The sequence below is a fragment of the Podarcis filfolensis genome, assembly GCF_964270895.1.
Source record: "Podarcis filfolensis genome assembly, chromosome: 8".
NCBI classification, from domain to species: domain Eukaryota; kingdom Metazoa; phylum Chordata; class Lepidosauria; order Squamata; family Lacertidae; genus Podarcis; species Podarcis filfolensis.
In genome coordinates, this window is record NC_139611.1 from 19,030,140 (window position 1) to 19,603,039 (window position 572,900).

The 572,900-nt window shown below is 46.9% G+C and overlaps 13 protein-coding genes and 5 long non-coding RNA genes across 37 annotated transcripts; 8 read left to right on the forward strand and 10 right to left on the reverse strand.

The window, feature by feature from the left end:
• Positions 1 to 5,893: 5,893 nt before the first annotated feature.
• On the reverse strand, positions 5,894 to 20,914 carry UBE2J2 (ubiquitin conjugating enzyme E2 J2). Its single transcript, XM_083628969.1, has 7 exons — positions 20,685 to 20,914; positions 15,406 to 15,536; positions 14,413 to 14,453; positions 13,329 to 13,431; positions 11,398 to 11,536; positions 11,161 to 11,241; positions 5,894 to 9,471 (listed from the first exon to the last, which is right to left on the reverse strand). The coding sequence occupies exons 2-7, from the start codon at positions 15,534 to 15,536 to the stop codon at positions 9,184 to 9,186; spliced, it is 783 nt and encodes a 260-aa protein (XP_083485095.1). The 5' UTR covers positions 20,685 to 20,914; the 3' UTR covers positions 5,894 to 9,183.
• A 3,313-nt stretch (positions 20,915 to 24,227) lies between these two features.
• SCNN1D (sodium channel epithelial 1 subunit delta) lies at positions 24,228 to 87,530 on the forward strand. 5 transcript variants are annotated; one of them, XM_083628704.1, is made up of 13 exons: positions 24,228 to 24,381; positions 70,188 to 70,525; positions 71,238 to 71,457; positions 72,797 to 72,990; positions 76,283 to 76,386; positions 78,276 to 78,439; positions 79,604 to 79,702; positions 80,311 to 80,428; positions 81,174 to 81,264; positions 82,072 to 82,129; positions 82,790 to 82,845; positions 83,578 to 83,659; positions 84,927 to 87,530. In XM_083628704.1, exons 2-13 carry the CDS (start codon positions 70,191 to 70,193, stop codon positions 85,320 to 85,322), a joined length of 1,917 nt encoding a protein of 638 aa, XP_083484830.1. In that variant the 5' UTR covers positions 24,228 to 24,381; positions 70,188 to 70,190; the 3' UTR covers positions 85,323 to 87,530. The 5 variants fall into 5 exon arrangements, with proteins under 5 accessions (XP_083484830.1, XP_083484831.1, XP_083484832.1 ...); XM_083628705.1 differs by lacking the exon at positions 24,228 to 24,381 and adding an exon at positions 56,598 to 56,645; XM_083628706.1 differs by lacking the exon at positions 24,228 to 24,381 and adding an exon at positions 67,663 to 67,671.
• On the reverse strand, positions 84,029 to 88,884 carry LOC310769636. The gene is made up of 2 exons (XR_014551764.1): positions 88,671 to 88,884; positions 84,029 to 84,140 (listed from the first exon to the last, which is right to left on the reverse strand). It is a non-coding gene; the product is annotated as an uncharacterized lncRNA (long non-coding RNA).
• A 14,033-nt stretch (positions 88,885 to 102,917) lies between these two features.
• Positions 102,918 to 108,217, forward strand: LOC310769557 (phospholipase A2 homolog otoconin-22-like). Its single transcript, XM_083629040.1, has 4 exons — positions 102,918 to 103,007; positions 104,889 to 105,033; positions 107,118 to 107,224; positions 107,343 to 108,217. Exons 1-4 carry the CDS (start codon positions 102,968 to 102,970, stop codon positions 107,486 to 107,488), a joined length of 438 nt encoding a protein of 145 aa, XP_083485166.1. The 5' UTR covers positions 102,918 to 102,967; the 3' UTR covers positions 107,489 to 108,217.
• Positions 108,218 to 109,089: 872 nt separating this feature from the next.
• On the reverse strand, positions 109,090 to 269,992 carry ACAP3 (ArfGAP with coiled-coil, ankyrin repeat and PH domains 3). Of its 3 annotated transcripts, XM_083628613.1 has the most exons (26): positions 269,736 to 269,992; positions 200,598 to 200,655; positions 198,880 to 198,999; positions 195,413 to 195,466; positions 183,744 to 183,802; positions 180,461 to 180,644; positions 176,799 to 176,843; positions 175,812 to 175,907; positions 172,614 to 172,688; positions 169,514 to 169,525; positions 152,417 to 152,529; positions 151,723 to 151,774; positions 150,130 to 150,230; positions 148,325 to 148,436; positions 144,736 to 144,944; positions 140,776 to 140,845; positions 139,810 to 139,904; positions 139,003 to 139,217; positions 137,370 to 137,474; positions 136,321 to 136,422; positions 136,071 to 136,163; positions 134,077 to 134,297; positions 132,241 to 132,350; positions 130,036 to 130,146; positions 129,394 to 129,455; positions 109,090 to 110,454 (listed from the first exon to the last, which is right to left on the reverse strand). In XM_083628613.1, exons 1-26 carry the CDS (start codon positions 269,780 to 269,782, stop codon positions 110,348 to 110,350), a joined length of 2,628 nt encoding a protein of 875 aa, XP_083484739.1. In that variant the 5' UTR covers positions 269,783 to 269,992; the 3' UTR covers positions 109,090 to 110,347. The 3 variants fall into 3 exon arrangements, with proteins under 3 accessions (XP_083484739.1, XP_083484740.1, XP_083484741.1); XM_083628614.1 differs by lacking the exon at positions 109,090 to 110,454 and having other exon boundaries at positions 127,650 to 129,455; positions 269,736 to 269,991; XM_083628615.1 differs by lacking the exons at positions 109,090 to 110,454; positions 169,514 to 169,525 and having other exon boundaries at positions 127,650 to 129,455; positions 269,736 to 269,991.
• On the reverse strand, positions 122,202 to 126,040 carry LOC310769574. The gene is made up of 2 exons (XR_014551692.1): positions 123,315 to 126,040; positions 122,202 to 123,054 (listed from the first exon to the last, which is right to left on the reverse strand). It is a non-coding gene; the product is annotated as an uncharacterized lncRNA (long non-coding RNA).
• Positions 151,744 to 163,314, forward strand: LOC310769633. Its single transcript, XR_014551761.1, has 3 exons — positions 151,744 to 151,825; positions 160,819 to 160,929; positions 163,208 to 163,314. It is a non-coding gene; the product is annotated as an uncharacterized lncRNA (long non-coding RNA).
• PUSL1 (pseudouridine synthase like 1) lies at positions 231,483 to 334,192 on the forward strand. 7 transcript variants are annotated; one of them, XR_014551657.1, is made up of 10 exons: positions 231,483 to 233,219; positions 266,856 to 267,045; positions 276,871 to 276,928; positions 290,081 to 290,268; positions 300,307 to 300,456; positions 302,026 to 302,199; positions 312,219 to 312,273; positions 319,739 to 319,901; positions 321,439 to 323,150; positions 324,213 to 327,227. XR_014551657.1 is itself a non-coding variant. In XM_083628883.1 (9 exons), exons 1-8 carry the CDS (start codon positions 275,134 to 275,136, stop codon positions 321,480 to 321,482), a joined length of 891 nt encoding a protein of 296 aa, XP_083485009.1. In that variant the 5' UTR covers positions 274,870 to 275,133; the 3' UTR covers positions 321,483 to 321,508; positions 334,055 to 334,073. The 7 variants fall into 7 exon arrangements, 2 of the variants coding, with proteins under 2 accessions (XP_083485009.1, XP_083485008.1); XR_014551658.1 differs by lacking the exons at positions 231,483 to 233,219; positions 266,856 to 267,045 and adding an exon at positions 274,857 to 275,192 and having other exon boundaries at positions 321,439 to 321,508; positions 323,026 to 323,150; XR_014551660.1 differs by lacking the exons at positions 231,483 to 233,219; positions 266,856 to 267,045 and adding an exon at positions 274,870 to 275,192 and having other exon boundaries at positions 321,439 to 322,512; positions 322,756 to 323,150.
• Positions 327,215 to 347,796, reverse strand: INTS11 (integrator complex subunit 11). 3 transcript variants are annotated; one of them, XM_083628718.1, is made up of 18 exons: positions 347,679 to 347,796; positions 346,266 to 346,419; positions 345,196 to 345,293; positions 342,668 to 342,741; positions 341,662 to 341,890; positions 339,802 to 339,900; positions 339,666 to 339,700; positions 338,922 to 339,060; positions 338,455 to 338,519; positions 337,051 to 337,240; positions 336,324 to 336,407; positions 334,511 to 334,600; positions 334,185 to 334,347; positions 333,786 to 333,893; positions 330,772 to 330,833; positions 330,043 to 330,185; positions 328,966 to 329,095; positions 327,215 to 327,378 (listed from the first exon to the last, which is right to left on the reverse strand). In XM_083628718.1, exons 2-18 carry the CDS (start codon positions 346,291 to 346,293, stop codon positions 327,313 to 327,315), a joined length of 1,803 nt encoding a protein of 600 aa, XP_083484844.1. In that variant the 5' UTR covers positions 346,294 to 346,419; positions 347,679 to 347,796; the 3' UTR covers positions 327,215 to 327,312. The 3 variants fall into 3 exon arrangements, with proteins under 3 accessions (XP_083484844.1, XP_083484846.1, XP_083484845.1); XM_083628720.1 differs by lacking the exon at positions 347,679 to 347,796 and adding an exon at positions 347,235 to 347,674; XM_083628719.1 differs by lacking the exon at positions 347,679 to 347,796 and adding an exon at positions 347,416 to 347,557.
• A 305-nt stretch (positions 347,797 to 348,101) lies between these two features.
• CPTP (ceramide-1-phosphate transfer protein) lies at positions 348,102 to 354,174 on the forward strand. Of its 2 annotated transcripts, none has more exons than XM_083628970.1 (3): positions 348,102 to 348,298; positions 350,395 to 350,525; positions 351,528 to 354,174. In XM_083628970.1, exons 1-3 carry the CDS (start codon positions 348,194 to 348,196, stop codon positions 352,048 to 352,050), a joined length of 759 nt encoding a protein of 252 aa, XP_083485096.1. In that variant the 5' UTR covers positions 348,102 to 348,193; the 3' UTR covers positions 352,051 to 354,174. The 2 variants fall into 2 exon arrangements, with proteins under 2 accessions (XP_083485096.1, XP_083485097.1); XM_083628971.1 differs by lacking the exon at positions 348,102 to 348,298 and adding an exon at positions 348,305 to 348,457.
• On the reverse strand, positions 353,015 to 482,969 carry DVL1 (dishevelled segment polarity protein 1). 4 transcript variants are annotated; one of them, XR_014551628.1, is made up of 16 exons: positions 481,824 to 482,070; positions 444,883 to 444,952; positions 435,708 to 435,829; positions 432,771 to 432,883; positions 418,271 to 418,409; positions 413,761 to 413,854; positions 412,849 to 412,918; positions 411,766 to 411,905; positions 410,154 to 410,230; positions 409,166 to 409,233; positions 407,134 to 407,283; positions 401,734 to 401,865; positions 399,019 to 399,186; positions 398,608 to 398,814; positions 381,225 to 381,386; positions 353,015 to 355,173 (listed from the first exon to the last, which is right to left on the reverse strand). XR_014551628.1 is itself a non-coding variant. In XM_083628681.1 (16 exons), the coding sequence occupies exons 1-15, from the start codon at positions 481,991 to 481,993 to the stop codon at positions 396,902 to 396,904; spliced, it is 1,731 nt and encodes a 576-aa protein (XP_083484807.1). In that variant the 5' UTR covers positions 481,994 to 482,070; the 3' UTR covers positions 394,932 to 395,034; positions 396,874 to 396,901. The 4 variants fall into 4 exon arrangements, 3 of the variants coding, with proteins under 3 accessions (XP_083484805.1, XP_083484806.1, XP_083484807.1); XM_083628681.1 differs by lacking the exons at positions 353,015 to 355,173; positions 381,225 to 381,386 and adding exons at positions 394,932 to 395,034; positions 396,874 to 396,912; XM_083628679.1 differs by lacking the exons at positions 353,015 to 355,173; positions 381,225 to 381,386 and adding an exon at positions 387,289 to 395,034 and having other exon boundaries at positions 481,824 to 482,969.
• On the forward strand, positions 356,442 to 369,551 carry TAS1R3 (taste 1 receptor member 3). Its single transcript, XM_083628618.1, has 6 exons — positions 356,442 to 357,033; positions 360,689 to 360,989; positions 362,334 to 363,113; positions 364,361 to 364,564; positions 365,911 to 366,031; positions 367,528 to 369,551. Exons 1-6 carry the CDS (start codon positions 356,855 to 356,857, stop codon positions 368,457 to 368,459), a joined length of 2,517 nt encoding a protein of 838 aa, XP_083484744.1. The 5' UTR covers positions 356,442 to 356,854; the 3' UTR covers positions 368,460 to 369,551.
• Positions 372,462 to 385,306, forward strand: LOC310769361 (taste receptor type 1 member 1-like). The gene is made up of 7 exons (XM_083628617.1): positions 372,462 to 372,954; positions 375,690 to 375,886; positions 377,367 to 377,670; positions 378,964 to 379,734; positions 381,193 to 381,408; positions 382,526 to 382,646; positions 383,923 to 385,306. The coding sequence occupies exons 2-7, from the start codon at positions 375,696 to 375,698 to the stop codon at positions 384,849 to 384,851; spliced, it is 2,532 nt and encodes an 843-aa protein (XP_083484743.1). The 5' UTR covers positions 372,462 to 372,954; positions 375,690 to 375,695; the 3' UTR covers positions 384,852 to 385,306.
• A 5,894-nt stretch (positions 482,970 to 488,863) lies between the features above and the next one.
• Positions 488,864 to 495,044, forward strand: LOC310769569. Its single transcript, XR_014551686.1, has 2 exons — positions 488,864 to 489,421; positions 489,621 to 495,044. It is a non-coding gene; the product is annotated as an uncharacterized lncRNA (long non-coding RNA).
• Positions 494,345 to 528,354, reverse strand: MXRA8 (matrix remodeling associated 8). Its single transcript, XM_083628811.1, has 10 exons — positions 527,100 to 528,354; positions 517,122 to 517,145; positions 515,789 to 516,097; positions 514,024 to 514,125; positions 510,862 to 511,323; positions 503,890 to 504,048; positions 502,322 to 502,352; positions 501,755 to 501,831; positions 499,711 to 499,788; positions 494,345 to 495,405 (listed from the first exon to the last, which is right to left on the reverse strand). Exons 1-10 carry the CDS (start codon positions 527,149 to 527,151, stop codon positions 495,380 to 495,382), a joined length of 1,320 nt encoding a protein of 439 aa, XP_083484937.1. The 5' UTR covers positions 527,152 to 528,354; the 3' UTR covers positions 494,345 to 495,379.
• Positions 528,355 to 531,123: 2,769 nt separating this feature from the next.
• LOC310769634 lies at positions 531,124 to 544,007 on the reverse strand. The gene is made up of 2 exons (XR_014551762.1): positions 543,924 to 544,007; positions 531,124 to 531,671 (listed from the first exon to the last, which is right to left on the reverse strand). It is a non-coding gene; the product is annotated as an uncharacterized lncRNA (long non-coding RNA).
• A 3,786-nt stretch (positions 544,008 to 547,793) lies between these two features.
• On the reverse strand, positions 547,794 to 551,193 carry AURKAIP1 (aurora kinase A interacting protein 1). Of its 2 annotated transcripts, none has more exons than XM_083629009.1 (4): positions 551,079 to 551,193; positions 550,058 to 550,123; positions 548,858 to 549,327; positions 547,794 to 547,952 (listed from the first exon to the last, which is right to left on the reverse strand). In XM_083629009.1, exons 2-4 carry the CDS (start codon positions 550,107 to 550,109, stop codon positions 547,842 to 547,844), a joined length of 633 nt encoding a protein of 210 aa, XP_083485135.1. In that variant the 5' UTR covers positions 550,110 to 550,123; positions 551,079 to 551,193; the 3' UTR covers positions 547,794 to 547,841. The 2 variants fall into 2 exon arrangements, with proteins under 2 accessions (XP_083485135.1, XP_083485136.1); XM_083629010.1 differs by having other exon boundaries at positions 550,974 to 551,136.
• Positions 551,194 to 555,130: 3,937 nt separating this feature from the next.
• LOC310769294 (C-signal-like) lies at positions 555,131 to 567,379 on the reverse strand. The gene is made up of 6 exons (XM_083628304.1): positions 567,203 to 567,379; positions 562,187 to 562,238; positions 560,825 to 561,012; positions 559,289 to 559,444; positions 556,552 to 556,662; positions 555,131 to 555,327 (listed from the first exon to the last, which is right to left on the reverse strand). Exons 1-6 carry the CDS (start codon positions 567,341 to 567,343, stop codon positions 555,214 to 555,216), a joined length of 762 nt encoding a protein of 253 aa, XP_083484430.1. The 5' UTR covers positions 567,344 to 567,379; the 3' UTR covers positions 555,131 to 555,213.
• Positions 567,380 to 572,900: the final 5,521 nt, after the last annotated feature.

Here is a 572,900-nt window from a genome sequence, read left to right on the forward strand (position 1 = left end):
TCCCTGACCACTGGTCTCCCCAGCTATGGATGATGGGAGTTGTAGTCCAACAACAGCTGGAGACCCAGGTTTGGAAAACACTGGTCTATAGCACCTTCCCATTTTGAAGTTATTTTAGACACAAAAGATCTATTGATGTGTGAAACTGCTTCCAGATAAGCTGAAAGAATTGGGAAACTCTGTTCCAATGAATCAGGCCAAATCTAGTTCAGCATCCTGTGGCCAGCGACATGCCTCTGGGAAGCTCAAAAGCAGGAGCCAGGCAAAGAGCCCTCTCCCCTCCTGTGTCTTCCAGCAACTGGTATTCAGAAGCCTACATATTTCAACACTAGGGGTAGTAGACCCCTGATCTACCCCATGCCTACTCTGACAGAAGAAGAAGAAGAGTTTGGATTTGATATCCCGCTTTATCACTACCCTAAGGAGTCTCAAAGCAGCTAGCAATCTCCTTTCCCTTCCTTCCCCACAACAAACACTCTGTGAGGTGAGGCTGAGAGACTTCAGAGAAGTGTGACTAGCCCAAGGTCACCCAGCAGCTGCATGTGGAGGAGCGGGGAAGCGAACCCAGTTCACCAGATTACGAGTCTACCGCTCTTAACCACTACACCATACTGGCTCCCAGACAGACAGCAACTCTCCAGGGGCTCCAGCAGAGGTCTTTCCCATCACCTGGTCCTTCTCACCTGCAGATGCCATGAACCTGGAGCAAGTATTTTGCCACCGAGTTATGCCTCCCTATGGTCCCCAAAGGGTGTGCAGACTAGTGCAGGGGTAGGCAACCTAAGGCCTGTGGGCTGGATACGGCCCAATCGCCTTCTCAATCCGGCCTGCAGACTGTCCGGGAAGCAACATGATTTACATGAATAGAATGTGTCCTTTTATTTAAAATGCACCTCTGGGTTATTTGTGGGGCCTGCCTGGTGTTTTTACATGAGTGGAATGTGTGCTTTTATTTAAAATGCATCTCTTGGTTATTTGTGGGGCACAGGAATTCGTTCATTTCCCCCAAAAAATATAGTCCGGCCCACCACATGGTCTGAGGGACGGCGGACCGGCCCATGGCTGAAAAAGGTTGCTGACCCCTGGACTAGTGGGACAAGATTAAACAGCACATGCAAAGAGCATTATCATCAATATTATTTCTCCTCCTCCTCTACTTTCTCTGCTGGCCAGGTGAGACAAGAGAAATGGAGAACACTTCTGAACTGAGAATCCCTAGCAATCGGATGCAAGGTAAATGACTTGAGGGATCCATCACGCTCATTTAAACTTGGGTAGTATCGCGGCGCCACCTCGTGGATTAAAAAGAGAGCGCACATACACACACGCTCATTGAGAAGAAGTCAACAGTGTCCGGCCAGATGTGTAGGAAGCTCACTAGTAGGATGTGAAGGGGACGGCCTACCTGTTTGCCCCAACCCCACATTCTGGTATCAAGAGGTAAACTGCTCCTGAGCAAGGAGGCTCCATTCAAAAAACTATCATGACTAATTAAACACACACATACACGCACACATGGGAATTGTCCTGCTATCTCAGGGTTGGACAGAAGGCAGAGCAGGATTTGCTGGGTGATTTACAGTAGATCAGGAAGTTCCCAGCTCTCAAATTATTTACAACAGGGCTCATCCAAGTAAACTATACTTCTTGAGTAGGTCTACTGAAATTACGTAATGGTAGATCTGTTGAAAATAACAGCTCAGCCTAGTCAACAGAACTCAGGACTTTATGGGCCTTGGATCTTGTCCAGCTAAGTCCTACTCAGAGTAGACCCATTGAAGTGAATGGGCCTAGGTTAGCCATGCTCATTGTTTTCAATGGGTCTTCTCCCAAGTAGGAATAGGACTGGATGCAGCCCTGAGGTTTGATCCTGCAAGGCAGCACATCATTCTGGTTAATAGAGTGGTCCCCTAATGCCAAGATCACAGAATCGTAGAGTTGTAAGGGACCCCAAGGGTCATCTAGTCCAACCCCCTGCAATGCAGGAAGCTCAATTAAAGCAACCACGGCTGATGGCCATCAAACTCTTGCGTAGGTTCGATCCCTTTACGGTACAGCTGCATATCCCTACATTGCAGGGGGTTGGATTAGATCAGTGATGGCCAAACTTGGCCCTCCAGCTGTTTCGGGACCACAATTCCCATCATCCCTGACAACTGGTCCTGTTAGCTAAGGATGATGGGAGTTGTAGTCCCAAAACCGCTGGAGGGCCAAGTTTGGCCATCGCTGGATTAGATGATCCTCAGGGACCCTTTCAGCTCTTACTATTCCATGATAATTGGGAACAGACACTCCTTGTACAGGGGCAGTCTACCTGTAAATCTCAGGTGCAAGGGAAAGAATAGCAATGGAAGGCTGTTGCTGGCTTTTGGGCAGGGGACATTCGCAGCCCTACCCTGAGATGCTGGGGATTTGAACTTGGGACCTTCTGCATGCAAAGCAGGGGCTCTGCCACTATGGGCTCTTCCCTTAAGACACAGGAGGGGTCAGACCCTTAGTTCCATGTAGCCCAGTAGTCTAGATGTCAGGACTGTGGCCCTCAGAGACTCCAGGCGTCACCAGACTGCAACTCCCATCACCCCTCTGGCCATTGGCTATGCTTGCTGGGGCTGATGGGAGTTGTAGTTCAGAGACATCTGGAACGCCAGAGGTTCTCTGCACGATCAGCGTGACTACGTTTTCCCAAAAAAAAACAAACCTGTTTTTAATATTGTGTTTTCACGTTGCAAAAGGGTGAGGAATCAGCAGCAGCAGCAACATCCAGAATGTCAAAGGATTCCCACACCTGCTGCAACCTCTGAGCTCCATCCCTTTCTGGGGGAAAGGTTCTAGGCTCTTATCCAAGACATCTGCGGTCCAGGATTAAAAGACCTAGAGCCAAGCTCCGAACTCTGCGCCCTTCGTTTCATCCTCTCGCCACCCCAGATCTGGAAGCCTTGCCTAAATAAATATTTACTCCACCCGGAACAGGGCCCAAGTGCTGTGGTCCAACGGCCAGGCGGATTCCAGGCTCAGAGGGACTCTGCTGCTGCCATTGGTTGAGAAGATATTTCCTCGATTTAAAAAACAAACAAACGGGAACGGTTTCAAATGAGAGGCTTACCATCTGGCCTGGAACATGTGGGCCGTAAGAGTTTCAGCTTCACAAAATACACACATGCTGAAGAATCTTGTCCTTTTGACGGCGATGCCTCAAAACCCACAAACACGAAATCTCAACATCCTTCCTGGGTAGGAATGGCAAGAGGGAGCAGAATGTGGCGGCATGGAATGCTCCCGCCAGCCATGCCCTCTTCAAGGCTATTCCATTCCATTCCCCCCCCCACTATTTTCCTTCCCACCCCTCCCTGCTCAGCATTCTGTGGCCACTGAGCTTGCTCAGCTCTTTATTAGCTTGTTCTAGGTTTGGTTCTACCCCCACAACCACCACCAAAACCCCACCACACTTTTTTGTGTACTTCAACAAACCTTGGGGGTATCCCAAGCCTACTGACACCCTCCCCCTCCACATGGGTGATGCCATTTTGGCTGTGTAAGGCTCTATGCTCAGTGAATGAGCCTGTTAATAGCATCATATATCGTATTGGCCTGAATATAAGCCTCACTTATTTAAGCGACCTTACAATAATTGGCTTTTGCGATATCGCTGCTGAAAGAGGCATACGGTAAAACGGAATGGGTGTGAGCGCCTGTGGAATTTTAAGGGAGTGGCTTATATTCGGGCCAATATGGTATACAGTGGTACCTCGGGTTAAGTACTTAATTCATTCTGGAGGTCCACTTTAGCTAATGAGGCCTCCCGCTGCTGCCGGAGCACGATTTCTGTTCTCATCCTGAAGCAAAGTTCTTAACCCAAGGTACTATTTCTGGGTTAGCAGAGTCTGTAACCTGAAGCGTATGTAACCAGAGGTACCACTGTATATAACTATTTTTATCCATGGTGAGCAGCCATGATGGTTGAGATTCAGTATCTCTTTCCAGAAACTGCAAGATGGGGAGAGCACCCTTGTCCTCAGGTCCCGTTTGCTTGTTTCCCTACGGGCATCTGGTCAGCCACTGTGAGAACAGGATGCTGGACTGCATGAGCCGCTGGCCTGATCCAGCACGTTCTTATGTTCTTTAAATCCCACAGGCTCGGAAGGAAATTTCATTGCCCGAGAGCTTTCCCCAAGTCCCATCAGGTTGGATGTTGTTGGGAGGAGGATGCTGGGCCAGGGAGGCCTCTCGATCGGATCCAGGAGGGAAGTTTTCGCATTCCTAACGTTAAGACGTATGCACGCCAGGGAAGGGGTGAGAAGAGGACAGAAACCCAGGGTTTGCACCACATCACTGTACCGTGGAAGTATGCGAGACCTTTCTAAATTTGTATCAACCGCATGAATTCATGGAATTTGGGACAGAGTCGCAAGGAGGGGTACGAAGAGGGCGGTGCCTCGGATTCCCTGCACACAATGTGGAAACTCTGTCCAGATTTCAGCTTCGTGAGACCGACAGAGGCAGCACGGCCTAGCAGTTAACAAAGCAAGAGGCAAACAGGAACCCCCTTGGTTCCAGTTGTGCTTAGCTAAATGGCCTTGTCTGAAAAGCCATCTCCAGACCTCAGCACCTTCTCTGCAATGCAAGTGTGCGAACCACGACCTAACTTTAAAGGGCTGTTGTTAAATGCTGCAGGATTAGGGAGGGAGAATCTCTCGTTTCAGTGACTCACTTTTCCAATCTTCAGTTCAAACAGCTGCGTTCTAGTTCACTGATGGTTTTGGAAAGGAAGGATTCTGCCTTGAAAATGAACTGAATCAAACTCCCCCACTACAGTATCATGTGACAAAACTCGTGGGCATTCGAAAAGCGGAAAGCAGCCTTAAACTGGGAAGAGACCACTGCTCCATCTAGCTCAGTACGGCCTACACTGACTGGCAGCAGCTCTCCAGGGCTTCGGGCAGGGGACGTTCCCAGCCGTACCTGGAGGCTGAATCCTGGATCTTCTGCATGCAAAGCAATGCCCCACCAGTGAGCTAAGGCCGTTTGGTAAATGCAGAGCTCATGTAATCACCAGCTTACCTCTGGAAGGCTTCCTCCAAATTTGCTCTCCTAGCAACCGATGTTTCCTCTCGGGCACCTGGGGGGAAAAGCCATTTTGTTTGCTCAGGCTTTTAATGGGAGATAATTGAGCTGATTTCCAACAGGGACGCTCTTCTGCCGACGACTTAATTTGCCTGTTATTTTACTTTCCCTGTTTTGATTTGCTGGGGTGCCTCAGAGAGCCATTTGAACAGAAAGGCTGGCTATAAATCTTCAGGGTGGGTTGTTTTGACGTTCTGAAGTGCTCTACCTGCGCTGCCCTACATAAACCACATGCAATCTAAAAAACAGGCAAACTACTACTACAAAGGTGAGTTTGTCGCTGGTCCACCCCGCCCCGCCCCGCCAAAAAGCTCAAGTTTCTAGATCTTGTCGTTGCAAGCTTCAGCTCGACATGAGGGGAGAGGATTTGCTGTAAGGTAAAAAATAAGGATGCTGAGCTGCCCCTACCCATCAGGGCTTCAGACCCTTCACAGCTCATGGTCACAACGCAACAGGTGATGTTTAGTTTAGCTATGCACATCTGCTTGAATTCTGACACTCTATAAAAGCCTTGCAATTCAGCTGCTGTTAACCTGCTGCTGTTTTTTCTTAGGGCAGAATTTGCTGCTGGAATACAGAGTATATGGAGGAAAGGGAAGGAGGTTCAGCCTAGGGGAGAGCTCTGGAGAAGGGTGAGTTTTCCTCTGTTGCAAATAACCAGCATTGCATGCAAGTGAGACCAGGTTTGATCCTCAGCCCCTAGGGCTTTCTTTTTTAAAAAAACAAAGATAAAAAGCACACCACACAGTTCCTAACAGAGAAGACAGAAGCCTTTGTAGAAACAGATACATTTAAGATCTTCTCGTGCTGAGAGAGCAGATGAAAAGCATGTACAGGAGCCCGACTTGAAGAACGATTATAAATAAAATTCAATCAAAAAAAGGAAGGGAAAAGAGGGGGGGGAGAGAAGGAAAATAAACACAAAATCTCCAAAGTGTTTTTATAAATACAGATATTAAGTCATTCCTTACCGCACGTCATCTGCACCGCCCGCCCCCCGCCCCCGCCTCCCCACTACAAGATCTCCTTTCCAAAGATATGGATCTATCCAGTTAGCTTCAACTATTCCATACCTATTTGCAGATAAAATTGATCAAAGCACATATTTACTGATTATCTAAGCTACATGGCTCATGGGTTTAATGCTCTCCGCTTTTGCTACCCCACCCTCTGCAACTACTTTAAATCATCCAGCAGAACCAGGAATCAAGTTATTTGGTGGGTGGGTTTTTTAAAACCTACAAAAGGGGAATAAAAGCAGCCGCCTAGATTTTATTTTATTTTTTAAGAGGGGGAGAGAAAGGGGAAATATCACATTCTTAATACTCAGGAAGTCCCCCTTTATTCTGAGCCTGTGGCAAAGGTTTTTTTAAAAAAGGAATGAAGTGGGTTTTAGAAGTCTAAGAGCCTTTCAACCTCACCAATATTCCTTTGTTAAGTTGGAAATCGAGAAGCCTGTGACTTTATGAAGTGAGCCACGGCCGATTTGGAAAAGGCACTAGCATTCGCCTCTGGGCTGAGGCAAAAGGATTTGGGAAAGATTTGAGCTGGGGCCTCTCAAACCCAGCCATAAACCACATCTCAGCTATTATGTGACATGCTCTTTTTCTTTGACACGGGAAAAGATTCTGCAGTGGCAGAGCTAGGGGAACCTTTGGCCCTCCAGATACTGCTGAACTACAACTCCCATCAGCCCCAACCAGCATGGAGTGATTGGGGTTGTAAGTTCAACAACACCTGGCGGGCCACAGGCCTCTCACATGTCTGCCACAGAGGAGGGCCCAGCAACTTTGGTCGCTTAACCATCGGGTCCCCAAGGCAGTCGGGCCGGCGGCTGCAAACACCAGGCCTCCGACCACATTTGCCAAGGCCTTGGGAGCCAATCGCACCGAGCGGGCAGTGCTAAAATGCAACTAGCAAGTAGCATCACAACCACCTACAAAATCTGGAGGTCAGTGCTGCTCCTAGCTGTCATATTGTGGGTGGAAGATGCACACGTCTGAATTCTCTCTCTCACACCCTCTGCCAGGTTGACACCTGCCCCATGCTAGGTTTTTCTACATGCAGGATATCCTAAACATCCCTCCGTGGGAGAACATCTACCAAAAGCCAACGCCATCTCAACCTGTAGCCTGAAAAAGTCCAAATCACGAGAAGGTTCTTCCAAGTTGGTTAAGAAACAGCGTCTCCGGCAAAGCCCAGAGGCCTCTGTGAGATTTGAAGCCAAGAGAGGGTCATCTCCTGACCCAGTGGCTGAAGCGTGCCCACCTTCCCCACACGCTCATTTGAGTGCTACTCTGATTTATAGTTCCCTATAAGGGTGAAGATTTGGGGTTCAAGCGAGACGAAGTTCCAAAAATCTGAGCAGAGGAGGAGCACCCGTCGATCTGCGTTTACAGGGCAAGTGAGTCACCACTGTTCCTCAACCCAAAGCAAAGCGAAAACCAGTCCCTTCAGGAAACCCACTGTCGCCTGAGGGATCGCAACGAAGTCCTACTCTGAGCAGACCCACTGAAATGAATGGACCAAAAATCAGTTACGCCCGTTCATTTCAACTGGGTCGACTCTCTGAGTAGGGCCAACGCTGGAGGCAAATCCCCGTGACGTCGCTTGAGGAGGCTTTGCTCCCCACATGCTCGATGTCGACAGAAAGTCTTCCGAAATCTGCACTGCATTTTGGAGAGATGAATTCTAACTGAACAGCTACACCTGGTGGCCGACTGCGAGGGGGGGAAGAAAAAGCAACCCCAAAACAACCCTAACATGATCACAGACTTAAACTGCACTTTTTTTAACACAGCTGTTTCAGGGAGAATTTTTTTTAAAAAAAGTAACAATTAAGAAAAACACCAACTATAAAAGCCTCCATTAAAAATGAAAAAAGGACAGCAAACTACACCTGGAGACGGACTGTTTAGACTGCTCAATCGACAATTTTTTTCAGCTGTGACTGGCAATAGTGAGAGTTTGTGCAGGCCAGGAGTAAATAATGGAAAGAAACCTTGCATTATTGTGACAAGACAAAAAAAATGTACGTGCGCTTAAAATGCACATCCGGCTACCATGAGGGGCCTGGACTAGCCATGATTGTGTGGGATGGCAGGAGGCAAAAAGCAAACCAGCTACCTCTCTTGGCACAACGAGGCTCTCATGGGGACGGCAGAGCAAGCAGTGCCTTGCTCCCCCTCGCTTCAAAGAAAAATAGCTTTTTGTGAAGAAAACATCTCTCACCCCAGATGCAGGACACAAGATGCTTCGTCAAGCGTGTCCCTTTTTTTAAAAAATGATGAACCTCTTGGCCTAAGAGCAGACAGACACGCTCAACAGCTGAGCACCAGCACGTGAAGTGATGGCATTTGGGGCTGGGCATTTGGGAGAGAGGGTTAGGCAGCTCAACTATTCCTCTACCCTCCTCCATCTCCTCTGTGTCTCCTCTACAAGCCACTTCACACAACAGGAAGTTCTAAGGTGTGACTGGCAGTCTACTGAGTCAAAAAAGACCAAAAGGCGGAAGGAGAGAATGCAGAGGTCAACTGGCAGATTTGGAGGGTTATGCAGCCTTCCCCCTCCCACCCTGGCGTGACATAGGGAACCCCCTGGTGTCTCCAAAATGTGCAAATCCAAGTGAATACTGAAAGAGAGCGGAAGAATTCCAGAACTGCTTCTGAGGTAAGTAAAAACAACACAACAATGCCATTTTGCCGGGAGGGAGGGAGAGGTAGGCAGAAACCGTTTTTCCTCTTGGCTAGTCTATTTTTAAAAATCCCACTTCACCTGTTCCGAGACGCAACTCGTTTCTTCTCCTCCTCTGCCTCAAACTGCATTTGCTACAAATTTTTAAAGGTGGGTTGTTCCCCCCCCTTCCCCCATCCCCAAAACTAAACCCATGAGCCAAACTTTAGTTTTTACCTGTACATTGCGGTATTTATCCCAGAGTCGGGAATAAGATACCTAGGGAGTCCCATACGCTTTTGTTTTGTTTTCCTGTCGCTACCACTAATTTTGGTCTTGGAACCGGGAGGGGTGTAGGTGGATGGGTTGGAGGGAGGAAAAACAGCGCCTTCACTCCTGCGCTATGCTCCTCAGGACGTACTTCACCGTATAGGCGAAGGCCGCAAAGCCAACTATAACAAACAAGTTCGCCAAAGCTCCGCCCAGGAGTCCATGGTTCCGATTGGCCTGCTGCAGGCCAGGGTGGTTGTTGGCAGCGGCCAATGGGATGTGACCGTTGAGGAGGGGCAGCCCGTTCTGGACGTGGTGGGCTTCCCCGTCAGGGACGACGTCCGGGAGCGGGAGGGTCAGGGGCCGGCTGTGGAGATCTTCTCGCGCCTTTTGTTTCTGCTTGATTTCCTGGGACGGGGAAAAACAGGGAAGGGAGATCAGAGAGGGGCAACGTCTGTGCTGGCGCTGACAAACCGATTTGTTTATTGCAGATACCAGACACTTGCCGCCCAAAAGTCTACAAGCAACTTGCGTTAAAGAGAAACATGTGCACATACATAATATCACTGGGGGGGGGAGAGGCAGGGACCATATTATACGTTAATATTTAGTGTAACAACTTACATAAAAACAAAAGCACCACATTAGGTCCGTAAACTGTAGCAAACAACATTTGCATTGTTGGCACCAGTCTGTCTCGAGAGACAGTGGAGTGCGCCTCTGGGGTGAAGTCAAACTGCTGTGTTAGCAGTGCTGAAGTGACCTCCTCGGGGTGCAAGCCTGGGTAGTATGCATTGTATGGAGGTCCTGGTCTGCCCAGACAACAAGACCTGCCTCTTGGCCTCACTGATGCAGTTCAACGGAAAGCAGAGCAAATACATCTGGCACCAGCTTGGCTGCAGTTGTTGTTGTTGCTGTTAATTGAATTTATATACTGTCCTATACTCAGGAGTCTCAGGAAGAAGAAGAAGAGTTTGGATTTGATATCCCGCTTTATCACTACCCTAGGGAGTCTCAAAGCAGCTAACATTCTCCTTTCCCTTCCTCCCCCACAACAAACACTCTGTGAGGTGAGTGGGGCTGAGAGACTTCAAAGAAGTGTGACTGGCCCAAGGTCACCCAGCAGCTGCATGTGGAGGAGCAGGGAAGCGAACCCAGTTCCCCAGATTACGAGTCTACCGCTCCTAACCACTTCACCACACTGGTGGAGGATTGTTCACAGAATAAAATCAAGACATAAAACCACAAAATAAATAAAAACAAGAACCCAAAAGCCCCCCTCAAAAAACAACAACAACATTTTAAAGGGGCATAGGATGTAAATCAGATCAACCAAAGGCCTGGTTAAAAAGGAATGTTTTTGCCTGGCACCTAAAGGTGTATAATGAAGGTGCCAGGAGAACTTCCCTGGAGAGAGCGTTCCACAGATGGGGAGCCACTGCAGAGAAGGCCCGTTCTCTCGAGGAGGAGGCACAGGGAGAAGGGCCTAAGAAGATGATTTCAGGGTCCAGGTAGGTTCATATGGAAAGAGGCGGTCCTTGAGGTACTGTGGTCCTGCGTTACCAGAAGGAGGCGTACAATGCACCAGTCAGTGTAGACTTTACCGAGCTAGATGGACCAAGGTACTGAGCCAGTATAAGGCAGCTTCCTAGGTCCCTCCCCCCCTGCCTCTAGGTGCAATAAAACTGATGCCATCAAGGTCGCCCAGAAAGGCCGTCTTATACTGGTTTAGATGCATTGGTCAATTTAGCTTGTCTGACACTGAATGGCACCTTGGGCAACAAGTCAGTCAGTGTAGACATGCCAAACTAAGATGAACCAGGAGCTCAGTGGCAGAGCATCTGCAATGCACACAGAAGGTCCCGGGTTCAATCCCCAATGGCATTTCCAGATAGGGCTGGTGAGGGGGGGGATAGACTCCATCCTAAAATCCCAGTATAGACAATACTGAGCTGGATGGACCAATGGTTTAACTTGGTATAAGGCAACTTCCTGTGTTCCTGTGATACTAGAGGTAACCTACAGCCAACCGTGACTATTGCACCATGCACACTGATCCCGTTTTGCTAATACCAGTTTCCAAATGTTCAAGCTTACCTCCACCACGTCAGGGAATAATTCACAGAAGACTTTGTCTTTGACGTTAAATGCTAAACTCTGCGACGCAAGCTGCCTTTTCTGTTGAGAGACGGGGAACAAAAAGAAAAGGTGGGCATCAGTTTGGAGCCGGCATTTTTGCAAATGAAACAACTGAACCTTGGAGGACCTCCGCAGCATTCAGTTATTTATTTTTACATAGGCAGCTAGCAGATCCTGCCCTGGGAGGTTACTTACTGTGAACTCTGACGTTTCTATACTGCCCAGAGTGGGACCTTTTTCAACCATAAAACTAAGAAGGCCTGTTAAGATGGTCGAGACCGACCACGCTGGGTTCCACGTGTCCGGGTGGAAGTCGGTAATCGAAAGACATAACCTGCAAGGGAAAAGGTCGGTACAAAATTAGATAAAACTCCACCAAAGAGCATCAGGACTACATTTTTACCAAACCACCTCCCTCCCACCACAAAAACCCCACTCATTTAAACAAGAGAAGGAAAGCATGTTTCGCATCCCCACAACCAAAGAATCATGTGACCTTTAGGTTGTTAAAGTTGCTGGGAATTGTAGTTCTATCAAGCGTAAACTACAGTTCCCAGGATTCTTGGGGGTGGGACATGGTTTAAATGTATGGCACAAGGTATGTATATTGGTATATGAGACAACAAGGCATATATACCTCAATATAGGTATCTGAGACAATAAGAACAGTTCTGATTAGGAAGCAAGTGTGAAACTGTAGCTCAGTCATTAGCACCCCAGTGCAGCGCTATCAATTCACTGGCTATTTCTGCCTCTTTCAAATACAGCAGATCCTCCAAAAAGTACTTTCAAGGTTCCTCTCACCTTCTACACATTATATTCTGGCAAGTGATACATGGTTCTTTAACCAAAGGTTGGATTAGGATATTAACAAAATATCTATTTACACTTATTTCAGATTTTGCAAAGACCTCCCTACACATGAGAGAAAATTCTATCCATTCTCTTGCATCTTTATCTCTCTCTCTCTTTCCTTTTCCCTGTTTATGATGGTGTCCTTGAGCACCAATAACATCAGCTAGCGCTGACGAGTTCTTTATAAACTCTTTGTTTATCCCTCCAAAGAAACAAGTTTGCTTGCCTCTGCTGTATATTAAGCCAAAATCTTCCCACAGGGTTGAGCAAATTCCCAAGCTCTTTATACAGCGTGAGCTTTCTAGGAGGTGAAGAGTCTTAAAACGGGCTTGAGAGTGTGGAAGCTGGCCGCTCCCAGTCAGTTTCAGAAGGATTTGATAAAGGTTACTTTGTCTACTTGAGACAGTTTAAAATGTGACTAGAAAAGAGAGCTCACATGTGGTCCCATCACCATCTTATCTGTTTCAATCTACTCTTGCCTCTGGCCCTACCCATCACTGGCAAATGCACACACTCACACCTAGAGGTTGCCTAGAAGGGAAAGCTGTAACACACACACCCAGACCAGATTACTGCAATGTGCTCTATGTGGGGCTGCCCTTGAAGACGGCACTGAAGCTCCAACTGGGCTAAAATGTAGTAGCCAGCATCCTGGCTGTGGTTCCATTTAGATCGCATATAATTCTTGAAGATGCAAAGCCTCAGCCTGGCCTCTGACACCTGAGATGGTTGTGATTTGCTTTAAACTGTTCTTAAAGTCATATTTTAAATTGTTTGCAACCCACACTCTGGGAACTTAAAGAGTGGAAGGAAGGAAATTAAATTAAATATACTAAGGTCCTTGGGCTGAAAAATATTCCTTGTTTAACAGCAGAGCATGTGCTTTCTACGCAGGAGGGCTCATTTGCCACATAAATGGATCCCAGGTTAACAAAGCTGAGAATTGCCTAGACTAGAGGAGTTTGGTCAGCCAGAGCAGACAATGTCTAGGTACAGATAGGCCTAGAGACTGCCTCTGCAAAAGTTAGCTTCCTGTGCTGATGAGACAAAAGGGGGAGGGGAACCCCTTGGCAAAGAGATATGTGGACCAGCTTAGATCCAACATATGAGAGTGAGGTGAGGTGAGGGGAACAGTATTGAGGGCTGACTTTGAGGGCTGACCTCACCCCGCATTGGATTTTAGAATCCAGCTTTCTAGAAGACACTGCTCGGCTTTGAAGTCATTGGCTGTTAACAGTAGGGACGGGCAGACATTAAAGGAAGCTACTTACCTTGTATTGCATTTAAATCTTCCATTCGGTGTTATCATATAAATACTAGGAGGTTTGAAAGGAAATTCTCTGGGGAAGATCAGTTTCCCGTGATAATAGCCACCTAAAGTGTCGGAAAGGAAATAAAAACAACCCGTATTCAATCAGCAGCGAAGGTGGAGAAGTCCAGGTTTGTTCAAAATCAGCCTGGCAGATGCACTGAACACCCGACGGCAATTCAAACACACACACCCTGCTACCACTCCCCCCCACAAAAAAAAACTACAAATGGCTGTCAACGGCAATCAAACTGGTCACGTCAAATATGAAGCAGGCCTGAGGCCACCAAAAAGAGAGATACAGCTTTATGGGCTGTGGGAGCCTCTAAAAAACTTATCTAGCCAGGGTAGTAAGAAGCATCTGTAGGAAAAGGGAGAGATCGGACTGCAGGGGCTCTCTACCAGCTCTGATGAAAAGACAAGCACCTTTGGCCTCCTCCTCCCCAAATCTTCCCATTCCAGCCAAGTTAGCTCACTGCAAGAACTAAGGACGGATGCCCATGTTTGCTTTACCCCTCTCTTGTCCTTTCGTGTCGTGTTTTTTAGGACTGTGGGTCAGAGGACAGGGAATGTCTTACTGGTATTCATAAGCCACTCTGGGAGCCTTGGGGGGGGGTGAAGTAAACAAGCCTTCCTCAAAATGCTCTGACAACATATACTTAATTCGTTCCGGAGGTCCGTTCTTAACCTGAAACTGTTCTTAACCTGAAGCACCACTTTAGCTAATGGAACCTCCTGCTGCTGCTGCTGCACCACCGCTGCACGATTTCTGTTCTCATCCTGAAGCAAAGTTCTTAACCTGAGGTACTATTTCTGGGTTAGCGGAGTCTGTAACCTGAAGAGTATGTAACCTGAAGCGTATGTGACCCGAGGTACCACTGTATATAAATGGTTTAGATATAGAAGGGGGAAGTCACCAAGTACCACCAACAACGACACAGATCTAAAGCACATATTGTTGGTGTGGTTAGAGCATTTTAAGGCTTGTTTACTTCATAGTCTAACTTTATTTTTAGCTGGCATTTCAAATGGTAGCTGCAATTTACCTTCGTACGGCGTCAACTCGGGTCCCCGTACAACATAGTGCCTAAGGGAGAAAGGGAAAGCTTTTATTGCACAGTTTCCAAGGAAAGGGGGATAGGGAAGGGGTAGAGAGAAAAGGAAAGAAATAAGTTACGTATTATATCCCCACTTCAAAAAGCAGGTTCGCTATTGGCAGCCCTGCAGGAACGCTGTATAGTTTCGTGATGTGGGGTAGAAGAATCATCCTATGTCTAAAAACACTTACAAATGGATGCGATGTCAGTTAAATTTGGGGCATCACAGAGCAATGTTGACAATGATTCATTTGATAAAGGGAACAGATCCTAGGCTTGTGATTAATTTTCTCATCATGTTATGTGCATTTACTCACACACCACACCAGTGTGGTTTAGTGGTCAAGAGTGCTGGGTTGAGGCCTGGGAGACCAGGCTTCAAACCCCCACTCGGCCAGGAAGTGTGGGTGACCCTCAGCCAGTGACTGCCTCATAGCATCACCTACCTTACAGGTTTGTTGTGGGGATTAATGGGGAGACCAGTTGTGCCACACTGAGTAATGTGGAAGAAAGGTGAGATATAAATGCAGTAAGTAGGTTCTGAGTGCAGGCAACAACTGTTTTAGGTGTGTCCAACTGACACGCAACCATGCATGTGTGCATTGCGCCAACCCCGGAAATGGCCAGAAAAGAGGGTGGAGCAGGGTTTCATGCGCTCCACTGCCATGTGCGGGGGTCAAGAATGCAATCCCTGCACAAGACAGTCATTGCCTGTAGATATACATGGAATGTCTCCCTTAAGGGTCAACAGGCTTCTGTGTTTGTCGGATGATCCCATCAAGCACGCTTTCGCCATAAAGAGGGCTGTATCCAATAAAATCCTACACAGTCTACCCAAGTTATCTGTGTCCATCCATTTCAATGGGTCTACTCCATGTAGGACCAACACTGATGACAACCCAAAAGGCTGTGACCCCTGCCCAGTTGGTTCCCGTTCCTTACCATTCAAGGATATTTGACGGTAGAGGTTCAGCACATATATAAGGCACTGGGTCTTTTTTAATTCGCAGGTAGTCCTGTTTGAGTCTCTGGGTAGCTGTCGTGGGTGCTCGCTTATTACTATTGCTGCTCATCTGCCAATAAAGAGGGTGGGGGAAGGGAAAATACACTTATTTATTTATTTCAGCATTTTAAACTTCCCTTTCAGCCAAAGAGGCTTTCAGAGCAGCTTACAAAAATCATTACTAAAGACAAGTTTCCCTGCTCTCAGGACTCACAATCTAAAAAGACACAGCACATGAGGAAAAGGGGGGGGGAGGGAAGAGGAAAAGGCAACGCTCAAGTGCAAGTTCTTCAAGCTGCAGGAGTAGAGCTGGTGACAATGTCGAGACCAGGAAGGACAACACAGTTCCTGTCTCACCAAACTTATATATACACACACCCAAGTTGTTTGTGTTGCCAGGGCAGACGGCAGCCAATGGCAAGAAGATCAACAGCGCCAGCAAGAAGACTTTCTACCACGTGCAATGCTTCTATTACCCACTGCCAAACCAGGAGCAACAGCTGCCAATCTAATGCTCTGGAACCCAGCAACTGCAGGAGAGCAGAAAGCGGAAGGGCAGTGCCAAGCTAGTCAGAACTTTGACCGATGTCCCTCAATTTTGCCCACCTTTCTGGCATCTGCAGAACATCAACCTTCACTAACAAGTCCCAGCTGCCTACAAGAGCCTTTGCAAAGGCCCTCAAAGGATTAACGAGGACACATTTCCCCTGTCTGTCTCCCAACAAAGGTCACCATACATACAGGGTGACCAGAGCAGTTTCTGTGTCAAAACCAGGCCTAAATCCCAATTTAAATGGATGTAGAAAATCAATTTCCTGCAGTAGCACCTCAGTCTGGTCCATGTAAACCCACTAAAGAACTTTGCCCAAGAAGAGGAGATTGGCAGCTGGGCAGTAGTTAGATTTTCTGAATCCAGGAAATTTCTTAAGGAGTTGTTTTCTCATTTTTTCAGTTAATTTGCCTTAACTTTACACTCTGGGTAGGGGAGCAGCTTCTGGACTCAGAGAAAGGAGTGGAGGGGTGGGGAGAAGAAGCTCAACATTTTCTTGTGCAATATTGGTTATCGAAGGTCAAACTGATAAAAGTTCCCTTTAAGCACACCACACTCAAACAAAATATTCCAAAAAAGCTCTCAGGGTTTTGGCTGTTTGATCCAGCAGCACAATGAACGTTAAGAAGCATAATGGGTGTTGGGGAGTTAGGAACAGCCTGGCTTGTCCCACAGAAGTTCAAGGACTATTTTTTTAGGAAAAGGAGGGGTGAATGGGCACACAATAAGCTTTCTGAGCTTTGTGAGAAGCCACCGACCAAAGTTTGGGTGGGGGGGAGGAGAAAGGTCTCTGTAGATCAGAGTCAAAACCTGCTTTATTCTGGAATTAAATTTATCAGGAGATTAAATATTATTAAAACGCACATTCAAATTTCTCCTCAGTTATTCCCTTACTAAACGCATAGACAGGCATGATGAAAAGATGCAGCCAAAAGGAAATTCTGGCATGGATGTGGGCAGCAGCATCTCTATAGAAGAGCAGTGGAAATCATTTAAAAATCTGAGTTTATTCTTATGGCCTAAGAATCTCTGGAACCTAGTTACGGCAGAAAAACACACACATACGTTATGGGTCCCAAAGGGACAGGAAGATCAATATGGTGGGATTTTATTTCAAATAGTTTAGTTTCAGATTTACAGGTACCTCCCGCTGCCATGCCGTCTTAATGAATATGGATTTCATGGTTCCAAATTGGGTGTTATTATTTAATATGTTTAGGCTTTATATGCCCTGCATTTAGTTGGATATACAGTGGTACCTCGGGTTAAGTACTTAATTCGTTCCAGAGGTCTGTTCTTAACCTGAAACTGTTCTTAACCTGAAGCACTTTAGCTAATGGGGCCTCCTGCTGCCACCACACTGCCACCGCTCAATTTCTGTTCTCATCCTGAAGCAAAGTTCTTAACCTGAAGCACTATTTCTGGGTTAGCAGAGTCTGTAACCTGAAGCGTATGTAACCTGAGGTAGCACTGTATTACTGAATTTTTGTTACTGTTTACCTGTCCGTGTGGGTCCATAATAAACTGAAAACAAAAAACCCTAAATAGGTTAGCAGTTACTAGACGACTTAACTGTTGTTAATAAGGCTGCATACCTGCCATTTCTCCCCAGCCCCACAAAAAAGAAACTTGGGAGTCGTAGTTTAATCCATCACATAGCTGCAATTCCTATCACCCTTAAACTACAGTTCCCAGGATTTTTCCAGGGGGCGTGCTTTAACATATGGTGTGTACATGGCCTAAGAATCAGCTATTCCAATCAATGGCTGCCCTTCCACATCCAGAAACTCTTCAAAGGCAACCTCTTAACCCCCACCCGTGCCAAAGATCCCAGACATTTGGCAGGACAGCTCTTTGTTCAATGGCAGTGCACCTCTGAAGACCACACGTTGAGGTCAAGGAGTGAGAGAACATTTTGGCCTTCGTTTCCTGCTTTGTGTGCATCCCAGAGTCATGTGGGCTGTACAGGCTGCTGGACTTTATGGGCCTTTGGTTTGATCGAGTTGGGCAGCTGATTTGCTGGGATTAAAACCTTCAGGTGCGGAGGAAGTGAGACCAAGTGGCAGAGTGACAAACAACACAGAAGGCTGCTGCGTTTAAGATTCAGTCATTTGAATGGCCACTCTGGAATGTGATGACTACACAGGCTGGTCTGATGTACCAAGGATGTTATTAGGAAAGGATCAAATACTTTATTAGGAACTAGTGCCAAACACCAGCAATCATCCATGAGAGCCGAGGCCAGAACCTCCATGGTCAGAGGCAGTGTACCTCAGGGGCGGCATGTCCCATTTCACCGTTTGAGGTGAAATGGGAAGTGCCACCCTGCTCTGCTGCACCGCCCCCAGACCGCCCGCCATGCCACCTCTGCCACCGGCGCAGAAGCACCGCTGGCACAGGCGCCAATTTACGGCAAGCTATTGCAAGATTTTGGTGAGATCTCACTGGAAATTGGCTAGGTATTTATCTAAGTAGCTGCGAGAGAGTGGAACATCTCACTACACAACCAGAGCTGGAGGTTACCAGCTCTTTAAAGCTGGATGACCTACACCTAGCCCAATTCTCGACTGAAAAATGTAACATTAATGCATAATACACTGAGAAGTGCACCCAGTCGCATGTTTAACTTATGGAACAGACTGCTGCAAGATGTGGCAACAACCATTGGCTTGGATTCCTTTAAAAGAGGATGAGACAAATTCAGGAGGATAAGGCTTTCAACGGCAACTAGTTGTGATTACTATATGCCACCTCCAGGATCAGAGGCAGAAGAATACATCTGAACAGCTGTTTGTGGTGAACAACATGGAGAAAAGGGCTTCGGATCCTGATTCTCAGAGGCAGCTGGTTGGCCACTGTGAGAAATTGGGTGCTGGACTGGATGGAAATTAGATCTTCTGAAGAAGTAATACAAAAGTTCTGATGGAAGTGGAGGAGTAGAGAGATACAGTAGTTTTGATGGGGTTTTTTAAACGTTAGACAAAATCACCTAGATTTGTCAATGGCTACCAATCATGATTGCTATACAGAACCCCCCAAAAACATAGAAAGCTGCCTTACGCCAGGTCAGCTCACTGATCCATCTAGCTCAGTACAGTCTACACTGGCAGCAGCTCCTCAGGGTTCCAGATAAGGCCTTTGCCAGCAGTACTTGAAGGCTCTAGAGGCTGAACAGGGGATCTTCTGTATGTATCTCATTAGCTCTACTACTGAGCTATGCATGGCCCTTCCATTAAGTCAGAGAAAGCTGCCTTAGCTAAATGGCACAATGGCCTAGGGTAAGTACTCAGAGTAGCAACGGCTCTCAAAGAACCAGAAGCAGTCTACAGAAGATATCAATTACCAGTTCCTGAGGAGTAAACAACATGAAGAAAACATTGCTCTCATGTCTTGCTTATTGGCTATCTAGGGGCATCTAGCTAAACACTGCCAGAAACAGAAAACTGAGCCGGGCAGAGCTTTTGGTGTCTCTCCTGAGGTTCTTGGCCATGATACACAGGAACAGAGCAGAACATCTGTGTACAGAGATAGAAGATCTCTAAATATTGAGTTGTATCCAAGAGCAGGCCCATTAAAATCAATGGACCTAAGTTTGGAATGCCCATTAATTTCAATGGGTCAACTCCAACTAGGATTAGCACTGGACAGAAGCCGTAGCTGCTAGAGCTCATTCCACAGGAGAGGGCTGTTGCAAACATGCCCTGTTTGTTTATTAGGTTTTAACCCACTTTTTAAGCAAATCTCCTCACAAAGCAGCAAGCTTAACATACAGCTAACAATACAAAACAAGTGTTTAAAAGTTTTTAAAAGTATTGCCAAAGATTAAGAGTTAGCTAGCACATTTTAAAAGTCCAACCCCAGAATCAAAAAATGCAACAGGTGGTTTAAAGTGCTGGTCCTGCTCTGTGCAGACTCACTGAAATTAATAGGCTTGATAAACATGAGTTGATTAACCAAATGGACCTACTCCAAGTAAATCTAGGTTATATACATAGCCCAATGGGTTACAGCAACCAAAGTAAATTCTACTTAAGACGTGTCGAAATCAATGAATCTCTGGTCATTGGTGTCCATTGGTTTTTATGCACCTACTCTGAGAAGGACAAAAGCGACAATCTGTAATATAAGCAGAAACTTAACTGCAACGCACCTTGTCCCCAAGCCCTGTAGAAGAGTGAGGTTGTGGGCTCCCCACAGACCCCTGACCGGGGTCTGCTGCCAGTCAGTGCAGGCAATACTGAGCTACATGGGCCAAGGGTCGGACTCGGTGTAAACAGAGCTTCCCGTATCCCTATCTCGGGGGCCGAGCTCCTCCGAAAACCCCAGGTTCAATCCCCGGCGGCGTCTCCAGGTAAGGCCCTCCGAACCCCTGGAGAGCTGCTGCCAGCCAGTGCAGGCGGCAGTGGTTTCCAACGCGCCTTTCCCACTTCCTGCGGAGAGCCACCCCAAAGGGAGAGGGGGTTCGGAGGCTCCCCACAAGCGCCGGCCTAGAAGGGATGCGGGCCTTTTGGTCGGACACGGCCATTCGGCTTCCCAGGCTAGAAGCTGCACCCCATAATAACAAAAGAACATTCTCCCCCCACCTATAGACACAAACCCGCTCCTCCTTCCTCGGCCTGCCTGGCTCCTTCTTTCCTCCTCCCTCCACTCCTCCTTTCCTCCACTCACCTCTCCCTGCTGGGCTCAGGGTCCCCCTGCGCGGCCTCGGGGCGGGGGAAAGGGGGAAGGAGGGGAGCCGGAGCCGGAGTCGGCCTCTCAGCCTGGGCGTCTCGCTGGGTCCCTCAGGCGCTCTTCCCGCCGCCGCCGCCGCCACCGCCGCCGCTACCCTCCAAGATGGCTGCCCAAGGCAGGCGCCGAGTAAAGACCGGCTTCCCGTTTTTTCCCCACCCACTTCCGGTTCTTGAGGAGGATGAAAAGGAGAGGAGCACATCCAGGAGGCGACGCTCTGGGCCGCGGCCGGAGATGGGGGATTTGGAAGGGAAATGTACCATAGAGAAAGGTGTGAGGGTTTTTTTCTTTGCGTCACTTCCGTGCAGAACGGAATCGATGTCATCACCATTGTAACCCCTCGCAAGATTGTATAGGAGGGGGTTGCGGCTTCGCCAAGAGAGTTTACAGCACATTAAGGAGGCCTATGGGCAATAGAGATAGTAAAGGGTAGAATGACCTACGACTCCTTACATCCTTTTTTTAAATTTAGGACTCTCCATTTGATTTGAGATTTGTATGGCGGTTTTTCTAGAAACAGAAGGAAAGGGAAAAAGAGGCTCACAACGATAAAAACTACAATAGATTCTTTTTTGAAAAAAATCAATATGGTAATCTGATCGTACCAACATGACTAAACCGTACATTTAAAGTACTCTTATGCCATTTATTTATTACTTACTTACTTACTTACTTGTTAAATTCACCTGAGGATCACGCGGCGATATACAGTATAAAAAATAAATTAAAAAAGAGTAATGGCTTTCCCCAAATAATCCTGGGAGCTGTAGCGAAAGTAAGTCATCTGCAGCATAATCAGTAAGCATAGCCTGCTATTTCATTTCATTTCATTTCACTATTTTTATACCACCCTTCATCCGAAGATCACAGGGCGGTTCACAAGATACATATGCATGTAAAGGTATTGTCACTCTACACGATATTAAGTCTATGGTGATTGGCAACACATTCTCCTCGTTCGGGTCTAGCGCGGCTACGTGGCTTGATGTGCGCCTGCGCGATAGAGCTTCTGCCCGCTTTGGTCCTTGGTGGCTGCTCACCTTGACTGCTGCCAAGGGGAGAGCGATGCGCTTTCTAGCCTCTCAGAAGCAAACAAAGCAGCGATTACTGCTACTACTACAACATTTATTAATCACATTTTTTTAAAAAAAAGGATCTCAAAGTGACTTACAAAATATTTAAAAACACCAAACAACTTGTTGACTGTGTAAAAATCAAATGCTGTAGAAACGAGCATCTGTAAAGGTATTCAGCCAATAACAACAATAAAGAAGGGTGCATTATTTTTATTAATTTCTTTTTGTTCTACAAACCACATTATTCTAAAAACAACAACCCCCCAAAAAAGCAAAGCAGTTTGCAAAAAATAATAAAACAATTAAATTCTCATTTAAAAACAAGCCCAAGAATCCAAAACCTTCAAAAATAACTAAAACCAACGATCAGCTGAAAAGCAAATTAAAACACATTCCAACATTCCACATGGCTGGATAGAGTTGCCTAAAGAAAAATGTTTTTAGCAGGCGCCGATTAGAGTACAGTGAATCATGTTATGTGTAAGTGTGACTTCTTATATACATAATTCTTATATAAGAAGTGTGACTTCTTATATACATAATTTAAATTATATACATAATTTACCTTGGTTCCTCAGGTCTTTGGTGAACAGTTTGGCAAATGGATCTGAGCATCCCCTGAGCATGTTTAGATAGCGCCTTCTTTGCGAAACGGCTATACGGTGGTACCTCAGGTTACATACGCTTCAGGTTGCATACGCTTCAGGTTACAGACTCTGCTAACCCAGAAATAGTACCTCGGGTTAAGAACTTTGCTTCAGGATGAGAACAGAAATTGAGCGGTGGCAGTGTGGTGGCAGCGGGAGGCCCCATTAGCTAAAGTGGTGCTTCAGGTTAAGAACAGTTTCAGGTTAAGAACAGACCTCCGGAACGAATTAAGTACTTAACCCAAGGTACCACTGTACTTGCACTTTGACGTGCTTTTGAACTGCTAGGTTGGTAGGAGCAGGGACCGAGCAACAGGAGCTCACTCTGTTGCAGGGATTCGAACCGCCGACCTTTTGATCGGCAAGTCCTAGGCTCTGTGGTTTAACCCACAGCGCCACCCGTGTAGATGTGTGTAAATAAAACCATATATCTTAAAGACACTACAGTCTCTACCATGCCTTGTTTTTCCAAAGGAAAAACAAACTCTGGTTAAGTGCCAAGACCTCTGGAATCTCGCAACCTTCAGCAGAGATTTGGGTGGCCTATAACAATACTTATAGGAGAGGGCTAAGACAAAATGACCACGGACAATTTTAAAAGGTGCTTCGTTAGGTTTCTGTGAGATGAAAGGAACTTCCAAATGGCAAGCAATTAGGAAGATGAAATTGAGGATTAAAAGCCCTGTCTAAATCATAACATATAATTAAGGAGTTTTATCATTTTTTTGTTCCGGAGAGAGAAAGAGAAACTGGATTACTATTCTTGCAACGCTGACGGTACTGTATATAAAATATACACCCGAATTTACAACACCGAAGGGTTGCAACTGCCCTGGACTCTTCAGTCAGTTTATAGCGCTTGGTTCTCTCCTCTCTGTGTGTGTTTTTGTTTCAACTACAGATAATACCGGGACGCGGGTGGCGCTGTGGGTTTAACCACAGAGCCTAGGGCTTGCCGATCAGAAGGTTGGCGGTTCGAATCCCCGTGACGGGGTGAGCTCCCGTTGCTCGGTCCCTGCTCCTGCCCACCTAGCAGTTCGAAAGCACATCAAAGTGCAAGTAGATAAATAGGTACCACTTTGGCAGGAAGGTAAACGGCATTTGCGTGCGCTGCTCTGGTTCGCCAGAAGCGGCTTAGTCATGCTGGCCACATGACCCGGAAGCTGTACGCCAGCTCCCTTGGCCAATAAAGCAAGATGAGCGCTACAACCCCAGAGTCGGCCACGACTGGATCTAATCGTCAGGGATCTCTTTACCTTTACAGATAATACCATTGAGTTGGAAGGGACACCAAGGGTCATCTAGCCCAACCCCCTGCAATACAGGTGTCAAAATAACCCTGCTGTATCAAGCCAAGGGCCCATCTGGTCCAGCATCCGGTTCTCACAGTGGCCACTGAGCCGCATCCTCCATCAATGTGACTGGTCCTCTTTTAAATCCACCCAAGTCGGTGAAGCTTGTGGCATCCTTCCGACTGCTGGACCAGATCAGCAGGGCAGTCACCCGCCGTCACGTCCATCATGCTGCCGGCTTCCTACCCAGGCCAGCTTCTTTCTCCACTCAGCCCTTTGTCTATCCAGCTCTGCTCCTCTGGTTCCAGTCACCAACCTGGTATTTTAATCTCACCAATAATGACAGTGTGTTATTAGGCAAACCCGTCTTGCAAAAAAATGGTTTCAACACCTCTGCTGACTTGTTTTCTCCCGCATGCAAATAAATCACAGTACATTACAGGAACGGCATTCGCTCCTCATCCCGAAGAAAGGATCCAAGTCGTGCGGCTGGTTTGTGTCTCGGGATGGATGCAATTCGCCAAAGCAGAGAAGAAGCTGGGATTTTGACATTTTCTTCTGCGGGGAACTGTTCTGTGTGTGGAGGGCTTTCTGGCATCTCAGGAAGGAATCAGAGTTGAAGGTAAGTGAGCATTTTTTCATATTTCAAAGAAATAATAATAATAATAAAACATATATTCCATAAAACATATTTTGTTGCACTGTGCAAAATATGAGCAAGCCAGGGCTGAACTGATACTACCCTTGCTGGTACCTTTCCCGGGAAAATCAGAGGCTCACTATGTCAGGTTTCTATTGGAAGACCGGACAAATGCTAGAACATTAGCAGTGGCAAAGTTTTTATCGGTGGTTGCAAGAACCAATGATCCCTATATTCTGAACAAAATGCTTGTTTAACCTGGAGGTAGGCTGTGTGAATTGTGTATTGCTTTGTAACGATTTGTTGGGTCTCTGGACCGTAATAAAGGTTGATGAATAATAATAATAATAATAATAATAATAATAATAATAATAATAGTAAGAAGAAGAAGAAGAAGAAGAAGAAGCCAGACAAACTCAGGTAGTACAAGCCTCTTGCCTAGGGCGTCTGTAGTCCAGAGGGCATCCCTAAGTTGTTGTTTTATATGTATGAGGGGCCACAACCCTCCAAGTGTCCAGTTGCAAGCCCTTTTCTCCTCATTCTGTCCAAGTGCTAATTCCATACATGTGAATGGGTGGCTGATATCCAGGAGCTCTAAGGTTGTCGTGTTTTTTTTTTTCTTTTTTAAAAAGTGTGCATGTGTGGAAACCATGTCCCAGGTTCCCCATTGCAAGCTCCTTCCTTCTCGTTGCTTCCAAGTTCTCATTCCATCCAAGTGAATGGGTAGCTAAGTACAGGTGCTCCAGCTTTATTGGTTTGTTTGCTTTTTAAAAGTGTGTAGGTATGGATACAGTCTCCCAACTGTCCCACTGCGAGCCTATTCTTCTTCATTCCATCCAAGTGAATGGATACCTTTTGCTTTGTTTGCTTGTATGGAACAAGGTCAGAATGGGGGTGGGGGTTAATGATTCAATTTCAGTGCTGCTCTCTTGGGAGAGGAAAGGCAATTTCCTTCCCGAGGAGAATTGTTGGCATCCGTCTGTCTCGAGAGGCAATGGAGTGTGCCTCCAGGGGTGAAGTCAAACTACTGTATCAGCAGCACCAAAGTGACCTTCCCAGGGTGCAAGCCTGGGCAATGTGTGTGGAGGTCCTGGGCTGCCCAGATGACAAGACCACCCTCTCAGCCTCACTGATGTGGTCCAAAGGAAAGCAGAGCAATAAATTTGGCACCAGCTTGGCTGCAGGCATTGCCAGGAGGAGGCATTCAAGGCACCATCCAACCATCTTAGGGACTCCACTCCAGATTTGTGTAGGGGTTCTTATCCCAAAGATATCCTGCAAGGCAGCAGAGGTTTAGGATGAGAGTTTTCCTTCTCCTAGATGGGCTACCTTCCCAGGTTGATGAGCTCCATCTGCCCCTCACTTCCCTCTACAGCACAGACAGAAACCACCTTCTTGACCGCTGGACCCACTATTGGTCTCATCTGCTCAATCCGCCAGAGCCTGTCTTCTCATGCAAGGGAAATCCCAAAGTCGCCAGCTACCTTCACTTGGTTTAGCCGGCCATTCCCAGGATGTGGCCACTGTCGCATGCTGACAGCTTCTGGGAGACACGGGTGATTGCTGACTGCAGGGTGGGGACCAAAGGCAGACAAACTATCCCAGAAGGAGCGCAGTGCGTCCCCTCCCCTAATATCCCATACCCCCCAAGGGAGTAAGATGCAGAAAAATGCCTTGTTGCCTGAAGCTACCAAATACAGTGGTACCTCAGGTTAAGTACTTAATTCGTTCTGGAGGTCCATACTTAACCTGAAACTGTTCTTAACCTGAAGCACCACTTTAGCTAATGGGGCCTCCCGCTGCCGCCGCGCAGCCAGAGCACGATTTCTGTTCTCATCCTGAAGCAAAGTTCTTAACCCGAGGTAATATTTCTGGGTTAGCGGAGTCTGTAACCTGAAGCGTCTGTAACCTGAAGCGTATGTAACCCGAGGTACCGCTGTATGCTGAGGCTGCTCTGATATTGTTGGGAGGGCTTTAAAAATTAGCTCAGCAGTTTGGGGGTTTGTCTTAAAAAAAGCTGAACAATCTTCGAGTTTTCCTTTAAAAAGCTCAAGAATTTTGGGGCCTTCCTTAAAAAAGAAAGCTCAACAACAACTGGTTTTTACTTTTGAAATATGGCAGCCCTAATATCTGTGTAATACAGGCTGCCCATTTCCCCTTTGGGGGTGTTTAGGGTGGGTGCCTTGTCTTGGAAATGGCCAGTGTGGGGCCCTGCAGAGGTTGTTAGACTCCTCCTCCCATCATCCCCAGCCAGCATTATTTTCATTAAATTTATTTCCTGCCCTTCATCAGCAGGTCCCAGAGCAGGCTCCAACAATTAAAAACTGGGTGGACCCTGAAGACATACCTCTCAGGTGTCAAAAGCCAGGGTAAAGAGGTTGTCTTTAGCAGTGGCTGAAAGCTGTACAGAGAAGATGCCAGACAGGGAAGGAATTCCACGACGTAGGGGCTGGCGCAGAGAAGGCCCTCTCCTAGACCACCAGTGTTATGTACTGATGTTCTCACCCTGGGCCAGCAGGGGGATACTGTAGATAGTTTTCACTCAGGTCCACATATGCAAATAAGGAATTGAAAGTGACGTTCAGTGATTGGATAGTTACAGAAAGTTGTTACTGTTGCGTTGTAGTGGAGCTCTATATAAGCAGGCTGGCTGAACCCTTCAGTTCTGTTCTGTTCTAGCCTGTGAATAAACAAGAGCTGTTTGAAGAATCGCTGTGTCGTCTGATATGTTCACCCACAACTTAACAACCAGCACCCAGATTTCTGAGGGAGGTAGAACTACAAGAGGGCCCCCTCTTCTGTTCTTAACACCCAGAGGGCCTGTCAGGACAGGGGTAGTCGCTCAGATATTTGGAGCATTGTTAAACAACAATGTGAGCACCTTGAATTGGGCCTTGAATTGCAGTAGTTTTAAAACTGCGGTGATAAGGGCCTGGCCAATGGTCAGGGGCGATGACAGGAGCTGGAAAACAACATTTGTTGGCACAAGAAGCTGCCTGATACTGAGTCAGCCCCTTGGTCCATCTAGCTAAGTATTGTCTACACGGACTGGCAGCAGGTCTCCAGGGTTTCAGGCAGCCCTACCTGGAGATTCCAGGGATTGACCCTGCGACCTTTTGTGTGCAAGGCAGGTGCTCTAACCACTGAGCTACGGCCGCTCCCTGACATACTGCAGGAACGATCTGCCAGTCAAGATTGAGAATGGGAGTGCCTCCAGAATTTCGCCATTTTTCAGGAAGGATTCAGGCCCATCCCGGAAATTTTGGTTGCCCAATTAAAGGGGATTAAAGCACTAATTCGCCTACGTACAACCAATCCAGATTTTACGAAACAAAAACTAAAAGCCTTGACTTTTTGCTGCTGGGAAAGTGTTGGGGAAACATAATGAAAAGTGTGGGATGAAGATACGATTAAGGCGTAACGGCCCCGCAAGCAAATCAAGATGAATGCAAGTTAAATGCTCACTGTTACATATCCACCCTGTAAAGAAATCAGAATGGATGCTTAGCAAAGACCAGGCACAGTCTAACTACTGCGTAAGCCTTTGTTCAAGCAAATGAGGACATTTTCTGGTCACCTGGAGGTACCCCAGATAGGTTACAAGAGCAGAAGTCCTTATTCTCACCATTGGAAAGCTGGAGTTGAAACATGCTCTTGTCAACAAATAGAAGTTACCGGTACATCCAGATAGGGATGGAAGGGTCTATTGATTTCGCTTCCCTCTATTTCTCATTTTTCTAACCTTAAATTCAGGTCTGCACCAATGTGTGTTTCTCTCTCTCTCTAAATCCTCCTAGAAATTCTACAGCCATTAATACGAACTTATCCTAACAAACACTTTCTCTGCCTGCAGTTTTGACTAGCATGCAGTTCTTTGCACTTCTCCCCCGCGTAATTTTCTGCCTTTTAAAAATAAGATTGTCTTTTAGGTCTTTGGTTTTTTCCCCCTTTTTTTCTGCCTTTTAAAAATAAGATTGTCTTTTAGGTCTTTGTTTGTTTTTTTCCTTTTATATCTGTTTTAGTGCACGTGTTTGCTTACGTATTGTTAAGTCGCTTTGAGGCACCTCGGTGAATTAGCAACCAATAAATTTAAGAATATGGATACCCTGTCTACTAACCAAAGTTTTCAAAATGGCTTGCAGTATATTTGCTAGCCTACGGCTCGCCAGGTCTTACAGAACTACAAATCCTACCTTCCCTGGCCATTGGTCAGGCTGGCTGGGGCTGGTGGGAGTTGTAGTTCAGCAATGTCCAGAGAGACACAGGCTCCCAACCACAGTTTAACTGCCTGCCTGCATTTGGATGTGATCATAGAATCATAGAATCATAGAGTTGGAAGAGACCACAAGGGCCATTGAGTCCAACCCCCTGCCAAGCAGGAAACACCATCAGAGCACTCCTGACATATGGTTGTCAAGCCTCTGCTTAAAGACCTCCAAAGAAGGAGACTCCACCACACTCCTTGGCAGCAAATTCCACTGTCAAACAGCTCTTACTGTCAGGAAGTTCTTCCTAATGTTTAGGTGGAATCTTCTTTCTTGTAGTTTGGATCCATTGCTCCGTGTCCGCTTCTCTGGAGCAGCAGAAAACAACCTTTCTCCCTCCTCTATGTGACATCCTTTTATATATTTGAACATGGCTATCATATCACCCCTTAACCTCCTCTTCTCTAGGCTAAACATGCCCAGCTCCCATGGTTTAGTGCAACCATTTTCCTCTTTGGTCTGATGTTTTGGAGGTGTACACACAATGCATTTAAAACACATGACTCCTCCCTCCAAAGAATCCTGGGGGCTGTAATTAGAGAGCTACAATTCCCAGCGCACTTCACAAACCCTAGTTCCTGGGATCTTTGTGAGAGCCATGTATTTTCTAAGTGTGGTGGGCACATAGGTCTAGAGCAGCCATCAGTCCTAGCTAGCAAGGGAGCTGTACTCCCCGAGTCTTTAAAATAAGGCAGGGCACAAAAGCGAAGTAAGAAAAAAGGAGAAGGAAAAGGGGCGAGGAACCCTTGGAAGTGTAGAGCTTCAATAAACAGTTTCATAATCTCAGATCTTTGATTTTGCAATAAATGGCTTTCCAGCTTTCTTGAATCAGCTTTCCAGGGTCATCCTAGAAGCCCCGCTTTCCCTTTCGCATGTCTTCACCCTTTTGATCAACGGTGAGTCTCCGGAGCCATGTAGGCAATCAGCTTCCTAAGAAGTGTCAGCCTACAGCAGGGGAAAACCAAAGTGGTGTCATCCAGATACAGTGGTACCTCTGGTTGCGAACGGGATCCATTCCGGAGGCCCATTTGCAACATGAAAAGAGCGCAACCCGCAACAGTGCATCTGCGCACACGCGGGTTGCAATTTGGCGCTTCTGCGCATGCACATGATGTCATTTTTGCGCATGTGGCGAAACCCTGAAGTAAGCCTTTCCAGTACTTCCGGGTCACCGCGGGACATAACCTGAAAGAACGTAACATAAAGCAAACGTAACATGAGGTATAACTGTATTGTTAAACTCCAACTCCCATCATCCCTGGCACAGCTAGGTAACCCAGGACCTATAACCTGCGTTCACCCTTGCTGAATTATTTCGTTACCAACAGGTAGATAGTTTTTAAAGCATCAAACGGCACTTCATGTACGATCACCATTTTCCTGGATCTGAAGGACTGTCACATGGAAGATGGAGCAAGCTCGTATACTGCAACTCCAGAGGACAGGGCGGTTCAAATTACAATAAAGGAAATTCAGAGTGAACATTGGGAAGAACTTCTTGGCAGTAAGAGCCCCTCAACAGTGGAGCGGATGACCTGGGGCGGTGGTGGACTCTCCGTCATTGGAGGTTTCTAAACAGAGTTTGGATGGCTGTCTGTCAGGGATTCTTTAGCTGTGATTCCTGCATTGCAGCAGGGGATCGGACACAATGACCCTTGGGATCCTTTCCGACTCTAAAGTTCTATGATTTATGTGGCATTCGGCATCAGCATTTTGGCTTTCAGCGCCGTGAAGTGCTCTGACAAAACGGAAACTGTTAGGTACTGAGCTGAATAGGATCCAAAACGCAGCAGTCTGATTGGTCCTAGAACAATAGGATTCAGAATGCAGCAGTCTGATTGGTCCACAGGAGCCACCCAATCCAGCTCCAGGTGGAAGTGAATCCGCAACCTGATTGGCCTGCAGGAGAATCCCGGAATTGGCCAATCACGTGCAGCCCATTGTGTAAATAATGTATATAAAGCAGACATTCTGGGGGAACTTCCATTCCTCCTCACCACTATGAGCTGAATAAAGAGCATGAAAGCCACTCTCAACTCCGAGTATATTTCAATACTATGCTGTTACCAAGGCGGCAGTTACAGGCAGCTCCCAATTCACGCGTGTCCGATGGGTGTGAAATCATGCACGTGTGCAAGGCGTCGGACTCAGAAGTGGCCCGAAAATGTCACTAAAAGGGCGGAACGGGGCCGGGGCAGAACACTTCCCGTGGGCCAGGCCGATGTACATGGTGGTCCGGAACGTAACCCCTTTGCAAAACAAGGACTGCCTGTAAACAGCATTGAGAATGGACCACTCACAAGAGCTGAAGGAGCATCCCCACCCCCATCGTTCAGGCAAAACACTGAGGTCCAGATCTGAGGGCCTTCTGGGGGTTCCCTCACTGCGAGAAGTGAGGTTACAGGGAACCTGGCAGAGGGCCTTTTCAGTAGTGGCGCCTACCCTGTGCAACACCCTCCCTTCAGATGTCAAAGGACATAAACCACTATCTGACATCTGAAGGCAGCCAAGTGTTTAGGGAAGTTTTTAATGTTTGATGTTTCATCGTGTTTTTAATATTCTGTTGGGAGCCGCCCAGAGTGGCTGGGGAAACCCAGCCAGATGGGCAGGGTATAAATAATATATCATCATCATCATCATCATCATTCACTGAAGATAAGCAATGCTGTTGGTATCCTCCAGGTGCTCTCCTTGAGGCCATGTGGTGCAAATGTGTCCAGTGCTTACATCCAGCAGTTCTCCCTCTTTGCAAACATTGATGGATCTCTGAGCATCTCTTTAGCAATTACTGACAGGCTGTGGTTCTGAGAACTGGAACGTCCAGCAACTGGTTGCTCCACTCCGTCAATCAAGATTGCAGATTTATGGTTTCTAAAATGTGTGCGTAGGTTGGTTGTTGTTTTACCTACATATTCGATGCGACATCCCTGGGGCTGGTTTTTGTTTTTTGGGTTTTTTTGCCGTCAGTGATATAGATCATATTGCAGAGCCTCCAGGGGATGTTCCATTTGATGTCGTATGTTCTAACCATCCTGCCATTTTTGAAGATAGTTGTCTCCGGGAGATATAAACATGCAGGTGATAACAGTGTTTGGAATGACAAGGATGAGTGTGGGGATTGCTAATAGATGGCTTAACTACAGCTCTCACTAATAGTTTGCATAGATTTGGATTATGCATGGGAATGAAATAACAGCCTGGCTGCTGTGTCAGGTCAAAAGGTCTACCACCTCCAGCATCCTGTTCTCTGGCCAACCAGGTGACCGTGGGAAACCTGCAAGCGGGACCCAAACACAAGAGCACTCTTCCCACTCCCTTGGTTTCCAGCAACAGGTATTCAGAAGCATTTACTGCCTCCGACCCTGGGCTTAGTCATTATGGCTAGTAGCCATCTTTTCGTTGGTGGCTGTCACTGCCTCCTATGCAACTGGTCCATAGTTTGTGTGCTGTGTGCCGCTTCATTCTGCTTTGGAGTACTGTGTTCAATTCTGAGCACTACAATTTAAAGAGGATATTAACAAGCTGGAACATGTGCAGAGGAGGGCAAGAAGAAGAAGAAGAAGAGTTTGGATTTGATATCGCGCTTTATCACTACCCGAAGGAGTCTCAAAGCGCCTAACATTCTCCTTTCCCTTCCTCCCCCACAACAAACACTCTGTGAGGTGAGTGGGGTTGGGAGACTTCAGAGAAGTGTGACTAGCCCAAGGTCACCCAGCAGCTGCATGTGGAGGAGCAGAGACGTGAACCCGGTTCCCCAGATTACGAGTCCACTGCTCTTAACCACTACACCACACTGGCAACCAAGATGATCGAGAGTTTGGAAACTCAGCCATATGAGAAATGGTTGAGGGAATTGGGTACGTTTAGCCTGGTAAAGAGGAGACTGAGAAGAGATATGATAGCCATCTTCAAATATCTCAAGGGCTGTCCCATGGAAGAGGGAACAAGCTTGTTTCCTTCTGCTCTGGAGGGTAGGACTCGAACCCATGGCTTCAAGTGACAAGAAAGGAGATTCCCGACTAAACATCAGGAAGAACTTTCTGACAATAAGAGCTGTTCGACGGTGGGACAGACTCTCACAAGAGCTGGTGGACTCTCCTTCCTTTGAGGTTTCAAAGCAGAGGTTGAATGAGCACCTGACATGTATGATTTAGTTGAGATTTTGCATTGCAGCATGTTGGACTAGATGACGCTTGGGGTCCCAACTTTATGTTTCTAGGATTCTAAGTACTACCTACTCAAATACACACACACTAGGGTCTGGGCTCCTGTTTCCTCTGCTCACCAGCACCCCACACCACTCCCTTCCCACCCCACGCAACTGCTAAGCTCGCTTTTCACCTTCCGAACCCCATTTTTTCATGCAAATCCAAGATTCTGATGCGACCCTACATATCCTCCAATGGGAGCTGTGCTTTGACTTCATGCAAATCCAGGTTTGTGATGTGACACTACTAATCCTCCAATGGGGGCTGCGTGATGACTGCCTTCCATTTCTATGCATATAGGAAGATATAGTACCATCCTCATTCCTTCCACAATACTACGTGTCAGGGATGTGGAACCTCAAGAATGGCCTTCCAGGCGTGGTTGGTGAACAGTTCTCATGGGAACATAGCAATTGCCCTGTGGAGTCGGACCAAAGGCCCATATAGTCCAAACTCAGCAGTGGCCAAGGAGATGCCTCTGGGAAGCCCACAAGCAGGTTGCAGAGGAAGTATCCAAGAGCCAAAACAAACAAAGGCAAATCTTGCACATCCTGCACTCAACCGCTTGACTTGATCAACCTTAGTTATCTTCCTCATGAAGTCAGTGGAGACATTCAGGAAAGGCTTTGCCATCCTGCCGACCTTCCGGGTGCCTCATTCTGAGTGTCACTGCTGGCATTCTCCTCCTTCACTGGCTACGTGCTGAGTGCCAAAACTCAACCCCACCCATCCGTTGCCCGCCAGCAAGGAATGACAGGGTGGCAGTGGTGGGAAAGGGGAGGAGGGCACTTCTTGAATGCTTTCAGAAGAATTGGTTTTATCCACCTGTCTCTCTCTCTCTCTTTTTAAAAGAATAATACTTTATTTAGAATTCAACAATAACAAAGGAAAAAACCACAGTAATTGCTACATCAATTCATTACAATCAACCAATTTTAACAATATATAAATAGCAATAAAAAAATTACACAACATCACTTTTAACTTACTGAAGTTTTCATATTAAACTTTTATCTCTTTCTTAACAAATCAAAGAGAGAAAGACCAAGAAAGGAGGCACAAAAAAGAAAAAAAGAAGAGGAAGAAGAAGAGAGGGGGGGAGGAAAAAGAAAACAAAACAAAATAAACACATTTGATTTCCGATTAGACTCATTGTGTTATTATTTCTACTATTTTTTCCAGACACAGTTCCAAATTATGGTATTGCTTTCTTTGTTTTCGTCAGATATCAAAAAACATTATTATTTTTTGTTTTACAAGGATCAGTCTATTTCCGCCAGGAGATATTTGTTATTGTAATGTTTTTCCAGATATTCTTTAAAGATTTCCCATTCTTTCTGTACTTTCTGTTTTGGATAACCTCTAATTCTCCCTGTCAGCATGTACCTGTCTCTTTAAGACTTGTCAACATGTTGATGAGGGCACATGACTGGCAACAGGTGGCAGCCTTGTTAAAACATCTGCATTGGCTGCCCATCAGCTACTGAGCCACATTCCAGGTCCTTGTATTAATTTACAAAGCCCAGAACAACTTAGGTCCAGGGTACCTTAGGGACTGCCCAAACCTTTGTATCCCCTCTTGATCACTGAGATCATCTTCAAGACCTTCTCTGGTTGGTCCCCCCAGGTTGGTTTGACATCAACACAAAACTGACCTTTTTGTGCCATCAGCTCAGTCTTGTGGAATACTCTCCCAGCAGATATTCAGCAGGGACTTCCCGTGCTAACTTCCAAACGTTTGCAGAGAACTTTTTGATGCCACCAGGCTTCTCTAGACAATGAAGAAATGCATATTCTTTAACAGTTAGTGGGCAATCTGTGCTTCTAATTTTGTATGTGATTTTTATTGCATATATAAATAATTATAAATGGTTAAATAATTATAAATGGTTTTCATTTTTGTTTTGTTTTTTTGGGGGGTGCTGTGGGTTAAACAACAGAGCCTAGGAATAGCCGATCAGAAGGTCGGCGGTTCAAATCCCCGCGATGGGGTGAGCTCCCGTTACTCGGTCCCTGCTGCTGCCAACCTAGCAGTTCGAAAGCACATCAAAGTGCAAGTAGATAAATAGGTACCACTCCGGAGGGAAGGTAAATGGCGTTTCCGTGCGCTGCTCTGGTTTGTCAGAAGCGGCTTAGTCATGCTGGCCACATGACCCGGAAGCTGTACGCCGGCTCCCTTGGCCAAAAAAGCGAGATGAGCGCCGCAACCCCAGAGTCGGTCACGACTGGACCTAATGGTCAGGGATCCCTTTACCTTGTTTTTTTTATTAAATGTGTCACATAGCTACTTACAATAGCAAAGACAGGTAGTGAGTGCCAAATGTTTTGTGGCCCAGATGGGGTCGCTGAGAGATGAGAGGATGATATCTGTGGTTGAAGGAGTACAACAGGCATGGCCTAACTTGGCTCTCCAGATGTTTTGGGACTACAGTTCCCATCATCCCTGACCACTGGTCCTGTTAGCTAGGGATGATGGGAATTGTAGTCCCAAAACATCTGAAGGGCCAAGTTTGGCTATGCCTGGAGTACAAAAAACAAAGCCATTTAGGGACAAAAACATTTGGGCGTGGGGGAGGAAACTCAATTGCAGATTGAACATTCCCAGCTGCCTTGAAATACCAGCTGAATGTTGAGGCAGGGCAGAAAATGTGTGGTGGAGGGAGATTAGATTGAAGTGTTAGGAGGAAATGATTGGACAGAATCTTAAACAGGAACACTTTTGGTTTTGTTGGCATCCGTCTGTCTCAGGAGACAATGGAGGAGTTCACCTTTGTGGGTGAGGTCAAACTGTTGGAAGGTTGCAACGCCTGCTGTGGCTGTAGAGCCCTAGGCTGGTGAGACATGTTTTGTTGCAGATGGGGCAGATGAAGGCATCCGGTTGTGCTGCTGCCGATGCACAATGCCTTTTCTGACAGCAGTCCTTCCTCCTCTGGTCCCTGCTATGGATGTACAAACTGGCTGCCTGTCTCCAGGCACTGCGGTCGTCTGCAAGGGATTCGCACACAGCAGAGTCGATGTCGCCGGCCTTCATGTCAACGCTTGCAAACATCTTTGTAGCACAGAGTTGGTCTGCCAATGGGCCTGGTGCCTGAAGCCAGCTCCCTGTAGATCCTGCCATCTTCCACTGGACATGACAAAGCCAACGTAGACATTGCTGAGACAGAAGTGTGACCATGCTGGGAATGTGGGCCTAGGAGAACACATCTTGGTTTGAAACTCTGCCCTGCCATGTGATACCCAAAACCTTCCTGACACAGTGCGTGTGGAAGGCGTTGCGGCATCGCTCCTGATTGTTGTAAGTTGCCCATGAGTCACTTGCAATAAAGCACGCGAGCCTGGTAGACCTTCATCTTGGTATTGGTAGTCTCTTCAGCTTTTGGAGAGATGAGCCATTGCTTTGCCAATATGCTTTTACAGCTCAGCATCGATGGAGAGGCTGTTGGTTATGATGGAACCCAGGTAGACAAAACTGTATGCCACCTCAAGTGTAAACAGGAGTGTCATGGAACTGCCATCGGCTCAGAGGCAAGGAATAGAAGGGCAGTTGTATTACAGGGAGCCTCCAAAAATCTTGCGAAGCAGTTCCTCTTCCGGGGAGGAGGAAAGCCCCACCTCTGGTGGGGAAGAGGTGCAAGGACCGGAGGATGCTGGTGGGAGCCTTAACACCGCTCCTGGGCAAGCCGGACAGGAGGGAAACACGCCCTTGCCATCGCCCATCCTGCGCAGTAGTCTGAGGCGCAGAGAGGGGCGGAGAAGGTTGTGGGTAACGAAACTCTTATGCTGGGGGAGGTCCAAAAAAGGACCACTCCCGGATTCTGCTAGCGATTGAGCCAGACGTGAGCTTTGGAGCTCTTCACTGTCAATAGTTTGGACCAAAATAAAACTGTAAAACAGTTTTATTTATGGGTACTCTCGAGCAACCGCAACAGCCATCTGACAAGGAGGAAGGAAACAGAAGAAAATAACACATTATTTTGCTGAAAGTTCCATTTTATTTCATTCATTTCTGTTACGCGCACCAGGTTACTTCCAACACAGAGCAAGCAGAAGTCTCCTAACTCGCCTCTCCCTGTGCACCCCCAAAATTTGCTCTGGATGGGTCCCCTAACAATCTCTTGAACAGATTTTGAGAATGCACAGAGGGGGTGGGGGTAAATACTGACCTAGATGGACCAATGAGTTTGACTTGACTGGCAGCAGTGTCCTCTGGGCCTTCCCTCCATGCTGGAGTAAACAAGGAGAATATTTTCCTCCCAATGGGCCATTTTGACACCACCTTCAGCTCATGCCTTACTATACTGCTGGGATTCACCAATCCAAGCGATCTGGCCAGCTGCCAGGGCAAAACAATTCCCTGCTGCCTTGCCTGCGTTCTCTGCCAACTTGAGATGCAGAGGCCATGTGTCACTTCCAGTCTCGTGTGCTTGCGCAATCCCTGGCTGCCGCTTTTTCATGTGCGTGCGTTGGAGAACCTGCCGTTTCATCATCTGGGGCCAGAACTGGCTCTCTCCAAGGTTCTCCAAGGACAGTTGCAGAAAGAGGAAAAGGCGAGGTGGCTCAGTTGGGCAATGCAGTACCTGAAAGGTGCAAGACAGCACCTGAGACGGCCTTTGGGATTGTGCTGTTACTGGAAGGCAGAAAGTTGCCGCAAGGCATGGAAGACCTCTCTAGATTTCGGCCACGTGTTTCCCCTTGGAGGCTCTTTGCCCACGAACGTTGATGTTTGAGGCTGCTGCTGCTGCTGCTCAGATCTTCAAACTCTTCCAAAGAGCATCAGTTTTTAGGTTCCCGGCTATTTATCTGGGTCAAAGCCATCATCCAATTGACTGCCTGTCATGAGTCATTTCTGATTTCCCCCTTTTTGAGCCTGAACTTTCTGCCCACCTCTTTTTCCATTCCCACACAGGGGAGAATACCTTCTTTGGCCAATGAGGAAATAAAGATGTTTACGAGAGCAGAGAACCAAGGCTTGATATGCAGAAGTCTTGCGGTAATTTGGCATACATAAAACACACGCACACACCATCCTGAACTATCTGAAATGTTTCCTTTCCTGAAGAAAGGAAGGATCTGATATACAGTTGCTGGTAATTCCAAGAGGGGATATAGCATGGTTACCCAAAGACGTGCAATCTCCATGGTCAGGTTGGAAATTCGCATGTTGAGCATAGAGAGCCAAATAGGTAAAAGAATTCTCTGTTACTGGTTTAGAGTTCAACAGATGGACAACACTAGGCTACCAAAAAAATGCCTGATTGAGCTCTCGAATGGATTACCCCTTAAAAACTGGGTACATCACGCTGCCCAACTGATGGGCAAATATGACCTCTCAGTGACTGAGATTAAAGAACTTTCCTTATATTCCCATAAAAATATATTTAAATGATATAGCATGGGTAGGCAAACTAAGGCCCGGGAGCCGGAGCCGGCACAATTGCCTTCTAAATCTGGCCCACGGACGGTCTGGGAACCAGCGTGTTTTTACATGAGTAGAATGTGTCCTTTTATTTAAAATGCGTCTCTGGGTTATTTGTGGGGCATAGGAATTCATTCTTTTCTCTTTTTTTTCAAAATATAGTCCGGCCCCCCACAAGGTCTGAGGGACAGTGGACTGGCCCCCTGCTGAAAAAGTTTGCTGACCCCTGGGATATAGCGTCCTTGTGCTTGAATCCTGCTTGTGTGCTTCCCACAGGTTTCTGGTTTGTGGCCACTGTGAGAACAGGATGCTGGCCTAGATGGGTAATTGGCCTGATCCAACAAGGGATTTCTTATGTTCTTATGTCTTCTCAAGAAAAGCTTGAGGCTCTTAAACCTCCAGAAACCTATAAGGTTTAATAAAAAATAATAAAAATACTGCTTTCTTCTTTGTTAAAGGTAAAGGGACCCCTGACCATTAGGTCCAGTCATAGCCGACTCTGCGGTTGCGGCGCTCATCTTGCTTTATTGGCCGAGGGAGCCGGCGTACAGCTTCCGGGTCATGTGGCCAGCATGACTAAGCCGCTTCTGGCGAACCAGAGCAGCACACGGAAACGCCATTTACCTTCCTGCTGGAGTGGTACCTATTTATCTACTTGTACTTTGATGTGCTTTCAAACTGCTAGGTTGGCAGGAGCAGGGACCGAGCAACGGGAGCTCACCCCATTGTGGGGATTCGAACCGCCGACCTACTGATCGGCAAGTCCTAGGCTCTGTGGTTTAACCCACAGCGCCACCCGCGTCCCTTCTTCTTTGTTAGGGATGGATAAAGCTATCATTTTGGGTTTCTCTCAGGATCTCATTTTTTCAGCCTTAACTTTGGTTCACCTTCTTCCCCCTTCAGTTTGCAATTTTTAAAATCTATTTGTTTGAAAAATCCCAGTCAAAATCCACACACTTTTCATTCTAATAGATGCATTTTCTTGTGTGCAGTTACACCTGGGTGCATTTTGATACACTGTTGTTGCTAATATATGCATTCTCGCATCCACTTTTCACTAATATGTTGTTATAGATTTGAGAAGGGAACCCCCCTACACTCTAGAAATTGAATAAATGGTAGGATTTTGATTATTTGGGGTATTGAAGGGAAGCTTGGAGGCCAGTGGGAAAATACAGGCTATGTTTTCTTTCCGAGCCAGGGCCTCGCCTGGGATGGCCCATCTAAGAGGAATCTTGGGCCTGGGCAGACAGAGGTTGCCATGGGGATGAGGTGTGTGTTTGAGGTGACAGGAAAGGAGTACTTTTTAAGCAAGGTGTGCTGGGAAAAAGAAGGAGAAGAAGGAAGACTGGGGTCCATCTTGGGCAGGCTGGCTGAAGGCTGGTTGGAAGAGATGCCTTTGGCTCCAGGGCTGCAATGCTGGACAAGCCCCTCTTCAAATGACCATGTGGTAAGATCTGGACTCCCTCCATGAAGGTGTAAATAGGTGAATAAACCATATTTTTTAAAGCTACAACAGTCTCTTCCGTGTCTCAGTTCTCCAGAGGAACACAGACCCTGGGCGAGTGCCTGGAATTTTGCTATTGCTTGGCCGAGAGTGGGGGGATGACACACAACTTTTGTAACAAATATACCTTTTCATATACCTTCCTTAGTCGGAGAAACTTGGTCTGCAAACTTTGGAGGGGAGAGAATTAAGGTTCACGTATTGTTTGGGGAAGGGCAAAGTCAGAATGTTTGCTTTAAATTGTGAGCGGAATAAAATTTATTCCACATGATTATGACCAATCATAAAAAGAGCCTCCTGCTGGTTCAGCATATTGTTTCTCACGGCAGCCAGTTAAGTGGTTCCAAGAAGCCCGCAAGCAGGGCATGAAGGCAGCAACACTCCCTCGCCGTTACTCATAACACTAAAACTCATGGGTGTCCAACGAATCTGATGAGGCAAGTTCACAGAGGAGAAGGCTATCAGTGGCTACTAGCCACAATGGCTCTGCTGCTCTGCTTCCACAGCCTGAGGCAAGATGCATCTGAATAGCAGTTGCTGGAAACTGCAGGAGAAGAGAGAGCTTTTGTGTTTGGGTCATGTTTGCTGGTTTCCCACGGGCCTCTGGTTGGCCACTGTGAGAACAGGGTGCTGGGTTAGGTGGGTCACTTGGCCTGATCCTGCAGGGCTCTGAATACGTTTTTATGGGTACAGCCCAGGGCACTGGTAAAGATAAAATATCTCAGGCAACCAATTCTGTCTTTCGGAGCTGAGCTAGTTCAGTTCTAGGGTAGCCAGCTGTCATGTATAATACAGGGTTGTTCCGTATTTCAATGTAAAATGCTACGTCTTGTATTGATACAGTTTTGTCCTGTATTTCAGATCCCACCACCCCCCCTCTCTCTGCGTGTGTGTGTGCCAAGTTACCGTATTTTTGGCTCTATAAGACGCACCCGACCATAAGACACACCTAGTTTTTAGAGGTACTGTGATGCTCATGTACTGCTTGTGGGCTTCCCACAGGCATCAAGCTGGCCACTGTGTGGCCACAGTGCTGGCCACTGTCTCTGCGCAGCGCCTCTCCTGCGAAGCGGGAGGAGGAACAGAAGGGGCTCCGTTCCTCCTCCCGCTTCTCAAAGAGACACTTCGCTGAAGGGGCACTGCGCAGCTCTCCCTCTCTGCCCAGTGCCATTTGCTCCATAAGACGCACTCACATTTCCTCTTACTTTTTAGGAGGAAAAAAGTGTGTCTTATGGAGCGAAAAATACGGTATGTATCCTCTCCAAATCATAGTTGTCAACTTCTCCCTTTTCTTGCGAGGAATCCTCAGAATAAGGGAATTTACCTTAAAAAAGGGGAAACGTTGAGAACTATGCTCCAAATGTATGTGTTTGAAAGGGTGTGTGAAAGGTCACATATTTAAGCTCTGGGTAGCCAAGCACAGACAGATATACAAATTTGTGTGTGTGTGACAAATTCCAAAGGGGACGTCCTGCTAGGCTGCAATAGATTGCAATGGATTGCTTTGAAGTCACTTAAGCACCAGATAAAAAGAACAACCACCACCCACCCCTCTCCTCCCTGTCCTGTGTTTTGCCAGAGCAAAGGTGGCAACCCTATTCAGTTCCTCCAGTGTCCTTTGCAGTCTTTTATGTAGAATATAACACACGTAAACTTGCATAAACTGGGAGCATAATGTGCAAAGAGCAGCTGTGGAATCGGAAAGCATTTCCCGATTTGGGTGGGAAATCTGGAGAAACTCTTTCATGGGAGGGGCAGCGGGTTTAATGGCAGCATGTAAATTTCACTAGCACCGAAAAAGAGCTCACTTTCCGGACTTCCTGCAAAGTTGGATGTAAAGCTTGTCAGTTTCACTGCTGCTCTTTACGTGGCCTTTGTACCGACATCCTTGAGTTTGTGCAAGATGTGACACATCTTGCAGGTTCCATGCCCTCCTTGTAACCCAGCCTGTAACTCAGCCTAAGCAAATGCGACTAAAGCAGGCCACTTATGACTTCCCTGTTTACCCCTAACTTCTCTTCTCTCCCATGCTTCTGGAGGAAGAGCTGTAGCTCTCAAGTAGAGCATCTGCCTTGCATGTACATTGCACAAGGTCCCAGGTACAATCCTTAGCTTAAAGGTAAAGGGAAAGGGACCCCTGACCATTAGGTCCAGTCATGGCCGACTGGGGTTGCGGTGCTCATCTCACTTTATTGGCCGAGGGAGCCGGCGTACAGCTTCTGGGTCATGTGGCCAGCATGACTAAGCCGCTTCTGGCGAAACAGAGCAGCGCACGGAAACGCTGTTTACCTTCCCGCCGGAGCGGTACCTATTTATCTACTAGTACTTTGACGTGCTTTTGAACTGCTAGGTTGGCAGGAGCAGGGACCGAGCAACGGGAGCTCACCCTGTCACAGGGATTCAAACTGGCGACCTTCTGATCGGCAAATCCTAGGCCGCAGCGCCACCCGCATCCCAATCCTTAGCTTAGCTGATTCCTTACACTCCACCTCAATCGCTGAGACCCTTGAATGGGACGCTTCTGGTGGTTCCCTGTGCCCTGGAGACTCATTCAGCCTTCACTAGGGAGCCTTTAGTGTGGCCGTCCATGCCCTCTGGAACTCCCAACCACTGGAGGTTTGGCAGGAATCATCCCCCGCTTCTTTCAGTCATCTTTTCAAAACTGCATTGCTTGGACAGGTCTTTGCAATGTGAATTTCTCACCAGTATTTACTGATGTTTGTGAATGGCTTTGATATGCTTCATGGTTTCAGTCTGGAGCAAAATAAAAAAAATCCTTCCAGTAGCACCTTAGAGACCACAGAGACTAGGGCTTGCCGATCAGAAGGTCGGCGGTTCGAATCCCCGCAACGGGGTGAGCTCCCGTTGTTTGGTCCCTGCTCCTGCCAACCTAGCAGTTCAAAAGCACGTCAAAGCGCAAGTAGATAAATAGGTACCGCTCCAGCGGGAAGGTAAATGGCGTTTCCGTGCACTGTTCTGGTTCACCAGAAGTGGCTTAGTCATGCTGGCCACATGGCCCAGAAGTTGTACACTGGCTTCCTCAGCCAGTAAAGAAAGATGAGCGTCACAACCCCAGAGTCGTCTGCGACTGGACCTAATGGTCAGGGGTCCCTTTATCTTTACCTTTAAGTTTGTTATTGGTATGAGCTTTCGTGTGCATGCACACTTCTTCCGATACACATGCATGCACACGAAAGCTCATACCAATAACAAACTTAGTTAGTCTCTAAGGTGCTACTGGAAGGATTTTTATTTTTATTTTGTTTCGACTACGGCAGACCAACACGGCTACCTACCTGTAACTAGTCTGGAGCAATGTCTGTAGCGAACATGCGAATGAGCAGGCTCTGTAGAACTGAACCAAGCCCATGTCAGGTCAATAAGTCATTTCCCCCAGCCCCAGTTTCTCACATACAGAGTGTTTGAGGACTGGGACATCCGCAGGGAAACCAAAATGCTTGTTAACAAAGCTATTGTACTACCAACCTTACTCTATGCTTGCGAAATGTAGACCACTTATAAATGCCATCTTCAACTCCTTGAAAGATTCCATCAACGGTGTCTCCAAAAAATTTTACACATCACCTGGGAAGACAGACGAACTAATGCCAGTGTAGTGGAAGAAGCAAAGATCACCAGTGTCAAAGCAATGATTCTTCAACATACTCTTCGGTGGACTTGTCCTGTTGTGCGGATGCCTGATTATCGTCTTCCAAAGCAACTACTCTATTCCGAACTTTAAATGTTAAGCATAACGCTGGTGGTCAACAAAAGAGGTTTAAAGACTCTCTCAAGGCAAATCTTTAAAAATGTAATATAAACACAGACAACTGGGAAACACTGGCCTGCGAGCGCTCCAGTTGGAGAACAGCCTTTACCAAAGGTGTCACTGGCTTTGAACGCTCGAACTCAGGATGAAAGGGAGAAATGAGCTAAGAGGAAGGCACACTTGGCAAACACTCACCATGATCAACTCCCACCTGGAAACCTATGTCCCCACTGTGGAAGGACGTGTGGATCCAGAATTGGCCTCCACAGTCACTTACAGACTCACATTTAAAACCGTTTTTATGGAAGACAATCTTACTTGGCTATGAGTGATCACCAAAGAAGAAGATTCCAGGAGAGGCTGCTAATCAATTAACAAGGCAGTCAAAATGGGTTTGCTGAGAAACAAGGAAAGGTGTTGTCCTACAAGGGGGCACCCAAAGGTTTTGCAAGGCAGGCGCTGTCCAAAAGAAGGTCAAGAAAGGATGATAAAAATACTGTATATTATACTTTTAAAAATATATAAATCCACACTTTAAACAGTAGATGGCAGAGCAGCATAAAACTACGGAGATGAACGTCATAATTAAAATGCCCAGGACAATTAAAAAGGGCTTTGTCTGGCACTGAAATGATGCCAGAGTGAGTGCCAAGGGAGCCTTGCTCGGGATGGTTGTCCACAGACAGGATGCTACCACTGAGAAGACCTTGTCCTTTACATTCACTGGAACCCCAGACTCAAAGGATTAGAGCAGGGTTTCCCAAACATGGGTCTCCAGCTGTTTTCAGACTACAGTTCCAAACGTCCCTGACTACTGCTTTTGCTAGCCAGGGATGATGGGAGTTGTAGTCCAAATGCGGCTGGAGACCAAAGTTTGGGAAACACTGGATTAGAGGCGGAAGGGGCTTTGAAGCTCATCCGCCCCAGATGTCCTGTTCCTCACTGCCAGATGAACTCCTGTTTCTGTTTCTGCACACCTCCTAGCTCGCCAGCCCCCTCCTCAGGTTTCAACATTTATGGAGGGGAGACAGTTCCACCTCCCCCAACTTGCTGGACCCATTGCACAGAAGGTAAACAGGTGAGGCTAATAGATAAGTAACTTGACCATAAGTAACGTACTGAGGTAGGGATGGATGGATCCATCAATTTCAATTTGTCATTTCCCCAAACTCTAGCTTGTTCCTCCATATGTCAATACTGGTCCGCAAATTATTTTTAATTATTTTATTTGCATTGCAAAATTCAGAGGATGGCTGTGTTTTGATTCATGTATCGCTTCGGAAAACGGCTTTTTCAAAAATGTGTATTTAGGCAAAATTGCGTACAAATGTATATTAGAATAAATTTGCCCTAAAATGAATTTTCACTTCCTTTTTTTAAAATGAACTCAAATGAATTTTCTTCTTCTTGTTATTACTTGTAAACTGATATGGAAATGTGAAGAACTGAAGTTAGGAATGGAAAAAAGAGAAATGGAGAGAGAACAAAGCTGAAAAAAAATCACCCGTCCCTAGTTTTAAGACACCTTGGAAGAATTTGTATCCCAATTGATGGGATATAAATCATTGAGAAAAATAAATTATAAAGTTCAATAGGCTTTTCCAGGGTGTGGTGTGGCAAACAAAGCCTATAAGGAATTGCATCAGAGTCCCTTCTTGGATAGAGAAAGTGCAATAGCTAAGAGGTGGCTAAACGGATGGCTCAGTCATGCCTGCCCATCACTCTGATATACTCCTCTATCACATCTGCCACCAATCACATGCTCTTCCTTGTTGATCAATAAGTCACCAATGCCATCCACGCTCGTAATGTTTCAGAAGTGTCATTGCTGCAAGCTTTGGTTTGACATGGCAACTAAAGCCTGCTAAAAGTTTTATTATTATTATTCAATGTTGAACAGAACCTGCCTGAAGTCATGACCTCATGCCCTTCGCAGCTCATTGTTAATATCACAGTGCAATGGGTGCAGATTAAGGCTATGCAAATCTGCTTGAATTTCCGTGAGAAAGTAAGAAGAGCCTGCTGGGTCAAGCCAACATACTGTTCTCATGGTGGCTTGCCAGCAACTGGCGTGGGGAGGTAAAGGGACCCCTGACCAGTCGTGGCCGACTCTGGGGTTGCGGCGCTCATCTCGCTTTATTGGCCGAGGGAGCGGGTGTACAGCTTCCGGGTCATGTGGCCAGCATGACTAAGCCGCTTCTGGCAAACCAGAGCAGCACACGGAAACGCCCTTTACCTTCCCGCCGGAGCGGTACCTATTTACCGTATTTTTCGCTCTATAAGACGCACCAGACCACAAGACGCACATAATTTTTGGAGGAGGAAAACAAGAAACAAAATATTCTGAATCTCAGAAGCCAGAACAGCAAGAGGGATTGCTGCGCAGTGAAAGCCTCTTGCTGTTCTGGCTTCTGGGATAGCTGCGCAGCCTGCATTCGCTCCATAAGACGCACACACATTTCCCCTTACTTTTTATGAGGGGAAAAGTGAGTCTTATAGAGCAAAAAATACGGTATCTACTTGCACTTTGACATGCTTTCAAACTGCTAGGTTGGCAGGAGCAACGGGAGCTCACCCCGTGGCAGGGATTCAAACCGCTGACCTTCTGATCGGCAAGTCCTAGGCTCTGTGGTTTAACCCACAGCGCCACCCGCGTCCCCAGTCATTGTGGATAATAGCCATTGATTCCTGCATTGTTGGGGTTGGCCCATCAAAACAAACATACATTTATTTAGTCGGAGTTTGCACTAAAACACTGAAGGGTTTTCATGAGGATTTCCTTTGAAAAGCAACAGTAATTGCAAATTGCTGCTGAAATGCTGAGAACTGAATTTAAGACTGGGGAAATGAAAAGCTCACGGAACCGAAATCGACAGAAATCATTCCATCCTTCTCTGAAACTCCCAAGTTTAAAAACAGCAAAGGGGAAGATTGCAGTGTTTCAGAAAGCCTCCAGAGATTCTGTGAGAGCCCTTTGCTAGATAGAGCCAGCTGAGTTCTTGGAAGCCATTTGGAGATAATGGCTTGCTATTGTCTACAAGGGTGAGGCCAAGCAGGTACAAACAGCATGTGATACAGAAGAACAGTGAGCAAGTCTGGATGCAATGTGTGCAAGAGAACTCTCTGGAAATTCCCCCCAGGAAGTTGCTGCTTGAAACCAGGAAGGAGCTTGCGTTCGCATTGCAAATTAGCCAATGGATCTGATAAACAAAATATCCACCTGAACAGGTGTTTGAGATGACAGAAGAAAGAGGAGGAGGGGAAGGAAGGAAGAAGAGGATAGAGTATATGCTTTGCATGCAAAAGGTCCCTAGCCCAATAGCTGACATCTCCAGGTAGGGGTGGTAGAGAAAGCTGCCCAAAAATCTAGAAAAACTACACCAGTCAGTGTAGACAATACTGAGTTAAATGGACCAGTGGTCTGACTTTCAGTATGAGGCAGCTTCCTGTTCTCCTACTGTTGTAATATACAGATACCAACTTACACTTGCAGGCATGGAAGAGTTGAACTGAGCCCAGAGCTCAGGTTGCAGGTGGGTGTGGCTTAGCAGGCTCTCAGTAGCTTCTGCTCCCCTGCCCACCATTCTCAGTCTTTTTTCCTTTGTTCTTCCTGGAACAAGCAAGAAGCCATGTAGCCATGGCTCCCTGCAAGGGAGTTAAATCTCTCCAAAAGGGAGATTTCACAGACTGCATCTTTGCTAACAATCCTTTTTGTAAAGAAACAAAGTTCTTTAATTTTTAAGTCATCTGGAACCTTTTTCATCTTCATTTTACTGCCAATGGATGAAAACTGTGCCTGTGATTTATTCTAGCCTAAGTATTTCTGTGGGGAACTTTTGTTTAAAGGTGGATGCGGGCAGGTGCAAATCTAACCAAGCTGAAATGTGCTTGGAGCAATCACCATTATCCTAACTCTGCTACGAGAGAATAAGAACCTCTCTCCCAAACCTCTCTCTCCAGCACCTATGCCACAAGAGAAATGCCATTGTTCCATGGTCAGAGCACCTGCTTTGCAAGCAGAAGGTCCCAGGTTCAATCCCTGGCATCTCCAGGTAGGACTGGGAATGTACCCTGTATGAAGCCCTGAAGAACCACTGCCATTTTCAGGCACACACGCACTTCATGACATGGGCCTTAGGTTGCTGATCCCCAACATAAAGGCTCGCTTGGTCCAGCATCCTGTTCTCACAGTGGCCAACCAGATGCGGGACTTCACTCCCACAGGAAGCAGTGATGTCCACCTACGAAGATGAGTTTAAAAGAGGATGGGACAGATTTCATGGAAGAGAGGGCTATTGATGGATACTAGCCACAATGGCTGTGCTTTGCTTCTACTGTTCAAAACAGCAATGCTTCTGAATGCCAGTGGCTGGAAACCCCAGGAAGGGAGAGGTTTTTTTGTGCTCGAATCCTGCTTGTGGGCTTCCCACAGGTATCTAGTTGGCCGCTGTGAGAACAGGATGCTATACTGAAGAGGATGCTTTGCGTCTCAAGTATTTATGCTCCAGTGGGAAGCCTGTAAGGAGGACTCGAGTGCAACAGCAACTCTCCCCATCTGCGATTTCCGGCAGCAGATATTCAGAGAAGCCTACTGCCTGCAGGAGTAGAGACACAGCCGAGGCATCATAGCCGTTGTTTAGTCGTTTAGTCATGTCCGACTCTTCGTGACTCCGTGGACCAGAGCACGCCAGGCACTCCTGTCTTCCACTGCCTCCCGCAGTTTGGTCAAACTCATGTTCGTAGCCTCGAGAACACTGTCCAACCATCTCGTCCTCTGTCGTCCCCTTCTCCTTGTGCCCTCCATCTTTCCCAACATCAGGGGCTTTTCCAGGGAGTCTTCTCTTCTCATGAGGTGGCCAAAGTATTGGAGCCTCAGCTTCACAATCTGTCCTTCTGGTGAGCACTCAGGGCTGATCTCCTTCAGAATGGATAGGTTTGATCTTCTTGCAGTCCATGGGACTCTCAAGAGTCTCCTCCAGCACTATAATTCAAAAGCATCAATTCTTCGGCGATCAGCCTTCTTGATGGTCCAGCTCTCACTTCCGTACATCACTACTGGGAAAACCAGAGCTTTAACTATATGGACCTTTGTTGGCAAGGTGATGTCTCTTGATGGAGCGGGAACCGGCAAGCCACTCCAGTATCCCTGCCAAGAAAACTCCATGGCATCATAGCTAGGAGCATTTAAGAACTTTATCCTTTGTGAATTTGGCTTTTAAAGCCAGCCAAGTTGGCAGCCATCACCGGCAGAAAGGTGGCCATGAGCTACCCAACAGCAGAGATGAAAGGAGGCGCTAGTGAAACGCCGTTTCTGTCATGCTGCGGTTCGCCTTATGCAAAAACAAAACAAAACAAACACTCTACGTTATTCATGTCACTGCTGGCTGTGGCAGAATCATGTAACTTACATAATTAATTGTACAGATTGTGCGCATTACATCAGTTATGCTGTCTAGGGTGGGACGGGGAATAATCAATTACGTTTCGCTCGCAGACTGAAAGCAACAGCAACAGCGAATACCAATCATATTTGCTGGGTTGATTTCCATTCTGCATGTGGGCCAAATAAGCAGATGTCAGCAGAGGTCCACTCCCATTTGGGTTTTTGTCAAAATCATCTGACCTCCCTAACCTCTGATAGCAGCAATGTCCAACCGGTTGACGGTGATCAACAGGTAGATCCCTGGGGTGCTCCAGGTCGATCGTGGGAGTTATAAAAGTGATCGCCCACTTGCTCCTGGGCAATCGCGACTCGCCCTGCTCCCAGTGCTATTTTCAATCGCTGGCGCTTGTGGTGCTGTGAAAGCTTGTATTCCCTGCCTTGGTGTCAGAGTGGGAAAATAAGGGAGGGCTGTGGACTGTTTCGTGAGCGATTTATTGCAATCATTCCCTTAGAAAGCTCAGCAGCTGTGGTCTCTCCCCCTTAAAAAAGGCTCAACCATTGGCCTGATCCAGCAGGGATATCTTCTTGCGTTCTTGCGTCAGAAAAAAAATAAACCAATGAAAATATCTCAGCGAATATACAATCAAATTAAGGACTCACCACATACTTCTTCATAAGGTCTAACAATAAAGATGCAAAGCTGCGCTCTCAGTAAACAATCCTCTGAAACTTTGACCCATAGCATAAGCATCTGTTACATGTGAACATCCATTTGGAAGCCTATCTATGCAGGGTTGTTGTTGTTGTTTTATATAAAAAATGTTAAGAAGGGCGGAATTAGTCTGAGCATTGCTTAAGGAGCAAAGAGCAAAAATGGTTACATAAAGGGGTAAATTAATATTGCTCAAGGTGCAAAGAGCCATAATTGTCACACAGAGGGAGAAATTATGCAATTCGCTTTCAGGAGAAAACTTGTTACGCCTACGGGCTCCAACACGGATTGCATTGATCTTTCTGACACTTTTTTTTCTGGATAACAACCCCTGAGCAAATCGGATGAAAAGCTGAGTGAGTCAGGCAGGACTTAGGTCTTTCCTGTGACTCGATGGAGAGGGTGGAGCTTCTGCTGCGAGGCTGAACATGTGGGATTTAGTATCTCATAAGGCACCTTCCTTTGTCATGGGGGAAAACCCAAATCTTTATCTCTCTCTGACAAGAGAGCATTGGGCTAGGTGCATGAGGACAGGGTCTGAGACATCAGTCATGCGCATAGGAGACATAGGAGGAAATATCTCCTGGCCTTAGAAAACATTGCAGTTCCTTCTATTTCCAATGTCCAGGCTGTGAGTACCATTCATTATTCATTCACTTATTCATTTTAAAGCATTTCTAAACTGTGTAATAAACTCTTTGCTGAATACAATATAAAAGCAATATACCATATCAGTAAAGCGAGAACATAAGGTACAACCAAACTGTAGTATAAACACATTTTAAATAAATAAAAACAGGAATTTGGAGAATTCAACAAGGTCTGGTCTTGTGGGTCAGGAAAGGTTTGGACAAAAAGATATGGATTGTATTTAGGGCAGTGGTTTTCAAAGGTCATAGCGTGCCATACTGGCGTGGCAGGAGAGGATGGCAAGTGTGGCAGGAAGATTCAAGGACAATCAAAGGTACATTTAAACCAGGGGTATGCAACCTAAGGGACACGGGTGGCGCTGTGGGTTAAACCACAGAGCCTAGGACTTGCCAATCAGAAGGTCGGCGGTTCGAATCCCCACGACGGGGTGAGCTTCCGTTGCTCGGTCCCTGCTCCTGCCCACCCAGCAGTTCGAAAGCACGTCAAAGTGCAAGTAGATAAATAGGTACCACTCCAGCGGGAAGGTAAACGGCGTTTCCGTGCGCTGCTCTGCTTTGCCAGAAGTGGCTTAGTCATGCTGGCCACATGACCCGGAAGCTGTACGCCGGCTCCGTCGGCCAATAAAGCGAGATGAGCGCCGCAACCCCAGAGTCAGTCACGACTGGACCTAATGGTCAGGGGTCCCTTTACCTTTACCTTTTTGCAACCTAAGGCCCGTGGACTGGATGCGGCCCAATCGCCTTCTCAATCCAGCCCATGGACAGTCTGGAAATCAGCGTGTTTTTACATGAGTAGAATGTGTGCTTTTATTTAAAATGCATCTCTGGGTTATTTGTGGGTCATAGGAATTCGTTCATTTCCCCCCAAAAAATATAGTCCAGCCCACCACATGATCTGAGGGATGGTGGACTGGCCCCCTGCTGAAAAAAGTTGCTCACCCCTGATTTAAACATTCCAGTGTAGTATACCACATGGTGGTATCAAAATGATTTGTTTTATTTGCAGAATATGGATATCTCTTCAAAATGAGAGCAAGAGGATCAGGTGGGCGGAAATGAGTCCTGTTGCCCGAGCAAATTTTAATTCTGAAAGTGTGGCCCAGAGGAAAAAAGTTTGAGAACCACTGATATTAATAATAATAATAATAATAATAATAATAATAATAATAATAATATAGGGCAGCTGGGGACACAGTTTTAGCAACCTCAGTCTGCCCTTAGGCAGCCCTACCTGCTTGATATCTGACTTGCAACTCATCCAATGGCATGTCTGTCAGCTTCCTCCTCTTTAGACTAGGTGCTTCCCTTGTAGATTTCAGCAAGGAAGAAGGATGGGGATGAAACCACAGTGAGTTGGCTACGTCTGTCATTGGCAGGTAGTCTCAGTGGCTGAGGGTTGTTAGCAATACTAGTTTTACCCAGAGTAGGCTCACTGACGTTAATAGACTTGACTAGCTTAGGTTCATCAGTTTCAATAGGTCCACACATTGGAGTTATTTAAGCAGAGGTTGGAGGGCCATCTGTCCGGGATTCTTTTCTTTTTTAAAAATAATTTTTATTATGAATTTCAACATAGCAAATTATCAAAAACATATCATCTTCAAGACTTCCCTCAGCCCAAGACTTCCCTCAGCTCCTCTCTCTGATTTTTCAACACACGTCATTCTCTGCATATTATAAAATTGTAAATATTATCTGTCTAATATGTTAACAATAATAAATCTGTGTATGTTTATTCAAAACTTGCCAAGGAGTCCAGTTTATTTTGGTTTGGTTTTTTTAAAAGTAATTTGTAAAAAGTTCCCATTCTTCTTTAAAGCCACAGTTGTCCTTGTCTCGCAGTTTGTATGTCAATTTCGCCAGTTCCGCATAATCCATCAATTTCCCTTGCCACTGTTCTTTTGTTAGGGATTCTTTAAGCTGTGCTTCTGTCACTGCAGGGGGTTGGACAAGATGACGCTATCCCTCCCAACTCTAGAATTCTATGATGCTAATCTGAATAAAATATTGTGGGGTGGGACAGGTGAGCTCCGCCCTGCATAATCGGTCACATGCTGCAGCACATGGTCACTACAGTGGTACCTCGGGTTACATACGCTTCAGGTTACACACTTTGCTAACCCAGAAATAGTGCTTCAGGTTAAGAACTTTGCTTCAGGATAAGAACAGAAATCTGGCTCCGGCGGCAGCAGCAGGAGGCCCCATTAGCTAAAGTGGTGCTTCAGGTTAAGAACAGTTTCAGGTTAAGAATGGATTTCCGGAACGAATTAAGTACTTAACCTGAGATACCACTGTATTTGAATGCAATGCCCATCAACTTTAGGAGGCCCAGCTCCCTCAAATATTTTATGGGGGCGGGGGGCTGAAAGGACCTCAGCCCCTAGGAGTTGGCTCCTATGGATTCTATAAAACTGAGTTGGAGACAACCCCAGGTGTGCCGTTAACCAACTGAGGCCACGATCCCAATCCCACTTACCTGGGAGTGACCCCCATTGAATTAATTGCAACTTACACAGTTAGGATCACAGCCTATTTGCTTTCCCCTCTCTGGATATTCCTGGAGAGTGGAAAGACTTGGTCATACTGACCCATGTCGTCACATCAAGATGAGGCTACTGTTGTGTGACCCACATGGGCTTCCTTTGAAAAGCGTCAGCGAGATCCTCGGCCAGTTCAGATTGGGTCAGGACGTTCTATGCAAAGGACGTTACTTTTGCAAGAACTCCTTAGGAGGAAATAGGGTGGTGCATCGCATAACCTGCTTCTTAAATTGGCCTTCACCAGAGAGCAGAGTTTCAAGCACTTCCTTCACGTTGACCTCCAAACCGGCACAAAATGGTTATCTTCCAGATGCCGTAACCCCATCGATCCAGAGGTCAAATCCTGCATGTGGCTGTGAAGCCTCCTTCCTTCCTAGTCCCCCAGTCCACCCCTGCAAACCTGGAGTGCTAACTGAAAGCAACAGAGCAGAGGAGCTGGAAGCACAGTGCTGACTTGCTTGCTCAGATGCTGTGATTTTGCGGTGAGGCAAAGCCCTGTCTATGCCTCTTTGGCTTCACAAGAGATGAGGAGCTCTCTAATGCAGCCAACTGCAGCAGGGCTTGCTGTCAGTGCCAAAAAGCGAGCCCTGCTTGCAAAGGAATGATCGGGGACTCATTTTAGGCACCCCATTGCTCCTTGGCCTATAGCCATTGAGTCTGTTGTTTAATGGCAAAAGTGCAGAGTCCCTTCATTCAGTTGCAGCCACGACCCTTCTAAAATGATACAACCTTCTAAGATTACACAATAGAATAATAATAATACAGTCATACCTCCGGTTAAATATGCTTCAGGTTGAGCATTTTCAGGTTGCTCTCCACGGCGACCCAGAAGTAACGGAACACGTTACTTCCAGGTTTCGCCACTCGCGCATGCGCAGACGCTCAAAATGACATCACACGCATGTGCAGAAGCAGCGAATCATGACCTGCGCACGCGCAGACGTGGGTTGCGTTCTGGTCAGGTTGCGAACGGGGCTCTGGAACAGATCCCGTTCGCATCCAGAGGTACCACTGTAATAATAATAATAATAATAATAATAATAATAATAATAATAATGGATGTATTGTAATGATCAATGCAGACCTTCATGTGCTGGCTTTCAGCTAGATCTGCTGTTTTCTGTACATGTACGTTTGGAGCGGTCCTATAGTTTCTTTTGGAGTGAGTTAAGTTGCGTTTTCCATTACGTTCCATTGCACGTAACAGATCTTGCATGCTGCTCTCTTGAAACCAACCCCCCTTGTGCTTTTGGTCAAGTGAGAATGCTGAGCTTTGGAGCATATAGAACTCTTCCTTTTTGGTGTTCTTCCTGCGCACCTTCTCCAGAGTAACCCTAGGAGCCAATCCCCACTGGCCGACTCACCTCGTTTCACTCGGATTGGTTCCAACCAGCCCAAAGGGAGAGAATCCTTCTTCTCAAGGGCTAAAAATCTCCCCTTTCATGCAAAGAGACTCTGTTGCAAAAATAGTACAGTCATACATCAGGTTACAGATGCTTCGGGTTGCGCGATTTTGGGTTGCGTACCGCGCCAAACCTGGAAGTACCAGAACAGGTTACTTCCAGGTTTCAGCGCTTGCACATGCGCAGAAGCGCTAAATTGCACTTTGCGCATGCGCAGAAGCACCAAATCGTGACCTGTGCGTGTGCAGACATGTGGGTCGCGGGTTGCGAACACTGAGGGTTGCAAACGTGCCTCCTGCATGGATCACGTTCACAACCCGAGTGTCCACTGTAGTGGGTCTTTGACCTCCTGCAACTCTGGACCACTAAGCCTCTGGCTATGGTTGCCCCTCCACTTGCCGAGGGCACTATACATTTGACCAGAAATGTCAGACAGAAATTGTCATCAGGGTGGAAAGTTGCATTTTAATTTCAGAGAATCATAAAGTTGGAAGGGACCCAGAGTGTCATCTAGTCCAAACCCCTTCACTTAAATACTTCTTGCCTTCTGTTCACACAGAGGTCCCAGTGCTGGTGAAAGAAAAGAGATGAAAGTGTACAAAATCACAGAGTCTAAAAGCAGCCACACTCTGTTATGAACAAAACTCAGTAGCACAGTAGATCTTGGTTATCCTTTGCTTAGAAACCTTTTTTTAAAAATCACAATAAAACAGCTGGTTAATCCAATCCAGGAAAACACTGAGAGCAACATCACTGAATGATCCTTGTGGCAGCTTGCAATGGGTGGGAATAATATGTGCAAACACTCCCTCCCTCCCATTCACGCAGGCAGGCAGGACCCAAAATCCCACAACCCAGTGGAATAAGGAAGGTAGGCAGCTGGCTATGGCAGTAGACCAGATGCTGGATTCAGATGCCCTGGAGTTCACTTCCAGGCATCTCTTCTAAGATGGGCTGATGCGAGAAAGGTTTCTTGGCCAGCCTTGGGCTGGGGAAGTGCCATCGCTCAGCAGTAGAGCACCTGCCGTGCATGCAGAAGGCCCCAGGTTCAGTCACCTACGACATCTCCAGGTAGGGCTGGGATTTATCCCCTACCTGCTGCCAGTCAGTGTAAGCAACACTGAGCTAGATGGACAACGGCCTGACTCAGTATGTGTTCGTGTGTGTGTGTGTGTGTGTGTTGCATGTTGTGTTCCTGTGTCTTAAGAGCTGTAGCTCAGTGGCAGAGCATCTGTTTTGCATGCAGAAGGTCCCGTCTCTAGGTAGGGCTGGGACAGACTCCCTTCTGAACCCCTGGAAAGCTGCTGCCAGTCAGGGTAGGAAAGAAAGGAAGGAAGGAAGGAAGGAGTTGGAGGAAAGGAGTTGGAGGAAAGGAGCTGCAACACCAGAGAGCAGAATATTAAAAACTGAAATGTAGATGTAAATAAATGGTGCTTAAAAACAACAACAACAACGACAACAACAACCCATGTAAAACTCCAAAAGGAAGTGTCTCAGTAACTAGACCTGTGGTGGCCCCTCCAAAAGCACCCTGGTCCAAACACCAGATTTTTCCAAGTAGAAGGATTGTGGGCATGCAGAAGGTGGCAGGTTCAATCCTCAGGATCTCCACATAGGACCGGGAAACACCCCTTCCCCGGACCCTGGATCACAGATCACAGAATTGTAGAGTTGGAAGGGAGCCTGAGGATCATCTGGTCCAACCCCTGCAATGCAGGAATATATGCAGCTGCCCCATACAGGGCTCGAACCTGCAACCTTGGCATTATCAGCATCGCGCACTAACCAGCTGAGCTATCCAGGATAACTGCTGCCGAACAGCGTCGACAAGACTGAGCTAGACGAGCCAATGGTACACAACACGTGCTGAGTGTAAGGCAGCTCCCTGTATTCCTGAGAATACAGGAGGAAGTTTTCCGAGGCAGGGAGGTCACCCGGCATCTTTGAGGGCAGCAGGAGAAGTGACCGGATCACCCGAAAGATGAGGACGATTAAGACACTGCAAGGAGGATTCCTCAGAATTTGGAATTATTTCCTCGTTTCCTCCTCGCTCTATCGCAGCCGACGAACGGACGCCTTTGCGCGAGATTCCGCACGAATCCAAAGGCGTCCCAAGTTGAGCAAGCTTCTCCGCGTCCTCCGACTGGCTGGTCTGGTCTGGTCTTCTTCCCTGGGAAGAAATCTGCGTCTCTCCATGAAGCTCCAGCCCTTTCGAGCCGTGACTCAGCCTCTCAATCTGCATAACAAGGCTGGACAGCTCCCAGGCGCTCTTATCTGTGGGTATAAAAGAAAACTCTCAGGATCCTGCTCTCACATTTTGCCAGCTCCTTCGCGCCGCGCTCCACGCTGCTCCACCCGGCTCCCAGTTCAAGAGAAGAGCGGGGGCAACCAAGGTACCGATCGCTTTCTTGCGGCTGCTAATGTGTGTGCCTTGTGTGTGGCTCTGCCCTGGCATTAGTGCCTGAAACCAGCTCATAATTGCTATATTTAGAGCAAGTAGGCTAATGGTAGTGTAACTCGGCTTCTTATGATTACATTTGACTGTCTCTGTGTGTTTTGCTGGACGGGTTTCTACAGTTGAGTACAGTTTGGTGAGCATCTACAGCATGCAAGCCGAGGGGTGGACAATGAGGTGGTAGAAAGGACTGTTAACACTTCAGGTGGTGCCTGAACTCCTTTTCAATGTCACCCCACCTTATTTTTAAAACATGCATGCAAAAAAAGGAAAAAAGTCATTGAGCAAAGAGAACTAGCGCCTCAAGTTTCTCCCAACCAGCCCTTTCTCCTGCAGTGCTGGTTTTTCCAATTCATGGACAATTCCTTTGACCCAGGGAAAGAATTTGGAATTGTGATTCTTCTACCCACCATCGGTCCTACCTGCTGCCGTGTTCTGCCACAGGTGTACCGTGGAGAATGAGTCAAAGGACCACAAACACTCTGCTGTGATTTCCATGTTCCATCTATTTTGGCCCCAAGGGAGGCTCAAGCAATTTCCAGGAATCTGTACACAGAGGAGACCTATTTTTTTACATATGCAGAAAGGGACCAGTTGCGATGGTGCATTAAAAAAAATATATTATAAGCTATGTGACTTTGATGATCTTTTTACACTGCCTTTAGTCTTCTACCTGTGGTGTTATTTTTTGTCGGTCATAGTCTAGTAATGATTTGCCGTCGTTGTTGAGAGCGAATATCTGCTTAATTATTATCAGCTGATATTTTGAGAGTTAATTTTATTGTGTGATATTCTATTCGAAATGGATTCCTGAATATTACTTTATTTGACATAATCCACTTATTTTAAATGACTTTTATTGTGACATACTTTTGTTGGATCGGAATGTTTTAATGGATGTGCAGCCTTCGCTGTATATTTTGTTGTTTCTACGGCTTGTAAACTGCCTTGCGTATATAGCAATACGGGAAGGCGGTATCCCAGTTAAAAGTGAAATGAATGAAAATGAGATAGAGTGGGCATCAAAGAGGGCAAATGACTAGAGGTGAATCAGTCATTCGCTTCTGGTGACTGTCAGCTGTTGGCTTTAGTTAGTTGTTTTGGAGCTCACCTGTACCTGGATGAGATGCTGACTGAGCTGTCCTCCTTTTTATAGCTTAAAATGTTGGATTTTCACAAAGTAAGCAAATAGTGGTAATGACTAGCTTTTGGAAGTGGGAAGCTAATAGCTTCTGGGCTGCCATTCTATGCTCTCCTACCCAGGTGTAAGCCCCAACTCAGTGCATAGGATTGCACTGTCAGATCTATTGCTGGTCCAGAGATGAGAAACAGACACTTGGACCTCACTTGTCCTTTAATATGAAAGCAGTGTTGCCTTCAAACATAGTTGTGATGCTCAGTGTTGTCAACTGAAACCAACAGCAGTTCTGAGAGAGAGAGAGAGAGAGAGAGAGAGAGAGAGATCTGCTTCCTCAGCTCAGCTCCACGAGAACCTTTGAAGTTGGGGTGTTCTTCATTCAACACCAGAGTCGCAGCTTCTCGCCAAATATCACTAATGCTTGAAGGTGGGATGTTCTGAGTTAAAGGAGTGGGAGAGGAGATGGGCCCATCACTCTCTAGATCCCAAGTCACAGAAACTGGGGTGTTTATCCCAGCAGAGGGACTGCAAGCTGCCTTTGGCTGGACCAGTGGGCAGATTGTGTATCATGATGGCTGAACCAATTGACTCATTTTATTTATTTATTGCGTTTGTATCCCCACCTCCTTTTCCAAGGAGCTCAAGGTGGCATAAAGGGGTCTCCCTTTCCTCACTAAATCTCCACCACAACAGCCCTGTGATACAGGTCAGGCTGAGAGGCAGCGACTGGCCTGAGGTCACATCCAGTGAGCTTCATGGCTGAGTGGGGAACTGGAGTCTCCCAGGTCCTATTATTATTATTATTATTATTATTATTATTATTATTATTATTATTATTATTTTATTTATACCCCGCCCAGTTGGCTGGGTTTCCCCAGCCACTCTGGGTGGTTTTCAACAAAGTATTAAAATACAGTAGTCTGTTAAACATTAAATGCGTCCCTAAAGAGGGCTGCCTTCAGATGTCTTCTAAAAGTCTGGTAGTTGTTCTTTGACATCTGGTGGGAGGGCGTTCCACAGGGCGGGTGCCACTACCAAGAAGGCCCTCTGCCTGGTTCCCTGTAACTTGGCTTCTCGCAGTGAGGGAACCGCCAGAAGGCCCTCGGCGCTAGACCTCAGTGTCCAGGCAGAACGATGGGGGTGGAGATGCTCCTTCAGCTATACACTCCTTCAGGTCCTAGTCTAGCACTCTAACACTACACCACACTGGCATTCAGTGTTGGGAAGTAAGGAAGCTGGCTTGTACCAGTTCAGACTTAGAATCATAGAATCATAGTAGAATTGGAAAGGACCCCAAGGGTCATCTAGGCGAACCCATTGCAATGCAGGAACAAACTTTGTCTACATAGCCTTAGATTGTCTGCTGTGACCAGGAGTGACTCCCTGGGGTTCTTGAGCTAAGAGAGGCTTTTGTTACCTGAACTTCAGACCATCTCCATGTGCTTTAGCACTGAGCTGCAGTTGCTCCCAAGTTGCTGGTCATCTGCCTGCTGCCCCCAGGCAAACCACCATCCTTTGTGCTACAAGTTCCCACCCACCCACTGTTGCAATGTAGAGATAACAATAATGGGATTTTTACGAGGCTTACCTACTGGTGCTTGAGGCAATGGGTGTGGGACACTGGAGAGGCAAGGCGGTGCTGCTAAATATTGATACAATTGTTAGGGATTAGTATTATTGGTGTGGATATAAGGCGATTGTTTGGGGTGTGCAAGGCTCCAAAGTAGACTGATGCATCTGTCGACAGGGGAGGCTAGATCTCTTAATTTATTTCTCATTTCTCCAGTCAGCTGGTTACATTTCTGACTCAGTTTGCGTGTGCATGCGCGCGTGCACACACACACACACTCACACACACAAATCCAACTAAGTTCTACTTAGAGTAGAAATTAATGAACCTAAGTTGGTCATGGTCATTAATTTTGATGGTTCTGCTTTGAGCAGAACTAACCTTGACTGCAGCACTGATCAGCATTTTACTGTGTACTTCTAATGTACTTGTCTCTGTATGCAATTTTGCCTAATATGCACATTTTTGCAAACTGGTCTCCCCTAATAAAGTGCATTTTTGTATGTCATTTTTACTAATAAGTGGCTTTTTAGGCAGGCTTTCCTCTAATACTTCCCATTTTTAAAAAATCCTTGGGGAAAACATTGCAGAACTCAGAGAAGTGCACATTTCAAAGGATATCTGTAGTTCAGTGTGTGTGTGCTGCTTTGGGAAGTGCAAACCTGAGTTCTCCTCCATCCTTATCCATGGATGGGCACATATGTTCCAGAAAGAAAAAGAGAGAGAGAGATTTGAGTATGCACAAAGAAGGGTTTGCAAACAGTGAAGCAGTTAGTTGATTTTGGACTGTAGACATGGGAATTATTTCACCTAGCATCAACATGGAATAAGCCACACCCTGCTGCTCTGAAAACCCTCCAGCTCATTCTGCTGGCCTGGGGCCCCAGACCTCTACCCCAAAGTCTTGTCCTACGGACCGGTGCCACTGTTTGCAAAGAAGGAGAAGAAGAATTTTCTTTATACAACAGCATATGTTTCCAAAAATCTTTCTGTAGCGGAATGTTCCCTTCTGCCTCATGAGGACTAGCCACTTGCTCAAAAAATGGCTCATTTGATGGTTTTCCTTGCTGCAGCTGACATTTCTGTTTTTGTCCTTGCTAATTGCATCCTCTGATCTCTCAATCTCTCTCTCTCTCTCTCTCTCTCTCTGCACGTAGCTGCTTTGCAGTTGATCATCCAGAAAAGTTTTGCTGAGCAAGATGTTAGGGAATCTGCAAGGGGAGGTAATTAAAGCAGAGATTCTCAGCACTTCACCAGGGAGCAAGTGCCATTGCACTGAGTGAGACTCACTTCTGAGTAAACACGCTTACTGTCCCTCTGCACACGTCTTCCTATTCCAAACAACGATGGCCTAATGTGTATGTTTGCAAGCTGAATTCCTCTGGGTTTCTTTCACTCATCCTTTGCTCATCCTTTGCGAATGTACGGTAACTTCACATAAATCAAAGTCACATGGAAAGATTTGGCAGCCCTAGAATGTTTCCCTAGGAGTGAAATGGATTGAGCTCACTAGGATTTGATTCTGAGAACATCTTGCTGCCCAGGTCCTCAGGCTGAATTCATGCAACATTTTCTGCAAAAAAATGTAGTGTCTTTGAATTCCTCTGGATTTATGGCAACCCCCTTCCCACAGCTTGCAAAGAACAGAATCTGGTACCTTTGCATCAAACTTACGAGTTGAAACACAGGCTACCCCACCTGCGGCAACAACAAATCCTTTGCTTGAGAGAACCTGTCCTCTTAGCACCAAATGCTTTAAAAGATAAGTGGCAATGGGAATTTTCTACTCTGGATTTAATGGTCTAACTACAGGGGGTGAAGGCTCTACTAGATCCCTTAGGGTGCAATCCCAACCCCACTTAGCTGGGGATGAAAGTTAAGGGAAGAAAGGTGTGTTCAAGTCACATTTTAATGCAAAGCTACCACATCTGCATTCCCCAAACTAATCAGCAAACCAAAGCACGGCTATTAAGGCATCTCAGTTTTTACAATGCCCTCCCCATACCAAAGAATGCATGGGAAAAAAACTGAAGGCAAGGCAAGGAAAGAAATGCATATGTCAGAGAAAATCACAAAGATGGGGCTGAATTGCTTGGGGGGAAGTGCATACAACAAGTAAAATTGTGTTCAGAAAGGTATACCTTAAGGGGGAAAGGGAGAAAATGCATACAATTTTAAAAAAAAAATGAACATGTGCAGATATAAGGGGAACTGAATTTAAGAGTGAGGAAAACCCATAGATTTGCCCGCATTCCAGCCTGAGTGTAAGTCCCCTTGAATTCAACAGGACCTGCTTCTGAGTAGACGTAGTTAGGCCTGCATTGTTAATGTAGTAAGACAACCTTGTTGGAATGGGTGCCTCTCTTCCGCCTCTTGCTGAGAAGGGCCACTGACATCTGCCACAAAGTCTTCTTCATGCCACTGAGTGCAGATGAGGTAGGAAATTATTGAATTCATCTGAAGGATTGGTGAATCTGTCCATTTCAGTTTCTCTTTGATTCCTGCATTGCAGGGTGTTGGACTAGACGAGATCCCTTCCAACTCCACAATTCTGTTCTACAATGCTTTACATGCCTCTTTTTTCCCCAACCTTCAATTTGGTTCTCCACAATTCCTGCATCGGTTTATGAATACCGCATGAAAATTCACCAGCATCTTAGTGTGAATTTCTCCCCCTGTCCTGTTTTTGGTAGGCAATATCACCAAATGTACACAGACGCCTGCAAAGCAGTTACCCCCTATTGCACTTTTGTACATTGTTTTCACCAATACAGTGGTACCTCGGGTTAAGAACTTAATTCGTTCTGGAGGTCCGTTCTTAACCGGAAACTGTTCTTAACCTGAGGTACCACTTTAGCTAATGGGGCCTCCCGCTGCTGCCACCGCACGATTTCTGTTCTCATCCTGAAGCAAAGTTCTTAACCTGAGGTACTATTTCTGGGTTAGCAGAGTCTGTAACCTGAAGCGTCTGTAACCCGAGGTATAACTGTATATCTATTCGTACACACACTTGACTCCAGTATACGCATTTTTGTGCACATCAACTAGCTGGAGAACTGCCCTGCAAAACTGGGAGAAGTATAGATTCCAATCATAGAATTGTAGAGTCGGAAGGGACCCCAAGGGCCATCTAGTCCAACCCCCTGGCAATGCAGGGATCTCAACCAAAGCCCATCACTGGCATGTGGCCTTGGAAGGTTGCCCAGAAGGAAATGCAGACCTTGGGCCAAAGAATGATCCCTATCCTTGTGATCCAACAATATTGCGATACCCAAGATTGAAAGCACTGCTCTGGGAGACAGGCTTGTAGCAGATTGATGGTGATTCAGCCACACACACACACCACTTTTCAGATAATGACTTCTGAGTGTATTCATGCACATAGTTAAACCATGGAACTCACTGCCACAGGAGGCAGTAATGATGTACGGTAATGGTAACCAACTTCAATAGCTTTAAAAGAGGATGAGACAAATTCATGGAGGAGAAGGCTATTGAAGGCCACTAGCCATGATGGCTATTCTGTGCCTCCACAGTCAAGAGGCAGCAACCCTTCTGAATACCAGTTGCTGGAAACTGCAGGAAGGGAAAGGGCTCTTGCGTTCAGATCCTGTTTGCTGCTTTCCCACAGGCACCTGGTTGGCCACTGAGAGAACAGGATGCTAGAGTAGAGGGGTCATTGGCCTTATCCTGCCAGGCTTATGTTCTTAGTGCAGATTTTTAACCGTACATTAAATTCAACGAGGTTTGTTTTGCTCACCAGAAACGTGCGACGCCGGGTTTTATTGCGGCCTGTTTCGGCATGTTTCAGCTCTTGTTTCAATTAGAACATGTTGGTTATAAGGCTTTTGTCACAGCTTCGGGAAAATCGGCCCGTCTTTGCACTCTCACGGTTATATTGGATGGTTTTACAATTCTGCCATGCAGGCTCTCCTGGGTGCATTTTTGCAGAAGAGGAAGATACGAGCAATAAAAAGGTGACAATTGTTAACCAAACTGGTTAGTGAAAAATGTGGGCTAGTAACTCCGGGAACTTTGAAAGTAACTCCCAGTAAGGGACCGGGGAGGATTCACTTACGAAGCCCTGCTGGCGTTCGCCAATCAGGATGGAAAGTTGTGGTGGGTTGTTGTTTTTTTACTTTCTTTCTATTGCTACACCAGCTCCATGCTTGTGCAGCTGAGGGCCCAGAGGATGATGGGGGGTTTTGAATCTGTCTCCACCAGTGGGAGAACTGCCCAGAATCCACCAGCTCTGACTTCACACCTTCACACCGCTTCTGCCATGGCGGAGGTTCACCAGAGCTCTGCTTTGTGGCTGAAGGGAGCAGAAAGGCGAGTTGGCCCTTAGCTTTGGGATTTAGGACCGGGTTGAGATCCATGCACATGCACTGAGACCAGTGTTGGATTTACATATAAGCTAAACAAACTATAGCTTTTAGGGCCCCACTCTCTTAGGCCCCCCCAAAAAATCTAAAGAAAAAAAAAACTGCTGGATGTACATTTCCAAAATGTAAGTTAGAGCTTAATAATTATTTCACTATTAATATACTTCTTCTGAATTGTATTTCACTATTAATATACTTCTTAATTGTATTTCAGTTCAACAATTACTTAGATAAAATACATATTTTGTTATGTGCAAATGGCTTTAGATACCTATTAGGTCCATAAATTACCATATAGCGTATATTCAACACACACAAAAAGCGACAATTTGTTGTTGACAAAGGACAGCTGGACATATAAAGGGCCCCATTACCTTCAATAGTTTAGAGCAGGCATAGGCAAACTCCAGCCCTCCAGATGTTTGGGACTACAATTCCCATCATCCCTAGCTAACAGGACCAGTGGTCAGGGGTGATGGGAATTGTAATCCCAAACATCTGGGGGCCTGAGTTTGCCTATGCCTGGCTTAGGGCCTCATCAAACCTAAATCCAGTCCTGACTGAAAACCATGCACACACATTGAGATCCATGCATGCTGGTTTCAAGGTGCATTAATTCAGAGCTTTAAATCTTGGAAGCGGGGGCTGCAGAGGAATTCTGTTACCTGCACAAAGGAGTCTGGATAGCTCCCCCCCCCACACACAGTAGTGAAAGGAACAAAATCCAGTTCAACGACAGCATCAATGATAAAACAGGATGGTGAGCACAGTGGTACAGGTAGGTAGTTCTAGATTCTGGAATTAACAGTCTTAACAGGGAGAGGTAAAGGTAAAGGGACCCCTGACCATTAGGTCCAGTCGTGGCCAACTCTGGGGTTGTGGTGCTCATCTTGCTTTATTGGCCGAGGGAGCCGGTGTACAGCTTCCAGGTCATGTGGCCAGCATGACTAAGCCTCTTCTGGCGAACTAGAGCAGCGCACAGAAACGCTGTTTACCTTCCCGCCGGAGTGGTACCTATTTATCTACTTGCACTTTGACGTGCCTTCGAACTGCTAGGTTGGCAGGAGCAGGGACCGAGCAATGGGAGCTCACCCCATCGCGGGGATTTGAACTGCTGACCTTCTGATTGGCAAGTCCTAGGCTCAGTGGTTTAACCCACAGCGCCACCCATGTCCCAACAGGGAGACATAGCCCTCTTTAGATAGCCATGTGCATTATTTCACTGCAAAATGTGATCATCCAGCCTTGCTGTGTCCAGGGGAACTTCCTACTCATGTGAGGACCCCGACATATGCCCCAAAGTCTGTCCTTGACTGCGCCACTGCCTTATCTGAGGCTGGTCTGCTTCCTGTTGGGAATATTCCAGCTCTAGATTCCTTGCACTGGGCTAGATACGAGGCGTAAGACCCCTTTCCAACTTTACATTTCCAGAAAATAAGAACCATCCCTGGTAGATAAGGACAGCCGCAGGGTGTGTGTTGTATCAGGAGAGCACACACCTATTTGCCAAAGCACTTTTTGCTGATTTCATCATAACCTGCAATGACTGGATATGGAGAGGAGATTCCAGGCTTGATTCACAGTGATTTTGGTGATGCGGCATGTGGGATGCTACGCCGATTGAGCAACAGCCTATCCTGCCACAACTAAACATGCTAGCGTGACCGGTGAACTTTGCATGTTATTGCCACAGAGAAGAGTGAAGCACTGGGGTTTTTCCTGACGTAGACATCTGTGTGACTTGGAAGCTTGCATCACTTAGGCTGTGTACACATTATACATGTAAAACACATTCAACACCCCCATAAAGAATCATGAGGACTGTAGTTCATTCTCCACATGGGGTTATGATTTCCAGCACCCTTAATGAACTACAGGTTCCCAGGATTTTCTTTTGGCAGGTGATTTAAATCTATGTTGTGCACACAGCCTTATAGTCATTTCTTTGTTCCTTTGAATTCAGGCTCAACTGGGAGTCTAAGTAAGGGCCAAATGGAGAGAAGCATCATCTGAGAAATGGAAATGCCTTTGGCAGCAAAACTCTTGAATTCGTGGGAAATAAAACAGGCAGGAAAGAGATGGTTAATAGGATGGAGGGGAGAATCCAAGAGATCATCACTGGTGAACTAGGAAAGTCATACATTAAATGCTGTATGGTTTTGAAACACTGCGAAATTTTTGAGAGTTTAAAATGTACTTTATGACATTGTCTGAATTGGCTTTGCTACAGCAGGGTGGTTTTTCCCCACACTCTCCTTTCTACCCTTCATCCATGCCAGCCCATCTTTCAGTTTCTCATTCTCTGAGTCTTGTGTTCAAATCTCCAAAGCTCTGCAGTGATTAGCTTTAAAGTTGGCCTTTCTGTGCAAAATTCTTACACTATAGCTACTCTTCTAGCCTGTTCTGCTTCCCATACACATTACTACAAGCCATGTCCCATAAGATAAAGCATTTATGTACATCATCTTAATCACTATATGCATTTTTATGCACCAAATCCCCCTGAGATAAATAGATAGATGATAGATAGATAGATAGATAGATAGATAGATAGATAGATAGATATAGATAGATAGATAGATGATAGATAGATAGATACAATATATGCTTTATTTAGTTGGAAAACCTTATTGCAAAGTCAGAGGTGCACATTTTAAAGTATTGTTAAAGTGTGAATGTGTTAGGTTTGGATTAAAATCCTAACTGCACCATTTTTATATCCTCCATCTCTCATGTCTACACTGTTGTTAAAGTGTTGCATTAAATAGCAAATGAATAGGACCCTTTGTTATTATTACTGGTTGTTATTGTTGCTGCATGATATAGCGGAGATTGCAAAGGATCAAGCTGTAAATTTGCTTTCCAGTCATATTTTGAGTGGCGTGACACTTGTTATACTATTGCAATGTCCCTTGATTAAGCAATAAGTTTGTTTCTCAGTTGCTAATTGCATGGAAGCAACTTGGTATAGCTGACTCCTTAGTAATGGGACTCAGGATACTGTAGGTCCATCTGCACCTCGATTAAGTCTTGCGAAGCCCAAGAACGCAGGAATTAACGTTGTTGTTGTTGTTGTTGTTGTTGTTGTTTAGTCGTTTAGTCGTGTCCGACTCTTCGTGGCCCCATGGACCAGAGCACACCAGGCACTCCTGTCTTCCACTGCCTCCTGCAGTTTGGTCAGACTCATGCTGGTAGCTTCGAGAACACTGTCCAACCATCTCGTCCTCTGTCGTCCCCTTCTCCTTGTGCCCTCCATCTTTCCCAACATCAGGGTCTTTTCCAGGGAGTCTTCTCTTCTGATGAGGTGGCCAAAGTATTGGAGCCTCAGCTTCAGGATCTGTCCTTCCAGTGAGCACTCAGGGCTGATTTCCTTCAGAATGGATCGGTTTGATCCTCTTGCAGTCCATGGGACTCTCAAGAGTCTCCTCCAGCACCAGAATTCAAAAGCATCAATTCTATGGCGATCAGCCTTCTTTATGGTCCAGCTCTCACTTCCATACATCACTAGTGGGAAAACTGGGGAAACCATAGCTTTAACACTAGTGATGTTTTAAAAATGAAACTGAGAAAAGAGTGCCTTGCTCTGAGAGCAAAATATCTCAGGCAAGCTTTGGAGGAAGCTGAGCTTCTCTCAAAGTTATCTCTGCAACCATAGGGACTAGAACCCTTTCCTGCCTAAAGGAAAGCTAGTCTTCTTCTCCAGACTCTAGAAAGAGCATTTTAAGAAAGAAGTAGAATTTTAGAGTTGGAAGGGACCACGAGGATCATCTACTCCAAGCCCACATTTAGACCAGAGTCCATGGATGTGGCTTGTGTAGCTTAGCAGCAGAGAATCTGTTTTGAATGCAGAAGGTGCCAGATTCAATCTCTGGTAGGGGCTGCAAAGATTCTCACTCTGAAACCTTAGAGAGCCACTGCCAGTCTGTGCAGACAGTATTGAGCTAGAAGGACCAATGGTCTGACTCGGTATAATTTCATACCACCCTCCCCCCTTAGTCACAACTCAGGGGTTTAGCTTCCTCTCTGCAAGCAGAAAGTCCCAGGTTTGGTCCTCAGCATTTCTATGTAGCATTGGGAAAGATGGCCCATCTGAACCCTTGGGGAGCTGCTGCCAGCCAGTGTAGGCAATACTGAGCTGGATGCAGCAAGGATCTGACTCAGCAAAAGGCACCTTCCCGCATTTCTCTGTGCAGCGTAAGAAACTGCTGTTCAACACCATTCAGACGCAACCAGCAGAGGGCACCATCTTGCAAGGCCATGATTCCTCTGCAGAGCCAAGACTTCTACAATGGGTGTATCTTGAGTACATATTATTAAGTTCTTTAATTGATGTACACAGTACTAAAGAAAAGGCATATTAAAACAAATCCTCCATTATTTAAAACAAAACAGTGCATTCCTGGCTGCTAAAAAAAAGGTCAGGGTTGAATCCATGCCAGTACTACTCAGAGTAGGCTCATTGGGGTTGAGGGATGTGACTAAGGGTTTATCCACACTTAGCTTGTGCCTCGCTCTTTCCAGGCACAGGCCTGAGCTTTCAAGCTTGGTGCATTGTTGGGTTTCCCCCACCCACCCCGACCTGGAGCTTTCCCCGCGAAAACCCACTCGGTCGGAGCAAATGTCAATTTGGGTTTTCACAAGAAAAGCTCCAGAGCAAATGAGAGTCAGACACAGAGTTAAAAGCACTGGAAGCAGCGGAGGTAAGGTAAATGTGGCTCCATTCATTTCCAACTAGAACTTAGTTGGATCCTGAGGGATGTCAGAATGCAAAATGCATATGTAAAGGGTTAATTTCAAGAGCTATGGAATGGCCACACACTCTGTGGCAGTTATGGCAGTTGTGGCAGTTATGAACCATCCTAACTGCCATCTGCTTCAGAGTCAGAGATAGTCTGTAACAGTTGAATCTATGTGAGATGCTTTAGCAGCTTAAGCTATCATCTGTCTACCTGCACTATACATTCAATTTGCAACTGCAGGTGCACAAAATAAAAGTTGTCTTGTCATTTAAAATTTAAAAGAGAGTGTAGCTTTTATAGGAAGGGGAAGGGAACTAAGAAAAGGGTCAAACAACCCATAAATCTGGAGTTTAATTCCCACAGATAACAACCCTGGGTTGCCAGCCACAATATCGTAGCAGTGGTCCTGTAAGACAGACTGCGGTTTGTGGGGCAGTACCCTAAAAGACCAGCCTCCAATGCAGATAGCACTTGGCGCCTAACATACATCCCTATACATTTCCGCAAACTGCTATTGCTGCATGATGACCCCGCTGCCCTTCCGCCAGCTCTCTGAAAGATCCTTGCTTAAGGTTCCTGCTACTCACCCTCTAGGTTTCGTAGATCTGAGACACGCCAGAAATACCATATTCATCGACCAGCTCAGGGCTGAAATCCAAATCGGGTATTGGGTCTTGCAATGGATGAATGTCCCTGTTGAATCGGGTTGTGATTCAGGCCTGTTGTTGAAACCTGGCACATGGCATAGGAGGTGCTCCAGGAAGTGATCCCTTGTGAATCAGATGCTGCCTGCTACTCATCCCTTTTGGAGATGTTGGGTCAGCATCCTCATTTGGAGCTAAGGGCTATAAGAGATGCTGCTTCCAGGAAGGCATAAGAAGGAAAGAGGAGACTCTGCCACAGTCCTGATGGAACTTCTCCAAATCTTGGTCCCAGAGAGTGGTATGTTCTACCCCCGTTGTCGGAGGCACTAAGTTGTCAGCAGAGAAGTCCTATTCAGAGTAGATACACTGAAATAAATGGGTGCCAGTTAGTCAAATCAGTTAATTTACACCAGTCTAGGTAGGACTAACATTGGTTATAACCAAGTGTATCTCTGGATAGCAGCTGTCGTTGAGAATTACAAGTGAGGAGTGTGCTGGGACATTCAGGTTCACAACAGACAACCGGTTGGTCACTGTGAGAAGCGGATGCTGGACTAGATGAGCCCATTGGCCTGATCCTGCAGGGTCCTTCTCAGTTTCTTACATTATTACATTTTGACTCTGAACGTCAGATCCTCCGGTCATCCTTAGAGCTGCCTTGGAACTTTAGTTCCATACTGTTTTGGTTCAATCGAGTTGAACCTGCTATTATTATTATTATTATTATTATTAATAATAATAATAATAATATTATTATTATTACTACTACTACTACTACTACTACTACTACTACTACCAAACTCCTACCTGCATTCAGCCTGGGCTGAAATGCCCTCCCCATCACCTGCATTTAGCCACCCTATTTGAAAATGGTGGAGTTTGGAGCACCTTTTTGGCTAAAATAAATTGCCTTGGAGTTGGGGGAATCAATTAATTGCTTAAGGGGAGCCTGGGTCTCTCTTGCCCAGCCTAACTCCAAATTTCAAAACTTTATATCTGTTTAGAGAATGGAAGAAGAAACAAGGAAAGAGAAAGAGGTAGAAATGAAAAGGGAAGAGGATGCTGCACTCATTGCTTTCTACAGCTCCTTCAAGGACCTCTTTGAGTTCTTTTGCTTGAACACCACCATCCATGGCACCATCCGGCTGGTCTGCTCGAGTCGGAACAAGATGAAGACAGCCTTCTGGACCCTTCTCTTCCTTGCCAGCTTTGCTATGCTGTACTGGCAATTTGGGCTCCTCTTCAACCAGTACTGGCAATACCCAGTGGTCTTGTCAATTTCTGTCAAATCACAACAAACAATGTTTCCTGCCATCACCCTCTGCAACCTGAATCCATACAGGTACGGGTGGGGGGTTTTTTTGTATTTTTGAGGGGCTTCCTTTCGAATCATTGAAAAACTTCACTTGCAGGTTGAGAGGGGCTGGAGTTTAGGGGATCACTTATTTGTAGGGAGGGGCGAATTTGTCAAATTCAGTTCCTCCCCTTTTCTTAGGCTTCCTGTTTTCAGTCTTCCACAACATAGATAGATAGTATTTTATTGCTTTGTCGCCTGGGACAAGCAAAATCTAAAATACAGTAAACGACAACAATAACAGCCAGTCTCTCCTTTCTTGGAAAAATCGTAACAGCAGCTTAATGTTAGAACTGCTACTTAGAACAAATTTATGAAGCATAAATATGAAGCATATTAAAGTCTCTAGTCCAAAAAGTCTCTCCAGTCGTTTGGGAAGCTGACGGTTGCATCTCATATGGGAGATGATGGATGCTCGGTGTTGTCGAAGGATAAAGGACTCATATTGCCTCTGACCACCCTGATCTGGCAAGCCTATTCTTGGCCGGAGCTACGGACCACACCTGAGCCTACCCTGCCTCCATTGACAGGCATGTCTTTCTCCTGTTGTAAAAGTAAACGGAGCAATACATAGGGGAGACACACTTCAAGTTTTCTTAAGGTTCTGTGTTTCGCCTTCAGGGTTTCCCGGAGTGGCCTCTTTGATCAGGCTGTCCCTGCTGATATTCAGAGCCCTTTGTTGTTTCTCTCATTTCCCCAGGGTCAATCTAGTCAGCAAAAACATGGCCGAGCTGGATAATCTGGCCAGGGAAACCCTACACAACCTATACCCCTTCAGCATCCCGGCGAGCACTCTGGAAGACAACTCCAGCGTCAGTCTGGAGAACTGGACAAACAGTGAGGTCAACAGCTCCAGCTTCAAGCTAGATGACAGCATTGCTCTAGTGAGAATGGGCGGCGGCAAAGTGGGCTTCCGGCTGGTAAGTTGAACGGGGATTTCAATGGCCATTTTCAGTGGCCACCTGCCATTGACAATTGGTCTTCCTGAACTGGTTGCAGGCTGAGCCCAGCCGCTCAGGGATCACAGAATGACAGGGAGGCTAGGCTATCATGACCCTGTTGTTGTTGTTACAATTTCTCAAATGCCCTTCACCCCAAGGTCCCAGGGCAACAATTAAAACACAACATGAATAATAACATTTGGGGTGTATGTTTTAGGACCCACCTTATTTCGATGGTTGCCAGTTGTTTTTAATTGTTTTTAATATTGCTTTTAATGCTGGAACCTGCCCTCGGACCTTAGAGGGAAGGGCGGGTAAGAAATAAATTATTAAATAAATAAATTATTAAATTATCATCAACATTATCATTATTAAGATACAGTGGTACCTTGGTTGTCGAACTTAATCTGTTCCGGGAGTCCATTTGACTCCTGGAACCACTGGAAACCAAAGTGCAGCTTCCTGCACTCAATCAGAAGCCGCGGAAGCAGCGTCAGACATTCGGCTTCCGAAAAGCCTTTGCAAACTAGAACACTCACTTCCGGGTTTGCGGTATTCAGGAGCTGATTTGTTTGGGAGCCAAGCTATTTGAGAACCAAGGTACCACTGTACATTGATATACAGTGGTATCTCGGGTTAAGTACTTAATTCGTTCTGGAGGTCCGTTCTTAACCTGAAGCACCACTTTAGCTAATGGGGCCTCCCGCTGCCACTGCGCAAATTCTGTTCTCATCCTGAAGCAAAGTTCTTAACCTGAGGTACTATTTCTGGGTTAGCAGAGTCTGTAACCTGAAGCATATGTAACCTGAAGCGTATGTAACCTGAGGTACCACTGTACAATTATTGAAAACAGTTGAAAACAACTTAGAATTACAGAAACAAGACAGGTCCTAAAATATACGCCTTCAGAGTCAAAAGCCATGGTTAAGAAGTGCGTCTTTAGCATTCACCAAAAGCTGTATAATGAAGATACCAGACGCACCTCTATTTCATTGCTCAGGGGCTGCACAGGGAAGGCCCTCTCTCAGGCCAGCAAATACACACTGCGCCTCTAAGGTCATGGTGGCTGTGTGGTCAGAGGCAGTATGCTGGGGAGGAGCAGCTGGAGAGGACACTTGGCTTCCTGTTCTGCTTTCAGGCTACCTAAAGGCATCTGGTCGGCCACCAGGAGAAGACGGACCTTTGGCTTTGCTCCGCAGAGCTCCCTCTTCTGCTCTCTCGCTCCCTCTCTCTCTCTCTCTCTCCAGTTTCTTGATCACTGCACAATTGTTTCTTCGGAGCTGAACCTCTCACTCCCCTAATTCTCTTCTTTCCTCAGTGTAACCAAACGGGCGGAGGCTGCTACACCAAGATTTACTCCTCCGGGGTCGACGCTTTCCAGGAATGGTACAGTTTCCACTACATGAACATCATGTCCCAGATCCCACCCATCATTGACATCTCCAAGGACGACGACCACATCAACAACCTGGTCTACGCTTGCCAGTACGACGGATTGCCTTGCAAAGCTAGGTAACTCACGCAGCTGGCCTGCACAGTTGTAGAACCAGAGCATCCGAGAATCATTCCAGAGAGGGAGCTCACAGGCAGCCACTGGTGGTCATTGATGGAAGCACTGCTCCTGCAAAAGAAGAATGTAGGGTTGCATCCAGTGCTCAGACTAGACCCATTGAAATGACTGAAATTCAGTCATGCCTAGGGCAGTTGCTAGGAATTTGTCTCCTGGTCCCCCAAGTCCTTGTCCAACACTCTTAACCACTAGACCACACTAGTTCTTATTTTTCCTGTGAGGAGCTCTAGGCAGTGCGGGTGCCCCTCTCCACATTATCCTCACAACAACCCTGTGAGGCAGCTTCCTGGCCAGGTTTTGAGCTCTCCTCTCCCAAGGTCCAACCACTGCAGAGCACATGCACCCTTCACAGATAGGGGAGTTGCTCCCTTCCCCTCTATCCCATCGATTGCCCTTTCTGCAGACCTTTGTTTCCAGCTCCTTTCTGCGGAACCGCCCTACAGTATTCCAAGGGCAGCCCCGCCCTGACCTCCCGAGCCACCCTGCCTATTTCTATTCCCAGATCCCTCACAGAGAGGAGCTGGTTCGTTCAGGCGCACAAGAGGGTGTTGGCGGCTCTTCTCCTTTCGGGATAATTTCAGGCTGCGGATGGGGAAGTTCCCTAGAATTGCCACAGACTCTCCCTGTCTCTCTCGAGGTGAAGGGCAGGTTGGCACCGGGTCCTCCCCGGCTTCTGTTTGCATACGGCGCAGCAAGGAGAACAATCTGATAAAGCCAGAGCAAACCTGCCCACACCCAGTGAAATGCTGCCTGTCTCAGGAGACATGCAGCAGCAGCAGCAGCAGCATTGTCCTCAGGGGCATTGCAGGTACTTTGCGAAAGGAGCAGGGCAGGAAGTGCGAGAGAGGCGGAGGGTGGAGAGGGCAGGGAGGTGAACTCTGTTGCTATTGCCTTGGCCAAATGGGAGAGACAGTGTGGTGCAGTGGTTAGAGTGCCGGATTTGGGCCTGGGAAAGCAGGGTTCTGATCCCCACTTGGCCATGAAGTTGAGCCCAACCCCTAGAATCTTGGATGGCAAGCTCCCATCATCCTGGATTCTATTGGCTGTGCTGGTGTTAGTCCTGCTCATGATGTTCTTGGCCCTAACTGAAGGCTTATCCACACTTAGCTTTTGCCCTGCTCTTTCCAGGCAGAGGTCCGTGCTATAACGATACGTGTCCAAGAGGTTTCCGTGGGGCTATTTTGCTCCAAGCTTTTCCCACGAAAACCCATTCTTTAAAGTCGAATCGGAGCAAACATCAATTCGAGTTTCCCCACAGATTGACGTTTGCTCCTACTGAGCTTTAAAGAGCTGATTTTCATGGGGAAAACTCCGAGGGAGGAAATGGGTGCTCATTCCCAGAGCTTTAAATCATGGAGAAAGCAGATTAAAGGTAAGCATGGATAAGCCCTAACTTAGGTTTGCTCCTTTCATTGGGCCTGTTCTGAGTTGAATTGAGTTGGAAGCAACCCTCTCTTCTCAAAGTGGCCAACCAGATGTCTCTGGAAAGCCCACAAGCAGGACCAGAGCAAAACGCAACTCTCCCCTCCTGCAGTTCCCAGCCACTGGTATTCAGTGGCAGCTGAATATAGCAGCTGAACCTAAAAAGCCTTGGGCGGTAGGAAAGTCTTCACCTTCTCCTTGCACCATAAAGTTCATCATGGCGCCAGATGTCCCTCCTTGGCGAGGCAACTTCAGAAGCAGGGCACTCCAGCAAGAAAAGACCCTCTCCTTGGTGGGAGCAGAACTGCTATGGAAGGGATTGTCTCCACTCTTAGTCCTGCTCAGAGTAAACCCATTGAAATTAATTCACCTCAGCCAGCCATGCCATTACTGTACTTTCAATGCGTTTCCTCCAAGAGGGGCTTAGATGGGAGAGATCTCAAGGCGCGAGCAGGCAATGTAAAAAGGGCGTCAGTTTTGTGGATCAGACAGGAAGGCTGCCGGTGGCCTTACAAGACCTTTTACTTGTAAGAAGTCTCACTTCTGGAGACACCCTTCCCTTTGTACCACCTGCCAGTCCCCACGTGGCTTGGATGTGCTGCCATGAATGACTTTTCACCATGGTGCTGTCGTGCAGCTGCTGGCTATCCTATTGCCTGGCCTTATCTCTTCTCTGTACAGTACAAGGTGTGACTGTACCAGTTGTTCCCTCGGTGGAGCCAAACTGGTCCCTGCCACCACCACCCCTGGGTCTGTTGTTGAAACAAGAAGCCAGCGGAGCTAACCACAAGGGCCCATCAAAACGCGTCGCCGATAATGAACCCAAGCAAACATTTGCTTAAGCGTTATCGGCTGGGACAAATTGCGGGTATTTGGCAGGCTCCTGTAAGTTTTAAGCAAACTTCCAGAGGGCGGAGCCTCTCTCGGTCTGCTGTACGATCCGCTCTTGTCCCAAGGCAAGATGACCTCACTCGTAAAAGTAACGGTCAGCTTTGGAATGCAGGTGTAATGTAGGGCCATGTTTCAACATCCACACCTTCGAGGTTGGAAACATAAGGCCCATAAATGCCAGTTACTGGAAACCACAGGAGCTGTTCTGCTTTGGAGCTTCACATTGGGACATCTGGTTGGCCGCTGTGAGAACAGGATTCTGGACTATGAGTCATTGGCCTGATCCAAAAGGCTGTTCTTACATTCTTATGATGTCAATTGGATTGCCTTTATGTTATATTCCTTATATTTTATCCCTGTCCTTAAGCACTAGCTGCCCCCACCACCAAATCCAAAATACCGCTGGTGAGGAGGGAAGGAGGGTGCTTATCATCTGAGGCTGATAGTATTCATAAAAGTCCCCCTTTCTCTGAGATGGCTTTTGTGATTAAATGTTTCAGCATGGTCACATGGAACAAGATAGTTATCTCTCCATCTCACCATATCCTCAGGGCTGTGAATAGTTAATGGGCACCCGCAGCAAAACATTTCAGTGTGGCGTGCTCCTGTTCAGGGATCCAGCTAGCCATGCCCTTTCCAGGAGACACCATTCTGTTCCATATCCTTTTCGAGGACGTTGGTGAAGGCTATAGGACATGCATAGGCAAACTCGACCCTCCAGATATTTTGGGACTACAACTCCCATCATCCCTAGCTAACAGGACCAGTGGTCAGGGATTATGGGAGTTGTAGTCCCAAAGCATCTGGAGGGCTGAGGAACTGGAGAATGAAGTCCAGTGAACAAACACTGGAAAGGGGAGAACAACAAAAAATGCTCTTATTTGATTTTGACCATTCCCCCTTTTCCTTCCTTCACTACAGTGAAACTGAGCACTTTCATCACCCCGTCTATGGAAGCTGTTACACTTTTAATAAAGGCGGGACAGATGAGTTCTGGAAAGCTTTGAAGCCTGGAATTGTTTACGGTAAGAACAGAGAAAAAGAATGTGCAGGCAGATAAGTGTGACTATTGGTCGCTTGGAAGGGTTAGGCTGTGTAGAGAGCTCATTATGTTCCACAGACGTGTTGCTTTAAACTACAGAGATAAATCTAGATGTTGTGTCCCCCCTTGAGGCAATGAAGATCAGACACAGTTTGGTTCAGCTGGTGAATCAGTCAAAGTACACACTGTGAACCAAGAGAGCAAAATTATCAGAAACGGAATTTTCGCAGTCCAGCAGTTTCTGTGAGGGAAGGGGTAGCTGTCAGTTTGGCTGGGTGTGCATTTGCTTTCCAGCATACATAACCTGCCATTTTATTACTGTCTTCAGAGTGTGTCCTTAGAGTGAAAACAGACCCAGTTATGTCCCAAATCAGATCAGGGCTGTGACACTGGAAAATGGGTGGGTTAACCCTTTCCAGTAGGGTCATTTGCCTGATTAAAATAACCTTTGAAGCTGCTATTTGCCCAGCAGAGGGACAATATACGGGTATCATATGGGCACCTTTATGTCCCCTCCCCGCAAAATTGCTGCAAATAGCAGATCTGAGGAGTGATTTTTATCAAGAAAATGACCCAGGTATAAAAGCTTAACCTCTCTCCCATAATGTGCTGTTCCTAAGGGGAAAGGTCAGGGAGGGAATGCGGGCAGGGTCAAACAATAGATGACCCTGAGCGGAGCTAGAGGAAGAGATATTTGCAAAACAGCAAAACTGTGTTCTGGTTTTCATTGTTATAGCTTTCTCAACAGAAGTGCAATACCAAATTCTAAGATGGCAGGCAGGCAGACTTCAAGCTGCCAGGGCCTAGTTTGATTTTTGCTGCCAGGGCAAGGTACACCCAATGGATCTAGGCCCAGAATGGCAGCTCAGGGGGGCAGAGTGAGGAGGAGTGGGGTCACCCTATAACATACTAAGAGCCTTCTGGATCAGGCCAGTGGCCCATCTAACTGCGGAGGCAGAGCATAGCCATCGTGGCTAATAACTTTTGATAGTCTTTTCCTCCATGAATCTCTCCAATCCTCTTTTGATACCATCCAAGTTGGTGCCTATCACTCCTTCAATGATTTCATAGTTTAACTGTGCATCACCCTGTAGGATAAGCTGAATATACGAAGGCAACTGAGCTATCATAAATCGAGGATTTTAGTACTTTAAAACAATACACAATACCAACTGTAAAACAATTCAAATGTATGATCTAAAGGGCAGGGCGAGAAAGCACCAGCAATTTAAATGTGCACTGAAATAAATGGTCTCTGGAGCTCTTAAGCTAGTAGACAATATTGAGCTAGCTAGCTAGATCAAAGGTCTGACTCTGTATAAGGCAGCTTCTTATGTAACTGCCTTCAGGTGTGTTGGGGAAAGCTTCCCTGTCATCACCAATGTAAACTTCAACTGCTAGCCCAGCGGTCTTCTGCATATGGAGTGCATCATCTTATCCTTTGCCTCAGACGGCAAAATGTCTCAGGCTGGCCCTGAGTCATTCCTGCACACTAGCGATGATGATATATGTGAGATCTTGTGCCCATGAGGGTGTCTCTGACATCATAGTGAACAACACAGAAGCGATTCCTCTGTCGTGTGGGCAGCCATTGCTTCCACAGCTGCTCATTGTTACATCAGAGGCCAACTATGTAGGTGGAAATTTTGAACAGGGTTCGGCCCCCTCCCTCAAGCAATCCTTGAGGGGCATGTGCAATAAAAAGAGCTTTGGCCACACGCTGATGCCATTTCCTGTTTAGCAACTGACTGTTGTCACTTCCTGCTTGGACGGAGCTGTGCTTTGACGACGAATCCCTTTGCTTTTTCCTCGGAGGGCCATTGGCCCCATCCAGCAGGTCCTTCTTACCTTCTTGTGTTTGTTTGGTTCCAGGACTCTCCCTTATCCTCAAAGTGGAGCAAAAGGACCACATCCCGCTGCTGTCCACCAAGGCGGGCGTGAGGGTGATGATCCACAGCCACAACCAGACCGCGTTCTTAGAGCACGAGGGGTTTGATATTCGGCCGGGGATTCAAACCACCATCGGGATCACACAGGTGAGCATCGGGGGGTCTGAATGGGCAACAGGAAAAACCTTGGCTTGTGTCGTGTGTGGAGGAGGAAAAAACCTAAACATGTTGCAGAGTTCCCAAAAATAGACCAGAGGCGATTGTACTTCATCCAACAAAGCTTTACTGCTCCGGAAGGCAAATGAGCATAATAGTCACAAATATTCAGAATTGGCAGTGTCCATAAGAAATCCAGTTGCAGCAGACTTCACTTAAACTTAACAAGAATTTATAATAAGACTGAACCTTAACACTAAGCGTACAGAACGCCACACCAGAACAAAGAGATAGAGTCAGCATGACCTTGACAGAAAGGATAACAGAACCAGTTTCAACCAGCTGTACTCAGCTTCTCAGAAGGAATAACCCAAACAAGAACCTTCTGCCTGTTTCTTTCACATAGAAAGAAACCTTCCAGAACACTCTTGAACTAAGCAGAACAGGAAAGATCTCTACACATCAGATCAATACTTTTGTACTAAGAAATGTGGGGTGGTGGGATGTCTGGGAGGCTTTTTGGCTGGAGGCAGAGCAGGGTAAAAGTGTTTTAATCAGCGGTTGGGAACCTCAGGCCCGGGAGCCAAATTCCTTCCGATCTGGCCCTTGACTCTCTCTTCCCAGGCCACACACCCCTCACCTTGATTCACATCCCTGCTTTTACCTGGCTAAATGCACCCTTGAACTCTGGTAGTGTCTCTTACTTGCCTGGATGGCGCATAGAGTGGGGTTTGTGTAAATGTGTATATAAACTAGCGAAAGTAAACCTTACATCCAATGCCACGCCCCCTTTTGGCTTTGTCCCCGCCCCCCGGAAGTTTGCCTAGAATGAATGCAGCCGTCGCTCCCCATCCCTGATGTTTTGAACTGGCATTCCAAATGGGGTTTTTGTTGCAATCCCAATTTGCGGGGAATGTCAAAATGTTTGGGCTCTCCGAGTTCCACCCCACCAAACCTGCTGGGCACCAGCCACCACCAGACAGTTGACTTTCAATAACTGGCGACAGGCAATTGCAAGGGCCTCCTGTGGGGCTGATGTTGCTTTAGTGGGAGAGGGGAGAGACTCTTCCAGGTTTAGCTTATTTATTTTGAACTGATTCTGGCCTGTATGCTAAACTCCAAGTGATATGCTCTTTCCTCCCTCCAACTACGCAGGACGAGGTGACTCGCTTAGGCGGAAATTATGGCACATGTACAAAGGATGGAGATGATGTAGCTGTCAAGCTCATATACAACAGCACATACACGCAGCAGGTACAGCTAAAACAGAGGATTTGTTTTCCCACTTTATTCGTTTCTGCCTTTTAAAGATTCTGCCCCTTCCCATGTGTTGGATCACTCAAATAATCAGAGCAACCAGCTCACTGTCAAAGATCTGCCCAGTTAATTCAAATCAGGGTGTGAAATTCAGGCTAAGGAAAAGAGGGGATAAATTTGATCTGGTTTCAATCTTAAGGCAAACCTACTTAGTTTTTTTGCAGTTTTCAAACTGACGAGGTAAGCTGAAAAAGCAGGCATCCTTCAGAATTTGCCCCATTCCAAATTGTGCAGTGCAATTCTCCAGCCAAGTAATGTGTGCAAAGATGTGTGTACAGAGGCAAAGTTTCCATAAGAACGCATGTGTTGTTGCAAATACCAAGCAAGCATGCATTCTGTTGGTGGAAATTGCTTTGCAGTGGTGGGTTTGGCTCTTTTCCTTCACTGTGGGCGGCAGAATCAATTGGGATAGCCCTTCCCATTAAGTTAACACCTATCTACCCCACTAGCGGATCTGAAGCAAAAGGCTTGAGGCACCAGAGAAATTTAACTTACAGCACTTTCTGTTTTGTTCTGTCTCCCCACCCCATTTCACTGCCCCACAGGCTTGCTTGCATTCATGTTTCCAGAGGAAAATGATTGAAGACTGTGGTTGCGGGTACTATTACTACCCACTGCCTCCAGGAACGGAGTACTGCAACTATAACAAGCATCCTAATTGGGGTAAGGAGAAGCCACACACACACGTGGTTAAATGTGTTCAGAATGACTTGATTTGGCCAATGGCACAGAGTCTATATGTAGCCTGGCTAGCTGTTCCCCCATGACAGCCAATATGGTGCCTGCAAATGTTGCTAGACTCCAGCTCCCATCATTCTTGCCCATTGGCCACATTGGCTGGAGCTGATGGGAGTTCCAACAGAATTGGGAGGGCAATATGTTGGCTACCTCCTGGCATACCTGAACTAGGGTGGATACTTATACAACGATAGAGAGAGAGACAGAGACAGAGAGAGAGAGAGAGAGAGAGAGAGAGAGAGAGAGAACAAGAGGACACATAATGTAAATACTTTGTATGAGCTGACTCAGGGGTAGGGAATCTCAGGCTCAGGGTCTAGATGTGGCCTTTCACAATCTGGTCCTTGGGATTCTCCCTACATCATTCAAGCAAAGCATGTTCAGTTAGGAGAAGGAAGTGCTGATCAAACTGTATTCAGCTGAAAACAGGAAGTGACAGCCAAACTGCTAAATTGGAAACAGGAAGCGCTAATCAAAGTGGGTTCAATTTGAAGCAGGAAGTACCACTCAAACTAAGTTCAGCTGGAAACAGGAAATGTTGATCAGACCATGTTGGGGGTTGGTTTGGACAAGGACCCTTCATGATGGCAGAACAGGGCTGTCCTCAATTATTTGCCTGTGGCAGCTGTATCCTATTGAACTTGTTCCTCTTATTTTTCCCCTCCTGTAGGTCATTGCTTCTATCTCCTGTACAATCGCATGTACAATCAGGATGCCACTCATACCGAATCCTGTTTTGACAAATGCCACAGACCATGCAAGTGAGTAGCAAAGGCATTTGATGCATTAGAATGGTAGCAGGATCAAGCTTAACATGGACCAGATATGTGCCTTTTCATTGACTGGCCCACTAGATAGCTACCTCCTCTCCTCAATCTCTTTTGAGCCATACATGCAGGTCCCACTATTGGTCTGCTTGTTATGCGAAGATTCACTTATCCAAACGCAAAAAAAAAAAAGCCCAAACCTTGCTACACGCTCAGCTGATTCAGATATCCAAACAGCCAGAGTCTGCCCACTTCCATACTTGTTTATGCTTTGCTGGTCAGCGGCAACCATTTTCAGGCAGAAACCATGGAGAAAAGGAATGGGGAGAGAGATCGGATAAATCAGGGAGCAGGAGAGTTTGTACAAACCAGATTTTCCTTTGTCTCTCTCTTGCTGGTTGGCTGCAGCCATTTAAGAAAAAAACATGATGGGAGGGGGGAGGAACAGAAATGTTCGCATAGGAAATAATGGAAACTGTCATCTTGTTAGCTGAATGGTCACCTAACAAACAATTTCCAGGGAACACACTGTGTTCAGTAAGTGTGACCTGCATGTAGATCACCCAAGGATGCATCCAGGCATTTCAGCCTTTTCAGGCTAGTGGACACTTTGGGCATGTTGAGAACGTACTGTGGGTTCCAGTCATCAACTGGCTGCCATGGGGGTGTGACATAACATAAAATGGCCGCCACATCTCAAAGTATAGAAAAGGAAACGGGACCATAATATGTTCACTGTAGCTTTTGTTCTGATGCAGCAGGGTTCCTCGTAACCTTTTTACATTCTTGTCTTCTTGGCAGAGAGACTTGGTACAAACTTTCAGCAGGATATGCAAAGTGGCCCTCGACCAAATCTGAGGTAAAGTATAACCTATGTGGTGTTCAGAGTGGGGGAGGATGCTAAATTTTCAATGTTCTCCCAAGCTGGCTAATAATAGTCACTTACCAATCAGGGAGCCTGCTGCAGTGAACATACAACCAATCAAGGAGCCAGTCACTTGTGTTGTGTTCTCCTATTAGGAGGAGAATTTAACTGTTTCTTCTGCCTCCTTAAACATCTGATAGGGTGCAACAGGTCCACCATAGTGATGTCAAATTCCCTTTTTTAAAAAATGAGAGCAAAGAAAATATATTAAGCATATTGATGAAACTTCTAAGTGCAAACAAAAAGTTTTGAATGTTCAATATATTTTTAAAAACTTGATAGTTGCATTACTTCTGCCTTGCTTGTATGTATCGGTTTTTATTATTACAATTTGCCAACTACTCTACTGCACAGTGCTTCCTTGTCTTTAACAGCAGCTTGACCCAAAGGCCTTCATAGGTGGTCATTTTTATCCCAATGTCATGTTAAGCTTCACTGCCAAAGCAAGCTTCCGTTAAGAGCCCAAGAGCAAGCCCGGCTGATATTTTGGACAGCCGGCAGCTCCCCTATGCCATCCCTGGCACAATGCCACTTGAACCATCTGCTGCATCTGCTTCCAGATTTTGAACCCTGTTCCTGTGTCTTTCTTTTTAGACATGGATTCACAAAGCTTTGGAGGCCCAGAACAGATACAATGTCACCGGCGACAGGTTAGTCACATTGTTTTTTCTACTGGGGGGTGCTGCGGCTGCTCTGTCAAGTCCTTCTCTTTTACCATAAATGCAAGATTATTTGGCAACTGTCTTCAGAACTGGCATCTATGGTGAAGTGCTAAATTTTGAAGTGTAGGAGCTATAGCCTCAAGACAAGTCCACTTACATGGCACTATACCAAATTTATTTTGATCAGTCCAACTGCAATCCTGCGCGTTGTTAGCTGGGGAGGGTACACCATGGCATTCACTGGTCCTTGCTTCTGACTGTACCAGTTCATTTTGCATTTTAACAAAAGGTCCTCAACCATCTGGAGCAAAGGAACACACAGAGTGAGGTTGTTTGGTCCACCTAATTCAGTGTTGCCTACACTGACTGGCAGTGTCTCTCCGCAATTTTGTCAAAAGTTCCCTCCATCAAATTTACACTGGACAGTTTTGGATGTGTTGGATAATTTTTTATATATAACCGACGGATGAAGAATTTGAAGTTCTCTTTTTTCCTCCTCCTCCTCTTGCTTTTTTCTTCCCCCTTTTCTTATTTCTTTTCTTCATTTTGGTTTATTTTTATTTAGATTATGGTTTTTTTTAAAAAAAAACTTTGATAAAAAGATACTGTATATTTGATATTAACCTTCATGTATTTTCTTTCAAACTGTAATAAAATGTATTGGGGGGGATGAACAAATTTACACTGGACTAATTCGATCTCGACGCTCTCTTTCCTCAGTTTCAGAAAAGATATTGCCAAGGTGAACATTTACTACGAGCGACTAAACTACAATTCTTGGGATGAATCTCCTGAATATACAGTAAGTTGAAGTTGTGTGTTTATTCAGCCCACATTAACTTTAGTTAGTCATGTTCATTCACTTGAAATGGGTTTACTCAGAGTATAGCTAAGTGACTGCTACCAAGTATCTACTCAGAAGTAAGTCCTCTTGAATTCATTGGGGCATACTCCCAGGTAAGTGGGGTTCGGATCACAGCCTTCGTCATGAGTTAAGGACCACTGGTTTCCATGGCAACCAGCTGCAGCTAACGATAGGCACCCATAGTATTCATGCTTACCTGGAAGTAAGTCCCATTGAACCCATTTACTGTGCTAGTGAGCAAGCGTGCAGAGAATTATGTTGTCAACTTGGATCCAACCCAACTTAAACAGCAGTTAGAAACAACTATTACCAAAGAAAGGAATTCATTTCTATTTGCATCTTGTTCTTCGGCTAAACAAATTCTCCCGGAGCACCTTAGAATGATCAGGAATCAGACGCCACTCCCCTGTCTTAGAATCTAAAAATTACAACAGAAGGGGAAATAGATTAGGAGGGAGGAGAGAAAAAACATACATAATGTTCTTAGCCTTTATAAGTTCTTTGAAACTGATAGCAGAGGCCACATAAAGTTGCCCTTCCGCAAACAAATCCGTAAGGAAGACAAGCAGCAATTACAAATGAAATAAAACTAGGAACAGAAAGAAAGGACAACTCGGCAGGTAAACGAAGATATTTGCGGAAGAGAAACACATTCTATCCATCTAAGTCATACTCAGAGTAGATGCACAAAAATTAATGGCCATGACTAAGTTAGATCCATAAACGTTGATGGGTTGACTCCATGTGGGATATTAATGTTGGCTGCAACATATAGGGTCACAGCAGTGTCTAACCTGGGGCTGGGGCAGCTAAAGTCTAGGGGCCAAGTGTGGCCCCCCAGGCCTCTCCACCTGGCCCTAGGAACCCTTCCCAGGCCACTCCCTTCCCCAGCCCTACTTCACCCTCCCTGAGTGCTTTGACCTGGCTGGAATGTGTCCTTGGACTCTGATCACGTCTCTTGCTTTCCTGGATAGAGGATTGAGAGAGGTTCCGGTGTGTGTGTGTGTGTGTGTGTGTGTGTGTGTGTTTGTGTGTGTAAACTAGTCTACTTGTACAAAGGGTAAAACTGACGTTTGTTGCTACACCCATTTATGCCTCTGGTCCTCCCACCACTGGCATGTGGCTCCCCAGAAGGCTATGTGGCCCTCAATCTGCAAAGGTCTCCCCGCCTCTGGTCTAATCAGATGGTCTATGTTTTCCCTAGGAATCCCAGATGATGTCCAACATGGGAAGCAACTGGAGTCTCTGGTTTGGGTCCTCGGTGCTGTCAGTGGTGGAGCTGCTGGAGTTCCTCGTGGATGCCGCCATCTTGTCTCTCATCTTCCTCTACCGTCAGTTCACGGCCAAGAGGACGCATAAGGTGTCTCGACCCCCAAACATCCCGAGCATAAGCTTGACTTTGGAGAAGTACCGCTATGTGGAGGAAGGCCTGGCCAGCACCCAGGATGTGACAAAACCTTACGCCAGCGATGGCACTGGCACCCCATGCCAAGACACAAAATACAGCACATACCAGATGCCTGAGCTCTACCCAAGTGTGGTGCTGAATGGATTCAAGCGCCGGAAAGAGCATAGCATAGATATGCGCCTCAACAGCTAATGACGTCCAAAGAGAATGGATCTTGGAGAACTACAAACCTACCTTCATACCTTTGAAGAAGAGCTGCTTTTGTGGGGAATTGTGGCCAGTACAGTTGTGACTGCTGACCCAGAAATGCTGGCTCAGAAGTGCTGGACTGATGGGGCCCAGCCTCCAACAGGAGACTGAGTCTGTGACTTTTCTCTTCTGAACCTCCTCGGACAGTTCTGTGGCAAACAAGATGGAGCCCAGGGAAGTTAGGTTTTCCACCCCGCGACTTGGGATCAGATTTGCAACGTGTTCCGTTAATGAGGGAGGTGTCCGAACGAAGCCTCGCCCAGGCAAACACTGACAATTCCTTTCTGACTGGTTCCTTGGTTGACTTGAAGACCCCCTTTCCCCCCTCATGTTATTTGTTCCACGGTATTCTTTTCAGAGATGACTGACCTGTGGCCTCCTTATGAGAGAAGCCTATTTTTTTAATTTTCATTTTTTCATCTGAGGGAAGAGGAAAGCCAGAGAGTGACTGGCGGTTATCCAGTTCCCTATAAAAAGCCACAACCGTAGCTTCCCGCTGAAGCTCTCCTGAGGGAACCAGATTCAACTGGGCATCCCTGGGCAAAGAGGCTGGACCGTCAACATTTCACAGGTGTCTCCGAGTTAAATGTTAAACAGCCCACACATTAAAAAATGTGTCTAGCGAACATTTATGAGGCTATGTTCTCTTCTGTCTGTGTTAACAGTGCCTCTGGGATCCCAGAGGGATGCAATGAATACTTGACCGTGCTGATTGTAATGCCCATGGTACCTCTTCTGTTTGACAGGTAGTTCTTTCCTGTTTGAGCTCTGAAATCCGTGGCAAGGAACGTGTTTTTAATTATGATTGCGTGCTGCCTCTGTTAAAATGTGAAGTTCAGGGTTTATAAGCTGAGTTCTTGAACGAGAAGAAGAAAAACAGTAGCTTGCATGGAGCAGGATAGGTGCCCAAGAACCCCCAGTGTCTAGCCTAGCAACTGCCTGTACTCAGGTTACAGCGCCCCCTTCAGGTGCAAAGGAACAACACTATGCAAAGTCAGCTCTTTTGAGTGGCTGGCAGTGTGACAGCTTCTGATTGGCCGTTCTTCACTCAAGAAATTAATTCCAGGGCACTTTTAAATATTACATTTTATTGGCGAATTTGGAAGCCAATATCAGCTTTTCAAATGGATTTCTTTACCTATTGCCCCTCTTCAGACCTCAAAATCCAACCATGTCCATAATGGCTGCTGTTCTTTTAAAAGTAAATGGATATATTCTTGCAAGCACATTGAACTTTTGCTTTACACAAAATGTGCCAGATTTCTCCTTTGCATAATGGTTTTTTGATTTAAAAAAAAGAGAAATGTTCCAACTGTATTCAGAAGATTGCTTTGTCACAATGGACATCCTGAAATCCTGAACTGTAAAATATTTAGCTTTATACAGCAAATAGATGTCTGGATGTACCAGAAAGCTTTATTGATGATCACCAGAGCTCAGGGCTGTACCACATTTTATGCATTCAGGGGTCATTCAGTCATCCATGTTCATCACTTGAAGTTTGCCATGCTAAGTGGCAAATTACCTGTCTGAGTCTTTCTGAGGGAGAAACTTGACTGCACGCCCACAGAGCAATCTAAGCTGGGGGTCACCACTATGCCTGTGTTAGTCCTCAAATGATAAACATGTCTCTCTGAATAAGTCCAAGTAGCATTGTTTCAGCAAGGGGGAGTTGGAATCTATCCCCACACTGCTGGGATCACTATGGGTCCGACTAAGCCCCATGCAGAGAAGACCCATTGAATTTAATGAATCTAAATTAGTCGTGTCCATTAACCTCAGTAGTATGGCTAGTGTTGGATAGAATCCTGTAGATATCTATATATCTATTATTTTTCTATGAATGAAATATGTACTGTATATCCATCTGCCTTGCTGTTGAATTCTATGATGGTTGGATGCAGATGCATTTTGAAGGAGAATATTTGACTGTAATTTATTTCGAGTGTGTGCATGTATGAGAGGGAGAGGGGGGCAGAATTATGGAAAGTGACCTCTTTTGTGGCTGTAACTTAATAATTTATTGTGCTCCTATTTTGTCCTCACCCCCTACCCCTTTGCCTTCTTGAAGGTTAAAAAGAGCAAAACTATGCAATCCACACTGGTTGTTTTGTAATCTTTCTGTAATAAAATGCTGCAGGTGTCTTTTCATACTGACTAGCATCTTTTATTTGGGGTTTGAAATTTCTTGGGGTAAACTGAGATGAAGCTCATTGTGCTAAGAGGAGCACGGCGCAATTTGTCCCCACTGCTGATTATTCCCTAGTGGGGTGGGAGCCCAAAAAGTAGGTGGAGCCAGAGCCAACGATTGGCTGAGTAAGAGCCAATAGCAGGCAGCACCAAGTCGTCATACTTTTGTCCCCATCCTCCTTCCTGCCGAGTTCTACAAGGGACAACACCTGAGACTCAGGTGGAGGAATTTGACAGTCAGGGCCTCACTGTAGACTGGATGTAAATAAGTCAGGTGGAGTCGGAGGAATCCAGTTAAGTTTGTTTTTTTTTTTTAAATATTTTTATTTTTCCATATAAACACAATACAACAAACATAAACATACAAAAACAAAAACAAAACAAAAAAACATGTATCGTTTCATATCCTAATTTCATATCCTATCTTCCCCGACTTCCTCATGCCTCCCCTTTCTGTATTCCCAATTCTTATCGATTGTTCAGCAAATCTTCCCTTATTTTAATTTAAATTTAGACTATTCTTCCTTGTTTTCCTTGTCTTAACCATTGCTAATAGTAACCATTTACTTTCCAGTCCAACATCATTCTAACTTTCATTAACTTTGTGATATTTCTTTAAATAGTCCTTGAATTTTTTCCATTCTTCTTGCGCTGCTTCTCTTCCCTGGTTTCGGATTCTGCTCGTCATTTCTGCCAGGAATCCAGTTAAGTTTGATGGGGCAGTGGCCCATTTGCCTTAATGGACCTGCCCCTACAGCTTGGAAGAGCCATGATGGGCTTGGATATCTAATTATCGCTCAAATGGAAATCACCAGAGCTTGGGTCATTCAGATTTAAAAGCAACTAGTTCAACTTCCCCCTGTCCAAAAAGCCACTGGCTCCAGTTCACGTTCATTCTTTCACAAAACAAACGGGTTCCATCCAAACTCATCCAAATGAAAGAAGAAGAAGAAGAAGAAGATAATCCAGAATATTATGAGCTGCTGCACTTCAGTAGACGGTCCAAAATTGGACCCACATATAAGTAATAAGATGGCTGACAGAAAGTCATCCACTGATGTTTTCCCCGTAATTGTTTTTTCCATACAAGAAAAGCCTTACCCGGCTGAATTTATTCCATCCAAGGCATCTGTCACTTTGTTTTTGTGCTTCTCGCTGCAAGCTGCTCCTGTTGGAAAGGAGAAAGAAAACACAGGAAATGCCTCACATTCCTTCCTTTTAGTTACTTGGCAAAAGCGGCTAAGTGACTAAGTATCCTTAGCAGCAGCAATGCCATTGTATCTGCCTAAGAAGCCATAGAACATTGCCTTCACCGTTTGCTTTCTTACTTTCTTTATAAATACCAAGTTTTTCCTTTAAAAAAAAGCAAGCAAGCAAATATTCTGGGCCTCCTGCATTGCGGGTGGGAGTGAGGAGAGATGAATATGAACTAGAAATTGTTTTAAGTTCTACCCCAAAATAAACTTAATTCACATTTACTTCAGCAGAGAATTATCAAAACCACTTTGGGGTCTAATTTAAGGTGTGTTTGTTTTATACAGTAACTAGTTCAGGGAACTTCATTCCAAGCCTTGGAAATCACATTTGCATGCTTAAAATCTCAGAATGGATCTCTAAAATTCCCAGTAAAAAAGCTAGCAGGACCACTCTGAAATCCTGGAGACCCACAGTCAGTGCAGACCAGTGTTCTTCAACCGTAGGTTGTAGTTGAACTACAATTCCTTTTATCCTCAGACAGCTTAGTCCATGGTCAGAGATTATGGGAGTTGTGGTCCAAAGATGGTTAGGCATGGGGTACCCATGGCCCTCCAGGTGTTCCTCATTCCCATCAGCCCCATGAAGCATGGTCATGGGTAAGAAGAGTTGTAGCTCAACAACATCTGGAGGTCTGAAGTTCTCCATTCATGGGGAAGGTCCTAAATTTAACTCTCAGCATCTTCAGAAGCCTGTCTGAAACACTGCAGAGATTCTGCCAGTCAGTGTACACAATACTGAGCTAGATGGACCAATGGTCTAACTCGGAATACGGCTGCTTCCCAAGTTTCCATGTCGTTCAACTGGATGGTTGTTTTCTTCCATTGCCATGGGGCGTTGCCTGCCTTACTCATCTTGCCAATTTAGGCAACTCCCTCAGCCAAGAAGTCAGCCAGAGCAGGATCAAAAAAGGCCAGTAGGAAGCATGCCACTGTCCTCCCCAGTGATGCCAAGCCCTGCAAATCCTTGCTGAGTTATTTCGTGGTTGTTGTTCTTAGCCTGTTGGTTGAAAAACAACAGCACAAATTGCAGCAAGCATTTAGCAGGCGACTGAATTCACTCATCCCTTGGCCACCCCCACAAACCAAAGCCATTCCAATTACCAGGCTTATATAAGTAAGTGTGAAAGCCTGCAGGAATGTTGTCCAAGGAACACCTCAATGAAAGGGGAGGATATTGGGCTTCCCCAAATTATGACATACCCCCAACCTGCCGATTGACAGGCTTGATGCAGCCAAGGTTATGGCAATGGCAGCCGTCGTGTAAGCAGATGACTCACAGTAGGTTAAACAGTCATGGTGGAAATCCAGTTTCTTCTCACCACTGAAGGTACAGAGGTATCCAGTAGGTGGCTGGTGCCCATTGAGAATGGAAGGCAGAGGTGCAGTAGTCTAGGGGCTGAGGACCCATTGTGATTTCTGTGGCCCGGTCCCTGTTTCCAGTTTCCTAGAGCCAATCAATCAGCAGGAAAGGGGAGCTTTCTATCCACTGAGAAGAGGACTTCTCACCTTTCTGCTGTTTGGAACCAATCAGGTGAGTCAGCCACTGAGGATCAGCTCCTAGGGTCACTCTGGAGAAGGCACAGGGGAAGGACACTAAAGAGGAGTTGTGATTCTGGTGGCTTCCCAGAGGCATGAGAGAACATTGAGCTGGACTAGATGGGCCTTCTTGGGTTCTTGTGAGTAACAGAGAGGGAGCCCTATTGCCTTCATGCCCTGCTGTCAGGGACTGAGCAGAGGAGGAATGGTGGAGACTGCCTCCCCAAGCGTGACCCTTCCAGAGAAGAAGAAGACAGTTCAGAACTACAACAGGGGATTGAGGGAGGTCTCAGCTCAGAGGCGGATGAGGGGAAAAGCTGGGAAATAATGGGAGAGGAGGAGGAGGACTCACCAGGGGGTGACAGCTGATGGACACAGTGTCTTTAGAAATCATTCCAGACCCAACCCCCTCTCTCCCAGAACCCAGCGAGCCTTGAAAGTAGGAGAGCAAAGAGCTCAAAGGCAGAGGGCAGTTTTCACTTGGGACAATGTCATTATTCCAGTAGGCTGCATTCTGTAAATACTGAATAAAAAGCAGATGGTAAGAACTTTTCCTTGTCTTATATGTCCCTGGGAACCAGCCATGGGAGTTGCTTCCTCTGCCACCTGACACCTGGCCACCAGTTTCCTGGAGGCATCTGATTGGCCACTGTCAGAACCGGATGCTAGAGTAGACAAGCCATTGGCCAGACCCAGCAGAGCACTTCTTAGGTTCCGCAGGTTCCCCTCACTCAAAGCTCAAAATACCAGCTTGAGCCAAGGTTGAATGGTTGTGTTTGGAGGAGGGAAGGAAACTTCTTGGTTGTTAACTGGAAAGGGAAGCTGAAAGTCACTGGGAAAGACTGGGAAGTAGGTGGGACATCTGTCAGATGGAAGTGGGTGGAGAATAAATGATATTATAGATGGGTGGCGACGAGTTAGGAGATTAACTGATTAACTGCATTGCATTCATCCCATACTTCAGATAACAGTGAATTGGACTTAATTGTTCATCAGACACTGCTGACAGCTGCTAATTCCAGGTAATTGTCAGTGAAACCCAAGGCTAGAAGGGTTTACCAACACCTATGCTGTTGCTTAGATTTAAGAACAGAAGAAGAGTCTGGCTGCTGGATCAGGCCAATGGCCTGTCTAGTCCAACACCCTGTTCTCACAGTGGCCAACCACTGGAAACCTTCAAGCAGGAGCTGAGCACATCAGCACAGTGATAGCCTTCTCTTCCACGAGACGTAAGCAGAATCAGGCTCAAACTCAGGAGATACACTTCCTAACAGTATAGGCTGTTTTGACGGTAGAACAGTCTGCCTTGGGAAGGTATGGACTCTCCTCAAGTGGAAGCATTCAGATGAGGCGCTACAAACCCTCCAATGGGGGCTGCGTGATGACCGCCTTACATTTTTATGTATATAGGGAAGATAGCGTGGATGAGGGCTCAGCCCCACCCAAGTGGGAAGAAATTCAGCACAGCCGTGCTGATCAAAATCAGCTCACCCAGCCAGGCTGACAAGTCGTGTGACTCGCCTGTGGTTTGAGCATGGAGGAATTGCCCCCAGCTCATGGGTGTGTTGGTGGAGAATGGCCATAACTCAGTGACAGAGCACAGGCTTGGCAAGATGCAATCCTTGCTTTCTCTGGCTGAAATGAGGTGGGTGCGAGGATTGCAGCTTTGGGAATAACCTCAGAGGATAAGCAATGCTGGGCAAGAGAGACGAGTAGCCTGACTCAGCCTAAGGCAGCTCCATAGGAGCAAATTGTAAGCTGGTATGTCAATAGCCATAGCCTACATGAAGATGGGCTCCAGATGGCCTCTAATGCCCTCTATTGGCGGAAATCAACTGAGCTTGTTTTATTTATCCATTCAGGAAGGTGACGCAGCATTCCTGGGAGTCTACGCTAAGCAAAATTTCTTTCACATCACTGGGTAGGAGTGGAATTCTTGCCGCTCAAGGCTTGCTCTCGATGTTACTGGGGTGGTTACAAAAGCTTCAGATCCCCCCTTCCTCTAAAAAAGCAAGCTAACCAAATACTACTACTTTGATCATAAACTAGCAAAATACATCAGAATATGTCAGACACCAATGGGAAACCACAGCAACTGATGTTCACTGCCCCAGTTCCTGTCATCCTGTCAGTTTTGGTTTCTCTCCATTTCTCCTTCAGTCAACCTTCAATTCAGTTCTCCTTCATGCATCAGTTTGTGATTTATTTATTTATTTTAATAATAATAATCATGAAAATCAGTTAGGATTCTAGTAAGGATTTCAACTCATACACATGTTTTTGTACATACCCGTAATTTTGCCAGGCGCACAAATTTCTGCATGCATTTTTTTCTGAGGATAACACACATTTGCATGTTATTTTTACTAACACATGCATCTCAGTAACACTCTTTTGTACATTGGTTGGAGAACAGCAAAATGTTTGCCAAAATGTTGGCAGTTCGAATCCCCGTGACGGGGTGAGCTGTCGTTGCTCGGTCCCAGCTCCTGCCCACCTAGCAGTTCGAAAGCATGCAAGTAAATAAATAGGTACCGCTCCGGCAGGAAGGTAAACGGCGTTTCCGTGTGCTGTTCTGGTTCGCCAGAAGCGGCTTAGTTATGCTGGCCACATGACCCAGAAGCTGTCTGCGGACAAACGCCAGCTCCCTCGGCCTATAGAGTGAGATGAGCGCAGCAACCCCAGAGTTGTCCGCAACTGGACGTAGCGGTCAGGGGTACCTTTACCTTTAGGGCTGTTTCAGTTTGCATATTGTTATGGGAAGCACAAATCAAGGAGAAAAAGTGGGAAAACCAAACCCTCCCCCATCCCTCATGCCAGGAGAACATTTCTTAGGGCTGTGTCAACTCTTCTTTTGCATGTGATTAACATAGGGGGTAGAGAGTTAAAGAGACATTTCTCACCACCTCAGTCCATATGGGACCAGGCCATGTTAGTTTGCATTTCTTAGTACAGAAAATATTGATCTGATGTGTACAGATCTTTCCTATTCTACTTAATTCAAGAGGGTTCTGGAAGCTTCTGGAAGCTTCTCTGTGTGAAAGAAACAAGCAGAAGGTTCATGATGTTTGGGTTGTTCCTTCAGAGAAGCTGAGTTCAGCTGGCTTAAACTGGTTCTCTGATCTCTTTCTGTCAAGGTCATGCTGACTATAATAGTCAGGCCAGAAGGAGCCTGGGTTCCACTTTCTCTTCCTATAGCTCTTCCTTCTGATGTGGTGTTCTGTATATAGTGTTAAGATTTAGATTTATTATAAGTTATTGTAAGTTTAAATTAAGTCTGCTGCAACTAGATTTGTAATGGACAGGGCCAATCCTGAATGTATTGGATTTGTGACCATTATGCTCATTTGCCTTCAGTAGCAGTAAAGCTCTGCTGTATGAAATATTAATTGCCTCTGGTCTATTTTTTGGGAATCCTGCAACGTGTTTAAGTTGTTGCTCTGCTAACTATACATTGGAATCCTGATCAATATTGAGTAGAATCCAATGACAGGCCAGACTATGTGTCCACCTAATTGAGCATTGTCTACATCATGAATAGGAAACCTATGGCCTTCCAGATGTTGTTGGACTCCATTTCCCATCATCCTCAGCCATCATGGCCAATGGAATCAGAATTGATGGGAGCTGCATTGTAGCATTCTAAGGCTGCATTCAACTTCCTACTCAGAGGAGATGCATTGGAACCAAGTTAGTCATTTCAGTGGGTCTACTCTGAATATCGAAGGGACGCGGGTGGTGCTGTGGGTTAAACCACAGAGCCTAGGACTTGCCGATCAGAAGGTCAGTAGTTCGAATCCCCACAACAGGGTGAGTTCCCGTTGCTTGGTCCCAGCTCCTGCCAACCTAGCAGTTCGAAAGCACATCAAGTGCAAGTAGATAAATAGGTACCGCTCCTGCGGGAAGGTAAACGGTGTTTCCGTGCGCTGCTCTGGTTCTCCAGAAGCGGTATAGTCATGCTGGCCACATGACCCGGAAGCTGTACGCCGGCTCCCTCGGCCAATAAAGCGAGATGAGCACCACAACCCCAGAGTCGGCCACGACTGGACCTAATGGTCAGAGGTCCCTTTACCTTTACCTTTACTCTGAATATCACTATTGTTGGATACCACCTAAGGCTAGAGGAAGAAATGTGATTCAGCTTGTCTTTAGAACCTCATACTGCCTGAGTTCAAACGCTACAGAAGCATCAGGTCTCGTTGGAGCCTAGAAGAGCTGGTTTGGTCCAACCCAACAATGAGCTGCGTTGACAGTGCTTTGGAAAGGCGGGTGGTGGAGAGGTTGAAACTGGATTTGCCAAAAAGGAGCTGCAGCTCCAAAGAGAAGACCCATCACCCTGAGCTATCAATTCTTTCTTCCCAAAGCAGTGCACAGACTGAAACACTGCTGCTGCTGTTGTTATCCGTCTGTCTCGAGAAACAATAGAGTGAGCCTCGGTGGACAAAGTCCACCAAGCTGACCTTCCCAGGGCACAAGCCTGGGCAGTGTGTGTGGAGGTCCTGGGCTGCCCAGATGACAAGACCACCATCTCCATCTTCATTCCATCCAAGTGAATGGACACCTTTTGCTCTGTTTGCTTGTATGGAATAAAGTCAAAATGGGGGTTAATGATTCAATTTCAGTGCTGCTCTCTTGGGAGAGGAAAGGCAATTTCCTTCCCGAGGAGAATTGTTGGCATCCATCTGTCTCGAGAGGCAATGGAGTGTGCCTCCAGGGGTGAAGTCAAACCACTGCATCAGCAGCACCAAAGTGACCTTCCCAGGGTGCAAGCCGGGGCAATGTGTGTGGAGGTCCTGGGCTGCCCAGATGACAAGACCACCCTCTCAGCCTCACTGATGTGGTCCAAAGGAAAGCAGAGCAATAAATTTGGCACCAGCTTGGCTGCAGGAGTTGCTGGAAGAAGGCATGCAAGGCACCATCCAACCATCTTGGGGACTCCACTCCAGATCTGTGCAGGGTTGCCTCCTTAGACTTTTCTTCTACCAAAGATATCCTGCAAGGCAGCAGAGGTCCAGGATGAGAGTTTTCCTTCTCCTAGATGGGCTACCTTCCCAGGTTGACAAGCCCCATCTGCCCCTCACTTCCCTCTCCAGCACATGCAGAAACCGCCTTTTTGACCATTGGACTTACTATTAGTCTCTGCTCAATCTGTCAGAGCCTGTCTTCGCATGCAGGGGAAGTCCCTAACTCACCAAGGGTTTGAGACCCTTTGCTGGAGACCTTCACCTGGTTTAGCCACCCCCATACACCCCAATGGTCCTTTGAAATTTGCACTTCTCTGTGTCCAGCAGAGTAATGCATACAACAATGCATATACTGTGGTAATTTCTCCATTATAAACCCACATACAGCATTAGTGAAAATAATGCACTCAGATGCATTATAATAAGGGGAATCACTTGGCAAAAAAAAAATATCTGCATTTTAGGGGAAATTGCATTACAAAAATGTGCGTATTAAGGAGATGACCTGGTTAATTTTCATGAAGACTGGGAGGAAACATCACAAGCTGACGTGGACATCTGGAGAACTATACTTAAATTTGGGAAAAAAGGAAAAACTGAAACCTGCCCTACCCTAGCATTCATACAATACTAATAGCAAACTCTTTCTCTGAGTCGTGATTGAGAACTGATGTGGAAACGTGGCGTAGTGAAGTTAAAAATTGTGGGAAAAGGAGAAATGGACAGAGACTGCAATGGACCAATTGGCTCACCCCTTTCATGCACCTGTTTCTGCGGAGGTTCAGCTTTCAAAGATCTCTGGATTAGGCTACAAGAGAAGCTAAATATGGGTCACCTTGTTCTTTTATTTATTTTTCCCCAAAGGCTTGCACAACCACACATTGAGCAAGGCTGTAATTTACTGTCCCCGTTAGGGAGCCAAAGGCACCCGTAGATATGAGCTGGCTGCAAGAGGAGTCAGCAAAGCGTTCCGTGAGTTTCTAGCGTTGCAGAACCGCCGAGTCTTGCAGGAGCCGGGAAGAGCAGGTTTGGGACGAGCTGACGATGAGCTGCCTTGCCAATACTTGGGGAAGGGTGGTGGAGAAATTGAGAAGGGATTGGCAAAAGGGAGCAGCTGCAGGTCAAAAGGGAAGGCCTGTCGCCCTGAGCTGTATAGGAACTTATGAGGAATCTTGTAGATTGGCTAGACAACACCAACGGAATCAGTTGCCTTATATAGGAACACAGGAAGCCGGTTTACCACTGGGCTATGGTTAAGGGTGGGACGCGGGCGGCGCTGTGGTCTAAACCACAAAGCCTAGGGCTTGCCGATCAGAAGGTCGGCGGTTTGAATCCCTGCGACGGGGTGAGTTCGAAAGCATGTCAAAGTGCAAGTAGATAAATAGGTACCGCTCTGGTGGGAAGGTAAACGGCGTTTCCGTGCACTGCTCTGGTTCGCCAGAAGCGGCTTAGTCATGCTGGCCACATGACCCGGAAGCTGTACGCTGGCTCCCTCAGCCAATAAAGCAAGATGAGCGCCGCAACCCCAGAGTCATTTGCGACTGGACCTAATGGTCAGGGGTCCCCTTACCTTTAGCTATGGTTAAGGGACAAGGGTGGTAGGAAACTATTTCATACCAAGTCAGACCTTTGTTCCACCTACTTCAGTATTGTCTACACTGACTGGCAGCAGCTCTCACAGGAAACTCTTTTAGTGCTACCTGGGGATTGAACCCAGAGCCTGCATACTGTTACAAAAGTCGTGTGCCTGCCCCTCCCTCTGCCAAGTGGTGGCAAGAGCCCACGGGGTCCCACACAGGGTCTGTGTCCCTTTGGACAATGGAAGACTTGGCGGAGACTGCCATGCTTTAAGAAATATGGTTTCTTCACCTATTTACACCTTTGGTCTGCATGGAGTGAGTCCAGATTTTACGGCATGGTCATTTCAAAAGGCACCAGTGCAGGCACCCTTCTCCCTGCCTGCCCAAGATGGATCTCAGCTCTTCCTCTTCCTTCTTCTTCCAAGAAACCCTTTTCCGTCCCCTCAAACATACACCCCATCACCTTGGTAACATCTCTGTTATGTACTGAGTTGAATAGGATCCAAAATGCAGCAGTCTGATTGGTCCACAGGAGCCACCCAATCCAGCTCCAGATGGAAATGAATCCACAACCTGATTGGCCTACAGGAGAATCCCGGAATTAGCCAATCACGTGGGGCCCATTGTGTAAATAATGTATATAAAGCAGACATTCTGGGGGAACTTCCATTCCTCCTCACCACCATGAGCTAAATAAAGAGCATGAAATCCACTCTCGACTCCGAGTATATTTCAATCTCCCTGCCCAATGGCCCATCAACACGTTTTCTCATGTTAACAGGCTTGTTCTTCACTCAGCCAGCCAGGCTGGTTTGCATTCCCGGAATTCCCCGTCTGCACTTTAATCCATATCCCAATTAATCAAAACCCTGGCATTTATTAATTTCTAGGGTTCAGGGGGATTCCCCCCCCAAGATCTATAACAATACAAACCAAATTCTCTGGCCACTGAGTTATGGACATTCCCTAAAGACATAGGAATATAAGCAGCTGCCTTATACTGGGAGTCAGACCATTGGCCAAGACCAGTTGGTCACTGACTTGCAGGAGGTCTTTCCTGTCCAACCTGGAGATGACAGGGATTGCACCTGGGACCTTGTGTGTGCAAGAAAGTTCCACCACTGAGCACGGCCCCAACCAAATCAAACTTCTCCTCCATTCCCTACCCTTGACCCATCTGCTCAGCAGAGTTCAGGAAGGTTATATAACCAGGAAGGAGTTGGGCATTTGGGAAGGAACCAGATTCCTGTAGGGCTAGGTGTTGTTGGTGGAGTTACGGTTAGGATCCCCGGCCGATCCCCATCAGCCCATCCTGCCTTTTGGCTTAAACACATGACCGATTTCGAGGCTGCATAAATCACCATTGAGCGAGCCCAAACTGGATCTTGCACGTACATCATGACACAGCAGAGTCAAAAGCACAGCCGCGGCTTCTTGGGAAGACAATCAATGAGGCAACAGCAGCATCTGAAAACAACAACCACCCATCGCCTGTGAACCAGAGACAGGCCCAGTTTTCTGGAACAGACCGAATCGCTGTTCCTCGTTTGCCTTTTGGAAGGGTTCGGAGGACACCTTCGGGAAATGTTGCAAACATGAGTTGTTGGCATTCCCTACCCTTCCATTGGACCCTGAGAAGCTAAACCTCTCAAGTTGGGGACAGATGTACCCAGGCTAGAACCTGCAGCCCTAAGCCTACATATGGCCCTCAGCTTAATTTCAGGCAGCCCTTGCCTTATTTGCATGTGGTTGGCACATAGTGGGAAATCTGGATAAAGAGGGTTGGAGAGAGAGAGAGAGAGAGAGAGAGAGAGAGAGAGAGAACAAAAGAAAGAAAGAAAGAAAGAAAGAAAGAAAGAAAGAAAGAAAGAGGAAGTTGGCATAAAGAGGGAGCGAAAAGGATGTCCTCTTTATCAAGGACAAAGCCACCAGAATCGCTACTGACATTGGCTGTAACTTTAAGAACTTTCCTTTTCCCTCTTCCCTCCTCTTCCTTCTTTCCTCATGCGTCATGACTTTTTGAAATTGTGCACCTGAGGGCAAAGGTTAGGAAAGGGATTTTCGCAAAGCCTCTCTGAGAGGCTTTCTAATGAAAAGGGTTGGGGGTGCTGTGAAGAAACAAATAACGTTGGCTAATATTTTCCTGTAGCATTGCTAAGACTTTGAAACAGCTGGCTGACATAACAGCGGTGCGATGTAGAACTTGTGTGTGTGTGTGTGTGTGTGTGTGTGTGTGTGTGTGTGTGTTGCAACCCTGTCTAGCTCCTGAGCATCGTCCACAACATTGCAACATCTTCTCCTCTGACTCTGTGACTGCTCCTCTGGCGTTTGACCTCGACTTCTGTGACCTCTGTGACCGCAGTTGCTAAAATTAGCACACACACACACACAAAATTGCATCAGTGGAATAGGGGAAAGATAAAGTGCAGCCACTTATTACAGAGTGGAAGAGATGACATCAGATCGGGTTTATTTGTATCTGGTCATTAGACCATCACAAAACAAAAGTTTAATTGTAGGCAATTAACAAAGGATTGCATCAATGGAAGTTAACTCAGACCCAAATAAAACTGTTTGCGACATAAACTTAAAATGATGAATTTCCCCTGCAGATAAGATAACATCTCATACACACACACACACAAACACAAACATTGTATATACGGTTCCTCTTAAAAAATAAATATTAAATGGAAACATTTAAATAAATGTTACAAAAACTGAATAAACTGATATGCAAGCTAAATGACTAAAAAGCCTAAAACAAACTTGAAATCACAAATCTCCTTGACCTGGCATACTGTTCTTACTTAAGCATTCCGTGCCCCCTATCAGTTCCTGCAGGAAGAAAAATGAGCCACCTTCACGGTTCTAAATATACCGTATTTTTCACTCTATAAGATGCACCAGACCACAAGACGCACCTAATTTTTGGAGGAGGAAAACAAGAAAAAAAATATTCTGAATCTCAGAAGCCAGAACAGCAAGAGGGATGGCTGCGCAGCGAAAGCAGCGATCCGTCTTGCTGTTCTGGCTTCTGGGATAGCTGCGCAGCCTGCATTCGCTCCATAAGACGCACACACATTTCCCCTTACTTTTTAGGAGGGGAAAAGTGAGTCTTATAGAGCAAAAAATATGGTATATGGTTCGCCCAATAGAAAAATTGCAGACTTGTGGACAGAGGTCTTTCCTATCTCCCTAAAACAGGTCCCAAGCATCACATAAGGAGAGCCTGGCTACCGAAGGATCAGGCCATTGGCCCAATTAGTCCAGCATCCTGTTCTCACAGTGGCCAAACCAGATGTCTCAATGGGAAGCCCAGAAGCAGGAACTCCATGGATGGACCATCAGCCTGATGCAGCAAGCCTCATCTTGAGTTCCTAATTTACCACTGGGATACATTGCTGACTCCCTGAACCTCCAGGTTCTCCTTTTCTACAGCATTCAGATTCCTCCTTCCAGCTAAATGCTTCCTTCCCATTTCCAAAACTGTCATCTTTTCAGAGATGTTTCCACAAACAAAGCAATGATCTCAGCTGATAAATACACAATGGCCTCCTCATTTGTTTACCCCGGCCATCATCAGTGGATTGAAATAGAAAAGGAAAGCAACCTATTATCAACTTACCCTTTTCCATGCGGTATTCGGAACCTGAAATTAACTTGTTCATTATATAGAATTTTTATTAGATTTTCTGTTTTATAATTTTGAATACTCATTTAAACATCCTTACAACATCAATGACTTCCCTTCTTCTCTTTCCATGGTTCATTTTGCATACCATAAATCCCTGCATATTATACGTAAACTAAACCATTCCGTATTCCATTTTTACATCCATCAAAACTTATTTACACTGTTGAAGTTATCTTAATGCTGCCAGCGTTTTCAAGCGTACACAATCCCCCCCCATATGTTCAATAAACATTTTCCAATCTTCTCCAAACGTATGTTCTTCTTGTTCTCTTATTCTATATGTTAGGTCTGCAAGCTGCACATATTCTGTCAGCTTAAGTTGCCATTCTTCTTTAGTTGGGACCTCGCTCTTTTTCTATTTTTGGACTAACGAAACACGGGCCGCAGCAGTGGCATACATAAATAGTCTTTTTTGACACCGGAGAATTTCCGTCCGAATTATCCCCAGCAAAAAGGACTCTGGGTTGTTGTTGTTTTTTTGGGGGGGAAGGTACTTTTAAACTTTTTTTTCAATTCATTATGGATCATTTCTTCTGTGTACTTGTTCAATCTGTTGCCCAGGTCCTATCGATGGGCAACGTCAAAACCTCTCATGGAACTTCATGTTTAAACTGGGCTCAGGGCTGTTGAGACTGGGGTATCTTAAGGATGTATTCTGCCACATGTCAGCGACGAAGGAATACAGTGGTACCTCGGGATGCAAACGGGATCCATTCCGGAGCCCCGTTCGCATCCCGAACGGAATGCAAGACGCGATGCGCGTGATGTCATTTTGAGCGTCTGTGCATGCGTGAACGGCGAAACCCGGAAGTAACGCGCTCCGTTACTTCCAGGTTGCCACGGAGTGCAACTCGAACGCGCTCAACCCGAAGCGCATTCAACTCGAGGTATGACTGTACAGTGGTACCTCAGGTTACATACACTTCAGGTTACATGCGCTTCAGGTTACAGACTCCGCTAACCCAGAAATAGTGCTTCAGGTTAAGAACTTTGCTTCAGGATAAGAACAGAAATCGTGCTTTGGCGGCGCGGCTGCAGCAGGAGACCCCATTAGCTAAAGTGGTGCTTCAGGTTAAGAACAGTTTCAGGTTAAGAACGGACCTCCGGAACGAATTAAGTACTTAACCTGAGGTACCACTGTATTGCACTTGTGATGTACTGGGCCATGCACCCATCATTTATTTATTTCTGCAAGTGCAACATGGTGCTATCACTGTGAGAATAGAATAGTAGACTGAAATCTGGCGTGGTGCCGTGGTTAGAGTGTCAGACTAAGGCCTGGGAGACCAGGGTTCAAATTCCCCCACTCGGCCTTGAAGCTCTCCATTGGGTGGCCTTTGGATAGTCACTGTCCCTCTCGGTCTAACTTACCTTGCAGGGTTGTTGTGGAATTTAAATGAGGAAGGGGAGAGCCTTGAGGTCCTTGGGGGTGGGGGGGGGAAAGGTGAGATATAAATGTGATTAATGTATAAATAAATTTTAGATGGGTTTTTGACTTGATCCAGTATGGCTCTTCTTCTGGTGTTCTTATGCAGTTTCCAGAGTGGTTTAACAACCAATCTATCTCCACAAAAAAGCTGTGGAAATAGTAGCTCTGCAAGGGGAACAGTGAAAGGTGTCTCCTAACAGCTCTCAGTGCTCTTAACAAGCTATAGGTGCCATGATTCTTTGTGGGAAGCTATAAGGGATGCGGATGGTGCTATGGGTTAAACCACAGAGCCTAGGGCTTGCCGATTAGAAGGTTGATGGTTCGAATCCCCACGATAGGGTGAGCTCCCGTTGCTCGGTCCCAGCTCCTGCCAACCTAGCAGTTCAGAAGCACAAAGTGCAAGTAGATAAATAGGTACCACTCTGGCGGGAAGGTAAACGGTGTTTCTGTGCGCTGCTCTGGTTCGCCAGAAGCGGCTTAGTCATGCTGGCCACATGACCTGGAAGCTGAACGTCGGCTCCCTCGGCCAATAAAGTGAGATGAGCGCCGCAACCCCAGAGTTCTCCACGACTGGACCTAATGGTCAGGGGTCCCTTTACCTTTACCCTTTATGGGTGCTTAAAGAGGTATCATAGTGATTTAAATGTATAGTATGGATGTAGCCTCAGATTGCCACTGCTTATATATATATATCCTGATGTTGTTAATCCCACTTCTTAGATAATTATGGTCCCTAACCTTGTTTTGCTCTGGTCTTCGAGTATAATTATTATGAGCCAGGACCGGGGGCGGAGGTGACGGGGACATAATTTGTCCCAAAATATCTGGTTGGGCTTGCTTATATAAACTGACACAGACACCCAAGCGATTGCACAGAGCCCTTCTTTTGACAGCGAAACAAGGCTCTCTTTGGCTTGCTTCTGTTCAGCTGCACCCATGAAGAACGTTACAATCTTCCTACTGGTTCTGGCTTGCGGTAAGTCTACTTTTCTGCTATAGTTCTGTCCTCAGTAGAGCTGAGAATTCTTTCCAGGACTGTTGTTGTTGTTCGAAAGAGGGGTCTCTGGGATGGGGTCTCTTTGCTTCCACCATGGTCCCTGCAAGGGTGGCAACTCATGGCTAGCAACTCCCCCCCCAAGCCCTCAGACTACCCTCACTCTGATTTGGCTTCATGGCATTGCCATCAAGAAAACAGATTTTAAAATATACATTTATAAAGAAGCCAGAAGTCTTTCTGTTAGGAATATTAGGAAACGAGATAAAAAGAAAGGATTGTAAATTTTTGCAATATGCAGTAACAGCAGCAAGAGTGCTACTGGCCCAGAAATGGAAACAACAGGAAATACCGACTGTGGAGGAATGGAGAATGAAGCTGTTAGACTATGCGGAGTTGGATAAATTGACAGGAAAGATTAGATTCTTAAGAGACCAAAAGTTCATTGAGGACTGGGGGAAATTTGTGGAATACCTGGAATATATAAGTGAGGGACAGATAACGCTAATGGGATTTAAAGAAGCACTATGAAAAATTAAGAAATATTGTCTAAAGGGAATAGAAAGAAAGATATAAATAATGTCAATATAAAACTAAGAAATGCGTAATATAAATAATAACTATGGATGATTTACGGAAAAGCTGAAGGAAGTCCAGAAAAGGAATAAGTTGTGAAAAATTTGATGTGAAACTAATATGTTTTTTTTTTTGCTTTTTGATGTAAATTAATAAAAAATTATTTAAAAGAAAAAGAAAACAGCCCAAGGGCAGTGCATTTTGCAGCCAAATGTGGGAAGGGAAAGAAAAGAAAAAATCTGGCAATTGGTATTCAGGGATATACTGCCACTGAATCTGGGTGTTCCTTTCACAGTCATGGCTAATACCCCTAGGCAGGGGTTTAAAGCCATCTTCTTTTGCCACCAGGTTACTTCTGCCCTCCAGGCAGGCTCACCAGTCCAAACGCCTTGACTGCTCATGCCACGGTGTGCTTGATCTAATTCCCAGTACTCTCATGAACAGGCTCAACCTCCCAGTACAGGACTGGGCAACCAGCAGCCTTAGGACTACCTGTGAGCCTCAGCCTAATTGAAATCAGTATGGGGAGAGAGAAAGGAGGGGTCAGAATGGCAGAAAGAGAGGCGGAAAGAAAGGTGAGAAAAAGAATGAAATGGGGTAGCAGAGAGAAAGATGAGGGAGGGAGGGAGGGAGGGAGGGAAAGAGAGAGGAAGGGGATGGCAGAGGGAGGGAGGAAAAGGAGGTGGCTTTGGCCCTACCTACTGCCAGCAAGTGGCTGAGAATGGTTTACCTCTAAACCACAGAGCCTCGGGCTTGCAGATCAGAAGGTCGGCGGTTTGAACCCCCGCGACGGGGTGAGCTCCCATTGCTCGGTCCCTGCTCCTGCCAACCTAGCAGTTTGATACCACATCAAAGTGCAAGTAGATAAATAGGTACAGCTACGGGAAGGTAAACGGTGTTTCCGTGCGCTGCTCTGGTTTCACCAGAAGCAGCTTAGTCATGCTGGCCACATGACCCGGAAGCTGCCTGCGGACAAATGCCGGCTCCCTCAGCCAGTAAAGCCAGATGAGCGCCGCAACCCCAGAGTCATCCGTGACTGGACTTAACAGTCAGGGGTCCCTTTACCTTTACCTTTACTGCCAGCAAATGGCTGAGAACGGTTTACCTCTGAGGGAATGTGGCAGCAGGGGAAAAGGTATCCCAACCCCTCAGGAAGGCTTGAGACCTCAACCGCTACCCCCACCACAAACAGTGCTTTTCCACATCAACTCCCTTGCCTTTTCGATCCATACCCCTTGCTCCCTGTCTCTCTGCTCTTCCCTCCAAGCAAGACTGTTGTTCTTTCAGGAGCCGCTCTGGTGACCGGCCTTGCCTCCCAGTTTAATGAGATGATCCAGATGAGCACCGTCACCTACACCCTGGCCAACTTCACCAACTACGGGTGCCACTGTGGGGCAGGGACTCAAGGCTTCCCCGTGGATGCCATCGACAGGTGAGGCTCACCTGAGATTACCAGGCATTGCTCACCTCTTGGTCTATCATCATTCTCTTACAGTTCAGGGGTTTTACAAGTCATGGTGATGGGCCATTAGAGTATTGTTCTCTATATGATCCCAAAAACTGTTTGAGGCATTTTCTCCTCTCTCATATGTTATGCCCAAACCCCTTCCTTAAAGGGGGAGGGAGGTTTTTACACCAGCCAGAAGAACAAGGCCTTTTTTTCTTGCTTAGATGTTACAGTGAAAACGGGCCTCTCTCTCTGGAATGTCTGGCTTAGGCAGGTAGAGATAATAAGCAAGGTTGAATGAGTGTTATTGTAACCCCAGATTGGGGGGCTGAAAAGGAGGAGGCAAACTGAAAAGGAGGAGGGTAACACAAGTGTCAGGGGCTCGGAAGCAGGAGCACAGGGGAGAGAGGAAATGGAGAGCGAAGGGGAAGAATCCGAGGGCAGCGTAGGGGACTCTGACAGTGACCCGAGAGATTCCATGAGCTTCTCCAGCGAATCAGAAGATTCCCAGAAGGGGGCGCCGATGGTCAGGGCAAGGGGGGTCCCAGGGGGGACGCACCAGAAACAAGGAGCCAGCGGGGACCCCCAAAGCAGCAGCGGGGGATCAGGACCAGTTTCCCCACCAGAGCGTAGTGGAGGGGAAGAGTCACATGTGTCAGGACCAGCGTCTCCTCCAGCGGGGAGAGAAGATGAGTCAGGGCTGACCACGCCTCCATCGGAGAGTGGGGGAACGGAGGGGAGGTCAGTTGCAGCTAGCCTCCCCGAAGGGGGAAGCAGTGACAGCAGCAGTGAAACGGTCAGGAGGAAAGTTGCCGGCTGGGCGCGTGCGCCAAGTTCAAATGTACAGGCGCGAGGGACAGCAGGAGACCCGGATTGGGAACCAGCTCCTAAAGCCCGCCGGAGGGAGGGGGAAGACTCAGGGGATTCAGCGTCAGAAGAGTCTAGAAAGGGCGAGACCCCGACGGACAGGCGGAACCAGAGGAGGAAAGAGCAGAGGAAGAGGTGGAGCAAGGCTAGAGTCTTAAACTGGTGTCTGGGGGGAGGAGATTCAGACGGAGCTTTAGCGGTCTAGAGTTTGAGACATAGAGCTGCACGCTGCGGCTGTGGAAGTGAAACTGAACTTCAATAAAGACTTTCGTACTTAACAACGAAGCGGCGTTGGTCCTTTGTGAGCTGGGATCTCGGGCAGCTCTGACAACAAGAAACAAAGCTATATCTTATTGCTATTAGTGTAAATCACATGTTTTACATGTGAACATGTGTCTATGCATTCTAAGGGGTATAAAAAGTGGGCGCACCCTGACTGGGGTATGCAGATTGCGAATTTATCGCTCTGTACCTTTGTCCTGCATATGCATTTCAAATAAATCCTGTTAAATCCTGCAAGGTTGGTTGCCACTTTGTGTGACTCTGTGCTCCTGGGACCCAATAGCAGATATGGAAAATGTCCAACAATGGGAGTCTCAAGAACAGGGATGGGGGACCTCCATATTTGTGTGCCTCTCCCATACAAAGAAATACATGGAATCCCTGCATGCACCAAACTAGCATATCTGGGAGGAAGTGTCTTGCCTAGCCTCTTGGAGATGCTTGCTTTCTACAGACAAGGAGCTTGTTTCATGCGGAGGATAATTCAAATAAACTGCCTCCACCTGCATTATGATATGAACCAGTCCCAGCAGGGCTATACCACAGACACTTTCAGTGGTAGAGCATCTGCTTTGCACACAGAAGGTGCCAGGATTGATCCCTGGCATCTTCAGGTAGGGCTGAGGGAGACTCCTGCTTGAATATGCTGTCATCAGAAACATCTGTGCGATACCGGGGAAATCTCACGGGCCGCCAGAGACCACGGTTGTGGCCGCCATCTTAGTTTTTCCCAACTAAGCCCATTATGGGCAAAAGAAAATTACGGTACACGGCAGTCACCATTTAAAAATATTGTATGCACTTTAACAACAACAACCCACAGTGCTCCAGAATGTTGAGTTCTGAAAAAACTAAGATGGCACCAGAATGGGCCTGATTAATAGCAATTCCTTGCTCTCTCGTTTTCACGTCACACGCAGGTGCTGCCACAGCCACGACTGCTGCTACAACAAGGCCGAGATGTTCGGTTGCAGCCCAAGCACCCACTCGTATAGGTTCTACGCCCAGAGGGATAAAATTAAATGTGGTGAGTTGGTCCGGCGTCAAGCTGGTTCAAATCTTTTCTATTTCCGTTCCCCCGTTTCAAAGCACCCCTCTTTGCGGAAACTGATGCTGAGGTTACCACCTTTCTCCTCTCTCTGCAGTCAAGTCGCGGGACCGGTGCGAGAAGCTCGTGTGCGAATGTGACCAAAAAGCGGCCAGCTGCTTCCGGAAGCATCTCTTTACCTATAACCTCCAGTTCAAGAATCACCCAGCGAACAACTGCAGGGCACAGCGGCCATTTTGTTGAGCTGCATTTTTAACGGGAAGCAGAACCAGAGGATATCCCATGTAGGGGGGGTGGATTCAGTGGGGAGCCCAGCCTACCTGATTATTATAAGGGGGGGCTCAGCCTATATTATTATTTTGGGGTTCTTAGCATTGTGTTAGGTTAACTGAAAGCAACAGAAGCATTTAGAAAATTAAGTTGTTGTTTATGTTCCCTCTATTTTATTTGAAGCGAAGGTTCGTGGGTTGTATCTAAGCCCTACTCAGAGCAGACCCACTGAAATTAATGGATCTAGGTTAGTCATGCCCAGTAAATTTCAATGGGTCTACTCTGAATAGGACAGACATTGGGTACAACCCAGGGTAAATCCATTGGGTTGTATTTGGAGTAGACCCACTGAAATGAGCAAATGTAAATTAACCATGTACATAGTTTTCAATAGGTCTGCTCTGAGTAGGACCAGCATTGGACACAATATCTCCCCCTGTACTCCATTGAAGAGGCTACCCCTCAGGCTGCTTTTGTTTTCTGTTTTGCTTGACTTGTCTCATAGCCTGGGTGCTAAATCCTGACAGATAGTGTGCCTCATATCTTAGGGCGCTCTTCTTCTTGCGCTAGAATTGCATCCCTGGTCTGCTTTCCCCCCAAGAATTTACCTACCAAGTGGAAACACGGACCATTTTGCTGATTGGATGTCATAAAACCCTTTCAAAACGGCAATAGTAAGAATATGCATTTGAGTCAAATAAAATATTACTGGTATCTCCATGTTGTTTGCCTGTGTGGAATTGGGAGCAGAGTGCAGGCAACTCCCCATTTACATGTGTCCAAGGGACTCGCAACTGTGCGCACGCGCATTGCAGCGAAGCCGACTGTGGCACAAAAAGGGAGGGACACGGCCCTAAAAGAGTATGCAAATGGCGCAAATGGTGCAAAAATAGTGTCTAGAAATCCCATGAGCCTTTGCAAGTGCAGTCATGGAAGCTTTTGCAATGACATTTGAGGCCTGTGGAGAGTTGAGGTTTGGAGCGAACAATTGTGGTGGAGTTTGGTGGATTTTTGTTTTTGAAGGGTTTTTCATTCCCAACCCTACCAGGAGATGTCGGGGGTTGAACCTGGGACCTTCTGCACAGACAGCACAGTGGGGCAGCAAAGTTCCCCTGACCTCTGAGCAGCAGAGTCATGGCTGATTATTTGAGGGGAGCGGTGCAGTCGTAACTGCAATGTTGGAGTGCCATGTCGCAACTGCGATGTTGCGGTGGTGCAGTTGCGCTAGTGGGAGGACTTGATTGGGTCAATTGGCGGTGCGTTTGCACCATGCTGACCTCATGCCTCCCTCTGTACCTCCCAGAAAGCCGCAATGACACAGCCAACTGGAGGTCCGATAAGTCACTGCCTGATCCTACTGCAGACTGTGTGCATATTTCTTTCTATGCATATAAATACCTTGGGCTCTACTTTGTCGTTTCTCAGGAACCAACTACTGTATCTGATTTGGCAGCTGGCCCCAAAGCTATAAACGTGTACCCAATAAATATCACTTTATAGCAAGGCCCATGACATAATTTTCTCACCTGGTTCAAAGAGGTCTAGATCCGAGAAACTGACAAGGAAGTCATGCCTAATGTCCCGGGAGAAAAATGTCACCCGTCTTTATTCATAATCTTGTAAATAAGGTCCGTCCGTCCCTCCTGTCTGGACTTCCCTCTTCCCTCCCTTGCAATGCACACCCCTTCCCTCCCGCCACAAGCATTTTTAAAAAATACGTTTCTTTTTTGCCCAGAGATATATTACATTTCCAGCATATAAACACAAATTTCTATACACGCACAACAAGAGGCAGTTTGGGCGGCAGAGGCTGTACCAGTACAGGCTCTCCGACAAGTCCGTTATCTATGAAAACAGGAACAGGGAACTTGTTTTAGGCTTTAAGGCAAGGGAAATCACAGAAAGATTATGGAAAATGGCAAGTAATGGCAGGAGTGGGAATAGGGACTTTGGGTCCTTTCCAGCGCTACAATTCTGTGATTTTATGAAATATATTGAGGGTGGGGGGGGACTGTGGTGGATTGACTGCAGTTGGTGGTGAGCCAGGAAGCCTGCTCATCATTTTTAGTTCTCCGCCATGCTCCTGAATGATGCTATGGAGCGATCTAATCCGCCCATTGAGCAAAATTGATACTTTCCATCCTGCCCCAAGGCTGTAAAAACCAGTTTGCCAAGTTGCCTGAAGCTAGTGAGATCAAACCTCCAGGGCAACAGTGGGACAGAAGCAGGACATAGGAGAGCAACCTGTGGCCTGTCTGATGTTGATGGACTACAACTCCCATCAGCCGTTGATCAGGGATGACAGGAGTTGCAACCCACCAATAACGCGAAGGCCGCAAATTTACCACTTCCATTTTAGAACACGGATGAGGAAGCTGTGGCCTTTTGGACATTGCTCACATCATCCTGGACTATTTATTGGCTGATGGGAGCTGGAGTCTAGCGAGGTCCGAAATATCTACAAGTTCTCGATCCCTGCTTTAAAAAGAAATAGGTTTCTCTCTCCATTTCAGGCTGTAAACATGGGCTAGTTACTCGTAGGGCTGTGTATATCCTCTTCGGAAGTTCTTTGGGGGGAAGGGGATGTAGGGGGGAAAGCCATTTGGTTGTGGGGTGGTGACCATGGGGAGATGTAGTGATCAACGCAAAGCTGTGTGGGGTGACCAGAGACATTGGTTCGAACTGCTCCGGTTCTGGATGGACCCGATTCAGCCACCGGCCGCCTCTGTCCCTCCGGCTTCATCCGCAGCACATAATCTCAACTCTCCCTCTGGAGTTGGAAGGAACCAGCATTCTCAGATTCTCAGATGATGTCTGTGGTGGTTTTGAGGGCTATCTGTAGGAGTGGCTGAAGTACAGGCTGCGGCGGTTGAGTTTCTCTGGGTTGTTGGATGCCATGTGAGAAAACTCGCGGAAGATGTCGAGATAGGTGGCGTCTCCTGTAGAAGACAGATATAGATACCAAGGATGAGCTGATCGCCCTTTCTCTTCAGCAAAATCAGCATTAACAGGGAGACAAGGAAAGATGCAGACAGCGCTGACTTCCGCACATTTAAGGCACATGGCTTCCTCCAAAGAATCCTGTGAACCAGGGCTTGTTTTTTCCATATTCTAAGAGAACGAGGGAGGCCTTCATGGCGAGTTCTGGCACATCTTTTTCTATAAAAATAGCACTTCTAGGAACTATAGGTTACCCGCCACAGGGCTACCATTCCCAGCTCCCTCAAACTACAGCTCCCAGTAACCTTTGAGGGAAGCCATGTGTCTTTAATGTGCTTTCTCTAAAGGCTTATCGGCCCAACAATTTCTGAAACGTTTCTTCCATTACATTTTAAAAAAGAAAACGGCAAGCATTTTACACGACAAGTGAGAATGGGAACAAAGTGTTCTGGCACACTAGAATGTTCCTGTTCTGGGCTCAAGACCACCAGCCACGCCCCTTTCAGGATACTCCATTCCATCCCCATTTCGGGATACTCCATTCCATTCCATTTTCAGCTTTTCCTCCAACTATTGAATAGCATTAGGTGCTCACCGAGCTTTCTCAGTACTCACTGAGGTATTTGGGGGCTCCTCCACCCCCTGGGGTGGGAGCAGCTAACCTGTGGCCCTCCAGATGTTGTTGAACTAAAACTCCCCTCTTCCTTGAACTTACTGTCTGTGGCCAATGGGGGTTGTAGTTTCAGCAGCATCAGGAGGGCCACAGGTTAACCACCTTTTCCTTAGGGCTGGGTTGGAGAACCCGACACAGAAAGCAAATGCTCTCTGTCCCTGCTTCACACTGCAAATACAGTTGTACCTTGCTTTTCAAACGCCTTGGGAGTCGAATGTTTTGGCTCCCGAGAACCAGAAGTGATTGTTCCAGTTTTTGAACGTTCTTTGGAACCCGAACATCCAACGAGACTTCCATGGCTTCCGATTGGCTGCAGGAGCTTCCTGAAGCCAATCGGAAGCTGCGTCTTGGTTCCTGAACATTTTGGAAGTCAAACAGACTTCCGGAACGGATTCCGTTCGACTTCCAAGGTACAGGACATCTGTATTGATGTTCAGCTGGTGTGTGTAGACAATGCCCCTTGCTTGCCTGGATGGAGAATAAAAAGTGTTGTGTTCCTGTGTGTAGAAACAAGTCTGAAGTACAGAGGTAACTTTTAGCTGTGCTGCACCACCCTTTTTTGTCTCTGGCCCCTCCCACCCCTGGCATGTGGCCCTCAAAAGATTGCCCAGAGGGGAATGTGGCTAATAATAATAATTTTATTATTCGTACCCCGCCACTCTGGGCAGCTTCCATCATATTCTAAAACATTGAATGTTAAAAAAACTTCCCTTTACAGGCGGAAAGCAGCCCCCCCACCCCTGACCTAGGGGTCCCTGCAATTGCACTGGTACTTTACCCTTGTATGTGGGTGGTATGTAAGCAACAGCACTCAGCGCTGAACATCAGAAATAGAGGGAGTGATACAATGAAAATATGATGGCTGCAGGTTTCCAAATAATTTCGAGGTGGCTCTTTTGCAGGGGGGCTCCATTCCTGGCCCCCATCTGCATTGGTGGAGCATACATAAGCTCACCCCACCCTGCCCCATTACACCCGGTTCTGCCCCCTTCCAGGTCCAAAAGGACCCACACATGGGCGGTCACACATCAATTGGACATGTGCAAGATGGTTGACACCTGTATTTAAAACCAAGAATACTACTGGTACAAAGGACAGTACATTGTCCATGCAGGGGGTGCATACATGATACTTATATAAATGCAAAAAGAAATGCATGGAATATACCAGGATGCAGAAGAAAGAAAGAAAAAAAGAAATCAGTTTCAGGATCTGTCTTGCTGCACGTACACCCTTAAGGACATTCTTGTATTTCTGGCCAGAAGCTTAGTGAACATTTAAATGGTAATTATGGGTGTGCATTTGCTCTAGAATGAAAGGGGGGAAATGGAAACGAATATGAACCTGTGCCTTTCATTTTACTACCACTTAAGAGGACAAGTTCCCCCCCCTCTCTCTCTCTCTGTCGATTTGGTACAAATCTTATATTCATTTGGGATTCATTTGGAGCCCTGATGGCTTTATGCTCCCCTTGTGGCCAGGACTTCTTTTCTTTTATTTCCTTTTTTTTTTTTTTGCAATTTTGCCTGACGCACGCATTTTTGCAAGCTGATTTCCCAAATACGATTCGTTTTCATATATCATCTTCACAAATTTGTGCATTTTCATGCACATTCCCACCTCCACCCCCACCCCCAAATATACACATTTTTGTTCACATCATTTGGTTGCCAAACTGCAGCAGAAAATCCAGGGAAATCTGGGAACATCAAAGGATAGCTGTGCTTTGGTTTGCATTTTGCTCTGCAAAGTGTGAATTGGGTCAGATGATCAGATCACCCCTTGGTCTTCTTTATGGTATATATGATTGAGCTGTCACATCACATATGCGGTAAGGTACACGGACCACACCACTGGATCAGGTCAAAGTCCATCTATACCAGTATTTCCATTAGTGGACAGACAGAGGCCTCTGCTTGTGTGGTGTGGTGGTTAGAGTGTCAGACTAAAACCCTGGAGACCAGGGTTCAAATCTTCATGAAGTCCCACCAAGTGACCTTGGACTATATCTTGGCCAACCTACCTCATAGGGCTGTTGTGAGATAAACCGAGGAGTGGGGTAGAAGTGTGGGATATAACTGGGATAAAAGAAGCCAATAAAATTAGAGTATAAAATTCGGGGAGAGTGCAGATTTCAAAGGACAGCTGTGTTCTGGCTTGTGTGTTGGGTGGTGTGAGTTAGGTAGGTTTGCACTGAAATCTGAATTGAACCAAAGCTGATCCCTGCAGCCTCTACCTGCATTTGAAACTGTGCATGGTTATCCTACATGTGATCCAGCCTTGTGCTGATTTAGAGCATCTTCTGGGGCATCTTCTGAGATTCTGGCCTAGCTTAGGGTACCCTTTGGGGGCAGCCTGAACAGCAGCCAGCCCAAGCCGGAAAAAGAGGCGCCTCTTTTCCCAACTTGGGCTGGCAGCGGCCATGGTGTGCAGAGCAGCCTGGGCCCAAGCCCAAGCCTGCCCCCAAACCCAGGGTGTTATGTATTGATTTGAATAGGATCCAAAATGCAGCAGTCTGATTGGTCCTAGAACAATAGGATTCAGAATGCAGCAGTCTGATTGGTCCTAGAACAATGCAGCAGTATGACTGGTCCGCAGGAGCCACCCAATCCAGCTCCAGGTGGAAGTGAATCCACAACCTGATTGGCCAACAGGAGAATCCCGGAATTGGCCAATCACGTGCAGCCCATTGTGTAAATAATGTACCGTATATAAAGCAGATATTGTAGGGGAACTTCCATTCCTCCTCATCACTATGAGCTGAATAAAGAGCAAGAAATCCACTCTTGACTCCAAGTATATTTCACAGACATTTCCTTTAAAATGTAAAAATCTGCCCAGTCCGGGTTTTCCTGGACATATGACAAGCCTATCAGTGTTGTTCTCCAGCCAAAAGTTTCCTTCCTCCCAAAACTTCCTGCCATTCAGTACACAGAGTGGCAAGCAGCAGGAGAAAATGGAGGCTTTAGCATGGGAAACAATGGAGGGTTGTGTTTCCTCACGTTCTGATTTTCTCAGGCCTACTGAGCACACAACTGATCACCCAGTGGATAAACTTGGTATGTACTTTTCAAAGATTCTTCCAGGGTGTTATTTTCAGCAAGCTGCCAGCCTTTGACCCACTCTCCTTTTTTATAGGAAACTGCTTGGAAGAACAGAGGGAGCTCTTCTGGTGACAGAAATTGATGTCAAAGAGCCAGCCCTAATGTGCAGAGAACTGGAAGCTGCTGGTTGAAGCAGGTCACATCCAGGGTCCTCTCCAAACTATAGGCCAATATTTACCAACTGGTCAATTTTCAGTAAAAAGGTAAAGGGACCCCTGACCATTAGGTCCAGTCGTGGCCGACTCGGGGGTTGCGGCGCTCATCTCGCTTTATTGGCCGAGGGAGCCGGCATACAGCTTCCAGGTCATGCGGCCAGCATGACTAAGCCACTTCTGGCGAACCAGAGCAGCACACGGAAACGCCGTTTACCTTCCCGCCGGAGTGGTACCTATTTATCTACTTGCACTTTGACATGCTTTCGAACTGCTAGGTTGGCAGGAGCAGGGACTGAGCAACGGGAGCTCACCCCGTCGTGGGGATTCGAACCGCCGACTTTCTGATCGACAAGTCCTAGGCTCTGTGGTTTATAACCCAAGTTTAAAGTGTCAGCCTTTAGATTTCTCTCTCTTCCTCCCTGGAGCTGGAAGCTCTGGTATATTCACATCCCAGGTGCCCAAGGACCCAAGACATCTGAATTCCTATAGGCTCAGGTGTCTTGGGACCATTACGTTTCCCAGGGCCCCTGGCTCCAGAAATGCTGCTTCCCAGGAATGCAGTCCAAGCTGGAGAAGAATTGTGTCAGATGTGTAACTCTCTACGAAGCCAGTCATTAGGCTTCTCTCCTTCCCTCCCTGATGTTGAAATCACTGCAATATTCATATCCCAGCTGCCAGAGAATCTGAGGCATGTGGCTTTCCCCCTTGAATATCTGAGTTTCTATGGGCTCAGGTGCTGCGGGAACATTATGTTTCCCAGGGCCCCTGGCTCCTGAAATGCTATTTCTCAGGAATGCAAACTGAGCCAGAGAAGAATTGTGCCGGATTCAGCATACTAGTAAGTATTACGAATGCACTGAAGTTTTGCTCGGAACCTGGTAATTATGAGTACCTACAGCATCATTACTCTGCTTCTGCCAAAACTAAAACTGTAAGCTCTGTGATGCAAGAGTCTGCCTTGTTACCCTGCAAAGCATTTTGTATCCTGATCGTACCCTACAAAGACATCAACTGGATAATAAATAAGTAATACATGCACACATTTGACTTAGTACATGGCTATCTGTAGCCAATAATTTTCCCTTGCCAAGTTCAAGCACACCTGTGCAAAAATTCTGGTGGACAACCGGTATCAGCCCAACAAGAACAACTAGTAGGAATTGGCAAATCTATCCTTTTGGGTTTCTCTCTGCGTCTCATGTTTCCAAGTTCAGTTATTCATATTTCTACATTGGTGTGTCCTTGGTCTTTCATTACAAAATGTCTTCATGGAAATTTGTCAGCATTTTTGTGCGAACGTCTCCTAATACACATATATTTGCGTGCAATTTTGCAACACACACATTTTTGCAAAACAGCTTCCTCTAATGTGATGCACTTTCATCAACTGTTTTTACTACTATATATGGTTTCTTTCAATGCACACTTTACTTTAGTATATGCCTTTGTGTACACAGTACTTTGCTGAAGAACTACATTGCAAAATTCAGAGACAAGCAAATTTTGAAGGATGGTTGTGTTCTGGTTCACGTACTGTTTGCGAAAGTGCAAATCAGGTGTGCTGACCTTCAAATGCAAAAGGAATCAGGTTCCCCATCCCCATCGAACAGTTACAGTCAAGTTTTTATTATGTAACCCCCTTCCAAAAGCAGCAGAAGAATGCCAATTCTGCAGTCCTTTGGTTTGGACGAAAAATGCAGAGAGAAATTTAAAAAAAAAAACAACATTTTGGACAGTCCGTCTACTCCATAGCGATTTAGAATTAATGGAACTGCTGAAGAAGGAGTGAACTGCAGTTGTTATGCCACTCTCTCTTTCTTTTTTCTTTTCCTTCTCCTCCTGCGATGAGGCTACATTTTAATATTTTAATGTTTCAATATTTTAATGTTGTATTTTAATTTTGTTTTTAAGTTGTAATCATTCAACTTGTTTTTATTATTGCTTGTAAGCCGCTCTGAGCCCGGCCTTGGCTGGGGAGGGCGGGGTATAAATAAAAATTATTATTATTATTATTATTAGGTTGACACAAGCAGACAAATCCAGTCTCTGATCTAAGCCCCTGAACGCATGATTTGGGTTCCTAAACCTGAACATTGGGAGCCAGCATGACATAAGAAGGAGCTGTAGCTCAGTGGCAGAAGGTGCAGAAGCTCAGCTTTGCATGCAGAAAGTCCCAAGTCTGATCCCTTGTATCTCCAGGGAGGGCTGTGAATGTTCTGTGTCTGAAACCCTGGTGAGCTGCTGCCATTCAGCAAGATGGGTTGGTGGTCTGACTGGCAGTATAAGGCAGCTTCCTATGACCCCACGTCTCAAGGGATGGGCAGTAGTTCATTGGTAGCACATCTGCTTTGCATGAAGTCTCAGGTTCAATCCCTGACATCTCCTGGTGGGGCTGGGAATGCCCTCTGCCTGAAACTCCAATAAACTGCTGCTGATCAAGTGTAGAATAGGGGCAGCCAATGCCGATGTTGGGGACTACAAACCCCATCAGCCCCCGTCACTGTTTGTTGCCCTGCTCACATTCTTAGCTTGTCAATAGCCTCCTTAAACTGAAAAGACCAGAAGTGGACATCTTATTCTGACCAAACAGGATGATTTAATTGCTTCTTATGATATGGACATGGTGGGCGATAGTCAACTAAGTTTTACTCACAGAAGAGCCATTGAAATTAATTGACGTAATTTAGTCATCTTCTTCATTAATTTCTGTGGATCTACTCTGAGTAAGACTTAGTTGCTACCCACCTCAGAGAAGACTCTTTGAAATGAGTGTTCATGACTTCAGTCCATTAATTTGAATGAGTTTTCTCTGAACAGGACTTAGTTGGCTGTAACTCTATACTGGGCATAGGCAAATTCGGCCCTCCAGATGTTTTGGGACTACAACTCCCATAATCCCTAGCTAACAGGACCAGTGGTCAGGGATGATGGGGGTTGTAGTCCCAAAACATCTGGAGGGCCAAATTTGCCTATGCCTGCTCTATACTTTGGTTGATGCGGAGTAGCGTCAACAATTGTGACTGAAGTCTACTAAAAACCACTAGATCAGGGATGAGGAACCTGTGGCCTTCCACGTGTTCTCCTAGCCCTGCATCACCGCTGACCGTTGGCTATGCTACCTGGGTTGATGGGAGCTGTAGTCTAAAATATATAGAGAACAGATGGGGAACTATTGCCCTCTGGGTGTTGTGGAAATACAACACCCATCACCCTTGACTCTTGGCCATGCTGGCTGGGGCAAGTCCAGCAATGTTTGCAGGGCTACTGGTTCTCTGTCCCTGGCTTAAATAATTTCCACATGAGCTGCTGCGAAGCCAGGCATCGTTCGTCCTATATTTGTGCATCTGATTTCCCCCCTTCCTAAATGAAGAACTTTACCCATTTATCTATAATGAAACTCATTTCGTTATGTTTTAGCTCAGTTCTCCATCCTGTCGGGATAATCTGCAGCTCGGTGGTACACCATCTTGCTTCACATGCAGAAGAACCCAGGTTCAACTCCCAATGGCATCTTCAATTAGGGCCAGGACTGTTCCTTGCCTGAAACCCTGGGGAGCCATTGCTAGTCAGTGTAGGCAGACCAATGATCTGATTCAGTATAAGGCAGCTTTCTGTGTTCCTATGATCATTATGTTAACCCCATGTACCATCCTAAATTAGCAAGGAGAAGAAGGTAGGTGATGTGAACTCAACACTAATGGGGATAATTCAAGGGGGTAATCTTTACCACCCACTTAAAGAGTGGGACGCGGGTGGCGCTGTGGGTTAAACCACAGAGCCTAGGACTTGCCGATCAGAAGGTCGGCGGTTTGAATCCCAGTGACGGGGTGAGCTCCCGTTGCTCGGTCCCTGCTCCTGCCAACCTAGCAGTTCGAAAGCACATCAAAGTGCAAGTAGATAAATAGGTACCGCTCCGGCAGGAAGGTAAACAGTGTTTCCGTGCGCTGCTCTGGTTCGCCAGAAGCGGCTTAGTCATGCTGGCCACATGATCCGGAAGCTGTACGCCGGCTCCCTTGGCTAATAAAAGCAGGATGAGCGCCGCAACCCCAGAATCGACCACGACTGGACCTAATGGTCAGGGGTACCTTTACCTTTAAAGAGTAGCAACGGTTTGTGTTTGTGTGTGAATATATTTCCCTAGATTTTGGTGGGGGTGGGGGTCCCAAAGCTCATAGAGTTAATATAGAAAACAGAAGCAAGACAACATAAATAACAAGAGGCGAAGGAAGAAGAGGTAAAAGATTTTACTCTAGATTTTTATTAACAGTGTTTCAAGAGACGGGAGAAGGGAGGGGGCGGGAGAGGGGGGTCAATAAGACACCAGAGCAGCAGAATTTCTGTGGGGTATTCTCAGTTGTGTGTGCATGTGTGTGTTGATGTTTTTTTCCCCCCTTTCCTGGTTAAAACCATACAAAGATAAATAACATACAGAAGTGTTTGGATTTTTCCATAGGTAGACTCAGTCGAGGCCGAGCAGGCAAAAGTGAGAAAAAACAGGAAGAGGGTTTTTTTTTTAATTAAAAAACAAACAAACAAGCCAGTGTTACAAAGATTGTACTGAAAAGCAAGTTGAAGTGATAAGAGGAATGGTTAATGTGCTGGAACGTTATTTACAGAGTGTTTCATGTCCTAGATGACTACTTCCTCTCCCACCATCGTTTCCTGTTGATATTAGAGCCTCAACCAGCAACTTCAAGCTGTTCTCAGCAAAACCATGTGGTAGTGTTCCTCCTGGACTATACCACTTTAAGACTGGGTGGCGGCGGTGGGGAGAACACATTTTGAATGTTCCCCATATAGCCTCTCCCATGCACAAAGAACAGATAAATAAACAGTCCATCGGGATAGAGTGTGACCTCCCTCAGCCACCCGCATGCCATAGTTCTCCAAATGCAATACAGAGTGAAAGGTTTTGCAGATTTTACCTCCCACCCGCATCTCTGAAATGGTGAGATCCAAGATGGATGTCATCACATGATTTTGCTGATCACACGGCTCAGACCTGGCATAGCAACAGCGATGTCAACCTTCTCCAATTCTGTTTAAATACAGAATGATTAAAGCCCCTGATGTCTTGATTTGAATATGGGTCCTAATTTTATAATACAAACGTTTCTTCTGGAGGAAGGAGGGGTCCAGCATTGCACAGAAGCACCCTGTGTGCTTTCTGGGTGTATATGGAGTCCTAGAAAGGCCAGGGTCATATAAGGTCAACAGATGGGGGGGTCTGCGCTGGAAGGGTGTGTGTCTCCTAACAAATCTCAGCATCCTTAACAAACTACAGTTCCCAGGATTCTTGTGGGCCTATGCGATATGCCTATAGCTTTGCAGCTTCCAATGACTGGCAGTTTGCATTGTGAAGGTGAACATTCTGGGCTGTGCTAGGGGGAATTGACGTTCTTTTCTTGCCAGTGGCGCTGAGCTTTCTAACCTTCCAGGTCTTCCATTGCTAGCGGTTGTCGAAGAGCACCCCCATGTGGTAAACACACATATTTCGAGTGGAAAATAACATTCGCCGGAACGTTACGGTAGTTGGAGTTACTCCACTGGGAGCTGCGGTGGACCTCTTACACCCTAAAAGGGCTCTCCTAGCCCATCAGTACATCACATTCCTAAGGAAGCAGCACTCAGTATTTTACGTTCTCTTCCAATATTTGTGTTTCTCCTTTCCCCACAACGCTCCACAAATCTTTTCCCCAGCTCCCAGCACACACCTTTTCCCCAGCTACTCCAAACACCTCTGCACGCCATCCACTGAACGCCAAACCATACGCGTTTGTCATGAGTGTTCGCCAGCAAGGACGTCTCCAGATGTGGTGCGCTACCACTCTCACCAGCCTAGGGGTCAAGGATGGGAGTTGTAGTCCACATCTGGAGGGTATACTGGCAGCTGCCAAGCTAAGCAATTGCTAACCAGAAATCCAATTTGCCTTTGGACGGCAGCAATGATGTTCCATTTTGGTCTCTTTTCCCTGCCCACTCCTTGTTTGCAATTCTTGTCTTCCACCTTAATATCAACTACTCGTCTCATTTGCCCAATGAGTCAGCCCCTCTAATAGTGAACCCAGGTGGCAAATGCCGACACCGGGGAAACAACATATAGAAATGTGCACCATGCCATAACAGTCACATGACAGACTGCAAAGAATCCTGGGAGTTGTAGTTCTCTAAGGAAAGGAAGAAGGCCTCTAATGGAGAAACCTTAGCATCTTTCCCTAAAGCTCACATCTAGGGATGGATGGCTTCTCTCTCTCATTTTCCCAAGCTTAAATTCAGTTTGCTCATCGGTTTGCATTATTAATTTTTTTAAAAAATTAACCCTCCCAAAAATTTGCCAGCATTTTAGTGCAAATTTCTCCTGACAGACACACTTTTTGTATGTGATTTTTCCTAATATATAATGCATTTTTGTATTTTATTTTCGTTGTTGCATTTTTAGCACACTTTCTCTTAATATTCACTTTTTTTCGTTGGAGAACAGCACCGCAAGATTCAGAGAAGTGTGAATCGCAAAGGATAGCTGTGTTCTGGTTGGCCCATTGTTTCGGTATGTGTGAATTGGGGGTTTCGTATTCAAGCATGAGCTGAACTTAATTACTCCCTCATCTCTACTCACTTCCCAGGAGTCTTTGCAGGAAGCCAGGACCATTAAAGAGGAATTAAATTGATGCAATATTACAGTGCTGATGCACTCTCTGCCTCTCTGCCTTATTTCCACCCTCTCCCAGGGAACAATAGTCAGCTGTGAAGGAGAGTTTTTGCTTTGAGTGGGAAGGGGTGCTGCTTTCACAAAGGCAACTTTGCAGCTGCAACTGGATTTTGTAACCCAGTGTGCAATTCAACACTTTAAAAGAGTGGGGAGAGGAGATCTGATGCATTTCAAATAGGGTTATAGAGAATACAATAAAAATATTTCCATATTGGAAGGGATAGGCCATACAAGCCAAACCTTGCAATGTTATACCTAGTTCTTTGTTGCAAAGTAACCTGGAATTATGTACATTTTCCCCTAACGTCCCTCTCTTCCAGTTCCAAACACACACATCCCGTCCACGCTGTTCCAGAATCCCCATCAACCAAGGGAAGAAATTTGTGAAAGTTCAATGTTTTATCCTAATGAAAGCATATAAGAGGGCCGGATTCAGACTAAACAAGTTGAGCTCCGATGCCACTGAAATAAAATGGGGCAACTTAGCTGTAATGACTCAAGCCCCATTGCTTTCAATGAGAACAAAGTTCAACTAACTTACAACTGCAATTCTATGCATGCTTACGCAGAAGTAGGGCCCACTATGTTAAATGGAGCTTACTCCCAGGCAAGCGGGTCTAGGATTGCAACCTTTGTCCAGATCCAGCCCAGAAACTTGCTTTAGATGTGTTCAAAAACTACCGTATTTTTCGCTCTATAAGACACACCAGACCACAAGACGCACCTAGTTTTTGGAGGAGGAAAACAAGAAAAAAATATTCTGAATCTCAGAAGCCAGAACAGCAAGAGGGATCACTGTGCAGTGAAAGCAGCAATCCCTCTTGCTGTTCTGGCTTCTGTGATAGCTGCGCAGCCTGCATTCGCGCCATAAGACGCACACACATTTCCCCTTACTTTTTAGGGGGGGAAAAGTGAGTCTTATAGAGCAAAAAATACGGTATCAGGCTTCTGATGCTTTGTGAGCTATCTTCCAAAAACAAAGCAAAGAAGGTCGATAGAAAGCAATCTGAGCAGGGGGTGTGGAGAGGCAAATTGGCTGGATTTTCTTTTTTTTAAAAAACAACAACTCCCTAGCAACTGTACAAAAGAAACGAAAAATCTGACGTTGAAATACAGCCGAACTGTACCGAATGAAGGTGCGGGGGAGGGGGGAGAAAGTAATTGCACACGCCCTTGGGGGCTTCCTCAGTAATAAATTAAATACTTAAACAATGTCACCCATTTTAAAAAGACAGCACAGTATTCCATAACAAAAAGAACATTAACATCTTTTTTTTTAAAAAAAGAACCCAATACTGCTAAGTAGGAAAAGTGCACATAGCTGATTTTATACATTGACTCTTAAATGTAGGTACTAATGTATCATAAATAGATAAAACACCTTGCCAGACATGCAACCCCCTTTGCAAGCCCCTACGGCCGCCACTACCTCAGGATTTAAACCGTGGCTTTCTTTTCTGCACCATCCCTGTACACTTTCCACATTTTAAAAATATGTCAGTGGCCTAGAGCGCTGGTGGCAGGGAGAGGGAAGGGGGGAAAACTGTACTCCACTGATCTTCAATGGGTGGGTTGGGGAGCCTCCATGGGGTGACGGTGTTCTGCAGCTAAGGAAGGGTGAATTTGTCACTTTCAGTTTCTCTCCATTTCCCAAGCTTTCAGCCACGTTCTCCACATTTCCACATCAGTTTGCAATGAAAGAAAACGGTCCTCGTGAAAATCTATCACTATTTCAGTGTGCAATTTTTCAGGGTGAAAAATTGTAGGTATACCAATGCATTCCAAAGAGATAAAACACCATCTCACCTAATATGCACTTTTTTGCAAAGCAATTTTCCCAAACAGAATGCATTTTTGGGGGTACGTTATCACTAATATGTGCATTATTAAGCACCCTTAAGTACTGTATATGCATTTTTTTTGGGGGGGGGGGAGTACACATTACATCTCCTGCCAACCTAGCAGTTCGAAAGCACATCAAAGTGCAAGTAGATAAATAGGTACCACTCCAGCAGGAAGGTAAATGGCGTTTCCATGTGCTGCTCTGGTTCACCAGAAGCGGCTTAGTCATGCTGGCCACATGACCTGGAAGCTGTACGCCGGCTCCCTCGGCCAATAAAGTGAGATGAGAGCTGCAACCCCAGAGTCGGTCATGACTGGACCTAATGGTCAGGGGTCCCTTTACCCTTTACCTTTACACATTACATGGTTGGAGAACTGCATTGCAAAAGCACAGATTTCAATGGCTGCGTTTCAGTTTGCATCTTGTTTTGGAAAGCGGGGGAATCAGGGAGGACTGGCTTCAAACGCAAGCAAAATCGAATTTCCCTCCTGTCCCAAGTTGCCGCAACAAGTACCACCTCCATACAAATATATGGTTATATGAGAAATGATTCCCCAAATGCATGTTTGGCGTAAAGGCAGGTCTGAAAAGGTCTGACGATAGCTAACACACACTTTTCCTGGGGCAGCTCATGCAATCATGAAATTAATCGACACAAACAGATGTTTCTGGGGGACTTTCAGTGTGGTTCTTTCCCACAAGAAGCAGTGATGGCCACCAGCCTGGACGATTTAAGACAAATTCTTTTGAACTACTGTAATGTCCACAGAGTTCTTTTCGTTTCTGATCCAATAGTTGGGGGCAGCAGTGTGGTAGTGTTGTAGATAAAGACCTAAGAAGGCCAGGGGCCCATCTAATCCAATATCCTGTTCTCACAGCACCCAACCAGATGCCAAGCAGGATCTGAGTGCAACAATACTTTCCGCACCTAAGATTCTAGCAACTGGCGTTATGCGCAGGTATACTGTCTTCAACAATGGAGGTTCAACATAGCCATTATAGCCAGTAGCCAGTGATAGCCGTACCCTCCACAAATCTGTCTTTGACAGCCATCCAAGTTGGTGGTCACCACCGTCGGGTGGTATAATGTGAATTTTGGGTTTGACCCCTGCTCCAGCCATAAAGCTCGCGGGCAAAATTTTTGTGGCCGACTGTACGTTATCTTGGCTTAACCTCCCTCACAGGGTAGTTGTGGTGAGAATAAGAACAGGATGACTCACTCAAGAGCTGTTCCGCCTGGCCTTTGGTTTGGACTCAGTCTGACCCTTATGTTTCCATCCCCTTATGGTTTTGATCTATGGGCTACTTTTAAAATGAGGCTGCATTTTAAATTGCATTTTAACCTGTATTTTAAATTGGGTCCCCCCTATTATGCTTTTACTGTAATTTTACTGGTGTTGGCCACCCTGAGTCCGGCTCCTGCCAGAGAGGGCGGGGTATAAATAAAACTTATTATTATTATTCAATCCCAAGGTATGCATACTGGAATTTCTGAGTGCAAAGACGGGATCCAAAAATGATTGGCTGATAAGGCTCAGGGCATGTTGGCTTCCTTGCTTCTACCAAGATAGAGGAGAGAAGGATGGAATTTGCTATTCCTTTAAGAGGAGTGAGGGAATCATAGAACTGTAGAAATGTAGAGCTGGAAGGGACCCAACGAGTCATCTAGTCCAGCCCCTGCAACGTAGGAATCATATTGAAAGAATCCCTGACAGATGGTCACTCAACTCCTGTTTGCAAACCTCCAAGGAATGAGAGTCGGCCACCTTCCGAGGGAGCCAATTCCACTGTTGAACAGCTCTTTCTGCCAGAAATGAGAACGACTCATTTCTACTGGGGGAGGAACGGGTAAGAAAATGAGAAGAATGGGCTCCCTAATTCCCATGTGCCCATTACTATAGGTTTTACTCAGTGGTTGCTCAGAGAAGTGCATTGCAAGCACAGCGTCTGAGTCAATATTGTGGGATGCGTGATTCAGCAGAGGGAGCTGGCTTGAGGAGGAGGAGGGGGGGGAAGAAAGAAGGAAAGAGAAAAAGAGAGAGTATTTGATGTGTTCTTCGTCACATCAGTCACCAGGGGTTGCGTCACAGCAGAGAGAGGCAGCTAAGCAGATTAACTGCATCCCCCAGGCTGACCTGAGGTCACAGAAGGTGAGGCAAAAGGCAGGAGAACCGTGGGGCTGACCTGAGCAGGAATGTTGTGCCAAGGTCTGGGGCACGAGGAAGAGGGTGGGGCTTTGGGGAGAGTCACATGGCTGTCAGAGAGGAAGGGCTGCAGCTCAGCGTCAATGCATCTAGCTATGTTATTCCTATGTTCCCCTGTCCTAGGGGAAGGCCTGTGGCTCAGTCGCAAAGAATCTGCCTTGTGTGCACGAGGTTCCAGGTTCAATCCCTGCCATCTGCAGGGAGGAGTGAAGGGTGAAAAGTGAAGTTACAGGGAACCAGGCACAGGGCCTTCTCGATAGTGGCACCTGCCCTGTGGAACGCCCTCCCATCAGATGTCAAACAACTGCACAACTTTCCAAAGAAATCCGAAGGCAGTCCTGTATTGGGAAATTTTTAATATTTGTTTTTATTATGCTGGAGGCTGCCCAGAGCGGCTGGGGAAACCCATTCAGATGGGCGGGGCATAAATTATTTTTATTATTATTTAAGGTGAAAGGGAGCCGTTTCTGAAACCCTAGAGAGTCTTTGCCAGTCTGATGCAGTACAAAGCAGCTTCCTAGGTTAGGCAGTAGGGGACAGAACCGCAGAGAGCAATTGGCAACCAGGAACCCTTGTGGGTTTAGGGCTTGTGTGAGAGGATTTGGGTGCAAGCTTGGTGTTTGAACATCAGCCCTTGTGACTGGAAGGCAACAGAATATCTCCGGAATGGGCAGGCCTGGTGGAAAAGCTGGGAACACGTACTTACCCTCTCTGTTTTTTTAAAGCCCCAATGAAAAATTGCCAGCCTTTAAGAGTGATTTTCTCCTTGCATGCAATTCCACTGTGGGAAACTGCCATGCCAAATTTGTAGAAGTACAAATTTCAAAGCACGGCTGTGTTTCGGTTCAAATTTAGGTAGAGTCGCCTTTCAGCACAAAATCCATTCGAATTTCGCCTCCCGTGCCCCAAACCTTCCCCAAAACTCTCGAGTGAGAATTGCATGCATCTGTAGCCTTTTGCACCACCCCAAGAGACTGGTACCTCAGTGGAGATCATTGGGAAAGTGTTAGCAGATACAGTGGTACCTCACAAGACGAATGCCTCGTAAGACGAAAAACTCGCAAGACGAAAGAGTTTTTCGTTTTTTGAGTTGCTTCGCAAGACGAATTTCCCTATGGGCTTGCTTCGCAAGATGAAAACGTCTTGCAAGTTTGTTTCCTTTTTCTTAAAACCGTTAATACCCAGGGTGCATTGCTTGAAGAGGTGCAGTTCCGTGCTTCGCAAGACGAAAAAACTCGCAGAACGAATTAATTTCGTCTTGCGAGGCACCACTGTACTAAAATCATCTGCCTCAGCTCCTTAAGCAGGTGTATATGAGGTTGGCAGGGAGGAGGGCAATCTAGGCAGGAGATGGGATGGGAGATGTCTCTGATGCACCAGTGGAGAGGGTGGAGAGAGAGACGACCAGCAAAATTTGCTCGCTCACCCGCAAGCCACCTAACCCTTGAACAGGAGGTAATGACACTGGGAACATTGTAGGATTCTTTCGCTTTGGGGAGGACAACTCCCCCAACCCCTGGGCCAGCCGCTGCTTCATATTTTACACATGATCGTTAAGAGAAGTTATCCTACTCCTAAGTCTAAAGTAAAATCCCGGTCTGTCTCCTGACAGAGACCTTAAAAAAACAAAACCCCAAGGGTTACTTGGGAGAGTAAGAACAGGTCCTGCTCCAGAAAAAAGCATAATAAATAACCTAACCCTCCCCATCACACCCCACCCTGCCCCACCCCACCCCAAACACCCCGGATCCCAGAATCCAGGAAATCTGGAATTGCAGAGCCCTCTGCGGACATGCATCAGGGAGAGGAAGGATCACAGTCTTTGTAAGGGCAAGCATGCAAGGGAGAAATCCTCTTTCTCTGGAATTGTTAAGTAGGAAATCCATCATGATTTAGGAATATAAACCCACCCACCCCCTTATGTGCTCCAGTTAATTGTTGCCTCAGAAGGCTAGCTAGGAGTGACTTTACAATTCTCCCTGGGTGTGTGTTTTTGTCTTCCTAAAAAAAAAAATCAAAAATCAAAAACTCATCGCCGGCGATGAGCATCTTCTTCCAAGCCTCACCACTTTTGGCAAGTCTACAGGTGAGGACAGATGTAACATCCGAAAGGTGAAGACAGATGTACTATTTCAAGAGAAATCGTGGTGGGGGTTGTTACTCCTCTATCCGCAACAGTGGGTGCAAAGGTAGCTGTCTGTTTTTTCTCTACTCCATGACCTTCAGGAAGGTTGCACACCTTGTGGGCCATTTAAAATAAATAAATTGAGGCACACTTTACAAGATAATAACAACAATAATCACCCTGTACACAGAGAGTTAGCACATCAGGAAGAAGGTTGGGCTAGAAATCACACTGACATGCTAGTTTCCTTGTGCAGGGCATTTGTTTTGATATGGAGAAAAATTCCATTACACGAGCCCCCATCAGGAGTGGTACAGCCCAGACACAAGTTAACAACCGCAGTGAGAACTGGGCCAAAGTCATTTTGCAGTAGGACTAACAACTGGTCACCCTTAATTTATTCATTCATACTGCCAATCCTCTATAAAGAGGCATTTAAAAAACAATAACAGTTACAAAACTGCCTTTTGGACCAGGACTGGAGGCGTCTCATTCACGACGCAGATAGTAGCCAACTGATGCCACCCACAACTGATTTTTATTTTATTTTATTGGCCAGAAAGGGGCAGCATTCTCCCTGCCTCACCCCCCAGAGTTTGACCCTGAAAAAGAGATGAGGGTACAATTTGCACCAAACATAGGTTGCATCCAACTAAATCCTAGCCAGAGTGGGCCTACTGGAATTAATAGACCTAAATTAGTTGTGCCTGTTCAATCCAATAGATCTACTCTGAGTAAGGCTAACAGTGGACAGAACCCACGGCGACGATGCTTCCACGCTCTTCTCATGTATGTTACATTTGCCTTCGCCCTTCAAGGATCGCGTCCTCATCTTGGAAGCGGCTGAGTTATGGCTTTGACCAGCTAAGCTTACCTCCCTGTTAAATATTCCATACACACACAGGAAAAGAAAAACCACCTCAAAACAAAACAAAGCAAAAACCAGAGGAAGCCTTTGCCGGCATTAACCTGAGAGCATGTAAGGTGGGCAGCCATGCCTCTCAATCCAAAGAACTGTAGCACATGCAAAAAGGGCACAGCAAACAGACCTGCCGATCGCCCCACCAAACCCCCGTCAACACCTGCTCTGTACGTTAAGTGGGCCAGGAATTTGCGTTTCCGGCCCAAGCCAACTGGCTGAGCTTTCCATATGTGTGTGTGATCAGCACTCCAAACCATCTGAAAGACACATCACAGGTTGATGGCTAATGCCACTGGGAAGAGGAAGAGATGAGAGAGAGAGAGAGAGGAATATGCCCCTTTCAAGTCCCAAATCTCGGCTCCCTTTTCACCTATATGTACAATTCCCTCTTCTCTCTGCAAAAGTCTCTCTCCTCCGAACCTTGCTTTTAATTCCTGGCAATGGGGGTTTAAAAACAGCAATCAAACTGTTGGAAAAGTAGGTGAGAGGTGCTTCTTACGCTCTTAGGGCTGACCCACACCATGCACTTTAAGCACAGGGCTCCTCCCCATAGAATCTTGGGAACTGTAGTTGACCCCTCAAAGAGCTACACTCCATAGCACCCTTAAACAAGCTACAGTTCCCAGGGTTCTTCAGGGAAAAGCTGCGTGCTTTTAATGTGCATTAAAAGGTGCTCTGTGGTGTGGACGTGATCCTGCAAAGCCCGCAAGGCAGAACGGGTGTTCTGGCCCTGATCCACCCAAAGTTTGCGTACCTTAAAAACCAGAACCCTCCCCGTTTCTGGGACCAGAGGTGAAGATTTTACACATATATTTCATTTTAAGGGTTCTTTGCCTGTATCCCCTCTCTCAGTGTCTCTCTCTATCTCTCTTCCTCCTTCTGCGTGGCCATCGGGGCAAACCCACCCATGGGCTTTTGGAATGGAAAATTTCCACCAGCAAGCCCCCCGCCCCCCAGTTTCCAAACATCCCCCCTCCCCCCACCACAAGACACGTCTACAGTTTTGTTTTGTTTCCTTCTTTCCTGGGCTCAGTCAGCATCCTTAAATTTCGACCCAAAAGAGGAGGAGGAGGAGGAAGAGGAGGAAGAGGAGGCATCAGGGTTGCGGGAGTCGTCACTAACACTCATCTATGTTAAGGCTGATGAACTCCTGTATACACTTCCTGTACTGGAGCTCTGTGGGGCTGTTGTTCGGATATTGACCTGGATGACCAAACGGGCCCTCGGCTTCTCGCATCTCTTCGTTCATTCGAGCCAGACGCAGCCTGGAGGAGGAGAAGGAGGAGGGGGGAAGGTCTGCTTAGCCAGATAAAATAACACATGTCTATCTGAAGAAGTGTGCATGCACACGAAAGCTCATACCAATAACTAACTTAGTTGGTCTCTAAGGTGCTACTGGAAGGAATTTTTTATATTGTTTTGTTTTGTTTTGTTTTGTTTCGACTACAGCAGACCAACATGGCTATCTACCTGTAACTAGAACAAATCGTTCATAAAGGTAGACTGGCCACAGACAAATTTAACAATATTTTGAATTCATTTTTATAAGCACTGTATTAGGTTATATGCAAGTTAATTACAAGAACGACCTTGTAATGTTTGCACGTTCTGGGCTCTTTTTTGGGGATAGTATATGGGTGTCATTTCTTCTTCTTCTTCTTCTTCTTCTTCATCACTTCTCTGGTTCACTGTTTCTGCAACCCTGGCCTAGACTGCTTAGGCTTTTAAAGGGTCGAGACTCGCAGCAAGCCAGTGCTAGATGACCCTCGTGGTCCCTTCCAACTCAACAATCCTATGATCAGATCCAGGGGGAAGGCTCTGACATGGAAGAGGGGCCCCACTTACAAGGTAACAATGTCCGCATTAGCAGCCTGGACCGCGATGCTCAGAGGGTCCTGCCCATCCTCGTCCACCGCGTGCTGATTGGCTCCTCTCTTTAGGAACAAGCAGACCTGGCTGCCAAACGTAAAAAGAGAGAGAAAGAGAGAGTGAGCAAGAGACACAGAGATGTCGGAGAAAAATCACAGCCAACCTTAGGAGACTGAGGCTGCGATCCTATTAAGGGTGGACGAACAGGTCAGTTTCCATCTATCTCAGTTTCTCATTCTTCCAATGTTAAGTTGGGTTCTCCACATTTCCACATCAGTCTGCGATTACTATTATTGCTTAAAGTCCTCGTGAAAACTCACTAGCATTTTAGTGCCTATTTCTCCTCATTTTTGCAATGTGGTTTCTCCTTAAAATAATGCCTTTCTGTACATTATGTTGGGACGCGGGTGGCGCTGTGGGTTAAACCACAGAGCCTAGGACTTGCCAATCAGAAAGTCGGCGGTTCGAATCCCCGTGACGGGGTGAGCTGCCGTTGCTCGGTCCCAGCTCCTGCCAACCTAGCAGTTCGAAAGCACGTCAAAGTGCAAGTAGATAAATAGGTACCGCTCCGGCGGGAAGGTAAATGGCGTTTCTGTGCGCTGCTCTGGTTCGCCAGAAGCGGCTTAGTCATGCTAGCCACATGACCCAGAAGCTGTACGCCGGCTCCCTCGGCCAATAAAGCGAGATGAGTGCTGCAACCCCAGTCGGCCATGACTGGACCTAATGGTCAGGAGTCCCTTTACCTTTACTTTACATTATGTTCGCCAATATTTCTATGCACATTTGAACCCCGTGTATGCAGTGTGTGAGAAAAGCTTCTGAATCAGAAGCAGCAGCGTAGTTTAACGGTTAGAGTGTTGGACTGTGACCTGGGAGACCAGGGTTCAAATCCCCACATGGCCGTGGGGCCAGTTGCTCCCTCTCAGCCTAACACACCTCACAAGGTTGTTGTTGTAGGGAGTGAATGAGGAGGGGGAGAACCACGTATGCCACCTAGGAGAAAAGGGTGGGCTGTGAATGCAATAAAATAAATACATAAATAATATTTATATTAGTATGTGATCATTTTTCACACAAACCACCTCTGTCTTTAAGTCAAACACTTAAGTAAAACCCATGAAAGTCACATACGAACTTCCCCCCACCTGACTCAGACTTTTAGGAATCGAACAGGCTAGGTACTAAGCATTGATTGGTTGTGCTTCTTCTATGCCCAAAACCAGCCTGCAAAAATGTCGTTTTCCTCTGCCTAGATTTGAAGCTTAGTCAACAAAACTTTATGTGGACTTGTATCCAGGAGACCAAGTGGCCTATAATTTTTAGGCTCAGATCTCTCCCCATTTATTCTACAGAGGAACAATAATTCTGGACCACCACCTAAGAGGAATAACCCCTGCCTGGTTAATGCCAGAGAACAATCTAGTCAAAATTGGAGCCCGCCAAGACGGGCTGAATTAAAATATTTCAGGCAGGAAGCGCATGGCTTTGCCTGTTGTCAGGTTTTTAAGTAAACAACCGATCTCAGTGTGGTGTAGTGGTTAAGAGCAGTAGACTCGTAATCTGGTGAACTGGGTTCACTTCCCCGCTCCTCCACATGCAGCTGCTGGGTGACCTTGGGCTAGTCACACTTCTCTGAAGTCTCTCAGCCCCACTCACCTCACAGAGTGTTTGTTGTGGGGGAGGAAGGGAAAGGAGATTGTTAGCTGTTTTGAGACTCCTTAGGGTAGTGATAAAGCGGGATATCAAATCCAAGCTCCTCCTCCAAACTCCTGAGTTGTCAAAGGTGGCCAGTCAGGGAGACAAAATGAGCCTTCCTCAACAGGTGCACTTCTGAACACATTACTCGAGAGGAGAACCACATTGCAAGATTTGGAGAGGTGCAAATTTCGACAGATGGCTATGTTTCGTCTTGAGAATTGTTGTGGAAAGTGCAAATTAGATGGGTTCACGTTTATTTGGAGACAACCAAGTGTGATTGGACCTCTTTGGCCCCGTCAGCATCCACACAGCTGCATTTTGCACCAATGGAAGATGCTGAACTGTCTTCAAAGGCAGCCCCACATAGAATGCATAGCAGCAGTCAAGCTAGGACACAATTAGTACATGGATAGCCAGGTCTGACATATACCAGCTTAAGCTAAGGCACCCCTTCCTGGTAGCTTCGCGCGCCGAATGACTCACCCAGTGTGGCCCAAATACGTAGCGTGATGCAGAGGTGCGCGCCCTCGAATATCTCTTTGGTTAACATCTGCTCCATTCTGGAGCAAGAATTCGCAGGCTATCAAGGAGCCCTGATGGAGACAATTGGGAGAGAGATCAGATGGGAGAAAGAAACTACAGGAGCACCAAACAGACTTTGGCAAGTGTCATCTGCATCCCTTCTTGCTAGGGAGCCCTGGGAGTTGTAGTTTTCTGAGCAGACTGCTACCCCCCTACAGAACTCTTGGCACCTTTATCAGAGCTACAATTGCAAGAGTTCCTTGGGAGACATTGCAAAAGTTAAGCTGTACAGTGGTACCTCAGGTTAAGAACTTAATTCGTTCTGGAGGTCCGTTCTTAACTTGAAACGGTTCTTAACCTGAGGTACCACTTTAGCTAATGGGGCCTCCCGCTGCCACTGCAGCATGATTTCTGTTCTCATCCTGAAGCAAAGTTCTTAACCCGAGGTACTATTTCTGGGTTAGCAGAGTCTGTAACCTGACGCATCTGTAACCTGAAGTTCCACTGTACTTTTTAGCAGGTCTTCACAATATGAATCTCTCTTTTTAATCAACTACTATCTATTGCTGCTTCACTGCTGTTCTTAACTACTTTGTACATATGCGTGTGCATGTGGATCGATAGATATTATTGAATTTTACTCTTGTAAACTCCCTTGACAGACAAGTTAATCACGGTCCATTAACTTCAGTGGGTCTGCTCTGAGGAGGAGTAATGTGAGATAAAACTCAACATCATTAACAACTTGGGATCCGTTTACCTTTAAGATCACCTTACCCAGGCCCATGCAAAGATTGTCTGAGGCCCAGGGCGGGAGTCTTGTTAGAATAAAGTTATAAACTCAAACAAAAAAACCAGTCAGTCCCTGGAGGCCCCCCCCACAGCTGACTTAGGCCTCCGAGACCCAGGGCAAGTGTACCAGGCAGCTCCCCACCCTCTGCAGGAGGGCCTGGTCTTACCTCCATTTGCACCCACTCTACCACTTCAATTGACAGGACTGGCACTGTCACCAGTGGGACATAATACCCATTCTGTATTTGTAAGAACTCGATGGTTCAGTGTGGCAGCGCCTACCCTTTTGAGCTCCCTGCCTATTGATATCAGGTCAGGACCCTCACTGTACTCCTTTCGGAGCCTGCTAAAAACATTCTTGCCAACCCAGGTGTCTAGCAAGTTGATGCAGGTTTTAATCCGTTTTTAGTCTGCTGTTGTTTTAACTTTTCAAAAGTTTGTTAATTTTTCTTAGTGATGAATGTCTCTGTTTTATCTTTCTTTGTCAACCTCTTCAAGGTTTTATTTATTTATTTTAAAAACAGGCAGTGTATAAATTTTTACGAAATACCGTATTTTTCGCTCCATAAGGTGCACCTGACCATAAGGTGCACCTACTTTGGGGGGGGGGAATTCAAGAAGAAAAAATATGCGGCTCTTGGGGGCTTTTGCGGGAGGTGGGGGAGGTGAGAGAGCCTCGCTCTGTCCCTTCCCCCACCTCCTGCAAAAGCCAGGGATAGCCACACGAAGCCTCTCCAGGGCAGCGGGATGAAGGCTCCCCACTGCCCTGCAGAGGCTTTGCGGGCTACCCCAGAGCTGCTCGACTTGTGGGACAGAGCTTGTCGGGGCTGGCGAGGGAAGCCCGGGTCCCCCCCCCCAGCCCCAGGGACCACACATTCACTCCATAAGACGCACAGACATTTCCCCTTAGATTTTAAGAGGAAAAAAGTGCGTCTTATGGAGTGAAAAATACGGTAAATAAATACCACCACCGCCACTGAAATAGCTGAGGCTTGTTAGCCTTACCCCCATTACAGCTTGGATCAACAGGGTTTTGTTCTCATCCTCGTCGTTCACCCAGTTGACGTCCGCCCCATGCGCCAGGGCCTCTGCCATCACAGGCAAATTCCTGGCCCGCGAAGCCTTGTAAACCAGCAAACCCGGGTGCAGCTCCCGCAGGTCCTCCAGATCGGAGGCCTCTTGCTCTATTTCAGCTTCTCCGCTGGATTCTTCTGAAACTTCGCACTCTAACAAGGTGTAGGGCAAAAGGCAGAGAAGAAAAAGCCAGCATGAGGAATAGATCAGCTCCACCCTCTTGTTTGCCTAGGACCACCCTCTCATTTGCATAGCCCCACTGTCAGGGAATCAGGAGCAGGAGCACTGGGGAGAGAGGAATTGGAGAGCGAAGGGGAAGAATCCGAGGGAAGTGTAGGGGAGTATGACAGTGGCCCGAGAGATTCCATGAGCTTCTCCAGCGAATCAGAAGATTCCCAGAAGGGGGCGCCGATGGTCAGAGCAAGGGGGGTCCCAGAGGGGACGCACCAGAAACAAGGAGCCAGAGGGGAACCCCAAAGCAGCAGTGGGGGATCGGGACCAGTTTCCCCACCAGAGCGTAGTGGGGGGGAAGAGTCACATGTGTCAGGGCCAGCGTCCCCTCCAGCCGGCAGAGGAGGTGAGTCAGGGCTGACCACGCCTCCATCGGAGAGTGGGGGAATGGAGGGGAGGTCAGTTGCAGCTAGCCCCCCCGAAGGGGGAAGCAGTGACAGCAGCAGTGAAACGGTCAGGAGGAAAGCTGCTGGCTGGGCGCGCGCGCCAAGTTCAAATGTGCAGGCGCGGGGGACAGCAGGAGACCCGGATGGGGAACCAGCTCCTAAAGCCCGCCGGAGGGAGGGAGAAGGCTCAGGGGAATCAGCGTCAGAAGAGGCTAGAAAGGGCGAGACCCCGGCGGGCAGGCGGACCCAGAGGAGGAAAGAGCAGCGGAAAAGGTGGAGCAAGGCGAGGGTCTTAAACTGGTGTACAGGGGGAGGAGATTCAGAGGGATCATCAGCGGTCTGACAGTGAGACGTAGAGCTGCGCGCTGCGGCTCTGGAAGTGAAACTGAACTTCAATAAAGGCTTTTGTACTTAACAACGAAGCAGCGTTGGTCCTTTGTGAGCTGGGACCTTGGGCAGCTCTGACACCCACCTCCTGATTTATTTCCTTGCTTTGCACTGGAGCAGGCATACAGAACCTCAGGCCGGGCTAAGTAGCAGATGTGGCCCTATGGGCCTTTCTGACTGGCCCTTAGAATTCTCCCCAGGCCAAACCCCATCTCCCCAGGCCACACCCCTCAACCAGCCTGGCTTCACACCCTCCTTGAGTGTTTCTGCTTCACTGGAATGTGCTCTTGAAACTTGATGAATGGAGGATAAGAGAGGGGTGTGTGGGTGCATGAGAAGGAGAGGAAGAAAGAGAGAGTAGAAATTGTCCCACTGCACAAAAGTTAAAACTGACACCCCTGGCCCTGCCTGCCCACTTTTGTCCCTGGCCCTGCCCATCAGTGCCATGTGACCCCTGGAAGGTTGCCAGGTAAGGAATGTGGCCCTTGCGCTGCAAAAGGCTCTCATGTCAGGAGTCCAAATTTATCAGATAACCGAAGTCAGCTATCAAGGACGCGGTGGCGCTGTGGGTTAAACCACAGAGCCCAGGGCTTGCCGATCAGAAGGTCGGCAGTTTGAATCCCTGCGATGGGGTGAGCTCCTGTTGCTTGGTTCCTGCTCCTGCCAACCTAGCAGTTCGAAAGCACGTCAAAGTGCAAGTAGATAAATAGGTACCGCTCCAGCGGGAAGGTAAACGGCGTTTCCGTCTGCTGCTCTGGTTCGCCAGAAGCAGCTTGGTCATGCTGGCCACATGACCCGGAAGCTGTACGCCGGCTCCCTCGGCCAATAAAGCAAGATGAGCGCCGTAACCCCAGAGTGGTTCGTGACTGGACTTAACGGTCAGGGGTCCCTTTACCGTTACCTTTATCAAGGAGTACTTACCTTCCTCCGTGACGCTGTCCACCACCGAGCCAAACACTAGGACGTCAGTGCTGCCGTCGGTGCTGCCGCCCAGCCCACTGTCACTGCTCAGACCTGCGGGGCCAACAAGACACAATCCAAGGGCATTTTAGTATGCGGGTAGACACACACACACACAAGCATCTGGTACCCAGAGGTATACTGCCTCTGAATGTGGAAATTCCACTTCGCGCCTCCCGTAGGGCTATGCTGCCAAGCCATTCCACCTTACCTCCATCCAGGAGGAATGGCGACCCGCTCCCAGTGGGACCATTACCACTGTCGCTCCATGGGCTGGCTGCCAGGGGGTGCGGCACAGAGATGTGGTTGCCACCTAAGTGGAAGGTGGACGGAAGTTGAGGAGGCAGTCATGGTCACAGGCACAGGTGGTTTTTCTGCTTATTTATTTATTTATTTATTTATTTATTTAAAGAAATGCAGCAATCTAGAATGGATCTTGCTCTCCTTAAAGGATGAATGGGAGAGGGGGACTGGAAAGAAAGCTGGCTAACTGTCCTTTTAGTGACCAAACCGTTAAACCCCTGTGTTGGTAACAATTATCAGTAATAGCCAAGGCAACACGATGACCCAGTACAACAATGAGATGTCAATAAAAACTCTTTATATAATCTATACAGAACATTGAACAGTATGAAATATGCACTCTCTGCAAAACCAAATAAACAGAAATCTTATAAATCTCTGAAAATCACAAAATATGCACAGATTTATGGCTTGTTTTCACCAGTCTTCTTTCAGAGAGTTGCATAGTCTACAAAGACTTTCAGAGACTAATAAAACTTATGTTTATTTGGTTCTATATTTTCAAGAGAATCCATCAAGAGTGCATATTTTGTGATTTTCAGAGATGTATAAGATTTCTGTTTATTTGGTTTTGCAGAGAGTGCATATTTCATATATTTAGTACTGTTCAATGTTCTGTATAGATTATATAAAGAGTTTATATTAGCTGTCCTTTTAAGAAGGGGAGAAAAAGAAGGAAACTCATCCCACAAAGCATAAAAAGACGAAGGGGGCAGGAAATGATAAAGGTGAAATTGGGGGGGGGGGGACAATAGATTGAGGTTCCTGAAAAATACTTGGGTTCTAGCCAGTGCAGTCCTACTGAAGAGTAGAACTTACTTAGATACAACCCATTGTGTATTTTTCCCTCCAACCCCACCCTTTCTCAGTGCTTTTGCTGTTGTTGCGACTCAAGATGCACGCCCCAGATGCGGCAGAATGGAAGGGCAAAGTCGCCAGCAGCTTAGCTGTACTTACTGCGTGGCCCAGCCCCGGCTCCCGTGTCGAAGTACGAGAAAAGCGAATCCAGCTCGTCGGGGCAGAAGAGGGAATCCCGTCGGAACTTCCTCTCAAGGGTGGCAGCTGTGTGGAAAGAGCAACCCTTATATAGTCCCTGGATTTGTTGTTTGTGTGTTCTCACGCACACAACTTGTGCACACCCACCCACAATACAGTGGTACCTCGGGTTAAGTACTTAATTTGTTCCGGAGGTCCATTCTTAACCTGAAACTGTTCCTAACTTGAAGCACCACTTTAGCTAATGGGGCCTCCTACTGCCGCTGCACCGCCGGAGCACGATTTCTGTTCTCATCCTGAAGCAAAGTTCTTAACCTGAAGCACTATTTCTGGGTTAGCGGAGTCTGTAACCTGAAGTGTCTATAACCTGAAGCATATGCAACCCGAGGTACCACTGTATAATACAGGACATGGTTAAACTATGGAACTCACTGCCACAGGAGGCAGTGATGACCACCAGCTTGGGTGGCTTTGAGACAAATTCATGGAGGACAGGGTTATCAGCAACAATGAGTCATGATGGCCCGGTTCTGCCTCCACAGTTGGAGGCAGCCATGCTTCTGAATACCAGCTGCTGAAAACTGCAAGAAGGGAGAATATTGTTATGCTGAGGTCCTGCTTTCAGTCTCCATACGCATCTGGTTGGCCACTGTGAGAAGAGGAGGCAGGACTACATCCAGCAGGCTCTTCTTAGGTCCTTAAATGTGGAATGAGTTACAGAATGAGTAATGAGTAGCATTATCTGCAGAGCAAGTGCTTTGGGAGGTATTCAGCTAAGTGCTACTCACTGCAATTAATGAACCAAAGTTAGCTATATCCATTAATTTCAATGGGAATATTCTGAGTAGGACAACAGTACCATCCTATATCATCCACCAGCCATCTTGTACACCAGTGTGCTCTTCTAACAGTCCAAATAAGTGTGCAGTTTGAAAATCAGTGGTTAAGATTAGTGAGGTTTTGAAAGGTTCTATCCGCCATCCTGATACAAAATGGAATCCAGTTGCAAAAAAACCCTGCTCATGGGATCTTGATGTCTCAGGAACCACCATGCAGAGTTTAGTTATGCTAACTTAAAAGGTGTGTGGAACGCACAGCAAATGAACAACTTTCAAAAACTATATAGTAAATGTTCCTATATGATTTGCAATATCTATTATTACCAAGCTAAATCTATGGAAAGTTATTATCTCAGTAGGGCCATTTTCAGAGTGGACAGAGCTGTCCACCGGTCAATCTCCTGACAGTGCTAAGATTGGAGATATGCCTCTGCCTGCTGCTTTTTAAAGAGCAGACAGAGGCTCACCTCCGGTCTTAGCACTGTGGCCCCACAGCGCTAAGATGAGAGAGTGGAGAAATCCTGCCTGCACTTTGACACCTTATAGAATGGTGACGTGCTTTAATTTGTATAGGCATTGGTCCAACCCAGCAGGACCCTTCAAAAACTCTGAATGTGACTTCTGAAAATGCCTAATGTGAAGTAAAAAAAAATAAATACATTGCGTTACTGAACTGAGCCACGGATGAACCATCTCTTCTAAGAGACGACACATGCAGAAAATAAGGGCTGGTGTGGCAAACAGCAGTTCCTCACCTGAAGAGTGTGCTGCTGGTGATGCGTTTCCTGCTTCGTGCCGGTACTTCCTCCGTGCCGTGGGCGCTTTTGTGGAGCTGTTGCGCCTCTGGCACTTTTTCACGCTCCAGCGCCGGGGTTTCCTCTCATTCTCCACCAGGGCCTCCCCAGTCGACAGCTGCTTCAGGAACTTCTTCTCCACGTATTTGACTTTGATCCATGCTTCTTTGTCCTGCCTGAGAGGGAACTCCGTTTCATGAAGAACCGTTTGGTTCAGCGTCCATCTTGATTTGCTTTGCACAAAGCTGATGCAGAGGTTAGGCTGAGCCTTTGCTCTGACTTGTTTATGGGGCTAGGCCACAAATAGATAAGAGGGTGCATTGCGATCTACCGGCTGATCTCAGGGTTGAATATCAGTGGATCGGAAAGAGTTTACCTCCTGCTGGGTTAACAAGGTCGACAATGAGAAAGGGAGTCTGTTCCACTGTCGAACAGCTCTTACCGTCCGAAAGATCTTCCCGACGCTTAGTCGGAATCTCCTTCCTCGTAACTTGAAGCCATTGCTTCATGTCCCAGGAGTAAACAAGCTTACTCCATCCTCCATGTGACAGCCCTATAGATATCTGAAGATGGCGATCATCCCTCCTCTCAGTCTCCTCTTTACCAAGCTAAACATACCCAGCTCCCTCAACCGTTCCTCATAAGACTTGGTAGTACTCAATAACACCTGGAGGGCTATAGGCTCTCCATTTCTGGTCTAGAGGGTATTGCCCTTCAAGAGGGCCTTCCTGGCCTACACATTGCAGAGCGGAGGGGAGACAGCCATACCTTGAGCTGCCCGCGGTGGGCTTCTTGAGTCCCATCTCCTCGCACTGCGCCTCGTAGATCTGGTTCATGGTGGCATTCCCCAGCTCACACATCAGCTTTTAGGAAAGCAAGCAGAAACACAGTATGTTAGGGAGAAGAGATGCTCTACTCCCTCCGTCCGCAGCCAACTGCATTTACCCACAATTAGGGATGGCTGACTCTCTCAATTTCGGTTTCTGTCAGTTTCTCATTTTCCCCAACAGCGAAGAAATTTGATCCAGTTTATATAATAAATAATAATGATAATGATGATGATAATAATAATAATAATAATAATAATAAAGCAGAAACACAATCAACCTTTGAAATTCGCACCTTTGAAATTCACACTTATCCAAATTTTTCAATGCAGTCCTCAACAAATGAAATGTGTACAAAAGAAGGCATATATATATATATATATATATATATATATATATATATATGAATACAATTTGCATTCAAATGCATACATTCATGAAAACAACACTTTAAAAATCATTATTTCAGGGGGAAAATGGGTTTTGCAAAAATTGTGTCAATTAGGGAAACTGCAAAATGTGTACAGTGGCAGAAATGAGCACAGAATGTTGATGAATTTTCATGAGGACTTTATATAAAAAAATAAAGATTACAAACTGATGTGGAAATGTGGAGAACCGAACTTATGACCGGAAAAATGAGAAACTGAAATCCCATCCCTAGCAGGTAGATTAAGGATAGCCAACATGGGCCCCTTCAGATGTTGTGGGAGTACAATTCCCATCATTCCCAGCTAGCATGGCCAATGGACAGGGACGATGGGAACTGTAGTCCAACAAAGTGCGCCAGAGAGCTCCCACCCCACCCCCTCAAGGGGTGCATCCTATAAAGCACAGGCTGCCCCCCTTCCACCCACTAACCCTTGCTGCCTACTACCTATTTGTCATTCGGAGTTTGGGCCTCTACCTTCAGTAGCTCTGGCTCCCAGGAATCCAGTGTGAGCGACCGCACTTTGGAGCAGTGGACCCCTAAGCTCCTGTAGGGAAGGGGGAAACAGACAAGAGAGGAGAGTGGTTGTACAGTTCATCTGCTGTTTGGTACACACACACACACACACACACAAGGTGGCACGTATTAATCAGCACGTCCACAGGATTTCTGCACACGCAGCCAGTCTAGTACAGGGTCAGTGGTTAGAACACCTGTTCTGGGTGCAGGTTCTATCCCTGGTGCTATGGAGGACAAAAGTATTGGTGGCTACTAGTCGTGATTGCTATGTTCTGCTTCTTCTGGCAGAAGCATTATGCCTCTGAATATCAGCTGCTGGGAATTGCAGGTGGAGAGGGCTGCTCTTGTGCTCATGTCCAAGAGTAGATGGACCTGCTTTGGCCTGATCCAGCAGGCCTGTCTTATGCTCTTATCTCCAGGTAGAGCTAGGAGTGTCCCTTGTCTGAAATCCTGGAGAACCCCTGCCAGGATGGAAAGATACATACTACAGAGGAATGGCTGATAAAATTACTGGAAATAAATAAAAAATTGTCCAGTAGCCCCTTAGAGACCAACTAAGTTTGTTCTGGGTATAAGTTATCATGTGCATGCACACTTCTTCAGATACACATGCACACGGGGGACTTCCGGAGGCGGCGCCATCGGTAATGGCGGATTCCCTCCAGCTGTGAGGGAACAACTCCACGGAAATCGGGTCTAGCCGCGACGGCGACGCGGGGACCCTTTAGAAAACTACAGGCGGGAGAAGCCTGTGTTCGTGGGACTCAGCGGGCACCTTTAGCGCCCCCCCTAAGTGCGAGGGAACCCCGCAAGGGGTCCCAGAGCGAAACGGGGAGATAGGCGCGGTGCTGAGAGCCAACTGCTTCTTCCGTGGAGCGAAGCCGCACAGCCGTTGCCGGAGAGCGCTGACCTTTTTCCTGGGACAATTCGGCTAACAGACAACTACCCGTGAGTAGGTCAAGTTCAAAGACCGGGGGATTCAAGAAAAAGAGGATTAATTTGGCACTAAAACGGGAAGGCGCAAACAGGAAGTCCGCCTTCCTTTCTGTATATAGATCAAAGCAAAGACTGATCAAGCAAACGCTGGAGAGCTGGGTTTAAAAGGACTTAAATCCTAACGTCAAATTAAAGGATTTCCCTCCTTGAATTGCAGGAGAGGGGAGGGAAGAGGAGAAAATATATTTTGCCTGCAAAAAAAGTGGAGGAAAAAGGAGTAAAAGACCACCACTTAATCCTTGGGAACGGACTGCCAGATCACTATTTATGGACAATGTAACTTTGTGACAGTTAACTCTGCAAATGAGACACTTTTACTCTGAGGGTTACTTTGGATTTGGAACTGTTGCTTTTTTCTTTTGTAGAAGGGGGACTTTGGAAAATCGGAAAAGAGACTTTATTGCAATACCATTGATCGTTACTGTGTCCCCCTAGAGGAACTTTGAAATTCTTGCAACTAGCCAGGGGATTTTCCACTCTCGACTGGCCTGGGAAACTTCCGTAGCAAAACAAGTTTTGGCCGTGGGATTGACCTTGACTTTCAGATCCCAAGATAAAGTGGCATGGCAGACTTGCTTCAGGAAAAGACAACAAGATTGGGAAAGGTTAGACAGCAGCAGACTAGTGTAACGCAGCAGCGCAGAGCATATTGTCAGGAAAGCATTGTTCAATGTCTGGATAAGATACAAAGACTTATTGGAAAATAAAACCCCAAGGTGGTTGTCACCAATGGAAGCGAAGGCTCAGAAAAAGCTCAATATGGAGGCCAAATGGCCGAAATATTGGGAAATATTGGAACAAGAAGGAGATAAATTGAAATTGCAGAGTTTTGAGAAATTAAAAGATAAAGTGCGAGACTGGCTTCATTATTATCAAATAAGAGAGGCCTATAATTTGGACAAAAAAAATGTCTTCCAGGTGGAAAAATCAAAATTGGAAACAGAATTGTTAGATCCCAAAACTAAGATACTTTCAAGAATGTATAACTTGCTATTGAAATGGAATACGCAGGATGAAACGGTTAAATCTGCTATGATTAAATGGGCACAAGATATTGGTCATAACATTATGTTTGCGGACTGGGAACAGTTGTGGACCACCGGTATGAAATTTACGGCATGTAATGCCTTAAGAGAGAATATTATGAAAATGATATACAGGTGGTACATGACACCAGTCAAGCTTGCAAAAATATATCATTTGCCCGATAACAAATGTTGGAAATGTAAAGAAAATGAAGGTACATTCTTTCACCTTTGGTGGACGTGCCCAAAGATTAAGGCTTTCTGGGAGATGATCTATAATGAAATGAAAAAGGTATTTAAATATACCTTCCTGAAGAAACAAGAGGTCTTTCTCCTGGGCATAGTCGGCCAATTGGTGCCAAAGAAGGATAGAACTTTCTTCATGTATGCAACAACAGCAGCAAGAATACTCATTGCAAAGTATTGGAAGACACAAGATTTACCCACCCTGGAAGAGTGGCAGATGAAGGTGATGGACTATATGGAATTAGCGGAAATGACTGGCAGAATCTGAGACCTGGGAGAAGAGTTGGTGGAAGAAGATTGGAAGAAATTTAAAGACTATCTTCAGAAACACTGTAAAATTAATGAATGTTAAAAATGATGTTGGATTGAAAATAAGAGGCACTAGCAACAAAGTTAGTGAGAATATGCAAATATGAGTTGATAATGGATGAAAATATAGAGCTATAATATGTTAAGATATAGAGTTAAGATAAACGAAAGAGGGTAAGGATTTGCTGATCTGATTATTTAAATGGGAATACAGAAAGGGGAGGTGTGAGGAAGTCAAGGAAGCAAGCTAATGAGTTTAAAGTTACAAAAAATGGGTTTGTTTTTAACTTTTGTATCTATTCGTTGGTTTTTTTTGTATTTTGTATGTTTATCTTTTAATAAAAGAAAAGATACACATGCACACGAAAGCTTATACCCAGAACAAACTTAGTTGGTCTCTAACGCGTTACTGGAAAATTTTTTATTTATTTTTACTGCGTCAGACCAGCATGGCTACCTACCTGAATCTAAAATTACTGGACTTAGCTGAGATGGCAAAGTCAACATGTTTAATTGGAGAAAAATCACAACTAACATTTATTAAGGATTGGAAACTGATTTGGGGCTTTTTGCGTGAAAGAGAAAACGAATTTGTAACACCTGGATTTGAAGAGTGAAAAAATAAAGGCTTATAGAAAATACAATAGTTGGGTATTAATGAGTGAATACTATATTTAGATGACAGACAAGAGAACCGGAAGTCTTTTTATCTTTTTTCCACTTTATTTTCTTTCTCTCTCTTTTTTTCTCCCCACCCCTTTCTTTCCCCCCATTTTTCTTCTTTCTGCTCCTGTTCCTTTTAGATTAGATTTTAAAAAATATATCTTCTATTCTGGTGTAGTCATACCTCGGGTTACAGATGCTTCAGGTTGCGGTTTTTCGGATTACGGACCGCTGAAACCCGGAAGTACAGGAACAGGTTACTTCCGGGTTTCGGCGGCCGTGCATGCACAGAAGCGCCAAATCGCAACCCGCGCATGTGCAGACGCACCGCTGCGGGTTGTGAACGTGCATCCCGCATGGATCACGTTCGTAACCTGAGCGTCCACTGTATTATAAAAATATACTTTGTATTGGGTTTGAACATTTGTATATCAAGTGTCAATAAAAATACCAATAATTAAGAGGACCGCAGCCAGTTAGTGTAGTCAATACCAAGCTAGATGGACGAGTAGTCTGGACAGGAAAGGCATGCCATTGCCCTTTTTGTGAGTTTCTCAGAGGGCTTACGGCTGGCTTATTGGAACAGGATGCTTGAACTGATGGACCTTTGAGTCCAACAGAGCAGGGCGATTCCATTGCCCTTGTGCCCCATTTGCTGGGATCGACTCAGCAAGCTTACCTGTGAATCCCTGAACATTCAATGCATAGTAAGATGCCCAAGTTGATGCTGGCCCAGCGGGGGTCGGCTTGCCCGCAGTCGCAGCACTGGTCATTGCCTGGGATGCTCTGCACCCTCTGCAGGATGGTTTCGCCTTTGGCACTGCGGTCCCGCGAGTCAGTAGCCGAGTCGATGCTGCTGGTGGAAGGAGAAGCTGTTCGGTCCAGTCTCTGGGAAAAGGCACAGAGGGGGATTGAGCAATGAAAAAATTGCCTGCTGGTGTTTCTTGCGGCCTCGGCCCAGTATATCTGAAGGAGCGTCTTCACCCCCATCGTTCTACCCGGACACTGAGGTCCAGCGCCAAGGGCCTTCTGGGGGTTCCCTCACTGCGAGAAGCCAAGTTACAGGGAACCAGGCAGAGGGCCTTCTTGGTAGTGGCACCCGCCCTGTGGAACGCCCTCCCACCAGATGTCAAAGAGAACAACAACTACCAGACTTTTAGAAGACATCTGAAGGCAGCCCTGTTTAGGGAAGTTTTTAGTGTTTGATGCAATACTGTATTTTAATATTTTGCTGGAAGCTGCCCAGAGTGGCTAGGGAGGCCCAGCCAGATGGGTGGGGTATAAATAATAAATTTTTATTATTATTCCAGTAGTGGCTGGTTCCCATTGAGACTGGTAGGGCAGAAGGCAGGGAGCCCAACAGTAGGTGGCGCCAGAACCAATGACAGGCAGAGACAGAGCCATTGGCAAGAGGGGCTACCCTCAGATTGGTTGTAAGTCAGAAGGCAGAAAGACGGGGGCTGGCTGAGGGCAGACTGAGGTTGGTGGGGCAGTGCCCCCTTTGCCCCAATGAAATGAAGCTCTTTTTCCATTTGCCCCAAGGAAATGAGACCCTTTTGCTGTTTGCATCCACCATGATGCAAAATGAAAGAGTCTATGACAAACCTAGACAGCATCTTAAAAAGCAGAGACATCACCTTGCCAACAAAGGTCCATATAGTTAAAGCTATGGTTTTCCCAGTAGTGATGTATGGAAGTGAGAGCTGGACCATAAAGAAGGCTGATCGCTGAAGAATTGATGCTTTTGAATTATGGTGCTGGAGGAGACTCCTGAGAGTCCCATGGACTGCAAGAAGATCAAACCTATCCATTCTTAAGGAAATCGGCCCTGAGTGCTCACTGGAAGGACAGATCATGAAGCTGAGGCTCCAATACTCTGGCCACCTCATGAGAAGAGAAGACTCCCTGGAAAAGACCCTGATGTTGGGAAAGATGGAGGGCAGAAGGAGAAGGGGACGACAGAGGACGAGATGGTTGGATAGTGTTCTCGAAGCTACCAGCATGAGTTTGACCAAACTGCGGGAGGCAGTGGAGGACAGGGGTGCCTGGCGTGCTCTGGTCCATGGGGTCACGAAGAGTCAGACACGACTAAACGACTAAACAACAACAACAAATGTTGTGTAGTTGTTAGAGCATTGAACAAGAGCCCAGAAGACTAAGGTCCAAATGCCCACTCAGCCATCAAGCTCGTTGGGATCAACTTGGGCCAGCCACTGTCTCTCAGCCTAACCTACCTCACAGGGTTGTTGTGAGGATAAAATGGGGAGTGGAGGGTACTTTGCATGCCACCTTGAGCTCCCCGGAGGAAAAGTGGGGTAGAAATGTAATGAGAATGATGACAATGATTATCTTATCATCATCATTCTTATCGTTCAACTTGCAATTCAGGGGACAGAACACAGAAAATTCTGTTCTACTGCAGTCTATCGCATGCAGAAAACGCAACAGTGTCAGTTACCCTATTTCAGAAAGTTAAAGATTCTCCCACAGATGAATTGCATGTTACCTTCCATCTTAATACTGTAGAAGCATTACAGGCACTCACAGTTTCTGGCATGTGCAATGAAACTCTACCACCAGATGGCTCTACAGGCTAATTCCTAGAAAAACACATTTGGTTTTATGTTCATCATCCTCCTACCATGATTTTTCCCTGCTCTAGAACTCTGAGTCAGCCATTCAATTTTAAGAGGGGGCTTAAAAAAATAAAAAAGAGGGCATGCCGAAGAGCCAGTGCCATGGGTTCTGCCAAATTAATCCATTGCAAACCAAGAGAGAGGTGAGCAGTGATTCCTGAATTGCAGGGGGTTGGACTAGATGATCCTTGGGATCCCTTCCAACTCTACTACTCTCTGAGAGGCAAAGGGATCTTTAACGCCTCCTACCCCAGCTTGTGAACAACAAACAAGGGATTAAGCAGAGGTATGATTTTTTGACTTATGTATGAGAGCCGAACAGGCGTCAAAAGCAAACTGCTGGTCTTCGCGGGGTGCGTGTACTCTGGTCTGACAAATTGCAAATAAATATTTTAAAGTAAATAAACTGATCCTAGACATGTCTTTAAACCTGTGCTGTGAATTTTGTCCACCTGGTCACCCCTATTAGGATGTTTTCATATCAGATACACATTACTGAACTTGGAAATGGCAACTGCACTTACTGGGTGGGGTAGACCCCACAACTGGCACCTCTTTCGCTCCCCGTACCCTGATCTCACTTCAATGTAGGGATGGTGGGGGAGGGGGGAGAAATTCAATTCAGTTCGCATTGATAAGCGAACCTACCTACCGTATTTTTCGTCCCATAGGACACTAAGTCCCTTAGGACACACCTAGTTTTTTGGGGGGGAAATAAAGGAAAAATTTTTTTCCTTTATTTCCCCCCCAAAACCAGGTTGGGGAACAGCAGTATGGCGGCGATCCGCCTCCCCGCTGTCCCCCGAGCTTGTGGGGCTGGCCGATGTCTGCCTGGCGCGCTTGGCGCTCTGCTTCAGGGCGCCCTGTGCGCCGGGCGGCAGGCTGCTATCCACAGCGTGGGGAGCCCTGCGGGAACTCCCGTGGGCTCCCCAGGCTTGCGGATAGCTTCCTGAAGCCTGGAGAGCGAGAGGGGTCGGTGCGCACCGACCCCTCTCGCTCTCCAAGCTTCAGCGAAAGCCTGTATTCGCCCCATAGGACGCACACAGATTTCCCCTTCATTTTTGGTGGGGGAAAAGTGCGTCCTATAGGGCGAAAAATACGGTAATTCATGTTTTGCAAAACAATGTGCAAACTGAAACACAGCCATCGTTTTGCATTTACACTTTTCCAGATTTTGCAACACAGTTCTCCTGCCCAGGAATTTGTCCCCCCCCCAAAAAAATGCATACACTCGGGTGAAGCGTGCATAACGTGGCACATATTGGTGAAAATAGCATTGAAACATACATTACATTGGGAAAACTGCTTTGCAAACATGTGGCAAAATTGCATGCAAATTTAGAAGAAATTTGGGGGTGTTATTGGGTTATTGTTTTCGTTTTGTTCTTATATATTGTGATCTTTTCTGTGAACCACCCTGAGACCTCTGGGTATAGGGCGGTATATAAATTCAATAAATAAATAAAACTAAAATAAATAAAAATGTTTAAAACGTTGAATTTTCACAAGGACTTTTTTTATTTAAAAAATCACAAACTGATGTAGGAATGTGGAGAACGGAACATAAGATTGGAAAGCGGGGGGGGGGAGGGGGATAAGAAAGTGACAGAAACGAAAATCACATGTCCTTACTTCAATGTAGCAGCTGTCGGGACTCTCTCGATAGGCAGAGGCGATGCTAGCTTGAACCGCTTGGATCCACGCCTGGCGCAGTTTCTCTGAATCGGCCTGCAGCATACAGCTCCTGAAAGGGAAGTTGGGGTTGGACTAGATGACCCTTGTGGTCCCTTCCCACGCTACCATTCTATGATTCTAGTCGAAAGAGCAGGGTGTGCTTAAGCCTGGAGGAGGAGACTGAGAGGGGACATGAACAAGCCCTCTTCAAATACCTGAAGGGCTGTTGTGGAGATGAGAACCAGTGCGGGGCCTGGGAGAACAGGGTTCAAACTTCCTCAGAGGACAGACGGAAAATAAATGCCACACATAAATAAACAACCAATAAAGGGCTGTTGTTAATACACCATGAGGGCGGCAGCTGGCTGTACCTGATGCACACATGCCTTGGAAAGATCGACTTCCCCATTGTGTGACGGAACATCAAGCCAAGGAATTAAAACACTGACTACCCAAAACGTTTATATGGGAACGGAACAGAGACAGTGCTTGGTAATGGAATCTGGTGCGTGGACCATCCTGAATTGGACCATTTATCCAATCTGGGTCATAATCCGCTCCCGGACTGGATCAGGAGAGTCCACTTTGGAACCCGAGTAGACATTGCGTCTTGCTTGTGGGCTTCCTGCAGGCATCTGGTTGGCCACTGTGAGAACAGGATATGGGACCAGATTGGCCTTTGCTTTGGGCCTTTTATAAAAGCTCCCCTAAATTTTGTAAACATGCAGATCTGTTAAAATGGGCCACACAGCACCTAAGTAAACAATGGACTCTACTACTGAAAGATGTAGTGATGGCCACCAGATTTGGGTGGGGGGTATAAATAATAAAATTATTATTATCATTATTATTATTACCAGCTTGGATGGCTTTAAAAGAGGATGAGAAAAATTCATGGAGGAGAGGGCTATTAATGGCTACTAGCCACAATTAAAAGAGTGCTGTTACAGACTTCCCTTTGGGGAATCTGGTTGGCCACTGTGAGAACAGGAAGCTGGACAAGAAGGGGCCCTTGGCCTGATCCCGCAGGCTCTTCTGATCTTGCTCTATGCTTTGCATACAGAAGGTTCCGGCATCTGCCGGCAGGTCTGGGAGAGAACCCTGTCTAAAATCCCAGAGAGCCATTCAGTGTAAAGAACACTGACCTTTGTGGGCCAATGTTTTCACGGGGCCTAAGGCGCTTCCTGTGTGATGGCGCTATAGAAATAAAGGTAAAGGTAAAGGGACCCCTGACCATTAGGTCCAGTCGTGGCCGACTCTGAGGTTGCGGCACTCATCTCGCTTTATTGGCCGAGGCTTCCAGGTCATGTGGCCAGCATGACTGAGCCGCTTCTGGCGAACCAGAGCAGCACACGGAAACTCCACTTACCTTCCCGCCGGAGCGGTACCTATTTATCTACTTGCACTTTGTGCTTTCGAACTGCTAGGTTGGCAGGAGCTATAGAAATAGAATAGTAATAATACAGTTGTACTTTGGAAGTTGAACGGAATCCATTCCAGAAGTCCATTTGACTTCCAAAACGTTTGGAAACCAAAGTGCGGCTTCTGATTGGCTGTAAGAAGCTCCTGCAGCCAATCGGAAGCCACGGAAGCCCCGTCGGACGTTTAGCTTCCAAAAATAGTTCGCAAACCGGAACAGTCACTTCCGGGTTTGCAGCATTCGGGAGCCAAAACGTTCAAGAACTAAGCTGTTCGGAAACCAAGGTACGACTGTAATTATAATGCAATGAAAAAGAAAGAAAGAGGAGACTTGCACAACGTACTTAGTGGGGGAGACGACTTCAAAGCAAAACCTCCGCTCGATGTCTTCGCAGGGCTTGACGGTGCAAAGCCTGAGGTCCTCCACCACCACCGTGAGGACATCCTGAACAGACAAAAACGGAACAAGCGAGTCAGTGGTGTTGCAGTGTCCCACCTGCGGCTGCAAATACGCAACTGTGTGGAAATGGTTGCGTGTTTTATAAGCTGTCTTGGTTTTCCTTGAGCTTCCAGACCAGAGGCAGGGAATCCTTTCCAGACAGAGGGCCTCATTCCCTTCTTGAGGGGGGGGGGTCCCTACATGCCAGGGGTGGGCGGGGCCAGAGGCAAAAGTGGGTGGAGCAATGTACCTTCGTACAGGTGGCTAGTTTCTAAACACACACACACACCTCTATCTTCTGCCTAGGCAAGTGAGAGAAATTATCAGAGTTCAGGGACACATTCCAGGCAGGGGAAAACAAGGACAGTGAGGGCTGTGGCCTAGGGAGATTTGCGAGGGCCAGGCAGAGAGGTTTGGAGGGCCAGATTCAGGCCCAGGCCTGAGGCTCCCCTTCCCTGGTCTGAAGCCTTAATGCTGCGCTGGAAGGGGAAGAAGAGTGAGGTGGGGTCACTGGGTGTCGGATAGGGAGCCCCCATGGGCTGCTACTAGCCCAAGGGCTCATGGTTGCACACCCGATTAAATGAGCATGCATGGTTGGTGGCTACCAACTGTGGCATACCCCACATGTTGACAGAAATACAGATAAGGACTCCGTCAGCAAAGGAGACAATAAAAGCTGAGTTTTCCGTTTTTCTGAAAAGAATGAGCTGGGGTTCAAAGCACATGCTGTTTGCTTTGGGGGGAACTGATGTTGCTACCATTTTTATTACCTGGCCTGAGGCTTCCACAAAAGACAAGGGATACACTCCCCCAATAAATAAGATATGGTGTTTTTTTTAAAGTATGCTGCCCGGGGCTTCTCAGAAAGGGGTAGCCACAAATGTGAACAGTTATAGTAAGGCTGTTGGAAGATTTGCCTAAAAAATATTATTTTCATTTTGGCCCTAATTTATGTGGCATGCATAGGGGTAAAGCAAAACCATTAGATTCTACTCCGGAAAATTTGGAAGACACCAATACTGAATTATTATTGCTATTGTTATTATTAGATATATTACCCACCCTTCACCAGCAGGTCCCAGGGCAGGTTACAACTAAAATTCAGTATGAAAAGCAGTTAAGACAAATCACAGTCACAAGAATAAGGCGGGTCCCTCAAAACACACACGTCAGGCATCAAAGGCCAGGGTGAAGTGAGGCATCTTCAACAATCGCCAAAAGCTGTATGGTGAAGAAGCCAGAAGAAGCCTCTGGGGGGAATCTCACCCACCCGACTCTTCTTTGTGCATGTACAGGGTGTGCATGTACAGGGTGGGTTGCAGAACCAAAAATTAAAATGGATTCTGCCACTGGCTCTGAACACATGTAGTGTGGAGTCATTCAATCTGTCTGATCTCTCGTCCTAGTCCGCATAGGATGGCTCGACAATCCCCTGAACAGTAAGACATCAAGAGAAGCCAGCTAATCCACTAATGTCATCAGAGGCAACCTGGCTGACCTTTAGCTTCTTCTGGTAGACCAGCTGGCTGTTCTGTATGGAGAACCATCTCCTGAGGAAGAGAGAAAGAAAAAGAGAAAGAGAGAGAGAATTGAGAAAGGGTGTGAGGATAAATTTTATTTATTTATTTGTTTGTTTGTTTGTTACATTGATATATTCCAGCTTTTCCTCCAGGGAGTTCAAAGTTGGAATTCAATGGAACAGAATATTCTGCACCATAAATTGTAAGCTGTAGAAATTAAAATTAAAATTAAAATTAAAATTAAAATTAAAATTAAAATTAAAATTAAAATTAAAATTAAAATTAAAATTAAAATTAAAATTAAAATTAAAATTAAAATTAAAATTAAAATTAAAATTAAAATTAAAATTATTTTCATGGGAGAAAGGGGGGATAGAAATACAATTAAATCCTCCTCCCAACATTCCTATCCTCCTTTTCCCCTGGAGAGCTCAAAGTGGCAGTACACAGTTCCTTCCCCTCCCCATTTTATCCTCCCAACAACCCTATGAGGTAGGTTAAGCTGAGAGACTATGGCTGGCCCAAGGCCACCCAGTGAGCTACAGTGAGTGGGGATTCAAACCCTGGTTCCTCAGATCCTAGTTCGACACTCTAAGCACTACGCCACCACAAAAGTCTCTCTCTCGCGCGCGAGGTCATGGCTTTTCTGGAAACACACTGATCCCAACGTACCGGTTCCAGGTCTTGAACGCGTTGCTCGCTCTCTTGAAGAGGTACCCTTCCATCACCACCCCATTGGGGGCATCGACGTTGAATTCCACTTTGGAGTCATCGTAGGAGAAGTCCTATAAGCCCAAGGCAAGCAGAGATGTGCCATCAACAGGGATGAGTGAATCTGTCAGTTTTCATTTCTCTCCGTTCCTCCTTTTTCCCATTCTTCAGCTTGCCATACATACACATCAGTTTGTGACTTGCTTTTTAAAAGACAAGTCCTCATGAAAATTCAGCAGCCTCTTACCTCATATTTCTCCTACGAGATGCATCTTTGCATGCGATTCTGCCTAATTTGCCCAAAGCAATTTCCCCTAATAATACTGGGCTGCCTGCACTCTTTACACCTCGTGTGTGCATTTCAAGGTATACGACTTGACTTGAGAACTGTACTGCAAAGGTTGGAGAAGTGTGATTCTTGAAGGATTATGGTTCACTTCTTCCCAATCTCTACATGTGGCCCTCCTATATTTTAAGGGAAGGGTTCCAGATCAGTGCCAGTGCATTTGCTCTATGTTGTTGCTGTTAAAATTTCTATACCACCCTAAATCCGCAGGTCTCAGGGTGCGTCGGAAAGTCCCAGATTCACTCCTCGGAATCTCCAGGTGGGGCTGGGAGAGGTTCCTGCCTGAAACCCTGAAGAGTCACTGCCAGTCAGTGTTCTTCAACCTCGGTTTCTCATATATTATTGGACTACAACTTCCATCATCCACAGCCAGCTTAGCTAGGGATGATGGGATCTGTAGTCCGCCGGCACATAGGGACTCAAGTTTGAAGAACACTAGTGTAAACGATACTGAGCCAGGTAGCCTCACTTGGGATAAGGCCACTTCCTCCATCCCTGTGAGTGGGAGAGGATGGGTGGTCAGGCTGTGGGCCTAGCCATTTCTCATTTGAGAAGCCAGCCGCTGAAGAAGTATTTTGAACTTGGAGCTTTATTCAAAGTTTTGGTGTTAGACATTGCACCACCGCCTCCCTTATCTGCGAAACAAATGCCACCATAGATGACGGGAGGAGGAGCACGGTGGGGGAGACTTATAGGCCAGGCCGGCTTCTGTTTAATTGGAAGCTCCCTGGCTCTAATTGAGCGCCAGGCTGTCTTTCTGAGGCCATGACTCATCCCACTGCATCCCTTCATCTCCTGTCCGCCTTCTTCCCTTTATTATGACACCTTCCTGGTGAGCCAGCATCCCCCAGCATGGAAATAACTCATCCTAATGAGAGTGAAGTGCATGTTGCCTAGCAACCAGGCTTCGCTGGGGCCTATAATGCGCCGAGTGGGCAAAAAGGCACTTAAGTTAATGGTTGCCGTTGCCTTGAAATTTGTCACTGCTCTGTGATGCTGGGCCTTAAAAAAAAAAAAATTAAGTAGTGTTGTGGGGATATAACACACCCTCCAATTCAAGAGCGAACAATGGGGTGGGGGATAATTGGTACTGCGAAGACCCAGCCTCAAATTGTTAGTCTTTATTATCTGGTGACATTCACACCTTACATTTAAAGCACAGTGCTTTATCCTGGGAACTTTAGTTCACCCCTCACAGAGCTTGAATCCATCCCTGGCACCCTTAACAAGCTACAGTTTCCAGGATTTTTTGTGGGGGGGGGGAACGGGACCATATGCTTTAAATGTTTATGCAAGTTTAACCCCAGACGCAAAGCATGTTTCTGTTCTGCACTGCAAATTAAACTAGTTCAAAAGCACTTCCCTCTCTGCAGGGAACTATAGTTTTGGGGTTTCTTCTGACAGGATTGTCTGCACGCGTGTCAAAATTGCAGCACTCAGAATCCTTTGGGAAAGGCGCAATTAATCCATGTAAATTAATAGGCAATTAATGTGGCTCAAATTATGACTCTAGTTCTTTATTTAAAATCTTACATTTACATCCTCCCAAACCCACACCAGCCTCACAGTCCTTTGGACCAGACCCCTAAATATTTTGAGGCTGATCTTCTAAGTCATCTCAAGGCAGATTCCATACAACACCACAGAACAAAATTTCCACAAGATTGTGCGAGTTAAAACCTCCATCGTAGCTCTACCAACATTTCAACCAGGTCAACAGCAATACCTACAAATGCCTTTTTAAGCAAAGACCGCCGAAAGTGGAACAGATTGTCTTGGATGTTGGTAGACTCTCGTTCATTAGAGGCTTTTGAGCAGAGGAGGAAGGGATGGACATCACCCTCTGCTGTAGCAAGGCAAGTGAGGACTTGTAAGACTATAAGAGCCCGGCTGCTGGATCAGGCCAAAGGCCCATCCAGCCCAGTCTCTGTCGTCACAGTGGCCAACCAGATAGAATCATGGGGGCTAGAACACTTGCTGGAGAAAAAGGTGACCAATTAATAACAATCACAGAATTGTCAAGTTGGAAGGACCCTGAGGGTCATCTTGTTCAACCCCCTGCAATGCAGGAATATATGCAGCTGCCCCATTTGGGGATCTAACCTGCAACCTTGGCATTATCAGCACCAAACTCTAACCAACTGAGCTATCAAAAGCCTGGGTAGCACAGTTGGTTAGAGTGTAGTGCTGATAATGCCAAGGTTGCAGGTCAGATCCCCAAATGGGGCAGCTGCATATATCTTTGGGGAGCCCAGAACACCCCTCTCCCCACTTTTGATTCCCAGTAACTGGTATTCATAGGTGCTACTGCCTGAAACAGAGAGGCAGTGCATGTCCCTTGTGGCTGGTAGCCATTGATAGCCATGAACCTGGCTAAAATCCATTCAATGCCATCCTAGTCGGTGGCCATCACTTCATTGGATATTCCCCCCAATTTCTAGTGTTATGAGAGAGGGAGGAAAACATCTCCCTACTCACTTTCTTCACACTGGGTGCCAGCCAACGTAAAACAACTCACCATGCAGTATAAACTGTTATTGGACTGTAGGTGAGGGACCACCCCACTGAATGCTCTTTGGTAAAAGCCTCATTAGGAAGAAGCAAGCGTCAAACATGTCAGAGAGAAGAAAGGGGGCAGGCTTGCTGGCAGCTCAATGCTTGCAATGCTGGTGGGGGTTGAAAAAGAATGCAATGGAGGAAACACACAGAGGAGGAGATCGGAGCAGAGACGGTAAGGACTAGAAGCTTGAAGTTGATTTTGAAAGTATGGCAGAGAGCCAACCTTGGGAGAGGGAGAGAGTGGTGGTGGTGGTGTGGTGGGGATGATCAGTAGTGCCTGGAGAAAATTGCTGAAAGTGGAGGTCCAAGCTGAAATATTTGATGTGGAAAAGGACCAAAGATTCAATATTACAAAGCTGAGGCTTAAAGAAAGCAGGCCGCCATCCAGAAAACACACAGTCAGAATCTCCTGCCAAATGCCCAGCTGTCATCTGTCCTTGCTTTCATGTCAGATCAATAAATGTCATGCCAGCATGCACACTCACACACAGAGAGAGAGACACACTTTCTCTACTTCAGGCGATCTCTGCTTTTCCCTTTTCCATACTGATTTGAATTTATATATCCAAGGGTGCCTAGCCTAGCAATGAAAGCTTTTATTATTATTATTCAAAAAGAGCCACCGGACAATGGTTTCCTCGGGAACCCTGAATGCCCCCTACAAAGAGGCACCAAATTCCCAAAGAGGCGAGCAAGTGGCTCCTTCCCACTGTTGGGATGGAGATGGTTTTGGTGCCTGCCCTGCTTTCAAAGTACAGCTACTTTCAAACTGGCCAATGATGAAGCAGGAAACAAAACCAAAGAACAGAAGCACAAATCACCTGCAATGGGGAAATTTAAAAGGTTCACCATTCTGTATTTCAAATGCAGGAGGTGGGGAACCAGAACTCTTCGCCAACGCGTTGCTAGGGTCAAACAAAATAAACAAAGCAATCAAATAAGTCCTGGAGCGACTGATGCTTTTTTGTGGGTTGGAGTACTCAAATATTTTGGGGTGTGTGTGCCTCTTAACACTTAGGTACCTGCCATTTTGATGTTTGTTTGTTTTTTACTGAAATCACTTAGTGTTTGTTTGTTTGTTTTTCTAATTGAAATAAAGGGGATAAAGACTTTAAATCAACAAAGCACCTTAGTACAACTAAGTACAACTATATACCATTTTTAGAAGGCCATTGGGGTTAGTGGGTGGGGTGAGAGATGTCATTTGGTTAAGTCTAGGGACAGAATAGGGGAAATTGTGGATTTCCTCAAAGGCCTCCCTTGGGGTCTCAAATTTCAGTGGCAACCTGTGCTATGTGAAAATCCAGTCCGGCCCACCCCTACTCTATTCCAAATCATAGTCGTAGAGCATAGGAAGCCTCCTTTCACAGAACCAGACTGTGGGTCCATCTACCTCAAGGGTCAGCAAACTTTTTCAGCAGGGGGCCGGTCCACTGTCCCTCAGACCTTGTGGGGGGGCAGACTATTTTTTTGGGGGGGGGAATGAAAGAATTTCTATGCCCCACAAATAACCCAGAGATGCATTTTAAATGAAAGAACACATTCTACTCATGTAAAAACAGCTAATCCGTGGGCCAGATTTAGAAGGCAATTGGGCCGGATCCGGCCCATGGGCCTTAGTTTGCCTACCCATGATCTACCTCGGTATTTTCTATGCTAACCAAGAGGGGCTTTCCAGGATTTCAGACAGGGAGACTCTCCCAGCCATACCAGGAAATGCCAGGGATTGAACCTGGGACCTTGTGCATGCAAGGCAAATGCCCTACCACTGAGCTATGGCCCCTTCATTGAAAGGAAACTTGAGCACAATTAGAACATTGGTAGAGTGGTGTCCTATGCAGAACTGGTATCTATCAACTGTCATGAGCTTTAGTGATAACGTTTTCCTTGAGGAGCTCATAGACCCTTTTAATTCAACTTTAAAAGACAGGAACAGCAATGCTGGGTTAATTCACACCAGGGGTCAGCAAACTTTTTCAGCAGGGGGCCGGTCCACTGTCCCTCAGACCTTGTGGGGGGCTGGATTATATCTTTTTTAAAAAATGAACAAATTCCTATCCCCCACAAATAACCCAGTGATGCATTTTAAATAAAAGCACACATTCTGCTCATGTAAAAACACCAGGCAGGCCCCAGAAATAAGCCAGAGATGCATTTTAAATAAAAGGACACATTCTACTCATGTAAAAACATGCTGATTCTTGGACTGTCTGCGGGCCAGATTTCGAAGGCGTTTGGGCCGGATCCGACCCCTGGGACTTAGTTTGCCTACCCATGATTCACACCTCCCTTACTTTAAACTGCTGCACCAGGATCTGCTTTGCATATGAAAGTTCCCAGGTTCAAACCTGCCCCCCCCCCGGCACCTCCAGGTAAGGCTGGGACAGAACTCCAGAGAACTGCTGCCAATCAGTGTGGACAATACTGAGCTAGATGTGCCAGTGGTCTGACTCAGTGCAAGGCAGCTCCCTATGTTTCACTGCATTGTGGTCATTTAGACTCACCAATACCTTTCCACATGCTTCAGTCTGCTAACTGGTATAAGTGTTAACGGCGTAATTGCCTTGTGGGCGAAACCCTCGCCTTAAAACATCACCACACGCAGGAAGGAGTGGATAAACTCCAGAACTACTGACCCTTTGAAAAATGCATGAACTAGCTAGTGTAAGAAGGTGTAGAGGCAGCAGCTTCTGAAGTCCCTCTCTTCCCATTCCTCGTGGCATCTACCACAATCCTAAACATTGGATGTGGCAGGTCAGCTCATCAACTGCATATGTGAAGTCATCCGTGCATGAAGAGATAGCGGCCGATCACATTCAATAAGGATTATGGCTGGGGTTTTTTCCTCTTTTTTTCTGTTGCATGAAGCATAAAGACAAGCTAAGAGGAGAGAGGGGCAATCTGTAGTCTTTAGGTCTTCTGGAGGCCAGTTGCAGAGCGCATACTGGATCCCTCCATTCTGTATAGCTCTCTCCCCCTCTCTCTCATAGAATCATAGAGCTGTAGAGTCAGAAGGGTCCCTGAGGATCATATAGTGCAATGCAGGAATTATGCAGCAGTCCCATAAGGGGATTGAACCCGCAACCTTGGCATTATCAGCACCACAGTCTAACCAACTGAGCAATCCCTTGCAGGCACAACTTATAAAACTGACAGGATCATGGACTATAAAATTTCAGGATATGGGTGGGAGATGCAAAATTTCACCAGGCATTGCCCTTGGGCATTCACAGTTACCTTTACATCCATAAGGACTAGAACCTTGAGTTTTGTTTTTAAGGAGAGCTGAAATTATCAGGTACTGAAAATTGGACCAAGTGCCAAATTTTGTGCTTGAACAGTGCAATCCTGAGATTGAGGAATATCACAATCCTTCTCTGACATGCGATCTGTCGCACATTGATCTTGCTGCCGCATCTGCACTGAAAACATCTGCCATTATTTTATTGAAGCTACATACCTTCTACCCTGAGCTATCCAACTGAGTTGTTCTTATTCTGGTTCATTTGGATAACTGATTTTGCCTTGCTTTAAATTGTACATCTCGGCATATCATTTTAAATGAAACTCAGTATTGGTTGTATCCAACGCTAGCCATGCTCAGAGTAGACCCCCCTGAAGTTAATGAATGTGCTCTGAGTAGAACTTAGCTGGTTACAACCATGTATATGTGTGTGTGTACACACACACACACCTTCTACATGTGTAACATTCATCAGCAGTGCCACAGGTTCCACGACCCTGGCTTAGGGAAAGGCTGCTGCTCAGTGACACAACACAGAAGATCCCTCGCTCGGTTCCCAGAATCTGTAATTGCAAAAGAATCCTGCACCCAGGAATGCTGTTGTTCCAAATATATCACAGCTCACTCTACTCGAGGCAGAAGATTCAGCTCACCCCTTCTACACCCTTCCTGCTTCACAAGACGACTCTCCCATCACCCTCAGACTCTAGAGAGGACTGCTCTGTGGCTTCTTTTGCTCCACAACCAAGCAGGAGCAAATGAATGCAGTATCACTGTAGAGATCACAAATCACTCTCCCAAGGTAGAAGCCACACTGGAGAGCCAAGCCAGGCCGTCTTTTCCCAAGCAAACTCCAGCCCTTTGCTGAGACAACATCTTTCTCTGGCTCAGCTAGCATAAGGTACCTGGAGCTATCCATGGTGCTGGCCGCTACTTACTGGAATCTGATTTCACTAAGCCAGTAGCAATCCAGCTTGCCCCAGCCTCACTCAACCCACCTGGCAATACTTCCAGCCAGCCTGACGTTGACCTGACCTACTTGGCTGCACCTGAGTGACTTCAACCTGAAGCTTCCCAACTCAGCTCACCTCTTCTATTGTGGACCCACAAGTCCAAACAAAACAGGATATGTATTAGGTGATAAAGAAGGGAAAAAACACTCGCTTGTGACCATTGAAAGCCACTGATTGTTTGCTTACCCTAGGTTCCTTTTGGAAGGAAGGGTGAGATAGAAATGTAATTGCAAATAAATAAACCTCTATGCGAAAGGGGCTTCTTTAGCTGTGATTCCTGAATACTAGGGGTTTGGACTATGTGACTCTTAAGGATCCCTTCTAATTTTATTATTCTGAATCAGAATGAATTGCTTCCAGCTTTCCTAGAAGCTTTCTATTCTATAAATTTACTCATGGGCATTCACACACTTTCTCTCTGGGATCACATGAATATGTGCACATAAATACAATCCCGTTGGTACAGCAGAGTTATTTCTGCAAAAGCCAGCCATCCTACAGACACATACAGGGAGACACATGTGCACACAGGCTTTTCCACATGCCTGCTTGTTCAGCCACATGGACCAAGCAGGGATGACATAATCCATTGTGCTTTTGTTTCTTTCCCTTGAGGAATGATCAATCTCTCTCTCACACACACACACCCTATCCACATGCCTCGGTCAGTCCCGTTATCTGGGGGAAAAAGTGCTCCTTGTAGACCAGTCTGGTGAAATACTCCAAGTAGCTTGGTGCTGTCTGAGTTTTTTCATCACACCTTTTAAAAATAAAAAGCGCTCTTCCACCCCCCCCCCATTTGCATCACCTTTGCAGCACAAAAATCAACGCCCACATCAGTGAGAATGTGTTTGGTGTAAATGTGTGATCGGAAAACAGAGAGAACCTGTTTTTGTTTTTAAAAAACTCCAACCAATCACACATTTGTCGTCGTGGGAGAGAGCCCACCTCCCTGCATCCCCCCCCCCCCCAAGGCTGCAGCCAGAGACATTTTGTAGGAAATGCTACTCATCCAATTAAAGAAAGAAACAAAATATTGCAAAAATTAAGGATTCTTAAGAATCTCGCCCACCAACTCACAGCACGCGAAGCCACCTTATGCCGAATCAGAATACTGGTTTGGTCCTGCTTAGAAACTTACACTCTCTGAGGTCTTTCATAGACCCAATGCCTTCTCCTTCATCAAACTCTTCTTCTTCAGTGTGCAATGATCAGAAGACAGATCTCTGTCTGAAGGAGCTTACAGTCAAAAAAAAACCTGATGCAAGAGGGGGAAGCAGATGGGGACACCCACCCGAAATTTAATCTCCAGGTTTGTTAATCTACAGACCATTGCATTTCCCTTCCCTCCTGCTTCCCCATCTGTCGAGGGACCAGTGAGTTTTGCCTAAGGGTGGAGACAGACCTGGGTAATGGCTGGATTTTGAAAAAGGTTTTCAAGTATGTTGGGGAGGGGGGGTCACCCTTGTAAGCTTCTTCTTCCCAGCAGGACAAGGTGCAACCTGAAATCAGCATAGCATCTAACAGGTCCTCCTTTGTTTTGTTTTGTTTTGTTTTGTTTTGTTTTGTTTTGTTTTGTTTTGTTTTGTTTTGTTTTGTTTTGTTTTGCTTCTCTTCATTCCATTTACATCCCACTTCCTCCAAGGAGCAAAAGGGTGTGATACACAGCTCTCTCTTTCCTCTCCATTTTAAATTCACAACAACCCTGCGAGGTAGGCTAGGAGACCCAAAGTCAACTGGTGAGCTTCATGGCTGAGCTGGGATTTGGTCCCTGGTCTACCAGGTCCTAGGTGCTCTCACTAGTGTGGTGTAGTGGTTAAGAGCAGTGGACTCGTAATCTGGTGAACCGGGTTCGATTCCCTGCTCCTCCACATGCAGCTGCTGGGTGACCTTGGACTAGTCACACTTCTTTGAAGTCTCTCAGCCTCACTCACCTCACAGAGTGTTTGTTGTGGGGAAGGAAGGGAAAGGAGAATGTTAGCTGCTTTGAGACTCCTTCGGGTAGTGATAAAGCGGGATATCAAATCCAAACTCTTCTTCTTCACTACTACACCACACTGGTGAAGAACGCCTGCTATCTCTTTCCATGTTCCAGCTGAAGACTGTGACCAAATGCAAAGTTCCTGCCCCCCCCCTCACACACACACATGAAACACACATAGTGTTTGTTGTCTAGGCTGACAAAGAATTTTGAAGAATTCAAAAAGCTTACACGCTGATTTGGCACACCCGATTTTGTGCCTGTATTAGCCACTGCCCCAATACAGAATATGCATGTTGGGTTCGCAGGCCTGGAATCTTTCCAAGTGTCAGTGGCAAGGACCTTCCACATTAAGAGCAAATCCACACCACAAGTCCAATGCACATTGAAAACATGTGACCTTCCCCCCCCCCAAAAAAAGAACAATAGGAACTGTAGTTTTGCCTTGTGGAGCTACAATTTCCAAGCACCTTTAACAAATGAAAGTCCCTGGGTTTCTTTGGAGGTAGTTGTGCGCTTTAGCAGAAGCAAAATGGGTTATGCATTCCCTGTGTGTTGGATGTTCTTTACATATATGGTGTGGATCTGCTTTAAAGGACGGGCCATAATTCATCAGCACAGCATGTGCTCTGCATGCTGAGAGTGTCAGGCTCAATCCCCAACCTCTCCGGCTAGAAGACAGCAGGGGATTGAAAAGGCAAGTTCATTCTTCAGCACATCCTGTTAAAGGATCTCAGTCAGTGTGACACAATGGTTAGAGCACTGGACTAGGACCTGGGAGACCAGGGTTCAAATCCCCACTCAGCTAGTTTCTCATTCTCATCCTAACCCACCTCACAGGGTTGTTGTGAGGGTGAAATGGGGAGAAGGAGAAGGATATACACCACTTTGAGCTCCTTGGTGGAGAGGTGGGATATAAATTGATCAAATTAAATGAGCAGGTGATGGGGAAGGCCTTGCTCTGCTGCAGAGCCCACGAGAGCCTCTGCCAGTCAGAGCAGGCAATACTGGATGAATAGTCTAACCTGGTATAACACAGCTCCCTATGTTTCACATCCAAATACTGTGCATTTGCCACATCCACTTCCAAAGCCCCAAAGGAATATTATAGCATCAAGTTACAAAAACACACACAAAGAGAGAGTCAATTGCAGCAACATCCAGATCTGTCGTTTCTGGACAATGAAAGATTTAAAAGGGTGGATCCCGACCTCAGACTATGTAGATTCTATACAAAGCTGCAGAACTACAAACACCCAACTTGGTTTTCTTACATAACTAAGGGCCCGCCGATACCCAGGTTAATGTGGATCGTGAGCCTCTTTAATTCTCCCTCGTTCTCTTTCCATTGCTGCTGTCCCACACTCTCTAAGTCCACTTTCCCTATGCTCTGAAAATCCGAATAGGAGAGCTACATCAGTTGCATAGGGAGCCTCCAGATTTAGGGAGAAGAAAGTGTGGGGCGGCAGCAGCAGCTGAGAGGAGAACGCGGCATGGACGAGGGGGGATTAAAGGAGGCTCAGGGGTTCGCCATCCCCATTAAGCCGAGCTATGGAAGGGTCCTAAAAGCTGAAGGTGTTGCCAACCCCCTCCCCTCCTCCTTTTACAGCCCTCCAGCACCCTAACCCTCGCGACAAAGGGAAGGGAAGACGGCATGCAGTTGCATCCCGAAGCCCGGCTGCATCTCTGGAGTTCCAGAGAAACAGTCCCTTACCAGAAGGTACTCAAGTCTGCCGAAAATCTTCATGACCCCGTTGTTTCGGCTGTGCGCACGAATCTCTTTTCGGGACACTCTCCGGAGTGGCAGTGTTGTACTGCACACCTCGAGATCGGAGAGATGCTCTGCCCCCCCTCACTGCCAACACACACACACACACACACACACACACACACACTGCTTTTTTAACCCCTCCCACTCCCGTTTCGCTCTGCTAGGGCCCGGACTGCAGGGTTCTCTGTCTCCAGCCTGTGGACCACCTGCTCCATCCCTCCTCCTCTTCCCTCCCTCCCTCCCACCCTAAGGATAGTGGCTTCCCTTTCACAGCCGATCAGCTTAGCACAAGGGCTAATTATCATACAGCTGTCGCCTGGAGATGGAGGGGGTGCAGAGAAGATGCAGTGGGGTTTGACGGGGAGGGGGGAACTCCACTGTGTGGCCTTTGACCCCGCTCTGGGGGGACTCACTGAGCTTCTACGGAAAGCCACTTCCTACCAATACTGCCTTCCCTCCTGTCCTACCCTGTTCTCCACCAGCCCCCCAGCCCCCGTCCACCCACAGCAAACCCATTGGTGGGATGCCACCTGCGGAGACGGGGACCCCCTCCTTGGCCAACCCAAAGCTCTGCCTGCACCCTGTCGGAGGAGGACGATAAAGCAATGCGCCATATGGCCAGCCCGGTTAAGTTATTTATTTTCAAAGCCTCCCTCCTAAATCAACCTGACGGGCGCTGCCCCGGCGCACAGATACTCCCTCCTTGTTCCCACACATTCATGAGCCAGGCAGTTCTCCAGCCATCCCAGAAGTCCTGGAAGAGGACCAGGCCCCTGTAGTGGAATGCGCCACCCATCAAATGGCATGGGGGGGACGGACGGTGGACGGATGACAGGACCCCTTCCAGTAAACACTGGAGTTTTATTATGCAAATATTTTTTTTTTCCATCAGCTGTGTACCTTCCCGTTTCCTTTTATAATTTAATATTTAATTGCTGTCACCACTGCAAGTTCTTATGGCAACAGGCAGGTAAGAAATCTAATATTATAACTAAATAAAAAATAGGCATTTGATACTGGTTTTCCGGCATCAGCATTCCCTGCCCTCTCTCCCTTCGCTAACAAATTGTTTAGCCTCCCGCCCTCTGATCCGTCATGGATACACTTAATCCTTTATAAGACCGTAACAGCAGCTTTGCCAGATCGGGCCAAATGTCCACATTAACTGCAATAGCTAAGCAGAACCTCCAGGTTGAGAGGCAGTCTATTTTGGAATTCTAGATGCCAGGACGACCACGAGACGCCTGACAGGAGAAAGAAGAAAAGGCCTCAATTCCCACGCTCTGCCACACGGGGTTGGCAACCTCGGAGCAAGCACCAGATAATGAGGGTTGTACTCCAGCAAAATCCGGAGAGCTGCAGTTTGCCTACCCATACTCTGCAGCAGGGATGGAGAAGCCATCCAACCTGAGGCACACGTTCTATTCCAGTCAGCCTTCCAGCAGCCACAGGCCTTCCCCACTTTCCTGTGCTTAAAGGTAAAGGGACCCCTGACCATTAGGTCCAGTCGTGACCGACTCTGGGGTTGCGGCGCTCATCTTGCTTTATTGGCCGAGGGAGCCGGCGTACAGCTTCCGGGTCATGTGGCCAGCATGACTAAGCCACTTCTAGCGAACCAGAGCAGCGCACGGAAAAGCCGTTTACCTTCCCACCAGAGTGGTACCTATTTATCTAGTTTATGAACAACGCTGCAAACCCAGAAGTAGGTGTTTTGGTTTGTGAACTTTGCCTTGGAAGCAGAACGTGTTTAGCTTCCCATTGAGTGTGTTCCATTTGTAAATTGAGTCCCCCGATGCTATGGGAAAGCACGCCTTGGTTTAAGAACGCTTTGGTTTAAGAATGGACTTCCGGAACGGATTAAGTTTGTAAACCAAGGTACCACTGTATTTGGGAGAAATGCAAGCTGCATAGGAATTTCTGAGCTAGCCAATGCAAAACGGCCATGCCAAGCTGGGGCCTGTTAAGAAACAACACAGGCCACTGAGGGCCATTGGCAATGCTGTCCTCCCCCCTTGCCTTCAGGTGTGAACAGAGACTGGGGGTTTGGAAGGTTGCCAGGGTAACTGGGTGTGAGGTGTCAGGAAAAGAGAGGTTTGTTGTTGTTGTTTTTAGCAAGGTGGTCTGGGAAGAAGGAGGAGGAAGAAAGACTGGGATCCATCTTGGGCAGGCTGGCTGAAGTCTGGCTGGGAGAGATGCCGTAAGGGACAAGCCCCTCTTGAAATGACCATGCTGCAAGATCTGGACACCTTCCGTGCAGACTGAAGGTGTAAATAGGTGAATAAACCATATTGGTTAAAGCTACAACATTTTTCCACTGTGTCTCAATTCTCCAAAGGGAAAGAGACCCCGGGTGATCTCCTGGAACCCGCAGGAATCTTGCAGGGAGTGGGGGTGGCACACAATTTTTGTAACAATAGCCGCTGTGGCTGGTGCCTGCTTACAGCCTTACAGGTAAAGGTAAAGGGACCCCTGACCATTAGGTCCAGTCGTGGCCGACTCTGGGGTTGCGGCGCTCATCTCGCTTTACTGGCCAAGAGAGCCGGCGTACAGCTTCCAGGTCATGTGGCTAGCATGACTAAGCCGCTTCTGGTGAACCAGAGCAGTGCACGGAAACGCTATTTACCTTCCCGACGGAGCGGTACCTATTTATCTACTTGCACTTTGACGTGCTTTCGAACTGCTAGGTTGGCAGGAGCAGGGACCGAGGAACGGGAGCTCACCCCGTCGCGGGGATTCGAACCACCAACCTTCTGATTGGCAAGTCCTAGGCTCAGTGGTTTAAGCCACAGCGCCACCCACATCCCTTACGGCCTTATCCTCCATTAATTTGCCTCCCCCCATCTTAAAAAGGAGAGAATGGCTAAGGAGAACATAAGAAGGGCCTGCTGGATCAGGCCAATGGCCCATCTTGCCCAGCATCCTGTTCTTACAGTGGCCAACCAGATGCCTCATTGAGCGCAACAGCTATTCCCCCCCCCCACGTGATTGCCAGCAACTGGTATTCAGAGGCACTCTGTCTCCACGAACGCAGCCCTCGTGGCTAGCAGCCATTGAATTTTGGTGAATAATCTGCTTTTAGCCCTTTTCCCCCTCACCCCGCCCTCAGCGTCCCCCAGCTGTCAGGAACGTTAGCCGAAGGCTATAAAATCCAAACGCCTGCCCCCGCCAGCCTTTGCTCGCTCTCACGCAAGGATTTTATTCTTTTTGCAAGAGGGAGGCTCAAGTTGGTTTGGCTTCTGTTTAAGCGGGGCTTGTTTTCCTACAGGGCATAAATCAGCCAAAAAGGGGAACTCCTCCTCTGAGGTGCAAAGGAGCTGCAGCACGCAATCTGGAAGACAGCGGTTAGCAAGAGGACAAAAGCATCTCAGAATGATGGCTGTCCAGGGAATACGTACAAAAGGGACCCCCCTGGGAAAAGGGAAGGAAGGACGGAGCAAGGGGGGTGTTGGGACAGCCCCTGCCAAAAGGGAAAGAATAACTAGGCTCCTACAAAACCATCGCTATTTTGCTGATAGGCATACTGGCAAACTCTAGTTGCGCAATGAAAAGGCCTCTCCCAGATGTCCTGTTTATTGCAGATTTGGGAGCAACTCCCATCAAAAGTTCACTGTCTATTTAACTTATGATACAATGGTAGGCATGTTTGCTCAGATCAGGTGTTTGCCCTCTGGGTGTTGCTGAACTACAACTCCCACCAGCCCCAGCTAGCATGGCAGCTGTAGTTTTAGCTCAGCAACATCTGGAGGGCCACAGGTTGCCACACCTGATTTAGAATTGTTATTTTTATTGCTGCTGCTGTTGAATTTGTATACTGCCTTATACCCGCGGTCTCTGTGCGTTTTATGGGCAAACTCCCAGGATAAGGGGATATAGGATTGCAGACAAGTTTTTGATGTAAGGTTCCATTTGGGAAAATCAGGCCTCTCATTCCTTCAATGGGTCTGGCAGGAATTCAACAGGTTGAGCCTTAAAGTGAGAGCGGCCACACCTAAAGCCGAAGTAGTGGTCAGAGGGGTGGCTTTCTGATGCAGAGGTCACTGTCCCTAACCGAGAGGTAGCAACAGAGAGGGTGGCACGGTGTAGATGCAGTGGCAGAACCAGTATCATATTCCCTCCACTGTGCCCACACTGCACCAGCTGGTCAGATCGCAAAGGGCAAGGTGGGCACCACGCTCTTCACTATGCCACGGTGCCCGTCCCTCCTGCTTCCTTCCCCGCTCCATCAGATTAATTAGACCAACCTGGTAGCATCTGCACGATGCATCAATTCCCTGGCCCCACTTGCCAGTGGATTTCAAATTCTGTCCCGCTCTTAACTCTCAGAGCACACCATGTTCCCTTCAGGAGGCATTGCTGGCAAACCATGAACGCCCTGGGCTCTGTACCTCCTCCTCTCCCCGCGCCACCTGCTTGCTCAGGAACACCAGTTCACTGGAGTAAGTGGATGACAGTGGATTTGTCAATGAATCCCATGCCATCTGTGGCCGGCTTTCTCTGTGATCCGGATTTGGGCCTAAGTGCCCCTTTTGGCACTTGTAAACATGGTTACACGCAGAGACGCAGGAGGGGGATGTCCTGACCAAGATAACAGCTGCACGGGCAGAAGACAAGATCTGTCCATTTCAGTGTCTCTCAATTTCTCGGTTGTCCAGTGTTAAGTGCAGCTCTCCACATTTCCGTACTCCGCAGGTGATTTTTCTTTGAAAGCCCTCCTGAAAATCCACCAGCATTTTAGTTTAGCTGGGTTATATCTAGCTACCGTTCTGCTTAAAGTAGACCCGCTGAAATCAATCTATTTGTTCATTTATTTGCATTTATATCCTAACCTTTTCCCTCACTGAATTCCCACAACAACCCTGTGAGGTAGGTAAGGCTGAAAGATTCTGACTGGCTCAAGGTCACATCTAGTGAGCTTCACAGCCAAGTGGGGAATTTGAACTCTGGTCTCCCAGGTCCTAGTCTGACTCTTTAAATGATATCCCACTTTTAGTCATGTCTATGGATCAATCACTTAAGAGATGGTGCTTTAGAAGGCAATTAATAAATTAATTGCATCAATAACAGATAATAATAATGCCTGTTAACTTCTATGGGTCTACTCTGAATAGGACAAACATTTCTTTACACAATTTCCCTAAATCTACACGTTTTTGCAATTTTGCATAATGCAACTTGCATTTTATGTTATTTTTCACCAGTTATATGCATATTTGTGCAGTTATAGACACATGTCTTCACACAGTGTTGCATCCAATGCTAGTCCTACTCAGAGCGGACCCACTGAAATCAGCGGACCTGATTCATTTCAATGGGTGTGCTCTGAGTAAAACATACTTGTAAAACGTAAGTTAGTCGTGTGCTCGCTTCGGCAGCACATATACTAAAATTTGAACGATACAGAGAAGATTAGCATGGCCCCTGCACATCCAGCCCATTTTTTTGTTTGTTTGGAGAACTGCGTTGTAAAAAAATGGGGGGGGGGAGTGTAGATTTCAAAGGACAGCTGCATTTTGGTTTGTGTATCCTTTCAGGAAGTGTAAATTAACTGAGTTGCTCTCCCGTCTTTACATAGAATGCAGTTGGTCTAGGTTCTGAGGTTCAAACCTAGTGGCACTAACTTTGAGACAGAAGTCCAGAGCCCGCTGTGCAGAAGGAGGAAAGTCCTCAAATGCAGAAGCAATGCCAAACCACATTTTGAAGTAACTTAAAAAAAAATATACACATGACTATCTAAGGATAGATCCCCCTTCGAAAAGACCACAAAGCCCAGAGTCTAATTGCACCTCTTTTCAAAACCATCTGGACCCAAAAAAGACTGTTGGACACAGAAGCACTCTTCCTGCTAATGAGACAGTGTCTGGGAACTTGGATGCAGCAGCAAGTGACTTGCGGAGAATGCTCTGCACATGTTCAGAGACACCCTTGTCAACCAACCCAACAGTTCTAAGGAAAATTAATCCTTGGCTGAGCGCCAGACCAGATGGAAACAGTCCCATTCATATTTCCCTGCACGGTCATAATCCAATCCCTCCCCTGCCAATGTTAACAGTGTGAGCAGGATAGAACAAAAGGCCAAGGGGCAGTGATCTAGAGCAAGTTTCACAAGCGTACAAACAATCAGGGAACACATAGGCTGGTACTCACCTGCAGAAGAGTCTGGAAGGGCATGTTAGAAATTGGTGGAGAAGGAGGGAAGAAAAAGGGAGAGGAAAGAAACAGTGTTACTTGATTGGAGTTTATTCATAAAAACATCTAAGGCTGCTAGATGCAGTTTCTGAATCCAGACACCAGTGGAACTCCAAGACTCAGGACTGTGCTAATAATAACAACAGCATTCTGCAACCGACCCCATCCAAATTCTGCGACATGCATGCAGCAAACAGATGAAGCATTTGTAAAAAAAAATAAAAGAATGTTATGCCACAATAACTATTTCTGCAAAACTTATCCTGGGTGCACTGACCATAGATGAGCTGTGCACTGTAGCTCTGCTCCCTATCCCTGGCAACTGTTATAGCTTTGAGCTGCTTTTCAGCAAATTTCCCCCATGTGCTGTCAAATTTTAGCTGTGCAACCATAAGAACTAGAAACTTGCTCTTTTTCTTTCTTTCCAAAATGCAAGGTCAGATTCTCTGTAGGTGGAATTCTGTGAGCAACAACCAGGCCTGGCATAAGACCGCCAAATTTGCAGCCACATTTTCAAGTTATGAAAGTGGTGCGCTTTGGCGTATTTTGACAAGGGGGTTGGGGGAGGTACAACATTCACTGGCAATCTCAGCAAACTGAGCTGGCAAAGAATTTACCCAAGACACCGAAGAGCCAATCGGATAAGACACTATTGGTCTGAATAGGCCAATGGGTGTAATTAGGACCTTCCTAACCCAGAGACCCAGAAACCAAAACTGATCCACAGCAATTTAATATTAGCCTCCTGAATCAATGGAAGCTGCAATATTTATCGTGAGAAATAAACCCCACGGAACTCGAGAGGAATCATAATCTTTTGCTCAATTGGAACCCACAACCCTGGGATTAAGAGTCTTGTGCCCAACCAACTGGGCTATGTTTGCCACTGTTTCTGGGTCAAGGGGAACAGCTTTAAATGAGAAGTGATTTAAAATAGTGTCATTCCCATCTATCCCCCTTAACAAACTACGCTCCCAAGATTCTATTATTATTATTATTATTATTAATAATAATGATAATAATAATAATAATAATATTTGCCAGAATGTGCTGCAAATGTGCTTTAAACGTATGGTGCGCACACAGCCTAAATATCCTTTTTAAACCTCTGCTTCTTTGCCTTGGGGGATGTGAGGGGAAGGCTGGATCTAGTTTCCCACAGATCGCAGCCAGCGCTGGAGAACGGACTCCCGTCTCTCCATCTCGCACATCTGTCCAGCTGGCTTCCCCACCCTCCTCCTCCTCCTCCTCTCATCCTTGCCAGATGGCCCACGGCTTCTCCTGCATCAGCCAGCAGATGGGGAAAGGGCTGCAGTCTTGTGGCTTCTCCCCCCTCTTTCCCCCTTTCTTAAGTCTGGACCAGGTTGAAATGCCACGTTCCTTCCTTTGCTTGTCACAAGAGATCACAGCACCCCAAAGAGTCAGCGTAAGGGACTGTCAGGAGGGGAAGAGGGGAGAGCTCTAGGAAATAAGTGACTCACTTTCATCGCGTTCCCAGTTGTTTTGGGGCTTTCTTTTCTTTCCCAGACTTTGAGCCCCTATTTACTTACTCACTTATTAAATTTGTATACCACCCTTCACCCAAAGATCTCGGGGAGCTTCACAGCATAAGTAAACAAAACAATAACATTAACCCCCTGCCCCACTCCCACAAACACATCTAAAAGTACAATCCACAACAGCACACTGAGACACCACTTTAACAAGTCATGGCTTCCCCTCTGCCCAAAGAATTATAGGAACTGTAGTTTGTTAAGGGTGCTGATAGAGAGCTACAGTTTCCAGAGTTCCTTGCAAAGAGGGATTGATTGGTAAACTACGATGGGAGGGGAATAAGAGTGGGGAGAGTCTCCTGGCAACTCTCAGCACCCTTAGCAAACGATAGGTCCCAGAATTCTTTTGGGGAAGCCATGAATGTTTAAAGCATCATCATAGTGCTTTAAATGGGACGCGGGTGGCGCTGTGGGTTAAACCACAGAGCCTATGACTTGCCGATCAGAAGGTCGGCGGTTCGAATCCCTGCGACGGGGTGAGCTCCTGTTGCTCGGTCCCTGCTCCTGCCAACCTAGCAGTTCGAAAGCACGTCAAAGTGCAAGTAGATAGATAGGTACCGCTCCAGCGGCAAGGTTTCCGTGCGCTGCTCTGGTTCGCCAGAAGCGGCTTAGTCATGATGGCCACATGAGCCGGAAGCTGTACGCCAGCTCCCTCTGCCAGTAAAGTGAGATGAGCGCCGCAACCCCAGAGTCGGTCACGACTGGACCTAATGGTCAGGGGTCCCTTTACCTTTAAAGTCCTTGATTATGACGGGTTTTAAAAAGTCTCCGGTTCTGCCTCCTCCTCCTCCTGCTGATCAAAGCCCTGATTCCACTGCAGGAAGATCAGGGAGTGTGAAGAGCTGGCAGTGTAGTGTAGTATTTAGAGTGCCAGATTATGACCTGGGAGACCAGGAATCAAATCCCTACCTGGCCATGGAGCTCACTGGATGTGACCTTAGGCCAGTCACTAAACTACTTCACGGGGTTGTTGTGGGGATTAAACAAGAAGAACCATGTGCATTTCAACCTGGTCCAGTCTTGACCTCCTTGGAGGAGTAAGCGGGATAAAATTGCAATTAAAAAAATGAATCTCTGCTCCCTCTTCCTATGTGGCTGAGAGATCCCCACTCCTCCATCTTAGGCTTCAGATACACATGCCCAGACACAGACAGACACACAGACTGCTTCCTCCTCCTCTCAATCCAAGCCAAACCCCACTGGTGCTGTGGGGCTCATGACCGATGGTCATTTTTTTCTCATAACAGTTGGAAGACATCTGGCTGGGAGCAACGTATTGGACAGGATGGGCCTTGAGTCTGATCTAGCAAGCCTCACGGTCTTACGCCTTGGCGCACATGCGCTGTGACAGCCCACACATGCACACTAGCCAGAAGAACAGATTGCTGCCTGGCTCGCCTAGTCAAATCCTGGGACAGAGTAAAAGGGTGGGACATCATCACCTTTGCCTACTTTCATAAGCTTCCTTGAGCCACCAGCAATCATTCACGGCCGGTAAGACTCACCCGTTGCTGAATAAGTGCATGTTTGTGTTCCATTTCCCTCTTCTCCACAGCAGAGTCGATCACCAATTGGTCCAGCTACAAGCAAGAAGGGGGGGGGGGACACAGTTGTGAGGTTTTCCCCTCTGTCCCTTGCTTCATGCCTCTCTAGGCTTACCTACATCAAGGGCTTAAAATGAGGGAAGATCGAAAGCACATTCGCTCTCCAAACATACGTAAAGAGTAAGCCTGTTATACTTACCCTCTGTACCTATAGTAAGTGTACTTAATAGTTATAGATGACATCCACACTATATAGTCAAAGTACCGTACTCATATACCACTTTAAATAGTCATGGTTTCTCCCAGAGAATCCTGGGAACTGCAGCTTGTTAAAGGTGGTGGGAATTGTAGCTCTGTGAGTTGGGGGTGTCTCCTAACTGCTCTGGGCTCCTTTGGCAAAAAAAGGGCAAGTTATAGCACACTTAAGATGGTGCATATAAACTTAACAGTGTTTAGTTTTTCTTTCGGTTGCTATATTGGTAATGTTGTTGATATTGTTTTATAGACTATAAGAGCTGTACTGATTTGTTAATCTTCCAATATGACTTTTGCTTCAATTGTGGTGTGTGTGTGTGTGTGTGTGTGTGTGTATGTATATATATATATATATATATATATATATATATATATATTACTGGTTTTCAAATACAAAACAAAATTATACACTCCATACATCTTCGTTGCATCTTATTTCTCTTTTTTGTGATTTTTTTCTGTGATGTTTAGCTTATTTTTTAGTCGTGTTTTATAGATTGTAATTGTTTAGATTATTCTATATGATTTATGCTGTATTTGTGATATTCTATTATGTTCTGTCTTCTTGTTGCTGCTGATTGCTTGTAAGCCACTTTGGAATTCAGCCGAATGAAAGGAGGCACGGGAATATAACAAATCAAACCAATCAAATCAGTTCCCAGGATTCCTTGGGGAAGCTATGATGACTGAAGCGGCATAAAAGTGCTTTAAATGTATATATCACCCGGTATTTATATACTGCCCAATAACCAAGCAGTAAACAGGTTTAAAACTATGCAAACCAGCAGACACAAACGTGAAATCTAAAACAAAATAAAACCCGTCTAAGGGGGGGAAAGAGTAAAAATGTCTCTGGTTTTGCTGGCGAAGTAAAAAACTCATGTTAAGAATCTCTTGGCACAATACTGCACCCTTCACTTTTAAGACCCTAAATAGAGGCTGGATAGGCAAGGCAAGGGATGCCTCTCATCTGACTCTGAGGTCACATCCACACTGCACAATTAAACTACGCTTATAGCACTGCCAGTCATGGAATCATAGAATTGTAGAAAGTCACCTAGACCAATGCAGGAATCTCAACTAAAACATAAATGGCAGGTGCCCATGAAACCTCTGCTAGATGGACCAATGGTCAGATTTTGAACTAGGCAGCTTCCAATCCGACATATCTAATGGACTGGTTCTGTATAAAGGAAGCTTCCTAGACTCTTTTGGGATGTGGAGCAGCTTGGTCCAACGGCCCCAATTCTATCAAAGCCAAACAATCGAGTTTGCTACATCGCTCCCCAGCCACTCCTGCCTTCCTGAGCAAGGCCAAAGACGTCAAGAGAGACGCAGAAACCTTGCAGGGCCTGGCCAGGGCACAACCGCCACGTGAGGGCACCTGAGAGATTAGCGCACTGATGCTTTGCGACAGCTCTGAGGATTAGCCGGGAGGCTCTTATCCAGAGTTGACGTCAGGGGCACGAACGATCCCCACAGGGGCTTGTAGCCACAGAGGCCCAGAGGTGAAGGCCTTAAAGCAAGCATTGACAGGCCTATGGCAGTCGCTGCCAGGCCTTCCCCTCACAAGCACATCCCTACACCCCCAGGACCACTTGAAAACCGCTGAGGGTCTTGGTGGAGAGCCCTGAAACAGGTTTTTTCCTGCTTATTGTTTCCTAGCAACTGTGCAACTACGGTGCATAGACCTATTAGAAAAGGGGTTCTGGTTATGTCGTTGTTCCTTTGTGCTTCAAGTGACTCCTTCCTCCTGTCGTTTCTTCTCCTGCTTTCACCTTCCGGGAGGACCCACGGGTTTTAAGAATGATGGAGCAGCCATTAAACGCCCCCTCCCCTCTAATTTACAGTGATGTAACTTTTGTTGCTGTCAACTTTTCCTTTTTTGCTGTCAACTTTTCCTTTTTTAAAAGGGAAATTCCCTTATTCCGAATAGGATTCCTCGCAATAAAAGGGAAAAGTTGACAGCTATGGATGTAGCCAACGTTGGCCTTACTTGAAGTAGACCCATTCCTGTTCAAGAACATGGCTAACTTAGGTCCACTCTTCTTCTATAAGTCTGCTCCAAGAAGGATTTAGTTGGATGCAAGCCAATGTTTCCCGTTTCGTCCCAGTTCTGTGTCCAGGGCAGCTGTCTACCAGCTCCATCTGGTACGCAGGCTGAGACCCTACCTGCCCAAGTGTCTTGCCAGAGTGGTGCATGCTCTGGTTATCTCCTGCTTGGACTACTGCAACGCGCTCTACGTGGGGCTACCTTTGAAGGTGACCCAGAAACTACAATTATTCTAGAATGCGGCAGCTAGAGTAGTGAATGGGAGTGGCTGCCAAAACCATATAACACCGGTCCTGAAAGACCTACATTGGCTCCCAGTATGTTTTTGAGCACAATTCAAAGTGTTGGTGCTGACCGTTAAAGGCCTAAACAGCCTTGGCCTCGTATACCTGAAGGAGCGTCTCCACCGCCATCGTTCAGCCCGGACACTGAGGTCCAGCTGCAAGGGCCTTCTAGCGGTTCCCTCATTTCGAGAAATGAGGTTACAGGGAACCAGGCAGAGGGCCTTCTCAGTAGTGGCGCCCACCTTGTGGAACACCCTCTCATCAGATGTCAAAGAAAGAAACAACTATCTGACGTTTAGAAGACATCTGAAGGCAGCCCTGTTTAGGGAAGTTTTTAAATGTTTGATGTTTTATCGTGTTTTTAATCATCTGTTGGGAACCGCCCAGAGTGGCTGGAGAAACCCAGCCAGATGGGCGGGGTATAAATAATAAATTACTACTACTACCACTACCAGGAAACCATGGTTAGCAAGTTCAGTACAAGCCAGGGCATTTGAAGGCTGAACTTGGCCCTGGATCAATACCCTGGCTCATTCTGAAGCTCCTTGCCTTCCTATCGCTTCTTACCTCGGTGGCCAGCTTCTTCATATAGGGGTCCAGTTCGTGAAGGAGGCTGTAGCCCTGCTGGAAAAAGGTGTACTGAGCCTGCATGAAGGACAGCATCTGGAGGAGAAAAGAAGAACTGGTCTATGGGTCTACTCTGAGTGAATGCAACCCATTGATCTAGGTGCATTTATTTGATTTTTTTAAAACAACCACGTATATACTGTTTGATTGCAATAAAACCTCCAAGCGGTTCACAAGAAAATATTAAAATTATAAGTAAAAACAGGTTAGAATGATTTAAAACATTTATAGTAATTAAAAGTAATAGTAAAATAAAGATTTTTACACACGAACATTTTTAATATTCTGTTGGAAGCCGCCCAGAGTGGCTGGGGAGGCCCGGCCAGATGGGCAGGGTGTGAGTAATAAATTATTATTATTATTATTATTATAGATATTACTTGTCAGTTCAGGCTTGCCTAAATAAAAATGCTTTAAGCAGGCGTCAAAAGGAGTGTAGCAGAGGCAACTGGCTAATGTCAAAATAATTAAGGGCTTCATCAAACTAAGCCTTATTCAGAGTTCAGCCCATTGAAATGAATGGGCCTAATTTAGAAATGCCCATTAATTTCAATAGGTCTGCTCTGAGTAGGAACAATGCTTGATACAACCGCAGATCTCCAGATCCTCAGTCTATCTTCCAATCCAGACAAAAAATAGGGTTGTATTCAATGCTAGTCCTACTCAGAGTAGACCCACTGAAGTAAGCGTGCATGACTTAGGCCCATTCATTTCAGTGGGCCTACTCTGAGTAAAGCACAGTTGGATGCAACCTAAGAAGAGCCTGATGGGTCAACACGTATTAACTTAATGGGCCGGAGAAAGTTGCCCACACAGCAACCTCCTTAGCAAACATGGCGTCCCTCTGCAAGGCATGCTGGGAGCTGCAATTTACCCACAGTTTGGGTGAAGCCAGGGGCAGCAAGGAGAGCTCAGAACAGTTCTTACCGCATCGAGGATTTCAAATTTCTTCTTGGCTTGGAGGACATTGATCTATAAGCAAAAGAAGAAGGGGGGTAAGGTTTCTGGGTTGCCAATAGAGTAGCCAGCCTGCTCCCTGGGTGCCCTCCAAAAATGCATGCAAGTGCCAGTAGTGGTTAGAGGGCTGGACTAGGAGCTGGGAGAGCAGGGTTCGAATCCCCACTTGACCATGAAGCTGACTGGGTGACACGGGGCAGAAGTGCGAAACATTTTAGTGAGGGGGCGGGAATCCAAGGCAGAATAGCTAACCTAAAGAATGGCACTCATCTTCCGGCCACCAGAAACAAGAGGGAAAGTTTGCTCTCAAAAAGTTATAATGCTGGCAAACTGCAGCACCACGGAGCCACCTTGTGGAAAAATTGAGATACTACTTCTGGTTCCTCCTGGTTGCCAAAAAATATATATTTCCCAGTTTTGCATCCTGTTGCTAAAATTGCTACAAGGTGGATTTTTGAAAGCAAACGAAAAACGGCTTGGCAACGGTTGAGTTTGGCAGAAGGTTTTGTGTGCGGCCAATTTGTAGCAGGAAGGGACATTTCAGAGAGGCTGGTTCCTATCTGAATAGCAAACAGAGCCAGAGAAGATTTGGAGCCTGTCAGGCCCAGAGGCAAAATGGTGGCCCTCCAGATCTCTCTATCTAGACCTCAGAATTTTCCCCAAGCCACAACCCCTCTCCAAAGACCCCCGCCTTGAGTGTTTTAGCCTGACTGTACTGTGTCCCTGAATTCCAATAATGCCTCCTGTTTGCAAAGATGATGAAGGATGTTTCTAGAAACTAGCCTACTGTACAAAGGTAATATTTACATTTGCATTCCTTGCACTGGGACATGGCCCTTGGGGGATTGCCCAGAAGGAAACATGGCCCTCAGGCTGAAAAAAATGATCTCCACTCCTGCCATTACGGTTACATATGGGATTATTAGGTTTGAACAGCACAAACTACTTCCTCCATGTGACCTTTTTAAAAAAACAGCAACAGGATTAGATAATTCATGGTGAGTAGCTCTATCAGAAGCCATCAACTGTGATAACAAAATGGAGCCTCCATGTTCAGTAGCAATATACCTCCGAAAACCAGAAGCCCTAGAGAAGCAAGAAGGAAAAACTGCCTTGTCCTTAGGAATGGGCAAATCTGTCAATTTAGGTTTCTCTCAATCCCCTAACTTCAGTTTCCCACATTTTTACATCTGCTCGCGATTGATTGATTTCCTCGTGAAAATTCACAGAGCAGATCTGAGTTGGATACAACCCTGTATTTCCATATGGAATTACAGTGGTACCTCGGGTTAAGAACTTACCGTATTTTTCGCCCTATAGGATGCACTGGCCCATAGGACGCACCTAGTTTTTTGGGGGTGAAATAAAAGGGAAAAAATTATTTCCCCCCCCCAGCCGCGGGAACTCCCGCAGGGCTCCCTAGGCTGCGGATAGCTTCCCGAAGCACGGGGCGCTCTGCTTCAGTGCGTCCCGCGCTCCGGGCAAACAGGCTGCTATCCGCAGCCTAGGGAGCCCTGCAGGAACTTCCGCAGGGCTCCCCAGGCTTACAGATAGCTTTCTGAAGCCTGGAGAGAGAGAAGGGTCAGTGCGCACCGACCCCTCTCGCTCTCCAAGCTTCAGCGAAAGCCTGCATTCGCCCCATAGGACGCACACACATTTCCCCTTCATTTTTGGAGGGGAAAAAGTGCGTCCTATAGGGCGAAAAATACGGTAATTCGTTCCGGAGGTCCGTTCTTAAGCTGAAACTGTTCTTAACCTGGGGTACCAGTTTAGCTAATGGGGCCTCCTGCTGCCGCTGCACTGCCACTGTGCAATTTCTGTTCTCATCCTGAAGCAAAGTTCTTAACCCGAGGTACTACTTCCGGGTTAGCGGAGTCTATAACCTGAAGCGTCTGTAACCCGAGGTACCACTGTATAAGGATTTTAAAAGAAGCGGGATAGACTCTTTTATCACCACCACCACCATCACTTATTATTACATTTATATCCCATTCTTGCCTCCCAGGGAGCTCAAGGTAGCATACACACTGCTCTGCCTCTCCATTTCAACTCTGCACAACAACCCTGTGAGGTAGGTTAGGCTGAGAGGCTGGCCCAGCCCCCAATGGGTTCTATGGCTTCCATGGGACCATCGACCCTAGACCATGAAATGAATAAACAAAATCAGCTGGTGCATAATTATGGTGACTCCTGGGAGCTACACACTTTCCCCAGTCCCATTTTGTCACCAGCGGAGGTAAAGAGGACAGTTCTGACCTACAGGACCGCCTATCCTGGTATTTCCCTTACGGTCTTCAAATAAAAACATATTGGAGATCCCGGGCCACAGGAGGTTAGGCTGGCCTCAACCAGAGCCAGGGCTTTTTCGGCTGTGGCCCCGATCTGGTGGAACGCTCTGTCACAAGAGACTAGGGCCCTGCGGGACTTGACATCTTTCTGCAGGGCCTGCAAGACAGAGCTGTTCCACCAGGCCTTTGGCCCAGGGCACAGCCAGACCCCCTCCTTTGGTAATCCTCACAGAACTCTAGCCCAATGGTTGCCATTACTTTGATTTTGAATTGATTTTAGAATGAAATGGTTTTAGAATGCTGTGTTACTTTTATTGTTATTAGCTGCTCTGAGCTCGGCTTCAGCTGGGGAGGGCGGGATATAAATAAAAATTTATTATTTTTAATATTATTCAACATCTTCTCTTCCTCATCTCTCTGCCCCCCCCCCCCGCCCGCCCTGTTTGCTCATCCCTGGTGATCAACAGGATATGACAGCGTTAGCTGTCCCGGGATGAGACAGAAGGTGTCAGCAGATGGTTTCACTATAAAAGGGTGGGAAGAGGGGGGGGGAGCTAATGGAACAGCTTGGATCAATATTAGCTTTGACTCCAGTTTGTAGCACAACACAAAGCCATTACAAGCGACGCGGGAGGAGAAATCGGTCCGGAAATCGCTTCTCGGGAGAGTAACGATTCCACAATTCCCGAGGGTGGGTTGGCAGGAAAAGGCCTGATGTTGAGCAGCAGTCCAGTCCTTGCAAATACGTGCCAAGTCAAGATGCTACCTTATATCAGGTCAGAGGGTTTCCTCCAACACTAGCCCTGCTCAGAGTAGAGGCATTTATTACGTTTACCTTTCCTCCAAGGAGCTCCAGGCAATGTACATTGATCCCATTTATCCTCACAACAATCCTGTGAGGTAGGTTAAGCTGAGAGCGAGTGACTGGGCCAAGGTGAGCTTCAAGGTCTCCCAGGTCCTAATCCAACATTCTAACCACTACACCACACTGCCCATGGCTAACTTAGACGCATTTATTTCAATGGGTCCGTTCAGAAGTGGATTATTATTATTATTCAAAATTTACACACCGCTTAATTTGTAAAAGAAACCTCAAAGCTGCTCACAAAACTATAAAATGCAACATTAAAAGTGTCTATAAAAGAGTTAACAACAGGTATTTAGAATAATATAATTGTATAGAGTTGGAAGGGGCCCTAGGGTCATCTAGTCCAACCCGCTGCAATGCTTGAATCTTTTGCCCAACGTGGGGCTCAAACCCATGACCCTGAGATGAAGAGTCTCATGCTCTACTGACTTGGGAGAATTTCAGCCTTAGCAGGGCTGTCTAGGGGAAGACCTCACCTGTAAGACGTAGTCGAGGGCTAAGTGTCGGAAGCATTTCCTGGTGATTGTCAAGGTGCCAGTGGCCTCTTCGACCTCATGGGGCTTGTGCCGCGGAGCTTGTGCGTTCTTGACCAAGGCAATCTCCATGTCTTCCCGTACCTTATCGAACTGTTTTTTGGTCTCCTTGAATTTCCGGACGTCACTGCAAGGTAATTTTACTCATTTACGAATTTGCTTCCCGTTAAAAAAGAAAAAGAGAATCTGTTTACTTACCAATCGCTTCCCATTGAAGAAATAAAGTAAAAGCATCATGCAACAAAAAGAATTCGAAAGCAATGCTAGATCTAAAAGCAAGGAAAACGTTAAGAAGAGCCTGGCTGCTGAATCAAGCCAAATGGCCCATCTAGTCCAGCACCCTCTTCTCACACTGGCCAACCAGATGCCCCAATGGGAAGTGCTGTCATTTACTTTATTTTAAAATTGATTTTCCATATTTATAAACAGACAAACAAATAAACGAACATAAATCTTAAGTGTAGTAATTCCACTTTTGTTTACATTGTTGAGTGACTTCCTTGACTCCCCCTAGCTGAGTTTCAATGCATATCATTGTAACAGTTTTCCAAAACTATTTTCACATAAAATTTACTTAGTCAATTAACATCTTTCTTTCTTTTTAATTTAACTTTAAACATATTATTCCATAACATCACATATTTAAATCCTAGGCCAATCTGGTACTTGCAGGTATTTTTATTTAGACTATCTTAGCATATTTAGCTAAATAGTCTTTAAATTTCTTCCATTCCTCCTGGTACTCCTCCTCCTTCTGGTCACGGACTCCTCCGGTCAGGTCAGCTAGCTCCCAAAAGTCCACCATCTTCATCTGCCATTCCTCCACTGTTGGCACTTCTTGTGTTTTCCAATTTTTAGCCAGCAAGCGAAGCGCTGTCATTTTCTAGCTGCTTTACAGTGCCTGCTCTTGATTTTATTTTCACTTTCCTAGTCCTCATGGAAACATACGGCTGGAGTAGACACCAAGCCTGCCCCCCAGATGTGCAAAGAGGATTGTGAAGGGGGGTGGGGCGGCCTATTCCAGCTGCTCCAGCTGCTCTCCTAACATTGTAGGGCAGCAATCATATCCATAATCTAGACGGCATGTAACCTCATGCATACCTTAGCCTCCTTCCCCAGACAGAAAATTAAGAATGCAGCTCAAGAGGGATTATATCTGTGGAAATTATTTTTTTGTTAAAGGGTCCCCAAGCCCAAAGAATTATGATTAGTTACATTTTTTTTATTATTTCACCCTTCTTCTAAAGGTCTCAAGGGGGGGGTATGCAGCAGATTTTCCTAGCCTTGGGTCAGCAGAAGTTCCTGCATTGCTCAGGGTTGGACTAGATGATCTATAGGATCCCTTCCAACTCTACAGTTCTATGAGTTTATGGTCTACAAACTGAAACAGCCACATAGGCTAGCAGGCATGAGGGATGGGAACCAACATGCGAGATCAAGCATGGCTCCAAAAACTGGCTTTCAAATCCCCTCTTACTCATCCTTCTTGTCCCACCAAGCGGTTAGATCAGCTGGAATTTAAGCACCTCAGAAATTTTGGGGAAGGTGAAGGACGCCTGAACTCCTTCAGCAGCAGGGAGGGTGCTAGGAGGTCAATGGTCCCCCCTTGTTCTCCTCCTCCCACCCACTTGATGAAGTCGCTTGCAGTGTCTGACAGGCTCCGCGTCTACGGCCTGTTCCCATAGAAACAGGCTCTTACTTAGCTGAAGGCCTCGGCTGCCTCACTGACCTATATTCTGTGGCTTACGATGTCATCTCTGTACCTGCCCCTTTTCCTTTTATTTAAAGAGGATTAGGAGCTCAAAGGAGGTGTGTGCCCTCCACAACATTAGGAACACAGGAAGTTGGCCTGTTCTGAATACACCCAGCTGAGGGCCGTCAACACTGACTGGGAGCGCTTCTCTTCCCAACCCTACCTGTTGAACCTGGGACCTTCTGCATAAGATGTCAGCAGGCCCTGCTCATGCACTTCCAAGGACATCTTTGCAATCATAAGGACTACAAACCTGCCCATTGAGGAACATAGGCAGCTGCGATATACAGCCATTGGGCCCATCTAGCTCAACAGCATCTACACTGACTGGCTGCAGCTGTCCAGGGTTTCACAAGGGGGACATTCCCAGCCCTACTACGAGACACCAGAGAATGAACCTGGGGCCTTCTGCATGCAGAGCAGATGCTCCACGGCTGAGCCCTGCTGCAAGAGGCTTCCTTATACTATTGGTCCATATAGGTCAATAGTGTCTGCACTGACTGGCAGAAGCTCTTCCCAACCCTACCTGGAGAAGCTGGGTAATGAACCCAGGACCTTCTGCATGCTCTGCTACTAAGCCATTGCCATTCTCCTTTCCCACCCATGAAAATAAGGGTAATTATGTCGGCGGTCAGTGTTTGAGCTTCCCTGCCATACACATTTCTCTTCCGTGCTTGCTATATTCAGCAGTACCTCGGTTTTCGAACATAATCCATTCCAGAACACCATTCGAGTTCTGAAACGTTCCCAAACTGAAAACGCAACAGCCGACAGCTAGGCCTCAGGATCTTGCATTGAGTGGAAGCCGCATGGCACATTCGACTCAAGAGGCGTGTTTGAAAACCAAAGCATTTACTTCCAGGTTTACGGCGTTTGAAAACTGAAATGTTCGTCAACGGAGACATTCCAAAACCGAGGTACCACTGTATATGGTAAGGTGATCATACTACTTTACTTAAAAAAGCAACAGGATATTTAAGATTGCATCCTGCTCAGAGTAGATCAATTGACATGACTAACTAGGTCTACTCATTTCAGTGGGTATACTCTGGAGCAAGATGCAGTTGGATATAGGCCCCTCCCCACACTCACACATGTACAATCTGCAACCAAACATTGCAGAACAGAATACTCCTGTTCAGGATTCCAGACATCCCTTTCTTTCTTCCACCCACCTAGGTTTGCGATTCTCCTCTGCAGTCATCAGTTCAAACTGATGTGCTTCTGTAATTCCTGGGGGACCCCCCCCCACTTCGCAGCCCATCCTTACAGATTGTTGTTAGCCGCCCTGAGCCCGGCTTCGGCTGGGGAGGGCGGGATATAAATAAAATTTATTATTATTATGATTATCCTAACAGATCTTCCAGTTGATCTCACCTGGTTATTATCAATGGCATGTGCTGTGATCCACTATGACAGATTCGGCCCTCCCCTCCTTCAAAATATACACACAGAAAAGAAACAGATACTCACTCTTTCACGAAATTGTGCAACTGTTGCCGGACAGACCTCTGAGCCTGGTCGAAAAGGATCTAAGGCAGAGGGAAAGAAGAAGCAGGGAAGAGAAAGCAAGTAAGAATATGTGAAGAAAACTCACTTAATCGAAGATCTTAAATGTCACCAGACAGCACGGGAGCAGAGGTGCTGCTGAAAGTGGTGTTCTTCTAAGGATTGCCCCAGAAATGCTTCCCAATAGGATAAAACTGTTGAATGGTCACTGTAAAATGTGAAGGTTCATTATTGTTTCACAAGTTGTGTATGTCTTTAAGGGCCAGGGCAAATAACGAGACCCAGTCTTGCAGCTGTGAAACATAGCAGGTGCTGCTAGGTTGTGTTAATTAAGCATTTGGGCATAGTACCATATTTTTTGCTCTATAAGACGCACCAGACCACAACACGCACCTAGTTTTTGGAGGAGGAAAACAAGAAAAAAAATATTCTGAATCTCAGAAGCCAGAACAGCAAGAGGGGTCGCTGCACAGTGAAAGCAGCAATCCCTCTTGCTGTTCTGGCTTCTGTGATAGCTGCGCAGCCTGCATTCGCTCCATAAGACGCACACACATTTCCCCTTACTTTTTAGGAGGGAAAAAGTGAGTCTTATAGAGCAAAAAATACGGTATATAAGGAGCAGCACCTAGCTCTCCATTACCCTGGGGGATGGGTTGGTGGTTGGGTCATGTTTGTTGTTGTTATCTTTAGTGTAAAAGGAGTTTTTGTTTTGTTATTAAAACCTTGTTAAAGTTATTTTTGAGTTCCTTGTTATTTATGGTCTCCCCAGCAAGCTCTCTGCAGCGCTACTAAATTGCAAATAACCAACAAAAACCACCTCTAAGAACATAAAACGAGCCCTGCTGAATCAGGCCAAAGTCCTGCATCCTGGTGTCAGAGAGTGCAGAACCTGAGCACGACAGCACCGCTTCTCCTGGCTACTGGATCAGGCCAAAGGCCCACCTAGCCCAGAATCCTGGTCTTACAGTGGCCAACCAGATGCCTCTGAAAAGACTGCCAACAGTACCTGTGAGTCCAAAATCGCTCTGCCCACTTGTGACCCCCAGAAACTAGTGTTCAGAAGCAGGCTGCTGGCCAGTGCGGTTTATTTTATTATTTTTTTAAAAAGGAGGTGCTTGCATCTTGATAGAAGTGCTATGGGTGTCGGCACAAAATGGCTACCAACGACAGCCAAAGAAAAGAGGCAATGGTACTTCATGAGTGCCATCACACACAAAACTGCGAATTCAATTGAATTTCTCTCCGATTGCAAAGCAAAGCTTCATTTTAAGTGAGGGGATTTTAAGGCAATAAAACTGGTTCTCAAAGGGTGTGGTGTGTCACACTGGTTTGGCAGGAGAGGACGGCAAGCATGGCAGAATGATTCAAAGACCATCAAGGAAACATTTAAACATTTCAGTATAGTGCAGTATAGTATCAATGTTGTTGTTTTTTTTAAATTTGCGATACCGAGGACAATCCTAGTTGTAGTTTGTCATTATATTTGGGGCATGATTCATGTTCTTATGTAGATGCATTGTTTTATACTTTTTGGATGCCCCATGATCGTATTCTAATGTAGTTTTGTTCTATGCTATAAATCAAGCACTGCTAGGAGTTGCTTCATTTTGTTTTCCAATGTATTTCTTATCAATTAAAAATTTGGTGTGGCACGAGCAAATTTTTATTCTGAAAGTGTGGCCCGGAGAAAAAAGTTCGAGAACCACTGCAATAAAATAACACTTTTTAAACCATTGTTTTCTTTTTAAAAAATAAACAACCCAAAACCTGTTGTGTTCTGCTCAGGAAAAGCAGCAAGGCTATTTGGCTGGACCACGGACAGCTCCCAGTGATCCACTTGCTCTGAAAGAGATTGGGAGGAGACAGAGGCCTTTTATACCTCCTCCAGGCTCCACCCCCTTGAGAGAATTTAAAGGGTCTTAAAGGGCCAGTCCTCTGGTCTGAAGATGGACACACAAACTCGCACCTGGTGCTCTCCTTGAGCCTCTGGACTAGTGATGTGTGATGGGAGGCCAAGATGCCCCCTCATCCAATGAACGTCTGTGTCCCCAATTCCTCCCTCCCATTCAGGTCTTCTTGAGAGGCACTTCAGCTACCAAATGTTCTGCACAGAACCCCTTCCCAAATATTTTGAACAAGGTCTGTCTATATTTGAATTCCTCGTTTCTACCAGTAGAGGGCACCATCTTCTCATGCTCCAACTTCTACTGGCGCCATATAAAGAAGGCTGCCCCCTTTTGTCAGGCAAAATTGACAAAGCCATTTGCATAGAAACATCGAACCAATAAGCATTTAGCTAGAACTATATAATAAAACAGCCAAGACCAGTATCAAGGAGTTGGGGATGGGAACATATGAAGAGCCCGGTGGCTGGATCAGGCTGATGGCCTATCTAGTCCAGCATCCTGTTCTCCCATCGTTGAACCCGACGCCTGTGGGAATCTTGGAAGCAGGACCTGAGTGCAACAGCAAATGGCACACAGAGGACTGGATGGGATAGAGGGAAGGAGTATTTCAGCTGAATGAAACTCTAAGGGTGGTACTTAACTAAGTTTTTATTCAGAGTAGACCACTGAAATCGATGACCATGGGGCTGTTTAGAGCCATTGATTTCAATAGGTCTACACTGAGTAAAACCAAGTTAAACACACCCCTTGGACACAATGCTTTAAGAAAATCAGCTCTTTTCCCATAAGCTGCAATATTGAATTGACTACTGGCCAGTATATTGTGGAGAGGATTTGCAGAGGGCTCCTCCGTTTATTTATTTAAAAAATCAAATTAAATTGATTGGATTTTTTAAAAAGAGCTCAGCTTACAATTTTTTATTTTTTAAAAAAGTTTGATTTCTAACTACACAGTTGTTTTTTGGGCTTCCGATGCATGCTTGGAAGGGTTCGTATGAAATAAAAAGTTTCCAGAAAGTCTGTCTCGCCTTCCCACCCATCTCTCAGCCCCAGAGAAGTCATCAAGATTCCAGGATGTGACTCACTCAAATGCTGGTCACTTTGGATGGAGATTTTCCTCCAGGATCAGGGGCTAATCCTTAAAGCTTCCTGGTTGCAAAGCTAGCCCAGCCACAAAGGCGAACTAAGCAAGAGTCTGGGGTGCCAAAAATCCGGGGCCATAGCTCAAGAAAATGTGGGAAGGCAAAGAGATCCCCCCCCATCGATTTATTTCCTTTCCCGAATTCCATGGAGATTCCTGTGCATGCACCATTTGCCACATCTCTTCATACACACACACACACACACACCCCGCAATCTTGATACTATTGTCGTATCAGCAGTATTCCTCTTGTTGTTCAACCAACATGAAGGAGACCAGGATGCATCTCAGTGGCAGAACATCTGCTTTGCATGCAGAAGGTCTCAGGTTCAATCCCTGGCTTCTCCAGGTAGGGTTGGGAATGTCCCCTGCCTGAAAGCCTAGCGAACCGCTGCCAGTCAGAGTAGACAATACTGATCTAGATGCACTTTATAACACAGCTTTCCGTGTTCTTAAACAATGCAAAGGAAGAACATTTGTGCCAACTCTGAAATACAGCCACATCAAGATCTGCCCACCCAGCGTTCCATCCATGAGCAGCTGTGCACTGATGATTTGCTCTACAATACAGGTGGATTTTCATTAATAATAATAATAATAATAATGTGTTACTTATACCCCGCCCACCTGGCCAGGCCTCCCCAGCCACCCTGGGCAGCTCCCAACAGATGATTAAAAACACAATAAAACATCAAACATAAGAAACTTCCCTAAAGAGGGCTGCCTTCAGATGTCTTCTGAAGAGTCAGACAGTTGTTTATTTCCTTGACATCTGATGGGAGGGCGTTCCACAGGGCGGGCGCCACTACCGAGAAGGCCCTCTGCCTGGTTCCCTGTAACCTCACTTCTCGCAATGAGGGAACTGCCAGAAGGCCCTCGGCATGTACTAATGTGGAAATGAACTTTTGATTGGAAACATGAGAAATTGTCAGGTTCACCCATCACTTCCTACCAGGATCACTGCCTTGCTGTTGGGAAAATCAAGGACATTTTGCAGCAGGGCCTGCAAGGAAGGGAGGAGATAGCAGTTCCACTTTGCCATTTAATGGCCCAGAGGAAAGATCCATGAGCTACTGCAATGATGCGATCCCTAATGCCATTGCATTGCTGCGTTATCCTAAGCACAGCAGCCTGAAACAGTAAAGGCTATCGATCCGTAACTGGCAGAGACTTTAATAGCTCGGACCGCTGACTGCTCTGGCTTTTTGCAGGGATACTTCCCAAAGCCTCAACGCCTGCATTTCTCTCCTGGGTTTTGGACTTCCAAAGGCCCAGTCTCATTTCCGAAGCAGGAGCAAGGCATGTTTGAATCTCCCAATGTTCTCAGGGCGCCTTGGCTAACCTGGTGCCTTCCTGATGTTTTGGACCACAACTCCCATCAGCCCCAGGGAGCTGTAGTCTGAAACAGCTGGAGGTCAGTGAAGTCTTTTTCTTGGAGATGCTAGAGGAATTCATTCTTAGGAAGGAGCATGTAGAAGACCTCCTTATGCTGAGTCTATCTCTGAGGTACGACATTTCCTGCAAAGATAAAAGTAAGGCGCGAGTCCTCACGGTTGTAAATAAAGGGCTGGTTTCAATAAACAGATAGGAAACTTTGACTGGATAGCTCAGTTGGTTAGAGCGTGGTGCTGATAACACCGGATTTTTGGCACCCCAGACTCTTGCTTAGCTCGCCTCTGTGGCTGGGCTAGCTTTGCAACCAGGAAGCTTTAAGGAATAGCTCCTGTCCCCATATGGGACAGCTGCATATTCCTGCATTGCAGGGGGTTGGACTAGATGATCCAACGAGTCCCTTCCAACTCTACGATTCTACGAAACTGCCTTAAACCAACTCAGACTACTGGTCTGTCTAGCTCAGTGTTGCCTACTGGGCGCTCCAGAGTCTCAGGCAGGAATATTTCCGACTACTAACTGGTGATGCTAAGGAATGAACCTGGGACCTTCTGCATGCAAAACAAGTGCAACATGGCCCCTCTTCACAAATCCCTACACGAAATGACTTCTGGGACAAAATGTGTGGCTCGAAAACTATCCCGTAAATCCTAAGGATTGGAAGCTGGAAAAATGTACTCCCAGCAGAAGGAAAACAAGCTTTGGAAATAGAGTGTGACTTAAAGGTAAAGGTAAATGGACCCCTGACCATTAGGTCCAGTCGCGGACAACTCTGGGGTTGCGCGCTCATCTTGCTCTATAGGCCGAGGGAGCCGACGTTTGTCAGCAGACAGCTTCCGGGTCATGTGGCCAGCATGACTAAGCCGCTTCTGGCGAACCAGAGCAGCGCACGGAAACGCCGTTTACCTTCCCGCCAGAGCGGTACCTATTTATCTACTTGCACTTTGGCATGCTTTCAAACTGCTAGGTTGGCAGGAGCAGGGACCGAGCAACGGGAGCTCACCCCGTCACGGGGATTCGAACCGCCGACCTTCTGATCGGCAAGTCCTAGGCTCTGTGGTTTAACCCACAGCGCCACCCGCGTCCTGTGGCTCGGAAACTAGCCCGTAAATCCTAAGGATTGGAAGCTGGAAAAATGTACTCCCAGCAGAAGGAAAACAAGCCTTTGAAATAGAGTGTGACCCCCTTTTTGCCAGGGTAAGCTGACGGGTCACATGACCGAGTTGAACAGATTTGGGATCCAGCAGAAGTCACCCCGCCTTGCCCGTTTTCTGTCCCTGCCGCTCCCACATAACGCCTATTTGGGGGGGACTTAGGCTGCCACAGAAGACGGTGCTTCTCTGCGATGATACTGAAAGGCCAAACCCTCGTGCGCCGCACACCCAGAGCGAGCGCTGCTTGCAGCCTCACGACTCCCTCTGCCTTTACACAGGGAGCAGGGGATGAGCCGACGTGCTAAATCCCGCCCCCATGCGCACACAAGAGTGGGGGGGGGACACGAAGCACAAAAACCACTAAAAATAACTTTCCTCCCCCTTCAGATTGCTCCAGGCTTCGCCGCCCGGCAGAAAGATGTTTGAGTCAATCTACAGACATTCCCCAGAGACAGATCTCCGCGCATGAGAGCGCAGGACCCTGTGTGGAGCAGCATGCCCTTGGGAAAGGAGAGTTGCAAGCGGCGGCAGTTTTGTGTATTTTTCATTTGGTGTGGAAGGCAGAAACAGGTGCTTTTATGAAAAGAGCTGCAGTTCCCAAAGTGAGCAGTACTCCCCACTACCACAGGGGGCAGTGTGATTACTTGGGGGGGGGGCGCTGCTAAGAGGCAAGGGGGTGGCAGGAGGTACCCTAAGAGGCTTCAAAAAGCTGGTATCGCCGGACCAAGTTCATCAGCTTTGTCAAAATAATTATACTAAATCCTTTCACTTGGATTCTGAACAAATGTGCAATGAATTGTTACAGTTAGGAATTTTATTCCGTTGTTATCTTCCTCAGTGGGTTGTGGAAAACCACTCTTCTGAATAATGCTTTTTAAACCAGTGGTTCTCAAAGGGTGTGGCATGCCGCATTGATGTGGCAGGAGAGGATGGCAAGTGTGGCAGGAAGATTCAAGGGCAATCAAAGAAGGATTTAAACATTTCAGTATAGTATAAAGGTAAAGGGACCCCTGACCATTAGGTCCAGTCGTGGCCGACTCTGGGGTTGCGGTGCTCATCTCGCTTTATTGGCCAAGGGAGCCGGCGTACAGCTTCCGGGTCATGTGGCCAGCAGGACTAAGCCGCTTCTGGCGAACCAGAGCAGCGCACGGAAACGCCGTTTACCTTCCTGCTGTAGGGGTACCCATTGATCTACCTGCACTTTGACGTGCTTTCGAACAGCTAGGTGTGCAGGAGCAGGGACCGAGCAACAGGAGCTCACCCTATCGCGGGGATTCTACCCACCGACCTTCTGATCGGCAAGCCCTAGGCTCTGTGGTTTAGACCACAGCGCCACCCGCATCCCGTATAGAATAGTATAGTATAGTATAAAAAAATGTTTTCATTTGCAGAATATGCAAGAGGTTTGTTTAGAATTATATTTTGGTTCATGTTCTTATGTAGCTGTATTATATTATAAAGTAGTTGTGCTCTATGTTATATATCAAGCACTGGTAGTTGTTTCTTTTTGCTTTCCAATATATTTCTTAGCAATAAAGAATTCGGTTTGGTGTGCACAAATTTCTATACTGAAGGTGTGGCCCAGAGAAAAATGTTTGAGAACGTTCAGCAAAGGCTGAAACCTGCGTTGCAGGTTTGGGAGCACTCAGGGGAGGGTACATAAAATGTTGCACACTGGTCCATCTAACCTTTTTCAAGGGAGCCTCTGGACACTCTCCTAGGAGAGGCTCGCCCGGCACCCAACCTGCCAGCCTTACGGCAAAAAGCAAAAAGCTTTGCAGGCTCCAGCAACAGGGAGCCTTGGGCCTGGTGACCAGAGGCAGAGATGGGTGCAGCCACGGATGCAGATCTCCCCTTTGTACAGCAAGCTAATTTCTAAACACAGCCCTCTCTGTCCTCCCATCCAGGCAAGCAGGAAGAGGCATGATCAGAACTAAAGGATGCTTCCCAGCTAGCCACAAAAACCCCCAAAGGAGAGTTCAGAGCAGGGCTGGGGAGGGGCGTGGCCTGAGGAGAGGGGGCGTGGCCTGAAAAGAGTCCTGAGGCTCAGGCAGAGAGGTCCAGAATGCCTCATTTGATTCCCCCAGGCCTGCTGTTGTTCCCCATCCCTGTCATGCGCTAACAACTGGTGCTGAACTAAAAAATACACACCCCCCCGTGTTTCCCTCCCAACCACCAGTAACGGGAAAATAAATTGCATTTGGAAATTATCTGCTGAAAATCTGGGGGAGGACAGATTTCGGCACAGTGCTACCAACAACTTTTCAAAAAATAATAGAAATTATCCCCCGCAAATGCCAATCCAACACCCTGCGAGTATTTTAAGCTTGCTGCTCAGCGGGAGATGCACAAACTTGAAAGCTGAACGAACTGAAGGGTGTTTGGGCTGTGTGTGTGTGTGCGTGTGTATGACCTAGATTTTTTTCCTACACCGTCTCTTGTCTCTCTCCATTAAGGGAGGGCATCTAGTTTTAGAATCACAGCTAACTGCGCCCAGATGTGGTGCATTTGAAAGGATATAGAGGCTGCTGAGAAGATCTGCAACAGGGGCGGGGAACCTTTTGCAGCCCAGGGGCCGCACTCCCTCCGGGGCAGCCTTCCAAGGGCCGCATGCCAGTGGTGGGTGGGGCCGGGGGCTAAAGTGGGTGGAGCAACCAATGCACCTCTCACCACCCCCCTCCTAGACAAGCTAGAGGCATTAGACACATTCCAACCATGCAAAAAAAATTGTGGTCTAAAACAGGACAGGTGAGGGGTGTGGCCTGAGGAGAGGGGGTGTGGCCTGGGGATAATTGTGAGGGCCAGGTAGAGACACATGGAGGGCCGCATTAGGCCCCCAGGCCTGAGGTTCTCCCCCCCGACCTACAAGGACCTTTCCTTAGATATGTTTTTAACAATGGATGGACCCCTTCTCAATGCCTGGCTTTACTCGGTGCCATCTCTGTACCTAATGGTCAGTTTGGTGAAGTGGTTAGAGCATTTGACTACAACACGGGAGACTCTGATTCAAACCCTGACTCAGCCACTGACCTTGGGCCAGTCAGCGTAACCTACCTCACAGGGCTGTTGTGAGGATAAAATGAGCAACTGAGGACCATGTATATGTTGCCTTGAACTCCTTGCAAGAAAGGGAGGATTCTAAAAGCAGCAAGCAAATGAATGAAATCTTATCAGCGCAATCTAGACCTGCGCTTCCTGTTTTAATTGCTGTGTTGTTTTACTGTTCTTGCCTATTGCATATTCTAATAACTAATGCTTATATTTTAATTGCCTGTGCAACTGGATAGAATCCTGTTTTGGGCAGCAAGTGGCATATTAAATAATTAAGAATAAAAACTAATTAATATTTACTGAGGCCAAGTCCATACCACTACAGTGGTACCTCGGGTTACATACGCTTCAGGTTACAGACGCTTCAGGTTACAGACTCCGCTAACCCAGAAATAGTACCTTGGGTTAAGAACTTTGCTTCAGGATGAGAACAAAAATTGTGCTCCAGCGGCGCGGCAGCAGCGGGAGGCCCCATTAGCTAAAGTGGTACCTCAGGTTAAGAACACTTTCAGGTTAAGAACGGACCTCCGGTACGAATTAAGTTCTTAACCAGAGGTACCACTGTACTAGAATGAACGTCAATAGACCCATGGAAAAACTGAGGTTGAGACTGTATGGCCCTCGTCCTTCACCCCAGGAGTGTCATTGAGAAGGAAACCGTTTTATGCCTTCCCCTTCTGGACGCAGATTTTACAGCCCTGAGGATTGACGCCCCTGTCAGACTTTCTCCCGGCGACTGATTTTCCCCCCCAAAATTTCGAAACATGGAGCGGAAACACAGCCTGCACCATCCCTGACCTGCTGCGGCTGGGTGGGGGAGAAAACCTTTCCTTATTTCAAAGCCCCCTCGCCCCTCTCCAAAAGAGGGGCAGCCGTCCTGTGCCGTCCACTCCCTCTGTCTGGAGTTACTCTGCAGACACAGTTCCTGGCTTGCTGAAGAGCTAACTCAGCAACTTATGTGGAACGCCCTGGCTAGAGGGACGGGTGAACTCAGATCACAGCAGCGGCAGTCAGGAAGGACTATATAAATGCTATTATTAATGAGCATCGAATGAGAGCAGTATTTGAGGCAGGGGTGGGGGGTCTCAGAGCTGGTGGGGGGTTCAAATGCAGCCCTCCAGACCTCTCCAGCCCTCCTTCCTAGGCTATGCCCTTCTGCTTACCACCCCTCCTCAAGTGTTTTTGTCTGGGATAGAACAAAACAGGTGCTCCAGCCCTGAGCTGTGACCCTTTCCCTTAAATTTTAGGAACACGGGAAGGTGTCTCACACTGAGTTGGTCCAATGTGCTCAGTATTGGCCACACTGGCTGGCAGCAGCTGTCCAGCCCTACCTGGACCTCCTCCATGCAAAACGGATGCTCTACCACTGAGCTACACCAACTCCCCTTAAGACAGGGACATAGAAAGCTACCTTATACCAAGTCAGACTGTTGGTCCACCTACCCCAGCATTGTCTACACTGGCTGGCAGCTGTTCTCCAGGGTTTCGGACAGAGAGTCTCTCCCAACCCTACCTGGAGATGCTGGGGATTGAACCTGGGACCTTTGGCATGCAAAGCAGATGCTCTGTCACTGAGCTATGGGCCTTCCCTTGAGAAGCAGCTCCCCACCGGGATGAAATTTACGGCATGTAATGCTCTAAGAGAAAACATTATGAAAATGATATATAGGTGGTACATAACCCCAGTCAAGCTTGCAAAGATTTACCATTTGCCTGATAATAAATGTTGGAAATGTAAAGAAAAGGAGGGTACATTCTTTCACCTTTGGTGGACGTGCCCGAAGATTAAGGCATTCTGGGAAATGATCTATAATGAACTTAAAAAGGTATTTAAATATACTTTCCCCAAGAAACCAGAGGCCTTTCTCTTGGGTATTGTCGGACAGGGGGTGTTAAAGATGGATATAACTTTCTTTTTGTACGCTACAACAGCAGCTAGAATACTTATTGCGAAGTACTGGAAGACACAAGAATTACCCACACTGGAAGAATGGCAGATGAAGGTGATTGACTACATGGGCTTGGCAGAAATGACGAGCAGAATCCGAAACCAGGGAAGAGAAGCAGCGCAAGAAGAATGGAAAAAGTTCAAGGACTATTTAAAGAAATATTACAAAATTAACGAAAGTTAGAATGATGTTGGACTGGAAAGTAAATGGTTACTATTAGCAAGGGCTAAGACAAGGAGAATAAGGAAGATTAGATTAATTTCAAATTAAAATAAGGGAAGATTTGCTGAGTAATTGATAAGAGTTTGGAATACAGAAAAGGGAGGCATGAGGAAGTCGGGGAAGAAAGGTACAAGAAATTAAGATATGAAATGGTACATGTTTTTTGTTTTGTTTTTGTTTTTGTCTGTTTATGTATTTGTTATATGTCTGTTGTTGTTATAAAAACCTTTAATAAAAAATTATTTTAAAAAAAAAAAGAGAAGCAGCTCCTACAGCGCATATCTGCACTGCCTACAATCCTGAGCTGGACACTCCTGCCCCAAGACCAAAGGTCCCCACACTAGCAGTCTGAGTTCCTGTCCAGCTCTCAAGTGCCACCACCCCACCTCCTCCATAGTCACAGGAACAGAGGAGCCCATGAGCCAGGCAAGAACGCCAGTGCTGCCCCACCCAAGTTGTTGTTGTTGCACCCCAAGTCCTGCTTGGGGGCTTCCCAGAGGGATCTCATTGGTGGCTGTTGGAATATGATATGGTGCTAAAAGGGCCTTCAACCCGATCCAGCAGAGTTCATCTTATGTCCTTAAGAGACAGTGCTCCTTGGAACTTCCTGGACACTGGAGAGTCTGTGCTGTCCACTCTCGGAGGCAGGGCAGTGGGAGAGATCAGCCTTGATCTCAATCAGCAAGGCAGCTCAGTTGCGACCTTCAGGTCTGTCAACGGCACTGCGTGTGCAAGGCTTTTATAATGTTTACGAAACATCACTTAATGCAGCCACAGCCGCACCGCACCAAGGAACTCGTGGCAGGATGTGACTTACCATGTGGTAGTTGACCATTTCCTGCAGGCTGTCTCCAAACTTGTTCAGGCATTCCTGCAGAAGGAAGAGAGGCATGGCAGTGAGAGAAGAACAGAGGCCTGAAAGGGAGAGTGGGGGGTGGACATAGATGTAAACACCCCCCCCTTAATTTAGCTCCAGTCTCAACAAGCACCACTGTGGCGATCACACAGGGTCCCCGTACGTTTAACGGTCTATTGATCCCGGTGCCACCACTGTGCTCGCTTTCCTGCTGCCACCAACCCGTTACTCTCTGGTAAAACACTGAGTCCAGACAGATGTTAAAAGTGAACCAAGAAAAAAAACCAAGTTTATTTTACAAACATTAACAAGTTTATGGTTTCTCAGATAATATTCCTGTCAGTATCTTTAGTTTCTTTACTGACCTATACCTTCCTAATACCTTCTGACTGGTTATCTCAACTGTTTGACTGACTCCTCTTAACAAATTCCCTCACTCTCTCACACCAGACTAGCCCAACTCACAGACTTATCTTCTCTGTCTCTTCTAACTCCAGGCTGTCTTCTTAACCACTCCTCCAAAAAAAACCCCTCTGTGCTTTAGAACCTTATACAGTGGTACCTCAGGTTACATACGCTTCAGGTTACAGACTCCACTAACCCAGAAATAGTGCTTCAGGTTAAGAACTTTGCTTCAGGTTGAGAACAGAAATTGTGCTCCTGTGGCGCGGTGGCAGCGGGAGGCCCCATTAGCTAAAGTGGTGCTTCAGGTTAAGAACAGTTTCAGGTTAAAAACGGACCTCCGGAACGAACTAAGTACTTAACCCGAGGTACCACTGTAGATGTAAACAACACCTCTCCCCCCCCCTTAATTTAGCTCCAGTCTCAACAAGCACCACTCTCCTCATCCCTCTGCCCACGTGCTCATCTTTCACTTCCTGGGTCACCTGCGGTCAGCCTCACCCACCTATCAAACTTGGGCAATTGTGGGGAGTGGGGGTGGATAGAGGAGAAAAGGGTTGGGTCTGCAGGCCAGACCCACTTCCTAGATTACAAGACGAAGACCCTCATATCTACATTGTCTTGAGCTCTTTGGGAGACTGGCTGTACGTGATGGTGAACCCCTGTTTGCTGTGGTGAGATTTCTACAAGTGCTCTGTGCACAGGGCAGAGTACCCCACTTTTCAAAGAACATGGTGCTTGCCTGAGAAAAATGAACAGGCAAATCCATCCTGATGTTCTCAGAGGTGCAGCTCAGAACCAGTGATGCGCAAGTCTGTGCATTTCACTTTCTCATTCTTCCAGTCAAGTTCAGTTCCCAACACTGCCACATCAGTGTGGGATATACACATCAGCATTGCAGTGCATATTTCTCCAAATATACACACATTTGTGTGCAATTTTGACTATAAAACACAATTTTGCAAAACCATTTTGCCCAATAATGTTCAATGTTTGTATCTCTCTCACACACACAAACACACACACACACACACACACATATATGTACAATTTACTCCAATTATATGCGTTTTTGTACACAGTGCTTGCCTGGGGCTTTTTTGCCTAATCTACACACATTTGCAAAGCATGTTTCTCCCAATATTTACATTTTCCCTAATACAATGTATATGTAATGTGATTTTTGCTCATATGCATTTCTATGCACACTTTACCCCAGTTACATGCATTTTTTTGTATGCATGACTTGGCCAGAGCACTGAATTGCAAAAATTGGAAAAGTGCGGATTTTGAAGGATGGCTGTCTTTCAGCTCTCGTATTGTTTTGGCCTGCGCAAATCAGGTAGGTCCGCCTTTAAATGCAATATGAATTGAAATTCTGCCCACCCCCCAATTCGTGTTATGAACTCAAGAGGCTTCTCCCAGTCCTTCTGATCCCCATCCCAAAGGTATCGCCTCGACTCCTGTTCAGTTCCCTCTGCAAAGACTTATCCTCCCTCTTCCCAAATAGCGGATGTTCGCTGACCTACTTCAGATGCATCATCTCTGCTTTCTGGCTTTTCAGAAAGAGATGCGATTCCTTGAGGCATCCAACTCCTCAGATATTTTTAGCCTGGTGTGTGTGTGAGAGTGAGTGTGTGTGTGTTGCTTAAGCTTGAGTTACCAGATCCAAACAGCTTTATGCATTTACCCTTTTTGCAAAAATACAGAAAATGGTGGGTTTGTGCCTGCAATTGCAGGAAGGATCATTTTGCACGTGTCTGATTTGGTGCTTCAATTTGCAAAAATGAAAAACGAAAGAAACACAAACCCACAGTGTTCCTCTGGAAACGCTGAAATTCTCAGCTCTCAAATACTCAAGATTGACCTTGCTCAGAAATGGTTGTCACTGCCGCATTGTTGTGCAAATGTCACATGTATCTAATTCTCAACCCCTCCTCCGGGAACACTAATTCAACGGCTGAATCTGCTTCCCTGCATTAGATTTTACGAATAGATAGGAAGCTGCCTGATCCAGAATCAGAACATGGGCACATCTAACTCAATAATGACCACACTGATCAGCAGTGGCTCTCCAGGGTTGCAGGCAGGCAACATTCAAAGCAGTACCAAATGTGGGTGGAGTGTGGCTTGCTGTGGATGGTGGAGCTTGTAGCCCAACAATGGATGAGGAACCAAAGTTGAAGAACACTGGCAGGCAATGACTCTGGCGTTTCAGACAGGGATTTCTCCCTGTCCTACCTGGAAATGCCAGAGACTGAATCTCGTTCAGTCTACCACCAGGTGCTCTGCATCCTATTCGTCACATAAGCACAGTGGTTCCTAAACCATTGCCCGCTTGGTTCCATAACCTCATCCCCAGTGCCCCCTACCCTACCCTATTAAAAATATTATTAAGAACAACAGTTTGCACAACCCACTAAGGAAGATGGTAACACCATAAAATCCAAAACAGTAACAATTAATTTCACATTTATTCAAAATCCAGTGAAAACTATTTAGTTCAATGAATTCAACAAAATGCTTGAACTTGATCCAGTGATACCAGTTTTTCCAAGTCTGATAGATTTGGGGGTTTTGTTTGTTTGCTTGCTTGCTTTTTTTACTCCTTCCTGTCACCCCCTTGCCTCTGAGCACAACCCTAGGTAAACTCATTGGCCTCCCAGGGGCAATCCTTCCCTCTTTGGTAACTACTGCATTAGTAGATTAGTAGAGTTTGCCTGCCCAGGTCCACCCATGGTATTTTGCTGCCTGAGGCAGTGCAGCAAATGTTACACACACACACCGGTTTAAGGTGTCCAGTCTAAGCCACTTCCTCTCCCTGTCAGTAAGAATAGAGCAATAATAAATCACGCTCTTTCACGATGCCTAAAATCAGCCTCCCGAGGTGGCTGCCTCCCTCTCCCTAAGGGTAGGGCCGGCTCTAACGGCTCAGTGCTGAGAGGGCAGGCACCCTGTGCACCTCACCCTTTAGCTCCTCATAGATCTGGGGTTTGGTGGGGCAGTGCTGCATGCCGTCTGCTTACCGAGATCATTTCGTCCTTCTTGCATTGCTGTGAAAGGTCCCGGACCCCTCCGACAAAATGCTTGTTGGTGATGAGGTAGGCCTTCCCGGCATCTATCATATTACTGCATAGCTTTACCAGCTGAGAAGGAAAGAAGTGTGGGACAAGGGGCATCAGTCAGAAACGGGCACAACAATAACTGGCTCCTAAGTTTGCTTTTCCGCCTTCTTCCTTCCCTGTCTCTTTTCCTCCATGTGTGTCGTGCATTTTTAGATTGCATACCTGTGAGCAGAGACCGTCTTGTTTTAAACTGGCTACACACAAGTTGCTCTGGGAGCCTTTTTGGCAGAATGACGGAGTGCAAATGTTCCAAATAAGTAAACAGAGGGCAAGGAGAATTGCCCAAGGCCGAGAAGTAGGTGCAAGTCAGAGCCAGCACACAGAATAACCTTTGGCTGCTCCACTCATGTTCCCTCTGTTTCTGTCATCTGGCAGGGCCGAGAAATGGGTGCTGGCAAACGTCTCCGAGCTGCTGCATACGATTCCAGGGAACGAAAAAAGAAAAACCCAAAAAGATGCAGCTGCCGGCCACATCTGGCTCCCAGATGGACACACCAGTGTGGCTTGGAGGAAACCTCTGGAAGCGAAAGGGAGGCGTATTCTGCAACGTGGCAGTTTCTGCAACGCTGTTCGGTCCCCACACAGAGCAGACCGAGCTGCATGCCGTTTCCTGTGAGCAGATGCTTTGGGAGGAATTCTATCCAACCGAGCCCTACTCAGAGGAGGCCCACTGAAATTAAAGGACCCAAGTCAGTCAAGTTCATTAACGTCAGTGGGTCCAGGGCTAGAGTTAGATGCAAACCAGTGCCTTTGGGAAGGGGGCGCATGCAGCCAGGGAAACCCCTGAAATATTGTTAGAAACGTAACAAAGTGTAGGGAAATCTAGCACAATAGTGTTAAAAAAGCAAAAATAGGCCATCCAGGGATGCAGCAGTAGGGGAAAAAAAGGGAAAAAAGTAACAGCTTTAAAACAACTGAGATACAGGCCACAGTCACATAAAGCGCTATGATGCCACTTTAAGCAGTCACAGCTTCCCCACAAAGAATCCTGGGAGGATCTGTAGTTTGTTAAGGGTGCTGAGATTTGTTAAGGTAAAGGTAAAGGGACCCCTGACAATTAGGTCCAGTTGTGGCCGACTCTGGGGTTGCGGTGCTCATCTCGCTTTATTGGCTGAGGGAGCCTGCGTACAGCTTCCGCGTCATGTGGCCAGCATGACTAAGCCGCTTCTGGCGAACCAGAGCAGCGCATGGAAACACCATTTACCTTCCCGCCGGAGCGGTACCTATTTATCTACTTGCACTTTCAGGTGCTTTTGAACTGCTAGGTTGGCAGGAGCAGGGACCAAGCAATGGGAGCTCACCCCGTCGTGGGGATTCGAACTGTCGACCTTCTGATCAGCAAGTCCTAGGCTCTGTGGTTTAACCCACAGCGCCACCCGCGTCCCTTGAGATTTGTTAGGAGACCCTTATTCCCCTCCCAGAGCCACAATTCCCAGTGGTTTAGCAGTCAATCCCTCTTCACAGGCCCTTCATGGACTCCCAACTCCCAGCATGGACCAATGGTCAGGCAGGATGGGAGTTGGAGTCCAGAAGCATCTCGAGGGTCACATATTTGTTAACCACCTTGCCACTGGACTTGCCTGCCTCTGTGCGTGTTTGTGTGAGCTCCACCAACTTACCTTGTCAAGCTTGGCTTCTATTTCCACAACATCCGTTTCCACCTCATCTATGGTCGCCCTGCAAGAAGGGAGACAGAGACATAAGCTCTTGCTTGAGGCTGTGTGAGATTCATTGCATACCCTCCAACATGCCGCAGAGGAAAATCAGGACGTGCGTCTTTCGGGGCGGCACCCCCCCCAAAGTTTCAGCAGCGTGCTGGACAGACAGCAGCGTGCTGATTGGTGGCTGAGAGGTGTGAAGGGGGACAGACATAAATATAGGGAAAGGTGTAGAGTCACAATGCAACCTAAACTTCCGGTAAACAATTTGAAAACTCCAAATATCAATGGTACAAAATGGCACCACTCCAGTTCTTAGCCACTCGATGATGAACCACTCCCCCGTTCTCCAAGGCACACTTTTGCACTGAGAGAGTGGATATCCAATTTTTTTCTTGGAGGCCGGAAGTGCTAGCAGCGCTTCGGTCTACATTCTTCCGTATCTCTATAGGGGAGGAGGAAGAGCTGGAAGTGGCACTTGTTGTGTTTCCACTTTGGGTGGGCAAGCATCAGGGGGAGGCAGGCAGGGTGGGTGGGAAAAGAGAGGCACAGGAGCCAAAAAGAGACATCTCAAGATCCAATCAGAAGCCAGGATGGCTTCCAGGATGTCCCGGTCAAATCAGAACAGTTGACAAGTATATGACTATCAGGCCCAAAGCCAGGAAGGCTGAAAGCAGGGGCACATGGAGACAGGGCCAAATGATGACCCGTTTCTCCAACTTCTGAATACCTTACAGAATAATAGCGTTGGAAAGGACATCAAAAATCAACTCCCTCTACCAGTTCAGGAAAGCCATGGATACTGGTGGACATCCAGCCTCTGCTTACCTCTCTAACACAACCAGTCTTTTCCTGACATGAACAGTTCACACCACCAGGAAGTTCTTCCTAATAGCTTATGGGCAGCTAGTTGTTGTGGTTTGTTGGGGAGCGTGAAAACTCCTCTCCCAAAACACAAGGCAACAATCCTTAACTAGCAAGTAAGGCTGAGATCTATATTTGGCTAACAGCATCGCCACCGCCATTTCTCTATTTGCAGTCAACAGACCATTTAAACGTTTTAGAACCATTTTATGACAATTAAACATTAATAAAAAAGCAATGCAGGCTCAGCAGCAAATGCAAGGCCTAAAAGTCAAGATTCCAAAATACATCCTCCTCCGCCAGCATCTAGGGCTGCCAACTCCTCAATGGCGCATGGAGCTCATGACAGGGAGAAGAAGCAAACCTCAATGATCGCAGGTTCAGGTGTAATGAGAAGGCAAAGCTTCCTGATAAGGTTCTGAGAGCCAAAGTTATCAGGATGAAGATGGCAGTGATTTTATTATTTTGTGAATACTATTTAATTAATTGCCTTCCATACATGTCCCAAATGTATGTGCTCAATATGTAATTAAAAACAGCTAAGAATAAACACCAGTTACAAAACATTAAAAACAACAACAGAGGATGAGCTTTAAAATAAATCAAAATGGACACCTGTGGCAGAAACTTACTCATCCAGCTGGAGAAGGATACTGAATGATCAAGCTGTTCCAAGCATCAACCCCAATGAAGATTGATCCCCACATCATCCAGTCCACAGGGCTTCGCGAACCGACCAGAGAACCGACACATTGCTGCGGCACACCGGCTGTGGCGAATAGTCAGCCCTCCTGCACTACAACTCCCATCAGCCCCAGCGAGCATGGCCAATGGCCAGGGATGATGGGAATTCTAGTTCAGTAACATCCTGAGATTCCCCACACCTACTGCACAATATGCTAAAGTTGCTGCAGAACACCAATCCACACACTTGATAGCGTCAGAACAACCCTCCCCAAAACGGTTCAGATGTTGTTGGACTCTGACTCCTATCCTTGCTGGCCGCTGGCCATGTTGGCTGGGGCGAATGGGAGTTGTAGTCCAAAACAAATTTGGAGGCACCAAGTGAGGGAAGGAATGTTGGACAAGGTGGGCCATTGGCCCCATACAACCGAAGCAATGTTGATATTCTTAACTGGGGGTCGAAGAGGCTTAAAATTAAGCAGTGGAAAACATTGGCGTTCCAGTCAGTAATGTGAAGAAAGGAATTTCCAGGTCAAATCTCCTCGCAGCTCTGGAAATACGGGAAGCCAAAAGCCTCCAGCGTGTTCCTTCGGGAGAATTGGATAGCAGTTCTTTTATGGGCAACGTTCCAGGCTTTGGTAACTACAGCATGAAAGGAGTTTGGGGGTGGGTGGGAGTGGGTGAGCGAGGGAGTCTTTGCTGACGGGGGGTAAGCCTGTGTCAGGATTGTACCAGTTCAGACTGCAAAGCGCAGTGGGCTTCTGTGATTTTATGTTCTTGCACAGAGAGAGAATCCCTCCATGCAGAAAAAGAGCATGCCAGGTGAATAGCTCTAGAACAGCATTCTCCCTGAATGGCTAGCTTTCTATGTGTGGAGAATGGATGCTTCCATTGTGTTGTGTTGTGTTGTGCTTTGTTTTGTGTTGTGTTGTATGGAAGAATTGAGTTATCATGGCAGCCCTCACCTGCTGTTGGAAGTGGTACGCACCAGCAACAGATTTACTGCCTCAGACCACTTCCTGGTGGCTTAAGGGGTTTCCTGAGGGTGTCTTGCTCGAGTGCTTCCCCTGCCCCACTCGACCCCATAACAACACAAGAGCCCCACAAGACTGTGGCCTATCTGGTCCAACATCCTGTTCCCACAGTGGCCAACAAGAAGCCCTAATGGGAAGCCCACAGATTACACCTGGGTGCCACAGCAAGTCTCCCCTCCTGTGGTTTGCAGCACCCCCTGAGCTAAAATAACAGCATCGTGGCTAGTAGCCACTGAGAAGCTTATCCTACATAAATTTGTCGAATCCTCCTTTAAAGTCATCCAGGTTGATGGCTGTCGCTACCTCTTGTGGCAGTGAGTTCCAGAGTTTAACTATGTGCTGTGCAACCCATTTTAAGGGACAAGAAGCTCAGAGAGATGTTTTCTCATCAATAGACTCACTGGCAGAGGACATTTTCAAGAGGCAGCTTAAGAAGACCCCCCTCTGGATGATACCAGCGACCCATCTGGCCTAGTCTCCTGTTCTCACAGACGCCAACCAGACGCCTCTCAGAAGCTGGCAAGCAGGACCTGAGCTACTTTCCTCATGTGTCGATTTTCAGCAATAGGTATCCAAAGACATGCTGAGGGGAAAAACATCCTAGCAGAGGCACGGCAGGCTTGGGCAGAAGCAACCACAATGGTTGTCTCGCTGCGTTTTGAAAGGAGCCAAGCAAAACACATGCTTCCCTCGAAAGATTGGGGTGGGAAGGCGCCCCTATAAGTCTGTCCCTCATAAGTCCAGTGTTTAATTTCAACTAACTGCACATCTGCTTTCAGCCACGTGTCTGGGCCAAGGGCATCCACAGAGGACTTTGGACAGCTGTTTTTTCTGCATTCTGAAGGTATGAATAATAATAATAATAATAATAATTATTATTATTATTATTATTATTATTATTATTATTATTATTATTATTTGCAGCCGGGGATTGCCATCCTGTAATATTTCTGAGCAAAGGTCCACAGGTTATATGCCATTTACACACACAAATACACACACAGAGAGAAAGAGAGCACAACCATACACACACACAACACACACCACAGGAAAAGAATACGAACATCCAGTAAGCATTCAAGAGGGCAGCATTCCCAGGCCAAAACGTGTGGCCCAAAATTCACTCATCCCTGGAAATGCGGGTGAGCCAAACAGACAAACCCCAAACGAATGTTTTTCCAAGAGCTCATTCCTGCGGCGGAGCTGGCCAAGCGTTCCCTTAAACTGGCACCTGGAAGGAAGTATGGGCAACCAAGCACTTGCCCAGCTCTCTGTGGGGAAAGTTCTTAGCCTTGTGGTCTGTGCTGGGAAGAGCAAAAGGGGCCTGCAAAATGTCTAGGCCGAGGTTTTGAAGTATCCCGGCACCAAACAGGCCCCACCCCCTGATCGGTTCCAGCATCACAGTTCCACACAGCAAGACTTTCCTCAAAGATTTGTGGGGGGTTTTCCAGGCAACTTTAACCAGGGTTCATCGCTCTCACCGGGCCTACCTTCTGGAGCAGTAGCTGTTTCATAGAATCATAAAATACATAGAATTGTAGAGTTGGAAGGGATCCTGAGGATCATTTAGTCCGACCCCCTACAATACAAGAATATGCAGCTGTCCCATGTGGGGATTGAACCTGTGACCTTGTTATTATCAGCACCACTCTCTAGCCAACTGAGCTAGAATTCCAGTCCAGAGGTGCTTGTATACCAGGCACAGAACATGGATAGGTAAGCAGCAGCAGCAATACTATATTGTGGCTCTCCTGTTGTTGTTGTGTCTCCAACTCCTATTGTTCCCGACTATCGGCCATGTTGGCTGGGGATAATGGGAGCAAGTTCAGAGACATATAAGAAGAGCCTACTGAATCAAAAGCCCCTCTAGTCCATCTTCCTGATCTCATATTGGCAAACCAAATGCCTATATGTGAAGCCCAAATGAAGGTCCTCAGAGCGACAGCACTCTCCCCTCCTGTGGTTTCCAGGAACACAGGTATTCAAAGACATACAGCCTGCTGAATCCCAGAGCTGCAAGGTCAGAGAGGGCAAGAGAAGGAACCTCTTCTGCTGAGGCCCTTTTGCCCTCTGCTCAAGCTGAAGGGAGCTCAAAACACACACACCCCACTTCCTTTATCTGCTCCATACACCTCAGCTGATAATCCCTGGCACTGAGTTACTAGCAAACACCCACCCACAGCACCCCTTGGGAAACGGGCCAAGATTCAGAGTCGCACAGCCAGAATATCAGCAGGGATAACTCGCTAAAATAAACAGAGACTTCTGCTAGCTTCTAAGAATGTATGAACAGCCCTGCAGGATCAGGCCAGCGGACCTTCTAGCCTAGCATCCTGTTCTCAAGGCAGTCAACCAAATTCCTAGCAGCCTTTTTCAACCTGTGGGTCCCCAGATGTTGTTGAACTACAACTCCCATCACCCCTAGCTAGCAAGGCCAGAGCTCAGGGGTGATGGGAGTTGTAGTCCAACAACATCTGGGGATCCACAGGTTGAGAACCTCTGCTGCAGTCAAGACCTCAGAGCAACAACACTCTCCCAACATGTAACTAATACTCAAGAAGACAACTTGTTCAACCTGCCCTTCAGCAACTTGTAACAGTCAAGCTTAAACCCTGAGCAGCTAATCAGAAAAGTCAGAGAGAAGTGGGATCTGCAACAAAATGTTGCACTGCTGAATCTCCTGTTCAGGGTGCCTCTTCCAGGATTCTACATTCCATTCCCACCCATTACACACACGCAACATTTTGTAGTTACCGAGCATGTTCAGTCCTTACTGGGCTGCTTAGGGGAGGCAGGAGTTGCTCCCTTAGGTTTTTATTTCCCCAAATTGTTTTCTGTACTTCTGTAAACCTTGGGATTCCCCTAAATACATCTTTGTTTCTATGGGATTCAGTTTTACCTGCATAACCATTGGCACTCAGCACCAGAGTTCAGTATTACAGGGAGTGATTCCATCAGCACACACACAAAACACACATTTAATTTAAGTCATTTCAAATGAATAGGCGTCCTTGTGAAACAAGCAAAGGAGCTATTGTTGTACCTTGTACAGAAGAACGCATTCCCCATCAGATATGGCTAAGATGCTTCCACCGTTGGTTCTTGTTTTTAATCAAGATGGGCCAAGACCCAAAAGATACCCCTGTTTCCCCACCATCCAAGAAGCTGGAGAAAGCAGGAAGAGTTGGGTCTTTCAGAGCCGTGACCTCTCCTCTCTCCCGGATCTCTGCTCCAGCAGACAAAACAATCTGCCTCGGGACAGGAGAAGACATCCTGGACACGCTCGTGGAGGTGAATCAGCACCTGAATAGTATGTGCTTCATCGCCAGCACGCCAGCACCTACTGTAAGGCGGAGCCACGTGAGTGTAAATACGACATCCGATCTCTCCCTTGCGTGCTTTGAACACCTTTTCTCTTGCAACCTTGTCTTCAAAGGTTTTCTGGTTACGTAAACCCTGAGAGAGTTCAATCCAAAGAACAATCACGATTGTGAAGATACTGCCATACACACCCCGTTCTTTGAGTGGTTAGACGTTTCAGGGGTTCCTCCACATACCCGGAGTTTGGTTTCCTTAGAACAAAGATAAAAGCGCCCTCTGGGCCTCTCCAGGCGATCTATTTGTTGAGCATTTTATGAGCTCTTTTTTATTATTTTTAGCTCAGCAGTAGAGCACCTGCTTTGCATGCAGAAGGTCCCGAGTTGAATTCTCGGCATCTCTAGATAAGGCTGGGAATGTCCCCTGTCTGAACCCTGGATAGCTGCTGCCAGTCCGTGTAGAAAATAGTGAGCTAGATAGACCAATGGCCCTGTATAAATCAACTTCCTGTGTTCCCATGTTTTCAGGGAAGGGTCACAGCTCAATGGTTAGAACATCTGCTTTGCAAGCAGAAGGTTCAATCTCTAGCATTTCCAGGTAGGGTGAAAACCTGGAAACCTCTGAAACCCTGGAAAGCTGCTACCAGTAAGTGCAAACAATACTGACCCAGATGGACAAATTTTCTGACTCAGTGCAAAGCAGTTTCCTATGTTCAAGGCTGGCTGGCTGGCTGGCTGGCTGGCTGGCAACAAAAGCACCCTTTGTTTGAACTCATCTGCTGCTCGGTGACGTATTAATTTTTTATTTTTATTTTTGCAATGTTCAGTTTTTGGTACAAATGAAAAAAAAATCCCATCTTGACGGCTTTGGAATTTTTTGGCAGATGTCCCGTGCTCCTCCTTCAAAAACTCATTTATCTCTGTGTGTGTTTGTGGTGGAAGCAATTGCTCACATGTTTATCATGCTGGCAATAAGTGATTTGGATTAAATGGTTGAAAACGATCCTTTAAATCCTGGGCAAACACATCATGTCTTCCAGATGTTGCTGAGAGCCAACTCGCTTCGGTCCCAAGCAACACAGACAATAGCTACAGATGATAGAAGTTGCCCGACCACATCTGAAGAGCACTGTGTTGACCGCCTTGCATTTAAACCAGAGACTGGGAACCTACGGTGCCCTCCAGACTTTGTTGGACTACAACTCCCATCATCCCTGGCCATTGGAGTTCAACAACGTCTGGCGGGCACAGGTTCCCCATCCCTGCTTAAACTGCTTAAACACTCTTGTTGATTGGCCTGCAATTACCATAGTGTTCCAGGTTTTCCTTCCGTGCTGTGTCATATTCTCTGCTTCTTAGCCCTATCAGGGTCCCCGCATTCTTGAAATCAATCTTCTGTTAGGTCTAATCCTGTAAAGACTCTGTGACTGGTTCCCAGGAGTTCTAATATGTCCACTGTACTAGTCCTGGATGTCTGAAAACCGTGTTTCCTAGGCATGCAGTCCCAGATGGGCTTCACAAAAGCCTAGGCTGGCAACATAGTGCCCTCCAGATGTTTTGGATTACAACATCAGCCTCAACCAGTATGGCCAATGCCCAGGAACGATGGGAGCTGCAGTCTACAGCTGGAAGGCACCATATTGTCTTCTCCTGGCCTAGCAGAATCTGGCCAGGCATTCTTTCCAGTCAGAATTGCCTTTGGCCTACTGTCTATTTCATTCCTCATCTGGTTTCCTTTGCTGGAAGGGCAACAGCAGAGATCATCCTGTATGTCACTTAGAAGTTAGTTCTGTTAGTATTAAAGTCAACTAGCCAAAGGGGGGACATGGTGCTGGTGTTACCTAGCAACCAGGCAGAGGGGAATGATCTTTACTGAGGCACATGCTCTGATTGGCTGTGTAGTTCTGAGGAAGTTTTCCTCTGCACATTTTAGTAGAACATCTTCCTGCCATGCACTGGTCCTGAAGTAAGAAAGACAAAACTTCTCTGTTTATTCCTCCTCGAATCACACACTCTCCCCACCCCCATTTCCTCAACAAAAGTGTTAACAGGATTTCTTTTTTCTCTGGACTCTGTCTGCATTATTTAAGTGACTCTGCTAACATCCTTGAGCAGAAGCGCCTGTAGTTTCAACATGAGGCATTCTGCCTCCCTCCGACAGTGCAAAGCCTAGATCCACAGCCCAACAGGTGAGGGCGCTTGCTCCCTGTCTGCTTGAGCGTGCAATGGCATTCCTGAGCCCCCCATGCCACCAAGAAAACGACTCTCCGCACCAAAACAAATTGACTTCCTGACACATAAAGCCCCAAACATCAAAAGTGGAGGAAATGCTCCCAGTTATTAATCAACGCTCTGGATTACATACGGAATACAGGAGAGATCTGGTTTCGTTCAACAATAGCCGATTTGGAAAAGCCAAAAGCAGAACAGGGACAAGCCTTGCGGTCTAGGTGAATGTAGCCGGCCTCCTCCGTTTCGTTCCCATAACGCAAGTGGAAGAATTCACTAACATCCAGTGAGAAAGAGAGGAAACGAGTGATTCCATCTGCTGGGCATTTATTTTAGCATCTCCAACACCACAGCACTTACTTCTTTTCATATTCCCTGTGCTGAGTGGTTGGCTGGATTCACACCAAAACCCATCTAGCTCCTGACATTCCATGCCCAGACAGACAGATCTGGGAAGCTCACTATCAAAGCATAAAGGTGATGGCCATCATCTGAACTATGTCCGCAGCATCTCAACACCTCAGAGGTAGACTGCCTCAGAACTGGGAGGCTCCCTCCTTAACTATTGTAGCCAACAAGTTCCTAAGTGTGGGTGCTGGGAGTAGGCACCACCGGGCAAATGCCAAGGCCCACAATCCATCCAAGGGCACCCACTGCCGCTCTCAAGTGGGAACTGCAACGAAACATGGCAGTGTAACCTTGCCTCCTAACAGGAATGCTTCCCCCACCCCAATCCCGAGTTTGCAACATTTAAAGTACATAGCTCCCCCCCCCCGCAACCAGAGATTCCTGTGAACTGTAGTTTCCCCCCCCAGAGCTATAGTTCCCAGCACCAGTAACGAACAATAGTTCCCAGCATTCTTGGGGAGAGGTCACATGCTTTAAATGTACATTGGATGTGCAATGTGCTTTGAATGCACAGTGTGGGTCTGCCCTTAAAGAGTCCCTGCCCCCTAACCCCCAAGAGCCACTGCCCACCAACGCAAGCTTATCCTGAGCTAATGGTCTGACTCTGTATAAGGCAACTTCCTATGTCTTAAGGGAAGGGCCACATTGGTTTAAAACTCCACCCCTTTATCCAGGGAGCTCTGGGAAGTATGGCTCTGCGAAGGGAACGGGGGTGTGTGTCTCCTAACTGCTCTGAGCATCCTTTAGCAAACTACGGCTCCCAGCATTCTTCGAAGGATAAAGTGCCATAACTGTGATTTAATCGTGTGGTCAGATGTGGCCCCACCAAAATTTTATAGACATTCTCAAGGACCCAGAGAATGAGGCAGAAAGATGAGAGCCTCTTTCTCAGAAGAAAACCTTTGTGGAACTGGAAGGCAGATACTGCATGGCTGTGGTTTTTCTCTCCCTTCTTACAGAAGAACAAGCAAAAAAAGTGACTCATGCTCTACGGCTTCGCCTGTTGCCCACCGGCAACAGGGAGCCGCAAGCCCTGACCACAGCGGAGCCGTCCCTTTTGAAACTGCTTCCAAAAATAAGAGGCAAAGAGCAGATGCCCTGCAGAAATGCGAGCTGCCTTCTTTCTCGCCCATCTCACTGGCAGGGCCCTGCACATGAAATAGAATAATGCAAGTGTTTCTCTTGGGCAGATGCCTTCTTTCTGCTATTTTTGTCCTCCCAAGCCTGGAAATCATGTGAGACGTCGAGGGCATCTCTCTCCCAGCTCATCCAGAGACAATGTTTCCACACCGTTTCATCTCGGCTGGTTTTTGAAAATCTGGAGGTACCCACAAACAGAGAAAGACGTTTGAACAAAACAACACACACACACAAACACCCTTCTTTTAAAAAGGAGCACGCGAGAGAGATTTGCATGTTCTGTTAAAAAAAAAATAATGCCACAAAATAAATTACAGGCACCGATTGTGTGGGAGGTGCCACTGTCAGCTCAGAGCTGCCACACTCTCCTGCCGTGGACCGGCTGAGAGAGCATCTGCAAAGCCCTGCCCACTTTATTACATTGTCTCCGGAAAAAAGAGTGTTGCTTTTTCTCCCCATTTGGCATTTTGCTAGTTTGGATCGTGCGAGCCAAGTTTGGATCGTGCGAGCCGACACCGACATGGTTTTGCAAAGAGGAAGTGTGGTGTCAGGGAAGGAACTAGAGAGAGGCAGACAAACAGGGTTGCGGGTGGTGGTAAAAGCACCGCATGGGAGCAAAAGTAGAGGGAGTTTGAGGCGTTTGTTCTATCTTTGTTTGCAAAAAAAAAAATCCGGCACACAGTGCCAAGTGCTTTTGAGCATGTGCAGAATTCCCGATTTATTACGTTGTTCAAAATCACATGCAGAGGTTGTATCAACCGGCCTCTGAACACTTTATAATACAGAGCAGTTAAGCCATCCAGTCCGAGAACTTTATCAATCTTCGCTTGTTTTCATCATCTGTTCTGCTTCCATTATCAATACTGGAACATTTAGCGTTTCCACTTGTTCTTTTGTTAAATGTATCTCTTTTGGATAGCTTTCCATTTCTCCAGCATCCTCCTTCTTGCCTTGATACGATTTAGAACAATGCCTACAAAATTCCAGTCTCATCGCTTTTTCATTATATGTTGTTCTGCCACCCATATTTATTTTGTTTATAATTTTAGTTTTCCTTTCTTTCTTTTCATTTTCCATGTTAACAGTTTGCCTGGTTTATTTGCAAAGTGTTTCTGTCTTGTATATTTAAATTTCTGCTCCATTTCTTGCGTAACTAACATTGAAATCTGTGTTCGCAACATTTTAAAAGTCTGTATTGCCTCTGTGTCGCCCGGCTTTTCCAGCAGAATTTTTTTCATTCCAGGTAGTCTCCTTCGTGATCCCTTGTTCCCTTTTCTAACTTTTTTTTGGATGGCAAAATGAGATAAATCAGTGGTGGCTAGTCTGTCAGGGCAGGTGGGGCTTTGCCCCCACCAAGCTCAATCTGTCTTCAGTCAACCTCTGTACGTGCATCCAGTCCAGGCGTTGGCACTGCATGCCAGCTTCCTGCTCCTTAGTCTCAGCGTTGAAGCCAAAACGATTGAGGGGATGAAGCAACTCCCTTACGAAGACACGCTGCAGAATTGGGGAATTTTAGTCACATGAGAGACATCTGTCACATTATCCATGGCATGGAGAAATCAGAGAAAGCTTTTCTCCCTCTCTCATAAGTCTAGAATTGTGGGCACCCAAAGAAGCTGAATGTTGAGGGCAATGTTGATAGGCAAAAGAAATTACTTCTCCACACAGCATGTAGTTAAACTGTTGGTTTCCCTAACTTCTGCCCTAACTGTCCCAATGCATCCCAGCCTCCACTGCTGTAAAGCACATAAGCAACATGTTCTGTTTATGAAGGAAAGGCTTCCCTGCATGAAGAGACTACAGGCTTGCTGAACTGAGCGTGTTCCCAAGACTGCCAGTATTTTGTGGAAGGGATTCAAATGCACACTCTGGAACTGCAGGTTTGCAGAATGACTTAGCGCTCTGTTGCTGAAGTGCAACAAATCCGTGTTGTAATAATAATAATAATAATAATAATAATAATAATAATAATAATAATTTATTATTTATACCCCACCCATCTGGCTGGGTTTCCCCAGCCACTCTGGGCGGCTTCCAACAAAGTATTAAAATACAGTAGTCTGTTAAACATTAAAAGCTTCCCTAAAGAGAGCTACCTTCAGATGTTGTTGTTGTTGTTTGTTTGTTGTTGTTGCAAAGCTTAGAACAATGTGGTTAGCTGAATCGGTGGAGCATGAGAATCTTAATCCAGGGTTGTGGGTTCGAGCCCCATATTGGGTAAAAGATTCTTGCATTGCAGGGGGTTGGACTAGATGACCCTCGGGGTCCCTCCCAACTCTACAATTCTGTGACCCATAGGAATGAGACTGGTATCCAGTCAAACCATTGTTCCATCTAGCTCAGCACTGCCTGAACTGACAGGCAGCAGTTCTCTCAGCTTTCAGGCCTGGGTTTCTCCCGATCTAGAGATGTGGGGGATGGAACCTGTGCCCCTCTGAGTTCAAAGCAGATGCTCAACCACTGAGCTATGGCCCTTCCCTTAAGACATAGGAACATAGGAAGCTGCCCTCTTCAGAGTCCATCTAGCACAGGATTGTCTATGGCGGCAGGCATTGGCTCTCCAGGTCTTTAGGCAGGGAATATTTAAGGGCAGGTCCACACCATACCTTTAAAGCACACCCAGTGCACATGACCTCCCCTAAAGAATCCTGGGAAATGTAGTTTATTCAGGGTCCAGGGCACTATAGCTGCGAGGGGGAACTACAGTTCCCAGGATTCCTTTGGTGAAATCATGCACACTGGATGGTGTGGATCTGCATTTTCCCAGCCCTACCTGGGAGTGCCAGGGATTGAACATGGCACCTTACCCATGCAAAGCATATGCTCTCTACCCAGCAGGCTGCCAGGAAGAGAAGAGGTTGGTGTTGAAGAGATAAGCCTTTCTGCCTCTGGTGGGCCCTCCTTGCTCCTGCATCCTGTTCCAGCTCCCTCCTTGACTGCTCCTTCTCAGCTCCTGCTCAATCATTAGATGTTGGTTGTGGATGGGGGACAGGGAAACCGCGACTGTCTCCCCAGTTCAACAAGATGCACTCTTCCACCTCCCTTCCCTGCAATGGGATCACACGCAACAGACACATCAACTCCGGGCAAATTGCTTATGATCCCCGCTATTATGGCACTCCGCCAGCCAGCCGGTAATGAGTTAGAGCAGTGTCGGATGTGATTGCCCTTGACAGGGAGCGGCTAGGAATCGCGGGGTTAATCTTGGCTTCCTCTCCGCCCTTCCCAACCAACAAGCATCACTGAAAGAGAGAAAGGAAGGTGACACAGCGTGTTTAATCTGCCCTTTAAAACACACACAAAGATGAATTCTAAACCCAGCCATTGCCTTGAGCTACAGAAAGCTGGGTTTTGCAATCTGTACACATTAAGAAGAGCCAGGCCAGTGGCCCATCTAGTGTGGCATCCTGTCCTCACAGTGGCCAACCGGGTGCCACAATGGAAAGCCCACAAGCAGGGTCTGGGTTCAACAGCAACTCTACACACCAGCCATTCCCAGCAGCTGGCACTCAGGAGCATCCTGTCTCCGCTGGTGGGAGGCATAACATAGCCATTGTGGCTAGAAGCCATTGACTGGCCTTATCCTCTGTGAATTGGCCTTATCCACCTTCAAAGCTATCTAAGCTTAGTTTTTTTTTATGTTGAGTGTCAAACCATATTTTGCGCTCTCCTCTTTTAATGAGGGTGAAAGAGGAGAGCGCAAAATATGGTTTGACACTCAAAATAAAAAAAACTAAGATCATGGACACTGGGCCCATCACCTCCTGTCAAATAGAAGGGGAAGAAATGGAGGCAGTGAGAGATTTTACTTTCTTGGGCTCCATGATCACTGCAGATGGTGACAGCAGTCACAAAATTAAAAGACGCCTGCTTCTTGGGAGAAAAGCAATGACAAACCTAGACAGCATCTTAAAAAGCAGAGACATCACCTTGCCAACAAAGGTCCGTATAGTTAAAGCTATGGTTTTCCCAGTAGTGATGTATGGAAGTGAGAGCTGGACCATCAAGAAGGCTGATCGCAGAAGAATTGATGTTTTTGAATTATGGTGCTGGAGGAGACTCTTGGGAGTCCCATGGACTGCAAGAAGATCAAACCTATCCATTCTGAAGGAAATCAGCCCTGAGTACTCACTGGAAGGACAGATCCTGAAGCTGAGGCTCCAATACTTTGGCCACCTCATGAGAAGAGAAGACTCCCTGGAAAAGACTCTGATGTTGGGAAAGATGGAGGGCACAAGGAGAAGGGGACGACAGAGGACGAGATGGTTGGACAGTGTTCTTGAAGCTACCAGCATGAGTTTGACCAAACTGCGGGAGGCTGTGGAAGACAGGAGTGCCTGGCGTGCTCTGGTCCATGGGGTCACGACTAAATGACTAAACAACAACAAAAGCTGGCAGCTGTCACCATGTACCAGGTATTGAATTCCATCATTTTAACGGTGTGTTGTGTGAAGAAGTACCGTATTTCCTTTTGTCTGTCCTGGAATCTTCTGCCGTTCCGCTTCATTGGATGGCTCTGAGTTCTAGTCTTACGGGAGAAGGAGAAAAACTGTGCTCACACCACGCTTAACTGTATACACTCCTATTACGTGCCCTCTTTACTCGCGACTAAAAAGCCCCAAATGCAGCAACTGTTTTGGATGCCCTTTTCCGAAACCTTTCCAGCTTTAAAACATCCCAACCAGAACTGCACATAGTTATTCCAAATGGGGCGGCAGCACAGATTTGAATAATGGCTTTATGAAATGGTCAGTGTTGTTCTCAGTCCCTTTCCTAATGATCTCTAAATCTGAACTAAAGCTGTGAAGAACTCTCTGGGAAAGATGTTATGTGGTGATACAACATGATTCCCACGGCATTCTGGGGGAGAAAGAGCAGCCACTGTCACTGCTGTGGTGAAATGACCACAGCATCCTCCCCTCCCCCCATTATCACTACCTGCAAATAAGGCAGGGGGCATTTCAGCTCGGCTCCGTACCTATCTGAAGTTGCTTTTTACAGAGTCAGACCATCAGTCCACCTTTTCCAAAATCACCTGCTCTAACTGGCAGCAGGTCTTGATTAAAGGTCTTACCCCAATCACCTGCTAGCCGGTTCCTTTTTAATAAATAAAAATATTGTAACGTTATATGTAGGGTTGCCTCCGAAGACAGTTTGGAAACTTCAGCTGGTGCAGAATTTGGCAGCCAGATTGCTTACAGGGGCAAGGCGGTTTGAGCATATTACGCCGATCCTGGCCCGACTGCACTGGCTGCCAATTAACTTCCAGGCCCAGTTCAAAGTGCTGCTTTGGACCTATAAAGCCTTAAACAGCTCAGGACCACAATACCTCAAGGACCGTCTAGCTCCATATGAACCTTCCTAGACCCTAAGATCATCCTCTGAGCCCCTTCTTCATCTTTTCCTCTCCATGAGAGATCCAGAGGGCGTCAACACAAAAATGAGCCTTTTCTGTCATGGTTCCCTGCTTGTGGAATGTTCTCCTCAGGGAGATTTGCCTAGCACCTTCATTATTCACCTTTAGGCACCAAGTGAAAATGTTCCTCTTCAACCAGGCCTTGGGTTGATTGACAACTGATGCCCTTTTAAATGTGTTGTGGGAGAGGGGATTATTGGGTTGTCTTTGTTTTTCATTATGTATTTTGTGTTTATTTTATACAGTGGTACCTCAGGTTAAGAACTTAATTCATTCCGGAGGTCCGCTCTTAACCTGAAACTGTTCTTAACCTGAGGTACCACTTTAGTTAATGGGGCCTCCCACTGCCACCGCACGATTTCTGTTCTCATCCTGAAGCAAAGTTCTTAACCCAAGGTACTATTTCTGGGTTAGTGTAGTCTGTAACCTGAAGCGTCTGTAACCCGAGGTACCACTGTATTTTAATGTTATGTTGTGAACCGCCCTGAGAGCTATGGATGAAGGGTGGTTATACAAATTTAATAAATAATAAAATAATTGTAATATTGAACTGTCAGGCTGTTGGCCCATCTAGCTCAGTACTGCCTACACTGACAGGCAGCAACGCTACATCAGTTCAGGCAGACGTCTCTCCTAGTCGTATCTGGAGATGCCGGGGATTGAACCTAGGACCTCCTGCATGAAAAGCAGATGCTCTACCACTGAGCTACAGTCTCCCCCACCCCACCCAGGACCCGTTTTTTTCTGTGTTCTACCACTGGGACCAAAACAAGGCCTCCTCTTTCTGAAAGCCCAGCAGGAGTCCCCATAGCAGCTGACGAGGATTGATGAGAATACGCTGCAGAAAATGCCCAGAGGGATTTGTTTCGAAACACAGTCAGGCCCAGAATAAATCTTGCTTCGAGCACCTGAACCGCTGGGGCTCTTGTGATGCATCCTCCTTCGAAAGCCACAGATTCTTCCTGCTCTTTTGACGTCCTGGCGTACACCAGACGTATCCAGAAAACAATGTTGGTGGCTATTTGGAAGGAAGCAATTAAGTCTCAGGATGCCTCAGATGTGCCTGCGCTGAAGCAGCCAGTCAGAAAGCCGAGGTGTTGACTCAGGCTGCAGGCACCCTCCGAGATGCAAGTTTCTCCTAATCCCCAGACAGTGCTGGATGATGCTGTCATCTCCTGGCTGGGTGCCCTTCCTGCTTCCCAACCATGAGCTGTTTGCCTTCATGCTTTTCCAGCCCTCAGGCTATTTCCATCGTGATCAGGACAGGGGCAGGGGGTGGGGGGAAAAAAATCTACAACCAAAACACTGGAGCCATCTTTGCAAACCTGGGGCCCTCCAGATACTTTGGACTAAAACTCTCACAACTATAAACTGCCTGTCGAAATGCACACCTTTGCATAAATGGCATGAATAAAAATATACATTATATATTTCATTAAAAGGTTTATGGTCGTTAAAAAAAACAAGAACACCTCAAAGCAGTTTACAAAAAGAACAAAACAATGAAACGATCAGTACACACAGTTAAGAACAACTATTTTAAAAATTCAGTAATAGTAATTGCAGTCAACGATGAGCTAAAAATCAGACTGAAGCACATGCCAGCATTCTACATATCTGGAGAGGCTTGCCTACACAAAAACGCTTTTAGCAGGCGGCAAAAAGAGTTCAGTGAAGGCGCCTGCCTGGTGTCAATAGGATGGGAGTTCCAAAGTGTAGGCGCTACCGCACTAAAAGAACTACCGTATTTTTCACTCTATAAGATGCACCAGACCAAAAGACGCACCTAGTTTTTGGAGGAGGAAAACAAAAAAATATATATTCTGAATCTCAGAAGCCAAAACAACAAGAGGGATCGCTGCGCAGTGAAAGCAGCGACCCCTCTTGCTGTTCTGGCTTCTGGAATAGCTGCGCAGCCTGCATTCACTTCATAAGACGCACACACATTTCCCCTTACTTTTTAGGAGGGAAAAAGTGAGTCTTATAGAGCAAAAAATATGGTATTTCTTACAAGTGTTAGACAGGAATTGAATGACACATGTAAGAGTGCAAGTACTGCAAATTGAAGTGGTCAAAGGGGCATGTATGGGGTAAGGTGATCTCACAGGTAAACTGGTCCCAAATTCTGAAGGGCTTTGCATACTTATAGTAACATGCTGAAATTAGCCTGGCGGCAAATCAGCAACCAATGCAGGTCTCTGCGCAAAACTGTTACGTGCTCTGGTCATAAGAAACTGGAAACCTCGAATAAAATTTAAGATTTTAACTGATGCTAAAGAAAGAGGTGGATTTGCCCTGCCAGACCTTAAACTCTATTATGAATCAGCCGCATTTTGCTGGCTGAAAGATTGGCTGCTTCTTGAAAACACGGACATTTTGGATTTAGAAGGTTTTAATAATGTTTTTGGATGGCATGCATATTTGTGGTATGACAAGGTTAAAGCACATAAAGCCTTTAAAAACCATATTGTCAGGAAAGCACTGTTTAATGTCTGGATGAGATATAAGGACTTGCTTGAAAGTAAAACGCCAAGGTGGCTGTCGCCAATGGAGGCTAAGGCTCTGAAAAAACTCAATATGGAGGCCAAATGGCCGAAATATTGGGAAATTTTGGAACAAGAGGGAGATAAATTGAAATTGCAGAGCTTTGACAGTTTAAAAAATAAAGTACGAGACTGGCTTCACTATTATCAAATAAGGGAGGTTTACAATCTGGACAAGAAAATTGGTTTTCAGGTGGAAAAATCAAAATTGGAAACAGAATTGTTAGATCCTAAAACTAAGAATTTATCAAGAATGTATAACTTGCTGTTGAAATGGAATACACAAGATGAAATGGTTAAATCTCCTATGATTAAATGGGCACAAGATGTTGAACATGACATTATGATGGCTGACTGGGAAAAGTTATGGACCACAGGCTTGAAATTTACGGCATGTAATGCCTTAAGAGAGAATATTATGAAAATGATATATAGGTGGTACATGACACCAGTCAAGCTTGCAAAAATCTATCATTTGCCCGATAATAAATGTTGGAAATGTAAAGAAAATGAAGGTACATTCTTCCACCTTTGGTGGACGTGCCCAAGGATTAAGGCTTTCTGGGAGATGATCTATAATGAAATGAAAAAGTATTTAAATATACTTTCCTGAAGAAACCAGAGGCCTTTCTCCTGGGCATGGTCGGCCAATTGGTGCGAAGGGAAGATAGAACTTTTTTTATGTACGCCACAACAGCAGCAAGAATACTCATCGCAAAGTATTGGAAGACACAAGATCTACCCACCCGGGAAGAATGGCAGACGAAAGTGATGGAATACATGGAATTGGCTGAGATGACTGGCAGAATCCGGGACCAAGGAGAAGAGTCGGTGGAAGAAGAGTGGAAAAAATTTAAAGTATATCTTCAAAAATATTGTAAAATTAAGGATTGTTAGAAAGATGTTGGAAAAAGAAAATTATATGGCTTTGGTAGAAATGATATAAAGGATTAAGTAAAAATGAATTGACAAAAGAGTGAACGTAAAACTACAATATATTAAATCAAATTATTAAGATAAAAACAAGGTTGGAAGGATTTAATGAAATAACAATTTGAATTAGAATACAAAAATGGGAGGTGTGAGGAGGTCAAGGAAATAAGTAAAGGAAGAAAGTTATGTAAAGGTTTAATCTGTTTTTTTTTGTTTTGTTTTTTGTGTGTTTTTCTCTTTTTTTAAAATGATTGTACTTTTTCTGTCTTTTTTACTTTTTTTCTTTTTTCTCTTTGTAATCTTCAAAATTCTGAATAAATATTATCTAAAAGAAAGAAAGAAAGAAAGAAACTGGAATTGACAAACTCCTTCATTCCCTAGACTGATACCTTGAGTTCTAACCTGCTTTAGCAGTGAATTCTGGACCTTTGGTCTGATTCGGAAATGTGACCCTTGTGCTCTATCAGAGATTTATTTATTTTAAAATTACACATTCGGAATGTGAGGCACATGGCCTAAAACAACCAAAAGAGAGCATTTCAGATGTGCATATTTAAACTTTCTCCCAAGTATCTGCCTTCGAGAAGCCTCCCACACGTCTCATGTTGTCCTCCCCCGCTTTTTAGATGCTACTTTGCATCTTTTCCCCTCTCCCATAGCTGCCAATGTAGGAAAACGGCGCCATGGCAACAGCCTCCATGGCAACCGTCTCCATGATCACCGGATCCAGCTACTGCCACAGCATCTGCTCTGTGAGCGTTAAGAGGGCTCCCGGTTTTTTGTGTGGCCTGACAAACATGGCAGCTGGCCAGCTGCATCAGGCTTGGCAGCAACCAGGAAGAGAGAGAGAGAGAGGTTGTGTATTTGCCGGGAATCTTCAAGATAGTATGACAAATTGCAAGGGAAACGGCACCAAAATGAATCACTTTTTTATTTTTAATGAAACCAGGCTTCAGAAGTTGGCTATCAGTTTTTTAAAAGTCATTATTTCCTGCACGGCGAAGCAACTTTCTCTTTCAGCTGTCCTGCAGCTGATTTCCAGATTTCTGAAAACAAAACTCTGAATTTCAAGGAACTGATAAGCTCATCTGCATCCTGTTCCTATATATCTTTGTTTGGAAGCAGGCATCTCTGAGATCAATCGGATTTGCTCACTAGTATATGGGCTTACGTAGGAGTAAACCCCCTTGAGCGAAAGGGATGGATGAATTTGCCCAGCATATTTTCCACTGTTTTTAAGATTTTTCCAATCTTAAATTCAATTTGCTCCTTATATCCTCATATACATTTCAATTGTATAAAGTCCACCAAAAGATTCGCACTCATCTTCATACATATTTCTCCTAATGTAAATAACAATTTCACATTCTTCCATGCCTTTCGCTCCTAAAAGTATTCATTTTTAACCTTATTTTCACCAATACATACATGCATTTACAGGTGCACTTTTCTTTAATGTGCACACAATCCTCGCCAAATGTTCTTTGGTTTGAGAACTGTGCTGCAAAATTCATAGAAGGGCGCATTTCGAATGAGAGCTTTGTTTTGCTGCATTAGATCAGCAACTGCAAGTTCAGGAGCTTTGCATTAACACGTAAACTGAACAAATTTCTTCTCTATCAAACATACTAGGCGCTGTGGTTTAACCCACTGAGCCTAGGGCTTGCTGATCAGAAGGTCGGCGGTTCAAATCCCCGCGACGGGGTGAGCTCCTCTTGTTTGGTCCCAGCTCCTGCCCACGTCAAATGCAAGTAGATAAATAGGTACGACTCTGGCGGGAAGGTAAACGGCTTTTCCGTGCACTGCTCTGGTTTCACCAGAAGCGGCTTAGTCATGCTGGCCACATGACCCGGAAGCTGTCTGCGGACAAATGCTGGCTCCCTCAGCCTATAGAGCAAGATGAGCGTCGCAACCCCAGAGTCATCCGTGACTGGACCTAATGGTCAGGGGTACCTTTACCTTTACCTAGGACAGTCTTCTCAGTAAACAAGCACTGGGTTTTAGCTGACTTCGGACACTTGCTCTAACCAGTGCCCATACTAGTCTCCGGGATCTAGCCTTAGGGATCTGCACTATTTTCCCGTCCCCAGTCTTAGAAAAAGCCCAGAGCTAGATGAGTGGGGAACCATGTAGCCACCACAGATGACAACAACTGTATTCTTTCTTGCCCTGCAGCCTCCAGATGGTTAATGTCTGTCGATGTGGCTGCCTCTTTAAGACAAACTCCCAGAGGACTTCTAGCCCAGGCATAGGCAAACTCAGCCCTCCCTCCAGATGTTTTGAGACTACAAATCCCATCATCCCTGACCACTGGTCCTGTTAGCTAGGGATGATGGGAGTTGTAGTCCCAAAACACCTGGAGGGCTGAGTTTGCCTATGTTTGTTCTTGCCAGAAAATATTGGTCATAAGGCTAGATCCTGGGTGGTTATTTCATTGTAGTAGTGGTGGGAGACCTGCTAACACTGGCTTAATCAATGACTTGATCACATCTGAAACTGTTACCTAAGAAATACAACCACGTCCCCTTGCCCTTTCAGCTTGGCAGAGCTTGAGAAGTTCATCTTTAAAAAAAAGAATGAATTCTAATATGTCCCAAAATCAATATGTCCCAAAAGGACATATTTCAGTTCACATTTGTCCCTTTGCAAAGTAAAGTGGTCCAGATCAATTCAAGTTCATGCATAAGAACATAGGATGAGTTGGAGATCAGGCCAGTGGCCCATCTAGTTCAGCATCCTGTTCTCACAGAAGCCAGCCAGATGCCCAAAAAGAAAATTCACAAGCAGGACTAGAGCAGCAACTGGTGTGGTTTACAGCAACTGGTGGTTTCCAGAAACAGGCATTCAATTCGGCTGTGGAGGCAGAGCTACGTAATAGCCTTCATAGCTAGTAGCCTTCGATAGCCCTCTCCAAATGTTCATCAGCAAAACAAAACAAAAATCAGCATCTTACAAACTGCAGTGCTGAAGCATAAAGCATACTTCGGACGACTAAGAAAACAATGACACACATAATGCAACGTGAATGGTTTAATTCAGAAGTTCCCAAATTGGTCCATTGGCCACCAATGGTCTACAAGATTCATCAAAGTAGTCTGTGGCATATTAAGTTCCCACTCGACCATGAAGCTCACTGGGCGATCTTGGGGCCGATTACATTTTCTCAGTCTGAAAAGCTTCACAGGATTGTTGCAAGGATAAGTTGGAGGTGGGGGAAGAACTATGTATGCCACCTTGAAGGAAAGGTGGGATATAAATGTAATAAATAAGTATCTGTAGATTTGTGGTTGGGGATGGCACATTCAGTGGATTAAATATTCATATTTCTATTGCTTCTGTTGAATTCATATTGTAATAATATATATATGAAATAAAAGAAGCAATGAAAATTTGTACAGCATCTGGCACACAGCAATTCAATTGTTAACAGCAGGCAGAAAAATTGTTAAGTGGTCCACCAAGATCCTCCACAATTTTCAACTGGTCCATGGGGATAAAGCTTCGAGAACCATAGGCTGAATTTATCTCCCCCAACAATTATCTTTAAGCTTTAAGGTCCAAAGAATCCACAGCGTAAAAAAACCCAACCAAACAATGAAAGAGAACGGATTTGAAGATGGACCAGAAAACATTCGAAGTTTTACCCCCAAAACGAACTTGATTCATGTTCAGTTCACTTGGCAATTATGGGAACTATTTTCAAGTGTAGTTCATAGATTTGGGGGACTAATTCAGAAACCTGAACCTGAGACCTAGGGGTAGCCCCCGGTGATGTTGGGGGTGGGGAGTAGAGGGGAGGCTATTTGGTAGAGGGCAGCAGAGAAGGGCAGAATCCTTCCAGAATGTCAATGCTGTAATTTGCAGCCAGCTATATGCACAGTTAACTCTCTCTAATAAATAATAATAATAATTTATTTATACCCCGCTCATTTGGCTGAGTTTCCCCAGCCACTCTGGGCTGCTCCCAATCAAGTGTTAAAAACAATACAACATTAAATATTAAAAACTTCCCTAAACAGGGCTGCCTTCAGATGTCTTTTAAAGATAGGATAACTGCTTATTTCCTCCACATCTGAAGGGAGGGCGTTCCACAGGGCATGTGCCACTACCCTGTAACCTCACTTCTCGCAATAAGGGAACCGCCAGAAGGCCCTCAGTGCTGGATCTCAGTGTCCGGGCTGAAAGATGGGGGTGGAGATGCTCCTACAGGTATACATACACACACACACACACACACACACACACACACACAGTATTTTAATTAAAAAAATTTATTATTGGTACTAGTAAAAGCCCTCTCACCCACCTGGGAATCCAAACTCTCCATCTGCCACTCGGAGGGGGTCAGGCAAACTTGGTGTTTTCGCATCAGATCTGCAGGTCTGGCAATGCTAGCATTAAACAAAATGAATTCATTCCGAGCATTGCAGCTGGGTGCATTCTGCCACCATCTTCCTGTGCCTCACCTCACCTATGGCCTTCCTGTTGCGACACACTCCCCCCCTCCCCCAGGGCTGACACCGATGGCTTCTGACAGCACCGGCTAAGCTGCAGAAAGTGAACCTGTTGGGAGATAAAGGGGACATGCAGTTGGGCTGCTCAAATCATCTTCATGTGACACAGAGGGCAACTGTCGTCAATTATCACGGGTTTTGCTTTTTTATGCTGGATTCACTGCAATGAGACTGATGGCAGGTTTCCTGTAGGCATCCGGCTGGGACGTGTAGAGGACAGGACGTTGGACGAGATGGGCCTTCCTTGTTTGTTTAAAGGCATTTAAACAAAAGAAATAAATCTCTAAGCAGTGCGCACATGGTAGCATTCAAACAAAAGCAAAGCCTAAAACAGCAACATAAAAACAAATCCAGTGGGTACCTGGAGAAGTCAAACCAATAAAACTAGGTCCGATCTTATGGGTTAGAGAAAGCCTAGGCAAAAAAAAAGTATTTTTACCTGATCCTGCAAGGCTCCTAGTTGTGATTTCTGCATAGCACAGGGTTGGACTAGATGACCCTTGTGGGTCCCTTCCAATTCTACAATGCTATGATTCTGATGTTCTTATTCATCATGCCTTTCATAGGATTCATAGGAACCTGTCTTATACAGAGTTGGATCGTCAGTCCATCTTGCTCAGTACAGTACAGTGGTACCTCGGGTTACATACGCTTCAGGTTACAGACTCTGCTAACCCAGAAATAGTACCTCAGGTTAAGAACTTTGCTTCAGGATGAGAACAGAAATCATGCTCCGGCGGCGCAGCACAGCAGGAGGCCCCATTAGCTAAAGTGGTGCTTCAGGTTACGAACAGTTTCAGGTTAAGAACGGACCTCTGCAATGAATTAAGTACTTAACCCAAGGTACCACTGTACTGACTACACTGACTGCCAGCAGGTCTCCAGGGTTTCGGGCAGAGAGTCTCTCCCAGATCTACCTGGAGATGCCACTAGGGACCGAACCTGGAGCCTTCTGCATGCAGAGCAATAGCCTCTGGCCCTTCTACCAAACCTTCCCAACTCTTCATGGAAGGGTTGCAAATGGGATTATCGACAAATCCACGGAGAAGGCGATTCCTTACTGAGCTCACTGTTAGCATATATGGTGATAGATTTGGGTCACATCCATACCATACATTTAAAGACCATATGAACTGCCTAACTTCTCCCCCTTCCCCCAAAGAATCCTGGGAACTGTAGTTTTCCCCCGCAGCACTGTTCACAAACTGTACTTCCCAGGATTCTTAGGAAAAAGCCATGTGCTTTAAACATATGGTGTGCATATGACTCACCCATAATTAGTCTCATTCTTTTAAAATGAGCCATCTGAAGAAGCAGCCGCCGCCACGGTTTGCAGCAGCAAATTACATACATTTAGATTAGGCACGGTGCAAAGAAACCCTTTCCTTTCGCCTCCTCCCGACACCAGCCGAGCATCTGGGCAACTTCTGGATTTGGGTGTTGTTGACTTTGCCATTCGCTTCAACAAACGCCTCAGCCTGGCAGTGTGCATTTGTGAGCCTTGCTTGCTGGGCGCTCTGCCAGGCCTCTTGAACTTTTGCCTGTCTAGTCTAGATTTCTTTCTCGAATGCTTCCTGAAGACCACATGTCCTCTCTCGGGGACCGGTGGTGATGGAGAGCATCCAAACACATGCTGCTCCGCCCTTCCGCTCATGACCCTCCTTCCCACCGCAGCTCCATTCCTTACATATCATTCCCGCTATTTCCGACGTTCAAAGGTGAGTGCCGATGCTTTTCAGTTGAGAGAAAAGGCAAGCGAGAGCACCCGCCACAAGAGTACAAATCCCCAAAACGGAAGTTTGTAAAATTACGAGTTGCATGGAGAGATTGGATACAGGCAAAGCTTTCTTCCCTCTCCCAAAGCACTAGAACTTTTGGGCATTCAACAAAGCTGGAAGCTGGAAGATTCAGGACAGCTAGAAGAACTCATGCAGGACAAATCAATACAGTACAATAAATAATAATTAGAATAGAAGTGCAAAACGTCTCCGTGTATTGGGGAAGACAGGTGATCTCTGTGCCTGCTCAGCCTCCTTTTCAGGTGCCAATTGAAGACGAACAGCTTCTAAGTCCCTCTCTTATTCTCCCTTCTCCAAGTTTAAAAAAAAAAATCTTTCAGCAGGACTTGGACCAGATACCCCTTCAAATAAAGGCAAAGGTAAAGGGAACCCTGACCATTAGGTCCAGTCGTGACCGACTCTGGGGTTGCGCGCTCATCTCGCTCTATAGGCCGAGGGAGCCGGTGTTTGTCCGCAGACAGCTTCTGGGTCATGTGGCCAGCAAGACTAAGCCGCTTCTGGCGAACCAGAACAGCACACGGAAATGCCGTTTACCTTCCCGCCAGAGCGGTCCCTATTTATCTACTTGCACATGACGTGCTTTTGAACTGCTAGGTTGGCAGGAGCAGGGACCGAGCAACGGGAGCTCACCCTGTCACGGGGATTTGAACCACCAACCTTCTGATCGGCAAGTCCTAGGCTCTGTGGTTTAACCCACAGCGTCACCCGCGTCCCTACCCCTTCAAATAGAAGAAAGTTATTTGTAAATTAGGGTACCCTGTTCCCAGATTAAGGTCCCTAATCAGCATCTTATTAAAAAGGAAGACTTGTATAGAAGGAGGCGATCTGATCTCTCAGTCAAGAGGGGTATTCCTCAAAACATGAGATCCAGGTACGGATGTCCTGTGTGACATTTCGTTTTTGTCCCATTTCATACAAAAGCCTAGCACCCAATGTCGGGAGTGCTCTTTGTTTTGTGCATTCATCTTGACAATTCCCTGTTACACGCATGCACCACAACCTAAAAGCTCATGGATTAAAAAACTGTCCTTGCCCGTTTAAAATTGCTACTACCGCCATGGTATGTCCCATGCAAAATTGATTCTAAAGCTTAAAACCGTGGTTTCTAGGAGAATGATCAGTTACAGCTGATGTTGACCTCCAGCTGCTGTTGTACTACAACACCCATCATCCCTGAGCATTGGCCATGATGGCTGGGACTGATGGGAACTGGGAGTCCAACATTTGGAGAGTCACTGGTCCCCCACCCCTCCACTTTGACTACAGCTTTAATTAATCAAATCACTGACTTGCTGCCCCAGTTGCATAGTACTTGTTGTGGAGGGAAAGGCACTCAGGACATGCTTAAAGGCACTCTTGTTTATTCCATCCAGGGCTCAGCTCTTCCTCCTAATAACTTTCATGTCTCAAATCTGCTAATTGCTAAGGCCCGTTATCTTCTATCAGCTGTTTCTGAAATCAACAGACCTGGAGTGTCTCTTCAGTTCCTTAAGACACAACAGGCCAACTAATTATGGGTTACTTTCTCATGCCAAGATACACAGAGCCACAACCCAGATTTCTCTCTCTCTCTCTAGACAAAAGGTCTCAGAAATGGATCAGACTAATGCTTGGTGTTCATTGGAGTTGGATGCGTTTCTCATGAGTGAAGTTGATTATATGAAGCAGATTCCAAGATTGCTTCCAAAACAATGTTGTATTTGAGAAATGGGGTCTGGCTGGCTTTGGGAAGAAAATAACAGGGATTTAAAAAATTGAAGTCAAACCGAGAAAAATATTTAAACTGAATGTCTCATAAGTGACACGTTTGCCCTCACTGAAATATCTTTCTGAGAGAATTCTGGTTCTGGCATGAAAATCAAATACACACTCTCCAAAAAGCCTATATACAAAGTCTCTTTCCATATTTAGAAAATCAGACTGGCTTCCATGCCTCATGACCATTCTGAACTTGCTGAGCACGTTTTCCTGGTGCACCTTTACCATAATCCTGCAAGACTGGGCAGAATTTTCAGCTCTCCACGTGGGGACAGCTAAGAGTAGAGTGGCTTGGGGAAAAACCCATGCATTTTCAGAAGGCCTGAAGTTGTTCAGAATGTGCTGTTAGGGCACAACATGATTGCAAAGGTTTAAGGGGAGAAAATGCAGAGGAGTTTGCAGAGGGGGCGGATCTAAATGTCCCTTCCAGAAAGCCCTCCCTATGGCGCTGCGCATAACAGACACCATTAAAAATATGATCCTACTGTGCATTAGTTATTCCTTCTTAACTGATTGGCTGAAGATTCCGTTCTGACAAAAGGACTTAGGGAACAAAAGAAGCAGACCACCTGGTCCATCTAGCTCCACACTGTCTGCACTGACGGGCAGCATCCCTGCCAGCCTATTAATGTAACTGCTCCTATACATGGGCGGCACAAACTCCAGGGTCAGGATGGTGGAGAAATTCGATTCAGCTCACATTTAAAGGCATGAGTTGCCTTTATTCCCACTTTCTGAAGCGATATGCAAACCGAAACACAGCCATCCTTTGAAATCTGCGCTTCTCTGACTTTTGCAATGCAGTTCTCAAGCCAAGTAATGTTGTACAAAGATGCATATAACCGGAGTAAATGCATTCTCAACAAGTAGGAGCTGTTAGTGGGAAGCAGGGCTCATTCCATCAGCTTGGTCTAAAGACCAGCTCCGTTGGGCGCCTCCTGCCCCTGAGTTGTCTCTATGCCAGATGATCATCATAAGAACTACAGGCATTTGTGCCTGACTTTGCTGCTGATGCTGCTTTTTTCCTCCTCCCTCCCTGTCCCTTTCCCCTTGTGTGTCGTGTTCTTTAGACTGCAAACCTGCAGGCAGGGACCGTCTTCTTCTAATTCATTTGTGTGTTAAGCCACCCTGGGAGCTTTTGCTGGCTGAAGAGCAGGGTACAAATGCTCTAAGTGACTAGAGTGTTCATGTAAGCACATGTATTGATGCAAATGGCATATTAAAGTGCATTATATTGGGCAAATTTGCTCTGTAAAGCGATTCCTAAAGTATTCCCTGTATCCCGCCCCTCTATAGTACTGTAGCTGTTTACACAGAGCCAGCAGCCTTCCGGAAGCTTCCTTCCCTTTCCAGGACTGCTGCATAGCAGGGTTAAGCCGAGACCCATGGGAAGGCAAAAATGCTCCACAGGAATGGAGTGTAGCCTTCCTCTAGGCTAGGGAAACATGAGGAGCTTTTGAGGAATGAATTTCCACTACATCTGAGCTTCAAATATATACCCCATTGCCAGTAAGGAGCCGTTTTATGTTATGTTATGTTATGTTATGTTATGTTATGTTATGTTATGTTGTTATGTTATGTTGTTATGTTATGTTGTTTTGTTTGTTGCATTTATATCTCACCACTTTCTTCAAGGAGCTAAAGGTGGCATCCTTGGTTCTTTCCCTCCTGAATAAATCCCCACAACAACCCTGTGAGGTAAGCTGGGCTGAGAGCCACTGTCCGGCCCAAGGTCACCCACAGACCTTCACTGCATGGAGATTTGAACCTGGCCTCCCAGGTCCAGCACTCTAACCATTATACCACACCACTAATAAACATAATCCCCTTTCTACATCTATCTTACCACCGTCGATTGTGCTTGGGTTATCTATTTGGACACAGCAATTGCTAGCATTAAGACGTTTAAGTGAGGGTTGATGGGTTATTTTTTAAAATTTTAAACGCAAACTAAAAATTTCCTTTTGTTATAGCCGCAAAATAAACCCAAAAAATACTATTGCAGTAATGATGGGGTTCTAACTGCTCACTTTTCTCCCAAAATTTAAGTGACTAAATACTGAGGGCGAACCAAGTTAGACAACAGAGGGCCGTAAGAGCCCTTCTGCTCTCTAGAAATAATTTGCCCTTTCCGTCTCTCATCCGAGGCTATTTGTAGCTGGCATTCGCTTCGGTGGCAAACATTTCTGCCAGCTCTTTCCTGGCCTGGATCCTGCATCCTTTTTATTTTCGCAGCAGGCTGGACGCAGGGACGGTGGGGAGGGGGGAGGGAGGGAGCCCTGCCATTGATTTCGACAGCTGCAATGACAGAGTCTTTCATTTCAACTTCCTTCTTTTTTTGCAACTCTGTGTAACTGCGCTCCGGCCTCATTCATAAACTGAGCTGGCAGCTGGCACTGTCTGCCGGGGGACTCGGAAGCGTGAAAGCCAGGGAAGATGCTGGCGGAAGCGCTTTAACCCTTCCCAATCCAGCCATCCCAGCTCCATCTTGCAGGTGTTTCTACTTGGCAGAGATGGGCACCAGCCATGGACATCATAAAGCTGCACACTCCGTCGCTTGTTTTCCCCTTCAAGTCCACAACAATTGACTACAGACAAGCCCATCAATCTGCACAGAGCATGTATTTTGCAACTGATAGCTACTCATCCCTCTTGACTATATATTTTTTATTTTTAAAAAGAAGACAAGAGAGAGAATTGGATGCTAATGACTTTTTCCCTTTGTTTCCGATGAACACTGGAGCATTTTCAAGGCCCAGCAGCAGATAATATTCTCCCTTTCTCGTCTGGCCTCTGCTACAGGAACTCAATTGTCAAGCTTCAACACTGACAGCTGTGTTTTCTGCAACGGGCCTCCAACAAATCCCCCCACTGTGCAATATTTCCGCACATTGGACTATCTCACCAAGCCTTGTGGCTCCTGAATCTGCAGAGGAGATGGCAAACTGGACACATGCACCCCTAGAAGCAGCAGTGGAAGGGGCCAAGTTTGGTGTGGCGGACTATGGCAGTCCCTCTTCTCAAGCGTTGTAAAAGAACACGACACACAAGGAAAATGGGGTAGGGAGGAAGAAGGGGGGAAAGCAGGCTCAGGAACATTTCTCAAATTTGCCGTTCTGAAAGAGAAGCAGCAGGAGTGGAAACAGTTCAGGGAGCTGAACAGAATGGCTGAGTCTAGCAAAAGCAGGTGGTGGGGCAGCAGCAGCACTCACCTGACCTCCTGGCAGTTGAGTGCATCCTGGCAAAGGGAGGAGCATTGATGACCCAGTGGGGAGGTTGGTGTGCCGCAGTGCAAATGCACTGGCAGGAACACCTGAGTGGCTCTGTCTATGCATTTGCACCGTGCCAGCCTCCCTGCTGTCCCGTTCGCTCCTGACACTCAAGGGAGCTTCTGCCAGTCAGTGTTGACTATATTGAGCTTGGTGGACCAGTGGGTCTGGCTCAGTATAAGGCAAGCGTCCTGGGTGTAGAAGGGCTGGAGCTCAGTGGCAGAGCATTGGCTTTGCATGCAGAAGGTCCCATGTTCAATCTCTGGCATCTCCAGGTAGGGCCGGGAATGTTCTGTCTGAAACCTCTAGAAAGCCTATGCCAGTCAGTGTAGCCCAAAGGTAGACAACAATATGGTGCTTCTCCAGATACAACTTCCATCAGCCCCTGCCAGAAAGGCCAAACATCAGCACCTGAACGTGCACCACACCGGCTATCCCTAGTGTAGACAATACTAAACTAGATAGCTCAAGGATGTGGCTTGGCATATAGCAGCCTCTCATGTTCCTTTGTGAATGGCAGAACGGATTCCAGCGCTCGTTTGCTGCCCTTAGTCTGAAGACTATTAATTCCTCTCACGGATTCTCCAACAAAGGCTTGGCGGAAACCCAGCTCTCTGTTCTCCCGCCTGCTGGCAGGATCGCATTGTCAGAAGCAGCGAGATAGTCTCTTATCACTTTGATTGGCTAATCCCCCAATAATCCAAATAATCCAATTTCTCCAAATTTATGCCACAGCAATACACACACACACACACACAAGCGAGGCTGGGAAGATGGCATCTTATCCCATCAGTAATTTCCTGAGAGGCTTAGGGTCACATCTGCACCTTCCTTTTAAAGTGCTGTTATAGCACTTTAACAGTGGTAGTTTTCCCCACCGCCAAAGAATCTTGGGAACTATAGTTTGTTAAGGGTGCCTGGGAGTTGTTAGGAGACCACCTATTGCTGTCACAAAGCTACAATTCCCAGAGTGGTTTAGCAAACCAATCTCTCTTCCCACGGAACTCAGGGGAATATTGCTCTGTGAGGGGAATAGGGTGCTCCTAATGACTCTGGGCACCCTTAAGAAACTACAGTTCCCAGGATTCTTCAGTGGAAGCCTTGGCTTTTGAAAGGCATTTACTAGTACATGGTGCAGACATGGTCTGTGGGTGCAAATAGAAAGAACTACTTGATGCAAGAACAGAGAGAAATACAGTTGTGTTTTCCTCTCTGTGTATCAGATGGTATGCATGCCATCACATCCATTAGCAAACTCAAGCTTCCAACAGCCCTGCAAGGTTAGCAAGCCAGTATTGTTATCCCCCACAACACAAACGGAAGGTGCTGAGGTAGAAGGGCATTAATTAAATGCATTTATAGCCTGTTTTTTGTCCAAGGAACTCAAGGTAGCACAAGTGGCCCTCACCTTCACAACAACCCTGAGAGGTTGGTTAGGCTGAGAGAGTGTGACTGGCAAAGTCATCTGCAGCGGGAATTTGAACCTGGGCCTTCTCAGTCCTAGCTTGACACGCTAACCACTACATCCCATTTTGAAGCTTGCGACTGAGGTGGAATTGGGAACTGGAAGCTTCCAACCTCATCACTCCTGCTCTCGGCCAGGAATTTTGGATTAGGCCTGGTTCTCAAAGCAGCCACCATGTTTCTTGACACAAGAGCGGCCATCTTTGAACATTGGCTGCCTCCTCTCCAGACTGCCATTATTGCACACGTGCCGTATAAACGAATCTCTCTATCAGACACCCAGGTATTTTTGTTCCTTCTCACTAAAGAATATGGGGAGAAAGGTCATCGGAAAGGGGGAGAGGGAAGCCCCCAGAACCACTTGTTCTGCCAGAGCTCTCTTTGAGTAAATCCTGAATAGCAATGGGACACCGTCTGAGAAGGTCTCCGCCTTTTGCCAGAAAAAACAAGCCTCTTTCACTCAAAAAGCTCTCCAAGGGGGGATATAGTTAGCCTGAGGTCTGACTCCCTCTCTCCTCTTTCTTTCCCCCTCTTTCTCTCTCCCGGCTTCCTCTACCCTGCTCTGATTCATAACCAGAAACCACAAATGCAAACATGAGGGCCATATTAGATGAAGCCTGAACGAGAGGGCCCCGTTTCCGCTGAAGTAGTGAACTCTTGTTCCCCCCCCCCCCTTGCTGCCTGTCGCCCCTGGTTTGGCGGATTTGAGGTGGGTGAGGTGGAAAGTCATAATAAGCTGAGGTAAAACGTGTGCCTGAACTAGTGTGTGAAGAAAAGCCACATTGTGGCAGGTGATTTAAAGCACAATGGGAAAGGTGTAGGGAGCTGACATTTCAGCCCACTCACTGAACTTTTACTTATTTGATTATTTTTATAGGTTGCTTAGCCTTATAGGTTGTTGTGCCTCCAGAACCAGAAGTGAGCCTGCCTTTAAAATGAAAGGAGAGACACTGCTTTAAAAGCGGTTGCGGTTAGAAATGCGTAGGGGAGCAGGTCCAGCTCAAGATGTTTTGCCGCCTGAGGCGAAGGACAAGATGGCAGCACCTCGGCGTCCCTCGGTTTCCATGGGCAGAAGCTGGGGGTGAGGAAGGCATTCAGCTCAGATCATATTGAATGGCAAACCCACGTAACTGCTGCTTCCAGTAACACCACCTGTGCTGAAACACAACCACCTTTTGAAAGCCGACACGGCAAAGCAGTTCTCCAGCCAGGTAATTTGTACAAAAAGGCATATATTGGGGGGGGGAGGGGGGAGTGTGCATAAAAATGTCTGTATTAGTAATAGCTGCATTCAAAAATCCATACTATCATGGAAAACCACTTTGCGAAAAATGTGTGTATAAGGCAGACCTGCACACAAATGTGTATATAAGTAGAAATTTGCACTAAAACGCTGGTGAGTTTTCAAAATGACTTAAAAAGATAATTAAATCCGTAAAGCAATGTAGAACAACAACAACATTATCCACCCAACAACAACAAGAACAATATTGCTGAAGTTGCAACAGTATTACCCACTCTTCAACCTAAGGTCCCAGGTCATGTTACAACAATTAAACAACAATGTTAAAAACATCTTAAAACAACTTACAGTCACAGAAATAAGGTGGGTTCTAAAACATCTGAAGTGTCAAAAAGCCAGAGTAAAGAAGAGGAGAATTGAGCTTAAAAGGCTGGAAAAATGGGAAACAGAAAAAGCAAAACAGATTTGCCGATCCTCAACAGAAATAGGCTCTACTGGAAGATAGCTTTTACATCAGACACTGTCCACCAACAGCATATGAGCACAGCTACCAATATGTGGACTTCAGTGGCCAAGCTCTCCTGATTCAGATTTAGCCACAGCTGACATACTTCGTGGAGCTGGTATATAAGACACCCCTAGTCACAGAGGCCACTTGGTCCTCCAATGACAGAGATTTATCCAAGAGATATTTATGGGGAGACAGATGTCCGGGTGAGATCCCAGCCACACATCATCTTAATTTCCCAGGAGGATCTAGACACACACAAATTAAATAAATACATTTTATGCAGATTTGTGCCATGAACCTGTGGCCATAGCCCTTAGGTACCTATCAAAGCCCTTGGGATGATTCGAACGAAGGACAAAAATGCCTAGGCGGCAAAAAGCCAAAGACTTTTAAAATCCAGTATAACAGCAAACTCTGTTCTCTAAGAGCGGATCCTTCACCAAGAAGATAGGAAGCTGCCTTATACTAAGTCAGAGCATTGCTTCATCTAGTTCAGTACTGTCAAACTGACTGGCAGTAGCTCTCCAGGATTTCAGACAGGGATTAAATCCCAGCCCTACCTAAAGATACCCAGGATTGAACCTGAGACCTTTTGCATGCAAAGCAGACCATCTTAGCATGGAGCTATGGTCCTTTCACAAATGTATTGGAATCTACCTTACACCAATGGGATGCGGGTGGCGCTGTGGGTTAAACCACAGAGCCTAGGGCTTGCCGATCAGAAGGTTGGCAGTTCGAATCCCCGCGATGGGGTGAGCTCCCGTTGCTCGGTTCCAGCTCCTGCCCACCTAGCAGTTCGAAAGCACATCAAAGTGCAAGTAGATAAATAGGTACCACTCCAGCGGGAAGGTAAACGGCGTTTCCGTGCGCTGCTCTGGTTCGCCAGAAGCGGCTTAGCCATGCTGGCCACATGACCCGGAAGCTGTACGCCGGCTCCCTCGGCCAATAAAGCGAGATGAGCGCTGCAACCCCAGAGTCGGTCACAACTGGACCTAACGGTCAGGGGTCCCTTTACCTTTATACCTTACACCAAGTCGAAGCATTGATTTGACTAGCGAAACATTGCCAACACTGGCTGGGAGCTGCTCTCCAGGAGACATTGCCAGTCCTATCTGTAGATGTCAGGTATTGAACCTGTGAACTTTTTTTGCATGCAAAGCACTGAGCACGGCCCTTCCCCCAAAACCAAAACAGCACCCCCAACCACGTGGTGGGGGCTCAAGGTTTGTGAACGCTCCAGCATTTCTCCCGAACAAATCAGAATATTTCCCACCCCTGCCCCACTGCCGCTGCTTGTCAGCTCACATCCCCCATCCTGCCACCACCACTACTTGTCAGACCTCAGCATTCCTCTCCCAACATCCCACCGCCGCTTGCCAGCTTACGAACCCACCCCATCCCACTGCTATCACCATTTGGTAGATCGCATCATTCACCCACACCAGGAGGGCTGCAACTTCCTGATGTTTAACACTGCAGCCCTCCTCACATGTATTTTGGTTCTGCACTTTTGTTTTTGTTTTATAAATTTTATTTTCCGGGTTTTTTTAAAAAAAATTACAAACATGCAAATAACAAAAACACAAATCGCATACATTTCTAATACAGTGGAACCTCAGTTCCCGAACACCCCCGTTGTCGTATGTTTCAGTTCCCAATGCTGAAAACCCAGAAGTAAATGCTTCCGTTTTTGAACGTTTTTCGGAACCAGAACGTGTGACGTGCCTTCCGCTGAGTGCAAGAAGCTCTTGCAACCAATGGGAAGCCGCACCTTGGTTTTTGAACATTTCAGAAGCCAAACAGGCTTCCAGAAAAGATTTCGTTCGAGAACCGAGGTACCACTGTACACATATATTCGACTTCCCTCCCCCCTCCTTTTGTGGTTTCTCTTAAATTTTAATTTTCATACTGCATTTTCCACATTACTCCATCTTTGAGTTATTATTTAGTTTCCCATAATGATCTGTTTAAATGCTACTTTTACGTTAGTCCTGCTAATGAGCTTATTTAGGTTCTGCACTCTTTTGGTCCTCCTTGTCTGAAATCCTGGGACATCCCAGGATGGAATCAGAAGCCAAGATGGCTTCTGTAATTCTGTAATGTCCCAGTAAAAATGGGACAGTTGGGCACTATGGATTTGCAGAAGTACAAAATCATTTATAGGAGTAGGAACAGAGTGAGAATGCTCAGTCCATCGCAGGGTGCTGTCTGGCAGTTGGAAGGGGAAATGACCAGAAAACTGGGCAACGGAATGGAGTGTCTTGAAAAGGGGTTTGGCGGGCTCGCTGGGACCATAAGCACGACTACTACATGCTACAGCATTCTGTTGCAAGTCACAGTGGTTGTACAAAATACAGAACTCTGGCAGGTCTCCAGGGACTGGATTCAGACATGCAGGTTCACTGTGGGATTCTTGGAATGATTATACAGTGGCGCCTCGGAAGACGAACGGAATCCGTTCTGGAAGTCCATTCGACTTCCAAAACATTCAGAAACCAAGGTGCGGCTTCCGATTGGCTGCATGAAGCTCCTGCAGCCAATCAGAAGCTGTGCAAGCCGTGTCAGACGTTCAGGTTCCAAAGAATGTTTGCGAACCGGAACACTCACTTCCGGGTTTGCGGCATTCAGGAGCCAAAACATTCGACTTACTTTGCGATAAGAATTCTTGCTGCTGTTGTTGCATACATAAAGAAAGTTCTATCCTTCTTTGACACCAATTGGCATGGTCGGCCAATTGGTGTCAAAGAAGGATAGAACTTTCTTTATGTATGCAACAACAGCAGCAAGAATTCTTATCGCAAAGTATTGGAAGACACAAGATTTACCCACCCTGGAAGAGTGGCAGATGAAGCTGATGGACTATATGGAATTGGCGGAAATGACTGGCAGAATCCGAGACCTGGGAGAAGAGTTGGTGGAAGAAGACTGGAAGAAATTTAAAGACTATCTTCGGAAATACTGTAAAATTAATGAATGTTAAAACTATGCCTGGATTGGTAATAAGTGGTAACTAGTGACAAAAGTTAATAAGATTATGTAAAAAAATGTATTGATAAATGGTTGAAAATATTAAGGTATAATATGTTATGACACAAAGTTAAGATATTGCAAAAAAGGGTAAGAATTTGCTGAATCAAGTATGTAAATGGGAACACAAAAGGGGGGAGGTGTGAGGAGGTCAAGGATACAAGCATATGAACTTGAGGATATTGAGAAAAATGGATTTGTCTAGCTTTTTAACTTTTTTTTTTCTTAATTAGATGTCTTTTGTGTATTTTTTGTGTTTTCTTTCTTGTATTGTCTATTTTTATCTGTGGTTTCTTTTTTATTCTGTAAATTTTTACTTTTTTCTTTTGTAAAACCTTAATAAAAATTTATTTAAAAAAAAACAAAAAAAAACATTCGACTCACAAGGAGTTCAAGATCCAAGGTACAACTGTCCAAGAAAACAAAAAAAAAGCAGGATTTATACAACGTAGTTTGTGTGCATTATTTTGCAGGGAGGAACAGAAAATGTTCTCTGGCTATTGTGGGGTTAACAGCAAAAAAGAGTTCGGGGGGGGGGCTTAGAAAACTCCCGAATGAGGATGGCAAGCAACCCTCCCCTCTTGACAGATGGCCCAGAAGCCAGTGAACTGCCCTTCTCCTCCAAGGAGACCTCCCCACCTCCTGTAATCTAATTAGATTTATATTCTGGGAAATTCAAGAAATGGTCGTGTTAAAAGAGGAGTAAATTGTGGAGGGTGGGGGGTGCTCATCCATGGGATTCAGGAAGAGGGCAATTAAATGCCAACAGGCTGCTCTAATCCAATTTGCAGGTCGACCCTACAAATTGCATCTCCATTTTAGAGGGATGAAAAAGCTGAAAAAGCTTTGCATGCTTGATGCCAAGAATACGTCTCTGTTTGGACCTCAGGATAAACCAGGAATAACATCATAGCAAAAGGTTAGATTATCATCTTCATTATTATTGGCATTTTTATGCTGCTATTTGGTCAAAAAACGGTTCCCAGAGAGGCTTACAAAGATCAGAAGGCAGCCTTCAACTTCAGTTTCACAATCTCAGAGACACAACACAAAAGGAAAAGGGGCTGGGAGGGAGGAGGAGATAGAGGTCAACGTGGCCCAATCCAGTGGCTAAAGAAGGAGCAGCTGAATGAAATTCAGGTGCCTGAATTGGGAGGAGTGGCATTTCCTCCTCCCTTCCCAATCCTTTTTCCTTTTGTGTTGTGTCTTTTAGATTGTAAGCCTGAGAGGACAGGGGCCATCTTATTATTGTTGTAAGCCCCTCTCAGTTCCTTTCTCACCTGAACAGTGTTCTGCCTCCACAATGGGCAGCAGTATGTCTCTTTATACCAGTTGCTGGAAAACCACAGGAGGGGAGAGTTGCTATGACACCTAGGTTATGCTTGTGGGCTTCCCATGGGCATCTGGTAGTCCACTGTGAGAAGAGAATGCTGGACTAGATGGACCATTGGCATAAACTTGGAGGGCTCTTCTTATGTAACTCACTAAGCAAAAACAAGATGGGAGAATGGCTCAAAAGCCTTCACTGGGGTGGGATCTAAACCGCCTATCTTTTTGGCTCATCTTTCTTCAAGTGTTTCTGAGTTGGCCCTCCAAAGCTATCATTTAAGACGCTCCACAGTCAGCTTCCTGGCTTTGAATACAAAGGCCTGGATTGCTGAAGCTGATCTCGAGCCAGGCCTAGGAGAACAGATTTCCTTTCAAGAGCTGCCAAGATCTGTCAAAATTGCCTGAACCACAGTGGCCAAATTGTGTGGACGGTGCTTCTGTGAGGTGGAATCCAGCTGACAAGCACTGGAGAGATGGGAAAGGGATCGCAAGAGAGGGACAGCCTATCTCAGAAAAGACCACGGGGGCCATCTAGTCAACTCTCCGGCTCAGTGCAGTTGCAGCAACCCTGCTGGCCATCCAACTTGCTTCTCCACTCCCTGCTGAACCATGAGAGGCCCTATCTTCATTGGCATGCCGCTGGCATTTGCAGATGCACAAGTTTTTAGACAGAGATGCGTTCCCATGATGACTTGACCCAAGTCTCCTGTTTGAACTGCTGTAATGTTTTAATGGGATCGATTGACACGGGTGGTGCTGTGGTCCAGTGGCGTAGCGTGGGTTGTCAGCACCCGGGGCAAGGCAAGTAATTTGCGCCCCCTAACCCGTGGATTTGCGCCCCCTAACCCATGGATTTGCGCCCCCTAACCCATGGATTTGCCCTAACCCCAGATGTTGCGCCCGGTGCGGCCGGGCCCCCCTGCACCCCCCACGCTACGCCACTGCTGTGGTCTAAACCACAGAGCCTAGGGCTTGCCGATCAGAAGGTTGGCGGTTCGAATCCCGGCGACGGGGTGAGCTCCCGTTGCTCAGTCCCAGCTCCTGACCACCTAGCAGTTCGAAAGCATGTCAAAGTGCAAGTAGATAAATAGGTACCTCTCCAGCGGGAAGGTAAACGGTGTTTCCGTGCGCTGCTCCGGTTCACCAGAAGCAGCTTAGTCATGCTGGCCACATGACTTGGAAGCTGTATGCCGGCTCCCTCGGCCAATAAAGCAAAATGAGCGCCGCAACCCAGAGTTGTCCACGACTGGACCTAACGGTCAGGGGTCCCTTTAAGTTTAATGTCCCTCTAATCTCCAAGGGGTGAGAGAATCCAGGGGCTCCAGGTACTTGCCCAGGTACAGTTTTTCTGGAATAAAATGGAGGGGCTCACAGCATTAACACCCCTAAAAGATCTAGCTTCTCCACAACAGCCAAAGCCACTAGCTAGACAAAGGAACTGGTTGGGCAAGCTGGCTCTCATACATTCTGCCACACAGATACAGGATCCCAAGAACTGGAAGGGACTCAGGGCATTATCCAGACTGATTCTCGCAAAGTCATGGAATCATTTTCATTATGGATGCTTGCTTTCATGTTTTCATGACGTTATTTTATTTCAGCTAATGTAGTGTCCTCCAGGTGTTGTGGACTACAACTCCCATCACTCCTGACCTTTAACAATCCAAGTGGTTTAATTTGGGGAGCAAAAGCTCATGAGTGCAATAAGGCACTGTTTTCCGCTCTGCTCTGTATTCGTCACATGCAACCCCGTTTCCATTCTGCTGCAGGCTATCACCTGCCCAAAAGCTACATTATTTGCCTATCCCTGGCATGCGGCCCTCAGAAGATTTCTTAGAAGGGAATGTGGCCCTCAGGCTGAAAACCAGAAAGGCAACACTGGATCACTCACACCTCACCTCTGACCTGGAGCCATATCCCGTTGAGCCAGTCCTAGGAACTCCTACACAGCTTTGGTGACAGGCATCGGCTGATATGCATCTTTCTTAAGTCAAAGAAAAGGAACTGCTGGTTGATCCAGAAAAACCTTCTTTCTCATTTTTCCCTCAGCAGAGATTCCCACAGGTGGGCAGGGAGATGCCCCTCTAATGATCACACTATATCATTAACGACCAACGTTGATTAACAGGTGGGTGGCTATGCCCGCCTGTCAAATTTGGGCCCATGAGACTGATCCTGATAAGAGTATCTGCCTTGCATGTAAAAGGTCCCAAGGTTCAATCTCCAGGCATCTCCAGGTGTTGCTGGGAAGACTCCTTGTCTGAAGAGCCGGAAAAGGCCTTTAATCAGGCCTTTGGCTGATTGACACCTGATGCCCTTTTAAAAGCTGTTGTGGGAGTGGGGATTATTGGGTTGTTTTTGTTTTTATTATGTATTCTGTGTTTTTTATATTGTGATTTTATGCTGTGAACCGCCCTGAGATATATGGGTATAGGGTGGTACTGTATACGAATAATAATAATTATAATAATAACAATAACAATAACAATAATAATAATAATAATAATAATAATGTCTCTCTGGAGAGTCAGTGTACACTATAAAGTGGTACCTCGGGTTACATACACTTCAGGTTACATACGCTTCAGGTTACAGACTCCACTAACCCAGATATATTACCTTGGGTTAAGAACTTTGCTTCAGGATGAGAACAGAAATTGTGCTCGGGCGGCGCAGTGGCAGCGGGAGGCCCCATTAGCTAAAGTGGTGCTTCAGGTTAAGAACAGTTTCAGGTTAAGAACAGACCTCTGGAACAAATTAAGTACTTAACCTGAGGTACCACTGTATTGAGCTAGATGGACAAATGGCCTAACGCAGGATAAGACAGCTTCCTATGTCCCAGTGGCACAAAAGTGTTGGTTTAAGCAATCCCTTCTGCCTGGCTAGCTGGTTTGTCTACCTCTTTCATGTGGGCTGGACAGCAAAGGAATTCCCTTGTCGAAATCATCCAGGAAGTATCCACCCAGGGTCACAATGACCAATGACAAAAGCGTTAGCTTTTGTTCAGCTCCAGCTGGTAACCTTATGTATAACAGGAAGAGAGGTCCAAGGGTAAGCAGAGTGCCTCACACAAACAGCTGAACAAGATCAGGCCCATGTAAATACCACAGAAGAGCATAGCTGTCAACTTTCAGATTTGAAAATAAGGGATCAGCAGCCTCACCTGTCCTGGGGACAGTCTACGGGATATCTAACAATCCGGGAAAGCAGCGGGAAGCAGCGAGAAACGGCGCTGGAATAAGGGAATTTCCCACAAAAAAAGGGAAGGTTGACAGCTACGCAGAAGAGCCCTGTTGGATCTGGCCAAAGGCCTATCAAGGCCTGCATCCTGTTTCCCAGTCAAACAGGAACATAGGAAGATGCCTTACACCAAGTCAGACCATTGGTCGATTTAGCTCAGTACTGTCCATACTGACTGACAGTGGCGCTTCAAGTTTTCAGGCAGGAAGTCTCTCCCAGCCCTATTTGGAGATTGGACCTGGGGCATTCTGTGTGTAAGCAATGGCCCTTCCCCTATAGAAGGGGCAGGGGACCTTTTCCCCCCTCCACGTGCCATATCCTTATCAGTATCGGTCTTGAAATCAAAATTTGACCTGACCAGCAGCGGCTCTCCAATATTTCAGATGGGCAAGCTTCTCTGGAAATGCTGGGAATCAGAAATGGAGAAAGCGTTATTGCATTCCTGCTTCTGGGCTTTCTATGAACATCTGGCTGGCCACTGTGAGAAGATGCTGAGCTAGATGGGCCTGATGCAAGAGAGAGTTCATCTCCACTATATTGTCCTTGGGCGGCTTTAAAGCAGTATGTGATGAATCCATAGAGGTTAAAGCTAGCAAGGGGTACTAGATAAGGTGGCTGCACACAGTTCCCACTTGTGAGCTTCCCATTGCCATCTGGTTGGCTAGTGTGAGAACAGGAGGCTAGACTAGATGGGCCATTGGCCTGATCCAGCAGCCAGTCTTTACGTTCTTGTGCTTATATCATCTATAAATCACAATACCGTTGGAATTCAGCTTCCACAGTTGCCACAGGCAACAGCAATTTCCCCTGAGCTGGCAAGCCTATTCATGTGGATCATCTGTAACCATCAGAAGAGCCGTCAGCTCTCCCCATTTGCCTCGCTCCATCTTATTCTCATCCCACCTTCAATTAACGACGAAACTGTCCTTCTGCTAGCAGGCCGAGGCAAGCCACTTACGATGACGGATCTTCAACCTGCCTGAATTGTTGCAGCTCCCTCCGAGACAGCGGACAAAGAGACAGCGGCAAGGAGGTTAACTGCAGCAAGAACCAACCTTGGGACGGATCAGAGCAGAATCATCTTTCTAGAAGAGAGTTGTCTAAACCAGGGGCTGTGGAGTGGGGGAGAGTCTCAAGGGCCTGAATGAGAGGCCTGGGGGCCGCATTCATGTTCCAGGCCTGAGGGTCCCCACCCCAGCAATATTAATATTATTATTACTATTACTGTCTTGCTTTCTTGCCAGACCAGGACTCAAGGCAGCTTACACAAATTAAAACAACCCAGATAAAATATAAAAAGCTAAAAATCTATAAAAGATAATCATTAAAAAGTAATTAAACTCTAACAAAATCAAAACAATATAAAAAGAAATCTGTTAAAATACAAATAATAAAAACAGCACAACACTCTTAAAAGCCATTACCATAAAAAGCAGTCCGCTCCCAAAGGCCTGTTTGAATACAACAGTCTTCACCTGCTGGCAGAAGGACAACAAGGAGGGAGCCAGTCTAGCCTCTCTAGGAAGGGAGTTCCAAAGTCTGGGAACCACCACTGAGAAGGCCCTCTCCTGCCTCCACACAAAGTGTCCCTGCGAGGGTGGTGGGACTAAGAGAAGACACTCCCCCAAAGATCTCAGAGATCAAGCAGATTCACATGAGAAGATACAGTCCTTCAGATAGCCTGGGCCTAAGCCATATAGGGCACAGATGTAAGAGAGGGTTGTGTCAAAGGCTTCCTGGAGTTTTGAGAAGGGTTTTGAAGGAAGATGGCATCTCTGCTGCCCGCAAACACCAGGGTCTGAAAGATCCAACCCCACATAGGCTTGCATTCAGCACAGGAAACAGAACAGGCTGTCCTGGTCCGCCCTACGAGGACATGCCTGACTTTGTGAACTCCCGGGCCTGGGCAGATGACAAAACTCTTAGGGCAATCATGAGGAAAGAAAAATTAGAAACTGGACCAATGCTGCTCGAAAAGGAAATGAATGGGGGGAGTTGTACGCCAGGCGCTGCGGCCCCATCTCCTTCCCATGGAATCGGAAACAAGGGAAGCTTTATGAGTGGGCTGCACTGTGGTATGTGGAGGGAAGTTTCAGGGGTCATCACAACAAAGCCTAACCCAGAGGGCATCTCCAGAGCTCCTTCCCAAATGCTTCTCGTCTCCAGTCTGGGGTGTGGCTGCGCCACTGGCCCTCTGAGGAGCTTCCAAGCACAGAGCATCAACCGCTTCTCCTCCCGTTTCACGCTTGGGTTCTTCTCTCCATTTTTGGCCTGCCTTTCCCTTCTTGCGATCTGGCATGGGATTCTGTGCCTACATGAGAGCCTTCGGGAGCCCCAAAATGGGTCTGGTTTTCTGCAAGGGTTGTCCAGCTAAGCCCCACGTCAGATTTTGGGGAGGTCCTTTGCAGTGTGCCCTGTGGCTGTGGGCATGCGGTTGGAGGCTGATTCCAGGACCCACCTATCTCGCAATGCCCCACAGCAGAGATGGAGACTGGCTACATCTTAGTGGTGTGGAGAAGCTCCCAGGTTTGATACCCAGCACCTCCAGATTAAGCTAGGTGTGTCCCTTGCCTGAAATTCTGAAGAGCCCCTGCCACTCACTGTAAACAATAATAAGGTAGATCATTCAGTGTAAAATAGTTTCCCATATCCCTGTGTCTTTAGGGAAGGACCATGGCTCAGTGGCAGAACTTCTGGTTTGCATGCATAAGGTCTTAACGGGAAAGGTAAAGGGACCCCTGACCACTAGGTCCAGTCGTGACCGACTATGGGGGTTGCGGCGCTCATCTCGCTTTAATGGCCGAGGGAGCTGGCGTACAGCTTCCGGGTCATGTGGCCAGCATGACTAAGCCGCTTCTGGCAAACCAGAGCAGCGCACGGAAATGCTGTTTACCTTCCCGCCAGAGCGGTACCTATTTATCTACTTGCACTTGATGTGCTTTTGAACTGCTAGGTTGGCAGGAGCAGGGACCGAACAATGGAAGCTCACCCCGTCACAGGGATTCGAACCGCCGACCTTCTGACCGGCAAGCCCTAGGCTCTGTGGTTTAACCCACAGCGCCACCCGTGTCCCGCATAAGGTCTTAGGTTCCACCAATATGACCTAGAGCCCGGATAGCTCAGTTGGTGAGAGTGTGGTGCTGATAATACCAAGGTTGCAGGTTTGATCCCCATATGGGGTAGCTGCATATTCCTGCATTGCAGAGGGTTGGACTAGATGATCCGCAAGGTCCCTTCCAACTCTACAATTCTATTGTATATGTTGGGGATTGAACCGGAGAGCTTCTGAATGCCAAACAGTTGCTCTACCACTGAGCTGTGGCCCGTCCTGTTAAAAGCTGCTCCCTCTGGGAGCAAAGGATAGCAAGGGAACTGGCTCTCCAGCAACCCCATCCTGAAAAGTAGAGGAAGTCAGGGCTTCCTTGCTGCTCTTTGAACTGCATTTCCTCCAGACCTGCTTCCAGAAGGCCACCCTGAGGCCAAAGTCTCCCGACTGTGCTTCCCCAGTTTATTTTCTTAGCCCACTTTCTGCTTCCCATCCCATCGCTTCAACCCCCCTCTCCCCACCGGCTCCTCTCTTCCGCTGCCTGATATCAGCAAGTACTTCCTTTCTCTGGACAGCTGTGGCATTGCAAAGTGCTGAAACCAAGTCATCTATCCTACTGAAGAAGGGCCTAACTCAGTGGTAGAGCTCTCCAGGCATTAGAGTTCAAGGAAGTATACCCACAGAGCTGGTTGGAGTGTGGGTTAGGAGTGGGCGTGGCCTGAGGATTGTCCTGTGGGCAAGACTGAGGGGCCTGGAGGACCATATTCAGACCCCAGGCCTGAGGTTCCCCACTAGTGGAATGCAAAATGCAATTCACAATAAACCATGAACTGCAAAATGCAATTCATTTATATATACTGAAACCACAATAAAACAAATCACAAAAGAAATAAAAGCAAAGTTGAAAAGCAAAACATTAGTTCAGGAAGTGGGGATCATGTGAGCCGGTATGGAATTCAAAGGCATCAAAGTATTCTAGCATCCTTCTCCCTCTCTCTCTCTCTCTCTCTCTCACACACACACACACAAGCACGGGATTACAATGTTCCTACAAGTTGTCAAAACATGAGGATCTCCATCCCCTCACAAGGCCAAGGCTTCTGCTGCCCACATCCTTTATGAAGAGCAAATGCTTTTGCTAATGAATAAGGTGACCATTATCAAGTCCTGATTACTGCAAGGGAACATATTCTGCCTGTTGGGGATGGGGGAAGGAAGGGGGATTATCTTGCACGCCAGAATTACATAAATCTGTTTAGACTGGGCTAACTCTCTGCTTATTTAGGAGCTGAGTGATCATTTCCTCTTCGGCTCCGCCACCCCTGAATCGTGACATCACGCCCTAATCCTTTGTAATAAATATATGCTGTTATCCCAGCTCGGCCTCTGAGTATTTTGTCTCCCTTGCTTTCCACAGGCAGGCTATTAAAAATGGACCATACTTGGAAGCTGATGAGGCTCATGGGCCATTAAGGGGGAAATCGGAGGCCAATATACATAGGACACATTAGCTTGTGTGTTTTTCCCAGATCTAAATCCATCCAATTGGCTTTCCAGACCTTCTCAATAGCGATGAAGGCATGGGGCTTCAGTCAACGAAGTCCTACTCGGAGCAGATCTATTAAAATAACCCTGACATGGTAGAAATTTATGACAGAAGTTTAAAAAATAATGCATGCCATGGCATAGAGAAAGTGCATAGAGAGAAAAAGTTCTCTCTCTGTCAGGGAACTGTCATCTGAGACGAAGGAGGTGAAAGGGCTCATGGAGGGTGAGAGAGACCACTCAGCGGAGGAGGGGACCAGCAGGGGGAGAAGTGGAGTTCCAAGGGAAAGTGAGTCGGAGGGAGAGCTCAGAGATACTTCTAGCGAGAACAGTGGGGGGGTTTCAGGACCTCCCTTAGGAACACCCACTCCTCGGCGGAAACTGTCACGCCGAGAGTCCAGAAGACGTGTTTCCGTTAAGGAGCTTTTATGCTGGAAGAAGTTCCGTAAACGCCCACTGTCCGATTCAACGAGCGATTGATGGAGCCACGCTTAAGGAGCTCCATCACAGACAGAGGTTTGGGAACTTAGCCAAACTCTGAGGGATCAGGATTTTACGCACAAGCAGCTCATCATCCCATCACAGCAATCGGACAGTCCCTGAAAGCAGCTTGTGCAGAGAGGCATCATGAGTGACCCAGCCGGAGCCGGAGGAGCAGGAGGAGCTGGAGGAGGTCCAACTCTGGAAGAAAGGTGCAGAATGTTGGAACTCCAGCTAGCAATGCAAACGGCGAGGCTAGAAGAAAGGAGGGCGCAGGATGCAGAAAAGGCAAAAGGCGCTACACTAGCAAGAAAGATGCCAGGAATGGTGCAGAAGTTTGGGGGGGACCCCAGGAACTACCAAGCCTTTAGGACAGAGATGCAGTATGCTCTTGAACTGCAGTTTAATGACTTTCCCGATGAGGCGTCGCGAGTGGCGTTTGTGATTGGCCATCTCGAAGGAGGGGCGAGAGACTGGGTCAGGCCCCTGATGGCAGGGAATAGTGACATGCTGAAGGACGCGAGGAAGTTTTTTCGCGCCATGGATTTGATGTTTTCCAGCGAGATTGAACAGGGACTGGTACGCAGACAATTGATGGCTTGCAAACAGGGGAGCCGATCGGTTCGTGAGTACTGGACTGAGTTTACAATGTTGATACATAGATTGGGGTGGGACCTATCGGCGGAACCCATTCAAATGCTATTTGAAGAGGGGCTTTCTTCGGCGGTGAAAGACGAACTTTCCCGGGCGCCCAGGGCGGAGTCTATGGACCAGCTGACCAAATCAGCGCTGACCATTGGAGCGCGCCAGGAGGCAAGAGCCTTGGAGAAGCGGGAGGGGAAAGGAGAGCGTTGGAGGGATTTCCGCATTCCAGAGATTCCAGAGCCAAGTTTCCCGCCCGGAGAGCCGATGGAAGTTGGAACAGCGCGCGCGCACGCAGTTTCAAATCCCAGTGAAGGGAGGAAGAAGGAGGGGAAAAGCGCCAAGAAATGTTACCTCTGCCAGCAGCCAGGTCACTTTGCCAGAGTCTGCCCGCAAAGAAAGGAATGGCAAGGGATGGCGGGGGCTGTTGGGGGAAAGGAGGAGGAAGTCCAGGAGCCAGTAAAAGCCAACGCCTGTCTGCCTCTGTCAGGGCACTGCAGACAGGCCAAGGAGCAGTAAAAGTGCCCACTCCGGAACCTCCAAGACCAGCCCTAGTAATAGAGGTGTTGCTAGAGCTGGCAAACGGATACCCACTAAAGACCAAGGCGCTGTTAGACTCAGGCAGCTCCTGTAATTTTATGAGCAAGGAGTTTGCAGCGGAACACCAGATACAGACACTCCCTTTAAGCAACCCCCTGCAGGTCACCACGATCGATGGGAGGGAGCTGTTGGGGGGAGAAGTTAGCCTACAGACCGTCCCAATGGTTATGAGGGTGGCAAGGCACACCGAAAGGATAGCGTTCAATGTAGCCACCCTGGGAGGGGCGCCAGTCATTTTGGGAATGAGCTGGCTAGCGTTGCATGACCCGCTAGTGGGCTGGCATCAGAGAGTGGTGTCCTTTGGGTCAGGACATTGCCTGGAACACTGCAAAGAGGGAAAGGTGCCAGAAGGGGCAAAAGCCTCCATAGCAGGGACGGAAGTGGCGAACAAAGGGAAGGTGCCCAAACAATACGCTGACCTGAGCAAGGTCTTCAGCGAAAGGGAAGCAGATAAACTACCACCGCATAGAGACTTTGACTGCCAGATTAACCTGGTCCCTGGGGCCCAGCTACCCGTGGGCAAGCTGTACGCCATGTCAGACAGGGAAATGCAGGAGTTGAGGGAGTTTATTGACAAAAACCTGAAGAGAGGTTTCATCAGAGAGTCCAGAGCGGTGGGGGGCAGTCCAGTGTTTTTTGTGGACAAAAAAAACACGGATAAACCGAGATTGGTCGTGGACTACCGGGCCCTGAATGCCGTGTCAGAACCAGTGACTTTCCCCATGCCCAGGATTGATGACATTTTGACCAGGGTGAGGAAGGGAAAGATATTCACGAAACTGGACTTGAGAGGAGCGTACAACCTGATACGAATAAAGAAGGGGGATGAATGGAAGACAACGATGTTCACCCCCCTAGGGGCTTTCGAATATCGCGTTATGCCATTCGGATTGCAATCAGGCTCCGCCTGTTTTCAATCGCTCATGAACCATGTACTGGGACCTTTGCTCTACAAGAATTGCGTGGCATTCCTCGATGACGTGCTGATATATTCGGAGAATGAGGAGCAGCATGTGAAGGATGTCAGGGAAGTGCTGAGCCAGCTGCAAGCAAACCAGTTGTGGGTGAAATTGGAGAAGTGTCAGTTCCACACCAAGGAGGTGGAATTCCTGGAGTACCGCTTATCAGACAAGGGATTAGCCATGGATCCAGGCAAGGTCCAGGCGGTGCTGGAATGGAAGACACCGAAAACCAAAAAAGATGTGCAAAGGTTCTTAGGGTTTGGGAACTTTTACCGTAAATTCATCAAGAACTTTGCCCACTTAACGGCTCCCATCACGGACTGTCTAAGCAGCAAGAAGAAATTCGTTTGGACGGCAGAGGCGGAGCACGCTTTTGAGGAATTGAAAAAGGCATTCGCTTCGGAAGAACAGCTCCTGCATGTGGATTTACAAAAACCCATGAGAGTGGAAACTGATGCCTCAGACCGGGCGGTGGGGGCAGTGCTGCTTCAGCCAGGGAGCAATAAGTCGGAATGGAGACCGTGTGCCTTCTTTTCGCGTAAGCTGAACAAATCCGAGAGGAACTACACGGTATATGACCGAGAACTACTCGCCATTCACGAAGCGTTCCGGAGATGGAGACACTTACTAATTGGCGCACAGCATAAGGTGCAAGTGTGTACGGACCACAAGAATTTGGAGTATTGGAGAACAGCACGAGTGCTCAACCAACGACAAGTGAGATGGGCCCAGGAGTTCTCCAAATTCCATTTTGAAATCTGCTACGTGCCAGGTCCAGAAAACATCAGAGCGGACGCTCTCTCTCGCAAACCTGAATATTTGGAGGGGGAGGGAGCGCCAGAAGAGAGACATATTATCCCAGAGGACCACTGGGTGTGTGGTGCGGCCTGGGTGGGGCAAAGAGAACTGGTAGAGGGGACGGTCAATGATGAGTACGCCCAGGATAAGCTCAGAGGTTTAAGGAGAGAGGGAGAAGACCCCGGAGGTTTTGAAGAAAGAAACGGGGCATTGTATTACAAAGGGGCACTATATATACCCGAAGGGGAATTGAGGGGGAGAGTACTCAAACAGTTGCACGACAATCCCACAGCGGGGCATTTTGGGCAACACAAGACCATGTGGTTGGTGACCAGGGAGTTTTGGTGGCCCAAGGTGAGGGAGGATGTACGGGAGTATGTGAGAAGGTGTGACCAATGCCAGAGAGCCAAAGGAGAAAGGCGGGCACCAGCGGGTTTATTAGAACCGTTACCCACACCAGAACGACCGTGGGAGGCGGTGTCGATAGATTTTATGACTGATCTGCCCAAATCCCAGGGGAAAACCGCCATACTAGTCGTAGTAGACCAGTTAACTAAGATGGGTCACTTTGTAGCTTGCTCACATGCAGTCACGGCGGAAGAGACAGCGAAATTGTTTGTAGAACATATTTTTAGGCTGCATGGCGCCCCCTTGAGGCTGGTGTCCGACAGAGGGAAACAGTTCACGTCCAGATTCTGGAGGAAGCTTATGAGCTTGTTGCACGTAGAGGTCAACTTTTCGACTGCCAGGCACCCTGAGACCAATGGGCAGGCGGAGAGGGCAAACGGTATCCTTCAACAATACCTGAGGTGCTATGTCAATGACAGAGAAAACGATTGGGTCGAAAAGTTGGCACTAGCGGAATTTGCTTACAATAATGCAGAGAATGTGTCCACCGGGATGAGCCCATTTTTGGCTAATTATGGGTGCCACCCCAGGGCGTTTCCAGGGGAAGGAGGAGAGAGGTGGAGTGTTCCGGCCGCTGAACTTTTTGTAGAAGAAATGGAAGCGATCCATCGTCAACTCCAACACCACTTAGAAAGGGCCAAAGAAGAATATAAGAGGCAGGCAGACAAGAGCAGAAGGGAAGGTGAAACAATTAGGGTGGGGAGTCGGGTCTGGCTATCAACCCAAGGGTTGCCGTACAAGGGGGGTTGCAAGAAATTGAGACCCAAAAGATTGGGACCATTTGAGGTCATCCAACAGATCAACCCAGTGGCTTTCAGACTCCGGTTACCGAACCACATGAAACTGCACCCAGTATTCCACAGGTCATTACTGTCACCATACCGGGGGGAAGGTGAAGGGGTATCCACACGGGGGCCAGCCATAGAAGAAAGGGAAAGCCGCAACTATGTGGCGGAAATCATCGACTCCAGGTGGAAGGGGAATCAGGTGGAGTATTTGGTCGCGTGGGAAGGGGAACCAGAGTCAGAAAACACCTGGGTGAAGGCAGAGGAGGTCCATGACGAGGTCTTGATCGAAACGTTCCACCAAAGGTTCCCCAGGAAACCTCAGCCAGTAGCGAGGTTCCGAAGGGAGTACTTTGGCACCACCGACGATGAGGAGGAACTGGAGGGATTCAGGGAATCGGAGTTGGAAGGAGGTACCGACTCCGAGGAGGAGGAGTACTTGGAAACCGGGAACAGCAAAAGGTGGAGGGAAGTGTTCGAAACTTCGGAAGATGAGGGAGGTTCCTTCAGGGGTTTTGCTCCCTCGCCTCCCGCAGAGGAGGGGAGGGAAGGGGGTGAAGGGGGCCCTGGAGGGGAGGTGGATGTCAGGGAACTGTCATCTGAGACGAAGGAGGTGAAAGGGCTCATGGAGGGTGAGAGAGACCACTCAGCGGAGGAGGGGACCAGCAGGGGGAGAAGTGGAGTTCCAAGGGAAAGTGAGTCGGAGGGAGAGCTCAGAGATACTTCTAGCGAGAACAGTGGGGGGGTTTCAGGACCTCCCTTAGGAACACCCACTCCTCGGCGGAAACTGTCACGCCGAGAGTCCAGAAGACGTGTTTCCGTTAAGGAGCTTTTATGCTGGAAGAAGTTCCGTAAACGCCCACTGTCCGATTCAACGAGCGATTGATGGAGCCACGCTTAAGGAGCTCCATCACAGACAGAGGTTTGGGAACTTAGCCAAACTCTGAGGGATCAGGATTTTACGCACAAGCAGCTCATCATCCCATCACACTCTCATAACACCAGGACTTGTGGGCATTCAATGAAGCTGAATATTGGAAGATTCAGTACAGATTTTAAAAAAGTACTTCTTCACGGGGCACAAAGTTGTACTTTGGAACTCACAGCCACAGGAGGCAGCGATGGCCATCAACTTGGCAGGCTTTAAAAGAGGATTAGACACATTCGTGGAGGAGAGGGCTGGCAATGGCTACTAGCCGTGATGGCTGTGCTCTGCTACCACAGTTGGAGGCAGCAATGAATACCAGTTGCTGGAAACCACAGGGAGGGAGAATTCTCTTGAGCTCAAATCCTCCTTTCAGGCTTCCCTTGGTGGCATCTGGCTAGCCACTGTAAGGACAGGATGTTGGACTAGGTTGGCCACTGGCCTGATCCTGTTCCTTATGTGCATCCATTTCAGTGTGTTTACCTGATGTTGGATACATCCCTTACTTTTTCAGCCAGGGGCTTGGAACTGGAGAGTGATCAGCTGACAGCAAGCTGAGGGCTGCAGTCCTTGCAATTTTTATTTTTTATTCATCTTGTAACATTTCTATACCGCTTGATTGTTTAAGAAAACAAAACCGCGAAGCAGTCTACAAAAAGAATAAAGCGATGAAATAATCTGTGGGGAAAACGTTTTTTAAACCTACAGTGGTACCTCGGGTTAAGTACTTAATTCGTTCCGGAGATCCGTTCTTAACCTGAAACTGTTCTTAACCTGAAGCACCACTTTAGCTAATGGGGCCTCCTGCTGCCGTTGCGCTGCCAGAGCATGATTTCTGTTTTCATCCTGAAGCAAAGTTCTTAACCTGAAGCACTATTTCTGGGTTAGCGGAGTCTGTAACCTGAAGCGTATGTAACCTGAAGTGTATGTAACCTGAGGTACCACTGTATTTTAAACTATTTTTAAAAACTATTTTAAACCTTCAAAAAAAATTAAAATCAACGAGGAGCTTAAACTCAGTTTAAAACACATGCCAACATTCTGCATGTCTGGGTAGGCTTGTTTTATTTTATTTATAAAAATACCTCTTCTGCCTTTTTACATTATGCGAATTGGCAATCTATACAACAACGTGTAAAACACTGCTTTCAAAAGAACAAAATTATCATTAAAATATTGTAATCCGCCTCCCATCATCCCTGGGCACTTGGCCATGCTGGATGGGGCAGATAAGGAGAACCATAGGTTCACCTCTCTCTGGTCCATGCTGACTGGCAGAGGCCCTCCAGAAGTTCAGACACTGCTTCTTTTCAGCCCTGCCTGGAGGTGTTGCGGATTTCAACTGGAGCCTCCTGTGTTCAAAGCAGATGCTCTTCCACGAAGCTACAACCCTTCCCTCAAGATAAGGAACATAGGAAGCCTTCTTGGTCTATCTAACTCCATACCGTCCGCACTGACTGGCAGTGGCTCTCCAGGGCTTTGATTTCCTCCAGTCCTAACTGGTGGGGCTGGAAACTGAACTTGGTACCTACTGCATGCAAAGCAGAGAATCTCTTCCGCCAAACTGCAGCCTATTCTAGCTTTTCCTTGCCGGGAAGATGCTCTCTGCCACCCCCTGCAGAAGTGTCCTTTGAAGCATATGCAGGAACTCCAGGTGATCGCTTGGGAACATAATGCAGCTGACAGACATGCAGAGAGGCAGCAGAGCAGCTGAAGAAGCCTCCATTAGAGGAGAAGGCTCCTGGGGTGCGGTTGTCACATTGGCGCTCTCTGCATGGCGTGAGAAGCATACGCGTTTGGCGTCTGTGGAATGGATGCTGGGCTACCTTTGAGATCTGTCCCTCTTCTAAAGCCACGGTTGGACTAGCGCCATAGTACACCGACCTACTGGCGTGGCACCAGGCTGTCTGCAAGGCTGCTTCGAGATGTTTTGCTTCCTTCCAAAACATTCATTTTGGGGAGCTTGGGAAATGAGAGTTGCTGGGGGCCCCCGACTCTATCTTTTTTTTAAATATAATTTTTATTAATTTTTACATATTAGTTATTATTCATACAACAGAACTTCGCATCTTATACAATCTTTTTGGACTTCCATTAGCCCCTCTGATGGTCTTCCGTTCTTATCACTTAGTCTGCATTTCTTAAATTCCTATTGCCTTTAATTATCTTAACTAACAGTCCCCCTTGTTACCTTTTTTTTTTTTTTGCAATATTTCAAATAGTCCACCTTACAAAACTTCTCGCAAACCTACAAGCGTAATATGATCATCGCAATTACTCTCCAAATAGTCCGTAAATTTTTGCCAGTCTTCTGTGAATCTCTGGTCCCGTAGATTTCGAATTCTTCCTGTTAATTTATCTAATTCTGCATAGTCCATCAGTTTCATCCTCCATTCTTCTTTTGTCGGTAATTCTTCTTGTTTCCAATTTTGTGCCAGTAATATTCTTGCTGCCGTCATTGCATACAGAAATAATTTACAATCCTTTCTTTTTATATCATCTCCTACAATGCCAAGTAAAAATGCTTCTGGTTTCTTAATAAATGTATAGTTCAACATTTTTTTCATCTCATTATATATTATTTCTCAGAAGTTTTTCACTTTTTTACATTCCCACCACATATGGTAAAATGTTCCTTCTCCTTCTTTACATTTCCAACATTTATTACTCACTTTATACATTTTAGCTAATTTAACAGGTGTAATATACCATCTGTACATCATTTTCATCACATTTTCTTTTAAGGCATTGCATGCAGTAAATTTTAAACCTTATTTCCATAATTTTTCCCAGGGGGCCCCCGACTCTATCAATTAAGCTGGAAGGTATTGGGAATGCAGACAGCAAATTGAGCACTACCAGGTCTTGGCCTTAAACCTGGGTGCCGGTGTAAGAGGACCAGATCAGCCCTCCCACATTCAAAAACCAAAGAAACTTCTTCACAGAGCGCATAGTTATACTACGGAACTCTCTTCCACAGGAGGCAGTGGTGGCTGCTAACTTGGATGACTTTAAAAGAAGATGAAGCAAATTCACAGAAGACAAAGCTATTAATGGCTATGCTCAGCCTTTCAGAGGCAATGTGTCTCTGAATACATGTTGCAGGGAACCATAGGAAAGGAGAGCACTCTTGTGATCGGGTCCTGCTCTCAGGCTTCTCACAGGCATCTGGTTGGCCATTGTGAGAACAGGATGCTGGACAAGATGGACAATTGGCCTGATACAGTAGGCTCTTCTTATGTCCTTATGTTCCTATGAAAGGAGGGGCTATAGCGGAGTACTAGAACATCTGCTTTGCATGCAGAATGTCCCACATTCAGCCCCTGACATTTCAGCTGGGAATGACCTCCCCATCTGAAATCCAGGAGATCTGCAGTGAAGTCATCATAGATGGGCCTTTTCTTGTGGTGGCTCCCTGATTGTGGAATGCTCTCCCCAGAGAGGCAAAAACATTCCTCTTTACCTAGGTCACATGGCTATTAAATAATCTATGGCCTGTGAAAGGGGATGGGGGGTGGAGAGAGAGAGGACTGCTATTATGATGACGATTTTGTTCTTAGGCTGTCTGTCAGTATGCTTTTTATCACTGATGTTTTGTAATATATTTTTAATGTTGTACACCACCCTAGGATCTTTTGATGAAGGGCGGTATATAATTTTAAAGTAGTAATCATCATCATCATCATCATCAACCACTGGGCTTGTATCCAACTATGGTATATTCACAGTAAATAACATTGGTTAAGAAAGTAAAATACCTGGGGGTTAATATGACCGCTAAGAGCTTAAATTTATTTAAAGATAATTATGAGAAATGTTGGTCAGAAGTGAAAAAGGATCTAGAAATATGGTCAAATTTGAAGCTTTCCTTGTTAGGTCGAATTGCTGTTATAAAGATGAGTGTATTGCCAAGAATGTTATTTTTGTTTCAATCATTGCAAATTTTGGACAAAATGGACTGTTTCAAGAAGTGGCAGAGAGGCATTTCTAGATTTGTCTGGCAGGGCAAGAAGCCCAGAATAAAATTTAAAATACTAACTGATGTAAAAGAAAGAGGTGGATTTGCCCTGCCAGACCTTAAACTCTATTATGAAGCAGCAGCATTTTGCTGGCTGAAAGAATGGCTGCTTCTTGAGAACACAGACATTTTGGATTTAGAAGGTTTTAATAACGTTTTTGGGTGGCATGCATATATGTGGTATGACAAGGTTAAAGCACACAAAGCATTTAAAATCATATTGTCAGGAAAGCATTGTTTAATGTCTGGATAAGATATAAAGATTTACTTGAAAACAAAACCCCAAGGTGGTTATCACCGATGGAAGCGAAGGCTCAGAAAAAGCTCAATATGGAGGCCAAATGGCCGAAATATTGGGAGATTTTGGAACAAGAAGGAGACAAATTGAAACTGCAGAGTTTTGAGAAACTAAAAGATAAAGTGCGAGACTGGCTGGCTTCATTATTATCAAATAAGGGAGGCTTACAATTTGGACAAAAAAATTGGCTTCCAGGTGGAAAAATCAAAATTGGAAACAGAACTGTTAGATCCCAAAACTAAGATACTATCAAGAATGTATAACTTGCTGTTGAAATGGAATACTCAGGATAAAACGGTTAAATCTGCTATGATTAAATGGGCACAAGATGTTGGACATAACATTATGTTTGCTGACTGGGAACAGTTGTGGACCACAGGTATGAAATTCACGGCATGTAATGCCTTAAGAGAGAATATTATGAAAATGATATACAGGTGGTACATGACACCAGTCAAGCTTGCAAAAATCTACCATTTGCCCGATAACAAATGTTGGAAATGTAAAGAAAATGAAGGTACATTCTTTCACCTTTGGTGGACGTGCCCAAGGATTAAGGCTTTCTGGGAGATGATTTATAATGAAATGAAAAAGGTATTTAAATATACCTTCCTGAAGAAACCAGAGGCCTTTCTCCTGGGCATGGTCGGCCAATTGGTGTTAAAGAAAGATAGAACTTTCTTTATGTATGCTACAACAGCAGCAAGATTACTCATTGCAAAGTATTGGAAGACACAAGATCTACCCACCCTGGAAGAATGGCAGATGAAGGTGATAGACTATATGGAATTGGCGGAAATGACTGGCAGAATCTGAGACCAGGGAGAAGAGTCAGTGGAAGAAGATTGGAAGAAATTTAAAGATTATCTACAGAAACACTGTAAAATTAATGAATGTTAAAATGATGTCGGAATGAAATGAAGCGGTTTTAGCAACAATGTTAAAAAGGAGTATGTAAAATTGTTTGTTAATAGATGAAAATATAAAGCTATAATATGTTAAGATAAAGAACTAAGAGAAAAACAAAGAGGGAAAGGATTTGCTGAATTAACCATTTGAACTGGAATACAAAAAAGGGAGGTGTGAGGAGGTCAGGGAAACAAGTAAATGAAAGGCAAGACATGGAAAGATGGATTTATTTTTAATTGTCTTTATTTTTTCTGTATTTTGTATTTTTTGTTTCTTTTTTTATTCTTTTTTATTACTTTTGTGATTCCTTTTGAAATTCCTTTTGAAACACCGTTTACTTTCCCGCCGGAGTGGTACCTATTTATCTACTTGCACTTTGACACGCTTTCAAACTGCTAGGTTGGCAGGAGCAGGGACCAAGCAACGGGAGCTCACCCCGTCGCGGGGATTTGAACTGCCAACCTTCTGATCAGCAAGTCCTAGGCTCTGTGGTTTAACCCACAGCACCACCCGTGTCCCTTTATATTCACAGTACACCCACTGAAATTTGTAGAAAATTGTCTTGAACTGGCAAAAGGCAGTTTCCTAAGGTCTTTGCTTTGCATCTCTGAGTTTCCTAACTGTGCATGATGAGGAGTCAGCAATGCTTTTTGGGTGACTGAGGAACAACTGTGACTGCATTAGCCAGGCGACAAAAGGCGTCTGTGTGCCAACTGGATGACAGCATCAAGCGGAAGGGGAAAAATGCACTCCAAACAGGTCTTTCAAGGTAATTAGGTGTGTTTACCTGAGCTCAAACTATGCATGCCTCTACAAGGTGCACAAAAGGAACCAGCCTACAGACTGGAGGTTCCAAAATTTATGGGAGCTGCAGCACACTTCTCCCACCCTGAATTAAAACCCATTGAATTAAAACTGGAGGTTCTACTGGCATTTTTACCATCCCAAAGATTTACTTTTACAGTGCCAAAGGTGCAAATGATCTACCCTTAGATGAACCAGGTCAGATCATGTTCCTAGTCTGAGTCACTGCTCTGAATGGTCTTGGTTCCTTGATCATTCCAGCTGCAAATTCTAGTGTGTCGATGTTGCACTTTGGCGGCAAACTAAAATTTCTGAGAGAGAGCCCGGTGTGAAGCAAAGTTTGCAAAGTTTGGCGTCATCAGAGTTGGGCTCAGCAGGGAACTGGGTGCTTGCTCATTCACAACTGAGAAGCGATTGTCCGTTTTTAGAAATCTGTGTGTGCTATCTGTCGTGCTTTGCCAATTCATATGCTTCGGGAGCAGGTCACACTCCCTGCCCCAAGCCTAATGACTCAGGTAGAAAGGCTGTAAACCAGATTCATCTGAGGACAGGTAATTCTGCTGAGTCTTTGCAGTAAGGAAAAGAACAAAGAGCTTTGCAGCACCTTGAAAAACTTATTGTGGCAAAAGCTTTTATAGTTCTGCTTTGTGTGCTTCTTGAATTGTTAACCTCAGTGGGAATGTTTTTCCAAGGGGGAGGGGGAATGCCAAAAGGTCAATAAACCCCAAAGGATATTCCACAGGGAAGAATAAATTACAATGAGATCCAGTCAAAAGACAAGTTCCAATTGGAGTAGGTGTGGCCTGCTCCAAAAGGCGAGGCAAAGATAGCATATAGAAACACCTAGAGAGGGACCATTAATTTCTGTACAGCGAGCCACACCCAGTCCCTATTGAGCCCGGGCTTGATAGCGTCAAATTTTGCAAATTATATATCCCAACTCAGCAGCTCAACTCAAGAGGCTCCCTTTGAAAAAAAATTATGGATGCATATGGAAGAGAAGGTGCCTCATTTTTGCTGCAAAGGGGGAAAAGCAAAATAGTGCCCCCACCCTCAATTCCACCTGCAGAATCTGGCTGGGCTGGCAGATGAATTGTAGGGCTTTCCTAGACGGTTGGTGTTTTCAGGTGGGATCCAATCACAACCCGGCAGATTCAGGCCACACAATTCTGGTCACCTTCACACATTTAAAGCACGTGGCTTCTAGCAAATATACTGGGAATTGTAGTTTAGTGAGAATTGCCAGCACCCGTAACAAACTGCAGTTCTCAAGTTTCTTTGGGGAAGCCATGTGCTCTAAATTTGTGGTATAGATAGCTGATTGGGAGGTCTTGTGTAAAAACCCTGCTTCCCCCCAAATATCAGGCTTTCTGCAATAAGGGAAAAAGCAGGACTAGTACATGACTGGACACAACATTCTTTAGCTTCCCCAGAAATACATCATTAAATAGCAAACTTTATCTAATCTCCCTGCAAATAAATAAGGATGGAGGCTCAATAAATGGACCATCTGGAGATGCCCTTACTTCAAACACTGGAGACTGAACAGTATCCTTGACCACACCTGAAGACTATTGTTATTATGATAATTTATTATATTTATATACCACCTTTTCTTCCAAAGAGCTCAAGGTGGTGTACACATTTCTCCTCTCCTCCATTTCATCTTCACAACAACCCTGTGAGGTAGGTTAGGCTGAGAGAAGGTGCCTGGCCCAGGGTCACCCAGTGAGCTTCATGCCTGAGTGGGGATTTGAACCCTGGTCTCCCAGGTGATATAGGACAGAATAGCTTAGGTGGGCAGCTGCTTCTCTCTTAAGTAGTAAAGTAAAGGTAAAGGGACCCCTGACCCATTAGGTCCAGTTGTGGCCGACTCTGGGGTTGCGGCGCTCATCTCGCTTTATTGGTCGAGGGAGCCAGCATACAGCTTCCGGGTCATGTGGCCAGCATGACTAAGCCGCTTCTGGTGAACCAGAGCAGCGCACGGAAACACTGTTTACCTTTCCGCCGGAAAAGGTATCTACTTGCACTTTGACGTGCTTTCGAACTGCTAGGTTAGCAGGAGCTGGGACCGAGCAACGGGAGCTCACCCCGCCACAGGGATTTGAACCGCTGACCTTCTGATCAGCAAGTCCTAGGCTCTGTGGTTTAACCCACAGCGCCATCCGTGTCCATTCACTCTTAAGTACGCAAGAAGCAACTTGTCTTGAGGAACCAGCTCAAAGCATCTCCACACAGTGCCATGAGCTTCTTTTTCGTGATGGAAGTCCATCTCAACCCTGACTGGTCCGACTGCATATGACTCAGAGACACAGAAAAACGACCCTCATCCAGCAGAGGCTGATGGGAAAGGCAGCAAGACATGAGTCCTGAATCGCACAGCAGACAGGCATTTGGTCTCACCAGAGCTACAAAAGAGGAGTCTACTGGATCAGACCCATCTCGTCCAGCATCCTGTTTTCACAATGGCCAAGCAGATGCCCCTCTGGAAAGCCCACAAGCAGGACCCACACATAACAGCACTTTCTCCCTACTCGTGATTCCCAGCATCTGGCATTCAGAAGCATACTGCCATTTCTTACTTAACGAATTACTCACAGCGCCCAGCTTGAAATGACTTGCCACAGATCATGACATATATATGAGAGGAGGAGATCATAGGTGTACTGTTTCGGCGGGGCGATTAAAAGAGCAAATGGATGTGTTTTCACCTGAATCGGTGACACAGATGATTGAATGAGTTTGATGGTTTGTTGCTGTTTTTCCCCACCCCCTTTAATTGCACGAGATATTAAAGGATGTATCACCCCGAAAGAATGTTAGGCAGTCATCGAATTCTGAGGGATTTCCCTTTCAGTCAGCACTTGCTGCGAGAGCCAGCCCAGCATCTGTTTCCAATGTGCTGGAATGTGTGGAGTCCCAGTGCCTCTGAGAATGTGCAGAGTGTGCGTTTCTGTCACTTCTGAGTAACCACAAACAGCCCAGACACCCAGGGTTGAGAACACCCCTGGGGTTTGGAAACGCAGGCCTCATGCTGGGAAAGGTTCTCCATTACAAAAGCCAACAGAGATCGAGAATATTGGGCCACAAATCGGACAGTGGGGATTGTGCTTGCAACAATGGGACCCTAATGAATAGCCCAGCCTCACTCCCAGCAAGCAAAGGCATTTGGCCCCAAGCCTACTCGTGCTCAGCCACTAAGTAAATAAACACGCAGACCTATACAATTCATCTTGACGTCACCTAGCAAAGGGTGATGGCCACAGGGACAGAGACATCTGGCCGGTGAAGTCACTGCTCTGGCATGATGCTATGGAGGCACTGGTGGGCAACCCCTCCGAGGCTCTCCTCTGTTTGCTGGGCTAAGCCATCAGAGGCATTTGAGTGAGGCCCAAAAGAAAATGTACCATGCAGTCTGAGAGCAGCTCAATAGGCACTAAAGGTAAAGGGACCCTGATCATGGCCGACTCTGGGGTTGCGGCACTCATCTCGCTTTATTGGCCGAGGGAGCCGGCGTACAGCTTCCAGGTCATGTGGCCAGCATGACAAAGCCACTTCTGGCAAACCAGAGCAGCGCACGGAAACACCATTTACCTGCCCGCCGGAGCGGTACCTATTTATCTACTTGCACTTTTGACGTGCTTTTGAACTGCTAGGTTGGCAGGAGCAGGGACTGAGCAACGGGAGGTCACCCCGTGGCGGGGATTCGAACCGCCGACCTTCTGATCGGCAAGTCCTAGGCTCTGTGGTTTAACCCACAGCGCCACCCGCATCCCATAAACAGGCACTAGCTGTTATTTATATCAGCCACTTGGGTTCCTGTTCATAGTAGGAATGCATATAATTCCCTGGATCTGTTGCTCCAAGTGTTTGTTCTGCCTGGGTATCTGTTCCGACTTTCTTCAAATGTAAGATGGGGAATCTGGGTCGGCAGGGAGAGACGACAACGCAGTGGGTATATAAGGGATGTGGGAGACATATGATACAGTTCCCATTTAGAGCCAGTGTGTGTAGTGGTTAGAGTGTTGGACTAGGACCCTGGAGACCAGGGTTCAAATCCTCACTCCGCCATGAAGCTCACTGGGCCACTTAGTGCTTCTCAGACTAACCTACCTCGCAGGGCTGTTGTGGGGATTAAATGACAATTGGCAGAACAATGTATACCACCATGAGCCCCTTGGAGAGGAAAAGGCAAAACACAAATACAACAAATAAATAAATAAATAAAGGCGTATCTACACAAATCACACTTTCAAAAGCAATATGCAAAATGAAACACAGCCGTCCCTCGAAATTTGCACTTCTCTGAATTTTGCAATGCAAAATTCCAACCAAGGAATGTGTGAAAATAAAAAGGAAAGAAATGCATAAACTGGGGTAAAGTGTGCATATTAATGAAAATTAGTGAAAATAACATAAAGTCATTATGTTTAGGAAAATGGCTGTGCAAAAATGTGTTTGTTGTGCAAAATTTCACCCATATGTGTATACCTCAGGAGAAATTTACTGGTGATTTTTTTAAGGGCTAAAAGAGAGAGAGAGATTTGCAAACTTGGGTGGGAAATGTGAAAAATGGAACTTAAGGCTAGAAAAGTGAGAACCAGAGTGAGACCAAAATGGGCTGATTCACCCATCCCTAGTGGTGAAGCACATGGTTCCTTGTGGAAATGATTATTCTACTATATTAAATTTGTATACCACGCTTCATCTGAAGAGCCCAGGGTGGTTCACAACAAAAAAATACAAAACGAGAATAGAAAATAACCAATGAGTCCCTGGTTGAACCATTAGAGCAGTGATGTGAAAGATCTTGTTTAACTACAACTCCCATCAGCCCCAGCCATAAATTATGCTCAAATCTACTATTCCCAAAGTTCCCTTGGAAGATGAGCTGATTCTTAAACCACTCTGGGAATTGAAGCTCTGTGCACTCTCAGCACCCTTCATAAACTACAGTTCCCAGGATTCTTTGGGGGGGAGCCATGACTGTTTAAAGTAGTATCATTTGTATTTTAAATGCATAGTGTAGATGTGGCCTTCATTACTAATTTCTAAGTAGGAACAGACAAATTTTGGTTTCTCTCTGTTTCTCATTTTTCGGAGTGTACTTTTTTGTAAGCCCCTTTCAGAGTTTTGCTTTTACAATCAAGTGGTTTATAAATTTTACGAAATAAAAGTTCAGCACTCCACATTTCCATCTCAGTTTGCAATTTATTTGTTTCTTTTAAAAGCCCTCCTAAGAATTCATCAACATTTTAATGCTAGTATCTTCCATGAAATCTGTATACAATTCTGCCCAATATACACGCTTTTGCAAAGTTATTTCCCATAGAATGTTGCATTTTGTATGTTTATCATCACAAATATCTGCAGTTTTGTACACATCACCATGATGCAAAATCTGGAGAAGTGAGGATTTCGAAGGGCAGATGCATGTTGGCCCATGAATTGTACCAAAAAAGTGTGAACGAAGCAGATTTGCTTTTAAATCCAAACTGAATCAGATTTCCCACCGACACCACCGAGAACTAATTCCAGAAATAGAAAAGGTTACTGCAGCTTGAATTTCCTTCCATTTATTCTGGTCTTTTATTCCGCTCCTCCTTACTGATGTGCACAAGCGATCCCCGACATCATGCAGAATCGCACGAGTGCATCAAATGGCTTTTTGTGTGTGCCGCGTTTAATCGATGTGTACAGGGGCTCGTTTGCAGCTTGGGGCGGGGGGGGGGGAGAGGAGGAGAAAAGCCAAGGATGAACGGAAGGAAATCAAAACTCTGGCCAACTGCCTAGACTTGGCAAACGGAGGACCTTCACAAAGTACAGAGTTAAACTATGGAATTTTCTCCCACAAGCAACAGTGAGGGCCACCAACTTAGATGAGGATGTAACCAACTCACGGAGGAGAAAGCTATCAATGACTACCAGCTCTTAGGGTTATGCTTTACCTCCACTGCTGAATTCAAAGCTCCTGGGAGTCAGAAGTGGGGAAAGCTGTTGTGCTTAAAGGGGCCCCTGACCATTAGGTCCAGTCGTGGCCGACTCTGGGGTTGCGGCGCTCATCTTGCTTTACTGACTGAGGGAGCCGGCGTACAGCTGGTCATGTGGCCAGCATGACTAAGCCGCTTCTGGCAAACCAGAGCAGCGCATGGAAACACCGTTTACCTTCCAGCTGGAGTGGTACCTATTTATCTACTTGCACTTTGACGTACTTTCGAACTGCTAGGTTGGCAGGAGCAGGGACCGAGCAATGGGAGCTCACCCAGTCGCGGGGATTCGTTGTGCTTAGGTCCTGCTAGTTTGGTCATGTCCACAGAATGGAAGATGGTAGGTTCCCCCAAGGATGTGCTCTATGGGGAGCTGGCTTCAGGCGCCAGGCCTGTTGACAGACCAACTCTGTGCTACAAAGTTGTCTGCGAGCATCACGTGAAGGCTGGCAATATCAATCCCTTGCAGTCAACCGCAGTGCCTGGAGACAGGCAGCCAAGTTATGAATCCATAGCAGTGACCAGAAGAAGAATGACCACTGGGAGGAGCACAGAGAGAAGAAACGTCACGGTGCATCTGCAGCAGCACAACCGGACACCTCCATCTGCCCCAGCTGCAACAAAGCATGTCTCTCCCATATTGGTCTCTACAGCCACAGTAGGCGCTGCAGCATTCCAACGGTTTGACTTCACTCCCAAAGACACACTTCTTCGTTGTCTCCCGAGACAGGAAAGCAGGAGAAATCTTGGATATACAGTGGTAACGCGGGTTACATACGCTTCAGGTTACAGACTCCACTAACCCGGAAATAGTGCTTCAGGTTAAGAACTTTGCTTCAGGATGAGAACAGAAATCGTGCTCTGGGGGTGTGGCGGCAGCGGGAGGCCCCATTAGCTAAAGTGGTGCTTCAGGTTAAGAACAGTTTCAGGTTAAGTACGGACCTCCAGAACAAATTAAGTACTTAACCTGAGGTACCACCGTAACCTAATTTTTCTCATTCTTATGAGGTGGGTAGGGGCAGAATATAATACACATTTATAAAATGATGCATGGGTGGAAACAATATTTTTAAAAAGAGAGTTTTTCACCCTAACTCATAGGATTTGAACTCAGGATCACCCAATGAAGCAGAATGTTGGAAGAGTCAGTACAAACAGAAGAAAGGGCTTTTCAACACAGTGCTTAGTTAAACTATGGAGCTCGCTTCCGGAAGAGGGAGAAATGGCCACCAACTTGGATGGCATTAAAAGAGGAGTAGACAAATTCATGGAGGATAAAAATATAAATGGGTACTAGCCCAAATAGCTATGCTCTGCCTCCACAGCTAGAGGCAGCAATGCTTCCTAACACCAGTACAGTGGTACCTCGGGTTACATACGCTTCAAGTTACAGACGCTTCAGGTTAAAGACTCCACTAACCCAGAAATAGTACCTCGGGTTAAGAACTTTGCTTCAGGATGAGAACAGAAATTCCGCGGCGGTGGCACAGCAGCAGCGGGAAGCCCCATTAGCTAAAGTGGTGCTTCAGGTTAAGAACAGTTTCAGGTTAAGAACGGACCTCCGGAACAAATTAAGTTCTTAACCTGAGGTACCACTGTAATCCCCTTTTCCTAGGTCAGTTGCATGATGAAGCACAGATTTTTAATGAGGGTAGAGGTCATGACTTCTGTACCCAGCAGTGATCTGGACACAGAGTTGGGGAGCCAGGTCCGGGCTCAGAGCTGATGGCAGAAGACAGCGAGGCCAGTGTGCCAGACCCTGGACCTTCATGGACACCTTTTCCCAACCAGATGCCTCCTAGGAAGCAATAGGCCAGAGCCAATGTTGCTTGAAGGAGGTATACAAGGTATACAAAGCTCACTCAGAGCTGTCTGTGGTCCAGCAATCTTTGACCAGTCTTGTTGCTTTCTCTGTGGGCTCCTGCATGGGAGCAGAACATTACAGTAGACGACCTGCCTATACCTTTCCTGATGTCAGAGCCACAAGTAGGTTTGGAGATGCCCTAGGCAAAGCACGCTTTAGTGGATCTGCTGCTATGTTAGAGGCCCTCTTCCTCACCTGGTGAGGTGGACCTGGTGAGCTTGTTGGGTCCTGGAACTCCCATTTAAATCTTGCACCCAACCTGGTAGTCAGTCAGTCGTCTCTCTCTCTGTATATAGTTCACCACAACTTCCAGCATCCCTTAACTTTCCATGGTGTCTGGAGTTGATGGGATCTGTACTCCAAAACCTCTGGAAAGCACCAGATATGGGGCTGTGCCCAGTATTAGCCCTATTCAAAATAGACTTCTTGAGATTGAGGTGCATGGCTAATTTAGCTTTGTTAACTTCCATGAGTCCACTCTGAGTAGGAATTGGAGATAATTCTAGGGAAGGCTGCTCTGCAGGAAATTTAATTGGCACTTTCTGGCTGCAGATGGTTTTTCAAAGGCTGATACAGAGCAAGTGTCAGTGGTTGGTGCTGCTGGGATACTGAGGGTCTGGCACCAGGTCTTCCCAACATCTCTGCCCCACAGCAGGAAGTGGATGATAATCTGATGAGTACCATTATCAACCAAAAGTTGGGGGAAGAGACTTGGACAGTCCAGACATGTTTACCCAGAAGAAAGTCCACCTTGAGTCCAGTGTCACTTACATTTGTACCATATATTTAAAGTGGCGCCACACCACTTTAATAGTCCTGGCTTCCACTGAAGAATCCTGGGAACTGTAGTTTAATAGTGTTGAGAGTTCTTACAAGAACCCCTAACTCCCTTCACAGAGCTGCAATTCCCAGACTTTCCCGGAAAGAGGGACTGACTGTAAAACTACTCTGCAAGTCGTGGCTCTATAAGGGCAACCGGGGTCTCCTATCAACTCTCAGGATTATTTTGGGGGAGCCATGGCTGCTAAATAGTGCTTTAAGTGTACGGTACAGATTGGGGGCCGGTCAGTCGAACTCCCAAGAAAGTATACAGAGCTTCCCAGCCTTAGCTGAACAGATAGACTAATCAGCTCTCTGGCAACAAATTAACCAATGAAATAGCACATTGATTTAAATTGGATTGAACTGAATTCACTTTGCAGATTACCAAAACCTCAGTTAAAGCACCTTTTTGCAAGGTTTTGTTTATTAAATGATAAACGACCATTACTAATGGGTTGACTTTTTAAGTTTTCTTTTAATGCTATTGTTACAACAGGGCTGCGTTTCTAGACCCGCCTACTCGGGAGTAAGCCCTGTCAAATGCAGCGCCTAAGTGGATATGCACAAGACTGTGTTGTAAAATATCCCGACCTCTTGTTTGCAGGTGTGCGGATTAAAAATTTGCCTTCGCCAAGTGGAATGGAACCTCAATCTTCATCAGCTTCTGCGGCTCTGATTGATTAGCCAAACCATGTAAACCGACTGGTGTTTTTGCAGCTCCGGTGATGAGGTCTTCAAAGGAAAGACAGCGCGGCCCAGGATTGTTATGCAGGCCAATGCATGTCTACTCAAAAGTAAGTCTCCCTGGCTTACTCCAGATAAGCATCGTTAGCACTATGGTCTGGGCCTGGGGCAGCAATTGCAGGTTTGAAGATGTCATGGACATCTTTCCTCTGTCAGTAGACCTAGGCACATCAGAAGAGCCCTGCTGGATCAGGCCAAGGGCCTACTTAGCCCAACATCCTGTTCTCACGGTGGCCAACTAGATGTCTCCGTGGGAAGTCCCCAAGCAGGATCTTGGCGCAACAGCAACTCTCGGACAGTGGAGGCAGGACACAGCCATCATGGCTAGTAGCCGCTGATGGCCTTCTCCTTTGTGAATTTGTCCAGTCCTCTTATAAAGCTATCCTAGCTGGCGGCCATCACTGCCCCCTATGGGAGCGAATTCCATACTTTGCACTGCCTGGAGAAATACTTCCATTTGACAGTGCTATTCAGCCACACTTTGAACTTCCCAGATTACCCAAGGATGATTTTGGGTTACAGGCCTTGTGGGAAATGGAAAGGGTGTCTTGATTCAGCTGCCCAGTGCATCTTAGACAGACAGGGAGAGAGCCCACTAGAGGATGCTTTGCTCGGACCAAGAACAAGCCCAGCCTATGGCATTTTGTGCATATAAACCTATATGTCCAAAGATGTACCGGCATGCACATACAAGCAAATATTACATGCAGCAAGGGGGAAGCTTATTTCAGCCCGAGGGCCACATTCCCTGCTGGGCAACCTTCCAGGGGCCACATGCCAATAGTGTGTGGAGCAACAGATGCAAATTGTACCTTTGTACAGGAGACTAATTTCTACACACGCATTCTCACACCCCTCTGCACCCTCCACCCAGGCAAGCAGAAAGGCAGGATCAGAGTTCAAGGGCACATTCCAGCCAGGCAAAAACACTCAAGGAGGGCCAGTGAGGGTGAGGGAGATTTCCGAGGGCCAGACAGAGAGGCCTGAGGGCCACTTCTGGCCCCTGGACCTGAGTTTCCCTACTCCTGATTAAATGCATAGATGCATACAAAGATCTTTCGCAGTCTCTCTCCTCCCTAATTTAAGGTATACCTTTGCCCTTCCAGGAAATCTGCAGCTGGCAATGCTCCATTCCTGCACTCTAAGCCCGTATCACTGACCAATATCTCCACGGCTCCGAACACGAGAGCCATCACATCCTTTCTGGTGGGTGGTCTCTGCGGCATAACCCTGTCCCCCGCCATCTCAGACACACACGCGTGGCTGCAGATGACCTTGATGTCTCCCCATCCTTGAGTTCTCTCCTTTTCCCTCCTCGCTTAGTCGCACAAAAAAAACATCTTTGGGGAGCAGGAGGAGAAACAACACCCCCCCCTCCCAGCTTTATCAGTATGAGTTCTCTCGCTCTCTTTATTATTATTATTAAAATAGTATTAATAATGTTTCGCTTCTTTTGCCATTCCGGACGTCTTCTGGCTTGCCTTTCTAGACGAGGCTTCTTGACACCACCCATCTTTCCTTTATCTGTTCTCACGCCCAGCTGAGATCCCTCCGGATGAATGGATGTGTGTGCGTGCGTGCCCCTTTGTACAACACCAGGCGTTCAAGTCTCTGCGATTGGAGGGACCCAGCCAGACAAAACACACACACACACACACACACACACAGTTTTTTGGTGTGTGTTTTTTAAGGCTGGGCGGGATCCCATATTTCCACTCCTTGTAGAAGAGGATGACATTGAGCCCCCATCCTCCGTAGAGGGGATCCTCAGGCCTGCATCCTAGATTCTCCTTTTCCCAAAACACTACCTATGCTGCTAGACCTCATGAGGCTCATTAAGGGGGACAAGGCTGTTTGCATCGGACAGAACCGCCTTTCCGTGGATCCATTTGATCACTCCTGCTTCCTGGATCCTTCTGTCTCTTTCCCACCTCCCTTAATGAGATTAGAGGGGGAAGAGCCTTTGTAAGGCAAGAAGACAGTCCTAGACAGGCAGCCCTAGACAGACTTCCCTCCCTCTCCCCCCCCCTCTCTTTTTCTCTGCCAGAGCCAGCTGCTCATCTTACAGGGACTAGAGACTTAAAAAAAAAAAAATCATTATCAAGATGTTGAGGGGGGTGGCTTGAAAAACGAAGCCCCCCTTTTCCCTACCAAACCTACCATTATGTTCCACGGCAACTCGTGTGTGTGTGTGTGTGTGTGTGTGTGTGTGTGTGTATGAAATCCTCCATGAAAGCTGTTGAATTCTTCCATGCGGTTTTTGCACAGAACAAACCTGAATCTCTCTCTCGCCTGCATTCTAAGGGCAGGAAAGAGATTTCCCCCCCAAAAAGGGGGGAACGCGGGGAGAGGAGGCATTTTGCTCCTTGCACAACCCAACCCAACCACGACCATTTCTTCCTTTCCCCGCCTTTAACAACGAATAAATTAAACAAACCCCTGTCACTGTGTGTGTATGTGACGCCAACCTGCTTCCAAACCGCGACGCCGAACGCACCCCGTACAAACGCCAAAAGCAGGTCACGGTTTGGGTTGGGGAGGGGGGGGAGGATGGAGAAAACCGGCTCCGAGGGGAGACCTGGTCCAGCCCCATCAAGACTGCGCCTTGTTCTTGGGCGGGGAACCAGAGCGGGGTGGGGTGGGGTGGGGGGCGGCGGTTTAATCCGAATCGATTTCAGCGCGAGCCGTTTTGCAACCATAACAAGAAAGAGAGACGGAGATCAACGAGACTCTTTCTTACCGGAATCGGGGCGAATCCTTGATGCACTCCTCGAATTCGACCGTCATCTTGGCTTCTTTTTTCCCCTTCTTCTTCTTCGTTTTTGGAGGGATGGGGGTAGGGGTTAGGGATTGGGAGAGGGGGGTGGAAGAGAAAGCGACTCAAAATCCGGAGAGGCGCATCTCCTGCGGCAGCGAGCCCCGCGCACAGCCTCGCCACCCGGCGCCCTGCTTGCCTCCAGCGGCGCGGGCTGAGCGCAGGAGGAGCGGCGGCAGCGCCAGTCCGTCGGCGCGCACGCTCTCGCCTTGGCGCGCGGCTCCCTCCCTCTCTCCCTCCCTCCCTCTCTCTCCTTCCTGGGCTGTCAGGGGGGTTGGCTGGGGAACGAGCCAGCGAGCGAGCGAGCTGCAGAGCTTGCCAAAGAGTTGTGTCACACATACACACCAACACACCCAGGGAGCATCTACCAATTACCTTGGAGAGCAGAGGAACACAGGACGGAATTGGAGCGCGCTTTTTTTTTTTTTTACTTCATAGAATTATAGAGTTGGAAGGGATCCCTGAGCATCATCTAGTCCAGCCCCCGGCCATGCAGCAGGAATATGCCGCTATCCCACATGGAGATCACACCTGCAACCTTGGCATGATCAGCACCACCAACCAACCGAGCTATCCAGAGCTTATTTCTTTTATGGCTCCATTCATATCCCCCTTTCCTTTCCAAGGAGCTGAAGGTGGTGTGCATAATTCTACCCCTCCTCCTTGAATCCCCGCAACAACCCTGTGAGGTAGGATAGGCAGAGAGGCTTCCAAGCAGCCATGCCCACTTTGAATGGTGGGGCCATAGCTGTCAACTTTTCCCGTTTTTTAAGGGAAATTCCCTTATTCCAAATAGGATTCCTCGCAAGAAAAGGGAAAAGTTGACAGCTATGGCCCCACCCTGCGTAATCGCATGACGTGGCACTTGCACACTATTTGAATGGCAATGCCTGTCAAATTTGAAGGGGGGTGGCCCCTCAAATATTTTAGGGGGGCGAAGGGACCTCGACCCCTAGGAGTTGGCTCCTATGCTTCCAAGGTCGCTGCCAGTGAGCTCCAGGGATGAGTGGTGGGATTTGAACTCTGGCCTCCCAGAGTCTTCTTCCGGCACTGAAACCACTACTACACCCCATTGGTTGTCTTTTGTCCATCTGGGCTCTGACTGACAGCCACTCTCCAGGGTTTCGGGCAGGGTGCCTTTCCCCAGAAATGCCATTGGGGATTGGGCCTGACCGTACCACAATATGAAGTAGATGCTCTGCCCCTGAACAGGAGGAGTACTGGGGCAGATAAATAAATAAAATACAGTGGTACCTCAGGTTAAGTACTTAATTCATTCTGGAGGTCCGTTCGTAACCTGAAGCACCACTTTAGCTAATGGGGCCTCCCACTGCCGCTGCGCCGCCGGAGCACAATTTCTGTTCTCATCGTGAAGCAAAGTTCTTAACGCAAGGTAATATTTCTGGGTTAGCGGAGTCCGTAACCTGAAGGTAACCCGAGGTACCACTGTAATGTCGTTAACATGGGACAATAATAAATAGGACAGTTTAGGGCATCCTCTGCCAACCCAGTGCCCACCTGATGTTTGGGGCTGGCAGGAGTTGTGGCCCAAAATATCTGGAGGGCAACCAGTTTGATGAAGGCTAATTTAGAACACGATGCTGCTGCTGCAGTTTACCGTATTGACTTCCTCTGATTTCAGCAGAGGAGTTAAATACATTTGGCAAGACCCATGCCCTCAACATTTGTATAGTACGGTGTTTGAGAGGGTTCCAAGCACTTTGCACAGGTTAATTTGTTGCACTACTTACAACAAGCCTGTAAGGTAGACTGAAAGGATTGGAAGGGGCCAGTTTAAGAGCACCTGGTTTGCAGGCAAGATGTCCCAGGTTCATTCCTTGCAATCTCTGAGCAGGGCTCAGAGAGGGGGTCCCTGTCTGAAACTCTGGGAAGTGGATGCCAGTCAGTGCAGGCAGTACTGAGACAGATCAGCGTTTCCCAACCTGTGGGTCACCAGCGCGTCACAATCCTATGCAAGTGGGTCGCTGGCTTTGTAAGTAAACCCCAAATAATAATTGTTTGTAATCCCTAACTAGCAGAATGGGTACCTCTTGCAACTTTCCTGTTTCGTTGTCATATTGTAAAGGCTAGATGACCTTAGGTGTCTCTTCCAACTCTACAGTTCTATGATTTTATGACAACTGTGACAATAACCTTGAGGGCTGCCGCACCATAAAGGCTGGGAGCCACTGAAATAGATGGACCATTGGTTTGACTTGGGAAGGCCTATCCTTGGAGGAGGCGGTTTGTTGTGTCTCTATAGGGTTGACTATATTATTATTATTATTATTATTTATTTATTATTATTATTATTATTATTATTATTATTATTATTATTATTATTATCATCATCATCAATTAAATTCTATACCACCCTTCATTTGAGGATCCTGATATTATTATTATTATTATTATTATTATTATTATTATTATTAGATGTAGGTTTGGCTTTTTCAAATCAATCTCCACTGGCGCTGGGCAAATGCTGCCAAGTCTCTGCCACGGGTGTGCAATTGCCTTGCTCCCAGCGAAAGGTGGAGTAGGATCCCAGTTGCAGGAGTCATTGCGCTGGGCTCAATTCCTCACAATCAGGAGACACTCCACAGAGAAGCAATGTGGTCTCTCTTAACAGTAGGTAGCCCACTTTCCTTCCTTCCTTCGTTTCTTTTTAAAGAGCACGTTTCTAGTCATTAGGATGCCAAAGATACGGTTGAAAGGGTGGGCAGTGGTTGCTGTAATCTCTGAAATGACTTTGTCTGTGTGTGGTTTGTTGCCCTGCTGTTCCGCACTCGGAGAGGGAAGCTTTTCGGGCATCCCGGTGAGACATGCCTTCTATCGAGGCCATCAGGGCTCTCTACATGGCAGAAGGCAGATGTCATCATGCTCTAAACTAGGAGCTTCCTAAGCCCCCCAGCACTTCAGCAGCCCAGAAGGGACACAGAGGGCGCGCCCGTCCCTGGACTCTGTGAATGGAGCGGCTCACACACAGATCAGATTAAATTAATCTGGGGTGGCTGAAAAGTAATAAAAAGTGCTGGATGTGCTGGTTTAATCCTGATCCTCCCGCACATCGTCAGCAGAAGCTGTGGGAACATTTTCTGTGCACTGAGCGACACACACAAACAGAACCGATTGCATAAGTCGTCTGGCAGGTTGCATCAAGCACATCTGTTTAAAATGCTGATATATTGGAACCTTTGGGGATGAATAGGTTTTTCTTCTTAAAAGTAGCACAGGCCTTGTGGAAATCAGACCCAAATGTTGCCAGGAAATTAGATTTCTTCCACTGGTGTATTAATCTGAGTGCATCTTGACCAGGAGTAGATTGGTACCAGAACTTTTTGTTTTTATTTATTTGCCACAGTTTTTATCCTGCTGGGGGGACAACACATCCATTATCCCCCCCTCATCTCATTTTAACCTCACAACTGTTGGAAGTGCAACAGCAAGGATCATTCAGTTTGTAATTTAAGGGTTAATTCTGTTACGTTAAAGTCAACTAGCCAAGAGGGAAAACAGGTGGGGAGGCACTGCTTAGCAATCAGGCAGAGTGGCATGATCTCTAGTGAGGTAGCATGTGTGCCGACTAGCTACATAGTTCTGGAGATTTCCCTCTGTATAGTTGGTTCTATGCCTCCCTGCTATGTGCAAAGCCTGTAGTGCGAAAGGCAAAAACCTCTCTGTTAATTTCACCTGAATTATACACTGTTTATGTTCAGTTTATTCAGTAAAGTGTTATCAGGGTTTCTTTTCCTTCTGGACTCTCTTTGCATTATCCAAGTGACTTTGCTTACAACAACAGGACCCTGTAAAGTAGGTTACCACGTGACACTGAATAGCCCATGATACTTCAGTGAACTTCATGACGGAGTATGGATTTGAACCACAGGTTCATCTTTGATTCTCTAAGCAATACCCTTGTGCGTACTCCGCACAAAATTCAGATTCTCAATTCTGCACTGCATAAATTATACAATGTTGCACTCCCCCGGCATAAATTATGCAAAACACAAAATATTCAGGATAGATTTTGATCCATCCTGAATATTTGCTATTTTTGCATAATTTATGCCCTGTTCCTCAACTGCTGCAAATCGAATTCAGCCATTCTTGTTTCTTAGATTTCAGTGTGCCTTTCACACATGCTGAAATCACAAAGCGACTTACAAGAATACAGGTGGAGGACTTGAACCCACAGGTGGGCGAGAGTGCATATATTACACGAAGAAGACTGTATGTGGCCTGCAAGTTTCAGCTCAGCAGGAGCTGGCAGTAAATTATAGCGTAGATGGTCTGTAGATGGTCCCTTAAAATGTGGGGAAGGTACGGTATTCTGCATACACTCAGAGGTCTTGAATCCAAGATGCCTTAACTTTTGTGTTGTACTACCTTGCGCTGATGAGAGATCCCGTCAAGTCTGCTCTCAGGTGTTTTGGACTTGGGAGAGATCAATGCAACGAAATCAATTGCAAAAAAAAAAAAAAAACAAAGGGGGAAAGTCTGTTTTTTGAAGGAAGCCTTTAAGCCTTAAAAGGGGCTGGTGGGTTGGAAGCAACGCTGCATTTAAACAACAACAGCACACACACATCCACCATATTTCTCGACAATAATAATACATTATTTTTAATCACAAAGGAGATTGGACGTTTTTTTTCACAGGTGGGAATTTCCCTCCTATCCCTAAAGAGAATCACCGCGGAATCTCAGCTCCTCCTACCCAGCTGGCGGTGTGTCCATTTGTGGCCGAAAAAATCGCAATCAAGCCGAGACACGGATAGCTCTAGGCCCTCGTGAAAGCGCCCTATCTCTTCAATGGCACCAATTTGGGCTGCCTAAGAAGCTGCCTGCGAAATGGGGTGAATCAAGATCTCTGTCAAACGGGGAAGAAGTTTTGTTTCTCCCCAAAACACGGAGAGAAAAAAATAATATCGCAAAATAAGAAACGCGTTGGGACTCTATTTAAAAAAAAAATCTCACTATAATTAGTTTAAGAAAAGGCAATTGGGAAGACACTCCAAGGGAGGGGGCTTTTGTTACCAGGCTCCTAAACTTTCAAACGCAGGTGAAAGCCATGCTGCATCAGGCAGGACGCTGCTGAGACCGGTCGGCGGTGCCAGTTTATCCTCTTAATTAGTATTTTTAAAAGAGGAGGGGTAACAGGTGTTTGTTTGTTTTTTAAATATTGCAACAAGAGCTTTCCACTTCCAGAATCAGGCAGTTGTGAAATTTGCCAGCAGTTATTAATAATGGCAATGTTAATTGTTCAGAGCTTCATATTCATGATTCATAGCTGAAATTTCACGGCGGCTTTTGAAAAACCAACATGGTTTCTCCAAAAACTCGGTATCTGCTGTTCTTTCAATACTTTGGGACCAAGTATTGGTGAGTACGGTATGTTTAGAAGCATTCTCAAATGCTCCCTGCGTGAAACTCTGGAGAGCCTCTGCCAGTCAGTGCAGACAATGCTGAGCTAGATGGACCAAGTGGCTTGGTATGGCATACAGAAACTTCCTGTGCTCCTGTTACAGGAAGGGCTGTCGCTCAGTGGTAAAACTTCTGCTTTGCACACAGAATGGCCCAGATTCAGTTTCCCAGCCTCTCCCGGTAGGACTGGAAAAGGCTCCAAGTCTGAGGCCCTGGAGATTTGCTGCTGGTCAGTGTAGACAACAGTGCTAAAAATTAGCCAAGCAGCAGGTGTGTTTTGCTATTAGTGCAGGTCCAGTTGTGACCACATGGAGATCTCTGGATGCCAGGTGACGACTGACATCTCCATCTGGCTGGCCCCTCCAGCTTTCTTAAGTAGGTAAGCAGAACAGCTTATTCATTGCGTTTACATTCTACCTTTTTCTCCAAGGAGTATATGGTTCACCTTCCCCTCCGTTAATCCTTACAACGACCCTGTGAGGGAGGTCAAGAGGCTGTGGCTGGCCTAAGGTCGCCCAGCGAGCTTCATGACAGAGTGGGCTCAGACGTTCTGTTAATCTAGCCCAGTACCTGGTGCACCCCATAGTTAACTGTCTAAGCGGATGAGAATTTATACATGGCTACACAGCATATTTTAGGTGACATATTACCAGTTTTAGGTACCTTATATTTATTACCTAGTTCTCTTCAGTGCGTTTGTGACGGGAGAATGGAACTGAAGTTGATCAAGGCTGTGTCCACACCATATGTTTAAAGCATGTAGCGCCCCCCCCCAAGGAATCCTGGAGTTAAAATGCCCAGAATTTTTAACAAACTATAGTTCCCAGAATTCTTTGGGGGAAGTCTTGCTCTTTAAATGCAAGGTGCATATGCAGCCCAAGTCTCTTTGGGAATGGGGGATCTTTCTCATGAGGCTGGGGAGTTAAAACCATTGTTCCTATGTTGGGATCCACTCCGACAGCTGAGATTTTCTGTTTCTACCTTTCAGTTAGATGACACATTAGGTAAGACAATGGGAAATTGGTGGCGGGGAAGAGGGAGAGCGAAGAGAAGAGAAGAGAAGAGGAATAATAAGAATTAAAATTGCAAATGACATCTGTTGCTAATGTACTGATAGCGCTTGCTTTTGCACCTGCTGCTAAAATATTTTCCTTCGCCTTTAACCTTGTTAGGTTCTTTTGTTATTAATAGGGCAATTATTTCACTCAACATGCGGGTTTCTTGTGCACGTTCTTTTTCTTTTTTAAAAGGGGATTATTATTATTCTAATTTGCTCTTCAGATTGGCTGTGTGAACCTCTGGTTCACACATTTCTGTGCCTTGATTTGGCATAGTGGCAAAGAGATTGAACTATGACTCAGGAAGGGTGACAGAGAAATTCTCAAGGGCCAGTGAACCTTTGACCCTCCAGATGTTGCTGAACAGCAACTCTAATTGATCCCAGAAAGCATGGCTGATGACCGGGGATGATGGGAATTGTAGTTTAGTGCATCTACTGGGATAAAGCTTTCCCTTAGCTGTCCTACTTGTTTCGATTCAGCACAATAAAAGTTAGGGCGATGGTCAATGCCTGTGAACCACAGTCACCCTCCACTTTCTTCTGCTTGAGGTAATTATGTTTTTTCCTTTGCTGCAGTGGTGTGAAGGAGGTTCGTCCTGACCAGGCGGTGCTTGGAGTGCAGAATCACTTGGAGGTACGTACCACAGCTAAGGTTTTCAAATTGGGTTGGGATGAGAGGTGTGACATTTTTGCTCTCCTGGTTGGGGGGTTCCGAGGAGCCAAAGGGCTGGAAGAGATGCCTGGAATTTTATGGCAATCCTAAGACCAATGAAAGCTATTCTCTGAAGGGCAGTGAGTTGTTCAGTGGACCAGTGACAAGAGGTGCTTCGACTCCGATGTAAGTGTTCTAGGCAGCCAATCAGAATGTTTTCAGATGCTGCTTCCACCTCCTTAGTGATGTTGAACTGGGATTGCACAAGAGCAAGCCAGGTCTGACCAGTTATGTTACTGCAAAAGAAGAAGGGATTGAACTGAAGACAATCTGTGTTTGGAAATATTTGCCTATTTAAGATTTCCCGTAAGGCTGCCAAATTGCAGACATTGTAGGTGTCTGTGTAGATCGACATCTGAATGTAGGGATTTGTCATAATCATGAGCTCTCTCTCTCTCTCTATTTCTCTTTCTTTCTTTCTTTCTCTCTCTCTTTCTCTCTCTCTCTGACCAAGTTTTTTACTGAGGTGGTTAACCTGTGTCTGTCTCAGCTGTCTTAGAATGGAGCTGACAGTACAACAGTTTGTTGCATGTAGAAAGCACAGATATTGGGGTGAAGGCTAGACTGGGACCCCTTCTGCCAACACCCAGTTTTTGTAGGCGCGGATAATTTTTTGTTGCACTCGTGAACAATCCTCCATGCAGCAAAAATTCCCTTCACATACAAAACCAGTGTCAGGATTCCGGTCTGGCCTTCCACCTGATAGGCTGCCTTTCTATGGGTGGGGGAATCTATGTCAGCCGCCTTAGTAGATTTGGACTTTTGAATGAGTACCATCAACAGTCTCTTCTCTCACCATCTTGGAACAGGAGATAGCGTGTGTTTTTGCACATACACAGTTCACTTTCCCAAGGGATCTGGGTAAAAGTCACATCGGATAGAAGCAGGCTGAGCCTTGACAAAACCCATAGAGCTGAAGGAGGAAGTGGGGAAGAGTGCCACTCTTCCAACTTCCTCCTTCAACTCTAAGCACTTTTCAAGGGAGAAAAAGGTAACTACCCTCAGCACCTTGTGACCAAGGGTGGGTGGGGTTGCTCAGAAGCTTTGTGGGCACCAGGGAAATACCTCATGGGCACCATTGCACCCACAGGCACCACATTGGCGACCCCTGCCCCCAAAGCCTCCAAGATAAGTCTTCGTTGTGCTCCATAGCATCAGGAGCGAGGACAATTCAAACATAGGGTTTTGTTAAGTGTCGAATCGGGCCAGCAGGGTGAAGCCGTCCTACGGAAAGGACAAGATTTTCTGGGGAGTTGAGTACCCCTGGAGATTTCAGTTTGGACTTGGTCTTCAGTTAAGACTTGCTTTTGAGCCCATCTGTGGCAGGTCTCCCAAATGGAACATGCTGGGAGTCTGCATGCCTGTTGGAATGCTGGATCATTCTTTTTCCAAGCGGGGTTGACTCACTCCCGCTGTAGTCACCCACCCTTCTGGAGCCAGACGTTGGGGACGTAAGGGAGAAGGCGGGCGGTGCACAGCTCAGAGGTACACAGCTCCCTCCATCTGTTTCAGCTTCAGTTTTGGCCCGAGCTGTTGCAGGGCGTTTTCACGTGAGAGGCAAAAGAGTCCCCTGCCAAAGTACCTGAAAATGTGCTCAGATTCATCTCTGTATCAAGGCGAATTAGTGGATTTCTCATAAATAAAGGTTTTCATTAATTACAACATCAAAACTGCAGGCAGACAGGAAAGGGCATAATCAAAGTTCCAAAGCAGTACAGAGGTTGCATTTTCCAGAACAAATAACATGGAAAAATAAAAAAGAAGCAAAACAGATGAAAGCCAAGTCTTGCATCAAGACAAATTAGTGTGTGTGTATCTTTCTCTCTCTCTCTTTCTCTGTGTACATATTTGGCCACACTGAAGAGGATGCTGGACTAGACACTAGGTCTCTTCTGATGTTCTTACTGTCCAAAGTCTAGGTGCCATCCCACCCATGAAATTATTATTATTATTATTATTACTATTATTACTTTTATTTCTATACTGTTTTATATTTTAAAGAGAAAATCTGAAACACATTAAAACAATCCAGAACAGAACGAATTCCAGCTTCAATTAACATAGAAGAAGAATAGACTTTATTTGCATAGCCAACAGGCCATTGCATCGAAGGACAGACAGAAACAAAAATACATTACGGAAATAGTTATCATAAAATAATCTCAGTACTTAAAACTTGGCAGAGGTAATGATAATAATAATAAGATCCTAGGCGACGACACTGATGTCATTCAGACAGCAGCTCTCAGTCTCATTGCTCTCTCGACAAACCTAGCAACCTTCTCTGTTGTCGAGCTGCTCTGGTCGGCTAGGAGTAAGAAGAACTTGGCTTCACAAGAGCAGCCCGGGATGGCAGATAATAGCGGCGTGATGGTCTCGTCCCTGAGATCTTTATAGAGGGAGCAGGACAAGAGAACGTGTGACACAGTCTCCACGTAACCAGCTCCACAGGGGCAGAGCCGGTTCTCGAATGAAATTTTTTGATATCTACCTTCAAGAACAGCTGATGGTAACATATTTAGTCTGGCCAGTGTAAAGGCCCGCCTAAGTTTTGGAGTGGTTAGGGTAGACAAATAAGGTGCCCGAAAATCATAGTGGGAGGGGGGCAGATAAGCGTACCAAGCACTAAATTTCTTAATATAGGCCAGATTATTCTGTTGCTCAATATCCTTCATGCGCTGGTCAATAACGGTTTTTGCCTTGGGTAGACCCATTTTCAGGAGATGCTGTGCTTGGAGGCCACATGTAAGTAGTTTTTGATGCACTACTTTGGACCACCGACTTCTATGAGCATCTCGTGCTACTAGAGGTAGTAGTCCAGATGGGTTTAAGTTTAAGCGAAGCCAATAGTTGAATGTTCTTAACCAGGTCCGGGTTTCGACGGAGAGGAGGCCAGTCTGCAGCCGTAGGGCCGCATTTGGTACGCATGGTGGAACGGCTAGAATCTGTCTTAAAAATTTAGACTGGACCGTTTCAAGTGTGCGGCAATGGTTTCCCGTCCAGATTTGGGCCCCGTAGAGTAATTGTGCCAAGGGTTTTGCTTGAAAGACCTCCAGAGCTGCTGGGATATGTCTGCCCCCCTTCGTAAAGTAAAAGCGAGACAGTATTTTGGCGCTTTGAGATGCTTTTTCCTTAGCATATTTATGATGGGCCTCCCAGGCCCCTGTTGACTGGAAGACTACTCCGAGGTATTTGAAAATTTTGACCTGTTCTATTGGCTGATTGTCCATCTCCCATCTGTGATATCTGTGTCTCCTAGCGAAGACCATGACTTTGGTTTTTTGGTGATTAACCACCAGTTGATATCTCCTACAGTAGGCTGAGAATTCTCTTAGTAGCCTTTTGAGGCCTACTTTAGTTCGTGATAAGAGAACCGCGTCGTCCGCATAGAGGAGCGCTGAAATTGATTTTTCGGCCAATTTGGGGGCATGAAACTCCGGGGATGTTAGGTATTTGACCATGTCATTTATATATATATAAAAATTTAAAAAAATTCCAGCTTCAATTAACATATTTCAGATTGTTTTCGAAGTGACATTTCCCTTTCCCAATATTTATTTACCTACTTAATTTATATAGCTGCCCCATAGCAGAAGCACTGTAGCAAACCAGTGTGGTGTGGAAAAGGACCTGGGAGACCAGGATTCAAATCCCTCCCTACTCAGTCATGAAGCTCACTGGGTGACCTTAGGCCAGTCACAGCCTCTTAACTTACCTCATAGAGTTGTTATAGCAGGGATTTACTGAGGAGTGGAGAAAAAGGTGAGATATAAATGCAGTACATAAGCTGTTCTGCTTTGCAGCTTAAGTAAGCTGGAGGGGCTAGCCAGATGGAGATGTTAGTCGCAATTGGACCTGCGTCAGTAGCAAAACACGCCTGACGCCTGGCTAATTTCTAACAGTGTTTCCAGCATCTCCATGCCCATTGGGACTGGTAGGGCAGAAGGCAGGGAGCCGAACAGTAGGTGGCGCCAGAGCCAATGACAGGCAGAGCCAACTTCTTCTAGGTTTGTCCCCATCCACCTCCTCCCTACTGAGTTCCCCTAGAGCAAAAGCTGAGACGGAGGAGGAAGCCAACAGGAACCGTTGTGAGTAAGAAGGCAGGCAAACAGGGGCTGGCTGAGGTTGGTGGGGCAGTGCCCCATCTGTCTCAGCAGACCAGCCTCCCCTCATGGTATGTCATTATAGGAAAGGATGACTGTTGGTGGTTTTTTGAGGGGAGGAATGTGCATTCCCAGCTTGCTACTGGAGATATGAAGTTTCAAGGCTACTCCAGAGGCAAAATTCTCTCTCTGTGTGTGACTTCACCCAGGGAAGGGAAACGGTGTGTCTGTCCTGGGGAAATATGATTTGTTTTCATCCCTCTGTTTTGCATGTTCTGCGATGTTCAGGACCTTCTCCCTCCCTCTCCCAAACCAGCCCTTCTGCGTTTCTCTCTGCTTCTCCTCCTTTGCAACGAAGGCTGCCCAGGGCGAAATCTTTTTCTATGCAAATTGTCTTTTTCTTGGCCCTCGAACGTGCGCTCCGGGTCCAAGAATTTCTTCCCATGCATGAGGAAACAGCAAAGGGAGTGTTACGGGACAGGCGCCCGGGACAGCTTGAGTCTTTGTTTCTCCAAAGGGAGAGAGGGAGGGAACGAGGGGGGGAAACAAACCACGAGAGGTGGACGCGAGAGGGAAGCATCTGGAAATCCTACATGACTTGGAAAGGGTTCTTGGCGACTCGTAAGAGATATATAATTCCTCTCTTTCCCAAATCGCTCCCCTTGCATGGCTGATCTAGACAGTGGTATTCTCTTTTGGGCCTCTGCCGGCAGCTGACTCAAAAGGGTGGGATGGAGGACTTTGTGATAAACATTTGCAGATCACCGTTCGCCCCCTGATCGCCTAGGACAAGTAGGACCCCAATGAAACGAAGGGGCCTACGTTAGTTGTGTCTGTTAACTTCAGTGGGTTGACTCTGAGTAGGGCTAACATTGGATGCAGCACCATTAGTATGTAATAATGCTTATTTGTTACGCCCCATCTTTCCTCCGTTGAGCTGTCGGTGGCAAACCTGGCTCTCATGCCTCTGCTTTTTTCCCGTGCAACAACAACCCTGTGAGGTAGGTTAGAAATACTTTTACTGGTGCCCCTAAGGCCACCCAGTGAACTTTATGGCTGAGTGGGGATTTGAACCCTGGTCTCCCAGGTTCTCATCCACCATTCCAGCCCAGCTGTGGGGAAACTTTAACCCCCCAGATGCTGCTGAACTGCAGCCCCCATCAGCCCCAGTGAGTATGGCCCAATGGCCCGGGATGATAAAGATAATAATAATAATAATAATAATAATAATAATAATATAAAAATTATTTATATCCAGCCCTCCCCAGCCAAAACCAGGCTCAGAGCGGCTAACAGCAATCAAAGTAACACAGCATTCTAAAATCGATATTCTAAAATCAATTCAAAATAAATTGGCAACCACTGGGCCAGAGTTCTACGAGGATCACCAAAGGAGGGGGTCAGACTGTGCCTTGGCCAAAGGCCTGGTGGAACAGCTCTGTCTTGCAGGCCCTGTGGAAAGATGTCAAGTCCCACAGGGCCCTAGTCTCTTGTGATAGAGCGTTCCACCAGATCGGGGCCACAGCCGAAAAAGCCCTGGCTCTGGTTGATGGAATGATGGATGATGGGAGTTGTAGTTCAGCAACAACTGGAGGAACAAAGGGTCCCTGAATCATAATCATCATTATCATATTTTTTTGTTTATACCCGACCATTCTGTTTGGGTTGCCCCAGCTACTCTTCCAACACATATAAAAACATTATAAAACAGCAGAAATTAACAGTAGAAATTAACAGCAGAAATTAACAGTAACAATCTGATCCAATATAGAAAGTAATAATCACTTTAAAAGAAACGACCTATGTAAAATGAAGCAATATTCAATATTCTAATAGTGAATGCACCACATCTGGCTGTTTCAGCTAGCCTAGTTAACAGCCTTTGATAGAACGATTTCAGAGTGATGGAAATATCTCCAGGAGGGGTTTGCAGAACAGCCCCTTCCCTCCGGCCACATTTACACCATACATTAAAGCACTCTGGTATCACTTCAAACATTTATGGCTTCCCCTGGAGAATTCTGGGAGCTGCAGTCTGTTAAGGATGCCGAGTTGTGTGGGGAGACACCCCCCCTCCCAGCCCACTCCAAGAACTAAAGTTCCCAGATGGTTTAACAGTCAATCCCTCTTTCCAGGGAGTTCTGGGAATTGGTGCTCTGCAAGGGGAATAGGGGCCTCCTCGTGACTCTCAAGGGATGCGGGTGGCGCTGTGGGTTAAACCACAGAACCTAGGACTTGCTGATCAGAAGGTTGGTGGTTCGAATCCCTGTGATGGGGTGAGCTCCCATTGCTCGGTCCCTGCTCCTGCCCACCTAGCAGTTCAAAAGCATGTCAAAGTGCAAGTAGATAAATAGGTACCACTCCGGTGGGAAGGTAAACGGCATTTCCGTGCGCTGCTCTGCTTCACCAGAAGCGGCTTAGTCATGCTGGCCACATGACCCGGAAGCTGTACGCCGGCTCCCTCGGCCAGTAAAGCGAGATGAGCGCCGCAACCCCAGAGTCGGTCACGACTGTACCTAATGGTCAGGGTTCTCTTTACCTTTACATGACTCTCAGCACCCTTAACAGACTACAGTTCCCAGGATTCTTTGGGGGAAACCATGGCTGTTTAAAGTGGTAGCATAGTGCTTTGTGGTGTGAATGTGGACTAAGCTCACAATCTTCAAGCAGCAATTTACATGTCACATGGGGGCAGGAGGAATGGGCTCTGGTGCTCAGCACCTCGCCGCCAACAGTCAGGGGTGATGGGAGCTGGAGAACGCCAACATCTGGGTGGGCCACAGTTTCCCCATTCATGGACCCAAGGTTCCTGGCAGCACCAGCCAGAAAAGGAGGTTCCCTGCTGTGTCTCTGCACGAGTAGCTGCTATGGCTTTTCTTAAGATTGATTACAACACGGATTGCAACACTTGGCCTTTCAGGTGTTCCTGGACCCCCAATTCACATCAGCCCAAGCCTGCGTGGCCCAGTGGCCAGGGATGATGGGAGTTGGAGTCCAGGAACATCTTTGGGGGGGGGGCACCAGCTTCTCCAGTCTTATATGACCTTGGTTGAAAGCCTCCCAGAGTGACTGGGGCAAGCCAGTCAGATGGGCAGGGTACAGATACTAAAATTACTACTATTATTATTATTTCAAGAAGCGTTTGGCTGGCTGCTTTTGGAAAGAGGTTCCCAGACCAGATGTTCGATGCTGTCCTCCTTTCGGCACAGATGTGCTGTCGAGGTGCACCAAAGTGCCCAGATCCCACCACCTGCCCTCCTTGTTGGCATGACACACCATTAATTGGGATTATTGGGCGTCGTTTCCCCAGCGACCGGCACGCAAGCAAATTACAGCTATGCAAATGATGGGTCTCTTCTCAATCTGGCATGAGTGATGCTAGCGGATTATCGTTGCGGTGGATGATAAATAAAAGTGGCAGATGTGCAGGGCAGCTCAGAGGGCACCAGGAGAGGACACAGAGAGGTCATTTGTGAACAGGGTCAGGAGTTCGGCAAGTTGCGCCCGCCAGCCTGTGTCGTGCGGTGCTTTTCGGCCAAACTGCTGACGGGAAGGATTCCGCTGGTTGGCTGAGTTAGGGTGGAGCCCTGCTTTTGCCTCTGATTCTGTGTTAAAAATTGCAGAATTAAGCATCCTAAAACCCAGGCCTTCATCCTAATGGGGAACCTCAGGACTCGGGGCTGAGTGTGGCCCTCCAGGCTTCTCCAGGCCACCCCCCTTCCCAAGCCACATACCTTGCCAGCTCTGCTTGTCACTCTCCTTGAGTGTTTTTGCCTAGCTGGAAACACTGATCCTGCCTCTTGCTTGCCTGGGTGGAAGACGGAGAGGGGTGAGCTTATGCGTAGAATCTAACCTATAGTAAAAAGGTAAAGGTAAAGGGACCCCTGACCATTAGGTCCAGTCGTGACCGACTCTGGGGTTGTGGCACTGATCTTGCTTTATTGGCCGAGGGAGCCGGTGTTTGTCCGCAGACAGCTTCCGGGTCATGTGGCCAGCATGACTAAGCTGCTTCTGGCGAATCAGAGCAGCGCACGGAAACGCCATTTACCTTCCCACCGGAGCGGTACCTATTTATCTACTTGCACTTTGACATGCTTTTGAACTGCTAGGTGGGCAGGAGCAGGGACCGAGCAACGGGAGCTCACCCCGTCACGGGGATTCGAACCGCCGACCTTCTGATGGGCAAGTCCTAGGCTCTGTGGTTTAACCCACAGCGCCACCTGCGTCCCAACCTAGAGTACAAAGGGTAAAATTCACATTCATCGCTCCGCCCACTGTTGCCTCTGGCCCCGCCCATCACTGGCATATGGCCCCCAGAAGGGAATGCAGCCCTCGGTCTGGAACGGGTTTCCCACCCATGCTTCAATGTATGGAAACCAGGTCCTGTTTGGAACAAAGCTCAGTCCTCCAGGCTGAAGAGGAGGCGAAATAGTGGGGCAGTGGGAAGTAAGGTTTAGGAAGTTCATTGAGGGACGGTTTGGTATCCCTGGATTTACGGCTCTATCCAGCATGGTGCTTGTTGCTGCCATAGTGTCCCTGGTACCCATGAAGGCCTTTCCCGTTCATCCCTTGGGCACGAGGTGGGGTGTTTGCTTACCTTTCACCTCCCTTGAAAAGTATTTAGAGCTGAATGAGGAAGTTAAAAAAATGACTCTCCTTCCCACATCCTCCTTCTGCTCTATCTGCTTTTCAAGATTCAGCATAGTTCTGCCAGATCTGATTTTTACCCAGATCCTTGGAAAGCGAAGTGTGTATACGTGCGTTCTCTCTCTCTCTCTCTCTCTCTCTCTCTCTCTCTCTCTCTGTGTGTTTTTTTTTGGGTGGGTGGGGGGAGGTTGCTGATCCAGAATAAGGGGCAGGGGAGGGAAGTGTCCGGAGGGGGTGCAGACTCAAAAATCCAGCTCATTGACAAGTACATAGAGCAGGGTTGCCGCAAAAGCTGTTGAGCTTTTTTGAGACTTTTAAAAGGAAATTCGCCGAAATCTAAACTTCTGACATGGCTTGCGATTTCCGCCCAGACACTGTTTTCCACAGCCATATTCCGGCTGTGTCCGGGAATTTCCGGATGTACAGCAGCCCTAACATAGAGCTGAATGAAGAAGTTAGAAAAGTGACTCTCCTTCTCGCTTCCTCTTGCATCTCTATGTACTGTTTTCACTGAGAGCCAGTGTGGTGTAGTGGTTAAGAGCGACAGACTCGTAATCTGGGGAACCGGGTTCGCTTCCCCGCTCCTCCACATGCAGCTGCTGGGTGACCTTGGGCTAGTCACACTTCTCTGAAGTCTCTCAGCCCCACTCACCTCACAGAGTGTTTGTTGTGGGGGAGGAAGGGAAAGGAGAATGTTAGCCGCTTTGAGACTCCTTTGGGTAGTGATAAAGCGGGATATCAAATCCAAACTACTTCATGACATGGATCCCTTCTACTGGATTCAACAGTTTGCTTTTCAAAGGGAACAGTGGGCAAAGTTTGTATGTGCATGTTTTGTTCCGTGTGTGTGTGTGTGTGGTGTTGTTGTTGTTGTTTTAGGGCTGCCAGGTCAGGGGCATCCCAGACCCTGAGATTTTAGGGCCCAAACCAGAGACTTAAGGCAGGCCCTATAAATGCGGGAGGCAGTGGAAGACAGGAGTGCCTGGCGTGCTCTGGTCCATGGGGTCACGAAGAGTCGGACACGACTAAACAACAACATAAATGGAGGTTAAAGGGGAGCAGAGGATGGCAGACTCCCCCCCCCGCCCCGTGCTGTCACTTGAAGCCAGCTCCCACCAGGCTGAAGCTTGCAAGCCGCATGCACAGTCTTAATATATCATTATCATTACCATCCAAGTGTCCCTATTTTCCAGAAACAGTCCCGGATTTGCAGAAGGCATTCCGGTTTCTGATTTGATCCCAGAATGTCCCGCTTTCCCTCAGGACATCCTTATTTTCATTGGAGAAATGTTGGAGGGTATGGAGTTATCTGACAACCCCCCCCCCCAGTCATCTGAAGGGAGCCCTGTACAGGGAAGTGGTTTTTTTTTTAATGTTTAATGTTTTAATATATGTTGGAAGCTGCCCAGAGTGCCTGGGGCAACACAGTCAGATGAGTGGGGTACATTGGATAGATGTTGGAAGGTATGCATTATCATTGTCATTAAATGCACGCTCACACACTCGTGTGTGTATGTGTGTGTTTGTGTGAAGTGATCTGAAGGAGAGGCATCCACAGCACTCGTTTCAAAATCCTGATGAGCCCATAGATCTAAAATGGCCACTTATTAGGTGCCCAGTTCTTGGTGCAGAGAAGCTGCTTTAGATAAAGGAGCTAATATGTTGATGAGGGTTGATGTGCAACTCAAAAGTGGGGGGGGGGCCATCTTTGTGCAGGCTGGGCAGAGAATCTAGAGGTAACTCCCCGACCAGCTTCTTGTAAGGACAGTTAATTACCCATTTAGCTGGAAATCTCGTCGTCTTTCCCAGCAAGGGATAATTTCCAGAGCTGGAGCATTACCCGTTGGATTTGCTGCTTTCTGCCCACTCCCCCCCCCAATCTTCTTCTTGTTGCCAATTCTGCACGGATGGTGGAGATTGAGGGCTTAAATACAGTATTCCACCCACCCCACCCCAAAAAAAGGATGCTTACGTAAGTGACGCCCCCACAAGCCCTCTTCCCTCGTTTATTATTATTTCCGCCTGTTTACCACCCACGCTGGAGTTCTCCAAATGGCTTGGATTGTGTGCTTTTTTTGTCTTATTTGTTTTGGTTCTCAAGTTTTTATTTTCTGCGTTTGAAAAAATAAATAAATGTAAGAATTGCTTTGCTGGAAGAAATGAAAGGGCATCAAGGAAATTGCCTTGCACCAAGGCAGACCGTTGTTCTATCATCTATAACACTAGGGAACCTTCTGAGAACCACATGCCAGTGGTGGGTGGAGCCAAAGATGGGCAGAGCAACAGGTGCCCATTTTACCTGTGTACAGCAGGCTGCTTTCTACACATGCTTACACTGCAGGAATGACCCTCGTGGTCCCTTCCTGTGGGGAGGAGGTGTGGCTTGGGGAGGTTTCTGAGGGCCACATAGCAAGACCTGGAGGGCCTGAGGTTTCCCAGCCCTGTAGAATTATGAGAGAGATTTTAAAAACTTGTTTTTTTTACATCTGTAACGCTGGCAGACCCACCCATCGCTTTATAAACCTCCGTCGTGTCTCACTTCCCCTCCCCCATATCTTTTTTACTTTCTTCCTGAACTGCAAAGCCCCAGGCATTAGTTTTGCTTCATAGGTAAGGCACTCCAGCCCTTTGATCATTTTTTAATATATATTTTTTACCAAAAAAAAATTGCTATCAAAGCAATTCCATCCTCGGAACTATTTTGCAGCATGCAAAAAAAGAACAAACCTGTTTAATTTGCTGATGGGCTCGTCTCGGCTTTATTTACTTCTCCTGTCGGGATTGCCAGCAGATTAAAGGTCTTACTTTAAATGTCGATTAAAGCCAGTTCTCCACCTGGCTTTTAATCGGTTAACTCTGTTTGATTTACATGTTGCAGAACCTTCTCTACCCCACCCACCGCAGGATGCTTCGGGGACAGGACAGGATTTTCTGACGAAGTGTTTGAAACGCAAAGTGAAAGGAAACCGATATGTCCTGTCCGATGTTGTTGTCACTTTAAACCGGTGTTAGGGAGCCTCTTTCCCATAGGCCAAATGAAACTCTGTTTGCTCCCCGTATTTGACTCGCCAGACGGTTTTGCCCAAGCCATGCCCACCTGCCTTGCACCAGATGTCATACGAGAGGCTGGAATGCCGGACTAGGACCTTGGGAGACCAGGGTTCGAATCCCGACTCGGCCACGAAGCTCACTGGGGGTGTGACCTTGGCACCGGTCACTGCCTCTCAACCTGACCTACCTCACAGGGTTGTCGTGGGGATTGAATGAGATGGGGGGAGAACCATGGGCACCACTTTCAGATCTTTGAAGAAAAAAATGGCGGGATACAAATGTGAATACATGGGATTAGGAGTGCATCCTGACCTTGTTCTGGACAAGCTGAAGGTTTTGATAATTGGTGATGGGGGGTGAAGGGGGGGGCTAATGGCATCGGATGACATCACTCCTCTGCGGACCACTTGCCTGGCCTCTCGGCAGCTTCGGCGGCTTTAATAATTGATGGGCACTCTCATTCCCTTTTACAAGACGTTTCCCGTCAGGGATGGCAGAGGCCGTAAACCGTGATGGATGGGTGCATTGTGCTGAACAGCAGCAGCCTGCCCTTGCCGGTCCTGGCGGGACGGAATCGACCTGTGACCTTCCCAGTCTGGATCTGGCCCTTCGCCTTTTCCTTGCAGCATCCTCAAAATGGTCAGCTGCTCATACTCTGTTCTGTCGGAGAACAACATTGCAGCCTCCTGTTCTGGGCCTAAGCGCTTGATGTGGGAAGCTGCCCTTAACACCAAGTCAAAGCAATGATCCACCCAGCTCAGTGTTGCCTACACTGACTGGCAGCAGCTCTCCAGATTCTCAGGCAGGAGGCCTTCCTAGCCCTACATTGGTACCTCAGGTTACATATGCTTTAGGCTACAGACTCCGCTAACCCAGAAATAGTACCTCAGGTTAAGAACTTTGCTTCAGGATGAGAAAAGAAATTGTGCTCCGGCGGCGCGGCAGCAGCAGGAGGCTCCATTAGCTAAAGTGGTACCTCAGGTTAAGAACAGTTTCAGGCTAAGAACGGACCTCCAGAACGAATTAAGTTTTTAACCCAAGGTACTACTGTACTATTTCTGGGTTAGTGGAGTCTGTTACCTGAAGCGTCTGTAACCCGACGTACCACTGTACTTAGGTGTTCCTATGTTAGAGGCGTCTGTTGAGAAACCTGCACCCAGTTCTCCCACCTGTGTCTCTGTCTAAATGGCAAAGGGCGTTCCACCCTGGTTAGTACACCCCCTTTTTCTGCCACGGCAACCCCGCACAGTTAAGTTTCTCCTGTGTCTCTCAGATGGCAGCAGAGAAGCTCCGGCATTCCACACTGAGCAAGTTCACCATCTCAAGCCGCACGGACTCTGGCGTGCACGCCCTCTGCAACGCCGCCCACCTCGACATCGAGAGGTCAGACGGGAAGCCGCCTTTCGCAGTAAACATCCTCACCGACTCTCTCAACCACCACCTGAAGCCTGAGCCCATCCGGTGAGTTCCCTGCAGTTGCAAAGCACTCAACATGTTGTCACCAGCAAGCAGGGGCAGATGCAGAAATCCTATTTGACTTGGGTTTGTTTGTTTGTTTGTTTGTTTGTTATTTTCTATTTATACACCACCTTTCTCAAGGTGGCTTGTCTGGTTCCCCTCCTCCCCATTTCACCTTCACAACAACCCTGTGAGGTAGGCTAGGCTAAGAGGCGGTGACTGGCTCAAAGCCACCCAGTGAGCTGAGTGCGGGTTTGAACCCTCTTCTCTCAGGTCCCAGTCCAGCACTCTAACTGCTTCTCCACGCTGGTTTAAAGTCAAGCTTACCTAATTCTCATTTTCTTTCTTTTTTTTTTAAAAAATGTTTTTATTAAGATTTTCTTGGGTTACAAAAGTACATGCGTCATCTCTGCTTTCAGTTCGTGGAATCCTTTCTACGCATCAGTTAGATTCGATGCAAGGCACTAATCTAATTCGCACTTTCTGGAACAGTTTGTAAATGAAACACGCCAATGCTCTAACCACTGAGCTACAGCCCTTCCCTTAAGACATCGGAAGCTGCCTTACACTGAGAGCCAGGCCACTGGGTCCATTGTCTACACCAGGGGTTGACAAGGCTTACCGGGCATGGGTCGGATCACTCCCGCAGAGATCGTTCGCGGGCTGTACCGGCACAGCGTGGTGCCAGAAATCACGTCTGTGCATGTCTGCGGAGCTGGAAATCGCTTCTGCACATGCCCAGACGCCGAAAACCATGCCTGCACGGAAGCGATTTTCGGCATCTGGGATGCGCAGACGCGATTTCCAGAGAAGAAATGGCGCAGCCCGAATGATATGAATCAGAACCATGTGGCTATTTCTGGACTGTCCACAGGCCAGATCCAGAACCCATTTGGGCCGGAACTGGCTCGCAGGCCTTAGGTTGCCGACCTCTGGTCTACACAGACTATCAGCAGCTCTCCAGGATTTTGGCCGGGATAATTCCCATTCCTGCTTCCTGGCGACACTGGGGATTGAACCTGGGACCTTCTGCATGCAAAGCAGACGCTCTAACCACTCAGCTACAGCCCTTCCCTTTGAAGGCATGAAGGAGCAGCTCTAGTTAAGTTGGCCCCTTTGCCCTCCTGAGGTTGTCAGCTCCCCAGCGCTGGAGATTGTTCAATAATCACATGGTGTGTTGCCAGGCTCCTGCTGGCCGTCTTTGGGACCATTGCGGGGGAGGGGGGAGGTCCTTATACACCCACCGTTAAGAGTGGTGGACTCGTAATCTGGGGAACCGGGTTCGCTTCCCCGCTCCTCCACATGCAGCTGCTGGGTGACCTTGGGCCAGTCACACTTCTCTGAAGTCTCTCAGCCCCACTCACCTCACAGAGTGTTTGTTGTGGGGGAGGAAGGGAAAGGAGAATGTTAGCCGCTTTGAGACTCCTTAAAGGGAGTGATAAAGTGGGATATCAAATCCAAACGCTACTTCTTCTATTCTGACAACCCTGAGCAAACAGGCATGAGAGGATCTTCTTGACATTTATTTGTTATGCTATTCTAGCGGTTGTCATGGATCCCATGCAACGTGGGCACAGTCCCAAGTTTCAGCTCCCCTGCTCCCCAAGGGCTGTGCGTTCCTTGCGGTACGGCTCTTCTCCCTCCTTTGTTGAGATGTTGCATAAGTAGATTCACCACCCCCTTACACAGAGGCACCACTAAGTCAGGGAAATGACTCCACTGTTCCAAAGACTTTTGGAGGTGGGGGAGAGGGATCCTTGCCAGGGTTGTGTGTGTATCTGAGCTCCTGCGATTGATTGATTGATTGATTGATTGGTGGATTTGAAAGCACTCGTTCATAAAAACTCAGCAAGACCTTGTGCATCATGCAGAATGACTTTGAAATACAGTGGTACCTCGGGTTACATACACTTCAGGTTACATACGCTTCAGGTTACAGACTCCGCTAACCCAGAAATAGTACCTCGGGTTAAGAACTTTGCTTCAGGATGAGAACAGAAATCGTGCTCTGGCAGCGCAGCGGCAGCAGGAGGCCCCATTAGCTGAAGTGGTGCTTCAGGTTAAGAACAGACCTCCGGAACGAATTAAGTTCTTAACCCGAGGTACCACTGTAAATAAAAGCATCAGTAGAGACTGGTAGGCAGGAAGAAGTGAAAGTGGATTTGAGAGCCTATGTGGTACAATGGTTACAGCGCTAGACTAGGACCTGGGAGGCCAGGGTTCGAATCCTCACTTGGCTTTGAAAGTCATTGGGAATGACTGCCTCTTGGTTTAACTGACCTCGCAGCAGGGCTGTTGTGCAGATAAAATGGGGAGGACAACTCTGTACACTACCTTCAGCTCACTGGAGAAAAAGGCAGGATGCAAATGCAATAAGTAAATAATTGCAAAGCCCTGACAGGGTATCACAGTTTTTAGGAGGTGTCTAATACGGCCTTTCCCAACCTGTGGGTCGCGAAGTTGTAAGATACTGTATCTTACAAAGCCTAAGTCAATCAGTTGCAGGCTTTATCAGTACAGTGGTACCTCAGGTTACAGATGCTTCAGGTTACATACGCTTCAGGTTACAGACTCCGCTAACCCAGAAATAGTGCTTCAGGTTAAGAACTTTGCTTCAGGATGAGAACAGAAATCGTGCTCCGGCAGCGCGGTGGCAGCAGGAGGCCCCATTAGCTAAAGTGGTGCTTCAGGTACGGACCTCCGGAATGAATTAAGTACTTAACTTGAGGTACCACTGTAACTCCTGAAATAATTGCTTGTAATTCTTAGCTGGTAGGATTCATATACAGTATCTTACAACTTCTTGTTTCATTGGCTTACCGTCAATGGGGAGCCACTGTGATTAGAGTGTAGGGCCAGGACCTTAGAGAACAGGGTTCAAATCCTCCATTCAGCCATGAAGCTCTCAACTGGGTGGCGTTGGGCCAGTCACTGCCTCGCAGCCTAGCCTACCTCACAGGGGCGTTGTTGTGGGGATTAAATGAGGAAGGGGAGAACCACTTTTGTGACCTTGAGCTCCTTGGGAGAGAAAAAAGTGGGATGAAAATGCAACAAACAATAAATTGATGGGTCACCTTGCCAACTGACTCCGACCTTGTGGGCCACCATACTGAAAAGGTTGGGAACCACTGGTCTAAAAGAAGGCAGGAATTATTCCTGCCGAACCTCTGGTGGCAGGGAGTTCCATGGGGCAGGGCCCTGGCACACTAAAGGCTCAGTCCCTAGTAAAGGCTGACCATGCTGGATTTTTTTAGATTGTAAGCCCCTCCGGGCAGAGACCTTTTGCATGCTGCAAAATGCCATGTATGCTGATACGGTACTGCGTAAAAAGTGGAGGCGAGAGTTCGCTGCCTCTGTTGTGGGGGGTATTGAGCTTTCGTCTGCCTTCCGGTGGCTTGATTTTTTTATTTTATTTTTTTAAAAAGAAAGAAAGAAACAGAAGGCCGATTAGAGAGTCCAGTTGGCGCCTGGCCCCTGCTTTGCACAAAGAATAGCAAGTAGTTCTGATTGTCGACCCGTCCATCTTCCCTCTCCCCTCCCGCACCCCCAGCTCTCTGGCTCCGGGTTTGCTTTTCCACCCTAATCCTTGTTTTGTTTAACACAACTTGGCTCAGATGCAGATGCATCACATTCAGGTTGATAGGGCTGATGTCAGTCTTTTTTTGTTTGTTTGTTTGTTTTGTTTTTACTCTCCAATTTTCCTCCAGGGTTGGGGGGGGCAGAATCTAACACCTCCTGTTCGTGAGGTAACAGTGCAAATATTTAAAATAGTGGTTCCCGAATTTTTCCAGGCTACCGCTCCCCACTTGGTTCTATAAACTCATCTCCAGTGCTCTCTACCCTATAAAAAGGAATTATTCAGAATAGCGGTTTGCACAGCCCACTAAGGAAAATAATAACACAATAAAATTCAAAACTGTAACCATTAATAATTGCATGTTTATTCAACATCCAGTTGAAACTAAAGTTCCCTAAAAGTTTAAAGTATTTTATTTTTTTAAGGTCCCTGTCTGCTGAGGTTGCATAGGCTCATAGAGGTGTGTACCCAACGGATTCTTACTCAGAGTAGACCCATTAAAATAAATGGACTTAAGTTAGACATCTCCATTCCTGTTAGTGGATCTAGGCCACACTCACACCATGCATTTATAGCACTGCGGCACTATTTTGAACAGGCATGGCTTCCCCCAAAGAATCCTGGGAGTTGTAGTTTGTTAAGGGGTACTGGGAGTTGCCGGGAGATCCTCTCCCTCCCAGAACTACAGTTCCCAGAGTTCCCTGGGAAGACGGATTGTTAAACTGCTCTGGGATTTAACTGTAGTTCTGTGGGGGGCATAGCGCTGCCAAGTGCTCATTCCTTTGGGCTCCAGAGGCCCCGATACAATGTTCAGGCACTGTTTTTAGAAGAGGGCATCTGGAAGAGAGCCAGAATTAGGCCCCAACACTGTTGTTACCTGCGCCGCAGGTGCATCCCCAAGGACGCAAGTGTTGACAGTGAGTACTAGCAACTTATTCCACTTGAATTGGAAAGGATTGGGGGACCTTTTTTAGACCAACGGGCACATTCCCTTCAGGACGGCCCTCCAGGGGCCACGTGCCACAGGTGGGCAGGGCCAGGGGCAAAAGTGGGCGGAGCAACAGGTGTAGATGCTACTCTTGCAGAGCAGGCTGGCTTTGCACAATCTCTGCCTTCCACCCAGGCAAGCAGGAGGCTAGACTGCTTTCAAGCACATCCCAATGAGGCCAAGACATTCTGGAGGCAAAGCAGGGCCAGTGAGGGGTGGCGTAGCCTGGGGAGCATCCCAAGGGCCAGATGGAAAGTCACGGAGGGCCACATTGGGCACCCCCAGGCCTCAGGTGCAGGAAAAACTTTCTCAGCCTGGCAGCTAAGACCTCTGAAGTTCCAGGCTCAATGCCGGATGGAAGGCCATGTTTTCTTCCTCCTATTGTTCTCCTGGCTGCCCCTCTGTCCCACACGCAAATATTTCTCTTAACACTAGAAGACAGCTCAGCTGCTTTGCATTTGAGAGGAAAGCCAGCCAAGAAGAGCCCAGCGACGGAGGCCTCTCCTCTCTCTAAATATTCCGGCACTTAGAAAACTACTTCTTCTGATGGCAGAAGAAGGAAACGTGGGTGGGGAGACAGGCCCTTTCAGAGCCCTTCTTGCCGACAAAGTTTGGAGAGGGAAACAGGATCCTAGGCTTGACTCTTCTCCCCAATTTTTACCTCTCTGAGCCACCCCTCCCACTTTTCTTCGCTCTGTGTTGCTGGCTGCAGCAGTGAGGGCTGGAGGCCTCTGCTTAGGGAGGTTTGGAGACCTGTGTAGCTGCATGGCTCACCCTCCCTTCCAAACGGCCAAAGGGTGTACAGTGTGCCTCATAATCTGCTCCAAATTTAAGGATTCAAAGCCGCCACCCCTGGCCAAACTGAGGACTGGGGGGGGCAATGCTTTGCACCAAACCATGCTTGGCATCTCTATTTGACAATCCCCCCTCGAGGCCATTAAGGGTAAGAAACAAGGGTGGAGCAGCTATTTATTTCTTCAGTTTCTGTCCTACCCTTCCTCCCAACGTGTAGAACCATCACAAAATTAAAAACAATGCAATTAAAAAGAAAATCGGTCAAAGCAAAACTGTAATTTAAAAACCAGCTCGAAACATTTTAAATGGTGTCAACCATCGAAAGCAATTTAAAGTGAAACAAATCAAAACAATGAAGGTCATTTAAAAACCGACTAAAGTTTCTCTAAAGTTTCAGTAGAATCTCCCTGTATTGAAACTTTTTCACCAATACGCAGAGATTCTCATTTCATTGTCAATTAAACCAATTATACTTAACAGTCCAGGCCTCTTTTAAAGCCATCCAAGTGGGAGGTTGCCGCTGTCTCTTGCAGGGGCGAGTTCCATAGCTGCAACTCACATGAAGAAGGATTGCAAAGCTTTGCAACCCCGACCATAAACCATTCCCCTGTATTTTAAAGCCCTGATGATCAGCTGATCATCGTGGCTTCAAAGTGCAGCGCACAGCTCCCTGCAGTCCTTGTGGGCTAAAACTGGCCACCTGCCCAGCATCATGGCGACATCATCAGGCAATGGGCAGCTAGGCAGCCCCACCCACCTGTGAAAACTCAGTCCCTGAAGGTAAAATCCAATTCACCCCCCATTTACACACTGTGATCTCATGGGGTGAAGAAGGTGAGTCATCCTCACTCCACCCTGAGTCTCTGGCACAGTGGAAATGTACCCACCTTTTTGGGGTGGGTGGGGGAGAGCCAATTTATGTAACATCTTAATGAAAACAAAAGACGATCTCCATCTGTGTGCTCCCCCCTGGCCAGCAGCAGTCTCTCTTAGGAGTAGGTGTGCTTGAGGCTTGCTATGTGCCCACGTTAATATGGATTCCATGACAACAGCTCGGAAGCGTCATGGAGAATAAATGTCAGGCAGATCCTCCCAATCCCTTTTAGCTCGGGGCTGTCAAAACAAGGCTCTAGGGAGTCCCAATGCCCCCCCATATTTGTCTTTTGGGGGGCAAGGGAGCTGCCCTCCTACCAGCTCCATAACAGGGCCGCATTCTCTCTGGGCAACTTGCCAGGGGCCACAGGCTGAGGTGGGCGGGGCCAGAGGCAAAAGTGGGTGGGGCAATGGATGCAAAGGTCATCTCTGCCTAGCAGGCCAGTCTCTGCCCAGCTGCACACCCCCCTCAAGACCTTCCTCCAAGCTCAGTGTTCCCCAGGGTTTCAGGGGGTCTTTCCAGCCCTACCTGGAGGTGCCTTTGGGGACTGAACCCAGGACCTTCTGGTGCAAAGGAGCTATGGCCTTCTCCCAAGATATAGAAACCCAGAAGGCAGCTGCCTTGTACCAAACCCCAGACCCTTGGCCCATCTGGGCTCAGTTTTGCATGTGTGGGTTCCACTGTCATCTGGGGAGCAAACATTCCACCAGGCTGCCTCAGTGGGCAGAATACAAAGCAGAAGGCTCATTCCATCAGGTTCGCCAGAACTCCAGCTCCATCTGGAACCTCCTTGCCCCTAAACTGTGCCATCTGGTCAGTTAACTGCTAGCACATTTGCAAAGCTAAGCAGGGTACGGTATGGTTTCAAACTGGATGGGGGACCACATGTTGAGATTCCTGCGTTGCAGCGGGCTGGACTAGATGACCCTGTCGCTTTCCCCTTGTATGTCATGTCATGCTCTGTTTCGCATTTTGAGAATCCTAGCCTGCAAGTAGGGCACATCTTGCTTTGATGGTATATAAGCTGCTTGGGCAGCCTTTCTGACTCAAGAGTCCAGCACAAATGCCCTAAACAAATAATAATTGTCAACACTGAGTGGCGGCAGCTCTCCAGGATTTCAGAAAGGGGGCCTCTCCTAGCCCTACCCGGAGATGATAGGGACCCTCAGATTTTCTTCCTGCAAGGCAAATGCTCTCCCACTGAGCTGCAGCCTTTCTCCTTGCCCATCCTGCAACAGGTCAGCAACACTGAGACTATGATCTCAATGTCCTCAGTGGGCCCTCGTCCCCTCCATCCCCGGCCGGCGTTAACTTGGTGCTTTATCTCCTCTAAAAGGATTTTACACGGCCAGTGATCCTGTTATTCCCCAGAAGCTAATCTGGCTGCCAGGGCTTAGCAGCCGCTGCTGCCTCTCCTCCTAATGGCCCGTCTCCCTGCTCTCTTCTGCCTTCGTTCTGTTTTGTGGCTGCGATCCATGTGCTCTGAGAGGCCTTCGTGGGAGCCATTTTGTTGTCATGGCAATTCGAGCCAAGGGGGACCAGTAATCTTATCCACCTGTTTGCTCTCAGCGGAAGCTTTTTTTACATTTCTTTTTCTGGCATTTGCAAGGAGAGGAAAGGCTGGAACATCTGCCTGGTTCCCTCTGCTTCGACTGATCCGCTGGAAGCCTTCTTAGGCCACATTCACACCATGTACTTAAAGCACCGTGATGCCACTTTAAGCAGCCAAAAGCATGATGGGAGTTGTAGTTCATTAAGGGTGCTGAGAGTTGTTAGGGGGTCCCCATTCCCCTCACAGAGCTTCAATTCCCAGACTGGCTTATCCATCAACCCCTCTTCCAAGGGAACTCTGGGAACCAGCTGATGCTCATTCGTAATATTTCATTTCCAGATGTTTGGAGGATATTTTGTTTCACAGCTGGAGGCAGCAGTGCTTCTGAATACCAGTTGCTGGAAGCTGCAGGAGGGGAGAGGGCTCTTTTGCTTGAGTCCTGCTGGTGGGCTTTCCACAGGGATCTGGTTGGCTACTGTGAGAACAGGATGCTGGACTCGATGGGTCGCTGACCTGATCCCTTAGGGCTCTTCTCAGGTTCTGAGCTAGCTGGACCAATGACCCAACTCTCAATCCAAGGCTCAGGAATCCTTTGCTCCTGCATTCCTAACCCCAGCATGGGATCCAAATGCCCACACTGTGGATGAACCCTGAGCAAATGCACACCTGGCTGCCCAGGAGCGTCTCATCCTGTCTGCGATGTTTTCAAATGGCTGGTAATCGCTTCACTGCAGCAGATGGAGAGAGAGAGAGAGAGAAGAAAACTAGGTCATTCTTCCTGCCCCCCCCTTCCCTGCTGCTTCCGACACTTGACTCCGTCTAGGGCCGGGCTGCATCCTGAGATGCCATGAGGAAGCCGCCAGGCTAGTGGCTGAGGAGGCCATCCCCCTACATCCAGGGCCAGCTGCATGTTGAGCCCTGTGGTGCCCTGCACTTAGAGAGCTAGCATGTCAGGGTAGGACAGGACTCATTCCCCCCTGGTGTTCCATTATGTGTGGGTTTGTGCAAGGAATTTCAGCACACAGATGTGTGTCAGGCAGGGAACAGGTGAAGGCATGCCTTTACAGGTGCTGACGATCAGCTGACCGATGACACCTGCAAAGTGCTGGGTGCCTTCCTACGTGCCTGGAGAGCTGCCCTACACAGAGTCAGGCTTATGGGCCCGCCTAGCTCAGCACAGTGCGCACACTGACTGGCAGCAGCTCTCCAGCCTTTCAGGTAGTGGTTTCCCCAGCCCTACCTGGAGAAGCTGGAGGTTGGACCTGGGACCTTCTGCAGGCAGGCAGGCTGGGCAGGTACTCTATCACTGAGCAACTCCCCCCCCCCCACAAACATAGGAAGCTAACCTGTTAGGACGCTTGGCCCAGCTAGCTTAGTATTGTCTGCTCTGACTGGCAGTAGCTCTCCAGGGTTTCAGACTGGGGGTGCCTCTAGCTCTACCTGGAGATGCTGAGGATTGGACCTGAGTCCTTCTACATGCAAGGCAGATGCTCTACCCCTGAGCAATGGGCCTTCTCAGACTTCTAACCAATCACAGGGCCTGGTGCTCTTCGTGGGCTGGACAAATCTGAGGCAGTTAACAAGGCTCAGTTGCAGCCTTATGACAAGAGGTTTGAAGACCCCCTTCTAATAGTAACACTACTACTAATAATAAATTTTATTTATACCCCGCCCTCCCTGGCCAGAGCCAGGCTCAAGGCGGCTAACACCAGTAAAATTGCAGTAAAAACGTAATAGGGGGAAAAAAACCCCAATTTAAAATACAGGTTAAAATGCAATTTAAAATGCAGCCTCATTTTAAAAGTAGCCCATAGATCAAAACCACAAGGGGAGGGAAACATAAGGTTCAGACTGAGTCCAAACCAAAGGCCGGGCGGAACAGCTCTGTCTTGCAGGCCCTGCAGACAGATGCCAAGTCCCGCAGGGCCCTAGTCTCTTGTGACAGAGCGTTCCACCAAATCGGGGCCAGTACTGAAAAGGCCCTGGCCCTAGTTGAGACCAATTGAACCACCTTGCAACCTGGGACCTCCAAAATGTTATCATTTGTGGACCTTAAGGTCCTCCACAGGGCATACCAGGAGAGGCGGTCCTGTAGGTAGGTGGGTCCTTGGCCACATAGGGCTTTAAAGGTCAAAACCTTCTAGAACATAAGGCTCATGCAAACTGATCCTGGGAACCAGACCTTTGCTATTTAAATCACACCCACTTCCCCATCTACATTTCGGAAAAGGACCCTCCTTTCTTTCTCTCAACAGCATCCTGGGTGCTCGTCGTGTCCCCAGCACCTTCCACGCCCGCTTCTCGGCCCGGTCGAGGACATACGTCTACCGGGTGGCGACCGGCTGCTCTCACCATTTGGAGCTGCCTGTCTTTGAGCGGAACCGCTGCTGGGCAACGTATCGAGGGTGAGTTTGTGACACTGAGGGATCTGTAGGTCAGGGTAAAGGGACCCCTGACCATTAGGTCCAGTCGCGGACAACTCTGGGGTTGCGGTGCTCATCTCGCTTTATTGGCCGAGGGAGCCGGCGTACAGCTTCCGGGTCATGTGACCAGCATGACTAAGCCGCTTCTTGCGAACCAGAGCAGTGCACAGAAACGCCGTTTACCTTCCCGCCGGGGCGGTACCTATTTATCTACTTGCACTTTGACGTGCTTTCGAACTGCTAGGTTGGCAGGAGCAGGGACCGAGCAACGGGAGCTCACCCCGTCGCGGGGATTCGAACCGCCAACCTTCTGATCGGCAAGCCCTAGGCTCAGTGGTTTAACCCACAGCACCACCCGCGTCCCTGTAGGTCAGGGACTTGGGTACATCAATGGCACTGGGTGCCTACTATTTATTGAGTTATTTATTTAAGGCTGATTTATATACTGCAGAATCGTTAGAGGAACAGAGGAAGCTGCCTTATACAGAACCAGACCGTTGGCCCATTTAGCTCGGTGCTGTCTACACTGGCTGGCAGCTGCTTTTTAGGATTTCTGGCAGAAGACTCTCCCAGCCCTGCGTGCAGATGCTGGCGATTGAACCTGGAGCGTTCTGCTTGCAAGGTAGATGCTCAAACACTAAGCCAGTGCTTCTCAAAGTTGGGTTCCCAGCTGTTGTTGGACTCCCAGCATCCCCAGCTAGCTGGACCAGTGGTCAGTGATGATGGGAGTTGTAGTCCAACAACAAATTTGAGATGTTCTTCGACCTGGGGCCCTCTCGGTGTGTAGGACCCATAGCTGTCAACTTACAGATTTGAAAATAAGGGATCAGCAGCCAAAATAAGGGATTTTAGTCAACCAGCAGCCAAACAAAGCCTCAAGTGGTGGTTCCCATAGCGCAGCAACCCGGCAAAGGGGATGCAGTAAGGAAAACCACTGTCACCTCTCCGCTGGGAAGCACTGAGCAAAGGCGAGTCCCCAGGCAACATGGCCAATTTGATTGGCACAAGGCATGCAAGCTCCACCCCCAGTCGTTCTTAGACTCCTTATTGGGTGAGCAACAGAGCCAAGCAACACAGTTGGAGCCTCCCTCCTCCCTGGCTGGCAGGGAGGGAGGGAGAGGAGCTGCTTCCTTTGAAACCCGGGAAATTTAAGGGACATCATCAATAAGGGACAGCAGCGGGACATGGCGCTGGGATAAGGGACTGTCCCACCAAATAAGGGACGCTTGACAGCTATGGTAGGACCACAACTCCCATCAGCCCCAGCCGAGTCATGGGAGTTGTGGTCCAACACAACCAGAGGACCCCCAGGCTGGCATAAGGCTGGCCTAGATCAGGGTTTCCCAAATCTGGGTTTCCAGCTGTTTTTCGACTACAGTTCCCATCACCCCTGACCACTGGTCCTGCTAGCTAGGGATGATGGGAGTTGTAGTCCAAAAACAGCCGGAGGCTCACATTTGGGAAACCGTGGCCTAGATGATCTCGCCTTCTGTGAAGCAGCTCCCTATGTCCCTTCGCTGTTCTCAGAGTCTTTTCCCTGTCTCCCTTCAGCCATCTGAACCCGCTGGCCATGCAGGAGGCAGCAGCCTTCCTGCTGGGCACCCACGACTTCAGCACCTTTCGCTCAGCCTCTGCGGAGCTCCCCAAGCGAGACCCGGTTAAGAGCCTTTCACGGGTGGAGGTCAGACCTGTTCCTGGCTTTCTCTCGGAGCACAGCAAAGACAGGTAACATCACTGGGGGGTCTTATGGTGGGAGGCCAGGTTCAGTGGACCCATTAAAAATAAAATAATGGGTTGCATTCAGTGCTAGCCCTATTCAGAGTAGGTCCATTGACATGAATGGATATAGCAGTTGGTTAGAGCGTGGTGCTGATAACCCCAAGGTGGCAGTTTCAATTCCTGTATGGGACAGCTACATATTCCTGCATTGCAGGGGGTTGGACTAGATGATCCTCAGGGTCCCTTCCGCTTTGATGATTGTATGACTGAGGTCCATTCATTTCAATGGGTCTGCTCTGAGTAGGTCGTAGACTGTGTACGCACTATGCATTTAAAGCCCATCTCCTCAACAGCCCCCTAAAAAAATTCCTGAGAACTGTAGTTTACCCTTCCAAGTGCCAATTTCCCTTAACAAACTACAGTTCCCAGGATTCTTGGGTGTGCACATGCTTTAAATGTTTGGGGTGTGTGCAGCGTTAGTTGGATATGACCCATTAATTCTATATCGTTTGCTTGCTTGTTTGCTGTTTTTGAACAATTTATTCCCGTTGTTTGCTGATCACTTTTGCAGGAGGAATGCAGGGCATAGGATCAAAGAAAGGTCCCTTGCATCAGGTTAGACCCTCAATCCACCCAGTTCAATAGTGTCCTTGCCATGGCAGGGTTGCAGATGTGCTGCTCTGGGTTGTTTCCAACTAAAACAGCCTTTCTCAACCTGTGGGTCCACAGGTGTTGTTGAACTACCACTCCCATCACCCCTAGCTTGCAAGGCCAGAGCTCAGGGGTGATGGGAGTTGTAGTCCAGCAACATCTGCGGACCCACAGGTTGAGAACCACTGAACTAAAAGGATACTCGAGGCTAAACCCACTGAAATCAACCAACCCAAGTTAGTTGTGTCCATCAATTTTAAACGTAGGTCTGTCAATTCCGACGCATAGCTCTCTCTGTTCTCCATTTGAGAAGCCTCTCTCACGCCTCCCACAGGAACCCAGCAAGGCTTATACAGAGTCAGACCCCTTGATCCATCTGTCTTGGTATTGTCAACACTGACTGGCAGCGGCTCCTCAAGGTTTCAGGCAGGGGACACCCCAGTCCTGAACCCGGGACCCTCTTCATGGAAGGAAGTCAATCCATCAGTGATTGTCAATCCATCAGTGAGTGATGACTTTCTCTTATGAAATAATAATAATAATATAAATAAATTTTATTTATACCCCGCCCTCCCCAGCCAAGACCAGGCTCAGGGCGGCTAACACCAGGTATAAAAACAATTGATTGAAATACAACTTAAAAACAAGATTAAAATACAACATTAAAATGCAGCCTCATTTCGTTAGGAACTCAAATCAAAAACTTTTTTGGGGATGAAAACGTCAAATCTTCACCAAGGCCAACTATCCAGGCTGGTCCTACGTGGGCCAGAAAAAGCCAGGGAAGTCCCCAGACAGGAGTTCCATCACAGAAGGGGAAAAGGAAGAGGGGGAGGGGATCAAGTTGATTCCAAGCCAAAGGCCAGGTGGAACAACTCTGTCTTACAGGCCCTGCGGAAAGAAATCAGATCCCGCAGGGCCCTGGTCTCATGAGGCAGAGCATTCCACCAGGCTGGAGCCAGTGTTGAAAAGGCCCTGGCTCTGGTTGAGGCTAATTTCACTTCCTTAGGGCCCGGGACCTCTAGGTGTTGCTATTTATGGACCTTCATCAATAGCCCACTTCTCCACTGTCTACTGATGCAGAGCTGAAAATTCTAACTGGCAGTGGGTCTCCAGGGTTTTGGGCGGGAGACCTACCTGGAGATGCTGTGGATTGAACTCAGGGCCTTCTGCATGAAGGCAGCTGCTCTACTGCCGAGTTACGTGCAGCTGATTGCAGCCCTTGACCTTAGAGACCAACAGATAGATAGATAGATAGATAGATAGATAGATAGATAGATAGATGCTCTAACCACTGAGCTACAACCCTTCATTGGAAGCATTGGAACTCCCTTTCAGTCATCTTTGCTCCCCAGCTCCTGTCCCTCGACAGCATATGTGGACAGAAACAGGTGGCCACAGACAGCCCATTACGGCGCAACACAGTGCCGAAGCTCAGGATCATGGCCTCGATGCTCCTCTTGATGGGACTTTGCCAATCCCCTCTTCAGAGTTGCTTAGCAACTCCCCTGCTCGAGGCCTGTTTCCAACAGATGCCCTTAAGACTCCGGGTTCGGAAGCCGCACTCCATTGTTCGAAGGGGAAGCGAGAAAGCCGGGGAGGGGGAGAATAGGAGGATTATTTGAAACTGGAAGGACACGGAGTAATTCTACTTGGAAGCACATTGTTGGAAAGAGAAAGGAGAGAGGGGGGAAAAAGAAGGAAAACGAACTTGGATTACTATAATGCTGGGGCCTTTTTTCTCGCCGTGTCGAAGGATAAGTGCGTTCCCAAGGTTATCCCGCATTGTCTGCCCTGCTTTCAGAAGAGGAGATCTTTCAAGGAGTTGTGTGGACGTGTCTGTTTTATTTGGCAAAGAAGGAGCCGGAGGAAGCAGCTGTCAAGGCAGAATGCCTGGGAAGAGGAGTGGGGAGTAGAGGGGCAGGGAGCTGTCTGTGGTGCTGAAGTACCACCCCGCCTGCCAGCAGCCCCTGCTGAAACCTACCTCTTAGATTCAGAGATTGAACGAAACGCTGCTCACATTTCTTCACCACGTCCTTCAGGACTAGGAGCTTGTCTCTACAATTAGAACCCCATGGAACCCCTACTTTCAAAAATCTTGATATCTCTGCGGTAGTCTTTGTTACGCAGATGGTGCCCCCGTACCCTTTAACATGCCCCAGAGCAAAACTGGTGTGGTGCGAGCAAATTTTTTTATTTTGAAAGTGTGGCCCAGAGGAAAAGAGATTGAGAACCCACCAAGCTAAGTGAATTGTGCCCATTAATTTCAGCGGGTCTGCTTTGCGTAGGACAACCCTTCGTAACAGATTGCCTTTCTCTCCACACACCCCCCCCCAGCTTATCCCATAACGCCCAATAAAGGCAGATTAATTCTTGTTCAGAATAAACAAAGAAAATTGAGCGTTAAGGGTGCCAACCGTTTGAACAGGATGCTGGAGGCGGGTGGGGAGGAGAGTGAGGAATCTTGCATTTTCAAAAAGAGAAAACCAACACGATTCCTATTGTTTCTCTTTCCTGGGCCCGCTGGGCCCTGCCAGGTTGTGGGAGAAAGACCAGCTGTCTCGGAGCAAAGTCTCCATGTGATCCGAAAACGGATTGAATAATAGTCATGGAATTGCGGGTGGGTGTTTACAGGCTCTCTTGTGCAACCCAGGAATTTCAGAGCGAGGGCTTCGCACACAGGTGGAAGACCCTCCATGGAGGGAGAGACGCTAGCCAAGGTCATTGTTTCCATTATCCATTGGCATTACTGCAAGTGCCATGTAACACCTGTTCCACATTTGTAAGGGCTATGTGACCGTTTAATGTGGCATCGCTTACACTTTGGAACTCCTTGCCTCATGATATCAGGCACCCACCTTCACTGCCCTCTTCCTGGCACCTGCTAAAATTCTAGTTTAGACAAACCTACCCAGGTCATAGCTGTCAACTTTTCCCTTTTCTTGCGAGGAATCCTATTCGGAATAAGGGAATTTCCCTTAAAAAAGGGAAAAGTTGACAGCTATCACCCAGGTGCTTAGAAAGTTGATGTGGATTTTAACCCATTCAAAGTATTTTAACATTTGGAATCTTTTAAACTATTGTAATTTTTTTCTTGATTTTCTTGGAGGGCGGTTGTACATCACTTTGAGGTTTTGGGGTTGTTTTTAGCAGTCAAGCTATGTATAGATTTTGTTAAATAATAAAATAATTGTTATCAGTAAACAGCACTTACTACCAACTTTCAGCTGATTCAGGCCAGAAAGGAACGGATATTTTAAAGGAGCGTGTGGTTTGTCTCACCTCGAAAAAAGGATATTGTAGGGCTGGAAAAGTTTCAGGATTAAGAGAACAACCAATCTTTCCTCGTTTTTTTGTGAAGTGCTTTGAGGTTGTTGGTTTCTTACAATCTTAAGTGGTGTTGCAGCATTTGGGACTTTTTACTTCAGGGAAAGGGGGAGTAAGGGGCAAGTAGTAGTAGAAGTGTTTGAAATATTTATGGCATGGGAAAAGTGGATGAGGAAACTTTTTTTCTCCCTCTCTCATAACACTCGGAACTCATGAGCATCCAGTGAAACTGATGGCTGGAAGATTCAGGAGAGATAAAAGAAAGGATTTCTTCACGCATAGTGGAACTGTGGAACTCACTCCCGCAGCAGGCAGTGGATGGGACAAATTCATGGAGGATGGGACAAATTGTGGCTATTAGCAACGATGGCTATGCTCTGCCTCCACAGCTGGAAGCAGAAATGCTCCTGAATGCCAGTCTCTGGGAATCACAAATTGGACAGTGCTGTTGTTGCACTCAGGTCCTGCTTTCAAGCTTCCCTGATGAACATCTTGTTGGTTGCTGTGAAGACCAGATCCTTTGGCCCAGTCCAACAGGGATTTTCTGATGTTCTTGTTCATTGTTCTCTCAATGGATATATTTAAAGGGGGATTATTATTATTATTTTAAAAACTGATTATTTCATTCTTTTTGGAAACCGCTTTGAGGTTTTAGTTTTAGGGCTTTTTTTAAACTACAGTGGATGCTCGGGTTGCGAACGTGATCCGTGCGGGATGCACGTTTGCAACCCGCGTCTGCGCACGCGCGGGTTGCGATTCTGTGCATGCGCAAAGCGCAATTTAATGCTTTTGCGCGAGCACCGAAACCCAGAAGTAACCTGTTCCAGTACTTCCGTGGTCCGTAACCCGAAGAAACACAACCTGAAGCATCTGTAACCCAAGGTATGACTGTAAGTGGCATATAAATTTTGTAAGTGGCATATAAATTTTGTGAAATACAATAAATAAATTATATTTTCCTTGTGTTGGCATGGGTAGATTTTACCAGGGTGCTGGCATCATGAAACAACATGAAGCAACGTGAAAAAGTAACAATTAGTGGAATGCCCCCTCCCCAAATGTTGCCTGTGAATGGAATGATGAATTCAGGGCAGGGGGCGGATTTGGTCTCCACCATATTTTCTCTCCCCCCCCCCCATGGCGCTGCTGGAAGTGGTACAGTCCAGGCGAAGCTTTACCACCTGGCTGTGCCTTCTGCCCGGTTTCCCTGACTGCTAGAAACCCTCTGAGCTTTAAACGCTGTCAGATTTGCTGACTTTTCTGTTAGCCCACCCTAGACTGCTGAGCGAGGAAATCACATTCTTTTAAAAACCCATCTGAAAGAGCCCAGTGAGAGAGAGGATGGATAGCTGCCTCCCTCATGAAATCACATGCTAGGTGATTACAGACCTATTATCCCACCCTCTCCCTTGTCAGCACTATTTATTTTTGGCTGAATTGTTAGAAGCGGGAGGCCTGGAAAACAACATGCCATGAATCCTGCAAGTCGGCATAAAACGTAAACCTTTTGACTTCCATGGTGGTGGTGTTTCCGTTTTTGTTTTAAGTTCCTAGTCCTCAAGATTCTTCTGGCAAACCCTCCCCACAAATAAACACACAGTGGATTATTATTAGTAATAGTAGTAAAAATGTAACGCATCCTTAAAGATTGTTCTGCAAATGAGCAAGTGGTGGGTTTTTTGTTAAGTTATTTGTCCTCAAGGGTTGTTCTGGCAACCCAGCCACACAAATAAGCAAGTGGTGGCTTAAAAAAAATAAAAAATAAAATGACTGGTCCTCAAGGCTGGTTCTGCAGGCAGTGACTACTTCTAGCCCCTCAGTCCAAAGTAAGACTTAGGTTGGGAGTAAACTTGGCCAGGCTTGCTCTACATCCTTTTTTGGGGATGGTGAACAAAAGTCAAGAGCTAACGGTGGCAGCCTGTTGTCTTTGTCCATGGAGTTTTCTTGGCAGGGATACTGGAGTGGCTTGCCGGTTCCTGCTCCAGGTGGATCACGTTTGGTCAAAACTCTCCACTATGACCTGTCCATCTTGGGTGGCCCTGCACGGCATAGCTCATAGCTTCTCTGAGTTATTCAAGCCCCTTTGCCACGGCAAGGCAGTGATCCATGAGGCAGTGAGAGATTTTACTTTCTTGGGCTCCGTGATCACTGCAGATGGTGACAGCAGTCACAAAATTAAAAAAAACGCCTGCTTCTTGGGAGAAAAGCAAAGACAAACCTAGACAGCATCTTAAAAAGCAGTGACATCACCTTGCCAACAAAGGTCCGTATAGTTAAAGCTATGGTTTTCCCAGTAGTGATGTATGGAAGTGAGAGCTAGACCATAAAGAAGGCTGATCGCCGAAGAATTGATGCTTTTGAATTCTGGTGCTGGAGGAGACTCTTGAGAGTCCCATGGACTGCAAGAAGATCAAACCTATCCATTCTGAAGGTTATCAGCCCTGAGTGCTCACTGGAAGGACAGATCCTGAAGCTGAGGCTCCAGTACTTTGGCCACCTCATGAGAAGAGAAGACTCCCTGGAAAAGATCCTGATGCTGGGAAAGATGGAGGGCACAAGGAGAAGGGGACGACAGAGGACGAGATGGTTGGACAGTGTTCTCGAAGCTACCAGCATGAGTTTGACCAAACTGTGGGAGGCAGTGGAAGACAGGAGTGCCTGGCATGCTCTGGTGCATGGGGTCACGAAGAGTCAGACACGACTAAACGAATAAACAACTAAACAACAACAAACGGCGACAGCGGCCTTTCATACACCTTGCCAATTTACAGCCTGCCCCAATTCGCCTTGTGAAAAAAACAAAGACCCCTGTTGGCAGATTAATCCCAAGCACTGAGGCCGAAGATAGATTTGGGGTGCTCTTTGCTGGCTCGCAGATTTGGACCCATCGTTTCCCTCCCAGCTTTTAAGAAGGATTTTAAGTGGAACCATAATCCTTTCTCCTCGCAAGCGGGGAGGCGGGAGGGAGCAGCCTATCGATCGCGCTTTGTTGCGCCTGCTTCCCATTAAGGCTGAATCGCTTATATTTTCGGTCACTGAGAGATTTAGGCAGAGGCCTCGGGCTCTTTGTGAGTCACTAAAAGCAGGCCAGAGCCCTTAATCTGGGCCGCTGTCCTCTGTTCTCGCACGCAAGCAGACTCCAGGGGGCCTTGACCCCGGTTCCCAATTCCCCCCCCCCAAAAAAAGAAGAGCCTGTTAGTATTTGTAATGTAATTTCATTGGGAATGTATTTCACAAGGAATAGATGGTATTGGGGAAAGGAGGTGGCAGTTGGAAATTGGCAGTTGGCTGGTTATTCAGTTACTTCTATCTTGACTGTGAAACTGAGAGGTGTGGGGACTTCATGCAGACGGCGTCTGGAGGTGTTTGTGAATAATATTTGTTGTTCAAGTGTTGCCAGCCTGACAAGTTTAAAGATTTATATTTAACAATTTGTGTAAGGCACACACACAGACACAGAGACCGTATTTTTCCGTATATAATACGTCCCCTATTTTTGGGGACTCAAATTTAAGAAATTTGCACTATGCGCTATCCATGTATAAGACAGCCCCTACTTTTTAGCATAATTTTTAAAGAAAAAAAACTAGTCTTATACACGGAAAAGTACAGTACAGTGGTACCTTGGGTTACATACGCTTCAGGTTACATACGCTTCAGGTTACAGACTCTGCTAACCCAGAAATAGTACCTCGGGTTAAGAACTTTGCTTCAGGATGAGAACAGAAATCGTGCTCCGGCGGCGCGGAGACAGCGGGAGGCCCCATTAGCTACAGTGGTGCTTCAGGTTAAGAACAGTTTCAGGTTAAGAACGGACCTCTGGAACGAATTAAGTACTTAACCCGAGGTACCACTGAATATATAGCTAATGGAGCCTGGCTGCTGGGTCAGGCCAACAGCCTGTCAAGCCCAGCATCCTGTTCTCACAGTGAGCAGGCAGATGTTTCTGGAAAACCTGCACAAGGTGGACCTGAGCATAACGAACGCTCTCACGGGCAAAAGATGGGTGGTGCCCATTGGAACTGGTGCAGAGGAAGGCAGGGAGTCCAACAGTAGGTGGCGCCAGAGCCAATGTTTGGTTCAGCCAACTCAGGTGTGTCCCCATCCTCCTCCCTGCTGAGTTCTGCAAGGACAACACTTGAAACTTAAAGGAGGTGGAAGCGGACGGGTTGTAAGAAATCAGGCAGGTGGTGGCTGGCCAGATTGCGCTTGGCGGGGCACTGCCCCCTTTGCCCTGATGGACCAGCCTCCACTTACAAAGATCCAGTGAGTTCCTTTTCTGCCTTAAGACGGACCCAGATTTTCATTTTCATTTTTTTTGCCAGAGGAGATTATACAAACACTGCACTCAAAAAATTGAGAACGTTCAAGTATTTCATCTGACTTGCAGTTTTTTGTTTTTAAAGCAAAGTGCCCCAATTCACATTTCCTGGACTTAACATGCTGGTCAGAAAGCAGTTACTTTTTAACATATGCACGTCTATGAGTTCTGCCATTACCTTCTCAGACAATATGTCAAAATGCTTGCTAAATCTGAAGTCTTGGTGTTTTTTAAATGGTAGAACGTGTACGGAAATGTTTTTTGAAAAAGGCATACAAAAATAGTGTGAATATTAACTTCAAAATAACGCACCCTTATATACAGAAATGAGATGGATCCGACCTGGATTTTAGTTATTGTCCACTTGGACAAGTTATATACTGCTTATTTGTATTATTTATCTCATAAGATTTATAAATTGCTTGAAAGATTGAAAAACAAAGCCCCAAAGGGATTTACAAAAAGGATAAAATGATACTATTACCAATAGGAAAAATTAACAACAATAATTTAAGACTTTTGAAAATCTAAATTGATAATATAGTAGAAACAGATGAAAGTTCATATCAACAACTGGGCAGGCTTGTCTAAACAGAAATGTTTTTAGCAGGTGTCGAAGAAGATACTGCAAAGGCGCCTGCCTGATATTAATGAGCAGGGAGTTCCAAAGGTATATTTAAACACGTCTCTAAATGGTTTGTGACCTGGGTGAAAACATCTTAATCTTTAAAAACAAAACAAAAACCAAGACGACTGCCAAATTCTGTAAGGCAGAATAACCAACTAAATTGAACATCTTTAGCATCAAAACAAACACTACCCATAATAATCAGCTACGAAAAAATACACAAGGAATTCCGTACTGCGAGACCTAGTGAACAGCTAGTCCAAATATCCTCTAATGCAGCAAGAAATAAATTGTTACACGTGAAAATCAACTAAAAAGTATCAACTCCACATATGAAAGTGGCACGGAGTAGAAATCGAAAGATCCGTCCACTCCTACTTAAAATATGTTGCTGAAGTGGCTTCTGAGCTGCTTGGTTTATTAGAAGCTTGCCCTGCATACATCGGATTGCCCCCAGCATGAAGGCAGTGGCTGTACCCCTGTCGCTTGTGCCCAGGTGGTCAGAGGTATACTGCCTCTGTCCCTGGAGGTTCCATTCCTGACCCTCACTGCTAAGGTGAAGGGCGCTGCTGGGTCTGCTGGGCATCAAAACGCTCTTGACTCTTCATCAGGGCCGGCGAGATGGTGGAGAAGCAGCCCCGCAAAACAGCTGGTCCGTTGCCACCAATCTGGCCTGACAACATGGGTGGGGATGCTCCAGCCCGCAGTCCAAATCCGGCTTTAGCACACCCACCTGCCCCACATGCATGCTTACGGTGAGCTTCTTTGTTGGAGCAAGGTGCGCCCTCAGTGCTAGTCAGCTGATAGGCAGCGAGAGCATGCCTTGTTCTAGCAAAGCAACAGTTGGGAAACTCATTTTTGAAACTGATTTTGTCTTTTTTTCCACTGGGTGCAGAAGGATGCACTCCTCCTGCCTGTCAGCTGATGGGCCCACATCATTCTTCAGGAGGTCTTAGGAGCATCCAGAGCGGTAGCAAAAATCCATCCTGCAGAAGCGAGTTCCAGAGTTGAACAGTGCACAGTGTTGAAAAAGTGCTTCCTTCTGTCCATCCTGATCGTTTTATCTCTAACCTTTTCCCCCCTTTTGCTTTTTTCCAGCCATCTGAGGTTTTGGGAGATGGAGTTTACGGCCCCCTCTTTTCTCTACAAACAGGTACCGTGAAAGCTAACTCCCCACAAAAGTCAGCTTTAAACTGGCCTGAATCCAGTTTTTACACTCCGTTATTATCCTAAGGGACGCGGGTGGCGCTGTGGGTTAAACCACAGAGCCTAGGACTTGCCAATCAGAAGGTCGGCGGTTCGAATCCCTGTGACGGGGTGAGCTCCCGTTGCTCGGTCCCTGCTCCTGCCAACCTAGCAGTTTGAAAGCATGTCAAAGTGCAAGTAGATAAATAGGTACCGCTCCGGCGGGAAGGTAAACGGCATTTCCGTGCGCTGCTCTGGTTCGCCAGAAGCGGCTTAGTCATGCTGGCCACATGACCCGGAAGCTGTACGCCGGCTCCCTCGGCCAATAAAGCGAGATGAGCGCTGCAACCCCAGAGTCGGTCACGACTGGACCTAATGGTCAGGGGTCCCTTTACCTTTATTATACTCAGTGCTTGGTATCTTTGGGTCCTGATCTGAACACCTTCTCCATATTGTGACCTGGTAGTTTGCACACGAAGCAGGCTTCATCAGATGGTCTCTCTGTGTGGTGGCACAGCAGATCCTGCTCTGGGGAGTCAGTTGTGCTATGTGATCTTTGGATACGACTCTATGAACTGTAGAATGTTGTTGAGCTGGTGATCCTGATTTGGGAATCTAAGACACGAAGGTGATAACTCACTCCCTTTGCTGCTTCCCTGTAAACTGCCTCTGAACCTGGAAGTTCTACATAACCATTGTGACCAGTACTGCTAGACCGATCCCTTGCTGTGAATTGGTTTAATCCCCGTATCCGGTGGCTGCCACCACTGGGTCATCTAGCTCAGTCTCATTTGTGCCAACTTGGGGAAAGGCTGTGGCTCAGTGGCAGAGCATCTGCTTTGCATGCAGAAGGTCCCAGGTTCAATCCCCAGCAGCATCTCCAGGTAAGGCTAGGAGAGGCTCCCTGCCTTGAAAACCATGGGGAACTGCTGCCAGTCAGTGCAGACAGTACTGAGCTAGATGGAGCAACGCTCCAGCATGGTGTAAGACAGCCTTCTTTGCTCCATTTTAATTCAGGCCCTCATTCAGAATATAAAGGACTAGAATAGTACTTTATATTTAGGAGAAAGAATGCAGCAGAGATTCCAAGTTCACTTTTCTACGGGTGTGTGTGTGTGTGTGTGTGTGTGTTAGGACTTGGAATGTGTTGTTGTAAGGTAAAGGTAAAGGGACCCCTGACCATTAGGTCCAGTCATGGCCGACTCTGGGGTTGCGGCGCTCATCTCGCTTTATTGGCCAAGGGAGCCGGCATGCAGCTTCCGGGTCATGTGGCCAGCATGACTGAGCTGCTTCTGGCGAACCAGAGCAGCACACGGAAACACCGTTTACCTTGCCGCCAGAGCGGTACCTATTTATCTACTTGCACTTTGATGTGCTTTCGAACTGCTAGGTGGGCAGGAGCAGGGACCGAGCAACGGGAGCTCAACCCGTCGCAGGGATTTGAACCGCCGACCTTCTGATCGGCAAGTCCTAGGCTCTGTGGTTTAACCCACAGCACCACCCGCATCCCAACACCACCTGTGTTGTTGTAGGAGTCCCTAATCTTGGATTAAAGAAGGGGCCGGCGGTCTTTTGGGGGCCAATGTTTAAAGTTTTGAGAGGGTGCTGTGAGTGCCTGTCGCAAAATAGCTGCCATGTCAGGGCTGTTGGACATAACACAAACCATCAGCTTCTCCCTTTTGCAGCCTGGTAGTTTCCATGTTGAGCACATTTCATGAAAGAGTCCTTGCATGGTGGCAGGTGGTAGCTTCCCCTGCTTTCTTAGCCCAGAATAGGCAGTTCCTTAGATCAATGGCATTTGCTGTAGAAAGTTTGGGAGCTTGAAGTTGAGATGGGCATGACTCTCTAGTACTCCCATCAGCTCTGCAGACAGATCCCACTGCTGCCCCAACTAAAAAAAAATAAAAATGTTTTCTGTTCCTCTTGATTGTTTCCTATGCTTTGTAGGGCACTAGCCTCCCTTTTTGCACTTACACCACAAGAATGCAAACACGGAGGACGAATTATACAGTGGGGTGCGTGGTAATTTGCTGGTGTGGGTTGCAGAGTCCAGCTTGCCTTGGGCACAGGGTTTGAATTGCAGGGCCTAGGTGCAAAATCTTCTTTTGAGGCAAGTGTCTATGCAACGCTGCCTCATTGCCTCATCCAACGAAGGGCTGAGATTTATTTCACTCTTTAAATGGAACATCTACACTGGATCAGAAACTCAAGGGAACTGACAGTCTTCTCACTGCTGCCCCCCTCTGGTTTTATGCCCACGCTGTGGCATGTCAGTACTTGGTGAATGGGCATCAGTGTTTGCCCTTGGTTAGATAAAGTACAGATCCAAAGCACCCTAGGCAGGAAACAGCAGATCCACACTATGTATTTAAAGTGCGCTTGACACACATTTAAATAGTTCCCCAAAGAATGCTGGGAACTGTAGTTTAAGGGCACTGGGAATTGTAGCTCTGTAAGGAGGAAAGTACTTTGAGTGGAAGCCATGTGCTTTAAATGCATGGCATGAATAGAGAGAGAGAGAGAGATTTAAATGGGAAATGTTGAATAGAAGCATCAAAGTGTAGGAGGGCAGTGCCCTCTGGTGGTGTATGCTAGAAGTGCTGTTTGTGTTGGCCTGTGTCTCCCCCAAGAACCCTGCAGTATTCGGGGAGAGGGGAACCTCTGGCCTTCCAGATGTTGCTGGACTCCAGCTGTTAATCATCCTAGAGGCTGGGACTGCTGAAAGCTGCAGTCAAGTATCTTTCCTACCTGGTCATTTTGGCCAGAGATGTCAGGCATTGAACCTGCGTGCCGCTGAGCTGCAGTTACTCCTGAGGAACATCGGAATCTGCCTTACACTGGCTCATCTAGCTCAGTCTCATCTGTGCCAACCTTGGGGAAAGGCTGTGGCTCAGGGGCAGAGCATCTGCTTTGTGTGCAGAAGGTCCCGGGTTCAATCCCAGCTGGGAGAGACTCCCTGCCTTGAAAACTCTGGAGAGCTGCTGCCAATCAGTGTAAACAATACAGTGGTACCTCGGGTTAAGTACTTAATTCGTTTTGGAGGTCCGTACTTAACCTGAAACTGTTCTTAACCTGAAGCACCACTTTAGCTAATGGGGCTGCTGCTGCAGTGCCGCCACGGCGGAATTTCTGTTCTCATCCTGAAGCAAAGTTCTTAACCTGAGGTACTATTCCTGGGTTAGCGGAGTCTGTAACCTGAAGCGTCTGTAACCTGAAGTGTATGTAAACTGAGATACCACTGTACTGAGCTTAGATGGGCCAGTTGTTTGATTCAGTAATAAACCAGCTTCCAGTGTTCCTATGGCCACCTCCAGGGGGTCTTTCCCAGCCCTTCCTAAAGATGTGGTGGGTTGAAACTTAGGCATGCAGCACCAATGCTCCACCCACTGAGCAGCATGGCCCCCTTCCTCCTTAATTGCTAGGAATTTATGCGCATAGCCTTAGATCTGGCATGCTCCCCCAGGAAGCTATATTTACTCTAGGTCAGAACATTTGTCCCATGTGCTCCTTATCATCTACTCTGACTGGCAGCAGCTGTGTGGGAGTCTTTCCCAGCCCTACGCAGAGTGCCTTGTGCTCTTTGCATGCAAAAGGGCCTGCTCTTCTTCTGCCATCCGCTGTCCCCTCCTTGAACTTTTGGAGGACTGTAATTTGGTGGCGGTGGTTGGGGTTTTACATTTATAAAGGAAATGTTTAGTTACTGGCCGCTCTGGGCAGCCTTCCCCGGGTGGGAGAGCAGAGTATATAAAGCCCCTGCAAATACACCAAAACTGCAACCTCCTGAAGGGTCCAGAAAGCTGCCGTCTCGCAGATTTCCACAGCCTGCATCTGAATGTGGGCAGCTGCAGGGGAGGCAAATGGAACCACATCCTTTTCCTTCCAAGTTATCTCACAGAGGGGGGCTGCTATTTTTGGTTTGTCTGAGCTGTTGTTGTTCCACACCTTCATTTCCACCTCCACAGTCTCTCTCATTCATTCATTCATTCATTCATAGGTTCATAAACCTTTCCTCCAAGGAGGCCCACACAGAACCACCACCTTGTTCCCCGTTATCCTCACAACAACCCTGTGAGGTAAAGTAGGCTGAGAGGCAATGACTGGCCCCATGGCCACCCCATGAGCCCCATGGCTGAGTGGGGATTTGAACCTAGGTCTCCCAGGTTTGTCTTGGTCTCTGTGGTTTAACCCTAAGGGACGTGGGTGGCGCTGTGGGTTAAACCACAGAGCCTAGGACTTGCCAATCAGAAGGTCGGCGGTTCGAATCCCCGCGACGGGGTGAGCTCCTGTTGCTCGGTCCCTGCTCCTGCCAACCTAGCAGTTCGAAAGCATGTCAAAGTGCAAGTAGATAAATAGGTACCACTCTGGCGGGAAGGTAAACGGCGTTTCCGTGCGCTGCTCTGGTTCGCCAGAAGCAGCTTAGTCATGCTGGCCACATGACCCGGAAGCTGAACACCGGCTCCCTCGGCCAATAAAGCGAGATGAGCACCGCAACCCCAGAGTCGGTCACAACTGGACCTAATGGTCAGGGGTCCCTTTACCTTTACCTCCCAGGTCCCAAGCTGACACGTCTCCCTCCCTCCCTTCCCTGGGAATGGCACCAAACCAGCTGTGAAGTAGTGGTTTCTGTCTCCTGGGTCCAAGAATCGCCCAATCAGCACAAAAAGAAAGGTTTTTGGGCACTGAGAAGAAGTCTTCCCATGTTTTGGGCTGATTGGAGCCAATCAAAGTGAAAGGAGGTGAGTCAGCCACTGGGGATTGGCTCCTAGGGTCCCTCTGGAGAAGGCGTGCAGGAAGAACGCCCAAGAGTATGCATGCCCCAAAGCTCAGCATTTAGGAACACTGGAAGCACAAAAGGCTTTGGTTTCAAGGGAGCGGGGGGCAAGTTCTGTTGCATGCAGTGGACCTTCGAGGAAGACACAACTTTAAGTTGCTGTGAAAGAGGATATTGGAGACCTCCAAATTATTTGCCCACAAAAAATAGTAGATCTAGCAGAAAGGCAACACATGGAGATGTGCACTGATTGTTGGAATGCAACTATTATTATTATTATGATGATGATGATGATGATGATGATGATGATGCATGATTATAAAATCACTGTATAATTTTAGAAGGGGGCATGGCCGTGGCTATCAGGAAGGGACCTGCGCTTTGCCACTGCACCGCTGCAAGTCATAGAATAAGAGAATTGTAGAGTTGGAAGGGACCCTGAGGATCATGTAGTCCAGCCCCCTGCAATATGCAGCTGTCCCATATGGGGATCGAACCCGCAAACTTGGCGTTATCAGCACCACGCTCTGACCAACATCCATTGATCCAAACTCCAAGAAGACGGTTGCCAACTCCAGGAAGACACGTGGGAAGCTGTCTCTTTCTTTCATTATTACTTCTTTATTAGCTTTATTTTCCCCTTGATCCCGAAGGAGGCCAGGGCAGGCGACATCAAAACGTTTAAGCAGTCCCAACTCAAAATGAAATAAAAACATATTTAGAAACCACCTAAGCATCTAAAAGCATTACCCCCCAAGGCTGCCACAGCCAGGATCTTCCAGCCCTTATAGGAAACAGGAATGCCCTTATAGTTCTCCTAAGAGTCAGTGATGAGGGAGACAGATGCACCTCACTAGTGTTGCCTACACTGGCCGGCAGCGCTTCTCCACGTGCTTAGACAGGGAAGCATTCCCAGCCCTGCCTGGAGACGGTGGGGGTTGAATCTGGGATCCTTTGCAGATCTGGAATCCTCTGCCAAGTAGATAACTCTCCCACTGAGCCTCAACCCTTCCTTCTTTTACCCACCCGACATCCTGCTGCAGGAAAATGGGGCGGGGGGATTTTGGCTCTGCTTGTGGTCCACCCACAAGAGTCTGCAAGGGCAGAAGTCGGTGACACCAGAGGTGTTCACACACTCGCTCACCTCCGCCCTCCTGCCAAAAGGAAAGAGAGCAGTGAACTAAAGTTTCCTTTCTGAAACTAACAGGCTCACGCTGCCTGGTTCTTTGGCCCATGTGACCTTTTTATAAAAGCAGCTCTGCTGGGTCGGAGGAAAAGGCCTGTTTCTTTCAAGTTGTTTCCTCCCTAGGGGCTCAAGATGGGGACTCCGTCGTCCTTCCCCACCCGCTGCCAAACCTCACGACAAGCATGCGAGGTGGGCCAGTCTGAAAGGTAGTGGCCTGGCCAAGGCAACCCACTGAACTTCAACAGCTGAGCAAGAACTGTAAAAGGCATTAAAGCAGCAATGGAAAGCCCTGGAAGCAATGTCTGTGACTGTTTCCTGTCCTTGGCAGTGGCTGCTCGGGGCAGATTCTACCCCAGAGGTTTTGTTTAACCCCCTGCCTTGAATCAGACCCCTCCTAGACTAGACAGACAAATGCAGAAAACTGCTCCCAAGCATATTCAGAACTGGCAAGCTAGAACCAATGGAGGCAGCTGGCTTGGTGTCGTCTAGCTCTCTTAATTGTCAGAAGCTTATTTTCTTCTTTCATCCACTGGGACAATGTCAATATTTGTTTAAATGTTTGTTGTCTTACCACCGCCATTCTTCAAGTTTTTATTTATTTATTGGGGAGATGGGGAGCCTACAGCCTTCCCGATGGTGCTGCTCTGCAACTCCCATCCCCCCTGGCTGTTGGCTGGGGTTGATGGGAACTAGAGTCCCATGGTGTCTGGTGGCCTAGAGGTTTGTCATTATTAGAGCGGGGATCCTAAGAAATCGAGAACATAGCCAAAAGTCTTAATTGTGTAAGTCAATAAAATGCACATTCCATTTGCACAGCGTTCCATTGGCTGTTCATGCCCATTCACTTCCATGGCTTTTGCTGATTAATATCCTACAGTCCTTTAAATATAACGGTGAGAAGGGTGTGTGTGTTATTGTTCTGTTCTTTTGGTTTTAATTATTTTCTATGTTTTATCTTGTATTTTATTCTGTGAACTGCCCTGAAAGCTTTTGAATGAACAAACAATTGAATGGGTCTAGCAACTCTGACCAGGTCTAATGTTGGATATAATGCCGAGTCAGACCCATGGAAGTGAATGGACACAACTACCTTAAGCCCATTGATTTAAATGGCTCTACAGTGGTACCTCGGGTTACGAACTTAATTCGTTCCGGAGGTCCATTCTTAACTTGAGGTACCACTTTAGCTAATGGGGCCTCCCGCTGCCGTCGTGCCGCTGGCCCACGATTTCCATTCTCATCCTGGGGCAAAGTTCAGAACCCGGAGCAACTACTTCCGCGTTAGCGGAGTTTGTAACCTGAAGCGTTTGTAACCCAAGGTACCACTGTACTTGGACAAGGACTAACAATAGATTCATCCTATTGAGTTGACTCTTGACTTAGAAGGGATACAGCCCCTGTACCTAACAGGTACAGATTGTGGGACTTGTCTGACGCTGGATTGATTTTTGACCCTCCCCTTCCTTCCCTTGCCAGGTGCGGAGAATGGTTGGCGTCTTGGTGTCCGTCGGCCAGGGCCGCCTCGAACCTTGTCAGGTGCAAAGGCTTTTGGAGATCAGGGACCTGATGGCTTACCCCAACAACACCATTGCGCCGCCCGATGGACTCTTCCTCAAAGATGTGGAGTACTGCGAAGCTGGTTAGTCTGGGAACCCCCATTTGCTTCTGGGGCGCAGAATCCTTAGCTTAGTAGCCTTGCCTGCAGAAGGTCCCAGGCTCAGCAACCCTCAGCATCCCAGACCCTGTGCAGACTTGTCTCAAGCGCAGGCAGATGAATCGAAAACTGAGCATGCATCACACAGCCATCAGGTTGCCCCTGTCTGAAGTGGTCCAGCTCAGAGGCAGATAGAGCATCTCAGGCAAGAAGTAGGTCCTGTGGTGCTGTTTATCACCACACTTTGTTGGAGAACTGGTGTTTGTAGGGTGCAAGGAATTCTTAAAAGTTGGGATTTCTTTGAGGAATTATTTTGTGTTCTGAAGGTTCTGTGATGTGAATTAACATGGCAAAGTCAATAGGCTATTGAATGTGTTGCTTTCAGTAACACTCCCCCCCCTTAAAACTGTCAGCCCCCCCAAGAGACATAGGCAGAATCTACAGGGGAGTTTCAGGCAGGCATTTAAGCCATGCCAGCCAAACATCCGTTGGTGTGCAAGGTGGAAAATCCAAACTGTTTTTGTTCTCTGTTGTGGTGTCAGGGTGATGAATTGGATTTTAATTATCACAAGCTGCAGTGTGCCTGCATTTGAAGGACGTGGGGCAGAGATCCTCTTACATGAAATAAAAATCTCCCATTAAAAAGGATCAGGTTGCAGAGGAGGGAGAGACCTCTCTGCCCTAGACCCTGGAGAGCAGCTGCCAATCATTAGATAATATGGAAACTTTGTTTCACCTGGTATATAAGGAAGCTTCAGTCTCCATATCTCAGAAAGGGTATTGTGAAGCTGGGGAGGGGGAACCAAATCATCAGTTGCTGGACGTCACAGGAGGGGAGAGGAGTACCCTTGAGGAAAGCTAAAGCCTTTCAAGATTTTTAACTTAGGAGAAAAAGAAGGAAATGTTGAAGAGTAATTAAAAATGTCTGCATTGTGTGGAAAACATGGATAGAGGGACTCTTCCTTTCCCTCTTTGGCCCCAGCTGCACTATACATTTAAAGCAGAGCCAAACTCATTTTTAGACGATATTTAGATTCTTTTTTATTTGTTTAGATCATACTGCTTCAAACAGTCCTGGCTTCCCCAAAGAATCCTGGAAACTGTAGTTTGTTAAGGGTACTGAAGAGATGCAGCTTGGGGGGGGGGGTCTCCTAAGAATTCCCAGAGTTCCCTGTAAAGAATTAAGCCACTCGGAGAACTGGAGCTCTGCTTCTTTTTGTCACTGTTTTGAAAACAAGGCTGGTGGGAAAATACGCTTGAAGATTGGTTGTGATTTGCAAAATTGGGGTGCATTTGTATAGAACTTTGAAGCTCTTCCTGGGCATCAAGTTGTAATAAGCTTGTGCAACAATCCGGCAAGAAAGGTCAGTATCCTCATCTCTCATGTTGCAGAAGGGGAGGCTGGAGGCTTGCCTAAGGCTATCAAGCAAGTTTGTGGCAGAGCTGAAATTCAAACTGTGGACTCTTCCCAGTGCTACCAAGTTACTTTAGGCCTGTCTTTCCCCTCTTCTTCTCTTTGCAGACTTGGAGATCAGCGAAACGGAATCAGAATGGCAGCCTAATTGAACTCCCCATGACTGGAACAGAGAGAGGTCAGGGGAGGAGAGCACCCTCTTTCCTGTTATGTGGCCACATGTCTTTAAACCTATTCACATACATACGTGGAACACTCTTCAATATCCCACCTCTACAAAACAAACTATATCCAGACATTTGGGGTGGGGGTGTGCTTAGGGCGCAATTACATTTGAACCAGGATTTGAACCCAAAGCTCTTGAACTGGAACCTCAGGCTGTTTTATGCTGTGTAAGACAGAACATGACATCCTGAGAATCTCTGCTTGATTCTTTTAGAACAACACACTAGTCCCTAGTGATAAGCCTGGAAACACAGGAGAGGGCTGTCTCGGTAACAGGAGGCGGACTGGGCCTTGCCTGGCCAGTGAGGTCTTGATGCAGCAGAGTGGCTTCAGTTTTGGGGTTAAGCTCTGCCTCTGCCAGGAACTCGCCAGGGGGTCATTTTTGGCAGTCATTCACTTCAAAGCCATTTGTGCCTCATCTGCAGAACTGATGCGATCCTCACTGGCCTAGCTTCGAGAGCCGTTATGAGGATTACAGCAAGATAGCATGCATGAAGCCATGTGGGTGCCACATAAATGGGCTATATGTTGATTTTGATTGTGCAAAATAAGCAGCTACTGTTAGCATCTTGCAGAAATTGTTTTTTTATATCCTGTTTTGTGGACCACATTTCCTGATCATCGTTTGTCTAGAAGATTGGGGTAGAAGAGATTGCCAAATTAGTTCAGCTATGTTAGATAATCTTAGTAATAGTTTAAATTAGATAAACTAGATTAGATAAGGCGAAGCTTCCAGTTAGAAACTCAGCACTAGCGGTTTGTATTATCTGCGGTCCCAATTCCTGACCTGCACAATGGGTGACCCAAATGCAACCTGCTGGTGACTTACTAATAGCCCACCATGGGCTTAGTCAATCTCAGCTTTGGGTTCCTGGCTGAGCACTGCAAAACTGATTGGAAAGAGTGTGTGTGCTTGTTTTTAAATGCCTTACACAACACTATCAAACCAATAGTTATGTAAATTCAACTAACGAATATACCCACAATGTAACTGGCTGTGTTTAACTATATAAATTCTTTATACAACCACCGATTGATTTGTTAATACGTGGAACACAAAAGCTTCTGTTTGGACATTACGTATATAAGAACTGATCTATTTGTATTTCCTGTTCTTAATTGCTTCTACTCAACTAGATAATGTGAAAAGAGTTGTGTTTATATGATGTATAAAGAATTTATATAGTTAAACACAGCCAGTTACGTTGTGGGTCTATTTGTTTTTAAACGCTTGGCAGGCCCCAGCCGAGATCTAAGGGAGCTGCATTCAGCCCAGCAGCTTTGACCGAGGTGCCCTAATCTGAACAGGCCCTGATGTGCCTTTGGAGGGGGCCAGTGCCCACACCGCTGGCTGTGCATGCAGCTTGCAGGCTGCTTTTGACTCCGCTCTCCACTTCCTGTGACTTTTCAAGACGAAACAGAGTATGGGAGGAACTTTATTTTTCTCTTCCCCTTTGCAAAAATGCGGAGGTGCCGACTGCTCCTCTCCATCTGAGGTTCAAGAGGAGGTGTGGAGTTAGTAGAAGGCTTCAGAGAGGAGACAGCCCTTGGTGGTACAACAGCTGAAGACTGGCAGTCCAGGATAACACAGACTGGTAAGTTGTCACACACACCCTTCACCCACTTGATGGGTTGCTTCATAAAGCAGGTGGATAGAGATGGTGATGCATTAATGAAACGCAAGTCGGACTTCATTAGAATGACACAAGGGTGGACTCTCCATAGATGTGGCGAGCTCTTATTCCTTGGAGTTTTTTAAATGCAGGTTTGATGACCCTCTGCAAGGGATTCGGAAGCTGTGATTCATAGAACTCTACAGTTCTATGATTCTCTGTTCAGGTTTGCAGTCACTCTGTTCCATCATCTCTCAAAAAAAACCCCAACCCCACCCAGTCAACATTCTGTAGCTTTTGAGCATCTTCAGTCCCGATTCAAGAGTTTGGGGAGTTAGGAAGATAGGAAGCTGCCTTATGCAGTCAGACCATGGGTCCAGCTGGCTCAGTATTGTCTACACTGGGTGGCAGCAGCTCTTGAGGGTTTCATGCAGGGAATTTCCCCCAGCCCTACTTGGAGATGCTGTTGGGGTTTGAGCCTGGAACTTTCTGCATACAGGGCAGGCGCTACACCACTTTGACCCCTTAGGATCTTGTCCCCTTCCTTGGTGATCTAATCTTGAGGCCCCTGTATGCCTGCTGATAGCTCCCCTTATAGGTGAGGCTGTTTTGTCGATGTTTAAGAGTGTCACTCACCCACTGAACACCAGAACTAGAAGAAATGATGAGCACGGTCCCAGATTGATCAGACCGAGGGGTTCATCTAGCAGTCTTCAGCTTACGACGGCATTCAGCTGTGTAATGATAAGTTTGTGGTGGAGAAGGTAATCAAAGGCTACCAGTCACAATGGCTGCATTGTACCTCCACTAATGGAGGAGTGGAGAGTCGTGCTCAGTTCCTGTTTGCAGGCTTCCCAGAGGCATCTGGTTGGCCTCTGTGAGAGCAGGGTGCTGGACTAGGTGGGCTTTTGACCTGATCAAGCTTATTCTGTAAAACTGAGATTGCAGCACAGAGCCCAAGCAGCTTAGCTTGATGCTTAGTTTGATGCAAAGTTGCGGCCCTCTTGATAACGTCTTAACGTTCTTCTCTTTCTGCTTTGACAGTTTTGCTCTTCGCTGGGTCAGCTCTGCTCACAGGCAAAAAGCTTGCACATCTTTAGCCCACCACAAAGATCTCCTTAACTCCAGCTGCCCGCTAAAGACCCAAGGCTCTGACTTTGAACCGTGTACCACCTTGGGAAATGTGAAGGCAAAATGACCGCTGATCTCTAGGAAAAGAGGAGACACTTCCACAGCTTAAAAAAAGAGAAAGATGGATAACACAACTATCGTTGATGAGACTGTTGCCAACGCCAGTTTGGCAGAGTGCATCTTCCAAGCAGACTTTCAGTATTCCTTCTTCACGATTGTCTACAGTACGGTCTTTGTCCTGGGCCTCCTGGGGAATGGGGCCGCCCTGCACCTCCTGACCTGCCAGGCCATCAGCATGCCTCGCTCCTACGTCTACCTGGTCAACTTAGCCGTGGTGGACACCCTGTTTGTCTGCATCCTGCCTTTCAAGATCCATTACCACCTCAACCGGAACAACTGGATCTTTGGGGACATTGCCTGTCGCCTGACAGGGAGCATGTACTTCCTCAACATCTACCTCAGCATCGCCTTCTTCACCTGCATCTGCCTTGACCGCTACGTGGCCGTTTTGCACCCTTTTGTGTACATCCGGATCAAGGGCGCCCACTACGGGCTGGTGGCTGCGGTCCTCTGGGTGACGGCAGTGAGCATCGCCGCCCCGCTGGTCCTCGGGGGGCCCCTCAACTTCAACCGGAGCAATGCGACCGTCTGCTTCGAGAGTTTTGGGCTGGAGGAGTGGACCGGGCGCATGATGCCCTACAACGTCTGTGCGCTGATATTTGGCTTTGTGGTCCCTTTTGGGGTCATCCTGATCAGCTACCCTCTGATCGCCCGGCGCATCTCTCGCATCCCCCGCAGCGCCCGCAAGAGGAAGGCCTTGGGCACCATCTACCTCATCCTCTTCATCTGCGCCACCTGCTTCCTCCCATACCACCTCACCCACCTGCTGCACTTCCTCATGCGGGCTGGGCTGATCCAGGACTGCCGCTTTGCCCTTCTCATATACAGGATGCGCCGCATCACTCTGGCCTCGGTCAGCTTCAACTGCTGCCTGAACCCCATCTTGTACTACTTCACCTCAGCCAGCAGGCAGTGCCGCTGGAGACTTCCCTTCAGGACCAGGGCCACCAAAGTCTACACCATCTGTGGGCGGCGAGGCGACGCTTGCGCACCCGCCAACCTACGCATTGCCGGACCAAGGCGGGGGGAAAGGAGGCAGCAGGTTCAGATGATATCGGTGAGAAACCCAAGGAACTTTAACTGAAACTGTAGAGGGCTTTGTGCAGGAGGAGTTAGCGTTATGTATCCTTAAGATTTTCGAAAGCGGCTGCAGCAGGGTGGAGGGACCACATTTCCCCAGTGGCCATCTAGATTTTCTTTCTGCCACCCACCCAAGACCCCTGAGAGAGATTATTAGTAATGCCGTGTTTCTGCAGGAGCACATAATGTGATACCAGCTGCAGAATACATGCCCCGTGATTTTATATTTTCAAAAAGGTACGTTTCTAGTCCTTTCGGCTGTGATGATACGCTTCCAAGTGGGTCAGCAATGTTAACTAAAATTGCAAAGGCCAGGCTGATTTGGCTGCAGAACGGGGATCCTGTGCCACCCCCCCCCCAGCTGTTGCTCAACTGCACCTCCCAGCAGTCCTAGCAAGCCCTGCCCAGTGGTGCAGGGATGGGCAGGAGAGGTGTAGTTTGGCAATATCTGGAGGGCCAAAGTGCCCCCAAACCCGTCTTGCTCCTCTACCATGGCTTTGCAAAATGAAAAAGGAAGACACACTTTTTTACACTTCCTTTGGATGGACAGGGCTTGGAGTTGGGTGTTTGCTTCTGAACATGGGCATATGTACCCACTTCTGTTTTTTTAATATAGATCAGACATAAAACTGGTGAAGGCTGATCCATTAGGTTGAAATGAGGAACTGACACACACAGCTCAGTTTTCTCTCAGCCAGCCCCCACCTGCCTGCGAACACCTTCCTCCATAGTCTTGAATCCTTGTGGGCTTCTCAGAAAAGGCAGCTAGTTGGCCACTGTGAGAACAGGATGCCAGGCTCTGATGGGTACTGGCCTGACTGGGCAGACTGCTATGGTGCCCCTGATCCTTTTTCCTTAAAGTGGGAGGTGCTTGTGACAGAAGATGCTGCCTTCTTTGCCCGTGAAGCAGGTGCTCTACCATCAAACGGCACTCCCTTCCCCATCACAAGGCAAGAACTCACAGAAATGAATCCGATGGTGAGTAGCCTGGACGATGCTGTGTGATTCATTATCTGAGACCAGTATGGCATTCACATTGTGATACCGGTGTCAGACTTTTTGAGCTGCCAGTACATCAGGGCTCCCCGGCTGCTGCCAGCTCAGCACTCCTCACTTCCTTGTGCTGTCCTGGTGTTAGCTGGGGAGCCATTATGTATTGGCAACTCAAATTGGCCTTCACCTCTGGGCAGGATGCATCTTTCCTCCTGGAGCAATGACTGCCCTGGGAGGAAAGCAGCAGTCTGCAGGAGCCTTTGCATTGCGGCTTCCTTGAACTACTCAGCTTGGAGGAGAAGCCCCCCAGATGAGTGAGCACCAATGCTTCTCCTGCCTGCGCATTGGAGAGCCATCCAGGTCCCCCCGCCCCCACCAGCTGATCAGTTTAAGGAAGCCCCTGCTAGGACATGTATCTCGGCTGCTTCTTCCTCCCCTAAGTTGGGGAGGAAGAAATAGCTGAGATACATTCCAGACATTGTGGTATATCAGCATATCGTGGTCTTTAGATGCTGATGTATCACGATGTTGAAAACCAGATATCGCCCAGGTGAGATGACTTGAGTTGGGTGTGGAGCAACTGGCCTCCTTTAGAAAACACACACACACCCTGTTGGCATTCACTGTGAAGAGACTACTACCTATTTTTGGATTTTTTAAAAAAGCCTACTACTTGGAGTTGTTACTGCAGATGCCACCTGTGACAATAAAGGCCACTAATATTAAATACTAAAACTCCTTGCGTTTTAATTTGTTAAAAACACACACAAACTTATTTACATTGTTCTTTACATGTTCCAGGGCTTTAGCTCCTGGAGACTCATGCCGTGATTTGAGGCAGCGCCTTTTTCAGCAGGGAGGTCACGTAGCTACCCATTTCTTCATCCTGCAACCAAAATCCATATTTTTTGGTTAGTAGAAGCAAAGGCTGTACATTCACACCACGATACCACTTTCAGACTTTTTGAGCTGGCAAATACATCACAGCTCCCAGCACAATGCAACTCACTCCTGTCTGCTTGCAGGCAGATGGGAGTGAGGTGCCCTGTGCTGGCAATGGGTGGGGGAGCCGCAATGTATCGCCAGCTCAAATTGCCTTGAGAGGCAGGTGGTTTAAGGAGACCTGCTGCTCTGCTGTAGCGGCTGGGCGACAGGTTTTCAACATCATGATGTATCACCATGGTTGGCGATAAACCACAATGTTGAAACAAGCTGTATTGCCCCCTGCCAGAGTGAAACTGCTTTAGCTTTCACTTTTGCAGGCCAGGGCCAATGCAGCTGGTCTGAGCCTGCTGCTTAGCTGGGGGGCAAAAAGGCTCCTATCCCCTGCTGAGCAAGCCCAAATGCTGGCAGGGGCCTTGAGGCTCCTTCTGCAGGCGTGAGGGATGGGTAAGCTACCTTGCTGGCTCCTCCTATCCCCCATGAACCAGGTGGCGGCAGCCAGGCACACAGCCTTTTCCTTATGGGGTGGAAGCAAGGAGCCCCCACGCGGCGGGATGCAGGCTCTTTTAAACTTCTCCGTTGAGAAGTTCTTCTCAATGGAGAAGAATGGAGCCTGCACCTCCCCAGCCGCAATCCCACTCCTGCTTGCGTACAAGGCAGGCTTGGTTAAAATTACTTGGCCGAGGCGAGGACAGTGGCATACTCCTCAGCCAAGCAGTTTAAAGAAGTGAGGGAGGAACATGCTGTATCACACTTCGCCGATGAACCGTGTTTCTCTCTCTGCACCTATGAGGGCAGAGTGGGATGGTGGTTTCACTTGGCGGTATATCACTAGTGAAACTATCATTGCTGTTTTCCCTCATACCAGTCCTCAGTGATGTATCGCCCAGGCCTACTCTGCTGAGGGGCGTACAGCTGCCCACACCTCGGCGGAGCAGTTTAACGGAGGGAGAAGCAAGCTGCCTTGTTCCGGGCCCCGCGAGGTGCTGGGGTGAAACTGCCTCAACCTGCTCGGCAAGAGCAGCGGTGGTTTCACCCTGCACCTCACAGGGCCGGGGCTAATGCAGCTTGCTCCTTCCTCCCTTCCAACACTGCGGTGTATCGCCAGATTGCAGTGTTTGGCTGGTGATACATCGCAATGTTAGAAACCTGCCGTCGCCCAGCCCTAGAAGCCCGCTTGCCTTAAATTAAAAATACTGCCCCGCTATAACTTGCTGCATTTCTCCAGCTGTGTTGCAGAACCATTTGGTTTAGATGGGCTTAAGGAAATTCGGGGAGGGTCTGTCAACACCTCTGGGGCTGGAAAGCTTCTGTTTACAAAGGCTGCAGCCTGCAGGGATAGCCAAAGGGGTGCTCTCAAGATGCTGTTTACTCCAACTCCCTTCATCCCTTTGGCCATTAGCCACACTTACTGGGGCTCAGCAACATCTGGAGGGTCTCTGGGTCTGCTATAGCCCCTTGCTAAGGTGGAAAGGGGCAAGGGACTCTGAAAGCCAGGAGTGTGATTACGTGTGTAATAAAGAAACCTCACCTGATACGTCCATGACACCAGCAGAAGTTTAGTTGCAGGATCTTCCGATTGCACTGTAACCTGGATCAGGATGGACTCGACCATTATGGAGGTGTCAGAGAGGTGTTGAACAGAATAGTCCTTCAGGAAACTAGAGAGGGGGGACGACATCTATAGCATGTTGTATATCACCACAAGCAGCTTCCTTTCCTCTCCTGGAGCAGCTGGAAGCTAGGAAAACAGATCCTAAAATGCATTTTATGACTGGTCTAACAATTTTGGGGGCAAAATATTACTTAACCTTTCAAACAACCTAGAATTATTTGGTAACCTCTTCTGTACAAACAATGAGAGTTAGAAACTTAACTAGTTGATTTTTTTTTAATAAGCGTGTTAGAAACTAAGATCAAAGCAGCATGTCTACACTAATCTACAACCTTGGTACATTGCACAGATTACAGTACTGAGTGCAGAATTTTGGGAATGTGAGTTTTCACCTTTCTGCCAAAGAAAGCAAGCTCCTAATCTGCAAGGCTGGGAAGATGTATACGAAACTGTGCTCAGCAGCAAACATAGACAAATAAGGCACAGTTTTTCTTTTCTTTTTTTGCTGGAGGCTGGTAATATTCAGTACTCTCAGTAAGTGCTTGCTCTCCTAACAAAACCAAAATGCATGTTCAGATTACATAGTCCCTCGAGGATAAGAATTCCAACATTCCTAGCTGTGAGATCCGAATTCTCTGCTCCTAATCCAAGGACAGGACTAGAACAAATAATGAAAATGGTAAGGAAGCAAGATTTTGGCTCAACAGTGAAAGAAAAACTGCCCAATGAACAGAACTGCTCAGCAAGGGAACAGGCTGCCTCAGGAGGCTGTTGGCCAGGCTATCCCCCACTAGGCACACTAAGCAAGAGGTCCTGAATGAGATACCGCCAACTCTGACTGCTCAGTCAACCATTTTTTATTCAGACTAGGGCTCCTCCCTATCTTGTGGCCCCACCTCCCTCCTTTCCAAGGACAGGTTTCAGGAAGCACAAGGCAGGCCTTGAGCCAAAGCATTCCTTCAAGCCATTTTGCACACAGTCTGGTGTACCTACGTCTTCAGGTGGTTGTATAAACGAAGTCCTGTCTCATGCTCTTTGCGGGGGTCCTGGAAATGGATGCGGCAGGTGAACCTCAGCTGGTGCTCCGCCAGGCCCAGCTCTTTGAGTGCTTGTTCGGGAGAGACCAGGCGGAAGCTCTGCCCAGAGAAGGAGGAAGGGAGAGATGTAATGCACAGGTCCTGCTTTTGGGCTTCCCCCTGAGGCATCTGGGCAGCCAGGGAAGAGCATGCTGAACTACCTGGGCTGTCAGTCTGATCTAGCAGGCTCATCTTACTTTTTAGAGAGAGGCACAAGGCACAGATTTAACAATGTACTGTATTTGGAGTGGCGGCGGTGAAGAATTCTACACAACAGGGAAACCTCATGATCTCAGTGGCAGCACCAGCATAAAAATATTGAAGAGGGCAGGCACATTTTAGGCTTCTGAAACATCATTTCACATTAATGCTCCCATCCTAAACATATAATTGTGGAAGTAAGCACTACTGATTTAAATGCATCTTAAACCTTATGTCAACTAAGCCTCCTTAAGAGTGCAATGTGGTAGTAACCTATATGTGAAAAGGGCCTTTCCTCCACGTAAACCATTGAGGGGTTCCAAGAATGGAGGGAGACTACTAGGCAGAGTTGAGGGTAGGTGGGGGACCTTTCTGCCAACCCCACCACAGGAGCCATTCTATCGGCCAGGAGTCCCGCCTACCCACCCAATCTGCCTCCACTTACATTGTCCTTGATGATCAGGGTCCCATGCATGAGCTTTGGCCTCTTGGAGTCTGGCAAGGGGCCTGGATATTGGAAACAAAGAGAAGAGAGGAAGGCAGTCAGCAACCATTCAATTTCCCCCCACCACCTCCAGATATTCCTTGTCGTGTACGTCACCAGGCCCTATAGTCATTCATTTATTTACAGGGACAGGAAAGGGACCACAGCCACCCATTCTGCAGCACCCCTCCGCAAACAGGAAACAAACACCACAATCAAAAGCCTCTGCGTGTGTCACTCAGAGGTGCTAAATTACTGCACTCTTACCGCAGTGGTCCAATTTTAGCATCACATTTTCCTTCCTGGGTTCTAATGTCAGAAGACCTGCTAGTCCCAGAAGATGTCACAGGGTGTTACTGTAATCAGCCAGTGATACCAGCTTAATTTACAGCTGGTAGCAAAAGAAGACGGTGCCATGGGGCTAGCTGGGCACTGCTAGTAGCATGGCTCCAAGTGCCTCTGTCTCCACCACCAAGGAGGGCCAGACGCTTGCACTTTCTAATCCCACCACACAACTGAAGCCATTTCAATTAAAAAAATTATGTCAGTGTAGTTCAAGAATAAGGTTCTAGTCCTCATGGACTGTAGAGATGAGTTCTGAAAGAACACCAACTGCCTGTAGTCCTGGGTGTCTCGAATACAGCACCACCCAAAAGAGGAGAGAAAGGTTTGGCTGGGAAGGCTGGGGCAGAGGGGAATGGTCTCCTTCAACATACATGGAGGCAGCCTAAGCAATTTGGGCACTTCCACAGGGAACAGAAAAAAGAGGGACAGGTTGGTGTCAGAACTCGAGAAGAGGGCCTGTGTGGCATTGTAGAAAGGAGTTGTATGCAGTGCAAGATTATTTTTCATGCTTCCATTAGCTTCACATCTGATGACAGCATGGGAGTTACCCAAGTAAAACTGAATTACACTAGGATTACTAGCAGGATGATGGGACGTGGGTGGCGCTGTGGGTTAAACCACAGAGCCTAGGACTTGCCGATCAGAAGGTTGGCGGTTCGAATCCCCGCAACGGCGTGAGCTCCCGTTGCTCAGTCCCTGCTCCTGCCAACCTAGCAGTTCGAAAGCACGTCAAAGTGCAAGTAGATAAATAGGTACTGCTCCGGCGGGAAGGTAAACGGCGTTTCCGTGCGCTGCTCTGGTTCGCCAGAAGCGGCTTAGTCATGCTGGCCACATGACCCGGAAGCTGTACGTCGGCTCCCTCGGCCAATAAAGTGAGATGAGCGCCGCAACCCCAGAGTCGGTCACGACTGGACCTAATGGTCAGGGGTCCCTTTACCTTTACTAGCAGGATAGGGCCCATCTGCTGAGGGGTGGGGAAACTTTGGCCCTATAGATGTTGCTGAACTACAACTCCCAGCTCCAGCAAGCAGATGGACAGAAGAGGGAAGTTCTTCTCCCTCCCTCATAGCACTAGAACTCAGACATCCAACAAAGCAGAACATCGGAAGATTCAGGGCACACTAATGGACTTGTCCACACAAGGCATAGTTAAACTATGGAAGTCTCTTCAGCAGGAGGCAGCAATGACCACCAACTTGGATGGCATCGACAGAGGATTAGGGAAATTCACAGAGGACAAGGCCACTGGTGGAACCAGCCACACTGGCTGTGTTCTATCTCCATTGTCAGAGGCAATATGCCTCCAAATATCAGTGACTGAGAATTGCAGGAGGGGAGAGTGGTGTTGCGCACATGGCCAGCTTGCAAGCTTCCCATTGGGCATCTGGTTGGCTCCTGTGAGAACAGAATGCTGGACTAGATGGGCCATTGGCCTGATCCAGCAGGGCTCTTAATAGTTCAGCAACACGTGGTAGGGCCAAAGGTCCCCACCCCAAGCCAGACACACATTGACTCAACACCATATATGGAATAGAAATATCTGACCCACAACATGGAAAGCCCAACATACGCAGGCTTGAGAAATGGCTCTCTTGATCACCTGCATGGCTTTGCTTTCTTTGGCTTTGCCATTTTGGTGGTGGCCCCAACCATCTTCCAGCAGCCGCATGAAAACCTATTAGGCCTACACACAGCAGTGCTTGTAGGTATCTTCCCAAACCAGTATCCATACAGCAGGGATGAGAAACCTCTGGGCCAAGGGATCAAATGCAGCCCTCCAGGCAGGGCTGGATTTAGGTTTAATGAGGCCCTAAGCTACTGAAGGTAATGGGGCCCTTTATATGTCCAGCTGTCCTTTGTCAACAACAAATTGTCACTTTTTTGTGTTGAATATATGCTGTATGGTAATTTATGGACCTAATAGGTATCTAAAGCCATTTGCACATAACAAAATATGTATTTTATCAAAGTAATTGTTGAACTGAAATACAATTAAGAAGAAGTATATTAATAGTGAATTGGGGGGGGGCAAGAGAGTGGGGCCCTAAGCTATAGCTTGTTTAGCTTATACGTAAATCGGGCACTGCCTCCAGGCCTCTCTTAACTGGCCTTTCGGCTCCTCCCAGGCCACACCTCTCACAAACCCACCTTTGCACCCTCTTGTTTTTGCCAGGATGGGGGATAAAGAAGGGCATTTGAGGGTGTATCTAAAAGAGGACGCTATGACAACTCTCATTTTAAATCACAGCTATAGAAGCTGTGATATATTGCTGAGGGAGGCAGGAGAAGAGGAAAGCAAGTCTTCAACCAGCAGTTATGTCTATGTCTCATCCAGAAAGTACAGCCAGAGACATTTTGGCAAATTTAAAAAATCCACCCAGACAGAAATTTTCCCTTAAAAAAGAGGACGTGTCCTGAAAAAAGAGGACACATGGCAACCCTAGCTAGCCTACTACGCAAAGGGAGGGTTCAAATCTGCTGCTAGGCCCACTTGTGTCTCTTACCCTGCCCCTGCCCCAGAAAGACATGTGGTCCTTGGGCTGAACCCTGCTGTACAGATTTGTAAATATGTTTAATAAATAATATTTCTTTAAAAATGGTCGAGATGGGTTGTGCACCCAGGACTTTACCTATGGTGAGCTCCCTCTTCAGCAGCCCAAGCGAAACGTCCACAGGAATGTTGGGGTTGGTGTGAACCGTCACCGTCTCCCCGTTGGCAGGCATGTGGCAGGTGACATCTGCAAGAAAACGTAGCCGGTCAACTGCTGCGAGTTCACTTATTCCTAGAGAGGTAACCCAAGGTCACGCCCACACCATGCATCTAAAGCACACCACTTCCCCCCTAAAGAATCCATAACAAAGAGCAACTCCCTGGATGGTTCTTTCTTTCTCTCAACAGAGAGGGAAAATGGTTTTCTGGAGCTGTTCAGAGAACACATGAGAACCTCGGGAGGTGAAGCAACAAGCATGGGGAAAGGCCCCGGGTCCCTCCGTGGGAAGAGTCACAAGACAGTGGGAAGGCTACGTACGGAACTCCTGCTCAATCTTTTGCTTCAGGAACTCCATCTTCTTCGCCTCCCCATGAACCAGGAGGACGTTCCGCGGCTCCGCTTGGCGGATGAGCTGCATGATGCCCTTGGCATCCGCATGGGCGCTGAAGGACATGTACTCCACTTGCATCTTCACTTCCAGCTGGAGGCCAGAAAGACACGTACAGGGAATGACGGCAGCTGCCTCAGAATGTATTCTTACTGCACATCCCTTCAGATCCTCCCTCCCTCCCTTTCCTTTCAATCAATTAAAGTGGAGGGGCAGCCACAGCGGAAGCTGCCTCCTGTGTAACATTTCCACTCACAATCTGCCTTCCTTCCATTTCCAGCTTCCGCTGACCGCCCAAGATTTTATGGCCGACAGTTCCTTGCACACAATATCCTGGCATGATTACCTGGGAGACAGAATCCAGAAGAAAATTGTGCTTGTTACAGGAGCGACAAAATGGGTGTGGGGTTATGGGGGGGGGGGTACCTAAGCACAACCAGTGTGATGTAATGATTAGAGTGTCGAGCTATGACCTGGGAGACCAGGGTTCAAATCCCTTCTCAGCCATGAAGATCAAAGTGGTATATAAATGTAAAAAAATAAAATAATAAACAGTATCTGTATGCTTCTTGAGAGGCAGATTCTCCAGTAACTGACTATGATTATTATTACAACTAGGAAAGTAGGAAGCTGCCTTATACCAAGTCCAACCTAAGGCTTATCTAGCTCAGTATTACCTACACTGACCAGCAGCAGCTCTCTAGGGGTTAATTATAAAAAGGAACACACCAGGACTTCTGTCCTTCCTAAAGGGCTACCAACAAAATTCATACGCAAATATATTTGAGAACAACACACCTGGTCTGTTCTTAGAATTGCTGAAATTTCCACCCACAAATTCTCTCTTGGGAAGCTGTCATTCCAGAAAAATCACAAATTTCTGGTACTTAAAAAAACAACCCAAGCCAGAAGGATTGCTTTGGGGTGTGTCAAACTAAGCCCTACTGAAAGCAGATCGAATTAGTAGACCTAAGAGAGTCATATCCACTAAGTAGACCTAAATGAGTCACATCCACTAAGTTCAATTCTGCTCTCTGAGCAGGAGCAGAATTGCCTGAAAAGCAGGAAAGTTTTGATTGCTTCTTTTAAACATGGAGGAGTGTGTGAAAAATGGCACGCACAAAACTATGCTGGTATGGACCTGCAGGTGTCCGCATCTAGGAGACACTTTATGTATTCGATTATTAGACATGCCTCTTCAGGTGTTGGTTGGAAGTGTACGCTTAGAAAAGCATCTTCACAAGCACACAGGTACTGCACAGGCACAAGTGTCCAGGCAGCCCTGGCCAACCTGGTGCCCTCCAGATGTTCTGGGCTGCAATTCTAGAATGTTGTTGGCTGGGGCTGGAGGGCACCAGGTTGGCAAAAGGATGCATCAGGGAACCAAGACTGATTGCATCACTTTCTTCAGTGAACATAAGAAGAAGAAGAAGAGGAGTTTGGATTTGATATCCCGCCTTTCACTCCCCTTCAGGAGTCTCAAAGCAGCTAACATTCTCCTTTCCCTTCCTCCCCCACAACAAACACTCTGTGAGGTGAGTGGGGCTGAGAGACTTCAAAGAAGTGTGACTGGCCCAAGGTCACCCAGCAGCTGCATGTGGAGGAGCAGAGACTCGAACCCAGTTCCCCAGATTACAAGACTACTGCTCTTAACCACTACACCACACTGGCTCATAGAGGATGTCCAGCGCTGGCTGCCATCACTCAAAGAAACTAAAGGATATTGCAGAGTTCTTATGATGCTGGGGTGTCAATGACTATCGGACTTTGAAAAGCTGATTATCATTGGGTCAAATTCATCAATGTTGTTGAATTAATTAAACAAAACAGTGTTAATTGGGCTTTGAATAAATGTGCAATTAACTGCACATTTTATTGTGTGCAACTTTTCCTAGTGTGTTGTGCACACCACTATTCTGAATAATGCTTTTTATAGGGCAGGGGGCACTGGGCATGAGTTTATGGAACCAAGGGGGCTGTGGCGCCCAAAAGCTTGGGAATCCAGACTTAAACCACGGCCATGAGGAGGAGGAGCAGCAGACCTGTATCTGTCAAGAGTGTTTTCGTACCATGTTCTTCTCATTGCCAGCCCATTTTTTGAAGATCTGGAGGGACTGTCCAGCATGAAGCATTCCTGGTGTGGCAAACACAACCTTAGGAAGAGAAAAGGGAAAGCGGGTTCTTATCTAATCCAAGATGGCATTTGCAGGAAGGGTCAAAATGGAACCTGAGTGACTTGGCCCTGACCCACCGTCACCTGCCTGGTTCCCTCCCTACAAGTGCATCTTCCAGCCATGCACTGCTGACCCTTTAAGTGGCTATCTGACCCTTTCCTGGCAGACCACTGGGGCAGGAAGAAAAAGCAGGGGGGGGGAGAGAGGCCCACGTCATTGTTTATGAAATTGTACCGTGGTGGTGTAAGGCACAGGTGAGCAAGCTGTGGACCTCAGCAGGAAAAAGGAGGGGTTGGAAACAGAAAATGGCATGTCAGAGAGAGAGAGAGAGAGAGAGAGAGAGAGAGAGAGAGAGAGAGAGAGAGAACAGGGTATGTATCTGTGTGTGAGAGTGAGAGAGAAGTGGCCAACCCACTATTTTCCTCTGATTCTGCCTACCACTGCCTGCAGCCTCTGAAAGATTACTCCAAGAGAATGCAGTTCTCTACAGAAAAAGGTTGACTGCCCTGTCGTAAGCAGCCTTGACAAGGTGTATTTGCACTAGAAGGCCAGGGTATAAATGCTTAAATGATTAAATCGAACCCACCCCCCGTCACACACAGGCACCTCCCTCCACACGTACCATTGGCCCTGGGTTATCAGCGAAGGCCCGGTCAAAGGCCTTGATGTGCTTGAACTCAAACATGTTCCTCTGGACAAACGTCTTCCGGATCTTCTGGTTGGTCCATGTGATGAAGAGCTTGTAATAGTGGTTGGCCTTCTCCGTCAGCCCCGTCGAGAAGTAGATGGGAGCCTTCAAGTTCATTCGTTCCCTTGGGAGGAAATGACAGTGGTGGCAGTGGAAAAAAAAGATTCATTTAGCCACCCTCTATAAACAGCTCTCTGGCTTCTGAAGTTTTGGCCTGTAACTCTCATTCATTTTGAAGCATGTTTTCATCATGCCAAGGGATAGTGATTGGAGGTTGGTTTGCTTTAAAAAAACAACAACTGAAAACTTGACATTCTCAGGAAGCTGAAAACAGCACTTGTGACCACATTGGGTTGCACATTATGGTAAGCTACAGTTTGATGGTTTACCAGGAATGCACAGTCACTACTGCTGTGCTCCTCTCCTGCTGATGAGCAGGAGCAAATAGCTATGAACCGTGGCTTAGTGTTATTTCCGAACCAGAGATCGCAACTTGCTTCAGAGGGCGAATTGCTTTGTGTGATACAAACTCCAATCCCTGGTTTGGATGGAATGCCGAGCACCGTAGTTTGTTGCTTTTGCTCACTAGCACGGAGCTATTGCTGTGTTCACGTAAATCATTCATAGAATTGCAGAGTTAGAAGAGATTCCCAAAGGTCACCCAGGCCAACCCCCTACAATGCAGGTGTCACAATTAAAAGAGTCCCTGGCAGATGGCTGTCCAAGCTCTGCTTAAAAACCTCCAAGGAATGAGAATCCATCACTATGGCTTACAGTGGGGAGGGGAGGACATCAAGGCTGGGGGCTGTTTGTGGCCCTCCGGGCCTCTCTTATCTGGCCCTTGGAATGCTCCACAGGCCATGCCGCCTCACCGCAGGACACCCCCCCCCACTAGTTCTCCTTAACACCTGGCTGGAATGTGCCCTTGAATTCTGATCATGCCCCCTGCTTGCCTGGATGGTGTGAGCTGGGCTTGAATGTGTGTAGAAACAAGCCTACAGTACAAAGGTAACATTTGCACTTGTTGCTCTGCCCACGTTTTGCCTCTGTCCCCGCCCACCACTTGCATGTGGCCCCTGGAAAGCTGCCCAGAAGGGAACGTGGACCTCGGGTTGAAAAGGGTTCCCCGCTCCTGGCTCACCGGGACGTGTAATTTGCACTGCTGCCAGGATCGCAACTTGCTCACAAGCCCAGGAAAGGACAGAAGGGAGCATAAAGATGACAATGAGATATTGGGTGGGTGGGAGAGATTTCATTATTCAACAAGCAAGGAGCCCCTCAGGCATCGAGGCAGCAAGTCATTTTTTAAATGAGAGTGAAAGAGGCTTGTCTCCTTACCAGAAAGTCTCCAATAAAATGCAGAGCTCCTGAGCCCGTCCGAGAGCGAATACGGGGATAAGGACCTTTGGGAGAGAAAACAAAGGGTTCAGTTGGGAAATGGCAGCTGCAAACTATCCCCTGCTTGCCCAGGGAGATACACCTGACACCAACCTCCTCTATTTTAGGCACCTGGCAAGGACATGGTCTTTTGGCCCTGAATTTGAAGGATGGCTCCTTTAACAGGGCGAGGCCTTTAAATCCTGCCTTGTAGCCGTGTTTTTAGACTTGGTTGTTCTTAAGTCGCTTTGGGTCACTCTGGCTAAACAAGGCAGCTAACAAATTACAAACAGGATACAGATGGTAACAATTGGGAAATGTCTCTTTCAAGGGAAGTTTGCCTGCTATGACCGATCTGCTAACTGGAAAACTTCAGCCAGGGTGTCTCAGAGGAGCCTAGAAGCCGATAGGCAGGCTGGTAGTCTTACCTTCCCGCCTCTTTCGATGGCTTCATGGACCTTCTTCAGGAAGTCCCTCTCCCTGCAGCGCTTGGAGTCTCGAATGGTTGTGGCGTAAGTGGACTCGGAAATGAGCAGGTCAGGGCGGCATTTGTCGATCCAGGCAGCTCTAAGGACAAAGCACAGGTTCACCACCACGACAGAGGAACACACCAGGTGAAGAGCTCAAATAAAATGCCTCCCCACCCCCTGTAAATCCTGCTCTGCTGATCCTGATTGTTATTAGTCATTTATACCACTTACTTGCCAGTGTGGTGTAGTGGCTGAGTGTTGGACTAGGACCTGGGAGACCAGGGTTCAAATCCCCACTCAGTCATCAAATTCTCTGGGCATGACCTAGAGCCAGTCACTGCCTCTCAGCCTACCTCACAGGGTTGTTGTAGGATAAAATGGGAGGGCCACAAATACCACATGGCACATGGAAAGGTTACGTGGGAAGAGCTTCAAAACTCTTCTAAGACCCTCCAATATTTTACGGTTGATTTATAAAAAAAAAAACACCTTAAAAACTGCCAAGAAATTTAAAGCATTCAAATTTTGAACGCTGGAGGTCAAAACACAAACAAGCTGGACTACGGTTTCCCAAAATTTTTAGTTTCTGATCAGGTTGCCCAAGCCTTCCCCACCGGCCACTTGGACAAATAGAAATGAATGTCATAAAATGTCATTTGAGAAAGAGCGAATCTTAGTGCCTTGGCGTTCTCCCACACTTACCCTAAATGCCTGTCTGGAGTCATGTTGTAGTCACCCTAATTTGAGAATGGGAGGGAAAACATTTTCAGTACATCACAAGTAACTTGAACACGTTCAGCTGAAAAGACAGTATATGTAGATTCAGCCAGGTACTTACAGTGTAAACGACGGACTCACAGCCGACTTTAATCTGGAACATGGCTGCCCCAAGCACATGCCCTGCGTAATACGCCTTGATCTCCAACTCGTCATCCACCTGCATAAAAAAAAGGACAAGCGTTGTGGCACAACAGTAAAACGTCTGCTTTGCCTGCAAAAGATCCTGGGTTCAATCCACAGAATTTCCTGATAGGACTAGGAGACAGTCCTGCCTGAAATCCTTGGAGAGTTAATGCCAGTCAGTGCAAGCAATGCTGAGCCAGGGGGAACAATGCATTCCTTCCTGTGTAAAATGACAAGCTGCTGTGGGTGCAGAATGCAGTGGCTAGACTGCTGATGGAGGAAGGTGGTTGACAGCAGGGGACACTTCTGCTAAGACATCAGCACTGGCTGCCCACAGGCGACAAAGATCTTGTAATGATATGCAAAGTCCTGTGCAATATGGGCCCAGGATATCTTAAGGACCCACCTGAGTTCTTATATCTTAGCTTGATCACTCAGAAGAGCATGGTTATAGTCGGCCCCCTTGCCTCCACCAGCACTCAGGTGTTTAGTGTTACTGGTCCCATACTGCAGAATGCTCTTCCAACAGAGATGCAGCAGGCACTCTCACTAGACTTCCAGGCTTCTCTCAAAGACCTTTTCATGCCGACAGGCCCACACAGCTGTTTAACTTTTCAGCAGCTCATTTTCATTTGGTATCATTTTTATGGTGGGGTCATTCTACATATCAAGCGATCCAACTTTTTTTACCTCATGTCATCCAATTTTCTTAATATTTTGTACACTTGTTGAATGACAAAAACAAAGTTTAAATCTAAAAATTTAGCTTTCTATGTCATCCCGTTTTTGAGTTATGAGGGTTTGAAATTTCAGAAAATTTACAATTTTCGCCTTGTCGGACCACACACAAACCTTAGAAGGTCAGGTCAGCCCAGCCCAGCGTTGAGATACGTCAAAACTGAAAACACCAATCTCTTCGGAACTTCATGGGCTTTAACATGATAGGTCACAAGATGGACTTACTTTAAATTTTAAATTTGTTACAAAATTTTAAATTTTAAGAAGTGATTAAAAATTATTAAAATTATTCAAAAAATATGTAAGATCTACCTGCAAAATTCCATCTTGGGATCTCAATGGGATCACATTAAAAAAAATATTTTGTACATACGTGTCTGCCTTATTGGGTTGTATTTAGGATAAAGGGGTCTTCTTGGAGTAAAATATAACAGAATAAACAAGACTTCAAACAAATTATTATTATTATTTCTAGCCCACCCATCTGGCTGGGTTTCCCCAGCCACTCTGGGCGGCTTCCAACAAAAGATTAAAAATACATTAAAGCATCATTCATTAAAAACTTCCATTCTCATGTTCATGAGATAAAGTACTAACAATAATTCTTTCAAAGTGTTAATTCTATAATGCAACAGCAAGCAATCTCTCTACTTTGGAACATGTTTTTAAAAGAAAAGCCTGACTAGCTTTCCAGATACCTTTTAATTGCACATCTTTCTAACAAAATGCCTGAAGTAACTGAAGCTGAGGGGCCAGGAAAGGACATTCTCTGTGGTGGCCCCCAGGTTGTAGAACTCCCTCCCTGCAGAGGTGTGCCTGGCACCTTCACTGCAAATGCTGATGGTGCCACTTCACCCGACGACCTATTTTTAGGACCCACCTTACTTCAGCAACTCTAAGTTGTTTTAAACTACTTTTAATATTGTGGTTTAATTGTTGTGCCCACTACTGAGACCTTAGAGTGAAGGGCAGGTAATTAATAAGAAGAATAAGGATTAATAATACAATTATAATAACCAGGCATGAGTCCCCATCTCCCAAGGCTGGCTCCCCCTACCTGCACTGTCTGATGAAGATGGACAGCCACCACTTTCTTCATGCAATCTTTGATCATCTGGGAGGTGAAGAAGTTGGTCTCCCCTTTCTTGTCCACGGTGATTTTCCGGAAGTCCTCAAGGAGGATGGGGCAGATGGCCTTCGTTGGGTGGGTCATGTAAATGGGCCCATCGTAGCCAACCATCTCGCTGAAGTACGGAAGGGCCCCACAGTGGTCCAAATGGAAGTGGCTGCAAAGAGACAGGGCAAAATTCAAGGTGGCTTTTGATCCCCGCTAAGCGAGAATGGGCCTCAACAGCTATTTGAAGTAGATGCAAAACTTTTTTTTTTTAACCTGAACTTCATATACAGTGGTACCTCGGGTTAAGAACTTAATTCGTTTTGGAGGTCCGTTCTTAACCTGAAACTGTTCTTAACCTGAAGCACCACTTTAGCTAATGGGGCCTCCCGCTGCTACCACACCACCAGCGCGATTTCAGTTCTCGTCCTGAAGCAAAGTTCTTAACCCGAGGTACTATTTCTGGGTTAGCGGAGTCTGTAACTTGAAGCGTCTGTAACCTGAAGTGTCTGTAACCCGAGGTACCACTGTACAACTACTTGTATGTGTCTTAAAAGTTACATTTAACTTACTACATTATTAGGTGCCTAATTTACCCGTTGACGTGAAACCCCCTCCCCCCAAAAATGCCTAAAACTAATCAGGACCTATTCCACTCCCAGCAACTCCTTAAGATCATAAATGCTTATTTTGGATTCATTCATATATATCTGCTTTTAATTTTAGCTTGCTCAAATTAACAACCTTTACAAACCACGGAGAGTTGGTTCAAAACCCTTGCTCAGGATTCCCGTCACTGCAACTTCAAATTGTGCAGCTTGATAGGATAGATACTCATAACTCATCAGGTAACAGGTGAATCATGATGCCCTGAAACAGCTTTGCGTGTTGCAGCACAAAGCAAGTTAACAGTGTACATGTCACTAGACAAAACAAAGGTGGTACCCACCTGATGATGACACAGTCCAGGAAGTCAGTCAGCCTTCCATTCTGAGTGATGTAGGAGAAGTCAGGAAATCGCCTCTGCAAAACACAAGAGTTTTGGTGTTCCGTAATGGTGGGGCTTACACTAGCTGGCATGCCCAGGAAGTGCCCATGTGTGCACAGAACACCCAAAGATTTCTGCTTCTTCAGAACCCACCCAGACTTCAAGATCAATTTTGGAGGCCCTCCTTGAAGGTTCCAAGATCATTCGTTCATTCTTAAAAAGGTAAAGGGACCCCTGACCATTAGGTCCAGTCGTGACCGACTCTGGGGTTGCGGCGCTCATCTCGCTTTATTGGCCGAGGGAGCCGGCGTACAGCTTCCGGGTCATGTGGCCAGCATGACTAAGCCGCTTCTGGCGAACCAGAGCAGCGCACGGAAATGCCGTTTACCTTCCCGCCGGAGCGGTACCTATTTATCTACTTGCACTTTGACATGCTTTCAAACTGCTAGGTTGGCAGGAGCAGGGACCGAACAATGGGAACTCACCCCATCACAGGGATTCGAACCGCCGACCTTCTGGTCGGCAAGTCCTAGGCTCTGTGGTTTAACCCACAGTGCCACCCGCAGCCAATAAACTCTAAGATCAATTATATTCCTCCACTGCAGGATTTATCACTATTCTTATTTATTAAATTTCTATACCACCCTTCATCTGAAGACCAAAAGGCAATTTTCAATATAAAAACAAAGAAACGTACAGTATAAAAGCAAACAGAAGGAGGTTGGACTACATGACCCACAGGGTCCCTTCCAATTCTCTGATTCTATATTTGTGAGCAGAAGAGGCAGGGCTTTTTCAGCGGCAGCTCCCAAAGTGTGTTAACTCCCTTCCTAGGGATATAGAGTTGGCCCTACTCAGTTCTGGCTTTCAAAAACACACTTTAGAAGCCATTTTATTCCAAACTGCTTTCAGCTGAGATGGTTTCTTGTTGATGTTTTTTCCAGCTGTGGCCTTGGGCTGCTAGGGGATGATTTAATTCACTATTTGACTTCCTTCCTCTTCCCTCTTATTTTCTATTGTCGATATCAGGTTGTGAGCTTACAGGCATGGACTGCCTTGTGCTTCAATTGTGTGTCTGCTTTAAACCACTTAGAAGCATTTTGCTCTGGTAAGAATCATTTAAGTTTTGTGAAATAAATGAATCACCTCTGTACAGCACCTAAAACATTTTATATTGCCTATTACCCGATCCTAAAAACAAACAAATACAAACACAAACAAACCAGGGGACAGGGATTCAAATCTGCAACCTTCTGCAGGCAAAGCAAGTGTTCTTCCATGTAACATTCAGCAAAGTTCCAGTTCCCACTGTTCGTTTTTGCCCAATAAGGTCTGGGGCTGCAAGGGAGAATTCTTTGCTTGCATGCGCCACCCCTTCCAAGTTAAGGGGGGGCGGTCTCCCTGAAGTCACCAAGTGGAGTGTACAGACCAAAACACAACAGTAATCTCCAGGGAGCTATCCTGCTTTGACTACGGAGTGCTGCTCACACCTCTCTCTATAGCAGGGCTAAGAGCCCTTTTCAGTCCAAGGACCCCATTCCCTTCTGGGCAACCTTGCAAGGGCTGCATGCCAGGGGTGGGCGGGTGCCAGAGGCAAAAGGGGGCACAGCGACAAACTATATTATTTGGCTGTGAGTCCTGGAATACCTGCTCCCTGTCCTGCAGGCTTTTTTTCCACCTGGCATGGGACAGTGGGGCCCTGGTTGACTGCAGTTTAGGGAGTTTTGTGGGGGGGGGGAGTGTTGCTGCTGGGTGTTGTTGGCGGGGTTTTTTGGGGGGGGGTTGTATCCTTATTTTAGATTTTTGTGGAAATTGTTGACTTTGGTTGTGCATTTTTTTTAAAATGTCTTATTTATTATTTAGAATTACAGTGGTATCTCGGGTTAAGTACTTAATTCGTTCCGGAGGTCCGTACTTAACCTGGAACTGTTCTTAACCTGAAGCACCACTTTAGCTAATGGGGCCTCCTGCTGCCGTCACGCCGCCAGAGCACAATTTCTGTTCTCATCCTGAAGATAAGTTCTTAACCTGAAGCACTATTTCTGGGTTAGCGGAACCTGTAACCTGAAGAGTATGTAACCCGAGGTACCACTGTACTTTGGTTCTGTTGTACTGTAGTTATGTATTTTTTCCCATGTTGTAAGGGGCCTGGAGCATGGTTTGAATGCTGGATAGGTGGCATGCAAATAAAATTATGTATGCATGTTTTTCCTTGCTTCCGTAGGCTACTTTCTGCACACACTGACATGACCCCCTCTGTCTACCATCCAGGCAAGCAAGAGTTCAAGGGCAGATTCTACCCACGGAAAAACACTCAAGTAGAGTGTGAAGCAGGACCAGTGAGGGGTGAGGCCTGGAGGGCAACATCTGACCACTCCTGCTCTACAACTTTCCCACACTCTAAGCTAAACCCTCCATGTACACTTTGGAGCAATGCCAAGTCAAATCTGAAACTGCCACCTAGGCCAAGGTCTGCCCATCACACTTACATCATCGTTATAGCCCATGTGCATCCCACAATCCAACATGACGTTTTTCCCTGCAATGGACACGAGGATGCAGCTCCGGCCCACATCTTGGCCAGCTCCTGAAAAGGCAAAACAGGAAAAGATGTGACTTGAATGGTCTTCAGTCTTAACAAAGGTGCTGCATTTCTGCAAGGTCACATAGCACATCTTTGGTGGCCATGTCCACCTATGTAGGACTTCTGGGGCTCAGATCCACCAAGAACTTCGTTCAAATAAGTCTGAATCTCCTTTCTTGTAACTTGAAGCCATTGTTTTGGGTCCTGGCCTCCAGAGCAGGAAAAACAAGCTTGCTACAGCCTCCGTGTGACAGCCCTTGAGATATTTGAAGATGGTTATATCTCTCCAGTCTCTTCCTTACCAGGCTAAACATACCCAATGCCCTCATCTGCACACATTACAGCTTGTGAATATCCTTCTTAAATTGTGGTGCCCAGAACTGGACACAATACTTCAGGTGTAGGCTGACCAAGGCACCATAGAGTATAGACTGGTACTATTACTTCCTTTGATCAGGACCCAGCATAGGCAAACTCAGCCGTCCAGATGTTTTGGGACTACAATTCCCACCATCCCTGACCACTGGTCCTCTTAGCTAGGGATGACAGGAGTTGTAGTCCCAAAACATCTGGAGGGCCAAGTTTGCCTATACCTGATCAGGACACAACACTTCTGCTGAGGCAGCCTAGAGTAGCACTAGCTTTTTTGCTGCTGCATCACATGTTAAGCTTGTGGTCTACTACGACCCCTAGATCCTTTTCGTATTTGTTGATTGCCACTCAGCAATCTGCAGTTCAGAAACGGAACTCTTTAGAAAATTTACACTTATGTGATGAAAAGTGGAGGGACCCACATTCCCCATGCCTGATCTCTACCACCTAGAATCACTGTCAGTACACCTACCATTCCTAAAAATGGAGCTCAGTGCCTCAACTTGGGCAGACTGAGGACCCTAAACTCCAAGAACGCACCCCTCCATTTTTCTTTTCTCTTTCCTCTTGGAAAAAACAAGCGCCAACATTTTTGTTACTCACCCAAGGGAGTGACTTTTATTTCAGGCATCTTTAAACAGCTCGGGTTAAACCTCCAAAGTCCAGCTGCAATGGGAGCCGTTTCAGAGATCCCATAAGTGTTCCCCAATGGTGTCACAGCTTCAGAATCTTATGCAGAAGATTAATTCAAGATGTCCTGAAGGATAACAAAGAAATTTATACAGTGGCAGTGCTGCTGCTATAACTCACCTCAGACCAAGCCATTACCTGGCATTGGGTCCTGGCCCACATGCTAAAGACCAATGCTCTATGCCAGGGCTTTACCAACCTGGCTCCCTCCAGATTACAGAACCATAGAATCGTAGCGTTGGAAAGGGTCACGAGGGTCATCTAGTCCAGCCCCATCTCTCTCCCAACATGGGATTTGAACCTATGACCCTCGGTTTAAGAGTTATGCTCTACTAACTGAGATATCAACCCTCCGTTCAAAATCATGCCCTTCCATATGTTTCAGGCCCTCATTAGCCCCACATAGGGTTTCAGCCAGGAGATTCTACCTGGAGGTGCTGGGGATTTCATTTATTTTTATACGTTTATTAAATTTGCATACCGCCCTTCGCCCAAAGATCTCGGGGCAGTTCACAGAATAAAAGCTGAACTTGGGACCTTCCGCATGGAAAGCAGGTGCCCTTATCAACTTCAGGGGCATGCATGGGTACAGCACTCCGAAAACACTGGAAGGCTTTTGTTAAGCACCATAAACTGTAACCAGTGCCCGATTTACATATAAGCTAAACAAGCTATAGCTTAGGGCCCCACTCTCTTGGGGGCCCCCAAAAAATTTAAAGGGGAACAACAACTGGATGTACATTTTCAAAAAAATGCATATTTTGTTATGTGCAAATACCTATTAGGTCTATAAATTACCATATAGCACATATTCAACACAAAAAAAACAGTGGCAATTTGTTGCTGACAAAGGACAGCTGAACATATAAAGGGCCGCATTACCTTCAGTAGCTTAGGCCCTCATCAAACCTAAATCCGGCCCTGACCGTAACAAGCCACCTTTGGAGATTATTTACAATTCTGCCACGCTCGAGCTCCCACTTATTTTTAATAAAGCACCTTTTCCACCTACACGACCCCGCGCATGCCTAGTTATTTGTTTTACTCCTGCTTGCTCATTCACCCGTGTACCCGCTTTCCTTCGAGGAGCTCCAGGTGGCCTCCATGGGCTTCCCCAGCTTCTCCTCACAACAACCCCGCAGGGGAGGCCAGGCGGAGGGCGAGCGACCCGCCTCCTCTCCTCACGCAGGAACGCGCTTCTTCCGCGTGGCGTTTCTGCACCCCACCCCCCGAACACCCCGACCCCGGTTTCCCTGTCTCCATGGCAACAGGAGTCGTCACCCCACCCTCCACCCCCGCTTGCCGCCACTTTCTTTGCAAACTCACCTGGCCGGTCGCGCCTACAAACGCCGAACGCAGCCCTGGGTCGAGGGGCGCATGCGCAAGGCGGTCGCACTCAGCTGCCTTCAACCTGCGCCAAGCTGGCATATAGACTTTTTTTTTTAACCAAAAAGTGCAGAGTGACGCACTCAACAGTCAACTTCCGAGGTAGAAAGTACATAGTCTCATAGAGTTGGACGTGAATGTCCCCCCTCAGAAGAGCCCTTAACCTCATTTACGGGGTTACAGGCTAGCGCATGAAACGTTAGGTCAGAAGTTTTGGGTCCGTGTTAAAGTTCACAGACGAGCGCCGAGAGCCTGCGACTCTAAACTTTTTTTTTTTATCTCTACAGAACGCACGGGCTTGGGACTGGCGCGCATGCGCCTTGGATGCACCACGCGGGAAGTATACCTCCGTCCCTGCGCGCCTGAATGTTACGGAAGCGTAGGTTCCAGAACTAGCTTCCGCGCTCCTATTGGCTGGCGCGGCTTGGGAACCCTCGCCTCTGCGGAACCTAGGAATGGCAGGCGATTGGTCGAGGAGAGGAGGTAGGCGGAGACAGGTGAGCAGGAGGCGGGCTTTCATTGGCTGCGCTGCAGTTGGAAAGAAGGAAGCGGTCGCTAAGGTAAGTCAGTCTGGTTGCTGGGGAGGGGGAGAAGAGACCCCCCTAAGGGAGAGGCCCTTCCTCTTCCCATGGAGGGCTGATATGGGGCAGAGGCTTGGAAAAAGGAGGCCGATGGGGCAGAAGAAAGAGGAACCCAGCGCACTTGCGGCTCCCAGCCCTGTACACCTGAGATTTTATTATTTTTATTATTTTATAGATCAGTTAAATGTTAAATTACTTCTGTTGCCGGGGTTGTATACCAAGTAACTTACACTCAAGAGTAGACCCATTCAGTTGCGTCCAGTGCTTGTCCTACTCAAGAGCAGGCCAACTGCAGTTAATGAATGCGAGGACACCCACCCATTGAAATGAATAAATCTTACCTTAGCCAAGTCCATTTATGGGTCTGCTCTGCATAAGTCCATTTATGGGTCTGTAGCAGGAATTCCGGTAACAGGTCTACTCTGGGTAGGGTTAGCATTGGATACATATGTGTGTGAGAGTATGTGTGTGTGTGTGTGTGTGTGTGTGTGTGTATTAATCATTTGAAATTTTTTTTAAAAAAAGTTTTTACAACAAAACTATTTTATATATCTTCTAGTTGCTGATGTTTCCGTTGTGAAATCACTTCAAGGAAGTGATCTGTAAATTAAATATATGGTTTTTAAAAAATGGACTTCGAGGCTGCCTTTCAAAACAGGAACATCCTGTCAAGGCAGCATACATAGTACTTAAACATATTGAGGTGCGTGTCGAGGGAGGAATCATTCTCCTAAAATTGTGAGACAGAGTTGTTAAAACTGTTATCGGTCCAAACCAGGAATCCCATCCAAAAATTAAAACCTAAGCACAACTGTAAAAACAGATGGGCAATTAATTTTTTTTAAAAAATAGTAGTAGTATTGGGTTGTATCCAATTATATTCGAGTACAGTCATACCTCTGGTTGAAGACGCTTTGAGTTGAGCACATTCGAGTTGCGCTCCGCGGCAACCCGGAAGTAACGGAGCGCGTTACTTCCGGGTTTCGCCGCATGCACAGACGCTCTAAATGACGTCATGCACAGAAGTGGCGAAAAGCGACACGCGCGTGCGCAGACGTGCCATCGCTAGTTACGTTTACCTCTAGATGCGTTCGTATCTAGAGGTACCACTGTATATGCACTGAAACTGATGTACCTAAGTTATGTCAGCTTCAAAGGATCTACTCAACTGGTACTTAGAGCAGTTGGGGGATAGGAGGGAAAGTTTTTTTTTAAAAAAGTATCAAAACCCAGACAGAGAAGGAGGTTGCATAGTTTTGTTTTTCAGTTTTGTTTGCTTACCAAGCGATACTGCTCACATCTGTTCAGAAGTAAGCCCCATTAAGGTCAATGGGAGTAACACCCAGATTAGGATTTTTCAGTGAGTTGTATCCAACCTTAGTCCTGTTTAGAATAGAGCCACTGAAATGGAATAGTGAAAGTTAGGTCCATTATTGTCTTATTTTTCTTATTGATAATTTTATTGTTTTACCTTTTTTGTAAACCATTTTGAGGGTTTTTGATTTTGTTTTTTACACAAACAGTGTAAAAACCTCATAAAATAAATGAATAAGTAATTTCAGTGAGACTACCGTGAGTCAACCCAATATTTCTACACTGACTTTCAGGGCAAGATAGTTCACGCTCATAATTTAAACAACATCTACTTCAGTATACCTACAATCATAGCTCTCTGTTTACAGGCAGTCTAATACGTGCTACTGGCTGGCTAATGCCAGGGGAAAAAAATGAAAACGGAGACCGCAACAGGTTAAACATGTCAGGCACCTTGTAAAACCGGGTCAAAACAAGAGTTACCAAAGCATGTTTAAAAGCCTATAATGAAAGGAGCCAAACGTGTATCGCTTGAGGGGCCCACAAACAGGGGCCCTCCCAGTGAAACACGTTCCGTCCCTCCATCCCACAAACCCGATTGATCTTGCTTATTATTTGCATACGACTTGATACTACTGGCCTGATCCAGCAGGGCTCTTCTTGCGTAACGATCTGGCCAGGGATAAGGCAACTCCCAATGTTCCTGGGCTCATTTATGGTTTATCCACCAAGCAGCTGTTGACTCTTGCTGTCTGTTCCAGAGCTTCGCCATGGCCTACGGGGATGATGGACACAACCTGAGGGAAGTGCTGGCCACTTTCAAGTCCTGTATTGACGAGAAGTCGGAAATCCTAATGGACCCTTACTTAGCAGGCTGGAAAGGGCTTGTCAGGTAAGGCTGTCCACCTAGTTAGGGAACCAAGCTTAGATCTCACTCCACATTGGGAGTTGGGAACCTGTGGCTGCTCAGATGCCTAAAGCGCCTCTGCCAGTCAGTGTAGACCACACTGACCTACATGGGGCAACACAATGCCTCATTATAAGGCACTTCCCAGTGTGGTGTAGTGGTTAAGAGCGGTAGTGTCGTAATCTGGGGAACCGGGTTCGCGTCTCCGCTCCTCCACATGCAGCTGCTGGGTGACCTTGGGCTAGTCACACTTCTTTGAAGTCTCTCAGCCCCACTCACCTCACAGAGTGTTTGTTGTGGGGGAGGAAGGGAAAGGAGAACGTTAGCCGCTTTGAGACTCCTGAAGGGGAGTGAAAGGCGGGATATCAAATCCAAACTCTTCTCTTCTTCTTCTTCTTCTTCTTCTTCCTTTGTTACTGACCAAGGCAAAAAATGGGGTCACTGGCCCCGGTCCTGCCACCTCTCTGCAAGTGTCCTCATGGCATTCAATGCTCCCTCTTCCACCCACAAGGAACAGGAAAAGTGAGTGGGAGCCCATCAGCAGATAGTCCTTGCCCTTGAAGAGCTGCAGGGAAGCGAAGCCTGCCCTCTGACTGTAAATTGTTTCTTGTTGAACCGGCCCGCATGGATCTAGGTGGAAACTTCTGTCATTCATTCTGTTGGGTTGCGCCTCTAAACCAAGGGTGGGGACCTTTTTTCAGCTCCACAGCCGCATCTCAGCAGTGGGCAGGGCCAGAGGCAACATCGAGTGGAGCTTCTAATGCATATTTTACCTTTTGGCAGCAGGCTAGTCTATACACACCCTCTCTATCCTCCTTCCAGGCATGCAAGAGTGTTAGCAGAGTGTCCAGCTGGTTTATGAAGAGTAGGGCCATTGAGGGGGTGTGGGCTGGGGAGAGGGCCAGACAGAGAGGCCAGGAGGGCTGCCTTCAAGGTTTCCCACCTTGAAGGCTCCTTGTAACCACAGGGTTCTGTTTTGGAAATCAGGTTTCTGAACACCATGGGCACGATCTTCACCTTCGTTTCCAAAGACGCGGTGATCAAAATCCAAATCATGGAGGAATTCCGAAGCGGCCCCCATAAGGAGAGCTACAGAACCCTTCAATCCATGGTGAGCTACGAGATGGCCAACAACCTGGTAGACATGAAGAAGAACACCGAACGCCCCGTATCAGGCTGCCGGACGATCCTGCGCCTCCACCGGGCCCTCCTATGGCTGCAGCTCTTCCTGGAGGGCCTGCGGACCGGTGGCACAGACTGCAGGACATCGGTGGTATGCACAGATTCGTACAATGCCTCTCTGGCCAATTACCACCCTTGGATTATCCGCAAGGCGACCACCATTGCCTTCTGCACTCTGCCCAACCGGGAAGCTTTCTTTGAGAACATGAAGGTGGGCAGCAACGAGGAGGCAGTGGAGATGCTGGGAGAAGCTTTGCCCCACATCACGAAGCTCTACGATATCACACAGGAACTTTACAGCCGGCACAAACTCCTGGACCTCCCGTAGCAGAGCGGATCCCCACAATCAAGCGTTTCTCTGAATGCCACTGACGAAAAAGCAAGCATTGATCGTACATCTCATGCCTATCCATTTCCAGGCCTGCTTGTTGGCACCAAGATCTAGCTCTCTGCTTCTCAGCTCTCTCCTATAAATCAGGTTTCTTATTGCTGGAATCGTTTGAGCCTTCAAACCATCCCTATTCGGGGTTCAATCAGCCAGATTTCCGGAGAAACAGAACTGGCCCCAGTTCCTCTTTGACTGCAGTGGGGAACCTACAGCCATTCAGATGTTCTTGGGCTCCAACTCCCAACCACTGGGCTGGGGCTCATGGGAGTCGGAGTCCAAGAATCTGCTTGAACTACAACTCCCATCATCCCTGATGGCTGGCCATGCTGGCTGGGGCTGATGGGATTTGGAGTCCCTCCCCCCCAAAAAACCCCTGACCTAAGAAGAGGCATTCCCCACTCTCAGGAGTCAATGAATGCCTCTTCCAAATAGAGACCATCCTCCATCTCTCCTTTGCAGTGGGGAATGCTGCTCCTACAGTAGGGGTGAGGAACCTGTCAGCCTTCCAGATGTAGCTGGACTCCAGCTCCCCTCAGGCCTGACCATTTGGCTGTGCTGGCTGGGGGGCTGATGGGAGCCCAGCAACATCTGGAGGGCCGAAGGCTCGCCACCGTTTCATCACATGGTTTTTAAAGCTACAGTCTTCCCCGATGTGTACGGGAGGTAAAACTGCATAAGCAATGAATGTACTTAATCACAGGGGGGTGGATGAGGGCCTGGAAGCAGGGGTTTCCCCAGCCTCTCGGCTCACTTGTGCTCTCTGCCAATCAACCCTGGTTTTGTTTAATCAAGGTGTAGCTGTATCCCCTCCACCCTTCAGATCGAATTAAGCTTTAAAGGGGAAAGGGGGCCTTTTACAGTGGACTGATGTATATACCTGTTTCAATGACCATGTGACAAGGGGAAGACTTTAGGGGCAAGATTGCTCAGGATTGCCATGATACATATGCCTGAAGGGAGAATCCCACCGGGGTTCTATTGAGCCCTCCCTTCCACACACAGACGCAGGTAATGCGCCCACAAACCTGAAGCCCTTCAGGGCATCACATGCAGATCCCTACTAGCCTGTGACTCCCTCTACCCAGACTCCTCCCACTCTTGAGCATGAACAGCCTGTGGGGTTTGGGATAGGGGCAATGGGTGCAAAAACAGGGTCCTTTCATCAGTCACCAGCCAGGCATGTTGCTGAGCATTTAGTATACCCAGCTGAGGGGCAGCACTGTGTGGGTATGCAGGGACAAATAAGAATTCAAAGTGGGGAGGGAGCGGAATCTCCTTCCATACACACAGGGGAAGGCAAAAATATTGCACACTGCTACAATCCAGAAATCAACAATCATTAGCATGCTGGAAGTGGGAACAATCTCCCTAGTAAGGGTGGGAGACCTGTGGACCCCCACAAATGTGTCTTGTGCAAGCTACCTAGAAGTTTTGTTTTGTTTTGAGTGGTATATACACAACTTCTAAATAAGTGAATGAAACATAGCTGGAGAACCACTGGATCCCCACCCCTGATGAAACTGAACTCCTGAACCATCTTCACACCTCTTCACTCCCTGTCTTTCTCTCTCACGGCAAGACTGTTCACTTAGAAAAGCTTTTTGTTTTTTTAAAGTCACTGTGAGTTTCGAACTTGCATAAGGCTGTTGACCACGCCTTTGGCTTGAAGACAATCATACCTGTGTTTTAAACGTGGCGTTATTATTTTGGGGCCGTGATACGCTGTTATATTAAGATTCCTTTCGTGTTACAAATCAATCATACCTGTGTTTTTAAAGTGGTATTATTATTATTTCTGAATCACGATATGCTGTTATGTTAAGATTCCTTTCTGGATACAAATGAGTCATGTATCTATGGTGCTCTCATGTTTCCTGCCTTGTATGATTTCTAAACTATCAATGCCTTTGTGGTGGTGGGGGGGAGATGTGGGGGCACAATGAAAGTATTTGCACTTATGGCACTGTTTACTCCATGCATGCACTGTGATTTGTATATATAGATATAGATATGTATTTACCTCTTATATTGCTTGGGTTCAAATAATCACCTGTCCTGTGTATACGTGGTGGTGTCCTCAATTTCAGTCCTGATGGCCGCATAGGGATTTTTCACGGTTCTGCCATGAACAAGGTGCTCGAATAATAATAATAATAATAATAATAATAATAATAATAATAATAATAATATAATATTTATACCCCGCCCATCTGGCTGAGTCTCCCCAGCCACTCTGAGAGGCTTCCAATCAAGTGTTAAAACAATACAGCATCAAATATTAAAAACTTCCCTAAACAGGGCTGCCTTCAGATGTCTTTTAAAGAGAAGATAGCTGTTTATTTCCTTCACATCTGAAGGGAGGGCGTTCCACAGGGCAGGTGCCACTACTGAGAAGACCCTCTGTCTGGTTCCCTGTAACCTCATTTCTCGCAGTGAGGGAACCACCAGAAGGCCCTCAGCGCTGGATCTCAGTGTCCGGGCTGAACGATGGGGGTGGAGACACTTCTTCAGGTATACAGGACCGAGGCCGTTTAGGGCTTTAAAGGTCAGCAGCAACACTTTGAATTGTGCTTGGAAACATACTGGGAGCCAATGCAGATCTCTAATGCAGCAGAAGGCCCTTAATGAGACCCAAAAGCCTCCCCCTAAATCATAACCTCCCCGCACCCCATTAGCAAACAGTTGCTAATGGCAGCAGCACCATTAGGACCTTAATTCATGGCCCCACAGCCGGGGCAATAGCAGTGGGGGGACACAGACCACAAACAACCACCACAGACTTTCAGATGGTGGAGGAATGGCAGCGTGGCAGGAAACAAACACAGCGTTATCACCTGACACGGGTATATCAATGCTGATGCCTGTTGCCATGACATGAGAGGGGCCATAGGTCAGCGACAGAGCATCTGCCTTGCATGTGCAAAGTCCCAGTTCAATCCCTGGCATCTCCAGGTGGGGCTGGGAAGGACCCTCAGTCTGAAGCCCTGGAGAGCCACTGCTGGTCAGTGTAGACAATCCTGAACCAGGTGAACCTGGGGTCTGACTCTGTATAAAGGCAGTTTCCTAAAGTGGGAGTGAAGGAGCAGTAAACCTTGGCACAACACCTTGCTCCCTCCCAGGAAAGGGTTGGGGAACCTTTTGGATGCCAAGGGCCACATTCCCTTCTGAGCCAGGGGCAAAAGAATTAGGATAGTTTCTGCACGCACACCTATTATTATCCTCCGTTCAGGCACACTAGAGGCCAAGAATGCACTCCAGCCAGGCAAATACACTTGTGGAGGATGTGAAGCAAGGCCACTGAAGGATGTGGCCTTGGGAGAGATCCAAGGGCCAGGTAGAGAGGCCTGGAGGGCCGCATTCAGCCTCCAGGCTTGAGGTTCCCCACCCCGCCAGTGGTAAACCATAACTAATGGTTTGTTGCAAACACAAAGCTAGCTCCCTGCCAGCGAGCAAAAGCAACAAACCACAAGCCTTGGTTTAGTGTTGCCTCTGAACCAGGGACTGTGGTTTGTTTTACTCCCTTAGTCCTGTGGTGCAGCGCAGACCAGGCCCTGAGGCACAGGCAGAGGAAGGGTTGGCGTGTCAACAGCTGGGGGGGGGAGAGAGAGAGCAGGGGGTTCTCTATGGGTGGCATCGAGGCCCACCCCCAAACCTGGGACCAGTACCCAACCTTTCCCCAACAGCGGTTCCGAAAGTTGTTTGATCCAATGTAGGAATGCAAATATCCAGAGTGTGGGGTCAGGTGGGATTCTATGAGGAATTATAAAATATGCATCAAGCCATTGTGTCCACAATGAATGCATTGGGTTTGATACATTGACAATGATTTCTGATCAAATCCCACAACCCTCTGCATCTCTGGCCATTTCCTCTACTGTTCCATTTCTCTTTCTTGACCAGTCACGTACACTGCCAGTTGCTTCACCAGGGAGGCATCCTGGGTCATCAAAGACAGTGGGCAGTTTCTTTGATGTAGCTTTTCTGATATGTTAATCCCAGGATGTTAATCTTAGGGCCAGGAAACAGGTTTCACATGAAGGTGATAATGATCGCTATCTTCCTGGCCATCCTTCTTATCATGTATATTGCTTGTTTATCACCTCCCAGGGTTGCCAAATGCACTCCTTTGTAGTTCTGTTTTATTTACCCCATGCTTAATTAGTTTTGGTAGTTTAACTTTGTCCCCATGTGGGGTTTGTTGAAATGCTCAGAAGAAATCTGATTGGTTCTTACGAACACTCTGTAAAAGTTCTTTTGTGAATAAAACTACCTGGGCCGAGGGGTGCAGAGGGAGGCACAGATTATTATACGCACCCTTCCCAGAGTCTTGCTGGTTCAAGCCTCTGTGGGTATTCTTATTAATCAGAGTTCAATCCTTCCTTTGCTTTGGGAACACCTCAATCCAAAAGCAAGGAAAGCCCAGCACCTGCTTGCAAAAAATCAGGAACCTTTCAAGACCACCCTGTTTGAATAAATCCCTCGTGGCAGGGAGGGCCAGATTGCAGAGGGGCCCAACTCAACAGAATGCCGCAGAAGATTTGGTTAGCACGGGTGGCTAACTATGGCTTCTTCCACACCTACACTGCTCATGCAGTGTGTGCTTTGCTAAACAAATTCTCTCAGGATGCTTCCCACCTGCTGGAAATTTTATTGAACAAAACATTTGGCTTTCTAAGGGGCTCCCCTGCCTCGTTCAAAGTTAGGCTGTCCACACGCAGACCAGTCTCAGAAACAGCCGAGAGACATGTCTGCTTTCTTCCTGCTCAGCCTCGGTCTGGGTTGGGCCCAGGCCCAGAGCTATCGCTGCATGTCTTCCCAGTTTAGAAGACCCGGAGACTACATACTGGGCGGCTTGTTCCCTTTCACGGTGCTCACCTCCAACGTGACGGAACGGACCCTGCCTGACATTTACAACTGTGAGAGGTAAGGCAGCAAAAATGGAAAAGACATAGCGATGGTTGGGGAGGTGGCGATGCAGAAACCCCTGTCTTGTGTGTGGCTGGACTTAACTGAATGAAGAGTTACAGTATTTTTCGCTCTATAAGATGCACCAGACCACAAGACGCACCTAATTTTTGGAGGAGGAAAATAAGAAAAAAATATTCTGAATCTCAGAAGCCAGAACAGCAAGAGGGATCGCTGCGCAGTGAAAGCAGCAATTCCTCTTGCTGTTCTGGCTTCTGTGATAGCTGCGCAGCTTGCTTTTGCTCCATAAGACGCACACACATTCCCCCTTTTAGGAGGGAAAAAGTGAGTCTTATAGAGCAAAAAAACACGGTACTTCCATTGCTCCACTCCCTTTTGTCTCTGGCCACCCCCAGCCCGTGGCAAGTCGCCCCTACGCACCCTCAGGGCTGAAAGAATGTCAGATTAATTGTCAACGGGAAACTATGGAGTAGATTTGAATGCTGTCCCCAATTAACTAGCCAGCTTTTTAAAGTAAAATTATTCAAAATGCAAGTGTCAACAAGACCTTCCTGAAGACTTTTCCTTTTTTTCAATGAGCCTTTTAAGTTGATTTATTTCCCTGTATCAGAATCATTTTTAAGATTGTTCTTCAATGTCATAATAAAAGCAAAGACTGGGAATGGGAGTCGCTTTCTTAAGCTGGGAATTCCCCCCCCCCCTCACACGTTTATACATTTAGGGTTTTGCTGTTCTCTGAAACGTTATTTGCATGTGTTTTAAGGGTCTTGTAAGCTGCCTCGGGAGGGCAGCGTGCCCTGAAAGGTTAAAAAAACAAAACAAAAGTTGGCAAGGTCATTCGCATCATGGATTGTAATACAGCACAAATTTTACAGCAGCAACAGTTCAGTCTAGGAACCAACAGCGGAACAGATTCCTGCATTGCAAGAGGTTGGACTAAACAGGTCCCTGCCAACTCTACTGCTCGATGATGATGATGATGATGATGATGATGATGATAATAATTTATTTATATCCCACCCTCCCCAGCCGAAGCCGGGCTCAGAGCGGCTAACAACAATAAAAGTAACACAATTCACATAAAATCCCAATCAATTAAAATGCATTCTAAAATCAACTCATTCTAAAATCAATTCAAAATCAAATTAATGGCAACCATTGGGCTAGAGTTCTGTGAGGGTTACAGAAGGAGCGGGTCAGACTGTGCCTTGGCCAAAGGCCTGGTGGAACAGCTCTGTCTTGCAGGCCCTGCGGAAAGATGTCAAGTACTGCAGGGCCCTAGTCTCTTGTGACAGAGCGTTCCACCAGATCGGGGCCACGGCCAAAAAAGCCCTGGCTCTGGTTGAGGCCAGCCTAACCTCCCTGTGGCCCAGAATCTCCAAGATGTTTTTGTTTGAAGACCGTAAGGTCCTCTGTGGGACATAACAGGAGAGGCGGTCCTGTAGGTACGAGGGTCCCATGCCGTATGGGGCTTTAAAGGTTAAAATCAGCACCTTGAACCTGATCCTGTACTCTACCGGGAGCCAGTGCAGCTGGTATAGCACCGGGTGAATGTGATCCCACGGTGAGGACCCCGTAAGGAGTCTCGCAGCGGCATTCAGCACCTGCTGGAGTTTCTGGATCAGTCTCAAGGGCAACCCTATGTAGAGTGAGTTAGAATAATCCAGTCTGGAGGTGACCGTCGCGTGGATCACAGTGGCTAGGTCAGGGCGAGAGAGGTAAGGAGCCAACTCCTTAGCTTGGCGGAGATGAAAAAATGCCGCCCTTGTTATTGCTGTGATCTGCGCCTCCATGGAAACGGAGGTGTCAAAGATTAGACCCACACTCTTAACGGACGGTCCTGGCACTAATTGCGCCCCACAAGAGATGGGAGTTGCCCCCCCAACCCCATATCGTCCCGACCCAACCAAAGGACCTCTGTCTTCGAAGGATTTAACTTCAACCGGTTCCCACGTAACCATCCAGCCTATGTAATACAGGACAGGAAGAAAAGGAGCAGCAATTCAGTTATGCTTAAGAGCTCTGACCAGCCTCAAATAGAATGATTAAAAGTGGATGTAAACCAAAAAGCCCTCAGAGGCTGTCTTCAGAGACAGCCAGTGTGCTGTAGAGATTAAAGTGCTGGACTAGGACCTGGGAAACGAGAGTTCATGTCCCAGCTCAGGCACGAAACTCGCTGGGTGTGTCCCTGGGGCAGTTGCTGCCTCTTGGCCTGACCTACTTCCCTGGGTTGCTGTGAGGATTAATTGGGGAAGGGAGGGGGTGAACCATGGACTCCGCCTCGAGCTCTTTAGAAAGAAAGGTGAGGTAGAAATTCAGTAAATAAATATACAGTGCCTATTTAAAAACAATCAACCCCTTCCGCCTACCCATATCCGTGCCCCCAACCCACATTGTTAAATAAATAACTATTTTTAATTATTATTTATATCCCGCCGTTCCTGGTTCAGAAAACCGGGCTCAGGGCGGCTAACAACAAATTTAAAACACTTAATTGATGCAACAACAAAAAACAGCATAAAATACAGTATAAAATGTGAATAATAAAAAATTCAGAATCCAAAAATCAATTTAGGGGGGAAATCCATCCAATAAACATTAGGTGATCACCAGGGCTAGCTGGCTAAATTAGTCCTATCTGGGCCAGCAGGGAGACCAGGGGAGAATTAGCTGTGGGATCCCAGAGCAGGTAATCTTCATAAAAAGGGGAGGGGGAGGGAAGGAAGGAAGGGGAATAAAAGATCAGGCTAAGTTCAAATTGAAATCCAGGCGGAATAGCTCTGTCTTACAGGCCCTGCGGAAGGAAGCTAAATCCTGCAGGGCCCTGGTCTCATGGGACAGAGCATTCCACCAGGTCGGAGCCATCACTGAGAAGGCCCTGGATGGGTCTGTAGTCACTCTGGAGAGAGGCGTTTTAGGGGGTCACGGGTAGTGGCAGGAAGATAGAATCTTAGAGTTGGAAGGGAACCCAAGGCTCATCTAGTCCAACCCCCGGCACTGCAGGAATCTCAGCTAAAGCATCCATAGAAAGATGGCCATCTGTCCTCTGCTTGAAAACCTGCAAGGAAGGAGAGTCCTCAACCTCCTGAGAGAGAGACTTCCCCGCCAAACGGGGAAAAGAGGGAACCAGTAACTTGCCATCCACCAGTTATCTCAAGCTAACATCCCTATTCGCCTCTTTGGCCAAAAGCAGAAGGGCACAAATTGTGCAGGGGCAGGGCCACCCCTGAAGCCCCCGGGCATGCCTTTGTGCACCTTCCTGCAATCGGGAACCCACTCAGGGGAGCTATTAAGGCAAGCCCGTGTGCTCCTGATCAGGGTTCCAGCCAGCCACCTAGATATCTTCCAGGATGCTCTATTCCACACACTTCCCCCGGTTTTATTAAACCCTCGACAGTTTGACAGTGTTCCCTGCTCACTTGGTTGTTGCACATGTGTTGGGGGAGCGGGGATGGTGCCTCCTTCGGGGGTCTCTCCCCCCCTCCAATGAGCACTTCTGTACTTCTGCGCACTTTGGGGGTTCCCCCCAAGCCTCTGACACCTCTTTGCATGGGGGTGGTGCAGTTTGGGCTATGTGAGAGATTGGCACTCAACCCTGCATGTTGCCATGAGAGAGAACGCCATCCCCGCTCTTCTGTCCTCTGTCTCCCAGGCTTTATGCTGCCGGTCTGGTCTGGGCCCTTGGGATGAAGATTGCCATTGAGGAGATCAACAACTCCACCACGCTGCTGCCAGGGATCCGCCTTGGCTATGATATCTACGACACCTGCATGGAACCGGTGGTCACCCTCCAGCCCAGCCTGCTCTTCCTGTCCAGAGCAGGCACAAACAGTATCGGGATCCTTTGCAACTACACAGACTACCAGACCCGGGTGACGGCTGTCATCGGGCCTCACGACTCAATGCTCTCTTCAGTGACAGCCAAACTGTTCGGCTTCTTCCTGATCCCGCAGGTAGTATAACCGTAAGAGCAAACGACACCCTCGTGAGAATAATAATACTGTATTTTTTGCTGTATAAGACTCACTTTTTCCCTCCTAAAAAGTAAGGGGAAATGTGTGTGCGTCTTATGGAGCGAATGCAGGCTGCGCAGCTATCCCAGAAGCCAGAACAGCAAGAGGGATTGCTGCTTTCGCTGCACAGCGATCCCTCTTGCTGTTCTGGCTTCTGAGATTCAGAATATTTTTTTTCTTGTTTTCCTCCTCCAAAAACTAGGTGCGTCTTATGGTCTGGTGCGTCTTATAGAGTGAAAAATACAGTAATAATAATTTATTATTTATACCCCGCCCATCTGGCTGAGTTTCCCCAGCCACTCTGGGCGGCCTCCAATCAAGCGCTAAAAACAATACAGCATTAAATATTAAAAACTTCCCTAAAAAGGGCTGCCTTCAGATGTCTTTTAAAGAGAAGATAGCTGCTTATTTCCTTCACATCTGAAGGGAGGGCGTTCCACAGGGCAGGCGCCACTACCGAGAAGGCACCAGTGAGGCCCACCGCAAAATGCTGCAGTGTAAAATGCACCTATTCCATGTTCAGGGTTGTCTCCAAATAAGGCCTACTCATTCATTCAATAGGTTTATTTGTTCTAACCAAAGGACATGACCATTAGGTCAAAGCAGCGTTTCTCAAACTTGGGTGCCCAGCTGTTGTTGGACTACAACTCCCATAATCCCTAGCTAGCAGGGCCATTGGACATGGACTTTGATCCATATAAACACTCTACCCTTCTAAATATACCCAAGCAAAATCCTCCCTCGCCATTTATCCCAAAACAATAACAACACTGATCCTACTTTATCTCACTAACCCTGACACAAACCTTCCGAACACTCCCACCCCAACTGATGGGAATTGCAGCCCCAAATATATTGAGGGCACCAGCTTAGCTGGGTCCAGATTACATGACGGGAAAAGCGTTAATGTGTTGTACCCAACCAACTTCTGCTTTAGAGCAAACCCATTGGAATTAATGGATCTCAGTTTGTCATGTCCATTAACTTCAATGGGTCTCCTCCATGTAGTATGATACTAGGGCATTGCTTGACATGAAATGTGGTTTTTAATTGTTTTTACAGTGATGGCCAAACTTGGTCCTCCAGCTGTTTTGGGACTACAACTCCCACCATCCCTATCTAACAGGACCAGTGGTCAGGGATGATGGGAAGTGTAGTCCCAAAACTTGGAGGGCCAAGTTTGGCCATCACTGCTGTAAGCAGTCATGGCGAGTTGGTCTCTTTGGAATGGCGGCCTGCAAAGTCACCAAATAAATTAAACATTGATACGATTGTGGCCTTCAGATCAGCTATGGAGCCACCATGGAGGGCCTGAACAACGAGGAGCTGTATCCCTCTTTCTTGCGGACTGTGCCCAGTGACAAGAGACAGCTGGAAGCCATGGTCGAGCTCCTGCAGGCTTTCAAGTGGAATTGGATCGTGGTCATTGGCAGCAACGATGAATATGGCCGTGGAGGCCTCAGCCTTTTGTCGTCCATGGTGGCCAGCAAACAGATCTGCATCGCCTTCGAGGGGCTGATCCCAGCCGACGTGTCCAACCCGAGCCTCCAAGTGAAGATGAGGCAGACGATCCAGTCGATCAACGAGTCCAAAGTCAACGTCATCGTCCTCTTCGCCAGTGACCGGCCTGTCCGGGCTTTCTTCAAGCTGTGCTTGGAGCTGGAGCTGAGCCAGAAGGTGTGGTTGGCCACCGAAGCCTGGGTGATGTCGGACGTGGTCACCTCTGTGGACAAGATCCAAGCCGTTGGGACAGTCATCGGCTTTGTCATAAAGGGGGGGACAGTCCCTGGCTTCGAGGAGTACGTCTACAGACTTTTAGAGCTGACCCAAGAGGATGGCTTCTGCAACACATCCCAGGAGGAAGTGGACAAGATGGACTCCGATGTCCTGGGACCGCAATGCTGGCAATGCAACTACATCTCTCGCCGAAACATCACCGCGGTGCTCAAGCACCGGCAGACGTACGCTGTCTACACCGCAGTGTACAGTGTGGCTCACGCACTCCACAATTTGTTGTGCTCCCAGAGAGGGAAGTGTCATAAGGGTAACATCAAATCTTGGAAGGTAGGTGAGAGGCAGTCAGCTGCCCATCAACTGATAATACAATGAGGCCTGGTGACCTGTTTTCGTCCACGTGGTTTGAAATTGTTATTATTTATTATACGTTTTAGTAACACAAAACAACTTAACAACAATAACTAGCACATGCATTAACACCAGCTTATAACCAAACAATCTCAAATGCATTCATATTTTCAAAAGCCAGTATTAAAACATCCCACCCTCTGAAGGAGGGCACAGATCGTTAAAAGTCAAAGGCCTGGAAGAAAACACATGTTTTTGCCTGGTGCCTAAAGATAGGAGATGATGGTGGCAGGCAAGCCTCCCTGGGGGGAGCATTCCACAAGCGGGGAGCCACCACTGAAAAGGCCTATTTTCATGCTGCCACCCTCCAGAGCTCCTGTGCACATGGGGGCACATGGAGAAGGACGTCATACGGTGATCACAGAGTCAGATTGGTTCATATGGGGAGATGCGGTCCTTGAGGTATTGAGGTCCTGAGCCTTTCAAGACTTTATAGGTCAAAACCAGCACCTTGAATTGGCAGCTGGAAACTGATTGGCAGCCGGTGTAGTTGGGCCATGATTGGCGTTATATGCTCAAACTGTCTTGCTCCGGTGAGCAACCTGGCTGCCAAATTCTGCACCGGCTGCTGTCCATTACAGTGGTACCTTGGGTTAAGAACTTAATTCGTTCTGGAGGTCTGTTCTTAACCTGAAACTGTTCTTAACCTGAAGCACCACTTTAGCTAATGGAGCCTGATGCTACTGCCGTGCCGCCGCTGCACGATTTCTGTTCTCATCCTGAAGCAAAGTTCTTAACCCGAGGTAATATTTCTGGGTTAGCAGAGTCTGTAACCTGAAGCGTCTGTAACCCGAGGTACCACCGTACATGACTTGGCCAAAACAAACTTTGGACCAAACAGGGAATGGGTTTGCTTAATTAGGCCCAAAGGCCAGAGGTCCCCCAACCTGCACTAAAATCTTCCTGGCAATGGGATAATGCCCTCAAGCACACCCGAGAGCAGCAGGGCAGCTTAAGAGCCACAAGGCAGGCTGAGTGGCACATACAGCTTTGTCCTGCCACGCTTTGCCACCTGATATGGCTGCCTTGCTTTGGCTAACAGTAGGGCCAGGCTTGCAGAGAAGTAGTTAGTGCAGGCAAGGGGACGTGGGATTAGGGGTCCAAGGGTGGGGGGACACGGGAGTTAGCACAGGACTCACCCACAGCCACCTTTTCCTTCCATCCAGCTGCTGGACAAACTGAAAGACGTCCATTTCAACATCTCCAACCAGCTGCACCATTTCGAAGACTACGGCAGCATCAACCTCGGCTATGAGGTCATTGGCTGGAGGTGGCAGGACAGTGGGATTGAGCACATCACCCTCGGGAACTTCAACACAAAACTGAACATCAATACATCCTTGGTCCAGTTTCACACAGAGGATGGAAAGGTAAAGAGAGAGGGGGAGGAATGCAACAAAGGAGTACAGTAAAGCGAGTGATCTCTTTGCTTGCTTCCCACCCACAAATGTCCCCACACTAATTACCGTATTTTTTGCTCTATAAGATGCACTTTTTCCCTCCTAAAAAGTAAGGGGAAATGTGTGTGCGTCTTATGGAGCGAACGCAGGCTGTGCTGCTATCCCAGAAGCCAGAACAGCGAGAGGGATCACTGTGCAGCGCTCCCTCTCGCTGTTCTAGCTTCTGGCTTAGCCCCTCAGTCCCTTCCCCCACCTCCCAGAAAAGCCCCCAAGAGCCGCACTTCCTTTAAAGAGCTGCACGGAGCGTGTGTGTGGCTCTTGGGGGCTTTTCCCTGAGGAGGGAGAAGGGCAGCCCGTCAGTGATGGGCTGCCCTCCTCCCTCCTTGGGGAAAAGCCTGCAAGCGCCACATACATGCTCCACGCGGCTCGTGAAAGGGAGCGCTGAGCAGAGTCTGGGAAGCACACAGGCTCTGCTCAGTGCTCTCTTTAAAGAATATTTTTTTACTTGTATTCCCCCTCTAAAAATAGGAGCGTCTTATAGTCAGGTGCGTCTTATGGAGCAAAAAATACGGTATCTGCCTGACCTATTTGTTTCTCAAAGTTATATCCTGCCATTCCTCCAAGGCAACAAGCTAGATATGCTAAGGCAGCGTGCCCAACATGTATTTAAAACACGATCCCCACGCCCCCAATAATTCTGGAAATGGTAGCTTACCCCTCAGCACCCATAACAAACTCAGCTACAATTCCCAGCACCCATAACTAATGACAGTTCCCAGAATGCTTATTTGGGGGGGGTGTGATTTAAATTCGTGGTGTGCATGCAGGCCAGATACAATTAATTTGTCCAGACAAAGGAACACAGGAAGCTGTCCTATACTGAGCCAGAAACGTTCAGTATTTGTCTGCACTGACTGGCAGTGACAGACCTTAAGGCCTTAAGGTTGTGGGTTCAAACCCCACATTGGATGAAAGATTCACGTGTTGTGGAGAGTTGGACCAGATGATTCTTGGGATCCCGTCCAACTCTGTGACTCTATGATCCAGGATTTCAGACCCGAGTTGTTCTGAGTCCTCCCTGGGGGTTGAACCTGTGGCTTTTTTGCATGCAAAGCAGATGCTCTACTACTGAGCTATGGCCTTTACCCCAGGAAGGGGGAGCAGGAAGATGGAGGGGAGAAGGAACGGTATAAGGAGCTTGCAGAGAACAAGGACGAAAGATGAGCAAAGGGAATAGCAAGAGAGAAGGAAAAGAAGATAGCTTTGCAGGAGGTAGACATTTCATGCTCACATTGGTTGCTCTCCCTTCTGCTTAGGCTCCCATCTCTGAGTGCCTTACGACATGTCAGGCTGGGCAGATCCGTCGGATGAAGGGTTTCCACCTCTGCTGCTACGACTGCATTGACTGCGAGAGGGGCACTTATTGCAGTTCTCCAGGTGAGAAGGTTTGGGGCCTTGGGGTGACTTCCCTGCGTCACACTCAGAGATCGCAGAGAATTCTGACAGGTATATGAGCAGCAATTGCTGGTGTTCATTTATCCACCCCATATCCAGAACGGAAATCAATCCAGCAGATTCTATTGGTATTTGCTTGTTGTTTTTGGTCTGCAAACGGTACATAATTGGCAATGCCCCCTTTGCATTGCAATGAATGATGCGGAACAACATAATTCATTATGTAATCCATTATGACATCCATTGGTTAAGTAAAATTCTGCCACAGCAGACAGGGATACGAGACGCAATCATTTGTGTTGCAAGCAGAACTGCAGCAGAACAGAAACAGCCTTGCATGTGATGTAAATGGGTTGGAAGAGAAATTGATTCCTTCTTTACATCCCTAGCTACAGTCACTGTATACAGGGACAGCAGCTCTTGGTGAGAGGAGATGGGGGTGGACAGCTCAGTTGATTCCTGATCTGTGTCAGTTCCACGTTTGTTCATTCCTGAGTCGCCTCCACCCTACTTCTGCATTAATCTGCTCAAGTTTTCGGTAAAAAAATAAGGTTGTATTAAATACTTATCTTTCTCACTAAAACCACTCCTACTAGTCAAAACAGATGCTTTTCATGAAACCAAAAACTTGACTCCAGTTAAAATTTCACTCCCCACCTGGATAAAATGGTTTCACCACCATAGGAAGCTGCCTCATACAGAGCCAGACCATTGGCTCCATCTAATGCTGTACTACCTACACTGACTGGCAGCAGCTGCCTAGGGTTTTAGACAAGGGATCTTTCCCTGGGCTGTGTGGAGATGCCAAGGCTTGAACCTGGGACCTTCTGCATGCAAAGCTGGTGCTCTACCACTGAGTTACAACCCTCCTCTTAAAATATTGGTACAGAGAAAGCTGTATTATACAGAGTCAGACCACTGGCTCTTTTAGCTTAGTCTACCCTGACCGGAATGGGACACGGGTGGCGCTGTGGGTTAAACCACAGAGCCTAGTACTTGCCGGTCAGAAGGTTGGCGGTTTGAATCCCCATGATGGGGTGAGCTCCCGTTGCTCGATCCCTGCTCCTGCCAACCTAGCAGTTGGAAAGTACGTCAAAGTGCAAGTAGATAAATAGGTACCACTCTGGTGGGAAGGTAAACAGCATTTCCGTGCGCTGCTCTGGTTCGCCAGAAGCGGCTTAGTCATGCTGGCCACATGACCCGGGAGCTGTAAGCCGGCTCCCTCGGTCAATAAAGCGAAATGAGCACCGCAACCCCAGAGCTGGCCATGACTGGACCTAATGGTCAGGGGTCCCTTTACCTTTACCCTGACTGGATCAGCACTCCAGGGTTTCAAACAGGAGTCTCACCCGGCTCTACCTAGAGAGGATGCAAATGCAACCTGGGAGCTGTTGCGTGAAAGCCAGGTGCTCTGGCCCTTCCCCAGGAGGACACCCCTTGCTTGCAAAATGTACAGCTGCCTCTCTGCTCTTTTACAGAGGACACAACCTGCACCGCCTGCCCCATGGAACAGTGGTCCCCTGGACGCAGCACACGGTGTTACGACCGCAGCGAAAAGTATCTGTTCTGGTCCGAGCCTCTGGCCATCATCTTGGTAGCCTTGCTGATATTCGCGGTGACTCTCACCTGCCTCTCGGGGTCCCTGTTTCTGAGGAACCTCCACACCCCCGTGGTGCAGGCCGCCGGGGGAGCCATGTGCCTCGTGGGCCTCCTCTGCCTGGCCCTGATGTGCCTCAGCTGCGGCCTCTACATCGGCAAGCCCAGCCCGACCGTCTGCCTGTTGCAGCAGCCCTCCTTCGCCTTGTGCCTCAACCCTTGCTTCTCCACCATCACGGCCAAGGCCCTCCAGATCATGCTGGTGAACGACTTTGCAAGCAGCCGCCGCGGTTTCCTGCACAACCTGATCCAGAGGCGGCCGTGGGCCATCGTGGCCTTGTGCTTTCTGGGTGAAAGCGCCCTCTGCCTTGGGTACATCTATGTCAACCCGTCCACTCCGGGCAAGAACTACAAGCTCTTGGCCACCCAAGTCCTCATCCAGTGCAGGATCAAGTCCTGGGCTGCCTTCGCCATCATGCACGGGAACAACAGCCTCCTGGCCTTCACCTCGTTCCTTTGCACCTTCATGGTGCAGACGTCTCCCAAGAAGTACAACATCGCCCGCAGCATCACCTTCGCCATGCTCGCTTACTTCATCGCCTTGATCTTCTTCATCCCCACCTACACCACCGTGGGGCTAGAGTACCAGCCTGCCGTGCAGGTGAGTGCCATGCTCATGTGTGCTACAGGGCTGCTTGCGGCTTATTACCTCCCCAAGTGCTACATCCTGCGTTTCAAGCCGGACTGGAACACGGTGGACTATTTCCAAGATTACGCCAAAGAGGCGACGCAGGAAAACGACCCCAAAAATTAGGGGTCGTAGCCGATGCTAGTCCTACACACACAGGAAACCCGCTGAAGTTAAGGGGCATGGCTAACTTAGGCCTGGTCGTTTCAACGGGTCTACTTTGAGGAGGACTTGGTCAGAGACAACCCAAGCAGAAGTCTCTGAAGCAGGAAGGGGAGTCTCTCCTTTGATGGGGTTAACAGCGCGACTTGTATCGCTGCCCTAGTATAGAAGCTTTTATTGGTGCATGTTTTTATTTCGTTAGGTTGGACGTAGATACGGATTCGTCTTGATGGGATAGACTTGTTAGAGAGGCCTTGCATTCTAGTCCTCCTGCTTAGGGTTGGCAAGCCAGAGTTAGAGATGGGAATGCAATGTTGGACTGGAACCTATATCTCTCACAGAGATGGCTTACTCACAGTTGTCTCCAACCCTGTCCTCTTCTGCTCTGCGAATGGGAAGCTGCCTTAGCATCTATGCACGGCATTTTGTTAGATTTGAAACAAGATTGCTTCAAAGCCAACGAAAATGATGTTTAACCTAGCGCCTTTACAGAAGGGAGTTGCCTGCTTCAGATAGATGCTGGCAATTAAATCTTCTTTTGAAGCATAAAATTTGGGCCTTGCTTAGTGGTGCCTTATGTCTAGTTGGAAATTATTGTCCATGTTGCAGGAAGAAACCTCTTGAATTATATCCCTGGAGACTAATGGATTGACAACGGAGGTGGAGATCTTATGGTGGCCAGCAGATTTAGGGTTGTCTCCAACGTTGGACTTACTCAGAGGGGACCCACTGAAATCAATGGGCCTGGCAAACCTAGGTGCATTAATTTCAATGGGTCTACTCTGAGTAGGACATCATTGGAGGTTGTTTTTCTTTTTTTAAGACTGCAAGGACAAACATTCCTGCATCCACTGCTCCGTGCTGAGAAAGTCTCCCTGCACTTAGCTTACATTCGTCAAATCTAGTTTAATATATTTATTTGGACATATGGACTATCTTATTGATTTATACATTTAAACTGGGATTGATGGAATAGTCTTACTGTTAATGTTGGCTGGCAGTGTTTTTTACCTCTTTCTGTTACATTTGCAAATAAAAAACATATTTTAAAAAGAAGTTGTCTTTATACCTAATCAGGGCTGTGTCAAGTAGCTACACACCCCATCACGGCACATGCTGCCTTGACACAATTAGCTGCACTGGTTAGTGAGCTCTGATCCACAAATATTACATGTACCTGTATGGATATTCTATCTAAAACTATTTGCTGACGAAGATTCATCTTTTAAACAGTTGATTCAATCTGGATATACTGTCTTGGACATCATCCATTGAAAGGCGTTGTTGTGTTCCCCACCAGCAATTCATTTGGGTGACTACTTCTTGGTTATGGACTGATATATATATTATTTTGAAGCTGAGGAGTTGCAAATTTTGGATGCCATTCTACTACTATAATAACACAGCTACTATATTCATTAGTCACGTGTTGTGGCTGTATTTGAGCAGACTGACACCCCCCCTGGCATCTGCTCATGTGGGATGGAAGCCTTTGCATCTACAGTTGTATGTGTGAAATAGCTGTGCATCTGGCGGCTCAGCTCATACGTCACACAAGGCTACTAAAGGGTGAGACTAGTCAACAGGTGTGACATTGGAGGTGTGGCCAGTATGCATTGGGACACACGCATGGGAACCTCTGCATAGGGGTGCAGAAGAGTTAAAATTCCCATTCATCAGTGGCAGGGGCTGGGCTAAGGAGGAATGGTGGGGACTGCCCCACCTTCTCCTGACCCTTCCTGAGAAGAGGACAGTATAGATTTAGATCAGTGGTTTGCAGAAGGGCATAGTTCAGAGGGCAGAAGCTGGGAAATATTGGAAGAGGAACAGAAGGAAGAATAAGAAGAAGCACCAGGGGAGAGACAGCTGACAGACTCAGTGTCCTTGGAGAGCATTCCTGACCCCCCTTCTCCCACAACCAGATGGGCATTGAGAGTAGAAGAACAGAGAGCTCAGTGGCAAAAGGCTCAGATTAGCCAATGCAGGACTGGCATAGATTAGGAGAGGCGAAGGGGAGAGGGACTTGGAGCAATGCCATTATTCCATAGAGACTACAGTGGTACCTCGGGTTACATACACTTCAGGTTACACACTCCGCTAACCCAGAAATAGTGCTTCAGATTAAGAACTTTGCTTCAGGATAAGAACAGAAATCGTGCTCCAGCGGTGCGGTAGCCGCAGGAGGCCCCATTAGCTAAAGTGGTGCTTCAGGTTAAGAACAGTTTCAGGTTAAGTACGGACCTCCAGAACGAATTAAGTACTTAACCCGAGGTACCACTGTACATCCCTTTGTCTCACTTTGTGAATACTGAATAAATTACGTGGTAAGGGCTTTTCATGTTATCTGATTTTCTTTCTTTCTTTCTTTCTTTCTTTCTTTCTTTCTTTCTTTCTTTCTTTCTTTCTTTCTTTCTTTCTTTTTTTGGCTGCCACCGGGGGAGGGATAGTAATCCCTAAGCCTTGACAATCATTGATGTTCATTTGGGCCAGCCACCCTCTCTTGCAAGATTGTTGGAAACATAAAACAAGATAAGTCTATACACACTATCTTGGGTGCTTTGAGTGAGACAGTGGTGTAGCAGTTTGAGTGTGAGATCAGAACCTGGGAGATCAGGGTTCAAATCTCCATTTGGCTGCTAGTCGCTGTCTCTAAGGCTAACCTACCTCACAGGGCTGCTGTAAGAATAAAGTGGAAGGCAGGGAGAGCCTTGCAGGATAGGCAGGATTACATATGTGGTAACTAAAACACCTTTTAATAAAATAAGGGAGATGAAATGTTGAAAGAAGATATGGAAAATAGCAATTATATTTTAAAATATGTATTTTGAGGAGGAAGAATCCTAGACATCCTACCCATTATGTTGCCCACATTTGGCACAAACCAGATGAAACCAGATATGTTTACGGCTTAAAGGCAGCACAAGGGGGCTATTTTCTCACAGAGATTTGAATGCACTGGTTGAATCTCTTTGCAAAGAACATGAAAATGAGACGGGATGGTGAAAATGAGATGGAATGATGCGAGAAAAGCCTCAGGACACCCTCCCCCGCCATGCAAATAGTTTTTTTCCAAGTTAAAGCCAATTCACGCTCAAAGCCTCAATGGATATGCAAAAAAAAATGATCAGGAAAGGGGACCAGCGATATCACTGCAAATGACAAACGTCACGACAAATTACAGAGTGTTAAGACTACTGAGGACCAACTAAAACACCCCACAGTAGAAGCAAACATCAAGTTTTAACAAGGTAGCTTTAAAAGAACAAAATACCAAACCTATTACCTCCAGGCTGGGGTTAGGGGGCTTGCTTGTTTTATACAGATGTTATTATTTTATTATTATATTTATTACCTGTCCTTACCAGCAGATCCCAGGGTGGGTTACAACTATTTAAAATTCAGAATTGAAAACGGTTAAAACAGATTTCAGGACTCAGGAATATGATGGGTCCTGAAAACACAACATCTCAGGTGTCAAAGAGGCCAGAGTAAAAATATCACTGATGCAGTAACAGTGCATTAGTGGTAAATTTATACTGAACTGTCCACACATCTTTCCACTTTATTAGTTGTTCTGCGATGCTTCTCCAATGCTGCCATATTACGGCCATCTGGAGGGACAACTCTTGTGCCATAGTGCAACTTATGTGAAGTGAGTCCTGATGTACGCATTTGGGCTTGTGCTCTGCCTAATCCATGCATTACTGCTATTTCCCTCAATACAATTCATTTTAATGTTATTTTGGCTTATAAAATATGCATTTTTAAACATACTTTTCATACATAATTTCATTGGAAAACTATAACAAAATTCAGAGAAGTGCAAAACTGTGTAACAAAATTCAGAGAAGTGCTAATTTTGACAGACAGCTGTGTTTTGGCTTGTGCACCATTTCAAAAAGTGTGAATGAAGTAGATGGGCATCAAAACGCAAAAGCAAATTTCTCTTCCCCCTCCCAAGTCCCTACCCACCAACACCCAGCCACTGCACAGCTTACTGGGACCGGGCAGGTGCAGGATTAACCGCCCACAGGTTACATACCAACAGTTCAGCACTGTAGCATTCGTGCTTGAATGTTTGCACGGCGAGGGCAGATAATATTGTTTCGCTAGCTGGATTTGGCCCGTGGGCTGCCAGATGGCCACCCCCTGTTTCCAGAACGTCATGCAAATGATTCATTTTGCTTATGATTTGATTTAATGGCCTCCACCTGCCCTTTCACGGGGCAGAGTCACCCAGGTACCATTTGTCATTGCGTTCCACCGACTACTATTCAAATGTAACATATTCCTAGGCTTTAAAGCCTTTGCCTAGTGGGCATCGCCTCTAAGATTGCCATCCTAGTCAAGCAGGCCAACAGGATCAAACACAAATGGCCAGAAGGGCGGAATGCAGCTTCATGGGCTGAAAGAGAGAGCGACCACAGGTATGGATATGAAGCAGAGCAAATAAAGGAAGGTAAGTCTATTCCCCCTTTCTTATGAACTGACTCCATAGGTAAAGGTAAAGGGACCCCTGACCGTTAGGTCCAGTCGTGGCCGACTCTGGGGTTGCGGCGCTCATCTCGCTTTATTGACCGAGGGAGCTTCCGAGGTACAGCTTCCGGGTCATGTGGCCAGCATGACTAAGCCGCTTCTGGCAAACCAGAGCAGCACACGGAAACGCCTTTTACCTTCCCCTCTGGAGCGGTACCTATGTATCTACTTGCACTTTGACATGCTTTCGAACTGCTAGGTTGGCAGGAGCAGGAACCGAGCAACGGGAGCTCACCCCGTCGCCGGGATTCGAACCGCCGACCTTCTGATCAGCAAGCCCTAGGCTCTGTGGTTTAACCCACAGCGCCACCCGCGTCCAAACTGACTCCATAGCCACTTTCAAATAGCTAAAGGGCTGTCACGTGGAAGATGGAAGCACGCTTGTTCTCTCCTGCTCTGGAGGACCCAAATCAATGGCTCTGAGTTACAAGAAAGGATATTCTGACTAAACACCAGGAAGAACTTTCTGACAGTATGAGCTGTTTGACAGTGGAACAGAACTCCCACGAGAGGTGATGGACTCCTCTTCCTCAGAGGTTTGTAAGCTGAGGTTGGGTGGCCACCTGTCATGTATGATCTAGTTGAGATTCCTGCATTGCAGGGGGTTTGTGCTGGGTGACCCCCAAGGTCCTTTCCAACTCTACGGTTCTACTAAAAGAACCATAACAAAACATTTTCTTAATACGAAGTGCATTAACCCTGTTTTGCAAGGAAAGCTTGTTTGCTTTATCACGTTTATTAGTATTAAATCGCTCCATCGTCTCTGCTGTGACAGGCCAGTCCCATCAGGCCTCCTGTCCCTCAACAGTCACCTGGGGGCAAGCCATTCCACCAAGCTGCCTCAGTGGGAGAGTCAGGAAACAGAAAGCTCATTCCAACCAGCACCTCCAGCCCCTGAACTGTGCAGACTGGTCATTATAAGAACAATGGCCCGAGTTTGATTCCCCCTCTTCCTTCCATGTCTTTCCCCCCCTTGTGCCGTGTTTTTTTTAGATTGTAAGTCTGCAGGCAGGGATGGTCTTGTTTTCATTGACTATATATAAGTCACTCTTAGCAGGGCAAAAATGTTCTGAATAACAACAATAGTTACCCACCATTCACCCAAAGGGGTCCTACAAATTTAAAATAGAACATTAAACCAGTTTAAAACAGTTTGCAATCACGGAAGGGGGGATCTGAAAAATATACACCTCAAAGGCCAGAGTAAAAAGCATTGAAGCTGATATAAAGCTGTGGGCCAGATCTTTAGCTCAGGAGTCTTATCACTAGTTGTGCCCGCCCTGTGGAATGCCCTCCCGTCAGATGTCAAGGAAATAATAATAATAATAATTATTATTATTATTATTATTATTATTATTATTAATGTAATTATTTAATTATTTATACCTTGCCCATTTGGGCGGCTTCCAACACCTATAACAACATAAAAAACTGTCAAACATTAAAAACTTCCCGATACAGGGCTGCCTTCAGATGTCTTCTAAAAGTTGTGTAGTTCTTTATCTCCTTGACACCTGACAGGAGGGCCTTCCAAAGGGAGGGCGCCACTACTGAGACGGCCCTCTGCCTGGTTCCCTGTAACTTTACTTCTTGCAGTGAAGGAAACACCAGATAAACAACTACCTGACTTTTAGAAGACATCTGAAGGCAGCCCTGTATAGGGAAGTTTTTAAAAGTTTGATGTTTTACTGTGCTCGATGTTTTAATTTGTTGGACGCTGCCCAGAGTGGCTGGTGCAACCCAGTCAGATGGGTGGCATTTAAATAATAAATAATAAATTATTATTATTATTATTATTATTATTATTATTATTATTATTATTATTATTAGTTATTATTACCTCTCCACATCCTGCAGCCCAGCATGGCATGGGCAGGTGGGCTGGATCACCTGTCAATCATCTGATGCCACCATGATATCAGAAGACTGAGAAGTGGGTAGTCCCACCCACCTATCAAAGTTGGCCTGTGAGGGTAAAGGGAGAGAGTGACCAAGCCGGAATGAACTGCCCATGTGCCACCTGATGGACAGGGAGTTCAAGCCTGCTTTCTACAGGGTTCAGGTGCACACAAAAATTCATTCACGCCCAGCAGGATAAGGCGACACATCACAAAGCCGCTGGTTTGCACCCTGCTTCTCTACCAGGTGGCCTTCAGACAAGACCTTCCAGCCTTCAGCCTCCCATCTGCAATATGGGAAGAAGTACTGCCTTGCATGAGGGGCGCAGGTGGTGCTGTGGGTTAAACCACAGAGCCTAGGACTTGCTGATCAGAAGGTCAGCGGTTCGAATCCCCACGACGGGGTGAGCTCCCGTTGCTCAGTCCCTGCTCCTGCCAACCTAGCAGTTCAAAGTGCAAGTAGATAAATAGGTACCGCTCCGGCGGGAAGGTAAACGGCGTTTCCGTGCGCTGCTCTGTTTCGCCAGAAGCAGCTTAGTCATGCTGGCCACATGACCCAGAAGCTGTATGCCAGCTCCCTTGGCCAATAAAGCGAGATGAGCGCCACAACCCCAGAGTCGGCCACGACTGGACCTAATGGTCAGGGGTCCCTTTACCTTTACCCTACTGCCTTGCATGGTTGTTGTGAATCGCACATGACAAACAGCATGTAAACACTAGGCATAAAACAGAGATCTACCTTCCATTTCCCCCATCACAGGCTAAAATGGCTCTCAGTGCACTGCTTGGGCTCCTGGTTCCCATCCTTTCCATACAACTGAATGAAGCAAAGGCCAAGTCCCTGTTGACCCAGTTTAGTGCTCCGGGGGACTTTGTCCTTGGTGGGATGTTTGCCTTTCACTCCAAAGTACAGTACCTAAGCCAGGATGTGGAGCTGAAGACTCCCAAGTGTTCCGGGTGAGTAGGACCAAAAGAACCTCAGCAAAATGCACAGTCCACCAAGACTAGAGATGTAAAATTTCCAGGCATCTGAAGTTATGGAAAAGCACTTTCTTCAACATTTCATTCATCATTGTAAAAGGAAATATTTCAATATCAATTTCCCCAATTTCTTGACACCTCCCCACAATAATACCTAGGCTGGTAAAACCAGACCACCACCCCCCCGAAATCCCCCCACAGCAGACTTGTTATGAGTATCTCTTTCTGGGCTTCCGAACAAGGCAAGGGAGCTGTCCAGCATCAGTTGGTGCTGAACGGAAGAGGAGCTGTCCAGAGGGCACCTAGGCTAGGAACGAGCCTACGGAAGTTGTTGCACCAGCAACTTCCAGGCATCCAACTGGGGTTTAAGCATTCCACCTGTCTGCTTCTATCCTTGCCCCCCTCAGTTATGACTTTTATAGCCCTAGTCCCTCCTCCCAAGTAGGACTCTGACCAGGCTGCCTCATGTGACAAATTGAGAGCTGTGCTAAGCAGAAGGAGCTTAAGTTTAGACTCCATACCAAACTAGCAAGAATTGTGTGGGGTGAGCCTAATTGGGGACATAGCGAGACTCCCAATTCTTCTGATTTTCTGGCTGAGGCATTGTCTTGTGGAGGTGATCTCAGAGGTTCCCTGGTCCCAGTTTATGCTGGGAGGGGGGATGCTGACATCATTTTCTGACAGTAAGGTCTCATTTTATTCCAGCTTAAGCAAGGCAATGTCCTGACACTGCATAAGAGACATGATAGCACCTCTGAGTCAAGCATGCAAAAAGCTTGTCATGTCCAGACTGGAAAGGATAGCTAACTGAGGCTGCTAATTGGAGAATCCATTAGAGCAGGGATGAAGCTATTGTTGGGCTCCAACTCCAGTCAGGCCTGTGTGATTAATTTATTCCAACCCATCTCATCTCTGACTCAACCTTCTATTCGTTTTTGTCATTCCAAGGTGCTTCAACGAAATGGTACGGTCCTAATGGGAAAGGTTGTTCCACCTCAGTAAAATTAGGAGTATGCAGAGTGTTGAGTGTGGCTTCTGAGTCTGATTAGAGATCAGATTTCATCTGTAGCAATCACACACATAGGAGATATTTATAGAGTAAGAAAATAACACAGCTGCTTATTATAGGAAGTGCATAATTTGGATAGAGAGGTTTCTAGTTCTAAGCTAACTAATCTAGAGAAGACAAAGGTGGTCATGCATGCTCCTTTGTTCTCAGAGGATAGATCCAAAATGACCTTGAGGTCTGAGAGAGAAGTGTAAGAGGAGGAAGTTGTAAACAGGATGCAATCTAAGGTGTCTAAACTCCTATCTGCTAAACTGAGTTGCACTCAGACTCCCAACAAATTAAGCCCCTTTGACATCACCCCCAATTCTTGACTTGAAGTCCAGCAAAGGAACCTTTGTCATTCACCATCCTTGAAATGATTAACTTTTTTTTAACCGCCTCCCTAAGCTTCGACATTAATGGCTACAAGCGCCACCTGAGCATGCGCTTTGCCATCGACGAAATCAACAACTCGACTTCTCTGCTTCCCGGTGTCAAGCTCGGCTATGAAATTCACAACACTTGCAACAACCCAGCCGTGGCCAACAAGCCCACAATGTCCTTCCTCTCCAAGTACCCCAACCACTATGGCGTGGAGGTGCAATGCGATTATACCAACTATAAGCCTCGAGTTGTCGCCGTCGTCGGCCCCGGCAATTCGGAGCTGAGCGTGCTGGTGGCTCGGTTCCTGAAGTTCCTTTTGATCCCAGAGGTAAGATGGGAAGCGCATTGCACTGGCTCTTAAGAAGATCTCTTCCTCCCTTCAAGGAAGAGCCTGCACTGGTGTGTTTTGAGCAGGATCCAGGGTGCTACATTGAGGCAGAAGGTTGAGATCCATCTGGGTGGTCGACCAGCAGAATCAAGAATTATGATAAATTACCTGCCCTTCACACTAAGGTCCCAGGGCAGGTTACAGCAATTAAAACATTAATATTAAAAGCACAATATCACACAGTATTTAAAAAAAACAGGTTTAAAACAACTTAAAATCACAGAAATAAGGTGGCTCTCAAAAATATATATTTCCATTGTTAAAAGCCAGGATAAAGAGCATTCGCCAGATGTTGTATAATGAAAGTGCTGGATACACCTCTGCCAGGGTCCATCAATGGGTCTTTTCAGTGGAATGTCAGTGGAATGTTTTCCCCACTAAGGTGCATCTAACCGCACCATTGTTTTATTTTAGGAAACAAATGAAAGTACACATTTTCTCACAGACTTTCGGATGTGGTTATCAGGGACTGAAATAATTCATATATAATTTGCTGCTGCTTAATGTGAATTGCATTTATATAGCTGTTTTAATCATTTAATTATCCTGTATTGCAGAGACTGGAGTAAATGACCATTCCAACGATGCATTTCTGTGATTCTATGTATGTTATAGGCATTAAGTATGTCTGTTCATTATGCCCCTATGCCTTGTGTCCAATGCTAGTCCTACTCAGAACAGACCTCTTTAAAATAAGGGACAGGACTAACTTAGGTTTACAAATTTCAGTGAGCCAACTCTGAATATAACTCAGCTGGGTTCTAGCCATAGATGCCCCGACACCCAAATCACTGTTGCTTGCCTGATTGCATTGCATCAATTCAACGGTTATTTGAATATCCCAATTTTCATAGTCTCCGTCTAAGAAGATAATAACAGCCTGCTAGATTGGGCTAGTGGCCCATCTAGCCCAGAATTCTGTTCTCGAAGTAGCCAACCAGATGCCTGTGGGAAGCCCACCAGCAAGACCCAATGACAAGAGCCATCTACCATCCTGTGGTTTCCAGCAGTGCATATTCAGAAGCATTACTGCCTCCAACCATGGAGGCAGAGCATAGCCACCAGGGCTAGGAACCATTGATAGCCTTTATCTTCCTCCATGAATTTACCTGCTCCTCTTAAAGTTGGTGGCCATCATTGCCTCCTGGGGGAGTGAGTTCCATAGTTTAACCATGCACCATGTGAATCTGCCATGAATCTTCCACATCCTCTCTATCTTCCATGTCTCCCCAGATCAGCTACGCCAGTTCCAGCAATAAGCTAAGTGACAGGCAACTTTATCCATCGTTCTTCCGGACCATCCCCAGCGACCGAATCCAAGCCGACGCCATGGTTCAGCTCCTGAGCAAGTTCAACTGGAACTGGGTGGCCACTTTGGTGACTGACGATGAATACGGCCGCCGGGCCCTGCAGATCTTTGTCCAGCTGGCTCTCTCCAAGGATATGTGTGTGGCCTATGAAGCCATCCTCCCGAGCGACCCGGAAGAAAGCAAGAGGAAAGAGGAGCTGTCCAAAATCGCCGACCAGCTCCAGACGTCCAACATCAATGCCACGGTGATCTTCGCGCAACCGAGCAGTGCGGCGGCGCTGCTGAGGGTGGTGCTGAGCAGGGGCATCACTGGCAAAGTGTGGATCGCCAGCGAGTGCTGGGCAACCTCGTCCATCGTTGCTCATATTCCGAACCTGGCGAGAATAGGAACCATCATCGGGGTGGCGATAAAAAGCGGGGAGATGCCTGGGTTCAGAGAATATGTGCGGAATGTCGTGGCAGATCCTGCTAGGGACCAGAACAGCTCTGACACCAGTGAGGGGGATGAGCAGTGCTCTGATTGCAGCTCTCTGACTCTTGCCGACTTCTCCACAGACACCGGTCCCGATAGGTTCTACAGCACATTCAACACCTACAAAGCGGTCTACGTCATCGCCCATGCTCTCCACCAGCTGCTTCAGTGCAATGCCACAAGCAAGTGGTGCAACATGAGCAGAGAGGTCTACCCATGGCAGGTGAGTAAGGAGGAAGCAGTACAGGGTTACCTGCAAGGGCTGTGAGTTTTATTGGCTTTGGTCATTGTGAAAGGACTCTACGCTCTCTCTCTCTCTCTCTCTCTCCTCCTACCTGAGTTATTGAAACCAAGGCTGAGGAACAATTTTTTAATTTATTTTTTAGCTTGAGGCTTGTGTTCTTTTCTGAGCAACCACCTCAGGGTCACATGGCAATGGAAGGTGGAGCCATGAGCAAAAAGTGGGTGGGGCAACTAAATAAAATGTTACCTTTGCACAGTAGGCTAGTTTTTACGTATGTCCACAAACCCCTGTCCACCCACCATCCAGACAAGCATGAGTTCAAGGGCACATTCCACTTAGGCATAAAGACTAAGTCCTCCTGAACCTTCCCAAGTAGAGGAGGGCAGTATATATTTACAACAGTGGTTTGCAGAAGGTCATAGTTCAGAGGCTGAAGAGGGGAGAAGATGGGAAGTATTGGGAGAGGGCTAGGAGGAGGAAGCAGCAGCAGCAGCAGCAGCAGCAGAGGAGAGACAGCTGACAGACTCAGTGACTTTAGAAAGCATTCTTGACCCCCCCCCTCTCCCAGGACCCGGCGGTTATTGAGAGTAGTAGAGCAGAGAGCTCAGAGGCAGAAAGCACAGATCAGCCGGCGCAGAGATGATGTATAATAGGAGAGACGGAGGGGGGGGGACTTTATTTGAAGCAACACCATTATCTCTCTTTCTGAGACTACTGAATAAAAGACTTGGTAAGGACTCTTATTGTTTATCTGCTTCTTGGCTGACACTGTGGGAGGGATCGGATTCCCTGAAGCCTGACAGAAAGCAGCCACTGTAAGGGTTTCAATCCTCCAAACTTTGGAAGGGCTGCATTTACTCCAGTCATCTCACAAATCCCATTAGACTCCCTGTTCTCATGTAAGCACACCTGCCCATTGGTGGGTCGGGGGTACAGCCAGCTTTACAAACCTGCTCCAGCTTCACCCCTGACCTCCCATCCCTTACAGCAGCAATGGAAAAATGCACTTAAATTCGTTAGTTTTTATACTACCAGTTATCTGGTCAATCGAGGGCCCCTAAGTCATAAGCGCATCGTTGCCCAGCTGAGGGTGGTAATACCTTGCGTCCTCACCAAAGGGAGATTGCCCACACACTTGCCTAGTTTGGTTTTGCAAATCTTTCGTATTTGGAGCACAAGAGTGCAAGAACAGCCTCGCTGGATCAGGCTGAAAGCGCATCTCATCTGACATCCTGTTCTCACACTAACCAGATGCCCATGGAAAGCATCCTTAAATCATGTGTTGCATCAGTGGTGAGGCAGTATAGAGGAGCTTATGCTTTTAATAAAAAAAAAAATACTAGAGGCTTCAATGTGCCTCCAACCCTCTGCTGACACCCCCCTCACTTAGGGTTTTAAATAACTACAGTTCTTCGGGTTCTTCTCCTTGTTTTGCAGCTCCTGGAAGAAGTAGCTCGGGTCAACTTTACCATCAATTCTCATCCGGTTCATTTCAGCAAGTCGGGAAATCCTCCAACAGGTTACGACCTGATTTACTGGGATGCGACCACACATGGAAACCACGAGTTTGTCAGTTTCGGTAGCTATCACCCCCTGCAGCCTCAGCTCAACATCAGCAAATCAAAGATCCGCTGGAACACAAAGGAAGGGAAGGTTCGTGCTAAGTTGTTTATTCACTACTTACATACCTCTTGGCTTCTAAGTGAAAACAAAACAAATCCTCCTTTCTGCAAATGGTGGTGGCAGTTTTCATATTCAGTCCCTATTAAGTCCAAACTCTGTTTAAACAGAACTAGGTTCTCTAGGCCTACTAAAGACATTTTCTCATCCTCCTCCAGTGCCCCTCATCTTTATCCTTAAAGGTCCACATCCTTCTCTTCCTACTGCTCCTCACAAGTCAGCTGGCTTTCTTCCAGCAAGATTTTTCAGGCGTAAGGACTAGAAACATAAGGGGGGGGGAATATAAAAAGAAAAAAGAAAGAAAATCTCAGGCTGCTGACTTTTATTGCCCAGTATTCAGTCCTCAGTTTGGACCATCCACTAATAGAAGCTTCCCTTTCCCAGGATGGTATCAGCGTTGGGTGCTAGCATATTCAGGAAGCTGTCGAGGCCCCAGAGCTCTCAAAGGGTTGCTGTCTGCTGGATCCAGCTTCTGCTCCTTGCTGCAACTTGCAGTGGTGGTCCTCCATCTTGTCACTACCTATTTGCTTCCTCATCTACTGGCTTGTGGGGACAGACGGACAGCTAGAGGAGGGGTTGCCAACACAGCGCTCCTGGGCACAATGACACCCCTTTGGTCTTCCTCTGGCACCTTTGAGGCCCTCACTCACTGCTCCCTGTAGAGGTGCTGCGGGTGGCTACCATTTTGTCCCTTGAAAAGGACATAGAGCTGGAGGAAGTTGGAAGAGTGGCAATGCTTCCCACCTCCTCTATCACCTTTATGTATGCTTCAATGCTTAGATTCATTCTCCTAGATATACCTTGGGATAAATGGAGTGTGCTTGCTTTCTTTCTGTCACTTGTGTGGTAGCTGGGTGCAGGAATGATCCAGGGGAGCAGAGAAAGAAGAGATCAGAGCAGGTGGCATCTATGGCATTTCCTTAAAAAAAAGTCTAAGTGTATTATGGGGCCTAAAACGGCTGGCAACCCCAGATGTAGAGGAAAGGGGGGGGCTAGCTTGTTTTGACAGGGTTTCCAAAATGGTGGTGGGGACAGCACAGTCCACTGGAGTCGGTAAATACCTTTTGTTTGTTTCTTTCATTTCCTAAAGCCCCCCATATCAAGATGTACACAGGAGTGCAAACCGGGGCAGAAGAGATGGCTGAGAGGAGAACACAACTGCTGCTTTCTGTGTGAAGACTGTCCGGCAAATTACTTCCAGAACAAAAATGGTGAGCTGGAGTTTTTCCAGATGTGCCAAGGGTGCCTCCTCATTCAACAACTGTACATTGGCAGCGAAGTTTTGAACCAACGCGTCTTTCTTCTTTTTGCCTTATAAATATTTTTAGCTCCTGTTCATGTTCTCCACCCCATGTTCCATTCTTACATTTTAAGTAAGAATGATCAGATGCATTTTTAGCCAATTAACTATGTTTGCACGATAACGAACAATAGAAAGGATGAGGGAGTAAACTTTGTCTCAGGTGCTGCATGTAAGGTAAGGTGAAAAGGTAAAGGAGCCCTAGATGGTTAAGTCCAGTCAAAGGCAACTAAGAGGTTGCAGCGGTCATCTCGCTTTCAGGCCGAGGGAGCTGGCGTTTGTCCACAGACAGCTTTCTGGGTCATGGGGCCAGGATGACTAAATCGCTTGTGGCGCAACAGAACACCGTGACAGAAGCCAGAGAGCACAGAAATGCTGTTTACTTTCCCGCTTTCGAACTGCTAGGTTGGCAGAAGCTGGGACAGTGCAACAGGAGCTCACCCCATTGCACAGATTTGAACTGCCGACCTTCTGATCGGCAAGCCCAAGAGGCTCAGTGGTTTAGACCACAGCGCCACCCGCATCCCTTTTGGTAGTGCAGGGGAGGCTTTGTCTTAGAAGAGGCATCTTTTAATCTCTCTCTCACACACAAACATGACGGGAGGCCTCTTTTGGCACCATCGTAGAAGAGGTATTCCTTCTTCTCCTACACACAATGACTGTCACCTGAAGACTGTTTTCTTAAAAAAAAAAAAGTGCTGGCATTAAAAAAGGATCAGACTAACCAGGGAAAGGGGTACCGGGTGGCGCTGTGGGTTAAACCACAGAGCCTAGGTCTTGCCAATCAGAAGGTCGGCGGTTCGAATCCCTGCGACGGGGTGAGCTCCCGTTGCTCGGTCCCTGCTCCTGCCAACCTAGCAGTTCGAAAGCACGTCAAAGTGCAAGTAGATAAATAGGTACCGTTCCAGAGGGAAGGTAAACGGCGTTTCCGTGCGCTGCTCTGGTTCCGTGGTGCATGCTGGCCACATGACCCGGAAGCTGTACACCAGCTCCCTCAGTCAATAAAGCGAGATGAGCGCCGCAACCCCAGAGTCGGCCACGACTGGACCTAATGGTCAGGGGTCCCTTTACCTTTACCTTTACCCAGGGAAAGGGCAACATTTCAGCCAAACAAACTGGGTTGCATCCAACATAGTTCTACTAAGCCTCCTCCCCTTCCTGCCTAATCAACTATTCTTTTCATCCAGATCCCCATGAATGTACCCCATGCCCTAGAGAGAAATGGTCTCCTCCGCAGAGCACCACATGCTACGACAGAGCATTTGAATACCTGGAGGTGACCGACACCCTCCCCATCAACATGGTGGCCTTGACGGTCTTGGCCATGGCCCAAATGGCTGTTGTCACCGGCATTTTGGCCAAGCACCGCGGCACCCCGGCTATGCGCTTTGTCGGTGGCTTCCCCACACTCTCCATTGTCCTCTCCTCAACCTGCTTCTGCAGCAGCTTCTACTTATTCGTCATCAAGCCCACCTCGATGGTCTGCAAGCTCCGGCAGCCCCTCTTCTTCTTCAGCTTCACCATCAGCTTGTCCACACTGCTTGGCAAGACACTCCAAAGCTCAGGGCTCGGCTGGACCTTGAAGAGGCCTAAGCTGAGGAAGCACCTGATGGGCCTCTGCATCCTCCTCAACATAGCCATCCAGGGCCTCATTTGCCTCGTGTGGTATTTCTGGAACCCTCCTTCCTTGGAGGAGAGCACTGAGCTGGAGAAGACCATCCTGGTGCAATGCCAGGACAGCTCCTTCCCAGGCTACAGCTCGCTCCTAGCCCATGACTTTGGCCTGGCTGCCATCTGCTGCCTCTGCACCTTCATGGGGAACAACTCGGACCAGAGGAACGACAAGGCTGCCAAGTCCATTAGCTTTGCAATGATCCTCATCCTCATCATCTGGACACTCTTCGTGCCCACCTATGCCACCTCCCAAGGGAAGTTTGTCTCCCTGTTCCAGGTCTTTGCTGGCTTGGCCAGCATCTTTGCCATCTTCGGCTCCTACTATTACCCAGTGTGTTACATCCTGCTCTTCGCGCCCCACATGAACACGGACGCCCACTTCCGCTGCCTGCCCCAGAACCCTCCGGCAGACAGCAAGCCGGATGCTCCAGAAACCAAGTAACATGGGGAGGGGGAGAAGACTGCCGGCTCCCCACTGGGGCATCTGGTCAGCCACTGTGAGAACAGGATGCTGGACAAGATGGGCCATTGGCCTGATCCAGAAGACTCTTCTCACATTCTTATGTGCCCTCTAGTATTTCTCAAACTTGATAAACACTGGAGGGCACCATAAGTCTCCAGCTGTTGTTGGGACTGCAACTCCCATCATCTCTGACCACTGGTCCTGCTAGCTGGAGATGATGGGAGTTGTAGTTCAACAACAGCTGAAGACCCAAATTTGAGAAACACTGCTCTAGATAGTGCTGGACTCCACTATTTTCACCCTACCCTTGATTATTTACCATGGTGGCTGGAGCCAGCATCCAACCTCTGGAGAACTACAAGTTCACCATCCCTACTGTACGAATTAGAGCAGATGTCCCTACCCTGATGTTCCCCGGGTGTTGTTAGATTACAGCTCCCTTCCTCCCTAATTCCCTTGGTCAGGCTAGTTGCGGCTGATGGAATCAGGAGTCCCAACAACATCTGGAGAACCTTAAGCCACAGACTCATAAGCACATTTGACACAGAACTCTGGCTCAGCGAGGACGTGAAGTGGTTCTTTGGCTATGGAGTTTCAAGGAGGTTCTCACTACATCTATTAGCAGCTGTTCCAGCAGGCTGCAGAAACGAAGGAGAGGGGAAACAGCACAGTCTACCATCGGCATTGCCAGAGTGGGGGGCAAGCACAAACACTCTAAACAAGGAGCTTGCCTTAGGGCCATATCCCCTTGTGGGCAAACTTCCGTCAGTGATGGGCAGAGCCTGAGGCAAAAATGGGCAGATGAACAGGTGACCTACCTTCATAGAGATATTCTCTGTAGTTACATGCAAAAGTCAGTGGCTTCTCCATGTGTGTGCGCACACACACCCCTCTCTATCCACGCCAGTAAAAGATATAACCACAGTTCACGAATTTGTTCCTGAGAAAGGTGCGGAGCAGAGCCAGAGAGGATTGTTGCTGGGTTGTAACCCAGGAAGCAGTGACATCACCTTGCCAACAAAGGTCCGTATAGTTAAAGCTATGGTTTTCCCAGTAGTGATGTATGGAAGTGAGAGCTGGACCATCAAGAAGGCTGATCACCGAAGAATCGATGCTTTTGAATTATGGTGCTGGAGGAGACTCTTGAGAGTCCCATGGACTGCAAGAAGATCAAATCTATCCATTCTTAAGGAAATCAGCCCCAAGTGCTCACTGGAAGGACGGATCGTGAAGCTGAGGCTCCAATACTTTGGCCACCTCATGAGAAGAGAAGACTCCCTGGAAAAGACCCTGATGTTGGGAAAGATGGAGGGCACAAGGAGAAGGGGACGACAGAGGACGAGATGGTTGGACAGTGTTCTCGAGGCTGCGAACATGAGTTTGACCAAACTGCGGGAGGCAGTGGAAGACAGGAGTGCCTGGCGTGCTCTGGTCCATGGGGTCACGAAGAGTCGGACACGACTAGATGACTAAACAACAACAACCCAGGAAGAGCCCTAAGAGCTGGATATTCTTCAACTCCGTTATCTTCTTGGATGCATTATCTATTCTGTGTTAGGCATTACCCTTTCTCTTGTTCAGTTTTAAGCTGTTAAACTAGGTTGGTTTATTTGCATTGCTTCATACAAACTTGTACATACTGATTCAAACTGTTGTGCTTAATTCTTCATTTGGTACGCTGTGAGCTACTTTGGGCACAGTTCCGAAGGAAAGCGGCACACAAATAAATGCACGGTGATCTATTTGGATGTAATCGAACATTTCCTGTCTCTTGCCTATAGGCTTTGGGTGGTTTAAAAAGGTGTGCAATGCTGTTAACTTGACCCAAGCCTTTGGGACAGGTTTGGATGACAACGCAGATGAAGGTGTTGGGACTTCACATACTTACATGTGTAACTTTAAAGGTGCTTCTGCAAGAGACACAATCGGAGGTGCGGCACGCACATAGCCTAATATGCCCTCTGATTCCCTAATCCATTTGGGGCAAATGGGCCACTGCTTCACCAATTTCAGCCAGCCCTAAGCCAGCCCCCACCTGACAACCTGTTGAAGGGGGTGGTCCTGCCTGTCAGCTTCCTCCTTTTTAAGCTTAGTGTTTTCCTCCTAGAACTCAGCAGGGAGTAGGAGGATGAGGACAAAACTAGAATGAGTTGGCTCTGGCGCCACCTACTGTTTGTCTCCCTGACTACTGCCCTACCAGTTCCAATAGGCACCAGCCACCAATCCCCTGATTACTAGAAGAAGAAGAACCCTTGGGCTATGAAGAAGACTCATAACTGCATCAGGACAAAGCAAGATTGGACTGCCAGCCAGGAATAAGTTACGGTGCTTACAGAATATGAAATATACAGTACACAACACACATACCTCTCAAAATAAAGTATCACCACAAATAAAGGAAAGACAGGAAAGTGCATTTGTCACGTAAAAATTAAAAGCTTTTTTTAGTGTTTAAAATAGCATTTACACATAAGCTGCTATATATTAACTATACAGACACTTGAATTTTAATACAATATCTACAAAAAAGAAAGAATTCAATTATGAAATAGACATGTAAAATGGGGAAACAGTACGGTTCACACTGCCCAAAGGTTGACCTTGGGAACTGAACCAGTTCTAGGACAGTTAACGTTTGAGAGTGATAGGGAGTAAAGATTCTCCCCACCTCCAGTCATTACTTAAAATCATTTATTTTAAATTGTTTTCCTCTACTGTACATAAATTCTTTACACATCTTTCTAATCACTGATTAGAATTAAAATCATTCTTTTGAAGTTACTCACTACAATCCAGATAAACGAAATTTTAAAAAAGCCAAGGGGTGAGTCCACCTAGTGGATTAACAGCAGATCCACACCATTCAAAGTTCATAGATCCTACAACGCAAGAATAACAGCTAAAGAATCCCTGGCATAGAATCATAGAATTGTAGAGTTGGAAGGGACCCCAAGGGAGCTGAAGGGGTGTGCATTTAAAAGCACGTGACTTTTCTCCAAAGAATCCCAGGAACCTCAATCTGTTAAGGAATGGTAGCTCTGTTGGGAGGGAACCGACACTTCCCAGGGATGACTGGGGGAAGCCATGTGGTTTAAACAGATGGTGTGGATCTGCCTGAAAACAGAACAGGAACAAAAGCAAGACTGGCCAAAGGTCAATGACAAGACAGTGGGGCATGTTTGTCCAATTACAGTCAGATTAAACAATCAGGGGTGGATCACTCTAAAAGAGTGTAGAAAGAGCACAGAACCACAGGGACACAGCAAGTGAACCATTTTTAACATGGGTGAACCATTTTCAAGGTTGAAGACCAATGTACCCCCTTAAAAAAGGGTTGGGCCAACTTAAGGCAGCTACCTATGTTACACCTGCCATCAACCTAACAGCTATTTTGGAAATTGGAGGCTTCTAAGAATCCCTAACAGGCCCACACAACTGTTGCAAGGTTGCCCCCTGCTACACAGGTGGTGTCATTTTATTATCTATGTGTGTCTATGCCTGTATCTATCCACAGAGGTGTTGCAGATTGTACGATTCACGAAGCAAATAGTTGTGCTATTCTAAACGCTTGCTCATGTGAGTTTTGCCGTAAGTACTGGAGATATAAAGTTGTAGCCAATGTTTGTTTTACTCAAGAGAAGACCCTACCCCTATACTTAATGCACAAGACGCAACATAGTTCCATCAATTTCAATGGGTCTACTCTTCAGTAAACCTTGACTGGATGTAACCCCATTTAACTATATATCCACAAGAAGAAACGGTGGTCTTTGCACTCCTCTTCTCCGAGATTTGCACCCTCAGAGTAAACTGATTTGTGACTCTTAACATCTCTTTTGGGATGTCTGCAAGGAAGCTGAGCTGCCTAGGAAGGAGCCCTTGGCAAGTTCACCGCATCTGATGACAGCATCTCTGCTAGGGGGCACCACAGTTCGGTGGTCAAGCTTTGCACGCAGACGGTCCAAGTTTCAATCCTTGGCGTCTCCAGTTAAAAATGGTCACGTGCTCGATGGAAAAGACCACAGACCCTGGTGAGAATTGCTGTTGCCAGTCAGAACAGGCAGTGCATCTACTTGTTCTGACTTGGTAGAACATGGGAAGCTGCTTTATCCAGCTTAGCACCGTCTACTACACTGACTGGCAACAGCTCTCCAGGCAGAAGAACTCTCCTAGCCTTAGCTGGTGGATTGAGCCGGCAATCTGCAAACTGAGGCTGCAATCTTCATGCAAAGCAGTAGCTCTGCCACTGAGCTGCTAACCTTCCCCAGAAACCAGCTGTTGAGGAATAACCACAGTGGCAGGGAAAGTGCTTTGCAGGGTGTCCAGTCCCTTACTGTTGCTGTGCTGAGAAATCCTGGAGAGCTGCTGCCAGTAAGAGCAGACGGCGCTGGGCTAGATATAGCAATGGCCTGAGCTGGAGATAGGCAGCTTTACATTATTCTGAGATTTCTCCCTGCCACTGTAAACCAAAGATGTGGAGCCGGTGGCAGGAAACTGACATGGGCTGGTGTATCCATCAGAGTGGACCTACTGAGATTGATGGACCTAAGTTCATCGCGCCCATTAAGTTCAATGGGTCTACTCTGAGGAAGGCTGGCACTCGAGACAACCCATGGATGCCCTGCAAAAGCACAATTCCCAAGATTATTATTTTTATCCGGGGGGGGGGGGAGATTGCTATCACTGCAACTCCAAACAGTTGAAAGATGAGCGTGCAGTTGTGCAGAGAGAGAGAGACAGACAGAGAGTGAGTGTTGGGAAGAGTAAATAGGTGATTGCAAAAAAAACCAGAACCGTTCTCATGATTGTCACTATAATGTCACAGCCTTTCTCACAAAGCATGCTGTTGCCACCACATCCAAAAGCACAGACCTGCTAACACTTTGTCATTTTGACTGGCTTGACATTTTTAACTTACACGCACAAAATGGACAGAGAAACATATAGAGGCTATTCCACATGACCCCAAAGTAGAAGTGCCAACACAGCCTTGTCCAAATTTCTGATAGCTGTGATGCTTCCATGTATTATTATTATTTTTAATACAAGCTGGCAGAAAGCTGCAGTCACTCTCACCATTGCCCAAAGCTTTGTTTTTAAGTGTCTCTTCGTTTGGGGTCCCCTTCCAACTCTACAATTCTATCTACGATGTGGGTGTTCCTCCTAATTCAAAAGAAAAGCCCAGAACAGCAGCTTATGCAGATACATAAGAAGCAACCTCCCGTGACAGCAGGCCAGTTCTGCTGCCTCTCCTTTTTGGGAGCTAGACGCTGTATGCGGAGATGCACGAAAATGACATGCTCCCAATGGAGGCTATTTGGAAGGAGGAAAGCCGAGATCTTTCTCATCCAGAGATGCAACAGGCATCCTCAGCCAAAAGCAGTGAGCTCTGCGATGGCATTTCTCCATTAGGTGTGTGGATCAAGAAGCCACTTCCAATGCACAAGTTATTTGCCTTCCGAGGCTCCCCATCGTATCTCTGGATGAGTCAGTAGTCTTAGTTTACTTCTTTCTCATCAGCCTCCACTGGGTTTGGGCAATTGCCTCTGTCAATTAGGTGTATGGATCAATGCCCCAAGACCAGTGGAGGCTGATGGGAAGGAAGGAAGCCAAAAGCGGCAACTCACACATAGCCAGTGAGCACCCTCCTCCTCCAGCGAGTCCTGCGGGCTGCTACAGGAACTCTTTGACAATGTACATTTGCTCATATGACGCCAAGAAACATTAACACGCTTAATTATTTTAGTTAATTTATTTCTCACCACACAAGTAGCCATCCAAACGGCTCCAGCCCAGTTTGGAAATTTCAGTGCTAGCAATTTTATTCTGCTGCAGAAGTTTGCTATAGTAGCAATTGCACCTTTTCCTGTCAATTTGATAAGCACAGCCATGTATATTCATTGCACTCAACTGCCAAGCAAGTGCGCCATGTTTTGTAGATCATAGAATTCTGCATTCTCGCTCAGCTTTTTAAAAAAGCATTTTAAAGAGGTTTTCGCTCTCATCGCTGAGAAGCCGAGCTTGAAAACATAAGCATGTGGACTGGAAGTCAGCAAAACCCTTAAGTGATGCGGAAGCGAGGGTGGGTACAGGAGAGACCACATCCACACCATACATTCAAAGCACTGTGATACCACTGTAGACAGGCGTAGCTTCCCCCACAGAATTCTGGCAGCTGTAGTTTTTAAGGGGTGTGTTGTTAGGAGACCCTCCCATTCCCCACTGTAGAGCTACATTTCCCAGAGCGGGAACACAAAATGACCAAGCCAAACCCGGGAGGAGGGCAGTACTGGGTTCATTCACCCTCATGCACAGTAGAAGCTAGTTCATGAAGACATATGGGGCACTGCCCCACCAACTTCAGTCTGCCTTCATTCCACCTGCCTATCTCTCTTTCTTACAACCAGTCCAAGGACTGCAAAGGACTTTAAAAAAAATAATGGTAAAGACCAACATTTCTGACACTTCAAAAAGCTTGCTGCTGTGTGCAAAACATTCTCATTTCTTAAGTCCAGCGATCCGCCAGCATTTGCACCAGGCCAGACTGTGGATGCTGTAGCTCAAAGTACAGGAAAACACTCATTTAATAATGAAAAGGGGGGGGGCCCTCACAGAAGACAGCCAGCAGTCCACATGAGTATTTGGGGAGGAGGGTGGACGGATGTGGAATGAGAAGGCCGCCCCCCCTTTTCCTCCTGATGAGCAAGCTATAAAGAGACAGGCCAGCTTGCACACAGCACACATTGGAAAGTATTGCTGGCTCAGTGCTATCAACACAGCTTATAAAACCAACGGTCAGTTAAGTGCTCAAATCTCAAATCGCCCGGAAGAAACAAATAGGGCGAAAACAGATAAAATACATGTGACAGAGAATGCAACAACTTGTAAACCTGGGGGTTGCATCTCACCTTTCTCATTTGCCTAGAACATGGACACTCCATGCCAATCAAATACTATATCAACACTATACCTTGTCCATCTTACTGAAGAATCAGGTGGGCATTTTGGCTCTGCAATTTATTTTTTAAGCAGCACTCACATAACGTTCAATACTTGTCCACCTTTCACTTTACTCACCTCCCCAAAAGAGAGTCAGGAATATTTTTACAAAGTTGAGGTGTGTGTTGTGTGATCATGGTGTCACTAGTGGGGAGTAACCAATAGGCACCAACCACACTCAGCTTTTCTCCAATGTTTCTAGAACTGGTTTGTTCTTGGTGGTTTTGTGGCCGTTGTTCATAGATGCAGGAAAATGTATGTATGTATGCTTTCATGTCAGGAAAAAACCCCCACAGGTTTTCAAAACCACTCTCACCACCCTTAAAATTTTATGCCTGTTTTTGATCTTCTTTGGCGGCAATCTTGGAAGTTCACGCCCATCATTTATATGAAGTGCTACAACAACAGCCCAGCAGAGATGCAGAACAAGAATGGCAGCTGGTTGTCACTCCAGGACAAGAATGGGGGACCTGTAGCCCTCCAGGTGTTGCTGAACCACATCTGCCACCACCTCTGACCACTGACCATGCTGGCTGGGGCTGATGGGAGCTGGAGTCTAGCAACATTTGGAAGACCACAGATTTCACCCAACCCTGCTCCAGAAAGAGAAGTGAAAACAGCACCAGGGAGATGTGAAACTGTCCAAACAGTAACATGGTTGGGCAAAGTTTAAGTGGTTTCCCTCCCAAGGGAAAGCCAGCTTATTCAAGTTCATTCACTCAGTGATTTTCACTACCTCCAGCTATTGCAAGACAGTAGTAACCTCAAACATCCACATACATTGTACAGGTTTTTGAAAGAGATCATGAAGAAGCGCTAAGCAACCCACTTTGCAATCCTAAATTTCAAAAAGGATCCAGCATTATCTAGGGCAAGGTTGCGGAACCTGTCTCCCACCGGAGTTCTTCAGAGTCTGATTCCTATCAGTCCCCATCCAGCATGGCCAACATCAAGGATGACTGGAGTTGCAGTCCAACAATATCTGGAGGGCTGCAGATTCTCTGTCCCTGACCTAGGTCAACCACAGAGTGAAGGAAAGTACGGTATATCAAGTGACACACAACCCCTGCTTCCCATTCTCATTTGGGTGGCAGGTCTATGACACAGATATGGGGAATTGCTCAAGCCGTAAGTCCGTACTTTGCTTGGCAATGGTCAGAACACAAACAGCTACATCTGATTGGCATTTCAAGCTTCCCATCCAAGGACTGGGACCACTTGAGTCCAATGCCATCTCTAAACAGGGTATGTATCCCATCACTGCAGTATTCCTGAGGGACGCCTCTCCAACCTTGCGAATCCTTCAAGGTGGTCCTGGGGTTATTCTATTCTTAACAAATCACAAGTATGTAATTGTCTCTGATGCACTGGTGCATTTTGACGCTTAAAGTTACTGAACAGGTAGTGAATTTCCCCCTCTACCCTGCATACAAATTTGGAAGCAGGTGGTAACAGAAACGTCTGTCAGCCCCATGTGACTCTTGTGTGTATCAGCTTCTATTGGTACGTGACAGTCGCTGTCGCATTTATTTTTATCAGTGCGGTCGTTGTTTTAAATTGGGTATGTAACCAGAGTCAGATTTTGCTGTTTGCAAACGCTTAGATGAAAAGCCACTGGGTGTAATGAAAGGCCAAGCTGAATTTATTCCTGCTTTCTTATACGGAAAGCAAGGTGGACACTGAATCCCTTTTCTCTGGCATCAGCTGCTTTTGCCTTCAGTGCAGGGGGAAAGCAAATGCTAGCAGCTGATGCCACAGAGAAGAGAGCAGAGCTGAGAGGTTGATTCCCTTGTTCCCTTTAGCAAAGAGAAACAAGAAACAGCGAGCATGAGCAAACAACGGAGGCAGGAGCAGGACTTGCCCAAGGTGGACAGGAGACCTCTTGGCCCAGCTGCTTGTGGTAACTGGCAGACACTTCGTAGTTTCATGGTTTGGAGAAGTCCAGTGCACAATTCAAACCTGAAGAAGTGCATGGAGGGAGAAGCACAAAGTGCCCAACTCTCTACCAAGTGAGTTATTTCCCCCTTTTTAGGGCAATCACATGATGTAGATCCAGGCACCATGTAGCGTGCAAACAAGGCCTGAATAGTAAAATGAAGAAAGGAAGCAAAACCTTGGCACAGAGCCAGATCTTCACTTATGATTGGATACAGGACTCCCATAATGCACCACTTGCAGACACACCTTAGATTTTATGGCTACTGGCTAGCACTGTCCTTTTCATAGCAAAAGAAGAAAGGTCCCCCCACCCCCAGATGGAAATAAAGTAACCAGAACATTTTTTTAAAACAAAAAACAAAAGAAGGTGCAAATATGCATGACTGGAGAATTGTGTGTTGTTGCTTTTTAAAAGCACTATATAAAATGCTATTTCTTGATTGAGAACACAGTATAATTGCACTGGGGAGAGGATGCCACAGATACCAAAGCTCATTAGGGTATGTGAAGAGAACACCAATCAATCACATTGGTCAGGGTAGGGGAAGCAGAAGGAGAATTAAAAAAAAAAAAAAGATTCCACTGATTTGCAGATATCTAAGTTTCCAGGATTTCTGTTCCTCGTTTGCTTGCAAACATCAAGAGTCAGGAAGGCGTGACATGCAAAGGACAGTCCGAATAACTCCCCCCCCCCCATCTCTCTGTCTCCACCCCTATTTCTTTTCCAGCGTCAATTTGCAAACTTAAAAAAGGAACCCCAAGAAAACAAACCCTCCGCACAAGAGTCTTTTGAAGGCACTTCTTGTTCACATAATGTCAACGAAGAATTCGCAAGGGTTGCCCATGGCCTTCTGGAACGACTGGCGGCTGCCGGTCAGCTCGGGGGGGACGGAGGCGAGTTCCCGCACGGGGGGACCCCCAGGGGGCCCACTTGTCCCATAGACTTTGGGGCCCAGCTTGGGGAGGCTGCAGAGCGGAGGAACGCCCGGAGGCCCGTGTGAATGGCGGCTGTGAGGGCTCCTCTCGCTGGGGGCAGCAGAGGCGCGGCTGTGGTGGCTGAGCTGGCTGGCCGGCCGCTCGCGCCGAAGGACGCTCCCTGCTACCCCGCTCCGGGCAGTGGGATCCGATTCGCTGCCGCTGCCGGCTGACTTGTGGTCCTTATCCCGAGCCAGGGTCCTCCGGCTTTTCTCGCTGTTGCTTCGGTTAGAGCCGCTGCTTTTACTTCCTGGGGGGAAGGAGGGAAGGGAAAGGGAAGGGGGTCAGTGGAAGGGGAAAGAAACACAAGTGGCACATTGCCCACGCTTCCAACCGATGCCTGCCGATCAGCGGAGAAGAAATAACAGATGAAGCAGCAAGGACACATATGATCCCGCACGAGGTTCGCATGCGATGGATGGCTACAGGACTCGGGTGAGCACAACTGCTGGGGCAGAAGCGGGTGTAACTTTTTGTCATGCATGGATGTCCAGAAACTACATCGAAAGCCTCGTAGAAGCAACGCAGCAACATTTTCAAAAAGGAGGAGAAGTGATAATTTTGGGGGGAACACGCTGGAGTAAAAAAAAAAAAAAAGCAAAGGCAAAGGGTGTTTTCTGTTTCGTAACAATAACAAAAAGCAACCCTGCAGAAAGATTCACACAAATGTTTATTTCGAAATGTCCTGAAATCCCATGTATCTGCAAGTGGGGACCTGTAACCAAATGCTGCACTGTATTCTCCCTCCTAAAGCCCAGCTTGGGTTCAGGGTTCCAGCCAGCCACTCCCTCTAAGCATGGCCTTCCACATTTCTCCAACGGACACTGTATGCTGCATGACTGCAGAGCATGCTCAGTCTTCTAGGCCATGCAAGTCTCTTGGAGGATTTGCCCTCGTAAGTTGTTTGTTTGCTTTTGATGTGTGGGGTGGCTGGTTTGGTCTTTGGTACTTCTGGAATCCTTGGGATACCTCTGCATGTACCAATACCTCCCTCTTGTTTCTGAGCGGCCTCATCTTAGCTACTTTCCTGTTGGCACTCACCATCCAAGTTTGCTATTAGAAGAATCAAAAGTGGCTTTCCAGGAAGCATAGCTGCTGACCAGGCATGCACACAGAGTTTGTATTTGGCTGCAATTGCTTTCATGCAGAGAGTCATTGCAAGCTGCAAGAAGTTATTCTGTGTACTTGGGTATCCAAAATACTGTATTAAAACACACACACAGGCAAGGGAAGAACAATGAGTTCTCCATCTTCGATGCCTGAGACAGCAGAAGCTTGTCTCAACAGTTCAACAGCCCTCAAGCTGGCCAAAGATCCAGACCATGGGAAGAGCATTCTGTGAACCATCTAGAGCAGCTTTTCTCAACCTGTGGGTTCCCAGATGTTGTTGGACTACAACTCCTATCATCCCTGAGCTCTGGCCTTGTTGTAGTCCAACATCTGGGGACCCACAGGTTGAGAAAGGCTGATCTAGAGAAAGAGTTTGTGTGTGTGCTTGAGTGTGTACACTCCACAAGAAAGGACTCTAGGATCCGCAGCTCTAGCCCTTTATCGACCATCACTCCTCAATAAACTCCCAGAAGAGAAAGCAGATTCCATCTAGAATGTGTGAAGTTTCAGAAGGTAGCATTCTGTCCACTTAAATTCCTGCTAGCTCTCAGACTGGGAGCAGATCTAGAGCTCTCAGTTTTGCCATCTAGCTGCTCAGTGGAACTCAAATCTCCATCCAAAGCAAGGTCTGTTTCACAATGGAGCTCTCCAAGGTCCTGAAGAACTTCAGCAATTCCTGCTTACTAAGTGAATCTGACACCCTGTAAACTGCAATCTGCTGATTAGCCCTGGGGAAACTCCAGCCGAACTCTCCAGTGAAAGCTTTGCTTCCTATTCTGCAGGCTGTCCCAGCTCAGATGGCTGGGCAGCCCAGGATAATTCAAAAGGAAACAAAAAGGACAGAGGGGCAGAGAGAAGAGCATGGGGAGGAGAGACACGCTAAGAGTTTCAGAATGGGGGAAGACACAAGAATCTAGATGATCATGCTATATATGAAGCAATAATATCAGTTTTCAAGGGAGGTGTGTGAGACGCTTACCAGTCCCAGCCATTCCTTTATGAATCCTTCAGTCTAATGCTTGCTCAGGACAAAACAAGGGAATAACAGTTACAAAAGAAAAGGGGGGAAAGCTTCAAGTGAAATGACACACAACTGCAGCAGCCACAGCAGCAATGCACTATTAGGCAGAAGGTGGTGAAGGGAAAAGCAACACACTACCCCCATCATGCTCTCTGCTCCCACTTTCCCAGATATATTTGCGCCCATTATAGCATAGCCCTTGCACCTGTGAATTCAAGAAAGGACATCTCTCCTCATAGCAACCTGCTTAGTCCAGTCTCCTGCCAAGTCCGTTCTTCAGATGCTCATATGAGGAGGTATAAATGACTTAGGCCCCAAACATTCCCTACAGACCCTCTCAGGTGTGAACCTCAGCAGGCAGAGTGAGTGTGGCTTGGCACTTCCACTGCCCTCTGAAGTTCAAGGTGGCATTGGCTTGGGAGAAGGCATTCTCTGTGGCTGTACAAATTCACCGCACAAAGTTCAAAATATTTTCTAAATGATGCAGATGCAACCTTAAAAATCAGCCCAACTCACTGTTTCAGCAACTAAACTTAAACGAGTCTTTGTTGAACAGGAATGCGGTAGGCTGGACAGGCGACAGCCAGAATATCCAAGTTCCCTTTCTCTCTCCCCCACCTCACCTTTTGTTTTGTTTTTCAGAGCTGATCTGTCATTACCAAAAATAATGCTTATTTTTAGATATGAAATGTTAAATTACTGACTCTGCTGTGACTATTTGCTTTAGATTATAATCAGGCCCATGGAGAGGGACCGTTTTAATTTTTGCATGGAGCCTAACAACGTATAATACTAACGCTACCAATGGGTTTTTTTTAAAATGCTGCTATGGTTTGTATCTGGCCATCAACGTAGGCAACACAACTCTACTCCCTCCTCCAGAAAGCTGAGACACTGACACAGTTTGCAGGTAATGTTGAGCCAAACTATGGCTTAGCATGAGCGTACAAACATGTGGGTTCTTTGGGCTAAGATCATGGCCACTGAACTCCCTAGTACTACTACTAATAATAATAATAATTTATTATTTATACCCTGCCCATCTGGCTGGGTTTCCCCAGCCACTCTGGGCGGCTTCCAACAGAACACTGAAATACAATAACCTATTAAACATTAAAAGCTTCCCTAAACAGGGCTGCCTTCAGTTGTCTTCTAAAAGTTTGGTAGTTGTTTTTCTACTATTGCAACAACACTACTTGGGGCTAAGCTATGGTTTGACTTAGTGTTATGCTCAAGCCTGGGCTCATGGTTTGTTTCACTTCAAACAAAGCACAAGTGGTAAATGCCAAACAAACCTTGGTTAGGGTTTGTGGTTTGTCTGCAGCAAGACAAACCATATACACCAAACCATGGCTTAGCTCCAGGCAGCGCAGCAGTATCAGGAGAGGACTGCTGTGGCTGGGATCTTCACTCCAGGAACCTGTGCCTTTAACTCACATATGCTAAACCACGGCTTGACTTGCCATTTAATGTGAACCAGGTCACAGAATCTATGCAGGAAGCTCATTTAAAACAATAATTCCTTCACGTTGCAGCAGAAAGAAACCGATTCCATGCATGATAGACAAAGGGAGTCATGAGAAGAGGAGAGAGGAAAACAAAACCAAGGGGTGGGGGAGAGGGAAGAAATAAGCAAACGGCCAGCAGGAATGGAAATCATGGAAGGGGAGATGCACACGCCAGAGAACCTACCTTCGCTTTGCTGGCTCCCTGCGCTGCCGCTCCCATAGCTGAAGCCTGGGTCCTGGTAGGCCGGCGGGAAACACGGAGGGGCAAGGGGGTATTGGTAAGGATAGCTTTGTCCCAAGGGCCAAGGCGTGGCCGGGTGCGGGAGGGGGCCCAGGGTGTCTTGGTCTGAAGCTCCGCTGGAACCATTGTTAAGGTTCAGTGCAGCCAGATCTGGAGACGGAAAGGAGAAAACAACTTCCATGATGGCGCAGACACACGAAACAATATGGCTCAGGGGCAGAGTATGTGATTTGCATGCAAAAGGTCTCAGGTTCAATATCTGGTATCTTCAGCTGGGGCTGGGAAGGACTTGAGACCCGGGAAAGCCATTGCTGACCAGACCCTTCCCCAAAGGGCGTAAGGAGGGGGACTTACTGCCGCAGAGATCACCAAAGACATAGTAGCACTGCTCTGAGAACGTGATTTTGTTCACAGTGTGCCTGAGGTAGCCATGTTTCAACATGCTGCTGGCGTACTTCCGGGCCTCCCTTCGGTCTTTAAAGCCCTCCACGTGCGTGTAGAGCCAGTCAACCACGTCCGCTCCTGCAAACAGCGAGGGGAGTAGTCAAAGGGGGGAAAACACCACCAATTTGGTAATTCCACACCGCCCCCCCACCTATCCACCCAAACCGCCACTCCTGGTAAAAACTTGTTTATTTTACATTGCCTGTGCCCTCACTTGCTTTCAGTCCCCATTACCCTCACTTGCTCAGTGTGGTGTAGTGGTTAAGAGCGGTGGACTCGTAATCTGGTGAACCGGGTTCGATACCCCGCTCCTCCACATGCAGCTGCTGGGTGACCTTGGGCCAGTCACACTTCTCTGAAGTCTCTCAGCCCCACTCACCTCACAGAGTGTTTGTTGTGGGGGAGGAAGGGAAAGGAGATTGTTAGCCGCTTTGAGACTCCTTAGGGTAGTGATAAAGCGGGATATCAAATCCAAACTCTTCTTCTTCTTCCCCTCTCAGTGATTTCATTATGTAGCCAAATCTGGTTTGGCAGAGAGTACAGTGGTGCCCCGCAAGACGAATGCCTCGCAAGACGGAAAACTCGCTAGACGAAAGGGTTTTCCGTTTTATGAGCTGCTTCGCAAGACGAATTTCCCTATGGGCTTGCTTCGCAAGACGAAAACGTCTTGCAAGTTTGTTTCCTTTTTCTTAACACCGTTAATACAGTTGCGACTTGACTTCGAGGAGCAACTCATAGAACGCAGTGTACATAGTAGCCTTTTTTGAGGTTTTTAAAGACTGGTGATTTTTGAAGCTTTTCCAAAACTTCTTTTGCAGCCATTTGGTAAGTTAAGCTTTTAAAACTTTTTTTGGGGGGGTTGGATTTTGGGTTGGGGTGTTTGGAATTCAAGGACTTGGTGTTGGGGAGGGGTTTGCAAGAATCTGGAAGCTTGTGTGTTTTTTTCTGCATTTTTATGATTTTCTGTGACCATTGGGGCACTCTGCTGTTTTTTTAAAAAAATCTGGATTTGAATTTCTGTGTGCTGGGTGGGTGGGGGAACAGTTGGGGAGGGGTTTGCAAGAATCTGGAAGCTTGTGGTTTTTTTCTGCATTTTTATGATTTTCTGTGACCATTGGGCCACTCTGCTGTTTTTAAAAAAAATTTCTGGATTTGAATTTCTGTGTGCTAGGTGGCTGGGAGAACAGTTGGGGAGGGGTTTGCAAGAATCTGGAAGCTTGTGTGTTTTTTTTCCTGCATTTTTATGATTTTCTGTGACCATTGGGCCACTCTACTGTTTTTTTAAAAAATTTCTGGGTTTGAATTTTGAAATGCTCTTTACAGTATGTGTGACTTTAAAGAGCACTTAATAAACTCTTGTTGTACCAAATTTGGCTTTGTTTGGACTTTTTTTGACCATAGGAACGCATTAATTGATTTTCAATGCATTCCTATGGGATTCGTGCTTCGCAAGACGAAAAATTCGCTAGACGAAAAAATTCGCAGAACGAATTAATTTCGTCTTGCGAGGCACCACTGTATTCAGATTGCCTAAAGCTACTGAAGCTGGGGAAAACATGTTTCAGATAAATACACCACAGAATAAGTGGGAGTAGCAGCTGGTGCTATGTTCCCTCCTTGAAACCATGGTTTGCCAACCATACTTTCAAGCCCTGGTTACCATGGACCCCAGCTATTGTTAACCAGAGTTACGGCTGGTGCTGTGGACAAAACCATTAACTGTGATGGGGAAGAGTAGGAAGAATTGAAGGGGGAAAGGAGGAGGAGGAGGAGTGGAGGCTGCTTACTACCTGTGATTAAAGGATGGGCTGCATTACATTTGCACTGCCCCATGCTCTTGTGTGAAGCTGGTGCCCTCCAGTTGTTTTGGACTACAAATCCCATTAGCCCCAGCAAGTAAAGGCTGTCTCATGCTACACCGTCATAGAATCATAAAATTGTAGCGTTGGAAGGGACTGCCATCTAGCCCAACTGCTGTGTTCACTCCCTCCCTGTTCCGGGGGAAAAACACACAACCTGTGACAGTAATTCACAATTCCTCATCCAAGCTGGCAGGGTACCAAAGTGGCACAAACCGTAATCCAGAACAGGAAAGGGAATATTTTGCTGCCAGGGTTGACATCACTGTATGCTGGAATTCCATTGGCCCAACTCAGCCTTCCCTAGCCTACAACTCCCATCAGCCCCAGCCAGGAATGGCCACTAGTCAAGGATGATAGGGGCCAGAGTCCAACAGCATCTGAAGGGCACCATGATGGTGAAACCTGGTTTGGTTAGTTCCTTCATAAGCACCCACACAAGTAAACGTCATCAGCGGCAAAAAAGAAAACCTCAATTTAGTAACAGTTACAGATAGGTAGCCGTGTTGGTCTGCCATAGTCAAAACAAAAAAATTTTTTTCCTTCCAGTAGCACCTTAAAGACCAACTAAGTTAGTTCTTGGTATGAGCTTTCGTGTGCATGCACACGTGTGTATCTGAAGAAGTGTGCATGCACACGAAAGCTCATACCAAGAACTAACTTAGTTGGTCTTTAAGGTGCTACTGGAAGGAAAAAAAATTTTTTGTCTCAATTTAGTAAGGTACCTTTTCTCCCACCCTCAGCCTCAGAAGCAGGAGTCACTCACCTATTACTGCATTGGAGATGGTGATTTTTAACCACATCCTGTCCCGAATCTCAAGGCCAGAATCCGACAACTGCATAACCTTGACAATGGTGGCCATGTCGCTTTTAACAGTTAAAGGGGATTCGTCCAGCTCTGGAAAAAAAGGAAGAGCAGACAGAGATGTTGCTATAAAGGAAACAAGGAACGGATGGAGGCCGAGAGGGAAAGCGGGGGTGGGGGGTGGGGGAAGCAGTTTTACGCAAGGACAGCCCTGCCATGAGGAAAGCTGAGGTGGGCATTTTAGCGTGGATGTTGCAGAGAAAGAAAAGGACCTGACCATGAGGTAAAATCGGCTAGCAACTCCTCCTGCACAAGCCTAACTGAAATGAACTTCAGCTGAGCAAGAGAGAAGTAGACAGGGTGTGAGGAAAATTGGTCCCCTCCATTTTGTCCACCTCATTTGGAGGCGAAAAACAAGAAAGGCATTGTTTCCGCCGTACTTTGGCAGAAACGTGAAACTCATTGCTGATGGGGGCTGATCAGGGCAGCAGGAGACTACCCATCATTACAAACCTACATCATGACATGGAGCAGTTCTGAGGGGATTCTGGGGGAGAAATGATAGCTGCCTGAGGTCACCATTTCCCCCCTCAGAATGGTGAAAGGGATCGTTCTGGCAATACTTTGCATGAGCTGTGAAACTTATCACAGGTGGAGGCTGTGGTGGCAGGGTGTTGTTGTTTAGTCGTGTCCGACTCCTCGTGGCCCCATGGACCAGAGCACGCCAGGCACTCCTGTCTTCCACTGCCTCCCGCAGTTTGGTCAAACTCAAGCTGATAGCTTCGAAAACACTGTCCAACCATCTCGTCCTCTCTCGTCCCCTTCTCCTTGTGCTCTCCATCTTTCCCAACATCAGGGTCTTTTCCAGGGAGTCTTCTCTTCTCATGAGGTGGCCAAAGTATTGGAGCCTCAGCTTCAGGATCTGTCCCCCTCATTTTCATGTTACCCATCATGATGCTGAGTTGCTTCCAACTCAGTTATGCCCAGAGGAGGCCCGTTGAAATGAATGAACCTAAGGTAGCCACATCCATTAACTTCTATGGGTCTGCTCTGAGTGGGACTGGCATCAGGTACAACCCAGAGTGTGTTTCTGAGGCGATTCTGGGGGAGGGACAATGGCTGCCACAAACCAGCATTTTCTTCCCCCCTCAGAACAAGGCGAACAAAAAAGGAAAAGAGAGGGGCCATTTTCTATTCAAAGCCACCCAAAAATCCAGTGGAAAGTTCTTGTTTGTGAACGTCCAGCCTTAGGGAAGTTAATTAGCAGCAGTTGGGCCTCCTCCTTCAGGTACCCAAACACCTCAGGCCCAGGCCTGAAGACTATACTGGCAAATCCTGCGTGGCTTCTCTTCATTTCGGCATGGCTTGTGCTGAAGAACAGGCAGCATGGAGGCTAGCGAGAAGGGGGCGGGTGTCATTATTTGGATCTCCCCCTACAGGCACCAAAACTTCTTGAGTGTTCAAATAAATTTAATTGAAATCTCTTGATTTTAATAGAGAACCTTCTAATAGAGGAGACCGGCTGGGGTGTATGTGAGATAACTTTCAAATTGAAGTGCCTGTGCTGCAGATACTTGGTGCTTTATTGGGGAGGATATCTATATCTCTGTTTATCCAAATTTCATGTCAAGAATTCTATTGCGCAACTGCATTCTGTGAATGACACATGTATCTGGCCTTTTTGTGTAATTTAGGCTTTCTTCCCATTATTATTATTATTATTATTATTATTATTAAATAAATTGGATGTGAAACCTACACTAGCTGAAGAAGTATATCTGAGATACTTCTATATATCTGTATCACATACAGGGTGTTCACAAGTGAAGTATCAGACCTCACCTGGAGTACTGTGTCCAGTTCTGGGCACCACAGTTCAAGAAGGACACTGACAAACTGGAACGTGTCCAGAGGAGGGCAACCAAAATGGTCAAAGGCCTGGAAACAATGCCTTATGAGGAACGGCTAAGGGAGCTGGGCATGTTTAGCCTGGAGAAGAGGAGGTTAAGGGGTGATATGATAGCCATGTTCAAATATATAAAAGGATGTCACACAGAGGAGGGAGAAAGGTTGTTTTCTGCTGCTCCAGAGAAGCGGACACGGAGCAATGGTTCCAAACTACAAGAAAGAAGATTCCACCTAAACATTAGGAAGAACTTCCTGACAGTAAGAGCTGTTCGACAGTGGAATTTGCTGCCAAGGAGTGTGGTGGAGTCTCCTTCTTTGGAGGTCTTTAAGCAGAGGCTTGACAACCATATGTCAGGAGGGCTCTGATGGTGTTTCCTGCTTGGCAGGGGGTTGGACCCGATGGCCCTTGTGGTCTCTTCCAACTCTATGATTCTATGATTTCAGATTAAAAGTGATGGTGTCACTAAGGGCACTTCCTTGGTCACGAAAGGTGTGGGGACGGCATGGGGAGGGGCTGACTAGAGTCACGTCAAACTGCCGTTCTGGCCTAGGGACCTGCTCTCAACCTGCCCCCGGGCTGTACCACCTTGCTGGGCTATACCGCTTCACCTGAAGGAGAGAGATGCTCACACGTCTGAACGCCCTTTCTGCGCAAGTGAAAACAAATCCCTGCATATTGAAAATTCACATGTCCGGGAGAAGAGCCCTTCTCTCTAACAGGCTAGTTTTCTATGTGGAGAAAAAAATATTTACGGGGGGGGGCAGAAAATGAAGGGGGAAGAGGAAAGAATCAAGGATAGAAGCCAGGCAGTCAAGGCCAACCTGGCAATTGCCCCAGACTAAAAAGTCAAGATTGAACCAGAAGCTTTTATATATCAGGCCAGCAGGGAGACCAATGGGGTGCCAGGGTGGGTGAAGCCATCTAGGCACCCAGGGAGGCTGCCCTCAATAATTTTTGGACTACAACTCCCATCAGTCCCTGGGGCAGAGAAGGGAGAGAAAGAGAGAGAGAAATAGATAGATAGATAGATAGATAGATAGATAGATAGATAGGGAGGAGAGGAGTTAGCAGGGGAGAGAGAGAAAAGAGGAGAGAGAGATCCTGGAGTTGATGACAGTTGTAGTCCAAAACATCTGGAGGGCATCAGCTTGGCGAAGCTACACTACCGGAACATGCCTGGATTTCATTTTTTAATGGAGCTACAGCACTCCATACAGACCCAGTTCATTTCCCACAGAAACTTCGGGATTCACTTATTTTTCCATGCTTATGTCATCTGTCAGAAAAGGGGGGGAAAGCGCGTGGTGAAGGAAGGCTTGGGAACACACAGGATCAGGCCATGCACCCCCTTGCAACACCAGAAGAACATCATCATCCACCACTTGCCGTTTTACCCACAAAGGCTCCTGGGTCCCGTTTGCAACCAATTCTCGCCAGGTGCTCTGCGGCAACGTTTGGCTTTGGCAGGAAGTTAGTTTGGTTAGTAGCGAGGAAAGCAACCTGTGGTTTGGGTTTGACAACCTTCTGATTTGAATGTGTGGGGAGCAATAAACGGGGAGAGCCCATTGTGAGGGTTTTATGTACTGGTGTGTCCTGGGGGGGGGTGCAGGAGACTGACAAGACCACAGCAGAAAGCACATGGAGATGGAAAGACTGCAGCTGCCTGTTTTGGTTCCTACACAGCAGCAACTGGTATTCAGAAGCATACTGCCTCTCACAGTAGAAAGAGAACATAGCTGTCATGGCTAGTAGCTGCCCTCTAAGTTGGCAGCCATTATCATCTCTACATCTTCTGGAAATGAATGCTATAGTTTGCTCGTCTCCCCTTTGGAGCCAGCCGAGAAGAGGCTTGTAAAAGCCAAACAGCCTATTTAAATCCACTGAAAAAGACCCTCAGAGCCGCATGCCAAGGGTCTCTAACGTCTGGGTGGTGTCAGCCTAAAACGTTATCTGTGGGGGAAGCCTCCTCTGTCCTTCCACAGATCCCCTTTAGGAAACCTGACCACCAATTTATGCTGTAGATTTTTTTTAAAAAAAATCCTAAGTAGTCCTTACTCCAGCAATGTGATTGCGAAAGGGGTCTCACATCGCTATCTCCCCAAAAGAATGCAAAGAATGTCACAGCAGCCAGCAGCAAGCTGTCGGCAGACAGCCAAAGGCTCTAACCGTCTCAAGTATGCACAGAATAGTGCATGCATGTGCCAGGGGCAGGGGACTTCAGATCAGTGTTCCTCAACCTGGCGCCCTCCAGGCATTTTGGACCACAACTCCCAACAGCCCCACCCAGCACAGAGACCGCCAAGTTGGAGAAGGCTGCTTTGGCTAAAATAAAGGCAAAGTCAAATATTTTTTGCTGATCTTCACAGGAAGCTGTCCAGCTAGCTCAGTTCAACCTACACTGACTGGCAGCTGCTCTCCAGGTTTCTAGCCCTACCTGGAGATGCCGGGGATCAAACCTGGGACCTTCTGCATGTGAAGCAGATGCTCTACCACTGAGCTATGCCCCTTCCCTTCTCTCTGCAGGATGGTACTGTAAAGGACTCCGAGGCTTCAACCGGTACCTATAGCAAGTTTATTCGGAGTGGTAGGGAGGGTTGGGCAATAGCCCTCCAACCCAAAGTATGCCCATCTTTGCACCACTATCCAGTGTAGGGTAGTGGTTTCAGTGCTTCAATAGGACCTGGAAGACCAGGGTTCAGATCCCTTCTCCTTCGGGTATGAAGTTCACTGAGTGACGTTGCCCCAATCACTGCCTCACAGGGTTGTTGTGAACAAAGTACACCACCTTGAGTTCCTTGGAGGAAGAAGGTTGGGTGTGAAGGGCTAGAAGCCGTTCGAAAAGGTGAAGGTATTTGAATGGTAAAATGAAAGAGAAAGAAAATTCACCCCAGGCCTGTGCTTTACTAATGTAAGAAGAGCCCTGCTGAGCCCTTTCTGGTCCAGCAGCTTTCTAGCCACTGTGGTTAATAGACACTGACAGCCTTATGCCCTGTGAATTTGCTAGTCCCCTAGCAAATAAGCAAATGTCCTTTAATGAGGACATCAGAAGGGCCCTGAAGCTGACTCAGACCAATGGCCCATCTAGTCCAGCAACCAACCAGATGCCCAACTGGGAATCCTGCAAGCAGGACCCTGAGAGCATCACCAGCTCTCCCAGCGTTCAACACCCAGCACCTGACATTCAGAGGCCTCCTGCCTCCTACAGCAGAGGTAAATCACAGCCGCCGAGGCCTCGCAGCTGCTGACAACCTTATCCTTCCAGGTTTTGGATGGCCATGGGTGGAGGGAAAACAAGTTTTATGCTCCCCACAACATTGTTGTTGCTGGAGCTCTTTTGCTTTTGGGGTTTCTTGTGTGTGTCTTTTGTTTGGAGTTTTGTTTGTTTGGCTCTACACTGCCAGCCCTGCGCAGGAGGAAATAACCTGCCCGGTCCTGGCGGCAGTGTGACTTACTTTCCGAATCGGGAATTGAGCTTGTTAGTGAGGAGCTGGTAGAGGTGATGGTGCTCATGGAGGGGCTCATACCGTAACGGGGGTACGCTCCCGTCAGGGCCGTGGTATGAGAGATCCAGGCGGCGGGGTCGATCGGCCGCACGGGCTCAGCTGGAACGCGAGAGAAAATGGGGAGGGAGAAGAAAGGGTTAGCAGGCGCACTCTGTGGCGGTTCATCTCTTTCCTTTCAAAACTTAGCGTGTTTTTCGCTCTATAGGACGCACCCGACCATAGGACGTACCTTGTTTTAGAGGGGGAGAACAAGAAAAAAAAATTCTCCCCCTCTCTGCTCAGCACCCCTTCAGCGAAGCAGCAGGAGAAACTGAGCCCCTTCCATTTCTCCTCCCGCTTGGCTGAAGGGGCGCTGCGCAGCTCTCCCTCTCTGCTGAAGCCGGGAGTCTTGCTCTCCCAGCTTCAGCAAAAGGAACCCAAAGCCTTTGGAGCGCAGCGCGAGGTCCTGCTGTGCTCCAAAGGCTTCAGGCAGCTATGCCTGAAGCCTGGAGAGCGAGAGGAGTCGGTGCGCACCGACCCCTCTCGCTCTCCAGGCTTCAGCGAAAGCAACGTGTAGCCTCCGGAGCACGGAGGGAGCGCTCCCTCTGTGCTTCAAAGCCTTCACATTGCTATCGCTGAAGCCAAGGAGCCTGCATTCGCTCCATAGGACACACACACATATCCCCTTAATTTTTGGAGGGGAAAAAGTGCGTCCTATAGAGCGAAAAATACGGTATATCCTGCCTCCCTAGAGAAGCATTCAAGTTGGCTTTAGGCACAAGAAAAAGCTGCATGCAACATGGCTCCTGAAACCTCCCCCTCTTCCCCACCCCCAGACCACTTGAAAATGGCTGAGGGTCTTGGCAAACCCTTAACAAATGTCTCTATAATGTACAGTGCTGGATGCTAGGTGGTTCCTAATAGTATTTGTATTGCTTCTCACATGTATTTGCATTTTATTGCATTCCGCAGAATTCAAACTGCGAATACAATGAAATACAATATTCATTTTCTTTTATTGTTTCACCCATATTTACACACCGCTTGGTTGTAAACAACAATAGCAACCTCAAAGCAGCTTACGAAAAAGGTAGAACAATAAGATTGTCAATAAAAACAATTAACAACAATAATTCAAAACGTTCAGCGAGATTAAAATCATCAATAAACTAAAAGCAGATGAAAACACGAATCAGCGTTCTAAACACCTGGGTAAGCTTGTCAAAAGAAGGAGATAAGGAAAAGACAATTAAATATCAATATTTTATATTTATATTTATGTTGTGAACTGCCGTGAGATCTATGGGTATAGGGTGGCATACAAATTTAATTAATCATCACCATCATCTTCCAAAACCTTCTGACATAAAAGCTGCCTTGACTGCCCCTGCTAAAAAGGCTCTGCGTCCTGGGTACCTATTGGCCAGTTTTCTTAAAGCATAATTAACAAGCTGGGCTTTCTGCCCTTGTCTAGCCAATCAGAATTGTTGAGCTATTTTTGGGAACGTCCCACTTATGTGCAGGTTAAGGTCTAATAAATGAAAACAGGTGCTCAGTGATAGAGCACTAAGGAGACAGTCAGCCTCGCAGCAAAAAGGCCAGATGGAGGAGCCAGCAATCTATCGCAATCTACCAAAAAACCCCAGGGATTGACCAGTCAATCCAGATCGACCTGTTGGATTCATCTTCTAAACCAAGGATGTCCATTTCATTGGGTGACTCCCTAGATGTGTGTTCTTCAACCTCAGGTCCCCGGATGTTGTGGAACTACATTTTCCATCAGTCCCAGCCAGCAGGACCAACAGTCAGGGATGGTGGGAGTCATAGTCTAACAACACCTGGGGATTACATAGCCTCTCCACTAGCATCACTGCTCTAGATCAAAAGTTTCTCTCTTTCCACATCATCATCATCAGCACCACTCCTTTATAAAACCTTGTGGACGATCAATGCCATGAACTGCGTGTGCTTTAAGGCTGTTTGCAATGGCTGGATCACTCACCTCTGGGGATTGTGAAATAACTCCGGGGCGTAGGATCCCAGCATTTGGCCACTGTTAGGCTGATAGGGCTGGAGAAAAAATATAGAAGATAGATATATATTATGAAGGGAATGAAAACAGAAAACTCAAAGGAATGACCTTCTTACGTTCTGTCAATGGCTGCCTCTCAGGCACATGGTTCCAGGCTCCTAATCTCACCACCCCTCTGCTTCTACGCTGAGCTCTTCACTCAATAAAGCTCAAGTGCTAGAGTCCATTCCAGACAACACCGCTTCAAACTCACAGGGGTGGGAAGGAGAGAGACCTTATTTTGATTGCCCTGCCCCATTAAAACTCAACAACAAAAAACGATGACACCTCACTGCATCTAATAAAGTAGTGCGCCAAGGAGAAAACCTCTAGTCCTCTCTGTGCCTTGAGATACCAGTTTTCTACACGCAGGAAGTTTTAAAAAGAATAACTTGGAGGTTATCTGATATATCATGCCCTCACCTCTCCTTCCTCCATGCAGCCCAATGTGGGACAAACCCCAAAGCACTCACTGTGAGTCTCAGGGTCTGGGTTTAGAGTGCAGTCTTATTTACACAGCCCCCCTAATACACCCAAATCTCAAAACCACAACATTGTCTCTTCATAACCCCGAGCCTGAACCCAGGCTGATTTCGGGAGTCAAATCAAATGAAATCATTTATTATACAGTCTCAGACCAGATAAAACACAGCACAGAAAGGATGAAAAGCATGAGCATTAAAACACACGCTTGTTTAAAATACAATATAAGACAAAGGACAGATTTGGGGAGGTTGCTCTCTGCACTGGCTGCAGTCAATGAGCGGTACCAAGTTTTACTCAGAGTATACCCAATGAAATTAGTGCTGACTCCATTAATGTTAATGGGTTTACTCTGAGTAGGACCACCACTGGATACAAGACATCAACTGCAGGAGTAACAAACGCACAGCGCCCTGGCTTTGCTATGATCACTCACCCCGGCTTGGAGACGATTTCCCGCAAGACCCGCACTGCGTCATCGTTGCTCATGTTCTCGAAGTTGACCTCGTTCACCTGGAGTGCAACAGGTGAGGAATCTGTTATCGCCAGGGGTTTCCCCTCCAAATCGTAAGAAGATGAAGAGGAGCCTTGATTTGGGCCAAATCAAAGACCAAGCATTCCGTTCTCAATGTAGCCAATCAGAAGCAGAGGCGGCTTATGGGGAGGAAGGCTGGTTTTCCCGCAATGGGCACCAAGCCGAAAGGGCACTGCAGGGGGTGCCACTGAAATTGCAGTGCAAGAGGCATGGGGGGGGGGGATTTCAGTGGTGCACTGGGTGCCGCTGAAATTCTAAAGCACAAAATCTGCCACTGTCAGAAGCCCAGGAGAAGGACATGAGCCCAACAGCTGCCTCCCAGCTGAACACTGGACTGAACGCTCATCGCTGAGAGCCCTGCTCCAAGGAACTACATCAGGTGTGGGGATGCTGTGGCCCTCCAGATGTAGCTGGACTCCCATCAACACCAGCAAGCATGACCAATGGTCGGGGATGATGGGAGTTGTAGTTCAACATCTGGAAGGCCGAAGGTTCCCCACATCTGGCATACAAGGATGGCTCAGTCCCCAATGTGGCCCTCTAGACCTGTCTACCTGGCCCTTGGGAATCTCGTCAGGCCACACCACCTCCCCAGCCCTGCTTAACATCCTCCTGGGGTGTTTTTGGCTGGATGGAACGCGTCCTTCAACTCGGATGATGCCTCTTGCTTGACAAGGTGGAGGACAGAGAGGTGTGTGTGTGGAAACCAACCTGCTGTACAAAGATTAAATTTTAAATTCATTGCTCCGCCCACTTTTGCCTCTGGCCCCAGCCACAAGTGGGAGCATCTCCACCCCCATCATCCAGCCCGGACACTGAGGTCCAGCACCGAGGGCCTTCTGGCGTTTCCCTCGCTGCGAGAAGTGAGGTTACGGGGAACCAGGCAGAGGGCCTTCTCGGTAGTGGCACCCGCCCTGTGGAACGCCCTCCCAGCAGATGTCAAGGCAATAAACAACTATTTTACTTTGAAAAGACAACTGAAGGCAGCCCTGTTTAGGGAAGTTTTTAATGTTTGATGCTGTATTGCTTTTAATAATCGGTTGGAAGCTGCCCAGAGTGGCTGGGGAAGCCCAGCCAGATGGGCGGGGTATAAATAATAAATTATTATTATTATTATTATTAGGCCCCCAGAAGGCTGCCTGCCAGCAAATTGCCAACAGGTCAAGAGCCTCATCCTGCGCTTGCAGGAATTCATGGCGCCCCACAACTGTAGAAAGCGATGACCCCCTAACGGCATGGCTCTCAAAGAGGATTATTACACCAATTCATGGAGGATAAGGCCATCACAGGCTACTAGCCACAACGGCTCTGCTCTTCCTCCATGGCTGGAGGCTCCTGATTACCAGTTGCCGGAAACCACAGGAGGGGAGGGGGTTCTTGTGCTCCGGTCTTGCTGGTGGGCTTTCCACAGGAGCTTCTGGTTGGCCACTGTGAGAACAGGATGCTGGATCTGCTGGGCCTTCGCCCCGATTCAGAGGCCAAGCTCTCCTTAGGAGCCTATGCTTGTGCCAACCTGTAAGAGCATGTCCCCCGGTTCGATCCTCCCATCAGCCGCCACAGCGCCGCCTTTCATGATGGAGCCTATGTAGATGCCACCATCCCCTCGGTCGTTGCTCTGGCCCACGATGCTGATTCCGAGGAAGTTGTATTTTTCTGGAAAGGAGAGAGGAGGAAGAAGAAGAGAAGAAGAACGAGAGTTTGGATTTGATATCCCGCTTTATCACTCCCCTTCAGGAGTCTCAAAGTGGCTAACATTCTCCTTTCCCTTCCTCCCCCACAACAAACACTCTGTGAGGTGAGTGGGGCTGAGAGACATCAGAGAAGTGTGACTAGCCCAAGGTCACCCAGCAGCTGCAGGTGGAGGAGCAGGGAATCGGACCCAGTTCACCAGATTACGAATCTACCGCTCTTAACCACTACACCACACTGGCTCTCAGTGTGCAAATGTGCAATTGGAGGAGGGTCACAGGTGGCCTTCTAAATATACCCCCCTTGTTCCCTGCTGGAGGGGTCTAGGGCTCTCTCCCCCACCCCCCGCGCAGGACTGGGCCATTCAGATGGGGAAGGGAGAGAAGCAAGGTTAGCTGAGGCATGGAACTAGCAATTTCAAAAGGCAAGTCACCATGGCCTTAAGACACCGTGTCATCCGGATGTTGTCAGACTCCCAATGCCCACTATAACAATTATGTTTTGAAATATATCCCCTAACTGCAACTTTTTATGTCTTTGTTTTGTTCGTGTACAAAAAAAACACCAAAGCAGGGAGTCATGCAGGGACACAGCAAGGAGCCTCCTTTCTGGATGTTGCTCCCACTTCAGGGACAGGGAACCTCCATAAATTGTTGGATTCCAACTCCCATCATCCCTGACCACTGGCCACGCTGTCTGGGGTTGATGGGAGTTGGAGCTCAACAAGATCTTGACGGCACCATGCCATTTCCCCCAGTTTCCAAAGTACGTGTGCACACCTAGCTTGCTTCGGTAGAGGCAAGATGGGTAAAGAGTCATTGCCACAAATGTGCACATTTTGCGACTGCGTTTACAATTCCTTGTGAGCATGCCATGACATAACAGCAGCTCAGCCAATGCGGCTTACCCATGTTGAGGGTGACAGTGATGATGTTCAGGGACATGGTAGAGTCTGTGATGCTGCTGAAGGAAGACGACTGAAAAACATAAAGGAGAAGCTGGCAATAATTTGCAGTTTCTGCAGTTCAGAACATGGTGATTGCAAGAGTTGGATGGGCAATGACATAGGAAGAAAGCCAAGAAACAGTTCAAAGGCCAACTTCTGTGTAAAGGTAAAGGTAAAGGGACCCCTGACCATTAGGTCCAGTCATGACCGACTCTGGGGTTGCAGCGCTCATCTCGCTTTATTGGCTAAGGGAGCCGGTGTACAGCTTCCAGGTCATGTGGCCAGCATGACTAAGCCGCTTCTGGCGAACCAGAGGAGCACACGGAAATGCCGTTTACCTTCCTGCCAGAGTGGTACCTATTTATCTACTTGCACTTTGATGTGCTTTCGAACTGCTAGGTTGGCAGGAGCAGGGACCGAGCAACGGGAGCTCACCCCGTCGCGGGGATTCAAACCACCAACTTCTGATTGGCAAGTCCTAGGCTCTGTGGTTTAACCCACAGCGCCACCCGCGTCCCAACTTCTGTGGCAGCCTTATAAATAAGCTTACAACATGAGGCTGCTAGCCCACACATACCTATGTTAGCCTCGAAAACAAGAGGAAAAGAAGACATTTCTTTCATTGCCTGGGGATGGTTGTTACTCACCACAGGTGACCAGGAAACAGCTATTTAGAATTTTGTCTAAAGAGGGATGGGGAACCTGCAGCTCTCTAGATGTTTTTGGACTACAATTCCCATCATCCTGGAACCATGCTGGCTGGGGCTGATGGGAGTTGGAGTCCCACACTATTTGGAGGGCCACACATCCTCCCCCCCCCCCCCGCTTCATGTTCTTAATGAAGGCCGCAAACTCCAAACCACAAAGGCTTACCCGGTCAATCTGTCGCATCTTCTGTTTCCGGCGACGGCGTTTGTGTTTCCGGATGAGACGGGATGAAGTGCTTTGTTCTGTGGAGCTACTCAACCTGGGAGGGGTAGAAAGAGGACCAAAAAAAGAAATCAAGAGAAAATTCAGAACACATGTTGACAGGTTGCAAAATTTGCTTTCTTTTGCACTCAGAGTTGAGCCTGCTGCCGGTGAAAACACACTGCGTTGTATCCAACTCAGAATGAATGAATAAAACTTTATTTGCATTAGCCATCAGCCATAGCAACAAAAGACCACTGCGATATACTGTACACAGAACAAAATAAAAAGTCGATTATAATAAAGCACAGTTTAGGATGCTGAATCAGCAGTCAAACAGTGGACCTTATTCTGATTGCCCCACCTAAAAAACCTTGCAACCTTTGCTGTCATCTGCTCCTCTTGATCTGCCAGGAGAAAAGACACCATGGCAGTGGTTGGATGACCTGGAATGGACAATAAAAGAAGGGAGATAATCTTGTTCCTCAGGTCTTTGTAAAGAGTGCACGCCAGGAGGGCATGCGCCACTGCTTCGGTGCTGCCATCCCCCGCAGTGACACAAGCGTTTTTTGTGTGGAATCTGTTGGAATCATCCCTCAAGTACATCTGAGGGCTACACATTCAGTCTTGCGAGGGTAAAAGCACGTCTATATTCTGGAATTCCTAGGTTGTACAGATAGGGTGCTCTGCTCAGCATAAACCCACAGAAATCAATGGGCCCTGGTTAGTCATGTCCATCCACGTAAGGCAGCCTTTCTCAACCTGTGGGTCCCCAGATGTTGTTGAACTACAACTCCCATCACCCCTAGCTAGCTCAGGGATGATGGGAGTTGTAGTCCAACAACATCTGGGGACCCACAGGTTGAGAACCGCTGACCTAAGGGATGGTGAAAACCTGCTGAGAACAGAATTGAAGGAACAAATAGACCTTGTCCCATAGGAACATAGGAACCTGCTTTACGTGGAGCCAGACCATTGCTCCAGCTAGCTCAATATTGCCTAAACACTGGCAGCCACTTCTTCGGATGTCAGACAGCTGCTACCTGGAGATGAACCCAGGACCTTATGCATGTGAAGCAGGTGCTCTACCACTGAGCTATGCTCTTTCCCCTAAGCAAAGCAACGGGGAAGATGCTTTGAAAGGCCGCTAGGGAAGTCTATCTCAAGGGGAGACCCTTAGGGTAAGGGGCTCTCCTTCAGATGGTGGGCTTTTGCTTCCCCTCAGTTCTTTTCCCGCCACAGCTTTGGGGGTGAAGACAACTGGGTTTTGGGGGAGCACTCTTTGTTGGCCCTCTTGTACTCCTTCCTGCCAAGGATGGTCCGATGGGCAGACTAGGAAGGTGCAGTTGGTCCTTAAAGAGACTCCACTGAGAAGCCGTCACCTGCTGTCTAGTGGCTCACCACAAGGGGGAGCCGCAGGGTGATGCAGCCGTTCTCGACTCCCGAAGTTTCCAAAACAATCTCGTTTCTCAAAAAGACCGGAAGGAAAGAGGAATTGAAACAATGTGCTGTTTAAATTAGGCATCCCACAAACAATGATCTCACTCAATATGTTTATCTCACAGGGGAAGAGCTCAGGGATTGTCAGTGCTATTGCACAGACTGCATTAACTGTGATTCACTCAAGCAACCCAAATAGGAAGAGGCAGTTCTGTTATTTGGTTGCAAACCCGGGTTTGCCACTGACTGGACCAAGCCAAGCTAAGCCAGACTGTGGGAACCTGTAAGCTGTCGCAATTGATGGAGGAGAAATTCAAACTCATTTGCTATTGACGAGAAACTCCCTAACTCTGCCTCACAAACCAATATGCAAACCAAAACATGGCTATTCTCTGAAAATTCACACTTCTTTGATTTTTATGATGCAGTTGTCCAACTGAGCAATATGTTTATAAATGCATGCATTAGGGAAGAAGTGCATAAAAATGCATTGATTCAATAAAGATACTACAAAAATCCACTGTGTTAGGGGAAACTAATAACAAAAATGTGTACATGACTCAAAATTGCGCATATATATATATATATATATATATATATATATATATATGGTGAAATTTGCACTAAAATGCTGGTTAAAAAAAAGCCATTGTGAAAATGTAAGTCACAAATTGCTGTGGAAATGTCGAGAACTGCAAAAATGAGTAACTTAAGAGAACCAAGGTCTCGCATGTAGGGAAAGGAGTTTTAAACCTGCAAACCCTCCTGGCACTGCATTCCCAGATCTGAATAATTCCTTCTCCCCCCCCCCCCCGCCCCACAGAAAGCCTGCGAATTGATTAATAGCTACTTTTTGCCAAGGGAACGCAGTGTTTGGTAGGAACGGACAGATCTCTCCATTCATAATGAAAAGGAAAGGTCTGTGGCTCGGCTGCAAAGCATCCCCTTTGCATGCAGGTGTAGCATTTGATGCAACTCTACATCTATCCAGAAAAGGAAAAAAACAGAGTACTTACACTTCGGCTGCATGCATAGCATACATTTAAAGCACACCGCTAAGAATCCTGTGAACCGTAGTTTGTTAAGGATGCTGGGAATTGCAGCTCTGTGAGGGGTAAGCGACAGTTCTTGGGATTTGAGGGGGGTGCTTCAACTGTACGCAGACGCATATTTCTCAAAGAAGAAAGAAGACCAGGGTACTCACGCACAGGTGGGGCATGAGGAATGTGCCCCTTCTCTTAACACAATTTCCAGGCCTCCTTTCTCAGCCCCACAATGCCCCCTCCTGCCCCCCCTCGCAAGTTGCTGGTGCCCGACTTGAGAACACAAGTGCACTTGCGCCGGTGTGTCCTTTCGCAATGCCAGACAAAAAGCTTTGTTATTCTGTCCTCTTACTGTTTGTGCAGAATAATCCACCCCCTTCCATATCTCAGGAGCTGCCGCCGCCACTGCTGCCCCCCTTCCCCAAGCTCCCCCACCGACGGAATGTCTCATCCGCTTATGAACATCATCTTTGTAATATTAAACAACATACCTTGGCACATTCCACCCCGACGTACTGGATGGCCAGCCAGCCAGCCAGCCACTCGCTTGTGCCAAGACTCCCTCCCTCAGCTCAGAAAGGGAAAAGGGGGAAAGGGGCCCTCCATAGCAGCCTCTGCAGCCGTTCGTTTTATTTTATTTATTCTTCTACAGGGAAGGATAAAAATCTGGAGCGGGGCGGGGAAAGGGGTGTTATGAAAATGTACACTGGGGCTGGATCTAGTTGGATCCAGCGTGCGACGCTCCAGTAACCCACTTTGGGCTGCTCTTAATCCAATCCCAGCATGGATCGTCCACCGCTACAGAAATATTCCACTTATTTTTTTTAAAAATGGGAGAGGAAAGTGGTGGGGGTTAAAGGTGCCGTGTTCCTTTGAGAAGCCTAAAAGGGGATGGGGGGAGAAGAAAATGGGTCAGAAACAACCATCTCATGGGGCAAGCAGAGGGTGGGTGTCCTTTAGGAAGTTGGTGACAGAGTACCCTCCTTCCCACGCGGAGAAAAAACCCGCCATCCCAATCTCTTGGCACCTTGAGCACAGTCCAAGTTTGGCTTTTTTTTAAATAAAAAAGGACAGGTGTGGAAGGCATCACAAAGCCTTAGTGGCACAGGAGGGACAAAAATTATTATTTCTTTGGTATTTAATACCTCCTAGGCTTAATAATGGGATGCAGGTGGCGCTGTGGGTTAAACCACAGAGCCTAGGGCTTGCCGATCAGAAGGTCAGCGGTTTGAATCCCCGCGACGGGGTGAGCTCCCGTTACTTGGTCCCAGCTCCTGCCCACCTAGCAGTTCGAAAGCACATCAAAGTGCCGTTTACCTTCCTGCCACAGCGGTACCTATTTATCTACTTGCACTGGTATGTTATTGAACTGCTAGGCTGGCAGGAGCTGGAACAGAGCAACGGGATCTCACCCCATCGCAGGGATTCGAAATGCTGACCTTCTGATCGGCAAGCCCAAGAGGCTCCGTGGTTTAGACCACAGCGCCACCCACCTAGGCTTAATAAGGTAACTGTCGGAAGTGGAAAGCCTTCTGACAGGTTGCCAGGTGTGTGCATAACCATTGAAGGAAGGCTATTGCAGGGTATAACTTGGATTAAAGTCTTGCCATTTGTTTGTTCCATTTGACAGATGACAACACCCATTATGACAAAGTCCTTCACAATGAATCTCTTAAGGGAAATAATCAAGCTGCCTTATGCTGAGTCAGACCATTGTTCCATCTCAGCTCAGTGTTGTCCATGGGGTCTCTCCCTACCTGCAGAGGCAGGGATTGAACAATTGCTAAACTACAGACCTTCCCTTAAGGCACAGCAGCAAAGGAAGGTACCTAAATTCCAAGCCAGGTCAAGCTCAGTATTGTCTACACAGACTGGCAGCAGCTCCCAGGGCTTCAGGCAGAGGGCAACCCTGAGCAGTGGTGGACCATTGGCAGACTCACTATGAGGCACCTTCCTGCACTCCTTGTCTCGTGCGCTGGCCCGTCCGTTACCTGCTCGTGTTTTCGTCATTGTCGGAGTCGATGAAGCTGCTGGACTCCAACTCGCTGCTCATCATGGTGGAAGAGCTGTCGTAGCCCGGCGGGTGCTCCCGGTGTCGGTCCAGCTTTGGGTGCCCATTGATGCGGGAGACTGCAAGGGGAGGAAGGCAACATTACACTGAGAAGAGGTCTGGACAAGGAGACCCGGGTTCCAATTCATGGTCAGGTGCAAAACTTGCTAAGTGACCTTGAACCCAACAGTATTTCTCAGCCTAAATAGCCACGCAGGGCTGTTGTGAGACTAAAAGGGGGGGAGACAAATGTATTCGACCCTGAGCTCGTGGCTGAAAGGGTGTAGTGTAAATGCGGCTATGATTCATCACTAAGAGCACTGTTGTTGTTATATTTACAGTGGTACCTTGGGTTAAGTACTTAATTCGTTCTGGAAGTCCGTTCTTAACCTGAAACTGTTCTTAACCTGAAGCACCACTTTAGCTAATGGGGCCTCCTGCTGCTGCCATGCCACCGGAGCACAATTTCCGTTCTCATCCTGAAGCAAAGTTCTTAACCTGAAGCATTATTTCTGGGTTAGCAGAGTCTGTAACCTGAAGCGTATGTAACCCAAGGTACCACTGTATAGTAATATATGTTATATGATGTATTCATTATCAATCACTCCATGATGTTTAATGGGAAGCGATTCCTAAGTGGAACAAAAAAATGATTGCACCACAACACTGAGAGAAGCCTGGAAGAATCACACAAGTTAGGGATTCAACTACTTCCACTGTTTTTTTAAAAAAGAGAATTCTTTACAGCAAATGCAGTATTCAGTCACACCCCTAGTGCATCCGTCTTCAGCCGTTTCAGACTAGTATCCACCTTTCGTCCAAATGTGCACAAGGACCCATTTGTTAATTTTTTCACCAGCTGTGCATAGTGGTTGTGGGCTGTGCTATCCTTGCGTTTACTGGCATGTTGCAGAAGATACCAGCAAAAACAAACACATGCCAGTACGGAGGGGGCGCAGATTCAAGAACACAACTGGAGGTTTCTTCAAGACCAGCAGCTTTGCCCCCGTGTGTGTGTGTGTGTGTGTGTGTGTGTGTGTGTGAAAATCGAATAAGGATTAGCACCTAGCAGGAGAAAATTCTTTCCAGATTACTTCGTCGTGTTCAATAAAGAGCAAACATGTTTGGGCACCTCCAAATATCTTCTGTTGACCCAGCTTCCCCTTGTCAGACTTGACTGCCAAATTCTGAACTGAAAACCTGTGGGGATGGGAAGGTCTCTCTCTCTCTCTCTCTCTCTCTCTCTCTCTCTCTCTCTCACACACACACACACACACACACACAGCCCGATGGAAAGGAGTGGCTAGTCCCAGGTGTCTGATATAGACCCTGAGCATAGATTCCTCATTCATTGCCAGGTCAATGATTGATCCCCCAAAGTAAACACACACACACACACACACACACACACACACCATCCACTCCCACCTATTATGAAGAATTAATGGTCCACATCAGCTGTTTATGTGAACTGGTTCTGAGAGATGGAGGGGAGAGGGAAATTCACACAGACAACTCTGAAAACAAGGGCGAAAGAAGAGACCCAGGAAAAAAAAGTTCACTCCCCACACCCATCAACTTGGGAAGAAATATTCTTCTGCCCCATCCCTGATATTGCTTTAGGCCAGTGAAGGGAGATGACAAGCCCTGGGGACCAAATCTGGTCTGCCAGCTGTGTCTGGCTATTGAGAACCCTCCCCAGGCTGTGACCCCTAGATCCCAAAGCTGTGCTCCACCATAACTCTGCTCTGCGTTTGTTAGCTTGAACTAGAATGCGTCGCTGAGCTGTGATATACTTCTCATTTGCCTGGATGGTGCAAAAGCACAACTTTTGCAGAGCTGGAATGTAGTCTGCTATACAGTGTTGATCTGCCACCGTTGGGCCCTGCCCCACCACTGGTATGCGGCCCCTGAAAATTTGTCCATGAGGAAAAGTGGCCCTCAGAGCTGAAAAGGGTTCCCCACCCCAAGGAAAGAGAGAGAGAGAGACAGAGACAGAGAGACAGAGAGAGAGACAGGGAGAGATTAGGCAAACTTTGCCAAGAACATTTCAGGCCCGAATATTACTTGCTAAAAATTGGAAAACACAAGAACTACCAACAGTGGAAGACTGGCAGATGAAGATGATGAACTTTTCGGAGCTAGCTGACCTGACTGGAAGAATCCACAACCAGAAAGAAGAGGAGTTCCAAGAGGACTGGAGGAAATTTAAGGACTATTTGAATAAATATTGTAACATAAAAAATTAGAAATTACTTGAAAGAAAACAAATAGGCCTAGGATTAAATTAAGTTATAATTAATTAAATGGGATTTAGAATGTTAAGAAAAGTGAATAAGATGGACTATAATTGGAAATTGTTTTAGTTTAATAATGATATTGGAAAGCTGTTACTTTTAACTACAAGGAAACTCAGAAGGGAGGGACTTGAGGTAGTCAACTAAGATGCTTAAAAGGTTGGATTTGTGAAGAATTAAGTTTGTTGTTATTGTTTATCTGTTTATTGTTCTTTTCCCCCCTGTTTTTGTGTACCACTCTGCTTTGTGGTTTCTGTTATCATTGTGGAAAATCTAATGAAAACTTATTAAAAAAACACACAAAAAACCACAAGAACGTTTCAGGCATGTGTTTCTTCAAGCCAAATGTTCTCAGCGCAGCACTGGAGGGAAGCAGGACTGTGTAAGCAGAAGATGGCGAGGCTCTGCGGGAAGGGAGGGATTCCTCCAGGGTGCAGCTGGCAAACTTCCCTTGCGGGATCCCCTTGCCCACTCGATCACTTCAATCTGATGAACTGATACTGTTACAGGTGCTATATGAAATCTGCTCTGCACTGGTAAGAAATCAACCTTGCAGTGTGACAGCACCTAACCCTTTGGAACTCCCTGCCTATTGACATCAGTGCCTCCGGTATACTCTTTTCGGCACCTGCTTAAAACAGTTTTGGTTGAGCAAGCCCAGCCACGTGTTCAGAGGTGGCATATGCTTTAACCTGATTTTAGCTTATTATAGATTTAAATTGCACTTACTGTATTTTTTGCTCTATAAGACTCACTTTTTCCCTCCTAAAAAGTAAGGGGAAATGTGTGTGCATCTTATGGAGCGAATGCAGGCTGCACAGCCATCACAGAAGCCAGAACAGCAAGAGGGATTGCTGCTTTCACTGCACAGCGATCCCTCTTGCTGTTCTGGCTTCTGAGATTCAGAATATTTTTTTTTCTTGTTTTCCTCCTCCAAAAACTAAGTGCGTCTTGTTGTCTGGTGCATCTTATAGAGCGAAAAATACGGTAGATGTTTTTTAAAAAAATACCTGATATCAGCTTTTATATATAAACTGCTTGGTGGTTCTATTTACAATCAAGCTGTATATAAATCTTGATTAAAAAAATAAAATAAAAGTGGCTCTGATGGATGAAGCCAAGCCTCTGCATAGTCCAACATTCTGTTTCCCCGCATTGACCAAGCAGTTGTTTCTGGGAAGTCTGAAGGCAGATCCTGAAGAAAACTTCCTGCCCACGTTCTTGCTCCCTGGCTGCTGTGATTATTCAGTGGTAGACTGCCTCTGAACTTGGAGGCTCAATTCAGCCCTCATGGCTAACAGACAACAGCAAGACATCCTACAGGATTCTGCCTAAATCCCCCTTCAAAGCCATCTGTCGCCACGTCTTGTGGGAGCAAGTTCCATGCATCAGTCATGCGCTGCATCACTAGCAAGTACTTCCTTTTTTCTGCCATAGGGAAGCTGCCTTCTGCAGGGTCCACCTAGCTAAGTACAGTGGTACCTCGGGTTAAGTACTTAATTCGTTCCGGAGGTCCGTTCTTAACCTGAAACTGTTCTTAACCTGAAGCACCACTTTAGCTAATGGGGTCTCCTGCTGCTGCCGTGCTGCCGGAGCACAATTTTTGTTCTCATCCTGAGGCAACATTCTTAACCTGAGGTACTATTTCTGGGTTAGCGGAGTCTGTAACCTGAAGCGTATGTAACCCGAGGTACCACTGTACTGTCTACACCAGGGGTCAGCAAACTTTTCCAGCTGTGGGCCAGTCCACCGTGCCTCAGACCATGTGGTGGGCCGGACTATATTATGAAAAAATAATAATGAACAAATTCCTATGCCCCACAAATAACCCAAGAGATGCCTTTTAAATAAAAGGACACATTCTACTCATGTAAAAACACCAGGCAGGCCCCACAAATAACCCAGAGATGCATTTTAAATAAAAACACACATTCTACTCATGTAAAACATGCTGATTCCATCATGTGGTATACTACACTGAAATGTTTAAATGAGGGCTCAGCAACCTTTTTCCGTCGTGGGTCGGTCCACCGTCCCTCAGACCTTGTGGTGGGCTGGACTATATTATGAAAAGAAAATGAACCAATTCCTATGCCCCACAAATAACCCAGAGATGCATTTTAAATAAAAGCACACATTCTACTCATGTAAAACATGCTGATTCCCGGACCAACCGTGGGCCGGATTGAGAAGATGATTGGGCTGCATCCGGCCCCCGGGCCTTAGGTTGCCTACCCCTGGGTCTACACTGATTGGCAGCAGCTCCCCAGGGTTTTCAAGGCAGGGAGTCTCTCCCAGCCCTACTTGAAGATGCTATTGGGGACCTTCTGCATGCAAAGCAGCTATTGTACCACTGAGCTACAGCCTTTCCCTTAAGATATAGGAACGTACACTGAGTCAGACCGCTGGGTCTATCTAAGTTAGGTATTGTCTGGTTCTCCAGGGTTTCAGACAAGGAGCCTTCCCCAGTCCTACCAGGAAATGCCAGGGATTGAACATTGAACAGCCTGCATTTAAAACAGATGCTCCAGCACGGACCTGTAGTCTTCCTTATCCTGAATCTCCTGCCAATTCCATTTCATAGACTGGGTTAGCATTAAAGAGTATTTTTTTTTTTTAAATCATTGCACTGTAGTTAGAGAGCTCTTTGGACTTAACCATCATCTGGAAAGGGGAAGGGATGTGAGTGTGTGCGCAGCTGATTTTTGCAAGCCAAGGTTGCAGCAGTCGCATCAATGCATCAATGGAAACTCCTTTTGGAAGACAGAACCACATGCAAGTGGTTGGCACTCCCCCCCACCCTGGAAGCAGTTCTTAACAAGCCCGATACCTACAGTGATGTACAGGAGGTGGAGCTTCTGGGTAGCATTTGATTGGCCTCAGAAGGCGACAGCCCCAGGGGGGAGAGTGTTTCCTGCTGCTGGCGGGTCTCAGAGGGGAGCATGGACGCAGCTGTGGCACCACACGGGGTCCATCCTGCCGCGGCCGACCACGGCCCAAACATTCCCAAAACGCAGAAGTCACCATCTTGGGCAGAAGGAGTACCCGTTGTGCCATGCACCACCCAATGCAAAAAAACCAGCAAATCTGCAGCAACCACAACACGTTGAGGTGTCAACCTCTCAGCTCATAGCCTGTGTACGTTTAAAGAAGAGAAGCCAAACGCTCTGAACAAAGCTATCCCAGATGTATTTAGGAGGAGGAGACCACGTAGAGATCTTCAGCAACCCAGCTGAAGCATTAAGCAAAACTCCACACCAAAGAGACTCAGAGACTGTGCAAAGCACGCTCAGAGAGATCAGGAAGCCTCTTTCCTCCTGGAGGGAATCCCAAGAAGGTATTTCACGCAGGGAACAAAGTCTACCGCCAAGCGCCGGATCTTCCCCGAAGCTGCAGAAAATAAAACACGAATAAAACACTTTGCAGCCACAAATAGAGGGGGGTCATTATGAAAGGGGTCACTTTCATTTTTGTAATTATTCCCAGCATCCCCCCAAATCCTTTTAAAGTCTGGGATCCTGGGATGCACAGGATAAAGGCTCTTCATCCCTAAGCCATTTCAAATTTGCATGATTATTTACAACTAACTGTGCTGGATTATAGTGATAGGAGGCATGGGACAGTGGTGGGCTGGTGGAGAGATTTTACTGAAATGTGTGCATTTTTTAAAATTGCCGTATGAAGGCCAAAACAGTTGTATGAGATGAGATTTTCAGACCATCGTTAAGGCACAAGGCAGTGGCTGGCATATGGGGCTGGGGTACAGCTCCCCTCTTCTCCGAAACGGGATGGGTGAATCTGTCATTTTGGTTTTCTCCCACTTTCTAATTTCCCCCAAGCTTTTAAGTTCAATTCTCAACATTCAACCCCCTCAGTTTGTACATTTTAAAAAAGACTCTTTCCAAAAACCCACCAGCATATTTTCCCTAATAACATGCAAGTTTATAAGCGCGTTCCCCTAATATATAGATGTTTCCAAAGCAATTTCCTCCAAAGTAGCAGATGTTTGTGTGTACGGTTCTCACAAACGTATGCATTTCTGGTTCAAACTTTGCCTTAATAGACACACTTTTGTACACAAAACTCAGTCTTAAGAACTGGATTGCAAAATTCGGAGAAGTGTTAATTTTGAAGGGCTGCCGCTTTTCGGTTTGCAGACCGCTTCAGACAGTGCAAATGTTCACATTTGCAGGCAAACCAAATTGAATTCTGCCCCTATTTCTATCAGCCTTTGCTGTGGGCGTAGGGGGTTGATGGGAGAGGCAGTCCAGCAACATCCTGGAGGGTGCCACAATGGGTATCCCTGCAGTAGGGGATCCCCAGCCTTAAGGCTTCTAGAAAAAGCACCGCCACATCTGTGGAAATTGCTGGCAGCTGCATGTGCCACCATCCAGCTTGCGCCTTCAGTCACTTGCGTGCGAACGCTGCCTCCCTTTCGGGCGATATTGCATTTCAGCTCCCCTGAGTTGTGCTAAGCCACTGCCGCGATCCCCTTTATGAAGGGAGGCAGGAGTTATCTGGCTCCTTGAGAATAACAAAACAGTTGCCCAAACTGTTTAAAAAAAAAAAAAAGCCCTTTGCAGGGCAGCTTAATCCTCAAGCCCCAGTTCAAACCAAAGCACTTGGATTTTGGATTTCAGGAAACATAAGCTTCTGTGGGATTAGACAAGAGTTAAAACCGAGTATTTCAGCTTTCAAGGATCTTGTTCGTCTGTAAGAGCGACAAAGGGGGAAAGCAGGAGGGGAAATTGCCCCTGAGGCTTCTCATCCCTCCCAAATTGCAGCTTCCAGACAAAAAAACTGAAGCACCTCCGTCCACACAGCAAAATTGTACCTGTTCATCCGGAATGGAGGACAACTTTCGCATGCTGAGATTCCTCGAAAGTCTCTTTGAACCAGTCCCCGGCCCAGACTCCCTGTGCTGGGAGATACCTTAAGACACCCCAGCCGGCATATGCAGATTTGCCTCTGGCAGGCCACGTCCCCCTCTCGGCGTTAAGCCAATGAGGAGGGAGCTATGCAAAACTGTCTCCCAATGGCCACGTTCCCTACCATTTCCTGGCTCGCCAGCCGCCAGAAAATGAATAGCTCTCTTCAGGCAGAGTCCGTCACAGGCCACCGCAGGTCCGAGGCAGGGGAAGAAATTTGGTCGGTTGTTTTCATGAGAGCCTACCTAATTTACACACACACACACGTAAAAGAACACACTGCAAACTGAATTGTGCACACAAAACTCTCCTTCTCGATCCGCACGTCTCTGGAATTCGCAGCGCAGTTCACTGACCAGAAAAACATGGGGGAGGAATCACACGTGGGGGTGTCTGTCCATGAAAACAGCAAAGAAAAATGCACTCCGTTAGGCAAAACAGCTTCAAAAACATGGATAAAATAAGTGCACGGTGAAATGCTGGTAAATTTTCCTGAGTTTTTTTTTAAAAAAAAAAAACATAAGGGTTTAGAAACGTTGCCACCTGACCCCACCCCCATCGATCTCCCCCCCCCTTCCCCCCCAATGTCCCAACAAATGAAACTGATTTGTAAAAATGTTACATGGAAAAAATACAAGGAACATTACACATACTTCTGTAAAACAAGTAAATCTTTAATAATTTTTTTTTTAAAAAAATGGAGTAAAAAAAGAACATAAGGAATTGTGAGGAACTGTTTTTTTTAAATAACTAAATTGTAAAATGATGCAGAAATGTGGCCAAAAGAACTTAAGGTTGGAAGAGTGGGAAGCTGAGGGGAACCAGAAGTGACAAGATTCACCTGTCCCCACCACAGGTCATTTCCCTTCGAGCCAAGCAAACGCTGCACAAAGAACAAGCTTGTTATGTGATCGGTTGTCTTCTGCAGTGAGACTATGGGCAATGCATGGCCTTCATACAAAGCGAGGCAGATAAAAGATGTCCTAATGCTAAACCACACAGGATTATAAGCAAGCGGAAGTAGGCACAGCAAGCAAAATATCAACCCTGCCACAATCATCGTGTAAAAACCTAGGCTACAGTAGATGACTTGCCATCAAACTGAGAAGAGATGAAGAACAGGGAGGAGTAGCAGGGAATGGCCATGATTCCCCAGGGGTCAGCAGTGGGGCCACATGCTGGGATGTGAGGCTTCTTGGCAGGTGCCCCACAATTCCAGCTTCTAACACTGAACCACTGTGCACCTGCTAACTCTTGTGCTGTGCAGGAGGTTGGACTAAATGGTTTCTGAGGCACCCTTCCAGCTCTGTGATGCTACAAGTGAAAATACCGTTACATGCATCCATCAAAGCGGGCTTTGGCTCACAAAATATAATGCTATAAACAAAATGTCCTGGTCTTTATAAGGAGCCACGAGACCCTTTCATTGCAGCAGACCAACAAAGTGGCTGGTGCTTTTCTTTTCTTTTTTAATGTACACTTTAAAAAGGTAATGTGTGAATAGGACGAGCGAATGCTTGGAAACGTGCAGAACCATGCAAGAGTTAGGACAACTTGCAGGTCCCCATCAAGTTCAGGCCTCGGGATGCCAGAAGGCATTGTTTTCTGTTCTGCTCTGTATTTTTCGCACACAGCACTGTTTTTCTATTCCACTGAAAAATGGGTCCGAACCCCAATGTCTAAAACTCCTGGTAGAGGACAAGGATGTAGAGATCACGCTAAGGGTGGCCAAATTCTGTGCGACTGCCATAAAACTTAGGGAACAAGCTGTACTACCAAAATGATTAAGGTTTTAAATGATAATTCTAGGTTATATTTTAGTGATCAAGATTTAATGTATATTTTTAACTGCTGTTAAATCTGAATTATCTCTGCTAAACCCAATTGCAATTCAATGCATTCCCGTTGTGTTTTATGATTTTTCTGATATTGTAAGTGAGTCGGAACTGGTCTGTGACCGTAATAATAAATTCAAATATTCCACTGCAAAATTTCCACTCTGAAATTTTGTAACTTATGTAATCTACCTAAGTTGTGTCCTCTTTATACGTTACTCCGCCCTTTTCATCTCAATGCAAAGGAAACACAGTGCAAATGGCAGAGGGAAATGTATTGATTACATATCGCACATGGGAAGCAGCAGCAGCAAATGCCACTCGCACTCATCCATTCCGGACATGCGGCAAATATGAGAGCATCGGCGATTTCCGCTCCAGTTTTTTGTCGTAGTCCTCTGACAACCACCTACAAACCTGGGCTTGCCACCTCACAGCTAATGAAAAGGATCCACAGTCTACTATCCCGTGACTTTTCGCAGGGCCCGTGAGGGAGTCAACTGTGGACCCCAACATTTGGTTTCTGGGCACTTTGAGGAAAACGTGGCCGCGTGTGTCAATTGCTCAAGAGGGCTGCAACAGAAGGGGTTTGGCGGGGGGTGGATTATGAAGGGAGATGAAAATAGCTAAGAGCAGGGAGATTGGCTGGGCCATGTTAACAGCTTAGGAGGATATGGAGGGCAGCTGGGGAGGTCTGAGATGGGTGTCCTTTAGAGTAGACGAAAGGGTGAGAGGACGAGGGGAGGAGACAGCTTTGTTGTCTTCTGGTTAGGCTACGCTGGAAGGGTGCAGAGCGAGGTGGAGATGCAGTGGGGAACTCCAGGTTTTTGGGGGGGGTCACCGGATAAGGCACACTCCAGAGAGAGAGAAAGAGAACAGGTTATGCCTGCCTTTGCTCTGCCCTCTGCCAGGGCAAGCAGACAGAGCACCTGCTTTGCGTGCAGAAGGTCCTGGCTTCAGTCCCCAGCATCTCCAGGTAATGCTGGGAATGTCCCACATCTAAAAACCCTGGAAAGCAGCTGCCAGTCAGTGCAGACAACACTGAGCTAGGTGGGCGATAGGCAGCTTCCAATGTTCACTTGTCTTAAGGGCTGTGGTTAGGGTACTCGCTTTGCATGCAGAAGGTGCTCAACTCAAGGCACCTCCAGGTAGGGCTGGGAGAGACCCCCGTATGAAAACCTGGGGAGCCGCTGCCAGTCAGTGCAGACCACACTGAGCTAGGTGGGTGGGTTGGTTAGACTTGGTACAAGGCAGCTTCCCGGGCTTCTCATCAGCTGCAGCCTGCCCTCTGGCCCCCCAACAGATAACCCCCAATGAAATGTGGTCCTCGTGTTAAAATAAAATAAAATTGTTCACTGTTGCCATAAGCCACTGCTCACTCCCCAGCAACTGCCACCACTGCTGCCCGCTTGCATGCCCACAAGCAGCCATGTAGGATGGAGGGGAGCCAGGATCCAGAGGGCAGACAGGAAGGGAAACACAATGGCTGGGGAAGCAATTCAGATCAGGCCACTCTCCTGATTCAAACTGCCCATCTCATCCTCACAAATATCCCTGAAAGCCAGGTTGGGATGAGGGGTGGCGACTGGCCTGAAGCCACTCATGACGAGCTTAGAATCATAGAGTTGTAGGGTTGCGAGGGATTCTCCCAAGGGTTGTCTAGTCCAACCCCCTGCAATGCAGGAATCGCAAAAAAATAAAATAAAAATAAAATAGACATATGCAAACTCGGCCCTCCAGATGTTTTGGGACTACATCTCCCATCATCCCTAGCTAACAGGACCAGTGGTCAGGGATGATGGGAGTTGTAGTCCCAAAACATCTGGAGGGCTGAGTTTGCCTATGCCTGGTTTAAAAACCTCCGATGGAGGACACTCTACCACCTTTTGAGCCTGAGAGCAAAAAGAGGGTTTGGGCTTGGCCTTGAACCACTCCGCTCCACAAGCTCCTGCAGCAGTGGCTTGAAACACTGTTCCTTCCGAATGAGCAAATTCTCTGGTGGGAGGAATCACAACCAGCCTTTCTTCTTGGCCCCTTTGGCCTTCTTCGCTGCCCCTTCATTTTGTGAAGACAAGGGATGTCTCCATCACATTTCCCACCCTCCAAAGCAAGACAGGCGATCATTCCGCCTCCGGGGCGTCCACTTCTCCCGTACCAATTGGGGACTTCAGTCACATTTCCCCGATAATGACCAAGGCTTTCCTCGGCCGCCTGACCTTCATCACCTCACACTTCAGCATCAGAGAACGGAAAAGGCCGCCAGGGCTCTCAGAGAAAAGGGCCTTCCGATCCGCCGTGACAATTAAGGCAAGGCATTTCTCTCCTGGGGCCGAACCACAGCCTCTGTCGCTTTTAACGGAAGAAGCAGGGGCAGCCCGAGGGGGTCAAGGAAATGCTTCTGAGTGCGAATCCTGTAGGACCTCGGAGAGGCCAGGGCAGAGAGAAATCAAAGAAGGCGTTTCTGTTCTGAACTGACAATCCGAGTTAATTAAGACGCCAAACACAGCCCCAGTCATTTGGCAAGTGACGCCTAATTAGGAAGGACAGTCTAATGCTCCGGCTTTATAGAGGAATGAAGGCAGAGGTGTCCACAAGTCAGAGGGCAGCTGCTAGCAGCATGCTGGGCAAGGTGGAACTTGGATCTGATGCGGCAAGCGCTTTGATAAGTCATGGCAGGCAGCTCTATCAGCCACGGTATCCCAGTGGAACCTCCATACTTAGAGAAAGTATACCTGTGAATAGCAGGTGCTACCCAAGACTCAAAAGTACAGAAGAGCCCTGGCTGGGTCAGACCAGAGGCCTACTGTTCCAGCAGCCCAACCAGGTGCCCCTGGAAAGCCCACAAGTTGGAAGAGCGGCCAATGTCCCTCTCCCACCGATGCTCACCAGCAAAACTGGTTTCTCAAGAGGCATCCTGGAGTTGGAGCATAGCCAACGAGAGCCTTTTCCGCCACGATCTTGCTTGGAGGTCTCCAGAATGGAGCAAGAGAGTGAGTGTGTGTTTAGCATCAGGGCATTGATGTAATAATAGAGCATTACTCCACTTTCCCAGTCCCAGAGAAGGCTGGGACTGTCCCCTGCCTGAAACCCTGAAGAGCTGCTGCCAGTCAGTGTAGGCAATACTGAGATAAACAAACCAATGGCCTGACTCAGTAGAAGGCAGCTCCCTAGGTTCCCACAGAACTGGCCATTCTGCCAGCATCCAAACAATTACGTCAGCACTTGACACTTGGAAGGGGTGGAAACAATGAACAACACACCACACAGCAGAGACTCTAAAACATTCTGAGCACGAACGGGGGGGGGGGAACCCCTCCTCTTAATGACCTCCCTAACTGAGTCCCTCTTTTCTTGCTCATCCTTAGCAAACGGAAGTGGTGGTAGTGGTAAAAGAAAAAGAAATCTTTGTCCTAGCAAGGAAGGGGTCCCAAGAATAGACCTCCCATGCTCCTAATTAAGCCCCCCTCCCCCTTTTTAACGGGACCTGGTTCATTTTTCCGACCAGTAACCATCCATGTTGTTTCAAGAGGAGGCGGGACATACACACACTAGAGTCTCTCTCTGGGAGAAAAGGCGCCTCTCGTTTGCAGTGTTAAAAAAGCAGACAGGGCTACAGACAGAATATCTACTAATTAAACTGAAAAGGGAAAATGCACAGGGTGGGAGACAGAGACACAACGACATACACTTCCCACAATCACTCCCCCCTCCATCTGCCTGCCCACCCCAGCTCCGTGTAATTATTTCTCTGCTGTCCAGCCTCCCACCTGCTCCGTTTTGGAAACCGCTTTGCAAAAGGCCAACTTCCCTCCAAGCCGGGGGGAGGACAAAATAAATCTTTTGTTAGCGGTCGTTGGGAACCTTGCTTTGCAGGTGAAGCAGCAGAAGGTCAACACAAATGTGTGCATTTCAGAGGACGGCACACACGGACAACAGGGAAGAGGGTTGAGAACGCAACGGACCACAGCCACAGGAATCCTTTCGCTAGCTCCACTGATCAAATTGTAGAATTGTACAGCTGGAAGGGACTCCAAGGGTCATCCAGTCCCAACCTCCTTCAAGGCAGGAATCGCAGCTGAAGAATCCCTGGCAGATGGCCGTCCAATCTCTGCTTAAAAACCTCCAAGGAAGGAGAGTCCACCACCTTCTGAGGGAGTCCGTTCCACTGCTGAATAGCTCTTACTGTCCTGACAGAGTGACAGGCAGAATATCTGCTACTTAAACTGGAGAGGGAATAAAAGGTGCATGGGCAGAGTTCTTAATGCACTGTGGTGGGAATCAGACATGCTTCCCACAATCACTGCTCTCTGCCCTGGAATGCCAGTGTGGCATAGTGGTTAGAGTGCCGGACGAGGACCAGGGTTCGAATCCTCACTGAGCCACGAAAGGAGGTACAAACTTGGGCCAGCCACTGCCTCTCGGCCTAACCCACCACACCGGGTCGTTGTGAAGATAAAATGAGGAGGGGGTAGAACTGTGCATGCCACACCCTGAGCTCCCTGGAGAAGAGGTGGGGAATAAACGTAAGAAAGAAAGTAAAGCAAAATGGAAGCTTCCGCACGCAGATCAGGGCTTGCAAACCTTTCGGGCACATAGTTGCATCTGCAGGCCAGTGGGATTATTGTGGGCACCACATATACACTGCAACTCTTTTCCCCACCCCCACCCCATAGCACAACTGAACTTGCAATATATCATTCTATTAATAATAATAATAATAATAATAATTTATAAGCCTTCCTTTCTCCCAAAGGTGCCCAAGGTGGCAAACACATAAAACAATACCGTTAAAAATGAAATAAAGCCACATTTAAAATGTTTGAGAACAACAACACACTCTCCTAGCTAATAATTTCAAGACCGCTAAGATCAATGGGTTGTATCCAGCGGAGTCTGACTCCGAATAGGCCTGTTTAAATTAATAGGCCCAAGTTAGTTGTGTCCATTAACTTCAAGGGTCTTGAAGGGCTAGCACTGGACACAGACCCAGTATCTCCCAACCATTCACTCAATTGTCAAATTCCTGAGTGAACTAGAATGTTTCTTCATTCCTCCCAAAGGTTAATAATGAGGGAGACAGGCGCACCTCACTGGGTTGACTGGGCATTCCACAAAACAGAAAACTGCCATCAAGAAGTTCGTGTCCTGGGTCAGCGCCAACCAGGCAGCACTGGCAGTGATGTGCTTATCAGCTGACCCGTCCTTGGCAGTGCAAATAAGCAGCCCACGGAACGCTATGTGATACTTGCCGGTGTGGTGCAATTCATTTGTGTTTTGCAAAATCCCCAAGCCAATATTTGAGGTCAGTCTCTGCAAAAGAAGCTGGCAACAACGACCGAGGGGACCCTCAAAGAGAACAAAGCAAGGAAGCGCCAACTTACCGTCTTCGTGGCCCTCTCGGTTCCTCCGCCGGTGTCGGTCCCTCCTGTGGCTGATGATGGACTCTGTCCCCGTCTCGTTGTCCAGTCCATCTCGGCTGCTTGCGGCGTTTGGGCTGTAGGAATAAAGAGAGCACAAGAAGTGACCGGCATTTGCAACAAGCCCATATACTGTTTTGCCAAAACCCCAGCGGGGTTCATTTTGCGTGTCTGTTGCAACTGGATCCAAAACGGTTTCAAAAGCATTCAGTTGGGCATATGGTACAGTCCTCCCTGTACAGTGCCATCTCAGGTGTGGATAGAAAACGGCAGCTGTTTCTTATAGGCGGGCAAACATATTTTAATACATATCCTGCGAGGCATGCAGCATGCTGCAGCTCCCCCAGTCCTAAAATGACTTTCTAACCCCTACAGATATGGCCCCTGTTTTCCCATCTCATGCAAAAAGACCAGAGTTGTTCTCTTGGTGCCAACCCTGCAATCAATCTGTCTCAGCAGAGCCATCTAGCGACCAGAAGTTGTTTTCAGGCTGGACTGGGCAGCTAGCCCTGTAGACTTGGTACATGTGGGGGTAAGGCGAGTGAGCTAACCCTAAAATGTGGGGGTAAGGCGAGTGGTTTGCAGTAGTTCAGTTTTCACAATGGTAACAAATGCATTTCTTTTTTTTCTTTTTGCAGAGGGCGGATCTAAAATTCAGTCCGTTTGGTGTAGTCAGTTTGGTGCAAGGGTTAAGAATCGTAGATGGGAACCTGGGAGAACCAGAGTTCAAATCCCCTACTCACTCAGTCATGAAACTCACTGGGTGACCTCGGGCTGGCTGCTCTTATCTCTCAGACTAACCTACCTCACAAGGCTGCTGTGAGGACAAAATGGAGAAGAGGGGAGAAGCTAGTATGCCACTTTGAGCTTCCTGGATAGAAATGTAGAATAGAATAGAACAGGCATAGGCATAGGCAAACTCCGGCCCTCCAGATGTTTGGGACTACAATTCCCATCATCCCTGACCACTGGTCCGTTAGCTAGGGATGATGGGAATTGTAGTCCCAGACATCTGGAAGGCCGGAGTTAGCCTATGCATGGAACAGAATATTGATTTGCAGGCAGAAGGTCTAAAACGTGAATTCATTGGTGCCTCCAATGTAAAATATGAGCAAGGTGGCCTACAGAGCTGCTACTGGAGGGAGAAATCAGCCTGGGGGGAAGCTCAGTGACAGAGTAGTTCAATCTGTAGTGCACGAGACTCTTAATCTCAAGGTCATGGGTTCAAGACCCATGTTGGGCAAAAAGTTTCCTGTGTTGCAGGGGGTTGGACTAGATGACCCTCATGGTTCCTTCCAACTCTACAACACTACAATTCGATGATCTGCTTTGCGTGAGGAAGGACCCAAGTTCAAACCCCAGCATCTCTAGGGTGGGCTGGGAATGCCCTCTATCTCAAACCCAGGAGAGCTGCTGCCAGACAATACTGAGCTAGCTGGATTATTATTATTATTATTATTATTATTATTATTATTAAAAAATAAAATGATCTGACTCAGTATAAAGCAGCTTCCAGGTTCCCATATCTGAAGGGAAGAACTGTAGCATGCAGAAAAGCCCAGCTTCCATCCCCAAAGGAGAGCTGGGAACAGCTGAGAGAGGTGCTACCGTTCAGTGTAGACACCAGTGAGCTACTGAGTGACCTGACTCGGTGTCCAGCAGCTTCCTGTGTTCCCAGGAAAACAGAGACTGTGAGAGGGAGACAAAGAACGAGTCAGACCAGCTGATCACATGACGGCAGCTGCCCAGGCGCTTGGGACACGGGAGAGCCACAAGGGGGCAGCAAGAGAACGAGAGGATAGAAGTAAGGCCTGGCAGCAGCAGCAGTAACACCAGCCCTCCATTTCCCCGCCCCTCACCAGGCCGGCAGAAAGTAGGCACAGAAGTGGCTGTGACACTTTCCAGGAGAAGAAAAAGCAAAAGCTGGAGAGATGGCCCAGGAAGGGACAAAATCTGTGCACTCTTGACTTTCCAGTTCTGCAAGGCTGTTTTGTTTTCTAAGGGGTGACACTCAGGTGATTTTTCTAGTCAGCTAATGCAATACAAGAACACCCCAGAACCAAGCATCTGTTCTTACTCTGCCTGTAAGGAAGAAGAGAGGAACCTGAGGCCCTCCACAGGTTGCTGGACTTAGTAGGGATGAGGAGGGACAAATTTAGTGTGCAAAGCAGCAGGGAATGAATAATCCAAACTCAAGTAAAGATCACCTGCCGGTCAGGAAGGCTCACACAGATAAGGAGCTCAGGCAGAAATGAAGAAGGAAAGGCTTCTGAAAGGATGGGATATTCTTATGTCTATACCAGGGTTAGGGAACGCCTCCACCTGTCAATCTCCTGACAACACAACAGTGTCAGCTGATTTATCAGCTGATTACTGGGGCTTGACTGGCTCTGTGGGTGGTGCTTTGCAAGCACTGACCAGCTGGATGTCAGCTGGTCCCTCAGGGTGGGTGTGCAGGGCTGTTGCGGGACCTGTGACCTGGCCCAGACATCTCTTTACCTGCTCCACACTTGACATCATACATGATGTCAGATGTCATCACCATATATAATCTCAGGTGGTGGTGTCATCATATATACCGTCAGATGATGTCATCATCATAGATAATGTCAGATGATGTTGTCACCCTATATGATGTCAGATATAGGCAGGTTTCCATGGCCTGGCCAAAATGGCTTTGTGGGCTAAACGGGGAAGCCATAGGCTGCAAGTTCCCCACAATTGATTTATATTCTCTTTTAAAGAGCCTTTTTGTGCTTAAAAGAGTAAAGGGAAGCTCCAATTTTATTTTGGAAAAAAAGTACACCTCTCAGCCATAGCAGAAGCTTGGCAGAACCTAGATCACTCTGCGGCAAAGCATTAATAAATACATTCATATACATATATTTTAAACAGCCGTACTGAAAGGAAGGGGGGCGGGAGTCTCCAATGCCTCCTGTTCTCTCGATGGGAGGAGGAAGATCTGTGTGGCTCTCGGTGCATTGGGAACCGGCGTCCGAATGGGAGCTCTCGGCCAGGACCAGCTGGAAGAGTCAAGAGAGGAGACGGAGTCAGAAGCAGGGGCACAGTTTGCATTTAAACCACCAAAAGTGCAACGTGTGTCTCAGTTCTTCAATTGCACTTATAGCGCTTGTACATCTTCCCGTTAGTCATATGTTCAATCCACACCTTTCAATGCATTATAATGGGATTTTCATTGCATCCCACACTTTCCAATGCATTTCCCAACAACAAAAAGTCTGCGGGTGGTGCTGTGGGTTAAACCACAGAGCCTAGGACTTGCCGATCAGAAGGTCGGCGGTTCGAATCCCCGCAACAGGGTGAGCTGTTACTCAGTCCCTGCTCCTGCCAACCTAGCAGTTCGAAAGCACGTCAAAGTGCAAGTAGATAAATAGGTAGCGCTCCAGCGGGAAGGTAAACAGCGTTTCCGTGCACTGCTCTGGTTCACCATGCTGGACACATGACCCGGAAGTTGTATGCCGACTCCCTCAGCCAATAAAGCGAGATGAGCGCCGCAACCCCAGAGTCGGTCACGACTGGACCTAATGGTCAGGGGTCCCTTTACCTTTACCTAGATTTCTTGCATTAGGACAACAGAGCACTTCAAAACACTTTGAACGTGCAAACCTAACGTTCTAGTATGTGCCTGAACACACCCACACACCCACAATATACTGACAGTCGGGAGGTACCCCAATGCCCACCTCCGCCGGCCACCAGGTTGCAACAGGGGAGAGGGGCTGAGCTTCTGTCGACTGGCACATTTCCCCAATTTTAATTAGTTCGTTCGGCAACCAGCTACATTCCCAAAGTGAAATCATAGATGACAGCAAGCCGTTGGGGGAAAGCTAACTGGATAAAGCCAAGGGGCAGGAAGGGATGGGGATAAGAATATATCACACAGACAAGACAGCCACAAAAAGCATGAATTATGGAGACTTTCGTTCCCCCTAGAATAGCCTAAAATGGCAATATGTTTCTCATCAGAGACAAGCCCATCTCCCAAAATGAGAGCCATCAGGGAAACAGGGAAAGAATAAGATTATGCCGGCCCTTGGTGAAATTGGCAATCCTGTAGCTGACGCAGAAGGGAAGAGTTAATGGGGAAAAGGTAAGTCAGGGAGGCAGGTTGATGAGACGGATGAACAGAAAACGGGAAAGGCTGTCCCTCCCCGAGGTGCTCGTTCACTGATGAGAATAGCTGTACAATCTTTTAAAAAGAGAAAATCAAGGGAAGGATCGTGCAAGAGTCACACAAGTGGCTTTCCTCCCTGTTGGGCTCATCTCAGAAACTAAAAAGAAAAACTTTTCTAAGACATCACATTCTGCTGCTTTGGAGAGAAAGACAGGCACCTTTTCCTGCTGACGTTGCCTGCCTCCGTCAAGAGCAGAAAAAGACGGAGGAGGAAGGACAAAAAGCGTTGAGGCAGCTTAAAGCAAGGTTAACCCACATGGCACTCCCCTAATGTGGTTGGACCACAACTTCCATCGGCCCCAGCCAACAGAGCCAAATTTCCCAAATTTGCGCTTTCATAAACAACATGCAAACTGAGACACCGCCATTCTTCAAGATTTGCACTTCTTCCGGAGAATGCTGAAAACGCATCTCTTCACCCCAGCTTTTGAGGTGTATATTTTGAGGACACACCCTGTTTTTGTGATCATAAGCTATTTTAAAATGTTTTTAATAATGTGTTTTCATGTTGCAAGCTGCCCTGGAAAGCTTAGGTGAAGGGCGGGTAATTAATAAATAACAACAACCACAACAATAACGGTGCAATGGGGGGGGGAGCATACAAAAATGCACAATGAGGAGAAATTGCTTCGCAAAAGAGTACATTAGGCAAGACTGCAACCAAAAATGTATTAGGATAATAAATGAGGACTTTTTAAAAAAGCAAATTGCTAAAGGAGAACTTTAAGATTGAATTTAAGATTGTAAAAATAAGAAAGAACAAGAAGTGAAATTGATGGATCCTTCCATCCTCACAGTAAGCCTGCAACTTGTGCACATTTAATTTGTGCACATTCAGTTTTATATGAGTGGATTTTTTTTTTAAGGGGCGGAAAGGACATGTGGTTCCAGGAAAAGTGACTTTGGCAATTCCACCCACCACTGAACCCAATAGGTTTTGATTATACAGTCGTACCTTGGTTGCCAAACGCCTTGAAACTCATACGTTTCGGCTCTCAAACAATCAAAAACCGGAAGTGAGTGTTCCGGTTTTCGAAAGATTTTTGGAAGCTGAATGTCCAGCATGGCTTCTGTGGCTTCCAATTGTCTTCAGGACACTCCTGCAGCCAATCGAAGCCGCGTCTTGGTTTTCGAACAGTTCCGGATGTCAAACGGACTGCTGGAACACATCCTGCTCGAGAATCAAGGCACGACTGTACTCAATTTGGGTTTCAGGCATGATCCCAGGAACGTAAGGCCCATGTAAATTGTGGGCTGAACATACTCTTATTTCAAAAGGCAGGGCTGGGGAAAGACTCCTGCCTCAAATCCTGGACAGCATCTGCCAGTCAGTGTAGACAAGACTGAGCTAAATGGAGTAATGGCCATGGACTACATAAAGCAGCTTTCTATGTTTTTACACACACACAGAGAATTCACCTCACATTTTTTCATTGTATGCCTGGGTTGTACCCAATGCTAGTCCTAGTCTGAGTAGACATACTGACCGTGACTAACATAAAACCAATAATTTCAATTGGTTTATTCTAAGTGGGACATTAGGCCGCATTCACAACATATATTTAAAGCAGTATGACACTGGTTTAAACAACCCCCTCCCCAGAATTCTGGGAGCTGTAGTTTGTTAAGGGAGCTGAGAGTTGTTAGGTGACCCGCCCTACTCCCCCCACAGAACTACAATTCCCAGAGTGGCTTAACAATCAATCCCTCTTCACAGGGAACTCTGGGAATTGTAGTTCTGTGGGGGGAGTAGTGGGGTCACCTAACAGCTCTCAGCACCCTTAACAGACTGCAAGTTCCAGAATTCTTCAGGGGAAGCCACGGCTGTTTAAAGTGGTAATCATATACTTTAAATTATGCTGTGAATGTGAGCTTAGTTGGATGAAACCCTCTATGTGGCTTGCTTCGGGCTGGGTGCTTAACATGATTGACAGCCCACGACGAGCCACAGTTTGACGTAATGTGTGTTTTGGATGTCCTTCCCGAATGAAGACTTTCACCCACCTCTTACAATGAAATACAATTTCCACAATGTGTTCGCCCAGCCACTGATGCTCAAGTGATGGATTACCCAAGCAAATTTAGCGGGCCCCTCCCTGTGGCGACTCTCAATCCGATACGAAGTTGAATGGATTTTGAAAAAATTATTTTCATTAAAATCACAACCGCATGGGGCAGTGGGCCTGTTAAGCATCCATGTGCACAAAAGGAAACTAAGTATATATCGTTGGGTTTTTTAAACGCCTCTGATAATGGGCATCAGAATGCTTGCTGGAGAAAAATGAAGCATGACATCACCGCAAACCAATCGGGAGCCGTGTCAATCCCAAGGAAGCCAATTAGGGAAGAGATGCGCCGTTAATGCGGTGCCTCCCTTGGAAATAAGGCAGAATGGCCTACAATGGTCAACCCACTGTGAGCAACCTGCCATCATCAGCCAGCGACTCGGCTACTCTCAGAATCAGCACGCAGCAAGCCAGCTTAATTCTTTTCACAAGGAAAAAGAGCCGGCCCCAGCAGGGTGGCTGGGCCTGGATTGTCCGAGGAAAGAAAATGGGGCTGCCTTTTCAGGAGCTATCAAGAGGCAATGGAGGTTGTGAACAGCACACACACACACACACACACACACACACACACACACACACAGAGCCCTCGATGATGGAAGGGCGTGGTGGTCCTGATCCTGCTAGGCAAACTTCCAAAGTTAAGGAGGGTTTAACAAACTGCTCAGGAACTTGGTGGAAAAACAATGGAAGATGAACTGTAAAGCTTGTGATCTCAGAATTTTTTATTGATGAGCATCATGAATTAAGGACTGGTGGAGATATAACATTGGCTGGCTGCACGGCTACTCATGGTTAGGAGACGAGGAGTTCTCTGCAGCTCCCTTCCCCATTTCTGCACATGAATGTCCATTTTGTTTTATTCTCCACGCCCCCCCCCTCCGCCACCCCACCCCCCGCTAATAATGCTTAACATCTGCTCCAGCATTTTTCACAAACCATGGTTCACTCTGAACCACAGCATGCAGTTGCAGTTAGACGTGGGTTTGGAACTAGCCACTTGGCCCCACAGACCAGTGCAGACAGCATGCTAAGCAGAACCAGTTCCTGTGTTTGCCTTCCCCACCCCTCCTTCCCCATCACTTCTTTCCTTAAGCCAAGGACTATCTTGCTTGATTTCTGAAGGCAGCCCTGTTTAGGGAAACTTTTAATGTTTAATAGGTTATTGTATTTTAGTGTTCTGTTGGAAGCCGCTCTGGGGAAACCCAGCCAGATGGGCGGGGTATAAATAAATTATTATTATTATTATTATTATTATTATTATTATTATTATTATTATATTTCATTTTATCTGAAAACTGTTCTGGGAGCTTTTTTCACCTGAGCATCAGGGTATATAGGTAAAGGTAAAGGGACCCCTGACCATTAGGTCCAGTCGTGACCGACTCTGGGGTTGCGGCGCTCATCTCGCTTTACTGGCCGAGGGAGCCGGCGTACAGCTTCCGGGTCATGTGGCCAGCATGACTAAGCCGCTTCTGGCGAACCAGAGCAGCGCACGGAAACACCGTTTACCTTCCTGCTGGAGCGGTACCTATTTATCTACTTGCACTTTGACGTCCTTTTGAACTGGTAGGTTGGCAGGAGCTGGGATCGAGCAACGGGAGCTCACCCCGTTGCGGGGATTCGAACCGCGGACCTTCTGATCGGCAAGTCCTAGGCTCTGTGGTTTAACCCACAGTGCCACCCGCATCCCTTAGCAGGGTATATAAATAGTGCCAAAAATGAAAGTTAAGGGGCAAGTTTTTAAGCGGGAAAGGAAGAAGCTAGGAACACACACTTGCGTCTCCTAACCAAGCAAAGTTCAATCTGCACCAGTCTTCGCAGGAGAAAACAATCTGTGCCAAACTAAGCTCTACTCAAAGTAGATCTGTTGGAATTAATGGACACGAGTTATTTATTTAAATATTTATAATATGCACTTTCATAAATATATCCGCCCAGGGGTTTAAAACATACAGTAAAATAAGCAAAAAGGATCCCTAGAATCAACAAAACACCATTAAATGCTGAATGGTTGAAAAGATTGCAAAGATCCTACCTAAACACCATGCCTGGATGATTCTCTGCCAATGATCCACTGGCAGGGAGTTCCACAGGGCAGGGCCTGCTCCACTAAAGTCTCAGTTCCTAGTAAAGACCAAGAGGGGCATGTGGAACCACCGAAAGCAGGCCTTCGGAGGAGCTCAGTGATTGAGGTGGAGAGTAAGAAACCAGACCGTCCTTAAGGCGTGTTGATGGGCCTCCTCTGAGTAGGACTAGCAATGGATACAACTCTGAGATATTTTATTGCTGACAGCAGTCCTCTGCAGGGATATTATAATGAATTTTTTAAAAAAAATTAAAACATATTTGTAATTGACAGAGCAGCTTTAAAAAGAAGCTGATGAAGTGAAGTGATCGAAATAAACTTACGCAATACCAAAAAAAGTCAGCATACGGGTGAATCGTTAAAAAGGGTAATTTAAAATTTAACTACAGAAGCTAGCACTCTCTTCCAGAAGTCAACTTGGCGCTGCAACGTTATGTCATCTTGATTTCTGACCCCAAGCTACTGCTTTGGACAGATGAGAAAAGCAGTTCCCCTGGAATTAGGCGAACGTTTTAATCTTTTCATTTCATTCATTGGCTCCATCTTTCCTCCCTGACGCTGCTCTGGGGCCAATTATGTTTTGGGTCTTCTTACAGAAAATAGTCACATGGGCAACCGCCAGATCTCCTCCAAAATTCCTCTTTCTTGTGGATTCGTGATTATTTGAGCACACAATGGTGCACAATCCCGCTTTCGATGCTGTTTGAGCCTGCAAATGTTTCAGGGAGGACACATTGCTTCGTTTCCAGCCAGCGAATGTCCTGAAATTCTCACTGCTGAAATCCTGTAACTTTTCTTTCCACCAATCTATTATTATTATTATTATTATTATTATTATTATTATTATTATTATTATTAGCCCCACTATGGGTGAAGGATGACACTCGGCCTCTGGCAAACCGCTTGGTCCTTCAAAACACGAAGGGAGGAGAATAAACCAAGGGCAAGGAGTCCAAATTGCAAAATGGCTTGGAAGACGCCACCTACAGCTCCTATGCAAGGCAGAAACTCCAGCAACAACCTGATCTTCAGTTGCAGATGCTTCTCGCCGTGAGTCATGAAGGCACGCTAACTCCATTCAGCATTGTGGCTTTGCCTGTGGCGCTGAGCAGAAGAAAAGGGAGAAGTTCTCTACGATGCCAGCAGGAACTTTCATAGAACGCAAGGCTTATCAATGGCTACTAGCCATACTGGTTATGTTCTGCATCCACTGTCAGGGGCAAGATGCCTCTGTATAACAGTTGCAGGGAATCACAAGTGGCGAGATTTGCTGTTGCGCTCAGGTCTTGTTTGTGGGATTTCGGCTGGGGCATCTGGTTGGCCAATGTGAGAACAGAATGCTGGACTAGATGGGCCACTGGCCTGGAATAAGGCAACTTCCTTTGTTCAAAGCAGAACAGCGATGAGGAATCCATGACTCTCGCAGAAGTTGGTGGACTACAACCCCCATCATCCCTGACCATTAGCCATGTTGTTCGGGGCTGATGGGAAGCTGGGCATCATCTGGAGTTGCCCACCGCTGAAGCAAGGAGTACCAGAGACAATAAAGCCCTTGTGTGCAATTGCCATAAACCACACATCGGTGTTCAAAATTCGCATTTTGAGCATTTTGCACCTGGGCTATCGGCTACTTGCAATCAAGTGAAGATGCCCGGGCACCGGGATGGTGCCCGATGTCTTCTCCACCTGGAGGTGCATGCCTGGGGATCCTTGGATCTTGACTTTTTTCACAAACTAGCAACACATCCTGTAGAATTCTATCTGTTGCATTTTATCTGCACAATCAGAATTACTTTCAGGAACCAAGAAGCTGTATTGAAAAATACAACTTTCAAGCCGTCTGGCTTTGAAATGGCAACTAGGGATTCTGTGTTGGTGACTGCAACCCTGGTTTAAGGAGCCATTCGGAGCCTGGCTTATATAATCTGAGTTTCTAAAACTAACTCTACTCAAGAGTAAACCCACTGAAATGTATGGACTATAATTAGCCATGTTCACTAGCTACTCTCTGAGTAGAACTAGCTAGGGATACAACTCAAGAACTAGGACAGGTCTGAAGAAATGTTTGGTAAAAGGATCCTAGAAAAATGATTACCGGTATATCCACACCAAGCTTTAAAAGCACTCATAAATCCACCCCCATTTGACTTAAAGGCACGTTAGCGCTGTGAGTCACCCTCAAGAGTTGTAAAGCCATGCCGAATCGCGGCAAACCGCTCATAAACCTCCCAATACAAAATAAACGGCAAAGGACACACACACAGAGAGCCAAGAGCTTAGCGCCTGCAGAATCTGCTGGCAAGCATGGGAATTTTTGCAGAGTGGAATAATAATAATAATAATAATAATAATAATAATAATAATAATAGTGTGATTGCAGGCTTCTAAGCCGAGCAAGGGCATTAGAGCAAAGCACCTGTCGGCTAAAAACAAAAAAACACCATCACTTGATTTCTCAACATGTGGCCCCATGCAGCTTAAGCACACAGCCTGTGCAGAAAAACAAAGGCATACGAGGGAATGTGGAAGGTGTACCTGAGATATTTTACCTGTAATGGCTATGCGGCAGCCACTGTTAAGAGGCGAGCACACAGGTGGGAACCAGGCCCACGCCAAACAGGCAGAGTGCAGAAGCCAGGTCTTAAGATAGTACTGCGATGCTGCAATCATAACTTACAACCTGGACATCAGAATTAGAAGCGAGGTAGGAATTGGATCCATCTCGCACTGAAAGGTAAAGGTAAAGGACCCCTGACAGTTAAGTCCAGTCACAAACGACTCCGGGATTGGGGCGCTCATCTTGCTTTACTGGCCGAGGGAGCCGGCATTTGTCCACAGACAGTTTTTCTGGGTCATGAGGCCAGCATGACTAAGACGCTTCGGGCAAAACCAGAGCACCACATGGAAACGCCGTTTACCTTCCCGCCGGAGTGGTACCTATTTATCTACTTGCACTTTGACGTGCTTTCAAACTGATAGGTTGGAAGGAGCTGGGACCGAGCAACAGGAGCTGACCCCGTTGCAGAGATTTGAACCACCCACCTTCTGATCGGCAAGTCCTAGGCTATGTGGTTTAGACCACAGTGCCACCCACATCCAAACAGCTCGCACTTAAAGGCCATTAATTATCTGAATTCGCATTTTCCAAAGCAATGCAAGCACACATCAGCAAAACAATTGCGCACCCACAGTGGTATTCTCAGACTAGGTATGGGGCGGAAATAGTTTGGATTGGCTATCAGTTAAGAAGCAAAGCTACAGGGAACCAGGCAGAGGGCCTTCTCGGTAGTGGCGCCCGCCCTGTGGAACGCCCTTCCAGCAGATGTCAAAGCGATAAACAACTACCTGACATTCAGAAGACATCTGAAGGCAGCCCGTTTCAGGGAAGTTTTTAACGTGTGATATTTTACTGTATTTTTGGTTTCTATGGAAGCCGCCCAGAGTGGCTGGGGAGGCCCAGCCAGATGGGCGGGGTATAAATAATAAATTATTATTATTATTATTATTATTATTATTATTATTATTATTATTATTATCTGATGGGATTTTAATGAGAAACTGCCTAATTTTGGGAATTGTTTTGAACTGTTCTAACATTGTGTAAACGTTGAGTTTTCCAAGAGAAGGGATGGACTGTAAAACCACTCTTACGTTATTAGATCTAGCAATGGCTCCTGCAGGGCCCCAAAACATTTCTACCGATCGTAGAACTGAAAGGGCTCTACATACCCAAGACACGACGCGTCCATTGAAGCAGGGCAGCTTTGCATTGTCGTCTGAGATCTCCTCTTTCACAACCCTGGATGGAGGAAGATGAGAGAAACAAGAAAACATCAGGAGTTCATATCGGAGAACGGCATTTTAATGTGCAGTGCTTTGAAAAGAAGGAAAGCATCTATCTATCTATCTATCTATCTATCTAGCATCTATCTATCTATCTATCTATCTATCTATCTATCTATCATCTATCTGTCTATCTATCATCTATCTATCTATCTATTTCATAAAATTTATATACTGCTTGCTTGTATTTTTAAAAAACCCACAGAGTGGTTTACAACTAGAAGAAAACAATGAAACCATCAATAAAAAACAGCTAAAAACGACAACTTAAAACATTCACAAAATAATAATTAAAATCAATAAGCTGAAAGCCAGATTAAACGCACGTCAACATTCTACATATCTCGACAGGCTCGCCTACACAAAAATGTTTTTAGCAGGCACTGAAAAGAGCACAGTGAAGAGGACAGTGTCTGATGTCAATGTGTAGGTGCAGCCACACTAAAGAATCAATTTCTTACAACCGTGGAACAAATATGATGCAGGACTAGTAACAGTCAGGTCTGTAGATCTTGCAGCAGTTGAGTGGGCGTATATGTAGCAAGGTGATCTCGCAGGCAAACTGGTCTCAAACTGTTTTAAAGATGCTGGTCATCAGCCCTAAGGGGTTAACCCCTCCCAGAATGCAATTAGCCAGCAAAGATACTAATAACCCAGCAAAGATACTAAAACAGCAACACACACACACACACACACACACACACACACACACACACACAAGACCAGCAGTATCAAAAGAAGTAAAAATAAAAATGACTGTATTGACAGTCTTCTTGGAAGGCTGGCATGGAAAGGGTTAAAGAGGTCTTCCCAGGTGGGTGGGAAAGCATTGCTTACGTTATTTAACAAAAGATATGCCCTGCTTGAGTGTAACAAAAACCCCAAGTGGTTTACAAAATACTATTGACGTTATCAGTAAAAAAACTGTTTAAAATGAGTAATCAAAAACATTTTAACAACAACCAGCAATTAACCAGCCCCATTTGTTGGAGATGTTGTGGTTGGAAAATTCCTTCACTGGGTAGGGGGCTTCATCTATATCAGGGGTCAGCAAACTTTTTCAGCAGGGGGCCGGTCCACTGTCCCTCAGACCTTGTAGGGGGCCAGACTATATTTTGAAGGGGGGGGGGGAGAACGGATTCCTATGCCCCACAAATAACTCAGAGATACATTTTAAACAAAAGCACACATTCTACTCATGTAAAAACACCAGGCAGGCCCCACAAATAACCCAGAGATGCATTTTAAATGAAAGGACACATTCTACTCATGTAAAAACACACTGATTCCTGGACCGTCCACGGGCCGGATTTAGAAGGCGATTGGGCCGGATCCGGCCCCCAGGCCTTAGTTTGCCTATCCATGATCTATATCACCTCCAAGGTCCTTCCCATTCAAACTATTCGCCAAGTACTGTAGCTGATCTCTCTTTCTCTCTCTCTTTTAAGGAACTTGGAGCTGCCAGAGTTTGAACCCAAGACCTGTTGCAAGCAAAGGAAATTCCCTCTTGAGCAACACAGTCCCCCCACACAGAGATTGAGCAGTGAGCTTTCTCTAGGCATAGAGGGAACTGGGTATGTTTAACCTGGAGAAGACAAGACTCAGAGGGGTCATTCAAGCGATCCAACTTTCTTTCTTTTTTACCTCATGTCATCCAATTTTCTTAATATTTTGTACACTCGCTGAATGAGCAAAACTAAGTTTAAATCTAAAATTTTAATTTTTCATCTCATCCTGTTTTTGAGTTATGAAGGTTTGGAATTTCAAAAAACTGACAATTTTGGACTTTGGAAGGTGATCGACTCTCCTTCACTGGTTGTTGTCGCTGTTGATTTTAACAGAGATCTGGTGGCCGCTTGTCAGGGATTCTTTAGCTGGTTTTTTTTTTAATCATTTTTTCAATACAAACAGCAACCACAAAAAACACATACAACAAAAACCACAATAACACTAACAACACAATTTAACAATTCAGATTTGAGTACTGATATACCTATATCTTTAGCTGTGATTCCTGCATTACAGGGGTGAGACTAGATGTCCCTTGGGGTACCTCTTCCAGCTCTATGATTCTAGGACTGATCCTTTGTACCCATGTGTGAGTTTAATTAGTTAATGAACTTGCTTCTGGCTGCACACCTGCAATATTTCAACCCATATTAGTGTCTCTCTAGCCCACAAATTGAGAATTCATCTCCGGAGGGGGAAATGAGCTGCTTCTCCCCTCACAAAACAAACACAATTTTGTTTCCTCCTTGCTTCGCTTCAGATCTTTCCATTTTGGTCCCAAGGGGGGACACCACCAACTGGAAACCTCATCAATCCGGTGTTGTGTGGTTTGGCTTTTTTGGCGTTGTTTGCTTCCTTTAAAAACACCACTCCCCCCGTTTGTTTAATGATTCCCTCCGTGGTTCTCCTGCCATGCGAGGGTGGGGGGCACAAAGGAAGGAGTGAGTCTTCAAAGCATCTTCAAAAAGGTACCCTTAAAAACCCACATGCGTTTGCAAAAGGCAGAAATCAGACAGAGGACTGTGTTTCTCTCCTGCTTGAGGATAACACCTGAAATCTACTTGCAGAGAACCTAAGTGTAACAAGGCTTTATCAGTATTGGATCCAGACTGTTGGGCAGGTCAGTCATGATTAATAACAATAATAAAAAAAAATTATTTATACCCCATCCTCCCTGGCCAGAGCTGGGCTCAGGGCAGCTAACACCAATAAAATCACAGTAAAACATAATAGGGGGGAAAGAGAGGGGGGGCAATTTAAAATACAGGTTAAAATGCAATTTAAAATGCATTTTAAAGTAGCCAATAAATCAAGACCGTAAGGGGAGGGAAACATAAGGGTCAGACTAAGTCCAAACCAAAGGCCAGGCAGAACAGCTCTGTCTTGCAGGCCCTGCTGAAAGATGTCAAGTTCCACAGGGCCCTAGTCTCTTGTGACAGAGCGTTCCACCAAGTCAGGGCCAGTACTGAAAAGGCCCTGGCCCTAGTTGAGACCAATCTAACCACCTTGCGACCTGGGCACAAGATTTGGGCACAATATTCAGATGGAGGAATGGGGGAAAACTATGGAAGAATGACATAAAATTTACAGCATGTGTGGCGATTAAAGAAAATTATACGAAAATGATGTACAGATGGTATCTAACTCCTGTCAAATTAGCAAAATGTACAAAACTAAAGAAAGCAAGTGTTGGAAATGTAAAACTTTTTTTCATATGTGGTGGGATTATAAAATTGTTAAATATTAGGAAATGATATATAATGAAATGAGGATGTTTAAAATAACCTTTGTTTTAAAAAAAAACAGAAGCACCATCAATTGGGAAACACTGGCCCGTGAGCACTCCAATTGGAGAGCAGCCTTTACCAAAGGTGTCATGGACTTTGAAGACGCTCGAACTCAGGGCGAAAGGGGGAAATGTGCTAAGAGGAAGGCACGCTTGGCAAACCCTAACCATGATTAACTCCTGCCCAGAAACCTATGTCCCCACTGTGGAAGGACGTGTGGATCCAGAATTGGCCTCCACAGTCACTTAAGGACTCACTGTTAAGACTGTGATCAGGGAAGACAATCTTACTCGGCTACAAATGATCGCCAAAGAAGAAGTTGATGACGGATATGCTCTGCTTCCATGGACAGAGAGGCATTATGATTCTGAATACTAGCTGCATGGAACCACAGAAGGGGAGAATGTTGTTCTGCTTAGGTCCTGCAGGTCGTGCTTCGGTCCTGAGCCACTACCGGCTAGAGCAGACAATACTGGGTTCGCACTGCAAGGCCGTGTCGGTTGTTTATTTGCCCCACCAGCACACAAGCAGAATATATATTAGGTGAATTAACAAAACCACATTAGAAGTTGAACAGCGCCTCTGATTCACACATGCTTCGGGTGGTTAGTTATTAAAACACTGAGTTCGATAGCTCCGCTCTCAATACTCCACATTTTTTTTTATTGCATCACACATTCCTGGCAGCAATTTAATCAGCAGAACGAGTTAAAGAGAGTTTGCTCCCCCTCTGTTTTTATTTTTTCGAAGCCTTTTAAGAGTCGCCTTGGGGGAAAACAAATCAGGTTAAGATGGGGTGGGGTGGGGAAGAGAGATTGAGCAGCGAATTAGTACAGCATCATCGTCATCTCTTTCAACAGTACTTATCTCCTTTCTTACAGGTTGGCCGTGGCAAGTAGCAAATTTGGACAGGCTAATTGCCACTCGCCTGTGGAGAGTAAGGGTTTCTGCCAGGCAACCAAGCAAACAAGAGAGTCAATTTTCAACAGTTAGGCACTGAACCTGATTTGACTACACTTCTCTTTATCCAGAGCAAGCATCGACAAGATGCTCATCACACTGAACGTGACATGCAGCCCTCTGGCAAGTGTGATGTGACGTCAGCTTTCCATCCAACTTTGAATCCGCAGAGGTGGGCAGAGGTTGTCCAGGCAATGGCACAGTGCCCCCCCAGCACCCACACCAAATACCCAACTCCAAAGCTTGATGGCCGCGTGGGCAAGAGGTCTATGTATGTGTGTGGGGGGGGGGTGAATGCGCATCCATACACACAATCTCCTGACTGCTGGTTTTGTTTGATGCTACTGTACATTCTGCAGCATGTCACTGATGCAGTAATAGTGTGTTAGTGGTAGATTTGTCCTGGACATGTAATTCTACTTTATTAGTTGTTCTGCAATGCCTCCCCAGTGTTCGCAGATTATTGCCATCAATATTGCCACTCTGGTGCTATAGTACAGTGGTACCTCGGGTTACATACGCTTCGGGTTACATATGCTTCAGGTTACAGACTCTGCTAACCCAGAAATATTACCTTGGGTTAAGAACTTTGCTTCAGGATGAAAACAGAAATTATGCTCCGGCGGTGCAGCGGCAGCAGGAAGCCCCAATAGCTAAAGTGGTGCTTCAGGTTAAGAACAGTTTCAGGTTAAGAACGGACCTCCGGAACGAATTAAGTACTTAACCCGAGGTACCACTGTACAGTGAAAGCAGGACAACCTCCCTCCCTCCCACTCCCCGGTAATATTATTGATGGCATATAAAAAGTTACAGGATTTCAGCAAGAAGCTTTAGGACATGCACCCATTGGAAAAGAAACAATATGTTCGCCGCAAAGCGTTTGCAGTAATGAAAGTGGGATCATGTATAACCACCCCAACAGCATCATGAGGACAAATCACCATGAATGCACAACCAAGTGTGCATCTGGAGGGGCTCTATATACATACACGCACCATCTTTTAACATATAAATTCTGCAAAGCGCTTGTAAGAAAAGGGGGAGGGGGTCCAAAGAGAGTGGAATATCCTCACATCAAATGCTTTGGCACATCATAAATAAAAGATCTGCCGCAACCATTCTTTCAAGCTCTTCAAGTTACAACTGGCGTTATTGATCTTGCACTGGCACATTCCATGCTAAGGAAGGGCAATCTTGAGTGCGGCCAACAAGACAGGAAGTGGTACCAAAAAACCCCCCACGGTGTCCACTCCTGCTCCTCCACTGAGCTAAAACATTACCAAGGAAAAGCAGTTCTTCCTTAACCAAACTGAACATGCACATAACGCTCGAGTGTTCAAAGCCCTTCACAGGCATTATCTAACGTTAATCCTGATACGTCCTAAGAACATTAAGAAGAGCTTGACTGCTAGATTAGGCCACCTAGAGGCCCACATAGTCCTGCATCCTGTTCTCACGGTGGCCCAAAGAGTTGCCCCAGCGCAACAGCCACTCTCCTCACTTGCAATTCCCAGTGTTCCTGCCTCCGGCCAGTGGATAAACCTTCTCAAATCAAATAAATAAATAAATGAACAGACACCCTGCAGATTTTAACATCTCATGTTTGCACTGTGAAACTGAAACTCCTTGTTGTTGTTGTTTAGTTGTTTAGTCGTGTCCGACTCTTTGTGACCCCATGGACCAGAGCACGCCAGGCACTCTTGTCTTTCACTGCTTCCCGCAGTTTGGTCAAACTCATGCTGGTAGCTTCAAGAACACTGTCCAACCATCTCATCCTCTGTCGTCTCCTTCTCCTTGTGCCCTCCATCTTTTCCAACATCAGGGTCTTTTCCAGGGAGTCTTCTCTTCTCATGAGGTGGCCAAAGTATTGGAGCCTCAGCTTCAGGATCTGTCCTTCCAGTGAGCACTCAGGGCTGATTTCCTTCAGAATGGATAGGTTTGATCTTCTTGCAGTCCATGGGACTCTCAAGAGTCTCTTCCAGCACCATAATTCAAAAGCATCAATTCTTCGGCGATCAGCCTTCTTTATGGTCCAGCTCTCATTTCAATACATCACTACTGGGAAAACTATAGCTTTAACTATATGGACCTTTGTTGGCAAAGTGAAACTCCTTAGGATGAAACTCCTTAGGCTGGCTTAGATGGAGCACATGCATGCACACACATGCACACTTATGGGGCTCTGCAATATCACATACTATCATGTCCCATCTTTCCATTAGCAGGCTTAGAATGGTTGACCAAAAAACCCCCCAATTAAATATTCATTTTAATCCCACTAATTTTTCCCAAACGTACCAATTTCAGCATAGCAAATTAATCCAAATGCATTTGTTTATGTTATTTCCGTTAATATGTGCATTTTCATGCACACTTTACCCGAGTATATGCATTTTTGTACACATGGCTCGGCTGGCAAATCGCACGGCAGAAATTCAGAGATCTGTGAGTTTCGAAAGATGACTGCAGTTGAGTTCACATTTTGTTTCGGGAAGTGAAAATCAGGCAGGTTTGGCTTTAAATGCAATCAAGATTCTCCCCCATTCGTCATCTCTCTCTCTCTCTCTTTCACATATACACATAAACACTTTAACCTCACAGCAACCTTGCAAGGCGGGTTATATTGAAAACAAGCAACTGGCCCAAGGTCATCCAGCCAACCTCACAGGACCAATGAATTCTGGTCTCCCAGGCCTGCTTAACTCCAACACTCTCAGCCCATTTTTCTCTCTCATTTCCAAGAGCAGAAAACAAAACTACTCTGGGCAGGAGTTTCTTTCAACTGCTAGGGGGCTGCGAACACCACAGCCCCCCCCCCCCCGACAAGCCCCCCTAGAACAGCTGGCTTGGCTTTCCTTCTCTCCAGGGAGCAATTATGCACAAGCTGTTGGAACATCCAACTCTTAAAATAGCAAGGTTGTTTTGTTTTATTTCCCTCTGGAGGACGAGGGTTGGGCAGAAATTCCAGACAAGAGGAGGAGCTGGTTCAAAACATAAGCTGATATTTGGTCGGGACCTTTGGCACAGGAAAAAGCTAGCGCCAGTTTAAGCTGGGTGGGTGTGGCTTACGCCGGCTTCCTCTCCTCTACAGAATCGTGGTGTTGGAAAGAAACCTTGTAGGAACATAGGAAATTGCCTAATATATTCATCCAACTCTGCAATGACCAGCAGCGGCATTCCAGGGCTTCGGGCAGAGATAGTGGGATTCGACCTTCTGCATGAAAAACAAATGCATTATATATTGTAATGTTTGATGTATAAATTTAGTACTATTGAATACGAAAAGTTTTTTTTTCTTTTTCCTTTTATCTTTTGTCTCTTCCTTTCTAGTCTGTATGTTGGAAAATACATAGACAAATGTGTTTACAGTGTAATGTATTGATTTTTGTTTCTATTTCTTTTTTCTTTTTATTTTCTTGTAATATTTAATAAAAACTAAAAAAGGGGGGGGGAGAAAAGAAAAGAAAATGCTCGGCCACCGAGTTACAGTCCTTCCCTCTTGCAGGTTCATCTAGTCTAACCCATTACTCAGCGCCAGAATCTTGCAACTGCAACAGCCCTGAGGGATGGCTACCCAGTTTCTGCTTAGATACCTCTTGCGAAGGAGCCTGTTCTTCTGGCCATGGTTTGCACAGGATGCTAAACCAAACCATGGCGTAGCACGAACACATGAGCTCCAGAATAGATGACTCTGGCTTTCCTCCTACCTGGTCCGTTCTGCTGCTCCACACTGAGTCAGGCCCTAGCGTGTTGCTCCCAGTTTAGCTTTCTCTCTCAACTAACCATGAGCCGTAACTAAGATTTGTTCTATGGTTTGTTAGTTTACAGTTTGCCTGGGAGAGCTATTGCATTGTGGCCCAATGCCAGACTTCACAGGGAAAGCGTCATGGCTAATGGAGAGCTCCACCTGCTCTGGCAGAAGTTGGGAGCAGACTGGGGTATCTTATACCTCCTCCAGGCTCCACCCCTTTGAAAGAACTTCGGAGCCTTAAAGGGCCAGTCTTCTGGGCTGAAGATGAACGCTCCTCCAACTCCCCGTAGCCTCCCTCTTGGTTCGCTGCGGACACTGGCAGACTGATTTCTTTCGGAATGCCGGAACTCACATTCCCTGGGCCCGCTATGCCTGCGCATGGCCTATGACACCGCTCAAATCTATGAAACCCATCCCTAGATCTGAAAAGAGAATTTGTGACACTAGGAACACTAAGTTATAACTGCCTGTGCCCTATGGAAGCTGGTGCCCATTGGGACTGACAGGGCAAACCATGGGAAGTATTGCAGCACAGTGGTACCTCGGGTTACATACGCTTCAGGTTACAGACTCCGCTAACCCAGAAATAGTACCTTGGGTTAAGAACTTTGCTTCAGGATGAGAACAGAAATCGTGCTCCGGCAGCACGGCGGCAGCAGGAGGCCCCATTAGCTAAAGTGGTGCTTCAGGTTAAGAACAGTTTCAGGTTAAGAATGGACCTCCGGAACGAATTAAGTACTTAACCCGAGGTACCACTGTATTTGGTTCCATTTCCCTGTTGAAGCCCTTAGTATGCAGAGTAAGGGAGCAGGAATGCAACCCCTGCGTAAGTGGGGCGACACCTGATTGACACCTCTTCTGTCAGAAAAAGCCCTCCTAGATTTGCCATTTCCAACACACACACACACACACACACACACACACACACACACCATGGATTGGCACGCTCATATGTTTTGCAAGAGTGGCCTGCAAGGAGTTAACTCCTGTATGACGAAAGGCTGCAGCATTTGGGACTTTTCCGTTTAGGGGAAAGGTGAACAAGAGGTGACATCAGAGAAGTTTATAACATCATGGCTGGCTTAGAGAAAGTGGGTAGAGAAAAGTTTTTCTCCCTCTTTCCTAACGCTAGAACTCAGGGGCATTCAACGCAGCTGAATTATTATTATTATTATTATTATTATTATTATTATTATTATTATTATCTATACCCCGCCCTCCCCAGCCAAGGCCAGGCTTAGGGCGGCTAACAAGCAATAATAAAAACAAGTTGAATGAATACAACTTAAAAACAAGATTAAAATGCAACAATTAAAATATTGAAACATTAAAATGTAGCCTCATCACAGGAGGAGAAAGGAAAAAGAAAGAGGGGGAGGGAATCAAACTGGCTCCAAGCCAAAGGCCAGGCAGAACAACTCTGTCTTACAGACCCTGCGGAAAGAAATCAGATCCCGCAGGGCCCTGGTCTCATGAGACAGAGCGTTCCAGCAAGCCGGAGCCAGTGTTGAAAAGGCCCTGGCTCTGGTTGAAGCTAATCTAACTTCCTTAGGGCCCGGGACCACTAGGGTGTTGCTATTTATGGACCTTGGGGCTCTCCGTGGGGCATACCGGGAGAGGCGGTCCCGTAGGTCGATTGTTAGAAGAATGTTAGGTAGAATGTTGGAAGATTTGGGGCAGAACAGGAGAAAGGGCACCCCATGTGTGCAGGTCCTGTAAGGAATCATTTGAGTTAGAAGGGACCCTGAGCATCATCTACTCCAACCCCCCTGCAATGCAGAAAGATGCAGCAGTCACATACAGGGATTGAACCCACAACCTTGGTGTTATCAGCACTGCACTCTAACCAACAGAGATATCCAGGCAAAGAAAAGGCAGGCAGAGGGGGGCAGGAAGGAGCACTCTCAAAATACATTTTTTTCCATTTGAAAACCGCAACCCATCAAGTTGCCCTCCACAAGAGAACGACTCCCAGGCCTCTCGGCTGCAGCACCAAGTGCGGAAAGGCAAGAAATGTAGGCCACCTCAAGTCTGCTTTGTGGGAGTGGAGAAAGGAAGAGCACAAAATCCTCGAGAATTTTCACATTAATGTCACATTAATACTGAAAGCAATCAAGTGTAAAACAAATAATAGTAAATTATCCTTTGTGGCAACTTATTGGACCAAGATGGATGAGCATTCTACATGTCTTGATAGGCTTGCATAGACAAATATGTTTTAAACAGGTTTCCGAAAAGAGTACAGCGAAGGGAGCTGCCTGGTGTCAATAGGCAGGGAGTTCCAAAGGGTACATGCTGCCATGCTAGGAGTTTGATTTCTTACAAGTGCAGGATGCTTTACGTGGCACCTGTAACAGTGCCAGTTCCACAGATCAAAGCAGTCTCATGCGGGCACATATGGGGTAAGGCGATCCCAGCTGTAAACTGGTCCAAAGCTGTTAAGGGCTTTACATACTAACAGCAACACCTTGAACTTCCCTTGGCAACAAATTGGCAGCCGGTTAAGATCTCTGAGCAGAGGTGTTATAAGATAAGAAGATCTCCCTCTTGTTACCAACCGTACTGCAGACTACTGCACTAGCTGCAATCAGATGTCAAAGAAATAAACAACTATCCGACTTTTAGAAGACATCTGAAGGCAGCCCTGTTTAGAGAAGTTTTTAATGTTGGATGAATTATCGTATTTTAATATTTTGTTAGGGACATGGGTGGCACTGCGGTGTAAACCACAGAGCCTAGGACTTGCCGATCAGAAGGTCGGTGGTTCGAATCCCCGCGACGGGGTGAGCTCCCGTTGCTCGGTCCCTGCTCCTGCCAACCTAGCAGTTCGAAAGCACATCAAGTGCAAGTAGATAAATAGGTACCGCTCCGGCGGGAAGGTAAACGGCGTTTCCGTGCGCTGCTCTGGTTTCGCCAGAAGCAGCTTAGGCATGCTGGCCACATGACCCGGAAGCTGTACGCCGGCTCCCTCGGCCAGTAAAGCGAGATGAGCGCCGCAACCACAGAGTCGGCCACGACTGGACCTAATGGTTAGGGGTCAGGTCCCCTTTACCTTTACCCTTAATATTTTGTTGGAAACCGCCCAGAGTGGCTGGGGAAACCCAGTCAGATGGGTGGGGTATAAATAATAAACTTTTATTATTATTATTATTATTATTATTATTATTATTATTATTATTATTATTACAGGATCAAGCACAAGGGAAGTCCCTCATAGAAGTTACCAATGCCTGAATGACAGCGGTCATGACTGGCACAGCTAGGAAAGGGTGTTTCTAGCCACTGAGGCTACTTGGACGTCCAAGTGATAGAACTGGATCCAGAAGCATCGCTGGATTGCGCACCTGCTCCTTCAAGGAGAGCAGCAAGCAACTGACCGATGTCTCAGACACACGGAGACGGAGTTCACTATAAGCACTTAGGATTGTCCTGAGAGGTGAGACACATCTCCAAAACCCAGGTGAAGAAGATACTGGTCTTGCTGCTGCCTCATCTGCAGCTGCAGCCCCACCTTCTTCTTTTTCTGAGAAGAAGCCATGAGTCACAGAGCAAGAGGCTCTGCCTGCAGCTCGCGCTGTCAGGGGCTGGGTGCCAAAAAAATAAATAAAAATGAGGCTCTGGAACCAAGTGGCGCACTGCACGTTGGCAAGAGCGAGGGAGAAAGTGCTCAGTGACACATCGCCTCGCCTTGTGCGCATGTCCACGCGGGGGCCAACCCAAACAAAGCTTGCTGAGTCAGTGGCAGGAGCTGGCACCAGTTGAAAACCATTCTGGTGTGCGGTGAAAGCACAGCATCACTGCAAGGCCCCTGCTGTTTTAGCCCATATTTGGCTCCTAATCGCCATCTGCAGTTTGGTGAAAATTGAGGAGTGAGAGCTGAAGGGCTCTCACCAACAGACTATCCATGCTGTATATTTAAAACACATTTAATGTATCGAGCTTCCACCCAAATATCCTGGGAACTATAGTTTACCCCCCCCAAGAGCTACCATTCCCGGAACCCTTAACATGCCACAGTTCCTAGGTTTGCAGAGGTGGGGGATCCATGTACAGTGGTACCTCGGGTTACAGACGCTTCAGGTTATAGACGCTTCAGGTTACAGACTCCGCTAAGCCAGAAATAGTACCTCGGGTTAAGAACTTTGCTTCAGGATGAGAACAGAAATCATGCGGCGGCAGTGGGAGGCCTCATTAGCTAAAGTGGTACCTCAGGTTAAGAACAGTTTCAGGTTAAGAACGGACCTCCGGAACGAATTAAGTTCTTAACCCGAGGTACCACTGTACTTTAAACATGCTTTAAATGTGTGATATGGCTACTAGCCACAACAGCTATGCTCTGCTTCCGTGATTGGAGACAGCAACACTTCTGAATGCCAGTTTTCGGAAAATGCAGGAGGGATCCTGCTTGCAGGCTTCCCAGGGGCATCTTCACGGCCACTGTGAGAACAAGACACTGGACTGGATGCGCCACTGGCCTGATCCAGCATTGCTCTTCTTCTTATGTGGATGTGACCTGAAGTCTTACAACGGTCTTATAAGGTAAAGTTAAATGTAAAGGTAAAGGACCCCTGACAGTTAAGTCCAGTCGCGAACGACTCTGGGGTTGCGGCACTCATCTCGCTTTACTGGCCAAGGGAGTCGGCGTTTGTCTGCAGACAGCTTCCGGGTCATGTGGCCGGCAGGACTAAGCCGCTTCTGGTGAAACCAGAGCAGCGCACGGAAACACCGTTTACCTTCCGGCCGGAGCGGTACCTATTTATCTACTTGCACTTTGACGTGCTTTCGAACTGCTAGGTTGGCAGGAGAAGGAACCGAGCAACGGGAGCTCACCCCGTCGCAGGGATTCGAACCGCTGACCTTCTGATTGGCAAGCCCTAGGCTCAGTGGTTTAGACCACAGCGCCACCTACCGAAGCCAGCAGCGGGAGGCAACTGAATCTGCCAAAGCACGACTAAACAGTGGACTTTGGTACACAGTGGCATATTATCGAAAAACAAAACAAAACGTGCTGCTATTATCGCACAACATATTCCGTCGCCTTGCTTCCCTAAGCCGGTCTGGCCCTGAAACAATTTAAATCGCAAATCCTGTTTCCGCTGGCTGGGCTCCCTCCCTCTTTAATGAATTGCCCAACTTGTTAATTGCCCTGAGAACACAGTGCCGTAACAGTTTTTTAAAAAATAAATAAATAAAGGACGAACCACGCAGCCAGTCCTTTGCATTCAGCGGAGCCCTAAAGGTACTAGGCGGGGCACTTAACAGCCAGCTGGCAACAGGCATCTGGCTCACTCGCCTCGTTCTACTGGGCTGTTTGGTTTGAGCCTCTGCCGGCCTGCTTCGAGAAGGAGTCGTTTAAGGTGTCCCCTGGTAGCTGCCTAATGCAAAACCGGTGCAGGAAGGCAGCACCTGAGAGTTCTCCGAGTTCCTTGCGGCAGGGAAGGCCATGCCCTCATTAAAACAGCGCTGCCATCTGCTTGCACTCCTGGCACACCCCAAACACACATTCCAGGCCCCAGATCTTCCGATAAACAAGGCAAGCTCCTCAGCTCGGAGCTGCAGAAGCTCTCTCATCCCTCGATTAACATTTGCAACTTTCAAGGAAGTTCGATACAGATTTTGGCAGTGGGTGAACCTGTCTGCTTCAGCTTCTAATTTTTAACATTTTGGTGTACATTTTCCCTGCCAGCACTTTGACCTAATATGCTATCGTATTTTGTATGCTATCCCTAGAGCTCCCTGTGAAGATGAATTAATTGTTGGACTGCTCTGGAGGCTGTAGCTCTGCAAGAGGAATGGGGGTCTCCTAACCGCTCTCAGCACCCTCAGCAAACTACACTTCCCAGGATCCTTTGGGGGAAGCCATGACTGTTCCATTTGGTATCATACTGCTTTAAATGCACAGTGCAGATAGGGCCTCTTTCAGACTCTTGGAATGCTACATGTTCAAGGCTTTCTGGGTTTTTAAAAAAACAAACATCCCTGCTTTGTTTACACAGCCATCGCCAGAATTTTATTTGCCTTGTGCTCACTTGAAAGCCAAATCGGCCTTCCCAAGTTCAAGAGCACACAGGCTGCCCGATTCTCAGTGCATGCCAAGGCTTGCTAAAGAGACAGAATCAGTTTGCTGGCAGCTTGGAGAAGACACAGATTGGTTTTTCAACCAAAGGACCGCATTCCCTTCTGGGATGTATTCCGGGGGCCACATGGCATGGTGGGCAGGGCCAGAGGAAAAAGTGGGCAGAGCAAGGAAAGCAAATTTCACCTTGGTGCAGAAGGCCAGTTTCTACACCCACTCACATACCCCTCTCTATCCTCTATCCTGGCAAAGAAGAGGCATGATCAGAATTAAAGGAAGCATTCCAGCGGGAGCGTGGGGGGAGAACACTCAATGAAGGTGTGACTTGGAGAGTCTCCAGTACCAGAACATCCAGCCCTCTGGTCTGACTGGGACTAGCCACTTCAGGGAGTGTGAAGCCGTTCCTACAAAGTTTGTGATCTTTTGAGGTTGGCTCAGTAGCCTGGAGGGATGCGGGTGGCACTGTGGGTTAAATCACAGAGCCTAGGACTTGCCAATCAGAAATTCGGCGGTTCGAATCCCCACGACAGGGTGAGCTCCCGTTGCTCGGTCCCTGCTCCTGCCAACCTAGCAATTCGAAAGCACATCAAAGTGCAAGTAAATAAATAGGTACTGCTCCGGCAGAAAGGTAAACGGCATTTCTGTGCGCTGCTCTGGTTCGCCAGAAGTGGCTTAGTCATGCTGGCCACATGACCCGGAAGCTGTATGCCAGCTCCCTCGGCCAATAAAGGGAGATGAGCGCCGCAACCCCAGAGTCGGCCACAACTGGACCTAATGGTCAGGGGTCCCTTTACCTTTACCAGTAGCCTGGAGTCACAGACTAGGGATAAGACATCAGAGGTGACAAGGATAGCTAACCAGCCAGCAACCTCGTGCTTGGCCTGTGCTGACCAGGGAAGAGACAAACTTGTCGATTCCCCTAGTTAATGCTAGGGGATGTTAATTAATGCTAATAATTAATGCTAATGTTAATTAATGCTTCTCCCCTAGTTAATGCTTCTCCAGCCCTGCTTCCAATCGGCCTCAAGGATGCATGACTTCCCAATGAATCAGAGCAGCCTCATTACAGGCCGACCAAAAAGATTCATCCAGGAAACTGCAAAGCTGGCAAGGGGTCAAGACAGGAGGACTGAAGGCTGAGTGCTCCTGATGCAGAGAGGAAGAGAAGGGGAAACCAGAGCTGCTTCCATCCAGAGCGATGTGCCTCATTTGGGGTGGCAGCGACTGACTCAAGGCTGTCAAAACCAATCGGATCCTAAAAGCCGTCACCGGGAGTCGCTTTCCATCAGCCTGCCAAGCCTGGCAAAATCAATTATGTCACAGGCTCGTCAGCTTCACCAATCCTGGCTCTGCCGATCGGTTGCGGGCACAAAAGACACTCTCCTTTATCCAATTGAGATCTTTGTTCCAACATTCTTCAGTTGCTTTTGCCCCTCTTTATGTTTTAAAACAACAACCCACTACATGTTCCTTAAGATGGTGGGGGGAACTGTGGCACTCTAAATGTCTCCCCCACCCAACCCCGTCTTCAACATCTATGAAATTCTTCGTACACCGAAAATAAATTCATGACTCATTCAAACGTGTCAAGACCCAACCGGATGGAAAGGAACTTTCTGGGACACACACACAACAGGAGGAACTTAAACCACACTGTCACAGGCTCAGAACACAGTTTGTGTGACCCCACTCCCATCTGATTCCTGTTGCCCCTGCCCCACACTTCCTCATGGGACGCACATTGAACAGGGTTTCAACAGCGCAAATGACACAATGGAGCCTTCCCCAGCCAGCTGAGATGAGAGCACCGGAGCTTACTGGCAGACAATGTGTTATGCGCCTGCATCTTACAACACCTGGGCCACCCCCACAATTATTGCAGGGCGAAAGGAGCGTTGAGACAAAGAGGAACCAATTAACCATGGTACACAGGGAATGCATTCTGTGCGACACTCCCATCGCCCTACATATGCCCCGAAGAGGAGGACGCGGGAGCCTGGGGCCCAGTTCCAATGTCACTCGGATGCAGTGAACACAGAGGATAATGTTATCAATGGCCAGTGTGGTGTAGTGGTTAGAGTGCGGGACTAGGACCTGAGAAGCTGGGGTTCAAATCCCCACTCAGCCATGAAGCTAACTGGGGCGGCCTTCTCAGCCCGACCCATTTCACAGGGTTGTTGCAGGGGTCAAACGAGGAGAACCACGCATACCACTTTGAGCTCCTTGGAGAAAAAGGTGGGGAAGAAATGCAGTAAATAAACAAACAGCTCAATCGCTATGTTCTCCCTCCACCACTGGTTTAAGGAAACCTGGTAATCTCAAGTGGGAAGACTGCACCTACACTCAGGTCCTGCTTGCAGGCTTTCCATATTGGCCTGCGAAGTACATCATTATTTTTGTTCCAAATACTGCCTTCCCATCCATGGGGACCATGGAGAGAGCACACTATAAAAATCAATCGCATAAGATGCACAAAATATTATTCACAAGCAGCATGTATACAGTAGTACCTCAGGTTAAGTACTTAATTCGTTCTGGAGGTCCATACTTAACCTGAAACTGTTCTTAACCTGAAGCACCACTTTAGCTAATAGGGCCTCCTGCTGCTGCCGCGCCGCCAGAGCACGATTTCTGTTCTCATCCTGAAGCAAAGTTCTTAACCCGAGGTACTATTTCTGGGTTAGCGGAGTCTGTAACCTGAAGCATATGTAACCTGAAGCGTATGTAACCTGAGGTACCACTGTATTGTGCATTTTAAGTATAATGAGAAGGGCTCTGACAGCGCTAACCCATGTACATTTCCTTAGAAGTAAGCTCTGCTGAGTACAGTGAGACTTACTCCTAGGTAAGCATGTATATGATTGGGCCATCAATCACTTAACCCTAACAACATACCTGCAAGGTGGGCCACTATTATCATCCTCCTCCTATTGCAGGAAGTGAAGACAGCAGCACCTTCAGTCACTTGGTGGGTTCACAACAGTTCACTCCCTTATTTATCTGGTGGCATTACAGTCTGTTTTCCACCCCCAATAATTATTTTCAATGCTTTTCCTCTTTTTTAATTTCCTCTGCAGTCTGGTTAGTTGTGGCCAGCAGGCAGCAATTTGCTCCAAAGCCAGCAAGGCTACTCAGAAACAAATCCTATTAAATTCAGTGGAGCTTCCTCCCAGGTAAGTGAGGTTAAGATGGCAGCCTAAAGCTGATTATTTTCATAATGCTGGGAGTAGAGAGCCTTTGGAACGCCAGATATTGCTGAACCCACCCTCAGGCCATCGACCCTACTTGCTGAGGCTGATGGGAGTTGTAGTTCAGCAACATCTGGAGGGCCAAAGGCTTCCCACCCCGGATGCAATGCGTTATGTCACACTCATTTGTATCATCTGTACTTCATGGGGTGGTTCCTGCATTTCATCATCATCATGGGAGTAGACCCATTGGAATTAATGAACCTTAATTAGCCACGTCTATGAACTTCTCTGAGCAGAACGAGCAACGGATACAATCCTATTATTATTATTATTATTATTATTATTATTATTATTATTAGGGATGTGGGTGGCGCTGTGGGTTAAACCACAGAGCCTAGGACTTGCCGATCAGAAGGTCGGTGGTTCGAATCCCCACAACAGGGTGAGCTCCCGTTGCTCGGTCCCAGCTCCTGCCAACCTAGCAGTTCGAAAGCATGTCAAAGTACAAGTAGATAAATAGGTACCACTCCGGCGGGAAGGTAAACGGCATTTCCGTGTGCTGCTCTGGTTCATCAGAAGCGGCTTAGTCATGCTGCCCACATGACCCGGAAGCTGTACGCCAGCTCCCTTGGCCAGTAAAGCAAGATGAGCTCCGCAACCCCAGAGTCGGCCACGACTAGACCTAATGGTCAGGGGTCCCTTTACCTTTATGAACTTCTCTCAGTAGAACGAGCAACAGATACAATCCCATTATTATTATTATTATTATTATTATTATTAGGCTTAAAAGTGGGGTCTGCAACAAAATGTTGCTGTACAGAGAGTTCCTGTTCAGGATGCTAGGAAGTTGCCCACGCGCTTTTGCAGCATACTTCATCCCACTCCCGTCTCCCCTGGCTTTACCTTACACAACCACCCACTTCAGCAGTCAGCCAGCACCCTAGGGCCTCTGAGCATGTGACCAAAGGCAAGGACGTAGGCCTTCCATGAACATTTCACTTCTGTATTTGCTCACCAGCTTGTCGCCTCCAATTAACTGCTAAGGGGCAGACACGCGTGGATGTGCCCGCACTTGAGAACGGAACACCCTTGTGCAACGAAAATATGCTTGAGACAGACAGAGCTGAGCCAAAGGCCACGCCGCTGTCCCTCCCCAACCCCTGACAACACAGAGCCAATATTCATTAGCATACAAGCCGCTATTGACATCTTAGTGGGAACCAGGCCAAACCTTCTTTTGTGTGCCCGCTCACCCAATGCAACTCCTCCAATAATGACCTCGACTCAGGATTATCCATTGAGGAGCCCACTGAATCATCCAGATCTGGACTCCGAGAGAAACATCTGATTTCCCAGGTCCTGAAGAGAGGGGCAGATTCCAGGGTTGTCAAGTCTGCGTTCCTATTTTAATAAGACCTCAAATGCAACATAGTGGAACAGGAGATAAGCTATTTATGTGAATATAAGTCAATATATGAGTTGACAAGAGGGCACAGATTCTCACACAAAACTCTTAACATTCATATCTCTCTATATCAGGCTTCCTCAACCTTGGCCCTCCAGAAGTTTTGAGACTACAATTCCCATCATCCCTGACCACTGGTCCTGCTAGCTAGGGATTATGGGAGTTGTAGGACAAAAACATCTGGAGGGCCAAGGCTGAGGAAGCCTGCTCTATATAAACCTGCCCATGTACTAAGATCCTCAGGTGAGCACCTTCTCTTGATTCCACCAACACCGGAAGCATGGTTGGTGGTGACACAAGACAGAGCCTTTTCTGTGGCTGCTCCCAGATTGTGGAATTCCCTCTCAAGAAAGGCAAGATTGGCTTCCTCTTTGCTTTCCTTTTGCATGCAGGTTAAGTCCTTCCTATTCAGACAGGTTTTCTCGTGACCCATCTTGCTTTTCCTGTTGTGAGCTACACATTGCCACATGGAAAACTCCATCCCCAGATACAAGACATGGGGAGGGGGAGTTCCTCTCACACCTAAGAGAGGAGCTTTGAATTCTTTTTCATACTTAAAGAGGCAGGATGAAATAAAATTGTTCTCTCTCCAAAGAGCCTTTATCCATAGCTGCGGAAGAGGGGAGGAGGCAAGGTTTTTAAAAAATAATTTCTGCAGTGAGGAACTCCAGGAAGCTGAGAAGACGTAAGGAGAGAGAGAGAGAGCAGGGATTTAGCTCAGGGGTACAGTATCTGCTTTACATGCAGAAGGTCCCAGGTCTAATCCTGGACATGTCCAGGTAGGGATAAGATTGCCCCCTGCCTGAAACCCTGGAAAGCTGATACATGGACCAATCTGACTCTGTAGAAGGCAGTTTCCTATGTTCCTATCAAGGTGCGGTGGGAGATCACCCCAAGATGGACAGCTAGACATTTCAATCGCATTTCAGAACAGGCAAGCGACTGGGGAGAAATCCATTGCAATCTCAAAAATATAACATGGTCCAACTCTGCGAAAGGCAGCAAACACACCCTCCTCACGCCCCCAAGTCAGAAAATTGCATGCTCAGACAACTGCACACACCAAAAGAAAAATCAATCCGTATCGATTCTCTTGCATGCTATATAATACAAAACTCTTTAGAACTGGAGGGTGCTGAATGGCAGTTGTCAGAAGACAACCAACCGTTCCAGACTTTCAGCCCAGATTCTGAAGGAAGCTCTGTCACAGTGGTCCTTGTTTGGGCAGCTGGGTGAGGCCACCAGAGATCTCAAACGGAGCCAAAAGGATCCATTGATCTCCTGAGGCTTCTAGGTTTTGGGACATGTCTGCCCACTCTTCAGCCTTTCAGATGTTTGGAGATACTTTGGTGCTCAAATTCTAATCACATTTTATTACTTGTAAGAGCCCTGCTGGATTGGGCCATAGGCCCTTCACCCTGTTCTCAACTGGATGTCCGTGTGGGAAGACCGCAAGCCTGGCCTGAGCGAAACAGCCACTCTTCCCACCTGCCATTCCTAATAATTGGCTTTTGGCGGCATACTGTTGCCAACAGCAGAGGCAGAACATAGCCATTGCGGCCAGTAGCTACAGAAAGCCTTCTTCTCCATGAATTTTCTCTAATCCTATTTTAAAGCCATCCAATCTGGTGGCCATTGCTACCTCTCCTGCAGGAGCGAATCCTAAACTTAACTTTGTACACTGCGTGTAAAAGTCATCTCTTTTATCTTTCCTGAATCTTCCAACATTCAGCTTCATTGGTTGGCCAGGAGTCCTAGTGTTACGAGAGAAAACTTTCCTCTAGCCACTTCCTGAACAATGTGAATTATTTTATGCACTTTTCTCATGTCTCCCTTAGCTATGTATTTTCTCTAATTAATTAAATGTTTGTTAATTAATTAATTTAATTAAAGAGCCCCGAATGTTGTGGCTTTTCGTCCTAAGGGAGGCATCCGACCTCTTGATCATTTTTTGTTGCTGTTTTCTGAAGGCCTTCAAGCTCTGCAACATTCCTTTTCGGAACATCTGATTGATTGATTGATTGATTGATTGTAATTAAATTAAATTACTACTTCATGTTTCCTTAGGAGGTGGTCTCCTCTCTTAGATAGCTGAACCAGGAAGTGGACAGAGGCCCAGAGTTGGAGAGGCAGTCAGGAATGTAGGCCGGAGAAGTGTTTCCCAAACTTGGGCCTCAGGCTGTTTTTGGACTACAACTCCCATCATCCCTAGTTATCAGGACCAATGGTCAGGGTTGATGGGAGTTCTAGTCCAAAAACAGCTGGAGACCCAAGTCTGGGAAACACTGCTCTATAGCAAGCACGGGAACCCTGTAACCCTCCAGATGCTGCTGGATTACAACTCCCATCATCCCTGACTGCTACTGATGTGGCTGAAGCTGATGAGAACTGTGGTTCAGCAACATCTGAAAGGCCATTGGTTCCTCTTCCCTGCTCTGTGGGCTAGTTCTGATTGGCCCCACCTCGCATGCTGGATTTCTATGTGCAGGGAAGCTTGGACAACCCAAGGGGAAGAGGACAACCCACAGTCCTCTCTGCACACAGAAATATAGCATGCTAGGGGGAAGTGTTTGAATCTAGCTTTCTTCCTGACACACCAGATCGGGGTTGGGAACCTTTTTGGCCAGAGCACTATCTTTCTCCAAACCTAAGGGATGACTTTGGCAGGTGGGCGGGGCAAACCACCTGCCAGTCATCTCACATCATGGACAGACATATTGAGGATCATAGAATTGTAGAGTTGGAAGGGACCCCAAGGGTCCTTAGTCCAACCCCCAGCAATGCAGGAATCTCAACATGCAGTCGCCCATCCAATCGGAAACTGGACTGGACCCTGCTTAGCTTTGCAAATATGCCAGCAGTTTTATCACTACGCTGGATTTTTTACTGGAGATATTTAAACAGGGGCTGGACAGCTATCTGTCAGGGTTGCTGTGGACACAGGTTTCCTGCATCGAGTAAAGAGGGTTACACTAAATGACTTCTAAGACCCTTTCCAAGGGGTGCATCCATTGAAATTAGTGGTCATGACTAACCTAGGCCTATTACTTTCAATGGGACTATGCTGAGCACGTAAAGCATTGAATGCAACCCCGATTGTACAATTCTAAAAGCCCAATACGAATGGGGGGTGTGAACATGAAGATTCTCCCTCCCTCCGGATAAATCAGGGTGCAGATTCTCAGCTACAGCTACAGGGTGTGCTTGACCTCTTCTGCCTCTTCTGCCTGCTGTCAGCCTACAAGCACTGGAGAGAGACGAGAGAAAGAAATATCTCTTTTCCCCGCCCTCATTACATGGGAAAAGAAAAGGTGTCTGATGGGTGCTTGGAGGCAGGGAGGTATATATCAGTTCCCCAAAGGCAGATGTTTCAAGCATTACACTCAACAGATGCTTCCTTGACTAGGATATTTTCCGAAATGTGAGCCTGCTAGGTGGTCCATCCACACACCCTTGCCTGGGGAATGCCAGAGGCTACCGAGAGTTCACAAGAGAGATGCTCCCATTTCCAAGTTCCCAATTCCAAGCTCGTTTCCAGGCCTCTTGGATCAGACCCAAGGCCTATCTAAGCTCAGTACAGTGGAAGCTTATCCGTGTGAGATGCACATTTGCAACCTGCAGCGTTTGCAACCTGCAGCAGTGCGTCTGCACACGTGTGGGTTGCAGCTTGGCGCTTCTGCACATGTGCGGCCGCCGAAACCCAGAAGTAACCCGTTCCGGTACTTCTGGGTTTTAGTGGGTCCATAACCCAAAAAAACACAACCTGAAGCGTCTGTAACCCAAGGTATGACTGTATTCCACTTTGTAGAGTGGCCAATCCGGAAGCCTCAAAGCAGGGCAGGAAGGAAACAGCGCTCTCCTCATTATTGCTTTTCACCACAGAGTATTCACAGGGAAGCTGCTTCTGAACAAAGAGGCTCCATCGAGCAGTCACGGCCGATAGCCACTGATAAACCAGTCCTCCCCACTAAATCAACTGGCCGGATCCCTCTTTTGAAGCTACCCAAGACATCTTGTGGCAGCCGGTTTTGTGTCTTAATTGAGTGCACTTATCGCTAACACAGGGGTAGCCGTTCGGTGGAAGAAGAGTGGAAGAAATTTAAAGTCTATTTACAGAAATATTGCAAAATTAAGGAATGTTAGAAAGATGTTGGAATTAAACCATGTGGTTTTAGCAGAAAAGATATAAAGGATTAAGCAAAGATGAATTGTTAACAGGTGAAAATGTAAAGTTACAATATATTAAGATAAAATATTAAGATAAAAGCAAAAAGGGTAAGGATTTGCTGAAACAACTACTGAAATAGAATACAAAAAAGGGAGGTGTGAGGAGGTCAGGGAAACAAGCAAATGAAAGATAAGATATGGAAAGACTGATTTGTTTTTAATTGTTTTTTATTTTTCTGTATTTTGTATTTTTTGTTCTTTTTTATTTTTTATTTTTTCTATTTTTGTAATTTATTTGAAACTTTAATAAATATTATTTTTTTTAAAAAAAAAAAAACACAGGGGTAGCCGAGTTGGTGCCTTGCAAATGTTGGACGACAACTTGCATCATCCCACATGAGCTGAGGCTGGTGGGAGTCAGAGGGAAGAGCCACAGCTCAGTGGTAGAGCATCTGTCTTGTATGCAGAAGGTCCCAGGTTGAATTCTCAGCATCGCCAAGTAAGGCTGGGGGAGACTCCCCTTGCCTGAAACCCTGGAGAGCTGCTGAAACAGAGATAGATGGAGAAGTCACCTGTCTCAGTAGAAGTCAGCTTCCAATATAGCCAGCTTCCGTTCACTGCAGGGAACTCAGTGGGAGCAATGAAATGATATGCAAACCGAAACACGGCTAACCCTCAAAATCTGCTCTTGTCTGAATTTTGTGATGCAGCTCTCCAACCACAGAGTCATAGAACTGCAGAGTTGGAAGGGACCCTAAGGGTCATCTAGTCCAACCCCATGCAATGGAGGAATCACACAGCCAAAGAATCCCTGGTACAGGGCCATCCAACCTCTGTGTACAAACCTCCAAGGAAGGAGAGTCCACCACCCATGCCCTCTCCCAAGGGTTGCTCAGAAGGTTCTCTACCGCTAACATAGAGACGGAATCAAGGTTGATTCATAGAATCTTAAGAGTTGGAAAGGGATCACGAGGGTCATCTAGTCCAACCCCCTTTTGCCCAACATGGGTCTCAAACCCACAACCCTGGGAATAAGAGTCTCATGCTCTACCCACTGAGCTATCCTATTCCCTGTAGAATACCAGTAGATGTTGTCCACATATCAGGTGCAGATTCAAAGCTGAACGAGCATCAAAGACAATAAACTGTATATTTCCCCATACACACCCAGACCTCTTCAATGCCTGGAGTTCAACCTTTTTTGCACACGGAGCTGCCTGGGAGCTCACTCAGAGGGGAGGGCCGCACAGATCAGAGCCCCCTGATTGATTTGTTTTGCTTAGCTGTTCCCCCCCCCCCCCGGAGCACAAAAGCCACAGGAAAAGGGCCCCGTCCCCTGCATCCCCCGGCTGTGTTTTCATAGCATCTGCGGGTAATAAAAGAACGTGCCGCACCCAGACCACGAGAGACAGGGCTGTTGGGGAGGCAGCAAAGGATAAATGGCTGGAAATGGTTTGCGAAAGCTAGCCACAGGCAGCAGACACACCGTCCACTTAAAGAGCATGACTCCCCACCCACATACAGAGAAGCCTGGTAAGTCTGTCATTTGTCAAGGGTGCTTGGGAACTGTAGCTGTGCAAGATCTCAACTAGAGCTCCCACAGTTCTTGGGGTGGGGGAGTTCCAAAAACTCACCCGACCCCCATTTGTATGCACTCGCTCCAACTGCCCTGGCTTACCAAGAACAGCCTCTACTTTCTGAAGCCTTGCAAAAAACAGTCCCGGTTTTCTGAGCCCTTTCTGGGCGTTTTAAGGGGGAAAGTAGTGCCTGCAACAAACTGTTGCCCTGGGGAGCCCTCCTGTTCAGGATGCCAGCCAGCCATGCCTTGCCCTCTTTCCAGGTTACATCACAATCACCTGTTCTTTTTAAACAGAGGTTGGAGGGCCATCTGTCAGGGATGCTTTAGCTGCAATTTTTGCATTGCAAGGGAGTTGGGGGTCCCTTCCAGCTCTGCAGTTCTACGATTTTATTATTTGTATGCCACTTGTCCATAAAACTGTGCCCAAAGTGGCTCACAACATATCAAGTGAACAATGAAGTCCAACATATGCACACGCACACACTTAAAAATAACAATCAGACCAATTAATGAGAGAGAAAGAGGATGTCAGTGTTGTGTAACATTTGCAAACTCTGAGACGTACAGATGCAAAAGCAGAAAAAGAGCTACTCTGATTTAAATAGGAACACAATATATATCTCAATATAGTTGGGATGCCTGCGAACAGGTGGGTTGTGTGCCTGTTCAGTCTGTTATCCAGATACTCACTGTTGATGGGCAACTTCAAACCATCTTTAAACTAGACCAGGGGTTGTCAACCTGGTCCCTACCACCCACTAGTGGGCATTTCAGGATTCTAGGTGGGCGCTAGGGGGTTCTACGGCACAAGCTGAATCCGCCTTCCATCGCACACTGGTGGGCGGTAAGGAAACTTTACCATCCAGAAAGATGCATTAGTGGGCAGTAGGTATAAAAAGGTTGACTACCCCTGAACTAGACAGTCCTTAAGAAGATAAGAGCCTGCTGGATCAGGCCAAAGGCCCATCTAATCCAGCATCCTGCTCTCACAGGGACCAAGCACATGCCTTGGTGGGAAAACCAAAGGGAGAACCTGAACAGCAACTCTCCCCACTTGTGACTCACATCAACATGTATCCAGAGGAGGGGAAACACAGCTGTCAGACAGAGCTGTCTTCTGTACAGCAAGGGCAAATCCACACCATATGTTTTTTTTAAAAAAACACCCAATGCAAATTTAAAGCCCCCGAAAGAATCCCAGGAACTGTAGTTCCAGCCTCACAGGGTTACAATTCACGGCACCCTTAACAAACTACAGTTCCCAGGGTTCTTTGCAAGGAGGGGAGGCAAGTGGCTAAAATGTGCGTTGAATGGGCTTCGAATGTACGGCATCGATCATGTGGCCACCCTCCTCAAGACAGTGGGCGCTGGTGGGGTTTCTGGGACTACAGCAGCAGCAGATTATGGGGCAGAGGCCTGGGACCCCACTTTGCAGAATGAGCTGGGCGACACCCCTCCACACACCAGTAGCAATTTTGAAGTAAGCAATTCTGACCCATTGAAAGAAGAGGGAGTCCAATAAGACCATTATGCTAGTCCCGCTCAGAGCAGGCCCACTGATTCCAGCACTGGGAGAGCTGGGAAGCAGAACTCCCTCCATCAGCTCTGCTGTGACAGGCTAGTCCCATCAGGCTTCCTCTCCCTCAACAGTCATCTGGGGGCAACCATTCCACCAAGCTGCCTCAGTGGAAGACAGGAAGCAGAAGGCTGGTTTCTTCAGCTCTGCTGGAGGCCCAGCTCCATCAGGGCCCTCTTTGCCCCTGAACCGTGTCATCCTTTGTTCATTATAGGAACACATGTTTAGAAACTGATGCCTGACTTTTGCTTTTGCTTTTCCTCTTCCCTCCCTGTCCCTTTTCCCTTGTGTGTCACGTTTTTTAAGATTGTAAGGAAGGTCTTTTTTGGACTGTACGTAAAACACCCTGCAGGCCTTTTTGGCTGAAGAGTGGGATACAAACCCTGGAAATAAATAAATTAAATAACGGCCAGGACTAACAGAAGTTCATGATTTTCAATGGGTCCACTCAGAGTAAAACTTAGTTGGCTGCAACCCACAAAGTCCAGAGTTTGAAAACTACCTGATTGCACCACTGCAGCTACTCAGGATTCTCCCCCCCCCTTTCCACCTGCCAAGGCACAGAATCGCGTTGTTACACCATCTTTGCCAGCGGATCAGAGCTTAGAACTGCAACAAGGACAGTTCGCAAGCAGCCAGCTCCGCAACGCTGGTTCTACGGTGTCCTGGCCAAGTATTCCGCTGAAATACATACATAAATATATTTTAGGAAACTGACACGGGGCAGTCGCTGTGCTGCGCCCAGATACTGGCCACACTCCAGATTGCCGCTCCACTCTCTTTCTGCCTCTGTTATTCCGGCCCGGGAGCAAACTCAGCGGCACATTTCATTCCCAAGCTGCGGGTTTATTTATTACGTCTTTCGGTTATTGTTTCAGGAGGAACCAGGAAAAGGGCCGTGCCCTTGTGACAACATGTGCATTACTGCTAAGTCAGATCCGGACAGGCTGCTCTCCCTGCAAGACTCAGTTCCCCCCCACCCACCCACCCCAAAAAAGTGTGTTGCGGGAAGAAAGAATCAACAACACCATTTGCTTCCCTGACACAAAACTCCCACCCCCACCCCTTCTTGTTTTGGCTCAGTGGCAGAAAGGCCCCTTGCCAAGGTGGAAACCACTTGCCAAATTACAGCCCTACACAGCCACCTTGTAAGAGAGCCAGGAACGGGAGTCTGCAGCAAGCCTGCATTTTACATTTCAAGCTGCAATGGGGAATCTAATTACCACTTACAAGGAAGAAGGCGGGCTGGGGCGGTTGTGGGGCAGAGGGAGAGAGAAAAAAATATTAAGAAATATTTTCCAGGACACTCAAGTCTGCTGGGCTTTTTTCCTTTAGCGGGAAAAGACACGCACAAAATGTCCCTGTGCCAGCAGCTTCCAAACATTGCAGGCCAGTGAGAAAGGCAGAGGTCCCCTCGCTAGCTAGCACATTTGCAAAGCTAAGCAGAGTCTGGTGTGGTTTCAAATTGGATGAGGAACCGTGTGTTGAGATTCCTGGGTTGCAGGGGCTTGGACTAGATGACTCTTGGGGTTCCTTCCAACTCTAATTTCCTAATTCTATGAGTGGCTGGTGGGGCAAAAGGCAAGAAACCCAACAGTTGGACAGAGCCACAGCCAATGATAGGCAGAGACAGAGCCAATGAGAAGCCAAACTTATTCTAGTTTGGTCCCCATCCTCTTCCTCCTTGCTGAGTTCTACAAGGGGTAACACTGAGACTAAGCAGGAGGAAGCTCGCAGCAAACAACAAAAATCAGCAGGAACTCTCAGTCAGATGTATTTCAAGCCAGCCACAAAGCCCAGATTTCTGTTTCCTTTGCTGCCTAGCTTCCATCAGCTAGGCCACTGCACTCCACTTCTGCTCAGTTCCTGCCTGAGCAGATGGGAATGTGCTTAATAGCAAGCCGTCACCAGTCATCAATGCCTTCCCGCTACAGTGGTACCTCGAGTTAAGTACTTAATTCGTTCCGGAGGTCCGTTCTTAACCTGAAATTGTTCTTAACCTGAAGCACCGCTTTAGCTAATGAGGCCTCCCGCTACCGCCATGCCACCGGAGCACGATTTCTGTTCTCATCCTGAAGCAAAGTTCTTAACCCGAGGTACTATTTCTGGGTTAGCGGAGTCTGTAACCTGAAGCGCCTGTAACCTGAAGCGTATGTAACCCAAGGTACCACTGTATAGGAATATGAACAGTGCTGATTCCCGACACACACACTGCCTCTGCTCTTTGCCATTACGATACTGACCCTTTTGCACAGCTGATTCTAAGTCCCAGGCTTAAAAACAACAACACACACACATGCAAATTGCACTAATGAAGAAGCTTTAGAAATTACAGAGTTTGTACAGGTTTGTACTGCTTTCGGTGATGATATCCAGGGGGAAGTTTGGGTTTTTTTCCTGTCGGAGAAAGCTAAACTAGGAGTTCTGTCGCAATTATGAGTGAAAGGATGTGGAGAGAGAAGGAGGGGAGAGAAATTAGGAGGCATGGCAAAAGGATTCTACCACCTCATGCGGTGTCAGCATCTTTCCCATCCTACATATGGCAGAAATCAAGTTTAAGTTATGATAGCTTGCTATGTTACAGTGGTACCTTGGGTTAAGAACTTACTGTAATTCATTCTGGAGGTCAGTTCTTAACCTGAAACTGTTCTTAACCTGAGGTATCACTTTAGGTAATGGGGCCTCCCGTTGCTGCCATTCCGCACGATTTTTGTTCTCATCCTGAAGCAAAGTTCTTAACCCGAGGTACTATTTCTGGGTTAGCGGAGTCTGTAACCTGAAGTGTAACACAAGGTACCACTGTATTCTTATTTCCATCTAGGGGAAGGAAAACTCTGGCCCTAAAGCTCCGCTGCCTCGTGGAACATCTTTGGGAGAAGGCAAGGTTAAATAGTAACCCCTACACAAATCTGGAGTAGAGTCCGTAAGACGGTTGGGTGGCGCCTTGTACGCCTCCTTCCGGTAACTCTGGCAGCCAAACCGGTGCCAAACGTCTTGCTCTGCTTTTCTTTGGACCACATCAGTGAGGCCGAAAGGGGGTCCTGTCATTTGGGCAGCCCAGGACCTCCATACACACCACCCAGGCTTGAGCACTGGGGAGGTCACTTTGGTGCAGTGGTTTGGCTTCACCCCCAAAGATACACTCCATTGTCTCTTGAGACAGACAGATGCCAACATTATTCTTACTTGACTTGCCAGTTTGCGCTTTCTACACTGATTAGCAGCAGCTCTCCAGTCTTGCCCGGAGATGCCAGGGAATAAACCTGGGACCGCTGAACTACATAGGCAAGAGGATCTGCTGGACAATCCTGGAAGATAAGGCTATTATTGATGGTTACTAGCCATGATGGTTCTGCTCTGCATTGTAGCCTTCCTAGAAACAACTGGCTGGCCTATCTTGGACGCTGGCCTAAATGGAGCCTGGCTCAGATCTGGAAGGCTCTTCCGATTATAAATCAGGTTGTATCCAGCTAAGTCCAATTGAAACTGATGAGCCCAGGTCGGTCATGCCCACTAACTTCAATGGGCCTACCCATCGCAGGGCTAGCACTGGAGACGGCCCCTGAGATTCCATCAGGGAGACTCTGGTACAGGAAGATAATGACACTTTGCACGTTCAGCCTCTCTTCGCCTGACTCCAGGCAGCTGGAGGTCATCAGCAACCCAGAGCTGCCTACGGCTGTTCCAGCTGTAAATCCAATTTTTTACAGTGGCTCCCAAGTCAGTTGTAACAACGGTCTATAATCCGGCCGTTAATTAGAAATTTAAGGGTGTCTGTCTTTCCAGGTTTCTGCTTGCAGATAAGGTGTGTGTGTGTGTGTGTGTGTGTGTGTGTGAGAGAGAGAGAGAGAGAGAGAGAGAGAGAGAGAGAGAGAGAGAGAGAGAGAAAGGGAGCGACTCCTGAAATCTGTACCGCCACCACATCAAATGAGATACAAGCTCCCATCTAACAGCCTTCACAAGATCCTGGCTTTTGCTAGCCTTCCAAACAACTGCAATCAAAAACACCACGGCCGCCCCTGCAAGCAGCTTAGAAAACCACCTTTGGGTCTGGACTGTGTATTTCAAAACCGCTCTCCCAAGGTGGTGGGGTTTCACGCCAGACAAGGCATGGGGCTTATTGGTCTAGGACAGGGGTCAGCAACCTTTTTCAGCCATGGGCCGGTCCACCGTCCCTCAGACCATGTGGTGGGCCGGACTATATGGGGGGGGGGGGGAATGAACGAATTCCTATGCCCCACAAATAACCCAGAGATGCATTTTAAATAAAAACACACATTCTACTCATGTAAAAACATGCTGATTCCCGGACCCTCCGTGGGCCGGATTGCGAAGACGATTGGGCTGGATCTGGCCCCCGGGCCTTAGGTTGCCTACCCATGGTCTAGGAGGCAAGAGCCTCACAGCAGGGAGATTCAAATCCTGGGATTCAAATCCTAGGCAAGCCCTGCCAGGGGAGACTGGGGGGTCTGAAGAGGGGATGTGGCTCAGCAGTAGAGCCCTGGTTTTGCAAGCAGAAGGTCCCAGGTTCAATCCTCAGCATCCCCACTTAAAAGGATCAGGAAGCAGGGGGTGCCCGAGATTCGCTGTCAGTCATAGAAACAACCACAGGCAGATCTTCTACTTAGTCAGACCACTGGTCTACCTAGCTTGGTATTGTCTGCATGGACGGGAGGAGCTGCCTAGGGCTTAAGGCTAGGGAACTTTCCCACCCCTATCTGGGGATACTGGAGCCTGAACCTGGGAACTTCTGCATGGAAGCAGATGCTCTACCACCCAGCCATGGCCCTTCCTGTAAGACATAGGACCACTGAGCTCAATACTGTGAACACAGACGGGCAATGGCTGTTCAGGCAGGAGAGGGCTGGGGAAGATTGCCTGCCTGAAGCCCTGGAGAGCCACTGCCGTTCAGTGTAGACGATGCTGAGTCAGATAAATGACTTGGCATAAGACAGCTTGCGATGTCCCTAACCCCAAGCAAAGAGCAGGAACTCATAATGACAGCAGAGCGATCCAGCTGATGCACAGAAGCAAGGCAATCAACAAGGCAACCGTCTCCTTGATGCAGGTTAACACCATCACTATCCCCCAGGGTGCTGGATGTCAGCAGGGTTAAGGAACTTTAATTGCCAGAGGGAAGGGGAAATTAAGATAAGCAGCTGCTGTGTGTGAGGATCTAACGCTCCCGGATGCTTCTGGGTTGCAACAGTTCCGCATGGGAAAGGCAGTGTGGTGCAGTGGTTAGAGGGCGGGACTAGGACCTAGGAGACCAGGGTGCAAATCCCCCACTCGGCCAGTGGGTGTCTGTGGGCCTGTTACTGTATCTCAGCCTGGCCTATCTTACAAGGTTATTGTAAGGATAAAAACTGAGAAAAGGGTCCATGTATGCGACCTTGAGCTCCTTGGGGGAAACGAATGCAATAAATAAAATAAAATAGATAAATGGGGTGAGGAATTTGAAGACTGAAGGAAGTGGACAAGGGGGCTTAACTGGTTTGGCCACTGTGGATCCAAGTCTTCCTCTCCCCTCCACAACTGCTGAAATGATTCACAGCTCCAAGGTTAGGAGGAAAACAAAACTCACACTTACCACGGCAATCAAAAAATAAATAAATGTGGAAGCCTGCCTTCCACTTGATAGCTAGCCTGGAAGCACCTAGCAACACACACTTTGCTCTTCAGGTGTAAACTGAATTACTTCACTTACTTGGGCAGATTTGAGGGTAAACCATACACAGCACGGGTCTGTCCTTGTGGTTCGTTGGAAGTTGAAACTGCTTCACATGTACTATTACGTTGTTGTCTTTATGAGGATATACGTTTGACTTTTATTACAACTGTTTTGCAAAGTCTAGGAAAGAATCGGAATACCATAGTCTAAAACTACTGCTAGAGGACAAGAAGCCCAAGACTACATTAAATGTAGCTAAATTCTGTACGTCTGCAATCAATCGCAGGAAGCAAGTGGTATCCCATAATGTCCAATCCCCTAAATGTTAATTACAGGGGGCACGCTAACAATTAATTTTAATTTTTATATTTAAATTCTTGTTATTGCATATTGTCCCTTGTATTCCTGATATTTTTTATGATCTGTGATATTGTGTGTGTTGAAGCTGGTCTATGACCGTATTTATAAATTCATTCATTCATTCATACTTCACTTACTTCAAGCTGTGTTGCTTTTGGGGCCCCTCCTGCCTATTCTGCTGAGGGGGGCACCTGGACCTCTGCCTCCAAAGTCTTGGCCTGGTGGCATCACTTCTAGGGTCAGGGCCTTCTCAGTGGTGGCCCCTACTGTGTGGAAATCCCCCCCAAGGGATGCACAGTTGGCCCCTTCGGTGTACAAAAAGGTTCTGAATATCTTGGCTTCTGCAGTGGTTGAGGGACCTCTGACCCTTGGGATGTTGCTGGACTCCAGCCCCCATCAGCCAGCATGGCCAATGGTCACAGACGATGAGGGGAGCTGGGCTCCAGCAACTACTTGAGGGTTCTGAATTTTAACTGATGTGTTTATATTGAATATGCTGCGGTTCATGGTCATTATTTTATGCTGGCTCATTTATATTTTTAAATGCTGTTGCTTATCCTTTGAATTTTCTGATGGGTTTCCCACAGGCATCTGGTTAGCCACCGAGAGAACAGAATGCTGGGGTAAGTGAGCTCTTGGCCTGATCCAGCAGGCTTGTCTTACATTCGTATGGATCTTAAAAATCTTTAAAATGAATCTTTTTTAAAAAAGCCACATACACACCATGAATTTAAAACAGCCCCCTCCCCCCAAAAAAGCTGGAAACCATAGCTTACCTCTCATGGAGCTACAATTCCCAGCACCCTTAACAAACTACAATTCCCAAGATTATTGATGGGGGAGTAAATGTACTTTAAACATAAGGTGTGTATGTGTGCAGTCTAACATTAAATTGTTCCAGCTTTGGGGTTTATGTCGCCGTGCCCTGCCTTGAGAGGACTCTGTCCAGGAAAACACTCAGAATAAAACAAATCTGTTTTCCATGGGGCTCTCTTGCATCATTCCGCTTCCCTCCGCTCCGTCTGACCTTTTTGCAGGCGACACACAACACCAAGATCGCAGTGCCGGAAATAGATACAGGTACGAGCCGTCCGACACGGAGGGGAGGGGAGGCTTGTTACCAAGAGATTATTAGATTTCAAATGCTGATTCATGGTTGCCATCCAAAGAGCTGGAGATGATGAGGCCTGTGGGTTTTTTCCTTCCTTTTTTAATTATCTAAATGCCAACAAGTGGTTGTGTGCCAAACCAGACAATACAGATCTTGGAGGTGGAGAGACTGGGGGGAGTATGGGCCATCATAAGGCCTTAAGGTGGGCTTCTTACTATTTTTATTCTTTAAAAAAGGTCTGCGTCGTAGAAACATAAGGAGAGCATTGCTGTGTCAGCTCAAAGGTTCATCTAGTCCCTAAATGCAGGGAAGGGTCATAGTGCTGTGGCAGAGCATCGGCACTGCATGCAAAAGATGCCAGGATCAAGTTTCAATGTCATCTCCAATTAAGGCTGAGAGGGACCCCCACATTACACCCTGGAGAGCCACTGCTAGTCAGTGTAGACAACACCAAGCTAGATGGACCAATAAAGGTAAAGGTAAAGGGACCCCTGACCATTAGGTCCAGTCGTGGCTGACTCTGGGGTTGCGGCGCTCATCTTGCTTTATTGGCCGAGGGAGCCGGCGTACAGCTTCCGGGTCATGTGGCCAGCATGACTAAGCCGCTTCTGAACTGCAAACCAGAGCAGTGCACAGAAACGCCGTTTACCTTCCCGCCAGAGTGGTTCCTATTTATCTACTTGTACTTGATGTGCTTTCGAACTGCTAGGTTGGCAGGAGCAGGGACCGAGCAACGGGAGCTCACCCCGTCGCGGGGATTCGAAGCGCCGACCTTCTGATCAGCAAGTCCTAGGCTCTGTGGTTTAACCCACAGCGCCACCCACGTCCCTAGATGGACCAATAGCCTGACTCAATATAAGGAAGCTTCCTATGTTCTCATGTCTTAAGGAAAAAGGCTTGTCTCAGTGGTTTTAGCACTTGCTTCACATGCAAATCCCGGCATTTCTGGGTAACACTGGGCATAACCCCTGTCCGCAGCCCTGGAGAGCTGTTGCCAGTTGGTGAAGGCAACAGAGTCCGACCAGATTGATGGCAGGTTTGCACATGACTGAAGTCACCTGGACGCAAAGTAATAATAATAATAATAGTAATAATAATAATTCCCTGCCCCCAGAAGACCGGCATATCAGGGAGAAGCTTCCTAGCCTAGTTTTCTATGAGCGGGGCTTTTGAAAAAAATGTATACAGAAACGTTCAGACATGCAAGTTGCCCACCTCAAAGGGGGCAAGGCCTCTTTTTCTAGAAAGTTTGCCATTTTAGAACCACCCAGAGCAGGTGTCCCTAGACTACAGATAAGTAAGCGAAGGAGACACATGTTTCCAAAGATCAACACCTCGCGCACATGAACTATTATGCACCTCACCCGATTTCTCCCAAGCTGAGACACAGCACAAAGGGCTCTTTAATTCCCTTCTCGATGCACAAACAACAAGGGAGGCATTGGCAGAGCCCTTTGCCCTCTGGACATACCTCGGCCACTTTCTCCACAGCCCAGAGACGAGCAAAAAGCTCTTCAACCTCCTGCAGGGAGATTTTGGAACCCACCACCCAGAGCAAAACCTTGTGGGGGCGCAAAAAGGCACAGCACCCACAATACCCCTTGTTTTAAACCCCTTCGTTGGTCAGGGGGACACAGATTGCCATGCTCCCGCCAGCTAACATTTATATGCCTTTGTCCACTACTGCTGGCAGGGGTGGGGTGATCAATTCGGCCTAAGACAGGACGATATTCCCCCTCCTCTCAAAAAACGTAAGCAGTATGGTCCCTCCTTCTACCTATCTGAGGAACAACCCCCTGTTGTTGTTGTATTACCAATTCCAGTGGTTATCGGGTCCCCCAAATTGTGCACACTCTTCATCCCTCTTCTGTTCCATCTCCTGACACCAGTCAGTAATGAAACAAAAAAGGAAGCCCCACCACCACCAGCACACCTGGAAATGTCTCCATTTTTACGGATTGGTCTAATGCAAACTACTTCTGTGATTCTAAAGGTATGCTTTAGTAGAGATCCCTACATTGCAGCGGGTTGGACTTGATGACTCTCAGGGTCCCTTTCAACTCTACAATTCTATATCCTGCTCCTACCCCACCCCGAAAGAGGGCAATCAGGCCCACTTCACAGAGACCCCTGGACATTAAAGGAGGACCACCGTCATATACCAGCTGCCAAAGTGGGAGAGGATGAACAGGAAGCGGGGAAAGCAAAAAATAAAATAAAATAGAAAGACACTCTAGTGCTTCCTGATGGAAGTCTCCCCACCTCTCAAGAGAGCCAAAATGAATTGAATAGGCATTCCCAGTTCTCCTTGGCAAGCTAAATTTAAGGGATATGCCCCCACACCAAAACATAGGAAGCTGTCTTGCACTGAGTCAGACCTTTAGTCCATCTTGCTCTGTATTGTCTACACTGACTGGCAGCAGCGCCCCAGAGTTTCAGGAAGGAAGCCTCTCCCAGTTCTATCTGGGGGTGCCACTGGGATTGGAACCAGGGACCTTCTGAGGCCAAAGCAGAAGCCATGGCCGTTCCCTGGATTACAATTTGTTCATCTCTGGGGCACTGCCAAGGCAGAAACAGTAAAAAATGAAGAAAAAAAGGACCCACCCACCAACGGCACCTACAGAAATTCACACACCCCTTCCACTCCTAAAGATCTGGGAGAGGGGACACTCACAGCCTCCCTGAACCTCTCTTTGTAAGCAGGAAATACCCAGTGGAGGGGCTTAGCATCTCCTTAAAAAACAGCTGACCCCAGAAGTCTAAGGCCAAACACAAACCCCTACTGGCAACCCAGATTTCAGAAAGCAACACCTTTATGAGCAGGTAAGGCAAGGAGGCCCCTCACACCTTTTGGGTTGGATCCAGTGCTGCTCCTGCTCAGAGGCAGACCCATGGGAATTGATTGGCACATGGCCAACTTTAGGCCCATTCATTTCAATGGGTCTACTCTGAGGAGGGTCCGAGTTGGAGGCAACCCCTTTTTTTGCTCCCAGAACTTTTAGCCATGATCATCGCAGATCCACCGATTCTCCCCAGAGACCCACGTTTCGGGAAATCCGGACGCCCCACAGTCATCCCCTCCAGGCTTTAAACCTTCACCAGCCTAGAACTGCACACCGCTTCCAGAATGGTAAACCACCTAAAATCGGGAGCCTTTCCCTTTCCCTGAGAGTCCCCTTTATCTGATCAAAGCCACCAGAAAGCAAGAAATCCACAATTTCAGATCCAGTTTTCCTTTGACACCCAAAGGGGAGGGTGGAATATGTCACCCCCCTCCTTTTTCACAACCGTGATATTAATGTATGTCATTTCCAAACACCACCCTTCTCCCCCCCCCCCGACCCCACAAAGGTTGACATGTATAACGGCAGAGGGAAGCCTCTGGTGTGGATTCAGAGTAGCTTTGCGTAAACCTGGTGATAGGGGCGAGTGGGGGCTGTTTCACAAACCCCAGCAGATTTGAAAGCTCGCCACATTTTAAGAAAGGCACAAGTCACGCCGCGTTCAGGCAATCATGCAAACACACAGGAACGTGGCAAGGCAGATCTGGGTTTCCAAACGTCCTCCCCCCCCCCTTTTTTAATTTTTTTTTCAACGCCAAATAATAACAGAATGCCAACTTACCCAAAATCCTGATCCATAGATTTGAAGAAAAATTTGTAGTTATGCACCGGCCGGTTGCTGAGGACATTTTTAAAATCTGCCAAAGTGACTTTTTCCGGGGAGACGGGCAATTTCACCAGATAAGGGGTCTCCTCTTCGTCAATGTGATAGATTATTTTTGTCTCCGCCATGGACGAAGGAAGGGGTGTTGGGGGAGGTTGGAAGGGGAGGGGGGGAACAGGGGAAGGTTGGGGGTGTGAGGAGATCTGCCAAGGAGGGGAGGAAAGAGAGAGAAAGAGAGAGAAAGGGGGGGAGAGAAAAGGGGGTGGGTGGGTGAGGGAGGGGGGAATCAAGGCCAAGTTCAAGGTGCCAGTCCCTCAGATCCTTCGTTTTACAATGCAAGGCTTGCTTCCAAACAGGAAGGGAAATGTCAGTGTCTGCGGAATGCTACCGTAGCGAGCCATACGCAGAAGGGTTGTCACGCCCCACACCGCCCCTTAGCGGCACAGACGGAGACAGGCACCTGGAGGTGGGCTTGCCAGTATGCATTATCCCCAACGTTGGGGGCTGGATGCTTACAGCATCAAAATCGACCTCCTCTCCCCGCCTTGCCTTGCAAACCTGCTTCCAAAATCCGGAGACCCACAAAGGAGATGCGTAAGCCTTGCCTTCCCCAACGCCCCCGTATCCGATCTCTCTCTCACACACACACAAAATCCTGGTTTATTGCAATGACACTTAATAAGAAGAAAATGTTGCAACGGTGAGATCGACCTGGAGATCTAAAGAGCCTCTTTGGCTTGCAAAGGCGGACTTGCAGGCGTGCTTTGCTGGCGGAGAGGTAAAGAGGAAGGGAGATCCTTCCCCAAACTGCAAACCAGAGGTCTCTCCTCGGCACGCACACACAAATGCCCTCTCTCTATACCCAATATCCTCTCTTCTTCTCGGCAGTCTCCTCCCCACACACGCAGCTTAAAGGGCCACGGCGCGGGGTTTTGGTTTTTTTGTTGTTGCAACCGCGCGCGCGCCCCCGTCCGCGGGCAAAAGGCGCGCCCGTGTTCCAAAGGCGCGCAGGAGCAGCTGCAGCAAGCAGGGACAATTGCGCCGCGCGTGGGTCAGATCCAGCAGGAGGGGCGCCTGCCACAAAACGCTCCCGTCGCCCTGGTCGTCCAGACACGCGTTTGAGGGTGTTGCATGAAGCACCGAGCGGAAACCTCCGCGATCACCCCTCCTGCCTGCAGTCACACAGAGCAGATTTGCACCGGGGGGGGGGGGTCATGTGACTAGCCCACCTCTTCCTGCTTCCCTCAATTGGGGGGTGCAAGTTTCTACAAGCAGCCTTAAGGTCGCCCAGTGGCTGCGGTTCTTATTTCATTTTTTAAATATTTTTTTTAGCAGGTAGATAAGAGATCCGGGCCACACTCCCTTCCAGGCAACCTACCAGGGGCCACATGCCAGCGGTGGGCGGGGCTGGAAGCCAAAGCGGGCGGAGCAGCGGGTGCTCTTTATATGCTTTGAACAGCAAGCTCGTTTCTCTACATACTGGCACACCCCTCTCTAGCCTCCATCCACGCAAGCAAAACAAACAAAAAGCGTTATCAGAGTTCGAGGACACAGCCTAAGCCCAAGGCAGGCGATTGCAAAAGAGGAACGGGAGGGGTGTGGCATAGGGAGAGGGGTGTGGCCAATGGTTGAGGGGTGCGGCCAGGGCAAAAGGGTGAGGCTTGGGGAGAGTCCTGCAGGCCACATAGAGAAACCTGAAGGAGTCCTTATCCCTGAAATAGATGTATCTCACTTTCTTTTGCATCTGAGCCTCTTCTCACACTCCCAAAAAAATGAAGGAAGAAAGTAGGAGAAAGGCTAGCAGGGAAACCTACTTGATCACCCAAGCATTCTCGAACAATTCATATTGAAAAGGTGCAGATCGTCAGTTACAATGGATGCGTATTTTTTGTTATAATATATTTTTAGGTGTGTGCTTTTAAATGGTAAGTTGCTCTGAGACGGTTTTTTGTAGTAAGCAACAAATAAATATAATAAGAATATTGTCCTATAAATGTCTTATTACCTACTGTCGTTACTGCTGCTTTTATAGTCTACGCTGGCTCGTTTGTTTTTACAGTTTTACAGTTTTTGTAAAACACATGGAAATTTTAATGATGTAAAGACTGCTGTAAGAGGTTGGAACGGGAGAGCAGGTTAAGCTTTTCCCCAAATATGTGTCACATATTTGTAGATTGTGAGCCTGAAACCAGGGGCTGTGAGGTTGTTATTTTTAATTGATGGGTAGGCCAGTCTGGGACCTTTTCCACTTAAAGAGTGGGTTATAAATGCTTGTACAGTGGTACCTCAGGTTAAGTATTTAATTCGTTCCGGAGGTCCGTTCTTAACCTGAAACTGTTCTTAACCTGAAGCACCACTTTAGCTAATGGAGCCTCCTGCTGCTGCCGCGCCGCCGGAGCCCGATTTCTGTTCTTATCCTGAAGCAAAGTTCTTAACCTGAAGCACTATTTCTGGATTAACGGAGTGTGTAACCTGAAGCGTATGTAACCTGAAGTGTATGTAACCCGAGGTACCACTGTATATACTGTATAAGCATTATATTATATACAGGTATAATATAATGGGCAAGTGGGGACGTGTAACAAAATTGAGTTGTGTGGCATGTCCCTATTTCAGCAAGCCAGCCATGCCTGTTAAGCTCATTGGGGCTGTCCTTCTCCTCTCCAGGTAACCTTTAAAGCTCCTGCTTGCCAGAGGTATGAGCTGAAGGGCGAGAGATTAAGGGAACTTGGCCTGGGGCCCATTCCAAGGAAAGTGAGTCCAGTACACTCCTCAAAAGAGGTCGTGGAAAGGAGTTGTCTTAAATACAGAATAAATAACATCCCATACAATCTGTATCTTCTATGGAACCTGATGCCCCACCCCTCCAGAAACAACGTAGAAGTGATTTCTCTCTTTGTGGGTGGAAAAGAAGTCAAGATGAAAAATATCTTGTTGCCTGGGGAGTGTGTGGTTGCTGCACAGGATGGAAAAGCCCCTTCCCAGAGAGAAAATGTCAATTGACAAAGGCTTGGTGCTCAGCAGCCATTTCTGATATTTTGAATTACTGGGTGGACAACTTCAACACACACACACACACACACACACACACACACCTGCCCTCCCTTCTTAGCCTGGTGTCAAAGCCCCCCCCCCCCAAATCTGTTACGCTGATGGGGTTGTTGATGGGAAGGAGGTCAGTGGAAGAGAGAGCCTGCTTTGCATGCAGAGAGCCCCAGGTTTCATATTACAAAATGCACTCTGCACATGCTCAGGAACAGTTTTTCAAGTCCAAGGGATGTGCAGGAATCAGGCTGAGATGCAAATTTAAGCCCAGCCTGCACACTGCGATGCAACAACCCTACATTCAGAGAGCTTGTAAAAAACCAGTTGGCCACTAGGGTGTAGCAAAGGCATTGCATCAAATCCTGCCTGAATCTACTGGCTGCAGTAGGTCAGGAACTACTTTAAAAAACCCAAGAAGGCCGTGGGATCGTCGCTATTTCCAAAAGTAAGCGTATTTCCACAGATTGGTTGCTTGGTTAGTCCCAGAGAACAGTGGAGGCTGTACTGATAAGGTGACCTTTTTAATGTGCTCATTTTGTACCATGTGTCTAAGCTTGGTGTGCTATGCTTCATCAAACTCGAAAAAGAGCTCATTTCTCAAGCACATGGGAATCTCACTGGAGAGTTCCAAATGGCCAGACTCCTGCACGATGAAAGGGAGACCTTCTGGTTCCCTACGTCTGTTACAAGGGGAAGGCCAGGAGCCTTTGGGATTCGTGGAGCTGAAGGCTATCAATGGCTGCTAGCCACAGTGCCTATGTTCTAGTTCCACTGTCAGAAGTCGTATGCCTCTGAATACCAGTTGCTGGAAAGTGCAGGAGGGGAGGGTGTTGTTGCACTCAGGTCCTGCTTGCACACTTCCCAGAGAAATCTGCTCTGCCACAGTGAGAGCAGGATACTGGGTTAGATGGGCCATTGGCTTGATCCTGCAGGGCTCTTCTTAGGCCAATAAAACAAATTATTTTCAAAAAAAAACCCCAAACCCTAATTTCAAACAACCCTTTCCTTATAAGCCACGTAACTTGTGCCCAGCTAAGTCAAAAACTGAGTATAATTTATAAATTACTAAGCATTCACCCTGATTTCCTTGCACAAAGGTAAAATTATATCCAGACTTTATCAAACCTTCGTCCTGAATTGCTTGCAGGATGCTTATATACCTTCCTGCTATTCGTTAATCTGAGACTTTTTAATGTCTTTCCGTGTTACTTTCCTAACTACAAAAAGCTAGTTTCTTTTTCTCATAGTGGATTTGTTGAGCGAATGTTCATCTCCCTATATACACTTGAATTCCTCCTGTAAAATACCAGCAGTCTGGAAGTATCCCCAGTAACTCATTTCGCTCCCATTTGTCCCTCAGTTGTAGAGATGAGCTTTGCAAGACACTGGGTATTTGACTCCCAGACGGAAATACAAACAGCCTGGAAACAATCGCACAAAACTGATAAACTGCTTGATTGTGCAAACAAAACAAAAAAAACTCAAAGTGGCTTGTAAGGCGGGGGGGGGGGGGGAGATTACCAGTAAAACAACAACTACTACTACTACTAAAAGCTATTTAATTCATTAAAAAAATAAAATCAACAACTAGCTAAAAGTCAGATTAAAACATTAAAGCCAGCGTTCTACATCTCTGGATAGGCTTGCCTAAGCAAGTCTGTTTTTAGCAGGCAACAAAAATTGTACAGTGAAGGCACCTGCCTGATGTCAATAGAGTGTGGGTAAAGGTAAAGGGACCCCTGACCGTTAGGTCCAGTCGCGGCCGACTCTGGGGTTGCGGTGCTCATCTCACTTTATTGGCCGAGGGACCGGCGTACAGCTTCCAGGTCATGTGGCCAGCATGACTAAGCCGCTTCTGGCGAACCAGAGCAGCGCACGGAAACGCCGTTTACCTTCCCACCATTTATCTACTTGCACTTTGACGTGCTTTCGAACTGCTAGGTTGGCAGGAGCAGGGACCAAGCAACGGGAGCTCACCCCATCGCGGGGATTCGAACTGCTGACCTTCTGATTGGCAAGTCCTAGGCTCTGTGGTTTAACCCACAGCGCCACCCGTGTCCCTAGAGTATGGGTGCTATCAAGCTAAAAGAGCAATTTCTTACAAATGCAGAACAAGTATTATCTGGCACCTGTGATAGTGGCAGTTCTGCAGGTCAAAGCAGTAGAGGAGACATATATGGAGCAAGGTGATCTCACAGGTAAACTGGTCCCAAGTTGTCTTGAATGGGGCCCAGCAGCAAATCAGCAACCAGTGTAGGCCTCTGAGCAAAGCTGTTAGATGCGGACAGGATCTCGCTCCTGTTAGCCAGCGTTGTGCAATTATAGTCGACAGAGAAATCCTGCGCAACAAACCCACTTTCCCAAAAGACTGGGCTTTTTCCAAGAAGGAAATGAAAGTGGAGGTGCACTGGAAATGTCTTCTAATCTCCTTGCAAAGAAATCTGGACGAACGCTCAGTAAACTGGTTGTCTGGAAACACCTTGCATTCCTAGCATGTGATCTCAAAAGCATCTTTTTAATCTCCAAGAAGGAGCTTCCTTCTGTGACTGCGCCCCACGCTGTCCCTAGTGAATGCAGTGTGAGAAGACACCCACCCACAGAAAGCTCTCATCCCGATAGAAAGATACAGCAATTAACACATTTTTAATCATCTACCGGAAATAAGCACGTCCTGCTGACAAGCCACAGCTGCGCAATGGGGAAGGGCATGCGAAATGTTCACATCGGATAAATGTGGCACTTCCACTTATTTCCGCACCTGCACGGGTCCCCCCCCCTCCAAACAAGCTGCATCCAATTAAGCTGTCTTGCAAATTAGGCCCCTAAGATCTGGGCTGGTTTGCGGCAAAGATCAGCCTGCCCGCCTAGACTCTCGTAATCATATGAATTAATTATCCACTTCAATTCCCAACATGGCAAAATTACGGACAGTTTTGATTTGCAATTTTCACCCTACCACCCTCACCACGTAATCAATCCTCACAATGCACATGCAGATAATCAAAATATAATGGAGTCTCCTGGGGCTCAAACACTATGCAGGGGGTGGAGCCTGTAAGCGAAGGAGGTGTGCCTGCCCTAACAGAGGGGTGGAGCTTAGGGATAAATTAATCTGTCAATTCCGATTCTTCTTCATTTCTCATTTTTTTCTAGTTTTAAGTTTGGTCCTTACATTGCCACATCACTTTGATTTTATTTTTATTTTTTAAAGTCCTCACAAAATTTCATCAGCATTTTCGTGGTAATTTCTCCTGATACACGTTTTTATACGCAGTACTGCCTACTTTACACATTTTCTGCAAAGCAGTTTTCCCTAATATAATGCACTGTATGTTATTGTCACCAAGATATGCATTCCTGCCCAAGCATATGTATTTTTGTACACATCACTTGGCTCAAGAATGGCATTGCAAAATTCAGAGGTGTGTGGCTTTCAAAGGATACCTGTGTTTCAGTTCACATATTGTGAATTAGGTAGGTTCTGAACTGAATTTCTCCCTCATCTCTAGTGGAGCCTAATGACACTTGTGGGATCTGATGGCTGTGTCCAACTAAGTTCTACTCACTCAGTGGACTCACTGAGATTGATGGGCCTAATTTAGTTGTGTCTATAAATTTCAACAGGTAATACTCCAAGTAGGACCAGCATTGGATTAACCCTAACCCTTTTTCAGTTGATTTTTTTAAATTGCAAATTTATTAAAGGAGGCAGAACACACAGAAGGGGATACAAAAATGGACTTTACAAGCCATCGCGTTCACTAAAAGACATACTTCAAGCCTGTAAGGATAAGGACTCACTATCTATGGCCTGAAGACCTAAGTTTTACCAACCCTGGTCTATGGGCACAGATCAGTTGGTTTCATTTGATGGGAAGGGAAGGACCCAGTCAACTCTTGCAGCCCTAAACTTGTGTGTGCATTTCATTTATTCCACACCTTACCATATTTACCTTTAGTACTGCTCTGGTGACCAGACGACTCTTGGAACCGTAAGGAGAGCTTCATTCAGCACTACAGCATGTGCAGGAGGTCTCAAGTCCTATCCCTCAAATCTCCAGTTCAAAGGATCTGATCATAGGCAATGGGAAAAACTCCTGGATAGTGGCTGCCAGTCAGAGTAGACAAAACTGGGCTGGATGGGCAAATAGTCTGACCTGGCATTAAGCAGGTTGCTAATGATGCTATGCCTGGCTTGTAGAATTTATAGCAATCCAGAGGCTTTGTCCCATTGATAGCAGGGGACAAGGCTGCATGGTCCCATCCCTTCCTTGATTGAAGAAGTCTCTAGTGGTTACCAGGGCCAAGCTGGAAGTACTGGCTGTTTCAGTTGACCTGTTTATTGAGCGTTCATTCTGATGAGCTTAAGCAGAAGTTAGACTATGCCTGGTCCTTATCGAGCAGTCGTCTTGATTTCTTTGTGGGGAGGTTTCACAATGAGCATTCATCCTGATTCGCTTAAGCAGAGGTTAGACTATGGTCTTTATCAAGCAGTCGTCCAGATTGCAGAGGTTAGACCAGTGGATCCTAACCTTTTTTTGGCCATGCCCCACCTAAGCATCTCTAAAATCCTGATGCCCACCCACTGTGACATATAATTCTTATGCCCCCTTAAAAATCAAATTGCCCCCCTGTGGGGCGTGTGTCCCACACTGGGGACCACAGGGTTAAACTATGGTCTTTATCAAGCAGTTTATCAAGATTGCAGAGGTTAGACTATGGTCTTTAGCAAGCATTCGGTCAGATTCGCTTGTGCAATATTCACATGTCTTCCCATTGGTCATTTGCTCATCCCACTTTCTTCAATTCAGTTCCCCATCGTTTCTCTAACCACAAAAAAAGCCCGCTAGTGAACAAACCAACCTACTTTCACCCACCCTAATGGCGCTAAATTTCCCAGAGTCCCTGGGGGCTGCTGCTCAAAGTCCAGGCAGCAGAAGGTCGCTGCTGTGCTGCCCTGACTACAGTGTGAGACGCCAACCTTTGTGGTACTTATATACCAGGCCCGACGAATCCGAAGGCTTCGTACTGCCAGCCAATCGCTGGAGCCGGTGTTGCATGCTCCTGTTCCCATTTATGCCAGAAGAGGGCACTGAAGCCAATTCCCTTAGTAGACTAGGCCTCTGCCTCAAATCTAGCCAAGGCCTCAAGAGGCCCTGACAAAAGCCCTATTCACTGAAAACAGCTTCCATGCAACCCCCGTTTCTTTTCATAATAGCCTACATAGAAAAAAAACTTGGGTTACTTGCTCTGAAAAGTTCAAGAGCAAAAATGCTGCCCCCTCTTTCAGTACTGAAGGTCAAGAAATCTCCGTCCCAAAGGCCTGGAATTTTCTCCCAAAGCAGGCTGCTGCTGTCAGCTCTGTTGCCAAGGCAACAGTCATATATCCTGAGGAAAGGACTGCACTCTTACCAGCTATAAGCCACAGAAGCAAATATTGATTCCAGAGTTCCAGATGAATTTTTTGGGTGGATTTTTTTTTAAGCCCCCCTTTTCTGTGTCAAAGAATTTCCTCCCCTCCTTTTTCTTTTTTGGAACACGCGTTCTTCCGAATAGTTGAGCTATAACGACATTTAACATAACCCTTTTTTAAGGACACAGCAGGATGTACACTGTTTCAAAACGAAAATACAGTTTTTTTCCAGAAACATTGTAATGGCTGCAACAGATGCTTCTCACTTCCGCACTGTCAGCTAGCGGTGGAACGGGATGCAAAAAATATCTGGGTTTTCTTTTTCAAATGAAGTTTTTATTTTTTAAAAAAGAAATGAATATTTGCTAGTGGTATCGATAGTTTTAAAGGGGCAAAATAAATAAATTTGGATGTATGTCAATCTTCGCTGGAGAACAAGAAATCTCAATATTTACTGGCCGAAATATGCCCAACAAACCAGCTTTACTCAGCACAATTAATTGTGGGATGCCGTAAGAGTCAGTCCCTTTGATGTCCAAAGCAATGAGCAAGACTTACAGCTTGAGATGCGTGAACTGCCATTTTGGGTTTCTCTCATTTCTCCAGCCTTAAGTTCAGCTGTCCACATTTCCACATCAGTCTGCCAATTTATTTTTCACGTCCCCATGAAAATTCATCTGAACTAGCCTAATGAAGAGTTACAGAGTTACCTGAAATCTTGTGGCATTTTGGTTGGCCAAATAAAGGCATTGCCCTAATGTGGGTTTTTGAATTGTTTATTTATTATGAATTGATTCCCCCCAGTGTGAAAGCATTTCCAGCATGGTATCGCCATGTTGCAATCCTTACAACAACCCTGTAAGGTAGGTTGGTCAGTACCCTCATCTTCCATATTGCAGTTCTGGAGCTGAGGATGGGAGAGAAAATGGCTTGCTGCTGAAAAGTCACCAGCACGTGTGAAATTTGGGGCAGGCAGGGGATCCCAGCCTCTATGCGTTGCCAGTGTTGTGTGCCTCAACATATTTAGCAAGCGGATAAGCCCTCAGCACTTTCTATAAAAAGTGACTTTCAAACTATGGCCAAGGACGATTCTTGAAGAGCAAACAGCGAAGCACATGCTCAAGAGAAACTACCCATAATCCTTTGTAGCATGGCAGGGTTTACTTGAAAGACAGGTTTACATGAAATGGTTCCCCCTAAAACAGTCATGTATGGAACAATTAACCTGATCATGACAGGTGACCAGGGGATTCCATGTAGGCGAGAAGGCAGATTACTCTACCCCTCCTCCCCAGCTCACTTGGTTTCTGAGCTAGTTGCTGAGGAAAAAACTCCCTCCTCAGTTATTGGCATGGAAACACTTCCCAGCTTCCATGCCCCGCATGGAAACTGTCCTTTGCCAACCTGGAAACCTCCAGATATTTTTAGACTACAATTCCCATCAGTGCCAGCTGCTGATGGGATTTGTAGTTCAAAACCACTGAACAACAGCAGGTTGGTGAAGGCTGGGATAGCTCAGTTGGTAGAGCATAAGACTCTTAATTTCAGGGTTGTGGGTTTGAGCCCCACGCTGGGCAAAATATTCCTGCATTTGCAAGGGGTTGGACTAGATGACTCTACAATTCTATGGATCTATTTTGTGAACACTCATAGGAGGCTAGTAACATTTCAAACTTCTGTGGGCTTATTTACAGAATACTGCCCTAAAACTAGAAATCTGGGCGCAGCAATCACTGTTCTGGAAGTTATGCCATGTGTGAAGATGACTTCGGTCCAGATCTCATAGACACCTTCATTTCCTTTCCCCTCTAAGCAGCTTTGCAGCATTGGGTGAACTGAAAGACAAGTTAAAACGTGGCAGGAGCTTGATGAATAAGTGACCCCATTTCAGTCTTGGCCAGTGTGCTGTGCTTGGAACAGGCAGCTTAAACCAATCTGATTTTTGACTCACTGACATAAAAGGGATCTTATGAGATGCCGCCACCGTCCATGGCAAGAAGGCAGTTTTGGCTTCCGAGAGAGACAGAGATGATTGCCAAGTTCTTCTGAAGAACCCTGGACTCCAAGCAGCCATCTTATTTACTGTGCTATCTTCCAGCCTTGGAAAGTAAAAGCTAGAAAAAACTCTCACCCTATAATCAACGAGGTCACATCTATACTATACATTTTAAAACACTTTAGCAGCCATGTCTTCCCTAAAAGGAATCCTGGGAACTGTGGTTTGTTGGGGGTGCTAGGAATTGTAGCTCTAGGGAAGATTTTCTCTCAGTGCTTTTAATGAACTACGATTTCCAGGATTCTCTGGGGGAAGCCATGACAGTTGAAGAGGGCTTTAAATGCATGGTGTGTATGTGAACTGACTTAGGATGTGGAATTGGGCATGTTTAGCCTAGAGAATAGGGGCCTGTTTACTGAGCATTCATCCTGATTTGCTTCCAGAGAGATTAGACAGTGTTGTCTATTTAGTAAGCATTAGTTCTGGTTTGTTTACAGGGAGGCTTTATGATCTTTCGTCGAAAACCAGTATTACCACACACTTGCCTCATTGGGAAAAGTCTGTTACATCACAATAACTCCTAATCAAGTGTAACTGTACAACCTACATTTGCCAGTCTGTGGTTACATCCCACTGGGAAACAGTGAGAGGCTAGGCAGACCCCGGAACACTGATGCAGGACACGACAGCACTCTTTAAAGTCCCAAAGGCTGGTCGCATGGAAGAAGGCAGGACTTGGGCAGAGAACCAGATCATATGGTTACAGGAGGGCAGATTTCAGAGGAACAGATGGTGAAACACTGTTTAATAGGAAGAGCAGTTTGACAGTGTAAACCAGTTACCTCCAGTTTCTCTCACTGGAGTTGTTCAAACAGAGGTTGTTTTTTCCTGCACTGAATGTGGTGCGTGTGTGTGTGTGTGTGTGTGTGTGTGTGTGAGAGAGAGAGAGAGAGAGAGAGAGAGAGAGAGAGAGACTAGACTGGGAACAAGGCCCCCTCCACTTCTGCAATTCTAACCATGGAATGAGGTATCAGGTATCTGCAGGACTGGAAAGAGTTTTGAGAGAAGGCAGCAGAGGATCTTGTGGGATCCTCTACTTAACCCACACCTTATATTCTCATGGGACACGGGTGGCGCTGTGGGTTAAACCACAGAGCGTAGGACTTGCCAATCAGAAGGTCGCAGTTCGAATCCCCACGACGGGGTGAGCTCCCGTAGCTCGGTCCCAGCTCCTGCCAACCTAGCAGTTCGAAAGCACGTCAAAGTGCAAGTAGATAAATAGGTACCGCTCCGGCGGGAAGGTAAACGGCGTTTCCGTGCATTGCTCTGGTTCGCCAGAAGCAGCTCAGTCATGCTGGCCGCATGACCCGGAAGCTGTCCGCCGGCTCCCTTGGCCAATAAAACGAGATGAGCGTCGCAACCCCAGAGTTGGCCACGAGTGGACCTAATGGTCAGAGGTCCCTTTACCTTTACCTATATTCTCATGCAAGCCTTGATGCCTCAAGAGACCCACACCCTCTCAAGAAAGGCTGCAGGAAATTTAAAGGCAGTGTGGAAACGCCAAAGGGAAGGGCTGTAACTCAGCGGTGGAACATCTCCTTTGCATGCAGAAGGTCCCAGGTTCAATCCCCAGGATCTGCAGGTAGGCTTGGGAGAGAAGTTTGTATTGAGAGCCACTGCCAGTCAAGGTTGACAATACTGAGCTAGGTGGACTATTGGTCTGATTCAGTTCACTATGTTCCTTAGGAGAGCTAAAGGTGAGCCAATTCAGATTTGTTGACCCAAATGTTTGGCAGAAGAGTTCTGTGTAACATGGAAGCCAGCATGTTTCAGCAACCGCAAAAGCAGGCTTAAGTCGATAGCCATCTTAAAAAAAAAATCATTTAAATGTTGGTGCAAAAAGAAAAACTGCAAAATCTCTTCTGTGTCTAACAGTAATCCAAGCTCCTACGTTTTTTAGCTCATTTGAGAAAAAGATCATTTAAAAAAAATTCTCAGAAGATATATACAAATGCAACAAAATAATTATGAAAAGGAAAAAAAATGATCGTTTTATAGAATAAGAAAGAGGAAGTTTTAAACAGTGCAATTCTATACCCTTGTCCTATTGAGATCCAATGGGACTCACTCCTAGATAAGTGTGTACAAAAGAAAAGGAATAAGCTACATTGGACTCAATGGACTGTATCCAAGTTAGTCATGCTCAGAGCAGACTCATTGAAATTAATGGACCTAAGTCATAATTTATCTATGGGTCTACTCTGAGTAGGGATGTATGAAGACATCTTTACCATTCTGCCCTGTACTCTTTGCAGGCAGCACTGTTTCTGCTCTGCTGCAATTCGCCTTCCACCAAAAACTACATTATTTGTTTCACTGTCTGCTGTGGCAAAATTACACAATTTATGTAACTTACAGAATTTATTACATTGTCATTACATTATTGTACTCCATTCGTTCAGTGCATAAGAAACACAATGTATTTTTTTGTGGGGGAAGGTTATCAATTATGTATCATTTGGATTGATTTTTGTTCTGGGCATTCCAGTAAATATTATACTGTATATATAATTCCAGTAAGATATTATATAAAGAAGGAACTGCAGAAAGAGGGGGAGTCAAAATAAGCTATATATACGATAAACGGTTTGCTTTTCAAGCTTTTCTCTTTTTTTGAACTTTTTTATGTTGTAAAATTAATTATATAAATAATTTTTATTTTATTTTTAAGATTTCTGTTCTGGACAAGGGACGACTAAGCGAACGCTGACAATTTTTGCTCCTGTTTCTGTTGTCATCAGAAACCTGTGAAAACCCATAACTCTGAGTATGACTAACACTGAATACAATCCGATAGGATTTGCTTCCAAGTCAACATGTATAGAATGGCGCTGTAAGTTATCATCTATGTGTTTGCTACCACCAAGACAGGGAGGAAGTCTACAGAGAGCTCTTTGGTAACTAGAAGGATGTTGCAATAAGCAAAAATGACGCTTCTCTTGTTACATTTCAGTTCCGATTGGTGCTTCTGGTCCAGCCAGCAGCTTTGCATCCTTGTTTTCATTTACAGTATTCTTTCCTGAATTCTGAAATCAAAAAGAGGAGATGGAGGATCAGGGGGATTTCATGCCAGGATTCCACTGAGCCACAGTTGCATGTATCCAAATTTGAACATATGCCCCCTCCCGAAAAAAATAGCATCCAAAGGACCATAGAGCTTCCAATAATTTAAAAAGAGAAATAACAAATATTACGTTTGAGTGAATAATTAACAACAACAACAATTTATTTATACCCCGCCCATCTGGGTTTGAGTTTCCCAGCCACTCTGGGCAGCTCCCAACTGAGTATTAAAAACAATTCAGCATTAAATATTAAAAACTTCCCTAAACAGGGTTGCCTTCAGATGTCTTTTAAAAATAGGATAGTTTCTTATTTGCTTGACATCTGATGGGAAGGCGTTCCACAGGGCGGGGGTCACTACCGAGAAGGCCTTCTGCCTGGTTCCCTGTAACCTCACTTCTCGCAATGAGGGAACCGCCAGAAGGCCCTCAGCGCTGGATCTCAGTGTCCGGGCAGAACGAAAGGGGTGGAGACGCTCCTTCAGGTATACAGGCCCGAGGCCGTTTAAGGTTTTAAAGTTCAGCACCAACACTTTGAATTGTGCTCGGAAACGTACTGAGAGCCAATGCAGATCTCTCAGGACCGGTGTTATGTGGTTCCGGCGGCCACTCCCAGTCACCAGTCTAGCTGCCACATTCTGGATTAATTGCAGTTTCCAGGTCACCTTCAAAGGTAGCCCCACGTAGAGCGCATTGCAGTAGTCCAAGCAGGAGATAACTAGAGCATGCAATAAATCACTCTCAATAGACAAGCAAGCAGAATGATTCCATAGAATAGAATCATAGAATCATAGAATCATAGAGTTGGAAGAGACCACAAGGGCCATCGAGTCCAACCCCCTGCCAAGCAGGAAACACCATCAGAGCCCTCCTGACATATGGTTGTCAAGCCTCTGCTTAAAGACCTCCAAAGAAGGAGACTCCACCACACTCCTTGGCAGCAAATTCCAATGTCGAACAGCTCTTACTGTCAGGAAGTTCTTCCTAATGTTTAGGTAGAATCTTCTTTCTTGTAGTTTGGATCCATTGCTCCGTGTCCTCTTCTCTGGAGCAGCAGAAAACAACCTTTCTCCCTCCTCTATGTGACATCCTTTTATATATTTGAACATGGCTATCATATCACCCCTTAACCTCCTCTTCTCCAGGCTAAACATGCCCAGCTCCCTTAGCCGTTCCTCATAAGGCATCGTTTCCAGGCCTTTGACCATTTTGGTTGCCCTCCTCTGGACACGTTCCAGTTTGTCAGTGTCCTTCTTGAACTGTGGTGCCCAGAACTGGACACAGTACTCCAGGTGAGGTCTGACCAGAGCAGAATACAGTGGCACTATTACTTCCCTTGATCTAGATGCTATACTCCTATTGATGCAGCCCAGAATTGCATTGGCTTTTTTAGCTGCCGTGTCACACTGTTGGCTCATGTCAAGTTTGTGGTCAACCAACACTCCTAGATCCTTTTCGCATGTACTGCTCTCAAGCCAGGTGTCACCCATCTTGTATTTGTGCCTCTCATTTTTTTTGCCCAAGTGCAATACTTTACATTTCTCCCTGTTAAAATTCATCTCGTTTGTTTTGGCCCAGTTCTCTAATCTGTCAAGGTCGTTTTGAAGTGTGATCCTGTCCTCTGGGGTGTTAGCCACCCCTCCCAGTTTGGTGTCATCTGCAAATTTGATCAGGATGCCCTTCAGTCCATCATCCAAGTCGTTGATAAAGATGTTGAATAAGACCGGGCCCAAGACAGAACCCTGTGGCACCCCACTAGTCACTCTTCTCCAGGATGAAGAGGAACCATTGATGAGCACCCTTTGGGTTTGGTCAGTCAGCCAGTTACAAATCCACTGAGTGGTAGCATAGTCAAGACCGCATTTTACCAGCTTCTTTACAAGAATATCATGGGGCACCTTGTCAAATGCCTTGCTGAAATCAAGGTAGGCTACATCCACTGTGTTCCCTTCATCTACCAGGCTTGTAATTCTGTCAAAAAACGAGATCAGGTTCGTCTGACATGACTTATTTTTCAGAAATCCATGCTGACTATTGGAGATCACAGCATTCCTTTCTAGGTCTCACAGACTGTTTGCTTAATGATCTGCTCCAGAATCTTCCCTGGTATTGATGTCAGACTGACTGGGCGGTAATTATTTGGGTCCTCTCTTTCCCCCTTTTTGAAAATAGGGACAACATTTGCCCTCCTCCAGTCTGCCAGGACTTCGCCTGTTCTCCAGGAATTCTCAAAGATGACTGCCAGTGGTTCTGAGATCACATCTGCCAGTTCTTTTAATACTCTTGGATGCAGTTCATCTGGCCCTGGAGACTTGAATACATCTAGACTAGCCAAGTATTCTTGTACTATCTCCTTAGTTATTCTGGGCTGTGTTTCCTCTGCTGAATCATTTGCTCCAAATTCTTCAGGTCGGGCATTGTTTTCTTTATCGGAGAAGACTGAGGCAAAGGCATTGAGGAGTTCAGCCCTTTCTGTGTCCCCTGTTTGCATTTCACCATCTTCTCCTCTGAGTGACCCCACTGTTTCTTTGTTCTTCCTTTTGCTACGAACATACCCATAAAAGCCTTTTTTGTTGCTTTTAACCTCTCTAGCAAGCCTGAGTTCATTCTGTGCTTTAGCTTTTCTGACTTTGTGTCTACACATGCTGGCTATTTGTTTGAATTCCTCTTTGGTGGTTTCCCCCCTTTTCCATTTTTTGTACACATCCTTTTTTAATCTTAACTCAGTTAAAAGTTCTTTAGATAGCCACCCTGGCTTCTTTAGGCACCTTCCATGTTTCCGTCTCATTGGTATTGCCTGAAGTTGTGCTTTTACTATCTCCCTCTTAACAAACTCCCAGCCATCATGAACTCCCTTTCCTTTTAGTATTACTGTCCATGGGATCTCACCCAGCACTTCCCTAAGTTTTATGAAGTCAGCTTTCTTAAAGTCAAGAAATTGAGTCCTAGTATGCTTGGCTGCTCCTTTCCGCTGTATAGTAAACTTCAGAAGAGCATGATCACTCGCGCCTAATGATCCTTCCACTTCTACCCCACTAACCAGGTCATCAACATTGGTTAGGACCAGATCTAAAATGGCTGTTCCTCTTGTTGCTTCTCCCACTTTCTGGACAATGAAGTTGTCTGCAAGGCCAGTGAGGAATCTGTTTGACCTTATGCTCTTGGCTGAGTTTGACATCCAACAAATATCCAGGTAATTCCAAAACCAAATTGAAGCAACCACAGCAATTAAAAGCATTGGGTTAGACTGGAAATGGCATGGCATGTTGATGGAGTACTGCTTACTCCTAACACTCGCTATGGCTAGTTCTACGCAGCCAACATGACTACGGGTCAAGGAGGCAGGTGGTTGGCCATACTTCTCCAAGTAATTTGTCTGCATCCTCAGGCTACAAGAAACTAAACTGACCCAGTATAGATGGAGCAGACTATGCTCTAACTGTGGCAACCAAATCTGAGTAATTTGATCCCTAAAGTGCCTTGCCTCTGAGGATGTCAGAGCAATGCTCTCTTGGCCAGAAAACAAAAGCCCATTCACCACCCAGAAAAGCGCTGCCAGAGGGCTACTTGCAGACGCAATGGTAGCAGAGGAGTAAGCTTTCTTCAATGCCGCTACCACCATGCGGTAGGCACGATGGCGCAGCCTCACCCAGGTTCAGATTGCGACTTACACCACCTGCGCTCTAGCCACCGACCCTCCTGTTTCATAGCGTGCAGGTCACTGGAATGCCAAGGCAACCTGCTTGCCTCACTGCAACCATAAGGACACTCAGGAGCAATTGTTTCAACGGCTAGATTTATCTCACCATTCCACAGTGAGACGAGAGCGCCAGCTGGCTTGAGAAACAGTGCATTAAAAAGTAGCAGTTTATAGCAAAAGGCAGAAGCACATGGATTTTGGACAATGTCGTGTGAATGCGGATTAAAAACCCAGTGAGTGCACGGTAAACGGCAGGCAGAATTCTCAAATGTGGAAGAAAGTGTCAAGAAGATTCTGCTAACACATCAGAAGCCAGCATGCCAGCATTTCTCCCAAAGGGAAACAGTGACTCATCACCAGCAACCAAAAATCAATCACAGAGCTCATAATAACCCCCTTGTAAGCAGGCTGTGGTGGGCTGATGAGAGGGTCAAAGCTATGGAAACTCCTTTTCTCCATCTGTGGCTGGCTTTGCTAACACCAGAGGGTGACACACCCTCTCCCATCATGCAATGGGGAACTTCGGGAAGGGAAACACAAATTGCCCCAACTTCACCTCCTTCTCTTACCTTTATCTAAGTCAATGTTCTTAGGTGGGAGGACCCTGTTATGTTCCGCCTTCTCCTTCAGGATATTGTTCTTGTAATCTGTAGCAGGAAAAGATCTCAGTTCAATGAGCAGCACTGAACAGAAGCTGGTGGAGGCGAAAGCCCCAGAACACCCATCAAAGTTCCAAAGACAGTGTGCAGATTGGTTATGGGGGGGGGGGTTAAAGATGCGGGTGGTGCTGTGGTCTAAACCACTAAGCCTCTTGGGCTTGCTGATCAAAAGGTCAGTGATTCGAATCCCCGTGACAGAGTGAGCTGCCGCTGCTTGGTCCCAGCTCCTGCCAACCTAGCAGTTCGAAAGCACGCCAAAAAGTGCAAGGAGATAAATAGGTACCGCTCCAGCAGGAAGGTAAATGACGTTTCCATGTGCTGCTCTGGTTTTGGTGTTCCATTGCGCCAGAAGCGGCTTAGTCATGCTGGCCACATGACCCGTAAAAACTGTCTGCAGACAAACGCCGGCTCCCTCGGTCTGTAAAGTGAGATGAGCGCCGCAACGCCAGAGTTGTCTGCGACTGGACTTAACTGTCAGGGGTCCTTTACCTTTACCTTTTTTAAAGAGGTCAGACCATTTGTGAACTTTTCAAAGAAAGAAACATAATATATGTGGGGCTGGTCCTTGGGGCTAGTCTGGAAGCTTTAGCTAGTGCAGAACGCTGCAGCTAGACTTGTGACATGCAATATCGAAAGCAACATGATGGCCAGAAACAATCACAGTACAGAAAACTTTACGGAATAATGCAAAACATCAAAATTATGAAACTAAAGTCTCTGAAAGTCCTTGAATAAGTCACATCCAGCTTGTAAACTTTGTATAATCGGCAATTGACCAATTCTGATGTCCAACTCTGAACTCTGCTAAACAGTGTTTCCAGATAGCAACTACTGTTTTGTTCAGTTCTTCATCGTCAATTAGTTCAACAAACACTCATGAGCAGAAAGATAGGTAATTTCTTCATTAACCAATCTTTTTTCGAATTGATGTAATATACATGAGAATGGAAAATACTCTGAAAGAGTGTTCATACGTTTATTACACATCTTTCTGCTCACGAGTGTTTGTTGAACAGCCTATTGCTAACACATGTCACCAGTCTTGAAAGACCTGCAGAGGCTTCCCATCTGCTACAAGTTTAAGATTCTGGTACCGGTGTATAAAGTCCTGAGTAACTTAGGCTCATCTTCCCCTGTATGTCCCAAGCAGATCATCCAGGGGGAGAACTACTGGTGCTTCCTCATGAACCAGAAGCACAACTCTGTGTCAACAAAAAGTTGTGCTTTGAGTTGCAGTGGGCTGTGTGGCACTCCCTCCCACCAGAAGTCAGCCAGAATATTTGCTGAGTTTCACATGTCCAGTTAAAACCATTTTACTTCAGGAGGACTTTGCATCATGAATGTTCTTTCTTTAAAATTCTGAGGTTTATGTTTTAAATTTCGTATGTTTATTTTTTTTTATTGCTGTTAACCGCTTTGAGACCTACAGTGCATGGTGAAAAGCAGAATATACATTTTTAAAATAAACAAATAATGAATAAGAGAAGTCATAGCTGGGTATTGTTAACTCAGCTTCATAATTTGCATAATTTGTTTTACAGTGGTACCTTGGTTCTCTAACTTAATCCATTCAACTCCCGAAACTGTTCGAAAACCAAGGCACGGCTTCTGATTGGCTGCAGGAGCTTCCTGCACTCAAGCGGAAGCCAGGTTGGATGTTCGGCTTCCGAAAAACATTTGCAAACCGGGTTACTTCCGGGTTTGCGGTGTTCAGGAGCCAATTTGCTCAGGAACCAAGCTGTTCGAGAACCAAGGTACCACTGTAATGTTCTTTCTGTTTTTTAAAAGAAACTTTGTGCAATACATCAGCTAATTAAACACCAGTTCAAGCTATGTTGCCTCTTCTCTCCATTGTTCAGGCATGCTGACTCCAAAGCAACACTAGTTTTCAGAGTTCAGCTCTAGAATGTGTTAAGGGCATACCTACCATTCCACAACATCCTCCAAGACTTACCCAGCTTAATGTCTTCACTTTTGTAGTTGGATACATCTGGTGTGTGGACTGGGAACTCACTGAGATTCACTTCTTTCCTGGCAAAGCAAAAGAGGAGGGTTCTGATTATATTTTGTTAAGTCAGATGCATTTCTAGCACTAGATTATACATCATCACATCCGTGCAACGGATGGCAATGGACTCTGCTTGACACTTTTGAACTTTTAATCACTCAGGGTGTTATTTCAATGAGCACAGAGGCTAGAAAAAGATGTTTGCTTAAATGAACATTGATGGCTACTAGCTAATATAAACTGAGGCTGCTTTAAAATGCAACACTCTTTGTCAGGATGTTTGCCTGAACCCCATAAGTAAACAAATAGATGTATTTAGATGATAAGCTGGAGAAGAGCAACATCTGATGGTTAGCAGCAACCCAAGTGAGACATTAGTCCAGGAACGGCATATCAGATCAGTTCATACTGGATTTTTTTAACAAATGAAATCCTCATGCATTCGTAATTTCAATGTTCTGCTTATTGATGGACAACAAGTCCCTTTGGTGCAAGGAACCAGTTTCTACTCACTCATCAAATTTTCTCACGTTGCACTCAAAACCTAGAAAAGAGAAAGAAAAGTCACTCAAGGGCTTTGACATCAGGGAACCATTTTTTGCAGGCATGAATAAGCAGTCACAAACCAATTCACATCTCATTTTCATGATGCTTGTTGATCGAACCAGTTCCCACTGTAGCAGCCATCCATTCTGAACTGACAAGATACTATGGGGTACACATACGTGCCTGAATCAGACAAGGTACTTTCTTTTGGGAAACCCCGTTCATACCTCTTGCAATCTGTGCTATAATGGAGTCGAGGAATGGATTTCATTCATTACAAAATAAATGCACTCCTCTACTCAGAACTCCTTCAAACCTCAGCTCAAAACCCACAAATGGGTGGACCTTCCTAGGATGGAGAGCAATAGACCAGGTGGGGCTGTGCGTGTGTGACTTCAGCTGATGCAGGAAGCTGGAGAGACAGAGGCTTGTGTTGCTCTGGACTAGACCGAAATCTGTGGCTTGGGGATCGCCCTGGGAATCTAATGAGGAAGAAAGATCTATGGGTGTGTTAATGTTGTGAGCCCCTCCATCCTAGGCTCAGGCTGAAAATACAGTGGTGCCTCGCAAGACGAAATTAATTCGTTCCGCAAGTTTTTTCTTCTTGCGAGTTTTTCGTCTTGCGAAGCACGGTTTCCCATAGGAATGCATTGAAAATCAATTAATGCGTTCCTATGGAGACCGCTTGCCAGGCTGGCGGTGCGGAGAAGGGCTTTTCTCCCCACCGCAAGCCTTCAGGACAGGTACGGGAACAGAGGGGAAGGCGCGCAGCGCTTCTCCTCTGTTCCCGGGGCTTGCGGTGGGAGGAGGGTTTTTCCTCCCCACCGCCAACATTCAGAACAGCATTCTGAATGTTGGCGGTGGGAAGGAAAACCCTCCTCCCACCGCAAGTCTTCAGGACAGCCATCCAAAGGCTGGCGCGGGGAGAAGGTCTCTCCGCCCCACCGCCAGCCTTCGGAGGAGCCTTCCGAAGGCTGGCGGTGGGGCGGAGAGACCTCCTCCCGCCGCCAGCCTTCGGAGCAGCCTTCCGAAGGCTGCCGGTGGGGCGGAGAGACCTCCTCCCACCGCCAGCCTTCGGAGCAGCCTTCCGAAGGCTGGCGGCGGGAGGAGGTCTCTCCGCCCCACCGCCAGCCTTCGGAGGAGGTCCGAGGACAGTGGGGAAGACGCGCTGCGCTTCCCCGCTGTCCTGGAGATTTCCCTATGGGCTTTCGTCTTGCGAAGGAAGCCCATAGGGAAATTCGTTTTGCAAAGCGCCTCCAAAACGGAAAAACCCTTTCGTCTAGCGGGTTTTTCGTCTTGCGAGGCGTTCGTCTTGCGGGGCACCACTGTATGTGTAAATAAAACCATAAAGACACTCCAGTCTCCAGTGACCTTCATTCCAAAGAAACTGAACCCTGGGAGAGAGCAGGCACCCCTGAAACAGTATTGAAAGCGGGATTGCATATAACTGCCCCCAACACCATCACGAGCACAAAATCACCATGAACACAAAATAAATAGGACATCAGTAGGGCTCCAGATGCCCAGAAACTCACCTCTTCTCCGGCGCTTGCGTGTGACAAGTACCACAAGGATCAGGAGCAGAATAAAGAGCAGCAGCGTTGCCAGGATGTACCCTAACTGGTGGAAGAAATGAGCACGGCTCTCAGGAATGATGACATTGATCACGTTGTGGCCACGGCCGGCGTTCGGATCTGGGTGGCAGAGAGGGAAACCGAGAAGAAGAGGTGGGTCAATGGTTCTTCTTGCAAAGGGGAAGAAACTAACAAACTAGGTAACAGCTCATAACAAGCCAGACTTTAGCTCAGTGGCATAGCGTACATGCTTTGCATGTAGGAAGTCATAGCCTCAGTCTCTGGGAAGCGCATAGGCAGGCCATGTTGGCAACAGACCATTCCAATGGTTGACCTTCAGCACATGATCATAGGATGCTGTCTTATCCCAAGTCTGATCCCTGGTCCTTCTAGCTTAGTGCTGTCATGGCACAATAAAAATATCAGATTCTACCTGTCTGATATTAACTGCAAGGGTGGCTGAGCTTCTGTCAATAGTATCTCTTGGAGTGATGAATGGCACAGTTTAGCAGGAAGACACTCCAATTAAAATTTCTGTTTCTATATATCTGATATGGCTGCTTCTTTGTATATCGTTTTTGAAAATTGTATATGGATGTTTTAAGATGGTCTATATCTGTAATGCCTAATAAAGGTTTGGAGAAAGAAAGAAGCTTAATGCTGTCTACACTGACATGCAGCAGTATCCCAGGGTTTCAGTCAGGAATATTTCAGCACCTTACCTGGAGATGCTGGGGATTGAACCTGGGTCCTTCTGCATGCAAGGCAGGTGCTCTACAGGCCTCAGCTACAGCCCTTTCCTGGGCTGCATATTCAGGGATATACTGCTAAATGGAGGCGCCACTTAGCTATCATGGCCAATAGCCATTGATAGACTGACCCTCCTCCATCCATTTGTCTAATCCATTTGCGGCAGTAGATTCCATACATTAATCACGTGCCCTATCACTGAGAAGTATATCCTTTTGCCTGTCTCAACTCTTCTGAAAAATCAGCTTCAATCAATGAGTCTCACAGAAGAAAGGGGGGGGGGAGAAAATAAATGTTTTCCATTAGACTGTAGGCTCAACTCTTAATGGCTGCCACCACTAACATCTATGGAACAAAATAACATAGCGCACATCGTACCAAGTTACTCCATTTGTCCATCTGGGATACTCTAATCCACGGATAGGCAAACTAAGGCCCAGGGGCCATATCCGGCCCAATCGCCTTCCAAATCCGGCCCGTGGACAGTCCGGGAATCAGAGTGTTTTTACATGAGTAGAATGTGTCCTTTTATTTAAAATGCATCTCTGGATTATTTGTGGGGCATAGGAATTCCTTCATTAATTTTTTTTTCAAAATATAGTCCGGCCCCCCACAAGGTCTGAGGGACAGTGGATCAGCCCCCTGCTCTGATCGGCAGCAACTCTCTCAGCCAGAAGTTTATCAAATGACCTGCTGTTGGGTATTTTTAACTAGTTTCTCATTTTCCCAAATTTTAACTTCAGTTCTGCACATTTCCATATCGGTAAAATGGATAGCTCAATTGGTTAGAGTGTGGTGCTGATAACGCCAAGGTTGCAGGTTCGATCCCTGTATGGGACAGCTGCTTGCAGGGGGTTGGACTAGATGGTCCACAGGTTCCCTTCCAGCTCTTATGATTCTGCAATTCTAATTCTGCGACCAACAACCCGCAAGCAAATCGGGATGAGTGCTCATTGCTGTATAACCGATCCACCAACAATTCAGAATGAATCCTAAAGAAAAACCGGGCACAGCCTATCTAACTTCTGTGTAAGCTTCCTGCAGGCAAATCAGAATGGATGCTCAATCAACAGATCGTTCAGAGGAACCTTATGTGCTGTAAACCTTACCGAGGGGAAGGAATGTTGACGCAGGCCAAGAGAGCAAGTTTAGATAAAACAAAATAAAACCACACATGCGTGCGCACACTGAAAAAAGAACAGCAATGCAGGGAGTAAGCCAGAAATCCATTCCTTTGCGGGGCGTAGGTTGAGCTGGAGAAGGGAAACTTTAGAGAAAGTCGCCAGTGCGGAATGTATCTCTCTGGACAGATTAACCAGGCAGATCATGTTTAAAAGAGAGATTTGGAGCCATTCAAAGGGGTTAGACAAATCCAGATGAGCAGCTGATAGCGGCAGTCTGGGTTTGTTTTGTTTAATTTACCTTGCGGGGCAGGAGGTTAGGGCAGGAGCTACTTTTGCTTTGTGGAATGTCTCACCACCCACACCCAATACAAGTCTGTACCGCAGTCCCTATCAGTGGTGGCTAGTGCCCATTGGGACTGATGGAGTGACTGTAGACATTCAAGAAGGCTGCGATTTCTACCCCGCTCTGCCTTACCTCCTTTCTGCTTGAGTTCTGGTTCCACTAAAACCTATGTTGCTCATTTGGCTATCCACTATGGCCGAAACTAATGCAATAAGTACTGGGTTGCGTCCAACGAATTTTTACTGGGAGCAGGCCCACTGAAATTAATGGAAGTCAGATATGCCCATTGATTTCAATGGCTCTACTATGAGTAGCACTAGCATTGGATAGGGCCCCATTAAATTAAATACTTAATTAACTTCAATGGGAGGGAAACGCAGAAAGTGACAAAACGGTTTATGTTACATATACGAAGAAGAAAACAATGATAGCAAACGCAGCTCGTTTTCGCTTGCGTGATTTCCATTCCTGACCTTGGGACAAACCTGCTGATTGCGGCAATTAACCCTCGCATTTCTGTTTCCGACGGAATTCTCAGTCTTCTTCTCTAGGCGGAAGGCAAGGAGACCGACAGTAGGTGGAGACATAGCCAACTCATTCGAGTTTTGTCCCCATCTGAGACTAAGGGGGAGTGCCACACCCTGGACTGGTTATGAGTAAAAAATGCAGGCAATTCTCACGGTGGCCAACCAGATGTCTATGGAAAGCCTGCACTTTCCCCAATTGTGATTCCCAGCAACTGGTATTCAGAGGCATACTGCCTCTGACAGCTGAAGCATTTATTATTATTATTATTGTTGTTGTTGTTGTTGTTGTTGTTGTTGTTGTTGTTGTTGTTATTATTATTATTAAATTTATATACAATTTACAGAGCCATTGTGGCAAGTAGCCATGGCAAGCCTCCTCCTCTAGACAGGCGTTCGATCTGATCAAGCAGGGCTAACTCAAAATTAGAAAAAAATTCAACTCTTTTCCCACTAAAACTTAAGCTACAAGGCAGCCTTCAAGCCCAGTAAAGACACTGCAACATATGTTGAATATGTTCTAATTGATGATGATAACGCCACGCTAACCTTCCCTTTTCACAAAATATGAGCAATCCATAAAAACAGGGAACAGATGGCTTCTTGCTGTTGCGGTTTTAAAAAGAAAAAGTGCTGGGGGGGGGAGAGAAGCACCTTCCACTGAAAACCATAGAGTTAACTTCAGATTTGACGGCGAGGATCAGCCAAAATAGAACTAGGCCATGTTGATATTGTAAGCAGAATAACATTTCCTGTCTAGAGAACTGTTCCAGATTTGGAGCTGCGCCCAGGATTAAGAGGATCCAAGGAAAAGCTTCGTGGCTATGATTTTTCTTTATCTTTCCTTACGTGCGCATGTGTGTTTTAAGGTTCTGTCCCTGTAGGAGTTTACACGGTCACACAGCGGGGGTTCAAGAGGCGGTTGCAGCAACTCTCGCTGCTGAGTAAACACAAATCCATTTCTCACTGTGCCGCTTTTCAGGGGCGGAGGAAGGGGGATGCGGTGGGTGCAGACAGCCCCGGGCGTCACCACTGAGGGGAGTGACAAAATCCTAGGGGGCACTCACCACGGGGTCTGCAGCACACCCGAGCCACACGTCACTCCTGAAAGAGACACAGTGGCTTGGGCATGCGCAGGCTCCGCACTGCCCAAACGGTCCACCAGCTGCCCCCTCCGCAGGCGTAGGGTGGCTGAGTGGGAGGAGGCATGCAGACTCTGTAGGCTCTGCGGTGTGCCTCGCCCCTATGGGGGGCTCGTCCCGCTCCTGGGCACGCCGCCCCAGGCGCCTGAGCGGCTTCCTCCACCGCCGCCGCTTTCCCCCAGTACAGTGGTACCTCGGGTTAAGTACTTAATTCGTTCCAGAGGTCCGTACTTAACCTGAAACTGTTCTTAACCTGAAGCACCACTTTAGCTAATGGGGCCTCTTGCTGCTGGCGCGCAGCCGGAGCACGATTTCTGTTCTCATCCTGAAGCAAAGTTCTTAACCTGAAGCACTATTTCTGGATTAGCGGAGTCTGTAACCTGAAGCGTATGTAACCCGAGGTACCACTGTATTGGGGGAAACCAAACATGCAGTGAAGAGGGAAGATTCACGATACACAGAAGAAAGTAAGAACATAAGAAGGACCTGCTGGATCAGGCCAATGGCCCACCTAGTCCAGCATCCTTCTCTCACAGTGGCCAGCTGTAGGAAACCAGCAAGCAGGACCTTGAACACCAGAGCACTCTCCCCTCCTGTGGTTTCCAGCAGAAGCTTGCCTGCCTTTGACAGTGGAAGCTGAGGATAGCCATCGAAGCTAGCAGCCTTCTCTGGTTTTGTTTTTTAGTACTTCTTCACACAATGCAATAGTTAAACCACCAGAGTTTGATCCCGTGAAAGGTAGTGCCTTATAAAGGGGATTAGACAAACTCATGGAGGAGAAGGCTACCCATGGCTAGAAGCCATTATTACAGTGGTACCTCAGGTTACATACGCTTTAGGTTACATACGCTTCAGGTTACAGACTCCGCTAACCCAGAAATAGTGCTTCAGGTTAAGAACTTTGCTTCAGGATGAGAACAGAAATCGTGCTCCGGCGGCGCGGCAGCAGCAGGAGGCCCCATTAGCTAAAGTGGTGCTTCAGGTTAAGAACAGTTTCAGGTTAAGTACGAACCTCCGGAACGAATTAAGTACTTAACCCGAGGTCCACTGTATTATGTACTTTCCCTCACTGTCGAAGGCAGTAAACCTCTAGGTTCTAGTTGGCGGGAATCACAAAAGGGGAGAGTTCTCTTGGCCTCAGGTCCTGCTTGTTGGCTTTCCAGGGGCATCTGGCTGACCAGTATCAGACGAGGATGCTGAGACTGGATGTAATGGGAGGATGGGCATTATTCCTAACTGTTTATTGCTAAGATTAGTGGGATGTTTGTGGGGGGGGGTGGGGGGGTGTGAGGAGAGCTGAGTGCAAAGGTCTGATCCAGCAGAGCTCTCCTTGTAATCTTTACAAGCTGGTGAGAACTTCCAGCTGCCTTTCCGAAGCGAAAAGACAGAAGGAAAATAAATACTGTTCCCATTGGTTCAGCAAATTCTCCTGTTCAGAAAAAGAAAAGAAGGAAAAACTCCACCCAGGAGTTTGAGCTGTGGAAGGGGGCAGGAAACACCCCCCCCAAAAAAACCAACCGTTTTTGTTATGCACTGCTTAGAAATATATTTCCCTCAGGATTTGGGACAATTTTCTGGTTGTAATCGAAATAAATTCCACTCATTGTTTGGGGGGTGGATGGGAACGGTTTCTTCTCATTCAGTTTCTCTATGATTGGTTTGTTTGTTTTTTTCAACTTTGCATGTGCAAATTTGAATTGTGCCTTCTGACTTACTCCCATAAGGCCAGCTGCTCCCATATGGCATCTGATTTCTCCCCCCATTCCACCACTCGTGAACCCAACACACTGCGGTGCTCCATAAACTACCATCACCAGCCCATTAAAAAATTATCATGCCATCTTCAGCTTCAATATTAAACAGCCAATAAATATTAAAAGAATGATAAATATTTTAAAATGTTAATAAGCATTGAGCTGTACCCTGCAGGTTTTCTTTAAAAAATGATTTCAAAACTCCACATATATTTCTCACTGTTTTGATTGGGATAGCTATAAAAAGAGAACAAGATTGAAAGGTACCTACTTATTCCGGAGATGGAAAACATGGAATGGAACGAAACTGAGAAGGATATGGCTCTTTTGAGCTTTAGGCAACCATTTTCCACATGTTTGTCATGGAACCCCTGTTGCAAAGGATTCTGGTACGTAACTGATTCACCCTTGAATCCTCCACAACAGGAGTTCCACGATGATGTCATGACCCTGAAGTCCACAGGGTCACTGTGGGCTGAGGAGCTGAACCATGTTCCTGGCTCTGAGCTTGATGGTGGTGAACAAGAGCTCACTGAACCTGAAACACCCCACCGCACCAGGACTCCTAAAACCAGAGCAGGAACCGACACAGGTGGAGGGAAAAAAGCCATCTGAGAAGGAATCCCTATCCTTACTGGGACAGGAGTTGGGGTAGGAAGGTGAGCTTGAACCACCTCCCTTCCGAACTGAGGCCTACATGAGGAGGTGTCACCTCAGATCCTTGTTCTTATGAGTGGGCAAACTGTTATGATGAGGTGGTCATTTCTCCCCCCTCCCCCACCACTGAAAATAAGTATCTTACATTCATGTGGTGGAGAAATCATTGTGAGGGTGACATCCATTTTCTCGCAAGAAAGATCCTTGCCTTTCTTAAGGGGGCTTATTTGTTGTCGTTGTTGTTATTGCTGAAGAAGCAGCCATTTTCTTCAGAGCAAAGACCCTTATCTTTCACGAGGAGACAATAATTTGTTCAAGGGGCAGCCAATTTCTCTCAACCAAGTTCCTTGGGTTGTATCCACTGCTAATCATACTTAGAGTAAACCCACTGAAATTAATACACATAACCAACTTCAGTCCATTCATTCCAATGGGTCTGCTATGAGTAAAACATAGTTGGCATCAACCTCTTCTATAGATAGATAAAGAAGCAGCTATTTTCTTCTCACAACAAAGTTCCTTATCTTTCACAAGGGGGCAAATGTTTTCCTGCAGCAAAATTGCCTCCTTTGATGCAGCAAAAAGTGCCTCCTTTGATGGAAGACCAATTTTGACTCTGTGCGTGTTGGAATTACCTACCTGCAGCCGGCGCATTGTGACGAGTGAAGTTCACCACCACCACCTTCTTTTCCGGTTCCGGCTCCACAACAGAGACCTGAAAGATCCTGCGCTCGTGAAGGCCACAGTAATGATGGTGGAGGTGGCAGGAATAGGTGCCTTCATCAGCCACTTCCAAACCGGATATCCTCAAGGAGAAGTCTCCCTGGGCGAAAGCCTTGTCAGTGATATTCATCTTTTGCCGGATAAACAAGGGACCATAAGAGCGCCCCTCTCCAGAGGCGTACAGGTCAATGAGGCGATCGGCCTTGTCATGAGGCACCCCTGGTGGCTGCCAGTCCCAGTGGACCACCTGCTGGTCTTCTTCGTCATGCCGCTCGGTCCAGATTTGGTTCCGGTTAATACAGGGGAGTAAGACGGCGCTTCCCTTCAGGGCCACGATCACAACTTTCTCCCCATCCCAAAACTTCTGCACTTCTTCGACTGTTGAAAGAACCGTGCAAAAGATACAGTGAGAGGGGAAAGTATTTGATCCCCTGCTAAATTTGCCCGTTTGCCTCTGACAAAGAAATGACCTGTCCATAATTTTAATGGTAGGTTTATTGTAGCTGTGAGTGACAGAATAACAACTATGATTCAGGAGATACCATTTTACATGTGCTGTTTTCCAAGCACTGGGAAGTTCAAAGCAACCTTTGCTGTGACAAGCCTATAGCTCCAACTCTCCTCACCAACATGCTATGAAAAAAGACAGGCATGGAAATAGGTGTGTCCTCCAACAAAGACCCATATCTTGGTGTAGTGGTTAAGAGCAGTGGACTTGTAATCTGGTGAACTGGGTTCGATTCCCTGCTCCTCCACATGCAGCTGCTGGGTGACCTTGGGCTAGTCACACTCCTCTGAAGTCTCTCAGCCTCACTCACCTCACAGAGTGTTTGTTGTGGGGGAGGAAGGGAGAGGAGATTGTTAGCCGCTTTGAGACTCCTTATGGTAGCGATAAAGCGGGATATCAAATCCAAAATCATCTTCTTCTTCTAGAACTATGAAGCCATGGAGAAGCTCAGTTACCTTCCCTGATTCTACTCAGTGACTTTAGCTTTTGGTCTTCGATGCTTGGTTCTTCAGTGCTTTATTCTAGTTTGACTTGACTTTGTGTTGCCTAGACCAGGCATGAGGAACCGCTGACCCTCTAGATCAGGGTTTCCCAAACTTGGGTCTCCAGCTATCTTTTTTGAACTATGGTTCCCATCATCCCTGACCACTTGTCCTGCTAGCTAGGGATGATGGGAGTTGTAGTTCAAAAACAGCTAGAGACTCAAGTTTGAGAAACCTTGCTCTAGATCAGTGTTTCTCAACCTTTGGGTCCCCAGATGTTGTTGTACTACAACTCCCATCATTCCTAGCCAGCATGACCAGTGGTCAGGGATGATGGGAATTGTAGTCCAACAACATCTGGGGACGCACAGGTTGAGAACTGCTGCTCTAGATGATGCTGGCCTTTCACCATCCCTGACAAATTAACCATGCTGGCTGGGAGAGGTGGGAGTTGGGAGCTTAACCATATTTGGATGGCCACAGGTTCCCCATCCCTGTTTTAATCCATCTTAATAAAAGCCAGAGCAACCACTCATACTGAGACACAGGAGGGAGTCTTCCTTCTGGAGAGTGATCCCAGCTCCTAAGAAGCTTCCACCCAAGGATGGGGAATTTGTGATCCTCCAGATGTTGCTAGCCTACAACTCCCATCATCCCTGACCATTGCCCATGCTGGTTGGAGCTGATGGCAGCTGGAGTCCAACAGTACTTGGAGTCTCCTGTTCCACATCCCTGGCCAAGGTTCCAGCCTGTGGTTGACTTTGCTGTGCGGAATTGCCTTCAAAGATGCTCAGAAAGCAAGACTTAAACTGGCTGGTGCAAGATGCTATGTATGACTCAAGGTACTTTCCAAAGCAGCTTTAGAAGTGAGCGACCAATTAAGAACACATCTGTTGCTCCTTATCTTCTCCTCCACAAAACCAGGAGAGGAGCCATATTCTGAGCTATTGCACAGATGAATGGCATGACGGTACAAACTGAATCAAGCTTTTCCCAGCATAGTGAATCACAAGAAAATCATGACAAAGCTGCAGCGTGTAGTGAGGAGAAGGTGTCAAACTTGGACCGAGGAGAGCAGAGTTCAAATCCCCCACTCATCTGAGCCATCTGTCAGCCTAGCCTCATTCTGAGTGCCCTTTTTCTGAATCTTTTCTAACGCTACCATGTGCTTTCTGAGGTGAGGCTTACTAAGAACTATACTGGGCACAAGCCCATACAGTCTTTTGAAAAGTCCCAAATCTCCCTACCCCCTAAATCAGCCTTCCCGAACCTGATGCTACCCCCCGACTCCAAATGTTTTGGACTCCATCATCCTTGATGAACTTTCTGGCTGCAGCTGCTGGGAGTCATAAAAAGGTAAAGAGACCCCTGACCATTAGGTCCAGTCGTGGCCGACTCTGGGGTTGCGGCGCTCATCTCGCTTTATTGGCCGAGGGAGCCGGCGTACAGCTTCCGGGTCATGCGGCCAGCATGACTAAGCCGCTTCTGGCAAACCAGAGCTACACACGGAAACGCCGTTTACCTTCCCGCTGGAGCGCTACCTATTTATCTACTTGCACTTTGACGTGCTTTCGAACTGCTAGGTTGGCAGGAGCTGGGACCAAACAACGGGAGCTCACCCCGTCGCAGGGATTCGAACCGCCAACCTTCTGATCGGCAAGTCCTAGGCTCTGTGGTTTAACCCACAGCGCCACCCGCGTACCCGCTGGGAGTCATAGTCTGACACAAATTGGAAGACGCCAGATAGGGGAAAGCAATCCTCCTGGTTTCAAAGGGTTTGCTAGTCCGCACAGAGAGGGAGAAGCCTGGAATTATCCTAGGCCTCTTTTTCGGCACAGTGCAGCTGATGCTCCTCTAAGCCTTTTGATGCAGCCTTGTGACAGGAAATGCTCCGATGCCCACAAACATCTTAATTACAGCTCCCTGGCCATCCATTTGCTCTGTACATGTGGCTGCCTCAAACAAGACTTGTGCGAGTTTATAAAAGAGGAACACGATGGGGAGCAAAAACACTAGGCACAAACACACACACACCCTCCCGCTTTCATCTTGCCGCACATCTTTTACAACAACAACAACAACATTTACCTTCTTCGGTTACATCCAGTTGTATCTTCACAATTTCGTACAGGTGACAGTAATGGTGGTGGAGGTTACAAGAGTAGATGCCTTGGTCGCTCCTGGAGATGTCTTGATTGAAATGCAGTAAGGAGAGAGGGAGAGAGAGAACCATAGCTGTCAACCTTCCCTTTTTGGGGGGGAAATTCCCTTATTCCAGCGCCGTTTCCCGCTGCTTCCCACTGCTATCCCAGATTGTTAGATATCCCATAGACTGTCCCCGGGACAGGTGAGGCTGCTGATCCCTTATTTTCGAGGCTGCTGATCCCTTATTTTCAAATCTGGAAGTTGACAGCTATGGAGAGAACCTTGGCATCCAGGTAACAAAACCATGGGGTTGCAGCCAATGCTAGTCTTGCTCAGAGTTGACCCATCCAAGTTAATGGGCAAGACTAACTTCAGTTCCTTAATTTGCACAGGTCCACTATAAGCCAAACTTAGTTGGAAGGGACCCTGATGGTCATCTAGATCAACCCTCTGCTCGGTGCAGAAGTATTGCAGCTGCAGCAATCTTGACACATACCTGCCCAACCTCTAGTAAAATATATCCAGCTAAGGTGAGTCCACCACCTCCCAAAGTTGGTCACATCCCTTCCCCCAAAGCATCCTGAGAACTGTAGCTTACCCCTCGGGCACTGCGCTACAGTTCTCTACAGCCTAATGAAATAAACCAACAATCAGTATCTCCTGTTTAAGGATCAGTGGTAGATGATGAAGGGCAGGGGAAGGAGCTATTTCCCTGAGCTTCATCATGTCACTTTCTAACAGGGAAAATTCACCACAAGGTGATCATTTCCACTGCACCTGGAGTAGAATCATAGGATTGAAGGGGCCCTCGTGTGGTGAGAGCTGGTATTTAGCAAGCCAAACTTCAAGCTCGCTCAGGATGCTAAAGACCCCAGTTCTGGGATACTCCATTCTGTTCCCCCCTGGTTTCCCCTCACACTCAGACAAAACACACACACTGATGGCTGGTGCTCATGGGGACTGGTGGAGCTGCAGACAAGGAGACCAACAGTAGGTGGAGCTAGAGCCAATGACAAGCAGAACCACCCTTGAGGGGATGTGAGGAAGGAAGGTGGGGCTGTCAGGGTAGACTGGGACTGGACCAGTCTCCAATGTACACAGCTATGCGCTCCCCCAGAACAGAATTGCAGCATTCTGTGGCCACAGAGCATGCTCAGCTCCTACTGGGCTGCTTTAGGCCCTGTTGCCAGTACTAACTAATCAGATCTTTACATGATGGGCTACTCATTAATGCATTATATTTACAGCCCTGCTTTGGCCCAAACTGGCAAACGAAAACAAAAAGAAAATTAATACGTTTGAAATCCTGCTTTATGATTTCTACTGATCCAGTGTTTACTTCTCTTGGGTTTTTACAAATGCTGCTTTTGTTTATTTTTAAAATATTTATTCTCTTTGTTAACTTCTGGGGGTTTTTGAGGGGGGAGTGCTGTAAAAGAAAAAGAAGGATTGATTTGGAATATAGGAAGCTGCCTCATAACTGAGTCAGACCATTGGGTGCATCGAATTAGGTCAGCATTGCCAGCACTGGCTGGCAGCCCTACTGAGAGATGCCAAGAATGGAACCCGATACCTTCTGCATGCAAAGCAGATGCTCTGCTACTGAGGTATGGTTCTTCCTGTCTGCTCATTTCATACCCAGGCGAAGTGTGTGTGTGTGTGTGTGTGTGTGTGTGTGTGTGTGTGTAACCATCTTGGGTCCCGGTACCTTTGACTACCAGTGAGAAGTTGCCATCCACAAATGCATTTTCCGGCATGAAAATCCGCCCTTGGTTGTAGCCGCTGTAGACTCGCTGATCCCCGGCCGAATACATGTCGCACAGTCGCTCGGCATTGTAGTCTCCATACTGGTTCCTGTACAGATCCCAGTGGACCACACGCTGGCGGTCGTTCAGGCGGTCCTGGGTCCACACCATCCTGTAGCTCTTGCAGGAGAGGACCGTTCGAGTGCCCGCCTTGGCAGTGATGTTCTGCACAGACACTACTACGCTCTCGAGATTGGAAGCATCCACTGGGGCTGTCATATGGGAGAGAGAGGGGGGAAGAAGAAGAAGCCATGTGGGGAGATGCACCCACAATCGAAAGCCTGTCTTCCTCTGCCCACCAGGACTTGAACCCACAACTGCATGGAGGCCAACCTAAGAAGAGCCCCACTGGATCAGGCCAAAGGCCCATCTAGTCCAGCATCCTGTTCTCACAGTGGCCAATCAGATACCCCGATGGGAAGCCCAAAAGCAGGAGCTGCTTTCCCCATATGCGATTCCTGGCTATCGGTGGTACACAGAAGCTTATTGCCTCCAACAGTGGAGCTACAACAATAGCCGTAATAGCTAACAGCCTAACCACTGGCAACCGTAGCCTAGTGCAGATCATATCTCAGCTGATACAACTCTCATACTGTAGCAGCTCAATCCCATACATGCCTTATTTCTGAGAAGTCCCATTTGGTTCAATGGGGCTTTTTCCCAGGTAAGTGTACATGGGGTATCAGTCCAGCTCTGAGAGCCAGTGTGCTGTAGTGGTTAGGAATGCTGGATCAGGACCTGGGAAACCAGGATACAAATCCCCACTTGGCCATGAAGCTAACTGAGTGATCTTGAACTAGGCATACACTCTCAGCCTAACCTCCCTCACAAGGATGTTGCTGTTGCTGCCATAAGGCTAAAATGGGGAAAGAGGGAGAACTGCATATGCCACCTTTGGCTCCTTATAGGAAAATGCAGGTTATAAATGTAAAAATAAATAACCACCATAACAATTTATAAGGATTTTTAAGGTCACGGAGACAGATTCCCCCCCACACCCCCGATCTACGCCAACCCCATAACCACCAGGCCCACAAATTAATAAAGTTTTTGTGACATTCAACATGGTTTGATTGCAGTAATTATTAGTATTACTGTTATTTAGATTTGTTAGTTGCTTGTTACCAAAAGGTTGCCAAGTGACTTACAAGAAGTTTAAAAACATAAGTGCATTATTACACCATTAACATGATTCATACAAAGCAGCTGAAGTTCATACGAAATATTTGTATTTACCTGAATAGGGATGGACAACAGACTCTGAAAGGAGAAAGAAAAAGAAAATATTAGTGACACAATAGGTGGATCTGCATTGATTAGCTGTGTTTCCTCTCAGGGATTTGACTTGGCAAGCCAGGATGCAGCCTCAAAAGGATATTTGTCCTTTCCCCAGTAGGGCTGACCAAAATCCTGCTGGATTCAGGGACACAGATCCCCACCAAGCGGATGCACCAACTCTGTAGCCGTCAGGCATGTCATCCCCAAAACTACCAGGCCTCCAACAGGACATGGGAATCCTGTAACACTAACCCGCTTGCTGATAACCTTCTGTCAAGACGCCAACCCCAGAGAGCCAGCCAGCTTGGTTTCTGTTTCGCCCTGCCATTTTCTGTACTAATTGGTATCTAACATGTTTTTAACTTACTGCCATTCATTGCTTGCAAATGACATTATCTGTTATTACGGATTATGTTAAGAGTCCTTGGATGTTTTTTTCATGGAAAAAACTGTGGCCTTCTTCCAGACACTGTTGGGCTGCAGCTCCCATCGCCCTTGGGCATTGGCCATGCCGTTTGCACATGATGAGGGCTGGGAGTCCAACGACATCAGGAGGGCCACACGTTCTGCACCCATGATCAATAAAGAGACTAGCTGGTACCTCGTTGCAACAGTTTTTCTGCAGGTCTATTTGCTGTTCAAGTAATATTATCAGAGGTAGACCGATAGAGCATCTGCTTTGCATGCAGAGGGTCCCAGTTTCAATCCCAGGCACCTCCAGGTAGGGCTGGGAGAGGCTCCCTGCCTGAAACCCTGGAAAGCTGCTGCCAGTCAGTGTAGACAATACTGAGCCAAGTGGACTATTGGTCTGACTCTGCATAAGGCAGCTTTGTCACACTCCTTTCCAGGGCACAAGGCAGGTCTGTCTGAAACCCTGGAGAATAGCTGCCAGCCAGTGTAGAAAATACTGAGATAGATGGACCAGTGGTCTGACGCTGCATGAGGCAGCTTTCTAAAGTCCTACATTCTTATTTCATTTCTTTCTTGTGGCACATTAGCAGCTCCCACTTGCTGCACATTGTTTTGGGAATTACTGCGCTAAGGCCTGGCCTTCCACGTTTCCCAGTGTTTTCCTCATGGGTGAATCTCCTCCCACAGCGGACATTTTGGGAAAGGAAAAGCCAACTGCATAAGCAAAGAATTCTTACTCCCCTCTTTGCCCTTGGAAAGTCCGGGCGTTTTGGGGGTTGGTTTTTTTGTTTTTAAACGGTGCCGGCAGCAGATATGTTCCCATCCCAAATTACTGCTCCATGGAGGAGGTCAGATTGCAGCCTTGGTTTTCGCTGGAACTGGTGCCAAGAAGCAATGAGGAGAGAGGAATGAGGATGGAATGCAGATGGGAATAATCACACATGGAGGGTTTTCAAGGCCTTCCTTCCTTGAGGAACTTGCTACAACACAGTTTTTCTGGTGATGCTCGGACCTCCCTACTCTCCACCCCCCAAAAAACATGAGCAAACACACACACACACACACACACACACACACACACACCTCTGCGAGACAAATAAAACACAAGACAAAAAAAGCAGGCAATGCTCTTCCCCAAGAAACAGACAAGTCAGATGTTCTAAGGTGCCAATGTGGGGGTCGTGAGGGCTTCGTGTTGCCCATGGGCACCACATTGGAAATGCTGGGATGCTGTTACCCATATTCCACCCCACTCCTGAGGGGCTAAAAGCAGTGGAGGCTGCCCCATCTGGGCAGATGGGGCAGTGCTCCAATAGCCTTGACCTTCCTCCACATGCAGCTGCTGGGCGACCTTGGGCTAGTCACACTTCTCTGAAGTCTCTCAGCCCCACTCACCTCACAGAGTGTTTGTTGTGGGGGAGGAAGGGAAAGGAGAATGTTAGCCGCTTTGAGACTCCCTAGGGTAGTGATAAAGCGGGATATCAAATCCAAACTCTTCTTCTTCTTCCTGCTTTCTTTCTTATAAACAGTTGGCCCTGCCTGCCAACTTCCTCTTCCTTAGCTGCCCTTGAAGAACTGAACGGGGAGGAAGAAGGGGCATAGCTGGTAGCAGTTGGCTCTGCCAACTATTGGGGTGCCCTACATTCCGCCCCACCACTCTCAGTGGGTGCCAGCCACCACTGGGTAAAAGCAGCCAGAGGGGGTACCAGGGGGTAGCTTTTAGTGGGGCCTCATCCCTTACTCTTTGGCCTCATCCCTTCCACAAGCTCAACTTTGTAATTGCGTAATTTGTTACCTTGCATATTTGCACCTCATTTCATGCCTTTTGCACACACGATTTATCCCTGTCACATTCCCAGTTTGCACGCACGGATCTTCTTGAATCACAGTCGCTCACACTGCTTGCAGAATGGGCACTGGTGTCATATAATTTACTATCCGAACTTACTAGTCACTTGCCACACGCACAAAAGGTCTCCAAGGGACTTACAAAAACATTTTAAGAGCGTAAATAAAAATAATCTGTTATAATAAAAAAAATGCAACCGTTCTTTTTCTTTTTTAAAAAAGAAATCTATAGCACGAAGAAGCTTAAGCTGCAACAAAATCATCATAACCAACAAACATCCTTCTAGTCCATCAAACGCCTGGAAAAAAAGAGGTCAGTTTTTCCGTACGTTTTATCCTGCGCAAAAAGCTAATGTTAATACAGTGCACACTATGTAGTTCGGCATTGCCAGATTTACAAGCAAAGGCAAACTCTTATGTGCTGTTTGTTTCAGGTGTTGAGTGGATAGCTGAGCAGACAGCACAGGCATCAATGGGGAGAATCAGCTGTTTCCTTCCCTCTGAGGAACTATAATCCTCAGATTCCCAGCTTTCATTAAAAAGAGAGAAAGTAACTTTCTTCCCATTTTTGTGTGAGAAACTAACTTGCTCCCCTCTTCATTCTTTGATTTTTAATTAATTAATTAATTAATTAATTAGATTTAATTTGTACACCACCCCTCATCTGTAGATCTCAGCATACAGTGGTACCTCTGCTTACGTACTTAATTCTTTCCGGAGGTCCGTTCTTAACCTGAAACTGTTCTTAACCTGAAGCACCACTTTAGCTAATGGGGCCTCTCGCTGCTGCTGCGCCGCCAGAGCACGATTTCTGTTCTCATCCTGAAGCAAAGTTCTTAACCCGAGGTACTATTTCTGGGTTAGGGGAGTCTGTAACCTGAAGTGCCTGTAACCTGAAGCGTCTGTAACCCGAGGTACCACTGTACTTTTTCACTTTGCCCTACTCCTGGAAGGGGTGTTGAATGTGCCGCGAACTGTAGCTCTGTGTGGCCATCACCTTTTGCGAACTATAATTTCCAGGATTCTTTTGGGGGAAGGGAAAGCCGTGGCTGTTAACGTGGTATAACAGGGAAGTTGTTGGCCAGCCAGATGCTGCTGAACTACAGCTCCCATCAGCCTCAGCAAGCATGGCCGATGGCCGGAGGGATGATGGGAGTCGTAGTTCAGCAACCTCTGGTGGGCCAAAGGTTCCCCACACTTGTGATATAAGCAGGGGCGGCGTGGCCTTGAGATGAAACAGGAAGTGCCACCCTGCCGCTACCACCCACCTGCTCCTGCCACTGCTGCTGCTGAAATTGGCACCAATGGCGCTGCTGCTTTACCACTGGAGAAGGAGGCGGGGCACATGCAGAGGTGCCGCCTGGGGGGGTTTCTGCCGCCTGAGGCAGTGACCTCACCCTGCCTAATGGCTGGGCCGTCTCTGGGTATAAGACGACTTCAAATGGATGGTATGGATGTGAACTGAGTCTCATCACCACTGCTTCAAAGTCATGACATTCTGGTGATGCGCAACAGTATAGAGAAGCCAGAGCCAAATTGAAAAAGGGCATTAGGAATGCCAAAGCTATGTACTGCCGGAGGATTGAAAAACATTTTGAGAGCTCCGACCCTCGTCGAGTATGGCAAGGCCTGCGACAAATCACAGGGCAAAATATTAAAAACGAACTGGCCAGTAGCAGTGCGCACCTGGCTGATCAACTGAATCAATTTTTTAGTCGCTTTGAGGTGGGAACTGGAACTACCGTCACTACAGCATTGGCTACCAGCACATCATCAGAAACTACTACTGATAGACAACCATTTTTATTACAGACCTCTGACGTACAACGTGCCTTTCGGAGCATTAACATTAGGAAGGCAGCTGGACCGGATGGAATTATGGGACGGGTTATTAGGGACTGCGCTGCAGAATTAGCTGGGGTATTTACGGACATTTTCAACCTATCCCTGTTGCAGGGTTCTGTCCCTACCTGCCTGAAGACATCGATTATAGTGCCAGTCCCCAAGCAGTCAGTGGTGGTATCTCTCAATGACTATAGACCAATAGCTCTAACATCTGTTGTTATGAAATGTTTTGAGAGATTGGTGCTAGATCATATTAAGGCTGGTCTTCCATCCACTCTAGACCCGTTCCAGTTTGCATACAGAAGAAACAGATCTACTGATGATGCTATTTCCATCGCTGTCCATACTGTACTGAGTCATCTAGAACGACAGGGAACCTACGCAAGGCTGTTGTTTGTGGACTACAGTTCTGCCTTCAATACAATTCTGCCAGACAGGTTATTTCTTAAAATGACCAATTTGGGTATACATCAGAAGATCTGTCTGTGGGTAAGGAATTTCTTGACTGATAGGCCGCAGACAGTGAGAATGGGACCTTACTATTCTTCTACTCTAGTATTAAGCACAGGAGCCCCTCAGGGATGTGTGCTAAGTCCCTTTCTCTATTCCCTGTACACATTTGATTGCACCCCACTGTATAAGTCCAACACAATCATCAAATTTGCGGATGATACAACAGTGGTGGGGCTCATTAGTGAGAACAATGAGACTGCTTATAGGAAAGAAGTACAGGGGTTAATTCAATGGTGTAAAGAAAACAATCTTATGCTTAACACCAAAAAAACCAAAGAACTCATAATTGACTTTAGGAGAAAGAAAAGTGTATTTTTACCATTGTACATAAATGGCGAGGAGGTGGAGAGGGTTGGGAGTTTTAAATACCTGGGCATTTATATCTCTGAGGACCTCTCATGGACTGCAAATATTAATATGGTTGTGAGGAAGGTGCAGGGGAGGTTGTATTTCCTGAGAATGCTCAGGGGACTGAATCTATCTCAGCACCTACTTCTGTCCTATTATCACAGTACCATCGAGAGTGTCTTAACCTATAGTGTATTATCGTGGTATGGGAGCAGCTCCGAAACGGATAAAAAAGCTTTACAGAGAATAATTAAAATTGCCCAGAATGTTATTGGGCTCCAACTACCAACCCTGGATGAGATCTTCACGTCTCGCACTTTGAAGAAGTCACACAATATCCTGAGAGATCCCACCCATCCTGCTCACAACTTCTTTGAACTGTTGCCTTCGGGCAGAAGATATAGGACAATGAAAACACGAACCACACGCCTTCTGAATAGTTTCTATCCAAGAGCTCTGATTGCACTAAATAATGATCTCAGGGCCAGTTGCAAGAAATAGCAAGCAGGGAGTAGGAAGGAATGAGATAGGTTTTAGGTTATGTTATGCCTTTAAATAGGTTATGTTATATTCTGGATTATGTTATGTTTTATAGATTATGTCTGAATAGGATGAGAGTGTTGGAGATACGTGTAAATGTGTATGTGAACCCGGTCTTTGGGGGGGTGTTTGATTTTCGTTGTTGTGTATACTGTGTATATACGGACAATGACAATAAATTTATCTAATCTAACATGGTGCCTGCCTTTTTAGATACAGGAAGCAGCAAGGCCATTTCATTTCACATTTGAAGGCCAAAAACACATGCGGTTTCTATTTTTCAGGTTAATGCAACAAATGCCAACTCCCTCGCAGATCCCATAGATCCAATATCTTACAAAATAAAAAATAAAAAAATTGGCCGTCCTTCCAAAAAGCAGGAAACTCACCAGATGTGCCTTTTCATTGGAACAGCACAATCCTTGAGCCATGAATAGCATTTAACCCTGCTTCTGGGCTGTTTTATTGTGCCAGGCTTACCTACTAGCACGATAAAAGACCACCCAAGTCCTAGTTCTCCTGCAGGGCTGTGACACGCTTGCCGTGCTATAACTAGCTGCCTGCAGTTTTCAACAACTGAATCTGCTTTACTGTGTTAGGCTACAAGCACAGGGAAAGGGAGAAGCTGCAACAGTTCCCGCTTCTGCCCGTCCTGCTGCCCTCGCTGAGCCTCTGAGCAAGCTATATCTGACAGCTTGAAGACACACCTACTCATTCCATCCTGAAAGAAAACCATTCATCAATATGTGGCATGGCATTTTGACGTCCGTTTGGGCTTCTATCCAGGCAGAACCCAGGGCAGGTGATCAATTGTGTGTGTTTGTGGGGGTTAATCGTTTGTCACCCACCCCAACTTTTCAGTGCATTTCTCCATCACTTTCCCAATCCCCAAAAGTCTTCCTTTTAAAGTGGGTAGGTTGTGCTTGGGCAAAATAGCGCTTCAATCCACTTTAAGTGCTGAAATCGGAATTTCTGGTGTGCACCTGAATTCTTCATGCAAAATGCCAACGGTCTGGCAATCACCAGAATATGCAGATGTTTAAGAAAGAAGCAGGCAGGGAAGGGGGCGGGGCCCCTGTACCGTTCCAGATGCTGTTGCACCTGGGCTCATTCATCCCAGCCCAAGGGCTTCCTTAGGCACTTGGCTGCCTTAGGCAAAGGAGGGAAGGAGCCTCACCCTCCCAGACCCAGCAAGCTCCTGTCAACTCTGATAGCATGTTTCCTGAGCTTCAAGCCCTCCTAGCTTTGCTACCCAAGTTCCAGGTAAGACCTGTCACAAGACTGAAACTAGGTCATCTTGCATGCAGGGTGCGCTGAACCTGGGATGGCCACTTGCCCCCCTGTACAGGGGAGAGTCCTCTAATGGAAGAGCTGTCAGAGGGCACTCCTCAGTTTGAAGAAGACCTCTTTTTGAAGCCCACAAAATGCATGAGTCTGTTTCCTTACTCTTTGCACTGTCCCCAGAACAGATGTGTGTGTTCATTCCTGGCACCCAGTGAAATGTGTGCATGTTGAAGGGGACATGTTCCATGCAGGAGAGGCTGAGACAGTGCAGGTTATCTGCAGGAGCTGATAGTCTAACCTCCACATCAGTTTTGTGCAAGCAAACTGGGTTGGGTGCTCAGTGAATTGGTCATCCAGAAGAGCCTTCTCTCTCTGCTGGCAGGATCATGCAGAGAATCCAGACTGGATCAGGCCCATGCCCAGTGCACACTGAGCTGTACAGAGGATGCCGGTCCACCCATTCAGCTCTGCACCTTTCAGTGGCTCTCTATTTGCCAATTGCAGGAGGGAGAGTGATTGCCTTAAACACTCTGCTTTTGGGGTCTTCCTAGAAAAATCTGATTTATTTTCAATATAAGCTGTCCTGGAGGTTGTTCTGGATCAAAAGGCAGAACTGAAAACAAAACAATCAACTTTTGTCAAACGTAACAGTTCTAGCAACTTCATACAGTGGTACCTCAGGTTACATACGCTTCAGGTTACATACGCTTCAGGTTACAGACTCCACTAACCCAGAAATAGTGCTTCAGGTTAAGAACTTTGCTTCAGGATGAGAACAGAAATTGTGCTCCAGCGGTGCAGCAGGAGGCCCCATTAGCTAAAGTGGTGCTTCAGGTTAAGAACAGTCTCAGGTTAAGAACGGACCTCCAGAACGAATTAAGTACTTAACCCGAGGTACCACTGTATTAGCTTCATGAGTTGCAAAAAATTGACAGGCGCCCGGGAACGGAAGATGCCAGCAACTGTTCCACACAGCTCAGTAATATATAGGGATTGGTAAATATGCAAGTTTTGGGTTCTCCGTTTCTCATTTTCCCAGTCTTCAGTTCTCTACAATTTCCACATCAGTTTGCAATTTAAGAAAAGGAAGAATCCTCATGAAAATATACTATCTGCGCTTTCCGGAAACAACTGAAAACGTTTTTGTTCCAACAGGCTTTTCCTGCTGGATAAATGGATCATTGCTACAAGTGTCCACTTGTTTGGGTTTTCAGTCTTGTTTTTCAATGTATTTGTTGCTTTTCTTTTACAATGTTTTTAATTATACGTAAATCACCTTAAGATGGTGGTTTAGAAGGCGATTAATAAATCAGTGGTGAAGATGATGATGATAATCCATCAGCATTTCCTGTGCAAATTTCTCCTAATACGCACATTTCTGAATGCAATTTTCCCTGATAAAGACATTTTTGCAAAGCAAGTTCCCCTGATATAATGCATTTCTATATGTGGTTTATACTGATATGCCTCTTAATGTACACTTAACCCTAGTATATGCATTTTTGCACACATACATTGGCTGGAGAACTGCATTGCAAGATCCTGAGAAGGATGAGTTTTGAAGAAGGGCTGTGTTTTGTTTGTGTGTATTGTTTTGGAAAGTGCTAATTAAGCAAATTCATCATTAAATGCAAACGGAATCAAATTTCTCCCTCGTCCCTAGTAATTTTCCACTAGGCTCTCCCTAGGCAAAGTCTCTTTGCTTTGGATGTATTTGGAAAACCACATTTTTAAAAAAAGGAAAACAGCAGCACCACCACACTTTGCAGCAGAAAGAGAGGGAAAGGCTAAAGGGATTTTGGTATAAAAGAGTGTTATGTAAGACTGAAGAGTCCCTGGATTTCAAATCCCGAGTCAGCTATCCGTCCCATTAAGGGATCTTGGGCCAGTAACTATTTCCATCTCCCAGAAGAATAAAGGAATGGAAAGACAGATGCTAAAAAATCTTTTAGCAGACCAGTTTTGAGCAGACTGTAGCTATGTAAGCAAGCTTTTAGGTTATACAGAATACTTCACTGGCATGAGTAGGAACTTGGTTTAAGTCAAAACTTTGCATCCTTCTACACTGACAAAACCTTTTTCCCCTGAACTTTCTTTAGCAAACTGTTCCCTAATTCACTCAAGCCTCACCATTTGTAGTATTATGAGAGTCTGCTCTATATCAATCATTAGCTTCTGTTCCACCCCTGATCTGTGTGCCCACTATAGAGTATAAAAAGTTGCCCAGTTATTGTAAGGTTTAAATGTGAGCTAAGAAACTCACTGATAAGAGGGAAACGCCATCAACAACAATGCCCTAAATGTTTTACCAGTGATAATTAGTGCTGCTCCCACAGTTAATCAACGGAACTAATAGTTGATTAATCTACAAATACAAATTGTCTAACATTTGTAACAGCCTGCCTTTTGACTCCCTCCTCTTTTGACTTGCCATGCTTTGTCTGATTTTAAACAATATGTAAAATTTGGCAAACCTCTAACATACAACATACTTTATAGATGGTTTGTTTTTACAGATGGGGAGTTGAGGCAGAGGGGGCGAAGAAAGAAAGAGAAAGACAGAGATGCTTTTCCCCTGAGCTCAAGACAGAAAAAAATGAGACACCTTTGCAGGCAGTTCTCTTATCTACACCACTTTGCTTCCCCAGGTGTTCTAAGGTCGCTGCATTATTTTATTTTTTACTGATCCTGCTTCTTTTCTTTTAACAGCAACCTAACACAGAGAAGACCCAACAAAGGAAGCCTTTTCTTACCACTCAACGCTACAACAGTAAAGGCTGCATCTGCCTGATTTTTGCATTTCGGGCTGTATTTAATGGCATAGCAGCTAAGCCAAAACAAAAGCAACAGTATTTGTAAGTGAAATCCCACACGGTTTTCACCTCAGTGATACAGGATTGATTCTTCTGTCCGTAGTGTGTGCAGAAATTAAACCGGTGCAGCATCCCCAAGGATACAGATGCAGCGGTGAGGTTTGTCCTGTGGGATTTCTGCCTGCTGTGCTTCCTCCAAAATATTCCTAATACAAGCAGATAGGGCTGGCTTTTCTGCAAAAAACCCAACAACCCTGGCCTATACGGAATTTTTCCTAGCGGGCCACCTGAGCAAAACTATTATCTTTCAAAAGGAATTTGCTTTGAAACTTACCTTGCAGCAGCAACAGCAGCAGGCCCAGGAGGAATTTGGTTGCGTGCTCCATGTCTCCTGCTTGCTCTCCCTTTCTTTCTTTCTCCCTCCTTCCCTGCCCAAAAGACAAACTCTTTCAGTTTGCTCTTCCCTGCTCTCCTTCCTTGCTTGAAAACATGATCTCATCAGTTTACAGCCCAGCGAACATGGGCATGCAGCAGTCCTGCCCCCACCTCCAGGTTTTTCACTTCTTGCCTTCTTCCTCCATTCCCCCCTCCTCTCTTCTCCCCAACACTTCGCTGCTCAGCTTCAACTTCTACATAACATGCGGGCTCTCTGAACAACGCTTCCCCCTGCAAGCAGCTCCCAAGCCCCTTTTGATGTTAACAGAGCGAGTTTTTGCTGGCCCCAGAGTTCCAAAAACAACCGCCCACCCCACCCACCTCCCTCCAGGGTATGGGATTAATTTTCTCGGGCATTTACAAAATCCAGCTGTTCTTTCCTCGCCTTGACATTCCGCCAGATGTCTGCCTGGGTTCTGTTCCTGTTTGCTTTTCTGTATTCCCCTCTCCTTGCCTTCTGCGGTTCTTTCCTTTCGCTATTACAAGATCGCTCGGAAAACACACACTTTTGCTGCCCTAACAAGGCCCTACTGCAGCCAGGGTAGCCACCGCGGTGACCTTCAGATGTTTTGAACTACAACTCCCAGAAACACCATTTGGCACAGCCAACGGTCAGGGGCGCTGGGAGCTGTACAGTGGTACCTCGGGTTAAGAACTTAAATTGTTCTAGAGGTCCATTCTTAACCTGAAACTGTTCTTAACCTGAAGCACCGCTTTAGCTAATGGGGCCTCCCGCTGCTGCTGCTGCGCCACCACCACGCGATTTCTGTTCTCATCCTGAAGCAAAGTTCTTAACCCGAGGTACTATTTCTGGGTTAGCAGAGTCTGTAACCTGAAGCCCGAGGTAACCCAAGGTACCACTGTAGTCCAAAACATCTGGAGGGTGCCACATCTGCTATTCTGGCCCCAGGCATACGTGAAATAACAGTGCCCCTTCACTCTAATATTGTTTGACACACACACACAACCGTCTTTTACAGCTGGCCAGACCCCTCCATAGACCCAAGTTCCTTGTGATATGAGAGTGGTGGAGAGACTGAGGATGGTTTTGTTAATATTGGTGTGTTTCGAAATGAACATTGATAGGGGGCAAGCGAGCGCCTATGTAATGGAATCCTAAACCTGATGCCTCTTTTCACTGTACAGTGGTACCTCAGGTTAAGTACTTAATTCGTTCCGGAGGTCCGTACTTAACCTGAAACTGTTCTTAACCTGAAGCACCACTTTAGCTAATGGGGCCTCCTGTTGCCGCCGCGCAGCCGGAGCACAATTTCTGTTCTCATCCTGAAGCAAAGTTCTTAACCTGAAGGACTATTTCTGGGTTAGCGGAGTCTGTAACCTGAAGTGTATGTAACCTGAAGCGTATGTAACCTGAAGCGTATGTAACCCGAGGTACCACTGTATCTGCCAGGGACCTCCATTACAGCAGAACGACAAAGGGCCTGTCCACACCTCGGCTTGTGAACCCGTTGTGTGTCCTTTAATTCCCCCTCGTCCATGTGGCATTTTCCTCCAGTTACTGCTATCCCACACTTTCCTCTTCCTAAGTCCGCAGATTCCATATGCAGTTGACGTTGCTCTCCCATTTGGGTTTTCAAAGCATAGGCAATCTCTTCCTTCAAGGAGGAAAACTGTGGGACAGTAGCAGTTGGAGGAAAACAAGGGGGAATCAAAGGGGTCCACGGTCCACATTAAGCTGAGTTACAGACGGGCCCAAATTGCATTGTGACAGCCTTAAAAGCAGTATCAGTTCCTGCTCCCCTGCTCTGCCTCAGAAGAGTAAACAGCATGCCTTCCCCTCCCTTGAAAAGCTTCTTCTCAGCCACCAGCTGCAAGCTCAGACTTCTGTCTCATCTCCTTGTTACGTTCCAGATGTCAAAACGGTTCTCTCACCAAGCCCGCACCAAGGAAGCTGCTAGTAGTCGCCAGCCATTAAAAGCAACAGCCTTCCGTGTGGTCATTAAACCACTCTCATTTCACATAAATTGCTTAGAAGGTACCTACACATTTTGCTCCACAGCGTTCTTTCCAAGAGGGATAAAGACTTTGGACTCAGCTGGATTGGTAAAGAAAAAGCTTTTTATATGCACTGTATATGCATTATAACACTGTGACACCAGATGGCGCTGTGGAGTTCCATTTTTCCCAATGTGATTCTCATACAACGTTCACAACATGTTTTCCTGAAACGCTTCTCTTGATATGTCTAGATCCAGCCTTACTCTTATTCTTTTAATGAAGGAGAAGGCTATCAATGGCTCTTTTTCTTCATGCAGGAGAAGGCTGTCAATGGCTACTGGGCATGATGGCTATGCTTTGCCTTCAGATAGAGGCAGCACACGTGTGAATATTGCAGAAAGCGAGAGTGCTCATCTGTTCAGATCCTGCTTGTGGGTTTCTCACAGGCACTTGGTTTGCCACTGTGAGGACAGGATGCTGGACCAGATTGGCCTATCTAGCAACCAGGCTTTTCCTATATTCCTCTTTGTCTTGGATGTGAGTTGATTTTATGCGTGGGCTGTTGATGTTTTAAACTGCCTTCTTAGACTAGACTCATTCAAATTAGTAGGGTAACCTAGGTCCATTAACTTCAATAGGCCTACTTTGAGTGTGATTTAGTAGGACGCAGCTCTAGGTTTCTACTGCACACGCCAGCTGGGTCTGAGCAACAACAGATGAAGGGGACGAGTGGGAAGTTCGATTCTGTCTCCCAGCATCTGGTTCTCAGGAACTGGATCCAGGCCAGAATGTTTTTTGGAGTGGGGAAGAGGAGAGGAACTGTATCTGCAAACTCTTGGCCATGTTGCATATTCTCCTGTTCAGGGAAGTTCTCATTTAAAAAAAAAAAAAAAAGTTTTGCTAATCTAGTGCAAACGATTCCATGTGAAAGGGTCCCTTCTCCAGGAGCAAGCGTTTCTCTACTAACTCTTTGCATGATCACCAGGAGGCCCTGAGAAGAGGCGGCAGCGGAGGTATAGGAAACATAGGATGACTTGACTGCTCCTGGTTTCCAGAAGGCTGGCTGGGTAATTCTCCCTGGAGGAGAATGAAAGGCAGAAAGGCGGAAGTAACACCAGGCTAAGCTCTGGAATCTATAAGCACTGCTGGCTACATTGCGGGCTGAAGGGGCCCTTGCTTTGCTCCACTGCTGCTGCTGTAGGTTTTCATGCTGTTCTTGGCTACCACAGCCATTCGGGATGTATGTCAGAGGAGAGGCCCTGGGATCATGTTTGGGGAGGGTGCAAGACAGACACGCTGCAAGGTCTGAAAGGCGGAGCAGGCCTGTCTTTCCATGCATTCAAGAGGAAAATGCAAAAAGACAACCCCAACCCTAAACAGGGTATGTTAAAACATTTGGCTGCGTAGCCAACTAGATTTTACTCAAGAGTAGTCCCACTGAATGGGACGTGGGTGGCACTGTGGGTTAAACCACAGAGCCTAGGACTTGCCAATCAGAAGGTCGGCGGTTCAAATCCCCGCGACGGGGTGAGCTCCCGTTGCTCGGTCCCTGCTCCTGCCAACCTAGCAGTTCGAAAGCACGAAGTGCAAGTAGATAAATAGGTACCACTCCGGCAGGAAGGTAAATGGCATTTCCGTGCGCTGCTCTGGTTCGCCAAAAGCGGCTTAGTCATGCTGGCCACATGACCCGGAAGCTGTACGCTGGCTCCCTCGGCCAATAAAGCGAGATGAGCGCCTCAACTCCAGAGTCGGCCACGACTGGACCTAATGGTCAGGGGCCCCTTTACCTTTATTTTAGTCCCACTGAAATTAATGGACTTAAGTGGGCCATGACTAGCACTGAGTGCAACTCGTTTGTGAAAATATTTACTTGATACTGACACAGTGTTTTGCAACGTACAGAGTGCAGTGTGGTGGGTAAAATGTTTAACAAGGGCTAGATATAGACACATCAAAAAAAAGCGTTGTAAACTTCATAATGGGAAATCACGTTGGTGAAAGACAGCACTCCACAGCGCCATCTGGTGTCACAGTGTTATAACGCATATAAAATGCTTTTTCTTTACTAATGTAGCTGAGCCCAAGGGTGAAGGCTTTCTCAGTTCCAGGGCCGCAAATCCTTCTGTGCAACTTTCTGGGAGCTACATGCCAATGAAAGGTGGGACCAGAGACAATTTTTAGCTTTGTGTGGTAGACTAGTTTCTACACCCAGACCCCTTGATCCTCCATCTAGGGCAAACAAGGGGCATTATCAGAGTTCAAGGACACATTCCAGTCCTGCAAAAACATGCAACTGCTTTTGTGTTTAAAACAGTTTCTCCAACCTGAGTCACTATTTTGCTCCGGACCCTGGCTGCTGAATCTTAGGAGTTTTACTGTAGGTCCAACAGTGAATTCCATCAGAAATGGAAACGGGAGGGGAAATTGCTGGCATTGGCATGTCCATTCGAGGCCAGGAACAGAAGCCACACAAGCGAACCCAGGTGGTATTCGCTATTGTTCTCTTCTTTGTCTGTGAAGGAGTACAGAAATAATGGCATTACTTTCCGTATGGTTTTTGACATTTTCCTTCCATTGAAATTCACAGAAGTCGATTACGTTATTAACTACATTAGTGTTGGCCGTAGCAGATAGCAAGGTGAACAATGTAGGTTTAAGCGGAAGCCAAACTGTAGCTAATTGGGACGGACAGGAGGACAGGAATCACTGCCTCCTTACAGTCCTGAGTTTTAGCAAGCAGTCGATCCAACTAGCTGAAAGCCTGCCCATAGTTCATACAGATGATTCTGGGAGATGAGATGGAAACAGTGGTGTAGTCGTCTGGGGCATGGGGTGGGGGGGAGGGGAGGGCATAAGACTCAGCATAATAGGTACACTTTTTAGCCACTATATGCTCCAAAGCGCAACACCGAAAACACAAGGGGCTTCAGTTTCAAGTGACTGGGGTACAAGTTCTGCTACATACAATTGAGCTTCAGAGAAAACACAACCTGAGTCACTCCGAAAGAAGGTATTGTAGCCCTCCAAATCATCTGCCCATGTACGTGCACAGAAAATAGCAGGTCTAGCTGAATGACAGCATGTGAGATCTGCACCAATGGTTGCAATGCACTCCTAATTATTATTATTATTATTATTGCATAATTGTAAAATTATAAGATTATTGTATAATCTTAGAAGGGGGTGGCTATGAGGGGTCAATAGTGTGAGCATCATGAAGGGATGCTGCACTTCTGAATTTGCCACAACACTACTGGATGGAAGCAACGCAGAGCACAGTTATGCTCTGTCCACACACATTATTTCACATGCATTAGATATAAGGCCATCCCAAGACATTTGGCTGCCTGAGGCAGAACAAGAAAAGGGCACCCCTTCAATCAAAGAGCTGCATAGCAGCCAAGGCTGACCAAGGAATTTTGGCACTTGCCGCAGAAAAATCCCATAAGCATCTCTTCCCATAAGTAAAAATATTGTAATAAGAAGTTTTTAAAGCACCAGTTTTCTGCTCTTTCATGACACCCATAATCAACTGTCCTGTCTCACTCTGCCCTATGGTTGAGCCAGCCCTGTTCTAAGCCAGTGTGGTGTAATGATTAGAGTGTTGGACTATTACCTGGGAGACCAGGGTTCGAATCCTCACTCAGCCATGAAGCTCACTGGTGACCTTGGGCCAGTCATTGCCACTCAGTCTAACCTACCTCACAGGGTTGTTGTGAGGATGAAATGGGGAAGAGGAGAACCAATTATTCCACCTTGAGCTCCTTGGAGGATAATGGCAGTATATAAAGGAAGTAAATAAATAAATAAACAAACACCCCAACTCAAAGGGTTAACTTCTAGAATGCCAACATTTCTGGAAAAGGCAAAACAAGGCTGTATATGCACTGTACATTGAAAGCTGAGAATCTTAATAATAATAATAATAATAAATTTTATTTATATCCCGCCCTCCCCAGCCGAAGCCGGGCTCAGGGCGGCTAACAACAATCAAATAATCAAACAATCAAATAATCCAACATTCTAAAAATATTTCATTATAAAAATTAATTAAAATCAAGTTGATGGCAGCCATTAAGCAAAATTCTGTGCAGGTTGCCAGAAGAGGGAGTCAGGCTGCGCCCTGACCAAAGGCCTGGTGGAACAACTCTGTCTTGCAGGCCCTGCGGAAAGATGTCAGGTCCCGCAGGGCCCTAGTCTCTTGTGACAGAGCGTTTCACCAGATTGGAGCCGCAGCCGAGAAGGCCCTGGCTCTAGTTGAGGCCAGCCTAACCTCTCTGAGGCCTGGGACCTTCAGGATGTTTTTATTTGCAGACCGTAGGTTTCTCTGTGGGGCATACCAGGAGAGGCGGTCCCGTAGGTACGAGGGTCCTAGGCCGTATAGGGCTTTAAAGGTTAAAACCAGCACCTTAAACCTGATCCTGTACTCCACCAGGAGCCAGTGCAGCTGGTATAGTACCGGATGAATGTGGTCTCACAGCGAAGACCCCATAAGGAGTTTCGCCACGGCATCCTGCACCCGCTGGAGTTTCTGGGTCAGTCTCAAGGGCAGCCCCACGTAGAGCGAGTTACAATAATCCAGTCTGGAGGTGACCGTCGCGTGGATCACAGTGGCTAGGTCAGGGCGAGAGAGATAAGGGGCCAACTGCTTAGCTTGGCAGAGATGAAAAAATGCCGCCTTTGTTATAGCTGTAATCTGCGCCTCCATAGAGAGGGAGGTATCGAAGATTACACCCAAACTCTTAACGGACGGTGCTGGCACTAATTGCACCCCCGCAAGAGATGGGAGTTGCCCCCTCAATCCCATATCGTCCCGTCCCAGCCAGAGGACCTCTGTCTTCGAAGGATTTAACTTCAACTGGCTCCCACGTAACCATCCAGCCACAGCTTCCAGACATCTGGTCAGTGTGTCTGGGGCCAAGTCAGGATGGCCATCCATCAACAGATAGAGTTGGGTGTCATCGGCATACCGATGGCAACCCAGCCCAAAACTCCGGACAAGCTGGGCGAGGGGGCGCATAAAGATGTTGAAAAGCATTGGGGAGAGTATCGCACCCTGAGGCACTCCACACACCAAGGAGTGGCGCGATGACAATTCCCCCCCAAGCGCCACCCTCTGTCCCCGACCAGAGAGAAACGAGCGCAGCCACTGAAGGACTGTGCCCTGGATCCCCACAGCGGCAAGGCGGAGGTCCAGGAGTTCGTGATCGACCATGTCAAAGGCTGCTTGCTCCCTCCCTAATAATCTTGGGAAATGTAGTTTACCCAGAGTGAGAGATTTTACTTTCTTGGGCTCCATGATCACTGCAGATGGTGACAGCAGCCACGAAATTAAAAGATGCCTGCTCCTTGGGAGAAAGGCAATGGCAAACCTAGACAGCGTCACCCTGATGTTGGGAAAGATGGAGGACACAAGGAGAAGGGGACGACAGAGGACGAGATGGTTGGACAGTGTTCTCGAAGCTACCAGCATGATTTTGACCAAACTGCAGGAGGCAGTGGAAGACAGGAGTGCCTGGTGTGCTCTGGTCCATGGGGTCACGAAGAGTTGGACACGACTAAACGACTAAACAACAACAACAGCTCCCAGTGTTCATAACAAGCTACAGTTCCCAGGATTATTTGGGTGAAGTCCTGCGCTCTCAAGGCCCAAAACAGAGGGAATCCTTCACCAGATATCAGACCATAGGGACAGTCGGAGCAAATCTTAGGACTGCTTGCTGGTGTCACACGCCATCAAGCAACATCTTAAATTGAATCCAGCTAGCAGGGCTGACACAGTCCAGAAAACTGGGGGGACCTGGTTCCTTGAGCAGCAAAGGCAAAATGACATGTAGCCACAATTACAGGCTTGCAAGTTGCAACCCTCTATTATTCCCATGACTTCACCAGGCCTGGAATCCCTGATGGACATCGTGTTACAGAGTACTTTCTGTGTTCTAATTACCATCTACTACAGCCCCTGATTAGCCCCGCACAAATGAGCATGGAAGCCTCCTCATGGCAGAACCAACAATGCAGATGTACGTATGCCTACTGAGAAGTCAGAGCCATAGACCGGCTAGTGGAGCCATATTTATACCTAAGTACATAGCAGGGAAGAGGAACTGAGATGTGGCCCTCTGGGCCTCTTCATCTGGCCCTCATAACTCCCCCCAGGACATACAACACCCTTCACCAGCCCCAGCTTCACATCCTCCTGGAGTGTTATTGCAGAATGTGTCCTTGAACTCTGATAACACTTCCTACTTACTTGGCTGGGAGACAGAGGGGGTGTCTGAGTGTGTGCAGAAACTAACTTACTGAAGAAGGGTAAAATTTGCCTTCTATGCTCTTGTCTCTGGCCCCAGTACATTTCCCCATGACTTTCACAACAGCATAAAGTCCTTTAAAAAAAAAAGTGGAATTGTTGTGCTGGGGCAGGAAGTTAATCTACTTTAACCGTGCAAACCTAAAGTTCTGGCATGCTCTTGAATCCCTCCTGGCACAAAATACTGGCACAGTCTTGAGATCTTGCAGCCCTGAATGCTGCTTAACTATTGTTTATTATCCCCCATCAATTGATTCCACAGTCCAGATAGTCATTTTCATTTATACACCTTGGGATGGAACAGCACACTCAAAATTCACTCTTCTCCCCCTTTTGACAAGCGTCCTCTTTATGAATTCCTGGAATTCATAACAAAACCATTAATAGGAACCAGTTAGAAAAACAGAAGACTTGCCCAGGAAAGCAATTTTTAAAACACTTCTAAAAGAAAAGGAGTTATATCCAGACATTAACTTAGGAAATTGTCTCTCCCCTTCCCCACACACACTTGTGCGGGTGCATAAAATTAAAAAGATATAAAGAAAAATGCCTGGTTGGTGACTGCTATAAAAACCTATACTGTTATATAACCTTTTCAAAAACAGCTGGGAGGAAAGTTACAGCAGGGGAGTTTGGCATTTGCTTTACTATATTTCGGTCGCATACCATTTGCAAGAAATGCTGTTTAATTTAAAGCCAAGGGCCCGTCCATACCTCTCCATAATGTGAACCCTTTGGGCTTCGAGCTTTGAGAATCCGAATATGAGAGCTACATCAGTGGCACTGGGATTCTCTGCTTTTAGGAAGGAGAAAGTGTGGGAGAGCAGGAGTTTCAAGGAGAATGCTGCACAGACAAGGTTCACAATCCACATTAAACCAAAGTATGGTCTCTCTCACACACAAACAAACACACACACACACACACACCGACAACCACTGCCAAAGGACATTTGTTTTTATGAGTAGAAGGAACACCCCTTATTAGACAAATATTTCATCCTCAAATAGGAGGGTGATTACTAGCTCCACAGTTAGAGGCAGTACTGCTTCTCCATAAGGTAAAGGACCCATGGGTAGTTACGATAAGCCCAGTCAAAGGCAACTATGGGATTGCAGCGCTCATCTCACTTCAGGCCAAGGGAGCTGGCATTTGTCCACAGACAACTTTCCAGGTCATGTGGCCAGCATGACTAAACCACTTCTGGCACAACGGAACACTGTGACGGAAGCCAGAGTGCATAGAAACACCGTTTACCTTCCTGCCGCAGTGGTACCTATTGATCTACTTGCACTGGCATGCTTTCGAACTGCTAGGTTGGCAGGAGCTGGGACAGAGCAACGGGAGCTCACCCCATCACAGGGATTTGAACTGTCGACCTTCTGATCGGCAATACACATACCACAGTGCCTCCATACCAGTTGCTGGAAACCACAGAAGGGTTTATTGTGCTCAGGTCCTGCTTGGCTGCTGTGAGAAAAAGATGATGGACTAGATGGACCATCTAAGCTCCATGTGAGATTTGTACAAGGAACCTGTTACCCAGTAACAAACCCAGGAGGAATGCTTAATAAACAGGTTGCCTGGAGGAGCCTAAGGTGGTAACTGTTGAGAGAAGCTACAGCTCAATAGAAGAGAAATCACAGAGTTGTAGAGTTGGAAGGGACCACAAGGGTCATTTGGTCTAACCCACTGCACTGCAGGAATATTTTGCCCAATGTGGGGCTCAAACCCACAACCCTGAGATTAAGAGTCTCATGCTCTACTGACTGAGCTATCTTCGTGCTTCTTGTTGTTGTTTAGTCGTTGAGTCGTGTCCGATTCTTCGTGACCCCATGGACCAGAGCACACCAGGCCCTCCTGTCTTCCACTGCCTCCCGCAGTTTGGTCAAACTCATGCTGGTAGCTTTGAGAACAGTGTCCAACCATCTCGTCCTCTGTCGTCCCCTTCTCCTTGTGCCCTCCACCTTTCCCAACATCTGGGTCTTTTCCAGGGAGTCTTCTCTTCTCATAAGATGGCCAAGTATTGGAGTCTCAGCTTCAGGATCTGTCCTTCCAGTGAGCACTCAGGGCTAATTTCCTTAAGAATGGATGTGTTTGATCTTCTTGCAGTCCATGGGACTCTCAAGAGTCTCCTCCAGCACCATAATTCAAAAGCATCAATTCTTTGGCGATCAGCCTTCTTGATGGTCCCGCTCTCACTTCCATACATCATGACTGGGAAAACCATAGCTTGAACTATAGGACCTTTGTTGGCAAGGTGATGTCTCTGCTTTTTAAGATGCTGTCATGCTTCTTAAGAGCATCTATTTCACATGTTATTTCCAGGTGAGGCTGGGCAGAAACCCTATCTGAAGCCCTGGAGAGTCGCTGCCAGTAAGTGCAGACAACGCTGAATGGTTTGATTTGGTAGAAGGCAGCTTCCTATGTTCCTATCCTTAACGATTGTGCAGAAAAACGTTCCTCCAACTCCTCCGTCCTGGATGGATCACAGACAGAGGACTGGGAGGAAATAACAAAGAGATCAAATCAGCACCAAGAGTCCTTGCCCAGTCTACTCGCTCTCCGACACTCAGTACAAAAAGCCAGAAAGTGACATTCCTTGCTCTGTTACTCATCTGTGCTGGTCAGCGAAAGAGACAATCTCCCAGAAGAGCCAGGCAAATGAGAAAACTATGTTTAAAACAGAGGGTAGGGAACTATTTTTCGGTCCAAAGACCACATTCCATTCTGGACAATGTTCCAGGGGCCACATCCCAGTGTTGGGTGGGGCCAGAGGCAAAGGGGGATGTAGTGTTCAGGCTGCTGGGAAATTGTAGCTCTGTGAAGGGTAAACTACAGTTCCCAGGATTCTGGGATGTTTGCTTTAAATGTATGGTGTGTACACAGATGAAGATAGCCATGTGGCAGGGTGGAAAGATGCGACTTTGCTAACCTAAAGCCCTCACACTTTTAACTGCGCCATCCCCACCCACTCCACCCACAAACCACACCAGGGTTGCTGCAACCTTTTGAAGAAGAGCATTTATTCCCTCCCATAATTGTACCCCAGCTTCCAAACCCGCCCATAATCATGGCCCAACTGAGTCCCAGAAAGGCAGGAGGACAGAAAAACTCTACAGGGAGCAAGAGGGCCTGTATTATTTCTCCTGATGGCGGCACACCAAAATTGTTTCTTAACACTTGCCTGGAATTTCCAAGCCGCTTCAGGCTTTATAAAAAGAGGAGCTTTTTTAGGTTAAGAAAAAGGCTGTGCAAAGTATGCTTTGGTTGGTAGAAGACCATCCCACTGCCAAATTTAGATGCATGGAGACAGAGAATGGCCAGTTTCTCACATCTGGAGTTGCTGAGCTAAAGGAGAATGATAACAAGGAGAAATCTGAACGATAACATTTCAACTCAGAATTACTACACAGTGATCACATCCACACCAAGCATCTGAAGCCCTCTTGCACCACTAACAATCATGGCTTCCCTCAAAGAACCCTAGTTTGTTAAGGGCTGTTGGGAGACCTCTCGCAGACCCATAGTTTTCTCATCATCTTTAACAAACAACAGCTCCCAGGATTCTCCAAGACCTTAAAAGTGGCACAAGAGTGCTTCAAACGTGTGGCGTGAATGTGAGCAATGCACCCTAACTGAAATTAACCTTGAAGATAAATCTCCTTCCTTCCTCATAATATTAGAAGTCGGGGCCATCCAGTTAAGCTGAAGGTTGGAAGAGTCAGGAAAGATGAAATACCCCTATCTACCCCCCCATCCAGACAAGTGAGAGGCATTACTGGAGTTCGAGGCAAAAATCACTCAAGGAGGCTGTGAAGCTGGGCCAGTGAGGGCTGTGGCCTGGAAAGCATTCCAAGGGCTATATAAAGAGCCCTGGAGGGCCACACATTTCACTGACCCTACGTCACACCCATAATTTATTTGTCTGGTTGGAATCAGTACTCCAACTGTAATAATGCTTCTTGCTGGTCTGGATGGAAGATTAAGAGGGGTGTGTGAGTGTGTGTGCAGAAACTAGCCTACTATGCAAAGGGGAAATTCACAACAATTGCCCTGCGCCCACCACTGGCATGTGGCCCTCAGAAGGTGGTCCAGAAGGGAATTCAGCCCTTGGGCTGAGAAAGGTTCCTGACCTCCGCTTGAAAGACAAGTCTGTTGGAATGCTGCAAGGGGCACTATTTGCTGCTCTGCCTCAGACAGCAAAATGTCTCCAGCCGGCTTAGGGTAGCCTTGCTGGGGTGACCTCACACGGGCTGGAAGGGAAATGGATTTGACTCAGAGTTACTCAAGGAGCTGATCATTCTTGGATGCGAGAAGCCCAGTCACCACATCTATATATTTGCAGGGTGTCCTCACTTTTTGATTACGCTCCAGCCCAACCCAAACACACTCACATCATCATCCATGACTTTCCCTCTTTAGTCAGACTATTCCCCAGCTGCAAAAGCTTAGCCCTCTGTCCCACTCACATTGCAACCTCTTGGTGAGAACTTTAAGCAGTTTTTCCCCCATGGAATGGGCTGGACATACATGTTCCTGAGAAAATAGACAGTTACAAGCTGTGAGGAATTGCCTCACCGGTGGAGTCAGGTAATATTAGGCTTTGGACTTTAGTCACCGTACAGGCCCCATCACCCCACTTTCGGTGGTAATATTAATTCCCTCAGTATGGCTGCACTGGGAAAGTGCCATAAGCTCAGTGGTACAGCATCTGTCTGGCACAGAGAATGTCTAAGGTTCAATCCCCTGTCTGATATCCTGGAGAGTCACTGTCAGTCATGGCTTCATCCCTATATACCTTTAGGAGCGTGTCCATGCCCATCGTTCAGCCTGGACACTGATGATATTGTTTTAGCAATATCATCTCTTACGCCCAGTTCTAGTTCCTGGTAACCCTGAAATCATTGGTCAGTATAATGTGTTTAGCTGTGCTAAGTTGTAGTAGTACTAATACCATATTATTGCTGCTGCTGCTACAATAGCATTAATAATATTAATTTTCATCATGGCTCCAACAATGGATGGTTCAAATTCAAGAACAGCCTAGCTGCCCCACTGTTCAGAGAGCTAAAAGGTAAAAAGCCAGCATTGGGTTGGCTTTATTTTATTTTTATTTAACCGTACAAAAGAACGGTAAAAACAGTTCTTTTAGCTCACAACTGTAAAGGCCCCTTTTGTTCCCATTAATAGAACATAGGGCATCTGGGGCTCCTGGGGCGCTCCAGACGAAAAAGCCGGCTGATCCGCAGCAGGAGAGCAAACCTGTCTGCTTCCTTTTTGAAAGGCTGCTTTGTATCCCAGGTGCTTGTAAAAAGTGGGGGAACGAAACGGCAAGGAAAACTGGCAAGCAAAAGCAGGTGAGGCAAGGGGTGGTAGGAAAAGCCTCTTGCTGCATGTCAGTTTTTCCACAGTTGTCCCTGGATCACAGCTGCCGATTTGCCCAAGTCCAGGGCTGAGGGTCCTGTGGGCCTCCAGGCGTTGATGTCCCATCAGAGCCAGCCAGTGTGGCGCATGGTCAGGAATTCTGGGAGTTGTAGTTGAACCATGTTGCTAGACTGCAGCTCCCATGAGTCCCAGCCAGGGATGGTGAGAGTTGTAATTTCATCATGTTGTTGGATTCTGGCTCCCGTCATGATAGAGTGAGCAAGCCCCATGGGTCAGAAATAATGGAAAATGTAGTTTAGCCATGTTGTTAAGATTCCAGATCCCATCAGCCCCAGCCAGCATGGCCAATGGTCAGAAATATTGGGAGATTCAGGCCAACAGCATCTGCAGAGCCACAGGTTCCCTATGTTTGCCTTAGTCCATGGCAGGAAGGTTTGTTTGCTTGCTTGCTTTGACTAAAGCTTCCCAGCCTTGTAAAAATGCCAACACGAAGAGAAAGGGCTTCTGGGCCATCTCCTCCCCAGTGAAAACAGCACCAAGGCATTTTCACAACTCTCCTCTTGAACGCTTGCTGTTTTGGACTACATCTCCCATTTGCCCGAATCAGCACAGCCATATAATGGAAGTTGTACGTAACCCGGTGTGCTTCAGGTGTTCTGGATTACAACTCCCATTAAGGTCCCTTTTACTCATGGGTTGGCAAACTAAGGCCCGGATCTGGCCCAATCGCCTTCTAAATCCGGCCCATGGACGGTCTGGGAATCAGTGTTTTTACATGAGTAGAATGTGTCCTATTATTTAAAATGCATCTCTGGGTTATTTGTGGGGCATAGGAATTTGTTCATTCCCCCCCCCAAAAAAAATAGTCCGGCCCCCCACTGTCAGGGACAGTAAGGGACAGTGGACCAGCCCCCTGCTGAAAAAGTCTGCTGACCCCTGCTTTTACTAGTTAACTCCAGCATTTAGAGATGTTCTCCATTCTTGCTTGGGATTCTCATGCCAGGTAATGGAGTAGGAAGGAAGCTCTCAGTGTACCCCATAAAACCTTCCTGTGATTGCTTTGCATACACACTCCCTCCTATGCAGACACTTGTGCATGAGATTCAATATTTGTGCTGGCAAGCCTTCACCACCGTGGTGCCCTCCATCTAGCTCAGTATTGTCTACAATGACTGGAAGCAGCTCCCTGGGGTTTCAGACCCAGAGTCTCTCCCAGCCTTACCTGGAGATGCTGGGGATTGATCCTGGAACCTTCTGCCTGCAAAACAGATGATCTGCCTCTGAGCTATAGCCCTGCAATATCATATGTCCCACTTTACAACCTCACTTCTCTTCAGTGGGACCAAGGGCAGCTCCAGACAGCCATTATTTTGTGGGAGGGATTCAAACCACAAATTTAGATTTGTGCTGTTAATGTGCTGGATAAAGCGCTCTGTCACCCTAGCACAACAAATACACTTAAAAAGGAGGGGGGAAAAACTTTTTGCCATTTGAAAAGTGATGGGGAAACTATTGAATAGGGTGGAATGAACAAATGATTTATAAGGAGACATGTAAACACCCTGCAAGCAAATAAAGGTGCATGCTAAACAAATGCTCACTAGGTGGATCTACACACAGGGGGGGAAACGATATAAATAAGTCAGAAATTAATCGTTATAACAAAAGGGGGGGGGGAAACCCTTTGGAAATTCGTGTAGAAAAACTTTCTGCTCTCTGGCGCCATCTGGTGTTGCATGTTTATAATACATTCAAGTTGTTTCTTTACTAATGTAGCTGAGTTCCAAGTCATATAACTGCCCCATGAACCAATCAGAACTAATGCTCAATAAGGACTAGACTAAGGGTGCTTCCAGAAGACCTGTTTTTAGCATTCATCTTGACCCTTAGGGTCCCTTCCAACTCTGTAATTTTTTTATTCTATTATTTGGAGATTAAACAACTCTCTACCACGCATTTTCTCATCACTTTCCTTATCACAAAAAGTTCAATCTTTGGAAGAAGCAGGTTTGTTGTGGGAGCATTGTCAGTGAGTGATCATAACCAATAGCCAGAAATATATAGCAAGAATATTTATATAGAGAGAACAAATCCAAACCATTTCACTCTTTTACTTTTTATCACTACTTTGACAATGTGTCAATTTTACACTATTTATTTTTATTTATTAAATTTATACACTGCCCTTCATCACAAGATCTCAGCGCGCTTCACTAGTCTTCTTATATACATAAAAATGTAAGGTGTTGTCATGGTGCAGTCCACGTGGCCAACAGAGGTTGGCGAGCAGAGACAGCAGCCCCTACTTTCAAGTCATACTTACACAAGCACACAAAGGAATATCCAAAACCTTTAGTGAAAGTAGACTTTTAGAAGGGAAATTCTGGGTTGATTTACCACACCACCTTAACCTATCCTTCTGGTTTCATAGTTGTTCTTCTCCAGACCCAAGGCCCTGTACATTCATCATTCATTCATTTTCTTTTTCATTGTTGCAAAAATAATAATAATAATAATTCTCAAACACTGCACACCCTCCAACATGATGCGTTGAAAAACCAAGACTCCACCTTCCAGGGCTGCATTTCCACGTGACTCATGTGATCCACAGAAGATCATGGCCCTGAAAAAGTGCTTTTTCGGGCGCAGTGCCCAAAAACCATGTGTTTTGGGGTGCCTTGCAAGATTGCAGCCAGATAATGGCACCTAAAATGGCTGTTGTGCGCTCGTGTGAAAAAAGGGATGTCCCGGTTTTATCGGGATGGTTGAGAGGCATGCACTGTTCTAGGCTTGTTGCCAGTCTTTATCATCTTCATATTCTGCAACTATTCAAAGCACATTTGTTCAGCTTTCTCACGACAACACTACAGCAAATATTTTTAACCCCTCTCTTCAGCCTCATCAAATGAAAAACGCAGGCTTCAAACATCTGTACACCATTTCCACATCATAAATATTATGTGCCTGAATTTGCCAGTATGCAACTGAATCACATCAGAAATTAACAAGAGCCTTGAAGGGCTTGTAGTCTAGCCTACAAAGCAAATCATGATAAATGCTCAATAAACCTGCTGGCTAGAGGATCTCTTCGAAGGCAACTTCCAGATTATCTGCTGTTGGGTTGCTTGGACTTTGGCTCCCTCTGCTGCTCAAGCTAAGCCCTTCCTTATATTACATATTACATATATTACTGGCTAGTCATCAGGGATATGGGGAATTATAGTCCAGCAGCATCTGGAAGGTCAGAAGTGCCTTTGATCTGAGCAAATATTTATTTCATTTTATTTCTAAAAATGTGCATACTGCTGTATGATAATTTAAAAAAATGTTACATCGGTTGGCAACAATAGGAAAAAGACAACAAAACCATAAAAAGTTAAAAGCAAAACGAATGCATGGATTTTCTCCCTACTCAGCCTCACCACCCTGGTTTGCAAACAACAAACCTGAAAGACCTATATTGGCTCCCAGTACATTTCTGAGCACAATTCAAAGTGTTGGTGCTGACCTTTAAAGCCCTAAATGGCTTCGGCCCAGTATACCTGAATTCTCCTGGACTTCTAACCCCACTTCTCTTTGTGTGTTGCAAGGCGGCAAATACTTTGCTAATTACTTGCTAAGGTCACTTGGCTTAGCTCTGGGACACTTCATTCAGCTTTGTAAGCTACCTGTCCTCTAAGGAGGTCAGGTTTTGGGTACAGCTTTGCACAGAGTTTACCCCATTTTATCTTTCCAAGGACCCAGTGGAGGTTAGTTAGGAGGGTGGCTGTCCCAAAATTATCTAGCCGTAGCACAAAACTTAATGGGCCATCCTCTGGAACAAAAACGCAGAATCTGTTATTTTAAATATTTTTTAAATAACTTTAAAAAAAAACAAACCAAAGCTTTTCTTTTAGGAATTCTAGGTGCCAAAATCGCAAGGGATTGGCCCGGAGATGGAAAGAAGATATACTCCCTTCCAGAGAAGAATGGCAGATGAAGTTGATGGATTATTCCGAAATGGCTAAAATGACCAGAAGAATCAGAAATCAGGAGAACCAAAATTTTAATAAGGAATGGGGGAAATTTGTAATTTATCTTAAAAACCATTGTAAACAGTTAAAATTGTTAGTAGGATTGGAATCTAACAGTGAATTTTGGACATAACGGAGATGTAAAAGATTTGATTATAAAAGAACCAGGAGGGAATGATTAACAATAGGACCCACAAAGGGGAGGAGGGAAGTCCAGGAGATTCTTTGGAATCTTGTTTTTATGTTATATGTTGGACATGTGATTGTAAAACTTTAATATGAAAAACCAAATAAATATTTTGTATTTTTTTTAAAAAGGTGCTGAATCTGTGGCAGAATCTGCCTCAAAACAAAAACAAAAAAAACCCCTCAGTCACAGCTAGCATGTTCAATGGTAGGGCATGATGGGGTGCTGTGATCCCATCAACATCTGGAGGGCCTAAGGCTCCTCACCTCTGCTCAAAGGGAACCCTTAAAAACTTCTCAAGGATTCATGAGGTAATTTATTTTTTTAACTGTAGCCATTTGGAAGATCTAACTGGGGTTTTCTTTAATTGTTGCCTCTAGGGAATGCTCCCAAATATATATACTACAGGGCTGCCCCTTATGTGGATGAAGACTTTTCAAATCTTCGTGAACTCCTGAGGTAATCCTTATTTATCTAAACTGCGGCTGTTGCCACTGGAAATGCTTCCCCATACCAGCAAAATCAGGGCTTATTAGATCAGAGAGGCAGCTCCACAAGCAGAAACCTTCTGGTCCTGCTTGCCTATTGGCCACAGGACAAAAAGAGCGGGAAAATCCTCTTCTGCTATAGGGCAAAAAGAGCGGGAAAAACCTCACTGGACAGAGGGGCGCTCCCTTGCCAAAACTCACCAATCCTGTCAGCCGCAGAAGGGGAAGGAGTCTTAACTTCTCCACAGAAAAAGTCATTAAATTATTTTCAGGGGTGGGGAGCCAGTGACCCTACACCAAATGTCACTGGCTGGGGGTGGTGGGAGTTGGGACTCCAGCAACATCTGGAGGGACCACAAGTTTATAGTCGTCTATCACATCCCCCATCTTACTCACCATTTTTCTAAACTAAGAAGTTCCTAAGTAATGAAACCTGTTGCTAAACATGGAGTTTTATGCTTCATTTCCACCTTTCACACATGAACTTTAAAAATGCAGGAGCAGGACACTGAGTCGGCAGCTTTCAATACAAATGTGTGTTGGAGACTTACCATGAATGCTCCTTCTGGGGTGAGGGTGGCAGGCTTCCAGTACAACCATGGGTTGACGCCCCCACTGCCAGGGAGAGGCAGGTCCCATGGTAAACAGAAATCAGATTTTTAAAAAAGACTAATTTATAATGTAGAAATAAATTGGGGCTTGTTACAAAATGCTGCAGTGTGATGCACAGCCAGCCAGCCATGCTCTCTTCCAGCATACTCCATTCCATTCGCCCTCCTCCATTTTATTCCTGTCCCATCCATCCCACCAGCATTCTGTGCCCACAGAACACGCTCCGTCCTCGTCAGGCTCTTTTGGGCTGTCCCCTTCCCATCATAGGCTTTTTCCTTAATATTTCTTGTACTTCTGCAAACTTTGGAGGATCCCAAAGCCTTCTGACAGCATCCCTCTTCTATCTAAGGATCCACACTTTGAGAACCTGTGCAGTACATGTTCCTTGGTTCTCGAACGTCTCCGCTGACAAACGTTTCGGAACCCAAACACTGAAAACCCGGAAGTAAATGCTTCCATTTTCGAACGCGCCTCGGAAGTCGAACGGCCTCCGCTGTGTGTTTCTCAGTTTTCTCAATTGAAATTGGAGACAGCCCTTTGCACCTCGGTTTTCGAACATTTCGGAAGTCGAACGGTCTTCCGGAATGGATTATGTTCGAGAACCGAGGTACCACTGTATTTGCATACACAGGTGGGGCCCTCCAACAAAATGCTGCTGTGTGGAAGTGCTTCTGTTCAAGGTCACAGATTGCCCTGTTCCAGAGTTGTTATTTTATTCATTTGCAGATGTTGGGTGGACACGCCGATTGCCCAATCCCACCTAGATTTCTTCACCGATTCTGGAAAAAACAGCCTACTCCATTCAGACTGTCCCATTCCCCCCATCACAGGGGACACATCTTGCCCTATGAGGAGGGGAAAGAATGCAAAAGGACAACAGACAACAGGGCCTGCTCTAGTCAGACTGAAGGAGGTGAGGACAGGTGATGCCACCTAGGCCCGAAGTCACCCCCCCCCCAAAGCAGGCTCAAAGCTTCTTTAAGCTTTTCAAAATCATTTTCTCAGCAGCTAAAAGGCATTAGCTAAGCATCAGAAGCATTTCACTCTGCTGTAACAAAGGTAGCTGAATAGAACAATGTTTTTTTCATTTCTCAGGCTAGTTGGCCTTGTTAACCAGACTGCAACTTTTCTTTCCGGGAGCGATGCCAGAGCAAGAGAAAGAAACATATCTTGAACACTCTGAAACCCCTTGGCTTCTCACCCCCCCTTTCCTGGGAAGAGTCCAGGACAGGAGCTTTCTGTACATGCTCAGGAAACACATGGGGCAGGACTTCAGAGAAGGAGGAGAAAGGGGAGGGAACTAGAAGGGGAATATATACTCTGTGCAAATGACTGTGAACTCGTGCTTGTTTGTGAACTATCACACTTGCTCCTTCTACCAGTTCATGGATGGTAGAAATAAAGCTTTTTCTCCGAAACATTTCCTTGAGTGTCTGTTGACTCCCATTTTCCCTTCCCTGGGCGCAATATTTTTCCCACCCAAGGGCAAAGCCTCATAAGGCTACAAGACTACCCCCATCCCACTTTTATATGTTATATCATTTATCTTAATGCTTTAAATTGTAAACCGCCTTGTGTGTCTTGGTAGTAGGAAGATATATAAAAACAACAAATGAATAAATAAGTAAGAAATTGCCCTTCTGCTTTAAATATTGTTTAATTAAAAAAAAAAACCTCATGGCGACGTCAATCGGACTTCACATTCTTGAGATATATCTTGGGTGCCGTCCATGCCTCAGGAGCCTTCCTCAGTCCAGCTCTCCTCCAGACGCGTTCCAGATCTCGTTCAAACCTTTTCTGTAAAGACAAGACATAAAAAACCAAGATCTAGTGACATCTCCCCTAGGATATTGTGTACTTTGGGGCAGCAAGTCCTGGATGGCAGTGATGCAGTCCATTAATGCGCAGAACTAGAAATTGCAGAATTACGTGTGGGTCAAGAAAATGACGAGTAGAAATCAAAACTGAAACAGGTGGTCTATAAGAAATGGACAACTGGATAAGGGGTATGGTGTGAAGAACCAGTATCACACAGGAACAGAAAGAGGCATAGGTTCATATCCCACTTCTGACACATCTATTTGCACTATAGTGGGAAATAGCTCAGTCACTAGAGAATGAGACTCTTAGTCTCAGGGTCATGGCTTTGAGCACCAAGTTGTGCAAAAGATTCATGCATTGCAAGGGGTTAGACCAGCTGATCCTTGTGGTCATTTCCAACTCTACAATTCTAGGATTCTATGATAATGCTCAACCTTGGGACTGGGCGCAATCAGGAAGTGGTTAGGTGTGAACGAATTCAGGCCAAGGGCCACATTCCCCTCTGGGCAGCCTTCCAAGGGCCACATGCCAGTGTTGGGCAGGGCCAGGAGCAAAAGCGGGTACAGCAACAAATGTGAATTTTGCCTTCATTCTGTAGGCTAGTTCCTATACGCACATGCAAACCTTTCTACCCTCCATCCAGATAAGCAAGAGGCTGTATCAGAGTTCAAGGACACATTCCGGCCAGGCAAAAACACTCCAGGGCGAGAAGCAGGGCCAGTGCGAGGTGTGGAATAGAGAGAGGAGGTGCAGCCTAGTGAAAGCACTAGAGAAAGACGCTTGGAGGGCTACGTTTCAGCACCCAGGTCTGACGTTCCCCATCCCTGAGCTAAACAGACTATGCCAGACCAGTTCCCAGAATCCTCCCTTCCCACACTCACTTGTTTCCTCCGGCGCCGACCTTCCCTGACCTTCTTCCGCAAGAACTTTGTCCGCTTCATCAGCTTCCTGTACTTGTGTCTGTTCATCTTCCTTCTCCGGATCTTCAGAACGTTCTTGCATTCCATTTTGCCCCGGTTCAGCTCGCCTCCCTCCTCCTCGCTGTCATCCTCAGCCTCTGCACCCCGGGAAGATGTGGGGAGCTCATACTGATGGTTGGGTTCATAGCCTAGCTTCTCATAAACACTGATGGCGCCTCCACCTTTAGGGAGGACATACTGGACCGTCAGCCAGCTTTCAAGGGGGGAGATCGACATCTTCCTTGGCACCAGGATTTCTTCCAGCTCAGGGTCCAATGCGTACCACTGCTGGGGTTGGGCTCCATTTCTGTTTGAGGGAAGTGTGCTGTAATTTGCGGAAGCTGCAAGTCTAGGAACCGGAAGCGAGATGGCCGATCTCGACAGAAAGCGTTCTGTGTGGAAGCACAGTTTGCAAATATGTGAACATTCATTATTTTTTAAAAAATTAACGCATCAGCTACTATTTCAATAATCTTTCGAATGCTTTCAAACGCCTTTTTAAAACCATTTTTAATCAATAATTTTGACATTTCGTGTTATATTTTTGTGAACCGCTTTGAGGTTCTCTTACAAGCAAGTGATATATAAAGTTTGTTAATATATTAAATAAAGAAAAATGACTAAATAAAACAAATTCTGCAGGACACATTTAATGTCACAGAAAGGGCATGATGACCGGGTCCAACATAACACACTCCAGAGGTTTTGGGACTCCAACTCCCATCATCTCTGACTGTTGGCAGTGCTAGCTGGGGATGATGGGAGTTTATAGTCTAACATCTGATGGACACAAAGTTAGGGGAAAGTTGGTTTAATGCCCTCATGGAAACAAAATGGCTTACATAATGACAGGCTGTGTATATAATTAAGATGCAGTTGTAGCTTGAAAGTTAAATGAAAACCGTTCCGGAAGTATGTCCGACTTCCAAAACATTTGAAAACCAAATGACAGCTTCTGATTGGCTGCCGGAAGGTCCTGCAAAGTGCTGTGAAAATCCCTCTCTGTCCGAATCCCTGGGGAGCCTCTGCCAGCCAGGGTAGACTATACTGGTCTGGATGGGCAAATAGTCTGACCTGGTGCATGGCATCTACTCGACATTCCCAAAGAATGGCTGCGCTTACCTGCAAATCGAGAGGCCCTCGCTATCTGAGACGTCAGTCGTGGTAGCAGCATACTGGAGGACCACTCTAACAGAAATCAAGACAGATTTTTTAAAGGGAAAAACAACCTTTAAATGTTATAGGACTGTGTTCCCTCCTTCCTCAAATACAGTGCCCGTAACCACACGCCATCAGAAATCATGGGCTGTAGCTCAGTGGCAGAGTATTTTCTTTGTATGCCTGCCATCTTTAGGAAGAGATGACTCAGTGTCCCTGTTTGAAACCCAAAACTTCCTGGCTGCCCATCGGTGTAGACTGGATGGCACAATGAACCGACTGTGCAGAAAGCAACTTCCTGTGTCCCAAGTTAAAAGTTAAGCACCTGAACAACATACCGAGTAGTCAAGCATGCAGGTTACAGGGCCAAAATCTTCCCCAACCCACTGTAATGTATGTATAGCACCTCTGTTTAAATTGCAGCAATTGTTTTCAAAATTAGCAGGTGGATTTTGATACACATATCATTCTCTGCCTTCTTTTTTGGAGATGTGTAAGGAGCCTCCCTATGCAGATGTGTTAAAGGTCACATGTTTAGGGAACCTTTTAATGTTTGATGTTTTATTTTGTTTTTAATATTCTGTTGGGAGCCGCCCAGAGTGGCTGGGGAAACCCAGCCAGATGAGCAGGGTATAAATAAAAAATTACTACTACTACTGTACAGAAACGCACCCAGAAACATCATTTCTGATGGTGAGTCCCCCACTAACCAGTCAACCACCCCCCAGAATTAGACCCTCCCTCCCTACCGTAGGCTACCATAAACCACGTATCACTGGCGACCCCTTAATAAGATAGGACCCCAACGTAGCCTCTCCCCGCCTCTTAAAAGCTGCTTCGTATATACAGTATTAACAGCCACTCTTATTAACTCTCTTACCATAGATAACACACTAATGTAGCCTCCAAAATGAATACACGGCAAAGTCAATCTGCCCTACTTCCGAGTGTAGAGAGAGAAGAAGCGCTGCTCATGTTAACTTACCATCCACAAGGGCTTACCATCCCGTTCACGACGATTGGGGCTGTTTGAACGGGTAACTTCCGGCAGAGCAGCTCGGTCCCTCCCGGTCATCCGGAAGTTCCGGCGCAAAAAATGTTCCTATATTATTTCTTTCCCCATTTGCCGCTGCTCCCCCCTGGCGGTAGTCCGTGGGATAGCAACGCAGCGAGCTTAATCCCCGCCCTGGCAACAAAGCAGGAACGCCGCTCAGGAGCAGGAGAGGTATTGCCAGTCCGGATCCTGCCGATGTTGCTAGACTCCAACACCCACCATCCCTGATTCCATTGGCTGTGCTGGCTGGAAGTGATGGGAACTGGAGTCCATCAACATCTGGAGGGTCACAGGTTCCCCATCTCATGGCTAGATTGATGAAAGGTGTGACTCATTATACAGTGGTACCTCGGGTTACAGCATCTTAAAAAGACAGTATCTTAAAAAGCAGAGACATCACCTTGCCAACAAAGGTCCGTATAGTTAAAGCTATGGTTTTCCCAGTAGTGATGTATGGAAGTGAGAGCTGGACCATCAAGAAGGCTGGTTGCCGAAGAATTGATGCTTTTGAATTATGGTGCTGGAGGAGACTCTTGAGAGTCCCATGGACTGCAAGAAGATCAAACCTATCCATTCTTAAGGAAATCAGCCCTGAGTGCTCACTGGAAGGACAGATTCTGAAGCTGAGGCTCCAATACTTTGACCACCTCATGAGAAGAGAAGAGTCCCTGGAAAAAACCCTGATGTTGGGAAAGATTGAGGGCACAAGGAGAAGGGGACGACAGAGGACGAGATGGTTGGATGGTGTTCTCAAAGCTACCAACATGAGTTTGACCAAACTGCGGGAGGCAGTGGAAGACAGGAGTGCCTGGCGTGCTCTGGTCCATGGGGTCACGAAGAGTCGGACACGACTAAACGACTAAACAACAACAACAACCTCGGGTTACAGATGCTTCAGGTTACAGTCGCTTCTGGTTACAGACTCCGCTAACCCAGAAATAGTACCTCGGGTTAAGAACTTTGCTTCAGGATGAGAACAGAAATCGTGCGGGCCCGGCGCAGCAGCAGCAGAAGGCCCCATTAGCTAAAGTGGTACCTCAGGTTAAGAACAGTTTCAGGTTAAGAACGGACCTCCAGAACAAATTAAGTTCTTAACGTGAGGTACAACTGTATAAAGTGGACTTATGGGAAGAAGTCCAGGGCTCCACTCAGCAGAAAGGTTTGTGTGTGTGCAGGCATGCATGCTAAATGGCAGGACCTACTGCTTGCAATGCTTTGAAGGAATCCCATTGAAAGATCACACTCCCCAGACCATTAACTCCACAAACTAGGGCTGTCATGCGTCCAGATTTTCCTGGACATTACCGGAATTTCAATGGCAGAATTGACATCTGGGGGGAATTTCTGAAAGGTGGCATGCTGGATCAACTTTCGGGGTGTCCTGGTTCTTACGTTTTGAAATATGGCAACCCTATAGTTACCAAACAGCACCACTGTATGAAGTTGTGGTTGTCCTGTTGCTTTGTTACTCAAGTTGTTTATGAAGAATGAACTTGGAATCATCCAGCACATCCCCTGATTAAAGGAAATCTTGGACGGGCTGATTAAGGGTCTCTCCAGACTGGGTTTGTTTCCCCTTTACTCCAGTGTGTCTTCTGCAATATGTCATTGACACAATAAAAGCGCATTAGTGGGAGATCATCACAGGAAGGCTCAATCCCTGCCTCCAACTGGGTTAAATATTTTTGCAGTATTTTCAGTGGTCAGTCTAGTCAATCACATGCACTAACAGCGTGTAAGGATTTCGCTAACCGACCTGAATAGTAGCCAGTCTCCTGTAATGAGATAAATGTCCTTATTTCCTGCCTGAAATCAAATAAACCTCCTGGAGATTTGCTTCTGCCTGTTCTATAAATAATACATAGAATGGTGGATGCCTGGCCTGCCTGGCTTATTTACCACTAAAACAACACAGTCCAAATGCCCTCTGGATGGTATGAGTATCATTTCCCCAATTTATAAGAAAGGGGATAGGAATGACCCACAAAACTATTAGCCAATTAGATTGTTAGATATCTCACCAAAGCTATGAAGAAGAAGCAGGGGTCAGAGGAGGACATGGTAACATTGACCAATGCTTTACTTGGAACCATATGATAAGGAACTGTACTAAGAACAGCAAGCTCTAGAACAAACTTCCTAATTTAGGTATCTCTGGGTGTATTGAGTGAAACCCTCTCTTGGCAGTGACATATGGAGGCAGTGAGAGTCAACACAAAGCAAACTATGGGGGCATTGATGAAGTTTTATTACAAAAAGGGAGGGGAGCTGATTGAACCCTAAAGATATTTGGTAGTAAAGTGCTTACTCAAATGCTCTATGGTGTTGAGATCTGGTGCTCCGAATCAAACTCCATTTAAATACTGTGCAGAAAACACTCTACCATCAGGAATATCAGAATCTCTTCTTCGTACAGAATCCAGGTGGCCAACAATTAAGGCAAGAGCGGACTGTGCTTAGTTAATGTGTATTAAAAGAATTGCTACCATGCCAATCATTCCCCCCCCCCCCCCCGCTGTACAATATGGAATTGAGTGATAAGCAACTCTGTAAACCAGCTTGTCAAGATGTTTCAGATTATTATTATTTTCCAGAACTGAACTCTGCATTGACTTTGAGTAAGTGTCAGCTATGGGATTAGCACTTCTGGATAGAATTCAGAAGGGACCCGCAACTAATTAGAAACACCAGATTTCCCCCTTGGCATCTGCTCTTGAGAACAGAGCATTTTAGAGATAATTATCTGACCAGACTCTCACCAGTTTCCTTAAGAAATGTATTTATTGAGCTGCGTTTCCAAGTGATTTCCACTGCAATTTGGGATGACTGCTACAAGGTCCTGTATGCAGACAGGCTTTGTATTTGTGGTCAACCTCAGGTGGAAGACATTCATTATCTGTTAGCCTGCACCTTACATAGACCCAAGATCACGTTCTGAAACCGTTGTTCACACAATCAAGCAGGTACACCCTGACAGAAATAGTTCCATTTCTTTTGAGTGACAATAATAGCTTTGCAACACACAGAGTGGCCCTCTGTGCACTGGGTGCAAAATAAATAAGGAAAAATGAGATAGATGAAATCACTATAAGTTGTGGTGGTGATTCGGAGGTTTAATCTGAAATCAAGCTAGATTTAAGCTTTTTGGTATCTCTGCTATCTTGCCTCTGTTACATCATAGATGTTGGCCTATATTATAGATGTGTGTTCTGTATTATTTTATTAATACTATTGCTACAAGTTTGTCATGGCCTCTGGCCAGAACAATAAACTTATGGACTATATGTTGTAAATTGCTTTGTGATGCCTTGTGGGAAGCAACTAATAAATGATTTATTTATTTTTTTGTATTTTTACTACCAGGAAAGAGGAAATACACCAGTGGGATTTTCTGTCTTGAGTATCCAAATTAATCTGAGCCCTCTTGGACACTATTCACCACGACCTCATTGGGAATACAACAGCAGGGATCATTCAGTTAGTAAGGTAAGTGTTCACTATTGACATCCAGACGAACTCTCAGAGTGGAGGTGTTGCCGAGCAACTAATCAGATTGGCATGATCCTTGCTGAGGTAATCCATGCTTTGATAGGCTGAGACAGTTTTCTGATTGCTTGTGTGGTAGAATACTTGTCCCAGCTATGGATGCAGCCTGGCCTAACTCATACGGAGGGCTGGGAATGTCACATTCCTGAAACCCTAGAGAGCTGCTGCCGGTCAGTGTAGACAATACAGAACTAAATGGACCAATGTCTGACGTGATATGAGGCAGCTTCCTATGTGGGAGGCCTGTCAAACAGCTACTAGCTACGATGGACGGAGGTGGATTTCGGACCACATTCAATACAGCTATTGCTACGTGTAAGTTAAAAACACAGTGAGGCGGAACACCAGTGAGCAAATCAAAGTCCATTCCTGTTAAAATGTGCATATCCAGATTGCTACGTGTAAGTTAAAAACACAGTGAGGCGGAACACCAGTGAGCAAATCAAAGTCCATTCCTGTTAAAATGTGTATATCCAGATTCAAGCTGTTGCTTCAGGTTCTTGGAATCCAGGAGCTACTGCTACCAGGGCAAAGTTTTCCCTTCCCGATCCAGGAAAGCACCATTGTCTTTTTCGCTGAGCTGAGCTAAAAGAGAGATGATCGATGGGACGGCATCTTGCACCTTCAACGGAGCCTAGGAGAACAGAGGAGAAGGGTGGAGAGAGAGAGAGAGAGAGGGCAAGCTTATTACAGCAGCAGTGTCCTTCAAAATAATATAAAGGAGACCTACACATAAAACACATAAGACCGGTTCTGAAAGACCCACATTGGCTCCCAGCATGTTTCCGGGCACAATTCAAAGTGTTGGTGTTGACCTTTAAAGCCCTAAATGGCCTCAGTTAGTAGTCCATTGGTAGCCAGTGTTAGAAACTCAGATATATAAGCTAGGCACCAAACGGCTCCTTAAACCAGGGTTACAGTCACCAAAATGGAATGCCTAGTTGCCATTTTGGTGCCAGGACAGTACTGGAAGGCAGTGGCAACTGGTAGGGCGGAAGGCAGGGAGACCAACAGTAGGTGGTGCTAGAGCCAGCAGTAGGCAGAGCCAACTCATTCTAGTTTTGCCCCCGTCCTCCTCCATGCTGAATTCTACAAGGGGCAACAGCTGGCAGGCAGGGCCACCACCTAGACTGGTTGTAAGTTAGTAGGCAGGCGGGACTTGGCAGAGGGCAGACTGAAGCATTGGGGCCCCCTGCACCCCAATGTATCAGCCTCCATTGATAAATGCAAGGATAAATGGGCTGGATCTGTGCAAGGCAATGTTACGTGTTCATAAGACACTGATTAGTCTGCCCTTTCCTTTAAAAAAATAAAATATTATTAATGCACAGTGAAAAAAGCGGCTTAGTCATGCTGGCCACATGACCCGGAAGCTGTACACCGGCTTCCTTGGCCAATAAAACGAGATGAGTGCCGCAACCCCAGAGTCGGCCATGACTGGACCTAATGGTCAGGGGTCCCTTTACCTTTAACAAACATGTACGAGAGAAACAGGTCTCTCATACTGCCATCTTGTCTCTAGACAAGATGTTTAGGGAAGCTTTTAATGTTTAATATATTATTGTGTTTTAATATTCTGTTGGAAGCCGGCCAGAGTGGCTGAGGAAACCCAGCCAGATGGGCGGGGTATAAATAAATCATTAATTATTATTATTATTATTGACAGATCAAAGAAAAAGCCACACAGTGCTGGAGACGGAAGTCTGGAAGAGTAGCTTCTGCCCCCTCCTTTCTTTCTCACAAGGAACGGGTGATCCTTGCAATGGGAAGGATGAAAATACTGACAGGAACAACAACACATGGAGGGCAAAGAACTTGCTTAAACAAGGGTGGGGGAGAAAAGATTGACTTGACTGACCTTTGTCCCTCCCATATCCGTTTGGATCCAGCCTGGGTGGAGGGCGATGCAGAGGATCCCTTCCAATCTCAGGTCTGTAGCAAGGCACTTCGTGAGCATGTTTAGTGCCGCCTTGGAGGGAGGTCAGGGAGAGAAGTGGAAAGAGTTAGATGACACAAGGCTTTTAATCTCAGAGTTGTCGGTTTGAGCCCCACGTCGGGCAAAAGATTCCTGCATCGCAGGGGGCTGAATCTGATGACCCGCGCCATCTCGACAATTCTATGAAAACTCATCTTTTTCCTTTCCGCAAAATTCTTTTATTATTGAGCAATGAACCGCTTCTAAGCAACAAACAAGACGTCAGTAATATCAGGAATTCGAAACACCGGGTCAAAGCCAATGCTTGTCCTACTCAAAGCAGACTCATTGGAGTCAATAGACCTAACTTTGCCACGTTCATTAATTTGAATGAGTCTTCTGAGTAAAACTTCATTGGACGCAACTCATGTTAGTTCCCACTGATAATTATTCTTTTTTAAAAATTTCTAATAATAGCAATTATGCATTAACACTCCCCCCACCACACATATCTTGATATAGAATTATAGCTAAATTTTGCTCAAATAAGACACATCCAAATTAATGAAGCTAACTTAAATCCTGCCCATTAATTTGAATGGAACTACTCTGAGTAAGACTAATGTTGGCAGCAGTCCACCGCCTTTTAAAAAGAACTCAAAATAAATTATTATAAGGAGGTTATGTGGCATTTCAGCTAATGTGAACCAATTCACTCTCTGCCAACTTTTATCCCAAACTATCAAGGTCAGACAGAGTGTTTTCATTTAAAATATAAATAAAACAAAGGAAGAAAGCATAGTTTCAAGTGGCGACTACTGATCTCTTCCTAGAGATAAATTCTATCATAATTTGGATGGAATTTGGCATCCCAATGAAGTCCTTGCATCAGCACCAGCAATCTTCTATCAATCCTTATCTCAAGGACAATTATGACTGAGTGAATCAAAAGCAGCTGAAAAATCAGGATCGATTGATGGATTGCATTTCTATGCTGCTTTTCATTCAAATGAATCCCAAAGCGGCTTACAAACAATAAGCAACAACAGCATAATAAACCATAACAGAACATCACAAATACAGCACAAATAATATAATGTATCATATCTAGAAGATACACATGTGACGAAACCCCAAGACCATACTTTAGCAACTTGTGGGCAGGTTTTATCCAATAATTAAACCCCTTCATATTAATGTCAGTCTGGTCCAAGCCTATCCTGGTTTCTTGGAGGCCGGTCATGTAATATTTATTCAAAGGGGTAACCACCTCCTTATCAGTTATTTTGTTAGCTAGTCCTGCCACGTTCCAAGAGATTTACCTACAATAAAAGTCTGAAGTGATGCCCCTCCATAAAAGGCTGAAAAATACCGGGTATTCCTATCTGACCCTAAACTCTCACGTTGCGTCAAGAGGCGATAAGAGCGCTCAGCTCTTTGTCCCCTATTCTCTTCATACGTATTTTTCTCCAGCTCTTAAATTTGCAGAGGGTGTGCTGCAACCTTCCTCAACTAATACAATATCATTCCTGTCAAGGTAACACCTAATATTTGAATCCCTGGCTGGCTAGGGAATGTTAGGTGTTTGTAGCTGACTCACTGTGCATGCATCAGGAGGAATGATTTTGTTTGCTTCTGAAAATCTCATCTCGCCCAAGAAGAGCTAAAAAACCCTTAATGGCCCTTTGGAGATAAAAGCGGGTGTCAAATTAGATCTGTTTGTTGGGAACCCAGCTCCACAGATCTAACCAGAGGGATGATATCAACTGGAACCACTGTTTGGACATTAACTTTTACTGGCAGGGGATATCAAGCTATGGTAATATGCTAGCTCTTTGGAATTTGAGATGCTCTTTTGTGCAAACCCAGTCACCTCTCTGTCCTGGTTCACTACCTTCTACCTTGCCGACTTCCTTTCTTATTGTGCAGTTAGGTTCCCATCCCATCAAGAACATAAGAAGAGCCTGTTGAACTCAATGGCCCATCGCGTCCTGTATTCTCTTCTCTCACAGTGGCCAAACAGATGTACGTGGGAAACCCGCAAGCAGGGTTTGAACACCAGAGCCCTCTCCCCTCCTGCGGTTCACAGCAACTGCCAGCAGAGGGACGAGCCAGGAGGGAACCAGTTTAGCTTCTCTAGGGAAGGAGTTCCAAAGTCTGGGAGCCACCACCAAGAAGGCCCTCTCCCGTATCCCCACCAAGGGTGCCTGTGAGGGTGGCGGGAAAGAGAGAAGGGCCTCCCCCTGAAGATCTCAGAGCCTGATCAGGTTCTTACGGGAGAATATAGTCCTTCAGATAGACTGAGCCTAAGCTGTATCCAAAGCTACCTTCAGAGCTATATTTTGATTTTCTTCCCAGTCAATAGGTGAAATTCGTCCAGTTGTCTCCTGCAGATTAATAAGGTCTGTCCCATCTCTTCCTGGAAATGGTGGAGACTGAGCCCAGGGACCTTCTGCATGCAAAGCAGATGCTCCAACACTGAGTTAGAGCCCATCCATTCTAAGGATTCATGGTTTGGAGCACTGCTGAGTAGATCCATTAACTTCAAGAGGTGTACACCAAGTTAGGAGTAGCGTCAGATGCAACTCATCACTTTGAAAGTTATCTTACATCTCTTCCCACTCCCCCCACCCGCCCCCTCTCCATTCTCCCAATATAGTTACCTACTAAGAACACTCACCTTCGAAATTCTGTAAGGGTATATCGTGTGGTACATATCATTGGATTTTGCAAGCCCTATGGAGGCCGAGAGGGATGACATGTTGACAATTGCAGCACGGTGACACCCCATGGTGGCACTTTGCTTGGCAGCTTTCTTCAAAAGCGGCAGAAATGCCTAAAGGGATTTATTTATTTTTAACGGGAAATCGGAAGGTGATGTCTGCACAGGCAATGTATTTTTTAAAAGAGCACGCGGTTAGAATTTTCTTAAAACGAATAAAAACACAACCTTTCAGCAAGTTAGCAAATCCTACAAAAGGGGGAATACACTCTGCAAGTTAAAGCAAATTTGCATATCCTCTAATTTCCTATCTCCTGAGAAATCTTATTTGGAAATTCTTCCAGCTTCTGAGATTCAGGCAGTTCTGAGATTCAAACCGATCCTCCAGGTCCAAAGGAATAGAAACTCAATTTATTTATCTATATATTAATTTATTGGGGGGGGGGGACTGAACATAAGGACTAGAAACTTGATTTTTTTAAAAAAACGATCAAAAGTTGTGATTTCTCAGTGAAGTGAAATTCTGCAGCCAATTTCGCAGTGGACTGTTTCTCATGACCACCTGTGTGAAACAGAGCTGAAATGAAGAGTTCCCAAGACATCAATGACTGACTGCCTCTCTACTAGAGCCCCAGAGTCCATCTACAGGAACCAGGTGTGGAGGCAGATGCAAAATCTGTGCCAAGCCAATGTGAGCAATACGCTGGGTACAGACTAAGTGCAACTTTTATCTGAGCTATCGTGGATAAGGAATTCTAGGAACATACTTTAGATGGGTGGGGTGGGGGAGGGAAGACAATAATTGTTTAGAACGACATGGGAGTTAGAAACTCTTGCCAGTCACAGACATGTAGGAGCCTGTGTTGCACCAGATCAGACCACTGACTCAGTGGCGTAGCGTGGGTTGTCAGCACCCGGGGCAAGGCAAGTAATTTGCGCCCCCTAACCCGTGGATTTGCGCCCCCTAACCCTAACCCCCAGATGTTGCACCCGGTGCGGCCGGCCCCCCCTGCACCCCCCACGCTACGCCACTGCATTGACTCAACTAACCAGTATTGCCTGCATCGATTAGAAGCAGCACTTCAGGGTTTCAGATAGAGAATATTTCCTAGCCTGGCCTGGAGATACTGGTAGAGATTGAACCAGGGACCTTCTGCACGTAAAGCAAATGTTTTACCACTGAGCTACAGCCATTCTTCTACCAGAGCAAACCACCCACGGACCCACATCTACCTTCTTCCCAAGCCATTCCATGTTAACTCAGCCTTAAGGCTGCAAAGCTGACAGGTCCACATACAGGTTCGAGCACTTTTGAGCTTTTTTTAAACACTCTAGCGATATATAAATCTTACAAAATAGGTTAAGCAACAGGCAGCTTAGCAACCAAACAGAAGAACCACTGTTAGTTAAATGTCCCTAGCTGTTGGCTGCGGCAGAGGACGACTTGCCCCAGGCGACCACGGTAGATGCCAGATTTACCGACTTTGTTCTTACTTTGGAGAGCATTAGCTGGGCAACAGTGTTGGTCTCGAAGGTCCTGAGCATGGCTTCCGTGGTGACGTCTTCCAGAGAACCTAAGACATTGATGCCGGCGTTGTTGATGAGGCAGTTCAGCCCTTTCTCCCCAACAATGTCTTCCACCTCCTTGACCGTTTCCTTGATGCTGCTTTCAGAAACCACATCTGGATTCGAGAACACAGGAGAAGATGATGCATAAGAGAGAGAGTCAGACTGCCGGTCTATCTAGCCCAATACTGTCTACATTGACTGGCAGAAGCTCTCCGGGCTTTCAGACAGTAGACATCCCCAGCCCTACCTGGGGATTGAACCTGTCAACTTCTGCATAGCTCTCTCTCACCGAGGTGTCCAGAGCGGATGGGGAGGAGAGAGCAGTTAAGGAGTAACTGCTCCAGAACAATGATCCATAGGTCAGCCTTGTCTATAGTGACTGGCAACTAGGGATGTCAGAAAATTCTGCAGAGAAATGAAGTAGAATTTGCTGCAGTTCACATGCTGGTCTGTGTGCAAGAATGGAAATCGGTCAACGACTGGGATTTGTTCTCTTCATTGTTGTTCTTTGCATTTGCAATTGATGTGCAATCCACGGTTGTTTGTAACCAATGTTTTACTCAAAGTAGACCCATGGAAATTAATGGGCCCGTCTTAATTATGCTCAGAACATAAGAAGACTCTGCCGGATCAGGTCAGGTGTTCATCGAGTCCAGAGCCCTGTTCTCATAGTGGCCTACCAGCTGACCCCAAGGGAAGTCCACAAGCAGGACCCAACTTACAGCCATCCAAGTTGGTGGCAGGCCATCGTTGCCTCCAGTGGCAGTGAGTTCCATAGCTAAACTATGCACTGCATGAAGTAATATATTCTTTCACCTGTCCTAAACCTTCCAGCTTTCAGCCTCATTGGACGTCTCCAAGTTCTCGTGTTACGAAAGAAGAAGAAAAGACATGCACTCTTTCTGAATAAGGGAGGAAAACATTTCCTTATCCACTATCTCCATGCCATTTTGTAAATTTCTGCCATGCCACCTCCAATTCACCTTTCTCTCAATTAGAAAATCCCATACTTCCAAACAGGAGAGTTGTCACATCCCCTTGTCCTTCAGTTTCAACGGGTTTACTCTGAGCAGGACTAACACTGGATACAATCCTATTTCTTTCGGTGTCTCTCAAACTTGGGTCCCCCCAACTGTTGTTGGACTATAACTCCCATCATCCCTAGCTGGTAGGGCCAGTGGTCAGGGATGATGGGAGTTGTAGTCCAATAATAGCTGGGGACCCAAGCTTCAGATACATTCATGGGGGCCGTCAGGCGCAGAGCAGAAGAGGAAACTTTTTGCTTACCAAGCGGCAAAACCCTGATGTTGCTGTACTGCTTGCAGAGTTTCTGTAGCTCCTAGAAAGAAAGAACAGGACCAACACTTGTGGACATCCCATCTGCCTAAATGCATTTTAATGGCAGCCGTTGCCAGTCTTCCTCCACCCATAGGATAGCAATAGTATTATTATTATTCGTCTTCTTTATTAAATGTATTTACCGCCCATCTTCCGTAGATCCCTGGCAGGTTCACAACATAAAAATACAATACAAAAACCACAACATACATAATAAAAATGCTTCTTTAATCTCCTCCTCTTCTTTTGCTTTCTGTCTCTTTCGGTCTCTTTTCCCCCTTTGCTTCTTTCTGCCTTTGTTCTTTGTTATATTAATCCTCTGTTTTAATTTCAGCGTATTATAAAAGTACACATTGTAATGGGTGCGAACGTCTGTATATTTTTGAACAAGTATCAATAAATAAAAAGGGAAAAACAAGCAAACAAAAATTAAAGGATGAAAAACAAAACCGTAAAGCGGGCACGTGGAATGAGCCCAGTTGCAAAGATCTGAAAAAGAATATGAGTCCAAGTAAAGAATAGTAGTGTTATCAGAGTATCAAGTCTCATTCCAGGTTTGCCAGGTTTGGGACGAGGCTTGTCTTGAAAAGGACGGATTTGCCGTATACGTCATAAACACGGGCAACCCTTGTTAATTAAAGGTGGTATAGTGTGGTGTAGTGGTTAAGAGCGATGGACTCGTAATCTGGTGAACCGGGTTTGATTCCCCGCTCCTCCACATGCAGCTGCTGGGTGACCTTGGGCTAGTCACACTTCTCTGAAGTCTCTCAGCCCCACTCACCTCACAGTATTTGTTGTGGGGAGGAAGGGAAAGGAGATTGTTAGCCGCTTTGAGACTCCTTAAAGGTAAAGGTAAAGGGACCCCTGACCATTAGGTCCAGTCGTGACCGACTCTGGGGTTGCTGCGCTCATCTCGCTTTTTTGGCCGAGGGAGCGGGCGTACAGCTTCCGGGTCATGTGGCCAGCATGACTAAGCCGCTTCTGGCGAACCAGAGCAGCGCACGGAAACACCGTTTGCCTTCCCACTGGAGCGGTACCTATTTATCTACTTGCACTTTGACGTGCTTTTGAACTGCTAGGTTGGCAGGAGCAGGGACCGAGCAACGGGAGCTCACCCCGTCGCGGGGATTCGAACCGCCGACCTTCTGATCAGCAAGTCCTAGGCTCTGTGGTTTAACCCACAGCGCCACCCACGTCCCTAGAGACTCCTTAGGGTAGTGATAAAGCGGGATATCAAATCCAAACTACTACTACTTCTTCTTCATAAAAGAGCACCAATCCAACCCTACAGAAAGTAACGCTGAAAGCGCCCCATCAGATTCGCAGCATTAACCAAAGTGGGTGACTCACCTGGGGGTGGGTTTTCTGGGCTGGCAGGCTGGACCCCCTCGATGCTCAGCCAGTGGGCTACGAGAGAGGGGGGAACCAATAACCCCCCACCCACCCACAACACATTTCAAAGGGCATTGGATGTTAATCAGCCAAAGGCTCGGTTGAAGAGGGGCATTTTATAAGCAAGGTGCCAAGTAAGCCTTCCTGGGGAGAGCATTCCATAAGCAGGGAGCCACCACAGAAAAGGCCCATTCTCATGCTGCCGCCCTCTGCACCTCTCATGGCAAAGGCACACAGAAAAGGGCCTTAGATGATGATCTCAGGTTCATATGGAGAGAGGTGGTACTTAAGGTATTGCAATCCTGACATAATGCAACAGGACCCCCAATATGCTGCATGTCTGTATGGGGCAGCGGCAAGGGACTGCAACCACCTGCCTCTCAATTTTTATCTGTGTTTGAATCCAGCCTAGGCAAGACCAATCTTCTCCTGTCAAGGGTTTAACTGGGTTGTCGCCTTTCCACCCCCTAGGGAGAATTGTACACCCCTAATAGTTAGCTAGGAGCGCGGGTGGCGCCGTGGTCTAAACCACTGAGCCTCTTGGGCTTGCCGATCAGAAGGTCGGTGGTTCGATTCCCCACGACAGGGTGAGCTCCCGTTGCTCGGTCCCTGCTCCTGTCAACCTAGCAGTTTGAAAGCACGCCAAAAAGTGCAAGGAGATACAGTGGTACCTCAGGTTACATATGCTTCAGGTTACATACACTTCAGGTTACATACTCCGCTAACCCAGAAATATTACCTCGGGTTAAGAACTTTGCTTCAGGATAAGAACAGAAATCGTGCTCCGGCGGCGCAGCAGCAGCAGGAGGCCCCATTAGCTAAAGCGGTGCTTCAGGTTAAGAACAGTTTCAGGTTAAGAACGGACCTCCGGAACGAATTAAGTACTTAACCTGAGGTACCACTGTAAATAGGTATCGCTCCGGCGGGAAGGTAAACGGCATTTCTGTGCACTGCTCTGGTTTCGGTGTTTCATTGCGCCAGAAGCGGCTTAGTGATGTTGGCCACACGACCCGGAAAAACTGTCTGCGGACAAACACCGGCTTCCCTCGGCCTGTAAAGCGAGATGAGTGCCACAACCCCAGAGTCATCTGTGACTGAACTTAACCGTCAGGGGTCCTTTTAATGTTTAGCTAACTGGTACGCGAAGTACAATTTACTGTACTAAGAAAGTATGGAACAAGGCAGGTCAAGGTAAAAATAATCCCAACTTCACAAACACACTGAGCTGGCAAGGACTGACCAGGAAACAAACTTTGGGATTGCAGTACGTACGTTAATGAAAGCAGAAATCGTTGTGCTTTGTGATGAAATACTACCCTAAATAGTTATTTGGATTCCAGCCTTTCCTCCTAGGCAATAAATGCTAATTACAATGTTAACATCTACTCTGCAAGTCCTTCTTCTCTACTGCAAGTCATTTTTCCAGAGTTTGGAAATCTGAGAGTCTCTCCCAGCCCCACCTGGAGACGTAAGCGATTGAACCTGGGACCTTTGGAAGCAAAGCTACCGTTCTACCACACTGAGTGGCAGCTCTTCCCAATGGAATTCACAGCCCAGGGAACTAGAAGGTGCTGCTCAATCACAAGAGCGCCTCTGAGGATGCACAGAGTGTTCTATCCTCCCTGCAAAATAGACACAGACAGAACTCATCTGCCCAGCAGTGAGGTGCAAAAAAGAATCTATCCAAACTGGGGAACAGGGATTAAAATAGCAGAGAGGGTTCAGTGTACTAAGCGAGTGTAGAGGGAGGTATATTGGAAAGAAATTATTCCAGCTGGTTCCTGAGATCAGTGTTTCTCCCAGCTGTTGTTGGACTACAACCCCCATCATCCCTGACCACTGGTCCTGCTAGCTAGGCATGGTGGGAGTTGTAGCCCAACAACCGCTGGAGACCCAAGTTTGAGAAACACCAGCTTAGGTTGTTCTTAGGTTGTTCACCAAAGATTCATTCTGATTTGCCTGTGGGAAGATTAGATGATGTTGGCATGATGAGCATTAATCCCCACTTGTTTCTGGGAAGCCTGGACGATGTTGCCTCAAAGCAACCAATAGTCTGTTAGCTCAAAAAGTCCGACCTTTTGATTGACCTGCCAATCAAAAAACCTGAGGCGGAAGTAGCCAAAGACTATATTATCTGTGAGTCCTGGAAGATTTTCTCCCTGTCTTGCAGGCCTGTTCCGCCTAGCTGGGGGGGGGGGGGGGCCTGGACAGACTCCAGCTACAAAAACTGAGGCTGAACAGCCTCTTGGTCTGGGGTGTTTGCATTTTTTTGTTGGGGGGGATGTTGCTGTTGGGTGTGTTTTTTCCTGCATCTTTATTTTGGATCTTCTTGTGATTTATGTGGAAATTGTTCGGTTTGGTTGTGTATTTTAAAATGTTTTATTAACATTTATTAACATTTATTATGACTGCTTTTGTTATGTCATAATTATGTATTTTTTTTCATGCTGCAAACCACCTTGAGCATGGTTTGAACTTTGGAAAGGCAGCGGCAAATAAAAAGTACAAATAAAAGTACAAATCTATGGACATAATCAACTTTAACTGTGCAATCCTGAATTTGCCAGTATGCCAATTAAATCTCACTCAGAAAGCAATAGCAACCGTCTGCATTGGGTAGAGTTAAAGAAAGAGATTTAAAATAAAACTGGCAAGGTCATCTAGCCCTTATATATATAGCCATGATGCAACCACACTCACTGGAAGACTGACTGGTTTTGTTCAACTCGCTTATCCAAGAGAGCCGGATAATAATTTTATGAAAAAAATCTGTGTGGTTTTCCTTAGCATCTATGGAAAAGCAGATAGTAGACCCCAGAACCCCATTGCTGATACAGTGGTACCTTTGGTTACATACACTTCAGGTTACATACGCTTCAGGTTACAGACTCCACTAACCCAGAAATAGTACCTCGGGTTAAGAACTTTGCTTCAGGATGAGAACAGAAATCGTGCTCCGGCGGCATGGCGGCAGCAGGAGGCCCCATTAGCTAAAGTGGTGCTTCAGGTTAAGAACAGTTTCAGGTTAAGAACAGACCTCCGGAACGAATTAAGTACTTAACCTGAGGTACCACTGTACAGGCATACAGTGTCTTGGAAAGGGGGAACTTGAGGGTCTCCCCATTCTGGAGCAGAGGGGAAATCTTCAGAAGGGCTTATAGCGCCACTATCGGGAAAGTAAGCATAAGGAGCATGATTTAGGATGCTCTCTCCAGATCTGAGATTTGGGTGCGGGGAGGAGAGAGGAGGGTCTCAATATTTATTTATATCCTCCCTTTCCTCCCAAGGAACTCAAAGCGGTCTCCGCAGTTCTCATCTCCCCCCGCCCTCTGTTTCATCCTCACAAAACAGCCCTGCGAGTTAGGCTGGTCTGGCAGAGCCGGGGACTAGTCCAAGGTCGCCCAGTGATCTTCATGGCGGGAGGGGAGCAGGATCCGAACCCCCGTTTGCCGGCGTTGCCTCTAACCACTACACCACTCTGTCACCTGGCTGGCCAATGGGGGGGATCAGGATCCTGGTCCAGGTGGGCTTGGGGGGATTCGGGTGCGTGCAGGTGAAATGCGTCCGCCTTACCTGAGCGCTTTCAGGGCACCGGCAGGTGGCGATGACGACTTCTGGGCAGGGGGAGGCAGCCAGGAACCCCTCGACCAAGCCCAGGCCGATGCCCCGGTTGGCGCCGGTGATGAGCACGGAGCGGCAGAGCGCTTGATCCATCGCAGCGCGCAGGGAGCCTCCACTTTTTGGAGCGCCGAGGAGGTTTTTAAAAGCAGGGCCACGCCCCCTCCCGCGAGGCCACGCCCCAAATCTCGCCCCCTCCGAATCTTGACGCCATTCAACAAACGTGGCGGGGAGCCAGGCGAGAAGAGGCTTTTGTTTATTTACTTATTGATGCGGCAAAAAAGTCTCCCCGCTTCCGCCTCCTGATTAAAAGGGAGTCCTAAAAACAAGGGATCCCACGTGAGCTCTGCACTCTGCATATGTAGGCCTGTCAGACCCTCCAAGTGTCCCTATTTTCCCTGATTTAGAGAATCCCTGATTTCTGATTTGATTCCAGATTGTCCTCTTTTCCTTAGGATGCCCCTATTTTCACTGGAGAAATGTTGGAAGGTACGGAGTTATCCAGTGCTGTTTTTTCTGGGGGGGCGCAGAGATATGCATACCCCTAAACATTTTGTGAATCTAAGTTTGGCCTCATTGAGGCGCAGCATTTCATCTCCCGTTGCTCGGTCCCTGCTCCTGCCAACCTAGCAGTTCGAAAGCACCTCAAAGTGCAAGTAGATAAATAGGTACCGCTCCGGAAGCGCTGCTCTGGTTCGCCAGAAGCGGCTTAGTCATGCTGGCCACATGACCCAGAAGCTGTACACCGGCTCCCTCGGCCAATAAAGCGAGATGAGTGCTGCAACCCCAGAGTTGGCCACGACTGGACCTAGGAGTCCCTTTACCTTTACCTTTTTATTTCAATATGAGTAGGAAAATGAGAGTACTGTACTGTACTGCTAAACATTTTTTAAAAGAAAAAAAGCACTGGAGTTATCTGACCCCCAAGCCATCTGAAGGCAATTCTGTGTATAGGGAAGTTTTATCCATGTTTAATTGTGTTTTTATATATGTTGGAAGCTGCACAGAGTGGCTGGGGCAACCCAGCAAGATGTGTGGGGTATAAATAGTAAAATTACCATTATGGAATGGGGCACCCCTATTTTCATGGGAGAAATGTTGGAGGGTATAGCCAAAAATATAAGCACCACCAACCCCCTTCTGAGTTATATTCCTTTTTTAATCATCGTTTCGTGCGATGTGATTGTAAAACAAGCAAAGCTCAAAACGGTTTACAAAAAGAACAGTGAAAATTTTTCGGGGGAAAGAAGTTTTAAAGTATTTGAAATTGAAACCAGCAGGGTGCTCTCAAGCTGGGGGGCACGTGGGGCTGGGGAAGCACGTGCTTCCTCTGACAGCAGTTAGCGGCTTTCCTTGAACCACTGCCAAGCTAAGCCTCCCCCCACACTGAGACCCCAACTCATCCTTGAGATATCTATCGATACCCATATCCATATTAATATTGACACATAGATACAAATACAGTGGTACCTCAGGTTAAGTACTTAATTCGTTCCAGAGGTCCGTACTTAACCTGAAACTGTTCTTAACCTGAAGCACCACTTTAGCTAATGGGGCCTCCCACTGCCGCCACGCCGCCGGAGCACGATTTCTGTTCTCATCCTGAAGCAAAGTTCTTAACCTGAAGCACTATTTCTGGGTTAGTGGAGTCTGTAACCTGAAGTGTATGTGACCTGAAGCGTATAGACATATAAAGATATTTTAAAAATTGATATTGAGTTGTGTACAGTGGACGCTCGCGTTGCAAACGTGATCCGTGCGGAATGCACGTACGCAACCCGCAGCGTTCGCAACCCACGTCTGCGCATGCATAGGTTGTGATTTGTCGTTTCTGCGCATGCACGACCGCCGAAACCTGGAAGTAACCCGTTCCGGTACTTCCGGGTTTCGGCGGTCCACAATCTGAAAATACGCAACCTGAAGTGTCTGTAACCCGAGGTATGACTGTACTTTGCTTTATACTCTCCCCCCCCCTTTTTGTTAAAATGCAACTCAGCATTGCCGAAAAAAAAATGATTGTCCTCACTCTGCACGGTTCACAAACAGTGACCCACCCATGGGAAAGGGCGTCTGGCATGCAATGCCAAACACCTTGCCAACTCCAAAAGGTCTCGGCCCATAAAGACAACACTTGGCAGGAGTCACCATGGCTCTTTATGGCTGCAGATCTGTGCTTATCCACCCGAGAGCAAACCCAGGGTCAGTGAAACGGAACCTGCTGGAGCATAGTCCCTTTTGGCCTGGCAACCGTGGCAGATCCCCAGAATTTCCCCTAGCCCCAGAGTTCAGCAGCCTCAGCCTGGGGCAGATTTGAATACAGCAAGTTCTAGGTTCGATCCCTGGCATCCTCTGGGTAAAGGTAAAGGGACCCCTGACCATTAGGTCCAGTTGTGACCGACTCTGGGGTTGCGGCGCTCATCTCGCTTTATTGGCCGAGGGAGCCGATGTACAGCTTCCGGGTCATGTGGCCAGCACGACTAAGCCGCTTCTGGCGAACCAGAGCAGCACACGGAAATGCCGTTTACCTTCCCGCCAGAGCGGTACCTATTTATCTACTTGCACTTTGACGTGCTTTCGAACTGCTAGCTTGGCAGGAGCAGGGACCGAGCAATGGGAGCTCACCCCGTCACGGGGATTTGAACTGCCTACCTTCTGATTGGCAAGTCCTAGGCTCTGTGGTTTAACCCTACGCCACCTGCATCAGCCACAGCGCCACCTGCCACCCGGCTCTGGAAGAGACGACTAAAACCCCAGAGAGCCACTGCCAGTCAGTGTAGGCATTACTGAGCTTGATGGGCTAACTCTGACTCAGCGTAAGGCAGCTTCCTATGTTCCTATTATTTGTTATTTATTGAATTTGTAGACCCCCGCAGGTCTCAGGGTGGTTGCAACATAAAACCACAATACAGAAATATAAAATACATAACCAAAACAAAAACAAAGCAACCCAATAACACCCCCCAAACACATTTTAAAAGGGCACTGGATGTCAATCATCCAAAGGCCTGGTTAAAGAGGAATGTTTTCTCCCGTGAGCAACCTGGCTGCTGAATTCTGTACCAGCTGAAGTTTTCGAACCATCTTCCGAGGCAGCCCTACGTATAACGCATTGCAGGAATCTAAGCTTGAGGTTACCAGAGCAAAGATAACAGTCGTTAAGCTATCCCTGTCCTGTGGCTGGGACTGTGGGGAGCTGAAGTCCAAAATACCTGTTGGGCAGCAGGTTGGCCAAGGCTGAGGGTGGGGGAACCTTTACCCTCCAGATGTTGCTAAAGTGCAACTCCCATCAACCCTTGCAAGCAGGCCCAATGGCCGGGGATGATGGGAGTCGTAGTTCAGCCACATCTGAAGGTCCACCATTTCCTCACACCAAAGCTAGAGCCTACATAACAACGGAAACCCCAGCCTTCCCCACGTCGTCGGGCTGTTTTGGTGACAGCTTTTGCCGCCTTGCCAATCGGAGCATTCATTAATGGCTTAAGACGCCTTTGAATCTGCTCTTTGCTTAATCCTGGATGTCAGCACATCAGTCAAGCTCTCTGGTGCCAGACGCTCTGGCGTTCTTCAAAAGTCTGTTGACACAACAGGAGCTGTTCAGGGATGCCAGCTGTTGGAGAGTGTTGTGTGCTCACACATGTTGTGTGTGCTTGAGGTCAATCCGGACAGCAAAACCAGTAACAGGGAACACGGCGGACCTGTGATTTGAGGGAGAGGCCTTTCCCGCGCAAGGGATCTTCTCCCAAAGAAACAAGAACCACAAGGGTACCCAGAGGGCATTTCTCCTACTTGGGCAAGCTCTAGACATCTCGCTGCAGGGATAGAGTATCCAGTGAGACCCCTCTGAGGAAGACCAGCACTGGATACAACCCAGTATGCGGGTGGCGCTGTGGTCTAAACCACTGAGCCTCTTGGCCTTGCCGATCAGAAGGTCGGTGGTTTGAATCCCCGCGATGGGGTGAGCTCCCGTTGCTCTGTCCCAGCTCCTGCCAACCTAGCAGTTCAAAAGTATGCCAGTGCAAGTAGATAAATAGGTACCGCTGTGGCGGGAAGGTAAGCGGTGTTTCCGTGTGCTCTTGTTTCCGTCATGGTGTTCCCATTGTGCCAGAAATGGTTCAGTCATGCCAGCCACATGATCCAGAAAGCTGTCTGTGGACAAACGCCGGCTCCCTCAGCCTGAAAGGGAGATGAGCGCTGCAACCCCATAGTTGCCTTTGACTGGACTTATCGTAACCACCCATGGGTCCTTTACCTTATGGAGAAGCAATGACTGGGCTTACCGTTGTCATTTCAAACCTCGAATTGGCTATCTTTTCCTAGCTGCCTGGCTAGTTGCTTTATGTTGAAAAGACCTAAAGGGCGCCATGTTTGTTAACTGGTATAAGATGGCTTGGCAAGTCGGAAAAATTCACAAATAATCGACCTCTGACTAAAAGAATGCAGTATAAAGATTCTTTTGTAGCCTGGTGTTATTGTTTACATGAGCTAAGATGAAATACAAAGCCATCTCCCAGGTGACACAAAACTTTCTGGCTGCTATGAACATTGTGGACTTGAATTTTGATACTTCCTGATGGCTCGCACTGGCGGATTAATATTTCGGGCTTGCCTTTTTTCTTTACTTTAGACTCTCCTCTATGACATTTGGAGGAGATTGTTCTGTACTATTAAAACTGTGTTAATCACAGTTTTAATAGTAATCACAATCACAACCCTGCCTGTGCTCCTAAAGAACCCACAATAAATTACCGTATTTTTTGCTCTATAAGACTCACTTTTCCCCTCCTAAAAAGTAAGGGGAAATGTGTGTGTGTCTTATGTAGCGAATGCAGGCTGCGCAGCTATCCCAGAAGCCAGAACAGCAAGAGGGATTGCTGCTTTCACTGCACAGCGATCCCTCTTGCTGTTCTGGCTTCTGAGATTCAGAATTTTTTTTTTTCTTGTTTTCCTCCTCCAAAAACTAGGTGCGTCTTGTGGTCTGGTGCGTCTTATAGAGCGAAAAATACGGTAAGCACCAAAGGATGGCAACTTTACAGGACTGGTTTTGTACTTTTTAATCCCTCATTCTCTCACTTCATGCTCTATAAAAACAAAACAAGGGAAATGGCGTCACCTCCTTGCAGGCACAAAGGGAGACAAAGGAAGGTGTCCCAGCTATAAGGGCAAGGTGCTTATAGAAAAGCACGGGGGGGGGGGGGGGAGTAACTTAGCAAAGAAACTGGTTCCGCCAGTTCTGCAGTTTCCCCTACTACAAACTACACTCTAACCAAATACTAAATCACTGGCTTGGTTGGGACCCACAGGCATCATCCAACCAACCCTCAGTCCTATAATGACACAACATACCAAATGTAAAACAAGTCAACCCTTCACAATTTTGTTGTTGTTTAGTCGTGTCCGACTCTTCGTGACCCCATGAACCAGAGCACGCCAGGCACTCCTGTCTTCCACTGCCTCCCGCAGTTTGGTCAAACTCATGTTGTTAGCTTCGAGAACACTATCCAACCATCTCGTCCTCTGTCGTCCCCTTCTCCTTGTGCCCTCAATCTTTCCCAACATCAGGGTCTTTTCCAGGGAGTCTTCTCTTCTCATGAGGTGGCCAAAGTATTGGAGCCTCAGCTTCAGGATCTGTCCTTCCACTGAGCACTCAGGGCTG

Excerpts from the sequence above, each read along its gene's own strand:
- UBE2J2 (XM_083628969.1), bottom strand. The coding sequence starts at position 15,536 with ATGAGCAGCAATAGTAATAAGCGAGCACCCACGACAGCTACCCAGAGA. Across the intron at positions 13,432-14,412 it reads CGAGTTGACGCCGTACGAAG|GTGGCTATTATCACGGGAAA; the intron begins GTAAATTGCAGC and ends CCGACACTTTAG. Across the intron at positions 9,472-11,160 it reads TATTCCCTGACGTGGTGGAG|GAAATCAAGCAGAAACAAAA; the intron begins GTAAGCTTGAAC and ends TCCCCGTCCCAG.
- SCNN1D (XM_083628703.1), top strand. Across the intron at positions 76,387-78,275 it reads GAAGCCTGGAATTGTTTACG|GACTCTCCCTTATCCTCAAA; the intron begins GTAAGAACAGAG and ends GTTTGGTTCCAG. Across the intron at positions 82,130-82,789 it reads GGCCCTCGACCAAATCTGAG|ACATGGATTCACAAAGCTTT; the intron begins GTAAAGTATAAC and ends CTTTCTTTTTAG.
- LOC310769557 (XM_083629040.1), top strand. The coding sequence starts at position 102,968 with ATGAAGAACGTTACAATCTTCCTACTGGTTCTGGCTTGCG. Across the intron at positions 105,034-107,117 it reads CCCGTGGATGCCATCGACAG|GTGCTGCCACAGCCACGACT; the intron begins GTGAGGCTCACC and ends CGTCACACGCAG. Across the intron at positions 107,225-107,342 it reads GAGGGATAAAATTAAATGTG|TCAAGTCGCGGGACCGGTGC; the intron begins GTGAGTTGGTCC and ends CTCTCTCTGCAG.
- ACAP3 (XM_083628613.1), bottom strand. The coding sequence starts at position 269,782 with ATGACGGTCGAATTCGAGGAGTGCATCAAGGATTCGCCCCGATTCCG. Across the intron at positions 180,645-183,743 it reads TTGCACAATTTCGTGAAAGA|TGACGTCCGGAAATTCAAGG; the intron begins GTGAGTATCTGT and ends ATTACCTTGCAG. Across the intron at positions 136,423-137,369 it reads AGCCGGGGCTGGGCCACGCA|GTGGCAACCACATCTCTGTG; the intron begins GTAAGTACAGCT and ends CCTTCCACTTAG.
- PUSL1 (XM_083628882.1), top strand. The coding sequence starts at position 324,421 with ATGGATAACACAACTATCGTTGATGAGACTGTTGCCAACGCCAGTTTG. Across the intron at positions 325,477-334,054 it reads AGCAGGTTCAGATGATATCG|AGAGGGAAAATGGTTTTCTG; the intron begins GTGAGAAACCCA and ends TTCTCTCAACAG.
- INTS11 (XM_083628718.1), bottom strand. The coding sequence starts at position 346,293 with ATGCCTGAAATAAAAGTCACTCCCTTGG. Across the intron at positions 334,601-336,323 it reads CTGGCAATGAGAAGAACATG|GTAATCATGCCAGGATATTG; the intron begins GTACGAAAACAC and ends TCTGTCTCCCAG. Across the intron at positions 333,894-334,184 it reads AAAGATTGAGCAGGAGTTCC|ATGTCACCTGCCACATGCCT; the intron begins GTACGTAGCCTT and ends GTTTTCTTGCAG.
- CPTP (XM_083628970.1), top strand. The coding sequence starts at position 348,194 with ATGGCAGGCGATTGGTCGAGGAGAGGAGGTAGGCGGAGACAGGTGAGC. Across the intron at positions 348,299-350,394 it reads AGAAGGAAGCGGTCGCTAAG|AGCTTCGCCATGGCCTACGG; the intron begins GTAAGTCAGTCT and ends TGTCTGTTCCAG. Across the intron at positions 350,526-351,527 it reads GGCTGGAAAGGGCTTGTCAG|GTTTCTGAACACCATGGGCA; the intron begins GTAAGGCTGTCC and ends TTTGGAAATCAG.
- TAS1R3 (XM_083628618.1), top strand. The coding sequence starts at position 356,855 with ATGTCTGCTTTCTTCCTGCTCAGCCTCGGTCTGGGTTGGGCCCAGGCC. Across the intron at positions 363,114-364,360 it reads GTAACATCAAATCTTGGAAG|CTGCTGGACAAACTGAAAGA; the intron begins GTAGGTGAGAGG and ends CCTTCCATCCAG. Across the intron at positions 364,565-365,910 it reads TTCACACAGAGGATGGAAAG|GCTCCCATCTCTGAGTGCCT; the intron begins GTAAAGAGAGAG and ends CCTTCTGCTTAG.
- LOC310769361 (XM_083628617.1), top strand. The coding sequence starts at position 375,696 with ATGGCTCTCAGTGCACTGCTTGGGCTCCTGGTTCCCATCCTTTCCATA. Across the intron at positions 377,671-378,963 it reads AGTTCCTTTTGATCCCAGAG|ATCAGCTACGCCAGTTCCAG; the intron begins GTAAGATGGGAA and ends ATGTCTCCCCAG. Across the intron at positions 379,735-381,192 it reads GAGAGGTCTACCCATGGCAG|CTCCTGGAAGAAGTAGCTCG; the intron begins GTGAGTAAGGAG and ends CTTGTTTTGCAG.
- DVL1 (XM_083628679.1), bottom strand. The coding sequence starts at position 481,993 with ATGGCGGAGACAAAAATAATCTATCACATTGACGAAGAGGAGACCCCT. Across the intron at positions 418,410-432,770 it reads CCGAGAGGGCCACGAAGACG|TCTCCCGCATCAATGGGCAC; the intron begins GTAAGTTGGCGC and ends CTCCCCTTGCAG. Across the intron at positions 412,919-413,760 it reads AGATGCGACAGATTGACCGG|TCGTCTTCCTTCAGCAGCAT; the intron begins GTAAGCCTTTGT and ends TATGTTTTTCAG.
- MXRA8 (XM_083628811.1), bottom strand. The coding sequence starts at position 527,151 with ATGGAGCACGCAACCAAATTCCTCCTGGGCCTGCTGCTGTTGCTGCTG. Across the intron at positions 517,146-527,099 it reads GCTGCTGTTGCTGCTGCAAG|AGTCTGTTGTCCATCCCTAT; the intron begins GTAAGTTTCAAA and ends TTCTCCTTTCAG. Across the intron at positions 501,832-502,321 it reads AACGTGAGAAAATTTGATGA|GAAAGAAGTGAATCTCAGTG; the intron begins GTGAGTAGAAAC and ends TTGCTTTGCCAG.
- AURKAIP1 (XM_083629009.1), bottom strand. The coding sequence starts at position 550,109 with ATGCTGCTACCACGACTGACGTCTCAGATAGCGAGGGCCTCTCGATTT. Across the intron at positions 549,328-550,057 it reads GAGGGCCTCTCGATTTGCAG|AACGCTTTCTGTCGAGATCG; the intron begins GTAAGCGCAGCC and ends GCTTCCACACAG. Across the intron at positions 547,953-548,857 it reads GTCGGCGCCGGAGGAAACAA|AAAAGGTTTGAACGAGATCT; the intron begins GTGAGTGTGGGA and ends TTGTCTTTACAG.
- LOC310769294 (XM_083628304.1), bottom strand. The coding sequence starts at position 567,343 with ATGGATCAAGCGCTCTGCCGCTCCGTGCTCATCACCGGCGCCAACCGG. Across the intron at positions 559,445-560,824 it reads CCCAGCTAATGCTCTCCAAA|GCATTTCTGCCGCTTTTGAA; the intron begins GTAAGAACAAAG and ends AAATCCCTTTAG. Across the intron at positions 556,663-559,288 it reads ACCCTTACAGAATTTCGAAG|GCGGCACTAAACATGCTCAC; the intron begins GTGAGTGTTCTT and ends CCTCCCTCCAAG.